The 564,024-nt window shown below is 36.0% G+C and overlaps 1 protein-coding gene across 4 annotated transcripts; it reads left to right on the top strand.

Annotated features, from left to right (window-relative positions):
- Nucleotides 1–48,733: 48,733 nt before the first annotated feature.
- LOC150104923 (uncharacterized) lies at nt 48,734–480,572 on the top strand. Of its 4 annotated transcripts, none has more exons than XM_090395426.1 (15): nt 48,734–49,099; nt 86,975–87,072; nt 101,747–101,875; nt 129,713–129,792; nt 140,298–140,420; nt 234,704–234,924; nt 338,702–338,735; nt 377,279–377,419; nt 385,990–386,121; nt 393,742–393,957; nt 413,045–413,155; nt 433,631–433,914; nt 452,598–452,741; nt 464,793–464,945; nt 478,808–480,572. In XM_090395426.1, exons 3-15 carry the CDS (start codon nt 101,755–101,757, stop codon nt 479,025–479,027), a joined length of 1,980 nt encoding a protein of 659 aa, XP_090251552.1. In that variant the 5' UTR covers nt 48,734–49,099; nt 86,975–87,072; nt 101,747–101,754; the 3' UTR covers nt 479,028–480,572. The 4 variants fall into 4 exon arrangements, with proteins under 4 accessions (XP_090251552.1, XP_090251553.1, XP_090251554.1 ...); XM_090395427.1 differs by having other exon boundaries at nt 464,796–464,945; XM_090395428.1 differs by lacking the exon at nt 413,045–413,155.
- The last annotated feature ends 83,452 nt before the right edge of the window (nt 480,573–564,024 follow it).

Consider the following 564,024-nt stretch of genomic DNA (forward strand, 5'->3'; position numbering starts at 1 on the left):
ACATTTCATACGTGCTGGTCCCAAATTACTGTTGAAAAAATATTTTCCACGGTAATTTGGTAAAGCAACTGATCAGATATTGATAAAAAAAAAAAAACATACAATTATTCACTTTGAGTTAAGAGGGCATTTAATTATTTAAGCTTCGTTTTAATTTCAGGTATTATATATAACACAAATCTCAAGTATACAGATTCAGTGTTTTTTTTTTTAATATTTTGTAGTTCATCACACAGCAGTAAATCCTGAAATGGTTTGTCACAAAGAAAGCATTTGCTAAAAAAGTTGCAGGTTTTATTTTTGATAACAGTTTGTATAGCATCATAAAATAATTTCATATCACATTGCATTATTAACTTAATGGTAACATCTAAAACTCCAGAAGGATATTGAGAACAGATAGGAAAAAGTCCAAGACTACTATAAGAGGATTGAAAGTAATGTAGGAAATTATAATGAAGTAATGAGATGTACAGTTTTTGTGTGATCATCTTCAAACTGTTATTTGGAATTGTGAGTTGAGAAAAATTAAATTCCTATAATATATATACATGCACACAGTAATATACCATTTATCCAACCTTCAAAACATTGACCCTGCAATTAATCAATGCATGTCAACTGATTTCTGGTAGAGTATATGTAATTGTACTTTAATTATCCGAACCTTGATCAGAACTCACTGTTTTGATAATTGAAGGGCCAGATAGATGATATTGTAATTATACAATCTATGTTAAAAAAAACTCATATTACTAGCTGTTGCATAATTTATTCATCTTTTTTGCTAGGATTCATTAAACCAATCTTGACATTGTCACGAATTCTTGCACTGATTTTTTTTTTTTTTAAGCGAAATTTTTTTAAAATATTTTATTGCATGATATCTTTTGGACTCGTACTGCATTTTTGTTTACATTATACTAAGTTTTTAAATAGTAATACATATGCACAAAATGAGAGATATTCTTTCAGAGGAATTAAAGCCAGTGAACTGATCTAAGTACTGTTATTATTAAAGGTACTTAGATCAATACTTAAGGGGGGGGGGGGAAATATTGGACAGATTTCTTGTAGTATTGTAATTATTATAAGACTAAATTTTGTATAATTTTTAGCCAAAATTTACTTCTCAGATTAAACTGTTTCTTTCAGTGATATCCTTTTGCATAATTATTCTCCTTCAACTGTAGTTTGGTATGTCATGCATTAAATATTATATACTGCTAAATAAAGGAAATCTTTATAGTACTTTCTTTCTCTTGCCTAGATACCGTATTTCCATACCTCCTGTTTTCCCAGACTGCTGATTTAGAGACTTGTGATATGGAAATCACTTCATCCTTAGATCATTTAGTATATTTTGGCATATAGTTACTATGTATAAGAGATTTCTTGAAAATTTCTACAAAATTTTACTCTATATCCTATAACATTTTAGTTATAGCAAATCACAGAACTATATTGGGAAGGGGAGGCAAGTTGCTTATGAGTTGTCACTGTCTTGTTCTTTGAGTTATGTTACATAATTAACTCAAATAATAATTTTTAATAGTAATCAAAACTGTATAATATTTTTTAATTTAATTTTTTAACAATTATAATGAAATTAATATATTTGGATTTATAGATGCATATAATAACATAATTGTCATGTGCAGCATGCATAAATACCTTCTATTTTCTATTAATCTGTTTATAATAGCTACACAGTTGCATTTAAATATTTATTATATAGCAGAAACATGATAACATTGTGTTATAAGAACAGCAGTTTTTAAACTAATGTTTATTTTGCAAGATTGATACAAATGTTTTTATCATTATATTTCTTTATCTTGATGAGCAACAACTTATTTTATTATCAAGGAAATTAAATTTTTTTTCTAGAACACAAATTTGGGGTTTAAATGGGCATGTTACATATTGGCATAAAGAAATAAATTTGGATTTATGAGATCAACACCACTATCTATGAGAGATTTCTTGAAATTTTCAACAAAAATTTTATTCTATATCCTATAAACAAGGAAATTTTGATATATAAACCTGAATTGAGTGTTATTTGACTGTTCTATTTTGTAGAGAGAAATTTGTGTTGAAGAACATAATACATTCATTTTAGTAACCTTATGATCAGAATAATGCCAGTAATGTTTTTATTTTATATTAAAACTCTATATAACTTCTTAATTATTGGGTTTTATTAAAATTTCTTACATTTTTTCCCCTGGTTTTCTTGCAATTAATATTACATATCAGCTATTAAATTCAAGAGTACAATATGTAACATATATTACAAAAAATGAATAAAAGCCTTTATGGTGCTCCTTGTATATAACAGGCTTAGTATAATGGTATTCTAATGGAGAGAAACTGTTATACAAATTGTTTCTTGTTGAATTATCAGTAGAATTAAATTGCAACATAAAGACTATTATATTAATTCTGAATACAAAACTTTAAATTCCAGAAGAGTGTGTGTGTATATATATATCTACCCAGATTATTTAATGTTTGAGATCATATCAAAAATATTGAAACCAACGCTGTGAAAACCAAAATAACATGAGGATTAAATCCCTTCAAAGGTGCTTATCTGCCACTGTACATTTTCTTTCAGCATTCCTTCCACTGCAGAAATCCCCATGCTATTTGTTATTAGTTCAGAATCTTCAAATTTCTTACTCTTGTGGGCTTTTGAGGAGAGTTATAGAAACATGTTTATTATAGGTGTTGGAGCAGTGTTGTATTGAGTTATATTCAGAAATAGTAGATACTGAGTGTGCAAAAGCATTATCATGGTGAATATTTTTTTTTTTTACTTTAGTTGGATATTTCAGCCACTTATTTTATGTATTTATTATTATTATTTTTTTTTTCCATTTCTGACAGATGAGAGGCATTTCCAGTGCTTGTAATTTTTAACTAACGTATGTCCACCTTAAAAAAAAAAAGGTTAAATCACTTGTTCTTACAAGGCCCATTGCATCATCCAAATTTTCTCTGCATAAATTCATTCATTTTATACCAATCTTGCTGACATTTATACAAAATTCTAACATTATGAAAAGATTGAAATTTTGTTTGATACAAAACAACAGGTTTTGTATCAAACCTGTTTAATTGAAATTTCTGCAAGAAAACTACATAAAATTTTTTGGAAGAATACGATGAATACCAAAACATCTCAAAAGGTTATATGATAATCTCTTCTCTTGACCAAAACTCAGGTAGTTGATCATCAAGGGTATGGTTATAACATTTTTGTACATCACAATTGTATTTTAATATTTGATGGCTTTTAAAAATTTTATAATATCTATGCTCTTTAACAATTTGCTTTCTTTGCATAAAAGTTAAGTGATCTTTATATTTGAAATGAGAACATAATGCCAGTTTTAGAGCATTTAATTTGTGATTAATATATTATAACAGATTTATGAAAAATGCTTGCAGTTATGTAATTTCAGTCTTTTCATTTTGTTAAATGCAACCACAATTACATTGTATGCAATTTACACTTACAAAACTAACTGATATGGCAAAAGTTTAAAGCCTGTCTTTAGGATAACAAACTATTTGTTTCATATGAAAAGTCGCACTTTTTCATTATAGAACTTCATTCTGTAATTTTATGAAGGAAGATTAAATTCTGTATTTCAACTGAATAGCCATATTGGGGAAACAAGAACAATTTGATAGTGCTAACTATACTTAGGAAAATGGAATGAACACATACATGTTCATTCCATTTTCCTAAGTATTAGTAACACTAAGAAAAATGGAATGAACATGTATGTGTTCATTCCATTTTCAAAAAAAAAAAAAAACTATTTGCCAGCAAAGGTTGGTCGTTTGGTAGAGCCTCTGCTACTAATGGCTCCCACAAAAAGTTAAGCAAGTTTGAGCGTGGTTAGTAGTTGGAAGGATCAATCATTCGATGCTGTTGGCGCACACACACACACACTCCTTCGATGGGTCTTTGGACTCCCTGGAGGTGTCACATAATAACAATGTTCATTTAAAAAAAAAAAAAAACATATTTTTAAGAAAGCAGTATTGGACCAGCAATAATGATGAGTATATGGCTCTGTATCTCAATACCTTGACAAAATATACTAATGATTATTTATATTTATCTTATGATTGCATGGGAATCTCCTGTGGAGTTCAGAGACTCATGCTATCTACACAATATCTAGCATACCTCTCCTTGAATGTATTAGGGAAATCCATTCCACTCATTCACCATTCTCCAAGTGAAATCTAGTTTCCTGAGATCCTTACTGACTGTACTCTTATTCAGTTTTCAGGGAGGAGCCCCTTTATTGTGTTCCATCTAACAAGTGCTGAAAGCTGAAAAATTTCCTCTGTTATCAGTCATATAAAATCCTTTTAGCAACCTAAATGTTACTCTCACATTCTCTCTTACCTTGTAATCCCACAAGCCCTAAATCTATTCTCATAAGGAGCATTCCACAGACCACTTGCTATCTTAGTCACCTGTCTGGATCCTCTCCACTACCTTCTCATTCCCAAGAAAGCTGTGTCATTTGACTTGTCTGCAGTAATCCTGATCTGGCCATATCAAAGCTCTATAGAGAAAATAACTTATCTTTTCTTGTTAGTGTTCTTCAGTAACAAAATAATTCTGTAAGCTCCCTTGACTACTATAGTATACCCTCGACTTAAATTCCCTATCTCTGCATACTCCCCATATCCTCATCAGTGTAGTATACAGCTGCATCATCATCAGCAAACAACCGTTTCCCTTCAGATCATTTCCTATGGCAGTAGTCCATGCACAGAGCCCTGTAGTACACCTACTTCTGGATTCTGCTCTTCTGTATACAACTCTGGAATCTGTTCATCAGTCATCCTTGTATCCATATCACCAGTTTCATATCCATTCCCACTGCTCCAATTTCTATATAGCTAAGTTCCATGTGGTATCGTATCAGACTTGTATGCAAAATCCAGCAGTGTTGTCATATAGTGAGTAAATTACTGCATGATCTGTTTATAAATCCTTGCTGTCCTCCATGGAGTGTCATTCTTATCAACCCATTCCTGAATTTTGTCTTTGACCGACCAGTAAAGTTACCAACTTCTGTGGTAACTTTACTGCCATTACTCAGATATTGGTCTGTAATTCACTGTCTTGTTTTGGAGCCTCCTTTATGATTAGGCAAGTGATGTAACGGGAAACATTTTTTATGTAACTCCCACCATGAAAGGTTGTAAACTTTATAGTATGTTTACCATGGGTGGGCTAAGGATTTTTTTTTCCTATTAATTTTTTAAATTCGTTTTTTACCTAGTCCTAAAACCCTGCTCTAGTTACCAAATATGGACTTTTCAAGCCATTCCAATCCTCTAGCAAGTAACAGAATCGAGGTGTCACACACCAGGCAGTGACATTCATCTAAAGACTATGCCACTAGCAGGATTTGAACCTGCAGACTGATTTGGAGAGCAGATATGCTAACTACTTGATGGCAGTAAAATAACATTGCAGAGGTCTCTCTGGAATGTTGTTTCCCTGCCATTTGTTATATTTTAGCACTCAGTGTATCTCTTCACAAGACATATGTGCTTTAATTATGTTATCTGCTTAATTACTACTACATATTCCTTAAGTAGTAGGACATTTATGGTTACTGAAATGTTGACCAGTAAATGATGGTTTTCGAAAAAAGTGAAAATCACATGCTACTATGGAAATCCACCAAAGCACAGTTATGTCGATCTTATATTTTGAGTTTTATTTTAAAATGCAATAGATGTACAGTGATCTCTCAGTTAATTGATGCTTGAATGGGTTTATGTCTCAACTGAATTCTGGTACAATGGCATATAGTTGTACCTCAGTTATTATTATTATTCCTGATACCTCCAAGGAGTCCAAAGACTCATTGCAGGAGGACATCTTCAACTGTCTCTACACCTTACCTCTACTACGAATCAACGCCATCTACCGCCCACCTCCAACACCACCACAACTAGTAATTTTTGTCTGTAAATTGCGTGTGTTCTGAAGGGCCGATTTGTATGTATGCGGGATGAAAAACCCGAGTTTCCGGGAGAAAAAACCCTGCTACCTCCGTATGAGATCGGCTAACTCACCATCGATTGAAATCGACCAGATAAAGATTCCTCCCGTCGCGACGAGAATCGAACTTAGGCCTATTCCAATTGAAGGGCGCAATGTACCGTCGTTCTTCCAATTGCGCTACGGAGGCTATATTATCTAATTATTTCATTATCGATCCAGCATGCTCTCCTGCTGTTGAATAGTTAAGAGATGACTGTATTTGTCTGAAATTTAAAGCATTGAGCATATGTTTTTTTTTTTTTCATTATTCTTTTCCATGTGATTAAAAAAAAAAAAAACCTTTAATATAATCAGTTCAAGTTAAATTGTCTTTTAACTCCTTTAACTGTTTTTCTCAGAAGTTTTATTTATATAATGTGCAATTCCACCCATGTACTGTGAGTGGACTAGATAATTCTGTAAACCCTGCTCAAGAAACTAAACATGAAAATTTTCAAGCTACTTCATATCTCCATTAAGCATGTCTTGCACTGTGTGATGAAATTCATCTACCACATCCAGACAGTCACAAATCTATGCCCATGGTGAAATTCAAACTCGAGGCTTGTTTGGTTGGAGAGAGTTGGTACACTATATTTGGTCAGCTGGACTAGCAAATCGTAAATGCTTTTGACATCACTAGAATTAGTTTATCTGGAAGTAACATTATTTATTGCCGATTTCTATTGCTGTTCTTGATTATTAATTTTGAAAGCTGCCTTGTGCACTTTCAACTTGCTTCTTTAATCTTGTTCAAGTGTCATTTTATTCATTTTCTCCTGTTTTCAGGTTGTGAAACCCTTTAGATGTTTATTATAACAAATCCTTATAGCTTAGTTTTAGCATAGCTGACATTATTTTAATCATTGGAAATGTAATCTAGGTATACCATTTCTGAAGTACAGCCAACTTCGTGCTTTTCTAGTACTTGACTGAGTTTTTGTTTACATATGAGATTATATGATAGATTATATATATATATATATTGTAACCACTTTAAATAGGTATAGGTAAAATAGTTGAGTAATAAATTTTTGAAATTGGTTACGTGTTGTGACCTGAATTTTTTCATATGGCCTTATAAAACAATGTCTTCTTATTCACCCTATTCTTATCTTTTGTTAAAATCATTTTAATAATATGATTGGAGATGTCTGCAGTGAAAGTGCATCTTTACAGTCATCTTTCCCCTCATTTCAGATCAATCAAATGACCTTAAGCCACATACAGTTATATCCAAATTTGGTCTAAAACAATTCATTTATCCACCCTATTCTTATCTTTTGTTGAAATCATTTTAATAATATGATTGGAGATGTCTGCAAAGAAAGTGCATCTTTACAGTCTTTACCCTCATTTCAGATCATAGGACCTTAAGCCACATACATTTATATCCTAATTTGGTCAAAAACAAATGAACACTGCAATCTATCTATAGGGATGTGTCACTCCTTCCAGTCTGTTTGACAAAGGCTTATTTGCCACTTTGGCATGTAAAGGATGTGATAGCTCCATTCCCCTTTATAGTGTTGAGCTGAATTTCTTGGTTAAGATTTTTTTTTTTTTTTTTAAGCTAGATTCCAGTTTTGGTCAATTTCAGTTATACAGTGTGAAGGTAAAAGGATTTCCCCCACCCCTCCCAAGTCTCTCTTCAGACAGGATTTCTCAAGGAACCTTCAGCAACATAAGCAATTTTTTTGAATTTGGTTGTAATCATTTGAGCAGTGACCTGTAGAGGTGTCTGTGGAAGATGAGAAAAAAAAAAACACTTTTTCAGGTATTAACTATTTTCAAAATGCACTAGTTTTATTAATTGGATTAATGCTCTAAATTTGCCATGTAGTGTCCTGTTTGATTACTGTCAAAATGTAGTAGACCAATAATATGCACAATGAATTTGTCACATTGATTCTTATAATAAACATGGTCTGTCACTTTACACACTACATTACTAAAGAATCACTATGGCTTTTGATACTAGAGCAAATGATGAATTTTATTTTAGGAGGCTGACATGGGAAAAGTTCAAATTTTTGACAGTACATTGCTTTGGATATTTGTAGGTATTCAGCTATCCTATGTTTCATTTCATTTCTAACAGATGACAAAACTTCAGTCATCTGTTCTTGTCTCAAACACTACTTCAGTGGCACAAACTATCTGATCCAACTAAGTGGTATACTGCAAGAATATCTCAATGTTCAAAAATATTAGAACTGTTTGCTTCACTCTGGGTTCATATTAAAATTCTTTAAATGACTGTTTGCAAATATATGTATTTTTTTAATTCATAGCAGAAGTTACAATGAAGTTATTACTTACCAGTAGAATATAATATATAAACATTTCATACCAGGAGAGTTTTAACACCATCATTAGATTTTATAAGAAATATGGCAGATACTTATGAATAACAACAAAAAATTGCAGCTGACTCAAGTTCTTAAGAATGTTTTAGGTTTTGGTTGAAGTAGTTAATTTCACAGCTTTTATGTACAACTTCAGTTTTGCTCCATTGGAACAAAATTGAAGTTAGATAAATCACATCCTCTTGCCCACCATGCAATTTCTATTAGAAATTGCATGGTGGGCAAGACCTGATTTGTCTTGATGTTCAGTATTTTATCTAATGCTGATGTTCTTTGTGGTGTACAAATGTTGTTAATATCAAGATGGTCCACAAGAACCTTGAACCTGATGGAAATAACGTTTAGGTGGCTGCATAATTTTACTGATAAACCTTTGACATATGAAATGATGAAATCTTATAGATGGCTTCTTATGATCAAGAACAAAGACTTATTTTATAGCAGCGGAAAGTAATTAATTTAACCTATCACGAGTTCTTGTAAAAGTGCTTTGAGCATAAAAATATAAGCTCACTGAACCAGTTTTTTTGATGATATTGGTACTTTTCAGTAGAATGATTCTCCCTGTATGATTTCTTGTACACTGAAAATTGAAGGCTACCTTCTGGTTGTCTCACTTTTCATGATGGTTAGTTATTAGCAGACTCCCTGCAGTCTGCTAATAACTAACTTGATCTGCTGTCTAGTGGGCTCCTTGTTCTGGTGACCAGATGGAGATATCTGCAGTTAGATGATTGGAAAGCTGTGATGTATTACTACATGAGCTGGAAACCTAAATAAGTGACTCTTCTAGTTTTGGAATGTAATCTTGTTAATTGCTTCACATAGTTGTAGGGCTGTCGATAGATTAGATTGTGCCCCGAGGCAAGCGATTAAATATCACCCCTGATGAATTATAAGACAAAAATATAAGAAAATTGCTATTTTGATTTTATTACAAAGAAACATTAATGAAAACGATTACATAATAATATTAATTAAATGTTTGCTCTGTGGGGATATTGCACAATAAAACTTTATAAGCTATGTCCACCTTTATTGATATAGTTGCTAGACCATCCAATCTTTCTTGAGTCATTGCTGTTCACAAATAATTTTTAATCAGTTTAAGCTTGGAAAAACTTCTTTCTGTACTTGCTACATAGCAACAGTGCTTACTGCAATATGGCTGACCGAGTGCCCTTATTAAGCAGCACGTGAGGCAGACTACCTCTATGCTACACCCTGTCGACCGTACTGGTTTCCACCTAACTGGTACCATTTGTTGGCAAAAACATGATTCAGAAAAGTGCATCCATGAAGATAAATGTTGCCTAGAAGCAATAATTATAACAGTTGAGCAAAAACCCTTATTAGCATGACAATAGAACAACTGGAAAGTCATTTTGCCTTAGAGCAACACTGTCAAATAAAGGGTTAAATTACTTCCTTGAGGATTGGGGGAGGGTATACATTTTTTTTTTTTTTTTTTATTAAATGCATTTTCAGCTGTGCTTGAATTAATAGCAAGATCTTTTGTATCTGTCTTAATAACTCATGTATACAAATGACAAGAGGAGAGTCAGATAATGTTTGGTTATGCTGATATATGAATAACTGCAACTACTGTAAGTTATCACATTGTAACTACCAGTTGCTCAAGTTTTGTAACTTTTTCACAAACATTATAATAAAAAAAAGAGGAAAACATAGCAATTATATTTGTTATATACTTGCTTCTGCTTTATGATTGACATTTGTTTTTACTAAAATTTTATATGTATAGTATATGAAAATGTATACAGTAAAAACAAGATTTATTGATAATTGGAAATTTCTGAATATTTACCAACTACCAATTAATTTACTGTTGGCTTTGTACTGCTGGTCTGGTTGGCTGAGTTGTTAGCACACTTACTCTCTAATCAAAAGCAGTGGGTTCAAATCTTGCCTTTGGCATAGATATTTTGTGAATGATTGATTTCTTTAGGTGGGAAATAAATTTCACCCATTGTGAGACTGTCTTGCTTGTTTCAGACAGCAAGTAACTTAAAAATACTCCATATTTGGTCTCCAGGGTATAGGGTACTTGGATTATATAAAAAATAAATTTTTTCAAAACTATTAGATCTCCATGGTAATGATGATATTGAGTTTACCTTTTCTATTTAGGTGTTACAAAAAAAATAAATAAAAATATTTTTGAAATAGTAACTCACTTGACTGCTTTTATGTGTTTTCTTATACTATGTCTTAAATCACAACAAATAAAATCTAGGCATTCACATTATTTACACTTTTATGTTTTATTTTTGTTTCAGAGCATCAGTTTTTATAATTCTTTGGCAGTAGTGCAATGTAATTCTATTATCACGTATGTGATATTTGCAGCAAAGAATAAATTTTTTTGCTTAGTCTTGTATCAAACTTCAAAAAGATATCAACCATTCAAGTAAAGTATAACAGTTTTATTGGTTGTAAACACCATCTGAAAACAATGCTGCATAATAGCTGACTTTTATTCTGTCACACTTCCATGTGTTTCCATTATTTATATTGTAATCATTCATACAAGCTTGGCTTAGTTTACATTTGTTGACTTCATAATTTTTCTGTATTTACCTGGAAGAAGCCACATAGTTTTCAGTGGAAAAATTATAAATTAATCCCTTTAGTTATTTTATGACCAATAAAACCAGCTATTCTTTACTTTATCCTTTTGAATTTAAACTTTCAAATGATTGTAAGAATATACTGTTTTGTAAAGTGCATTCATATATGTCCATATAGAATGACGCTTTTTACATATTTAAAAGAAATTCCAAATCATGCAGTTAGGCTTATTGTAAAGGTTATCACTGCCATTTCATTCTTAGTTGATAATCACAACTGTTATCCTAAGAGTTTTTTTCTATATTAGGTGATAAATTTAGTCATAGAAATGTGATTTAACTTATACAAAGGAAGCAAAATTTTGAAGGAAAAAAAATGTATATATATATATACGATGCATTGTTCACAACTCTTGTTGATTCTCATGTATTTGCGATTCATATTTGACTAGGCTTATGAAATATTCATATAAAGTAAATTCTTTTATTCAGTGCAACAATAATAAAAATTAATTTGTATAATATTTTGTTATTTCTGTACAATCTAGTTGTACTTTTAAAGCATTTGTTATTGCATATTTTTGCTTACTGACAAGACAGGGGATTAATAATTATGCTTTAAAAATCATCCATAGTTTAAACAAACAGATGCATGCATTTTTGCCCATAAAGAATATAATAACAGTGTTTTTAGCTTTGAAGGATTCCTTAAGAATTGGGTGGATATAATATCACCTTCTCGGGAATATTTCTTTTATAGGAATGAATGTGACTGGTATACAATGCTCTCAGCTATGCAGTTACAATGGGAAGTTGAAGCTACTTACCTTAATGGTACAGTTAACTGTAAATGTATTGTTATAGTACTGCTGGGAATCAGTTAATTGCTTCCGAAATAGCCCTGTTCTAAGAAGTAGATAGACATGCTAACCCATTATCCACTGGTTAAGACTCCATGTATATTTGGTAAAATCATCGATAAAAAACAATAATCCCTAATAGTTTTGAGACTCCTTTCTTTTAATATTACACTTATCAGCATTCATTTTGGCATTTTTTGTAAAAGTTGAATTTAGTTAAATCTTAAAAATCTTAATTTAAAACAAAAAAGATGATCAGTTGATAAATTTCATCATTTTCACAGAATTAGTGTTTTTTATTATGAATCTGAGTTTGGTTACTTGTTTTTGATATGGAGTTGTTTAGCATATAATCATTTAAACAGTATATTTTGAAACTTCATTTCTTTTAACATGTTACATGTGATTTTCTTCCTTAGAAGCATGGGTAAACTTCATTTGAACAGAATATTTCTTTAAATTTTATTTATATGAAACATCTTCCATTTGTGTTGCAGCACAATTTAACTTTTTTGCTATTGCATGAGGTAAGATAAAATGCATGCTGCATATTAAACTTAAGTAAATTAAATTCTTGGTTTCAAATCACTTTCAACTTACGTGTTCAGTATAAGTTTGTCGTAAGAGTGAAATAATTCATGTAGAATACTACTGGCTTTTAAAGAACTGAAAACATAAAGCTGTTTTATGTAATTTTTGGAAGTCATTTTTTACTTTGTAATTAATGGAAAGTTAAAATTTGATATTGCTTTTAAGTAATGGTAACTACCTGTATTCTTAAGAGAGAATTATTTCCTCTCAAATTGCTGATTTTTTTTTTAATGAAAATGGTTTTTAAAAAAGTGATTTGTTTTTAATGTTTCTAATATATTTCAATTAAGTATAATATTAGTATATAGTGACTGTTTTTGTAATGTGGATATATAATGGATGTAAAAATCATTCAGAAAAAAAAAATTCCCCTATATCTCACCAATACAATATATATCAACAAGATCTCTATGCTACAGGTACACACAGATGTAAGTTAAGTATCTTGAGCTGGCATTTATGCTTTTCAGAAGTTTAGTTTGAAGATGTATTGAGAAACTCAAGAAAAGAAAATTGGTTTTAGGAGGATTTGCTAAGTGCCAAGTATCTCTTCTGGCATTATTTTGCTGTCCACATGGTATAAAATCTAATGTGCCTTGTTTTTTGTTGCCATGTGTAGATATTTAAAATGAGGCTAATGTTGAAATGAGAGTATGAGAAATATATACAAAATATCAAAATAGTGAACAGAACATACTGAATGTGGTCTTCTGATGGATACCCCGGTGAAATATGTGTTCATTGCTGTTTAATTTGTTTATTTTAATATTCTTAGTGCTGAAAATGTGTTCCCTAGTCCTGTGCATTGTATGCAATAGATGCAGTTTATTAATGATACTACCATATTGTTGAGGGTGTTTTTGTTTCCATACCATGTCTTGATGGTTATTTTTCATATCACTGATGTAGTAATGTTCTAAAATGTATTTGGTAGAGGCTATCAATTGGTGAATTTACTTGAGTATATATTAATGTAAAAAACTGTGTTTGAATGCATGTGCATATCATTGACCTCCAACCTCAAGTGGATATTTCCATTTTGAATGATGTTATGTGTATATACATATTTTGACCACAGAGAAATTCTTTTATTAAATTATGAAAATTTCACTACTAGATTGTTTCAGATATTTTAAGTTAATCTTTTAAAGGTGCAGATGTGCACATCATCTATTCACCTTTTTTGTATATGTATATTTCCTGAAGAAACATAAAAAAAAAAACATGATAATACAATTAGAAAGTATCAATTATAGCCTGGAAAGCAGTCTTCCATTTAGTCTCTTGGTCAAGCTCAAATTTTGGCTTTGTCTGTGCTTATTGGTGTACTGTGTAGTAGAGGATCTTGCTTCATTTTCAGCACAGGTTGCTTTTAAAATTACAAAAAATAACTTTTATATTAGTAACTGATTCCAACTTACTATGCATGGCCATTTATGAAATATGGAAAGGCTTAGTGATCTTTTTACTCCATATATTGAATGTAACAGAAAACAGGGGTAGGAGACTAGTGTGTGTACTTACATAAAAATCTGGTAAATGAAATATTGGGAGGTGGAATTCAAATTATATTTTTGTCATTATTGATGAACAGTGTTAGCATGAAGAAAGCAATAACCTTTTGTTTTATGGCACTTGGTGTGTTTGCTCAAGATGGGAAAAAAAAATTGCCTTATACAAAGAAAATTAACTGTATATTTCCATATTTCATTCTTGGCAGTTCTAATCTCGCATTTTTAAGAATCTTGTATGAATATTACCTTTGTAGCTGACTTTGTAAAATGACTGTTTTTTTTATCTCTGATTTTACCTGTTTTATAATATGAGTAATTTATTCTGAATAACCTACTTGTTCACTTATTCACTGTAGTAAATGATTGCCTGCATTTTCAGCACAATAAACTGTTTAAACTGTATGAGATTCTGTTTACATTTTTTAAATAAGTTGTTTGCTGATGCACCAAAAATTAAGGCAAACAGTATTATATACTTTCATATGACAGTGCTATATACGATTTTTGCTGCCTATAAATTTTTATTGTTTATATACTGGCATTCCATGGACTTGAGACTCATCACAGGAGACTTACGCTATCCATCAACACAATACTTATCATAAATCTTAAATTTATTTACTGTTGGTCTGCAAACAACCACCTCTGGCAATCCATTCAGTCCAGCAGTAAAAATGTAAATAAATTACTGAGGCAGGACCTACATTTTAGAAAGCTATGCTACCCTGTATAGAGTATCATATTCCTATCCACCCATTACTGATTTTTACTTTAAACCAACTTTTCCAATACTTCAACCACCACTCCAGAGATACTAATTTATCTGTAATTCACTATTTTTGCCTTGGAGCCACTTTTATGTAATGGAACTATCGTACACTCCCATGGAACCTTGCTTATTGAAACTTAGATTAAACAAGTTAGAGATGCTGCCAGTTCACTTGCATGTTCTTGTAGCACATGAGCTTGATGTACTGTCTAGACCCTGTTGTATTCACATTGATATTTTTCAATATATATATATATATTGAAAAATATCTATAAATATATATATGTATACACACACACTGAGCACTGACACTTTATCTACCTCACTTCTCACATCAGTCTGTCACTTCAGTAACTGCAAAGTCACCACCTGAATGATATACTCTTGCAAATTGCCCACTTGACTATTTCTTCTACTTCCTACCATCAGCACTTAGTAAAATTATCTTTCTATAATTATTCTTTCTCTTACTTGCTATTTAGTGAAAAAACTTTTGGATTTACTTTGGCCTGCTTAGCTAATTTCCTTTCTGATTTAACCTTCCTTAACCATACTTGTTACCTTTCTTGCTTATGCTTTATATTGGTCACGGGCATGCTGATCTTTGTTTATATTCCTTTTCACAGTTTTTTTTTTTTGCTGTTCCTGGTTTGTAGTGCTACTCATCCACTTGATCCCTACTCAGTTTATACTCCTGACCCTAGCTATACAGTGATACTGCCTCACTCACACAATCCCTGACTGAGTTCTCATCTCACTAACTGCAACCTGGATGATATACCATTGTAAAATGATCACTTAGTAACTGAACCATTTCTTCTGCTTCTCACTTTTCTATCATCATCAGTTATGTTTCAATAATCATTCTTTCTCTTGCTTACCAGATAGGAAAAAAGAAAAACTTGAATTTACTTTAGCCTGCTTAGCTACTTTTCCCTCAAATTCTGATTTAGCCTTCCTTACCATACTTGTTACCCATATTGCTTATGAGCATCTTTTTGTTTATATTCCTTCCACAATGCTTTTTTTGGGGGGTCTTTATAGTACTACTCATCCACATAATCCCTACTGTTTATCCTGCCCACCCTAGATATGCAGTCTGATACTGCCTCACTCACACAATCCCTTACCACTTTCTATGCATGAATTACATTTATTTCTTATAGCTTCTGAAAATTCCCAACAAGACCACATTGCTTTCTTCAATTGGAGGTAGAATTGCTACTGTAGTTCTAAGTAGAACTTCAGATGGTGTTACCAGATCCAATACCGTTAAACCCCTGGTCCCTTCCATCATGTGCTATTTTAGGTAATTACCCCTTAGTAACTATGAATTCTATTTTGTAATGTGTTCGAAATTCTATTTTGTAATGTGTAATGTGTAAGAACACATTACACATTCTATTTTGTAATGTGTTCTTGCCTCCTTCGAATCTATCTCCATAGTCAAGGTCTCACATAATTGCTTGACCCTTGCTCATGCTAAACTGCTGCTGCATGTCATCCACATCTGGACCCCAAGGTCTATAGCATTGAAATTTATTATCTCAGTTGTATCAAATCCAAGTTACTCATCAAACTAATACTTAGTGCTTGCACTACATGAAAATTTTCTTGAATAAAAATTAAATCTGTTGTACAGAAACTTCCAAGGCACTTTCAATTTATTAGTAAGTACAACTTTGTGCAGAACAACATGAACACACTGAGAAAAAAAATCTTTCCAGAAATTTAAGAAAAAAACCTCCAGGGCTAATATTAAGGGCCTCATCGAGGAAGACCATGTGCCACACCCCAGCTATCAAGTATGTATTCACACTGCTTGCACACAACATCCAATGCCAATCATGCACTCCTGAGAGAAAAATCTAGATCTCATCGCCTTCTTAACCATTAATTCTTAGCTTCCAAGGATGTCCTTTCTCCACCCTTCATAAAATGAAATTCCATGAATTGAAATCATGCATAACCCTTTCAGCAGTTTGTCTCAATCATATCACCCCCTTTTTCTAGTGTCTGCAGTCTACAAATTCTCAATCTGGCTTCATAATCAGTATTCCAAATATTTTTAACATTTTCTTTTGTGCTGTCTACTGAATCAGAATTACAATGGGTAATTCTCAGGAGACGAGACCTGTTAACAATAGTCCAAATATCTGCATACCCCTTCTTAAATTTTCATTATTACCAAGTACCCCCTAATTAATTAAAAATATTAATTAAAATTAAATATCTATTTTGAATTTATATGTTCATGTAAACAAAAAATATGATTTATTTTTAAATTTTGGTTCTCTAGAGATGTCAATGACACTCATCAATTTCATTTGATCCAGATGCAATATCAACGTTTTCTTGTTGCTTACAGCTACTTGTATTTGCTATATTGCTCTCTTTTGGAGGTTTTATAAATCCAATCTTTAACCAATGATCCATACGTAAGAATTTGAAAGCTAAAAAAAATACTGAACTTTTTCCCAAAATTAAAGCTAAAAAATCATGTTGAGAGATACGTGCGGGAATTTTTGGAAACTAAAGTTTTAAGAAAAAAAGTGAAAATGGTGCAACTTGCCAAGAAGCTTCTACTCGCTATCACTACTTTTGGCATCGAGAACAGTTTCTTTGTGTGCATCGCCAAAGTCATCTAGCCAAATAGCATCGTCATCTTTCCCATTATTTCAAGAAAAAATTACTAGTCATTTACAAAACTTGAGATACGTAGAGCAGCGAAGAACTGTATATGATTGGTTGCGGTATTAAGAAAAGATTGCGCAAACCAAAGACAAATTAGCATTAAACAGTTGAGTTGAAATGCTAATTCCCTTCAACCAAATTCCATAATATCTGAAATACATTCACTATATATTTCTTAGTTTTAACACGTTAACGACGTGGGTAGTGTCAAGCAAAACCATATGTTCCACTGGCAACATGGTTTGCTTGGTGTACAGCAGTTTCTGTTGGAGAGGGGATGTGATTCATTAGTTAGTGCCGTTTTATCCCAGTTATCTCTAATTTCACTGTTTGTTGAAAAATATGACTGCTTTAATTATGCATAGCTGAAAATTGCCACGTATACCCCCTAACGACCTTTTGCGTACCCCCCGGGAGTGCGCATGCCACACTGAGAAATACTGCATTAAAAGATGGGCAAGTGGGGAATCCATAACTGTACCTTCAATCTGGTTATAGGATTTTCCATGCCAGGTAAAATAGAGTACATGATCATGAAAGAGAATAATGCTGCGTTGTCAGAGAAATAAGTTCTGAGGTTTTTTTAGGGGGGGGGTGTAGTTATGTGGAAATGGTATATGCATCCATAGCGCTTGGCTACTGGAAGAAAGGGTCGTAAGTTCGATTCATTCGCTAACTAGAACTTTTTTTTACAGGTTTCCGAGTTAGTTGATCTCTGACATAGACAAGCAGGATTTTTTAATAGAAACCTCGGTTCTTTTCGTCCTGTAAATCTAAGAAAATCGATCGTAAAACCTATGCTATTTCAGACAGTAAATATAGTGATGGGACATTAGGGACCCCGAGGTGGTTGTGGTAAAATTAGTGATAGTCCTTTAACCTGCTGTCACTGATTGGCCACTGGTGGAGATTGAAGTTCTCCTTCAATCTCCAAAAGTTAGGGCTAAAACGCCTAATTCCTATTGGGATTAGGCGTTTTAATCCCAGTAGGGGATTAAAAGCATTAGCGGATTATTTATTATTAGTGAATAGAAGGCTATTCTTATATCTGACAAGATTGAACATCAGAGTTTTTAACATGGAAAGAGTGGCCAATGAAGAAGGTTAAGTGTGACCACTTTATAAGGGACCCAATACCAATAATGGGGTCTCAAGGAGATTTCTTGTAAAAACTGCACACTTTTACTATCTAATAATTTTTCAAGAGCCTGATTTTTGGCAGTATTAATGAAATACTAGTGTAGTATTATCATTATCCACATTGGTGATACAGCAGACATTGGTGATAATAATATGGTTTTATATTATGGACTTAGCTTTTTTAAGTGCAACCAATTCTGCATAGGAAAAATTTCTTTTTAGAAGCTTTGTAGATTTTAAAATGTTTACAGCATTTGATCAGATACTATTAGCGATATGTGAGACAAGGATCCTTTTGCTGTAGACACAATTGAGGCAGGCGAAAAACTGATGGACAAACTCGTGGACGGTAGAAAGAAGAGATGGATGGAGCTATTGCAGGAATTGGATATGAAACAGAACAGCAGAGGAGTTACGTAACAGAGCTCACACCAAACCAGATCGCTTACCAGCTATTATTGCATGGCAGGACAGACAAGAAGTTACTGAAAACCAATCTTACGTGCATTAAAGAAGCTGAGACTAATTCGTTAGCCTCTCCGTTCTCTAAAGAAGAACTAAGAAAAGCTATATGTCACCTGAAAGAAAATAGTGCTGCTGGCCCAGATGACATTCGGACATAACAGATAAAGCGTTTTAGTCTGATAACCATCCAATGGCTGGTGAAATTGATGAATAGGTGTGTAGAATCTCTTCAGTTGCCCAAATTATGGAGGAAAGCTCAAGTAGTAGCTTTACTTAAACCAGGAAAGGAACCTACAGAGTCGAATAATTTTCGCCCTGTTTCTCTCCTCTGCCACTTGTATAAAGCTTTTCAATGAATGATTCTGGAAAGAATAGCAGCAAACATTGACGAGAAACTTATACTCAAGCAAGCCGGTTTCTGTCCCGGAAAGTCCTGCTGTGGCCAAATTCTGAATCTCACGTAGCACATCGCACATGGTTACGAGAAGAAGCTTGTGATTTGAGCAGCTTTTATTGATCTTTCAGCAGCATATGACACTGTTAATCACAAGAAACTGTTGGTCAAGCTGTACCAAATAAGTAAAGATTTTCACCTCATGAATGTAGTTAAAACCATGCTCCAGAATTGACGATTCTACATAACTTTGCAAGGAAAGAAGAGTAGATGGAGAAATCAGAAAAATGGTTTACCTCAAGGCAGCGCATTGGTCCCAATGCTCTGCAATATTTATACTAATGATCAGCCAACCCACCCACAAGTGAGGAGGTTTATTTATGCCGACGACGCAGCTATATGCAGTCACGCAAGGAGTTTTGAAGAAGTTGAGAATAGGTTGACAGAAGCCTTAGAAACACTCCAATTACTATGAGACCAATTGCCTAAAGCCTAACCCAAACAAGACTCAAGTTTGCGCTTTCCATCTGCACAACAGGGAAGCAAAACGCCAGTTAAACATTGCTTGGAGAGGAAAACCCCTCGAACACTACAGCAACCCCAAATATCTTGGAGTTAAGCTGGATCGTACTTTGTCGTATAAGGCACATTGCCAGGAACTAAAAGGAAATATCTATGCAAAAAATAACATCATAAGAAAAATGACTGGCATGACGTTGGATGCTTAGCCAGAGGTACTTCGCTCGACGGCTTTGGCATTGTGTTTTGCTGCAGGGGAGTATGCTTCCCCAGTGTGGGAGGCATCCTCTCATGCAAAACATGGATGTGGCTATAAATGATACCATTAGGATCATAACCAGATTCCTAAGACCAACCCCAGTCAACAAGCTGTATCCCTTATCAGGCATAAGACGTCAAGTGGCCGGTGAGATAGAGGAAAAAAAAGCAGATGACGGACGAAAGATATCCAATGTACAGCCATATCATCATGGCTTCTACTCAAACCGAGGCATAGTTTTATGCAAAGAACTAAACCATTGATCCACAAACCTGAGGAGCGACGTCTTGTTCTATGGAGGGATTCGGTTCAACTTCAAGAAGCCCCATAATTAAGGAAGAGTTAACCAAGGGATATCACCTACCCTATAACACCTGGAGGAGTTTGAACCATCTTAGAGTGGGAGTGTCCAGATGCAGAAGTAATCTGATGAAATGGGATTATGCATATGATGACAGCTGTTACTGCAGACATGTCCAAACTGACAAACATATTTTATGTTGCTCAGATCTAATCGATGTGTGCTCCACTGGTGGCATCCTGATGGTCAATGACAAGGCGATACAAGCCGCTGTTTTTTTTGGATGGAGAGGATATGATTGGTGTTCTGGACTCGGAAAGTAAAGTAAGTAAGCAATATGTGAGAGAGAGGCTGTAAATCTTTTACAAACTGCATACTTCAAATCTTGCTAGTAACACGTGATCCACAAAAATCCTGATATATTCAGCTTAGATTACATATCAACTGTATTAACTTAATGTATCCTAAAGAAAACCTCATGAGCCTCTCAGTGGATGTGGCGTTTACACACTACGGAACTTGATCGCACGAAGGAAGACGTCTTGGTTTCGAATCTAGTCAGCGGCTAGAAGAAATTTTCCTAACCCTTTTTTCGACCGGTTCCCGAATTAGTCGATCTCTGGCACAGGCAAACGGGTTTTTTTGTTCTCCCGAAACTCGGGTTTTTTGTCCAGTAAACTCAGAAAATCGACCATAGAACCCATATTATTTCAGATTAAATAAGAGTGTTAGGGTTAGGGACGACGAGATGGCGGCACTTGTTGAGCCGTCTCCCTTCACTGCATGCCGCTTAATTAGTGATGGCCTTGGGTCAGCTATCTCTGATTGGGTACCAGTGGAGATTGAACTTCCCACTCAGCCCCCAAAAGTTAGATAAGGATAAACGGCCTTGCCTACTCCCTATATATATGGGAATAAAAAGGCGTTAGCTGATTTTTTTTATAGAAAACCTCATATAGTATGAAATAAAACCTCATTTTATATTTCATACTAGATGAACAGTATGAAAATCAATCATGCTGTTCATCTCCCTAATATATCAAGCTAATTCAGTTTCACTATGCAAGACAGGGCAAAACAGTGAACAGAATGCAGCACAGTTCATGCCTGTGCTGCCTTCTCTCACACATAATCCCTCAAGTCTCTTGGAAGCCCTGGTGTATTATGCCTTTGCACTGATTTACTGACCTGACCTCTCATTGCTCTGCATTATCCTAAATATAAAATCAAGCTACTGGTCAACATCAATACATAGTTCAGCTTTAAAAGTACTGAACAAACTTATTCTACACTCAACTTTTGTCACGTTCTTTCTCATTTCGTTTACCACAATAATTTATCGATTCTTGTTTTAGATGAGATTCTTTTTCCTCTTACCGTATTCCCACAAGTGTTGGCTAATACTGTCCTTTGTGTTACTGAACTAATTTGTGAGGATTTCTTTCTATTAGTGAATGCATTTTCAAGGAAGTAACCAGTCACCTTTTTCAAAAACTTAAGAATTCCTTTAATAAAAATGTTTTTAGAAAGGCATAAATCGACTGGAGAACCGACACTATTTCAGAGAATAATATTATATTGTGGTATGGTTATAGGCCGCTAGATGGATGTATTTGTCTGCTTTCTCTTTACTGGCTGCTGCTTAAAATTATTAATAATCATAGGACTGCTATTTCTGATTGGTTACTGATGGAGATTGAAATGCCCCATCAATCCCCAAAAGCCCAAATAAATAGATGATGTTCAGTACTCCATCAGATATCCAACTATAGTAGGAGAGCGATTTGCTACTTCGTTAACTGAAGATACAATTGCATGTTGCTTTGCACAATGTAAGTCACCATACATTAATCATTAAGAGGTTGGGAAAATGAGCGTTCATTTGAAGATCGGATAATTGAGAATTCACTATTTCATTCACATGGTAAGTTGTTTGGAATCATGGATGATAGAACTAAGGCCATAGGAACAGCGTATTTTCTCCCATAAACGCTGCTGATACATCCTACACAACAGTAAAACCAGCAGAACATATTAACAAATTATTATACTCTGCATGTATAGCTCAGTGGATGTGGCGTTTACACACCACGGCGCTTGGCTGCACGAAGGAAGACTTAGTTTCGAGTCTAGTCGGCCACTAGAGGAAATTTTTCTATGCCTTTTTTCGACCGGTTCCCGAGTTAGTCGATCTCTGGCACGGGCAAGCGGGTTTTTCCTCCCGGAAACTCGGGTTTTTCGTCCCGTAAACTCAAGAAAATCGACCGTAGAACCCACATTATTTCAGACATTAAATATATTGTGTTAGGGTTAGGGACCACGAGATGGCGGCACATTTGAGCCGTCTGTCTTCACTGTGTACCGCTTAATTAGTGATAGCCTCGGGCCATCTATCTCTGATTTGTACCAGTGGAGATTGAACTGCTCACTCAGTCTCCAAAAGTTAGATAGGGCTAAATGGCCTCGCCTACTCCCCGTATACGGGAATAAAATGGCGTTAGATGATTTTTTTTATTATTCTCTGCAATATAATCTTAGTTGCTTCCCTGAAATGTAAAACAACCCAAATAGAAAAAACAGTGTAGAACCTATAAGAAATTAATGTCTCATGTGTAACGGGTTAAAGAGAGAAATTTAAAAAAAGTGTTTTTTCGACGATATTTGACATTGGTTATTATTTATAATCTAAATGAAACAAAAGTTTCGAATGCTAGATTCGAAATTTATATTTTATTTATCTGAATTTTATTTATACCCATATTATGGTGATGTCAAATATCATCGGTTATATGAGTACTTATGTTACGTCCTCACTTTCCTTATATTTCTTCTTACTTGGCTTATATTTACTTCGTGTCTATATCGTTATTAATTACTTAATTCAACACTTTCTGTTGGAATCTTAATTATACTTCATTAACTGTTTAGTTCATGCAGTCTCAACATTTACTTTGGGCCGTTAATAACTTTAAGGATATTGCATGGGGGTAGAAGACAAAGAGATTCCCAATGGACAATGGCAATTCCTTTGTTTCTTTGCTGGTGCTGGTACTACCTTCGGATTCAGGGGAAATTTCTATTATACTGCGCCCTGAATCCTAGATTTCTGAACAATGAAAAATCAAAGAACCAAAACTTAGCATAGCACACTATCCCTAATTTCTTTAACTATATGAAACAGTTCAAACCTCATCTATCTCTGACTTAGTTTGCAGTCGTAGCCTCCCCTATAAATTAACTCCCGCCGTGGTTCGATTATTTGTGAGTGGCGCAATAGAAAATGAAATCAGGCAAGTCAACTATTGAGTCTAAAGAAAACATTTAATTATACTCTAGTTAGATTACATATCATGAATAAACTTTGGCACATGCTAGCTTCAATATCAATCTCGATGAAAAACATAATTATCTAACCCTTCTTACTCTCTGTTAGCATGTATAGGTATCAGTTCAGTTAAAACATTCTATCAAAGGTAAATCATAAGCTTAAACTCCACAACACTAAAGGGTATTCATTCATTGACATTAAAATTAACCCTAATTTCTTCATTCATGTCTCAGAGTTACACTGCCCTCTTAAACTATATCTCTAGAGTCCTTGCATAAAATTCACAACCTTCTAAACTTCATGTCCAACTAATAATTACAGTCTTTCTTCTTTTATACATTCACTAAACAGATTAAAGTTTCTACTTTACCAATTGCTGAGAAACCATTAGAACATCATACATATCACGATATAACATCACCTCCAGGTCCACATTCTTCTGCTTGGTCTGCATTACCCCACTGAATGGTCCGGACTGGATATATTTCAGGAGACGAAAGCAGGTGCTCGCCGTTCACTGGTCATCTGGCTCGGGAGGACTTAGCTGTCTTTGCGGTAATCAGGAACTCAGCTCCGCTGGGTAATTCCTCAACCCACGATCTCCCAAGGACTCCTCGGCATGTCCCACGAGCTCTGCTTCGACGATTCTTCCAAGGAAAGGGGACGAACATCGGGAAGCGAAGAGGATGACAAAAAAAAAAAAAAAAAGCCCTGAGCTGACTTTGTTGGGAAGTGTTGGGTGCGGGATTTAAAAAGCTTCGCTTTTTAAATCCCGCACCCAACACTTCCTTACCACATCATTAAATTTCTCCCTCTTTGCTCACGTCACCTTACATCTTCCAGCACCTAGCGCCATAATCTCCCCTAGCATGCTCTTCGGTGATGGTGGTGGTGGGGAGGACCGCGTGCTCTCCTTCCACCGTGCACGTGTACTTGGCGTACGTGTTTTGCTCCTGGCTATCGGTATTTAATCCGATTAGCCTTCTCCCAGCCACATACAAATATTTATAAAATTTTAGCAAAGTTTAAACAATGGACTATTCACAGTAAATACATCAAAAAAAAAAAAAATCAGCTAACGCCTTTTTTTTTTTTTTTTTTTTTTTTTTTTTTTTTTTTTTTATTCCCGTATATACGGGAGTAGGCGAGGCCATTTAGCCCTATCTAACTTTTGGAGACTGAGTGGGCAATTCAATCTCCACTGGTACCCAATCAGAGACAGATGGCCCAAGGCTATCGCTAATTAAGCGGTACGCAGTGAAGAGAGACGGCTCAAATGTGCCGCCATCTCGTGGTCTCTAACCCTAACACAATATATTTAATGTCTGAAATAATGTGGGTTCTACGGTCGATTTTCTTGAGTTTACAGGACGAAAAAACCCGAGTTTCCGGGAGGAAAAACCTGCTTGCCCGTGCCAGAGATCGACTAACTCGGGAACCGGTCGAAAAAAAGGCTTAGAAAAATTTCCTCTAGTCGCCGACTAGACTCGAAACCAAGACTTCCTTCGTGCGGCCTAGCGCGGTGGTGTGCAAACGCCACATCCACTGACATTTACAACATATAGTGTTGTAAATACATTACAACACTATATACAAATAAATAGACTCTAAAAATTATTATTGGTGCTGGTAATTTACAAGCAATATTATCCATCTGATTTATCAGTATATGCCAAAATGTAAGATGCATGTTAAGTTCTGAAGAAAATATAAATTAATAGTTTCAGTTTCATTCAGAACTTAACACTTACTATCTTAACAAATTGAAACCTAGAATCTATTTGTTTTATTTTCCCACCCATAAGACGTTGTAAACCTAGTACATTAATGCACGGATGGGTTAAAGATTTTTTTCAGTTTTTATTATTTTTTTTATATTCTTTTTTACCTTGGCTGGAAACCTTGATCTAGAGACCAAACATGGAACTTTCTCATGCCACTTCAAACCTCCAATAAGCAGAGTGGTGGTCCGACACTGAATAATGAAATCCATCTACCACTTAAAGACAACCGCAAACATCCATATATATATATACAGGGTGTTCGGGATAAATTTGACATATTTATAATTAATTATATTTTTCCGTAAGTTACATGTATTAACACACACTTCTCTTCATTTAAAAGTTTGGACCCTTCTTCATTCATATACAAGATGTCAGAAAGGATGGATAGCTGGAACCCACCTGAATCATGGAAGAGAATAACTTGTATCATGATGATTCGTGCCCGCCATCAAAATAAGGATATTACGACTGCTGCCCAATGCTCCCTGAATACAGTAAAAACAATCAGGCATGAACTAGAGACTTGCAATGGTGACTACGAGGATGTAGCAAGAAGAAAGATCCCTAGCAGACGATCTGATTGCGTTCGTACAGCAGAATTCCTCGCAAATCTGCAGGAACAGGTGTTGAAGAACCCTGGCATTGGAATTCGGGCTTTGTTCGTGGAGTTGCTAACTGTAGTCAAGCCCTGGATAACAAGGGTTGCCAATGGTAGGCCGTATGTATGGCAGCAGGATTCGGCCCCTTGCCACACCTCTGGGAAAAGTCAAAAATGGTTGTCTGAAAATTTCTACGACTTCACCAGTCCAAATGTTTGCCCTCCAAACTCCCCAGACCTTAACCCCATGGATTATTTTGTATGGGGCGCAGTTGAAAAAAGACACCAATCGCACTTCCAGTAATACAAAAGCCCAGTTAATGGATAAAATTAAAACAGTTTTTGCGGCCCTTCCCAGGGAGACTGTAGCATCAGCTTGTTCGAGGTTCCGAAGCAGAATTGAAGCTGTGATCGATGCTAATGGTGGTTATTTTGAGTAAATCTTGTTGATAGTATTGTAATTAACTCTGCCTGTAATGTTTTTTTGTCAATTCATTAAATTTAATAGATACAAAGAAGATTTTCTTTTTCCTTACGAAACTGTCAAATTTATCCGGAACACCCTGTATATATATATATATATATATATATAAAATTTTTTCTAAGCCTTTTTTCGACCGGTTCCCTAGTTAGTCGATCTCTGGCATGTACATGCGGGTTTTTTTTCTCCTTTACGAGACGAAAAACTCGGGTTTTCGTCTCGTAAACTAAAGAAAATCGACGTAGAATCCACATTATTTCAGACATGAAATATATTGTGTTAGGGTTAGGGACCATTAGATAGCAGCACTTGTTGAGCCGTCTCTCTTCACTGCATGCTGCTTAATTAGTTCTGCTTAATTAGTGATAGCTGGCCCAAGCCAATCAGAGATAGCCTTGGGCCAGCTATCTCTGATTGGCTGCCAGTGGAGATTAAACTGCGCACTCAGTCTCCGAAAGTTAGATAGGGCTAAATGGCCTTGTCTACTCCCTATACGGGAATTAAAAGGCGTTAGCTTAGCTGGTATATATATGTGTATAAATTTGGTTTTTAATCCTATTTCTCAAGTAAGCAAACAGACAAGTAAGTCAAGTTTGCGACTGCATGTAGCGCAAGTCTGAGGCAACTGCTGGTAAAGGTGGATGAAGATCTGATCACTTTCCGTAGTATTTTTCCCTTAATGTTAAGCATGTTCCCTTGTGGAGATGTATGATGCTATGCATTAAAGGCAATGGTCACCCATACCGGTTCCGATCTTTGTATAGGTGAAGCAGGCTCTAAAAATAAGACGATCCCGAAAGATCACCCAACTCAGCGTTGTTCCACTCAGTGAGAGGCTCACCCCATCATCGAGAAGAACTTCTTAGCATTGGTTCTACCCAGTACACACACCCACACCCACACATTATGTGTGTGTGTGTGATCAAAAACCTTAAGAAAATCAACCATAGAATTCACACTTTCAGACAATTACAGTATTGATGGACTACCATTTCGTGGTTCCGTAATATTGTATGTATCTAAAAGTGTGAATTATATTTGTTTACAGTACTCTCCTCTTTGTGTGCTTTTTTAATATCGCTTATAGTCATTGGTGAGCTATTCTGTGATTGGCTAAGGATAGAGGTTACCTGCTTACCAGCCTTCAAAAGTTCTAATCTAAATGGCTTTGCCTACTCCCTTTGTGTAATAAAATGCGTTAACGGATTTTTTTTATCAAAAAACAGGTAGGATACAATCAATATTTCATCTGATTTTTTTAAAGCTGCGTGGATCTGCTACTGCTCTGAGCAGAAAATTTTTACATGATCTGACGACTGCACAGCACTTTAAACGTTTTTTTCCCCCTTCTAAATACGTCAATATAAAATGACGTCCTCCTTCGTACGGGATACTGAGAGTCTGATAACTTTAGAATTCTGCCGCTAGACGAAGCTAGTAAAGCAATTGCTCAAGCCAATAATTGATTTCCCAACTGTTTGTGAATAGGAAGACCGCCTATTTCATTCTTAACACGATCTACAAGCCAGCCAATATCACATGACCTAACTGGACCAATCCAACGGTAGCTGATAAACTAATTAGAATATACACAGCGTCATGAAAGGAAAGCAAACTCAACTGTGTAAATAATGACTCGGAACCAGTAGTTTTTTCAGATGCACAGCAACAATTTTGAGTGCGTGGGAACATCTCAGTGACTCCTTGGCTGCACTGCTTAGAGGGAACATTGAGTATCACTGAGACCATATTGCCTGGTACAAATGTAGAGAAACAACTTGGGTTCTAATCCTAATCTGAACTTTTCACCTCATAGTGCTCCTCATTATTACTTATCTACTTGCATATTAAGCGAACGAGGTAGGCTGGCAATTTGGGACCTCACTGAACCAAATTGTACTCTATATTGCATTAAAACGGACATTAATGCATAAAGTAATGCATTGTCATGTCATTTGGGTGATTGGCGTGATATTATCAAAATTCAGTCTCATCAAAGAATTAGGACAACCAGTCAGCTACTGGAACAAACTCCCTAAGAATTAAAGATAGACGTCACTATGAGATGTATTTGAAAAAGAAGTGAACTCAAAGATCAATTAGAAACGTATCATAGTGATAGAATTTGTGTTTCTACTGAAACTAACAAGGTTAAATTAGTTCGGATTCCTGTTAAATTAATAGGTATAAGATGTTATTTTCTGGAAATAGTGATTAAGGGAAAGAAAGCAGCCATAACAGCTGTTTTACTCAACATTAAACTCAACATCACTCAACATTAACCATGAATTTCAATCCGAGTAATAAGGACAAAGGTGGCTTTCCTTTTGGCAAACCTGACCATAATCTTATCCATGTCTCCTTTTTCGTAGATCAATCGCAAAACTAATATCAGCCAATTAAGCTGAAAGTATTGGAAGAAATCAGCAATCTCCAATTGGTGACAATTACAATGACCTCCAGGATTTTTCCATCTCTTTTCCATGGTCAGATTACTTTTTTTGCTCTCCTGATCTAATCACTGTTTTTAACTAATAACTGAAATAATCCTTTCTTGAATGGGAGCTTTTATCCCCAACCCCATGGAAATCCCTACCTCAACTCAAACAATGTTTTTTCTATCTCTGAAAAATTTGCCTCTGCAACTTAAGATAAAAATACAGCATGAGCCTTTATATTGAATGGTAGATTGTCAAGAGCTCGAAATTCTCACTGAATTTATGTTATAGCTGAAATAAATGTTAAAAAAAAAACTAAATAAAATCCAAAGTGGACTGGAGACCTCTTGGCAATAGTCTTTTCCTCCAACTTTATTAAGACGACCAAGTCAATCAACATATAATACTGCAGATTACTCCCTACGTGCGTCCATTGAATGTGACAACAGAAATATCCTCATTAGACTTTCCACTGTCTACTGGTCCACGTGGTGCTCTAAATTTCTGTTGTAGAATTAACTATCTTCTGAATCCTATATAAGCTGTTTTATTCATCTAGGATCTACCCAAAAGCAGAGAAGCAAGCTTTTACCAAGATGTTTACCACAATGGCTGCTACAAAGTCAGCAACATGAGAGTGTTGAGTGGGGGAATACATACATATCAAGTGTGGGTGTGTGGGTGTATATCGAGACTGGGCAGTTCAATCTCCAGTGGTAGCCAATCAGAGATAACTGGCCCAAGGCTATCACTAATTTAAGCGGCCAGCAGGGAAGAGAAGGCTCAGCAAGTGTCAGCATCTGGTGGATAATAACCTTAAACACAATATATTAAATGGTTGAAATAGTGTGGCTTCTATGGTACATTTTCTTGGGGAACGAAAAACCCGAGTCGCTGGGAGAAAAGACCTGTTTGCCCTTGCCAGAGATTGACAAATTCATGAACCGGTCGAAAACAGGCATAGAAAAAGTTCCTCGAATCAGAGACTAGAATTGGACCAACGACGCTCTCTTCGGGTGTTTTAGCGCTGAGGAATGCTAACACCACTTCCACTGAACTACACATATACACACGCGCACACGCACGCGCGCTCACTCACACACACACACACACACACACACACACACACACACATGTATATATATATATATATATATATATATATATATATACACATATATATATATACACACACATATATATATATATATTATATATATATATGAAAGAATGATCATTAACTCGGTTAACATACATATTTTTATAAAGAATTGAATGAGTAGAACCCAGATTTAAGTAAAAAGGTTTTAATATAAAAACACGACTAGTTTCGACTTGTAACAGCCTTCATCAAGTGACATTATAAATCACAACTTATAAATTACAATCACACAATATTTTATATACACCAGGGTATTTTAGTTGATGGTGGCAAGGTTTTGGGTGACTTATTAAGAAACTGATCTTTGGAAGTGGAGTGAACAAGGTTCTGATATTGTATTTTCTTAAAATGTTTGCTAATTTATGTGAAACTGTACTTATGTAAGGGATAGATATATTGCTTTTGAATCTATTTGTTTCTTCTGAATGATGTCTAGGAGGATTAAGAAGGAATCTGTCAATGATTCTCTTGGAATATCCATTAACTTCGAAAGAAGTTTTGAGATGGTTTATTTCTGTAAGAAGTTCATTTGGGTCATCCAGAATAGAACTGGCTCTATGTCCCAAGGTGGAAATTATTCCAAGTTTATGAAGAGGGAAGTGATGGGACTGACTATGCACATATCTGTTGGTATGTGTGGGCTTTCTATATATCGATATTTTGAGTTTACCAGAAGAGCGAGTCAGTTTGACATCAAGAAAAGGCAAGGAATTATCTGCTTCAAGCTCGGCAGTAAACTTAATACTTTGATGTCGGCTATTGAGATGTTCGAGGAAAACCATAAGGGAATCATGTCCATGGCTCCAAATAATGAAGACATCATCTACAAAGCGTTTCCAAACTTTAGGTGTTAAAATAAAGGAAGAGATAGCGTTGGTTTCAAAATCCTCTAAGTAAATATTTGCGGGTATACGGGATAAAGGATTAGCCAGTCCATAACCAGTCCATGATTTTGCTTGTATATAGTATCTTGAAATTTGAAGTAACCGGACCTGATGCAATGTGTAAGCAAGGCTAACATTTTTTGGAAAACTTGTCCTTGAGTATTGTTAGGACTTCATCTGTTGGGACATTAGTGAACAAACAAGTTATGTCCAAGCTAGCCATGAAGATGACATCATGGCTAGCTTGGACATAACTTCTGTGGGGGTAGATGGGGCTTGGATAATCTTTTAAATTTCAACGCCTGAGAAACACAGTTCTGCCTTATTTTTCACCAAAAAAATACTATGTTTTCGCAGCCTTACCTTTGACAGCACCCAAATCTTTAGGCAAGATGAGATATCTCTCTCCTTGGGATTATCTTGACATCAAGACTCTTGTCATGTAAAATATTAGGATTCTCTTTTTTTTTCTTCAAGCATTACGTAACCCTGAACAGCTATTAACCTTCTACAAATCACAAATCCATCTATCCATCCAGTTCTGCTCGCACATTTGGGGAGGTTTCCCTAATAGCTTTATAAAAATACTCGACTCAGTACAGAAGAGAGCAGTCAGCTGATTAACGACTCATCTCTTACCAACTCACTCCATCCACTCTCGCATAGGTTCTAGGATTTACTGTATGCATCTTCTATAAATATTTGCATAGTAAACGTTCACTAGAACCATCATTAAGAAATTCCCTCGCTCTACCAAATCCATTGAAACAAGTGCAGCTCCACTTCAGTCAATTTACATACTCATAAAACAAGTTTTTCTTTCTTCTTCTTGCATTAAAATATGTGAATTAATATCAAGTTCTCCGTTTTCTTATGTTCTCTATAAAACAGTTCAATATTCCATATTCTGACTGCTTCCTGCTTATATTTCGTCCTCTTCTGCCACTTGTTTAAGTTCTGTATCAGATGCTATCTGATAAACTTTTTATATGACAGTGTTTATTTGTTCACTCATCATATTATGCACGACTTTCTGTAACGGCTATATAGCGTGTCAATTATTCTATTGCCACACACACTTCTTAGAATAATATCTGTTCTATATCTTCTCTTTTTCTAAAACATAATCACTTGGCTATTGAAAAACACATTAACAGATCGAGGTAAGGAAGTTGTTATTCTTTTTTATAAGGCCTTGATACTTCGACATCTGGATTACATAAAAAAGGAGAACGAATGTGGAATAAATAAATAAATAGCACGCTTGAATATTATCCTTTACAGGACAAAGCGCGAAATAGAAAAATTGCAGAGCCAGCAAGAACTTAGCAGGGCAGAGAAAAGAAATAAGGCAATCTGAAGTATTAATAAACACAGAACAAACAAAAAAAAAGAAGAAAAAAAACCAGTTAAAGAGAAAATTATTTACCGACACTCGATGACCAGAGGAGTACTTAATGAAATTGCGACAAAATCATGTTTCCATGAAGCAAAAATTCAAGATACTAGTCCTGCAGTCCGGATGCAAAAAGGTAAGTCAAAGGAATTTATTTTCTTGGTTGCCACAAATGATTTGAGAGGCATTCTCTGAGGTAAGATATAAAGAAGTTGTTAGAAGAGGCAACACTGAAGAACGAGAAGGTGAAGATTGTGAGTCGCCTACCACGCACTGATAGAGGCGAACTGAGCAGGGCGTTGCTAGCTGATGAGTCTATACATAGGTTATGCAGAAAGAATGATGTAAGAGTTGCGGATCTGTGGTCTGTATTTGATGGAAAGAAGGATTTGTACAATGCTGATGGAGTACATATAAATGCTTTGGTGTGTTAGGTATCTAGAGAGAGAAAGAGAGAGAGAGAGCTTTGTTCACCGAACATGCTGAAGCGAAAATTCAGGAAAACTTAAGCAATTAGGATGGAAGCAATTAAGTTTGTGTGAAGGCAACCATGAGGCAGTGAGTGTGTGAGAATGACTACGTGCGGAATCTAGTCCTCAAGCAAAAATAATGAATAGGATAGTAATTTCAGGAAGTAAAGCGGGATGGGGCCTAAAGGGATGCTACAGTTTTTATATACTAATGTCAAAAGTATCAGGAACAAGAGGTAGGAGTTTTTGGTTAGTTAGTGAAACCTCACAAAGTTATAGGCATTAGTGAGACTTGGCTAACAGAAGATGATGTAGTTACAGGGACTGAATGCGAAGGGTTTAGTATTTTCAGGGAAGATAGGCTCGAGAGTTGTTAAAAGCTTATTTTTCACTTGGTTAGACTATAATAAATTTAGTTTAATCCTTTATCCAAGTGTGTGTAAACAAAGTTTGCGCCTGAAAGTATCTTCAAGACTGGGGTAAAGTGGTACAACACCGGGAAACTCCTTGCAAAGGTGGAGCAGGCTACCAACACTCCTATCTCAGTATCTCCCATAATGCAAAACACATCTCCTTGCGGATATGTATAATGTTATGCATTAAGGGAAGAGCCACTACCCAGACTAGTTTCGACCTTTATTGAGGTCTCTTCGGTGAGAGCCAGGCCCAAGTGGAGATACCAAGGCAGAAGCATTAGCAAGGTCATCTCCTCTTATAGAAGGTGGCACACCGTTTGGCAGCTTCTATAAGATTTTTTTTGTTTATTTTATGTTTATTTTATCGCGTGACGTGTGGACTTCTTTATGTTTATTTTATCGCGTGACGTGTGGACGCGAGCCGCATGCGGCTCACGAGCCACATTGTGGCCATCCCCATGGTACACTCAGGGTTTAATCTTGGGGAGGAGAGAGCCGACTTGAACTGATAAAAATATTAACGATTCTATATTATTTTCGACCATCTAATGAATGCAAGAAATTAACATGAACTGGGTTGTATATTCGCGGAAGGATTTTAATAATTGATACTAAGTAAAACACACCAACAAGTTTCGCCAACTTAGCTGACTGGCTTCGTCAAGGTGTATAAAAGAGATGCAAAACAACTTACACTCTTCGTGCAGGAATGATAAAATTATTTTTAGCGTTCGGTCCGCCCGAGCACTAATTCGTTTGCCTTGTGTTCACAGCGGCCGTGATTCCTGAGAGCTATAGGGTATTCCCACATTATGTGATCGCTAATGTAGAAGACACGACACAACATAAATAAAAAAATAATAATTTTAATCAGGAAAAGATTTTTGGAAAAATTTCTAGTGTTTGTTTTTCCTTTTTCTTTTGGGGGTGCAAGGGCCCCCCCCTCTGTGTGCGCCAATGGCCACCCCTTTTATATAGTAAGACCAAAAGAACAGCCAGTTCAGCTGAACAGAAACTTAGCATGTGTACTGATAACATATCATTTCCTACGGCAGAAATTTTATTTAGTTTTTGCGACAGCTGTAGTACTTCCTCCTCATAAAAATCATACTTATGCACATGGTACAAATATCTTGCTTATTTCAGACAATGTGTTATTGTCCGAAATAATGTGGGTTCTAGGGTCGATTTTCTTGAATTTGCAGGACGAAAAAACCAGAATTTCTCGAAAGGAAAAAAGCTGTTCTTCCGTGCCAGAAATCCATTAACTCGGGAACCGGTTGAAGAAAAGCTTAAAAAAAATTCCTCTTCTGGGTGACTATATTTGAACTGAAGTCCATCTTCGGGACTTCACTTCGACACTTCCACTGAGCTACACAGTGCAAGTGTCATATGATATGATATAATACGATGTGTAAATAATGGCTAGTGTGTGAATAATGCATATCACATAATGACCTGACTTGGTGGAAATACCTGTATAATAACAATAATAATAATAATACACTAATAATAATAATAGAATGGTCCGCGCGGTTAGCTTAGTGGCTTTGCGCTTCGCAACCAGAAACCTGGGACACTCCTTCCCCAGGCATATCGAAGACGTGAGGAACTGGAGGATCTTCCTCAGCCATAGCTAAGTTAGCCGGTCTTGGACGCAGTCAGTAGGTTTTTTTTCCGCCTTTTTATCTGGCATTTTTCATCCGCAAACCTGCCCCGTGAACATACGCCTCTACAGTCCAAAATATACCCCTCCCACCGGGAGGCTAGGCGACAGGTCGGTTGGGAGTGGTACTTACAAGAAGTCGCATCTAAGTAACACGCGAACCCTGCATAGGAAGCGGGAATAACGTGTAGTGAAAGAAGAAGAATTATAGAATAACATGTCTAAAACATATTACGGGTTATAACTGTTCAACATTAAAATCATACATTTCTCGGAAAGAAGTCAACAGACACCATACTGTGGCGGATATCCGGAGAGTTCATCGAAAAGGCAATTCATCGAAAGACAATTCATCGAAAAGGCAATTCATTGAATGAACAATTCATCGAATGACAATTCGTCGCAAATGCAATTCATCGAAAAAACAGTTCACCGAAAATTTTAAATTTTCGAAAATGTTATGAGAAAATTGATCTATTTAGAACTAAACCTGAACCGTGAATAAGGAGATTACAATGCTACTTTCATAGGAAAAAATTATAGAACAATATGATTCTTATAGTCTTTCTTGTCCGATAACTGTTTGATGTCTGTTCATAGGACTAATTTGCCTGTTTCCGGAAGAAAAGCCCAGCCGTATCTATATTATGCCTGCTAACTTACCTTTAGCAAAACAGGACTGATAAAAAGTATGCGTAAATGGGATCCAACTACCCAGGTCTTTCTAACTAAACGGCTTCGTTTTTACCGATTGAGCTATGCGGGCTTCATTATTATTATTGTTGCTAATAGTAATATGCGACTTCAATACAGCAATTATTATGGGATGAATTTTACTCAGATTCGCTATTTGAAACTTTTACAAGAAAATGTCGAACCGTTCCAGTTTTCAGTTCAGCTATATTCGGGGTGACAAAGAAATAATGTGTCCAAATTATGTACTTTATTACAAAAACTCTCTGACTTAAATGACTTAGTAGAAGTTGTTGGTACAAGAAACTGTCTGCATGGTTCAGTTTTTGTTCTAAATGGATTACTTTTACCATAACATTATCGAAAATTTAAAATTTTCGGTGAATTACTTTTCGATGAATTGCATTTTCGACGAATTGTCTTTCGATGAATTGTTCATTCGATGAATTGCCTTTTCGATGAATTGTCTTTCGATGAACTCGCTTTTCGATGAATTTTCCTGTAACTACTGTGGCGAACAAGCAGACATAGCGCCAACCTTAATAAGATGTAGGACCTCCTTTCGCTGGGATGACTGCAGCAGTCCTATGGGCATAATTTCCACAAGGGTACGATAGCTATCAATTGCAATTTTAGCAATTCTTCCTGTAGGCATGTAATGAGGTCCAGAGCTGTCGTGGGGTGGACGTCTCTTGATCTTACCCAACGTTCCATTTGCATTGTATTGTCCAGAATGTGCAAATATCTCTCGGAGTTGAATGTTCGTGGTACCACAAACAGAGGTCTGCGGCTGAACTAGGAAAAACAGGATCATGATATCATTCCTCCACCTCCGAATTTCATAGTTGGGGTTATGGACAATGGTAAGACGCTCCCCTGGCATCCACACCCATTCATCTGCTCGGTAGCCTGATTTGTCGCTCTATAACGTTGCTTTCCTAGCTTTCTCGTCCCCCCTGTACACGTTTTTTGCACCACTGAAGACGACGACGCTGCATGTTAGTTTGGGTAATGTGGGGAATCCTTGTTAACATGGGTTTCCATGGAAACGCATATTGTGAGCCTCGGTTCTGAATGCTTTTGTGCAAATTCGTGTTCAAGTCGATGCTTGGAACTCCGCATTCAACGTGTCGGCTAATGAATGGCGGTTTTTACATACTCTCCTTCATAGCACCCCACAGTCGCTTTGAGGGAGTGTGGTGGGTCGTTCACTTCAGGTAATACTTGCAGTTGAATCCCTGCACTTCCTTCTTGGTGTGATATCAATGACTGTTGACCTTAGAAGGCGGAACGTGTCTACAATTTGACAAACAGAGAGGCCCGCAACATTGCATCCTATTACAACGTCTCTTTCAAGGTCCGTCATTCCATCCGGACACAGTTGCACTGACTTGGAGCATCGTATTCCTCCAATTTATGCTGCCTACAAACAAATGACTGATTACATGACACAATGTATCTTGCCCATGTGGGTGCCCGTTGACTGATTTCCAAGCATGATATAAAGCATTAAAAAAATAAAACCTTTAACCTACTGAATGCATAATGCACTACTTCCTATAATAGGAACAATTTAGACCATTGTTTCCATTTAGATTCGTCCAGTGAAGTAAGCTTTCGCAACTCTCTCTCTTCGTACAATTGCTCAATAAGATAATTACTTTGTGAATAACCATAATCTTTCTCCAATTGATAAAATATGTCATGTGACTTGCAGTCCATTAATATAATGGATGTGTTCATCACGACGAATAGCCGCCGATCTACCATTTGGCTAAAATATTATAACCCACACTGGAATAAAATTTAATCCACACCAAGGTGTGCTAAATACGAACATTTATCTTTTGCAATGGATAAAAACCGAAATCTTGTTAATACAATGAAAGTATACATGAATTCCAACAATCTCTCTAAGCAGTCTGGCTATTCATTCAGAGACACCTTTAACATAAAGATTGCTGACACTATGGTCTTTCTGTTGGGAGGCCGATGACAACGAAACCCTGTAGTTATTAACATTATAACTATTAACCCTATTGGTGTTGACAACATCTCTTCTTTTTTAGGCTCTGATCTTATTCCCAAAAATAGAGAACTCATGATAGTGATGGGAGATTTTAATGCTGAAATAGGACAGTTCACAGCAGACAAAAAAGATGTGATGGGGAAATTTGGATACGGAGAGCTTAACGACAGAGGAGAACTATTACTCCACTTCTGTAAAGCAAACGATCTAATGATTACAAACACATTGTTCTATCAACGCCCTAATAATAAATATACATGGACATCCCCAGATGGAAATATAAAGAACTGCATACACTATATCATCACAAACAAACAATGGAAAAGATCAGTAAATAATGTACGAACATTATGAAGTTTTGATTTTGACACTGACCACGAAATATTAACTGCCAAAGTGAAGATAAAATTCAACAGGAAAAATAATATCAGAAAAGAAGAAAACATCAACTTATCAAAACTAAAAGATAGCTCAAGCAGAAGTCGATTTTTAGAACAGATGTGCTTGAAATTTAAACTCTCCATCTTACAGAACAGCGGAAAATTCTGGGAAGAAGGAAAAGAAACAGTGTTATCAATTGCAAAAGACACTCTAGGTTCCAAACCCAAAATAAACAAACAGTGGATAACCCAAGAAATCATAGCTACCATAAAAGAGAAAAGAGAGACCAAGATACTTGTAAACCAACAAAACAATGAAGAGAATAGAGAAAAATACAGAGCACTAAAAAATAAAGTTGATGACCTATGCAAAAAAGCCAAAGAAAAATGGTTAGAAGAAAAAGCTAAGAAATGCCAAGAAGCATACCAACAAAACAACCTAAAAGTCTTCCATGATACTGTAAGAGAAATTACAAAGGAATTCTCAGCAGTAACAATGCTAAACAACAAGATGACTGAAACCGGGAATATTGAATATATAAGAAAAATCTGGTCAAACCATTTTAATACTATCTTCCACCAAGGAAACAAAACTACAATGCCAACAACAGAAGAAAATAATGATCACCCAAAATTTTTACAAGAAGAAGTTAGATACGCAATAAAACAGATGAAAAACAATAAAGCACCAGGCATTGATACTATCCCTACTGAACTATGGTCATACGGAGGCAGCATATCAATAGAATATTTAACAACCCTATTCAATAAAATACTACAAACAGGAGAGATCCCAGATGACTGGAGAACTGGAAATATCATCCCCATATACAAAAAAGGAGAAAAAAGAGACTGCAGAAATTAGAGACCAATCAATTTACTCCCTCACACCTATAAAATATTCATAAGAATTATACAAAATAGATTAAAAAACACCTACGAATAAATGATAGGCATAGAACAAGCTGGTTTCCGAGGAAACTATTCAACAATAGACCAAATTTTCGCATTGCACCAACTCAGAACTCAGACCTCAGCTGGGAAGACCATAAAGATCTATATTGTTGTTTTGTGGACTTTAAACAAGCTTTCGATAACATCTACAGAGAAATTCTTTCTTCTCAAAATTCTACTAGAAAAAGCAATAGACAAATATATAATACAGTTTCTGATAAAATATTACTCTAAGACAAATGCAATAATTAAAAAGGACACATTCACAACAGAACCCATAGAGATCCAAAAAGGAGTAATGCAAGGATGCCCATTATCCCCATGCCTATTCAACATATATCTAGAAGAAGTTGTAAAGAAAGCAATAGACAATGAGCCTGGAATCAATGTCAACGATATGCAGATGATCTCATCCTTCTTGCAAGAACCCCAAATGAACTACAAAAGTTGATCAACAAGCTAAATGAAACCTGTAAAACATATGACATGATAATAAATATACAAAGGACAAAAGTGATGAAAATAGGGAGGAACAGAACTACCATCTCAGCCACCCTAAACGGAGAACAATTTGAACAAGTAGACAACTTCATGTACCTTGGATCAAAACTAACAGAAACAATAGATGAACTCAAAACAATCAAACACAGAATAGCGATAGGATGGACCACCATGGGAAAATTACAGAAAATCTGGAAAACAAACAAGATATCTAAACAAGCCAAAATCAAATTATATGAAGCAATAATTATACCATCAGTCATCTATGGAGCAGAAGCGTGGACAGTTAAAAAAAGAGAGGAGAAAAAACTGCTGGCATTTGAAATGAAATGCTTATGAAAAATAAATAGAGCAAGTTGGATAGAAAAGAAAACAAACATCACAGTCAGACAAGAACTATTTATATAAAAAGACAATAATAGAAAAAAATTAGAAAACAACAACTGAGATGGTTTGGACACACTGTACGCATGGATGCAGACAGACTTCCTAACGTCCTAATGAATACTTTTCCAACTGAAAAAAGAAGACCTGGAAGACCAAGAATTACCTGGCTGAAATTAATAAAGAACATCTCGGGATGCAGAACATATAAGGAACTTTTTCGAACAGCAAGGAATAGAGAAGACTGGAAGATCCTGCTCAAGAGAAGACTCAACCGGTCTTAGACGGAAGAGAAGAAGATCTTATTCCCTAATCAATCAATTTCTGTTCTAGTGAAGTTATAATATATTGACAAACTGGTATAGATCGGTGATAAGCACTTTGAGTACATTAGAATCAATCAGATGGAACACGCATAGATTAACAGATGTATGAGTTATTATATGGGGAGTAAACCCATATACAGCAAGAAATAAAATAAAATAAATCAGCTAACGCCTTTTATTCCCTTATAGCGTAGCGCAATTGGAAGAACGACGGTACGTTGCGCCCTTCAATTGAAAAAGGCCTTAGTTCGATTCTTGTCATGACGGGAGGAATCTTTATATGGACGTTTTTCAATCGAAGGTGAGTTAGCCGATTTCATACGGAGGTAGTAGGATTTTTTCTTCTGGGAAACTCGGGTTTTTCATCCTGCATATAGAAAAATCGGCCCATCAGAACACACGCAATTTACAGACAAAAAAATGCTAGCTGTGGTGATGATAGTGGCCGGTAGATGGTACTGATGTTGATGATTGGTAGTAGAGATTCGGTGGAGTAAGTGGTGGAGACGGAGAGTTGTTGTAAATAGGTGTCCTCCCGCGATGAGTCTTCGGACTCCTTGGAGGTATCACGAATAATAATAATAATAGGGAATAGGCGCCTTTTAACGCTATCTAGCGAGACTGAGTGGGCAGTTCAATCTCCACTGGTAGCCAATCAGAGATTGCCGGCCCATAACTAATCACTATTCTAAGCTGCCACTAATGAAGAGACCAGAAAACAAGTGCTGCCTTCTCTTGGTACCTAACCCTAACAGGATATGTTACTGTCTGAAATAATGTATGCTCTACGGTCGATTTTCTTGAGTTTATGGGACGAAAAGTCCGAGTTTCTGTGAGAAAAAAAAACCACTTTCCCATGCCAAAGGTCGATTAACTCGGGAACAAGACAAAGATAGGCTTAGAAAAAGTACCTCCTGTCGGCGACTAGACTTGAACCTAAGTCCAACTTCGAGTGACCTAGCCCAAAGGATTCAGTCGCCACTTCCACTGATCTACACAGGCTTTACAGTAATAAAAGTACAAATTAATAGACATTAAATCATAACTATCCAAAATCATCACAATAATATCTTGACACATCTTTCACAGATATTCGAAGAAATTTATTGCAAGAAATTGATAAAAATGTGGTGAAGTAGTGAGATACGGAAATAATATCACACAAAATATGAAATAAATAAGTTATTGAGAGCTTTTTTCCCTCTCCAAAGGGAGAAAAAGGCTTTATCTTTTCCATTCCTGGAGAACAAAAGCGTAGTCTAAGCCTTCACTGGATTCATAACAGTGTTCAATGGCATTCGTATCACTAACACGTCTGCACACACACACACACACACACACACACACACACACACACACACACACACACACACACACACACACACACACACACACACACACACACACACACACACACACACACACACACACACACATTCATTGCTGGGAGGAATGAATGCGAGACAATCTCCTGTGAAGTGGAGGCGAATACCATGAAATATATCATGTGACATCTCTGTGATTTCATTTGCTGATGACAAAGAAATGAATACCCATATTCACTTGATCGTTACTAACCATGCAATACTTTTGGATGAATTAAATTAACAGAACATTGATTAGATGGATGATAAAACTCATGATTAGAGGGGAAAGATATTATATTGAGCTATTGCTATGTAGCAATAGCTCAGTGTATTGATTTAATCTGTTGTGAGGCACCTTTTTCAAGCAGTACGTGAAAGATGCATCTGAAGATTAACGAGCAATTGATTGATCATAGCATCAGAAAGGGTTTCATACTTCTTGATGTCATTCACTGTTAGCATACTCATCATTTCCTCTGGTATTACTTTCAACTTGCCCACTCACCACCACTTCTAGTAAGAACAAGTTATCTCATTACTCTCTTTTGCAAGCTACATTCTTATGCCACTTTCGTAAATGCTCTTGGGTGTTTATTTTTACTCTCTTATGATGAATTGAAAGATCTATTCTACATCTGTCCTCTAAAGCCACTTCCCCTACTTACACATATATATATATCATATTTCCTCTTTTTTTTTCCTTGAAAACCTGAACCCATCTGCTTCAATCTCGCCCGATATTCCACACGCATGAGTATTTGAGTTGTCTGCCTCTGAAGTCTATTCGCCGTTTTCACATATCTCTGAAATTCATGTGACTAAATCTCTGCACAGTAATCCACTATGGATCACTGCTGCATAAAGAGAAACAATAACTTCCATATTCCTATTTGTCAATTTCCTTCTCATCATAGGAGTAGTATTTCCTCTGCAACATCCTCTCTGCATATATCACACCCAAATCACCAGCCTAGTCAATTCCCGAATCATAATCCCATTGATATGACTGTGGAATTCAAGTCTGTGAGATTATTGACATCATCGCACAGACTTGAATCCCTCCGTTCCAATGCACAGCGCATGCTTAGTAACATAAAACTGATATCCATTCTCCTTCATCCACATTGAAAAGCTTTTGACTTTGACGAGAACGGACGCATTTTAGATTAATCCTGATTAGATTGCATATAATGTTTTTCTGGTATCTCACATTGCACTGGACCTGAAACAGTTTGATTCGTACTGTCTCCCCCTCTGCATGAAACAGGCAAAAGGTCTAATGGCCGGTAGGCCCCACCCGCTATGAAGACGAGTGGTGGATTTATGGTATTATAGGGAGGTAGGATCTCGATCTGTAGCCAAGTAGATTCTTGACACTCCTTTTCCCTATTTTAGCTCAGTTATCTATAATATTTTGTTGCTGGTAGACACATGTGTTTACGAGATTTGCTAGTGGACCCTCAGAAGTCCACAGCATTATCTGTAATCTACTCAGGACACCTGAGCAATCTCAATTCTTTCTCTATCTGTGCCTTTAAACATTTTTCACCTATTGTTGTCATGGCAAAACCTCTGAATGAGGCCATATTTGAGGAGGTGTACAAGGAATTCCTCAGATTGGGAAAGCTGCTGAGTGACAGCTGGCAGGCGGTAAGTTAAGCTTTTTGATACGCCCCCCCCCCTCTCAGCAGTCACAGAAGACAAAATGGATGATTCAAGTGACGAACACATTACTCAGATGCAATCAAACTTTGTACACTCCCCAAATTTAGAAGCTACATCCCAAGAAAGCATCTATCAGACCTTGGAAACAAATACAGAATTCCAAACAGTCCAAAGAGGAAAATCTCTACCAACACCGAAGAACCCGAAACAACAGGGATTGAAGTACCTAATGCACCTAAAGAAAAGGTACCACCAATTATCTTAAGGGATAAGGATAAATGGATTCCTGTCTCAACAGCCCTCAGGTAACAAAACATCACATTCTCATTGGTCATAAATTTTGATGAGGGAGTTAAAATTTAACCTGCAACAGTCATCGATTATAGACAAATGACTAGATTTATGGACAATACCAATCTTCCATACCACACCTTCACTTTACCCAGCGAAATTAACCTGAAGGTGGTTCTTCGTGGGGTAGCCAAAGGTATCACTCCTGAAGAAGTGATCACTTCTTCAGGACTGCTCAAGATAGGGCCTGTCCCCAGTTAAAATCAGCAGAATGCTCTGGTCGGATAAAAGACCAATGCCTTTGATGCTGGCGGAAATCAGCAATACACAAAAGCAGATCTAAGCTTTTTGATCTGCTTAGAATGTGAACTCAAAATATCAACTGAGCTGCTCAGGAAAAGAACATCTGCAGGAGGACAGTGTCATAGATGCCAAAGGTCTAGGCATGCCCAGAAATTATGGAAGGCAGCCTTCAGGTGCTTGAAGTACGGCAAGGAACACCAAACCATCACATGCACCAAGCCACACTCTACTCCAGCCTGCTGTGCAAACTGCAGAGGACCTCACCCCGCCAACTACAAGGGATGCCTTTCCAATCCAAAAAATCGAGGATCTGCAAAAGTCAAGTTTGCTCCTCCACATAACAATGTTTTAAGCAACCAAGCAGGTCATCCCCCAGTCTGAAACACCCCACCTTCAACCACACAGAAAGGAACAACCATGACCAAAACATTTGCTTAGACTGCACGAACTAAGCCTCCTACCTCTCTCGAGCTAGAAAGATCCACCCTAATATCAGTTTTAATAGCCTCGCATGCCACCATGCTACAGGAATTCAGCAAGACATTCCCCTCACCATCTTCCAGATAGAGACTCCTGCAAGGCACTCAAACCATTATAGCAGCCATCTCATGAGTAAAAAATTCAAACCAAAAGCTCTTAAGGTAATGGCATGGAATGCAAATGGATTGATGAACAAGGTCTTGGAACTTGGAGAATTTGCAATTCGTCTCAGTCCTGATATCATCTTGATTGGTGAAACACATCTAAGACCAGCTAATAACCCAAAAATCCGTGTATACACTATGTACAGAATCGACAGAATTGGCAGAAGAGGTGGAGGCACAGCCATATGTATTAAGAGTTACTTGAATCTCAATACAATAGCCAAGCCCCAAACAGTAAACCTGGAGGTATCCAGTGTGGAGGTACATACCTGCAATGCTGGCAGTCTCAAGATCTATGCTGCTTATAACCCTCCGAGCATTCCTCTGCTGAAAACAGATCTGGACTCCATACTTGGTCCAATTGACTCCATAATAATAGCAGGAGACCTCAACTCAAAACACACAACAGATCTGGACTCCAATACTTGGTCCAATTGACTCCATAATAATAGCAGGAGACCTAAACTCTAAATACACAGCTTAGTACAGCTCTTCATTTAACACCAAATGCCACACACTATTCAATTTTGCAATGCTCAACTCTGTTGTTGTGGCAGGACCTACCGAGTCCACCCACTTCAGCCCTTCAGGTAGCTAGGATATACTAGACATCGTCATCTTTAAAAATATAAGATACCGATTCAAATTGGTATCAGTTAACAAATTATTTTCTTTAGTGCCTAATCTAGGTTCATCAGATCAGTTCTCTCCTCTGCACACATTCATACCATGGGACAAGTTAGCCAAGTTTCTTCCTGATCATATCCGGTGCCCAACATCAGTAAAAAGGAAGAGATAGACTCAGCAGTAAATAACTTAACCCTACAAATTCGGAAAGCAATATAATCAGTCAGGCAATTCACTGTCTTCCACCCAACCAACGGTATCCCAAAGGAAATCATGGAGCTAATCAGAGCAAAAAAATAGAGCCAGAAAGAGATGCCACAATACCAGAGCCCCACAAGACAAACAGTATTGAACAACATAAACAGACAAGTCTGTGAAGCTCTTCAAAAACACAGAAACCATAAATGGGGAACTAAATTGGCTAACATCAATACTGAAGAACATTCTGTTTGGAAATTCTTAAGAGAGATCCGCACCAAAAAGCAACTCATACCCCTATACAAACTAAGAAAGGGACAGTTCACAAAGATAAAGAGAAAGCTGAAGCACTAATAGATAACCTTGAATCTCAGTGCAATCCATCTTATACAAATCTAAATATCAACCATATATACAAGATTCACCGTCATGTTAGGACAACCTTACAACAGAACACTGTTAACTCTGAACATATCACTCCTACAAAATCCGGCAGAAATGATAAATATCATCACCCATCTAAATAGTAAAAAACTCCAGGACCAGATGGCATAACTAATAGAATAGTAAAACTACTTCCAAGAAAGGCCATAGTCCCTCTCCTCAACATTACAAATGCCATTTTTAGATTCCAGCATTTTCCTACTAGATGGAAAACAGCCACCATCATGCCACTGAAAAAGCCAGGAAAAACTCCTCACCTTCCCGAAAGCTATAGACCCATAAGCCTGTTGTCCAGCCTCGGAAAGGTGACAGAGAAAGTGGTCCTCTCAAGATTCCAAGCAGAAACAGATAAGTTAGGAATTTTGCCTAACGAACAGTTTGGCTTCCGAAAGGTCCACAGTACAACTCAACAAGTACATCAGCTGGTAGAAATCATTACTAAAGGCTATAAACTGGAAACTCAATACAGCTGCCATCTTCATCGACGTGGAGAAGGTGTTTGACAAAGTATGGCATCAAGGCCTTCTCTACAAACTGATAAAATTTAACTTGCCAATGAAGTTAATAAAAATAATCCACTCTTACCTGAAAGACGGATATATGTAGGTCAGGGTCGGCGAAACGGTTTCGACCAGACGCAGGGTTTCGGCAGGCGTACCTCAGGGATCTCTTCTGGCCCCTCTCCTGTTCTCAATCTACGTAGCGGACATCCCTCTGAACCCGAGAACAACATTCACTGCATTATACGCAGATGATACTGCATTGATGGCAAGATCTCTGAGCCCAACACTGGCAACTAGAAGACTTCAAACCAGCATACACATTTTAGAAAAGTGGATGGCAGATTGGAGGATCCAAGTTAACCCCCAGAAAAGCTCAGCCATACTGTTTACTAGAAAGAAAATCCACAGCATGGAGGACATTTATTTATTGGGAGTAAAGATTCCATGGTAGACTGAAGTTAAATATTTTGGAGTGATTCTTGATAGTAAACTCCTATTTAACAAACTTATAAGTTATTACCGCGAAGACATCCAAAGTCTTAGCACAGCTCTACCCTATGATCAACAGACAAAGTAAACTGGACACACAAATGAAATTAATAATTTACAAGATGGTAATTCGACCGGTCATTGCTTACGCATCCCCTGCATGAAGCCACACCACAAATACAAACATTCTGAAACTTCAGAGATTACAGAATAAGTGCCTGAAAATGATTCTAGATGCCTCTTGGTTTATTAGAAACTCCCAGATCCATAAAGAAATTATTATCCCTTATATCTCTTCCCTCTCCTCGATCTAGCTGAGAAGTTCTTTACCAAGACAAGCAACCATCTAAACCCGTAAATCAAGGAAGCTTTGGAATATAATGAAGCATAAAGTTACAAATATAAAAGACCAAAATCTATCTTAAGTTCAGCAGAACACAGCTAATCAGAGGCGTAGCTAGAGGGGGGGGGGGAGGTCCGCCACAGACGGCACTCTGAACCTTTTTGAAGTTTTGCAGTTAATTCTAAAATACAGTCTCGAGAACTCATTTCCAAATATTGTAATACTACTGCGAATTTTCCTCACAATCGCTGTAACTGTTGTTAGTTGTGAGAGGAGTTTTTCTAAATAAAATTGATTAAGAATTACCTACATTACTATGAAATAGACAATGTCATCGACGATTTTGCTAATAGAAAAGCAAGAAAAATAACATTTTAGAATGTTGAAATTAAAGTTTTACTTCAAAAATAAACATAGTGTTTTAATTTAAATCCTTATACCTCGTTTTGCCTTTCTGTAGTATTTTTGATGTGTATTGAGAGGACGGCAAAAGTTCTTGCTACATTTCACTGCCCTCAATGGGCGAGCATATTGTTCACAAACACTCCATTCAAAGTTCCATCATTACAGACAAAGGGGAATATGAAAAGCAATTTTGCTTCACCCATCTAGCCAGAAATGTTATTCGTCTTCATTCACACTACTCATCTCTTTAAGTCATTCTGAAGCGATAGTATGACAGAAGAGCCATTTCTTAATTGCTCTTCGTAACTTTTCATCATGAGCAAACAAATGTATTTCTTCTTTTAGACCACACACACAAATCGGCCTTTCAGAACACACGCAATTTACAGACAAAAAACACTAGTTGTGGTGGGCGGTAGATGGTGTTGATGGAGATGATTCGTAGTAGAGGTTCGGTGTAGTGGTTGAGACAGTTGTAGGTATCCTCCCGCGATGAGTCTTCGGACTACTTGGAGGTATCAGGAATAATTTAAATAGCAGTGACTCAGGCACAGTGCCACTTTCTTTGACTCTGTTCCTCTTCTTTAATATATATCTCATATATGTTTTTCATTCATGTGGCTGGCTAGCTTATTACTTACACCCAACTGTCCTAATTTATATAAGAGCTTACTGTTGCAAGTCATGTCAAAGGTTTCCGAAAAGCCTAGTAATCATAGTAACTGGTTGGCTACCTTTATTTTTTTAGCTTTGCCATCGGGAAGTTGAACTGTCGTATCGTTTTCAGCGTAACAATCATAAATTTATACCATTTTAGCAATTTCTTATTATTTATTTATCTATTTTTGAAGTCAGCGAAATAAGCAAATAACTTGATCATTGAAAAATAATAATAACAAATAAAGACATGATTGCTCTTTTCTTGGGGGCGTTAACGTACAAGTTTTAACTACTATACATCTGTTTGCAAAATAAGAATAACATGTATGAGTGCAGGCTGTACGTGTTGCATGCGTGATGTCAATAGTGCTTATTTCATTTTTTTATATTATATTTAAAGTTTTAAACAATCACTCTTATGATGCAGTATTTTTTTTAAGTGATATATTTTGTCCACCGGGAGCTAGAGTTTCAGTTAGCCGTCGCCTGTAATGAATAGGGCATTATGTCGTAACTCACTAAAAAGAAGTTGTTTCATTGCGCTGTGTTAACTGTTACATGGCCACCAACTGTCTTACACAGAAATTATGATTGTTGTCCCTCTATATGAAAAAAAAAATTAAATGACAGTTTATAGTTATAGTATGTAAAATTTTTTGAAGCTGGATAGTTTGGAACCTGAAGCATTGTATGTTCATATTGAGGTAAAGCGTGAGTTTTGTCTGCTCGAAAAAAAAATGAGAACAAAAGTTTAAGTTTTTTTTTCTTTTTAATTCTTAATTTACGTATTTTCTGTTTGTTGTCCATTGTGAAATCCCTTTTATTTCATTAGTGAATGTTAAAAACATGTTTTATTTTTTGTTGTTGTTGTTGTTGCTTTAATAAAAGAATGATAACATCTTAGTGTGATTTTGGTATTTTTTCGGTTTTCGTGGCAGCAAATATTCGCGCTGAGTTTTCAAAGGGGAAAAAAATAATATGTATCGGCTATCGTTATTGCTATAGGTCTATATTTTCTTTGCAGATGTGTAATGTCGGTTGCCATTTGAATATATATAAATTATTTGTTTTGATAATATTTATTTAAGAATACTAAGAATTTTATGAATCTGAACTGCATTTAGCGATTTCTTCTGTGATGGATAGTCAGGAGATGACCAAATAAGATGTATTTGAATAAAATTGTGACCAACAAATAACGTAATTAAGTTTTAAATGCGAAATTATTTCTGACACAAACGAATTTATAGAACAAGTTAATACTAAATTAACTTCATTGAGAAAGGATTTGAACAAAAATGAACAAATGTTATTTTATTGCAAACTATTGAAATAAAAGGACACCTGTTTGAAATAGGAAAACTGTTATTCATTGGGTGATAAATACCATTACATTTGGTTAAATTAATTTCTTTGTCCATTATAATGATATTCCAGCAAAAATGATTTATTTTAATGTTTAAAAGATAAAAGTAAAATGATGGGATATCAGCTGGCATTTCTACTATGAGAATGTGGAAGTAAAGAACTGGTAATGTCTTGAACTAGACTTTTAAGTGTCAGCCCTGGCAGAGTTCCAAGAGAATAGAAAAGGGACAAAATAATTCCTTTGCATGAAGGAAATTCTAAGACTACTGTAGTAAATTATAGATCATTTGGTATCCCAGGAGTGGTGGTAAAAGTACTGGAAAAATTTGTCAAAAAAAGAATTTAATAATGGGCAGATAAGAATGTGATACTCTAAGGGGAAGGGTTATGTCATTTTAGTAATATATTAATTTTTAGAATAGTGACAGTTCAGTTGAATGAAGGAAATTGTTGCATGATGATTCAGCTGGTTTTTGTAAAGGTATTTGACAGAATAGCACGTGAAACTCTGTTACACAAATTAGAACAAATGGGGATGGATATGACTCTATGGTCATGAATATGGTTATGTGAATAACCATAATCCAGGAGAATGCAGGTGACTGGTGGTGTGCTGCTAGGTTCTGTGCTAGGACTACCGCTGTTTAATTTGTACATAAAGAAAATATTCAGTTGTTTGCTGATGATGCAAAGTTGGGTAGAGTAATAATTAATCAAGGTGATGTGAAGAGCTTGCAGGATGATTTAAATAGGCTGATGGTATGAGCAAAACATACCATCAAAGATAACAAATGTCAGTTTAATATGGAGGAATGTAAAATTATGCATTTCGGAATAAATCAATTGCAGGCTGTGTACCACATTGATGGAACAGTACTCCAGGAAATAGATGGAGCTAGGTATCTGGGGATGGTAGTAGATAGAAAGTTGAAGCTTAGATTGCTAAGGTTGCCAAGGTAACCCATAGATTTACTTGACTGCCAATTCAATGGGCTACCATACAATTGGTAGCCAAGCAATGACAAGTAGAGATAAGCAATTTGTTATTCCTCTTTATAAAGCCTTATTACTGTGAAGGTTTCTTGGGGATGATGTGGTGGAGAGGATTCATAGGTGAGTGGTCTGTGGAATGAACCCTATAAGGATAGATCGAAGGTGTGTGGATTGCAGAAGTTGGTTGATATGCAAAAAAAGGAAAGGATATGATTAAAACATTTAAGTTACTTAAAGGGTTTTATAGGATTGATACAGGGGAAAATGTTTCAGCAGTTGACTAGAGGAAGCAGATCAAGTGGCCATCTCCCTGGAAGTTGAGTAAGAGTGTGTTAGTGGGGGGAGTTGAGGATTAGATTTTTTGCCTGGAGAGTTGTGAATGAATGAATGATTGAAATAGGTTGCCAGTTAGTTGCGAGTGCTTTGTCTATTAATGAGTTCGAGATTTATGATGGATTGTGCAGATAGTTTGGGTCTCCCACGATGAGTCTTCAGACTCCACAGAGGCACCAATACAATAATAATTTTGGAATACTGGCAAAGGAGGATAGATTGAAAGCCTGTTGTGAAATCTGAGCTTGATGTGTAAATGACTAAGGAGTGATATGATTGAGATCTTTAAGATGCTGAGAGGTCTTCATTGGTTGGATATGGGAGAGAATTTTCAGATGGCAGAAGCAGAACAAGGAGAAGGGACAAGGGCTAGGAAAACATTCCTGGGAGTTGTGTAAGAGAGTGAATAACAGTGAGTGAAAAGCAGCTTTTTCTCACAGAATGATGAATGAGGGAAGTTATGTGAATATATTGTGAATGCTAAGAGTGTGAATTAATTTAATATTATATATTGCAAGCAAAGTGATCCCTTTATGATGTAGATGTGGGCTCTGTAAAGGTTTTTTGTAATATTTAATGTAGAAACTTCTCTTCTGATGAGTCTTTGACTCCAGGACAATTCTTACAATGATAATAACATTTCTATTGATCTCTTTCTCTGTACGTCTATTGGAGGTGCTATTTGTGTATACTCCATAGCACAGTTGCAAGGCTGTCATTTGGCTGGACTTATGGTTCAAAGAGCATGTAGAACTTTAATGAAGATGTTTCAGTTTAATGAGTTATCAGGTCTCATATTAGGTCATACAGAAATGGCAGCCCCCCCCCCCCCCTGGAAAGTTTTGTTTTTCATCTAAAATAAAATACATAAAAATAAATTGGCCAAAGAACACAATTAATAGATATATAATGGTCTATTATAGCCAAGGCCATAGTTTGCTATAGCTATAATTATAGTGAATCCAATTCAACTTGTGCCAGATACTCTCAAAAGAGTGATGGTAAATAATGATTAAAAAGAAAAATTGCTTATTTTTGGTTTGTTAGATGAGAGGGGTAAAAACTACTATTTGGCCAAAATTTTGCTTCAGCAATGAATACTATTTCAAGATTGAAAGAAGAGGGAGTGGTTAGATGATTTGAAGGAATGCACTGGCTTTATTTATTATTTTTTATTATTTACTTTTCAGTTTTCTACCAAGAAACATAACTCTGTCTAGAATGACAATAACATGAACCCCCACAAATTATCCAAATTCATAATCTATATCTGGATATAAATGTATCTATCTGATGTGTTGAAGATTATATTATACTTGACAAGTTATTATTTTTTGTTTTGTTTGTTTTAAGCCTTTTATCCAAGTGCAAGCAAACAACATTTGCACAGTAAGCATCTTCACAACTTCGTGTCATGAAGATGCTTCTTGTGTGTACTTGTATGTAGAAGCTATTGGCATGACCATGTCAATAGCCAAAGAGTAACTATTTTTTGAAGATTGCTATTCCACATATTTCTTCCATAAAATTAAAAAAAAAAATAAGGTGAATTTCATAGTTTAGGTTTTTCTCTTTATTATCTTTTTATTGTACCCTGAAGTCAGTGGCCTCTATATACAAGTAAACTAGCCAACGAAGCTTGAAGTGTAAACTTTGTTTACTTATGCTTGAATAAAGGATTGAAACAAGAATACAATTTCTTGTCAAGCATAATGAACTCGCCAAGCAAAAAAAACTTTCTATAATTATCTCTGATCAAGAATATTTTAATATGTTAATATATAATTTTATTACTTGTACATGGAAAATATATGAAATCTATTTTCCACATACAAGTGGAAAATAGATTTCACTCTAAAATAGATTTTAATGGTCCTGGGGAGAACCATTAAAAAGGTTCTCCCCAGGACCTTTTTAATGGACAAACCGCCTGGCTGGTTTTACTGACCGCTCAGCTAATGTTGTGAATTGATATGGCTAAATAATGAGCAAGAATGAAAAAATAATTTTTGTATGCCCGTTTAATGTTTCATTCCACCCGGCTGGTAAAAAACTCTGGGGAGAACACTGGAAATGAACTGATTTAACCTCAGTATCGTCCTGGGTTCAGCCTCTACTGATGAGACCACAAATGTCAAAACAGCTAGTTTTTCTAAAAGTAAAAAACCTTTCACGAATTAATTTTTATACTTCTTGGTTGGAAAACTAAAGCACACTTAAAGTAAAATCAAAATCACAACTTCGCACAAGTTGCAAAGCCTGAGATGAATTAACTTAATGCTGGAATAATAATATAATAAAAACAAGCAGTAGGTGAATCATATAGAGACTAATCACTGCTGTGACCAAACCAATATACACATACTACAAAACTCATTACCTACATGATTGATGGCTTTCTTCTACAAGGGAAGGAAGCTTCTTTTAATCTTAGTCTGCTAAGCTTTACTAGTTCTCTTTCTGATATGATGCCTTTCTTTTAAGCATTACATGGTGATCTGCATTCATGTTGATAAAATTATGGAGACTACTGTTACCATGTTAAGAATAACTTTAATTTCCTGATGTTTGACCTTTATGTTTAGGTCAGCAGAGTATATACATTTTTAGACACGGATAGGTACATTACATTTCAAATTGCAAAAAAGCTGTAAAAAAAAAAAGAGCATTGTGAAAGCACTATAAACAACAAGGTGATCAGCATGCCATTGAGCAATATAAAGCACAAGCAAGAAGGATAACTAGTATGGTAAGGAAGACAAAATCAGATTACGAAAGAAAATTAGCTAGGCAGTCCAAAGAAATCCAAAAGAGTTTTTTCACTACATAGCAAATAAGAGAAAGAATGTTGAAAGTTTATTTTTCACTTGGTTAGAGTATAATAAAATTAGTTTAATCTTTTATCCAAGTGTGAGCAAACAAAGTTTGCGCCTGAAAGTATCTTCAGGCTGGGGTAAGGTGGTACAACACCAGGGCAACTCGTTGCAAAGGTGGAGCGAGCTACCAACACTCCTATCTCAGTATCGCCTATAATGCAAAACACATCACCTTGCGGATATGTCTAATGTTATGCATTAAGGGAAGGGCCACTACCCAGACTAGTTTCGACCTTTATTGAGGTCTCTTCAGTGGGAGCCAGGCCCAAGTGGAGATACCAGGCAGAAGCATTAGCAGGTCATCTCTACCTATAAAGGTCGAAACTAGTCTGGGTAGTGACCCTTCCCATAATGCATAACATTAGACATATCCGCAAGGAGATGTGTTCTGCATTATAGGCGATACTGAGATAGGAGTGTTGTACCACCTTACCCCAGTCCTGAAGATACTTTCAGGCGCAAACTTTGTTTGCTCACACTTGGATAAAGGATTAAACTAATTTTACTTTACTCTAACCAAGTGAAAAATAAACTTTCAACATCTTTCTCTAAATCCAGAGTAATTTATTAAAAATGGGTGGCACACCATTTGGCAACTCCTATAGGTAGAGATGACCTGCTAATGCTTCTGCCTGGTATCTCCACTTGGGCCTGGCTCCCACTGAAGAGACCTCAATAAAGGTCGAAACTAGTCTGGGTAGTGGCCCTTCCCTTAATGCATAACATTAGACATATCCGCAAGGAGATGTGTTTTGCATTATGGGAGATACTGAGATAGGAGTGTTAGTAGCTTGCTCCATCTTTGCAAGGAGTTGCCCTGGTGTTGTACCACCTTACCCCAGTCCTGAAGATACTTTCAGGCGCAAACTTTGTTTGCTCACACTTGGATAAAGGATTAAACTAATTTTATTATAAAGAGAAAGAATGATTATGAAAAGGGAAGTGAAAGGGCAGGAAAGTGACAGAAGCAGAATAAATAGTTCAGTTACTAAGTGATCACTTTGCAAGGGTATATCATTCAGGTGGATGATATACCCTTGCAAAGCTGAGTATTTGGAGATACTCAGTATATTGAAAAATATTAATGTGAATACAACATTAGGCCTGGATGCTATGTCAGCTTGTGTGCTATGAGAATGTGGAAGTGAACTGGCAGTGCCTCTGATGAAATTGTTTAAGTCTCAGCTCTGACAAAGTTCCAAAGGAGTGTAAAGAGGGTAAGATAGTTCCATTACATAAAGGTAACTCCAAGACATTAGTAGCAAATTGTAGACCAGTTAATATCTCCAGAGTGGTGATTCAAGTATTGGAAAAGTTGGTTAAAAGTAAAATTCAGGAATGAATAGGAATATGATGCTCTATAGAGCTAAATATTTGTAAATGGTAGGTCCTGCCTCAGTAATTTATTCACATTTTATAATAAGATGACAGCAAAATTGGATAAAGGAAATGGCTACACCATGGTACTACTGGACTTTGCAAAGGCATTTGAATACTGCAAGGAAAACTATTACGTAAGTTGGAGCCAGTGGGAATGGATATGAGGCTGGTGACATGGATAGGGAGGTAGCTGATAGACATCAGAGGGTGGTGTATAGTTGGAGTGGAATCAAGGCAAATGAGGGTGACTAGTGGAGTACCCCAGAGCTCTGTTCTCAGACCACAACTCTTTAATTTGTACATTAATGATATAGCAGAAGATTCGAAGGGGGATATTTAGTTGGCTTATGATGCGAAACTACAGAGGGTAATGGTTGAGTTGGATATCTTGCAGGATGATTTTAATAAATTTGCAGTGTGGGCAAAGGACATTGGTTGTCAATTCAGTATTGTAAAATTTATGGTAATGCGCTTCGGGGTGAAAAGATTACACACTTTGTATCATATTGATGGTACTGGTTTACAGGAAATTGGTGAGGTTAGGGATCTGGGGGGGTGGATAGAGATGGATGATGGATAGAGATTTGAAATTCAGAGGACATATTGCATTAGTTGGCAAAATAACTAAGAGGATTACTTGGATGCTGAAGAACACATTGACAAGTAAAGATAGGCAGGTTATTATCCCTCTTTATAAGGTTAATTCCCCCCAACTGGCCATGACATCTATAAATGTCCAGCTAAATCTGGATACAACTCTGTAATACCCTTGAATAACATGGATAAGAAGAGTGCAATTTGGTCTCACTATTTCATCCACCTTGCCGGTAGGGAGGTTAAGATTCAGCCACATGTTGACTACTGTGCACAGATTTGGTCACCTGAATTTTATGGCGATCAGGAGGTGGTATAGCGAATTCAGAGACGAGTGACCGAACTGGTGACAGGTCTGTGGAATGTTCCCTATGAGGAGAGATTGAGGGTGTTTGGGTTGCAGAGTGCAACTGACAGACAGAGAGGGAATAGGATAGAAACTTATAAGTTACTAAAGGGATTCTATAAGATTAACACAGAAGAAATTTTTCAATACATGGGGAGTTTGGGGAAAACAAGGGGTCACATTTTGAAGTTGTCTAAGAGTGTGGTTAGTAGGGTATGTGAACATGGTTCTTTACTTGGTTCTATCAGATTTAAGATATAAGATTTGCTTCAGGAGTGAATAGGTTTAAGGAGATGTATGATAGGTATTGTGTTAATGGATATAGTGAGTCTTTTGACTCCATGGAGTACCCCTATAAATAATAATAATAATAAATGGTGCCAGAGTAACACTAATCTGATCAGCATTATTCTACTGGCCTAACATCTAGTGTGTGTGTGTGGGGGGTATAAAAGCTGTATCCTATTTTACATGGGTAGAGAACAGTTTCACATTAACCTTTAATACAGCAGTAGTAGTGGCCTAATCAGTATTTTAAAGTGTTGTGGGTTGTTAGTAATATATGGCTAAGATCCTGGAGTACACCCATACTAACCACACTCTTAGACAACTTCAAGATGTGACCCCTTGTTTTCCCCAAACTCCCCATGTATTGAAAAATTTCTATCAATCTTATAGATGAAATAGTTGATGGTATTGACAGTCCTAATTATCACTTAGCCAAGAAACTAGTGTTGACACTGAAGAAGTTAGGTCATTTTCCCCCCCTCCTGTATAAAAAAACATGTAACACTTCATAAGCAAAAGCATCACACTTGACAAAAAGTGATTTATTAGTCAACTTAGACGTATCTGCCCTTTTTATAAATGTTCCAGTCTTCTTTTATAGGACAAATTTTCCCTATATTGCAGCCCTCTTTGCCCATTTATTACATTCTGGTTGTTTTGTGTGGTAATTGTGAAGGAATATTTGTTAGCAGCAATAGTAAACTGTATTCCACAAGTGAAGAAGAGGACACAATTTGGAGTAAAGTGGATGACAAACAATATTAAACAGGAACTGCATGTGAAGAAGAAGAAGCTGTGTAAGAGATATAAAGAGACAGGTGAAGAGCAGATGCATGAAGAATATAAGACACAGGCCAGAAGAGTGACTAGTGTGGTAAGGAAAGCGAAACTGGAATATGAGAAGAGATTGGCCCTAAGATCCAAAGAAAATCCTAGTGAATTTTTTAGCTATGTGGCCAGTAGGAGGAGAAATGATTGTGTAAGAATGACATTGTTGGATAAAAATGGGAATAGAATGACTGATCCAGAGAACATTGTGGAATTGTTCAATGAACACTTTATTGGAGTATTTCATCCTGGAGGAATCAATTTTAATACTAGAGGGATAGTGAAGGTTCGAGGTTTAGAGGTGCAGGGTGTGTTCCAAATACTGAGTACTCTGGATGTCAGTAAAGCTGTGGGGACTGGATGGTATTTCACCACGAGTTTTGAGAGAATGTGATGTGCTAAAGAAATGACAGCTCCTTTGTCCTGACTTTTCAATGAAAGTCTGGCTACAGGAAAGACACCCAGGGAATGGAAGGAGGGTAAGATAGTGCCATTGCATAAGGGTGGTAGCAGACTGGAAGTGTCTAATTATAGGCCAGTTTCTGTTGGCACACTCTCCCTCGATGAGTCTTTGGACTCCCTGGAGGTGTCAAATCATAATAATTTTTCCTCTCTTGTTTTGGAGTAAATGCTGGATAGTTGGCTATTTTATTTGGACAATCCAGGGGAATTTTTTCCATTCATGCATTGTTGATTTTTTCTTTATTCTGTTCATTGGCTGCCACTTTTTAAAAAGTTCACTTGTTCAATGATGTGCAAGATTGGCTCTTTTTTCCACAAATTTAGTAAGATTTTCTTGCCACCTAATTTTTAAAGGAACAAGGTTGAATTTGAATTCTGCTATTTTTCCAGGAGCTGTATTCCTTAGTTCACATATGATTCTAGACTGCATTTTCTGAATTTTTATAAGCTTGTCTAAACTGGCTTGTGATGTTTGCATCCCAGATGGGTGAGGCATATATCATTATGGGTCAGATAATAGAGCTAGAGGTGTATGGGACTTTTAAGGTTTTAGCATCGGCTCCCCACTCTCTACCAGAAATACTTTTCATGACATTTAGTCTTCTTTTTGCTCTGACTGCAACATTGTTGATATGTTTAATGAAGCTTGGTGATGGATCCAGAGTATCTCCAAGGTATTTGGGGGTTTTCATTAAATGTAATTAGTTGATTGTTTAGCTTAATTTTTGGTCTCCACTTTCTGAGGTGATTATTAATAGTAAATACACAAATTTCTGATTTAGTAGGGTTAATTTTGATTTTTTGGTTTTCACAGCTGGTAGATAAACTTTCAATGGTTTTGTTTAAGTGACCTTCTGCTGTTTCTAAGTTCTTGTGAGCTGAGAATAGGACCAAATTATCAGCAGACATAGCTATCTTTGTTTCTTTATTTATATTTTTGTCTAAGTCATTTAAATAGATAGAAAAAAGGAATGGGCTCAAAATGCTGCCTTGAGAGGGTCCCTGTCTTGTTTTCACTTTCTTGGAAAAGGTATTATTTATTTTAACTCAAATTGTTCTATTTCTTAGAAAGTCATAAATCCATTTTAGAACTTTCCCTTCTATTCCAATAAGACAAAGTTTGGAAAATAGTTTCTGCCTCCACACCTTGTCTGAGGCATTGTTAAAATCTATAAAAGCTGCAATGGTGGGTTTGTTGGGTTTGATCTGGAAGTTATCTTGAATTGACGGTTAAGTAGAAAAGTTGATCACAGAGGCATAGATAGGGAGGGACGGAGGGGGCAGTCTGTCCCGGGTGGCACTTTGAATCTTTTTGAACTTTTGTAGTTAATTCTAAAATACAGTCTCGAGAACTCAATTCTAAATATTGTAATACTACTACGAATTTTCCTCACAATTGCTGTAAGTGTTGCTAGTTGTGAGAGGAGTTTTTCTAAATAAAATAGATTAAGAATTACCTCCATTATTATGAAATAGACTTCGCCAATGTCATCGATGATTTTGCTAACAGAAAATCAAGAAAATAGCATTTTAGAATGTTGAAATTAAAGTTTTACTTCAAAAATAAACATAGTGTTTTAATTAGAAATATGAAGAGCCAAAGGCTTCAATTTGGCAACATATGATAATATCCCTATACGTAATATCCCTTAACTTAAACAAGTCATATGTTGCCGAATTGAAGCCTTTGGCTCTTCATATTTCTAATAATTTATTAGGAAACCTCTCGGCAATACTCATAGAAGGGTTGTAAGTTCTGTTTGCTACAAACTTGATATTAACTAGGTCTACCTACTCACTGATAAGACCTCAATAAAGGTTGAAACCGGTCTGGGTAGTGACCTTCTCTCATAATGTAGAACAGAAATACAGCTCCTAGGAGCTAAGTTCACATTATGGGTAAATATCAAGAATAGTGATCGGAGCTTGCTCCACCTTAGACATGAGTTGCCTCAGCTTGCACTACCTTTAGGGTCAGTTGCTGCAGTATCCAGGTATTTGCTTACGCTTGGAATCGCCGAACTTTATATAGTTTCTACTATATCTGGCATGAAACTCTTTGAGTTTCTTATTCGGCTAAGAAACGATATGGGATGTAATATCCCTTAACTTAAACATAGTGTTTTAATATATTTCCCTATACGGTGTTTTGACTTTTTGTAGTATTTTTGGTGTATTGAGAGGGGCGGCAAAAGCTCTAGCTACACCACTGGTTGATCAGTTGTTCAGTGATTTCTTCTAAAGGCAGCCTGAAAATGTGGTGGTATACTATTTTTGTTTAGATAGTAATTCAAACATTGGAGTATCATTTTTTCCATCAATTTGCCTGGAATTGAAGTCAGTGAAATTGGTCTATAACTTCATGGTTGATCTTGAGGTTTGTTAGGCTTTAAAATTGGTATGATTGTGACTGTCTTCCTGTCTTTTGGAGCTTTTCCTTGTTTTTGGCTATTGTTGTATAAGCAAGGTAGCCAATCTAGGGTTAGGGAAGGAAGATGCTTGATCATAATTCCTTGTATTTTATCTGGTCCACATGATTTATTTATATCTAGTCTCTCCAAGGCATCTTCTTGATGTATGGAGTACTTACTTTGAAAGATTGCTAAATGAAACAGGTAGTGACAGCATGTGGTAGAAAACACTCAACAGGAATGCCATCTGTATATATTTATGATATATCTGTATATATCTATGAATTAAAAAAACCATCACAATGACCTGAAATGTGGAAAGGCAGCTGGAGTAGATGAAATTCGACCAGAAATGATAAAATATGGTGGTATAATAGTTTTACAATGGCTACACTACATAATTCAAAAGACCAGAGGGTCGAATTCCAGATGATTGGAGTAAAGTAATCATAGTACCCATCTATAGAAAAAGGAATAAAGCTGAATGTTAGAATTACAGAGGAATTTCTCCACTCATTGTTCCTGGTAAGATTTATGCAAGTATTCTTGAGAAATGGCTACAAAAATTGTGGAGGAGAAGCTTGGAGAAGAACAAGCTTATACAGAGGATTTGAAATAGGAAGTGATCACCATTTAGTATTGAGCAAGATGAAATTGAACTTCATAATGAATTATGGGAATTAAGAATTCAATTCTGATTATATAGACCAGGGAAATATTTATAGAAAAGGCAAGTGGAGAAGATAGGTTGTTAATAAACAAACTGTTCCCTTTCTAATTCCAGCAGATTTTTAAGAAAACATTAATTTTTATTTTTTATTTTTATTTTTGCAAGAAATAGCATTGAGTATTACTAGCATTGAAATTGACATGGTCATTAGAACTCCATTGAAGAATGGTTTGGAGATTAGGATTTAGTGATGCAGAAAATAATAATCTAGAAATTTTGTTGATTTGTGTACTGCTAAATTTGTCAAGTGAGAAAAATTAGAGTACAGTGTATGCTATCATCAGTAAAACTGTGTATTGCATTGCAGTCAAGTGGAGAATGTGATTAATATGTAGCAAAAAAAAGACAGTAAGCAAAAGAACAGTCATGGAAACCCAGCATTACTAACATGGCAATCCAATGCTTGCCAAACCAATTGTTATATAGAAGTCAGAAGACAAATCATATGATAAGAACTTAATTAATAGGTCTTTACATCATTTTACCAAAAATGATGTAAAGTTTTAGATATATTACAAGCAGCCACTTGAGATTTCTTCAGCTTTTCCAGTTATTTATAAAAAAGGATAAAATAAGCAGGAAGATCCATGCAGGTGATCATTTATTAGTTGAGAGGTTTTTAGGTAGTGTATTAGTTAAATAGTATTATTATTATTCAGGCGAAGGCCACGGCATATCAAGATCTGTATGATCAATTAGAAACAAAGGAAGGACAGAGAAAAATTTACCAACTAGCGAAATGTAGAAATAAAGCAGCAAAGGACATCTTACATGTGAGGCAGATCAAAGATGCTGAAGGAAGAGTATTATGGAGGGATGTGGACATAAGAAACAGATGGAAAATATACTTTGAGGGACTTTTGAATGAGGAAAATGCAAGGACTCACAGAGGAGATGGGCAGCCTTCTGAGGAGATGGTGCAGAACATCAGTAGAGTGGAAGTGACAGAGGCTATGAAGAGGATGAGGAATGGAAATTCAGTGGGCCCCGACAGAATTCCAGTGGAGGCATGGAAGGCACTGGGGGAAGAGGGAATTGACCTGCTGTGGGACCTGTTCATGAAAGTTTGCCAACAGGAAAATATACCCGAGGAATGGAGGGAGAGTACTCTTGTTCCCATCTACAAGGGTAAAGGGGATGCACAAGACTGTAATAATAACAGAGGAATAAAGTTGATGTCCCACACAATGAAAATCCTAGAAAGGGTTATTGATGGTAGATTTAGGAAGGAGGTGGAGATTGCAAAGGAACAATTTGGCTTCATGCCTGGTAGATCAACAATAGATGCTATCTTTGGGTTATGGCAGATGATGGAAAAGTATCGAGAAACAAAGGGAACTACATCTGGCATTTATTGATCTGGAGAAAGCATACAATAGAGTGCCAAGGCAAGAAGTCTGGAGGTGTCTGAGGGAGAAGAAGAAGATGCCGGAGAAATTGTTGCGGGAAATTTACAGAAATGTGAAGACAAGTGTTCGGACCTGTCTGGGACAGACAGAAAGTTTTCAAGTAACAGTTGGCTTGCATCAGGGTCAGCATTAAGTCAGTTTCTGTTTAATATTGTGATGGAGGTGGTAACAGAGGAGGTGAGAGAAGATGTACCTTGGACAATGTTGTATGCAGATGCCATCTTGCTGTGTGCAGATTCAAGAGAAGAAGCGGGAACTAAACTGGAAAGATGGAGAAAAGTACTGGAAGAGAGAGGTATGAGACTGAGCAGAAGTAAGACAGAGTATATGTGTTGCACAGTGGGTAGCAAACAGGAGACAGATCTGGAGCTGGGAGGAAATGTCATGAGGAAGGTGAGAGACTTTAGATACTTAGGTTCAACAGTGGAAGATGGAATGCAGGATGCAAGCGGGTTGGAGGAACTGGAGGGAGATGGCTGGAGTGTTATGCGATAAGAGGGTGCCAATCAATTTGAAAGGCAAAATTTATAGGACAGTAGTGAGGCCAGCTATGACATATGCTAGAGAAACTGTGGCCCTGAGGAAAAATAACATCAGCAGGATGGAAGTAGCAGAGATGAGAATGCTTAGGTGGATGTGCGGTGTGACCAGAAAGGATCGTCTGAGAAATGACTATGTGAGGGGAACAGTGAAAGTTACGAACTTAGGAGTGAAAATACAGAGGCAAGGTTGAGATGGTTTGGTCATGTGATGAGGAGGGACGACGAATATGTGGGAAGAAGGGTCATGCAGATGGATGTGCAAGGAAGGCGGAAGCGTGGGCAGCCAAAGAAGAGATGGAGAGAGCTGGTAGAAGAGGACTTGAAGATGAAGAACTTGGATGTGGTGACAGCCCAAGACAGGAAGGTGTGGAGGAGACTCATTACAAACAGTGATTACACTTAAGTGGGAGAAGCTACAGAAGAAGAAGAAGATTATTCAGGCCTCCATGGAGTCAAATGACTCATCGTGGGAGGTCCTTCCTAAGAACATAGTCTGTCAAGACTCATTGAGGGGAGTTCCTCCAAGAAACACAAAGTCTATCATACCACTCCTTAAACTCATTGACCGTTCTCGCTCTCACCACTCCGTCAGGCAATGTATTCCACGGTTCAACCACTCCTCACCCTCTTGCTCACAGTTTCCTTTCGTAACTTCCAGGGATGGCCTCTTGTCATCACTCCTTCCCGCTGTTCAACTACGCGAAAGAACTCCCCAGTGTCAACCTTGTAACCACCTCTCAACAGTTTAAAAGTCTCAATCATATCACCTCTCCTTCTTCTATCCACCAAACTCTGGTCCACATTCCCTCAGCCAGTGCTCATAACCAAAATTGTACAGTCCTAAAAACCATCTTTGTCATCCGTCTTTGTACCCTTTCCACAGTTAATTTATCCCCTTCAAATCCTGGGGACCAAATCTGAGCACAATAGTCTAAATGTTGGCTGATCAGAGACTTATACAACGGAATGATAACCCTCTTATCTCTGCAGGTCAGTGTCCTTCTCATAATTGCAGCAATCCTCTGTGTTACCTTCACCATCTTTGTAATATGTCCCCTAAATTTCAGGTTTCTATCAATCATCAACCCCAGATCTCTTGTCTCCCCTACTTCCTCCAGTATAACTCCTCCCATAGAGTATGCAGCATCCCATCGATGTTTCCCAAACCTCAAGACCTTACATTTTGCTGCATTAAACTGACATCCCCATTCATTTGCCCATCTATCTAGCTTATTCAAATCCTCTTGCAGGGCTACCACATCTGCACTATTACTAATAATCCTTCCCAGCTTCACATCATCCGCAAACAACTGAATATCCCCTTGCAATCCACTGGCAATGTCATTGATATAAAGGTTAAACAATATAGGTCCTAGTACTGAGCCCTGTGGGACCCCACTTGTAACCCTCTGCCTCCTTGAAACTGCTCCACCATACACAACTCTCTGATACCTATCAGACAGCCAATCCTGAATCCAGTTGACCAATCTGACATCCAGACCCATGTGCTGCAACTTAAATATTAGCTTATCATGTGGCACCCTGTCAATAAATATTAATGGTTTTTTCTATTAGAAAGAATCAAAGCATGAGAAATTGAAGAATAATCTGATGGTAAAGTCACCTTTCTTAGGAATAGGTTAAATAAAGGCTAATTTTCAAGTTGTATGAACGTTACCAGTGGAATAAGAGAGAATTAATGTTCTCTCTTATAAAATTCTTGTTCAAACCTTTCCAGTTTGAACAAGATATCCCAAACACATCAGTACATTGAGTACTGATGTGTTTGGGATAGGAGGACATTTCTGAAAGATCATTAATGCAAGAATTAAAGGAAAAAGTGAAAAGGTAGAAAATTATCTTTTTTTTTCCTCATGGGTAATGATGCAGCAGATGTATTTTGAATGTAAAGGAGAGTTGGGCAAACATAACCATTAGCATTAGCATGGGAGCAGAAAGCATGACTGCTATTTGAACATGATACAGATTTCTGGCTTTTGCCTTTAGAATCAGTTTTGAATGTGTTGATAATTTGCTTGTAATAAATTTGAGCTTTAGAATAAATAAATAGAAATGAAAGATGGAGATTTTAATGAAAGTCAGTTGCAATATGCTTGGTTCTTCCTTTGCAGAGCGTTAGTGCACTTTCTTGTGAACCAAGACTTAGATGATCGACAAGAATTTAAAGGAGAATTAGGAATAAATGTTTCCACACTAATAAGAAATATTTCGAAGATGTGTTCAGTGCAGATTATTATTATTTTACACCTCCAGGGAGTCCAAAGACTCATCGAGGGAGAGCACCTGCTCTACAATTCTGTCTCCACCACTCAATCCACAAACTGACTGCAACCACACCAACGCCATTTACTGCTGACCTTCAGAAGATAGAAAACAATAATTCAACAGGAAATGAAGCATAGCAGTCACAATTATAATCCCACTTCCGATTTTTATAATGCCAGACAACACATGGATGAGAGTAGTTGTATAACTGTTATTACTTTGTGGAAAAAGAAATCAACACTAGATTGAGAGCTGAATTTTCAGTTTCCCTGTTTGCTGGCTCATTGCCATTAAAAATGCAATTAGTAAAGGAAAGCCAGGTGGAGTTGTGAACATTAAAATGTTCAAGGAGAACATAATTAACATGAACATTAAAATGTTCAAGTTTACTGTAAGGAAAATTGTGCTGGAAATAATCTGAATTTTTTCCCTTAAAGCAAGGGGGAGAAAAATTCAGAATACTTGGCGGCATCAAGAGCAGAAACAGCAAATGAATGTGATGGGAATAGAAAAGTTTTTTTAGCCAAAAAAAAAAACATACTATTTTTGAGACAAGAAATCCAAAATGTGTTGTAATTGGAAAAACTGAGATGAGTACTGTTCATTTGAATTTTCTGTTAAGGCAAGTAATTGTTTTGATTGAAAGTGAAATGAACTTTGAGGTTGGAACTTTCCATATTCACAAAGTGAATATTTGGAGGTTTAGCTTTTTTTTTTAAACATGTAAACCATTTCTATATGTTTGACTTTTCATTCAAACCTGCAGCTTTTTGACTGGAGAGTGGATACACTAACCACTTGACCAACCAGCCCTAGATATACTAGATAGTTTCCTCCAGTCCAGATCTCACTGACGTTCAGCATACTACACACCCTGAAAGTTGGTTCCAAGAGCATTTTAGACTGCTCAAGTTTAGTCCTATGCATTGCAGTTATTGTTATTATTATTACAGCCTCCATGGAGTTGCCATACTCATTGTGAGAAGTTCATTCAACTGACAACTTATTTATCATATAGAATCTTAAAATCCTTAACACACCTTGCATTAACAACACATTCTGGTAATGTGTTCCATTCACTAACAATTTGCCATGTAAAAAATCTACTCCTCACAACCCTCTTCACCACACTTTTATGTAACTTCCAGGGATGACATCTGGTTCTTCCTCTCTCATCTTCTACTCTTTTTATAATTCCCTCTGGATTAATCCAATAAAATCCTCTCACTAAATTAAATGTCTCTATCATATCACTTCTCTTCTTCCTATCCATCAAACTCTACAAGCCACATTTCTTCAACCTCTTTCCATAGCCAGCATTCCAAAGTCCCGATATCGTCTTAGTTACTCGCCTCGTCTTCACATCACATTGAAAACCAGGTGACCAGATCTGAGCACAGTAGTCCAAATATGGCCTGACCAGTGCCTTATACACTAGCACAACCCACTTCCTTATCCCTACATGTTAGAGTACTTCTTATCATAGCAGCACTATGATGTGCAGCCTTTGCAACACTTGCAATATGCCCTCTAAACTTCAGTCTACTGTCAACTCCCAGATCTCTAATCTCATCCACTTCCTGCAGTATGGCACCATCAATATAGTACACAGCCTTATATTTCTGCACTCCAAAATGCAACACCTTGCATTTATTGATATTAAAACTACAACCCCCACTATAATAAATTTAGTTTAATCCTTTATCCAAGTGTAAGCAAACAAAGTTTGCACCTGAAAATATCTTCAGGACTGAGGTAAGGTGGTGCAATACCAGGCAACTCCGAGCAAAGGTGGACCAAACTCTCATCACTCCTTGTCTCAGTATCTCACATAATGCAAAGCACATGTCCTTGTGGACATGTATACTGCTATGCATTAAGGGAAGGGCCACTACCCAAAATATGACCTCTCCTATTGCTTCTGCTTTAGTATCTCCGCGTTTGGGTCTGCCTCCCACTGATGAGATTTCAATAAAGGTTGAAACCGGTCTGGGTAGTGGCCCTTCCCTTAATGCATAGCAGTATACATGTCCACAAGGAGATGTGCTTTGCATTATGGGAAATACTGAGACAAGGAGTGACGAGAGCTTGGTCCACCTTTGCTCAGAGTTGCCTGATGTTGCACCACCTTGCCTCAATCCTGAAGATATTTTCAGGTGTAAACTTTGTTTGCTTACACTTGGATAAAGGATTAAACTAACTTTATTATAGTCTAACCAAGTGCAAAATAAACTTCCTATACTTAAATATAAAGAGCTAATAAGCTTCATTTCGGCAATGGAAACATTACTTAAATTAAGGGGATATTAAGGGGACATTCCAAGGAGCTGATATTGATTTGGACCACAGCTTAGTGATTGCAAATATAAGACTAAAACTGAAACAGAAGTACAAAGGATAGTTCCAAAAAGCTAGAGACATCTCAAAATTAAATGAAGACAGGCTAAGAACAACATATCAGAACATATTGGAAACTAAGCTTAAGACCCCAAGTGAAAAACAAAATATAAATACAAGAGCAGAACGACTGACTACAGTGCTAAAAAGGTTTTAAAACTATGTGGGATTTAATATCCCCTTAATTTAAGTAAACTTCCTATAACCCCCACTCTTTTGTCCAAGTAAAAAGTCTATTCAAATCTTCCTAAAGGATGCTGTCTAGTTTGGGCACATACTGAACACCATGGATAACAACCTGATGATTTGCAATACCAAATTCCAACAAAAAGATTGTCGTAAATGGTCATGGCACTCCTTCGATGTCAAACACAGGAATACGATCGACCTGATATTAATAGACCAGAAATGGAGAACCTCAGTTCAACTGTGCAGATCATTCCAAGGAGCTGATATTGATTTGGACCACAGCTTAGTGATTGCAAATATAAGACTAAAACTGAAACAGAAGTACAAAGGAAAATTCCAAAAAGCTAGAGACATCTCAAAACTAAATGAAGACAGGCTAAGAACAACATATCAGAACATATTGGAAACTAAGCTTAAGACCCCAAGTGAAAAACAAAATATAAATACAAGAGCAGAACGACTGACTACAGTGCTAAAAAAGCAGTAGAGGAAGTAATTCCTGAAAGAAAAAAGATCAACAAGAAATGGATAACTCAGGAAACCTTAAAATTGGTACAAGAGAACTGAAACTTAAAAGAGATAATTCAGAGGCGGCAGCAGATGAGTTATACCGTCAAAAATGCAATGAAGTATGGAAGGCATCAAGATCTGATAAAGCCAAATGATTGGAGGACCAATGCAAAGACATTGAACAGTACCATGGAGAACACAAAACTAGAGAGGTCTACAAACTTATAACAAATGCCAATAGGAAGTGGCAAACAAGATCAGTAGCAGTCAAAGATGAAAATGATAAAGTATTGATGGACAAGACAGAAATCATACATAGATGGACAAGATATTGCAGCAAACTATATAAAAATCAACTAAATGATACTGCAACAGAAGTAATCAAAGAACTAAAAACAATCTCTCCACCAGCAGAGATCTTTGAAAATTACATCTTGGAAGAGGAGGTGAATAAGGCTATAAAACATCTCAAGAACAAACAAGAGTCCTGGAAATGACAACATAATCAGCAAGATACTAATATATGGGGGAGAATCAGTTGCAAAAGAAATACATAAGCTATGTAATGAAATATGGAGATCAGGGTATGCCCCCGAAGAGTGGAAAAAATCGTTCTTGGTTGTTCTTCATAAGAAAGGCAGTGCTTTAGAATGCACCAATTACAGAACTATTGCATTAATGAGTCATCTTGGCAAAGTGCTGATGAAAATACTAACAGAGCGCCTGAAGGGGCATATGGAGGCACATCTTCCAGATGAGCAAGCCGGATTTCGACAAGATCGAAGTACAGTGCAACAAATACTCGTACTAAGACTAATAGCAGAGAAAGAACTTTTTGTTCTTTCTTCCCAACGAAGAAAGAACAAAAAGATATGTTGCTGTTTCGTGGACTTCCAAAAAAGCATTTGATAATATTGACCAAAATATAATATGGGCTGTCTTGGAATCCTATGGTGTGGACAATAAATTGATCTGCCTGCTTGAAAGATATAAATAGCTCACCTGTAATTCTGATTCCAAAAATCAGAATAGCAGGTGAGACTGGAGATTGGTTTGCCACTAGTCAAGGCACAAGACAAGGGGACCCAATATCACCAGTCATCTTCATCACACATCTGGGAAGAACACTAGATAAGATTAAAGAAGAAGGTGGAAGCATTTCAATAAATGGCATGAGAATAAACTACCTCTGCTTTGCAGATGACATTGTCCTGATTGAAGAAGATGCAGCAAGACTGGAACAGATATTGCAAACACTATACACAGAAGGAAAAAGATATGGACTAAATGTCAACTTTGAAAAAACTAAAACAATGATATTCGGACAACAGGAGTTACTGAACAGAGTTTATTATTATTATTATTATTCAGGCCTCCAAGGAGTCAAAAGACTCATCGAGGGAGGTCCTTCCTAAGACATAAAGTCTGTCAAGACTCATCGAGGGGAGGTCCCCCCCTGAGAAACACAAAGTCTATCATACCACTCTTTAAACTCACTGACCGTTCTCACTCCCACCACTCCATCAGGCAATGCATTCCACGGCTCAACCACCCTCCACACAAAGAAACCACTCCTTACCCTCTTGCTCACAGTTTCCTTTCGTAACTTCCAGGGATGGCTTCTTGTCATCACTCCTTCCCACTGTTCAACCAAGCGAAAGAACTCCCCAGTGTCAACCCTGTAACCAACAGTTTAAAAGTCTCAATCATATCACCTCTCCTTCTATCCACCAAACTCTGCAGTCCACATTCTCTCAGCCGATCCTCATAACTATCCTTGTACAGTCCTGAAACCATCTTTGTCATCCATCTTTGTATCCTTTCCACAGTTAATTTATCCCCTTCAAATCCTGGGGACCAAATCTGAGAACAATAATCCAAGTGTGGTCTGATCAGAGACTTATACAACGGAATGATAACCCTCTTATCTCTGCAGGTCAGTGTCCTTCTCATAATAGCAGCAATCCTCTGTGTTACCTTCACCACCTTTGCAATATGTCCCCTAAACTTCAGGTTTCTATCAATCATCAACCACAGATCTCTTGTCTCCCCTACTTCCTCCAGTATAACTCCTCCCATAGAGTATGCAGCATCCCATCGATGTTTCCCAAACCTCAAGACCTTACATTTTGCTGCATTAAACTGACATCCCCATTCATTTGCCCATCTATCTAGCTTATTTAAATCCTCTTGCAGGGCTACCACATCTGCACTATTACTAATAATCCTTCCCAGCTTCGCATCATCCGCAAACAACTGAATATCCCCCTGCAATCCACTAGCTATGTCATTGATATAAAGGTTAAACAATATAGGTCCTAGTACTGAGCCCTGTGGGACCCCACTTGTAACCCTCTGCCTCCTGGAAACTGCCCCACCATACACAACTCTCTGATACCTATCAGACAGCCAATCCTGAATCCAGTTGACCAATCTGACATCCAGACCCATGTGCTGCAACTTAAATATCAGCTTATCATGTGGCACCCTGTCAAATGCCTTCGCCAAGTCTAGGAAAATTGCAGTATATGCCTTTCCCTCATCTAATGTTCTTGAAACTTTATTATAAAAGGCTAGCATATTGCTAAAACAAGAGCGTCCTTTCACAAATCCATGTTGATTCTCACAGATAACATTACCCTCATCTGCCCAATGCTGTATACCGTCCCTCACTACTTTCTCCAAGATCTTAACAACTACTGATGACACACAGACTGGCCTATAATTAGACACTTCCAGTCTGTTACCACCCTTATGCAATGGCACTATCTTACCTTCCTTCCATTCCCTGGGCACTTTTGCCAAAGCCAGACTTTCATTGAAAAGCCACGTTAAAGGTACTGTCAATTCCCTAGCACATTCTCTCAAAACTCGTGGTGAAATACCATCCAGTCCCACAGCTTTACTGAAATCCAGAGTACTCAGTATCTGAAACACACTCTCCTCCTGTACCTCCAGACCTCGAACCAGTCCTATCCTTCTAGCATTAAAACTGACTCCTCTAGGATGAAATACTCCAATAAAGTGTTCATTGAACAATTCCACTATGTCCTCTGCATCAGTCACTCTATTCCCATTTTTATCCAACAATATCATTCTTCCACAGTCATTTCTCCTCCTACTGGCCACATAGCTAAAAAATTCCCTAGGATTTTCTTTGGATCTTAGGGCCAATCTCCTCTCATATTCCAGTTTCGCTTTCCTTACCACACTAGTCACTCTTCTGGCCTGTGTCTTATATTCTTCATGCATCTTCTTCTCACCTGTCTCCTTATATCTCTTCCAAAGCCTCTTTTTCGCATGCAATTCCTGTTTAATATTGTTTGTCATCCACTTTACTCCAAATTGCGTCTTCTTCACTCGTGGTTTACAACTTACCATTGCTGATAACAAATATTCTTTCACAATTTCCCACGCACTAGTGATATCCCGGCCTTCCAATTCCTGCCTCCATGAAACTTCCCGAAGTTGACGTCTAAGACTATTATAATCACCTGCCTTATAATTCCACATAAGTTCTCGTCTCTTTGATACTCCTGCATGTCTATTCATTTTCCAAGTCAACACCATATGGTCACTCTCTCCAACTGGTGGGAGAGACATCAACTCAGTTATTATCAACTCTTCTGATGCTATAACCAAATCCAAAACTTTTGAACCTCTTGTTCCCTCTGTTACATGTTGCCTAAGACATTTGTCCCTCAAGAATTCTAGAAATTCCATTCCCCTATTGCTACATGCATCTTCCTCTCTCCAATTTATACTACTGAAGTTAAAATCTCCCATAACAATCATTCTTCTTGCACTTGCCAAACTTAGCTGTCTAAACATCTTCTGGTCCCCATCCTCTGTGCTCCTGGGTCTGTAGCAACACCCCACTAAATATCCTGTCTTGCCTACCTCTACCTCACACCATACGCTCTCAAAATCATTTGTCTCACTTCCTTCCAAATTCTCCACTCTTAGAGGACATAGGTCATCACTTATCATAAGCAGTACCCCACCACCACGCTTTCCCCTCCTATCCTGACGAAAAATGCTATACCCAGCGACTTCTATTCTTGTTGTTATATCCCCTTCTGTCAACCACGTCTCAGTGATCGCAATAATTTTTGACCAGGCTGATGCTATCTGCGCCACCAATTCCTCTCCCTTATTCCAGATACTCCTGGCATTAGTATAAACGATAGACAGATTTCAACTGGAAAATGTGGAACACTTCACATATCTTGGATGCCACATGATGCATGACTTGGACCCCAAAAAAGAGATAAAAATTAGAATAGCCAGAGCAATAACTATTTTAAAAGCCATGGACAAAATATGGAAGAGCTGAGCTATAAAGATGGAAACTAAACTGCGCATTGTAGAAACCTGTATCTTCAGCAGCATGCTCTATGGATGCAAGGCCTGGGTACTCCTGAGAGAATCTGAAAGGAGGATATTGGCATTTGAGAGGAAGTGCTGTAGAAAGATCTTGAGAATAAGCTGGATACAGAAAGTGAACAATGAGGAAATCTACAGACGAATACAACCAAAAGAAAACCTGATCCAGAAAATAATCAAAAGGAAACTACGTCTATTTGGCCATATACGTAGAATGAATGATGAGAGAAAATTAAAAACGTTGCTGTTTGGAATGATTGAAGGAAAGAACAAAAGAGGAAGACCAAACAGAGAATGGGATGATGACATTGTCAAATGGTGTGGAAACTCTATACACAAATTGAGTCATCTTGCACAAAACAGAATGCAATGGAAGAATTATATCAAGATGGCAGCAGACACCTACGGGCATTGGGCCCGTGGTGGTTGATGATGATGAAGTAGTAGTACAAATGAAAATATAATGCAATAGATGCAACAATTATAATATAACACATATGTAAAAGTGGTTGCCTGCCTCTTTCCATGGTCAAATACTTATCCATTTCCATTTTTCTTATTTCTCTTACAGGATCACTAATTTAAAAAAATTCTCTTCATTTCATCTCTAAAATCAAGAATCTAAAACTTCTGCCAGAACCGTAAACAGTTATAATATCACCAGTCTTTTCACCAGCATACCTTTAACTGACACTATGAAATCTTTATCTGAAGATTTTTCTATAGATACAATAAATTTTTTGTTTCTTATCATGACAATTTATATCCACTATCAGAGTATTCTACATGGAAAAGTGAAATCTATAAACAATTTGAATGAACTACTTTGGGGCCTTTTTGTCTTCCAATAGCCAATTACTATCTTCAACACTTTAAAAAAAAAACTTTGATTCCAGTCTATTCATTCTCGCCTTTTCATGTGACTTATTATTACTTGACATCTTCAAGGAATCCAATGACTCATCATTGGAGGGCACTTTACTCCTCTGCACACAATTTATACCCACTATTTAATCCTTCAACTACACACAGGCACAACATACAAATGCCATCTACTGTCCACCCAATGGTATTTTTTCTGTAAATTGCATGTGCTGTTTTTCTTATATGTGGGGTTTAAAACTTAATTTCCAAGAGGGGAAAATAACCCTGCTATATCTGTATGAGATCAGCTAACTCACCTTTAGTTAGAAAGGCCCTTGTAAATTCTTATCATGACAAGAATTGAACTGAGGTCATTTGTAGCCGAAGACTGAATGCATCATTCTTCCAGTTGTGCTACAGAAGCACTTGATGACCTATTTCCATTGATGGTGATTTTGTGGATGTAGCAAATAAAGAACTCACTATTTACAAAAAAAAAATCAACCAGCTTTGCCCTAGAATCATGTTTACCTTGGAAAGAAAATGTGAAGGTGCAATCCTTTGATTTGAATTTTATGTTTGCATTCATTATGAAACTATGGCTTATTTGCTGGTCTATACATAAAAAGCATATATTCACAGGTCATTATGTATATCTTTTTTTCCAGACAGTATCCTTTTCAAAAGTGCAGCAGCATCAAGACTTTACTAAGCTGGATTTATATATGATTCTCTGAGGATTTACTTCAACTAAAATTTTCCAAAATCAGTAACAGCATATCTCTGAATGGCTATAATTCCAACTTCAAGCAAAAAATCATTGATAGGTTCAGGCATCTTTTCCTGATGTTCAGAGAGTTACAATTCCATATGTTAAAGATGTTTTTTTGAATGTACTGTGAGTGTTCTAAAAGATATAATTTAACAACCCATCCATGACTGTTAATAAAATTAGCCAACTGTTATCATCTCTCAGGAATTAAAGCTTATATCAGGGATTCCCAACAGGGCCAGTTTTGGATCCCCATCCTCTTGGGATCAATAGATTTGAAACTGAGGTCAGTATATACTAAGGAGTCAATGGGAATCAAGGGATAAATTATACTAGAAAAAATATTAAAAAATGGTTGACCAAGATGCCTGAACCTATGAAATCATTGATACATTCCAAGGTGTAATTAGGACTTATATATATATATAAGTTGCTGAATTAGTGAAAAGATGAATTGAGTGGAAGAAAAGGATAGCATTTTTTAGAAGTTAAGGAAACTATTGACGTAATGCGTTTGTTCAAGGAAAAGCTAGATATAAATGTCAATCCAAGAAGAGAGATCTGATTCTGTTTAAGAATTTGTGTATTATCAAAGGTAAAGGAAGACTAATTATTATTATAACAACTTCTCCTCGTGGGCTAAGGACTCATCAAGGGAAGGGCCCATTTCTTCTCTCATACTTAAATATCAATCATATCTCTCCTTGAACAGGTTCACTGAAGAAGCACTCTCAACTTTTAATGGTAGTCTTTTCCACAGACTCACCACACATGAAAAGAATAAATAATAAATTACATGATAACCACAGTAATTAACTTGAATGAAATGAAAGTACAGATATTTCATACTGAAAATAACAGTATATCATCAGTGTGTAGAAACAAGCAAATCAAAGGAATGGGAATACAAAGTACATACAGCAGTTGGTGGTTTACCAATTAAAAATTGTTGTGCATTCTAGAAATTAATATTAATAAGATATGTTGATGTTGATATTGTTATGTTGATGATGTCTTTGCTATCTGGCCTCATTCTGAAAATGAACTTACCACTTTCCTACAACAGAGTAATAGCCTTCACCCACACATTCAGTTCACCATGGAAAAAGAAAAGGCTGGTAATTTACCATTCTTGAATGTCCTTCTTACACGCACAGCCTCTGGTAATTTATCAACCACTGTTTATCAAAAACGTACCTCTACTGGCTGATACATTCATCAAAGGTCCACTCATCACACCTCGCAAAAAATTGGTGTTATCAAGTCTTTAATTAATAGAGTACATAAGGTGTGCTCATCTCCCTCAAGCTTGCAACAAGGACTTCTCACTATCAAAATGTTAACGGAATTTAATGGTTACAACCCTAATCAAATCCAGCCGATAATTGACTCCTATGTTCCAACGCCTCAGGATTTTTCAACAGACCGAAGGGTTTCAATCCCTTATATTTCTGACATCTCGCAACCAATTGGTAGAATTTTGAAGAAATATCATCTCATTCCCACATACTTCATGATCAACAAAAATTCTCATCTGCTACCATCTACAAAAGACAAACTAGCACCTCTATTATTAGCTGGTGCTTGCGACATACCATGTGAATGTAATTATTATTATTATTACGGGTATCTCCATGGAGTCAGTAGACTCATTGCAGGAGACCCAAACTATCAAAACAATATCATATCTCTTCTTGAATTCATTTACAGACGAAGAACTCACAACTGAGTCAGCAATGCATTCCACTCATTCACCACCCTCCAGGCAAAAAACCTCGTTCTCACACCCTTGTTAACCATACTTTTCCTTAGTTTCTAGGGATGACCTCTTGTTCTTCCATCACTGTCACACAGCTGAAACATTTCCCCTGCATCAATCTTATAAAAACCTTTTAGTAATTTAAATGTTTCTATCATATCCCCTCTTCTCTGCCTATCAACCAACCTTTGCAATCCATAAGTTCTCAATCTATCTATGTAGGGAGCATTTTTCACATCACTCACCAACTTAGTCACTCTCCTCTGATCCCTCTCCACAACCTCCTCATCTCCAAGGAATCCAGGTGACCAGACCTGAGCACAGTAATCCAAATGTGGAAGTATCAATGCTTTATATAAAGCGGAATAATAACCTCTTTATCTCTGGATGTTAGTGTGTTCCTCAATAACCAAGTAATCCTATGTGCAATCTTGAACACCTTAGCAATGTGTCCCCTGAACTTCATCTCCCTATCCACCAACACCCCTAAGTCCCTAGCCTCATCAGTCTCTTGGAGTACCATTCCATCAATGTAGTACACACCTGATAATCTTTTAATCCCAAAATGCATAACTTTACACTTTCCCACATTGAACTGACATCCATTACCTTTTGCCCATTTTGCCAGCTTATTTAAATCATCCTGCAAACTCTCAACATCAGCTTGATTTTTTATTGCGCTACCTAACTTTGCATCATCAGCAAACAACAGAATATCTCCCTTTAAGCCATTTCTTATATCATTTATCTACAAATTACACAACAGTGGCTCAAACACAGAACCCTGAGGCACACCACTGGTCACCTGCCTCATCCTGGACTCTGCTCCTCCATACACCACCTTCTGGTATCTTTTCCTGAGCCATTCTCCTATCCATATCACCAGTTTAGTATCCATCCCCATCTGCTCCAATTTGCACAACAGTATTCCATGGGGTATCTTGTCAGAAGCCTTAGCAAAATCCAGAAGTACCACTGTGTATCCATTTCCTTTGTCCAACTCAGATGTGATTCTATTATAAAAAGTTAATAAATTGCTAAGGCAGGATCGACCTTTAACAAAACCATGTTCGCCCCTATAAAGTATCATATCCTGATCCACCCATTCTTGAATTTTGTCTTTAACCAACTTTTCAAATACTTTTACCACCACTCCCGAGATGGTGATTGGTCTGTAATTTATTACCACAGTTTTAGAGCCACTTTTATGCAAAGGAACTACTTTGCCCTCCTTCCACTCCCTAGGGACCATACCAGAGTTCAAACTTAAGTTAAATAGCCAAGTAAGAGGCGTTGACTTCCTTTGTACATTCACGCTACACCTGAGCTGATATTCCATCTAAACCTACAGCAGTGTTTGCATTTAAATTTTGCAATATACTAAGTACCTCTGATTTCTTAACTTCAATTCTCACATTAGTTATTGCTACAGGTACAGAGATATCCTCACTTGGGTGATAAACGTTTGAAAAGTGATCACTCAGTAACTCTACTATTACATCTGAATATGTCACCTCAGTACCATCAGCACCCACTAAAGTTATCTTTCCAGAGTCATTCTTCCTTTTACTTGCCACATAGCAGAAGAACTCTTTGGGATTACCCTTGATCTCCTTGGCTAGGGTCTTCTCATAATGTGATTTAGCTTTTCTTACTATGCTGGTAGCCTTCCTAGCTTGAGCCTTGTACTGCTCATGGGTGTACTGATCGCCTTTCTCCTTGTAAATTCTCCATAACGTTTTCTTTTTTTGCAGATCAAGCTTGATGCTGCTACCACTCATCCATCTAACACCTACCTTGTTTGTCTTCCTGACCATGGGAGATATAATCTGATATTGCCTTCCTCAGATACCTGCTGATTTTATCCCATTCTCTGCAATATGTTCTGCCATGGGACAGCTGCAAGCTCACTCCGAAGCTTGTTATAATTGCCTAACCTGTAGTTCCATATATACCCCTTCTTAAGAGAGAGAGAAATCCACAAATTTTGCAACCTCCCAAGTCAATACCACATGATTGCTCTCACCAATTGGAGATAACAAGGACACCTTACTTATGCATATATCCTCTGAACCAATGACCAGGTTCAACATTCTCACACCATGTGTCCCTTCAGTTATGTGCTGTTTCAAGTAATTATCTCGTAGAAGGTGCATGAATTCAATTTCCTTTTTGCCACGTGATATTTCTTCTTTCCAATTGACATCACCATAATTAAAATCCCCTATAATAATCACTAACCCTGCACTCATTGCACTGATTTGCTGATGCATGAATTCAATATCACCCCATGTATCCCCTGGCCTATATCAGCAACCAACTGTAATATTTGGTTGTGTTGGTGACTATTTTACACCAGACTGTCTCAAATGAACTATCATTCACATGTCTATCATCTTGAACTACTTTGTTTGACTCATCAGCTCATTGCCATTATCAGATTGTGTTCACATGGTCAGGAAGACAAACAAGGTAGGCATTAGATGGATGAGTAGTAGTATCAAGCTTGATCTGCAAAAAAAGAAAATGTTATGGAGAATTTACAAGGAAAAAGGCAATCAGTTAATCTAACATACTTTGGGTAAACAGGCTGTTCTGTGGAAAAAAGAATTAATGTTCTTTTTCCAAAGAACATTTTTGATTTGCTTGTTTCTACACACTGATGATATACTGTTATTTTCAGTATGAAATATCTGTACTTCCATTTCATTAAAGTTAATTATGGTGGTTATCATGTAATTTATTATTTATAGTCATTCCACAGGTACCTTTAAGGATTAGACATGAAAAGAATGTGAATGGACCTCACATACTTCCTGACCACACACTTATTTAGCCTTCTAGGGATGACTACAGGTGTGGGATTCCTGAGTTTTGTTGCTACCTTCCACAAAGTGCAACATCTCACTTGTATCTATATATCCCACCCCTCCCTCACTAACTTACATGTTTCATCATGAGGAGATGTGGCCTACAAAGTCTATTTCTCTGACTTTGTAGGCCACATCCCTTCAGTCTGTCCTTGTTTGTGCAGTTCCATAGACTGGTTATCAAAAAAAAATTAATAAAAATAAATAAATTAGTTAGTAAATTATTTTCATTCCAGTTCCACATAGTTTTTGTTCTAGGTGACATATATCAAAGTTCTGCACAGTGTTTATGCCATGGACCAGATATATTACATTCATTCTTAGGATATTGCAGAATCTTAATGTAAATACAGCTGTGGGATTAGATGGGATGTCATCTTGGGTTTTGAGAGAATGTACAAGGGAACTGGCAATGCCTCTGACCAGGCTCTAAGTCTCAGCTCTGGTAGAGTTCCAAGGGAGTTGAAAAAGGGCAAAATAATTCCCTTGCATAAGGGAGCTTCTAAGACTGCAGTAGCAAATTAATAGACCAATCAGTATCTCTGGCATGGTGGTAAAAGTACTGGAATAATTGGTCAAAAGGAGAATTCAAGAATGGGTGGATAAAAATATGATACTGTATGAGGGGCAGCATTGCTTTGTGAAGGATACGTCATGCCTTAGTAATTTACTAACTTTTTATAATAGAGTAACAACTGAGTTGGATAAAGGAAATGGCCACACGATGATTCTGCTGGATTTTGCACAGGCATTTGATAGAATATCACATGGAACTCTCTTACACAAAGTAGAACTAATGGGAATGGATATGACACTGGATAAAAGGATGGCTACTGAATAGATATCAAAAAGTAGTATGTGCAAGGTCAGAATTAAGGCAGAAACAGGTGACTAGTGGTGTTCTGCAAGGTTCGGTGCTGGGGCCAGGAAATATTCAGTTGTTTGCTGATAATGTGAAGGTAATGGTTAATCAAGGTGATGATGTGCAGACTTGCAGAACAATTTAAATAGGCTCTCAGTATGGGCAAAAGATAATTGGTGTCAGTTTAATGTGGAGAAATGTAAAGTTATGCGTTTTGGGATTAATAGATTTCGAGCTGTGTATTACATTGTACACCAGGAAATAGATGAAGCTGGAGATGGTGGTGGACAGAGAGTTAAAGTTTAGAGGACATATGATGGTGGGCTGAAAAGTTCTCGGCCTTGACCATAGATGGCAACACTATTGGCACGATTTTTTTTTTCTAAGTTGGTACGTCTGTCATAAGCATCCATATGAAATTGCAAGTCATTCTATCAAGTTGTTTATTTTATACAGCTGTCTGAAGCAAAAGTGTTATCTGTATTCCTTGAAATGGATAAAATTGAGTATTGTGCAGTAAAATTCTTTGTGAAAGAAGGTTTAACACCAACAGAGATTCATTTGAAGTTCATAAAAGTTTATGGTGACTCTTCTCCTTCATTTTCGGCAATTAAGAAATGGGCTGCAGAGTTTAAACATGGCCATACCAGCCTTAAAGATGATCCACGTGAAGGACGTCCAAAAAGTTTAACAACACCAGAAATCATTGATCAAGTGCATGATATGGTATTGGATGACCGGCAGTTAAAGTGCGTGAAATTGCTGAGACTATAGGCATTTCAAAAGAACATGTGGGATATATTCTGCATGAAGAATTGCTAATGAAAAAGCTTTATGCAAGATGGGTGCCACACTTGCTCACAGGATCAAAAACGCACTCACATGAAAATCTCTGAATGGTGCTTGGAGTGTTTTAACAAGAATAAAACTGATTTTGTACATTGATTTATTACCATGGATGAGACTTTGATTCACTATTACCCACCAGAATCCAAACAGCAGTCAAAGTAGTGGACAGAAGCCGGTTATTCAACGCCAAAGAAGACAAAGTCGGTTTCATCAGCAGGAAAGGTCATGGCATCGGTGTTTTGGGATGCTAAAGGCATTGTGTTTATTAATTATCTTGAAAAGGGTAAAACAATAACTGGGAAATATTATTCCGATCTTTTAACCAGACTAGATGAAAAATTTGTGAGAAAAGACCAGTTTGCAGAAGGAAAAAAATCATCTTTCATCAGGACAATGCACCTGCCCACAAAGATGTTTGGGAATGGGAAGATTAAGAGATCTGCACTATAAATTGCTGGAGCATCCACCCTATTCCCCAGATTTGGCTCCTTCTGACTTCTATCTCTTCCCAAAACTAAAACTCTTCCTCGCTGGTCAGCATTTTTCTTCCAATCAAGAGGTGATTGCAGCTGTAGAAGGGTATTTTGCAGATCTTACTGCTACTACTACAGGATGGGATAATGGTGCTGGAGCATCACTGGAATAAATGTATTAGTCTTAAGGGAGATTATGGTGAAAAATAAAAATAATTTTGAAATTATAAATTCATTTTTTCATTGTTAGGCCGAGAACTTTTCAGACCACCCTCGTATTACTAAGGTAGCCCATAAGATTACTTGGATATTGAAGGACACATTAACAAGTAGAAATAAGGAACTTGTTATTTCTGTTTATAAGGCCTTATGCCCATATCTGGATTATTTTGCTCAAGTCTAGTCTCCTGGGTTTCTTGGGGGGGATGAGGAAGCAGTTGAGAAGATTCAGAGGTGTGACAAGATGGTGAGTGGTCTGTGCAATGGGTTGCCAGAGTCAGCTGTGAGTGCTTTCTGTTAATGGGTTCAAGGAGAGGTATGATAGATGGTGGGGACAGTTTGAGTCTTCTGCGATGAGTCTTCGGACTCCATGGAGGTGCCTGTACAATAATAATAATAATTTTTAAGTTTTAAAATAGCCACCACCTTAAAATATACTTCACAATAGAAAAATAACTGTCTGCTGTTTCTTGAAATGTTAATCACAAATCTTTCAAATGATGCTAGCTTGAGCTGATAAAGCGTCTGTGTATAGATAATTAATGGAATAAGTTATTTTCATTTCAATTTCACAAAGTTTTTTTTCAGAAATTGATGTAAATCAAAGCAATATATAGTGTATATGCTATCCAGTCCTGTTTACCAGATACATCAAATTCATTTTTAATGCCTTTAATACATCCAGCACCCTAAAATACACTTCACAACAGAAAAAAAAAAGAATCAAATAATTGTCTGCCCTTTCTGGACACATTAATCACAAGTCATTCAAATGGTTCATTTTTTTTTTAATCTCTCTCTCTCTCTCTCTCTCTCTCTCTCTCTCTCTCTCTCTCTCTCTCTCTTGCTCTCTCTCTCTCACACACCCATGACAAAAGCACAATTATTCCAACATTATGTCTGGGATACATGTGAAAAAGATAGCAGAAGTGAAAGTTTTAGATTTCTGTGGTTTAAAGACTTTCTTCGAATTATAAAGAATTTCTTCACATTTGAAAAAATTTCTTCAAAATGATGAGAACTAATATAAAAAACTTTATTAAACTTAAAATGCATTACTAATTTTGTGTGCCAACAGGTACTGGTATAATTCATTAGGAGCATGTGTATTTTACATAAGAGTAAATAGTTAGTGACATAAAACATTTCATAATGTTTTAAAAAGTGTTGGAAGATACGACAGATAGTGTAGCACATGGCGCCAATGAGAAGGAAGACAATGGCGACCAAATCATCGCCATCCTTGTTCAAATATTTTAACGTAAGGGAGTTTGTACAGTGCAATGTCTGCGGGATGTATGCTTTCCCGAAAGAGACTAGAGTTTGGTTAGATAGTGATGGGAGAGTGTAAGGAAAGTGTAAGGAAAGTGAGAATTTGAAGCATGTGTCAGGTTGTGAGATTGTTGTCATAGAAGAAAGCCAGAATGTAACAGAAAATAGTAGTTTGATAGGTAATTGCGATGTTGTACCAGATAGCATTGAGAGTGGTGATGAAAGAGAGAATAAAAATAATTATACAGAGAGAGAGAGAATGGTTTGAATGATGAAATAAATGAGGAATTAGTTGCAATGAGTGAGATTGTGTGGTTGCGCGGAGTAATACATAGGGCGAAGCTGGAGCGATTGCAAAACTCTTTGCAATTGAGTGCATCAGCTAATGGAAAGAAGCAAGTGTGTGAAAAGAAAAATAAGCGTACGATTAGGAGTGTAAGAAAAATGAAGGAACGAGTATTGTATGGTAACTCGTTAATAAGAGGTGTATTAGATGAGAGTTTGACGAAATCGTACTTACTGGGTGCGAAAATTAAGGATGTATGTGTGAGAGTATTAGAGTGCAAAAGTAGAGGGTGAAAGAAATGATAGTCGTGGCAGGAACAAAAGATTTGAAAGGAGATAAAATACTTAAAGGAGATAAAAGATAGGGAGTTGAAGTTTAGGGGGCACATTGCAAAAGTGGCTAAATCAGCTCATCAAATCACTTGGCTGCTGAAAAATACATTGACGAGCAGAGACAAGCAAGTTATTGTTCCTCTGTATCGAGCCTTGATAAAACCCCCATCTAGACTACTATGCCCAGATTTGGTCACCTGGATTTCTTCGAGGTGGAGAGGATCCAGAGGTGAGTGGCCAAGATGATAGCAGGTCTATGAAATGAACCTTATGAGAACAGGTTGAAGATTTGTGGGTTGCAGAATTTGGTTGATAGTTGAAAAGGTGGGGGGGTAAATGATTGAGACATTAAAATTACTAAAGGGTTTCTATAGGATTAATTCAGAGGATATTTTTGAGAATAGGACTATTGGTGGGAGGACTAGGTGCCATCCATGGAAGCTGGGCAAAAGTGTGGGTAGTAAGGGTGTTAGAGCTAGGTTTTTTACTTTTAGAGTGGTGAATGAGTGGAATAAGTTGCCAGAGTCTGTTGTGGGTGCTATGACTGTGAATGAGTTCAAGGCAAAGTATGATAGATACTGTGTGAATGTTGAATAGTTGATGAACGTGATGTTCAGGACCTCCCTCGTTGAGTCTAGGGACTCCTTGAAGTTGTCCATAATAATAGTAATAGTAATAATATGCTAGAAAATAATATGATAGCTATGGATTAAAATAAACAATTTCATGAAAGTATGTGTACTTGCTGGCATTGTTGCATTCTATGACATGATGCATTTCATAGTTAGGGTCTGTAAATATGATATTTCTGTTGAAAGACAAAACTTGTTGCAGGATAATGCCTTGATTGCTAGAAATGTGTAGCATTTCAATTCTAAGATTTTCTGTACTAGGATAAATATACTAGGATAAAGTAAAATATACTAGGATAAAGTAAAATTCATTATCATTAATTGTATGTAGAAAGGATTATACTGTATTTCTTATTGTTGGCATTCTTCCAAATAGCAAATATGTCATCCACATGATCTAGCCAAAGGCATGGTATTATATTAAAATTTTCTTAATAAAAGTTTGCCAGATTTGGAGATAGTGGTACTTCATTGAAGTTCCTTTGACTCACATGCAAAATTTATCTTTCCATGTTAAATATCCATTAGCAATAATAAATTTAAATAAATCTTTGACACTGTCTCAGAAATAGACACAGTGTCAAAGATAACTATCATATCTGAAAGTTTTGAGAGGAAATCTAATAAAATGGACCTCTCCTTGAAGTTGCAAAATAATCTAATATAAAATAATTAATAATCGAATATAATCTAATAAAATGTAAAACTTGAATTGACATTTACAAAGAGCCATGCTACAGTGGGATTTGTACCCACTGCTTGTAACATGATAGAAATAAAGCTAAAGAAATAGTTGTTCCTTTTATAGTCATCACTGTTAGTTTTTCTATCCATTTCTCATTTATGTAAGACAGGTTTATTCCACTATTAGACACTTTAGGCAATTTAATGCAGCCAGCTTGTCATTCCTCTAAGGGTATTTTATGAACTGTGTGTTCATAAAATACCCTTAGAGGAATGCAATTTGTATGTCAAAACAGCCTATGAACTGTGTGCTCATAGGCTGTTTTGTCTGTTCTGAGAGATGACAAACCCTATTTTCCATGAGAAAAAAACATTCATACTTCTATATAAAGCCAGCTAACTCACTATTTGATTAAAAAGACCCAATAAAGGTTCCTCATGTCATAAATGGGATTTGAACCAGGGTATTCTCAATCAAAAGGCTCATCTTTACCAAATGAACTGCAGAGGCTCTGAATTTGATCAGTGCAACCATTTCATCCCCATTATTTCTGATATTCCTAACATTCTTAAACAACTACTGTAATTCATTTCTGGGTCTATAACCAGTGCTGCCCATGCTATCTATCAGCTTTGACTATTATGTTCGATTATTCCACACCTGCTTTTAGTTATTCCTCTATCACTATCCAACCCATAATTTCCCCAGATTAAATTGCATTCCGAGCCACCTCATTTTGATGACTGCCGTTGTATGCACAACCATTGTTTCTAACATTGGCCTTCCTTATGCCTCAATATCTATCCCTATTTTCCTCTTCCCTCCCCCATTTTCCTGTCTATTTCGCATTCCTGTTCTCTCAATTTCCTCCCTCCCTCTCTCTCTCTCTCTCACACACACGCGCGCGCGCACACACACACACACACAATCAATCCTCTCAATTCACAAGCATGTTCAGCCTCTCCTTCCTTACTCTACTGCTCTTACACATTACCTCCACTTCCTCAGATCTCTTTTTCACTACTGTCATTATCTCCACCCCAGAAACATCCTGTTTAGTTGACTCACACCAAATCCATTCATATGCCATCACTCACATAGTGTTCCATCTATCTCTCAAATTCACTGTGTTCACAAACTGAGCCCTTTTCTTCCAGAGCTTTGCCAACATACCTTTCATAAACTTTGTTGTCTCCACTCATTACTGTTATACTCAGAGGAAATGCTTACCATCTTTCCTTCCACATTATCTTTCGCTTTCCCCAATAATCTTTTGATATCCAGTATCACAGTCTCCTTCTCCCCCAGTTGAAATATTTGCTCCTATCAATTCTCTTACTTTTCATGCTCAATGCCAGTATCCTTTGGATACAGATTTTGATATTATTCAGGACCTCCATTGCATCATGGATTCATTACAAGAGGTCTGCTTTAGACACCACAAAGTCTGGTATACGATTCTAGCATATTGCATATTATCAGTCTATCATCATTGCCAGCTTGGTTGGCTAAGTAGATAGCATACGCTCTTCAAGCAATAGGCTGTGGGTTTGAATCTTACAAGGGGCAGGTCTCAGATAATGCCAGCCTGGCTGGCCAAGTGGTTACTGTATCCGCTCTCCTGCCAAAAGGCTGCAGGTTCAAATCCTGCCATGGGCATGGATGTTTGTCATTGTCTTTGGAAATATTAGTGGTGGTGATCGGCGGTAGATGGTGTTGGTGTAGTTGCAGTCAGCTGGTGGATTGAGTAGTGGAGATGGAGTTGTTGATCAGGTGCCCTCCCTCGATGAGTCTTTGGACTCCCTGGAGGTGTCTAATAATAATAATAACAATAGCAGATTAAGCAGTCCAAATAATTAGCTACAATGAACTCATTTAGTACTGACATCACTTCTCCATCTATACTGGCCAATATGGATAAGAAGATGGATATTGATTTTATTTGGAGTATTGTGGGAGTCTATACTATTAATAAACAATATATAATGCCTGACATTCTGTAATGACAAAACCAGGGAACTAGCTGTGATAACAGCTAGTTCCCTAGTTTTGTAGATAATAACATATGATAACATCTGACAATTTTAATCATGCCCAGTAAAAGTAAATCATGCATGCAGATTATTATTTTCCTTTTGTCTTGAAGTAACAATGTCAGTTATATATATATATATTATTTTTATTATTATTATTTATTTATTTATTTTTTTTTTTTTTTGTGCACGTAATTCACAATTTCTGTAAATGTGTTTTAAGTGCAATAGCAAGGTTTTTAGCACATTTAATACTTACCTTTCTTTTATAACTATTTCAGTTTTCAATTACTGTATTTGCAATTTATTATATTTTAATTCCTTGGCACTTTTTAATTTGTAGTGTATTCAAAATGCATGACCAGTTAATAGAATCTTGAGTGGTAGGAAGAAATCATTTATGAAAAATGAATTTGAAGATTACAAGCTAAAGAAATTCAGGTACAAATTGTTGATGACAGAGGATATTTGAACATAATCAGCAACCAGAAAAAAAATCATTGAAAAATTGTTGAAATTGTTGAAAAAAATATGAAAAAAACTAGTGTAAACAAACTAATATTAATGCTGTTTTGTTTGCACTTTTTTAGGGCCAAAAATAAATCACACATTATGGTCATAAAGGAAAACATGCTAAGAAAAGTCATATTCATTCTAGCATAATAAGAGCTATATGGCTTAGCAATCATGAGAACTATATTTCCAACATTAGGTCTCATAACCCTTTCTTAAAAATGTTACTTTACAATCATTCATTCTAAACTACTTGCAGATTAAATTAATATATATATAGAGAATAAATATTTATTCACAAAATAAACTTCATATTTCAGCCATCATGTTTAGGCCATTTTCAGTAGTACATATACAGTATATATCTTTTCTTCTTATTGCTCTGCTCTACAGCTCAAATCAATCCTTTGACTCCTGGATTTGTTGCTTGTCCACAATGTTACTTCCCCAGTTTAGACATTGTAATATGATGTTCCTATCTTGACTGATAGTGTCCATCCATCTTTTTCTAGTTTTTCTTCCTAGTCTTTTACCAAGAATTTTACTATATATTGGCTTCTTAAAATTTGTCTTCACAAATCTGAAAACAAACCCCAACTCAACATCACCAGAGTTAAAGATTGGTACTATCAACATAAGAAGTCTGAATGGCAAAGAAATGGAGCTAGCTGAGGAATTAGATAAGTACCAGATCGACATAATAGGGGTGACTGAAACAAAAAAGCCAAAAACTGGTGAGATCTTTCTGAGCAATAAATACAAAATGTTATATTCAGGCAATGACAATCAAGAAAAAGAAGGAGTAGCCATAGTATTCAACACAAAATATGAGGCTAATCCTTGAATGGCAGTCAGTCTCAAGTAGAGTAATGTAGGCAAATATGAGAATGGGGAACTGGACAATGAGACTTATTTGTGCCTATGGTCCCACAGAAGGTTCTACTAAGGTAGAAGTGGAGGAATTTTTTGAGGCTTTAGAAAAAGCAACTGACACAATGAAAAAGGAAAAGTTGGTCCTTGTTGGGGATCTAAATAGCAGAGTAGGAAATGATTGTGAGACATAAGAAAATATTTTGGGAAAATTTGGAGAAAAGAGCAAAGCTAATAATAATGGCAAATATCTGATTGGTTGAATAGTGGGAGATCAGGGGAGAACCAGAGGTCATCCCTGGAAACTGTATAAAGAGGGTGTGAGTAGGGGAGTGAGAGGCAGGTTTTTTTCGTGCAGAGTTGTGACTGATTGGAATGCCTTGCCTGAGAGTGTGGTGTCTGCAAGGAGTTTGAATGTGTTTAAGACCCGGTATGATGAGATGTGTGTGAGATAAAAGGACCTCCTAGATGAGTCTTTGACTCCATGAGGTCTTGTTTAATAATAATAATAATAATAATCTGTTGGATTTCTGCTCAGGATATGGACTGGTTATTACTAATACCATGTTCCAACATAAAAATGTGCACAAATTCACATGGAGAGAAGAGGCAAGGAATAAGTAAAGTCTCATTGACTATGTTATTGTTGATAGTGATGTTTTTTCCCTGGTGCAGGACACCAGAGTGTACAGAGGATTTGAAATTGGAAGTGATCACTATTTAGTCTTGAGCAGGATAAAAGTGAATTTCATATTGAAAAGAATAACATGTAAGAAAGTTTTGAAGCGAATAAAAGTTGAGCAGCTCTCAGATGTGAACTGTAGACTAAAATACACAAAGATTATTGAAGAAAAAATGAAAGAGTTTGAGAACAGGAATCAAATCTTGGAGATTCAGTGGCAAACTCTGAAGAAAACATTGATTGATTCTGCCAGAGAGGCATGTGTGAGGTTGTCTGCAAGGATAAAAAAAATCAGAACTCCCTGGTGGACACAGGAAGTTAAAGAGGCAGTGAAGGAAAAGAAGAAAGCATATCAAAAGTTTCTGTCAAATAAGTCATCTTGTGCTCTTAGAGAATACAGAGACAAATGCAAGAATGCTAAATACTGTGTAAAACTAGCTAAACAAAAGTCATGGGTGGACTTTGATAAGAATATAGAAAATAAATATCAAGAAGGTGGCAAAATATTCTGGAGGTTGTTGAAGCTTAGGAATGGAGGAAAGAGTGCTATAAAAGGAGTTAGAGATGATAAAGGTGACATGAAAATGGGAGAAAAAGATATCCTTGAAGTATGGAGTAATTACTTTGAAAAACTGCTAATGAAACAAGCAGTGATGAGAGCACAGTGGTAAAAAACACTGACCAGGCATGCAGTCAGGAATACATATCCATACTTGAAGTAGAAAAAGCCATCAAAGGCTTGAAATGTGGAAAGGCAGCTAGAGTAGATGATATTCTACCAGAAATGCTGAAGTATGGTGGTATAAGAGTCTTACAGTGGCTGCACTGCATAGTTCAGAAAGCCTGGACAGAGGGACGAATTCCCGATGATTGGAGTAGAGCGCTCATAGTACCCATTTATAAAAAGGGAAATAAAACTGAATGTGAGAATTACAGAGGTATTTCCCTACTGAGTGTTCCTGGCAAGATCTATGCAAGTATACTTGAGAAACGGTTGAGAAGAATTGTGGAAGAAAAGCTTGGTGAAGAACAAACTGGATTCAGGCCAAATAGAGGCTGTCAGGATCAAATCTTCACTTTACGACAAATAGTTGAGAAAGCATGGGAATATAACAAAGATCTGTATTTAAGTTTTGTCGATTTGGAAAAGGCATATGACAAGGTGCCAAGAGAGAAGCTATTCAATACGCTGCAGTTATATGGTGTCAATGGGGCATTATATCAAGCAATACTTAGTCTTTGTTTGAGTTGTAAGTCAGCAGTTAGAACTGAAGGAAGTACAGGAAGATGGTTTAATGTTAAATTTGGTGTGAGACAAGGATGTACATTATCCCCTCTGTTATTCATTATCTATATGGATCACATTATGAAGGAAAGTGGTATTAAACATGATATCAAAATTGGAGATGTTAATGTCAGCTCTTTGCTTTATGCGGATGATGTTATACTTCTAAATAAATCCGCTACAAGTCTGCAAGATTCTCTGACTAAATTGAATAGCTGTTGTAATAGATATGGTAGAAAGATCAGCAATAAAAAGACAAAGGCAATGAAAATAGGCAGAATCATTGAAAATGTCAACTGTGTTGTGAATGGAGAACCTGTGGAACAAGTAAAACATTTCAGCTACTTAGGTACGATTTTTAGTGAAGATGGTAAATTAAATATAGAAATAGACAACATAATCAGCAAAGCTGGTGGTGGGAAGTCAAGTGAATAAATTCATATGGAATAAGAGAGAAATTAGTCGGAACACTAAATTAGCTGTATACAAGATTGTGTTCAAACCAGTTTTAACTTATGGATCTGAGAGCTGGGTCAGAAGTAAAACACCTGACCAAAGACTAGAGACCACAGATATGAGAGTCCTGAGAAAGATTATAGGCATGAACAGATGGCGTCAATGTCAATATCATATTAAAAACGAGGATATTAGGAAAGAACTTGACATTGTCAGCATCCAGGAATGTGTTAGCAGAGCTAATCTCAGGTGGTATGGTCACTTAAACAGAATGGGCAAGGAAAGATTAGCAAAACAAGTTTTCTCTGCCAGGTTGGCAGCAAAACGACCCAGAGGAAGACCAAGATATAGGTGGATTGATACGGTACAAAGTGCCTTAGACGATAGAAATATAAGATCTGATAATGTTGGAGTCTTGACAAGTAACAGAGTGATTTGGAAGAAAATTGTAGATAGGCAGTTAGTAATGATGTAATTTTTTTCATGTAGTACTATCATATCCTGTACATCCTGTACACCCCCTTGAGGGTACATGGCAGGAATTTGATGATGATGATGATTGTCTTCTTAATAATATTGTCATTTGCCATATGGAAAACATATCCTGTAACTGCAACTTTTTGCACTTAATTATACTAGATGTTTTGGATTCTTTGTAAAGTTGATATAACCAATGGTTGTATGTGATCCTCTAAAGATTATTATCATTTGCTGGGCCAAATATTTTTATAGGAATTTTCCTTTCAAAAGCTGAAATCAAATGCTCCACTCTTTGGAGAATGGACAATGTTGGAAAATGTTGTATACAGATGACATCTTGCTGTGTGCAGATTCAAAAGAAGAAGCGGGAACTAAACTGGAAAGTTGGAAAAAAGTACTGGAAGAGAGAGGTATGAGACTGAGCAGAAGTAAGACAGAGTATATGTGTTGCACAGTGGGTAGCAAACAGGAGACAGATCTGGAGCTGGAAGGAAATGTCATCAGGAAGGTGAGAGACTTTAGATACTTAGGTTCAACAGTGAAAGAAGATGGAAGAGTTGAGAAGGAAGTGGGATGCAGGATGCAAGCGGGTTGGAGGAACTGGAGGGAGATGGCTGGAGTGTTATGCGATAAGAGGGTGCCAGTCAGTCTGAAAGGCAAAATTTATAGGACAATAGTGAGACCAGCTATGACATATGCTATAGAAACTGTGGCCCTGAGGAAAAATAACATCAGCAGGATGGAAGTAGCAGAGATGAGAATGCTTAGGTGGATGTGCGGTGTGACCAGAAAGGATCGTCTGAGAAATGACTATCTCGGGGAACGGTGAAAGTTACAAACTTAGGAGCGAAAATACAGGAGGCAAGGTTGAGATCGTTTGGGCATGTGATGAGGAGGGAGGATGAATATGTGGGAAGAAGGGTCATGCAGATGGATGTGCAAGGAAGGCAGAAGCGTGGGCGGCCAAAGAAGAGATGAAGAAGAGGACTTGAGGATGAAGAACTTGGATGTGGTGACAGGAAGATGTGTAGGAGACTTACTATCAACAGTGACCCCCCACTTAAGTGGGAGAAGCTACAGAAGAAGAAGAAGAATTCTTCCAGTGAATATCTTTTGAACTAAGTTCACACAAGAGAATACAAAGTCTGATTACCTCTCTTTATTTGATTCTGCATTTCCACCATCATAATGGGTTGGTTAATGATTGTTACTCCTACATTACACTGGTTATGCCTGGTATTGATCATTACTTTGGTTTCTTTGTTGATTAATTTTGTAGCCATGGCATAAGAATTTGATATCAAGGTGAGAGATGGTGGTGGTGCATGGGCGGTCATTAAGAAGTGTTTGAAGAAAGAAGTCTCGGACTGTACACCAAGAGTCAGAAGGATAAATCAGGTAGGAGTTAGATGTATGAATAGCATCATTATCAGTAGTTTGCAGACAAAGAAAAAGTTGTGGAGAGAATATTAAAAAAAAAAAAAGTGATCGGCATGAACAGTACAGGACATGGGCAGGAAGCAGCTGACCATTCATCATCAATTTTCTGATATGTACCCTCAAGGAGTGTTTAGGTTACTATGACAGCACTACTACATGATTTAGTTTACATTATTATTAATCTTCTATCAACAATTTTCCTCCAAATTAGTCTATTACTTTTGAGCTCTCATATGTAATATTTTGTGCTTCTAAGGCACTTCTGACTAAATCAATCCTTTCTGACTGAGAAAGTTGACCTGATGAGGCTGGGTGAATCCTAAGGAGTTCTTTCACTATGTGGCAGGTAAAAGGAGGAATGACTTTAAAAAGTGTTCATGGTGGACAGGTAACAGATACAAACCAAATAATTGAGTTATTGAGTGATCATTTTACGGAGTGTACCATCTAGGTGGTGATGTTACAGTGGCAAATGTGACATTGACTGATGGGATAATGGAGGTGCTTGGAATGATGCAGAACCTCAATATTAACATGCCCATGGGATTGAATGGAATTTGGCCTTTGTATTACAAGAATGCACCAAGGAATATCAACTCCTCTGGCTGGGCTATTTAATTTAGGCCTCAGTACTGCAAGGGTGCCAGTGGAGTGGAAGGAGGGAAAAATAGTTGCACTGCATAAGGGAGACTTCGGGATGGAAGTAGCAAATTTTGGACCAATTAGTATCTTAGGAGTGGTGGTTGGGGTATTGGAGAAATTGATGAAAGACAAAATTCAGGGCAGGTCTTAAGGAACAACATGATTTTGTGAAGGATAGGTCTTGCCTTAATTGCTTACTTTATATAATAAAGCAACAATGGAGTTGGATAAAGGAAATAGCCACTCAGTAATGCTACTGGACTTTGCAAAGGCTCCACATAGAACTGTGTTGCATAAATTGGAGCAAATGGGGAGAGGAAGGATACCTAATTACCAAATTTGGTAATTAGGTAATTTGGATCAGAGGTGGACAAATGTCAAAGAGTGGTTATTACAGGAGGAGTTGAGTCCAGGACAAGACAGGTGACCAGTAGTAGTGAACCATAGAACTTAGTACATGTCCTCTGTTGTTTCATTTGTACATCAGTGATATAGGAAATGATTTAGTGGGAAATATTCAGTTGGTTGCTTCTGATGCAAAACTGGAAAGAGGAATGGTAAATGATTGTAGCCTACAGGATGATATAAATAGAGTAGCAGTATGAGCAAAGATAAATGGCTCCCAGTTTAATGTGACCAAATGTAAGGCAGTGAACTTTGGAAGGAAGAGATCACAGGCTGTATACTTTATTGATGGAACTGAACTGCAGGAAACTGATGAGGCCAGGGACTTGGGAAATGATTGTGGACAAGGAGTTGATTTAGAGGACATATTGTGAAGGTAACCAAAACAGCACATCAGATTACACGGTTGTTGAAGAACACACTAGAAAGCATGGATAGAGAAGTTATTGTTTCCCTTTATGGAGCTTTAATAAGGTCACATCTGGCTCGTCATCCAGATTATATGTCAATGAAGAAGTAGTGGAGAGGATCCAGAGGCAAGTGACAAAGTGTGTGTTGCAGGTCCATGGAATGCTCTGTGTGAGAATAGATTGAAAGTCTGTTGGTTTCAAAATCTAGCTGATAGGCAAAAAAGAGGAGACATAATAGAAGCATATAAGTTATTAGAGGAGGTTTTATGGAATTGTATGGGGAATTTTTTTTTCATACATGGCAGGAGGGGAGAGAACAAGGGGGTGTCACCCATGGAGATTGTGTAAAAGTGTGATTAGCACTAGTGTTAGGACTAAATTTTTTGCTTGGAGTGTAGTGAATGGGTAGAATAGGTTGCCAGATGTGGCTGTGAGTGCTTCTTCAGTAATGAATTTAAAGAGAGAGGTATCATAGTATTGTGTAAATAATGAATCTTGCATGATGAATATTTTGACTCCATGAAGATACCTGTACAATAACAATTTTTATCCCTATCTCTTATGCTAGTTTTTTTATGTTTTGATACAGTGTTAATGTCATCTGCATATACTGCACTATACCAATATTCCTTTTAAGCTGTGTGCATGTGTACACCAATCAAAAATGGAATGCAAAAATCCAAAAGTATCATGGTATATCCATTCCTCTTGTCTAGTTCAATGGTAACATTGTTATAGAATGTGAGCAAGTTGCTAAAACATGACCTTCCCTTAGTAAACCCATGTTACTCATTGCAAAGTAGAGATTCACTGTCAACCTATTTCTGAATGAGAGCTGTAACTAATTTTTCCAGAATCCTCACTACCACTCATGAGATACTTCATTAATAGTTGGATACAATGGCCTTTGCACTGCCCTTGTGCAATGGAATTACCATACATTCTTTCCGTTCTTGTGGAATCTTCCCTGTTCTGAAACTCATATTAAACAGTCTAGTCAAAGGAATAGCCAATACAATATGAGTCCCTGAACAGAGAAGATTCCACCAGAACGGAAAGGATGTGAACACTCTTTTAGCACATGCGCTGATATCCAATCAGTCCTTATTGCTGAATTCTTATTCAGTTTGTGTAACAGCTCTAATACCTTGTCCTCATATACACCTGATTTTCTTCATCCAGTGAGCTCAATGTTGCTTACATGAGGTTGATAGCTTTTAACAAAATGGGCACTGATTAGTTGAACAACCTCTTCTGCATCTGTTACCCTCATGCCATCTGCACTTAGAAGAGTTATTCTTTCATATTCATTCTTTTACTTGCAGAATATTGATAGAATTCTTGTGGGTTGTCTTTAGCAGATAGAGCCAGTTTTGTTTCATATTCAGATTTTGCTTTCCATGCAACAGTTGTGCCTATTCTAGTCTGCTGCTTATAATTTTCATAACAGACAATATGCACATGGTATTCCTTCCACATCATCCTTTTCTTATGAATCTTGCTTAATAAGATTACACACCCATTTGACTCCTACCCTATTTATTCTTCGAACTCTCAGGACACATTCTGATATTGCATCATTTAATTATTGTTTAAATGCTTCCCATGTACTATAAATATTCTTCCCATCCAGCAACCAATCCCATTCCACTGAACTCAGTATACTCCTCAGTTGGTCATAATTTCCTGCTTTGTAGTTCAGCATGTAACCTTTTCAGAATGGAACATTCATAAACTTAGACACTTCCCAAGTGAGTACCACATGATCACTGTCACCAACCTGAGGCAGAATAGTTACGTCATTAACTGAAATGCCCTCTGACACTATAATCAAATTTAACACTCTTTGACCTCGAGTTCCTCCAGTCACTGTTCCCTTTAATTTTTGCTGGACTTTGGGTGCATGAAAACATTTTGTGTACAATTTTTCAGTCTCAGACTTGTGTGTGACTTTTGCTGTTGTATGCCTGTGCTCTCACAATAGTGAAAGTCACAAGCCACGAACTCTTAATTTGATATATCTAAAATTATTGATCACATCTTTGTTAAAAGTTCTTATATACACTGCATACTAAATATTTGTGTGATAACGCTTCACATCCATATGCCTGGGAAAGGAGTGTCCTAGGCTCAATTCCCGTCGACGACGTGAGGAGCTCAAGCATCTTCCTCAGCCATAGCCAAGTTAGCTGGTCTTGGGCGTGGACAGCAGGGTTTTCTCCCCAGTTTATCTGGGGTTTTTCATCCCACAAGCAGGCAAACCAGTCCCGTGAACACACACAGATTATAGTCATGAATATCGCCCTTAGAGGATGCAGCAGAGGAGTGATAAACCAGCTGCATTAATACGCCAGTAACCCTTCATTAGGAGGAGACTCAACTCATCCTAGGATGGACGAGTGGAATAGTATAGGACTAAATATTTCTATAAGAGCAACCTAAATGCTTACTCCTTCAGCCACTTAAATGCTGCATACACCTGCAGTTTATAAACAGATTGTTTGGTCACTTAAATTAAACGAATTTTCAGTTATTTTCTGCTTTAATTTTTACAGTGACATTTTGAGGGTTTAATTTGCTAAAACTGCCAATGTAATATGTAATTTCTCACAATAAGGTTGCCCTTTTTTCATCTAACGCTAAATTAATTCACTTAAATATGTGTAGCTACAAAAATCCATTGGTGTTTGCATTAATCCAAGTGACTATTTTCCAGACCAGTGTTTCCCATAGTGTGGTACGTGTATCTCCAAGGGCTCATGCAGGTTTAGGACGTATGAGGCACTTTTTAAAAATTTTGATTCTTTTTTTTTTTTTTTTACATTTATATTTTTTCATTGTACTGTCACAGATAAGTGCAGGTTTATTCTGTAATTAATTTTTCAGTAACTAAAACATTTAAAGGAAGTGTTAAACAAAATATGTCTTAACATATATCAACTGACCTCTGCTAGGACTGCATCTGGTTGATGGCACGATCTCATTCCAGCCACATGGTTTGCACTGTTTTCATTAAAAGTTTATATTGAAATAGTTTGAATCATGCAATCAGAACTCCGCTAAATTTTGGAATCATTTGTATCTTAAATTGTAACAGTCCTCAAAGACTTTTTGCCACCCATGTGTGTACATCTATATATGTTTAATTGCATTTGCATCACAAGTTGTGAAGGTTGTACAAGTTTTATGCTCAGATAATGCTTTTACTTTTGTTTAGCAGTTGTGTTGTTGGTTATTAACAAATCTTGAAGCACAATAATAGTTAATATTAAAAATATTTAATTAATCTTAATATCTCTCTCTTTTATTTCTTAACCCTTTAATATGGATCACTGGTAAGAAAAAAAAATGGAATGCTTGATATTCACATTAGAAAATAGTCAAGAAAATGAAAATAATTCTCTGAAAATGAGAAAATTATAGTTTGATAAATGAAGGTATGAAACTTTCTGAATATAGAACCATTTAGAGACAAAATATAGAGTACCATGAAAAACCTGTAGCCTACATATGGCTATCCACAACCCAGGTGATCTCTTATGATCAGTTTATTCTCACCAACTGGAGGAAAGTGCAAAACCCCACTCACAATTACATCCTCTGATCTAAAACTCTTGAGCTTCACTTACATGCTGCCTGAGATAGTTATCTCTCAAGAACTCAAGAAATTCGTTTTCCTTATTTCCAAATGCCTATCTCTTCATTCCAGTCTATACCACCATAATAATTACCTTCCTTTATTCACTAACCCAAATTGTTTATGTTTCTTTGTCACCACCCTCCACATTCCTTACTTATAGCAACATCCAACTAAATACAGGGTGTTCGGGATAAATTTGACATATTTATAATTAATTATATTTTTCTGTAAGTTACATGTATTAACACACACTTCTCTTCATTTAAAAGTTTGGACCCTTCTTCATTCATATACAAGATGTCAGAAAGGATGGATAGCTGGAACCCACCTGAATCATGGAAGAGAATAACTTGTATGGATATTACGACTGCTGCCCAATACTCCCTGAATACAGTAAAAACAATCAGGCATGAACTAGAGACTTGCAATGGTGACTACGAGGATGTAGCAAGAAGAAAGATCCCTAGCAGACGATCTGATTGCGTTCGTACAGCAGAATTCCTCGCAAATCTGCAGGAACAGGTGTTGAAGAACCCTGGCATTGGAATTCGGGCTTTGTTCGTGGAGTTGCTAACTGTAGTCAAGCCCTGGATAACAAGGGTAGCCAATGGTAGGCCGTATGTATGGCAGCAGGATTCGGCCCCTTGCCACACCTCTGGGAAAAGTCAAAAATGGTTGTCTGAAAATTTCTACGACTTCACCAGTCCAAATGTTTGGCCTCCAAACTCCCCAGACCTTAACCCCATGGATTATTTTGTATGGGGCGCAGTTGAAAAAGACACCAATCGCACTTCCAGTAATACAAAAGCCCAGTTAATGGATAAAATTAAAACAGTTTTTGCGGCCCTTCCCAGGGAGACTGTAGCATCAGCTTGTCCGAGGTTCCGAAGCAGAATTGAAGCTGTGATCGATGCTAATGGTGGTTATTTTGAGTAAATCTTGTTGATAGTATTGTAATTAACTCTGCCTGTAATGTTTTTTGTCAATTCATTAAATTTAATAGATACAAAGAAGATTTTCTTTTTCCTTACGAAACTGTCAAATTTATCCCGAACACCCTGTATGTCAACCTCCACATCACACCACACTGCCTGAAAGCCATTACCACTGTTTCCCCTTTTCACCTCATGTGAACATAATTCCCATGCTATCATCAGCAGCAGCACCCCCCCCACCTGCCTTCTTGTTTTATTCTTGCAAAAAATACTGTATCCTTCCATTTCTATTCCCATTAGGTTATCATCTTCATTCAGCCATGTTTCACTTATTCCAATGATTTTGGAGCAAATAAACTCACTCAGTGAAAAACATACATGGTTGTAAAAAGAAGTGTTACAGCTATGTAGGAGTTCATCTTATGTCACTGTAGTGCAGTGAATGACACGTTGGACTTCTAATTCAAAGGTCATGGATTCGACTCCCATTAGGAAAGAGGTTAGGTTTTATTATCTATTTATTTTCTTTCTATATTATAGCTTTTCTTTCCCATTGCTAACTGAACATCTGAAAGTCATTTGGTGTACATCTGTGTTTCTTCCCATCAGTTTTCAGAGTTCATTAATGTTAAAAATGTATCAGATGTAATTTTGCCAGCATAGTTGGCTGAGTGGATAGCATATCTGCTCTCCAGCTAAAAGGCTGCTAGTTCAAATCCCGCCATAGGCGGGATAGCGGTATTTCTACAGACAATGGTATTTCTACAGACAATCACAAACATCCATGTTTGCGATTGTCTGTAGAAATACCAGTGGTGGTCAGCAGTAGATGGCGTTGGTGTAGTTTCAGTCAGTTGATGATTGAATGGTGGAGACGGAGCAAGTGCCCCCCCCCCCCCCCCTTAATGAGTCTTTGGACAACCTGAAGGTGTCAAATAATAATAATAATATTTCATTTCCCTTATTTCTGGCTTTTTTTTTTTTAAATAAACACAGGCATTCATTTTTAGGTCTGTAACCAGTCCTGTCCAAGCCATTTGTTGGTTATGATTTCCTCACCACACCTGCCCTTACCCAGTCACGTTTATCACCACTTACCACATACATTCACTCAGGTTCCCCATCCACATCATGATCTATTCCATTTGTATGGACATAACTCTTTCTATTATGAATAGCACCCCCCCATCCTCCCTTTTTACCCTTTCTATCTTCACGAAACACATTATACCCTTCCATCTGGATGAGGATGATATCCTGTCAGGATATCATCCTCATCCAGCTATGTCTCACTTATTCCAACAATTTTTGGGATGAACAGACTCAATTAATGCAACCATTTCATTTGCCTTGTTTCTTACACTTCTAGCATTTTTATACAAACATAGCAGCTCATTCCTGAATCTACAGCAAGTTTCACTGATACCACTTATTAGATGTGACTTATCCATACTTAACTCGAGCCATTTCTTTTTCTCCTTATTCATCTTAGAATCATCTTCAAATCCAACTGTTTTCCCTTGGTCCCAGGTCATTCCTCCCCCCTCTTCCCTTTTTGTTTGCACACATGTATTCACATTCTCTTGGAGCATCATCCTTTCTCATGCTGTGTTCCCCTGTCCACTGTAAACTTCCCCATTTCTCTGCTTGTCTTGACACTTGTTCTCTCATTCTCTATACTCATGCCCACTTCTTCATAACTACCACTTCAATCTCTCCTTTCTTACTCTCCTGCTCCTTCATTACTTGATCAGATTCATTCTCTCCACTCATTTCTCTACCCTCCAACATCAGTCTCTCCAAACCAGTCATACCAAAACCATTCAAATGCAGTCTATTTATAGTTCAATTCATACTTCATATTAACAATCTTTGCTCTCCTCCTCATTTCATCACTATCATACTTGGACAACACACTGACTACCTTTCCTATCACACTATTATCTTTTATCCTTCTCAACAACTTCCGGATATCCAAGCTTGCATGTTCTTTGTTCCCAGTCAAGTCATTTATCTCTATTACCGCTATCAACTCTTTTGCTTGCGTACTCCTCATATCCGATGCCTCAATCACTATTCATTTTACCTCCAGGAAAACAAACATCGTGCATCTTCTCTTTTACCACATTTCTAATAATTGAATCCCCATACAAAGCCACTTACAGGTCTGGTCACCTGGATTCCTTGGAGATGAGGAGGCTGTGGAGAGGGTTCAGAGAAGAGTGACCAAGTTGGTGAGTGATATAAAAAATGCTCCCTACATTGATAGATTGAGAGCTTGTGGATTGCAGAGATTGGTTGACAGGCGAAGAAGAGGGGATATGATAGAAACATTCAAATTACTAAAAGGTTTTTATAGGATTGATGCAGGGGAAATGTTTCAGCTGTGTGATAGTGATGGAAGAACAAGAGGTCATCTCTGGAAATTAAAGAAGAGTGTGGTTAACAAAGGTGTCAGAACAAGGTTTTTTGCCTGGAGGGTGGTGAATGAGTGGAATTCATTGCCTGACTTTGTTGTGAGCTCTTCATCTGTAAATGAATTCAAGAAGAGATATGACAGATATTGTTTTGCTAGCTTGGGTCTCCCGCGATGAGTCTACTGACTCCATGGAGATACCCGTAATAATAATAATAATAATTACAGGTCTTTTGTTACCTCTTTCATACGAATTCTCTTAATTTAACTCTTGTTCTTGTCTGAAATAGTGTGGGCTCTATGGTCAATTTTCTTGACTTCTCAGGACGAAAAATCCCACTTGCCCATGCCAGAGATAGAGTAACTTGGGACCGGTTGAAGAAAGGCATAGAAAAGTTCCTCCAGTTGGTAACTAGACTTGAATTTAAGTCTATCTTTGCACAGAGGATGCAAACATCACTTCCACTGAGCAACACAGGCCTACTTTCTAATATTGCTAACATATTTACTTTTTAATTACCCATAGGGGAGAGATCCTTGAGTTCACCTTAAGATGTACCATTTTTCTATGATACCAACACTCTGCATTTTAAAAGACATTATTTTCAGTGATCCTAGTCATATTTAAAATATAAATATCACTGGCATCACCTTCTAATGATGAAAAATAAAATTAGCTATTTTCTTATTACAAGTATTATCATTATATGATTTGAAAGTATGCATCTTTCCTATAAATATGCAAATTTTTAAAAAGAAAAATCCTGATTAAGTTATAGATATTTTTATAGTGTCACATTGGTTGCAAAATATGCAAATCTCTTGTAAGATTTTCTTGCCTTGCAAGCAGATGTGTCCTATTTTCAGGACTTCCCAAATTAGCATAAATTTTGAATTGATGTTAACATTTTATTCATTTATAAACTCACTTTTTTTTGTAGCATCAGCCATGGAGTCAAGTTCATATTCATATCCCAAAAAAGAAAGTTGGTGTTATACCAATATTCATACCAAAAGTAATCCTGTAATGTCATACAGAAAAGATGCATCAGAAATGAATTTTAAGCAAGGTAATTAATAAAAATCTATATATTTTGTATAGAAAATAATTATTATTTAACCTCTATAAAGTTCCAAGACTTATCATGGAAATTAAAGAGTATAATGTGTCGTTCCTTCACTCTGGCTATCAGGCTTCATTGCATTCTCTGTTTCAGCAGCACAATTCATCATCACTTATCATTAGAAAAATCTATTCTTTACACTGTTGACAAAGCTGCTAGCTACTGTACTACATACCCCCAATAGTGTGTGTGTGTGAGATTAGAAGTGTATAGTGAATATTTTTGAGGGATCAGAAAAAAATGGCTCTTATAGACTGAACGAAGCCTGTTTTATTGACAAAGGGAATCCAGTAATTAAAATTCTTCCACTGATTTTACCTCTTGTTTATCACACTTCTGATAAGTGTCCATAAGGGTCTTTTATTTTTTATTATTATTTTTTTCATTATTAACTTCCCTTCCTGCTTTTCAAGATGCATATTGATGGTCTCTGATAATATCTTACTAACTTATTTGTGTTATTCTTCTTTTCCTCTTCTCTATCAAGCTCTGTGACTTAATATTTCATCACTCTCTCTCTCTCTCTTCATAATTGATATTATTGTGTTTACTTGCCTCAAAATTTTTTTCATTGTTTTTTCAACTTCTGTATAAATGTTTTAATGATGTACTAAAAAAAAAAAAGCACTGTACTTTGTTTGAAAAACATGAGAAAGCAATGTTTAATTCTTCTAATGTGTCTCAGTCACAGAGAATCCTCAGGGAGTACAACACAAATTGTAACACACACACACACACAAAGGACAACACAAAAACTCAGTGAAAATCAGTAGACAAAAGCGTAGAGTCCTAAGTAAGATGGATATTCTCTGTGGGTGCCAGCTGGAGACCTCAGTTGAGTGAGATGTGAGAACTGTGAGAATTAATGTTTTCCATATTTTGGGAAGTATAATGCATCGATATTTATCTTGATTGGGTTGGATTTTGAAAGCAGCTGCAGATCCTGAAAAAGTATTTTATTTCTAAATTTGCTGCAATGGAGCATACCTAGTCTAGCCATAAATATGCTACTACTTGAACAGTGCATAAACCTTTAATCTATCAGTAAACCATTTACAGCTTTCAGCACATATAAACCACTTGTATAATATGCATATAACAGCACTCAATGTTCCAAATGTCCCTCTTTTGCCTTCACACACTCCCGAAGTCTGTGAGGCTACATATCAATGGCAACACATACAACATCCAACGGAAATGCTGCCACTGCTCGCTCCAAATCTGCCTTCCTGTTGGGGATGCTGGGGTGTCATTTCTTGTGGGCTGCTCTCTCAAGCCCCGACTACAATTTAAAGTTCAAAAGATTCAGATCGGGACTTCTAGATGGCCAATCAGATGGTGAAATGTTGTCAGGTGCATTCGCCTCCAACCACTGCTGTGTGGTCTTCACCTTGTGCAGAAGCCGAGTCCTATTGGAAGGTCCACTGTCTACTGTGAAACAAGGTGTTGTTCAGGGGCTATACCATGGTTACAGCATGTGCCATAGCACCCAGAGCATACTCATGACTATCTAGAGCATATACCCAATTGTATATCCTCTTCACAGACAATTGTATCCTCTCAACAGACAAAGATATCCTTTGTGAAGAAGATATCTCTGTCTGTTGTTTGCAGTTTGCATACCGGCAAAGAAGTGCCTTGATTTTATCACTCTCTGGCACATAAGTTGTGGTGTTAGGAAGTGTCCAGTAGAACGACGATAGGCTCTCACTCTCAGATCATCAGTTAGTACATGTGACATTGTTCTCTGCAAAACGTTCATCTCTCATGACATCACTTTCTGCATTCTCACGGTGGAGGAATACCTTCACAGTCCTCACAAGCTGTTATGTCCTAATGCAGTGTCAACCTGGTGTTCTTTGGTGTTCAAATATTGTAATAATGGTTAATAGTCCGATACACAAACATCCTACTGATACTAAGTGTGTTTAGTGTGTTAGAAATAACAGGTGACTGCATTCTAAACTTGTGAAGTGCTATTACAGCTACACGGTTCTCTTAATCTCCACATTGCATGTTAACTCATACAGCTAGACTTCTCTCTACTAATAAACATGAGCATGTTAGTTATGCACAGCGCCACTAGCGGAACCACACTCATGCAATTCTGTTGGTAGCATTAGGTGTACAGAAGTCGTAACAGTATTTATTGCAAGACTGTGTACATTGTGGTTTTTTTCCCATTTGATTCTATATGTAGGTCTAAAGCAGTGTTTCTCAAACTTCAGATATCCATGTATCCCTTATTAAATTTTCATTATATTATTACCAAGTACCCCCCCCCCACACACACACACTTATCAAAATAGTAATAATAATAAATAAAAAGTATATTTCATTATAAATGTCTATTTTATTTAAATTTAGATGTACATGTAAACAAAAAATATGATTTATTTTTAATAGAACAAAATTTATAAAGATACTATAAATTTTTACTTAATTTAAATAATTTATCATCACTGTGAGAGATACAATAATCAACATTTTCTTGTTGCTTACAGCTACTTGTATCTGGTATATTGCTCTCTCTCTTTTGTGCATTTTATAAATCCAGTCTTTAACCCAGTAGCACACTCGGGGTTTAATCTTTGGGGGGGGGATGAGTCGAGTAGACGATTTGAGAATACACACTGTGCATCGTATACAACCTATGACTGAGCATCTGCAAATGATCGCTAATTCATAAGTAATATAGAAATAGAAGACACAACACAATATAAATTTTTTAAAAAAATTAATTTTAATTAGGAAAAGATTCTTGAAAATTTTTCTAGTGTTTTTTTCCTTTTTCTTTGGGGGGGGGGGGGGCTTTCTTCCACCTGAGTGTACACTGCTTTAACCAGTGATCCATACTTATGCATTTGAAAGCTAAAAAAAGTACTGTATTTACTCGAATATAACTCGCATTTGCATTTTTTCCCCAAAAATTGAAGCATAAAAATCATGGTTCAAGATATATGTGGGGATTTTTGGAAACTAATAAAGGATTAAACTAAATTTATTATAAAGTTTTCAGAAATAAACTGAAAATGGGTATGACTTACCGAGAAGCTCCTATTCGGCATCACTACTTCCGGCCTTGAGAGTGGTTTCCTTGTGTGCATCGTCAAAGTTATCTACCCAAATAGCATCATCATCTTTCCCATTATTTCAAGCAAAAATTACCAATAATTTACAAGACTTGAGATACGTAATAAACAATCCTTCACAAATGACTAATGAGAAGTGAAAGCAGAGTGCGAGACAGACAGTAGTTGTAGGCCAGTTGAGATAGAGAAGCTATGAAGACGTGCATGTGATTGGTGCAGTATTAACAAAAGATTGCATGATCCAAAGACAAAAGCAAGCTGAAAATTGAGTTGGCTTTCATTTCAACAATTGAGTTGAAATGCTAATTCTCTTCAACTGAATTCAATAATATCTGAAACACGTTCACTATATATTTCTTAGTTATAACACATTCAAGATGGGGTGGTGTTAAACAAAACTATATGTTGCCAGTGCAACACATGGTTTTGCTTGAGTCTATAGAGCATAGTTTCTGTGGGAGGGGGACACGTGATTCATTTGTTAGTGCCGTTTTTATTCTAGTCGTCTCTAATTGTCCTATTTGTTGAGAAATACATTACACTGCCTGCAAATGTCTTTGTACCTTATTCAGGGACATAATAAAACTAATTGTTTTTCGTGTGTCTGCAGTATAGTAGCTGTTGCAGAGGGCGTGTTATTTATTGCAGGGAGCGAGTTACTATCACCCTGATAGTAACCCGCAATTTGAGTAGGAGAATTCATACATTATATAATTTATATATATTTTTTCCTCAAAATATATATATATATATAAAATTTATTAAGAAATATATATGTTTAAATTAATTCTTTTTTTTTCTTAATAATGATTCCATGCGTTAATGATGAATAGCCGAAAATTGCCACGTACCTCCTGAAGACCTTTCACGTACTGCTGGGTGGGGGTGGGGGGTATGCATACCACACTTTGAGAAACATTGGTCTAAAGCATGGTCTACTAGACCTGACTGTAACCAGGATTACAATCAGGTCTAGATGAATGTGTTATGTTCTTCAATACAGATGGTGGCTGATCTTTCAGTTTGCTTGTAGCAACTTAGCAAACTGAAACAACTGTAGGAACTTATGTACACTGGGAACTGAGAGAGAAATGAATTGGTCCTTGGAGAACAGACAAAGGTAGCTAGGTTCAAGCAAGGCTTGAAGGCAGTGCAGAGGTTGGAGTTTTATTTTTTTTTAAAATTCTGGCTATTTCTTTCGATGCATCTCTGATAGAGAATCATGATAGCATCTTTTTGAAAGTGTCTTTTTGAATCATTAAAATAAAGCTTTAAAGCATTCCCCAAACCCATGTATGATTGTATCAATTTACCTAACTGGGAGACAATCATTTTAAGATTGAATTAATACTTTCCAACCCTTCTCTGTAATCAACAAATGGTGATGCCAAATTAGGACTTCAGTTCTTCGTGTTATCCATTACAATTTTAAATTGTCTCTACTATTAGCTAATTGTTGCTGTTTGCATTGCTGAGATAAATTGTTTGTGCTCTGAAGATGCTGAGCAAAAAGCCAGCAAAATATCAGCAGCTAAGTAAATAAATGTATTATTTATTTTCTTATTATTGTCTTGTGTTGTGATTTAAACTGTGATTAAAAAAACTCAACATGAACTGCCATACACATAAGTTTTTTAACTTCATATATTAACTGTTTATTGAACTGTGATGTTTCATGTCAGGAACCATATGTAAATATGTCTGGACTGGTGGTTTTGTACGAATGAATGTTGGTATTTGTGGTGATGAGATTGGATTTCCAGATATTAGTTAGGCTTTTATGGAAATGAAGAGTTTGTGCTTTCTTTTCACTATGTCAGATAGAGAATCAATGTATACTGGTTTCTGTAAATTAAGAAACACAGAGAAAAATTGCAATAAATGCAGGGAGGAAAGGAAAAAAAAAACATATGATAGTCAGGTACATTATGTAAAAAGTGATGTTGAGTCTGCTTATTGTACACAAATGAGCGGCATTGTCAGTGATATGTGCAAAAATCTGAAACACCTGTTAAAAGCAGGTGTTTTGGAGTGGTTTTCCCATTTCATGTCCATCCAAGAATTTTTCTATGATTTCATGATAACAAAATTCTTGGATGGCAGCAAGACATTATTTAATGAGCCAGCCTGGTTGATCAAGTGGTTAGTATACCTGCTCTCCAACAAACAGGCTGCAGATTTGAATCCTGCTGTGGGCATAGATGTTTGTAATTCTGTTTAGGTGGCAGATGAATTTCATCGTCTTCTATGAGACCACCTACCTCCTTATTGGAAGTCTGAAGTTACTTGAATGTTTGGTCTCTAGAGCAGGGTTTCTGGACTATGTAAAAAACTAAATTAAAAAAAAAAGAAAGAAAATATAATAAAATAGAAAAAAATGATTATTGGGTTAATAAAAAGTTAGTGAAAAATTAATGAGTTATAATTACATCATTTTTATAATTTAATGAGAAATATGGGCTTGTTTACTTTTTTCACAATTGTTTAATTCTTGATCAAGAGAAAGAAGTCACTCCTCTTTCTTAATGTTGGCCAATGTGGAAATTCCCTGCTTGCACAAGTAGGCCGTCGTAAAATGTAGCAGTGTAGATAGAGCATCTTCTGATGATACTAAGAACTCTTTTTTTTTTTTTTTTTGTCAAATTCCAGAATTGAAGTAGTGTTGTTTCCCTAAACTTGAGCTGAAAAGCTCGATAAGCCTGAAGTTCTGCCAAAACTTCTGCTTCTTTTAACAATAGATGTTTTGTGTCAGCAATAGTAATGGCAAAGGGATTTAACACCCAATCATATCATTCACATTGAGGGAAGGAAAGTATTGCTGTAGTTTATCCTCAAAAACCGAGAGATGTTCTAAAATCAAGCAAGAAGTAATCTCCGGCTCAGTACCAGCTGTGAGAGGAAACATTTCAAGGTCATTGTTTTCAACTTTTGTTTTCGATATTTTAATTTTTTTTTTTTAAGAACCCATTCAGCTTGTCACCTGATGTAAAGAGGGTTTTCTTTCTTCCCTTGCATACTTGCGCTAAGGAACTGACAGCTCCTTTGACCTGGCTTTTCAATGAAAGTCTGGCTACAGAAAAGGTGCCCAGGGAATGGAAGGTAAGATAGTGCCATTGCATAAGGGCGGTAGCAGACTGGAAGTGTCTAATTATAGACTAATTTGTGTGTCATCAGTAGTTGTTAAGATCTTGGAGAAATTAGTTAGGGACCATATACAACATTGGAAAGATGAGGGGTAATGTTATCTGTGAGAGTCAACATGGATTTGTGAGGGGGACGGGTGCTCTTGTTTTAGTAATATGCTAGCCTTTTATAATAAAGTTACAAGAGCAGTAGATGAGGGAAAGGCATATACTGCCATTTTGTTGGATTTAGCAAAGGCATTTAACAGGGTGCCACATGATAAGCTGATATTTAAGTGGCAGCACATGGGTTTGGATGTCAGGTTAGTCAACTGGATTCAGGATTGGCTGTCTGATAGGTATCAGAGAGTTGTGTATGGTGGGGCAGTTTCAAGGAGGCAAAGGATTACAAGTGGGGTCCCACAGGGCTCAGTACTGGGATCTATATTGTTTAACCTTTATATCTATGACATTGTGAGTGATTTGCATGGGGGGATGTTCAGTTGTTTGCGGATGATGTGAAGCTGGGAAGGGTTATTAGCAATAGTGCAGATATGGTAGTCATGCAAGCGGATTTGAATAAGCTAGACAGATGGGCAAATGAATGGGGGTCTCGGTTTAATGCAGCAAAATGTAAGGTCTTGAGGTTTGGGACACATCGATGGGACGCTGCATACCTTATTGGAGGAGATATACTGGAGAAAGTAGGGGGAGACAAGAGATCCTGGGTTGATGATTGATGAAAACCTGAAATTCAAGGGACATATTGCAAAGGTGGTGAAGGTAACACAAAGGCTTGCTGCAATAATGAGAAGGACGCTGACCTGCAGAGATAAAAGAGTTATCATTCCATTGTATAGGACCCTGATCAGACCACACTTAGACTATTGTTCTCAGATTTGGCCCCCAGAATATGAAGGGTACAGAGGCAGATAAAGACAGTTTCAGGACTGTACAATGTTAGTTATGAGAATCGGCTGAGGGAATGTGGACTGCAGAGTTTGGTGGATAAAAGGAGAGGTGATATGATTGAGACTTTTAAAATGTTGAGAGGTGGTTACAGGGTTGACACTGGGGAGTTCTTTCTCTTGGTTGAACAGCAGGAAGGAGTGATGACAAGGGGACCATCCCTGGAAGTTACTAAAGGAAACTGTGAGCAAGAGGGTGAGGAGTGGTTTCTTTGCATGGAGGGTGGTTGAACCATGGAATGCATTGCCTGATAGAGTGGTGAGAGCAAGAACGGCCAATGAGTTTAAGGAGTTGTATGATAGACGTTGTGTTTCCTGGGAGGGACCTCCCACGTTGAGTCTTGATAGACTTGTGTTTCCTAGGAAGGACCTCCCATATTGAGTCTTTTGACTCCTTGGAGGCCTAAATAATAATAATAATAATAATTAAGGCTGTTTAAATGTCCAAAAATATCAACCAGGTATGCAACTTTTGAACACCATATTTCGTCTTTAATTAGGGCAGCAAACTCAGATTTCTCGGTAGCAAAAACTTTTAATAACTCATTCCTCAGTTCATAAAATCTGGAGAGTACCTTGCATTTGGACAACAAGTGAATATCAGTGTGGAGGACCAGTGTTTCATGATGAATTCCTGCTTCCTTGCACATGACTTTGAGAAGTCCAGTCTTAACTGATCTAGTTTTAATGTAGTTATCCATCACAACTATTAAGTCCATTATGCTCCTTAGGGCTTCAGGAATTGCTTTAGCTACCAAAGTTTCTCTATGTAAAAAACAATGAATGGACCCCTACCTTAGGAAAATCTTACATTAATCATGAAATCTTCTTCTTCCTAGTGTTATCCTGCTTGGTGCAGGTTCCACTGAAATCCCATTATGGGATGGTTGGGTTTTCTTCTCTCATGGTGACCGACTCCATCTTGGGAGAGTGTCTATCTTGTCTTGTCAGATGGCATCTCCTTCCAGGAGGTTGACTACCATGAGCTTCCACCATGTACGGTTTTGTGCTTCTCTTTTGCATTCTTCATAGGACATAAAAGGTCCAGTCCTTAATATTTCCCATCCAATCTGTTCTTTGTCCTCCTCTTCTTCTTTTTCTTTGTATCATTCCTTCTAAAAGTGTTTTTGTAAGGATTCACGCCTTAGTATGTGACCAAGGTAGGTGGTTTTCCTTTTCATAATGATTTTCAACAGATTGCTATCTTCTCCAATCATCTCTAATATTTCTAAATTAATTTTTTTAGAAGTCCATGGGACTTTAACGATAGAAATATAAGATCTGGTAATGTTGGAGTCTTGACAAGTAACAGACTGATTTGGAGGAAAATTGTAGATAGGAAGTTAGTAATGATGTAAATTTTTCATGTAGTACTATCATATCCTGTACACCCCTTGAGGGTACATGGCAGGAATTTGATGATGATGATGGGACTTAAAGAATTCTTCTGAGGATCCACATCTCAAAGGCTTTTAGTTTATTTTCACAATATTTTGATATTATCCAGGTTTCTGCTCCATATAGCAGTGTTGACCATACGTAGCATTTGGACAGCCTAATTCTTTTTTTTGTGTGAATTTCCCTTGAGGTCAGAATGTTTTTCATGCTAATAAAGGTTGATTTAGTAATTTCTATTCTTCTTAATATTTCCTTATCACACTTTCCATTCTCTGTAATTAGTTGACCCAAATATATATAACTCTCTACTTGATGTAAAGTATTTCCTCTGTTCTTAATATTTTTACCAGGTATTTTCCCTTTTTCTCTTGTTACCAGCATGGTTTTAGTTTTTTTGAAGTTGAAATTAAGTCCATATTTTTTACTTAGCTTCAGCATCTCTACTAGTAGGTTTTAAGATCTTTTTTATTTTCAGCTAGCAGTACTATATCATCTGCATATCTTAAGTTGTTTATATTCCTGCCTCCTATGCTGACTCCTTTAAATTCTTCTAATTGCTGGAAGATATTTTCAGTATAGAGGTTAAACAATATAGGAAAAAGAACACAGCCTTGTCTGACACCCTTCTTTACTGGGAATTCCTCCGAGATTTCTCCTGATATTTTTATTGAGGCAGTTTGCTCCCAATATAGATTTATCTAATCTGGTATCTTTACCATCTACTCCTAAATTTCTGATGCATTTGATTGTTGTTCATGTTGTATTTTGTCAAAGGCCTTTGTGTAGTCAGTAAAACATAAGTAGACTTCTTTCTGCTTCTCCAGATATCTTTCTATAATATAATTATAGTTCTAATGTTGAGGAATCCTTCTCTAGTTCCTTTATTTTCCTGAAAACCAGATTGTGTTTCATTAATTTCCATTTTGATTTTATGTTTATTTCTTTCTAGGATGATATACAGTATAACATAACTTTTGCTATTTGACTGATCAGACTGAGTGTTCTGTACTCTTCACATTTGATTGTCTTCGATTTTTTAGGTATTGGTAGGAATGTTGAGTGCTTGAATTTTTTGGCAGGTGTCCAGTTTTGTATATTTTGTTACATATGTCAGTCAGTGATCTTATAGCCTTATCATTTAAATCATTTAGATATTCTGCCGTAATTCCATCCATACCTGGAGCTTTTCCTGGTCTCAGTTTCCCAATGGCATTTGTTACTTCCCAGGTAAGAATAATAGGCCCCTCTAAATCTTACACTGGCTTATCTATTCTATCATGATTGTAGAGTTCCTTTGAATACTCTACCCATATATCCCTTATTTTGTCTTTCTCCATTAAGATGTTTCCACTGGTATCTTCAATGCAATGAGAGCCTACCTTTTTTCAAGATTTGCTAGTTAGTTCCTTAACTTTTTCATGAAGTTTTATGGTTTGGTGCTTTTTGTCCAGAAGTTCAATTTCCTGGAATTTGTTGTTGAGCCATAGTTCTTTTGCAATCCTGCATTCTTTCCTGATCTCCTTGTTTAAGTTATTGTATTCAGGATCATTTTTGTGTTTCTTTCTTTCCTCCATCATTTTCAGTATCTCGTCATTTATCCAGGGTTTACTCATCTTCTTCTCAAATTTGGGAATTGTTTGTTTCACTGCCTTTTTTATGCCCTCTTTAAATTTCTGCCATCTGTCCTCAATCTCATCTTTAGGGTAAGGATACTTGGTGGAATCAGGAATATTAACAGCAGTGAATTGTACCAGTTCCTTTAAAAATTTATCTTGTATTTCTTGATTTTTAAAGGAGCCAAGATCATATTTTTCTAAGTTTATAGGTTTCATTGTTTTCTTTAATTTTATTGCTGCTTTAATGACCACAGGGTTGTGGTCTGATCCAATATCAGCTGCTGGGTATGTTTTAGCTTGTAAGATGTTATTCCAGAATCTTTTTTTAATCATTATATAGTCAATCTGGTTCCTACAGCTGTCTCTGGGACTTTTCCATGTGTAAAGTCTTCTAGGAGGTTGGCTAAATAAAGTATTTGTATTTGCTATTACCAGATTGTTTTCTTCACAGAACTGTATTAATCTTTCTCCTCTTGGACTTCTATGTCCCAGGCCCTGTTTCCTATGCAGGAAGAGATCTTTTCTGAACTTACTTTAGCATTTAGATCTCACATAATAACGATAGTTATGTCACCTGATTTAGCGTACATCTTTGTCTAGGTAATCAGAAGTAGGTGCATATATTTGGACAATAAAAATATTAAAAAGATGAGCTGCAATTTTTAATGCAATTATCCTGTCACTTATGGGCCAAAATCCAAGTGCACTCTTATTTTTTAGTACAAATGCTACTCCATTCCGATGACTGTCTCTACATGAGTATATAATCGAATGGCTCTTTCTGTTTATTTTTCCACTATTAGTCTATTTGACTTCACTAATCCAGCAATGTCAATTTTCATTGCTTCATGTTCTTGTATAAGATCCTTACATTCCAAGTTTCAAGCCTTAAGAGAAGATTCTTGGTTTTCAGACATGAAGGATCAGGAGATATTGTCCCTGGAGGGTTTAAGGTATCTTCGTCATATGCTATTTCATAATATCCATCTTGTGTTCCCGAGTTTTTTTTCTCTTCTTCCCTGTAATATTTCCAAGAAACAAATGTTGCAGAGGATCCAACCTTGTCTCTATTGCTTAAATCCGACATAGTTCACTGTTTCATGGTTTACCACGGAAGGTTACGTGGTGAAGTTCCTGTCTCTTCCACGGTGACTGGCCACATCTCTGTTTTGTCTCGGAGTGTGCCCGGACTATGTCACATAGTTTGCTGTCATGCCTTCATTGCTATTGTCAAATTAAATTTTGGTCATCTGCTAACTCAGTCATTCCAGTCTTCAAGTGTAACAAGGAGGAGACACTCTCCTTCACTACAGCATAAAATGCTGATACCCTCACTTAGTTTTGCATGCCAGTCGAGGCACGGTCCCAGGACGTGGCCGCTGGTGCACTCTACCAGCTACTTGGAGCCATAAGTGAGAGTTGCATGAGCAGTGGGACCAATTCCACCCATCCACCAAATATTTTGACGTGACTGCTGAGCAGGCAGAGGTGCTACCTCTACTACCCATACCTTACACCCCAGAGAGTGTCTATATAATTGTATAAATGAATGCATGAAGGTGAAAGACAATCACAAACATCCATGCCCACAACTGGATTCAAACCAGCAGCCTTTTGGCTGGAGAGTTTGAATCCAGGCCAGCTTGCTTTAATCTTGAAATAAAACCTTTAATTCAACCAGTCATTGCTGGCACACCATCGGTATACACTGAAATACAATTTTCCTGATATAGCTTATTATAACGTGGCTGTCATGGAATTGTATATGTCTGATTCAGTTGACAAAGCAAGTAATTCTGTGCATAATAAGAACTGCTCAACAACAGAATCTCTGTCTAAAAATCTTATGTAACTCAGTAGTCGACATTTTTGGCTTATGTCTGTTGACTCATACAGTTGAAGTGAAAATTTTTTACCATAATATACTTTTTCAGCTACTTGTTTCTGGATGTCAGAGGCCATGTCTTCTAAGCAGTGAGAAATGGTATCATTCAACAGAGGTACATTTGATATCTCCCTCTCGGCAGCCTCTCAGATTTAACTATTTCTTTACAAGCAGGTAAAATCAAAGTTTCTGCTATTGTATGTAGCTGCATATTCCTGGCAATTATTTCAACCACCTTATAACTCACTACTTCCTCCTTTTCTGTAATTGTTGCTATTTTTTTTTCCATTGACTTGACTTGCTTTACTTGGGAAGAGTGAACAACTGAAATAGGCTGTATCTTTACATACTATTAAATGATTGCATTTAGTATTCAAGTGTCTCTTCAGTTTGCTTGGAACCATACTTCCATTGCTCAGTTTCCGCATACAACACACTCAGGAAGTGGATGATTTTCAGACCCAGTGTACGTAAATCCATAACTTAAATAACAATCATGATACTTGTGCACATCACCAGACGTTGAATCATTTGAGGAAGGTACCTTGACTCTATTATTTGGTGTGAAGGAATCGTTAGTTGTATTTTCACAATGAGTATCTTCAATTTGGCTGCTTAACCTTTGTCATTTAAATAAAACTTTTTTCATATTAAACAAAAATATAAATCAAGGCCACAAAATTTGCAAATTAATAAACAACGAATTGCAGAGTAGAGTAAACACACACACACACACCAGTAGTCAATGACTCATTGTTTCAAGTTCACTGTAACTGAATTTGTGATGAGTTTTGACTTATATATCTACTCTATAATATAAAATGATGAGCCTTTTTTTGTGACATTTTTGTGTCACGTTTTTTGTCAAGTTATTTGAAACGTTTTGAAACTTAGGGGCTACCCCAAGTGTCGAGTCATCAGAATTCAAGGAGAACCAGTCTACCAGTCCGAAACTCAGGGGGTTGGGCACCGTAGGCGTAGGGGGGGACAGAACCCCCTTTCGAGTCTTCAAAATTCGAGTGATCAGAATTCAAGGAGAACTGACCTACCAGTCCGCAACTCAGGGGGTTGGGTGCAGCAGTTGCCGGGGGGGGGGTGCTGGAAAGGTGCCCATGGAATGGAACGAAGGTAAGATAGTGCCATTGCATAAGGGCAGTAACAGACTGGAAGTGTCTAATTATAGACCAGTTTGTGTGTCATCAGTAGTTGTTAAGATCTTGGAGAAAGTAGTGAAGGACCATATACAGCATTGGACAGATGAGGGTAATGTTATCTGTGAGAGTCAACATGGATTTGTGAAGGGGAGCTCTTGTTTTAGCAATATGCTAGCCTTTTATGATAAAGTTACAAGAGCATTAGATGAGGGAAAGGCATATACTGCCATTTTCTTAGATTTAGCAAAAGGCATTTGACAGGGTGCCACATGATAAGCTGATATTTAAGTTGCAGCACATGGGTCCGGATGTCAGATTGGTCAACTAGATTCAGGATTGGCAGTCCAATAGGTATCAGAGAGTTGTGTATGGTGGAGCAGTTTCAAGGAAGCAGAGGGTTATTAGTGGGGGTCCCACGGAGCTCATTACTGGAACCTATATTGTTTAACCTTTATATCAATGACATTGTCAGTGGATTGCAAGGGGATATTCAGTTGTTTGCAGATGATGCGAAGGCTGAGAAGGATAATTAGTAATAGTGTAGATGCGGCAGCCCTGCAAGAGGATTTGAATAAGCTAGATAGATGGGCAAATGAATGGGGGTGTCAGTTTAATGTAGCAAAATGTAAGGTCTTGAGGTTTCGGAAACATCGATGGGACACTGCATACTCTATGGGAGGAGTTATACTGGAGGAAGTAGGGGAGACAAGAGATCTGGGGTTGATGATTGATAGAAACCTGAAATTTAGGGGACATATTGCAGAGGTGGTGAAGGTAACACAGAGGATTGCTGCAATAATGAGAAGGACACTGACCTGCAGAGATAAAACAGTTATCATTCCATTGTATAAGACCCTTATCAGACCACACTTGGACTATTGTTCTCAGATTTGTTCCCCAGGATTTGAAGGGGATAAATTAACTGTGGAAAGGGTACAAAGGCAGAATAACAAAGATGGTTTCAGGACTGTATAATGATAGTTATGAGGATCGGACCGGATTAAGAGAATGTGGACTGCAGAATTTGGTGGATAGAAGAAGGAGAGGTGATATGATTGAGACTTTTAATCTGTTGAGAGGTGGTTACAGGGTTGACACTGGGGAGTTCTTTCGCTTGGTTGAACAGCGGGAAGGAGTGATGACAAGAGGCCATCCCTGGAAGTTACGAAAGGAAACTGTGAGCAAGAGGGTGAGGAGTGGTTTCTTTGCATGGAGGTTGGTTGAACCATGGAATGCATTGCCTGATGGAGTGGTGAGAGCGAGAACGGTCACTGAGTTCACAGAGTGGTACGATAGACTTTGTGTTTCTTAGGAGGGAACCTTCCCCTTGATGAGTCTTGATAGACTTTGTGTTTCTTAGGAAGGACCACCCACGAAGAGTCTTTTGACTCATCGTGGGTGGAGACCTGAATAATAATAATAATAATGATGTAGATTTACTGTTCTGTAATAATTGGATTTAGTACTACACTATTGTAAGCTCTGCAATTTTGAGTTGATCTCACCCATTTTCCATTGATTAAAATGTGAATAGTTTGTGATCGATTTCTATTTGGATGTTACTAGATCCATTGTCTTCCATGTCTGTGTGAAAATTTGCTCTGTAAATTGACAAGGTTAGGAGTGTTGCATAGTTCAACGAGAAGATATCCACTTTTGTTTGTTGGATTGTGGTATTTGAAAGGCTCTGTGCTTTTTTTGTGATTCCTGAAACATCTGATCCTATTTGTGTATTGTGTGTTGTATGTTTTAAGTGCCTACCTCCTGCTTTAGTTTGTTAGCTTTATCAAAGGCTTTCACTGACAGACTTCACAACTTCTCTTTGAGAAAAAGGAGTGGAAGTTGCAATACATGATTTTTCTGTATTTCTTATTCCTTTTGTAATGAACAAAAATCCACATATTGGGTGATTTGGACCTGACATGCTTCACCACATGATAATGGTAAATAATAATGGTAAGTATTTATTGGACTTCTGCTCAGGACACTGACTATCATTACTAACATCATGTTTCAACACAAAGATGTGCACAAGTTCACATTTAGAAAAGACATGAGAAATAAGAAAGTCTCATTGATTATATCATTGTTGACAGTGATATCTTCATGCTCGTTCAGGATACAAGACGATACAGAAGATTCAAAATTGGAAGTGACCATTGCTTAGTGCTAAGAAGGATAAAAATGGATATCACATTGAAAAGAATAGCATGTAAGAAAGTTTTTTAAAGAATTAAAGTTTAGCAGATTTTACAAGTAAATTTTACAAGTCAAGTAGACTCGACTATACAAACATTATAGAAGAAAAAATAAAACACTGAAAACAAGAACCAAACCGTGGAGTCTAAGTGGCAAACTCTGAAAAAGACATTGATTGATTCAGCTAGGGAGGTGTGTGGTGAAGTTGTCTGCAAGGATAGAAAAATAACACCACTGTGGACAAAAGAAGTTAACCTCCCAACCGGCCAGGACGTCTATAGACGTCCAGCTAAATCTGGATACGATGCATGCTATCTGTTGAAAGAACATGGATAAGAAGTGCAATTCGGCCAGCATGTCCATTAGAAGGTGTGATAATCCCTCACGCTGAAGAGAGCACTTAATCAGATTATCTCAGGCTCATAGCTGTGACTCAGTTACCTATAACAAGAAATGCAGTTCCTCGATCTATGCTGGGTAACTGAATTTTAGTTATATTGGATAAACTAAAAAATATAGAAATTATTTTTATTTTCTCTTTTTATTGTACAATACAATTTTAATGCCCGGACAGAATAAAGATCCTTGCCTAATTTCTTCACTTAAATATTGCGTTTACTTCCAGAACCAATTTAATTAAATTTTTTCTAATTGCTTACTCCACAAAACATTTTCTTTGTTCTCGAAGAAATTAATTCACGATAATTATTTGAAATATTATTTAAAAAAACCAGCTGCCGACGTTCGAGATTATGTTATATTTTTGTTCAAAATCATGATTCGAAGACTACTTCACAGATTTCCTGAAGGACCTGCTTGATTGACTTTGCTTTATAGAGAATAATGACATTCTTTAAACATATCATTAAATTTTTTTTTCTTTATGTTGTAATCTACTGTTCTTTGCACTTTCACCTTCTTGGTTTCCCTAAAATTATAAATTATATGAAATAATTTATAATTTTTTGATAATAAAAATGAAACTGATCATTACAAAATAAAATTAATGGTTATGATTTAAATTGATATGTATATATTTTCTGCTAGTTCAGATATTATGCTCCAATTTTATAATAAGCAATACTTTTGCTTATATATATATATATATATATTTAAATTACAAAGTTTTGTATTAAAAATTTCCACTACAAAAGTTCGACAGAATCAACAATATTATTGTCATATTTCTTTTTCTCGTGTGGGAGGAAAACAGTAAAATGCCACTCTTGTAATTGTATCAGATGTTATAATGGCAAAAATAGTAAGAAAAAAAATCATTTGTACTTTCTTTTCAAAACACAAAGAGAGAACATTGTAAATTCACCCAATGAAAAAGGAAATACTCCATATTTTTCTTGTTATCTGATTTTTTTCTTGTAGTACAAAGAAGAAATCACTGTGCATAAGATGGTAGAATACAAGAGGACAAAAATCTGTAGATTGATTACATTATAGCTGATAGAGAATTCATGCCAGAAAAATTAGTTATGTAAGAGTTCTAACATCAGCAGATATAACGACATTTTCTTCTAGTTTAGATACGTGGCATTATTGAAGTAGCTAAACCTTTGCTACTATTTACACTAAAATGAATGGGCATGTTCCCCAAGGGATTTACGTTCACAACAGTTGTCTTGCAAACGATTTAAAAAATAAATTCTCTGAAATATCTGCAAATTGAATAAGTCTTCAATATAACCTTCCTGCCCTCCCCAAAAAATAAGCTTATGTGAAGTATATGCTCCTTTTCTTTTAAAATAATTCAAGTCCTCTTTTTCAAGATAATTATATGAAATAATTTATAATTTTTTGATAATAAAAATGAAACTGATCATTATAAATTAAGAACTTATTTCAGCATAAATACTGTATCAGCCTGTAAAAGAAATGTCTGTATTTTTTCTATGTTAGGATGTCTACTAATCAACAATTGAAAACGAAACATGACATTCTTGATGTATCTCATGCTATAGCTTGAGGCACTTTAGTGTCCCTTCTAGCTAAGCGTTCTAAATTTTCTTCCTCAGTAGCACTGAGAGTAATCTAAGCCTTTACCTTTCCCTCCAGCTAAGGATTACTACAAGTATTTCTAAGACGTAGATTACTTCAGAAATAGCAACCAGAAGCATAAGTAGAAGTAAAAATATTTAGATTATTTTAAGAAAAAGAAACTAAAATAATACTACTGAACTTTTTTTTGTGTGGTAAGCATATAAACAATTTTATGTGGTGAAAATATAGCATAGTATTTCTAAAATTTCAAATAATTTCAGCAGACAGTAGAACAGTTGGTTTTAGATTGCAAAGAAATAGTACAGAATTAGAAGCTTCAGGGTACAACAATATTATTGTCTTATTTCTTTTGTCGAAATGGTCAAATGAAGTAATAGATTTTGAACTGTCTGGAAACGTTTTCGAACCTGTAGAAATTTAGAGTGGTTATGTAATTGAATTCCAGGAGAGGATAAGGATGGGGGGGGGGGGTAAGCAGTAGCAAATCTTCAAAATGATCATAAATTTTGAATTATTCTGTATATGATAGCCTTCATATTATATTTTCAACATATCTACGGTGGTTACGCACTGGATATTATAGTAATGTGCATCCTACAAAAAAAAAAAAAAAAAAGAAAAGAAAAGAAAACAAAAGAAAAGGCGAAGAATCCCTGCTAAAACATCATTGGATATAAATTTTCGATACTAAAAAGATTCACAATCGGAAACGGAGTTATGCAATATAACATCGTTTGTTGTTCATAAAACAAAAAAAAAAAATTTGTTTCTAGAACTGAAATGTGATAATCCATATAACGGTATTTTGCTCGGAAAGAAAGCAAAAGGTCATATTTATTTCAATAAATATTATTTAAAAATATAAATATGTGACATAATATGTTCAATGCAAACATCTGAAAATTCACGAAAAAAGTTGTTTCTATATTGGAACAACCAGGGCAACTGTTCCGTTGCAGTGATTTGAAGAATAAATTTATAATACAGCAAATTTGCTACTACTAAATAGATTCATTGCAAAGGCTGATCGATGGTCATTTCAGGATTGATTATTTTCGCACATGTGAAATTCGTTTCAATTTTTGGGAAGAAACAATAAATCATTTTAGAGGCAAAAAAGTCAAATATTTTAGGACAGTAAAGAAAATTCCAAGTAAAACAGTGTGTGTAAAGACAGGTGACACAAACTGTTAGTCAGCCACTAACAGTTAATCCACGAATGGCTTTAAATAGCCGTAAAGGGATTAACGGCGGAGGGAGGCAATGGCATGATGAAAGGTACAATGCCAGTGAAGTTTTGATCCATGCAGAATTCTATGGTGGGCTGGATATTTCATCCACCTCAGCTGGTAGGAAGGTTAAAGAAGCAGTCCTATAAAAGAAGAAAGCATACCAAAAGTTCCTAGCAAATAAGTCAGTAGATGTAATAAAAGAATACAGAGAAAAATGTAAGAGAACTAAGCTATGTGTAAAAGTAACTAAACAAATGTCATGGAAAGACTTTGGTAACAGTATTATTATTATTACGGGCGATTCCAAGGAGTCCTTAGACTCATCGAGGGAGGCCCTAAACATCATGTCCATCACAACTATTTGACATTCACACAGTATCTATCATACTTTGCCTTGAATTCATTCACTGTCATAGCACCCACAACAGACTCTGGCAGCTTATTCCACTCATTCACCACTCTAAAAGTAAAAAACCCAGCTCTAACACCCTTACTAACCACACTCTTGTCCAGCTTCTATGGATGTCCCTCCCCCTAGTTCTCCCACCACCAGTCCTGTTCTCAAAAATTTCCTCTGAATTAATCTTATAGAAACCCTTCAGCAATTTGAATGTCTCAATCATATCTCTCCTTTTCTGCCTATCAACCAGTTTCTGCAACCCACAAATCTTCAGCCTGTTTTCATAAGGTTCATTCCGTAGGCCTGCTATCATCTTGGTCACTTGCCTCTGGATCCTCTCCACCTCCTCCCCATCAAGAAGAAACCCTGGTCCCCAAATCTGGGCACAGTAGTCAAGATGGGGTCTTATCAAGGCTCGATACAGAGGAGCATTAACTTGCTTCTCTCTGCTCGTCAAAGTATTTTTCAGTAACCAAGTGATTTGATGAGCTGATTTAGCCACTTTTGCAATGTGCCCCCTAAACTTCAACTCCCTATCCACCAACACTCGCAAATCCCTGGCCTCGTCAATCTCCTGGAGTACAGTTCCACCAATGTGATATACTACTGCTAATCTTTTCACCCCAAAATGCATAACCTTACATTTTGTCACATTAAATTGGCATCCATTCTCCTTAGCCCAGACCTCCAATCTATCCAAATCATCCTGCAAAATTTTGACATCTTCTGCATTCACTATTGCCCAACAGTATGGAAAATAAATATCAGGAAGGTGGCAAAATGTTCTGAAGGCTATTGAAGAAGCTCAGAAATGGAGGAAAGAGTACTGTAAAAGTAATCAGAGATGATAATGGTGACATGAAAACTGAAGATAAGGATATCTTCAGTTTTCAGATCAGTGCTTCCGAAACTGTGGGCTGTGGCCTCCTTGGGGGCTGTTAGTTTTGTTGAGGGGGGGGGCATGAAATAATGAAAATAAATTTAAAACGTTTTAAGACTAAGTAGATATTTTTTATCTTAAAAGAAACATATTTAATTGTTATTATTTATTTCTTTTTGTTATTTTTGGCATTGAAAAGAACACATAGGAGACTTCAATAATAATAGAGAAGACAAATCAGGGTTAGCCTTTCATTTTGCTAGGACTAACCATATGATAGAATGGGATAAAAGCTCAATGCCCTACTTAGAGGAGAGCTTCCACTCCCAAATTATAAAAGAAGCCACAACAATTCTCCATTCAGAACAAAACTTAATAGAAACGAAGGATTGATTTTATCCAGGATCTGGAAGACCCTCATTAGATCTTTCAACATGCCAGAATTAAATTTTGCTGCCAACTACAGAACGTTCCTACATAACAACTAGTAGATCATACACGTGCTATGTGCGTGATGTACGCGTTCTTCTGCATTTTATAAAAATGCAATTGTATTCAGTTCATTTTATTGTTTTAGTGTAAACAGTTTTTGGTGTTTAAGTGTTCTTATTTTTTATGCATCTTTTACCCTGATGAAGCCAACAGCCACAGTTGGCAAAACTAGTTGGTACAACTTAAAAAAAAAAAAAAAAAAAAAAAAAAAAATCAGCTAACGCCTTTTTATTCCCGTATACAGGAGTAGGCGAGGCCATTTAGCCCTATCTAACTTTTGGAGACTGAGTGGGCAGTTCAATCTCCACTGGTACCCAATCAGAGACAGATGGCCCAAAGCTATCACTAATTAAGCGGTACGCAGTGAAGAGAGACGGCTCAAATGTGCCGCCATCTCGTGGTCCCTAACACGATATATTTAATGTCTGAAATAATGTGGGTTCTACGGTCGATTTTCTTGAGTTTACGGGACGAAAAACCCGAGTTTCCGGGAGGAAAAACCTGCTTGCCTGTGCCAGAGATCGACTAACTCGGGAACCGGTCGAAAAAAGGCTTAGAAAAATTTCCTCTAGTCGCCGACTAGACTCGTAATGAAGTCTTCCTTCGTGCGGCCAAGCACGGTGGTGTGCAAACGCCACATCCACTGAGCTACACAGGCTGTTGGTACAACTTAGTTTTAAAATAAATTTGACCAAAAAAAAAAAAAAAACCCAAATAGTAGTCATTCATTTTCCTATTATTATTATTATTATTAAACAAGACCTCATGGAGTCAAAGACTCATCTAGGAGGTCCTTTTATCTCACACACATCTCATCATACTGGGTCTTAAACACATTCAAACTCCTTGCAGACACCACACTCTCAGGCAAGGCATTCCAATCATTCACAACTCTGCACGAAAAAAACCTGCCTCTCACTCCCCTACTCACACCCTCTTTATACAGTTTCCAGGGATGACCTCTGGTTCTCCCCTGATCTCCCACTATTCGCTGTAGAACTTCTCCACCATTGATCCTATAGCAACCCCTTACCAACTTGTAGGTCTCTATCATATCTCCCCTCTTCCTTCTCTCCACTAGTCTCTGCAAATTACATCTTTTCAATCTTTCCTCATACTCGACATTCCAGAGGTCAGAAACTACCTTAGTCAGTCGCCTTTGGACCCTTTCCAACATCTCTTCATCCTTCTGAAAACCAGGTGACCAAATCTGGGCACAATAGTCCATGTGTGGCCTAATCAAAGCCTTATACAATGGAACAAGAATCTCCCTACTTCTACACGTCAGTGTCCTCCTCATCATTCCCAGAAGTCTTTGTGTTGTCTTCACAATTTTAGCGATGTGACCCCTAAATTTTAGATCCTTATCCACTATCACTCCCAGATCTCTTATTTCCTCTACTTCCAACAATATATTCTTACCAAGCATAAATTCTGCATCCCATCTTTGTTTTCCAAATTTTAAAACCTTACATTTTGCAACATTGAACTCACATCCCCATTCCCGTGCCCAATCACTCAATTTATTCAAGTCTTCTTTTTTTTTGCAAGGCCACAACATCTTCACTACTCTTTATGGTTCGTCCCAACTTTGCATCATCTGCAAACAACTGAATATCTCCATCCAAATCTTCGCCAATATCATTAATATACAAGTTAAATAGTAATGGCCCTAAAACAGATCCCTGAGGCACTCCACTAGTGACTTTCCTTTTCCTGGATATTGCACCCCCATACACAACTTGTTGATACCTATCAGATAGCCAGTCTCCAATCCAATGAGCCAGTCTCCAATCCTATTATTTTTTGTTGTTTATTATTTAATTTCTGACTGCACCTTTGTAATAATATTTCTATCTTTTATTATCGTGCTACTGAGTTTGTAATCATTGCTCGAGTTAGTCTTATCACTTATAACCCTTTATCTACAATTTTATTTCTCCCTCTCAAGGTCATAACTATGCTACTTTCACGTGTGTGTGTGTGTGTGTGTGTGTTGAGTATATATTCAGGAATTGCCTCCGGCTGGAACCAATTGTTGTCTAACTAGCTGGCTTTCTCTTACACTGATCTTTAAAAAATTATTTGTATAACGACTGCACCATTAAAGATCGCGCAAAGGAATTGTTTGTCTTTCCTATACATGTAAGAGAATTGCTCAGCGGAACCCAGTATTATCTCTAATATTCAATCCTAATTCAAGCAACGTTTGATACTTAAAATTAGTCAGTCATGGTTAACTTTAACTTTAAGGACACACAGGTTCTATATTCTTATGAGAAGTGCATTGGAAGTCGAAGTCAGGCAAGTTATTAGCAAACAAAACAATTTATTCATACTAAGACATGGTAATTACAACATAAGAGAATAAAGGATCTCACACATATCAAATTTATCTGGTTCTTATCAATTTTGCTAAGTAACAATGCAGCACACGTGTCTGGTTCTCAAATTACTTAAATCAGCATTTCTAGCCTGTAGCTTAAAGATAAAGACAAAACATATATGTTCACATATATGTCAGACACTTGGTTAGTTTCACACACACTTCAACACTTCAACTCAATTTAACTCAGCTCATTTACAGACTTATGCTTAACTAAGCTTCACATTCAATCTCTCCTTCAGACATTAACTCTTAACAATAACTCTCAACATTGACAAATGCTCATAACTCTGTAGATAACAATCTCACAATAATTTAGAAGTATGGTTTTCCGACTTCACAACTTTACATTATGCTAGCAGCTATGTAATCAACATTCCCTGCTCTAAGGTTCACAATCCATAACAGTTCTACATTAATCTTACAACTTGAAACATTTCTCAGCCAGTTCAGTTTTCAAGATCCTAGAGATCACAAATATAATCTTCTTCTTTCCCATTAGAACCGCAAATAGACACTATTCCACGGCAATGACTATACAGCATTCTCGGAGATCGCTTAAAGAACTTTGTGATGGGACTTCTTGAACAGGTTGGCACCACTGTTAAAAATCTCCTATCATTGTCGAAATACTGCTAGCGTTATATCCTTCCCTCATCCTTGAAACGGCTGGCCACAGGGACCTCTTCAAAGCAACACTGGAACAAGGAGCAGAGCACCTGTCTCCTTTTTATTCTACCTTCACGGCCTTGGAACTTCTTCAGATCGAGTTTCCCAGATGTTCTTGCAGGGGTTCCTTTCCCCTTACGAAATCACCGAGTCATGGTGGGAAAACCCGTAACTCACTGACCTTCGCACCTGGCGATAGTCTCCAGTCTACATTTCTAATCCTGTCTGGGCTATCTCTTTGTTTGTACAATATTGGTGGTTAAATAATTTAGCAATTCATTCTAATATTCTACTAGATTACATAAAACACTTATGAAAAATTGTTAATTAAACTACAAGTATTCTGTATTGACTTTCTTTCTGAAGTAAAATTGGTATCTAAGAATTTTGTACAAAATTCTTTCTATACAAGATTTTACAATACTCTTCCAGTTCATTATTGGAGCAATAAGAAGTTGTGGATGACTCAAAAATTGTTTGAGGATGCCTTAATCAACTGTTATGCGAGTGAAATGGAAAGTTATTGTGTAAAAGAAATGTAGAATTTAAAATTTTATTAATTTTGCTCCAGGTCATCCACCTTACATCGGTAAGCTTCACCCCAAGATCAAGGTCAGGTTTCTCTCTCCAAATACTACTTCATTGATCCAACTGATGGATCAAGGGGTTCTTTCAGTGTTTAAGGCTTATTATCTACGGAGAACTTTTTCACAAGTCATTTCTGCCACTGAAAGAAATGATCAGACTCTCATGCAATTCTGCAAAGCATTCAATATTTATCATGCTATTAAAAATATTGCTGTGGCTCAAGATGAAGTGATCTCTCTCTCAATGTATGAGTGGCATATGGAAAAATACATTAAAAAGGTTTTTGCACGATTTTGGAAGTTTTGAAAAAAATGAAGATCTTTGTAAATTGAGTGAACAAATAGTGGGCCTAGCAAACAATCTGAATCTTGAAGTGAATGATGATGAATAATTTAATTCATAGAAAGTGCCCATGAAGGTTGACCAATGAAGAATTGGTCGAACTGGAGAAACAACATGTTGCAGAAGAGGAAGAACGAGAAAAGGAAGAGGGAAAAAAGAAACAGGAGGAAGTAGTTAAACAATTCACAGTGAAGGTCTTGCAGAAATGTTCTCTGAAGTTAGCAATGTTCTCAAAATGGCAGAACATTGGTCAACTCTTCACGGGCACTTTCTGTGAATTAAATAACACCAATGTTGAACACTGCTTAGTAGAAAGGAAAGTACATAATGCTTTTGCTTGCTATAAACAAATTTATGATGAAAAGAATTATATTCTTTTCATCATAAATTAAGGTTACACCAGATATTTTCATCAAAAAACAAAAGGTTACACCAGATGAGCTGCAGCCTGGTCCTTCACACAGGGAAGATGGCAGCTTGAATCAGGAAATATGCAACAGAATAAGCAAAGCTGGTATGGTCGGTAGCCAGCTGAAAAAAATTATATGGAATAAGAGAGAAATTAGTCAAAACACTGAATTAGAGTGTTCAAGTTAGTTTTAAGTTATGGATCTGCAAAACAGGTGTTTGGTGTCAAGATGGCAGGAAAGAGACCCAGAGAAAGACCAAGGTCTAGATTGATTGATTCAGTCAGAAGTGCCTTAGAAGCACGGAATATTAGATATGACAATATTGGAGTGCTCACAAGTAATAGATTGATTTGGAGGAAAATTGTTGATAGGAGATTAATAATAATGTAAACATAATCATGTAGTGCTGTCATAGTAACCTGAACACCTTTTGGGAATACATATCAGAAAATTGACGATGATGATGCTTCACTGCCATGTTAACATACTGGAAGTATATCCAGCATTTCCCAGGGGACACTAGTTGGGTGGTGTGGCTCCCCACCCCAGCACACTCTTGAAAAAGTAATAAAACAAAAAAAAAATTAATTAATTAAAAATAGAGATTTTTCCATTGAAAATCTCTAAAATGTTGAGATACATACTAATTGTCTTGGAATCCCATCATGCAATGCACACATCCTGTTTTTACATGTATATGTATGACTTCTGCATTATTTAACTTCTGGGTCTGGCTCCACTGATGAGATCTCAATAAAAGTTCGAAACTGGTCTTGGGTAGTGGTTTTATATTATTAAAACAATTACTACCCAGTATATACTTTCAAAGCACATGCTTCTATCCTCCCTTTAACAGGTTGTTCAACTTTATATGCATTTCTCATAAGACTAAGTATGTAAACATAATCATGTAGTGTATGAGACATACAGGTATGCCTCATACTTAGTCTGAAGTAATTCATTTTATGGAATCATAAAGCCTCAAGGAAAACTAAGAATATGCTGTAGCATGTGATTATAGAGTATGATGACCTATGGATGTGAGTATTGGCCACTCACTAACGGCCATAAAGGACAAAATTTGTGGAAATGGATTATCTCCCCCCCCTCTCTCTCTCTCTCTCGAAAAGGTAATTCTTGCCTACAAAACCATGGGACAGATGTTCTTCACTTCCTCTCCTGATGCTAACTTTTATAAGAAAACTTCAATCAAGAAGATATTTCTCACACATGGCCTTGGCTGAACAAAATCAGCATAAACACATCTCAATGGAATTTAAGGATAACCAGTTAGTTCCTATTCTTAATACTCTGATCAGTCAGCTCCCTGATAGAAACTTGATATTTTCCATATGCTCTAAACCCATTCACATCTGCTCTGGAGGTGTTTGTGTGTAATATCTATTTTTGATAGTACCTTAGTTTGTTTCATAGCTGTTTTGATAGTATCTGCAGTAGAAAACAGATGCTATAATATTTTCTAATACAGTGAGTTAAAGTACATTCATTATCTTATTTAGTGAGTTATTTATGTAATTTAATGAGTTAAATTACATTCATTATCATGATAATTCATAAACAGATTATATTTATGATATGTGAATTGTTTCCTTTTTTCAGTCTTTCTGAAAAATCTTTTTGTAAATAAATTCCATTTCAGCAAAAGTATAATCAGTTTTCTTGAAGTATTAAAATGTAAGTGATTTTTGTACTTAAGGTGTATATTTCTGAAAAATATACTATTTAAACAAGTACACTTGAAAATGGCACTCAGTTGTCAGATCATTACACAAATACTCAGATGTGGCATAAATAAGTTAAGATACTATCAAATTCATTCACATAGCATAACTTTGTTTTAAGTGTATAATATGTAAAACAATGAAACTTGAAATTTTTACTGTTAACAGAAGTATTTGTGTGAGGGAAAGTCATTAAGTAAGTTGCAAATGGTTATAAAAATAAAACAAGTGAAGTACAAACCTGAAAAGCATATATTTCTCTACATAATCCCCTTCAACATTTATACATTTGTCCAATCGCTTTTTTTCATTCCTTCAAAACCAGCGGCATAGAACTTCTCTGTCTGTTGTCTCACCCAACTCTACACCTTATTTTTAACCACTTCATCATCACCATAATGTTTGCCACCAAGGTGCTGTTTCAGTAGACCAAACAGGTGAAAGTTGTTTGGGGCAAGGTCAAGACTGTTAGATGGACATTGAGAGTTTACACCGAAGTTCTTGAATTCTCTTGAAAGTTTCTGTAGCTGCGTGAAGTCTTGCATTATCATCATTCTCAGTAGGTCTGAACTCCTCTTCTCAGTAGGTCTGAACATTTTCAGTAAATTATATCCTGAAACTTCATTGAATTTCACAGTACAATGTAGCATTTACATTTTCACCATACTTCTGAAAATGGGCCAGCAGTGTTCCTCGAAATACCAAAACACCATAAGTATAAGCTTTCCTGCTGATAGCATAATATTGAACTTCTTGCTAGTCAGTGAAGTGATTCCATTTTATTGAAAACATAGAGGAAACATCTCTTTATGAATGTTTTTTGCAGGAAGTCCTTTTGCCCATAAGAAATGCACAACAGCATGCTGTTCAATAATTGTACATTCTTTGAGCATAGTTGCCATTTTAGACTCTCGAAAACAGCTACAAAACATGCACATGTCTACTACATGTACTCATCATCCTAGACTGTGCTTTGAGCTATGCATACGAAAAACCATTCACTTCCATTTCATTTGGTCTACTTTTGTTTGTAACTTACTTACCAACTTTCCCTTGTAAATTATTCCCTCTGTCTTCATGCTTAGCAGCACAAACCCATGCTAGGTTTCTTATCAAAAAGAATTTTTATTTTAATGTTATAAAGATTTTATCAAATGTGGTCTTCAGGAATATTTTTGGACAATTTTCTTTTCAGACTGTATGTCATCAGCTACTCCAGTGTCTCCAAATGTTGAGAAGCAAAAAACTCACACATTTAGTACTTCATCACCAAGAGTAAGTAATGTTTTATTTAATGTAATTTAGCACAAGATCATCTCAGCTTGAAATTTTCAGATAGCATTGAGATAATATGCATATAGGGCTTAACAAATTATGCAAAATCCTACTCATCATGAAAAACATGTACTCACCCAAGACCTCTCCCCTTTTTTATGACATGTCTCAATAAATCAAAAAGTTCCATAATTGGTCCACCAGTTAATCGGTGCAGCCATTTTATTTGGCCAAGTCTGGAAAAACAAAACAAAATGAAAGAATAATAAAAATTTGCTTTGTTTATTTGGGACACATTTAATTGGGCCATCCAGTATCTTCTATCATCACATTTAGTGTTAGAAAAATTATGACCTTGATTCAAAAATTTAGTGCTGATGACACCTGCAATGTACTGACAGAACAGGGCTGTTTTTTCATGCCACATTAGATGGTTCCACTGTGTTATAAACACACTGCACTATTTGGATCAATGAAAGTAGATCATGAAAATAGAACAGTGTTGTGCTGTTCAAATATAACAGGAACTAGTAAACAAAAGATGCTTGTTATTGAGAAAAAGGCCAGGCCTTGATGCTTTAAGGTAATTAGAATGTAGAGTTTACCAGTTCAGTACCATGTGAACAAAAATGTTTGGATGATAAGGTTTGGCTTATGAATTGGGACATGAAATTACAATGGAAATCAAGAAAAATTTTACTGGTTCTTGACAATTGCTAAGAAGGTAAAGCTTGTAAAAGTTAACATTTTACAAGTAATAGGTTTACAGGCAATAGGTTCCGTGTGTTGAGGCTTAAGTGCTGTGAAGAATTCATGTTGGAGGTTTAGGAAGGTGTTCACATTCACAAAAACTCTCCCACCACCACCCATCTCAGCAATATGGTGTTATTAAAACTCTAACTAATAGAGCCCATAATCTTTGTTCCAGTGAAACTGCCCTTTCAACCAAACTCAAACACATACACAACACCTTCCTTTCCAATGGCTACAGTGACTACAGAATTAAAAAAATAATCAAGTCCTTTCCCATTTCCCAACCATCTCTTCAGAAGTCCTTCTGAAGAGATGGTTGTGTAACCTTGGCTACACTCAATCAATTCTTAAAATGTCAATTGCTAAGAACTGTATGCGCATTTAATACTTATATAAATGAAATTATTTTTATAGCGATACTTTAATTAAACTCATTTGTTTATCCATAAGTCGGTAATTTTGCTACACATTGAATGAAAAACTTATCAAAACTTGTATTTTATTTTATGTGCATACACCTCCTTTTAAACTCTTGATGTGAAGCTTTGTTTAATGGGGGCAGCTGCTTAATTGGCCCAAATTATGCTATTCCTGATGTCACCCAATTAACCAGCTACTTGTTCAGATGTCACCCAATTAACCAGAATCATGTATAGAAAGAAGAGAGTGCATGAGAGAATAGCACTCTGTGGAACCCAATTGTTAGTTGCATAGGCAGAGGATAAGGAACCCTCAACCATCACATATAGTGTGCATCCATTCTCAAAGCTGGCATTCCACTCACATCAGAAGTCATGGAATAGGCCAAATAACAGGAGCCTATTTAATAGAACCTTATGCCAGATTCCATCAAAAGACTTACAGATATCAAGAGCAAGCTTTTTGAGACTCACCAAATTTTTCCATGGTGTCCATTTGTCCAGAGATGAATGATATATGTAACCAGATCCCCTGTTGATTGCAGTGTTGAAATTACTGGCAATCATTATTATTATTATTATTACGGGCAACTCCAGGGAGTCATTAGACTCATCGAGGGAGGCCCCAAATCATATTCATCACAACTATTCAGCATTCATAGAGTATCTATCATACCTCGCCTTAAACTCATTCACTGTCACAGCATCCACCACAAACTCTGGGAGCGCATTCCACTCATTCACCACTCTAAAAGTAAAGAACCCAGCTCTAACACCTTTACTAACCACACTTTTGCCCAGTTTCCATGGATGTCCCCTAGTCCTCCCACTACCAGCCCTGTTCTCAAAAATATCTTCTGAATTAATTTTATAGAAACCCTTCAGTAATTTGAATGTCTCAATCATATCTCCCCTCCTCCGCCTATCAACCAATTTTTGCAACCCACAAATCCTCAACCTGTTCTCATATGGTTCATTCCACAGACCTGCTATCATCTTGGTCATTTGCCTCTGGATCCTCTCCACCTCCTCCCCATCAAGAAGAAACCTAGGTGACCAAATCTGGGCACAGTAGTCGAGATGGGGTCTTATCAAGGCTCGATACAGAGGAACAATAACCTGCTTGTTCTGCTTGTCAACGTATTCTTCAGCAACCAAGTGATTTGATGAGCTAATTTGGCCACTTTTGCAATGTGCTCCCTAAACTTTAACTCCTTATCCACCAACACTCCTAAATCTCGTGCCTCATCAATTTCCTGGAGTACAGTTCCACCAATGTAGTAAACTGTTGCTAATCTTTTCACCCCAAAATGTATAACCTTACATTTTGCCACATTAAATTGACATCCATTTTCCTAAGCCCAGACCTCCAATCTATCCAAATCATCTTGCAAAATTTTAACATCATCTGCATTCACTATTGCCCTACCCAATTTTGGATCATCCGCAAACAAATGAACTGTTCCTCTCAGATCCTTTCCTTTATCATTGATGAACAAATTAAACAGCAGTGGTCCAAGAACAGATCCTTGTGGCACACCACTAGTCACAGGCCATCTTGTGGACTCTACTCCTGAATAAACCACTCTCTGATATCTCTCCGTCAACCACCCTCCTATCCATCTCACCAACCCTATATCCATCCCCATATGCTGCAATTTACTGATTAGAATTCCATGTGGTATCCTGTCAAAGGCCTTAGCAAGGTCCAGTAGAATCACTGTAAACCCATTACCCTTATCCAGTTCCACCGTCACTGTGTTAGAATATGTGAGCAAGTTACTGAGGCATGACCTACCCTTCACAAAACCATGCTGTCCCCGATACAGTATCCCATTTTCTTCTATCCAATCTTGTATTTTCCTCTTGACTATTTTCTCCAAGACCTTGATAATGATTCCTGTTATGCTGATTGGCTGGTAATTTTCAACAGCAGCCTTGGAACCACCTTTATGCAGCATGGGAGGTAGCATAGGAGTTGAATGTTAATGGTTCTCTCCAAAAAGAGAACCATTACTTCAAAAAGAATTGAGGTAAAAGAAATTAGGTGGTAATTTGATGATACGGATTTATCATCAAATTAAAAAAGGATTTAACAACTTTTTGGGAAAATTTTGTATGCGAGCTAATTTCCATGCTGTGGGATAGATACAATAGAATATGAAAAATGTAAAAAAAAAAGTGGCACAGAATAGGAATTAACTCTGAAGTATGTACCCTTAGGATGATTAGAGAAATGCCATAAGAGCCAGGGAAATTCTTTGTTTCTAATTTGAATAAATTTCTTATTTCTTTCTGGTGAAGGGTCAAGGAGGGCATTGTGTAGTGAGTGCTTTGAATGGTTGGGGCTTTTGCAAGGTGTCATACAGGAATTAGAGGAGAAGTAAGATGCTAGGAGGGTGGCTTTTTTTGTGAGTGATGATGCAATAGAACCATCTGAATGTAACAGTGGTGGGATGAAGTGATGAACAGAAGTTATGGCTGATGACTTTAGTAATTGACCAGTAGGCATGGCTGCCAGTTGGACAGGATGCAAGTTTCCTTTGTTTAGCTCTTTCAAAATCCATTTTGAATGAGTTGATAATTTTCTTGTCTGTTCTGTGCTTTAACATAGGCAGTGAAGGAAGATGAAGTTCTGGATGAAAGCTAGTTAACGATATACTCAATTCTTCACTTGTACAGCCCTGACACACATTTTGGAGAACTGAACCTTAGTTAGAGACTAGCAATGTAGAGCAGAACGGGAATTAAATGTTTCCATACCTATGAGCAGGGCTCAACAAATTATTCAAAATCCTACTCGCCATGGAAAAAAAATTTACCCACCCAAGATCCCCCCCCCCCATTTTAATGATATATAAGTCAATCAGAGTTCCATAAAGTGATTAGTGGTGTTTAGAGCACCATTCCAAGAAGGAGAAGTCATTAAATAAGAATAGGAAGAACAGTAAAAACAATACTTATATTGATAATTTGTTGTATTAATTTTTGTTACTAGATGACCCTTTATATTACACATGCTCTTGAGTGTTTTCTTAATGCTAAAAAAGTTTTGCTCAGAAGATTATTTTTATTAAAAAAAAAAAAAAATTATTTTGCCCAATCTGCAGCTACTCACCATTGGCAAATGAGTGAGTGTATTTGTCAAGTCCTGCCTATGAGGATTATTTCAGTGGCAAGTTTGGTGCATAATTTTGGGTCAGAAAGTTAAAAATCATACCCCAACCAAGGAAATGAAGCATAGAAGTTGCAAAGATCATTCACTTTGCATTAAATAATGCCATACAGCAGACCAGTAAGAGTGGCTGTGTATATGTTGCTCCATGAGGGAGGAGATCAGTACTAGATTATGGTTTGAGTTACCTAAAGGACAAATGACATTCACAAGTGTACTTAGAAAGATCACTAGTAAAGAAGAGGTATGGGATGCTTGGAGAATGTTCATCTGGTATTTGAAACCAAGATTAAACCAAGAATATAATTTCTTGGCATCTTTAATTTACAGTATAACTAAGTGAAAAAATTCTTTCTTTCATGCTTACATGGTGATCAGAATACATTTTGAAAAATTATGGAGACAACTACCGTGTTATAGAATAAAATTTTCTTTTAGTTTAATATAAGCCAAACGTGTTGGTTTATATTAAACCAAGAGTGTTGATTTTGGTTTATATTAAACTAAAGTTTTATTCTATAACACAGTAGTTGTCTCCATAATTTTTCAAAATGTAAGTGAAAAAACTTTAAACATCTATCTCTAATCCAGAGATTAGAGATAGATGTTTCCCTTGGTATCTCTTCTGGGTCTGGCTTCCACTGATGAGACTCGGGTCAGTCGCTGTCGGGTGAACTGAGAGATTGCACGAGTTTTTGAAGCAGTATCCCCACACTTAAACATACCTTAATGTAGGTGAAAACTAGCCTGGATAATGGCCCTTTCCATAATGCATAGCATTCTACACATCCAAAAGGATGTGTAGAATGCTAGGATGAAGGATGTGTAGATGCTTTACATTATGGGTACTAAAGCAATTTATCTGAAGTCATTAGCCTCTATATAGCCAGTCGTGAAGATACTTCACATGCAAACATTGTATCTTACACTTTGATAAAGGATTAAACCAAAAATATAATTTCTTGGCATCTTTAATTTGCATAAGGGCATTAGTGACAGCAGATGTCTCGGCATCTCTACCCACCTAATGACCTTGCTCTAAGGAAAGTTGGAGTGTAAAAAATCTGCATTTAAAGAGAGGAAATCAAAAAGTTAGGAATGGTTGGTGACATTAGGACAGCAATAGAGATAGTAGATGAATTTGGTATAATGTAGTAGAGAAAGATATTCAGCCACAGGTGGTCAAAATGGGGAGATTAGTTGGATAAGGGTGCCCCTTCCTCCACTTATTGTTTGGGTGTCTGTAATAGAGATGAAATATTGAAACTATTAAGCTTGTGTTTAATTATTTCATTATGCTGTTTTCATTCCATCAAACCTGAAGATAAATAGAAAGAATCATTCAGAGTGTAGTTTGGAAAGGTGAGGTGGATAGAGGTTGAAGCCACTGGCTAAAGTTCTGTTAAAGATAGCATGTCTCCTGGTTTGGATATCTCCAAGTGATGGTGCACATCATATTGTTGATACAAGGGATATAGGCAAAGTGGATATAAATCTTTTTTGTTCTTTCAGATGAGATTTAGCAATTTTGACTTTTTGACATTTTTTAGGTATTTTGGGTTTGAAATTTTGTTATTTTTGTTATTTTATTATAGTTCGTCCACCGTTTGTAGATCTCTCCTTGGCATTTTGCCAAGAATAGTCGATTCATGCTGAAGGGGAGAAAGAAATGAAGGATGTACGAATTGGCTGCCAACATGCTAAATCACGTGCTTTCTTGTCTGTCGCTGTACTAGTACTAGCTTGATTTTTGTTGTCGCTTTTTTTGCTATTTTTTTATTATTAATTTGTATGATGGATCCAGTACAGTCAATAAGTTCTGTTGTTAAACGTTTCAGTAGCTCTTGCAAAAGAATATTGAATAATGCACTGACATTCTGCGAAAAAGAATCGTCTCCTTGTTCCCCTTTCTCAAGTCATAAAACGTGCAAGTGCTGGCATATCGGGGTCGACTGTTAAAAGAATTCGTAGGGAATCAAAAGGTGAAGGTAAGCCAAAATTTAAATCTCCTAAAAAAAAAAAAAAAGCGCCAGAGTAAAGAAAACCATCGAAACTGTAGCTTTGAATGATTTTGATGTAGACGTTATAAGAAGAACTATTCACGAATTTTACGTGGGCGAGAAAAGAGTGCCAACTGTTCCGAAATTGATTCCTGTGCTTAAAGAAAAAATTAATTTTCCTTGGAAAAGAGAAACTTTAAGGAAAATACTTCATGAAATCGGATTTTGTTTTAAAAAGTCCCATAATAAAAGGAAACTTATCATGGAACGAAGTGACATTGTTTTATCTAGAACGCAGTATTTGAGAGCAATAAGACGTTTCAGGGAGGAGAAAAGACCGATTGTGTATCTAGATGAAACTTGGATTGATAGTAATTTAACTTATGGAAAATGTTGCAGTCTAAAGAAGAATGTGGAGTGTTACAAACCGGAATGCCTCACGGCGCATAATAATTTTGTGTGCAGGTGGAGAAATGGGTTTTTTACTGAATTCAAACCTACTATACAAAGCCAATTACCATAGGCAAATCAATTCTACGATCTTCGAAAAGTGGGCAAAAGAAAAACTGATTCCAAACCTTCCTAAAAATGCTGTTGTTATAATTGATGACGCTTCATATCACTCTATTCAATTAAACAAAGTTCCAAATTGGTCTAATAAGAAGCAAGTTCTTATGGATTGGCTCTCTGCAAATAACATTTCTCATTCCCCAGATACGCAAAAAATTGAATTGCTTAATTTGGTCAAAAGAAACTCACCCACAACTAAACTATTTAAATTCGACACGACGCTCAATGAGCATGGATTTCTAGCTTTGAGGCTACCACCATATCATTGCAATATTAATGCTATTGAGTATGTTTGGGCAGAAGTGAAAAGTTTCATTCGCCATCGCAACGTAACTGGAGATATTGACAGGCGATTGAAAGTATTACAGTTCAAAACTGGGGAAAATATTGCTTTCATGTCACCTCATTGGAAAATATGTATTGGGACAGAGATGGAATTATCGAAGAATTATGCGAACCTTTGGTGATCAGTTTAAGTGAAAGTGATGGCAATTCGAACACCGATTCAGATGACTATGAAGATTAAAAGGATTTGATAATGGTATTTTTTTCCAACCTTTTTTTGCGTGGGTTTGTTAAAAGAGTCACAACAAGTCATAAATAATTAATCGGTTTAGGACATTAAAGTGTCTCAGTTCTCTCAACCGTAAGTTTAGAATATCTAAGTTCATTTGAAAAAATTTCTGTTATTCTGTATAATTATTTTTATTTTATAGAAAACTTTCTTAAAAATAAACTTAGTTAAATTTTTGTTTTATGCTATACCATTTTTAATTTTGTTAATACTCTACGTACATTTTTCCAACTGTTATACAAGCAAAATAGTTACACTTTAAAAACTGCAATGTTCGTAAAAGAAAAGCTAAATTTTCCGACCTGTAATAATAAACAAACACATCCCAGAAGACAGATTGATTACCCTATTATCGGAGTGGATTCTCCTTTTTCTAACATGCGCAGAAGTGTCGAGGGACCTCTAATCGGTGGGCGAACTATATGTGTGTTTTAAGAGGGATTTTTTTTAATCTGTAGTCTTTTGGTTGTTTAGTCATTAAGAAAGGGCTAAAGAGTGGGACATATAGGTGAAGGACCAATAGGCATGTGTTCCACAGAGAGAAAGAGAGAGTTCATCCAGTCTCTACATGACCATCTAGTCACTAGCTGATCAGGAAGCTTCCTGATGCATTACTATTGTGTTTGGTTCTACAGACATCTAGCAGCCATCTTTAAACTTTTACTGCCGTACCTTTGGTTGAGGGAGGTTTAGGGATCTCTTGTGTATTTATAATGACCATGAGGTTGTCACCCACATATAAGAAGAAAGGAGAGCAGAAATCAGAAATCTTGCTCTGGAAACCAAATATGGCAATAGGTACTCCAGGTCCCTAATAAGGGAAAGTGGTGATGTTTCACCTGGTCATGAAAATCATCATGAGGTGAAAAAATCAAGAGTTTTGCCAAAAGACCAGCAACATGCTCTCATACCCCTTATTTTTCTGCTTTACTGAAAAGTAAAGCAGAAAAACATGGAATTTTGTTCACCTTGAATGGAAGATTGATGAATGGTGAAAGAATGATCTGGAAGATTACAACAGGCTGTTCAAGAAAGAACTGAAAGCTGCTTTGCTCATTAAACATTTAGTAGGACTAAAATTCTTTAACAGAATTTTTTGTGAATACAGATTTCTGCGTTCCTAGCAGAGAAAGGGCAATTATTATTAGCTTTCCAAAACCAGCAAGAATCTAAAAATTTGCAAAAGTAATCGTATAAACATTCTGAATTCACAGTTATTAAATTCCTGATATTTTGATTACTATGATTACTACATCAGCTATTACTAATCATTAATTCCCATCAACAATTTTCTTCTAAATTAGTCTGTTGTTTGTTGCTTCTCCAATATCAGATCTTATATTTCAGTCTTCTAGCTGGATTGGCCTGCCTGCCTGCCTAGATCTTGGCCCTCTTCTAGTCTCTTTTCTTACCATCCTGCCACCAAACACCTGTTTTGCTAACCTTTCCTCTACCATGTTGTTTTAAGTGACCATATCATCTTGATTACCTCCACTCATATATTCTTAAATCCTAACAATATCCAATATCAACTCCTTTCTAATGTGTTTATTTTTAATATGATCTGCTATGTTGTGCCTAGTTTGCTGAGTGGTTAGCATATCTGCACTCCAACTAATAGACTATAAGTTTGAATCCTACTGTGGACATGGATGTTTGTGATTGTCTTTAGGTAGGAGATGAATTTCATCATCAGGTATAAGACCACTGCCTCACTTATTGGAAGCCTGAAGTGGCCTGAAAAAGTTCTATGTTTGGTCTAGAGTAGTGTTTCAGGACTATACTAAAAAATGAATAAAAATATATAAAATTAATAAAAATGGGGGAAAAAATCCTGATTAATCAGTTTAATGGAGGAATAGTCTCTGAGCTGTCTCTCATATTTCAAACTTATTAATAGTTAGTAAGTTCCAAATACGAACTGAAAAGTCATTCTTATTACCTTAACAGATTTTATATTTTTTGTTTTATTTGGTTTCTTATATAATTTCTTGTATTCACTGTTGTTGCTTAATGTCTTCTATCCAAGAACATGCAAAGTTTTTATAGAAACAGCAAACCTACACTGCATAGATATTATTTCATCAAAAGAACACTTCATGTCTGGTCTTCATTTGACAAATTCTGTAGTGCTCAAATATATGTTTCAAGATTACCTATCTCAGATAATAATAATAACCACTGCCTTAACTTGTCTTAATGCCATCCTTCGAAAGAATTGGTGGCTTAGCTTAGTGAATTTCAGCATTACTGAAAGTGTCCTTTCTTCTTTTCCTGCATCCCCCCCCCCCCCAAATAATCTCAGTTTATCTTTCTGTACTCTCAGAAATATCTAAATCCTCAGAAAATATCAGATCAAGAATTAACAATTATCCTGAAAGTTTAGTAGGAACATGGTAAGCAAGGGATGGAAGATCATATTTTTCTCTAGCCAGGTGAAATGTTGACAGAGGATGTCATGAGTTCATGATAACATATGCATTAATACAAAACTCTTTCAATAAGCCTGCATTTTTTAAGATGTCAGCAATATTTATTATTCTCACAAATTAAATATATTTCATGTGTAAGTGAATACTGGAATAAAAAGCCTAAAAGCCTCCATTCTAGCAAAAGGTTCTTTATTCTACTTACAGAGAGTTCACTTATGAAAAATATAAGTTATCTGACATGGAATTGCTATGGTTGGATAAAGAGTTTTTGTCCTCTTAAGGTTTCTACCCTGCCTCTGATGAGAATTAACATTTCAAAACAGCTATTAGACCAGTAAAATCTAAATACACTAATAAATGGCAAATATATGGGCTGACTAGTTTCATGTCTTTTAAGTAGTGCAAAGCAACAACTTCACTGCCAGAGTTCTATTCTCACAAGCTCTCGGGAAAATTTTGAGTCTGGCAGTAATAATAATAATAATGGATATTTAATATCCTTTATATCAGTAGTGTAAGTTTAAACTTTATTATAATATTTATTATTGTAACATGGCATATTTAGTGTAGATTTTTTTCTAGAATTTTGCTGATTCATTTGATATAAAAAAGGAGATTTTAGAAGGTATTCATCATTCTAAAGAACTTAGGAGACAGAAAGATATTGGGACAAGAATGGCTTCACCTGCTGTTCGCACAAGAGAGGTGTGCTTTTTGCATTAGCTTTTTTTAAATTTCAGTCATCTTTAACTTTTTTTCCTTTAATTAATGCAATTTCTGTTGTTTAGAAATTTTCTGTAATAAAAAAGCGCTGTTTGGATATAGAGAAATAGTTATACTGGTATATTGGGCATTTGCATGTAATCAAATGATGAATTATTTGCATTACCATCTTGAATTTTGATAAAATTTAGTACAGTTGCCATGTTTATGTATTTTACAAGTCCCACCAAATGGCAGGATTTTATTTATAATGATGACTTTATGAAGCCAATATGATTTTTTTAGTACTGAACTTACTAATGAGCTAAAAAGGTTGAAAATGTAAAAAGTGAACAACCAGTAAATGTTCATAGAGATATGAAGTAGCAAGAATACAGTAAAACAAAAAATACTTTACTGTAGATTTTATAAATTCTTAGCCTTTTTTTAGCTCTGTCATTGTAAACTTTCATTTTGTTTTTATTGTATTCTTGCTTTTTCATATATCTATGAAATAGCAAGAATACAATACTGGACTAAACAATTGGATGAAACCAACAACATGCTCATAGAGATATGTGCATGTTGTTGGTTTCATCCAATTGTTTAGTCCAGTACTTAAAAAAATAATAAAATAAAAAAAATCATTCAAATTTATGTTCCACAAATATGGTGATCATCTTTTCCTTCAAGAACATTCAAGTAACTTTTTGGTCAATATATTTTTTAGCCTTATGGGTTGGTTATATGGGGAACATTTCCCATTTCCATGAAACTTTTCTCTTTTATATTAGTGTTTTGATGTTATATTTTCCAGTTACATTGTGTTATAGTGCTTCTTTGTTTTCAGATGCATATAAGAGTCTTATTGTGATATTTTTTTACTTGGGTAGTCTTAAAAATATCCCTGTAAGTCAGTAGCACAAAAGGTTTTAACTCAGGGATTGAGTTTTCCTTGTATTAGATACAGAGAAGTTGTTTTATGTACACATTGAAACATATACCACCATAGATCATGAGGATGAATGAAAAGAATGAGATTGCTAAGGTGAATGAGAAGTGCCATGCTGAAAAACAAACAAAAAAGCTGGAATAGATAATAATGAAAGTAGGATGAAAGAACAAAGAGAATGAAAAGTGAAATGATGTGTGTAGAGGGTGAAATTGGTCACCAGAAGTGATTGGATGATGTGTGAGAGAGATTTGGTTAGCTTATTTTGGATTTACAGCCAAACTGCTTGATGCATATTGAGATTCCAAGATAAAGAAGCTGTGGAAAGGGTGCAGAGAAGAGTTACAAAGATTATATCAGGGTTATGGAATGTAGATTATGATGACAGATTGAGAATATGTGAACTGCAAACTCTGGTTAACAGGAGAAAGAGAGATGATATCTCTCCTTCACCTGTTAAAGAGAAAGAGGATATTGTCTGTTGAAATTTTTCATTATATGGATGGTGGGGAGAGAACATGGATGAATCCATGGAAGTTAAGTTTGTTCACCCTTAAGAAAGGGGTAAGAACTAAATTTTTAAATTTAGTTTAATCCTTTATCCAAGTGTAAGCAAACAGAGTTTGCACCTGAAATATCTTCAGGACTGAGGCAACTCGTGGTAAAGGTGGACTAAGCTCTCATCAGTTGTCTTGGTATCTCCCATAATGCAAAGCAATCTCCTTGCAGATATGTATAATGCTATGTATTAAGGGAAGGTCCACTACCCAGACTGGTTTTGACCTTTATTGAGGTCTCGTCAGTGGGAGCCAGACCCTGTGGTGGTGATACTAAGTCCTTAAAAGGACTGGCTAGATGGGCAAAGCAAGAATTCTTTTTATATTCCCCATTATCTGTAGAGGATAAAGAAGGATAGGGTGTTATTGAGCTATATAAAGCTCTGATCATGGCAGGAGGGTAACAGCAATAGCCAAGCCTCTGTTAGAACTTCATTGGTTACAGCATTGCCTTCCATTACACTCCCAGGAAACCCATTTTAGTCACCTCATATGACATGCATGAGCTACACTGGGACTGTTCTTATCCTGGCCACCACACGGGAGGTTTTTGGTGGAAGTAATGGAGAAGTCATTTTTACCTATACAAGTTGCCAAAAACTGTCTCACCTTATTATTAAATTACTCTGGATTAGAGGAAGATGTTGGAAGTTTTTTTCACTTGGTGAGACTAATAAATTTAGTTTAATCCTTTATCCAAGTGTAAGTAAACCAAGTTTGCACCTGAAGTATCTGCAGGACTGAGGCAACTTGTGGTAAAGGCAGACTGAGCTCTCATCACTTGTCTTTGTTTGCTTACACTTGGATAAAGGATTAAACTAAATTTATTATAGTCTAACCCAGGGGAAAAAACTTCCAACATCTTCCTTTAATCCAGAGTAATTGAATAATAAGGTGAGACACCTTTTGGCAACTCGTATAGGTAAATAATAGTTCTCCATTACTTCCACCTTAGTATCACCACCTCTGGGTCTGGCTCCCACTGACGAGACCTCAATAAAGGTCAAAACCGGTCTGGGTAGTGGCCCTTCCCTTAATACATAGCATTATACATGTCTGCAAGGAGATGTGCTTTGCATTATGAGAGATACTAAGACAATTGATGAGAGCTTAGACCACTTTTACCATGAGTTGCCTCAATCCTGAAGATACTTCCGGTGCAGACTTTGTTTGCTTAAACTTGAATAAAGGATTAAATTAAATTTATTATAGTCTAACCAAGGGGAAAAAACTTCCAACATCTTCAACTAAATTTTTCTCTCACAGAGCAGTGAGTGAGTGAGTAGAACAGTGTGCCTCTTGAAGTGCTGACAGTATCTAGTGTGAATGAGTTTAAAAGAAACTATAACAGTTGGTTTGGGTAATGTATAACCTCCCTCGATGAGTCCTTGACTCCATGAAAGTCTCAGATGATGAAAATAATATACATGAGAAGTATAAAATGTAGGATAAAAACGTGAAAAGCATGGTGACAAGCATCCCATCTTCTGCTATGTGGCAAAGAAAAAAATTACAGAAAAATGATAATGGTAGATGGTGATGACAGAATAATCAAGTAATGACAACAGAGAATGTAGTGAGTATCTGTAAGTTCAGTCATTATTGATAATGCTCTTTGTTTGGGAAGACTTGGATTTGAATCCCATCTATGATATGAAGAACCTTTATAAGGGCTTTTCAGCTGAAGATGAGTTAACCAATTTCATACAGAGATGGAAGGGTTTTTTCTCTTGCACTTTTCATCCTGCAAAACAAGCATACTGATCAGATCCCACAGTTAAACAGTTGAACACAAAATTAAAAGACATATATAGTGACCTCATAGCCTGTAATTGCTTCAGCCATACTTCAAAACAATCCTAAATCCAGCAGAGGATGTAGTATAAGTATTTAGTGAGCACTTTATCAGTTTATATCATACTAATGTGAATGATGCTATGAAACACATAGAAGAGAAGCAAATACTATAGGGACTAGAAATGAAAGTACCACATTACGTAGGTTAGATATTATTAAGGAGATAGGTTGGATGATGTATCACTATGTATTTTTAGAAAATGTGCAAAAGAGTTGAGCATGCTCTTGATTAATGGGAGTCTTGCAAATGGGAACATCCCCAAGGAGTGGAAAGAGAACAGGAAAGTTTTTTCCAGTTATAGACTAGTCAGTATATCTGGAGTTGTGGTTACAGAGTTGAAGAGATTGACCAGGCATCACATTTAGGTTGATAACCTAATTATGATAACCATGCTGATAATTGTAGAGAATCTACAATGGTTAGCATGGTTTTTAAAGGGCAGGTCTTGCTTTTCCAAAACATTGAAACATGCAGACACATGCCAGATTTAAATCAAATATTTTTATCTGAATTTAACAAATCATATTCAGTGACATATGCTAGTGCAATATAATACAGTAGATCATCAGATGTAATTTAAAAAAAATTAAATTAAATTAACCACTACTGTTGTAACTGTTAAGAATAAAACTCTTCTAAATTTTAGGTAAGAAAGTTTAACTTGGGGTGATGTAGTCATACTTCAGCATTCTTGAAGTAGCAATGGTGTAGTAGATGATATTAGACCAGAAGATTCATTTGGTTAGTGTCACTTCCATGCTGTGCTAAACCAGACTTCTCAGGTTTTGTATAGATGATATAAGACTGTTTCACCAGAACATACTGCTTGATCAAAGTATAAGAAATGGCAATCAGTAAAAGAAATGTAGTAAACACCTCAGGAGACTATTCTTGATGGAAGGTAACAAAGAAGAGAAAGTTTGACCAGAAGAAACCACAGGCACTATTATTGAAAATATTGAAAAAGGAGCCAAAAAAGGCTTCATTTCAGTGAAGTAAATTAATAAAAATAAAGGATATTATAAATTCATTCTTATTTCATAGCCCAAAATGTAGGAAAAAGTTTCAAAAAAATAGACCTGAGAGCTTATGAGAATACAACCATTGGCATCTGAGTTGTCTTGGATTGCATTACTTAAAAGGCAACAAGCTCTGCCTATATATTTGCCAGGAGCATAAACTCTCTTTAATACCATAGCAATCCTATGTCAGACTTGTATTTTTCATAAGTGAACTCTCAGTTGGTTCATAATTGTAATTATTGAAAAAAAAAGAGCCAAAAAAGCCTTCATTCTAGCAGTAGGGGATGTTATAAATTCATCCTTAATTCATGTTGAAATATAGAATGTTTCAACACAACACGACACACTATGTTGTATTTCATAAGGATCTTTAAATTGGTTCAGAGATTCCAGCAACATAAGGAATTAGAACCCTCTGTACAAGTTCAGGATTCTTAGGAATAGATTTATAAGAGTTGAAAATGCGTTGAATGACCTCACCCTGAAGATGCCCTACCCTCTTTCCTAATTAAAGTCAATGGTCTACATCCCTGTATCAACTTTACCATGGAGATAGGAAAGGAGACAGAAAATTAGCCTTCTTAGACTTCCTCCTCTTCCACTTTCTCTCTGGAGTACTGAGTACTTGCCTTTATATACACAAAAATTCTTCACATCATCCATCTCAAAAAATGGATGTCATCAAAACTTTGCTGAATAGAACTCAGGTTCCTTACTCCACCCTCATGATCTGAAACTAGAACTTGGCAACATTTTACTTATTATGCAATAGAATGGTCTTTCCACAAAATAATCAATATATTTCCTATCAGTACAGTCCTATTCTAAGAACCTGCATCTGTATGGAGGGTTCTAATTCTTTATGTTACTGAAATTTCTGAACCCCAAAAATTTCTGATATTTTTAAAAATCTTGAAGAAATCTAATCTAGTACTGTTTTTTTTCCAGTCAGCAAACTCATCTGTTACCATCCACCAAGGATATGTAGTATTCTCTATCTCTTCCAGGTGTTTACTATGTCCCATGTCATTGCCATCTCTTTTACTCAAGTTAAAATGGAAAATCTGTTGAGAAAAGTGTACAAGAACACCAAACTTTTATCATCCATGATAAATCTATGAAGTCTGGTTTAGCACAGCATGGAACTGGTACTGACCACAGTAGTGTAGTAGACAAACAAGCCTAAGACTTGTCTACTACATCCTCGTTGCTTAAAATTTAAGTATTTGTTCAAAGAGAGTGCTGAAGCACTTCACTTCAGCCTGAACTGTAATGTCTGTGTTCATCTACAAGGCCTTTGAGAGAGTTTTAGTTACAAGTAATTTTTTTTTTTTAAATCACATCATGCAGGCTACTATACTGTATTTACATTAGTACAGGGGTTGCATCTTTTGAGTTTCATTCTTATTATTCTATCTTGTTTGAATTGTCTGCTGACTGAAGATGTACTGTTTGATTCAGATTGAAATATTGATATAATAAATAGTCATCATCAGGCTTCAGCAAATATGTTTGCCCACTTGCCCATGGTGAGTAGATTTTGCCAGCTGGGTGAGTAGCTACTGACTGAGTAGAATATTTTTTTAGTTAATAAAAAATAACTTTCTAAATAAACTTTTTTTTTTACTTTATGAAAATACAGAAGAATGTGTAATATAACGGGCCATTCTAGTAAAAAAAAATCAATGCAAAAAAAAAAATTTTTCTGAAAAAAATCAATGTTGTTTTAACTGTTCTTTTTGTTGTTATTATTTATTGGCTTCTCCTTCTTCAAATGATTCTCACACAAAGGAAATGCTCTCCGAAGATTCAGCACTACTAATCATTTTACAAAACTTTTATTGACTAACTGATATCATTAAAAAAAAAATAGGGTCATGGGCTTTGAGTGAGTATATTTTATTCGTGGTCAGTAGGATTTTGTGTAATTTGTTGAGCCCTGGTCATTATAATTGTTGTCTACCTATATCAGCAATTTTTTTTTCTTTTATCACAAGTTCTACCAAAGATGGCATTCATGTTTTTGCAGTCTATTTGCATTTTTTTGATAAAGTGATTAATGTGGTGAATAAAAGAGACAAATCTGGATTATTCTTAGAGCTTGCAAAGGCATTTCATAGATTATCTTATGGAAAACTGATATATATAAACTAGAGGAGATGGAGATGAACAGGAGATTGACTGTCTGAAAAATACTGACAAGTTACATAACCAGAGAGAGAGAGAGAGAGAGAGAGTCTTGAGTCCCAGCAAAGAAAGGTAACTAGTGGCATGCTGAAGGGTTTTTTTTGAGTCTTGTCTTATTTGCCATGATATTTCATGTGGATTGGTAGGGGATATTCAGTTTGTTGTTGTTGCCAAGTTTTGGAGAGTTATAAGTGTCATGTTTAAGATGATTATAATGTCATGTTTAAGATGATTGAAGTAGAGTAACTTTGAATAAGTATGGTTACAATTTTAATATTAACACATCAGTGCAAGGTGTTACATCAGAGTGCAGGAGTGCAGTGATTTAGAAATATGTATTGTATTTGTGGAATGCAGAAGTGTAGAGATATATATTATCATAGTAGATCTGAAATTCAGAGAATACATTACAAATTTTGTTATGACTAGTGCATTGCTGCTAAGTATAAAGAGCACACTGACAAGGAGAAATAAAGAGATGGTCAATCGTGTGGAAAGGCTTATGTGTTCGTCACACATGTTGATTGGATTTTAATGGTATAGATGCGAACACAGATTGATAAGAAAATAACTATTTATTAATTAAACGTTAATATTTCGCTGGTATTATATCCAGCATCTTCAGAGCATACAAACAAAGTTTGTTACAGTAGCGAGACAACCACAATCCGGTGTAACAGTGGGACGAGTATGAGTAATTGTAGCGTGCAATGCAAAGACTAAAAGACTTGTATGCTCTGAAGATTCTGGATATAATACCAGCGAAATATTAGCATTTAAGTTAATAAATAGTTATTTTCTTATCAATCTGTGTTCGCATGTATACCGTTAAAATCCAATCAACAAAAGAGATGGTTATACCATTGTACAGGCCCCTTCATCTCATAACCATTTGCAACTCTCATCCATTCACCTAAGGAGAGATTCTCCCCTTTATCGCATCCAGGAGTTAATGAAGTGCTCTGTTCATATCATTGAGCCTACCATGGACAAACAGGAAGAACTGTGGACATCTGCCTCAGCTCAGTGAACACAAAAAATATATCCGACATTTTCGCTATGGCAAGTCGGGTCTGGCAGGCCATGCTTTGGATATCCCTGCACACAGGATCAATTGGAAAAAAACAAAAGTACTGCACAGAAGCTTTTACAAGTCAGTGAGGTTGTTCCTGGAATCAACAGAAGCCCTGAAACATACTCCAAACTTCAACAAGTATGGCTGTATAAATCTACCAAAGATTTGGGAGACAGTCATCCTAAGACCAAATTAATATCTGTTTTTTTTTTTTTTTTGTTGTTTGTTTTTTAAGCTTAGATGAGCCTAATTAGGACTTTAGTCTTTGTGTTGCATGCTACAATTACTCATGCTAGTCCCACTGTTACACCGGCTTGCGGTTATCTCGCTACTGTAACAAACTTTGTTTGTATGCTCTGAAGATGCTGGATATAATACCAGCAAAATATTAGCGTTTAAGTTAATAAATAGTTATATTCTTATCAATCTGTGTTCACATCCATACCGTTAAAATCCAATCAACAAAAGAGATGGTTATACCACTGTACAGGCCCCTTCATCTCATAACCACAGTTTTCGGTTGATTAGTGCATTGTGGTGATTACAAATTTGTTTATGGTTTGCATTGGGATGTTAAACTTTGGAGGGGATTCAAAGATGAGTGACTGAAATGTTGGTTTATGTGAGAGGTTGACGAAATGTTAATTACAAAGTTAGTGGGAAAAGATGATATAAAATAAATGTTTAAGTGATGAGAGGACTTTACAGGATTAATATGAAAGGAATTATGAAAAATAAGGACAGGAGGAAGAAGAACATGAGGCCATTCCTGGAAGTTGTGAAAGAGATGTGATAAGTAGATTGATTACACAAAGACTGGTAAGTGAGTTGAATAAATTATTATTTATAATAATAAATAATAATAATAATAATATTAATAATAAATTTCTGGAATGTGTTGTGAATGAGTTTCAGTATTGTGGATATTTTCTGGTTGAGCAGAAAATATCCATGAAAAGTCCATATACTTTGTGTAAGGTTTATTGTTAATAATAATTTTATTTAGGCATTTTGTTATTAAATGTAATACTGTTTTGATAAGAACACCTGTTGATCATTGATTATCAAAACTGCATTTGTATATAATCATATTTTGGTAAAGTCCCTTGAAATTAGTTTTGTGATACGTTGTGTTTATGCCTCACTCAGAAACTGTGCAAGCATGTGCTTATTTGATGTTCTAAAAAAATAACAGATTCTAGTCAAGTCCTCTTAATATTTTTTGTACATTGCTCTTCATTTTTTGACATCAAGATTTTGACATGATTTAAATCTCTCAGTGGCATTATAAAATGACATTTTTATATTATTTAAACATTATTAAGACATGTAACATATTACTGTTGAATGGGTTTCTATACTATTCTTATTTATCTATTATTTATCACGGTTGCACTGAGTGATACACAGGGCAAAGTGGGAGCTGGAACAAATGCAGAAATGCTGGTGAGTGAGTCAGCTGATAACAAAGAAAAAAGTGTGCAGGATAAGAGAAATGAGGACTTGACCGAGAGAGAGAGAGAGAGAGAGAGAGAAATCAAGGAGCAAGTGTTGTATGGTGATTCAATCATAAAAGGTGTGATCGACGAGAATTTGACATAATCATACTTTCTGACTGCAAAAATTAATGATGTTAGTGGTAAGGCTATTAGAGCACAAAAAGGTAGGGTGAAAAAAATGATCATAGTGAATGGAACGAATGATTTAAAAGAAGAAAAGTTGGCATGAGAGAGGACATGAAAGAAAAGGGTGAGAGAGTTAAGATAGTTAGTCTGATGCTGTTTTATGACAGAGTAGAGCTGAGGAGGAGGGCCATAATAGTGAATGATTCGATACATAGGTTATGCAGGAGGCGTGGTGTGGAGTTTGTGGAGTGAGTTTGATGGGCAAAAGGACTTATACAAGAAGGATGGTTTGTATCTGAGTGGATTTGGTGTTCAGAGAAAAAGTGTTTGGTGTTCTGAAAAAAGCGTTGTTGAATGAAGCGAAAGTGGATGTGCAGAAGCAGGGAAACTAGAGCTTTGGTGAGTGGGGGGGGGGGAGCTGTTGAGTGAATATGCAGACATCAGTGAGGAAGTTGAGTGTAAGAATGTGTATAATATGCCTAAGTTAGTACCACTGGTAAGAAACCAGAATCGGATAGTTAGTATAAAGTGTCAGGATAACAGTGGGCCTAAGTGGCTTTTGCACTTTATGTACACTAATGCCAAGAGCATTCAGAACAAGCAGGAGGAATTTTTGGCATTGGTTGACTCTTCCTGGCCAAAGGTTGTTGGCATTAATGAGACGTGACTAATAGAAGATGATATAGTTAGTGGGATAGAATGTGAAGGGTATAGTGTGTTCAGGGAGAACAGAGAAAAAAGAATGGGTGAGGGTGATGAGTGTTATTGATGTTAGCCGATGAACTGCAACCAAAGAGGGTAGATGTTCAACTGCAGGCCAGTGAAAATAGCACATTTGAGGCTATCTGATGTGAGATAGAGGCCAGCAGAACAAAATATACAGTTGGATGCTGTTATAGACCAGGGGATGGAAAAGATGGTAGAGATTGTATACATTGGCAAATAGACCCAATGTGTGGAGGATAGGTAATTATTATGGGGGATTTCAATTATGGGAACATAGATTGGAAGGAGGAGAGGACATGAGAGGAAGGAAATGGAATTTATACAGTTACTTAGGGGATAATTACCTGACAGCATGCAATGGAATATACTGGGGGTTTCAAGAGTGCTCGATGTAGTAATTACATCTGAGAATTTGTCTATAGCGAATGCGACAGTGTTGCCACCAATTGGTGAGAGTGATCATATGGTCTTGATCTGGGAAGTGGCTAAATGTGTGGAATTTTCAGTTAAGACAAGGGTAATGGCTGGGTAAGTATGACAAGCTTTGGAGATTAGTTGGATTTGTGTCATGGCTTGTAAATGCAAGGGGCTGGGTGTTGATAGTGCATGAGAAGTGGTAATGTTTGAGGGAAGTAATGGCAAACTACATACCTAGAGTCAGTAGAGTAAATCAAGTGGGAGTTAAATATATCATCGTTAAGCTAGAGCTGCAAAAAAAGAAACAGCTGTGGAGGGAATTTAAGGAGAAAGGTGACCTGCAGGCGCACAAACAGTACAAGGCACAGGCCAGAAGGGTAACTAGTGTGGTAAGAAAAGCAAAAGAAAGGAAGTCAACAATGCAGGCTAAAGAAAATCCCAAACAGTTCTTTCAATATGCTGCAAGTAAGAGAAAAAAATGTATACGGCAGAAGGATTTTAAGGAATGCCGATGGTAGGGAGGTAACTGAATCAGTTGAAATAGTAGAATTACTAAGTGAACAGTTTGCAAGAGTATATCATTATTACTCGGAAAGAAAGCAATGACAAATTTAAGCAAGTTCTTTAAAGATAAAGATATTAGCCTCGCAACAAAAATCAGAATCACGAAAGCAATGGTATTCCCTGTGGTACTGTATGGATGTGAAAGTTGGACCCTGAAAAAGAGTGAAAGAAAGAAGATAGATGCATTTGAATTATGGATTTGGAGATGTTTACTAAGAATACCATGGACTGCAAAGCAAACTAATAAATCAGTGATAGACAGAATAAAGCCAGATTGCTCCCTCGAAGCTATGATCATCAAGCAAAAATTGTCATACTTCGGACATATTATACGAGCAAAGGACAGTCTGGAGAAGAAGATGATGATGATGCTTGCTAAAGTTGATGGATGCAGGAGAAGAGGAAGACCAAGAATTAGATGGGTGGATGGGGGTTAAAGAAACAATTGGAATGCACTTGGAAATTCTGAAAGATATGGCCAGGGACAGATCTGAATGGAGAATGTATGTTCACAGAATCACCAGGAGTCGAAAATGACTCGATGGAACATAACAATCATTCAAGGGTGATATTACAGTTACAAGAGAGCCAAAGGCTTATACTGGAACTGAAGTAAATGAAATGGAGGTGCATAGCATATTACAGAACCTTAAGGTGAATACAGCTGTGGAATTGGATTGTATACCAGTTTGAGTTTTACGTGAAGTTGTGAAGCAATTGTCAGTGCCCTTGACCATATTGTTTAATCTAAGTCTTAGCTCTGGGTTAATCCTAAGGGTGTGGAAAGAGGGGAAAATACTTCCAATGCATAAAGGAGGCGCCAAGACTGATGTAGCAAATTACTTACCAGTCAGCATATCAGGAGTTGTCAAAGTATTGGAGAATTCGGTCAAGAGCAAAATACGGGAATGGATAGATGGAAATGGGATACTATATGGGGGGGGCAGCGTGGTTTTGTAATGGGTTTACAATGATACTGCTGGACTTTGCAAAGGCCTTTTGACAGAATGCTAAGTGGAATTCTAATCAGTAAACTTTAGCACATGAGGATGGATGTAGGGTTGGTGAAATGGATAGGAGGATGGTTGATGGAGAGGTATCAGAGAGTAGTTCATTCAGGAGTAGAGTCCAAAAGAAGGCCTGTGACTAGTGGCTTGCTGCAGGGTTCTGTTCTAGGACTGCTACTGTTTAATTTGCACATTAACGATATAGGAAATGTTCAGTTATTTGCTGATGATGATGCAAAGTTGGGTAGAACAATAATTAATACAGATGTCAAAATTTTGCAGGATGATTCGGATAGATTGGTATACTGGGCAAAGGAGAATGTATGTCAGTTTAAATGTGGCAAAGTGTAAGGTTATGCATTTTGATGTGAAAAGATTACCAGCTGTATACCACATTGGTGGAGCTATACTCCAGGAAATTGACGAACCTGGAAACTTGGTTGTATTAGTGGATAGGGAGTTACAGTTTAGGAGACACATAGCAAAAGTCGCTAAAGCAGTTCATCAGATCACTTGGTTACTGAAGAATACTTTGACATGCAGAGACAAGCAGGTTATGTTCTTCTGTTCTTTGTCTATGATCTCTTGTGCTTTTAAGCCTCGAGATTTTGCCAAAGAAATTTCCATGTTCTCCTGTCCAAGGCTTGTTCTTTTGCTTCTTTCCATTTTTTCTTTAATTTCCTTTTGCCAACCTTTCCTGGGCCTGCCTATGTTTCTTGTTCCTATTTTCTGGCTTTCATATATAGTTTTTGCTATTTTTCCATCTTCCATTCAAATAAGATGTCTAAACCACCTCATTTGGACTTGTGTTATGAATTGGTTCAGAGGTACAACTTGAAGATTATCTCTTATAGTTTGATTTCTTATTTGGTCTAATCTTGTTTTCTGCATTACTTTCCTAAGATATTTCATTTCTTTATAGTTTATTTGAATTTCCTGTTGTTAAACACCAAGACTCACAACTGTATGTTAATGTTGGTACAAACACTGAATGGTACACTGCCATTTTGGTATTCTGCGTAACTTCTTTCTTATCTAGGAATGGGCCTTTCATTGCATAGAATAGCTTTGCTCCTGCAGTTATCCTGTTGTTAATTTCTGTGTCTAGTCTACCATCTTCTTGTACATATGATCCCAAGTATTTAAAGGAGTGAACTTGTTCCAGTTTGTGGTTCTCTATTTTTATTATATGTTTTGATTAGTTTCTAGATATGATCATTGTTTTAGTTTTATTTATACTTATGGTCATATTCCTTTTCTTTGCTTCTTCATACCAAATGTTAACAGTGTACTGCAAACCTTCAGCTGTATTTGCTAGAATCACTACATCCACAAAACCATGTGTGAAATCCTGGTTTCTTTCAGTTTCCTGTATCCTAAGTGAGAACATTTTTGTTTGGCATGCCTTTAAAATTTCATCCATTATTATAAAAATTATAAAAGAAGGGGACTGAGGACACAGCTTTGCCCGCTCCTACTTTTGTTTCAAATTTTTTTGATCTATTATTACAGGTTCTTACATATTATATAATATACAGGTTCTGTTCTTACATATTACTTAATAAAGATCTGTATTTAAGTTTTGTCGATATGGAAAAGGCATATGACAAGGTGCCAAGAGAGAAGCTATTCAATACGCTGCAGTTATATGGTGTCAATGGGGCATTATATCAAGCAATACTTAGTCTTTATTTGAGTTGTGAGTCAGCAGTTAGAATTGAAGGAAGCACAGGAAGATGGTTTAATGTTAAATCTGGTGTGAGACAAGGATGTACATTATCCCCTCTGTTATTCATTATCTATATGGATCACATTATGAAGGAATGTGGTATTAAACCTGATATCAAAATTGGAGATGTTAATGTCAGCTCTTTGCTTTATGCAGATGATGTTATACTTCTAAATAAATCCGCTACAAGTCTGCAAGATTCTCTGACTAAATTGAATAGCTGTTGTAATAGATATGGTATGAAGGTCAGCAATAAAAAGACAAAGACAATGAAAATAGGCAGAATCATTGAAAATGTCAACTGTGTTGTGAATGGAGAACCTGTGGAACAAGTAAAACATTTCAGCTACTTAGGCACAATTTTTACTGAAGATGGTAAACTAAATATAGAAATAGACAACAGAATCAGCAAAGCTGGTATGGCAGGAAGTCAATTGAATAAATTCATATGGAATAAGAAAGAAATTAGTCGGAACACAAAATTAGCTGTATACAAGACAGTGTTCAAACCAATTTTAACTTATGGATCTGAGAGCTGGGTCAGAAGTAAAACACTTGACCAAAGACTAGAGACCGCAGATATGAGAGTCTTGAGAAAGATCAGAGGCGTGAACAGATGGCATCAATGGCAATATCATATTAAAAATGAGGATATTAGGAAAGAACTTGACATTGTCAGCATCCAGGAATGCGTTAGCAGAGCTAATCTCAGATGGTATGGTCACTTAAATAGAATGGGAGAGGAAAGATTAGCAAAACAGGTGTTCTCTGCTTGGCAGGAAAACGACCCAGAGGAAGACCAAGATATAGGTGGATTGATACGGTACAAAGTGCCTTAGACGATAGAAATATAAGATCTGATAATGTTGGAGTTTTGACAAGTAACAGACTGATTTGGAGGAAAATTGTAGATAGGAAGTTAGTAATGATGTAATTTTTCATGTAGTACTGTCATATCCTGTACACCCCTTGAGGGTACATGGCAGGAATTTGATGATGATGATGATGACATATTTTAATGCTGCCAGCAAAGGTTAGTCGATTGATAGAGTCTCTGCTACTAATGGCTCACACAAAAAGTTAAGCAAGTCTGAGTGCCTTTAGTAGTTGGAAAGGAATCAATCATTCGATGCTGCTGGCACTCTTCCTAGTCTTTGGGAATAATTTTCTTTTTCCATACGACATTGAATAGATGTAAAAGAAATTTTATGGTTTTCTTTCCTAAATTTTTACAATTTCTGGTATTATTTGGCTATGGCCTGCTAATTTTCCCAGTTTTATTTTACTTATTGCTGCTAAGTTCATTTTCCTGAATTTCCTCTCTTTGATCTTCTATATTGCCTGTATGTCTTGCTCTTAGGGTTCTATTTTTTCCATGTCCTGTATCTTCCAATAATTCCTGGTATTACTGGTAAAGGTGTTTCCACCTTTCCATGATGTCTTTAGGATTTGTGAGTAACTTTCCATCCTTATTTTTGATAAACTTTATGGGGCATTCTTTCTCTGACCTCATTCTTCTTAAAACATCATAGAAGAGTTTTTGGTTTCCTTTAAAATTTTGTTGTGAAGTATGTCCGAGTCTTCCAAGCATTTTTCTTTTCTCTTTTTTCACTAAGGTTTTAATTTTATTTCTTTGGTTGTTGTATAGTTCTCTATCAACCTGCAACTTTGATGCTTCTGTAGCGCAATTGGAAGGACGACGGTACATTGCACCCTTCAATTGGAAAAGGTCTAAGTTCGAGTCTTGTCATGACGGGAGGAATCTTTATATGGGCATTTTCAGTTGAAAGTGAGTTAGCCAATCTCCCCGGAAACTCAGGTTTTTCATCCCCCGTACAGACAAATTGGCCCTTCAGAACACATGCAATTTACAGGCAAAAAATACTAGTGGTGGATGGCGCTGATGTAGATGATTGGTAGTAGAGGTTCGGTGTAGTGGTGGAGACAGAGAGTTTGCAACTTCTCAATCTTTCCTTATACTCGACATTCCAGAGGTTAGAAACTTGGTCCAGAGGTCAGTCGCTTCTGGACCAAGTAGTTCGATGAGTCTTCAGACTCCTTGGAGGTGTCACGAATAATAATATATCTCTTCCGCAATTTCTTTTTCTTTTTAATTTCTTCTTTTAGTTCTTCATTCCACCAGAGTTTTTATGTTTCTTCTGTTTATTATTTATTGATATGCCACAAATTTCTTTGCTTGTTTCTAGAAGTGTTTTGAATCTGTACCATAGGCTTTCTATGTCTTGGTCTTCATATATTTCTTTTTCTACTTCTTTCATCTTCTCTTTTATTTTACTTTTATACTTGGCTGTTTCTTTTTCTTTAGTTTGTAGTTCTTTATCTTAACATTTATTTCCTTGCTACTTTTTTCTACATTTTTCAACTTTTATTTTATGGATACTAATAATATTTTAACCAATACTAATAATAGTAGTCACTGCCTATTTCAGGATCTCTATAGACTCTTGCATTTTTTGTATACTTCCAGTAGGATCTGCTTTTGATGGCATAGTCAATTATAAATTTTTCATTTCTTCTGGGCTCTTCCCAGGTAAATTTATGGATTTCTTTATGCTTGAACATTGTATTTGCTATTAATAAATTATTTATAAGGCAAAGATTTATTATTCTTTCTCCATTATTATTCGGGTTATTTCTCCTTGTGATTCTAACGCTTGCTTTGTTTCCTCATCTACTTGATACCCTACTGGGCCATTAAGGTCTCCTAGCAGTATAATATGCCTTTGAACTTCTTCAATTTTTTTTTTTTTTTTTTTTTTTGTAAGAGTTCAAACAATTCATCTTTAATTTTCTTAGCATTATCATTTGGGCCATATGCAACAATTACAGTGAATACTTGGTTATCTGATTTAAAATCTCTAGTGATTGTCAACAACCTTTCATTTATTACTTGCCATTTAGATTCTAGATCTGGTTAATTATACATGCTACCCCTTGTTTCCCCATTCTCTTGGGTTTACCCTAAATAGAAAATTATATATCCATCTTTCATTTTCTGGCAACCTTGACCTTTCTTTTTTATTTCAGTGACAGCTAGGCAATCCAATATTGATTTTTTCTATATTCATCTATTAATTCGTTTTCTTTTCCATGTAAACTTTCAACATTCTGTGTTCTGTATCTCATGTACCTTTTTTTTTTTTTTTAACTCACTTTGTCATTAACCATTTAGGCATTTCAGCTATCTCTTTGTTATTTCTTTTAATGTGTGAAATTTTAAGATGTGTAGGGGATTAGCCTTCAGCACTCGAGTCTGGTGGTGGGGGCTGCCACTTCGAGGCCCTAGACCAGCCTATGATAAAGTGCTATTCTGTTGGTCTGCAGGAAGTATTTTATTTCCCTCCTACTCTTCATAGTAAATTATGATGAGCATTCCCCAATCCGCCAGGGGATATGTATGATGGAGGATTACAGGTGTCCCCACATGGGACAAGCAGGTTATTGTTCCTCTTTATTGAGCCTTAATAAGGCCTCCATCTTGACTACTGCATACAGATCTTGGCACCAGAGTTTCTTGGTAGTGAGGAGGAGGAGAGGATCCAGAGGCGAGTGACCAAGAGCAGATCTATGGAATGAACCTTACGAGAACAGGTTTAATGTGGGTTACAGAAACTGGTTGATAGGTGGAAAAGGGGTGATATGATTGAGTCTTACAAATTACTGAAGGGTTTTTACAAAATTAATTCAGAGGAAATTTTTCAGAACAGGTCTAGTGATGGGAGAACTAGAGACATCCATGGAAACTGAGTAAGAGTGTAGTTAGCAATGGTGTTAGAACTAGGAGATTTGCTTGGAGAGTAGTGAATGAGTGGAATAGGGTACCAGTGTCTGATGTGGTTACCATGACTGTAAATGAATTCAAAGCAAAGTATGATAGATACTGTGTGAATGCCGAATAGTTGTTCTTGATATTTTGTGGAAAGTTTGAACAGGGATATTCAGTTCTTTGCAGATTATTATTATTATTACCCAAGACCCCATGGAATCAAAGACTCATCTAGGAGGTCCTTTTATCATGCACACAGCTCATCATACCATGCTTTTAAACACACTCAAATTCTGTGCAGACACCACACTCTCAGGCAAGGCATTCCAATCATTCACAACTCTGCATGAAAAAAACCTGCTTCTCACTCCCCTACTCATACCTTCTTTATACAGTTTCCAGGGATGACCTCTGGTTCTCCCCCCCTGATCTCCCACTATTTTCTGTAGAACCTCTCCAGCATTGATCCTATAACAACCCCTTACTAACTTGTAGGTCTTTATCATATCTCCCATCTTCCTCCTGTCCACCAGACTCTGCAAGTTGCATCTTCTCAATCTTTCCTCATACTCGACATTCCAGAGGTCAGAAACTACCTTAATCAGTCACCTCTGGACCCTTTCCAACATCTCTTCATCCTTCTGAAAACCAGGTGACCAAATCTGGGAACAGTAGTCCATGTATGACCTAATCAAAGCCTTATACAATGGAACAAGAATCTCCCTACTTCTACAAGTCAGTGTCCTCTGCATCATTCCCAGAAGCCTTTGTGTTGTCTTCACAATTTTGGCTATTTGTCCCCTAAATTTCAGATCCTTATCCACTATCACCCCCGAATCTCTTATTTCCTCCACCTCCAACAATATATTCTCACTAAGCATAAATTCTGCATCCCATTTTAAAATTTTTCCAAATTTTAAAACCTTACATTTTGCAACATTGAACTCACATCCCCATTCCCGTGCCCAATCACTCAATTTATTCAAGTCTTCTTGTAAGGCCACAACATCTTTTCTACTCTTCATGGTTTGTCCCAACTTTGCATCATCTGCAAACAACTGAATATCTTCATCCAAATCTTCACCAATATCATTAATATACAAGTTAAACAGCAATGGCCCTAAAACAGACCCCTGAGGCACACCACTAGTAATTTTCCTTTTCCTGGATATTGCTCCCCCATACACAACTTGTTGATACCTATCAGATAGCCAGTCTCCAATCTGATGCACCAATCTAATATCCAACCCCATCCACTCTAGTTTGACTATCAACTTATCATGCGGTAATCTATCAAAAGCCTTTGCGAAATCTAAGTATATTACTGTGTATCCTTCTCCTCTGGATAATACCTTTGTTGTCAACCCAACTCTGGATCCTACTTCTCACAAGCTTTTCCAACAACTTAACCACAACACCTGACACACAGATAGGCCTATAGTTTGATGCTTGAGTTCTATCACCTCCTTTATGAAGTGGCACAATCTTGACCTCCTTCTACTCCTTAAGAACTTGACCCAGTGCAAGACTCGTATTAAAAAAATATATCAAGGCCAGCATCAACTCTCTTGCACATTCCTTCAGAATATGTAGTGATATATTATCAAGTCCCACAGCCTTATTTGCATCTAGTTTGCTCAACTCCCCATACACTTCTTGCTCACTTAGTCAGTCTCTCTTCCCCATTCAACTGCTCTCAATCTCTCCATGAAGTCACATTCACAAGATTGAAAAGCCTTTATGAACTGCTCATTAAGTATCTCCACCACACCTTCTGCAACAGCTATCTTTATACCATTTTCTCCAATCAATGTTATCCTTCCATAATCATTCTTTCTTTTGCTGGCTACATATCGAAAGAACTCCTTAGGATTCTTTTTTGGCTTCATTAGCTGACTGCTGTTCATACTTCTCTTTAGCTACCCTCACCATCCAAGTTACCTGCCTTCCCTGGTCTTTGTAGTCCTCATGGAATTGGTTATTTCCACTTCTCTTATGCTGCCTCCATAATGCCCTTTTTCTCTGTATTGGATGCTTAATCTCTTTATTCATCCATTTCACACCTACCTTATTTAATCTTCTCACCCTTGGAATACATTTATACATTGCATCTACTAGATAGTTTTGAAAATCCCCCAAGTTGCATTGATCTCTTTTCCAGCTAACTCCTCATTCCATGCTACACCTGCAATCTGTCTCCAGAGCTCTTCATAATCACCCCTCCCCCCATGCAGGTTATGCAAAGTTGGTTGGAATTATGGAGAAGTAGAACAAATGTTGTGGCTTTAAAAGAGGTCTTGAATAGACTGAGTAAGTGGGCAATGGAGTGGGGTTGCCATTTCAATATTGCAAATTGCAAGGTTTTAAAATTTGGAAAACAAAGATGGGATGTAGACTATACACTTAGTGGGGGATATATTGGAGGAGGTGGAAGAAAGAAGAGATTGGTTGTGATAATGGATAGGCATCTAAAATTTAAAGGACACAATTTCTAAAATTGTATGAACAACATAGTCAATTCTGGCAATGATGCAGAGGACATCGACTTGTAAGGATATTCTGGTTCCATTGTATAAGGCCTTATGTGGACTATACACAGATTTGGTCACCTGGTTTTTAAAAGGATGAAGAGGTATTGGAACGGGTCCAGAGGCAATTAACTAAGGTAGTTTCTGGTCTCTGGAATGTAGAATATGAAGAAAGGTTGAGAAGATGCAATTTACAGAGTTTAGTGGATGCGAGGTGGGGGAAACCCTTACCAACTTATATGTTTCTAATGTATACGGTAGAAACATATAAGTTGGTAAGGGGTTCTTATCAAATTATTATTGAAGAGATTTTTTTTCATAGAATGTTGGGAGGTGGGGGAGACAAGAGGTCATCCTTAGAAGTTATATAAGGAGGAGGGTGTTACCAAAGGAATGAAAAGCAGTTTTTTTGCTTGGAGAGTAATAAATTATTGGAATACATTGTGTGAGAGTGTGATGTCTGCAGATCATGCGAATGTATTTAAGGCATGGTATGATGAGCTATGTGCATGACAGGGGAACTCCCATTATGAGTCCCTGACTCCATGGAAGTCTGGGGATAATAATAACAAAATAGTGAGAAAATAACTTGTGCATTTTGTTTTGAGAAAACAAAAAAAAAACATTTATGAATAAAATTTAGTTCTGAGATATTTGAAAAGAAATATATTTTGATGTTATGTGGCATTTTTGAAATAGCTAATTTTTACTATTGTTGTTGTTTTCTTCTCTTTATTCATTTCCGGGCTTATAGGCCAAGTGACCTGTTCCCGACTCAATTCCATCTTTTTAAGGGTCTTCCTCTGCAGTGGGTACCTTTGGGGTGGTAATTTGGAATTTGTTTAGGTATTCTGCTTCTATTCATTCTCAGTACGTGTTCTTTCCATTTTTCTTAATAGCAAATAACTTTCATTTAGGGAGTTTGTATTTCCAAGTTTATTTCTGATTTTGCTGCTTTTCATTTTATCCATTATTGTGACTAATTCAGTTCTGTGCAAAAATTTCATTTTGGATGATTCAATTCTTCTTTCATATTTCTATTAGTTCTTCTCTGAAAATTTTATCAAATGCTTTGGTGTAATCTATGTATGTTTCTGTGTTCATTTTTCAATTAGTGATTTTAATGTAAATGCAGAGTCTGTGAAGACCTGCCTTTTCTGAATCCATTTTGTTGTTCTATTAATTTTGGGTCTACTATATGTTTAAGTTTATATGCTAAGATTTTTGCTTATACTTTATAACAGGTACAGTCGGGTCTCATTTTATGCAGTAGATACGTTCCACAGAAAACCACATATAAAAAATCGCACAAAAAAGACCTAACTTACGTTGAAAAATTAGGGATACGTTCCATAATTTTCTAAAACCGCATAAAACCAAAGCAACAAATTAAAATAAACCTAAAATCACATAAAAAAGTTTATAAAAATTCAGGAAAATAAGAATGCATAAGTTTTTCTTAAAAGCTTTATTCATTTAATTTTATTGAAAAGTAATGATTTTTTTTACATTTTTTCATCAGAATTATCGTCGCTATTAGACAATATTCAGTAATGTTTGTGAACTGGCGCGAAATCACTTTCATCACCAGAAGAGATAGTCAGCGCATCTGATCTGTATGGTAAAGGCAATGGTTGATCACAAACAGAATTAGCTGACAGTGTTTTCCCTTTTGTCGGGTGGGGCTCAGAGGTAAAAAGTTTGAGAACCACTGGTCTGCATCATTCTGGCTAAATATATCAAAACTTTCTCCACCAATTTCATGTGCCAAAGTAATGATTTCAGCTGATAACTTAGATGTTTGAATGGTTGCACTGTTTGCAACACATCCAGGCCAAGTTGCTTTCTGGCAGGCATTTAAAGTTTGTGGTCTTATTTTAGCGATAGCAGATGCAACATGATTTAAGCAATCCAAAATAGAAAAGTTTTTCCAAACATCAGTTACTGTTAATGATTCATTTTCTAGTTTATCCAATATAAATTGAAAAGTGTGCTTAACGTAATATTTTTTAAAAGTAGCAATTATGTCATGATCTAATGGCTGAATAATGTTTGTTGTATTGGGTGGAAAAAACACTACCTGCACATTTGGATGTTCTAAATGCGGATGACTTGGGGCATTGTCAACAACAAATAAAACTTTAAAATCGAGAGTTTTTGCTTCATATATGTTTCCACTTCTGGTACAAAGCAATTATTGAACCATTCAGTAAATACAGCAGTTGTTACCCAGGCCTTTATATTAGCCATCCAATGTACTGGCAGCTGTTTTAGATCTTTGCCTTTTAGAGCATGTGGTCTTAGAGATCGATTTACTAGGAAGGGTTTCAACATTTGATCCCCTCGTGCATTGCTAAAAAGTAACGATGATCTTTGCTTGCTTTAAACCCACTTGCTTTTTTTCTCAGACTTTGCAATGCTAGTTCAACTAGGCACTTTTTTCCAAAACAATCCTGTTTCGTCAGCTTAAACACTTGATCTGGACAATATCCACCATCTTCAATGATTTTGGCTAATTTCTCTTGAAAATCTTTGGCTGCTTCTTCATCTACTGCTGCAACCTCGCCTGTAACTTTCACATTATGAAGTGCATTCCTTTTTAAACACCCAGTTAGCCATCCTTTGCTAGCCGAAAATTCTTCATCAGCCTGGGAAAAAGAAGTAGATGACTCCAATTGCTTCATCTTCATAAAACCGAAGAACTTTTTGTTAATTAAATAACCACTTATAGGAATTCTTCTTTGAATTAATTCTTCAATCCAAATCACGAGCACTCGTTCCATTTTTCTAAAAAAGCATTTCTTGAGCACAATGATAATTTGGCACTTAGTTTTGTGCCAGAAATGACAGATTTTCTTATTACGACTTCATTCTTTTTAATTGCTCTTATACTAAATTTGCCTAAATTAAAATGTTTACCAATCGCCATAGATCCCTCTCCTTTTGCTAAGTGATCTAAAATTGCAATTTTCATTTCCAAAGAAATTGGTTTTTTATTGGGGGAGGGGGGCAAATTAAATCTTTAAAATAAAAATTAGCAAAATTTGGACTTAACGTAATGAAAAAACAAACACTTACTCACATGCAAAATTAAATACTTCATGGACACTCACTGCTTACACATTACTCACGTAACGCCAGAATGTGCTGCAACATGCTGTTCATTATGTACAATGGTACATAAGTTTTGAAGTTATGCACTGCATAACTTCAAAACCGCATAAAAAAAAAGATACGCATAAAAAGAGACCCGAGTGTACTAAGTAAGCCGATATAACAATCCGATTCTAACAATAATTGTTACAATCAGATTTGTGTTTTTTTTGTAGATGGGGATGACAGTTGCTTTTGTCCGATCTTGTGGGCATTTTCCTTCTTTCCAAATCATATTATAAAAGTTTAATAGCCTGAGCAAGAATTCAAGTCCTGCATATTTGATAAGTTCCAAGTTTATGTTTTCTTTCACTGAAACTTTTCCTGTTTTGCTTTATGTTAATGTTTCTGTTAAATTTTCTATAGCGATGTTTTACGAGTTGTTTACAAAGGGTGATTTTCTGTTTTGAATGTTTTCATCCTACCACAGATCTTGGTAGTAATTTTGCCATGTTTCTATTTTAATGGTATTAATATCTGCTTTTCTCTAGTTACATTATTTAGATCTGTTAGGATTTCATATTATTATTATTATTCAGGCCTCCATGGAGTCAAAAGACTCATTGTGGGAGGTCCTTCCTAAGAACATAAAGTCTGTCGAGATTCATCGAGGGGAGGTCCCCCCCCCCCTAAGAAACACAAAGTCTATCATACCACTCCTTAAACTCATTGTCCATTCTCGCTCTCTCACCACTCCATCAGGCAATGAATTCCACGGTTCAACCAACATCCGCGCAAAGAAACCACTCCTCACCCTCTTGCTCACAGTTTCCTTTCGTAACTTCCAGGGATGGCCTCTTGTCATCACTCCTTCCCTGTTCAACTGAGTGAAAGAACTCCCCAGTGTCAACCCTGTAACCACCTCTCAACAGTTTAAGTCTCAATCATATCACCTCTCCTTCCTCTATCCACCAAACTCTGCAGTCCACATTCCCTCAGCTGATCCTCATAACTATCCTTGTACAGTCCCTCATCTAATGTTCTTGTAACTTTTTTTTACAAAATTGTACCATTTATTTTCTTGCATGCTGCTTTTGCTGTTGCTCTTTTCTGCTTTATTCGATTTTTGATTTTATTGTCTTTAGGTTGAGCCAGCTTTTATATGCTTTTTTATTTTCTTCAATGATACTATCATCATCATCATCAAATTCCTGACATGTACCCTCAAGAGTGTACAGGATATAATAGTCCTACATGAAAAATTTACATCATTACTAACTTCCTATCTACAATTTTCCTCCAAATCAGTCTGTTACTTGTCAAGATTCCAGCATTATCAGATCTTATATTTCTATCGTCTAAGGCACTTAAATGTAAAACGAAAAATGTAAGAGAACTAAGCTATGTGTAAAAGTAGATAAACAAAAGTCATAGAAAGACTTTGGTAACAGTATTATTATTATTATTATTATTATTATTATTACGGGCGATTCCATGGAGTCCGTAGACTCATCGAGGGAGGCCCTAAACATCATGTCCATCACAACTATTTGTCATTCTCACAGTATCTATCATACCTTGCCTTGAACTCATTCACTGTCATAGCAACCACAACAGACTCTGGCAGCTTATTCCACTCATTCACCACTCTAAAAGTAAAGAACACAGCTCTAACACCCTTGCTAACCACACTCTTGCCCAGCTTCCATGGATGTCCCCCCCCCAGTTCTCCCACCACCAGTCCTGTTCTCAAAAATATTCTCTGAATTAATCTTATAGAAACTCTTCAGCAATTTGAATGTCTCAATCATATCTCCCCTTTTCTGCCTATCAACCCACAAATCTTCAACCTATTTTCATAAGGTTCATTCCATAGACCTGCTATCATCTTGGTCACTCGCCTCATGATCCTCTCCACCTCCTCCCCATCAAGAAGAAACCTAGGGGACCAAATCTGGGCACAGTAGTCAAAATGAGACGTGAATCAAGGCTCGGTACAGAGGATCAATAACTTGCTTGTCTCTGCTTGTCAAAATATTTTTGAACAGCCAAGTGATTTGATTTAGCTGAGTTAGCCACTTTTGCAATGTGCCCCCTAAACTTCATCTCCCTATCCACCAACACTCCCAAGTCCCTGGCCTCATCAATCTCCTGGAGTATAGTTCCACCAATGTGGTATACTTCTGCTAATCTTTTCACCCCAAAATTCATAACCTTACATTTTATCACATTAAATTGACATCCATTCTACTTAGCCCAGACCTCCAATCTATCCAAATCATCCTGCAAGATTTTGACATCTTCTGCATTCACTATTGCCCTACCCATCTTTGCATCATCAACGAACAAATGAACTGTTCCACTTAGATCCTTCCCTACAGGGCCAGCGGAAGCAGGCATACAGTGCATGCGGGTGCCACTACGAAGGGGACGCTGCCGCTAGGACGCAGTTCATAAGTTCATTTTTAAGAAACAAAATTTTTATCATAAAAACAAAAAATTCTTAAAACAATCGTATTAAAATAAATAAAACCGGATACACCGAATAAAAATTAAAAAAACTTGTATATTGCCGCCTCTTTGATCAGCCGGCTGTTTATGTTAAATTTGTAAACAGTCAATTTTGCAGTGAGAGCAGGCTAAATGCTTGCCTGCAGAATGTTGTGTCTACTGCAGTCTTTGAATTTTTGTACAAAACATTTGTTGCTAGTTAAGCAGTCATATGGTATGCATCTCAGTAGGCTACCGACAGTAGGGCAGTCTGCTATTATTTCGTCTCTGTGTCGCATTGTGTAATAATTTCTTGTGGATATAAAATAGAAATGGAATCAAAAATTTAAAAAAAAAGTTATCTGGTGCACAAAATCGTAAGAGTCATGCTGCGAAAGAAGCAGCTATTAAAAAACAAACTGGGGATCTTAATAAATTTGTTAAAATATTAAAATATTCTGATGCAGATTGTAACCAACTCGATACATCAGAAATCAGAGTTGAAGAACCGTGCACATCATCCAGTTTGCATGAAACTACTATTGAACTATTTGCAACTATTGAACAAGATAACAAAACGCATGATTTAAGTGAAAAACAGTTAGGGGAAGATTTAGTTGTAGTCGACCATGAAACTAACACATTGTTAGTCTTTGTAAATTTAGAAGATTCAGGTTAATGGGGAAATACTGATGAAAAATTACGAGTTTTTTTAATTGAAATGGGGCCTGTTCAAAAGAAAAATATAATATAACCCAGAGATACATGTGGTCGTAAATTTGGCGACACGTATTATAATAGAAAAATGGAAAACGGGGAGCTCGTGCCAAGAACATGGCTCATTTATTCCGAAACTTTAAATTCTGTTTTTTTTTGCTTTTGTTGCAAACTATTTGCACCTACTGAATCAAGTAGTCTTGTACAAGGTTATAACGATTGGAGAAATGTAAATTTAAGAAATTTTTCACATGAAAAATTTCTTAAAATGGAAGGAACTTGATAAAAATTTAGAAAAGAAAACTACTATTGATTGCCAGACTCAATGCATATGAAATGAAAAAGAAACATTGGACGAGTGTGTTTTAGAATGCTTGATTGAAATTATAAAATTCCTTGGTAGCCAAAATTTAGCTTTTCGCGGATCATCTGATAAATTATATGAAAGGAATAACAGCAATTTTTAAAATTAGTCGAACTGTTTGCGAAGTTTGATCTCGTTATGGAAAATCATGTTGAAAGGGCTCTACAACGAAACAGTAGAGTACACTATTTGAGTAAAGACAGTCAAAATGAAATATTGGAAACTTTAAGTAATGCAATCAGGGATACAATTTTATTATCAATTCGAAAATCTAAATATTATTCCATAATTTTAGACTGCACACCTGATGTAAGTAAAACAGAACAAATGATCATTATTATTCGCTTTGTTTCCTGTGACAATGGAATTGTCAAGGTCAGGGAAAACTTTTTAGGTTTTGCAGATATATCAGATTCCATAGGACGTGGTTTATGTGCAACAATAATGGAACAACTGGAAAAATGGAACATTCCCATTGAAGACATGCGAGGTCAAGGGCATGACAATGGGGCAAATATGAAAGGGAAAAAATATGGGCTCCAGAATTTGCTTTTGAACAAAAATCCTCGAGCTTTTTACGTGCCATGTGCTGCTCATACTCTAAATTTAATCATTAACGATGCAGCCAAAGTGAATGCAGATACAATTAGTTTCTTTGCAATTATTCAAGAAATATACAATTTCTTTTCATTCTCTTACAAACGTTGGGCAATCCTTTAAAGTTCGTAAAAATTTTAACATTGAAACAGCCATCAGAAACGCGATGGGAAAGTAAAATTAAGGCAGTCTCCCTCTACGATATCAGTCAGGAGAAATTTACGATGCGCTTTTTGAAATTTTAAATAATGAAAATTTTAATAAAGAAACTCAACATGAAGCACAAACATTATGTGCTAAAATAAATGACTACAAATTTATTTCCTCTCTTATAACTTGGCATGATTTACTTAACAGATTAAACCCTGTGAGTAAAATGCTTCAACACAAAAATATGAACACACACTTGCTTTAGAATCTATCGAAAACTTAAAAATATTTTTATAAGAGTATTGATCAGATACAAATTTTAAAGAAGTTCTACCAACGGCAAAATAACTGAGTGAAGAGGTGGATGGAGAACAAGAATTAAAACTAGTACGGAGGTTCAATGACGAAAGAAGACGTGACAATTTGACTACGAGCATCATGACGAAACGCCACAATTGCCAGAAGATAAATTTAGAGCAAATGTGTTTTATACACTTCTAGACGTTGCAATGTGTTCGTTGATAGAACGTTTTGAACAACTAGAAACATATTATGATAATTTCAATTTCTTGTATAGATTACTACAAATTAATAACGAAGATTTACAAAAAAATTGTGACGAGTTAGAGATTCTCTTGAAGGACGCCGACAATAAAGATGTAAATGCAATAGAACTATATGACAAGTTATGTACTTTCCGGGATATTTTTCAGAAGGATAATTTAAATATTCAAAACCCTTTCAATATTCTTAATTTTATTGTGCCCAATAATTTATCTTTCCCTAACTTTTTAATTGCTTTAAGAATACTATTAACCTTACCTGTTAGTGTAGCGAGCGGTGAACATTCTTTTTCCAAGTTGAAATTGATTAAAACCTACTTAAGAACAAGTATGTCACAAAAAAGGCTTGCTAGTTTGGCGTTAATAGCTATTGAAAATGATATATGTGCGGAATTAGACGTTAAGACCATTATTTCTAATTTTGTGAATATGAAATCAAAAACCCTAAAATTTTAATTTAAAAAAAAATTTCAAGTATATTTATTCTGTAAAGATGTTATTTTTTGAATACTTATATTAAATGTTTTAATTATTTCCGAATTCTTTTCTTAATTTCTCATCTATCTTGAATTTCTTTTATTTTCCTATAAGATAGTTCCACTTATAAAAATTATTAAAAAATGTTTACAAGTTACTAAGAATTTAGTAACTTGTAAAAATTATTAAGTTACTAAGTAAATTATGAAGTAGAGTTACTAATAATTTAGTAACTTGTAAAATGCAAGAATTTTTTATTAGTTCAAATAAATTTTGACTTTAATTAAAATTCATTTTAATTTTGTTAACGATTCAGGTCAGTGAGAAGGCTATATAATCCCTTTATCATTATATTCAACGACTAAAGTGAAGTGGCTTTGTCAAAATTTGCTTTAACTTTTGAGAATTTTTTGAATATTCGTGTTTTTAACGATTATCCTGCCTAGTCAACACCCCTGGTTCGTTACATTTAGTGAACCAACGTGTAGATGTTCTGTCAAAATTTATTTAAGAAATTTCAAATAATTAATATTTTTATTATCATAAAAGAACCACACATGTCCGGATCGTTATAGGGGCGCTTAGATAGAAATTGCATGCGGGCTGCAAAGACCCTAGCGCCGGTTCTGCTTCCCTATGACGTTAACGAACAAATTGAACAGCAGTGGTCCAAGAACAGAACCCCGCGGCACACCACTAGTCACAGGCCGTCCTTTGGACTCTTCTCCTGAATAAACTACTCTCTGATATCTCTCCATCAACCACCCACCTATCCATCTCACCAACCCTATATCCATTCCCATATGTTGCAGTTTACGGATTAGAATTCCATGTGATATCCTGTCAAAGGCCTTAGTCAGGTCCAGCATTATCACTGTAAACTCGTTACCCTTATCCAGTTCAGTCGTCACTGTGTTAAAAAACTTGAGCAAGTTACTGAGGCATGATCTACTCTTCACAAAGCCATGCTGACCCCCATACAGTATCTCATTTTCATCAATCCATTCCTGTATTTTTCCCTTGATTACTTTCTCCAGGACTTTAACAACGAATCCTGATATGCTGATCGGTCGGTAATTTGCAACAGTGGTCTTGGTTCCTCCTTTATGCAGTGGAACTATTTTCCCCTCTTTCCGCACCTTCGGGACTGAACCAGACCTGAGACTCAGATTAAACAACATGGTCAAGGGCACTGATAATTCTTTAGCCGCTTCACGTAAGACCCGTGCCGGTATACCATCCAATCCCACAGATGTATTCACATTAAGGTTCTCATATTTGTAAATTTAGGGACAAAAATCACACATGGTGAACAGATTATTTTATTACTAATAAAATAAAACTTGACGTTTCAACCCCTGTACCGAGGTCATCATCGGAAGAATACAAGTGTATGAGGAACCAAGCTACATTCTCGTGCCCTGTATACCGGTAAACTAAATCTACGTAGTTAATAAATCCTTTTCCCTAGCCTGACCTCTAGTGATTAAAATATATATATATATATATATATATATAAAATACAAGCTCCTTTTATTTTATATAAAATAAAAGTAGCTTAGCCGTTCGGTAGTATTGAAGCGGGAGTTAAGCCAGAAGGCAAAGCTGGCTGTCTTCAATACAGTCTATGTCCCCATCCTCACCTATGGTCATGAGAGTTGGGTAATGACCGAAAGAATGCGGACACAAATCCAAGCGGCTGAAATGAGGTTCCTTCAAGGGGTTGCGGGGCTGACAAAACTCGACAGAGTCAGAAGCTCTGCAATTCGGGAAACCCTCAATATTCAACCGCTGCTTCTCCGTGTCGAGAGATCACAGTTACACTGGTACGGGCACCTGGTCAGAATGCCACAAGAGAGGCTCCCTCAGCAGGCCCTCTTTGCCAAGCCAGAGGGTGGGAGGCCACGTGGAAGGCCAAGGACTCGCTGGATAGATTATATCCAAAACCTTGGGTGGACACGTTTGGGAATCCCACCAGAACACCTGAGCTTGGTGGCAGAGGATCGTGACCATTGGAAGTTCCTCTTGCAGCTGTTGCCCCCACAACCCAATTAGGAAGAGTGGGCCTTGAAGATGTATGTATGTATGTATGTATATAAAATTTAAAAAAAAATATATATATATATATATATATATATTTTTTTTTAATTTTTTTTATTTTTTTTTTATTTTATATATGTATTTTTTTTATCACTAGAGGTCAGGCTAGGGAAAGGGATTTATTAACTACGTAGATTTAGTTTACCGGTATACAGGGCATGAGCATGTAGCTTGGTTCCTTATACACTTGTATTCTTCCGATGATGACCTCGATACAGGGGTCGAAACGTCAAGTTTTATTTTATTAGTAATTAATAAAATAATCTGTTCAACACGTGTGTTTTTGTGTCCCTAAATTTACAAATATGAGTGCCAATCACCGTGTAACCTTAAAAGAAAGAAACATTAAGGTTCTGTAATAGACTATTCACCTCCACTTCATTCATCACAAATCCCTTATAAACTAATGGTTCCTTCATTCTTTCAATGTCACTACCTGTATGATATACTCTTGCAAAGTGCTCACTCAGTAATTCCACTATATCAACTGATTCAGTGAACTTCTTACCATCAGTATTCCTTAAAATCATTCTGCCGTGTACAGTTTTTTTTTTTCCTTGCAGCATATTGAAAGAACTGTTTGGGATTCTCTTTACTTGCATAGCTAGTTTCCTTTCATAATCCGCTTTTGCTTTTCTTACCACACTCGTTACCCTTCTGGCCTGCGCTTTATACCGTTCGTCTGCCTGCAGGTCACCTTTCTCTTTAAATTCCCTCCACAGTTGTTTCTTTTTTTGCAGTTCAAGCTTAATGATGTTATTCATCCATTTAACCCCTACTTGTTTTACTATTCGGACCCTAGGTATACAATCAGCCATAACCTGCTGTAAATGCTCCTTGACCACTTCCCATGCTCTATCGACATCCAGCCCTTGCAGTTTTACATGCCATGGCACTGAATCAAGCAATCTGTTAAGCTGGTCATACTTGCCAACACAGTAATTCCACATATACCCTGTCTTAATCGAAAATTCCACACCTTTAGCCACCTCTCAGGTCAAGACCTTATGATCACTCTCACCAATAGGTGGCAACATGGTCATATTCATTACAGTCAAATTCTCTGATGCTATTACCAGGTCAAGCACTCTTAAACCCCTAGTATTTTCAATTGCATGCTGTCTCAGATAGTTATCCCTTAATAATTGAATAAAATCCAGTTCCTTCCTCACATGTGTCCTCTCCTCTTTCCAATCAATGTTACCATAGTTGAAATCCCCCATAATAATTACCCTCCTTCCACTCATTTCATCAATTTTTTTATGCATATTATCCTCACCATCTGTTCCATCACCTGGTCTATATCAGCACCCAACTGTATATTTTGTTCTGGCAGTCTCAATCTCACACCAGATAGCCTCAAATGAGCTCTTTTCACTACCCTGCAATACTACTTCAATTCTCCTTGGCTGCAGATCATCAGCTATCATCAATAAGTTATAGTAAAATCTCTTAATCTGTTTCCATTTCTGTTACAGTTAAGTTCTCCTATAGGTCCTAATGTTTGGTTTATATGGTTTATTGCCAGTTCTTGCATTAAGATCACCAATTACCAAGATGTAATCCTTAGGATTGGTCTTATTTAAAATGCTTTGCATTTGTGTGTAAAAGTTTTCTGAGTCCTCTTTTCTTTCTTCAGGTGCATAAGTTCCAGTTACTGTCATATAGCCTCTGTCTATTTTAATTCTCATTTCTATCTTACTCTCTCTTGCTCTTCTATCTTTCTATCTTCTCTCTTGCTCCAAAAGTTGTAATGATTGTTTCTAAGAGATTTATGTAAAAAGATCATACCAGATTTAGCTCTCTCTCTCTCTTGCTTTTATCCACTGTATATATAGATGTAATTTTCAGTTTCATCTGTTCTTCTCTGCTTTTTTTTTTTTTAGATTCTGTAATTACTGCTATTTTGACATTTCTTTCTTCTAATATTTGGTCGCGTGGTTAGCCTAGTGGCTTTGTGCTTTGCAACCATATGCCTGGAGAAGGAGTGTCCTAGGTTCGATTTCCGTTGACAACGTGAGGAGCTTAAGGATCTTCCTCAGCCATAGCCAAGTTAGCCAGTCTTGGGCATGGGCAGCAGGGTTTTTCCCCCTAGTTTATCTGGGGTTTTTCATCCTACAAGCAGGCAAACCGGCCCTATGAACACACACACACGTGGATTACAGTCAAGAATATCACCCTTACGGGATGAAGCAGAGGAGTGGCGAACCGGCTGCATTAATATGCCAGTAAACCCCTCTTTAAGAGGGGGACTCAACCTGCCCTTGGCAGACAAGTAAATAGATGGATGGAATGTTTGGTCCATTTTGTGGTGGATTATTCTCACATTCTAGGTAGCTATATTCCAATAGGTGTATTTCTGTTTTTTTTTGTTTTCAATAGTTTTCTTCTTGAATCCTTATTCCAAGCCGGTTCATTACCAAAAAAATCTGTCTGTTTACTATCTTTGTGAGTCTTTTTAGTGAATTAAAATTTAGACTGAGAAGGTTACTGGCCATCTGCAGTCTAGCTTGGTGATGGGGCTGCCATCTTGAGGCCTTAAAGTGGTAGGAGGAAAATTTAAACAGAAGACATAGAGATAGAAATAGAATAACCCCAGTTTCTCTAATAGCATTAGGGGGTCATGAATTCATAGAGTTGGTCAAGGAATGCCATATAGGAAAGGTTAAAGAGCAAGGGGCCTACCTCAAAGAAGAGGGAGGAGAGAGAATAGACCCAGCTAGGGGACCACCGGAAAGCCTTGCTATCGGGATGATAGCCCCCCTGTGACCGTGTTGGTCCATTAGTGCTTATTCAACATATTCAGACCACTGGGCATAACTAAAATTAGTAACTGAACACGTATAAAACTAACAGTAATAACTTTAATGAATTAAAGGTACAAATATTTCGTACTGAAAGTAACATTACATCATCAGTGTGGAACAAACAGTTAAAGGAATGGAATACAAAGTACAGAACAATCGGTGGATTACCAATGAAAATTGTTGCCGCGTGGCAGAAAATTAATATCAATAAATTATTAATAAATAATTCTTACAAACTGATTTCGATGATGGTTGCATAAGATAAGAATCTCCCAAACTTTTGGGAGAGAGAGACAGTCATTTCGATTTAAATTCAGCCAATGTAAAAGGGCTTCGCAACTTTCTTTGAAAAGGCATTCATATTTAAACTTGCATCTGTGAAGAAGACAAGCTTTATCCCACTGGATATTATGTTTAGTGTCAATGCTATGTTGTGCTAGACAAGACTTATGAGGTTTCATGTATTCAATATAATACTGATGTTCCTTTATTCTTTTTTCCACAGAACAGCCTGCTTGTCCAAAGTATGATAAATTGCATTCACACGGTATCTGGTAAACACCAGCTAATGAAAGAGGTGCCAATTTGTCTTTTGCAGATGGCAACGAGTGTGAAATTTTGTTGATAAGAAAATATGTGGGAATAAGATACTTCTTCAAAATTCTGCCAATAGGTTCTGAGATGCCTGAAATATAAGGGATTGGAACTCTGCGGTCTGTTGAGGAATCTTGAGGTGTTGGAACATATGAGTCAGTTATCTGTTGGATTCGATTAGGGTTGTAGCCATTAGATTCTATTAACTTTTTTATAGTGTAAAGTTCATTGTTTTAAGCTTAAGGAGGAGGAGCACACTTTATGTGCTCTATTAATTAAAGATTTGATAACACTGATTTTTTGAGAGGTGTGATGAGCAGACGTTTGATGAATGTATCTGCCAGTAAAGGTAGGTTTTTGATAGACACTTGTTGACAAAGTACCAGAGGATGTGCGTGTAAGGAGGATGTCCAAGAATGGTAGACACCAGCCTTTTCTTTTTCCATGGTGAACTGAATGCATGGGTGAAGGCTATTTATCTGTTGTTGGAATGTGGCAAGTTTCTCTTCAGCATGTGGCCAAATAGCAAAGACATCATTGACATAACGAAACCAAAGAGAGGATTGGGGATGAATGGATGAGAACAAGGTGTCTTCCAGATGTTTCAAAAATTAGTTTGCCAAAGGTGGAGACAGAGGGCTACCCATGGCAGTACCTTCAACTTGTTTGTAGGTCTTATTTTTCAACTGAAATATCATAAATGTATGACAGATTCAAAAAATTTGAATTTTGCAAGTTTAAATATGAACGCCTTTTTAAAGAAAGTTGGCCGAATTTGAATCGAAATGACTGTCTCTCTCTCTCTCTCTCTCTCTCTCTCTCTTTCTCCCAAAAGTTTGGGAGATTCTTATCTTATGCAACCATCAATGAAATAGTTTTTAAGAATTATTTAATAATAATTTATTAATATTAATTTTTTGGCATGCAGCAACAATTTTCATTGGTAATCCACCGATTGTTCTGTACTTTGTATTCCATTCCTTTAACTGTTTGTTCCACACTGATGATGTACTGTTACTTTCAGTATACGAAATATTTGTATCTTTAATTCATTAAAGTTATTATTGTTGGTTTTATACATGTTCAGTTATTAATATTCAGACCACCCCCACTATATCTGGTGGGCTCCCCTATCCGACACCTAGGGGATGCGCTCTCTGTAGGTTACAGGGTCCTCCGAGAGTTGTTTTACACTAAAAATATATTATAGGTAGTACACACTCCCAAAATGAAATATGTTTTTGCTTCTCTTGTGAACAGTTTTGAAAATTAGCTATACTTTGAAATATATTTAATTTGAATAGGTGGCTATATTCTTTCTCCTCAAAAAAATAGTTCAGTCCAAAACATGACGTTTGTCAAAATTACTGGTGGTTATGATCATGGTATATTTTCCAGTTTTATTTTACATCAAAATATCAGCACTTTACAACTGGTAAATACATAAATCCATCCAAATGTTCATCAAATTTGCAATTGATTATGATTATGATATGTTTTTTATTTATTTTTATTTTTTAACATCAAATATCAGCACTTTGATAATTACGTTAATATTAATCCAACAAATGGTTCACTAGCATCAAACTTACACAATCTACCACGGTAGATTGTGTAAGTTTGAAATCCTCACATCCCTGATCCAACACATCTAATAATAATAATTTATTAGATATATTTAACCAAATGAGTGAACACTTTTATGATTCATTTTCAGTTCATCTTTATTCAAGTTATTACATAGATTTTACTCAGATTTGGTATTAGAAATCCTTATAAAAATTTGTTGAGCTATTCCTATTTTCAGTCTATTTTGAAGCAAGGGAAAGAGTTGAGAGATCTGGGAGTGGTGGTGGACATAGACTTGAAGTTTAGGGGTAATATTGCTAAACCTGTGAGCAAATCACAATGGATTATGACTATCCATATTAGAATACTGCTCACATTTTTGCACCTAAACTTTTCCTACTACAGAGTAGATGATGTGTAGAAATGATGTAGGTGGGTGTTAGTCTAGTTGCGCACGACTACGATCAGTGATGCAACCAGAACCAAAAAACTTGTTGATATCTAAACTATTCAAATTCTTCTGACATGATTCTGGTGATAGGCTGTGAATTGTGGTATGGAGCTGCTCTTCATATGTAGAGATCATCCTTGATGCTATCCACAAGAGAGCAGTTTGGTTCATAGATGATCCCTCTCTTAAGAGACAGATTCACTTCAACTTCTATCTCGCAAATGCACTGCATCTATTCTATATGCAGTACATTTGGAATGGTATGTTTCACTTCAGTGGCCATTGCTCTGCTGACCTGCAACAGTCATTCCTCTACTTTCTATTGCACCTGTTGATACAGGAGAAGGAACTATCCAGCATCCGTTTACTGTGCAACTGCAAACACATTGAAGCTGCTTCTCCTCATCTTCTTTTATTCTGTCCCCTGGGCAGCCTTCCTCATAAAGTTTCCCCAAATATAAAAAATCTAATTTCTATCTCAGTCCCCCCCCCCCCCACAGCACTGATGTGCTTATAGGTCCTTCCACTACTCATGTAAGGGATCAATATTTCTTTCTTCCTTCCCTGATTTATGCTTGCATGTAGACCCACACTTCACATGTAAGTATTCAAAACCAAATCTGAAAGAATAGGTTGGTTAGCCCTTAATCCCTAAGTGTCCTATGTCTGTATATTGCATGTGTTCTTACAGTTGGTTTGCCTGTTTTGATTGACAAAAAACCCAAGTTTCTGGGAGGGAAAGTCTCCCACCTGTATATGAGACTAACTCACCATTTTATTGAAACATTTGATCGAGGTTCCTCACTTTATAGATGGTACTCAAACCTGGGTCTTTCCAACCAAAGGATTCATCTAAACTAACTGAGCTACAGAGGCTGTATGGGATCATTATAACAAAATATAAAAAAAAAATCAGGGGTGGAGGGTCCATATTAATTTAGGTAACACCTTCAGAAACAAAAATGCAATGACTACCTAATATTATATATGATATTCGAACTAAAATATAAAATACCCAAATCCTTTTCCCTACAAGTAACACATTCAGTGAACAGCACTATGCAGCAGAAGAAAACATGCTTTCAAAACCCATCTGACGTCTATGAAACAATAAGTGAACACCCAGGACAGCACGTGAAAGCAATGAATCAGTTCACTGAAATGCATTGATTGTTATCAATGCATCTCAATGAACTGTATACCTTGATGTCCTTCAGCAGTTTTTTGAACCGCAACTGCTTGATGATTGTGTTCTTGAAAGTGTAGTATTTCAGAAGGATGGAGCACCATGTCATTATCCTTGAACTGCTCAGGAATACCTCAATAAGTGCCTTCCGAATCAGTGGATCAGGCATGTGGGGATCTTGGATGGTGCATTCTGGTTCTTCTAAACTCTTTCACCAGTGTTCTAATTGTGTTGTCTGTAGAACTGGATCTATGAAATGTTGAAAAGCTTTGTCTAATTTCACAACACTTCATTCTTTGATGTGGAAGGTTATAATAAAAATTTGCACATGAATATTCATCATGAATTATGGATCTGAAAAGAAAACATGAATGAAAATTATAAAAACATCTCTAACACATTGCAAATACTTTGTTTTATGTAAGAAAAGAGTATTTATACTTGTCAAAATGAAATTTATTTGAAAATCTACTAAGTTCACAATCATAGTTTTACCAAAATGCACAGTGACTTTTGGGACACCTGCATTGGATAGAACTGAGCTGAACACACTAGGACTGTAGTTTGAAAGCCTAATTTATTTTTATTTTATTTTATTTTATTTTTTTAGCCTCCCGCTCAATCAGTATTGATCGAGTATTGATGCTTTTGGTTAGAAAAATACCTGGGTTTGAATCCTTTGTGAATACTAATGAACCTTTAAGGGTTAGCCATAAGAGACTGGCTAACTCATCTTAAGGTGAATTAGAAAGTTTCATATGGAGGTGGTAGGGTTTACCTCCTGGAAACTCAGGTTTTTTATCTGACAAAATAAGAAAACTGGATAGATGAGTATGTTGATTTTATCGACCAAAAAAACGAATGTAACAAAAATAACTAACACTGGGTTTAATAAGTCGTAATAGATATTTAATTATAAACCTACTAGCTTCACCACATATGCTAGTGGCTTCTTCTTCAGAAGGAAGAAGTCTTTTTCTAAGTCTCTCTAGTTTCCGAGTTAGTCAATCTCTGTCATGGGCAATAAAATCCACTGTAGAACTCACTTTTTTTTTCCAGCAATAACATAGCTTTAGGGACCACCAGATGGTGACAGTTGTGTGCCATACTCTTTTCCCCAGATGCCAATTAAAATCAGTTATATTTTTGGCCAGCTATTTTATGATTGGCTGAGGGTGGAGACTAGTTTTCAGAAGTTAGGGCTAAATGGCCTTGCCTACTCTGTTTGGGGAATAAAAGGTGCTAGCAGATTTCTTAATTACCAACTTTGAATCCCCGATAATCCTCTATATATATATATATATATATATATATATATATATAGAGGGTTATTTATATATATATTTACACACACACACACACACACACACATCCTTCTGTATATACCATAAAGGTCACCTTCCTCTCAGTAACTCATATTGCAATCTTATGAAGGTTCCTCTCTTTCACACAGAATAAATTCCCCAGCCCCTCCCAATCTTGTGTCCTTTGGAAACTACAAAAGTACTAAGTGGGATGGCTCCAGAACTTCTACTCTTCCTTTCCATGATCAGACCTCTTCCATTCTTCTGATGCAAACATCTGCTGTAAGGAAATCACAGAAGTTATCCTCACAGGCATTAAGGTCCATTCTATTCAAAATTCCTGCCCATTTTGCAAGCCATGGTTTGGTATACCATTGAAAATTTTTTTCAATGGTATACCAAAACCATTGAAAAAAAAAATGTTAAGCATACCACAAGCAGCTAGCATCAAGAATCCTAGTTTCATGCTCTAGGTTGAGCATGAAACTGGGATTCTTATGTAAAACAGCCATCAGACTTTGTAAGGGATGGTAGCAGAAAACTTACCTCCTGTCCAAATAGAAGTTGTGTGTTCTGGTTCTTCCAGAGGCTATTTGACTCATCTTCTGCTTAAATCTCTCTTTCCCTCCCTCCCTCTCTCATCCATTGTTATAGCACTTAAAGATAAAGTTGATACTTGGCATTACTCTTGATATATCTCTTCCAGCTCCTCTGTAGACCAAGGCAAGTCACCTCTTACCATACCAGAAACAGAACACTGTAGGTTTACTATGTTTTTTTTTTTTTTCAGTCATCAGAAGAATACTAAGTAACTTAGACATTAAAAAGTTTTCTTGTCTGATGGCATCGCTTCACTTATATTCAACCATTGTGCTAAAGAACATCTGTCTTGTATCAGTTCTGAAGTTGCTTATTTCAGCATTGCATATTCCAATGAGTAGAAGCAAGCATATAACCTTTTCCAAAAAAAAAAGTCTGCCAAACTACTGACTGATCACCATCATCTCAATCCTATAGAAAATAATGGCAAAAGATATTAATAGTCAACCACCTGTCTAGAGGCCTATTGATGACTACCAGTATGGATTCTGCCATGGCTGACCTCTCAGCCTTCATCATCCATCACTGGACACTGACATTGGAAATGTTTGCAGAAGCATGTATCATCTCGCTCTTGACATTTCCAGAGCATTTGACTGTGTATGTTATTGAGGCCTGCTTGGTAAATTTCATCCTTTGTTCTACATGGTTACCATCAGTGCTATTAATTTTTTTCTTCTAAGGGGATCTAATCTCCCCACTGTCCTAATGCACAAGTTACCAGAGACAGGAGCATATCATGCACCTTGGACTGACATTTACCTATGTCCTCTCCTAGTATAAACACATCACATTAATAGCTTTCAACTCCTAAAAAACTAGGCATTCTTTTCTGCTCAGGAAGTGACTTTTTTTTATCCATTTATGCTAACAATACAAATCTCAAATCCACCCATCCTTAGAATACTGGTTATATATGTGTTGTAGTGCACCCAAATACCATGGACACTGCTCCACTGAACTGTGTCACCATTCCTCCACTTTTTGTTGGGCTTGTTGAAACAAGTGCAGCAGCTGACTAACATTCGTTTTTAAACCAACTGCAAACACCAACAGTCTGCTTCTCTTCTTTCTCATTTATTCCATTTACTACTACTTGTCCTCTGGAATAGCCTTCCTCATGAAATATTATCCCAACAATTATGACTTCCATCTTTTCACGAAAAATGTTAATATGTACCTAGTCTAGCCATAAATACTGTTACAACTTGAACAGTGCATAAACCTTTAATCTATCAGTAAATCATTTGCAGCTTTCAGAACATATAAAACCACATGTATAGCATGCTTATAGCAGCACTCAGTGTTCGAAATGTCTTCCCTTTTGCCTTCACACATGCCAGAAGCCTGTGAGGCTACATATTGATGGTGACAAATGCACCATCCAATGAAAATCCATCTTCACATTGGGGTGTCATTTTTTTGTAGGCTACTATCCCAAGCTCTGATCTCAATTTAAAGTCCAGTAGATTCAGATCGGGACTTCCAAACGGCCAATTAGATGTTCATATGTGTTTGGCACATTAGCCTCCAACCCTGCTGTGTGTTCCTCACCTTGTGTGCTGGGCTGAGTCCTATTGGAAAGCACTGCCTACTGTGAAACAAGGTACAGTGCAGAGGTTGTACCACAGGTTCCAGCACGGTGTCTTGGAAAAGGTTTTGCCCCTTTCTTGCAGAAATGCAACTTGGATACTGCTGATATGTCATCCCTTACCAAACCATCACTGACGTGAGGTGATGACTTCTCTGAATCCTGGGTGTGATACTGTGCAACCATTCGGGGCATATACCTGATCGTTTTGGTGTTAAACGACTCTTTGATGTGAAGTCTTTTCTTCTCATTTGTGAAGAGAATATCTCTGTGTCTGTTGTTCGTGTACCACCAGAGAAGTGGCTTTGATTTTATCACCGTCTGCCACATAAGCAGTGGCGTTAGGAAGCGTCCAGTAGAACGACGATAAGCTCTCACCCTAGATCATCAGTTAGTACACATGACATTGTTTTCTGCAAAACATTTATCTCATGCATTCCCACAGGATTATAGCAGAGACATGCCTTCACAAGCTGTTGCATCCTAATGCAGCATGAACCTGTTCTTTGGTGGTCAAATACGCCTTCTGTATCATTATAACATAATAGTTCGATAGACAACCTACTGATCGAGAGTATTTTTTGCATGTTGAAAATAACAGGTGGCTGCATTTCAACCTTGTGAAGTGCTATTGCAGCTATACAGTTCTCATAATCTCACTGCATGTTAACCCATACAATTCTCTCTCTCTACTGATCAACATGCAAATGTTGGCTGTGCACAGCGCCACACGGAACCGAGCTCAAGGTTATCCAGAAGTTGTAACATGACAAAACTGTATATAACCTTCATACAAAAACGTCAAACTTTTATTTGTGTGACTCCTACCCATGAAAGGTTGTTAATCCATAGTACATGGGTACTGTGGTGGGCCTTTTAAGTGAGTTTTTTTTTTGTGACTCATTTATTTTTCTTTTTTAAAAAAATTATTTTTTTACCTTTTGCTTGTTTCTTTTGAATCTTTACATAAAATACAGAGCCTGTGTAGTTCAGTAGTAGTGGCGTTTGCACTTGACTGCACAAAGACAGACGTGGGTTCGAATATAGTCGCTGACTAAAGCAGTGGGTCTTAACCTTTTTAGTGATCGGCACCCCTTTGAATCTAAAAATAAGTTCCCACCCCCCCCCCCTTGAAAAATGGGTTTTTATTTCTTTATTTAGGAAATTACATCTATTGCAAGATAATTTATTTATTGGAAAATAAACACATACATTTACATATACATACAAAACAATATCTCAGTTTTTAATCACTATGTTGTTGTTTATTCATAATAATACTTTTGAAGCGAGGCTCTTTTTTTGAAAGAGCCACGCGTAAGTCATCACTTGCATTTAAGCGATTTCCAGCTTTTTTTTTATGTGCAAAAGTGATGAAAATCCCATTTCACACAGGTAGGTGGTGGCAAATGGTAAAAGTGTCTGCAGTGCTGCTTTTGCCAGCTGTGGATAAGGTTCTAACTGTGTATGTACACCAGAATTGTTCTAAGTCCAGTTTTTCGAATTCCATTTGAATACGTGCATTGGCTCGTATTTCAATAAGATCGTCTTTTATTAAATAGCTGTTGTCCATCGAATCTGGGTCAAATAGAAATGGATCCAGTATCCATCTCTGAACTTTGCTAATATTTCCCGTGGTAAAGTATCCATGAAATGATTCACTCAATTGTTGGAGGTGTATTGCAATTTCAGGTATAATTATTATTTTCTCATTTTCCAGAATGATTGAATCAAGCAAAGGAAAGTTTGCAAAATTCCTTTTCAACTCGACGTTTCCAAATTTTTAGTTTTTCAATAAATGATAATTTTTCACTAGCTGTTATTATGTTCTTACAAATCCTTGCATCGATGTGTTTAATTCATTCAGGTGGCTAAATATATCTGCTAAGTAGGCTAGTTGAGGTATTGCTTCTCTATTTTTTCAAAAGCTTTAACTAAATCACAATTTTCGTTAGTAAGAAACTGTATAATTTCCTCTCGCAATTCAAAACCCTACTTAGCATGTGGCCCTTGGAGAGCCACCGTACTTCAGTGTGATAAAGCACAGTATGAACAGCACCGATTTCTTCGCACAAAGCACGAAAGATACGATGATTAAGCGCTCGTCTCCTCGGATATACTTTACTACATTTACTGCAGTAGTTAAGTGTTGTTTTAAATTCTCTGGCAAAGCTTTCGATGCAAGCGCATGACGGTGCAACATGCAATGCGTTATTGTAACTTACGGTATTTCTGTCTTGATGTACACGGTTTTACCAATTCCTCAGCTATTGTATGACCTTTTCTTTTCTTAGCACACAGATATGCCACTTGATAAGAAGCTTCTAACAAGAGCTTTTTGAACTGTTGTAACATCAAATTTTGTGATTGTACTGCTGGTATCAAATCGTGCTTTTTTATACTTTAAGATGTTAAGAGTATGTCCTGCAGATTCACCACCATGCTGATTGTTGAAATGCTCTAAAAACTTTGATGGTTTAAGATTGGAGTTTGAAAATATTTTGCAACATAAATGCATTGTGGTCGTTGCATACCATCTTTTTCTGTTGTACAAGTGAATCCATAAGCAACATAATGAGGCCAGGGATTTGGGAGTGTTGGTGGATAGGGAATTGAAGTTTAGGGGGCACATTGCAAAAGTGGCTAAATCAGCTCATCAAATCACTTGGCTTCTGAAAAATACTTTAACAAGCAGAGACAAACAAGTTATTGTTCCTCTGCATTGAGCCTTGATAAGACCCCATCTAGACTACTGTGCCCAGATATGGGCACAAGGGTGGGGAGGAGGTGGAGAGGATCCAGAGATGAGTGACCAAGATGATAGCAGGTCTGTGGAATGAACCTTATGAGAACAGGTTGAAGATTTGTGGGTTGCAAAAATTGGTCGATAGGCGGAAAAGGGGTGATATGATTGAGACATTCAAATTACTGAAGGGTTTCTATAAGATTAATCCAGAAGATATTTTTGAGAATAGGACTGGTGGTGGGAGGACTAGGGGCCATACATGGAAGCTGGGAAAGAATGTGGTTAGCAGGGGTGTTAGAGCTAGGTTTTTTACTTGGAGAGTGGTGAATGAGTGGAATAAGCTGCCAGTCTGTTGTGGGTGCTACGACCATGAATGAGTTCAAGGCGAGGTATGATAGATACTGTGTGAATGTTGAATAGTTGTTCTTGATATGATTTGGGGCCTCCCTCGATGAGTCTGTCAACTCCTTGGAGTTGCCCGGAATAATAATAATAATAATCATCTTTTCATTGGCATTTTTTTGACATTACAAGGATTACTACAATCAATAAAATAATAATTATAATTTTTCAAAATTTGCAGAAAACCTTTATGTAATTCATTGATCGTATCCGGTATGGGCTTTAGTCACTGATTAATGTTGGTAAATTAAAGAAAATTGGTATTCGTTTCTGCGTCGAACCACCTCATCATTCGTACTCAGTATGCAAACACATGCGCGTATCAACCAGTTTTTTATTGTACTGCATGTGCTGGTAAGTGCGATGCACTGAGGCAAAGGTAGAGATGGTAGGAGTGGGGGTCCCAAAAGTCGATGTAACATTCGCTAGTTTCTCATAGGCGGTAGTTTCCATCGAAAATTTAGAAACTCCTCTCGCACCCCTGGAAATACTTTCTCACACCCCCAGGGGTGCAACACCCCAGGTTAAGAACCACTGGACTAGAGGAACATTTTCTAAGCCCTTATTCGACGGTTTCCCAAGTTAGTCGATCTGAACGATTGACTAGCCCCGATGTGATCTGGCACGGGAAAGCGGTTTTTTCCTCCTGGAAACTCGGGTTTTTCGTCCCATAAACTCAAGAAAATCGGCCGTTGAACCTACATTATTTTCAGACAAAAAAAAATGATTGTGTTGGGGTTAGGGACCACGAGATGGCAGCACTAGTTAGCTGCCACCTTCACTGTGTGCCAATTAATTAGTGATAGCCTTCGGCAGCTATCTCTGATTGGCTACCAGTGGAGATAAACTGCCCTCTCCAAATGTTAGGGATAAAACAGCCTCTCCTACTCCCTATATGGGATCAAAAAGGCATTATCTCATTTTTTTTTTTTTTACAAAAAATACACAAAACGTGAGATATTTTGGATAACCAGGATGACGATTATTTCAAGTGTTTTATTGCAGTTCACCTGGAAGGATGATTGCGGTTTTATTGCAGTTCACCTTCCACCTCATAGCCAAACACAACTACTCAAATGATATTGTGAATTGCTACTGAAATTCGGAATTGAAATTATTCTGAACGGCAGACTTATGAGTTTCGGTGGAAATTAGGAAAAGTATATTTTATGTATTTTTATAGAACATCCCTTCTTTACATGCATTAAACAATATTATATGTAATTTTAATCCTGGGGCCTGTGTAACTCAGTGGAAGTGATGCTTGCATCCTCTACACTAGGCCGTCCGAAGATGGACTTATAGTTCAAATCTAGTCACCGACAGGAGGAACATTTTCTAATCCTTTCTGCAGCCAGTTCCCAAGTTAGTCGATCTCTGGAACAGGCAAGCGGTTTTTTCCTCCTGGAAACTCGGGTTTTTCGTCATGTAAACTCAAGAAAATCGACTTGGAACCCACATTATTTCAGACAGTAAAGTATCCTGTTAGGGTTAGGTACCAAGAGATGACAGCACTTGTTTGCCAGTCTCTTCATCGGTTGCTGCCTATAATTAGTGCTAGCCATAGGCCAGCTATCTCTGATTGGCTACTGGAGATCAAACTGCCCACTTCAGTCTCCAAAAGGCCTCACCTACTCCCTATAAGGGCCTGGTTGGCTGAATGGTTAGTGTGTCTGCTCTCCAGCTAAGAGGCTGCGGGTTCGAATCCCACCATGGGCATTGATGTTTGTGATTGGCCTACAAACTGTGTGGAAAGGGGAATCTGCAACTCTACCATTTATTCTAGCAGGAGACTTCATTCCTGAAACTGGTGGGGGTACCGGAGTGACCATACGGCGTCTACGAACGTCAAATGCGATTTTTTTTTTTTTCTGGGCCGGCTATCCCTGATTGGCGACCGGTGGAGACTGAACTGCCCACTCAGTCTCCAAAAGCTAGACAGGAATAAGAGGCCTCGTTTACTCTATACAGGAATAAAAGGCATTAACTTATTATTATTATTTTATATTAATCCCACTCATGGAAGATGGTGAACACATGAGAGTGGTCTGAAAACTTCTCGGCCTAACAATGAAAAAACGAAATTAGAATTTCGAAATTATTTTTATTTTTCAACATAATCTCCCTTAAAACTAATACATTTATTCCAGCGCTATTATCCCGTCCCTGTAGTGGTTCTCAGTAAGATCTGCAAAATACCCCTCTACAGCTGCAATCACCTCTTGATTTTCGAAGAAAAACGCTGACAAGTTTTGGGAAGAGATAGAAGTCAGAGGGAGCCAAATCTGGGGAACAGGGTGGATGTTCCAACCAATCATAGTGCATATCCCTTAATTTTCCCATTGCCAAAACACCGTTGTGGGCAGGTGCATTGTCCTGATGAAAGATGATTTTTTTCTTCTGCAAGCCGGGTCTTTTCTCACGAATTGTTTCGTCTAGTATGGTTAAAAGATCAGAATAATATTCCCCGGTTATTGTTTTATCCTTTTCGAGATAATTAATAAACAAAATGCCTTTATCATCCCAAAACATCGATGCCATGACCTTTCCTGTTGATGGAACTGACTTTGTCGTCTTTGGCGCTGAGCAACCGGCTTCTGTCCACTGTTTTGACTGCTGTTTGGATTCTAGTGTATAATGGTGAATCCAAGTCTCGCCAATAGTAATAAATCGATGCACAAAATCCGTTTTATTCTTGTTAAAACGCTCCAAGCACTGTTCAGAGATTTTCATGCGATTGCGTTTTTGATCCTGTGAGCAAGCGCAGCACGCATCTTATGAAACCTTTTTCATTTGCAATTCTTCGTGCAGAATATATCCTACACTTTCTTTTGAAATGCCTATAGTCTCAGCAGTTTCACACACTTTGACTCGCTGGTCATCCAATACCATATCGTGCACTTGATCAATGATTTCTGGTGTTGTTACACTTTTTGGACGTCCTTCACGTAGATCATCTTTAAGGCTGGTACGGCCACGCTTAAACTCGGTAGCCCATTTCTTAATTTTCGAAAACGAAGGCGAAGAGTGCCCATAAACTTTTATGAATTTCGATTGAATTTCTTTTGGCGTAAACCTTCTTTTACAAAGAATTTTATAACCGCACAATACTCAATTTTATTCATTTCAAGGGATACAGACAACACTTTTGCTTCAGACAGTTGTATAAAACAAACTTCTTGGTAGAATGACTTGCAATTCCACATGGATGCTTATGACAGATGTACCAACTTAAAAAAAAAATCTTGCTGATAGTGTTGCCATCTATGGTCGAGGCCGAGAACTTTTTAGACCCTCCTCGTATTCTGCATTTAATTAGATAACCTGAAAACTTTTTTCTGGATTGCATACAAAGACAGAGAATGTAACATAAAGAGAAAAGCACATTTTTCTCGTTATTTTGCATTTTTTCGAATGTTTTATATACACAACATTTGCGTGACAGGCACAGTAGTTGAAGGGCAGAGCGTTCCCAGCAAGTAATGGCTCTTTATGCATATTAACGAGGGTTTTTTGATAATGAAATAAATACCAAGCAAATGCAGACAGAAGTATTCCTCGTGAAGGTGATTTTGAGAGAAGTCGGATGCAAATCTATGCCTTTAACTCGGACTAATGCGAACAAAATTCTGCATTCCAAAACGAGAACGAGAAAATAATGGCATATGTCACAAAGCTAGCCGAGAGTTACACTGGTTTTCTTAGACGTTCGTGGTGGAGACTTCTTCAAATTAATATTTAAAAAAAAAAAAAAAAGAGGAAATAGTTTAGAATAAATCATATTTAAACGTTTTGCAGTATGCACGACGTGTTTTAAAACTTTCTTTCTGAAAAGTAATTCTCTTTAAATATTTAAAATCGTTTACATTTAAAATAAACATTCTAAATATCTTTCATTTGTTACAGTAAGATTTGTTATGAAGCATAAAAACGTAGTAATGTAAATGCCATTTCTAAAAGTAGCACAATGTAAAGAAAGAAAGAAAGATGAGCCAAATAGCACCTTTGTGTGTGCGAACCATCTCATTTACGAGAAACGCTTCTTGACTGCAAGGAAGTATAGAGGTACAGAACGACTACCGCATAGAATTTAGTACGTGTTGTGGAACTTCTCAATACTTCAGCCAGTAAGCTTTCCTGTCGAATCATATGCTGATATTGATTAGTTCAAAATATCACAGAATTGTCACCGGAAGAAGTGTATCAGAACATAACAGGGAAGTTTTGTGCGAGTTGCAAAGCGCTCTCTTTTCTCGCTACTAAAAACTAAGAGTTATTTGAAACGAACTTCAATTAAATCAGAAATCCTGACGCACGTAGTAAGTATTAGTTTTTAGATACACAATAATTAACTATATCGGACAAAAAGTTATTTTGGAAGAAAAATTATTTGATTTTTAAAGTACTCTTATAACAAGATATCAGTGATAAACGAAACAGACGTTAATGGAATTTTAAAAATTCGTTTTTATAAGCATCAATGAAAAGCACAACCGATTTCGTTTTTATATGGTCAGTATAACATATTTGTTAATTGCTTGTGTTTTTCCTGTTTACCTGTTTTTGCGGGATGAGAAACCCAAGTGGCCGAAAACAACAGAGTAAAACCCCTGCTACATCCGTATGAGACTGGCTAATTTAGTTTCTGTTTGAAAAGCTCTTGCAAAGGTTCTTCGTGTTCTAGGTGGGATTTGAATCCAGGTATTTCCAAACCAAAGGGCATCGCCTAAACCGATTGAGCCACAAAGGCTGATCTTTATATGAAGAATCCTGTGTGCATGTTTGTTTCAGTGCGCGCATTGTATTGTGCTTCATATTAAGCATTTTCTCCACGTCATGCAACTCGGTATTTAACATTACAATACGTTATTAAAACCAAATCTCAAAGAGAAAGATATTTCTTTAGGTTTTAAAAGTGTATCACCAGAACCTTCTTGAACTTGCACATCCAATCTCCATTAAAAAAAAAAAAAAAAAATGACGTGCTCATTAACTGGATTTTATTCAGTACATTCATACGGACTTGAGTTTTTAAATTCCAGTTCGTAAACTTTTTGCTGCAGACTTAAGAAATAATTGAAATGGAATTCTCTCTTAATGCCTTCGTAGCCTCGTAAAGCTTAGAAATATAATTTCAAACGTTTTCTAGAGTTAGTGGATCTCTAACCAAGCAAGTTGAGTTTACTTCCTGGAGAAGCAGTAGGCTCGGTATTCTCGACTATTCCAGAATGCTGTGGATTCTTGAAAAAGGATTAAGACAATCGTTTCTTATCTAATAATATTCTCCCCTTCCCGAGAACTTGGTGAGAGTTGGGCACTGGCCTTACCGATTTCAAAAAAAAAAAAAAAAATGAGAAGGTTAAAAGAGTTAACGGGCAATGAAAAGCATAAGAGTATTTATTTTAATTCGTCCTATTTTGAGAGTCGCTATCATAAAAGATATCCATGGAGTTAATTAAATGTGATGCATATACAGTATTCTTCCACATAAAAGCAGATGGGATAGATTTATAATTAGTTTCATGAAATTCTTGTGTTTCACATACTCGTCAGGAAAAGTAAGTGAACGAATGCAATAAATAAATAAAACAAAAAAGGTTATAAAGGTAACGTACACTGGGTAATATTTGAAAACAGGAATAACAATGTAAAGCGCGCATTTGCTATAAAGTAGTTTGCTGGTTAGTAGTCTACTGCGAACTACTGGTAATTTGCGAATATAAATCAGGACTGGCAGCACATATAATCGAAACCAAGCATTAAGTATTATGGAAGCATTCCAAAATGCTCCACATATTATTATTATACAGGTATCTCGCGGGAGATCCATTATTCACACAATATCCATTCTCTCCTTAAATTCATTCACTGACGAACCATCTCTGACAACCCATTCATCACTCTCCAAACAAAATATCTAGTCCTAAACACGCTTGCTACTAATCACAATCGTACACCCATCTGTCACATAAGATTACAGATACAGATTTTTTTCACGAACGTTCAAGAAGTCAGCTGAAATGATTAAACATCCTCAGCAGTGCAACAAAAAACAATTGATGATTTTACACGAAGTCCGGTCTTCTCTAGTTAAACCAATATTTCTCAACCTTATTTTCATGTATGCCCCATTTTTAAATATTAGTTCCCCCCCCAACTTCCTCCCCTTGCATTTCTTATGTTGAGGCATTGACAAAACCCATAAAAGTTAGCAAAAAAAAAAATATAGGAATTAATGAAAAATTTTAAATACTCATACAAATTTAAATGCGTCATCAAGTCATTCGAAAATTGTATAGATTTGGCATCACTGCACAGACCGTTGAATCGTATCGGCCTTTCGGAAACATTCGCTATTTCATCACGGGAAGTCTCGAATGTTCTGGAAATGTTTCTGCGAGTATAAATAAAGCTTGAAATGGCAAGACAGCAGTAATACTGCAACAGTGAGAAGTCGATGGTCGACGTTATTTTACTCCTGTTCGCAACGACTGTGATACACGATATAAAAACAATCTTTTCTAGTGTAGAAAAAATGGATAAATTTTTAATCGTATCACAGTCGTTGCGAACAGGAGTAAAATAACGCCGACCATCGACTTCTCACTGTTGCAGTATTACTGCTGTCTTGCCATTTCAAGCTTTATTTATACTCGCAGAAATCTGACGGGTATCTGACGACTGTGGAGCGTCGACGTCAACAAATTCGGGTTCACAGAATATCACTCAGAAAGTAAAATTAAGAAAGTATGCAGCAGAATATTTAGATTTCGGTTTTACAAAAACTGAAGTAAATTATTATTATTATGTGACACTTCCAGGGAGTCCAAAGACTCATCGAGGGAGAGTGTGTGCCAACAGCATCGAACGATTGAATCCCTTCCAACTACTAACCGCGCTCAAACTTGCTTAACTTTTGAGCCATTAGTAGCAGAGGTTCTACCAATCGATCAACCATTGCTGGCTAAAGAATGATCACTGTGTGTTATTTGTTGAAAAATTTGGCGGCTGATAGCATGAAACCGAATAAACTTAAAAGACATTTTAAAACACTTCATAAGAAGTATGTTAACAAACCTCGAGAGGTCTTTGCTGCCAAACGGTTGAAAAGCAAAAAAAAAAAAAAAGAATTAAAAAAATTTTGTCTGTAAATGAAAAAGCTTTACTAGCTTCTTACAAAGCTGCATAAAAAATAGCCAGGTGCAAAAAGCCCCACACTATCGGAGAAGTAATTCTGCCAGCTGCGATTGATATTGTGGAAGCTATGCTTGTAGAAAGTTTTACTAAACAACTACAGTGCATACCTCTATCAAATGATACTGCTGCTCGGCGAATTGATGATATATGCCAAGATATGCAGCAACAACTTTTGTCGAAGCTTTGTGATCAGTTATTCTCAATTCAGCTTGACGAGGCAACAGATAGCAACAAGGATTGTCATTTAATTGCTTATGTTCGATTTTGCGATGGATTATCAGCAGTTGAAGAGTTATGTTTTATGAACCAATAGAAAGAAGAGCCCACAGCACCTAAATTGTTCAAAATATTGGACGATTTTATATGCAAGGGAAACATGGAAAAATTGTGTTGGAATTTGCACTGATGGTGCTCAAGTTATGTCTGGAAGGTTTAAAAGTTTACAAGCCCTTGTGAGGGAAAAATCACAATGTATTTGGGCACATTGCATGATTCATGGAGAAGCTCTTGCTGCAAAGGAAATGAGTCCTGATCTGAATGTTGTGCTAACAACAGTTATAATCGTGGTGAATTATATAAAAATCAGACCCTTAAAATCAAGACTGTTTTCTGAACTTTGCAAAGACATGGCTGGTGCGGAACATTCAGTGTTATTATTTTACTGCGAGACAAGATGGTTATCACAGGGAAATGTTTACAACGTGGTTTGCGAATTAAAAGAGGAAATGGCAATCTTCTTGGAAGAGAAAAATCACGAAGAAGCAGAGAAGTTTAGAGACCACATATTTGTGATGAAATTGAGCTACTTGGTGGACATGAAACTAATTATATTAAACATGCAACTCCAAGGAAAAAATACACATATCTTAGAGATGAGTGACAAAGTTAATGCTTTTTTGTAAAAAAAAACTAGTTATGGAACAAAAAGGTAAAGCAACAAAAATTAAAAATGTTTGCAAATATGGAGGAATTTATCAAAACTTACAAGGCCGAAGAGCAACACATCAAAGTTTTATTTGCAACTATTGAAAATCATCTGACAATGTTGACGAAGAATTTTAGAAACTATTTTATAACCGACGACAACATAATGGCAATGTACGAGTAGGTTAGAGATCCATTTCAAATTACCCCTGAAGGTTTCTCAATTGAAGAAGAGGAACAATTTATAGCCTTCACATCAAGCGGCGAAATCAAAAGACAATTTGCTCTAAATCGCTGTTTGAATTTTGGGCCGGTGTTGATAATGAATTTTCTGCACTAAAGTCAAGAGCTTTTCGTGCACTTTTGTCATTTCTAACATCTTATCTTTGTGAAACAGGGTTTTCTGCAGTGGCTTCCTTAAAATTAAAATATAGATCTCAGTTAAATATAGAAAGAGAACTAAGAGTGTCAATTTCCATCATATGAAAATCTTTACTCCTCAACACAGGCCCAAGGAAGCCATTAATTTTTAGATTTATTGTTTAGTTTTAATTAGTTGCTCGGTATATTTTGCAATATTTATGTTTCCATAAGCCTAATTGATTTTAACACGATTTTATACATTTTATTATTTTATTTTCAGTGTATGTTTTAATATTGTTTTTGTGTCAATAAATGGTTTCATTAAATGCTTTTGTTTCAATAAAGTAGTTTTTCAGTTTTTTCCTTTGATTTTCAGTTTTTTCCTTTGATTTTCACTTTCTTCGCATCCCCTTTACATACTGTATTTCGTTCCCCCTTTGGGGAGCGCTCCCCTTAGGTTGAGAATCACCGAGTTAAACACAACACGCAGTTGTGTTTGTCGGTCTTTCGCACCAGACCACGAACCAACAAACTACTTTATAGCAAATGCACACTTTCCATTGTTATTTCCGTTTTCATATATTTCGTGTCCGCGCCCAGTGGCTATGCGCTTCGCAACCATATGCCTGGGAAAGGAGTGTCCTAGGTTCGATTCTGGTCGCCGACGTGAGGGGCTTAAGGATCTTTCTCAGCCATATCCAAGTTAGCCGGTCTTGGGCATGGACAGCATGGTTTTTCTCCCCAGTTTATCTGGGGTTTTTCATCCCGCAAGCAGGCAAACCGGTCCCGTGAACACACAGGTTACAGTCATAGCACACACCGGAAGGTATAGGGCTAGCCATCTTATCCTCGGTATGGGTACGACTCCGTAACAGGCCACTAGGCCTAATAGATGATGGGAAGAAGATATATTTCGTAGTTACCTATTATAATATATATATACAGGGTGTTCGGGATAAATTTGACAGTTTCGTAAGGAAAAAGAAAATCTTCTTTGTATCTATTAAATTTAATGAATTGACAAAAAAACATTACAGGCAGAGTTAATTACAATACTATCAACAAGATTTACTCAAAATAACCACCATTAGCATCGATCACAGCTTCAATTCTGCTTCGGAACCTCGAACAAGCTGATGCTACAGTCTCCCTGGGAAGGGCCGCAAAAACTGTTTTAATTTTATCCATTAACTGGGCTTTTGTATTACTGGAAGTGCGATTGGTGTCTTTTTCAACTGAGCCCCATACAAAATAATCCATGGGGTTAAGGTCTGGGGAGTTTGGAGGCCAAACATTTGGACTGGTGAAGTCGTAGAAATTTTCAGACAACCATTTTTGACTTTTCCCAGAGGTGTGGCAAGGGGCCGAATCCTGCTGCCATACATACGGCCTACCATTGCCTACCCTTGTTATCCAGGGCTTGACTACAGTTAGCAACTCCACGAACAAAGCCCGAATTCCAATGCCAGGGTTCTTCAACACCTGTTCCTGCAGATTTGCGAGGAATTCTGCTGTACGAACGCAATCAGATCGTCTGCTAGGGATCTTTCTTCTTGCTACATCCTCGTAGTCACCATTGCAAGTCTCTAGTTCATGCCTGATTGTTTTTACTGTATTCAGGGAGCATTGGGCAGCAGTCGTAATATCCTTATTTTGATGGCGGGCACGAATCATCATGATACAAGTTATTCTCTTCCATGATTCAGGTGGGTTCCAGCTATCCATCCTTTCTGACATCTTGTATATGAATGAAGAAGGGTCCAAACTTTTAAATGAAGAGAAGTGTGTGTTAATACATGTAACTTACGGAAAAATATAATTAATTATAAATATGTCAAATTTATCCCGAACACCCTGTATATATACACGAAAAATAATCAGTAACGGTGGAAAAATAAGTAAAGTAAGCAAAATGCAAAACGTTAGTTTTTGAACAATAAATGTCAGTATTTAAAAACAGCTATTTTAAAAACAAGGGGTATAATTTATAGAAATGGGTTTAAAAGGGGTACACAAGTGGAAAAAGGTTGGGAACCACTGATCTAGAAGAATACCGACAGCGCTTCTTGAGTTTGTCTTCACTCCACAGAAGTCTACGCAATCTACACCCCATGTTTTTTTAAAAAAAACATCCTCTTGCTCATCACACTTATACAACTTCTCAGTATAATCTCACTTTTCTCACCCCCCCCGAGTCTGTGAATGATCTCTTTCCTATCTAATTCGGTAATACCCCTCACCACCAGTTTAAGTCCTGATATTAGTTTAATTATTAATATCTGAACTTATTAATATCAGTAAGCATATAATAGCTTAGTGAAGAGATGGAGGAACAAAACAATGCAAATATGTTTATGACTACTGTGAATCACACCTAGCCATCACATTACGTCTTCATTTTGCAGGACTTTTTCTTATATGTAGAAGGAAACCTGGAGATATGCAAATATTTGATCCACGGTGATGAGGCACTCCTGGAGAGGAGTTCAGATATTAATAATTAAACTAATATCAGGACTTAAACTGGTGGTGAGGGGTATTACCGAATTAGATAGGAAAGAGATCATTCACAGACTCGGGGGGGGGGGGAGAAAAAGTGAGATTATACTGAGAAGTTGTATAAGTGTGATGAGCAAGAGGATGTTTTTTTTAAAAAAACATGGGGTGTAGATTGCGTAGACTTCTGTGGAGTGAAGACAAACTCAAGAAGCGCTGTCGGTATTCTTCTAGATCAGTGGTTCCCAACCTTTTTCCACTTGTGTACCCCTTGTAAACCCATTTCTATAAATTATACCCCTTGTTTTTAAAATAGCTGTTTTTAAATACTGACATTTATTGTTCAAAAACTAACGTTTTGCATTTTGCTTACTTTACTTGTTTTTCCGCCGTTACTTCATTATGTTCTTTCTAATTGCACATTCACGAAGACAGCGCAACACAGGCCCTTCGATTGGAAAGATCTGAGCTCAGATCCCCCCCCCCCCCCCCTCTAAGGATGTAATGAACTATTATAAATGATTATGAACTGAAGAGTGGTTGGTCTGGTATGGAAGTGGAATCCCAGAAACTAGGGTGTTTCGTTTCCACGAAACATTGTACGTTGTAATTAACAGAAATAATATGTTGATCCCATCGTCTTTGTTAATTTGGCTGTAATTCAAACCAAACCAAAACAATCTGGCTGGAGATCTTTTTGTGAAATTTCACAGACCCTTAGATTTTGTAGCAGTGGAGTCTATATCCGAAACCGTTATATGTATTTCAAAATGAAATAGGGAATTAACATTTAATAGATAGAGTGTTGATTCACTACCATTTTGTTCGAAAACTTTAATTATATGGTAATAGAAATTTCAAAAAGAAAAAAAAAATGTATAAACGTTTATACTTGAAGCCTTTTTTTTTTTTAACGATCTGTTACACTTCAGCAAAATGCAGTAATTACAGAAACAATTTGCAATCGATGTAATTTATGAATTTTGTTATAAATATTTCTTAAAAAAATCAGTTATCAGATGGAGAAACCAAATCGATTTATCGTTATTAAACTGCATACCGGATGAGAATAATAACAGTTATCAACAAAATAAATATTTTATCATGTATTGGTGGCCAAACTCCTAGCAGAACTCGATTTTAAAGGATGTGATACTCTCTGACGGAATGGGAGCAATATGGTTTTGTGAAAAGTAGATCACCTTAGTAGTTATCTAACTTTTTATAATAGTGATTGTTGATTTGGGTAAATGGGATGGCCACATAGAACTTTGTCGCGCAAACTGGAACGAATGAAGATGGATATGAAACTTCTAATATGGATACGAGGATAGCTGATGAACAGATATAAAAGAGTAGTATATGGAGGAGCAGAAACCAATAGAAAACAGGTGACTAGTGGTGTGCTGCCGCAAGGCTCTATGCTCAGTCCACTACTGTTTTAACTAGTATATAAATGATGTAGGAAATGACTTGAAGGGCGATATTCAGTTTGCTGAATGGGTAGCGTAATAGTTAATCAGCGTACTTGAAGGATGATTTAACGAAACGGACATTATAGGTAAAAGATTATGGGTGCAGTTTAATATGGAAAAGTGTAAAGGTTATGCGTTTTGGGATGAAAGATTGCATGCTGTGCGCCACATTCATGAAGCTATACTCCAGGAAATTGATGGAACTAGGGATTTGGGGATGTCGTTATTGCTAAGGTGGGCAAGCTAAGGATACTCATAGGGTTACTAGGTTTTTGAAGAAATCACTGACGAGCAAAGGTAACCTAAAAAGTTATCATTTCTCTTTATATGTCCTTGATACGGTCACATTTGGATTACTCTGCTGAGGTCTAGTTTCTTGGGGATGAGGAAGTGGTGGAGAGGAACCAGAGGCGAGTAAACAATTGAGGGTGGTTTGTTGAATTCTCCCTATGACGATTGTTTGAGGGTTTATGGATTGCAAAAGTTGGTTGATGGGCGGAAAAGTGAGATATGATAGAAATATTTAAGTTACTGAAAGGTTTTTATAAGATTCATGCAGAGGAAGTATTTCAGCACTTAGGATCAAAATAAGGAATCATCCCTGGAAATTGAGTAAGAGTTAGGTTAGCAGTGGCATGAGGACTGAATTTTTTGCTTGGAGAGTAGTGAATGACAGAAAATGAAAATGGCACGAACTTCTGCAAGAACAGAGTGACCTAGCTTGACATTTGGACTCGAGATTAAGATCAGTAAAACAAAAACGATACTTGAGAAGAATCACAATGGAAATACTTCATTATTTCCATTGTCACAATGGAAATGCAGCTTAAGGTAGAAAAAAGTTTATCAGTCTGTCTATCCCGATTCATTGCTCTCTGACAATGGCAGTCATATGGAGATAATAAGATGAATTATGATGGGAAGATCAACAATGATCCATTTCACAAATATCAGGAAGAATAGAAAAAAATCTATTGATACAAAGATCAGACCGGTCAGATCCTTGGTCTTCTCTGTGGTTCTTTATGGCTCAGAACCTTGGACACTGTGTAAGGCGATTAAGAAGATTAATGCTTTTGAAATGTGAGCTTGGAAAAGGAGGGAGCATTGAAAGAACTCTTCATGTAGGGCAAGATGCCAGGAGTTAGAAGAAGAAGAGGCAGGCCCAGATGTCTAGATCAAATCCCTGATTTAAGTGGACTAAGATGACCCTTAGAATGATAGAAGACAGGGTCAAGTGATGGACACTAATACATCGGATTACAAGTCCTCAGATGAGAAGAATGACAATTATGGTAGAGATGATAATTATTATCATGTATTATATTATATATTTTTACCTCATAAATGGCCGATTGAATCTAAAATTGGGATGTACACACAAATTTTAATAGAGATCTTAGTCGCAGCATAGTTATTATTTTTCTAAACATTATGCTTGATTTAGCTCCTAGTAATCCTTTAAACTAAAATTGGGATTACATGAAATATTTCTTTGTGAAAGCTCGCAGTACCAGATATCACTAAATTTCGCCTAGTCATAAGCAGAGTTATTGACTTTATCTCATTTTATTGTTTTGCATAATTTCGCTCCTGTAAATGTTTAGTGTTCGGATTCAGACCAATTGTGGTAAAACATAACTTTTTGTAACGATCTCAAACAAAATTTTATTAAAATCTCTCTAGGCAGAACGAATATAATATGTATCTAGGCTTTAACCTAAAGCTTAGCTTTTTAGCTATTATCTTGCCCTTGTAACATTTTTATGTGTATGTGTGTCATTATATTAAATCCCTGTTATTACGGCGGAAGACTTATGAGCTGGAATAAATAAGTATAATATCTGTCGAACTTGAGCTATGAATATATCAGTTCCTCTGACTTTAAACGCAAAGCGTGAAGTAAATTATTAGTAGTAGCGCTGCGACCCTTACGATCTCCAATGCTTTTGTCCTTTGTTTGCCTGCCATTCTTTATAACTTCCGACAATGTAGTGTCGCTAATATCACTGGTCCTCTACTACCACTAAGAAAACTATTTTATGAGTTTGAGACAGTACTGTCTGGTAGTGAGATTTTCAAAAAAAAATTAATACAAGGCAAATATGCTGATTTGCCGAAGCTCTCTGCTGTTTTAAATAATACGACAATTCAAGGCGAGAATCATAACAATTGAGGTATCACAATGGTCGCAGAGTTTACTGCCATTATATTAGTTTACTCTTTATGTTTAAAAAAAATATATATATTCATAGACGAAAAAACTTGCATAATTTACTTACACAAATATAAGAGTACACAATACCGTTATGCCTATATAACTAGACAATACGCTCTTAGTTGTCTTCAGTAAGTGGTTCTCTCAGGGCCGGATTAAGACCCATAGAGGCCCTAAGCACTTAAAAGATTTTGGTGCCCCATATATATGTAATTCAAAATATGAACAATAATAAACCATAAAATAAATGTTTATTTTTCAAAATGAAACAAAACTTATAGTAAGATAGAAAATAATGTTTATTTTTGTATACTTCAACTTTATTTAGATTTGAAAAGTTTTCTCCTACTTTTTTTAATTGCAAAGTCTTTGATCAGATCCTCAAAATTAATCTTACGTAACACATCTGCTTCTATACTTAGTAGAGATAAGGCATTCAACCTGCCTTGTTGCATAGTTGTTCTGATGGGATTTTTAATATACTTCAACTGAGAAAATGAACGCTCAGCTGAACAATTTGTGACCATTAATGTTAAAAATATACGAAAGGCAATGTACTACATTTGGAAAGGCACGCTCAATATTGTCTTCTACAATTACTTTATAAAGTTCAGCATGACTCAATCTTGTTTTTACATTTTTTTTGTTGCACTGAACTTATGGCGCACATATGAGTGAAACTACTGAAACTCAGCTTAGAAATTAGTGTTCTAGTCCTCTGGGTAAGCGTCAATCAGCTTTTGACAACATTGAGAATACCTTTCAATTTCAGTAGATGATGAAGTCACTGAAGTAGCATTATGTGGCACATCACTTAGAAAAGAAAATCTCTCTGATATTTCTTTGTATATCTCTCTTCTTCTCATCTCAGTTTCAAGTTTGTCAACAATTGTGTAAAAGGTGGTGATACGAAATTTATCTCGGGCATTCAGATATACTTCTGGAGCATCTCCGTCATTGGGTACCTTCCTTCTGATACGTTTGCGAGTGTGAGCTGCCTTGTAATCAACAAATGGTAGCACTTCCTTTGTAGCTGCTTCATATCTTTCAAATTCATTTCGTGAAGTGCATAATTGGTCAGCTATTGATCCATACAAATCTGCACATGTTTTTAAGTTGACATCCTCATTCTGCAGAACTTGGCTTACTCTATGAAAATTTTGCAAAATCTCATCCCAAAAATTCAACATAAAAACAAATTCTAGCTCTTGCATCTTATTTGCAATTTTATCTGCTTCTCTTCTAGTGTCTCCCTTTTGTGACTGGTCTTTGGCTATACAGTCTAACCCTTCTAAACTTTGAAGGAAAGATTTCAAAATTGCTGCTGTTGCCATAGCATGTGCCTCCCATATGGTATCAGAGAGGGATTTTAAGACATTTTTTTCATTTCCAATACAATCTTTAAGAATTGTCCACCGGCTGGTTGAGGCTGAAAAAAAAGGTATAGAGCAACCGCACTGTAGAGAAGAAATTAACCGCCTCTTGACAGCAGTCAACAGCACTTCGGCCTACCGAATTTAGTGAATGAGCTGCACAGGGCACATATATGGCAAACTTGTTTGTTTCTAAAATTTTTTGCCGCATCCCCTTATAATGCCCAGACACGTTAGCAGCGTTGTCATAAGATTTTGAAAAGTTTAGCTGACATTTTGAAAAGTTTAGCTGACAAACTTTACGTAAGTACTGCAACACCTGATTTGCCATTTCCTCACCAGTATGGCTTTTCATTTCCAAAAGGTTAAAAAGCGTTCAATAGGTTGTCCATCTTTTAAGTACCTAAGTATAACACTTAACTGGTCGATATGTGACAGATATGGTGTTGAATCAACTGACAAACTAAAATAACTAGAAGATTTTACTTCATCAACAATAAGCACGTGGACCTTTTGAGCCATCAGTTGAATGAGTTCCTCACAGGTGGCTTTGGACAGATAAGAAGGATTTCCTTTGCCACAATTTCCATATTTCGCAATGTGACCTGCTAAAAATGGATCAAACTGACTTATGAGCTCAAGCAGCCCTAAAAAGTTCCCATTTTGCAATGATGCAAATCTTTCTTCTGTTCCTCAAAGCCAAGCCACGTTTAGCTAACGTAAGAATAACAGCTATGACACGCCTCAGGACATGTTCCCAGTAATCACACTCTTCCTGAATTTGTTTTTCCAACTGTTGTTCCAACCCTACACCTTGTCTGCGAGTTAAGTATATTAGTATAGAGTCTTAGTGAGTAGAGCTTTTTTCATGTTGATTAATTACGATAGTATTTCGCCAGTCACTGAACCCTTCTCTTGTAACAAAATGTGAGAACTTTTTAGGAGCAAACAGTTTACAAACAAAACAATAAACTGATCCCGTTGATGGTGAATACAATAGCCACTCTCTCTTGTATTCCTCACCATTGGCTTTTGTCCCAACAAAAAGTTTCTGCGAGCAGTATCTTACTGGTTTGCCACTACTGCAATGTCGGTAAGACTTGTCAAATGGCCCATTGCGGTGTTGACAGTCACTGGGTCCACAAGCAGTCCAATAAGCCACGTCATCAGCAGAGAAATCAAGCCACAACTCTGGATCTTTTGCTATATTTACTTCATCTTTTGCAGACTGGATCATTTCACCACCATCACCATGGCCCACTGAACTTTCGTTTTCAGCAATTATTTCAACCTTAGAATGTTTTGTAAAGCAACTTGCATCATTTGCAGTAGAGATATCAAGAGAATTTACAAAGTGAGGTCAGTAGTGAGACATGTGCTAGATGAACCTCCTTGTGACACCTTGATGATTCCAACATCATATTTTGATTTTGAAGTGATCAAAGTGGTATTTGTGTCCACTTCTGATGACGGAGATTGGCTCTGATCAGGAATTGGTATATAATGTTGTGGAACTTGTGTGAAGAAATCAGTCACCTTTGCAGTCTTGGAATCTAATTCCAAAGTCTCCTCTTGTTTCTTTTTTGATAGTTTTCACTTTTGTGCACTACTTAACTGAACACGTTTCATCTTGGTTCTTGGGATCTGTTAAATACAGAAATCAAAAGATTATTTTGTTGAATATTAGGTGGTAATCAACACAGTTACGCATATTATTATTATTATTATTATTATTATTATTATTATTCCTGATACCTCCAAAATATCACAGGCAAAATCATACGAACAATTTAATTTTCGGCTTACAGCTGAATATTGTGCTTTCGTGCTTTAATTAACTCTTATTTTACCGGAGTCGCACTTCTGCGACAGCTAGGCCTTTTACCGGAGGCGCGTTTCTGAGACAACCACGTGATTTGTTTTATATTTGCTTCTGAAGCCTTTTATAAGACATAATTTATTAAAGCAAGACCTAAAACAGACAGGAAAATAAAATGGTTACCTTAATTATAAAAAATTACCTCATTTGGCACAATGGTAGTGCCAGAAAGCGTCGTGGCGATAATACGGTGTAAACAAACCGTCATACACGTGGTTAAAGTTTTATTAGGCCTTCTACACGTCATTATTTATTGAAACAAAGTAAGTAACAGTAAGAAAAGATAAAAACAATGAAAAACTAATTAAAAGTTAATTTAAATTAAATTCGTCATCTAACTAAAGCAGAAATTCTGTGGTGCCCCCCCTTTCCATGATGCCCTAAGCACGTGCTTATTTTGCTTAATGGTTAATCCAGCCCTAGGTTCTCTAGAGCAGTTCACTGGCTAAATCAACACTTCACTCATGAAATGAGCGAAGATTCCAGATGGATTTTGGCGAATGTTATATAGTGGAAACACAATGTGCTCGTTGGAAAATCCGACTAAGGCAGTAAAAAAGAAACAATGAAGGGTATTTCTAAATTTATTAAGTTGCATTTAAAGTACCTTCTAGAGTTGAAACATTGAAAGTACGAAGCGACCGGAATGACTTGTGGAAGGCTTCTTTTGATATATACAGTATGTTATGCGCAAATTATGAAATCGCACAATCCATGAACTGTATAACTCGCTTGTACAGTTCGTGGAATGTGTAGAATTTTCCACAATTCATGAAATGAGCATTATTTTCTACTCATTTTCATGAATTGGGTGCATAGTAACAGCAGCAGCGCATGATGTGCGGAAACTCAGTAAATTTGTACAACATTACATCAGAATTCCTTTCGTCGTATTTAGTAAGGTTAGTTTCTCGGCTTGAGTTGCAGGATCCTCAGCTTACATATGTGACGATTCATCACTATTAACTTAATAAAGTGATATTTTAGGATTCCACGAACTGTACAAGCGCGTTATACAGTTCATGGAATGAGCAAAAATGTTGCGCATTCCGTGAATTGTGCGATTTCATAATCTGCGCGTAACATATACACTGTTCAAAGTTTTCGTCACTACTTTGAGTTTTTGAAGCACATTCACACCAAACAGGCTCACACTAATAAGTCTGGCTAGTACATGGATGTTAACGTTAGATAGTGCTTTGTGGCTTGGAGCGAAACCAAAGAGGAAACCAACTCTTCTCTTTTTGATTCTGAGGCCGCAGAACGACTGCGGCCTCAGTATCAAACGTTTCAGAACATCTAAACAGTAGGCACCATTAACAATTTGACTATTTGGCATGAACTCTTTGCGAACAATTCCTTCGGTATAGTAGAAAGTGATCAGTGCTGTTTTGATTTTTTTGACGTTACTTGAACATTTTTGTTTTTGGGGAGACTTTCAACATCCATTCTGCATTGTTTAGTTTCGTGTATATCCAAAACATCACATCTCTTCATCTGTGATGATCGAATTCGTGAAGTTTCTGTTTCTTTCATCGGCTTCAATGAGGTCTGTGTTCAGTTCGCTCGTTTTGGCCATTTAACGTTTGTGGAACAAACCTTTTTCTTCGAATTTTCGTGTAATTATTTGACAAATCGTTTTCTCATTAGCGCATAGATCTCCATAAATCATTTTGAATGTTGAACAGTGTATGTTGGTTGTAATTTATCGGAATATTCCAACTAATTCTGGTGTGCGAATTGTTCTCTACCATGGCAGAAATTTAGGCCACGCAACAACACGTGCCCATGATGATAGACTTACACAATTGCAAATATATCTTTCTTCACCATCTCTCCTTGATACCTTTATCCAGCTTAACACAAAAACTTAATATTGGCACTTTGTTCCATTTTAATTTCACGATCCAAACACATAAGGCATTATGACTCTCACAACGTTTTACCAGCATATATCAATAATGACAATGTATATTCATCGAGGAGCAATACATCTTTCTAATATGTATACTTCCCTAGATGGTATTATTATTATTATTATTATTATTACTGAGAGTTTTGAGAGGTCACTCGTTTTCTGTTTGCTACATTGTGCAATTTTCATCGCTGGAGTGAGGTTACCATTCTACTTATTTCGAAACCTTTTTTGAAAAAGGACCAGGTTTGGTTTGGTTCCAGGATTGTCTGACTTCATTCATGGAGCTAACGTGCTATGAGTTTCTAATTATAAAAATCATTTCTGTAAATTGCCATAAAATAGGAAATGTGTTGGGATGACTAGTGTAGATATAAAATTGCGCCACTAACACAAACCCATTACATTAAAATCATAACTTAAAAAAAAATATATATATATATTTATGCACAAAAACATACTAGTTTCCTATCGAGATCATGACTTAATTCCTTCAATGAAAAGTCTCCATCATCTATCCAGTAGGTGCAATATTTTTAAATACTTGGATAATGTATTTAAAAATGCAGTTCCATTTTTTTTTTTTTTTTGAGATATGAATTAGATATGTTGCTTTCTATCAGTATATAACATTGGTTTTAATACTACGAACGGCGAACGATGTGAATTAAGGTCTCCAGGCACTTCATTTTGAGTGCTTCCAGAAATGAGTGGGGGTTCTTAGCCGCCCTCGAAAGAAGTGCAGAAAACACTTTACCGTAGTCAGATTCACAAGCACACATGAAAACTTCCTTTTTCAGAGTAGAGTAATCTCATTAATTCGATACGAAAGTATATTGTATTTTCACCCTGTACAGCAGTTTCAAATGTTTCCATGCACTAGCCGTTAAATGACCTTAGGTAAGTTAAGTCATATTTTTCCGGGAAAAAAAAGTATTTGTGTGTATATATGAGCAGAACTATATTGGTACCTTGGCAGAGAGATTGTCCTATAGCTTTAAAATAATTATCCACGAAGGGTTCATGCAGAGTAATTATCATTCCCCTAAAAAGTGGAGGTTAATGCTGTAATCAGTGAGTGGAAGATTTCACATAGGTGGGACTGCATTGTTACAGAAGAATTAATTTTAGGAATTTGTATTCTGTTTGTAGCATATGGATATCTCTGCATTCCAACACTGAATGTAAAACTTTCGGAACTCCTATATTGAATTTGATATTCACATCCAGCAATTTGAGGAGCTTTTACATAATAGCAAGCAAGTCTCGTAGAGTAGCGAGGCGCCGGACGCTTAGAAGGAGACTGCTTCAGATATTAAGGTTCTACATTTGTGGTGAGGTCTTTGGATTGCGCCAAGATCCAATAAGAGAACCTTTGAATGTTTTTTTTTTTCCTCCTTCCCTCCACCTCCCAATAAAATCCTAAAATCTCTGATCTGAAACTTTGAGTTCGTGTATATAGATAATGTATTTTATTGTGCGAACATAATTTCCGTGTTTCAATTTTTTTCCCCCATCAACTTTGAACACAATCATAAATAATAGCAGATTCTGCGTTAAAGTTTATGCCTGATGTGCCATCTGGTGAGTCATTTTCGTTCTGGTCAACAGGCTTTACTTCTGCCTGTATTGGTTCCATTTTTGTTGAAGCTGTGGTACGGAGACACGAATATAAGATTTTCTTGTGGTGAACGAGCTTATACCTGTTTCCATTAAAAATGGTCAAAAGTATGATTTAAAAAAGCTTCACTTTGAATCCGAGAGCTAGCAAATATGAAAAACCAAAAGAATCTTCAACTTTACACGATTTAGATTTTATTAACATGATTATTATTGTACTGGCATCTCCATGGTGTCCGAAGACTCATCGTAGGAGATCAAGACTATCTACCCACTATGTCTTGTACCTTTCCTTGAATCCATTAACAGATAAAGCACTCACATCTGACTGGCAACTTATTCCATTCATTCACCACTCTCTCCAAGCGAGAAATGTAGTCACATTCACCATGACAGAATTAGTTTGAAAGCAGAGACGTATAGAATTGGTGAGAGGATTGCTGTAAGCCATAAGTTTAAAACTTATCGCTTATCATTTGTTAATGAGGATTCATAATATTAATACTTGAGTGAAGTGGATGGGAAAACAAAAATTTGTCGTCAACAGAAAGCACATGCAGCTGCGGAATGTGATATCTTTAAGTGTTGGTTTTCAACGACAAAGTTTAAGAACAAAAGTCCGATTAGTAATTTCATATTTAACTTTCGCTGTTATCAAAAGTTACCGTTCTCTTTCACAAGAGTTATAAGAAGCAATCTTGATTTGATATTTTTGAAAATTAAACAAAACAAAACAAAAAAAAACTAATGCCGTTCTATTTGACAAATGAATGCAAAAAGGTTGATACACGCCAAGAAAATTTTACTTCGATTTCAAACACTTTTTTTTCTTCGTAATAATAATATAAATGCCGTATATAATGATCATTGTTTGTTCTTCTTTTTCTTTTTTTCTTCACATAAAAGGTGACAAGACCCATAACACAACAGTGTCGTGATGACTACGCATGCAGTTAAGGAGAAGGCCCTAACCTCGGTTAATAATTCGTAACCAGCATTGGTCTGAGAGCTAAATGGAATTTTTATTTATTTATTTTTTTTTAAATTTATTTTTTTAATACTTATGAAGACACATGCCGCAAGATCTCCAGTGAAAGCAAACGTCAGAATTTTTTTTTTAGAAAGAGAATCAAAATTTTTTTAGAAAAGCACGAATTGATTGCTTAAAAACTCTTTCATCCCCGAGTATTCTTTATCACTGTTCAGAGTAGGCATCGAAAATGCTGGGACCCTTGCTATGTTTAGTCTCTTCGTCGTAGATATTTCGTTGTTCAGAAAATATTAAGCAGTTGAGCGTGAACCCAGAAAATGAATTTTCAGTCCCTTACCGATTTGGCCTGTTATCGAGTGTGACCGACATTTTCTAATCTTGACGTTCATTTGTTTTAAGTCGTTAGATTCGAACAAAAAACTTTTGTTCAAATCTAACGACTTTTTTAAAGCTACGAAATCGGCGTCCATAAAAAAAATAAAAAAAAAAATGCTGATCGCATCTCACTTAAATTGATTTCAAGACCCACAATTTGAGAAACGCTCTTCGAAACGACTGCAATAGGAGAGGTGGGGAATAACCATGGGGGGGGGGTTATTTTGTAAATGTGCAGTTGAACTTCTAATGATCGCTGCTTATCATAACTTTGAATTTTTTTTTCAAAGATTTGAAGGGGGGGGGGACGAATTACTGATGCCAATTCTGGTATACAGTGGTCATAGCAGTATTTGTAGCAACTGAAAATGCCTTGGTAACAGAATGGTGTAAATAAGTGGACGAGAGAGACTGCATTAATCGCTGTCAGGATTTTTTAGAAAAGCACGAGATGATTGCCTAAAAACTCTTTCTTCTCCGAGTCATTCCTTATCACTGTTCAGAGTAGGCATCGAAAATGCTGGGACTCTTGCTCTAGTTTTATCTCTTCGTCGTAGATATTTCGTTGTTCCGAAATTATTAAGCAGTTGAGCTTGAACCCAGAAAATGAATTTTCAATGCCTGTTTGTACTCCATGACTTTATACAGATTAAGTTCTTGAACAAGAGATTGACAATTTGCTATCGGAAAAGTTTCCACGCAAAGCCGTAATGTGTACGAATTGAGATACTTGAAATTGCATAAAGTTTTCACGAATGTATAATTTTATTTTCATTATTTAAGAGACATTTAAATCAATAAGCGTTATTTTTTTTCCCCAATTGTTTTGCAAGTTGGATAGAATTTTCAAAATATCTACTTCAGGTGGTGCATTCATTTATATACATTTATAAGATATTGAAATTCCCAGTGTTAAATATTCATATATACTTATAAATCGCTAGCTGCGTTTCGAGAATGTTTTATCTCCACTTAAATTACGATTTTATTATTCTTCACCATATTTCCTGTGTAACCGAATGCACACCAGTGATAACGAGAAAATGTGACAAATGATTTATGGCTACATAAGCTCAGTCACACTTAGTTTTTTGCAATTGTCATAAACCAAGCAGCTTTAACTAGAACACAGCGAGCTGGAAATTTCCCCGGGCACAGCTTGGAAGCGGACGAAATACTCCAGCCACAAACCGAAACGCATAAAATAAAAATTTTATACGTTTAACGCATAAAATAAATAAATAAAAACCTAGTAGTGCTATCAGTGCGCATACTCTCAGCATATTGAAAATAATCATTATTTGAAGATGAATGACGATGAAATCTGAATTCAAGAGTGAATTCAGATTTTGGTTTCAAGAGAAGGGAGGGAAAAACTGAGATTTTAGGAAGACCGATTGACAGATCATGTTAGTTTTTTATTTATCTTATTAATGTAATTTACAACGGTATTTTATTAATAGCATTTATTTCAAATTTTTAATTTATATTATAAGTCAGATATTATGTTTCTTTTGTTATTTAATTAATTGAAAATGCATTTTTTTGTTCTGATTCCTTGGGGAGGGGAGTATAGTCTTAGCTCACCTCAAGACTTACTAGTTATTTAATCTTGACTAACTACCTATACTCAGTGGCGTAGCTAGGGGGAGGGGGGGTCAGTCCCGGGCTGCACTTTTCACGTGAGACAATTTTATATTTCGACGATTATTCTATTTATGTTAACTTAGTAATTTCATTACTTAATTAATAATTAGTTTTCAACAACTATACTTACAACTAAAATAAACATAAACACAGTGTTTTAATTTCTTTCACTTTTCTTTCCCTACGTCGTTTTGACTTTTTGTAGTATTTTTGGTGTGTATTGAGAGGAGCGGCAAAAGCTCTAGCTATGCCACTGCCTATACTAGTTAGTTATGATCAGTTGAAGTTCGCTGTTTTATTTTATTTATTTATTTTTTATTTTTTGCTAGTCAGTCTAGCAAATTGGATAAGACTGCTTTTTGTGGTAACATAGGGGAGAGTTGAGAACACATTTTATGATTTACCTTAGGGGAAAAAATTATTATATCACTGCAGAAGTCGCATAAATTCAAGTACCCTGTAAATATAAACATACTTTACTCCAAAAGTAAAATTATTAAAATTTTAATACTTTTTAATTTAATAATTTTAATATTAAAATGAATAAGTAAATACTGAATTTCTTACTTAGCTTTAGAGTTCACTTGGACGTTCACTTTTTTTTTTAAATTTTTATTTTATCTTATTATTATTATTATTATTTTTTTTTTTTTTTAACGTACAGTATTGAAAACAAGTATCATGTTTTGTTTCTGAGACTTCTATGGATTGGGAAGTTCAATGTTTATGTACGGTATATATGTGGCATATATACTAATAATCAGTTTATACGTAATTGCTGACTAAAACGTTCAAAACTAAAATTGAGAATATTCATTGTTTACTTTGTAACCAAGTCTGATAATCTTACTTTTAGTCAGTCTCTTGCTTAACTTCAATGATGTCTTTGAGCTCCCCCTATTCCCATGTAATACAATTTTTAGGTTACTTGAGCACAACTGTCAAACGGGATATAATCACGTTTCATAGGCTGTCCCTTTGAAAAAGATAGAGGTCGTTTAAGTAATGCTTAAGACCAGTAGATTGCTACAGCTCGACATAAGTAGCATTTGAGATTTACTATATGGGTTTCAGGTTGTATTATTTAAAGCCTAGCGATTTTCTAAATTGTGAATGTTTTGTGTTTGCGTTCTACATCTAAGTAAGTTATACTCTTGCGAAAGAGGAAGTCAAGACAATAACTAATGCTTAAATTTAATGATTTAAACAGCTGGAGCTTCTCCATGGGATTGTTAACGGGGTCTTATTAAACTGGATATCTGTTGTATTTATTACTTAGAATTTCACTGTGGCATAATAAGGTGGTTTAATAGCGTAAGGTCAGCTCACGCCTTTACGTAGTGTAGTGTGCGTGGCTTCTGGAAAAGGTAGGTTAATCACTTACTGCAAATCCCTTGAACACTATTTATTTGATAAATTTTGCTGTGACAGTTATGGAGGCGATATTTATTTATGGAAAAACTTAGCGAGAAGTAATTGTTTAATTTTACTATATTAAATGGGCAAAGCCGATTTAGTTTCTAGTGCCTTTCGGTGTACCCTTTTTTAGTCAATCATGTTATTTTACTTAACGTTCAATTAAATTTCTTATTCTAGCATGTGTATAATATGTAATTGTTAATGGTATAAACCTGTCTCTCCTTCGATGAGTCTTTGACTCTAGGAGAGTTGATGTAATAATAGTAATAATAATTTATTATACGTTTAAAGCAACTATATGTATAGGATTCAGTGATTTTTTTTACTAGTCGTTAGATCGTACTTTTTTTTTAATGAATCGTAATTAAAATTAAACCTCTATTTTGAGTTTCATGAGGTTATATTAATATATGATATAAATAGGATATAAACAATAGCATTCTGTAAACATTCAGATCACACAGGAATTTTCGCCTTTTTTTGGTATGATGCTACATTAGTTAAAACAAACATATTGCACATCAGACAGAACAGAACTGCCTTGCGCCCGGTTAAGAAAAACTAGGCTTTTTTTTTTTTTTTTTTGATCCTGATTAATCTTCATCACTAGCATGCCAGATGCCAGGCCGCGAAATATAACGTTGAAGAGGAGGGTAAGAAAACAAATATGAAACTCTAATGGAACACTGCTGTGAAAAAGGGGACTGTAAAAATCGTACGTATAGCAGCATGATTAGAAGTATGGAAATGACTGAGTTCCGATATTTTTTAACTGTCTGATTTTTTTCAAGAAGACCATTATGAAATCATGGATCAAATGCCTACTAATGTTGAGTCCCTGTCTAGAAGGAGAACTATCATTACTGGCTGTAGAACGATAGAAAGAATGCACTCTTAACAGTTTTCATTCCATTCTTGCTTCAGTAACGGTTCGTTCTTTTTGTGTTCACTTTGATAAGGCGAGATACTCGTTACGAAATATAAGTATTTTTATATTAATTTATCTTTACGTATTTAATGTATAAGTAAGATTATCGCAAATAGTAGATTGAGACATGATCTAGATGGGAAGGGGGAAATTTTGCGTACCTCCGGAAAGCATTTTAAAATAGTGTAATTTTCAATTAAATTAACCACGAGGTTTTTTGAAAAATTTCAGTTTTAATGCAAATTCTTTCTTTTTTTTTTCAATACATATTAGTACAAATTGAAATAAATTGTATTAAGAAACCTAAAAATTTTAAAAACCGAAAAAGTATTTGTAATCTCACCCAATCTCTTAATAATTAATTGTTCCTCTCTCTCCTATCACAGCAGCTTTAAAAATGAACTTATATCCCGCTACCCCTTATAACTATACCACCAGATGCACTCTTTCCAAAAATATTACTGCACAATTTGCAAAAATTTGTGGTCCGTAAAGAGTTCAGTGATTAATGCAGTGGCGTAGCTAGAGCTGTTGCCGCCCCTCTCAATACCAAAAATATTACAAGAAGTCAAAACTATAGGGAAATAAATTAAAACACTATTTATTTTTTAAGTAAAACTTTAATTTCAACATTCTAAAATGTTATTTTTTCTTGCTTTTCTGTTAGCAAAATCGTCGATGACATTGGCGAAGTCTATTTCATAATAATATAGGTAATTCTTAATCAATTTTATTTAGAAAAAACTCCTCTCACAACCAGGGGCATTCGAAAGGTATTTGTCGCCCTGGTGTAAACTTTTATGGGCCACCCCTAATACTGCATTGTATAATCCAAATTAGATATTGGCTAATTGGCTATATAAAATGTCGCTCGGGTGCGGTGCACCCCCTTACACCTCCGGTTGACGCGGTCCTACTCACAACTAACAACACTTACAGCAATTGTGAGGAAAATTTGCAATAGTATTACAATATTTGGAAATGAGTTCTCGGGACTGTATTTTAGAATTAATTGTAAAGGTTCAAAGTGCCGCCCCTCCTAGCTACGCCACTGGATTAATGTGAGAGTACAGTTGACCCTTGAAGAACGTGGGTTCGCTTATACGCGTTCATAGAAATATCGGAAAAATTAAGAAAGTTAGATATGTCATGAGTGCATAAAGTATATGTAGATGCTGGTCTATTTTATCATTTACTCCATAAAGTCTACACGCATCTATTATAAAAAGTTAAAATTTATCGAAACTTATGCACACAAACTCTTACAGACGTACATGCTGTTTGCAGGCGAGAGAAATATAAACAAACATAAGGATGCAGTATTAAATCATAATGGCATGAAATTAACTGTTAATTAGCATGAAATAAAAATTTTATAACGATTCATTCATTAGTGTATGAGCTAGACTACCGCAAAGCATCGATTGTACTAGGCTACCATAAAGCAATCGTATTGCTGCTGCTTTGTTATTATTATGTGGCACCTCCAGGGAGTCACATAAGATTCGTCGAGGGAGTGTGTGCTAACAGCATCGAATGATTGATCCTCTTCCAACTACTAACTCAAACTTGTGTAACTTTTTGCTGAGCCGTTAGTAGCAAAGGCTCTACCAATTGACCAACTTTTGCTGGCTTATCAATGCATGAATCATTATACCTGTAAATAAACATGAATTTCTTTTTCAGATTATTATTTTTGGTGTCTAGTATTAGTAATACGTATAACATCTACATTGTTTTGTATCATATAAGAGAATATTGATGCAGGTACTGACAGACATGCGATTCATCTTGTAAACAGACAACGTAAACTTATGGTATTGATAAATACAATACAAATGTATTTTCACTTCCTTATGATTTTCTTTAATATTTTCTTTTCTCTAGCGTACTTTATTGTAAGAATATAGTATATAATACATACCATACAAAATATGTTAATCGACTATTTATGTAATCGGTAAAGCTTCCGGTCAACAGCAGGCTATTAGTAGTTAAGTTTTTTGGGAATCACCCCCTCCCCTGCATTGTTCAAGGATTAACTGTAATTTGTTTTTTACACTCTTGTTCATTGTTTGGCATACAAGATGCCAAACTGTGAGTACATGGAAAGAATTAGCCTTTTTTGTAGGGGAATGATAAATGTCATTTGTGGAAAATGGCTATGTGTTATTGTGCTTTCTAAGTCCACACTTGCCAATGTTTTGAAGAAATGAAAGTTTAAAGGCAAGATCCAATCAGTTTTCAGGTGCAGGTAGCCATAAGCTTTTAACAATGCATGTACATTGGCATTTGGATGTCATGGCACCCAGAATTTGGACTTTGGAACACTGGAAAATAGACCTGTGGAATGATGTCATTCTTCATACAACCAGTCTTATGCAGGCATGTTTGGTTATGTAGGATGCATGAGTAATTGGTTGTACCTGAGTCTGTTCCAGTGTTAGTTTAACCTCCCTATTTGCAGGACGTGTATATATATATATATATAATATATATATATATTGTTATGTGCCATCCAGTCTATTTTGACTCGTGATATTGTGAATAAAAGCTCTCCATCCCACTCAGCCTCTTGTCTTTTCCTTTCTTTTAGTGTTATATGGTGATCTGTATTCATTTTTGAAATTATGGATTCTACAATCGTGTTAAAATAAAAATAATAAAAAGAGTTATTTTAGCACAGTTGTAGAATCCATAATTTCAAAAATGAAAAATGAAGGACCTCTTGTCTTTTCTTTTAGCAATTGCACATTCAAGTTGGTAACTTCCTTTGTTGTCCATCCAACTTTTTTGCAATCTTTCTCAACATAATTGCCTTTTCCAGTGATTCATCTGCTTGCATAATATGTTAAAAGTACATTAACTTCTTTTTAGCAATTGCCTCCAAGGAGCATTCTTTATACTCTTTTTTTTAAAACCTTCTTATTAGTCATTCTTGTAGTTCATGGGATTCTTAATAGTCTCCTTCATGCCTATAATTCAATTGAATCAATGAAACAAATCTATCTTTTATGGCCTTGCTTACACCTCTATCTTTCATAATTTTTGTCAGGTTTAACATGGCTTTTTACTAAAATAAAGAGCCAAAAGGCTTCAGTTCGGCAATTCAAAATTATATAATTAGATATTAGATCTAGCATTATTTCAAACCCAAATGTAGAAACTATGAAAGTTTTGTAAAAATAAGTTGACCAGAGAGCTTATGGGAATACACTTGCTGGTATTCATGAGTTGCCTTAGCACAGACCATTTAGAAAACGTAAGTGCTGGCCAAGCATCTATATATTAGCTTTTGATAAGGTTTCACTGGCCTGACTTTCTACATTCGGCATTAGAAATAATGCCAGATCTAATATCCACTTTATCTGTATAATTAACATTAGCTTTTATTCCCATGACTATCCTTATTTTAATTCATCTTAATATTTACCATCATTTTTTATTCTGATTCCCAGTAAATCGTAACTTTCAGTGATCTCTGTTTTATCTCCCTTTTACATCTAAATTACCAGAAACCATCACTTTTGTTTTGCTGTTGTTTAAATTAAGCCTGGCTTTGTTGCTTTCACTCTTGACCGATAGAATCAACTGCTCCAGATCTTCCTTAGTTTCTGCTATGAAGGTTGTATTATCTGCATATCTTAGTTATCTACTTATTACAATAAGGTGATGACTTCAATGGCAAAGGACCAATTAACATGATAAGTTGATAGTCAAACTAAATTGGATGGGATTGGATATTAGACTAGTGCATTGGATTGGCGTCGTGTATGAGGGGGGGGGGATATCCTGGAAGAAGAAAGTCACTAGTGGTGTGCCTTAGGGATCTGTTTTAGGGCCATTGCTGCTTAACCTGTATGTTAATAGGGAGGATTTGAATAGAAATATTCAGTTGTCTGCAAATGATGCAAAGCTGGGATGAAATATGAGGAGTAGAGCAGATCTTTTTTGCCTTTAAAAGAAGACTTCTTTCTTTTAGATTACAAGAATGCTATAGCCATACCCTACCTTAGGGACATTTTAGAAAAAATAGAACATTACTTAAATACAACACCAAGACAACCTTCAAACCCCTGGCAAAACTAAGAAATTTACTTAACCCCTCCAAAGATCCTCTTCCATACCTTGCTGACCCAGGGATTTACAAAATTCAGTGTACCTGTAACCTACCTTACACAGGGGAAACAAAATGCACCATCTCAATCAGAAAAGATGAACACAAATACCATATTAAATACCTCCTACTATGGTAAAACAGGCCTATCTAAACATGCCACAGAATTGACTGGAATGGACCAGAATTTTCTTTCATGCCAAAACCTGGCATGAAAGAAAATTCAAAGAAGCTTGTGAAATGCTAAAACATCATACAAATCTGAATAAAAATGGACTAATTATTCCAAGAATGTGGAGGACCCATCTTCAACCCATATAGCAACCAGAACAACCCCTGACAGAAGAAAATCTCAATACAAAAGGAGTGCAGAAATTGTTGAATGTAGTTCAGTTAGTTCCATTTTTTTTCACCAGAGGTCAGGCTAGGATAAATGATTAACAAACATTTAGATTCATTTTACTTTTGTATAGTGCTTGTATATTGTACATATGTATGTTTCTTGATGATGATGACCTCACTACAGAGGTTGAAATGTCGATTGTGTCTTGCTTAATGTTAAGTAATTATTTTAACACGTGTCTCCATAAATTCTTCACTATTAATTAAAAGATTTGATTAGACTGAGTGAATGGGCATGGAAGTGGAGATGTTGTTTTAAAATCCAGTTTTAAAATCTTGCAAAATGCAAGGTTTTAAAATTTGGAAAGCAAAAATGGGATGCAGAATTTATGCTTAGTGCAGAATATATTGTTGGAGGTGGAGGAAATAAGAGATGTTGAGGTGTGGTGGATAAGAATCTAAAATTTAGAGGAGATATTGCCAAAATTGTGAGCACAAACAAATTCTGGCAATGATGCAGAGGACACTGACTTGTAAGGAGATTCTGGTTCCAGTGTTTAAGATCTTGATTATGGCTACTGTGCACAGATATGGTAACCTGCTTTTCATAAGGATGAAGAAATGTTTGAGAGGATCCAGAGGCAATTGACTAAGGTAGTGTCTATCTCCGGAATGTTGAATATGAAGAAAGGTTGAGAAGATGCAATTTACTGTTGGAAGTTTTTCAATTTGGCTATACTATAAATTAAGTATACCAAGAAATTATATACTTGGTTTGATCGTTTATCCAAGTGTAAGTAAACAAAGTTTGCACCTGAAGTATTTTCAGGACTGAGGCAACTCGTGTACAGAAATTAATGACTTCGCTTATTATCACTTGCCTTATTATCCCGTAATGCAAAGCACATATCCTTATGGGTATATATAATGCTCTGCATTATGGGAAGGGTCACTATTCAGACCGGTTTCAACCTTTATTGAGGTCACATCAGTGGGAGCCAGACCAAAAAGTGATACTAAGGTTGAACTAATGCCGAAGTCATATTTTCATATATAAATAAGTTGTCCCAGTCCTAAAAATACTTCAGGAGCATACTTTGTTTGCTTACACTTGGATAAAGGATTAAACCAAGTGGAAAAACTTCAAAGAACTAATTCTAATCCAGAGTATTTTAGTAAAGTGTGACACCTTTTGGTGACTCGTGTATGAAAATGACTTTGGCATTACTTCAACCTTAGTATCACCTCTGGGTCTGGTTCCCACTGACCGGTTTGACCTTTATTGAGATCAAAAAGGGTAGTAACCCTTCCCATAATGCATAGCATTATACATACCTGTAAGGATATGGGATAATAAGGCAAGTTATGTGAAGTCATTAATTTCTGTATACGAGTTGCCCCAGTCCTGAAAATACTTCAGGTGCAAACTTTGTTTGCTTACACTTGGATAAAGGATTAAACCAAGTATATAATTTCTTGGTATCTTTTAATTTAAAAGTACAATTTACATTTAGGTTTTTCATAAAATAGTGGGAGATTGGGGGAAAAGAAGGGGTCATCCCTGGAAGGTGTGAACAAGGGAGTGAGAAGCAGGTTTATTGCATGGAGAGTTGAGTGATTTGAATGCATTGCCTCTGAGCACGGTGTCTGCAGAGAATTTGAATGTGTTTATTTACGTCGCAGTAAGATGAGCTGTGTGTGTGTGTATGACAAAGGGACCTCCTAGATGAGTCTTTGACTCTATGGGATCTTATGATAACAATAAAATAGTATATATTTTAATATATATTATTATATTTTATAATATAATAGTATATATAGTTCTAGCTTTGGTGGCTTTATTATTATTATGATTCAAACTTCCATGGAGTTGCAAGACTCATCGTGGGAAGCCCACCCTAAAAAACAGTTTGTTCATACCACTTCTTGAACCCATTAACTGTTTGTACTCTGACCACTCTATCAGGCAATGCATTTCACAGTTGAATAACCCTCCATACAAAGAAACCTCTACTTACCATCTTGCTCACAACTTTCTTTTGTAACTTCCCTTGTCTTAGCTACTTTTCCCTCTTCCAAGCAAAAGAACTCCCATAATCACCTCTCCTTCTCTCAACCAAACTGCAGTCTACATTCACTTAATCTCATAATTAACATTGTACAGTCCTGATATCATGTTTGTTATCTGCCTCTGCATTCTTTCCATGGTTAATTTATTCCCTTCAAATCCTGGTGACCAAATTTGAGCACAGTATTTAGGTGTGGTCTGATGAGGGCTTTATACAATGGAATGACAACTCTTTTATCTCTGCAGGTCAGCACTCATCTGGGTTACTATCACTACCTTTGCAATATGTACCCTGAATTTCAGGTTTCTATCGCATCATACCCCCCCCCTAGATATATGCCTCCCCCACTTCCTCCATACAGTTCCAACAGAGTATGTAGCATCCTATTGATGTATCCCAAACTTCAGGACTTTACATTTAATTTAATTAAACTGATTATCCCCTCCCATTCATTTGCACATTTGTTTAGTTTGTTCAAATCCTCTAGCAGAGTTACCATATTTCTCTATTGCTAATAACATTTCCCAGCTTTGCATCATCTGCAAACAACTGAATATCTCCCTGCAATGTCATTGATATAAAGGTTAAAAAAAATTAGGTCCCACTACTGGTCTCTGTGAACCCCATTTGTAACCTTCTGCTTCCTTGATACTGCTCCCTTATGCACAACTCTGATAGCCAATCCACTTCACTAACTTGACATCTAAGCCCATGTGCTGCAACTTAAATATCAGCTTATGTGGTACCCTATCCAATGCCTTTTTGTAAAATTTAAAAAAAAAAAAAAAAGCAGAATATGCCTTTTCCCTCATCAAATGCCCTTTTTACTTTATTATAAAAGGCAATCATATTAAAACAAGAACACCCCTTAACCAATCCATTCTGACTCACAGATAGCATTACCCTCATCTGCTAACAATGTAAATGATCCCTCACTAATTTCTCCAAAATCTTAACTACTGATGAAATACAAACTGGTCTATAATTTGATACTTCTAATCTGCTACCACCCTTATGCAATGGCACTATCTTACCCTCTTTTCACTCTTTGGACACCTTTCCCATGGCCAGACTTGCATTGAAAATCCAAGTCAATGGAGCTGTCATTTCTTTAGCACATTCTCTCAAAGCCATGTCAAAATCTAGTTCCATTGTATTATTGGCATCCAGTGTACTCAGTATTTGAAATGCTCTCTTCTTACACTTCTAAGCCTCAGTTATGTCCTGTCTCCTCTAGTATTAAAACCCACTTCTCCAGGATGAATATCCCAGTAAAGTGTTTGTTGAACAACTCCACTATGTCCTTTGCATCAGTCATTGTATTCTCTTCTCATTTTTATCCAACCCACAATCATTTCTCCTCCTACTGGCCACATGAAAGAATTCCTTTAAGATTTTCTTTGAATTTCAGGACCAATCTCTTTTCCTGTTTTAGTTTTGCTTTCCTTACTATACTAGTCACTCTCCTGGCATGGTGTTATTCTTCATGCATCTGCTCTCCACCCCTCTCCTTCTCTTTCGTAACTTTTTTTACCTGCACTTCCCGTTTGTTATTGTTTGTCATCCACTTTACACCAAATTGTGTTCTCTTCTTCTTCACTCATAGTATACAACTTGCTATTGCTTCTAATAAATATTTCTTCAAGTTCCCAACACTGATATCTCACTCGTCCAATTCCTTCATCCAGAACTGTCCTCAGCTAATATCTGAGACTATTATGATCACCTGCCTTATAATTCAACATTCCTTTCTGTTTGATACTTTTGCATGTCTATTAATCTTCCAAGTCAAAACCATATGGTCACTCTCTCCAACCAGGGGCAGTGATGCAATCTCAGTTATAATCAAATTTGATGCTCTGACCCAATCTAAAACTCTTGAACCTTGTTTTCTTTCTACTACATGTTGCCTAAGACATTTGTACTTCAGCAATTCCAGAAATTCCATTCCTTTATTACTGTGTGCAGTTTCATCTTCCCAATTTATACTGCTGTAGTTAAAATCTCCCATAGCAATCATTCTTTTTGCACTCACCAAACTCATCATCATACGTATCAAGGATTTAGGCCTAGTATGGCCTGTTCCGGCCTTAGAAGTCATCGTTGAATCGTTTAAGAGAACGTCCTGGTTTTCTTTTTCCTAATGGCCTGTACTTTAAGGCTTGTTTTGGTAATCTTTCTGTTTTCATTCTTTGAACGTGTTCCATCCACCTATGTTTATATTTTTTAATTTTTTCTATTACTGGTTCTTGGTTTAATTCTTTCATATCTTTGTTTCTTTTGAGATCAAATAGGGTATACGTTGCAGTTTTTCTCATAAACTTCATTTCTGCTGTTGTTAATCTTTGTTTGTCTTTTTGTTTTATTGTCCAGATTTCCCTTCCATACATTAAGACTGGTAGGGATAATGTATTGTATACTTTTAGCCTGGTTTGTTTTTGAACTAGGTTTGGTTTAAATATAGAGTTAATTACTCCTGTTATTTTTAAATATTTTGCAATTTTTATGTTTATCTTTTTCATTTTCATAAGTGATCATACATCCTAGGTAGTTAAATGAATTCACCTGTTCTAAGATCTTGTTATCTAATACTATTTTAGTTCTTGCTGGATCTTGCCCTTTAAAGGCCATAGTTTTTGATTTTTTCGTTGATATTATCATACCATAATCTTTGGATATCTCATTTAAATTTAAAATAGCTTTCTGTAAGTTATCTTCAGAATTTGTAATTATTATTTGGTCGTCTGCAAAGAGGAGAGTGTTTAAGTTAACTGTAGGTGAAAGTTTAATTCCTTGATGTAAATTTTTACTCCATTTTATTATTATTTCATTTAAGTAGATATTAAAAAGTTACTGAGGGGGGGGACATCCCTGTCGGACCCCTTGGTTTATCTCTCTTGTATATGATAGCTCATGATTTAATCTTATTTGTATTTGATTATTTTCATATATACTTGTGACAGCTTTTAGGATATTATTTGGTATTTTTCTTTCTTTTAATATGTTAAATAATGTTTCTTTTAACTTTGTCAAATGCTTTTTCAAAGTCAATAAATGCAATATGTGTTTCTAAATTATATTCTCTTCTTTTCTCTATTATTAATTTTAGGCAGAAGGCTGGGTCTATACATGATTGTCCTTTTCTAAATCCATTTTGTACCTCTAGAATAAAGTTTTCGGAATATTTCATTAGTTTGTTATTTAAGATTCTGCTGTATATTTTGTAACATGAATTTAGTATACTGATACCTCTATAGTTTTTAGGGTCATCTCTATTACCTTTCTTAAAGATAGGAAGGAGGAGGTGGAGAGGATCCAGAGGCGAGTGACCAAGATGATAGCAGGTCTGTGGAATGAACCATATGAGAACAGGTTGAGGATTTGTGGGTTGCAAAAATTGGTTGATAGGCAGAGGAGGGGAGATATGATTGAGACATTCAAATTACTGAAGGGTTTCTATAAAATTAATTCAGAAGATATTTTTGAGAACAGGGCTGGTTGTGGGAGGACTAGGGGACATCCATGGAAACTGGGCAAAAGTGTGGTTAGTAAAGGTGTTAGAGCTGGGTTCTTTACTTTTAGAGTAGTGAATGAGTGGAATGCGCTCCCTGAGTCTGTGGTGGATGCTGTGACAGTGAATGAGTTTAAGGCAAGGTATGATAGATACTGTATGAATGTCAAATAGTTGTGATGAATATGATTTGGGGCCTCCCTCGATGAGTCTAATGACTCCCTGGAGTTGCCCGTAATAATAGTAATAGTAATAATAGGAATCACAATTGCTTTTTTCCATTCTATTGGGGGGATACCAGTTGAGTAAATTTTATTTAAAAATAATAAGAGCCTTCCTTTGAATCTTGTTCCTGCGTATTTATATAGTTCTGAACCTAGCTTATCTTCTCCAGGTGATTTTCCGTTTCTTGTTTCTTTCAGGCTGATTTCTAATTCTTCTTCAGTTATTTCCTTTTCATTTTCGTTAATTGTTTGCCAGTTGTCTTTTTTAAAATATTTGTCTGTCCACAGTTCTGTGTAGTAATTTAGAAATTCTTCTAATTTCAATTCGGTATCTGCATTTAGGTGTTTCAAAATCTTATATACATTGGGTCTTATTTTATATAAATCATGTTCTAAATTAGAAACAAATTTATTCCATGATTCTCTGTCTTTTTCTGACTTCTCTTTTAGCTATGGCTCTTATTCTTTTATATTCTATTTCATCTTCTAATCTTTTACTGCTTAACCATTTGTGATAGGCTTCTTTTTTCTTTTTGATTATTTCTTTGATTGTATCATCCCAGCTCACCAAACTCAACTGCCTAAACATCTCTTGTTCTTCACCTTCTATGCTCCCTGTTTAAAGCATCATCCCCACTAAATATCCTGTCTTGCTCACCTCTACCTAACACCATATGCTTTCAAAACCATTAGTGCCATTATTTTCCAAATCCTCCACTCTGAGAGAACATCCTTTATCATAAGCAGTATTCCAGCACCACATTTGCCTTTCCTATCCTGTCAAAAAATGCTATACCCTTCTACTTCTATTCCTATCAGTATATAATCTTCCATAAACCATGTCTCAGAAATCTTGTTCTTTGGACAAGCTGATGATATCCACTCCACCAGTTCATCTTCTTTATTCTATATACTCCTGGCATTAGTATAAAGAATCAAGGCATTGTCAGTATTTCTATACCTATCATTATCCCTTACAGACTCCACTGAATTCAGCATTACTGTGTATTCCCCCTTCTCCCATCCAGTGCATTTTTGTGAATGGGAGAAAGAGGAATATTCCCTTGCTGCCATCCACTTAAATTGACTCACTGACTTGTTCAAATAACATTCTCTCCAGATGCCTATGTTCTTTCTCATTCAAGTGCAAGACATCTCTTGCATACAGTTTCTTTCTGTCCTCAAATGCCCTCCAAGCATCCATGTAATCCAAACTTCTCTTTTGACACATTCTGGCTATTATATTATTCATTATTAATGCTCTTCTCTGTAGCTCTGCATTATCATACATGGACATTATACTCGCTATCTTCCCTCTCTCTCTCTCTCGATCTTTTTCCATATAACCTCAAGTGTGAATCTCGGATCTCTTGCCACCTGATTCACACTGCCTCTCAAGTCGTTCATGTCCACCATCACAATCATCTCATCCACCCTTTCACCTTGCATAACTGCTATAGCACATTATTGTTCTTTCAAGCAAATGCTCCTCTGGAATTCTATCTTGTACACCATGGATCACTAAGTCTCCATAAATCACATCTCTTACCATCCTGTTATATTTAGAACCCTAAGTGAGGAACAAAATATGATTAACTCAGATTTCACAATCACTGAATTCAATTCTGCCATAAACTTATTTAAACCTAGAAAATCTGCAGACCTTGATATCTATAATGAACAAATTAAACATTTTGGATCCAGGACTAAAAAATGGTTATTCAACCTATACAACACTTGCCTCAGAACCCTAAGGATGCAAACTATCTGGAGGCATGCTAAAGTGGTGGCCTTTCTGAAACCAGGGAACACGCCAACCAAAGCAAAAAAAATTACAAACCTATATCACTATTCAGCAACCTCTTTAAACTCTACGAATGATTAATTTTGAATAGGCTACAACCTCTAATCGAACCCCATCTTATTGCTGAGCAGACTGGTTTTTGACCTGGCAAATCCTGTACATCAGATTCTCAACCTCACTCAATATATAGAAAATGGTTATGAGCAAAAACTAGCCCAGGAGCAGTAGACCTAACTGCAGCATACAATACCATAAACCATCCCCACACTCAGAAATAAAATATATGGAATAACTAGAGACTGTCCTTTGTCCTCTTGATCCAGTCACTCTTGGAAAACAGATGCTTTTTTGTGGACCTGGGGGGGGGGGGGGTAGTAAGAGCCGCTGGCATACCAAAAAAAATGGCCCCTCCAGGGAAGTGTGTTATCACCATTACTTTTCAACATCTACATCAATGATCTCTCCATCTTTCCAGGAACTATATATATTTATCTATGCTGGAGACCTTGCCATAGCTACTCAATCAAATAATTTCAAGTTCATTGAAACTACTCTCAACATTCCTCTGTCCACTCAACATCATCTTCAAAAACTTCATGATGTTTCAAACCTACTACGCTTCCTGCTTTTATATTTTCATTTACATTCTCTCGTTTTCCTCACCCTCAATTGTGCTACTTATCTGTCAGTATTCACCCATTTCTGAAATAAGACTGTTGAGGCATACTGTAATGTAATACCTTATAAAGATATTCCAAAATTCTGAGGATTATAGAACTGGGAGCCTAATTTCTCATGCATCTAAAATCATTTTAACTACTGTTAACAAAGAAATCGAAAGAGCCTTAACTGGCAAACTAAGTGAACAACAGAAAAGCTTCAGAAGAGGAATGGGAACCACTAATGCTATCCTGGAACTAAAACTATTACTGGAAAGATCACTTGAAAAGAACAGGAACATATACATATGCCTCATACACTTTCAGAAGCCTTCGATCAAGTAAAACATTAACTGTTTAATATTCAAGAAAAATTAGACTTTGAAGATCATATACATAAACTTCTCCAAACAGAAAATGCAGCTGTTTAACCTCTTTTTATTTCCACTTTTCAAAGTGGAAATAAAAAGAGGCGTTAGATAGGGCTTTATCCATTCACCAAATCTATTTAATTACAGTGTGACAGTGATGAAAAAGATTGAAAAACAAAATATAGGAATCTGTATCAATGGTATAAAATACAACAATCTTAGGTATGCTGATAATACCATTCTAATTGCAGAAAACAAACAAATTAATCAAATTACTACACCTACTAATTGAAGAAAGTAAAGATTTTGGCCTACATTTAAATGCAAAAGAAACCAAATTTATGATTCTCACAAAAGAAAATAGATGCGAGCCAGAAATATTCATAAACAAGATAAAAATTGAACATACAACAGAATACAAATATTTAGGTACCTACTGCAGATGAGAAACAAGATAAAGAAAAATGAGAACCGCCATAGCTAAAGATGCCTTCTGGAAAAATAAACATCTGCTCGGAAATTCTGTGGGTATAGAGACAAAGAAGAGAATGATAAGAACTTTAGTTTGGCCAGTTTTCACATATGGAAGTGAGATCTAGGTATTCAAGTATAGAGTAAGACAACAAATAGAGGCATTTGAAATGTGGTGCTACAGAAGAACCCTGAAAATCTCATGGACAGAGCATGTGACAAATGCAGAGGTACTACAGAGAATGAAAACACTGAAATCTTTATTGCAGGAAATGATCCAGAGAATGATGAGACTGGCAGGACATGTATTGAGAGAATCAATAGGACAGTTTTAGAAGGAAAGATTATGGGAAGAGGATCAAGAGGTAAAAAAAAGGACATGGTTTGATGATATAAGACCATGGACAGGATCATATGACTATGCTGAAACAAAAGAAGAGCTGCCAACAGAGAGGCTACATGATGATGATATCAAACAAACAAACAAAAAAAAAAAAAAAAGCAAAGCTGTTTTGGTAATGTAGAACTGTTTTATTTATTCAACTAGGTTATAGAGATGCTAAACAAATGGGATATATTAAATAAAGATCATTAATTTCACATAATGTCCTTATGTTAAATTTATAATTGTTTATTCATGCATGAAAAGGAAATTATATATGGAAATATTCACAGAAACATTCATGGCGTTAGTCTGTTAGATGAAAGTGAGCCAGGTTGCTCTGTTTTTGTTTCAAATGATAAATGTCAGATAGTTCATGAGCCTCATCTTCAAAAAGAAGTTTGCTTATGTTTTGCCAAAAACTGTTTCCTTGGTCTTCTGTGTCCATTAGTTTTGTAGAGAGCAAGAATGCTGTGAATGTTAGGGGGGTGTCATATCCATTTTTTTTTTTTTTTAGGTGTCTTTGCTGGCTTTCTTCATGAATGGGAATGTGATCTTGCCATGTATATCCTAGTATTGTTCAAAGGCATATTGTCCCAAAGCTATTGATATTAACTGCTCATTGGTGGTGAGGTTCCATGTCTGAGCACCATATGAAAATATGCCTTGACTTGTGGTTTTGTACAGACAAATTTTTGTATTTCTGGTGATGGGATTTGGATTTCCAGATATTAAACTTTTATGCACCTGAAGAGCTTTGTGTTTTCTTTTCACTGTGTCAGAGCATGGATGTAGGAACCAAGGTAGTACTCAAAATCATTTACATTCTTCAAGAATGTAGTCATTTAGCCTAATATTTCATTCTATTTTGTTCTTTAGGATTTCAGTTTTACTGCTATTGACTGCCAGCTGATGAGTGCTGCATTTTTACATAAATTATCTAAGTGTTTTGGTCAGTCTAAATACTAGTCAATCACTACAAACCCACAGATGCTTATGTGAGTTTTCCCTGGCGAATCTTAGTTATTCCATACTCATTTCCTGTGAATCTGAATGCATAATCAATTATGCACACCCAGAGAATAGCAATATCACTGATATTATATTTTTGCATTTATTCCTGTTAAAGATTCCCCTAATTGCTTCCTGGCTTTGCATGATTCCTGAAATTAAACATGATGCATTAACTTGGAATATTGAACGTATGAACATGGTATCACATTTGTGTTAATACGCTGGGTGTGCAGTCACAAATACTGACACCTTTGAGTCCTTTAAACAAATGTGCAGATGGCACGTCATGTCAAATTCTTAGTGTTCTGGTGGTTTTAAACATCTCAGAAGGCAAGGAAGAATGTGCTCTGAGACAATAGCACCCAAAAGCTGTTAGTGGCTGTGATTGGTTATTGTGTGAAGCAATCCAATTGAACTTTGTCATGAGTTGCCGTTATTGTTTTCTGATTTCATCTGTTTTATGTGCATGAAGTGAACTAGCATAATTATGATACCAATATAGACAAGTTTTTAATGTATATTTATAATTTCTTTAAATTTATAACTTTTTTGCCCATATTTATAATGGGAAACAGTGTTGATATTGTACTGAATCTCCCATTTTCTGCAGAGCTTTTGCTGATTATATGATTATAGTTGAATGAGGTTGGATGTGTATAATAAGCAAGTAAAACAAGTTATTTCAGCTTTCTTTGGTTCAATCCGGAAAAATTATTTCCAAATTATTACTTTTTTTTCAATTTCTGTGTGTATTATACAGCTATATTTTAAAAATCGTATCAAAATTTAAATTATCCATGTATTACTATAATATTTGCTAATGATAATCTAATCTTTCCTTAGAACAGTAGCTACATGAAGTGTAGCTATTGTTCATTTGATCTTTATGCTTTCCATATTTAAAATTTGTTAATTGATAAATTAAAGTATTCAAAGTTATCCTACAATTTAATTGCATTGGACTAATTATGATGAGTGCTAGTGCACTATGTGCACTATGCACTCGTAAAATTTTCATACATCAATAAAAATTGCAATCACGTGGTCAAATTTATGTGAATTTTGTAGTATGGGTTGCATGAGCCAAATGACATTACATCCAACCTAAATGGGCACACAACACCACTGATATATGCATAAGCCACATGACAGCACATCAAACCTAAACAGCATGCAATACCACTGATAACTATATATATATAGTTCCAGGTTTTCCTCTTTCAGAGCAAAACAGGAAAACGTATAATTCTTATTATATATTATAGTATTTGTGCAGTCACAAATACTGACACCTTTGAGTCCTTTAAACAAATGTGCAGATGGCACGTCATGTCAAATTCTTAGTGTTCTGGTGGTTTTAAACATCTCAGAAGGCAAGGAAGAATGTGCTCTGAGACAATAGCACCCAAAAGTTGTTAGTGGCTGTGATTGGTTATTGTGTGAAGCAATCCAATTGAACTTTGTCATGAGTTGCCGTTATTGTTTTCTGATTTCATCTGTTTTATGTGCATGAAGTGAACTAGCATAATTATGATACCAATATAGACAAGTTTTTAATGTATATTTATAATTTCTTTAAATTTATAACTTTTTTGCCCATATTTATAATGGGAAACAGTGTTGATATTGTACTGAATCTCCCATTTTCTGCAGAGCTTTTGCTGATTATATGATTATAGTTGAATGAGGTTGGATGTGTATAATAAGCAAGTAAAACAAGTTATTTCAGCTTTCTTTGGTTCAATCCGGAAAAATAATTTCCAAATTATTACTTTTTTTCAATTTCTGTGTGTATTATACAGCTATATTTTAAAAATCGTATCAAAATTTAAATTATCCATGTATTACTATAATATTTGCTAATGATAATCTAATCTTTCCTTAGAACAGTAGCTACATGAAGTGTAGCTATTGTTCATTTGATCTTTATGCTTTCCATATTTAAAATTGTTAATTGATAAATTAAAGTATTCAAAGTTATCCTACAATTTAATTGCATTGGACTAATTATGATGAGTGCTAGTGCACTATGTGCACTATGCACTCGTAAAATTTTCATACATCAATAAAAATTGCAATCACATGGTCAAATTGATGTGAATTTTGTAGTATGGGTTGCATGAGCCAAATGACATTACATCCAACCTAAATGGGCACACAACACCACTGATATATGCATAAGCCACATGACAGCACATCAAACCTAAACAGCATGCAATACCACTGATAACTATATATATATAGTTCCAGGTTTTCCTCTTTCAGAGCAAAACAGGAAAACGTATAATTCTTAGTCGTAAGACCCTGCTTTCTCATATCCGTAGTTGCTCCTTTACTAATTCTGAATAACCTAACTCAACTGAGTTCATTTGTGTGTGTGTATATATTAGATTGGTGCATTGGATTGGAGACTGGCTATCTGATAGGTATCAACAAGTTGTGTATGGGGGAGCAATATCCAGGAAAAGGAAAATTACTAGTGGTGTGCCTCAGGGTCTGTTTTAGGGCCATTGCTGTTTAACTTGTATATTAATGATATTAGTGAAGATTTGGATAGAGATATTTAGTTGTTTGCAGGCAATGCAAAGTTGGGATGAACATGAAGAGTAGAGAAGATGTTGTGGCCTTATAAGAAGACTTGAAATAATTGAGTGATTGGGCATGGGAATGGGGATGCGAGTTCAATGTTGCAAAATGTAAGGTTTTAAAATTTGGAAAAATTTTTAAATGGGATGCAGAATTTATGCTTAGTGAGAATATATTGTTTTGGAGGTGGAGGAAATAAGAGATTCGGGGGTGATAGTGCATAAGGATCTGAAATTTAGGGGACACATAGCCAAAATTGTGAAGACAACACAAAGGCTTCTGGGAATGATGCAGAGGATACTGACTTGTAGAAGTTGGGAGATTCTTGTTCCATTGTATAAGGCTTTGATTATGGCACATGTGGACTATTGTGCCCCAGATTTGGTCACCTGGTTTTCAGAAGGATGGAGAGGGTCCAGAGGCGACTGACTAAGGTAGTTTCTAACCTCTGGAATGTCGAGTATGAGGAAAGATTGAGAAGATGCAACTTGCAGAGTCTGGTGGATGGGAGGAGAAGGGGAGATATGATAGAGGCCTACAAGTTATTAAGGGATTGTTATAGAATCAATGCTGGAGAGGTTCTACAGAAAATAGTGGGATATCAGGGGAGAACCTGAGGTCATCCCTGGAAGCTGTATAAGGAGGGAGTTAGAGGCAGGGATTTTTTCATGCATAGTTGTGAATGATTGGAATGCCTTGCCTGAGAGTGTGGTGTCTGCAGAGAATTAGAGTGTGTTTTGAGCATGATAATGCGATTTGTTTGATAAAAGGACCTCCTAGATGAGTCTTTGACTCCATGGGGGGGCTTGGGTAATAATAGTAATATTATATTCACAAATGAAGATTGAATTAATTGTTTAAACAAGACATTGCAAAACACATCAAACCATGTTTGATGTGTTTCAAGAAAACAGTGTATTTCCTTAGAAAGCTGGAATCCTTGAAGAGGATTCCAGCTTTCTAAGGAAATTTCTAAGGAAGCTATTCAATAGATAGAGGGAATGAAAGAGGATAACTTTGATGCTGGACATGCAAATAGATGTAAAAATACTAGGCAGTTACCCATTTTTACAGGTTTTGGAGAAATGATGGAGATAATTTCTGCAGAAAAGACCTTAGTCAGAAACAGAATATGTATGTATTCTAAGGTTGGTAATTTTGGAGTTTAGGTTTAGTATTAGCAGCTATACAGGTGAGAAATAGCATCTTCAGTGGAAAAGAACAAATTTTTGGTTATTGAGGCTTCATGTTGGAGGCTTAATGGAATGTATACAGCACTCAGAAAGGATTAACATAGGTTTAATACTTCCTATATTTCGTCCTAGTCACTAGGACATATTCGGGGATTACAAAAACAACTAATGTAACATGAACACAAATATTATACAATACTAAGCCCAACCATGTCGGTGACATTAAAGTCCTATCTAAGTGGAGCACCCTCTAAAGGCGGTTGTAGGTGGCCTGGAATGTAAGGTGGGACCTCTGGTGATGAGTGTTTTCCAAATCTTCAGAAGCTTAATGCAACCGTATTTATTGAGATTTGGTTGATTTCTGAGAGCTGCTGCTTCTAAGAATAGTCTCTTTTTCTTGAATTTGCTGTGGTGGAGCATGGTGATTTTCTTCCAAGAGACCCTGTGGGTGGTGTCCAAGACATGGTCAGCCAAGCCTGACTGACCATAGTTGTGTTTATAGATGTAAGACTTGTGTTCCTCCAGGCGGATGGATGCTGATCTGCCTGTCTGTGCAAAGTACGCCAGCTTACAGGAACAGGGTACTTTGTAAACTCCAGGCAGAGAGAGAGAGGAGGGAGTTGATCTTTAGTAGAATGGATAAGGGTAGCAAGTTTGCAGTGGGGCTTATATGCTGTGTGTAGGTTGTACTTTTTTAGCATCTTGGCTATTTTTTTGGATGTGCCATGGATGTAGGGTATGGTGATGGCATTTTTAAACTCTTGTTGACAAGAAGTATGGGGAAGGAACTGATTATTTTTTTGATACTGTGATCGCTGTAGCCATTGGAGAGGAAGTGCTATGTATGTGGTTAAGTTCAGTAGTGAGGGTAGTTCCACTGGAACAAAGATTGTGGGCTCTCTTGGTAAGAGTTTTAATAATGCCATATTGTTGAGAGGGGTGGTGGTGAGAGAGTTTGTGAATGTATCTGCCTGTATGTGTGGGTTTTCTGTATACAGTGAAGGTAAGTATACCATTAGGCAGGCGTGTAACTCCCTCACTACTGAGCTTAACCACATACACAGCACTTTCCTCTCCAATGGCTACAGCGATCACAGTATCAAAAAAAAATCAGTTCCTCCCCCATTCCCTGTCCTTCTTGTTCAAATTCAAGAAAGAGAGACTATTCTTAGAAGCAGCAGTTCTCAGAAATCAACCAAATCTCAATAAATACGGTTGAATTAAGCTTCCAAAGATTTGGGAAACACTCATCACCAGAGGTCCCACGTTACATTCCAGGCCGCCTACAACCGACCTTAGAGGACACTCCACCTAGATAGGACTTTAGTGTCACCCACGTGGTTGGGCTTAGTATTGTATAATATTTGTGTTCATGTTACATTAGTTGTTTTTGTAATCCCTGAAGATGTCCTAGTGACTAGGACGAAATATAGGAAGTATTAAACCTATGTTAATCCTTTCTGAGTACTGTATACATTCCATTAAGCCTCCAACATGATGGCATTGTTGGAGGCTTGATGGAAGCACTTAAGCCTCTACACACGAGGGTTATTGAGGCTATTAATATGATGTATTTGTGTCAGGTGGAGTTAGAAATGTAAGTCATTGCAAGAAGAAAAATCTGAATTTGCCTGGATATCTGAACATTATCAATGGTAAAGGGGAAATGAAGTGCATAAGATTGTCCTTGCCCCACTGTAGATTTCTTTTTATCTGTATCCCGCCCATGTATAGTTATACTCTGAAGTTCCAAAAGTTTTTCCACTTGGTTATACTATAAATTAAAGATGCCAAGAAATTATATTCTTGGTTTAATCCTTTATCCAAGTGTAAGCAAACAGAGTTTGCACGTGAAGTAACTTCATGACCGGGCAGCTTCTGTATGGAAGCTAATGACTTCACATCACTTGCCTTAATATCCCATAATGCAAAGCATATATCTTTACGGACATGTATAATGCAATGCATTATGGGAAGAGTCGCTACCTAGACTGGTTTTGACCTTTATTGAGGTCTCATCAGTGGCAGCCAGACCCAGAAGTGATACCTAGGCTGAAGTAATGCAGAAGTCATTCCATATCACTGACAGGCGGTGAAAATTTTAAGTGGGGGTGCTGCATATACAGAATAAAAAAATAATAAATTCTTTTTTTCCTAATCAGTTACCAATTTATTAATAAATAAATTTACATATTAAACAATTGCTTTATTAAAAATATTTCACCCTCACCACGAACAAACACCAATAATAAAAGTTTCGTATCTCACAGAAATAACGCATGCAAGTATATGATATACTGCCCAACCAAGCAGTGTCGGAATGACATTGTAACGTGCAAGCGCAAACGAATATCAGTGATTCTGGCCGCATTTTGCCAAATGCAATAATTCTGACACTGCGTTAGATCGCAGTGTATTTGTTTCATGTAACGATAATTGAAAAAATATAATTCTTTTCATATTTTCAACAGTGACATTCGTCATAATTCAGCCTTGTATCTATAATAAATAAATAATTGTTATTTTAACAGAATAAAATAAGATTTGCAAAAAATAGTTCACCCTCACCACATACACGCACCAATAATAAAAGTTTTGTATCTCACAGAAATAACGCGCGCAAGCATACGATACACTGCCCAACCAAGCAGTGTCGGAATGACTTGTAACGTGCAATCACAAGCACAAATGAATAGTGGCGAGTCTGGCTGCAATTGGTCGAACTTGATAATTCCGACACTGTGTTAGATCGCAATGTATTTGTTTCATAATCTAAAGCGTTAATCGAACAATTCCAATTATTAACTATTCAGTCACTGTCGAAACATGAGTTGTAACATTTAACATGTTGTATTGCATTTATATAATGTTGTAAGCATTGTTATTATTTATAAACACAAACAAAATAAAAATTTTTCATTTTTTCCTTGGGGTGTCACAGTGCTTATGTACCGGCCGCCACTGTTCCATATACAAGTCGCCAAAAGGTGTTGCACATTATTATTAAAATACTCTTGATTAGTGATAGATGTTGAAAGTTTTTCCACTGGGTTACACTATAAATTAAACTACTTTAATTTACTGAAGTGCCATTGAATTAAGGATAGCTACCTAGTAACAGGCCCCTTCTGGTCCTGATAATGGTCACCACATGATGAGGCACAGACTCCACAAGCTTGCAAAAATGTTTTACAGGTATGGCAGCCCATGCATCCTCCAGAGCTGTTCACAATTTGCTTAAGTTTGGCAGTGATGGGACACAGGCCCGAACACTCTGCTTGATGGTATCCCAAAGATTTTTCAATGGGATTTAATTTTTCTAGGTGGCCATGTCATTATTTCAAAGTCAATAGAATGCTCCTGGAACCAAGCAGTAGTCTGCCTGGACTTGTGAGATGAACAGTTGTCTTGCTGGTAGATGCCATCTCCATTGGGATGCCCGATGGACATAAATCAGTGTAAATGATCAACCATGAGTTCCACTTACTGAGATGCATTGAGAGTTGTTGGTACACGTACCAAAGATCTCAAAGACGTCCAACTGAAACATCCCAAGCCATCGCTGAGCCACCACCAGCTTGTACAGTTCTCACCTGACATGCAGGATCCATGGCTTCATGGGGTTGGCACCATATCTTCAGTCTCCCATTGGTGCTAATGAAGTTTAAATTGCAATTCATCACTTCAGACTACATTACTCTATGCCCACAGCAGGATTCTAGCTTGCAGCCTGTTCATTAGACAGCAGATATGCTAACTACACAACTAACCAGACAGCTGTAGGAATTTGGATACCATTAACAGTTTGAATTTTATCTGGGTAAACTTCAAATGAAAAGGCTTGTTAACATATGGAGCAACAAAAATCAAAGTTGAACAACTCTGCTAACACCTAAACTTTTCTGCACACGTGAGAATATAATGCAGTAGTCCCCCCCCATTTGCAGGTTCGCTTTCTGTGGTTTCAGTTATCTGTGGTCAATCCCATTCTAAAAATATTAAATGGAAAGCTCCAGAAATCAACAATTCATAAGTTTTAAATTGCAGGCCATTCTGAGTAGCATGATGAATTCTCACGCTGTCTGGGATGTAAATCAGTGCTTTGTCCACACTGTACTGTATACAGTATTCGCCTGTTAGTCACCTTAGTATCCATCTCGGTTATCAGCTTGATGTTGCAGTGCTTGTGTTCAAGTAACCCTTATTTTATTTAATAATGGCCCCAAAGCACAAGAGTAGTGATGGTGGCAATTCGGATATGTCAAAGAATCAGTGAAGTAAGTTAAAAGGTGAACGTTCTCAACTTCATAAGGGAAAAAAAAAAGTATTCTGAGGTTGCTAGGATTCCATTCACATTCAGATGACTTTTATTACAGTATATTGTTGTAATTGTTCTATTTTATTATTGTTGTTAATCTCTTATGTATGTATAGAAAAACTGTGTGTGGGGGGAGTCGGTACTGTCTGTAGTTTCAGGTATCCACGGGGGAGGATGTATCTCTGCAGATAAGGGGGGGGAGAACTACTGTATTTCATATTAGTGGCAGTACAGATTCATTTCGGTTATGTTATTCACATGTTTAAGCTACAACACACACACTCAATATCATAGGATTTTTTGTTGTTGATTTTGAATGTGAGAACAGTTTTTCAAACAAAAAAAAAAAAAAAAAAAACACATGCAATGAAATAAGTACAATTATTATTTAATTAGCCACAAACACTGCACTAAAGACTTGACAAAATAACTGAACTGGGTGCTCAATTAACTTTGTTTTTGCTCTTTCTGTTCTTCTTCCCTCCTCCTTTTACATCAACCTACATTTTATGAAATTTAATATACTTTATTAAAATAATACTAACTGAAGTTCCTTTTGTATTTCACTAGCGTGGAGTATTGGTGAGGAGTAAGGCATTGATGCCTGATCTCATGGAAAGTTCAGACACAGAATGTGACAAAGGACTACATAAAGATTCTGGAGATGAAGTTCAGTGTGGAAAAAAGGATAGCAACTCTAGAACTTCTGTGGATGAAAATGCTGTTGCATTTCCTAGTTTACCAGACAGTGTCTTGAAAAAGTTAGCCATATTAAGCAGCAAAAATGATGGGTATGTTGCATTTTTTCCAATGATTTAATACAGGGCATCCAATTCTGTTAAACGTTTTTATGTGAATTTTCATGCATAATGTTTATACTTTATTTCTAGGTGTAATGACCACCTGTCAAAATATGTGTTGTACAACCTAGCTTCATGAATTAAATTTATTTGGAAACTTCATATAACGGCTTCATTTAATTTCTGTATGTGCACAGTGTCAGTATCCTATCCCATTGGCTTTAACAGGCCTTTAAGGCCCACAAGCTTCCAAGCATGCTTGGATTTCGTAACCGAAATACGAGGATAGAATGGTCACTCCTATGCCTCAAGGTATTCTTGGCTGTATCTCTGTGTGTTCACGGGGCCGGTTTGCCTGCTTGCAGGATGAAAAACACCAGATAAACTGGCGGAAAAAACCCTACTGCCTGCGCCCAAGACCGGCTAACTTGGCTATGGCTGAGGAAGATCCTTCAGCTCCTCACATCTCCGACGGGAATCGAACCTAGGACACTCCTTCCCCAGGCATATAGTTGTGAAGCGCAAAGCCACTAGGCTAACCGCGCAGACAATGTCAATATGCACATACAGAAATTAAATGAAGCTGTTATATGAAGTTTCCAAATAAATTTCATTCGTGAAACTAGGTTGTACAACACATATTTGACAGTCTGTTATTTTCTGGTATATTCACTACTCTGCATTCTGTTATTTTATATTTTGTATTCTGTTATTGTCTGGTATATTCACTATTTTATATCCTAGAATAGGATATGAAATAGTGAATTTCATAATCATATTCTTGTATTGTGACACCATTATCAAAGTTGTACCATAGACATAGATTTACCAAGATTTTTCATTAAAATTATCTTATTCAAGCCAAAATTGAAATGACTCAGTAAATATTAATAGAGATCTTGAATACCCAATATCATTAAATGCTACCTGGTTAGAGAGAAATTGATTGCCAATAAAATTCGCCTGATTGTGTTTGTTGAAGAGGATGGTTCATTAGCCAGTTCAAACTAAAAAAAAAAAAAAATTCATCGATAAGTCTCTTGTATCTAAGACTGCCAATCACTGCATCACAGTTGTTTGCAAATACAGATCAACCTACCTATTCTCATAGGGAGCATTACACAGACCTGTCACAGCCTTAGTCACTTATCTTTGAATCCTCTACCCCCCTCCTGATTTCCAAGAAACCCAGGTGACTAGATCTGCACCGTAGTCAAGATGCGCCTGAATCATAGCATTATAAAGAGGGATAATAACGTCCCTATTTTAAATAAAGATGATCCACATAAAGGACATCCAAAAAGTGTAACAACACCATAAATTATTGATGAAGTGCACAATATGGTATTGGATGACCAGCAAGTCAAAGTGCATGAAATTGCTGAGACTATAGGCATTTCAAAAGAACTTGTGGGATATATTTTGCATGAAGAATTGTAAATGAAAAAGTTTTGCATAAGATGGGTGTCATGCTTGCTCATAGCAGATCAAACACACACTCCCATGAACATATCTGAACATTGCTTGGAGCATTTTAACAAAGATAAAACTGATTTTGTATGTTGATTTATTATTATGATTGAAATTTGGATTCAGTATTAGACACCAGAATCCAAACAGCAGTCGAAACAGTGGACAGAAGGTTGTTCAGTGCCAAAGAAGACCAAGTCTGGTCCATCAGTGGGAAAGGTCATGGCATCGGCGTTTTGGGATGCAAAAGGCATTTTGTTTGTTACTTATCTTGAAAAGGATAAAACAGTAATTGGGGAATATTATTCCAATCTTTTAACCAGACTAGATGAAAAAATTCGTGAAAAAAGACCTGGTTTGCTTAAGAAAAAAATTGTCCTTCATCACGACAATGCACCTGCCCACAAAGGTGTTTTGGCAATGGGAAAATTAAGGTATCTGCACTATGAATTGTTGGAACATTCCCCCCTATTCCCCAGATTTGGCTCCCTCTGACTTCTATCTTTTCCCAAAAATAAAACTCTTCCTCACTGGTCAGTGTTTTTCTTCTAATCAAGAGATGATTACAGCTGTAGAGGGGTAATTTTCAGATCTTATTGAGAACCACTACAAGGATGGGATAATGCTGCTGGAGCATCGCTAGAATAAATGTATTAGTCTTAAGGGAGATTATATTGAAAAATAAAAATAATTTTGAAATTATAAATCTGTTTTTTCATTGTTAGGCCGAGAACTTTTCAGACTACCCTGGTATTAATCTCCTTCCAACAACTTTCCTCCAAATTAGTCTATTACTTTTGAACTCTCCAATATTGTCATATCTAACATTTTGTGCTCCTAAGGTACTTCTTCTGACTGAGTCAATCTACCTAGACTTCCTCTGGGTCTTTCCACCATCTTAGCATTAAATATTTGTTTTGCCAACCTTTCCTCCCCATTCTATTTAAGAGGCCATACCACCTTAGATTAGTTGACACATTCCTGAATGCTAACAATTATAATGTTAGCATTCAGGAATGTCAATATCTTCATTTTTAATGATTCTGCCATTGATTGCATCTGTTAAGGTCCTTAATTTTTCTAAGAACTTTCATGTTTATGGTCTCTAATCTTTGATAAAGTGCTTTATTTCTAACCCAACTCTCAGATCCATAACTTAAAACTGCTTTGAACACTGGTAGTTTGCTGTTTTGGCTAATTTACTCTTATTCCATATAAATTTATTCATCTGGCTAGCCACCATACCAGCTTTTAGATTTAACTTTCCATCTTCCCTAAAAATTGTGCCTAAACAGTTGAAATATTTTACTTGTATGGGCTCTCCATTCAGAATACAAATACAAATCATTGTTATATTCTAAAGGTTTTTCAACTATTTGTGTTAAAATGAAAATCTGATCCTGACAATCTCTATTTGGCCTGAATCTAGCTTGTTCTTCAATAAACTTCCCTTTCACTCATTTTTCAAGTATAATTGCAGGAATCTTACCAGGAACACTCAGTAGGGAAATACCTCTGTAATTCTCACATTCAGTTTTATTTCCCTTTTTTATAGAGGGTATTATGAGAGCTCTTCTCCAATCATCTGGAATTTGACCCTCTGACCAAGCCTTCGGAATTATGTAATGCAGCTACCGTAAAACTTTTATGCCTCCATATTTGAGCATTTCAGGTTAAATATCATCTACTCCAGCTGCTTACCACATTTCAGGTTTTTGATGACTACTTCTAATTCAAGTATGGATGTGCATTCCTGTTGGGAGTTTCCTACCATTATGTTGATACTGCTCGTTTCATTTAGCAGTCTTTCAAAGTAATTACTCCAGACATCTAGAATATCTTTATCTTCAGTTTACGTCACCTTTATCTCTGATTCTTTTTTGCAGTACTCTTTTCCCCATTTCTAAGCTTTTTCAACAGCTTTGAATATTTTGCCACCTTCCTGATATTTATTTTCTATGTTCTTACCAAAGTCTTCCCATGACTTTTGTTTAGCTAGTTTTACATAGTGCTGCACTTTTTTACATTTTCTCTGTATTCTCTAAAAAGCACAAGCTGACATACTTGCCAGGAACTTTTCAATATGTTTTCTTCTTCTCCTTCTCTTCCTCTTTAACTTCCTGAGTCCACTATGGAGTTCTGATTATTCTATCCTTACAACCTTACCACATTCCTCTCTGGCTGAATCAATGTCTTCTTCAGACATTGAATCTCCAAGGTTTAGTTCTTGTTTTCAAACGTTCATTTTTTTTTCTTCAGTGATATTTGTCTACAGTTCACTTCTGAAGCTGCTGAACCTTGATTAATTTTAAAACTTTAATAAATTTAGTTTAATCCTTTATTCAAGTGTGAGCAAACAAAGTTTGCACCTGAAGATATCTTCAGGACTGGGTAAGGTAGTACAACACCGGGAAACTCGTAGCAAAAGTGGACCAAGCTAACATTACTCCTATCTCAGTATCTCCCATAATGCAAAACACATCTCCTTGTGGATATGTATAATGTTATGCATTAAGGGAAGGGCCACTACCCAGACTAGTTTAGACTTTTATTGAGGTCTCTTCAGTGGGAGCCAGGCCCAGAAGTGGAGATACCAAGCAGAAGCAATGGCGAGGTCATCTTTACCTATAGGAGTTGCCAAAAGGTGTGCCACCTTTTTATTAAATTACTCTGGATTTAGAGAAAGATGTTGAAAGTTTATTTTTCACTTGGTTAGACTATAATAAATTTAGTTTAATCCTTTATCCAAGTGTGAGCAAACAAAGTTTGCGCCTGAAAATATCTTACAAAAACATTAAAACATTAGCCTGAAAACATTATACATATCCGCAAGGAGATGTGTTTTGCATTATGGGAGATACTGAGATAGGAGTGATGTTAGCTTGGTCCACCTTTGCTACGAGTTGCCTGGTGTTGTTACTACCTTACCCCAGTCCTGAAGATATTTTCAGGTGCAAACTTTGTTTGCCCACACTTGGATAAAGGATTAAACTAAATTTATTATTGTCTAACCAAGTGAAAAATAAACTTTCAACGTTTTAAAACTTTCTTACACCCTTTTCAATATGAAATTCAATTTTATCATGTTCAAAACTAAATAGTGATCACTTCCTCTTTGAAATGTCTACTCTTGAAACAGTGGGAAAACATCAACTATAAAGCAGTGCTCTCAACTATAACATAGTCAATGAGACTTTTCTTATTCCTTATATTTTCTCTCCATATTAATTTGTGCAGTCGAAACTTGGTGTTTGTAAGCAGGTATTTACCATTATTAATAACTTTGCTCCATTCTCCAAATTTTCCCAAAGCATTTCCTACTCTACAGTTCAGATCTCCAACAAGAACTAACGTTTCCTTTTTTGTTGTCAGCTGCCTTCTCTAATGCCTAGAAAAATTCCTCCATTTCTTCTTTGGTAGAACCTTCTGTGATACCATAAACACAAATAAGTCTCATTGTCCAGTTCCTCAATTCCAATATTTGCCCACATCACTCTACTTTATATTGCTTGCCATTCAAGAAGATTATCCTCGTATTTAGTGTTTAATCTTATAGGTACTCCTTATTTTCTCTATTGCTTAAATATAACATTTTGTATGTATTGCTTAGAAAGATCTCACCTGTTTTTTGTCTTCTTTGTTTCAGTCATGCCTATTATATCAATCTGGTACTTATCAAATTCTTCTGCTAGTTTCATTTTTTTTTTTTTTTTCCATTGATGCTTCTTACATTGATAGCATCAATCTCGAACTCTGATGTTGAGTTGGGATGTGTTCTGGGATTTTTTCCAGTAGTTGAATTTTTGCCCTAGTTCCCTGACAAAAACAGTGGGGTGGTGGGGGACTTCTTTAACTGGGCAACATCCCAGCCAGCATGCAATTCTGTCATGTTTTACCATAATTTTACATTGTGGTTTAAGCCAATAAGAGTGTAATTTGGTTAGCTAAATCCCAAATTGCCAGTCTATTCTTGTCTGTTCAGTATCCAGGTAGATACCTAACAGGGTGAACCACAAGAAGGTGAGAATTGGACATTGGTTCAGCAGCCACAGTTGGTTCTCCACATTCCTTTAAAAGGCTATGTGGAGGTGTCCTTCCAGTTATATAGCTTTCATCCTTAAATATCTCATCCCTCTTGTAACCATTACATAGGTCACAGAAAATTCTCCCTATCTCTTATTCAGGATATATCTGAAAAGTTTTTAATTATGATTTCCATGCCTTCTTAATTTGTTCACATCTTAATCTGTTGTTCTACCAAAGAACAAATGGAGGAATTTTTCTAGGGATTAGAGAAGGCAGCTGACAACAAAAATGAACACTTTATTAGTGTGTTTCATCCTGGAGGTGTAAATTTTAATACTGGAGGGATAGGGCAGGTTCGAGGTTTAGAGGTGCAGGAGGAGAGCGTGTTCCAAATACTGAGTAATCTAGATATCAGTAAAGCTGTGGGACTGGATGGTATTTCACAACGAGTTTTGAATGTGCTAAGGAACTGACAGCTCCTTTGACCTGGCTTTTGAATGAAAGTCTGGCTACGGGGAAAGGTGCCCAGGAAATGGAAGGAAGGTAAGATAGTGCCATTGCATAAGGGTGGTAGCAGACTGGAAGTGTCTAATTATAGGCCAGTTTGTGTGTCATCAGTAGTTAAGATCTTGGAGAAATTAGTTAGGGACCGTATACAACATTGGGCAGATGATGGTAATGTTATCTGTGAGAGTCGACATGGATTTGTGAGGGGGTGCTCTTGTTTTAGTAATATGCTAGCCTTTTATAATAAAGTTACAAGAGCAGTAGATGAGGGAAAGGCATATACTGCCATTTTCTTGGATTTAGTAAAGGCATTTGACAGAGTGCCACATGATAAACTGATATTTAAATTGCAGCACATGGGTTTGGATGTCAGGTTGGTCAACTGGATTCAGAATTGGCTGTCCGATAGGTATCAGAGAGTTTTGTATGGTAGGACAGTTTCAAGGAGCCAGAGGATTACAAGTGGGGGTCCCACAGGGCTCAGTACTGGGATCTATATTGTTTAACCTTTATATCAATGACATTGTCAGTTGTTTGCGGATGATGTGAAGCTGGGAAGGGTTATTAGTAATAGTGCAGATGTCCTACAAGAGGATTTGAATAAGCTAGACATGTGGGCAAATGAATGGGAGTGTTTGTGTAACAGCAAAATGTAAGGTCTTGAGGTTTGGGACACATCGATGGGATGCTGCATACTCTATTGGAAGAGCTATACTGGAGGAAGTAGGGGAGACACGAGATATGGGGTTGATGATTGATAGAAACCTGAAATTCAAGGGACATATTGCAAAGGTGGTAAAGGTAACACAAACGCTTGCTGCAATAATGAGAAAGACACTGACCTGCAGAGATAAAACAGTTATCATTCCATTGTATAAGACCCTGATTAGACCACACTTAAACTGTTGTTCTCAGATTTGGCCCCCAGAATTTGAAGGGGATAGGTAACTGTGGAAAGGGTACAGAGGCAGATAACAAAGTTTCAGGACTGTACAATGTTAGTTATGAGGATCGGCTGAGGGAATGTGGACTGCAGAGTTTGGTGGATTGAAGGAGAGGTGATATGATTGAGACTTTTAAACTGTTGAAAGGTGGTTACAGGGTTGACACTGGGGATTTCTATAGCTTGGATGAACAGCAGGAAGGAGTGATGACAAGACGCAAACCTGAAGTTACAAAAGGAAACCGTTAACAAGAAGGTGAGAAGTGGTTTCTTTGCATGGAGGGTGGTTGAATCATGGAATGCATTGCCTGATGGAGTGGTGAGAGCGAGAACGGTCAATGAGTTTAAGGAGTGGTATGATAGACTTTGTGTTTCTTAGGGGGGGGACCTCTCACAATGAGTCTTGATAGACTTGTTTCCTAGGAAGGACCTCCCTCGATGAGTCTTTTGACTCCTTGGAGGCCTGAATAATAATAATCTGAGAATCATGTTTATCCTGTTGTACATTCTTAGAGTGCAAATTTCCTTTTACCTGCAACTTATAGGATTAGCAGGCCATGTGCTGGATATTCCTTCATACAGATTAAATTGAAGACAATTTATGGTCAGTTAGGGAAACTATCACCCTTTTTGAGGAATAACTTTACTTTAATATAAACCAAGAAAATTTCCTGCCATTTTAACTTTCATATTGAAGTCACTGGCTGGCATAAACATGTACAAATAAACATGCTACATTACCATCTATGCAGTATGCCCAAGTATCATTAATTGGGGTGACCATTAACACTGTTTGCTTGACATGTGGTCTAAAAAAAAAATCATTAAAGCTGAAGTCCTGTTATTTATATGGCTAGATATTGATATTAGTTAATTAAAACAACACACTATTATTCTTTCCAAATCAGTATCTGAAATGAGAGCTTAAACTGATATTCTCAACATATTAAATTATTGCCTAGAATCCTAGCTAGGCAGAGAATTGAAACAAAAGTTTGTCAGTTGAATATCAGTATTCTTGAGATTCATAGACTGTTATTGTGGACATTAGGATGATTAATTAGAATTTCTTAGATCTTCTTTAAATTTGCATTCGTGCCAAGTTTTGGTACAACACAAGGAACACGTCTTTCCAATCAGGTCGGATGTAGTATCCAGGGCATCATCAGGAAGGCCTAATTTTTTTTCATAATTATTAAATTTGATATTTTTGTTTGTGTTTCTTGTATTGATTAGAATTGTGCAATTCAGTATATCTCAGTGAAATTGGTAAGGAGGAGTTCCTTAATTTTTTAGGGGTTAAACAGTTACGTTAAGATTGTATTTGTGTAGTATTCTGTTTATTTTCACTGATATCCCTTTATGGAATGACTGTGGTTTTTACTGTAGCCTATGTTATTTTTATTTATACTACATCTAGCCTAAAAAATAAAAATAGTGTAGATGTAGTGTTGTGAAGAATTTTGACAGTATTTTTGTTATAGACATTTTTTATAAAAGTATTGCTGATAATTTGTAATGCATGCTTAAGAGCTTGCTCATTAGAGCAAATAATTATTATTGCTGTTTTTGAGGCTGTTAACCTCTGTGCTAATTACCACTTATCCAAGAACCTTGTGTCAACACTAAAGGAGTTGGTAGGCATTTCTCATATATAAACACATTTTGTAAGAAAAAAAATTTTAAGAACATCACACTCAGTAATGAAAATGTATTAGTTTTGACATTTGTTCTTTTCACAAATATCTTAATGACATGATTCTTTTACAGGACAGATTTTTGCCAAATATTGCTACCCTCTTTTGTGCATATGTTATACTCTGACGACTTTGAGGCAGAATAATATTTATCTATTAAAAAAAAAAAATGCGCAGCAATTTGCTCACCACTGTATCCTTCTATTGCCAACTTTTATGTCGAAGAGCTTTTGATCAACATGATCTAGATTCTTCTACTTTAAAACCCCAATGTTTCACTGAGATATGTTAACAATATTGCATTATTTAATCCACAGCTGCCAAACTTTAAACAGCTTCCTCTGTTACCTGAAGAAGCAACTCAAATGCATACAATTGACCACTGAAATTGAAAACCAGATAACTTCCATTTCTAGATACACTTGTCACATGACTTGGCATCCTATTCTTCACTCTCTACTATAAGTCTTCACATACCAACTAATACATATAAACTCTTACTAACCTAACAAAAAATTTGCAGACTAACATCCTCAAAAACAGAGCAATAACAATTCATTCTAATGAGTAAGCTCTTAAAATCACAAATTGCTAATTATCAGCAATTTTATAAACAATGGCTATGCAAAAATACTGTCAATAAAATTCTCTGCAACACTACATTTAAAACTAACATATCACAGTAAAACCATAGCATCCCTTTAGGGGGATATCAATGAAAATAAACAGAACTACACAAATACAGTCTTTAATCCCTCCCCCTCCAAAATTAAACAACTTAACCCTTCCCACCCAGTCTTCTTCAGGATGTGCTGATTCCAATATTAAAAATGGAACACAAACAAGATCATATTTAATAATTAATGAACAATTTAGTCTTCCTGATGTCTTGGACACTCTACACTATATTGATTGGAACAGTAGTGCACTCAAGATTTAATCTTGGGTTGGGGGGGGGGGGGAGTTGACTAGACTATTTGAGAATACACACTATGCATCACATACAACCCATTGACTGAGTATCTGCAATGATCGCTAATTCATAAGTAGTACAGAAATAGAAGACATGATACAACATAAATAAAAAAAAAAGAATTTTAATTAGGAAAAGATTTTTTTGAAAATTTTCTAGTGTTTTTTTGGGGGGGCAGGGGCTTTCCCCCTGTCCTCCCCCTGAGTACACCACTGGATTGGAAAGACTCCTGTTGCTCTCATTGTAAACCATGGTGTGAATGCAAATTTAAAGAAGCATGTGAAATTCTAATTATTCATCCTAATCTTAACAATGATGGCCTAAAAATCTCAAGCATGAAATGTTGTACTGATTAAACTGTTTCTGTGTATTGGCATTTTGAAAATTATTAGTGTTGGAGTGAATGATGGTGTGGCTATTAATGTAAATATATTGACTTTTTGTTAACAGAAACAGAATCTTTTGAAAGATGCGTGACTAAATGTCTGGTTTAGATCTTTTGTACATCACAGATTTGAGTTGCTTCCATTCCTACTTGATAGTCAGTGCCTTGTGTACTAAGGTGTTGTGCTTTAAAGATTTTGAAATTCAGTGAAGTATTAACAGCTTAATACATAAAATGTAAGTTTATTATAATATTTCCAATCAAAGTCAAAAGTCATATCTTTATAAATACTGTGAAAAAAAACACGCACACCTTATTTTTTTTTTTTCCCCAGAATTATTACTGGCTTGGCATGCACACCTTCTGAAATTCATCTATTCACATTATTAAATTTTAATTAGATGGGTTATGCACATATCTTACATTTGGCCAATTAAAGTATCCTCGTGTTTTTGACCAAGACTAATTTGAATCACTGCAGGATAGTACAAACACTTGGTGGTCTTGTTAGATGAGCTGTATTACTGGAAAACTAAAATTAACTTACTAATCAGGTACTAGGATATTCATTATACAATTAGCTATTGATGTAGCTTGTTAATTTAAACTTGACATATTTTTGGCATTAAGCTGATCATTATTCTCTTAACAGATGCTTGTAATTTATGGAGATAGAAATCATGATGCTTATGCTGAATTAATCATCTACATCAGCTAATTGGATAAGAAACTGAACGAGTACTTATAAAGTTCTTAATATTGCTTATCTAAACATCATTTTCTTTTTAAATCGAGTGAAAGCAGCATTTATCAAACATGAATATGTAATTATGAAGTGTAACTTGCATTCTCTTAGAGAAACTTGTGCCATAATTTTATTAATTATTTACACGCAAACACAAGGTAAAGGTAATAATTTATTATAAGGCCATATATTTTAGTCTGAAAATTATAGACCAGTGACATAAAACAGTTTATGTAGAATGCAAACAATAGATTTACTTGAAATAGAGTGAGCCACATGATGTTATATTTCCAGTAACATTATGTTCTGAGGAAAAAGTTAATCATGACAGTACTTAAAAATCTATGTGTTATTCTAATCAGACTTTCCCATATTTTTGAAAACAATAGGCAGTCATTCTGATTCAAGTTCTGGTTGTGAAGCAAGGCTTCAGCACTCTCTTTAAATAAACATTCAAATTTGTATCGACAGCAATGTAGTAGGCATGTTTCAGACCAAAGAATGTTGTGGTCTGTGTATACTCCATGTTGAGCCAATCAGATTTTAGAAAATATGATTGTTCTTGCAATCTCTTTTCTATTGAACATCCAGTTTGTCCAAAGTAGTATAGATGGCAGTTATAAGGAACCTGGGAGAGACATCGGAGAGCATTTATCTTTTGAAGAGGGGAGAAATAAGTTGAGAGTTTATTGATGGGTATAAAAGTAGCTACTAAATCATATTTCTGTAGAATTCTGGAAATCAGTTCTGAAATTCCAGAATGTATGGGATTGGAACTCGACATACTGTTTCCTTGTTGTTTATTTAGGTTTGTAAGAGTCAAACAGATGTGTTATCCTTTCTGAGAAGCAGTTTAATTTCATATATTATTTGATATTTGAGAGTTCTTCCTGTAATTGAGGAGTTGAAAAATTAGTCTTAGCTTGTCAAATTAAAGACTTTGATTCCTGTCATTTGAGAAGGATGGCATGCAGATTATTGAAGAATGTAGCATCCAGTGAAAGTAGGCTTTCGATAAACAGATGTAGTTAAATCATGTGATGGTGAGTGGATGAGAAGAATGTCTAGAAAAGATAATTTCTTGTCTTTTTCAATTTCCATAGTGAATTTGATATGAGGATGTAAAGTATTTATAGTAGCTAAAAACATTGGTTTAACCACATCTGTTTATCAAAGCCTACATTCACTGGATGCTTCATTCTTCAACAATCTGCACACCATCAAAATCTTTAATTCGAGCTAAGACTAATTGGTCAACTTCTCATCGATTACAGGAAGAACTCTGAAATATCAAACAATATATGAAATTAAGTGGCTTTGTAATATCTTCTGCTGTCTGCGCCATTGTAAACATATGTTATTTTTTGCCTATATGTTGTAACTTTATCTTTACTCTCTTCTATCTTTATTCTATTCCTAATTCTTTATAGCTTTACTCTGTGTGCTTTTTTGTCTCTTATCCTTTCTCATTTACTCTACTGCATACTATGATTAATATGCACCTTCCGTATTTACTAGTCAAATGCCTATGAATACTGGAAATTTATTTTTATGATTGTGCCACCAATATATCATTTAATTGGCATAAGACTAAATAAAACTTCCAGTAGATTTCCTTCTCTCTCACGAGCTAAGTTTCTTTTATCAATGTCTACTTTAATAGTCGTGGTTCGTAAGTAACTGAACTGCGTTTTTATTGCCTTAAATTATTTCCCACTCACAAGTCCGATTTATTGAAGAACAGTGCAGTTGTAAAATAAAAGATCAGGCAGCACTCTTTTAACAAACAGATAATTAAAACACATTTATTTACAAATTATACATGAATTAAACAATAGGGAGATTGCTTTCTCTATCCATTTATAAAATCTTTAGCATAAATTAGAACCTTTTTACTTTAACACAAATTAACTTCTTTAACTCACAATCCTATTTACTCTCCGCTTACAAAATTCAACTTATTAAACTTTTAGTTTACTTGCAATGAGGTTAGCTAACTCTCTGTTAAGTTATCTTTACAATTTTTATATCAACTTCCAATATGCCAATCGATTCTCTTAATGACACTTCTTACTGCCATTAACCAGATTCTTAAAAGTCTTTCTATAACATACTATAAGAGGAATTGTATAAAAGTATGGAATTTACAAAAGCTCTGTATCGCACATTCAGTCAAAAGTCTTGCATAAAAAGTTCTAAGGCAATTCTTTCATCTCAGATCTTGAGCTTCCTCAGGAATGTCTGGCTTTAGTAATATCTCATCGAGAAAATAGTGGTCTGTGGACTGCAGTACCCATTCAGCTCCGGCAAAAGGTTGTTCTCCCATGGCGAAAAGAAAAACTTCCGATGCATCTCCTTGCAGATATGTATAATGTTATGCATTAAGGGAAGGGCCACTGCCCAGACTAGTTTTGACCTTTATTGAGGTCTCTTTAGTGGGAGCCAGGCCCAAGTGGAGATACCAGGCAGAGGCATTAGCAAGGTCATCTCCACCTATAGGGGTTGCCAAACGGAGTGCAACCTTTTTATTAAATTACTCTAGATTTAGAGAAAGATGTTGAAAGTTTATTTTTCACTTGGTTAGACTATAATAAATTTAGTTTAATCCTTTATCCAAGTGTGGGAAAACAAAGTTTGGGCCTGAAAATATCTTCAGGACTGGGGTAAGGTAGTACAACACCGGGCAACTCGTAGCAAAGGTGGACCAAGCTAACATCACTCCTATCTCAGTATCTCCCATAATGCAAAACACATCTCCTTGCGGATATGTATAATATTATGCATTAAGGGAAGGGCCACTACCCAGACTAGTTTCGACCTTTATTGAGGTCTCTTCAGTAGGAGCCAGGCCCAAGTGGAGATACCAGGCAGAAGCATTAGCAAGGTCATCTTTACTTATAGGAGTTGCCAAAAGGTGAAACATAAACTTTCAACATCTTTCTCTAAATCCAGAGTAATTTAATAAAAAAAAAAAAAAAAAAAAAAAAAAAGGTGGCACACCTTTTAGAAACTCCTATAAGTAGAGATGACCTTGCTAATGCTTCTGCCTGGTATCTCCACTTAGGCCTGGCTCCCACTGAAGAGACCTCAATAAAGGTCGAAACTAGTCTGGATAGTGGCCCTTCCCTTAATGCATAACATTATACATGTCTGCAAGGAGATGTGTTTTGCATTATGGGAGATACTGAGATAGAGTGATGTTAGCTTGCTCCACCTTTGCAACAAGTTGCCCAGTGTTGTACCACCTTACCCTAGTCCTGAAGATACTTTCAGGTGCAAACTTTGTTGGATAAAGGATTTAACTAAATTTAATATAGTCTAACCAAGTGAAAAATAAACTTTCAACAAAAAATATAGGAAAGTCTGATTAGAAGAATGCAAGATTAATTTCTTTAATACTATTATGATTAACCATTTCCTCAGTTAGAACATAATGTTATGGAAATATAATATCATGTGCCTCACTCTATTTCAAATAAATCCATTGTTTGCATTCTGTCCTGTATCAACTGTTTTTTTGCTGCTGAAGATAGTCTGTTTTTTCAAACTGAAATATATGGCCTTATAATAAATTATTACCTTTTACCTTGTGTTTACATGTAAATAATTCATAGAAGTGTAACTTTGGCACCCTGCTATGCCAAGTGGACAGTATTGTCTCTCTATCTAACAGACTTGGGTTAAAATCCTACTTTAGCATGCACATTTGTTAATGACTTAAGTGTTAGCTGAATTTTATCAGGTTGTACGATCCACTACTTATTAGAGGGATTGGGGGGGGGAGGTAGAGCCTATTATAAGAGTACCATGTGAAAAACTTAGGTCATTACTTTCTTATTGGCAATTTTCCTCCAAATTTATCTGTCAGGACTCTAGTATTACCTTAATGGATTTGTTTCATTCTGGCTGTCTCCATGAATGTAGGTTGCAAAGTTTCCAGTGAACCTGACCTGTATTTGCTAACTTATTTAAATGACCATACCATCCGAGATTAGCCAATGAGACTTTCTCATTAATTACATCTTCTCTCCATTAAAATTTGTGCATGATTTTTTGTTGGAACATGGTGTTAGTAACTAGTCCATGTCCTGAGCATAAATCTAGCAGGTACTTGCCATTATTATTAACTTTGTTCCTTTCTCCAAATTTTCCCAAAGCATTGTCTGCTAATAATTTCCTACTCTGCAGTTTAGATCTCCAAGAAGGACTAGATTTTCCTTTTTTGTTGTCAGCTGCCTTCTCTAATGCCTCAAAATTTCTCTACTTCTTCCTTAGTAGAACCTTCTCTAGTGCCATAAGCACAAATACGTCTCATTGTCCAGTTCCCCATTCTGATATCAACATACAATTATTCTACTGGATATTGCCTGCTATTCAAGAAGATTATCCTCATATTTAGTGTTTAATATTATAGCTACTCCTTCTTTTTCCTGATTGTTATTTCCTGAATATTTGTTGCTTAAAAAGATCTCACCTGTTTTTGTCTTCTTTATTTCATTAACACCTATACAGTATCCATTAAGTAATAAGGCATAATTATTATATCAAAACAAAGAACTATATTTGGAACTCTTAATTACACAGATTAAAAATAATCTCCTTCCAACACTGCACAATGTTTACATCTGTCGTGCAGGTGTTAAAAGGCACGGTGGAAGTCCTGAGCAGGAACCTTCTTCAATCTCTGGGTCACACTGCTTTGAATGAACTCCACTCAATATACAATCTATGGGGGGGGGGTGAAATCTGGTAAATAGGGGGGATATTCACTCGCACATATTGACTTCAAAGCCACAAACTGCTTCACAGGCAATGTGCAGGTGCTCCATTGTGCAACAGAAACCAGTTGTGGAACAGTTCTTTTCTGACATGTCGCATGCACGCATACAGACATTTCATTACTCCTAAATAATAATGATTTGTTTCATCAGGAACAAATTTGTGGAGGATGAACCACAGCATGGCTCATCCTCCAGGGACTCCTCCTCTCTTTAAATGTTGAAAACTATCAGAAAACCTGTGCACAGCTCAAACAGTCATCACCATAAACATTTTTTGAGGTCTTGGTACACTTCTGTAGCAGTTTTTCCTAGTTTACAATAAACTTTTTTTCACAGCTCTTTGCTCCCTGACTCAACTTTTGACACTGCTTTCACAGTCTTACTTCAATGCTTGCAACACAAAAACTGCTATCAACTGACTCAAAAGTTGCACTTTTGATTGCAACACACTTTAGCAGTCAAAACTATAAACACCTTTGTTACTTTTATTAAAAGGGTGGTCCTGTATAAAAAAAAAATAAAAAAAATCGATCCTATTATTTAACAGGCACACTGTATTATGTTGATCTGGTACTTCTACCATTTCTATTTGTTTTCGATTGATGCTTCTTATGTTGATGGTACCAATCTTTGTATCTGCTGAGTTGGGGTTTGTTCCAGTAGCTGACTTTTCTCTGTTCTACCTGGTTCCCTGACAAAAACAATTGATGCCTTGTTTAACTGGGCGATGCCCCAGCTGACATGAAATTCCATCATTTTGAGTTATGGTTTAAGCCAATAAAAATATAATTTGGTTGGTTAAATCCCAAATTGCCAGTTCATTTAGTGTCCAGGGGAGAATACCCAACACACACCATGCGAAGATAAGGGCTAGACATCAGGTTAGAAGCCTTGGTCAGTTCCCCCATATTTAGCAAAAGGCCTTGTGGAGGTCTCCTCCCAGTTATGCAACCTCGACCCTTAAGCAACCCTTAATTTTCTCTTGAGTATAATTTTTTTTATTATCTAATCCTTAGTCCTCATGACACTAATATTATTTTATCAGTTTACAACTATTCATTGCTCAGATATGCATTAAAATAGCATATGTTTAGACTTAATTTCTTTTGAAGAACTAGGTAATATTATTGACCTCCAGGGAGTCAAGGACTTACTGAGGGAGGCCACATACTACACGCACTAGCTATCATACTTATTCTTGAATTCATTCATTCATTCTACTTGCACTTGCAACATCCGGTGGCAATCCATTCCAATCACACACCACCTTATGAGAGAAAAATTTAGCATTCACCCCCTCTTAGTGGCATTCATTCTCGGCTTCCAAGGATGTCCTCTTGCCCTTTGCCCACTCTCCATAAATTGAAAAATTTCATCAGTTCAAATCCTGTATGACCCTTTCAGAAGTTTGTAAGTCTCAATCATATCACCCCTCTTTCTCTTGTTTTGCTAGTGTCTGCAGTCTACAAATTCTCAATGTCTTCATAATCAGTATTCCACCATCCTGATACCATTTTTAACACTCTCCTTTGTGCTCTCTCCACTATCAGAATCGCAATGGAAACCAGACCTGTGCATAATAGTCCAAGTGAGGTCTTATCAAGGCCTTGTAAAGAGGCAAAATGACATCCATATCTTTACATGTGGACATTTCAGCATTGCAATTATCTTTTGAGTTGTATTTGCAATCTTTGCTACATGGCTCCTGAACTTCAACTGACTATCTGCTAACACCAAGATCTCTAGCCTCATCAGTTTCTTCTAGCATAATCCTACCAGTATAATATAACATTGGATATCTAATTACACCAAAATGAATGACTTCACATTTACTGATATTCAATTGACATCCATTTTCCCATGCCCACAATTCCAGCCTATTCAAATCATTCTGCAAGTACTGCATATCAGCAGCATTCCTGATTATCCTACATCAGCAAATAGCTGTATGTCACTTGTCAAAGAATGACAGTGGACCAAGCATGATCCTTGTGGTACACCACTAGTTACCTTAAATCTTGCAGACTCGCATCCCCTGTATACCACTTTTTGATATGTCAGCCAGCCATCCTCTTATCCACACTAATAATATGCAATCCAAACTCATATTCTCCAATTTATGCAATAGTCTACCATGCTATATTCTTTCAAAAGCCTTAGCAAAATTCAAAAGTATCATGGTATATCCATTCCTTCGTGTCTAGTTCAATGACAGCATTGTTATAGAATGTGAGGAAGTTGCTAAAACATGACCTTCTCTTAGTAAACCCATGTTGCTCATTGCAAAGTAGAGATTCATAGTCAACCCATATCTGAATGCGAGTCCTAACCAATTTTTCCAAAATCTTCACCACCACTCCTGAGATACTAATTGGTCGATAGTTAGATACATCGATATTTGCACCACCCTTGTGAAATGGAATTACCATACATTCTTTCCATGCTGTGGAATCTTCCCTGTTCTGGGACTCATATTGAACAACCTGGTCAAAGGAATGTTCAGTTCAGCTGAACACTCTTTTAGCACACATGCTGATATCCCATCAGTTCATTGCTGAATTCTTATTCAGTTTGTGCAACATCTCTAATACCTCATCCTCATATACCTGCGTTTCTTTATCCAGTGGAGAGGTAGCAGTGAGCTCAATGTTGCATACACCAGGATGATAGCTTTTAACAAAATGGGCACTCATTAGACAACCTCTTCTGCATCTGTTGCCCCTCATGCCATCTGTATTTAGAAGAGTTATTCTTTCATATTCATTCTTTCTTTTCTTGCAGCATATTGATAGAATTCTTGTGGATTGTCTTTAGCCTGCAGAGTCAGTTTCTTTTCATACACTTACTTTCCTTTCCATACAACACTTGACTATTCTAGCCTGCTGCTTATAATTTTCATAATGGACATCATCTTTATGCTCTCAGTATTCCTTCCAAGTCATCCTTTTCTTATGAATCTCTTGCTTAATAAAATTGCATATCCATTTGACTCCTACCCTATTTATTCTTTGAACTCTTGGGACACATTGTGATATCACATCATTTAAGTATTGTTTAAATGCTTCCCATGCACTGTTGATATTCTTCCTATCCAGCAACTGATTCCATTCCACTGAACTCAGCATACTCCTCAATTGGTCATAATTTCCTCCTTTGTAGTTCAGCATGAAACCTTTTCTGAATGGAACATTCATAAACTTGGTCACTTCCTATGTGAGTACTGCATGATCACTGTCACCAATTGGAGGCAGAATAGTTAAGTGTTTACCTGAAACACCCTCTGACACTTATAATCAAATCTAACACTCTTTGAACTTGAGTTCTTCTGCCACGTGCTGCTTGAAGTTGTCCCACAACAGCTCAAATAAATTCATTTTCATTTTTCTCATGAGATTATATTGCTACCCAATCAATATTTGGATAATTAAAGTCTCCATGATTACTCTTTTTGCACTCATCTTTTCTGTTTGGTGATGCATTTCTTATTCGCTAGCCACTGATCTATCGGGTCTATAACAACACCCCACTATGTTGATCTTGTTAGATTTCACCTCACACCATATTGCTTTAAACTCACTGCCACATGAAATACTGTTAGTAGTTAATACTATAATCATAAGTCTCTACTTTATCTGGATTCAAGTCATCCGATATCATTAGTAGCATGCCCTCTTCTCTCCTAACCTCTCTATCCTTCCTAAAAATACTGTACCCATTACACTCTATCAGTTAGCATGTCTGAATCTGATAGCCAAGTTTCACTATTGCCTACAATCTGAAGTCCCAACATATTGACAAAGGCAACAAATTCTACCCCCCCCTTTGTTTTTGATTCTCTTAGCATTCATGTACTGACATAATCTACCTGCATTATCTTTTGTGTACTCTTGTCTGCAGTCTAATGACACAGCTGAATAACTTGCAGATCTCTATTCTTCTCTTGTACCTTATACATGTAGACATCTTTGTACACATTTCATGGGTCTGAACCGGATGAACACAAAGTCAAAATCGTTCTCTCCTCATCAACATTTCCATGATAAAACCCATTCCCATCATTAACACAGTTCTATAACATTGTTGCTCTTACACTCACATTCTCACCATTCCTTCCTTTATAATGTAGTTTTCCTGACTCTGTGTCTCTAATACATATGATGTATCTAATACACATAATATGTATGTCCATAATACATATGATATGTATTATGGACATACGTATTATATGTCCATAATACATATGATATGTATTATGGACATACGTATTATATGTCCATAATACATATGATATGTATTATGGACATATGTATTATATGTCCATAATACATATAACTATAAGTTAGGACTAGTAGATCATAACTTTGGACGCCTTCCCTTTTTTCCTTCCCACACATGAAAGGCAGAAGAGCCAATAGCAAACTCATACTGTCTATCGAAAGTCAGGAATAGAGTAATATGTTGATACTCTTCTTGAACTGTTGGAGATTGTATTCCTTTTGGAAATGCTTTGGGGGGGGGGGGGCTGTTTCACAGAATTGGGGTAAAGGAATGAAAGATGACTGTGAGTAGCAGGTTCAGAAACTGCATAACTGAGATTATGATCTCAGTTACCAAGGAAAGCAGTCACTTGAACAGAGTACCCAGAAGGAGAACTAATTAAGAAGAGATCCAGAGTGTTAGCTGAGTGAAGAGGATTGTTGGAAATTCTGATAGGAGATGAATGATCTGTTTTAAGTTATTGTTTACAGCAAAAATTTCTGCCTCTTCCAGCTTAGTTAGTGAAATTTGAAAAAGAGAGCCAGTTAGAATTCTAAGCATTAAAATCACCACGAAGGATGACTACATTGTTTAGCAATTTTGACTGATGAAATTAAGCTTTGAAGATAGGAAGTCAGAATGATTTCCAGAATTAGGAGAACAGTAGAGGCTGCAGATGAATGAAACAAAATATATCAATGAAAATTTTAGGCTACAGGAGGTCAGAAAGATGAGATTCTAGGTTAGGCATCCTTTAGTTACTGTATAAAGGTTAATGACCTTCACATCGATTGCTTTAGTATCCCAAAATGCAAAGCATACCCCTTTTTGATTTATATAATGCTATGCATCATGGAAAGTGCCACTATCCAAACCCAGTTTTGACCTTCATTGAAGTCTCATTAGTGGAAACCAGACTCAGAAGAGATGCCAAGGTTTAAGCAATGCAGAATTCATATATGTACCATACACAAATATTAAAAAGATGTATCACCTTATTATTAAAATACAGAGATTCCATAATGCATATCATTATAAACATGTGAAGTTGATGTGAAGTCATTACTCTTTATAAACCAGGTAAGTAGCTCAGTCATGAAAATACTTCGCACACAAATGTTGTTTGCTTGTTACACTTGGAAAAAAGATTAAATCAAGAATATAATTTCTTGGCATCTTTAACTTGGATGCAAGTTAAAGATGCAAAGAATACCCCTAGCCCTAACATATCTCTGCATGTTAGTGTGTTCTTCAATAACCAAGTAATCCTATGAGCGATCTTGGACATCTTAGCAATATGCCCTCTGAACTTCAGCTTTCTATCCAAGAACATCGCCAAGTTCCTAGCCCTCATCAATCTCTTGGAGTAAGTTCCATCAATGTGGTACACAGCTTGTAATCTTTTAATCCCCAAATGCATAACTTTACACTTTTCCACATTGAACTGAATCCATTATCTTTTGCCCATATCACCAGCTTATTTAAATCATCCTGCAAGTTAAACATCAGCTTGATTAACTGTTACCCAAACCAACTTTGCATCATCAGCAAACAACTGAATATCTCCTTTCAAGTCATTTCCTTTATGCACAAATTAATCGTAAGTATATTTACTAGTCATTGAATGCCTGTATTATTTGTGATTACTATTTTTATATAATTATTCAGAATTGTGTGTGTGTCAGCAGCTGGTCGGAGCCCTTAGTCTGTCATCGATTGCGCTTATTAGTGTCTTTGCGTGAATAGTATTTACACACCAAATAGTGTAAATCGAACGATCACTTTAACTTCCAAACAGGATCGCTCTCCTACCAAATGTTAAATAAATTTAATTATGATTGTTTTATGTTTACTTAGTTGCTTCATAATCGCTACGCTGGCGATTCGAATATTAAGTGAGTTATAATCAGTGGTGAGCTATAAGGGGCTCGTGCGAGCCCTTTGTTAAATTTTTCTCAAATTTGCGAGTCCCTTGTTCTTCTTGTTTAATAATCTTGTAGAACTAGAATATACCACAGTGGAATGTATACATGCTACTATAATTGCTGCTTTAAATTCATATGGATTTTCTGATAACTATATAAAAAATCATTTCATTGCATTTTGTTCTGATGGAGCTAGTGTAATATTAGGAAACAAATCAGCATTAGACGATTCGATTAAAGAAATAAATCATTTTGAAATATTTATGGATAAATGATATGCTTTTTATCATCAATCACCAAAAAATCAACGAGAATTAAATATGATTGCAAAAGACCTTGGTGTCGAAATTTTAAAGATCGGCCGTGTGTTTGGACTACGATGGGCAGCTTGCAGTTTACGAACGGCTCTTGCTTTGTGGAGAAATTACCCAGCTTTATGCAAGCATTTTGCATCGAACGATAAATATAAGAGCTTTTTAAACCGACTTCTGAATTTGGAATTTTTAAAAGATCTGTCATTAATGATTGATATCCTACAGGAATTATCATATTTGTCAGAAGCTCTACAAAGTCTCAATATAAGTATTATAAGGACTAAGTTAGACTTTTTTTTTCCCTCGACGATGCGAGCCTTTTGTTAAAATTTCCGTAGCTCACCACTGGTTATAATGAATGGGTAATCAGATTTGATGCTGAAGCGCGTTTCTCTAAAAATTGATGCAAAATGATTTAAAGACCAAAATTATTTTGACTTGAAATCTTCCATTTTCATTCTTTAATGACAGTGGAAACGGAAAGTGTCCAGACCTTTTTGTCTGTAAGTCATGTGATACTTTTATTCGGTTAATTGTGTATATGGATAAGTATTTACCCTAGTCAAATTGTGACTTAATGATAGCGAAAATGTACTGTCTCCAAATCTTTTTTGTCAAGTAAGTCATGATTCTTTTTATTCAGTTAATTGTTTATATGGATAATTGTACACCCCTGTCAAATCGTGTATAAACAGTGCTAGAATAATTCACACTTGATAGCAGCTCATGATCGTTGACGTGCTCGCCAGAAATTCAATAAACGTTAAGGTGACCTTGAGTTACCGTTGTTACTTTGCGGATTTCTTCCCTCAATCCTATTAACGTTCCGAAATATTGCGGTACACGCGGATGGAACATTTTGCAAGTCATTCTTGAATGAAGCAATCACGGTATTTTTAATTAAAGAAAACAAACGCAAACTTCATTTTATTTACAGTGAAAAAAAAAATTGTGTAGATTGCCACTGACACTTTTCAAGATTTAGGCGTAATAAATTCGCTGACGAGTTTCTAAATAAATAAATTACTTGTTTCATATTATATGAATTCATGCCAATACTTAATACTTTCGAGGGATGCAGATATGTACTGTGTACAAGTTTTGTTCTAATACGCCGCACTGTTTCAGTTATGAAATTGTGGCGTAAAAAAAAAAAAAAAAAAACTTACAATGTTGCTTTACTAGTGGCAAGAATTATTCGAGTACTTCAAGTATATCTGATGATTTTAAATTACTATTTTTTTTTTTTTTTTGTCATTTCCGCTTACGAAACGTAGTTGCTGGAAACCTGTGCTCTACAGACTAAAGATTTTTTTTTTTTTTCGCAGATCAGGTAAAATTTTCTCTTCTAAAATAAACAAACCGGCTGAAAGAACAGGAAAACACTCATTTGACATATTCGTCAAAGTTGTGAGTTGCTCGATAGTTAAGTTCAGCCCGTCTCAGCCACTAGCTTCAGGTTGTCATTTAGATTTTCACACAGTAGACTGCATAAAGGAAAAAAATTAATTTGAGTAATCATGATTAATTACTTGCATACTAAGTGATAAGTCCCAGATACCTGAGCTCGCGTAGTTCAATCTGCATTGACAGCACCCTTTGGGTGATGTCTTTCAAGATGCGAAGAACTTTTTACAAGGGATTTTCGATTGAAGTTGAGTTAACCGATCTATACGATTTCAATTTTTTTTTTGCTTCTGGAAACCCGACCTTCTTTAATAACGCAAATTAGATAAAACAATAAGAACCCACGCAATTAACATACTGGCCTCATAGCCTTAGATGCATTTCCGCTATAATTCCAAATAACAGTTGGTTATACTTCCCCCATTAGTTAAAATTCAAACCAAACAGTTCTCGATATTCTTATGCACCCTTGAAGTCTCCATAGCTCATTCGGTAACAATTATTTTCTATGGTTACAAAGACCTGGGTTCGAATACCATGCAAGGTGCCCACCTAAGGGTGTTTTGAGTTGAAAATGAATTAGAGGATCTCATATGGCAGTGGGAGTTTTTTTTTTTTTCATCATTTAACCGGTACGCTTCATCCCGTGCCATAGACGTAAATCGGCCTTTATAAGACAGAGTTGAAATTTAGACTGATATGATTAACCGCTCTGTCATAGCATTAATTAGGCTTCTGTGAAGGCAAGTTTATTTGCTGTGATAGGCAATCGAGCCTAAACACATCAAAGGTAGAACTTTTACCCCCCCCCCCCAAATCATCATTGTAAACATTTTTTTTTTCATAATCTAAATCAGTAACAATTCATCGAATCGAATCAATAATATGAAATGCTTTCATTTAGCAATTCTGATCGTTTCGTATTGTATTTTATATGGCACGAGTATGGAGGCCCAGGACTCATAGTCCCCTCTACACACTACTGACTAGTGGCCACTCCATTCTACCTCGCTTGTGTTCGCTAGCCGGTTTGTGCGAGTAAAATTCCGAGATGGGGGTGGGGGATTATCTCCATATGCCACTAGCTATTTATTATTTATTTAGCGTATGGCTCGCACATGAAAAGTTGCATTAATCTTTAGTATATATGGACATAGTAATAGACATGTGTACAATAATAAGATATAATACAGTCATAAAAGAGATTCTCAAGAATTAAGAATAGGCTACAACTGAATGTCTAGGTTGATTATCCAGTCAACTGCACTTGGTGTAGCATGGATGAATTCTGACAGGTTTCCACTGTATGCACGTTGGACACATTCTGCTGCAATATGATTGGCTGGCGGGGTGATCCACAGTCGCACCTGGGTGAGGCAATCATGCCCCATTTTGTAAAGGTGATCTGCACATCTGCCATGGTTGGTGCGGATTCGGTTAAGGGCAGACCAAGTTTTCCGAGGTAGGTCAAAACCCGAAGGTATCTGTGTTGGGTCCACTAATTCATGGAAGATCCCTGTTCAGCAGGACTCTTTCCACTTCTCCTTCATGTTGAAACTTGTCTCTGCAAGATTTTTTGCTGTTAAGATTGGAGGGTACCTTGACTTTAGCCTGTTTATTTCTAGGGGTGAGATGTCTTTGTGGATTGGGAGATTTTGGATTTCCATGATTTTGCTGTATTCATGTAGAAGAAAGTTGGAACTGCAGATGTGTGGAGGTGGAATGTTGCTTAGCACTGGGAGCCAGTAGGTTGGGGTTAATTTTACAGTTCCAGAAATAAGGCGCATAGTGGTGTTAAGCTGGGCATCAACCAAATACACATGGGCGCTGTTCAGCCATACGGGGGAGCAGTATTCAGCTGTAGAGTAAACGAGGCCAAGAGCAGTGCAGCGAAGTGTTGTTGCTGAGGCACTCCAAGTTGTCCACATAGTTTTTGCAGTATATTGTTTCTTGTTTTTAGCTTGGATGATGTGTTAATGAGATGTGGTTTAAAAAGATAGTGTGTTCTATCCAGAGTGACGCCCAGATATTTCGGGAATCTGTTGTGTAGTGTAGCAATTTGTGGTTGAAGTAGACCATGAGTTCTTTGTTAGCCTGGTTATTGTTCAGGTGGAAGCATGAAACTTCTGTTTTGCTAGGATTTGGGCGTAATCTCCATTTGCTGAAGTATTCATCTAGGACTGCAAGGTCGTTTGTTAATGTATCTTCAATTGTAGTAAAATTGCTGTGTCTGGTGGCTAGAGCAATGTCATCAGCGTAGCAAAACTTCTTGGAGGCTGTATTAGGGAAATCTGCGATGTATAAGTTAAAAAGGAGGGCAGCCAGTACTGACCCTTTGTGGTAGTCTATTAAACTAGCTATTAAATTTAGTTTAAAATAACTCGGTTCTAATTCAGCTCTTTTTGCAACTAAAAGAGCTCCACTGAGTTTGGAGACCCTGCTAAGGAAACTGTATATTGTATTACAAAAACTGTTCATTTTTGCAAAATTGCATTAGAATGCAATTAGGTTTAATGTATTTTTTAATCGGCATTTGAGCAAGGTGTTTGCTGTGATGATTTATTGCATGCGGGGTTAAGTTTAGTTGCAAGCACTGCTTAGAAGCAAATACTGCAGATAAGTCTGGATCAGTGCATCATACTTGTACGAAGTACAAACTTTGGCAAGTCTCTGAAGATTATTCGGGTAGTAGATTAGTTAATAGCATATACTCTGGAAAATTTAATCTGGAAATTGTTTCACTGTATAAAATTACTTGGGAGGGGAAGAAAGTTGATAAAATTGGCCGAGTTATCTAGAGAACAGATAATTTAGGGGAGTTGAGATGTTCCAGTAATAAAAGCAAATCTAGCATCGACAATTCTGGTGAAAATATTATGTAACACCCCCAGGTCAAAGGGTTCATCGCGGGAGGGCACTCCAGACGCTGTGTGAGCGGAATGTTAAAGACCCTGATACTTCCGAATGAGATCGGCTAACTCACCTTCAGCAGAAAAACACCATATGATTTCAATCGTCACGACGAGAATCGCACTAAGGTGTTTTCCATTCAAAGGGCGCGATGCTCCTTCATTCTTCTCGCTGTGAAAACCGTTTTTAAATAGGTGGCCTTTAATGCAGGATACGATGATGATGCTTTTAATAAGTAGTATCCTTTGCTTGACTTTATCAGACACATGTTCGGCTTTAAGTGCTAGCATTAAAATCTGTGGCGGTGTAAGAGAAGTGGAGAATTTATATTATGCAGGTTAACTTACAAGAATGTTATAAGTAGGTTTGCCTAGAGGTAAGTGATCTGAATGAAGTTATGCATAAGAAAAGTCAAACTGAGTATGATAAATTTTTATTATGCAGGCGTTTCTAGGGTGTTGCTCTTCGAGGCAGGGCCATCTCTTGAAGGTCACAGAATTTATGGCTAATCATCATCATCTCTCCTTGAAAATATTCACCGTAGACAATCACACGATGTTCATTGCCAGCCCATTCCAGTTCGCTCACTGCACGCCATGAAAAGAACTTCGACCTTACATGCTTCCGGGGATGACCCCGAGTTCTTCCTCCACCTGTCAAGAGCTGCAAAATATCTCCTGTATCTTTATTGTAAGATCCACTTACCAGCTTGTATATTTCTATCATGTATCCTCTCGTGTACTTCTCAAACATTGAAGAGCATACTCCTTATGTCACTCTTCATATGAAAAAGTTCCACAGGCAAGATGTTATCTTGGTTCATTCAGTTTAGAATAATTTCGGCACTTTCCTCGTCTTCATGCAATTCAAGCGACCATATCTGAGTGCATTAATCCTAATAGGATCTTATCAAAATTGTAGGAGTATGGAAGTTTACTCAGTTTATAAGTTCATGTTCAATGAATTTGTAAACTGTTTGTCATCATTCTTAGTATTGTAGTTATTCGATGCGCTTTATTAGCCAGCTTAACAATGTAACTTCTAAACTTGAACTCGCTGTTCATCTTCATTCCTTCAACCATCACTTGTAGCAAATTTCCATTGATATAATACTCAATTTGTAATGTCTTTAGTCTAAAGCGCATAACCCTACATTTGTCATCATTAAGTTGACAATCATTAACACTGCCCATAGAACAGTCTGAGGTCAGCAATGATTCTGTTTCGGATATGTCTTTATTACCCGATCCATATTTGCCTCATTAGCGCATGATTGAATGTTCCTCTCCAGTACGTCCCCATTGTCATTAATATACAAGTCAAATAACAGTGGTCCAAGCACAGAATTGTGACATCACGCTACTGGTTTTTACAATTTTCTTATACTCAGCTCCTCTATATATCTTTGATACCTATCAACCTCTCTCTCCTATCCCTGTCACAAGCGTATTTTGCATACCTATTCCTTTGAGTTTGTATAAGAACCTCTTAGTGGAATCACCTCAAAATTGCCAAAAATCCAAAAGGATTATGGTATAATGATTTCACTTATCAAACTTTGCTGTGACTAGTGTAAAACGTCAGTAGATTTGCCTTTTAACGAAGCCATGCTGCCCTCTATAATGGATGAAAGTACTGTCTGCCCACCTTTTTGATGCAGTTTCTGCCCACCCTCTCCAGTAATTTAATGTAAGTAAAATTAAGTAGATTACTCCATAGGTACCGTTTAGTCTATAATTATTGCATAAGTTCTAGCTCTACTGTACTATTTTATAGTGGAATTATCTTGTCCTCCCCATTAGGAATCTTCTTCGTTTTGAGATTCGTTAAAGAGCAAGGTTAGGAGCATTACTAATTCTTTTGCACACATGCTGATATCCCCATCCTGTCCTACTGCTCTTTGCACCCAAGCTCTTCCTATGTCTTTAATACATCACCATCTCCTAATTACGGATATAGACCATATTGGTCTGTTCCGGTCTCATTATCCACCAAATATCCTTTTTTGAGGTCTACAGGACTTCTCTTTCCAATTTGTTTATATTTTATTATTTGTTGAGGATTTTAACTTACTTTCCACAGAACTAATGGATCTTTCAGGAATATATATATATATATATATATATATATATATATATATATTTGTGGATTTGATACTTCTCTGCCATCTGTGCTCACTGAAGTTATCCTTCTACAGTCATTTCTTCCTTTTACTTGCTGCATAGCGAAAGAATTCTCTCGGATTTCTTTTGGCCTTTCAGCTGACTTGTTTTCATAGTCTGATTTCTCATTCTTCACCACGGTTGTCACTCTTCTGGCTTGTTCTTTATATTGTCTATGTGGCTGCTCATCCCATTTCTCCCGATATTGGTTCTGGAATGTTTTATTTAGCTTTAATGAGAATAAATTATCTAAAACTGGGGGTTATTTAAAATATAGCAGGAGGATTTTTGGTACTTGTTTAATTGTTAAATCAACAGTGAAATCGGGATATAATATCTATATTTGACATCCAGTAAATCCATAACCAGAGCAATAGCATTGAATCGTTTTCAATGCTATTGCTCTGGTTTATGCGCTACACGTGATTGCTGCTTTATTAATTTGAGATCAGTTTGTTACTATTCAGCGATGGTATCCATCTAAAAAAAATGTGTATATATATATATATATATATATACACACCTCTTTTAAAAGATTGAGAAACGAAGTCAAAGAAAATTTATGGTAATTGACTGCATGTGAGATGGGGTGAAATGCCTTCCAAATATTAATACAGGGGTCGCCAAACTTCTTTGACCGTCGACCCCTTCAAGAGTTTCTTGATGTTTTATCGACCCCCTCTATTTTACTATTACGTAATTATAATAGGTCAAGCGAAAAAGACGCTTATGTGAGTTTTTAGATTGTTTATTTTATAGTTATATACATACAGTGTTTATTGTATGTATAATGTAGTATATATTATTATATTACTACTACTATCACTGGTATTACTACCCTACCAGCCCTTCTCAATTCTTCAACATAGAGAACTTTAGTTCGTGAATGAATAACGATTGAATTATAATATGTATGTTGATGAATTTTAGAACATTAACGCTCACTTCTATGTCGATGCGCAAAAATGAGACTGGGATCGAATACTTGTAAGTATTAGTAAATAAAAACCACGCACGTGTTGCAATCTCGCTCCCACTGCGCCGGCCGGCATAAACGACCAACATCCGTTTATTGGTAAATACGTCATTTTGGCCTACTTGATTGGCCTCCTTAACTATTTTCATGTTACCTTGCTCCATCTTACAGGTCTTATTCATGTCACTGTTCCCACGATTCACTCTTAATTGCGTTGTCATTCAGGATGGAGGTAATCCAAGTTAACCGAATTAAATATTACCCGTACAATGATGTCTTCTATTTTTCTATCGACCCCTAACAATGTTATATCGACCACTGTATTAATAGCAGCGATGTTCGCATTTAGTAGGAGGGGAAACCCACATTGAACTGTACTTTGAATATTATCATATCCTTAGTTCTTGTGTATTTAAGCTAATGCACGAAGCTTAAAGGATAAGCTGATGTTGTTTTTTTTTTTAATTAACTGAAGAAACTAAGTTGCATATTGCTTCGATTGATGATATCGTAGTGAATAATGTTAATTGTCAGAGGAGATTGAATAGGAAAAAGAGGAATGATCATGTTTATCGGGGAAATTTATACTACCAGATTCATAATACATTGAATTCCTATTCGAGAAAGGAATATGAAATAGTGTAGTGCTCAGTAATTACGGAATTTATACAGTTGTAACATATTCCCCCACAACAAAGGGTGAGAGTATGTTTATTGATGTTTTAATTTGAATAAACATGTACGTAAACACAGGGTCTAAGAGTAATATTCGCTGTTATATTTTTTGTCTTCTTCATTCCCTTCACGCCTTAGGCCTAGTGGCCTGTTACGGGGCTATCCTTTGCCCTTCTAAGCCGTACCCGTCCCGAGAATAAGATGGCTGGTTTTATACCTCCCCGTGTGTCCTATGTCTGTAGATGCGCGTGTTCACGGTCTTGGGCATGGACGGCAGGGTTATGGATGTAAAGTTACTTTTTTCTCCCCAGTTTATTTGGGGTTTTTCCTCCCGCAAGCCCGTGGACTGCAGGGGAGAAAAACCCTGCAGTCCACGCCCAAGACCGTAAGCTCCTCACGTCGGCTACGGGAATCGAACCCAGACACTCCTTTCCCAGGCATATGGCTGCGAAGCGGCTAACCGCGCGGACTGTTTTGTATTGAATATAAATACAATAAATATTATGTCTGTATTACGATTGTTTTTTTGTGGGGGCCATTAAATATTTTAATTTTTCCAAAGAGGCCTTTACATCCATAAGTTTAGGAAGCACTGACTTAGAACTTCTCAGTGATAGCGATCATTTGACCTTGAAAGAATAATCAAGACTACAGGGATAAATGATAATTAGAAAGCATCTGTGGTGGAATTAAAAAAAAAAAAAAAAAAAACTGAGCGTATGATAAGAGAATTAAGAAGTATTAAGTGGAAGACGTCAGTGCAAATAAAGATGACTGGAAGAGGGGGGGGGACATCTTGTATAATTTAATTTTAAAAAAAAATTGATCATCCAGATGACGGGGAAAAGTATTAAGTTATATATTGATCCCATACACGAGAAGTCGAAGGACCTATAGGCACATCAGTGCCGTGTGTTTGGGGGGGGGGGATATATAGATGAGGACTGAGAAGTTTATTGATGTTTTAAAGTATTATAGATATAAGCAACAACCAACCATACATTGTTGAAATGTATGAATGCTAAGATTAATCTGAAAGCCTTTTATTGATATGTGAAAAGAATATTGATAAATCTGTTGCATTGTGCAAGTGTATATGTATATCCTTGTCGGTTTGAAGAGGAGATATTTCTTCAGGGAAAATTATGACATAATGCAGGAGGAAGGTATTATTCCAATCTTAAATCACTTATCAATTGATAACCTATTGAAGTAAGAATAAAATATCACCATTTGGATTTTAAAAAAATGTATATCAGGGTTAATCAACCCACTTATGATTTTTAACAAATCGCTAGTATTGGGAACAGTACTGGTTGGAAGTTTGCAGGGATTATTTCAGTTCACAAGGAGTAGTTAATCCTGTGAGACAGAAAATTATAAACCACTGAGTCTTGGTATTCGAGAAAAAGTAATTGAAAAATCAATTAGGAATCGTTGTTAAGATATTCTTGATGTGAATCACTTGTTGAGCAGACCATGGCCTAATTTCTTTAAGCGAAGATACCTTTTTATGAGGAAATTACAAGGGAAAGACCAAAATAATGGCCTTGATACGATTTGGATTTTATAGCATTCCGCATTAAATTGGTGTAAGATGAATAAATAGGCCTTAGAAAAAAGTTAAATTTTAGTTGATGGGGAATGTGTTCGGAAATCATATTGGTAATACTACAATTTGGTGGTGACTTTAATGCCAAAATAGGATGTAGAAAAGAAAACGAAAAGTTTATAGGGCCACATGGCCTGGGAGAAAGAAATAGAAGAGGAAAGAGATGAGCTGAATTTGTTGCAGCTGAACAACTCTTTATCATGAACACTTTTTTTTTTCAACAAACGCCCAGGAAGAAGATGGACTTAGCAATCACTGAATGGAGAACAAAAAATGAAATTGACTACATTTTAACAGACTGTAAAAAACTGGTACAATAGGCGAAACATATTTCAACATCGATTCTGACCACACTCCTCAGAGCCATTATAAGAATAGACCACAAAAAAAAAAAGGGGCAACATCAAAAGACAACTCAAACAAATAGACTACTACAAGTTCAGGAAGTACATAGAAGAGACCGAATGGACTATTAAGGACTGTTACATAAATGATGACTATATTGACTTTATTAATAAATTCAACGAGTGCAAGAAAAACTCAAACTCCTGTGAAAGAAAAGAGAACGATTCTCACCTCGAACTATAGAACTACTGAAAAAGTGAAACGAATTGAAGAAATCTGACGAAAATTTTCTAGAATACAAAATTATCTGCAAGTTACTAAGGAAAGAATTCCAGAAGACTACACAGCTTTCAGGATACATTAACTAAGAGAATCAGTGCAGGCAAAAACCAGCCTGAAAGAAAATAGAGAAAGACTTAAATTTTAAACAGTCAGTTCCATTTACTTTACAGGAAGGATCAAAATGGAGAAAAACATACTAATAGAAAAAGTATAGAAAAAATTGTGCAGAATTTTTATAATCTCTATGCAACTAAATGCCAAGTTATAGAACCTATCATTCCAAAACCAAGCAATATACCAGATCTACTTCCAGATGAAATAGAACATGCCCTTAAGAAAATGAGTAAAGGTAAAGCCTCAGGACTTGATCATGTTAAGGCTGAAGAAATCCAACAAGGTGGACCAATTATTTTCAAAGCCTTGGCTGCCAGATTCACGTGGTACTTCAAAGAAAGAAAGATTCCAGAGGAATGGAAGACCTCAAAAACTATACTTCTATTCAAAAAAGGGGAACAAGGAAAACAAAAAACTATCGTCCAATCTGTCTACTCTCTCACATATATAAAATCATGTACAAAGTAATACTGAACAGAATCCAAAGCACTCTCGAAGACAACTCCAGTAGAGAGCAGGATTCAGAAGAGGCTTCTCCATAATAGATCATATCCAGGTCATTTCACATTAACAGAAAAATGCAGAGAATACCGAATCCATCTATGGTTCCTCTTTATTGATTTTAAAAAAGCATTTGATACCATAGAACACAATGCAGTCATCAGTGCCTTACTGGAAATAAATGTGAACCGTACTTGCATCCACATGATAAAGAAATTAACAAAAATCAGACCACACAAATAACCCTATTTGATCAACCTATAAATATAGATAAGATTTAAATATAGAGAGGGGTCCGCCAAGGCGATGTGATCTCCCCAAATCTATTTACCAGCACTTGAGAATACGTTCTGAAAAAAATAGACCTAAACGGAGGAATAAGCATAGATGGTGAAAACTTACAAATCCTTATGTTTGCCGATGATCTAGTACTGATATCCCACAACTCAAAAGACCTAGAAGAAATAGGCGAAAAAATATACACAAACAGCAGTAAGATAGGCTTAGAATTGAATCTAGAAATAACAAAATGGTTCAAAAACATCTACACAAGTGACAGTCACTTATGTATTAATAACATCCCTATAGAACAAGTTGACTCCTAGAATTACTTAGGACAAACAATAAACATGAATAACGATTTATCTGAAGAACTAGCAAAACGAAAGCTGCATGGCTATCATTCAAGAGACTAAAACACTTACTGATCCAAACTTGACATCTCTGCGAAGGCAAACTATTTAATAATGGCATTCTTCCAGCACTCATATATGGATCAAAAACATGACAAGAAAAGAGACTCTCAGAATAACTCAGCGTGCAATAGAACGCAGGATTTGTAACATCGGCAAAATGGAACATGTTAGAAACACGGAACTAAGAAAGAGATCAGACATAAAAGATGTAACTGCAGTTTATGAAAGCAAGATGAGATGGGCAGGTTACATTGCCAGACTCAGGGATAACAAATGGACATATAGAATACCAACTGGCAACCAAGAATAAAGAGAAAACCAGGAAGACCACCTACAAGATGGGAAGAGAGATGATCGAGATCGTTGTAACCTGCACTCATGGAGAAATCCTGAGTGAAACAGAGGTCCATCAAGATAATACTACAATCCGCTAAGCTAAACTAGTTTAGTTTGGAGATTGTAGACTTAATTAAAAAAAAAAAAAACTTGAGAGAAAGAAGTTATACCATTATACAAGGTCAGTATAGATTATGGCTCGGAACTCTCCCAGATTTTTATCGTACGTCAAGAAAAGCGAGATTTGACTGTGTGGAAGAATTTAAGGATCAGCTGTTAACTTTTAATCTGATTGTCTAATATGAAGCGGATAGGCTTTAATTGAAGTTTTGAATTAGTTCAGAGCATATGATAACAGGAATCCTGCTAAATACTAGCCCTCCTAGAGGGTATAATAAAAAAAAAGATAAAGAAGAGAGGAAAAAATATACGAAGCTCATTTTTTACTGTTAAGGTAGAAAATAGAAAATATGTGAAACGGTCTTGCAGTGGTTAATAGAAGCAGTGAATTTATATAACTGTATTAATGGGATGATGAGAGCAATATATAGCCTTTACAAGACAAGTCAACCCTGTCTTCATTTGGTATGGCATCTCTCCAAACGGAAAATACCCTTATTCGCTAGTGACTGGTGAATACGAGTGTTGTTGTTTGGCTTAACGCATATTTTCTCTATTTGGAGGAAATGCCAACTACTCCTCTGGGTGTGAGTTAACTCATTCCCCGGCGAAATACTGCTGTCCCACTTATTGGAGGCCTGAAGTGCCATTACTTTGTTTCGTCTCCAGAATAGAGTACAAGTTTCTTTTCTCCTCCGTTTTTCTTCGCATATGTAGTGAAATGCGCGTTCTACATGTTGTAATTAAATAGGAAGCCAGTACAGTAAAACATTTTCCATAGGTAGACCGCTAGATAGTACACGAGATTTCCGATCAGCTGGCGATAATCCTACTGCTGCTTATTATACCAGGTTGTGGCTAGAAGTCTGTTGATAGCAGCTTATATAGGGTGGGAGGCTGTCGAGACCACGCATGGATTGGAGTCTGACCAACTCCCTGTGTGCGAGTCATGTCCACCAGTCCTACACCCTTCGGGTCATAATCAAGTAGATCGTAGATATTTTCATCAAGTTCTACATATTTTCAACCTATTCGCCTGTGTCCATGACTGTGGCATTACAGTGGATATTTGTATAAGTTCAGTGGTAGATGATTTTTCTCACCCTTGAAATCCCCCTCCTGCCTCTTTGGAAGCCTGAAGTGTTTTGAAGTAGGTTTGCATCCTTTCGCAGGCGGGATTCACATAAAAAAAAAAGGTTAAAGTTCAGAAAGGGACCAGTTTTATCTGTCACATTCAGAGTAATCAAATGGTCATTGAAACCACTATATTCATTATAATAATATAGTTCATTATAAGAATTCAAGAGATCAGCTTCTAAAAAGTTTTAGAAGCTGATCTCTTGAATTCTTATAAGTCTTGCAATCCAAGGTTCTGCTCACTTGCTTTCTTGCTCTCTTCAGCAAGGTATGTTTTCAGACTGCCGCTGATTTTTTTTTTTTTTAAAGGTGTAAACATTGCTATCTTATATTACCAATTTATACTGGTATCTCCTTTATTTACACTACTTGTCATACGAGTTTGCAACTCCTGTTTTTGAGTAATTTTTGACGAAACATACGATTAGTTTTTCAGCTTAACTCATTTAGATACCACTGTGCACCTGTTTTAAGTGAAACAGACTGATTTCTGGAGAGCAGTCAGTTGTTCTGTGTACTTTATCAAATAATATAAGTTGGCATTGCTTGTGTACTGCGAATAATGCCAGATATTGTGTAATAGGACCGCATATTACGTAAATTTCACTTCAGGCGGTAATATGCTGACAATATTAATTGGTAATATGTCAGCATATTACCTGTAGTGAAATTTTGTACAATAGAGTGGCCAGAGAGGAGGTATGGAGGTGTATGAAGAAGTGGGGTGTCGGAAAAGTTCGTGAGGTTGGTGAAGGAGATGTTTGAGGGAGCGAAAACTCAGGTCAGGTGTAGTGTCGGCACGACGGAGGGGGTTCCCCATTGTCATAGGACTCCATCATGGATCAACTCTGAGCCCCTACCTCTTTGATCTGGTCATGGATGTACTAGTGGAGGCCGTCAAGAAGGAGGCGGCAGGGAGCATGATGTTTGCCAATGATATTGTTCTCTGCGAATCATCCCGAGAGAAGCTTGAAAAGACCCTGTAAGAGTGTAGAAAGGGTAAAGACGAATATATGTCAACGGGGAGTGACGAGGATATGATCATACGACTCCAGGGTGAAAGATTAATTTCAGGGAAGAAATTCAAGTATCTTGGGTCGGTCGTCGAGAGGAATAGTGACCTGGATGAGGAAATACAGCGCCGAATAACATGCGGCTGGAGGAAGATGAGCGGGGTCCTGTTCGACAAGAGAGCGAGTTGTAAGATGAAAGGAAAGCTGTATAAGATGGTGGTGAGGCCGGCGATGCTGCACGGTGCTGAGACGTGGCCTATAACAAAGGCACAGGAGAGGAAGATGAAGGTGGCGGAGATGCGGATGTTGAGATGGATGTGTGACAAAGAAGGACAGGATAAGGAATGACTACATCAGAGGGACGATCAAGGTGGGACCGATCGGTAAGAAGGTACAAGAAAGCAGGCTGAGGTGGTTCGGTCACGTAGAAAGGAGTGAGGAGTATGTTGGTAAACGAGTGGAGCGTATGGAGGTGGAGGAAAAGAGGCAGGCCCAAACTCAGATGGAGGGATAAGATGGCAGAGGATCTTAGGGAGAAGGGATGGAATTGGGAAGATACCCTGGACCGGAGAATCTGGAAGAAGATGATTAAAGATGGGCCTTTGAGCAGTTTATTGTAGTTGTATTTATTTATTTATATATTTATTTTATTTTTATTTTGTATCACTAGAGGTCAGGCTAGGGAAAAGGATTAATTAACTACGTAGATTTAGTTTACCGGTATACAGGGCTATAGCATGTAGCTTGTTTCCTTATACACTTGTATCCTTCCGATGATGACCTCGATACAGGGGTCGAAACGTCAAGTTTTATTTTATTAGTAATTAATAAAATAATCTGTTCAACACGTGTGTTTTTGTGTCCCTAAATTTATAAATATGAATGCTAATCACCGTATAACCTTAAAAGAAAGATTAAAGATGGGAATGCCGATCCCGTTTAACACGGGATAAGGCGTAGCGAAAGAAGAAGTGAAATTTTGTTATGCTGCATAATATACAAGTAGTTGTACATTCTGTGACATTTTCTTCTAACAAATCGCACGTTTCTTCCCTGTAATTATTCTTCTTTCTGTTTTAAAATTAGTTGAGTGAAATCACAATGCTGTCTTTTACTGTTGGCCTGATTTCCTCTCACTCAAGTACCTCTTGACTTTTTATATTGAAATTAGCCATTCCACTTTGTAAACTATACTGCAAATGCCCTTGAACTTGGCTATTTGGAGTTGCATGAAATCATGGAACAAGCCTATTTTGTGTTCATTATCGGAACTCTGTTTGACTGAAGGATATATGCAAGTGTCTGAACTCGAAATGAAGAAGTGGCTACCATTACTTTTAGCATTATGATACAAAAGTGGAAACAGTGATATGGATGATACTTTCATTAAATGCTTTAAAACTGGTAAAGATTGGTCATCAGCTGCAAACGTCGCCTCCTATAGGCTATGCACTTCATGGGGAAAATTACGGCATCAAACGTAAGTTTTTTCCAAATACTGTTAAAATAGCATTATTTTCAATTAGTTTTTTCTGTTAAACATTTGCTATCGGCGGCATTATTATTAAACTTGTATATATTTATCATTGATGGATTTGAATAAATATACATCTAATATTACTGTGAATCCCCCTCCCCCCCCGTTTCCTTTACTTTGTGCGTTGATCAAGTGACAGCCTAAATTTCTAGCATTCCAAAATGCTATAATGTGACTTTACTTCCACCCACGAAAGGTTGTAAAATAATAGTACATTAGTATATCCTGGAATGGCTGTTTTTTTCTACATTTTTATATGTATTTTTACTTAATCTGGAAACCTTGCTCTAGAGACAAATATGAAACTTTAAAGCCACTTCGATCCTCCAGTATACGGGGAGGTGGTTTCACACCGGACTGCGAAATTCATCTCCCATCTTAAAAACAATCGCAAACATCTACGACGAGATTCGAACCTGCAGCCTGTTGGTTGGCCGAGTTTTCAAGTTTGTTTAATCAATCATGATAAAGAAATACCGTATATTCCGGCGTATAAGTCGATATTGGAATTTTTTGAGTTTTTTATAGTATATTCGTCGTATAAGTCGACTCGAAAAATTACTTTTTCGTATTGACCAGTTGACCAGTAGTGAACTAAAGTGCAATGGCTCCTTTTAAAAGAATGAAATATGACGCGAGTTTTAAGTGCAAAGTGATTAAATTTGCAAAAGAAAATACTGTGTTGCTGCACGTCAGCTCGGAGTAAACGAAAAACTAGTTCGCGATTGGAGAAAAAAATGAAACTTTAATAATGAAAATGCCAAAAAATAAGCGCGCATTACGGAAAGGAATTTGTAAATGGCCTATTCTGGAAAATAATGTTGCGGATCGGGTTCGAGAAAATCGCCAAAATGGACTCGTTATAACGAGAAATAATATTCGTTTATTTGCTTTGAAGTGGGGCCAAAATTATTTATTGTCTCAAATCGGAAAATATGGATGAAACTCCAGTTATGTTTGACATGATCGGGAATAGAACAGTAGAATTGAAAGGAAGTAAAACTATTTCTTTAAAAACAACTGGAGATGAAAAAAGCCGTTTCACAGTAGTTATACTTGCTTGTATGGCTGATGGTACTAAATTAAAACGTATGATAATTTTTAAAAGAAAAGCAATGCCAAAGATCAAAATTACAAGAAACGTTTTTGTTCATGAGAAGCTGTGGATAAAAAATATTTGGAATACACGACAAGTTGCATTAAAAAATCCAAACAATCTTTTAGTGTGGGACATGTTCAAATCCCATTTAACGGAGAGCACAAAATCTTTATTAAGAGAGAATAATACCAATATGGCAGTGATTCCAAGTGAGTTAACTTCACTAGTGCAACCGTTGGATGTTTGTATAAATAAGCCATTTAAAGACAGTTTACGAAAACAGTGGAATGCGTGGATTCAAGAAGGAGAGAAAAGTTACACAAAAGGAGGACAAATGCGTCTTTGGTAACTATGTGTGAATGGGTAGCGAAAGCATAGGATGAAATAAAACCAGATATAGTAATAAAATCTTTTAAAAAATGTGCTATACCTAACAAATTATATGGCTTGGAAGATTTTGTTTACAATGATGACGAAATTGATGCTAAATCTGATGGAGAAAACGAATACAATTTATATGACGATATACCGTAAGAAATTACAGAACCAGAGTACAATGAACTTTTCATACATTCAGACTGTGAAAATTAAATTTCAATTATGTAGTTACCTACCTATTTTCTTTTGTAAATAAATAATTTTTTCTGTAAATAAATTTGATATAAGTTAAAATATTTTTACTTATTTACCCTTTTTTGTATATTGCCAATAAACAACAGAGTATGGTACGTACTAGTTTTTTCTTGGAAAGCAATCAATTTTTGACCCGGCGTATAAGTCGACCTAAAAAATTTAGTACTTTTTTTTCAATGCTAAAAAGTCGACTTATACGGCGGAATATACGGTATTGATTTTTGTACTAATTACTTCGCTTCTAATATAACGTTGTGTCATTATATACCAATTATGCAATTATTGGTGCTCACCAATGCACATTATTTTTGGACTTCTGTTACTACTACTTTATAAATATTTGTTTAGAAATGCGTGACAACAGAAATTGGAAGAACTGTAACATGAAGCCATAGTTAACTGGTTTACGACTTTGAATGTGACAAATCTTCGTGTTAAACTCTTCTACATGATTCTTAATTATTTCTAGCTTATTATCAATATCCGTTTATGTACACGCCTATCGAAAGTTCACTTATGAAAAATATAACTTTCTGACATGATTCACTATGGTTAGATAGATGGTTTTTGCTCTCATAGGTTTCTGCCTGGTCTCTGAGAGGAACTAAACAGTTCGAAACAGCTGTCAGGCCAGTGAGTTCATGCATTTAACTAGAGTGTAAACCAAGGCAGCTCCCATTCCATGATTTCACATGGAATGATATATTCATTGATTTATGCGGTTGTTTTGGAATTATTTCCGCAGTTAAAATATCTTTTGTCTTCAGTACGACCATCTGATTTTGTTTTGTATTAATATACCATCTTCTTCAGGACTTTGGTTATTTGCTGATTTGAAGACTTTCATACTTCTGTTACGATTGGTGGTTTATTATCTATCATCAAAAATTTGTACAGATTGTATAGATCACATAAAAATTGCTGTGTATCTGTATGTGTATATTCAATGTGTATCATTGAATCATTTTGAAATCACATCAGAAGTGATATGGGACAAAAATACTGTAAAGAATGTACAGCTGCATTTTGGAAGGACGCTGTGGGTCTATGGCGTCTTAAAATTCATGAACAAGGTTTTCCCTTAAGGTCTGTTGTGAATTGTATTGATTTTCCCCTTTCGAGTTGCAAAATTTCTTTCAAGTTCAGGAATCTGTACTTAAGTTCTGTATAACTTGCAAAGGCATATGATAAGATGCCTTAAAAATGTTCAGAATGCAGCAAAATACAGTATATGGCATAAATAGAATGTCATACAAAGCCATAATATATATAGCTTCTACTTAGTTAATCTACAGTTAGAATTAAGAGGTGTAGGGAAGATGGCTTGATGTAAAAATCAGGTGTAATACAAGGATGCATATGATCCCCCATTGTTATTCAAATCTCTATGGATCACATTATGGAAGAAAGTGACTTTAACCCGACATTAAAAACTGAAATAGTGAACATCTGTTTATGCAGTTGATGTTGTACTCTAAATAAATCCAGTACAGGTTTTCGGAATTTAACTAATTTGAATAACTGTTGTGCTAGATATGGTGTGAAAATCAGCAATGAAAAAAGACAAAACTATGAAAATAGGCAAAAGAATGGGACTAACTGCATTCTCAGTAGAGAACCTATAGAACAAGTAAAATGCTTCCGGTTTTTTACATAATCCAGAAACCAGAGACTAAACACTGAACCTTCACAAGCTACTTCAGTACTTTGATAAGCGGAGCCATTGTCTCACATCGAATAATTCCCGCCTTTTTAAAGATCAAGATATTAGAAACGAACTTGACATTGTTAGCATTCAAGAATGTGCGAGCAGAGCTAATGCAAGATAGTACGGTCACTTAAACATAATAGGAGAGGAAAGGCAAAAGAGATGATCTTGTCTTGCCAGATAAGATTAATTTGGAAGAATATTGTTGATAGAGAGTTACTAATAATGTAATCTTGTGTGCCTCATGAAGATACGTAGCAGCAATTTAATAATGATGACATCGTTTCCTTCTTTACTATCTTTCCCTTTGCTGAAGCTCTTCACTTATTATCCCTCGACACTTTCCTCCAGCCATAGTAAAGATTTTTGACTGTTATTAACTAATTATTCCAGTTGAAAGGATGGAAGCTTACCAAAATGATTCCACTACATAGAAAATCAATAGTAAAAAAAATAATGAAATGCGCACCTGAGAGGATTAAAGATTTGCCTCAAGACCCAGTTGGGTGGGGGGGGGTACCTATCTCTCCCAAAGGAAAATAAAACCATAAAAAATCTCCGAAATGTTCCTGGAAGGATTTGAATTAGACGATTGTCTTGGATTCTTTTTTCTTGTGGAAAAAAGAGATGGACACTAGCCGTCCATAGTTCCTCAAAAAGGAAAACTCCAAGACTGACGAAAGCAAAAAAATCTTACAAAACTAGAAGCTAGATGGATCTACCAGACAAAAATAATTACAAACTTACTACATTGGAATTGTTGCGAATTCCCCCAGAACAATGATATTGAAGCCTTCTTACAGAAACATTAGCCAGTGTACTTCTACAACAACAGACATACGAGTATTTTAAACTCGATAAGAACTGTGCATGTTGCAATACCCTTTCTACAAGTCCCAAGCAAACTTACATAGAAGCCGATGTCATTAGACTGTGAGCATTGGTCTCATTACAGTACACTGCAGCTATCTACACGCAGCGGAGATATATGCCAGGTTGACCTCTTGTTGTATTATTTTTTTAAGATCCAAAATTTGGATCCTTATGAATTCAAGATTTATGTTAAGTTTTTCTGGAGCAGGCTTTCGTATAAAGATGTCTATGGTTTGATCGAGCTTGAATATATCAGCATTTACTGATAATCAAGCCATGTTTGCGACAGAACTACCAAGGCAAGCTTCTTTCTATTAATAGGATTTCTGATTTTCTAGTGTCCAAGAATTCATGATGAAATCATTTCTTCGAGCAAGAGTAGAAGTACAGTATAAACACTCTTCTTCTAGTTTCCGATTTAGAGAGAGAAAAGAGAAAATAATGTTCTAAATGTAGCACACAATTCCAAATCACCAAGCTAGTAGTATTAATTCTTTGGAACCGATACATGAAGTTTTCAGATAAGAAATGTTACCGTTTTCCAAAATGAAATTAAACTTTAGAAGAAATATCAGAGAATGACATGACTGGTGTTCTTTTTTGAAGATATTATTCAATTAGCAAGTCGCAACATTTGTCCTTCACTTGGAAACATCTGGGTTAGTTCCTTTGAAGACCTGAACGGCAACACTCATTAAAACGCAGATTTCTCCCGAAACATAATCATATCGTCCGGAAATATAATTCCAGCCAACCCAAATATTGTAACATAAAGCCATCGAGAAAATTTGGATAATTATTGCGTTTTTGTTCTTATAAGACTGGAATTAAAAATCGTAAATTGGCCGCCCATCCTTTGTATTGTATTCCATAATCATGGAATTCCTATTTTTTTAAGCGCTGCTGACATCTGTCTTTAAACACTTAATTCTGATTTAAATTGAAATAATAAAAATTGTAGTATGACAGAATTCTTCCTTGGCTGCTGTCTTTCGTTAATATATTTGCAAACATGTCATTGCGTCTTTTATTCATAAAAATAATATAATAGCGGAAGATTTAATGATTGCAACTAAGCGGTTTTTGGCTAGTACAGACAAGTTCTCTTCCATAACAGCCATGCAGTGCGGGTGACATCCTTCATGAGAATGCCTAGTAAATTAATTATACCATTACCTCCTCCATTCGAGGGGAAGCATTAAATTGGTTTCAGCGGATAGAGCATGATGCAAACGCATCGGGAGGTTTCTGACTAGCAAGTAAATCTCTTTCCACTTAGGCGGCCAATTCGGCGTCGAGGAAATAAACATGCAAAAAGCGCTGCTGAGGTCATCTAGAGGTGATTGATTACTTTGTTTCTGTTCGACAATTTATCCGAGTGTTGTTTCGATTTTTTAATCCTTTCAATCTGCCATCCTGTCTTGCGTAGGAGATAAAATACGAAACTTAAATATCCAGATCTACATAACAAAAGTACCGATCCTTGTTATATTCCCACGATTTTTCAACTACGTGTAAAATGAAAATCTAATTCTGACAAACTTGTGTTGGGAATGAATCCAGCTTGTTCTTCTCAAAGTCTCTCTTCCGCGATTTTTCTTGGCCTCTTCTCAAAAATGCTTGCCTAAATTTTATCCGGAACACTTACGAGTGTTCTTACTCGTAGTAAGAAAATTTCTCTGCAATTCTCTCATTCAGTTTTATTATTATTACGTGACACCTCCAGGGAGTCCGAAGACTCATCGAGAGAGGACACTTACTCTACATCTCTCTCTGTCTCCACCACTCAATCCACCAACGTCATTTCCACAGGCAATCCATGCCCACGCGGGATTCGAACCCACAGCCTTTTGGCTGGAGAGCGGATACGCTAACCGCTTGGCCAACCAGGCCAATTTGGATTTCGATGAACCATACATCAGTGTCTTCTGCGTCACAAGTAGAATTACTTTGTAACACTTTCAAATTAAAAACAGGCCTTAGAACCACTTTAAAGCTATAAAAACGGGAGCAGAGATATAACTGTGTGCATACTCCAACTTTACAGGAGCATTTCCCTTTTTTATAGATTGGCAGTATGAGATTTCTAATCCAGTTATCTAGAATTCGGCCTTCTGAATTACGCGGTGTAGCCCATGCAAAACTTTCCACATTTGAGCATTTCTATTCGAATATCATTTACTCCAGCTGCCTTTCCACATTTCAGGTTTCTAGTGGCACCAAGTATCGATATGTACTCCTGATTGCATTCCTCTTGATTATTTTCTACTAATGTTCTCTCTCTCTTGTTTCATTTCGCAATTCTGAATATCTTTATATTCAGTTTTTATATAACCTTTATCTCAGATTCCCTTTTTTTACAGTACCCTTTCCTCCATTTTGAAGCTTCTTCAGTAGTTTCCCTAAAATATTTTGGCATCCTACTATTTTTCTTCTATATTCTTACCAAAGTCTTCCCATGACTTGTTCTGCTAGCTCTTACATTTTCTCTGTACTCGGTATCCACCTACTTACTTGATAGGAAATTTCGATTGTTTTTCTTTTCTAGGATTTCCCCTTTAATTTCTTGTATCCACCATGCAGTTCTGATTTCCCCCCCCCCCCCCCCAAGACTATATTTCTTCCTAGACTCCAAGATTTGATTATTCTTTTCAATTTTTTTTCTTGAATGATACTTACATATATGCGAGTGTGCAGTTCATCTCTAAAAGCTGCTCGCCATTAATTAAAACTAAGTGATGATCACTTCCAAATTTTCGGTATTCTTTTGCACTTTGTATGTGTTGTATTGATTGATATAGTAGCGTCACCATATCAATCCGAGAACGCAGAATTTTGACAACGTTGCGTTCGAACGCTCCCATTCTGTTTGTCGTTTTAACTGTATGATTAATATGGTTATTGAAATTTTTGTGTATTTTTAATGTTAAAAATCGTGTCTGAATAGGAGCGTCTCATTTATTCATGAACAGAAAAATTTCACGGTTTTAAATTATCTTTGTATCCAGAGATTTACTTTTAAAAGTAGCACACACACATAAATATGAAAATGATATTTTCATATTTATATACTCCTATGCTTAAATTATGAACTGTTAATGGCAACTTCTCTGATTCAATTATAATATTTTCTTTTATTATTTCTTTTAAATGTTCATTATATAAAAGGAAGATTAAGGTTATCACTTAAAAATAACTCGCCTGATCAGAGTGGCAGAAGGATTGTCGACCCTACTACCACGTTTTTTTCTTTGTGTGTGTGTGTGTGTGTGAAAGAGGATCAACCGCCTTTTGAATGGTATTTACAGCATGGTAGTTTCTCCACTTTGTATTATTATTTAAGCTATTTTCATCAGCACAAACTACAGATAGTTATTTTGCAATTATAATAATAGTAATAATAGCTTCTAAACTTGTTTTGTAACAGTTTTTTTTTTGCTTCATTCATTCATTTTAATAGTGAAATCATTCCAAAAAAAGATAAATTCAACTTTTCCGGTATCCTTATAAGGTCTTTGAGACATTCGTTTTTCTCAGCGTTTCAACCAGACGAGCACGTCACGTACTGAATCTTCATGTATTAATTTTGATGTTTTATTCACGCATTTCGTTAACATTCAATGCCTTCGAGAATAAAACCACGCTGAGATATAACACTATTTGCATTTCTTGTGTGCACGTGTAAAGGCCAACTAGCATCCACCATACCTATTAGGTCTTGCTTTCTTAATATATATTTTAATGCCAGCTTTTATCATATATATATATATATATATATACACACATACATACATACACAGTAGTTTCAGCGAATAAATTACTGACTTAACTACGAAGAATACTACATAAACATGATGAGCAGCGACTGCACGTGGTGATTGCATTTCTGGCTACTGATTTGTACTAATCAGCAGACTGCAGTGCAGCCATGAGTTTTTCAGTGTCATGCTTTGTTTATTTGTTTGTTTTAAATTTTAATAGCGATTTATGCTAAAATGCCTTAAACCGACTGGCCTCTAAATTACGAATAATGCTACAAATTTAAAGAGCTCGGAAAAGTATTCTAAAATTCGTATTTTAAAAATATACGAATTTTCAAAAGGTCAGTAACCGTACTTCCTAACTTAAGCTGAATAAAATACTAAAATGTAATTATGTATCATGTAATTTGTTGAAGAGCCTTTCTACTGAAGAAATGAGTCTGAAAGGCTCATTGTGGCATCAGAGAACTACGAGAAAAACTGATAAATAACCAAATAGGAACAATAGTGTGTTCTTTTGGATAGTTTTGGCATGAGAGTTGCCTTTAAAACAGTGGATATGTATTGTATTTCGGACACTTATTTGGAGTTGAGAGATAGTGTAAAGGTCACGGTGTCAGTGTATTATGCCTTATTACGTGTAATAATCACTGGAGCTTTGTACCTTTTGAAAGGATAGATCGAAGTGAACGATAAGAAAACCCTTTTCCCCCAGTATACGACTGGCTAACTTAAACTGGAAAAGCTGTTATTTTAAACTTAATGTGAACACAAAAAATTAAGAGTTGAAGCAAACTAATTACAAAATTATTTGCGAAATTAAATACATAGATAAACTGGTCATTAAATTTATTAATGTCTTCTTAATGAAGTTATGGCTTTTATTTACACTTGAATTTCCTATCTATCCATCAACAAATTAGACCAGAATAGTTCAAATTCTAATTTCATTTATTATTATTATTATTTTGGCTTGACAGAAAATGTCAGTTTCATTTCCGCTACTAATGAATATAAACCACAACCAAATATAGATCAGAATCCCACTGTGCTATGGATGCTGTCCAAACAATGCTCCTCACCAGAGTGAGACTAGTACGGTGCTGATTAGAGGCCTGAAGTATCTTGGAAACATACCAGGTTTGGTCTTTCCCGATATTTATCTCACCCTCGGTACTGATGGCTCACAGCCTTTATTGCCTGGGATTCTCGTACACCATCCATATTTATAAGAAATTCTTTATTAATAGAATTGCAGTGATTATATTGTTAAACAATAAATTTCTTTCCTGAATAAAATTTGGAGTACTAAATGTATTTTAGTACTCTTTTCCAGTAATATGCAGTTTTTAGGATCCAAAGTCAGCACCTCTTGGAATAGTTAGCACATCTAAACCAGAACATCTAAGTTTTGGAAACAACTCTTGGACTTTATTAAATATAAATATCTGAATTCTGAAACCAACACTCGTAGTATTCCAGCGATATGTATGCAGTTTTGGTATAGCCAAAAGTTATCCTGTTGGAATCATTTTGTGTATTCAAATATAACAGCTCTGCTCTGCAAAACAGCTCCACCTGTATTAAATGATTATCTAATGGTAATGTTATATTGACGGCCTATTTTTCTACCCACTGCAGAGTGAAGGCCTCTCCCATTGCGGGAAGTTTTGGGTCTAGCACTCCCATGGTGACCCAGTCCATATTGGGAGAGGACAATCGCAAACATCCATACCTACGCGGGATACGTTAATCAGGTATGGATGTTTCCATACGTTACAGCTGACCAGGCTGGCAATGTTTATAATATATATATATATATATATTTATTTATTTATTTATATATATATATACACCTAAACCTCTTTTTATTCGAATTTTTTTACGCGAATTGGGATATCAAAATTTTTTTTTTACGCGATTTTTATTCACTTTTACGCGACCAACCTAAAGTCTAAGTTAGGAAAAAATCCGTAATTCAAGAAAATTCTGAGAATTTTGTAGAATTGCATTCTCGTTTCAATTAAGAAAATTCTAAATTCTTACGAATTTAATTTATTGGGAATTCCCCGAATTACATAACTGACTGAGCATAAAAAAAGCAGTTCTTAGCAGTTTGAATTTGGTGTTTGAGTAGACAACACAGTTTCCGCATTTTTTGTTTGGTTTTGCATTTGCATTTTTTTAAGTGAAATCAAAATAAAAATCGCGTTATAAAATTAATAATTTTGCCAAGAAATAATAAATGGTAAGCTATATGTAATTTTCAAACTTTAATTTCATTAACCGAAGATTTTAATCCAGCCCTCATATGATGTTGCCGATAACCAAAAAAAAAAAAAGGAAAGCCGTTTCCTTGGATATAAAAGTTCAAATTTTAGATCGTTTTCAAACTGGGGAAGGTGCGACGGCTGTGAGTAAGCATTTTGGAGTCCATGAATCAACTGTCATATCTATAAAGAAAAATGAAGTCTATTAGAAATGCGGTATGTTCTTGTACAAAATCGAGTGCGAAATTATCTTCATACACAAGAGATGTTGTTCTAGAAAAGGCCGAAAAAGCTTTAGTGATGTGGATAGAAGATAATGTACAAAAAAGAATGCCAGTTGACGGAAATTCCATCAAGCAATCAGCATTGAGATTTTATGAACAGATTAAAAAACTGCAGCCAGATATTTCATCTCAATCGAGGAAAAAATATGAATTTCATGCAAGCAATGGTTGGCTGGCTAAGTTTATTAAAAGACATGCTCTTCATAATATAAAAATTAAAGGTGAAACGGCTTCTGCTGATGAAACAGCTGCTAAAGCATTTCCACAAAAACTTGCTAAAATAATTGAAGATGGAGGTTACACTCGTGAACAAGTTTGGAATATGGATGAAACCGGCCTTTTCTGGAAAAAAATGCCAAACAGAACTTACGTATCAAAAATACAAAAAACTGTTGGTGGGTTCAAAGCAGCAAAGGATCGCATAACACTCCTATTTTGTTCGAACGCTTTAGGAGATCGGATGTTAAAACCACTGCTCATAAATCGATCATTAAGACCACGGCCAATGAAAGGCGTAGATTTTCAAAAATTGCCAGTTCATTGGATGGCCAAGAAAAAAGCTTGGGTGACCATTGATATTTTCACTGAGTGGTTCCACAAACATTTTGTGCCAGAGGTTAGACACTATTTGAATGACAAGGGTCTCGAATTTAAAGTGCTTTTGATTCTTGATAATGCACCCGGTCATCCTGCCATAGAACACCCAAATGTGCAATTTTTTTTTCTGCCGCCAAATACCACATCATTGCTACAACCGCTAGATCAGGGTATAATTGCGACTTTTAAAACATATTATGTCAGACGAACATTTCAGTACGTTTTGAAGCTAAATGATGATGAAACACTGTCAGTTATGGATGTGTGGAAAAAATTTTCAATTATGGATTGTATTGATCAGGTTCGATTATCGTTATCTGAATTGAGACCAGAAACTATGAATGCATGCTGGAAAGCTATTTGGCCCACGTGTTAAAGAGAATGCTCCTGTTCCCTTCAATCATACTGCAGAATTCCCCAATATAATAAGTTTGGTATGTGAAATTGACGGAGAAGGATTCGATGATCTTACTTCGGCAGATATCGAAGAATTGTTAATTGATAAACCTTATCGAAGACGAAATAGTGGAGATTGTTTCTGAGACTCCTGAAAGCGAAGAAGTTAATGATCAAGATAATCCTACTTTTACTGCTGATATTATTAAAGGAGGTCTTAAACTGGCCAGTAATTTAGGAATTATTTTGCCCGACATGATCCAAATGAAGAACGTGCTGGGAAGTTTTCACGTGAGCTTAAGTTGTTAATGTCTTCATACAGAGAATTATATCGCGACTTATCTAAAGCATCAACACAACGATTAATAACTGAGTTCATGCCTAAAACTACTGAAACAACCAGTGGTACTTTTGTTCAAGACATGACAAGAAGAATTCCACAAGTTGAGGCGGAAGTCGATGAGACTTCCGCCTTTCGTGAGACTGTAATATCACTAGAACTACTAGATATGGTATTATCTAGTAGTTCTAGTGATATTACAGTCTCACGAAAACGAAAGTTTTCGCGTTTATTGTCAGAAACTGATAGTGAATAACAATTTTTTTATAGAATCGTTTGCAAACAATTGAAATATGTTTTTTTAAGATTATTAGATATGTGAAGAGCCAAAGGCTTCAATTCGGCGACATATAACTTGTTTAAGTTAAGGGATATTACATCCCATATAGTTTCTTAGCCGAATAAGAAACTCAAAGAGTTTCATGCCGAATATATAGTAGAAACTATATAAAGTTCGGCGATTCCAAGCGTAAGCAAATACCTGGATACTGCAGCACTGATCCCAAAGGGTAGTGCAAGCTGGGGCAACTCGTGGTAGAAGTGGAGCGAGCTCCAATCACTATTCTTGATATTTGCCCATAATGTGAACTTAGCTCCTAGGAACTGTAATTTTTGTTCACATTATGAGAGAAGGTCACTACCCAGACCGGTTTCGACCTTTATTGAGGTAGAATGGGAGTTCATGTCTCTCATCATTGGCCTTTGGAGAATAAAGCATGCTGAGGATCAGCAGACAGTAAAAGAGGAGTATGATATAAGATAGAGTAGGATAGTAGGAGGTAAAAAGAGGCCTCAGTCAACCTGTTTAGCCTTAATGGCTAATTGGTCTGTAACATAACTCAATTTGTAACATAACTGGAATCGCCGAACTTTATATAGTTTCTACTATATATTCGGCATGAAACTCTTTGAGTTTCTTATTCGGCTAAGAAACTATATGGGATGTAATATCCCTTAACTTAAACATGTTTTTTTAAAGTTATTAAAATTCTTTATATGTACGTGTGTTCTCCATGAAATGTAAATAAAAATCTTATGATCCTAATGAATTTAATGTTTTTTTTTTTTCATTATATTTTGCTTATATTTCAGGTTTGGAACCAATCTTCACTTTTTCTATGGAGTCAGTAGTTCTTTTTACGCGAATTCTATTTACGCGTAATTTTTAGGAACGTATCTATCGCGTAAAAAGAGGTTTAGGTGTGTGTGTGTGTGTATATATATATATATATATATATATATATATATAATTGCTAAAAGCTCCATATATTGAAAAAAAAAAAAAAAAAACCACGTGCTAAGAGGAGAAGGTTACAGCCTGCAATTTAGGTACTACTTGATAATGTTATATTTTCATGTAGCTTCTTCAAAATTGCAGACAACCACATTTCTCAGTACTTCTGTTTACAAAAGCCTTTTTAGAACATTTCACATGAAGTAGGGAAGGGGAGAAACTCCCCCACTTAATCGTTAAGTAGAAATAAAAAATATATTCCAAATTTGGTCTTTATCAGTTGAACGTTGTCGACCTGTAGAAGGAAACCTCTATGATGGTGAATTAGCGATAAAAATAGCACTTAAATAATTAAAATATCACAATTTTTTAGTCATGACTAGAAAATTGTGATATTTAGCGATAAATGTATATTGAAGTTTAAAATTCATGTAAGTTTTTTTTTTTTTAGGACTAAATTTAATGTATTTTTTTAAAGAAGTTTTCATAAAGGATAAAATGATTTGAGGAGAAATTAAAAACTCTTGCCAAGGAATACTTTACTGTAATGTCCTTGCTTCGCCTTCCAGGCATAATTATTAAATTTTAAGTATTGAATGAAATTATTTTGATAAAGTTCTTAGATTTATCATTTCTGATACCGGCTCCTACGAGAGACCATTACAACTGTTTCAGTTTGCAATTTTTCATCGGGTTTGTGCTTTTACTGTTATCTTTACTTCGTCGCCTTCCAGACATAATTATTAACTTATAGCATAAAATTTATTTCACATACGATAGTAATGAAACTATTGTGCTTATTGACGATATAAATATTGCATTGTTAAAATACTGGCTAGCGAACTCCTATAAATTGTTTTGTTTTGGTCATCATAGATGCACTTTTTTGAAACCTGGATGATTAAATCTTTTTGAACTCATGAAGTTCATTTCTTAAGTATTGGTTAAATATATTCAATCATGTTTATTCTTATTTACTGCTAGTGAGATTAACTGTGGAGGGGGGAGATAAATAAATTCATAGCATATATATCAACAGATTTATTCAGTAGGTTGCTAAAGTCGCAGAATATTTTCGCCGCTGTCTGGATACAGTATTTATATAGCACTGTACACAATTGGGTCGTGTCAAAGAACAAACCAGGATATGGTAAAATGAGTTAAACATCGGTATTTTGGTCATTCGAACTTTGAGATATTTACAATATCTCATTGCAGTATTGATACTGCGGTTTTTGAGATCTGTAATGTGTTAATATCAAGCGAGGTATCTAAAAAGACAACCTCGGTTTCGTATATACCTCTTTATCTCCTTTCTGCTGTGTGACAAATTCCATCTTAATTGGTGCTTAGCTTTGATTCGTGGTTATGGAGAACATTAAAAAGGTTTTATTTCTGTATTATATTTTTACTGTAATTTAAAATGTTATCCCCATTTACCAAATGTCTTACTTGCCGAGGACATTTTAGGTAATCATCCCGTGGAATCCAAGTTTCTTTAAAAACCCTGTCTGTTGTTCTATTCCACAAATAAGTCATCGATAAGTAAATACCTATCGATGACCACGCGATGAAAAGTAGCGTGATCTAAGTGAATGTAGTAAGACGTGCTGGTTAAAAGTATTGGAAACTGCCATCCTGCAACAGAAAACAACTTGCCTAGATCTCCGTGGCCGACGAAGTACTACAGAAATCATTGTCTTAGGTCGCATCGCAAAGTCGGTTAAATGTTAACGCCATATGTTGATCTGTAAAAGGATAACTTTCAGGGATAAGGCTTGCCATTTATCTTGAGTACACCCGATTTGGTTAAAATTACACACATTGAATATTAAAAGCTAATAAGCTCGAAATTAATCATGAAATATAACTAAAATATTATCCCAATTGTTTTTGTAGCTCGTATATTTTATTTTATTATTCTGTTGATACCATAAATGTAAATTGATATATAAGAAAGCAGACTATTCGTTATTCATTTTATTAGATTGAAATTATGTAATAGTTTCAATAATCGAAAATAGCAAAACCGATTTAGCTATACTAATACATATGCACACAATATCATAGTAGTTTCATTTGAGACAATGGGGGCGGGACATTATGCTCGTAATGTATCCGTGACAATAGGTTCTGCTGTTAATAGCAATGCGCGCACTGTATATTTGAGTGCAACTTTAACGTTAGTTACAAATATTTCTTGTTTTGAATTGGGTGCTAGTAACGAAATAGCAATACTTTGGAGCTCGCACACCAAGGACAGTATGACATTAAAAATGAAAGAAATCTGCAACAAAACATTTATAATTCTTTGAGTTATAATTTTATCATTTGGATATTTAAAGATACAACTGTAAAACAATTCCCTTGTTCAATTTCTTATTCCTATCTGCTTATTAAAAAAATAAAAGAAAATAAGACATCATTGCATTTCACTTCTTACTTAAGATTTCTGATCGGTGACGAGTTTAGCCATAGAAACCGCATATTTTTCTTATTCCGGCCTTTTTATTTGCAAATGAGAAGGGGGAAAAATTTAAAACATAAAAACCGAGGGGGGGGGGACTTTATTGCGCCAGCCTCATGTAGCTTTGTCACAAATAACTATTAAACCGTGGTTAGGTCATCCGCTCTCCAGCCAACAGGTTAGGCACATGAAAAAAAAAATTCCTGTTTGGTCTCTAGAACACTGTTAACCAGGTTGTCTTAAGCAGGAAACCCTGCTCACTTATTATTTAGCCTACTCACAGTATTAAAGTGCTATTAGTTTACAACCTTTCATGAGAAGGAGTTACACGAAAAAAAGTACAAAGGAAAAAATCGGAAATTGAAGCATTACAAATACGTATTTACTTGAAATAAATGCTTACAGAAATTAAATCAGCTTAATCTTTACTGTATTTAAGGTAATTGGTAATAACACTAGGGGACATTCATTCAAAAGATGATTTTGGGTTATAGGCTTCCTGATCTCAACATTCTCCATCTGTACTGGGTCGTCATCTTCTCTCTCTCTGGTCTTCCTTCATATGCAAAGGATGAAAACGTATGTTTTCATCCTTGCAATATGCTCTGCCTATTTTAATTTATCACTTTCCCTATATCCAACACGTTTTTCCTTTCTTTTTTGTTTTCTCCCCATGTAGTCTGATGTTTAGCATGGGCTCTGCGTTCTACGTGTTTTCCTCATTTTGTTCACTAGTTGTGTGCTTATTTGCCATGTCTGACCCGTATGCCATAAGTGAGATAATAAACTGGTTAAAAAGTTTGCCTATTTTTAGGTTTTATTTTACTACACAGAATTTTTCTTAGTTTGCTGAAAACCTCTCAACTTAGCTGAATTATTTTTTTTCTTCATAAGTTTTTTTTTTCATATTTCCTAATGTAAAAGATCTTCCAAAGGTATACATATTCTTGTACTTGCTCTATTATTCTCTTTTCCCGTCTAATAAAAAGATGAACACGTTAAATTAAAAGTAGACGCATTTAAAACACTTGTCTTGAAATTTAAATTAGGTGATTAACATTATTTTACTCAGTCGTATAATTACCCACTGGTATTGGCAAGTTGTCGGTAAAGGGAAAGCCTTGGTACAATCATTACCTGAAAATATTCCTTACAATAACTTCAGTAATGGATGAAACAGAACTCGCACTCACCGATGTCGACACAGATCGCACTCACTGACACTCATAAGAAGGGGAACCCCCCCCACACACACATTTATTCTGTAAACTGACAAGACGTTGTCAAGCGTCAGCAGCCAACAAAACACAAATGTATTTGAAGGGACTACTGTCGTCATGCTTTCATGGATTATGTTCAAAATCGGAACATAGTTCCTACTTAATTGCGTCATTAAGTCCAACCACTAAATCTTATCTTTCTGAAGTTTTCCCAAGTTTTTTTCATATCTTTGGTCCAGAACTGAGTTACGTGGGCTAGGAGATCTGCTGTGAACCGAGACTGACGGAATTCGTATTTACTGGGCCGCTATGTTGTGAAGTTCACTGTTGACGATGTTCATTACTTTGTGAGAGAACTTGCGTAAAGCTGATGGAACAATAATTTGTAGTACCCTTTTTTTTTTTAGAATGCATAGTACAAATTAAAATATTAATTTTTAAATAATCGATGTAAACAGTTGTATATTCCACCCACTAACGTTGGTGAGCGGAAACTTTGCTCCAGAAACCAAACATGGAACTGTTTGTAGCCATTTCAATTCTCCAGTAATCAGAGCGACGATTTCTCACCCGTCGATGTTCATCTGCCTAAATATTCATTCCCACAGCCTGTTGATCGGAGAACAATAATGCTGTCCACTGGGCTAACCAAGCATTTCAACAAAATTAAAAAATATTAAATACATGGAGACGCTCAACATTCTGGTAGGAATGTTGAGCAGAGGTTGGCCGAGTAGATATCAGGGATTATGGGATTCACATTAAAAAAAAAAAAAAAAAAAAAAAAAAATTACGGAAATGACAGTAAATTTACAAAAATGAAATTGTATAAAAAATCAAAATAATGGCATTACTTACATGAGTCAGAAAAAAATATATAAAAAGGACCGCGAATTACTCATTTCCAAGGCCTGCATAAACGATTGATATGTATGTGCACATCTCTCTGTTAACCTATCTTCAGATAAAGATAATCAGGTCACTTTGAAATGGAAGTATATACGGGGAGAAAATACTGTATTAATTTATAATCACTTTAATCAGTTGCAGAAGAAACATTTATGCTAATATGCATGTTTGAAGTGATATTTTATAATTCAGTGTGTACAGACATGGAATTGAAAACTTTATGCCCCCTGTTTATTACCAGCCACACTAATTTAAGAAACACGGCAATTTAATAATACTAAATGCTCTTACTGGTTCTTCACTAGTTATATTAATAAAGAGAACCAGTTGACCAGCTTGCACAGTGCGCCTTCATCTTTGTAAGAGACAGCCAAACTTAATGCTGTATGGATTAAGAAAAGCAAAGAAATAAAAGCCAAATGCAATTGATCACCAAATTACTCTTGATCTCATTAACGTAAGATCTTTTTTGCTCTGACCAGCCAAGTATATAAAACAGCCTTAACTAACGATATAAACATCATTCGCTCATTTTTAACCCATAACAAAACCTTAGTGATCCTTACACACTTGACTACCCCCACCGGATTAAAATTGTCGTTGCAGATATTTTAATATTCCTACTGTTGTGTATAAAAGAAGACTCCTTTCCATATGTTGCACACAGTTTGAAAAGTTAATATTTATTTTTCGTTTTCGCACTTGTAGATATATATAGAAACTATATTATTTCTATAATAAGTTTGAACTTACTGGCTAGAGTTCAATTAAAACGCTGACCCACTGCTTAGAAAGAAGACAACGGACACCATAGTGTGAGGAATAAACAGCTATGGCACATACCTTAATAAGATGTTGGACCTCCTTTCGCTGCGATGACTGCAGCATGGTATGTAAGTTCTGTTCGCTACAAACTTGGTATTAACTAGGCCTACCTACTACTGATGAGACCTCAATAAAGGTTGAAACCGGTCTGGGTAGTGACCCTCTCTCATAATGTAGAACAGTAACCCAGCTCCTAGGAGCTGGGTTTCACATTATGAGTAAATACCAAGAACAGTGATCGGGACTTGCTCCACCCTTGCTATGAGTTGCCTCAGTGTTGCACTACCAAATGGATTATGTGTTGCACTATCCAGGTATTTGCTTACGCTTGGACTCGCCGAACTTTATATAGTTTCTATATTCGGCTATGAAACAATATGGGATGTAATATCCCTTAACTTAAATAATTCCTTCGGGGCATATTTTGTAGTAAGACAGCTATCAGTGGGAATTTTGGACCATTCTTCCTGTAAGCATGTAACGAAGTCCTGGACTGTGGGGCGGACGTCCCTTGACCTCACCAGGCGCTCCTGTTCATCTCAGTAGGGTTGAGATTAGGGCACTGTGGAGGGTAGTCAAGTGTGGTGACGTTCATGTCTACAAATCGTGCAGTTAAAGCAACAACCAACTTTAGCAAGACAATACGGTGCATTGTCTTGCTAAAAGACAATGGTCAGTTCCGTAGAAACGCCATGAAGTAGGAAGCATTGCATTGTTCAGATACCTACCGGCTACAAACACGTGACTCGTTATATAGAAGGATGCACCTTGCCTATGGGGGGGGGGGGGGTTGTCCGTTAACTACTTTCCAAACATTATAGTTTTGGTTGCGTTCTCGACCCTATTTGCGGGAGAAAAACACTACCACCATATGAAATCGGCTCACTCACCTTAAAAACGCGAGTTTAAAAAACGATTTTAAATTCATTACATTCTAGTGATATTTAACTATAATTGCAGCTCCTCTTTATCAGTCGCGCTAAGATCGGTGCTATACTTCATTTGATTTTCTTTTGACCTTTTTAATCAAGCTATTAGTCGGTCTGAAATGAATGTGACAGGATTTTTCATCGTGCAGAACAGAGAAATAGGCAATTCAGTTAGTAGGCATGATACATAACCCTTTGCAGACTTGAGTGCTGCAGCTATAATTGCAATCAACCCGTAATGCACACTATTGCCTAAAATATAAAATTCCTTTTGTGTATGCAAATTACGCAACATTGATAGTCTAAGCACGCCCTCATTACCAGCTAACACCACTGCAATCGCCATTCCTTGTAATTTGTTTTCTGTGCCTGTATATTCTAAGCGTAAGTGATGCACCATTTTTTATAATACATTTTTTTAAGGATCGAAACAGATATGAAGTTGAACATGTTTAATCGTAATATGTACATTTATTTTATTTATTTTGCGCTTACTCTAAGTAGACGTTTCACTAGCGCACGGCTGCCTATGCGCATAGTCTAGAGAGAATATTAACCATCATTCGGCCAGTTTGAGGTAAGTAGACAACTGAGGACTGAATTTTGATCAGAAGTTTAAGAAAGTCAGTCACTGACGCAGCTAAGATTTGAAAGCAGCCATAGCAAATTCGTAGATACGCGCTTTTTTAGTGTGATAATTTGATAAGTGGTGAAATATCCTGTCACCGGTGACCTTCGTACACCAACGCCCTTCTGACGTGTCCCAATGCCATAGCATTCTCATGCCTCTGTGAGCACCCCAAATACACTTAACTGAAATTCAAGCAGCTTCAAGCTTTACGTACTAGTAATCTCATACTGAGAGATGAAAATCATTGACTATATTCATCCTACGAGAAAAGTGTGTGTGTGGGGGGGGGGGAAATAGGTAAACCCGTAGGTTAGAGAACGGCTACTACTTTGTTAAACAGATGCGAGCAAAGAATACTGGCATATAAGGTGCATTAACAAAACAGAGTGCTAGAATTGTATTTAAAGTTTGCATTATATTAAAATTATGTTACAAGAAACTTTTAAAACAAATTAATGTTTGCATTGACTTAATATTCTTTATTTACAAGTATCTGTATAAATTAATGAATTATTGCATCAATTTCTATGAATGAATGAAAAATTTGAACTTTGTAACTCGTGCAAAAACTTCACACTGCATTTGGATCTACTTTTTTTTTTTTTTTTTTTATAAAGATAAGTTTTAGAAAGTAATGAACGGTCAGAAATCGGTTTAAATTCATCAGCAATTAAGGCAAAGGCGATATGTAATTTTTCTCTAGTTTGCATCGCTTCTAAAGTTCCACATAATGTGCTACATAATGAGCACTACATAGGCAATCAGTCAGAGAGAGAGAGAGAGGGAGATTCGTACAGAAGTTCCTTCCGTTTTGTTAAACTTCCGTTTCCTTGTTACTCAGAAAATATCCTATTAGAAGAAAGAAAAATGTTTGTTCATCATCTTAAAGCTCTAGCTCTTTCGATGTAAGATGCCAAGTAGTGATTCAAATATATTTATTTTTAACACACCACTCAAGACGGTAATCAAACTTACCTAAAACATGACCCAATAGACACATCTCCGTGTAACGAAGTTTATTACGCATACATTCATTTTAGTTTTTTATAGATTAATTCATTTGCTAATTTGTAGTCTCTTTCTTGATAGTAGTTTGAGTACCCTCTACTTCACTTGACTGTGAAAATAAAATTTCAACTAAATTCTTATCATTCAGAAATTAAAAAAGAACGGTGTAATAATTGTAGGCGCATCCTTGTTATTATAGTCAGCTAATATTCCCTTTGAGCTAATGATGCAATTTTACTTTTTGTTCTTATTTCTTCCATATTTTTGATGAATCTTCCTGAGGTTATTTAAATTGTTCTGTTATTTGCTTTAGCATTTACCATGCAAGTCTTTATTCTGAGCTTAATCGTTGTTTCTGTATTCTTAACTTCAGAGATTTAATTTGAATATGAAAAGAATTAAATTTTAATTTACTCGTTTTACTATTCAGGTCGCTTCATTCGCGCTTTTTTTGGGGGAGAGGGGGTCTCTTTAATGCTTGTTTTCGGTTTTCATATCGCAAGTTTCATACTCTTGCATATTACAATATTCTTCATCTTCCTCTTTTAACCTGTATCTCCACTTTCAAAAATTGCGAATTGTACTAAGGAAGAGTGGTCAAATATTCCTCACCTCTTCAAGAAAAAAAAAAAAAAAAATACTCTGAATAATGCCTTTACAGATTAATTTTGCAGCGTTCGAGTATATCCACTACTAGAGAGACCTTTTTTGTTTAAAATAAACCCTTTAATGCCTTTTTTATATCCAGATGAGTATAAAAGCTATTCGTAGCCACTTTTTTTCTTTTTTTTTTTTTTTTTTTTTTTTTATAAAAAAAGACACGCAAGCAGCCATTCTCTACTTTTCAGCGAGCTCATGGCTTTCCTGGAAGGGAATAGGCAGAGAACGGTCGCAATCTCGTGGCGCTAGATCGTAACAGGTGTGTGTGTGTGTGTGTGTGTGTGTGTGTGTGTGTATATGTATGTATATATGTGTGTGTGTATATATATATATATATATATATATATATATATATATATATATATATATATATATTAGGGTTACCAAGTAATTTTATAAACTTGGTTATTTTACTCCTAATCCCAAGTAAGCAAACACACACACCTGTTACGATGAGTTTGCGTCTGAACGTAGTTCAAGTCTATAGGTGGTGCAACACCAAGGCAACTCATTGTAAAGGTGGGTAAAGCTCTGATCGCTATTCTTAGTATTTTCCATAATGTAAAGCACATCTCACTAAGAGATGTATACTGCAACACATTGCGGGTGGGGTCACTACCCAGACCGGTTTCAACCTTTTTTGAGGTTTCCTCAGTGAGTAGCTAGACCCTAAATACCAAGGTTTTAGTAATACAGAGCCTTATCAATTTTACCTATACAAGTTGCTACAAGGTGTTTTTATTTTGAATAAGAATCTCTGGAGGAGATATAAATGTAAATAAATTTGTTTACCTTGGGAATAATGTATATTAGGGTTACCAAGTAATTTTATAAACTTGGTTATTTTACTACTAATCCCAAGTAAGCAAACAGTTAAGTTTTCGCCAGAACGTAGTTCAAGTCTATAGGTGGTGCAACACCAGGGCAACTTTACCCACAACTTAACAGAGCTTTATCCACCTTCACAATGAGTTAAGGTAAAATACTTTCTACATTTATATCTACTCCTGAGATTTTTATTTAATAAGGTTAAAACACCTTATGGTAACTTGTTCTGGTAAAATACTTATAAGCTCTGTATTACTAAAATCTTGATATTTCTAGCCTGGCTCCCACTGATGAGACCTCAATAAAGGTCGAAACCGATCTGGGTAGTGGTCCCTTGCCTTTAATATAAAGCATCATACATCTCCTCCAGGAGATGTGCTTTGCATTATGGGTAAATATTAAGATTAGTGATCAGAGCTTATTCTACTTTACCATGAGTTATCTTGGTCTTGCACTACCTGCAGGGTCAGCTAGACTTGCATTACGTGCAGGCACAAACTTGACTTATTTGTCTGTTTGCTTATTTGGGATATGGAGTAAAACCAGGTTTATATATACATTATTCCCAAGGTAAAAAAACTTATTTACATATATATTAGGGTTACTAAGTAATTTAGAATATATTTAAAAAAATTAATATTGAAACTGACTAGAACCCGAGAAAGTATAGCACAAAAAAATTTTAATGAATCACGACTAGTTTCATCGGTTTCCCGACTTCTTCAGGTGAGTAAGAAATAACACAAAACTTATAAAACTAACAAGGTAAAAAATGTGGACTTTTCAGCTTAATAAAAAGAAGAATAGCAACAGTCATATTGAATTGGTGACCACGTGCTATTGTTAGCGTAAGCTGAATGTGAGTGACAGCTGACTTTAGAGCGCCAGTACTGGATTACTGCACTATGGGAATCAGGCAAACTGTAGCTCAGATTGTTGTTCATGTGTGAAGGGTCCAGAACTATTTCTTTGGATTCTACAATTCGTCTTTCAAATTCATCATTGCATATATATAAATTGGTCGTGCGGTCCCAATCAATTTGGTGTTGACGTCCTTCTAGGTTAGAGTTGACGGAGAAAAGAACATGACTGGAAATGGCGCTCGCTCGTGTTCTTCTGTAGGAGATGTCACGTCTATGTTCCTCAAGACAGTGAAATAGATTTATCTGTCTGACCAAAATAAGGTCGAACCACAGTCACACATAACTTTATAAACATCTGGAAAATGCAGTTGGTTGTGTTTTGGTTTTGGCCGTAGAGACACAGAACGACTCCAAAGGTTATATCTCTTTGCCATATATCAGCACACTATCCAAAAAACTGAGTAGAATCTTAAAGAAATTCAACATACAAACGTGCTTCTCGACTCTTCCAAAAATAAGATCAAGTTTCAGAAACTATAAACAACCTCACAACCTTCTACAATTTCCAGGTGTATACAAGGTCACATGTGAGTGCGGAAAACCTTACTATGGCCAAACGGAGAAATCTGTCCTCCTACGTCTCGAGGAACACCAGAGAGACATTGCTTACAAGAGAACCAGAGCTACTGCCCTATCAGGCCATGTCCTGTTTTCAATAAACACGAACAACGAAAGCTGCCAACATGAAGTAAATTGGACAACAACTTCAAACCTACACATTTGCCATGATGAGGTAGAACGCCGCATTGTAGAGTCAAAAGAAATCACCTTGGACCCTCTTCATATGAACAATAATCTCAGCTATAATTGGCCTGACTCTTTCAGTTCTACTATCAGATACTGGAGATCGCGTGGTTCCACACACGCACAAGTGTACAACAATAGAACTTTGACACGGACTATAGCACAAGTTCATAATAACTGTAATTTACAGTCGAATATCATAACTTTATAATTATATAGATTTAGAGTGTCTCAATGTTTGTTTCAGTGTCTTTTAATATCTTTCTATGTTCTTAACGCCTGATGAAGTCAATCTTGACGAAACATGTTGCGTTTGCAAATAAATCTCAATTTGTTATAATTCTCGGGTTTATAGTCAGTTTATATTAAAAATGAACATATCCCAACCCCGAGTTAATAATAGTATTCTTCATATATATATAGTCTGAAACAGTGCGAGTTCTACAGTGTCGATTTTTGAGTTTGGCAGGGAGGAGAGTTTAAAAAAAAGTTTGAAGGCTTACCTGAAATTCGTTGGAGAACGTTCAATTACAGTCGGCGACTGCACTCGAACTCATAACGATCTTTCTTCGGGTGGCTTGGCACTGTAGAAGGAAACGTAATTTCCACAGGACTACTCACAAGTTATTTTTCGAAAACTCATGCGATAATATGTTGGGTATGTTATATGATATTCTGGTATGTTTATAGGGCTGTGAACACTGCTTCATACACGGTTCATATGATGTCGCACAGTTATTCTTACAATTTTTGCCCCCCCCCTTTCCCCCCATAATGTGGCCATGATGTTTTTTCTTTGATGTCATGAACTGTCCTGCGGGCACTACACAGCCTCTGATCACTCGTTAACCTTTCAATGATAAAACTATTAAACTCCTCCCTGACCAATTTTCGTTTCGCCGTGTTTATACATATATGTATTAATCAACCTCAGACACGAGAAGTCACAAACGCGAGTACTGTGTGTGTGTGTGTGTGGACTGGTGGTTTGGAAGAGGAAGAAGAAACTTGATGTAATAGTTTAGAACTTGTATTCCATAGGGGTAGCAGTGTATGGCTGTTCTAAAGAATGAAAGAAGATAGAGGATAACGGGAAATTGGTTTGGTAACTCTGAAATTCAACTATATATGGATATTGACCAGCAGGGTGTATTTTCTTTTTAGATGAAAAATGAAGAAATGATAGCGGCCAGTGTTCGATGGAGCAGCATGAAAATACCGTGGAAAAGAATTCAGAAACATATCTATGAGAAAGTGATTGGGGTGTGAATGTGAGAAAGGAGGCACCTGTTATCCGGATTGTCCTCTTTTGCATAGTAACATACATTTTTAGAGAACATTTTGATGCGACACCCCAAATATGAGAACGGTTTTCAAACATTGCATGTAATTTCATAAAAATTACGTGGATATTAAATCCAGCATTATTTTAAAGCCGAATATAGAAACTATAAAAGTTTCGTATGAAATTTGACCAGAGAGCTTATGGGAATACACTCGCCGATATTTACGAGTTGCCCTAGTCGGACCTTATGCCCAAGCATCCATATATTCCCATCCTATTGGTTCGTTATGAAAAGGTTTCACTGACCTGACAGCTGTTTCAAACTGGTTGGTTTTCGTCAGAGACCACTGTTTTAGTAAAGGGTCTTTCTAAAAATTAGGCGATCCCCCGGTTCACTCCCTACGAGCGACCAAAAGATCGTCCAACTCAGTGACCGGCTCACCCCACCACTGAGCAGAACTGCTCATATTCCAGGGGAAAGCATCCACCCACTTAAGTTGAAGATAATTTGAACTATTCCCTCCCCCCTCACTATAACAGGACTGTTTTTATTGGCAAAACGATTCGTAGTCATAATAATCAATTTCTGACTAGATGGAATTTTCATGTGAATTCAAATTTCATAAACTTTGAAGTAATTACAATTGTGGTTTCGTTTGAACCATTTTTAATCTTAAAATTAAACAATACAAAATTATATATACTATAATTGTTATGATGATGAATAATGTCTATAGAAAATATTACGAAAAGCATCCACAAACATTTCATTATTTTTTATTATTCTGCGTTGTTTGATATTAGGCAGTAAAAGGTTTCACAAAACATGTCGTATTAAGGCAAAATGAGAAATGAATGTATTGCAGAGAATGAATCAAATTTTAGTTCGGTAGCACATCGTGAACAAATGTTAAAGGATCAAATTGAATGAATAATTTAAAAATTATTTTCGATTACATTTTAGCAACTCCATTTTCTGAATTATCCGTTCCGTAAAATTTTCAGATCTCGATACTTAAAAAAAAATCTCAATTTAACTCCACTGTCATTAACAGTAAATTGGAATAATTTTTAAACTATTTTACTCGACACAGTAGCATCGCGATTCAGCATGGAAGTTTTGAGTTATCCATCCTAACAACCTTTAAAAATAACATTAAATTACGCAGCATTTGAAACGACTCGAGTCTGACGTATTCTCACTTCAACAGTCGCGTCGCATGATTATGGATTGTCTTATTTATTCTTATAAGGGAGAACTGAGCTTCTTCAAAGACATCATACGTGATGTGAATGTTAAGGTGATCCCAGTAAATATTCTTAACATCTTTTATAATATTAAAATAAACAGTGACGGAACCAGTATCCGATTATCGATCGTTAAGTCTTTGGTTAACAGTGTGCGCGCGCTGAGATAAACTAGGTCTAGGACATTCGATCGTTACTTGAAATACCACTGCCATCGATCTTAAACGTGTGCACTTGAATTAAACTGATTTTTATGAAGTTGAGTGTTTGATGCGGTACTATCATCTGTGTAAGCTGCAGAAGTAGTTCTAAAAACTTGAAATCCTTTCTAAAGAAGGGATTTCAAAAGTAACAGCTTCTTAACTTGTTATATCAGAGTAACTGGTAAACATAAAGACTTAGTTAATTGCATCTTCTCGGAAGAGAAGGGTAAGAAGCGTATAAATTTCGTCTCTTATTTTCGCTGAAAATACTTGAACATACGAATAAACAATAAATTCGTTTTATAAGAGCCGAGTTTGTTCTGTGATAAATTCTCCATAATTCTCCACATGCTTCTATTTTTAACTGAGATAAGTAGAAGTTGAAAAGCCAAATCGGAGTTCAAGGACTGGATTTTTAGAAAAAGATATAATCAACAAAACGTTCATTTTCGATATCTGCCATTACTGTGCAAATTAGTAATCAGTTGTTTGCTTCCCCCCCCCCATTCCTTAACAATAGTAAACAAGCTGAGTCCATTTAGTAGTGTGTATTTAAAAAAAAAAAAAATTAAGTGAAACGTATTTGACGAATTACCTATCTAGACTTATTACCTCTTCGGGTTTAGATGATAATTCTCCAGGTTTGTGTCTTCCAGAGGGAGAATTAATGTCACATTGACTATACCGTTTTCCCTGTTTCTTTAGCAAAACAATAGTGAACAGTTCCGTAGCGAATACTCATGCAGGGCTTGCAACATTGGTTTGTGGTTTTAGAAAGTGATAAAACTAGTTTTTCAAAAACCAGTCAACAGTATTTTACCCCGATGCATTTCAACACAGATGTTAGGCGCGTCACAATGGCATCGGTTGTGAGTGTCTATAAAACGTCTTACTAAACGTTTTATAGACACGTAAGCATAACGATATATATATATTTTTTTTTTTTTAAAGTTTAACACATGTAAAGGAAACTATAATTTATTTGCAGCTCCTACCTATTTCTCTCACTGTAACATGAGCATCATTCGGGGAGAGAGCAAAAGAATTGGTTCAACATTCAAAATATTAACATGAGTCAAACAAATAAAATTAAAAAAAAAAAAAACAATTTAAATACCATATTGTCTGATTCCAATGAACTGTCGGTGGTATTGAGAAGGAAGGCCTGAACCCGCAGATTCTGGAAGTCTTGTGTAATCTTGGTGTCCTTCGATTCCGATCCTAACAGAACGGTTAGTCTATCGAAATAGCAAAGTCGAAGTGAACAGATGATAGACACCAGGAAGGGATAGTGGAGGCAATTTATCTTTAGTAGATGGTTAGAAAGAAGACAACTTTTCGTACTGAGAAAGCGCTGTCTGTACACTTAAAAGTAGTGTATAGACTGTATTTGCGGATAATCCTTGCTGTTTGTTCAGAAATCCCTTTAATATAAGGATATGGAAATTCTCTTCCCATTAGATTGTAGCTTGGCTAAAAGATAATTATCAATTATTTTCTAGATGGTGGTTTCTTTTATATCCATTAGACAACATAGTGACTCGCATTTTAGTTTATTCTTCAGACGCACTTCTTATAGAAGTCTGAAGAAAAGAGTGTACATTCTCTGTGTACGAGATTTCTGATAGGTTTCAGACGGGAAAGATAATGTAAAATTGGCTGGATATACCTATACCAGTGAAGAAAGGCCTCCTTCCTAAATGGAAAATTCAGTATTGCCTGTGGATTACTAAGGAGGAAGACCTATTAGATTAACGTTCAATAGTGAACTTGATGCGGCTGTATAATGAAGTTATTCTTTTTCAGAAAACTGAAGTAGTTCTTTTTCAGAGTGGGATTAGATTGCAAATATATCAACAAAATGTAACGAGGTTGAGGAAAAAATGGAATTAAAAAGTTGGCTTTCCAGATGCTCCATTAAAAGGTAATGCCACTGGGTTGATGGATACCCACCGAATAAAATCTCAAAATGAATGTTTGATCACCGGACAGATTAATATATAGTATAATTACAGGGATCCTACTCAAAGCCAAATACACACAATTATTAGACCAAACATATTTTTAGATGCTAATACTTAAAAAAAATTGCAAATTCATCATCCTCCTCCCCCAGGTATCTATGGCCTTCCCAAGGTACACATATCTGGCTATCCACTACTTCCAATAGTTGATTGCATCGGTTCTTCTACTTATTTAATTAAATACATTTCAAAACTTGTTCGAAATCTCACTGGCCGTAGCAACACGTACATTAAAATCAGTATTACTTCCAGAAGAAACTTAGATATTCGTATTCTGGACTCTGAAATTATGGTCTCTTGTTGATCTGGTGTCTATTTACAAACATACCTCTCCTAAAAAAAACTTCAATTTTTACAAGATGGTTTTCCTTGTCTGTTAAGTTATTTAAATTTATCATGAATGCATGATACTTCATATAACAGGACAAAGTGTATCAGCATATAGAAGGAACGGCCTTAGGCAGCCCTATCTCACCTGCTTTTACTGATTACTTCATTGCGCATCTAGAAAGCTAACCTTTTAATGATGCTCATGTTAGTAAGCAAAGTATATAGGAATTGTAAATAAATTCTAATTACCTTTACATGTGTTAAACCCTTTTTTGAAATATATCAATTTTGTATCTTCGTTTGCGTTGATTTCTAGAAAATTTTCTATACTCACTGAGTAAAATCGACACGAAAAATAAAAAAAAAAACGAAAAGCATGACAAAAATGCCTTGACTAATGACTATCTAACTGGGGAAAAAAAAAAAATAGATGTTTACGATAACTGTTTGTCAGGAAGGTTGTAAGAAAGAACTGTACTTTTTTAGTGATTTCTTCATTGAGAAGGGAGCGAGTCCCTTCTGGTGATCTCTTCTTCAATGAAGAAATTTTTGCACCCCTTTGTAAAAACAAAAGAATAGAGCTCATGATGGGAACTTAATAGGTGTTTGTACTAAAGACATTAAGCTCCTGCATGCATTCATGAAACTTCAAACCTTTGCAAAAGCAGACAACATAAAAGAAAGCCCAACTCTGAATTGACAGTAGCGGAATCCATAATGACGATAATTTAGTAGTTCCCAATTGACTATCAATGGATGTTCATTACTTAAAGCAGTGAAATAAGAGCAGTGGGACGCTTTTGATGTAAAATGGTAAAAAACCCAATGTGCGGTAAAGACAAAGTTTCAGTACAATCGGAGAAATGCTACCTGTGGAATTTTGTTATCCAGATTGAACAAGATTCTTTTGATCTCTTGACTTTATATTTGCCTTATTCTTGAGAAGTGAGATATGGAGATAATGCTTATTTTCCTTGTTTCATGTGGTTTCAGTAAACGCATGCATTTCTGATTTCGAATGAATTTATTCTGGTTGATATACGAGAACGAAAAAGCGAATAAAAACGGATTTATTAATTTTTCACATAGCTCCTATTTTAGTCATTGAACAAAAAAAAAAAATTATGTATATTAAGAGTATGAAAGACATACTTGGATTGAATTTTTGATGTAAGGGAAACACGGTATTTTCTGCCTGACTTGATTGCGACGAAATTCTAAAATTTGGAAAAATGTTTAGGCTGAATTACAATATTTGAAGTAAAATATATATATTTTTAATTTTTCACGTAGCTCCTATTTTAGTCATTGAACAACAACAAAAAAAAAATCTGGTAATTAAATTACTCTTGTGTTCCAACCTAAGGTTAAAATTAAATTCTAACGAATTTAAAAATAAAAATTTAAAAACAATTATGTATATTAAGAGTATGAAAGACATACTTGGATTGAATTTTTGATGTAAGGGAAACACGTATTTTCTGCCTGACTTGATTGCGACGAAAATCTAAAATTTGGAAAAATGTTTAGGCTGAATAACAATATTTGAAGTTAAAAAAAAAAAAAAAAAAAAAAAAAATATATATATATATATATCTATATATATATCCAATAACGGAAATGAAACGAGAATAGAACGAATAAGAAAGAAGACAACGAATAGAGTTGACTGTGGTATTTACATTTAAGAATTAAGTGTTAATAATTATAATAAAAAAAAAACAGAGAAACTTGTACTCTAAATTCAGAAAAAAATTCGTTATTTTAATTGTTGAAATGTCATTTATTTGAATTAACCTGCAGCATGGGTTACATATGAATAGCTTTCACGTGTTCTCTGCTGTGTTTAATAAGTTGCAGCGGCAACAAAGCGCAGAAACGGGATTGGGTTGCCTTTTTTATGACCATAATCAAAGACTCGTTTTTATCTTTAATTATATGATGAAATGCTGCCTGGAAAGGCCATTCTTTATAATTGTAATCCAAGAAGGTGACTAAGTTGTTTTGTGCTTAAAAGCGAAAGTCAGTTCATTGTTTTATTGTAGGTGGGCGAGTGCTCACGTGCATTAATTCTTTCTGTTCAGTAACTTTGTGACCTTCTTTTCATACACTTCCATCCCCTTTTTTTTCTTTTTTCTTCGCTTGGCAGCGGACACCCTGTTAAATACTTCATAATTACCCTTTATTGTTCAAGTTGCTGCCAGATATTTAATATACAAAACATACACACACAGTTAAAATGACAACGAATATTACATCAGCTATAGAATTCTTCTATAGCTGATGTAATATTTTCTTTCTTTCCTTCCTTATTTTGTATTTTCCTTGTTTGCGTCTTGTTGAACAAGTGATTGATTTTTTTTTTTTTTTTTTTTGAAAATCAAACAAGGAAGTTTAACATCTAAAAAGTTACTTATGTTACCGCATTAGATTTCAAGATTGATGTTTTCATTTTAACTTGAAATTACAGTTCCGTAAACCCGACTTCTGAAATGTCACAAGTTTATTTGGATTAATGTTGTGTGGGAAGGAAAAAACAAAACAACAACAAAAAAAAAAGTCATAAACAAGTATGAAAATCAACCCAGAATCATAAAGTTGCATTTTTGTCCCAACTTTAGATAAAATTTCCCTACAAAAATTCTTAAATGGTTCAGCAGATTTTAATACAGATTCCAAATGTTATTAAAATCGGTTCGTCTAAAGCGATTTTATTTACCTACAGATTCATTCTTCATTTCGTATGGTGACGGCCGTGAGCCCCTTTTACGGGTAGGTACGGCACCACTTCAACCCCCTCCCCTATTTTTATCCGTGCTCGGGACCTGCATAGCTGACAATTCAGACCTATGGCTGAGGAATTGTCTTTATTCCTGACTGTATCCGTGTGTGTTCACGGGACTGGTTTGTCTACTTGCGGGATGAACCCCCCCCCCCATATAAACTGGGGGGTACCCTGCTGTCCATGCCCAAGACCGGCTAATTTCGCTATGGCTGAGGAAGATCCTCACGTCGTCGATGGGAATCGAACCTAGGACACTCCTTCCATAGGCTTGGTTGTGAAGCGTATAGCCACTAGGCTAACCACGCGGACTTTACGTACAGATTTATGTGTATAAATAACAGTTCGAAGTAAAGTTTGGCCACCACAATTACGAATGTGTGAGCTGGCGCATTGTCGTGGTAAAACCGCTTGCTTCTTGGCCATTGCTGTCCTCTTCTCTTTTTGTGTGTGTGCGCGCACGGGTGCGATTGTTATAGAAGATTGAAGTGTATTGCTGTAGGTTGCCCTTTGGAAGAAGATCATTATTATCCCCCTTGGAATCCCAAAATATTCCGCCATGACTTTGCTTGCCAATGGAACTACCTTTGCGTCCTTCGGAGGTGGAGATTCTGGATGTTTCCATTGTCTTTCGTCTCTGGTTTGTAGAGGCGGATCCATGTCTCATCCGTGGTCACAGAAATTCTCATGTAGATGGATTCTTTTTAAAACGATTTGGCCAAACACTTTCAAAATTTGAGATCGAACGTATTGTTCCGGTGTTTACAAAGTGAGTAGTTACCTTGCGGACATCTTTTGGCCTATCTATTCATAGGTTACGGTATGGTTTACCTGTCCAGTTGAAATGTGCATAGCCTCCTCAATTTGCACACTATAATTTGGCGGTCTTTCAGCACCATAACGTGGATTTTTGACGGTCCTCTTTCAATCGTCCTCTCTGACTTCTTTAAATAGAGCTGTCCACTTTTCTACCATCGAAAACGAAGATGCAGATTTCCCCGAAAGTATTATCGTGTCGGTTTTAATTTCAGTTAGCCATACCTTTCTTTTACGAAATTCTTGATGTCGGCACGATGCTCAATATTCTCCATTTTTTTTTAAAAGTGCGCAACACACTTCATTTGGCTACCGAACAAAAAACCACTTGACTGATAATTATGACATTTCTCACATGTTCATACCAACAATGAAAGGGTAGAATACTGAAAACATTTTGACGATTCAGGTGCCATCTTTATGGTCAGTGCACAAACTCCTCAAACAACTCTCGTGTGTCTGTGAGAGAGAGAGAGAGAGAGCTTATTTTTCATTGTTATTGCCTTACAATATAAAGCATATATATAATTATGCTATAAATTGTATCGCAGAGACTCAGTTCTCGCTACTGCGAAATAATAATTGATTCTTGCTGTAGCAAACTTATAGGAATAGTTTCCTATAGTGAATTTCTTTTTAGCATACCATCGTACCTATGGGATTTTCTTTGAGAATTTTCGGTAGTTTTTTATGTTAGTTCAGTCGGTCTGTTTATGAAAAAGAAGCCGGCTTGATAAGCAAGCTCTTTTAAGTTATTCTTCGCATTGACTTAGGAGAATATTAAAAGTTAAGTGTTCCGTAATAGTTGAGGTTGTAATAAAGAAATTTAAAATGAATTCAAGTTGAGTTATATATTAAAAAAAAAAAAAAGTTCGTAGTATTGACATGGTAGTATTTCTGTTACAGTGTATGTAATTTTTGTTCAACAGCTAAATTTATGAAACAGTATCTGAAGTGAGTCTGAGTCTCTAATATAGACAAAATTTCCATTTAGTAGTACCCTATGTGGAAAAAAGTGCCCAGATATCCCATTCCGCAACAAAAATGGAACATTGTAATAGACCACATGTGCCACAATTCCTTTAAAACTACGGGTGAGCTCCTCAGACGTCGTAGAGTACTGTATATCGTCTACTCATAAGACATGAATAGAGCTTCCTTCCTTCCAACGAGGTGTTATAGGATGCCATATCAGCAACCTTTCCGTGCGTGCGATTGCAAAAAAATTGCAACACCCACGGTCAACTGTTCGCAGACGTTAATAAATGAAACGTGAGGGACTTTAGACTACCAAGAAACGTGCAGGAAGGCCACGTAAATTGACAGAAAGGTACAAGAGAGCTCTGAAACGCATCTTCCATGAGTGCCGTCATTCCTCTGCACAAATCATCAAGGAATTGCTGGAGCCAACAGGGATAAGTATGTGCACGGAAACCGTTCGTAAGGAACTGCACAAGTTAAATTTCCATGCCCCAGCTGCTGCATACGAGCCGTTAATAACTCGTACAAATGCTAATAAGCGACTTGCTAAGGTCCAAAGAATTTCGTCGATGGACCCTAGACTAGTGAAAACGAGTGGTATGGAGTGGCGAATCACGTTACTGTTTTTAAATCCGACGGTCATTGCTGGGTGTGGCGTATGCCAGGTGAACGGTATCTGCCAGCATGCATGTGTCATGGTCTGGGAATGTTTCTCGTATGGACTCGGACCGCTGATGGAAACATGAACGCCACGGAGTACTTGGACATTGTAGACAACGCCGCACTGTTTACACTTTACCAGTTTTACAGAAACGGGGCATTCTTGTTTCAGCACAACGTGTCGTGCCATAAAACACGCTCTATTTCGCCACGGTTTGAGGATATGGGCGTGCAGAATTTGAAGTGGCCAGCTCAAAGCCACTCAATTCTATAGAGGCCCTTTGGGATTAACTTGAACGTCTGATTCGGGTTCCAACTTGTGTATCAGAACTGACCACCGGAGGAATGGGAAAATATCTGAGACTAGTTACCAGCATCTCACTGAAAGTGTGTCAAGGAGAGTGCACAATGTAATTATGGCCAAAGGTAGGTCAACTCCTTATTGATTTTGCAATAAATGCAGTATTGTCTAAACAGCACTGGTGTCCAGAAAATGAGTTATTGATACAAATTGTGTCTCGAGAATTGTTTAAAGTTTATTAGGCAAAGATATATCAGTACGTTTTTTTTGCATGGAATAACCAAGTTAGCAAGTCACCATTTACCCAAAGAACCACACAATATGAGATGATGGAATAAATTAGATGATAAATTCTGAGATTCCTCATTCCTGGAGGGTTCAATTAATAATGTATGGTACTCGAAGTAGTTTAGAAGTGTTGATGGCTGTGCGTCCAATATGGTTGTTTTTTAATTAGTCATCAAAGTAAAAATACCTTGGTATATTATTTTGTCAACTCTAGTGTTGGGAGTTGGGATAATCTAATATTAATGTTGTCGGGATTAGGTTCTTGTTCTTTAACACCATGTAATGACATTTAGAGAAGGGGGTGCTGGTTGATTTGTCTTAATCCTGTATTGACAGATCTCTGCCAGATCTTGTTTATAAGATGACATTGGAAAGCTCGATTGAATTTACTTTGAAGTACTATCAACATACGTGCTAACATCTGAGTGGGGGATAAATAAATCTTTAATATCAGTAATTCTAAACCTTTTCCGTACCACATGGGATTTCAAAGTTCTATGAACAATCACTAAATTTGCGACTCATCGTGATTTTAGAAAATTAACGCATGTAACAAAATTGATAAAGGTTTAGGTGTTGTTAATTATTCATAATAGAGCTTCACGGTATAAACAATACCAAGAGGGAAATATATGGTAAGTCTAGTAGTTTTAAAGTGTTTACAGTATATTAACTTATAGGAAAATCAGTTAATATATTGAACAAACTAATGTTTCACCGGTTTTCTATCCAGCATCTCTTCAGAGCGCAAATTATAACTGTGACAAGCACACAGGCACTAAACTAGAACTTTAGAAACAATTGAAATTGTAACTGAAACAAAACTAATATCCTAACATGGCGCTATGAACCGGATAACCACGAAGCTAATTTCAAGAAGTCAGGCTATCTTAATTTCAGAATGACTGGCTCCCAGAGCTTTGGTAAATTAATGCAGCCATACTTGTTGGGTGGTGGTGGGGGGTGATTTGCTTCATAATAAATGCTGATTCTAAAAAAAAAAAAAGTCTGACCTATACTGACTTCTATGTTGATATCGATCTCTTCCATTTAATCCTATGTGAATCCACAGCATGATCTACTAGTCCATCTGTTTTGCCATACAAATGATCATGGACTAATAGACCATGCTCTTGGTATACTAAAATTCACTCCAAATTAACTTTATGGTTATCCAGCTCATAGAGGGCGCCTTGTTAGGATATTAGTTCTGTTTCAGTTACAATTTGAATTGTTTCCAATAGTTTAATGTAGCCTGTGTGCTTGTCGCAGTTATAATTTACGTTCTAAAGATATGGGTGGAAAACCAGCGAAATATTAGTAAGTTCAATAAATTATTTTCCCTCTTTTCGTGTTTATACGGTGAAGCGCTATTAATTTTTATTCTTTTTCTGTGAACCCCACCTATTGTTTTTTTCTTCTGTGCTAGTTTACAAACCGATTAGAAGGAATCATAATTGAAAATAGGGAAATTCAAATAAAGGGAAAAATCGAAATGATTCGCCTAATGAGAATGATCAACGCACGTTACCCTTGGGTTAAACATAATCCATCATGTCCCGTATCTGAATGTGAAGGGAAAAAAATTCAGCAGCACTTAATGCTTAAAAATTTGTTGTATATGAAGATGACTATAGTAATTATTGATTTGCAAGTGCAAAAAGAAAAAATATGCTGGCATAGATTCAGTTGCTCAATCTGAAGTAAATCAAATCATTAGCGAATCGATCATTATTTAGCCGGATGTGGTTGTACATTGAGCATAATATAGTTTAAAAAATAAGCCTGGCCTAAAACGTTACTGAAATAGTTTCATTTTACAACTTACGTAGTTTCAGTAAACTACAAATGGCCTACCAATGCATGTTGATGAATAATCATTAATCGAAAGGGAAGGAGGAAAGCAAGTATGTACAATATGTAAGCAGATAAACAGTGATGCAGTTCTTTTTTATGCAAAACCCAAGATGTATGGCAAAGGTGAGGTAATCACCTAAGACATTCTTGAAGTGAGTTTCATAATAGTATTTTTGTACAGTGACTTCATTAAGCAACATGGTCGTCACAGTTGTGATGACCATGTTGTGGTCGCTGCTAATGTCGGCTCCAGGAAATGATCTGGTTCTTGTGAGGTTGGAGTTTTTAAATCTTGTGCTAATAAGGATAAAGTCAATTTAGTTGTGTGTTTTACCATCAGGGGAAGTCCATGTCCATCTTCTGGAAGGTTTATGGGGAAATAGAGTGTTAGTAATGGTGAGTTCATTTTGTGAGGCAAAATTGATCAATTAGCGACTAGCAGGCGCAATATGGGAAGTTCAGGAACAATATTCCAGACTAAAGGTTAGCGTCATCTTTAATATTTGGCTTACCAACTGTATTGTAATCTGATACAACCTAAATAACCATACATTTAATTTATGCGAATAAGACATGGCAAAGCGACAAACCGTCTACAAAATAAGTATGGAAACGTGATTCTAAACGTTATTCACACACCAGTAAATTACTGTTCAACAAGGCTTGTGTGTTCTCTCTCTCTCTCTTAACAGAGTTAGGCGTATCCATATTTTCTTGGGAATATCACGCATCATTTCTATATTTCTTGATATCTGCGAGGTCCGCAAAAGGGCTACAGATATACTTCTCCCTCTGACGAACCCGGAACATGGTCGGTGGGAGAGAGAGACAAAGTGCTTGCTGAGTGGGCAAAAGAAAGTAATTTGTCTAGAATTAACACTGAAGTGAATGATTCACTTCGGTGACAATTCTGTGTGTTCAGCCGTTTTGTCTGTCTTGTGGGAAAAAATTCCACCACCAAACCCTTATGCCTCGAAAAACCATGAAAAAAAATTATATAAAACATGCTTCTCATTAAATTTGTCAGTAAAAAGGAGAAATATGTAATCAAATCTGATTAGTTATGAATTGTTTAATTACAATTGCATTCCGATTTTAGTTGTCTTTAATTTAAAACTACTGATAAGAAAGGCCATCAGACAGAAACTGCCATCAAGGTTAATTACAAGGTTATTAATGTTTTTTTAATAAGATGTAAGTAAACAGTTTTAAAAACTCCAGTTACATTCGTAAAGAAAACAATTAACAAACGCAACATTTCGCTCATGATGTCGTGAGAATCCTTAATACATAAGACTAATTTAAATGAACAAAATATAAGACTTATTGTTAAACTGACCATAAATTTTTAATTCGTACGTATGTTCGTACAATATTGCCTACCGGTTTCGCTAGTAACTGACTAGCTTTTTCAAGGCTTGCACAGTACAAAAAATTAAAAATGCAAAAAAGGTTTGAAACCTTTTTTGGAACCGGTAGGCAATATTGTACGAACATACGAATTAAAAATCTATGGTCAATTTAACAATAAGTCTTATATTTTGTAACATTTTACGATCAAAAACATTTTTAATTTAAAAACTATATAGCAAAGACCAGTATAAGTGGTCCATACTGTTGGTCTATCTATGATTTACTATGAACGAAAATTTCATTAATGAGATATTTTCTTTAAGAATTCCATTTTTAAAATTTTTTATTCACATATAAGCAAAATTCATTGATTGATCAGAAAGGAAAAAAAAAAAAATAGAGGGGAAGGTATGGGTCGAGGTTATTTACGAACGCTCTTGGTAGAACTAGAGGACTGAGGAGTTATTTCTAAAGGTACTGCAAATTTACAAAGGCTGCGTATATGCTTAGTATCATGTAGGTTCGAACTCGTACGTCGCTATGGACCTTTAAGATCTGGCCTATGAACTGGTACGAACAAAATATTTGAAGCGTGACAGCTTGCAGTAATAAATAATATGCAATATGACATTGTCGTTTACATTACTGAATTTTTTCGCAAATATCTAAATTTCGTTAAAAGCCAGTTCACGGTGCAATGTAAATAGCAAGAAATATGAAACATTCGCCTAATGATGCAGCTGAAACCCGATTATTCATTTTAATAGGCCGACTCCAAAGGTTGTTCCAAAATGTGTAATCTAATAACAGGTACTAGCTTTACACGCATTTAAATATCAGTATCGGAGTATGCTCTATTGTCTAAATTTCTAGGGTTGGGTTAGGTTACTGTAATAACATAAAGGCATAAACGTTTGAGCTGAAACAAATATTTATTAATAAAACTAGGGAAAAAATACAACTAAAAAGCACGAATAGTCGTACGTTTATCAAATGAATTCGAATTTTAAGACTTTCAAACCCTTCTACTTTTTTCCTTTTTTTAAACTACTTTTCAAATATATATCCCGAACTTTATAAAAGCATCACCCTGTTCTAAAAACATAAGACTACATATTATGACAGAGGAACAAGATGCCATTAATTTGTATCGTCAGATTGATTGTATATGTTCCTTATTCAACAGTGCATTGCGCTACCTATACAGATGTAACACAGCACAATATTAACCTCATACCTGTCTGGAAACATTAGTTTGTAAACTATCTTGGTGGTTGTTTCCATGATTATAAACTTTTCCAATTCGATTGCAGACTGCCATCATACACAATTTCACTGATAACAAACAAATCAGAATAAGTCACCTATGTTTGTCTCCGAATGTTGCCAAAAGTATTTGGACACCTTACGGGTCATGTAAATATTCAGGGAGTGTTTGATTGTTGAAGTTCCCTCGTATAGTCACTGTCAGGGAAGTATGCCTGCATAAGTTTGGTAATAAAAGGTAGGATGTGCTGCATGTTTTGCACTGTACTTGATGTCAAGATGGCATGTCATTTCGTTATACTGAGACCGGTGGCAAATGTCACGGACAGAAAGACTGCTGGTGTGGCAATTAGCTACCATCCCACGCTGGAAGTCTGTCAGTTCGTGACATTGCCATCCGTGAGTTGCCTTAGCTTACATTAAGAAACTTTCCAAGTTTCTGTCAGTTCGTGTCATTGCCATCCGTCTCAGTATATCGAAATCCATCGTTACTTATATCATTCGCATATGGAAAGTTGATAGTGCTACCATAGCAGGAAAACGCCCTGGGAAGTCACTGACACATACTGATCGAAATTGACGCGCTCTTTTTTGGAATGTTCGAGTATCCCGCATGTCATCAGCGGCGGACCTCTCAGTCAATGCTGTATCTTTCATGCACTTTCTTTCATGCTGTATCTTTCAGCACTAGAACTGTCGGCAGAGAGTTGCATTCCTTAGATTACCATGGCAGAGCCGCTGCGAACAACACAACACATCACATCACCCCTCAACGCCAAACAACGTTCGGACTGGTGTCTTTCACACCGTTCCTGGACCGCAGATGATTGGAAAAGGATCGACTAGACCGTAGATGACCGGGGGGGGGAGAGATGAGGGGGGAGTCGAGGGCATTTAACGCCTAAGGTACTGCAAATTTACCAAGGCTGCGTATTTGCTTAGCACTATGTATGTTCGAATTTGTATGTCGCTATGGATCTTCAAGATCTGGCCTATAAATAACTGATCCGAACAAAATATTTGCAGCATGGCACCTTACGGTAATAAATAACATACAATCTAAAATTGTCGTTTTCATTACTGAATTAATTTGCGGAACGACGAATCACATTTCCAAATATACAAATCAGGTTTCCTCTGATGGGTGTTTGGACATGAAGATTACAGGGGAAACGGTACGGGGCAGGACAGTGTTGGACTGGCCGGCTCAGAGTCAAGACTTGAACCCCATCGAACATCTTTTGGGATGAATTAGAACGTCACGCTCTGGGCCACACTTCAACATTGTCCTGCCCGGGACCGTTTCCCCTGTGATCTTCATGTCCAAACACCCATCAGAGGAAACCTGATTAAGAGAGAACACACACACACACACACACACACACACACACACACACACACACACACACACACAAGCCTTGTTGAACAGTAATTTACTGGTGTGTGAATAACGTTTCGAATCACGTTTCCATACTTATTTTATAGACGGTTTGTCGCTTTGCCATGTCTTATTCGCATAAATTAAATGTATGGTTATTTAGGTTGTATCAGATTACAATACAGTTGGTAAGCCAAATATTAAAGATGACGCTAACCTTTAGTCTGGAATATTGTTCCTGAACTTCCCATATTGCGCCTGCTAGTCGCTAATTGATCAATTTTGCCTCACAAAATGAACTCACTATTACTAACACTCTATTTCCCCATAAACCTTCCAGAAGATGGACATGGACTTCCCCTGATGGTAAAACACGCAACCAAATTGACTTTATCCTTATAAGCACAAGATTTAAAAACTCCAACCTCACAAGAACCAGATCATTTCCTGGAGCCGACATTGGCAGCTACCACAACATGGTCATCACAACCGTGAATATGAAAATGAAGGAAAGGTTGCCTACAAAATCAACTCGTAAAAGATATAATATAGAAAAATTAAAAGATCCCCAAATAAATATACTATATAAATGCCAATTAAAACAAATTTTTGACACATGCTTCAAGAAATATAATAGTATCGAATCTAAAACCAAATACTTCTCACAAAAGATAACAGGCATTTGAAGAAATCCTTGGATACAAAAGGAAAATAAACCATCGATAACCAAAATGTTTTGGACCTATGCGACAAAAGAAGATATTTGAAATCTCATATTAACAGCGGTGATAGAGAACAGTATAAAAATATTACTAAGATTATTAAAAAAAAGAAATCAAGTATGCTAGAAACTTATGGATATTAGATGAATGCAAAAATATAGAAGAGGGCTTAAATTTAAAAATAATTCTAAAAGTGCTTTTCAAATTATCAATAAGTTAACCAAACCTTTTACTACAATTAATTGGAGCATAGAAGATGAAGACGGAACTCCTATCATGGATAACCAGAAATAGTTGATAGATGGAAATGTTATGCAACCAAGCTTTTTCAAAAGAACCCTCAACTGACTGATATTTTGGACGGAATTTTGCCAAGAGGTTCAGAAGAAGGAGATTACCCGATATTAAAAGAAGTCATTGCAGCAGTTAACTCCTCAAAAATAGGAAAATCACCGGGAAGTGATGGTGTCACAATGGAACTGATACGCGAAGGAGGTGACATCGTCACAGACACCTTGCCAAATTTATTCCAGGACGTATGGAACACGGAGACTTGGCCTTCTGATTGGCGAACTTCTGTCCTTGTACCTATTCCTAAAAAGGGAAACAGCAATAAATATAGCAACTATAGAACAATAAGCCTTATTAGTCATCCAAGCAAAATCTTGTTAAAAATACTATTGTCAAGAATCGAAAAGAAAATAGAAAGCAGACTATCATATCAACAAGCAGGTTTCCGGAAGTACAATCGCCATATCTTTTACAATACACATACTAGGCGAAAAATACATAGAACATAACAAAATAATGTCACAACTTTTTAGACCTTCAAAAAGCTTTTGACTCAAGATGGCACGAGGTATTATGGAAGATTCTAGAACATTATGGTATTGAGAACAAAATCATTTGGATTATTAAATCTCTTTATTCTTCATCTGATATGAGAATTGAAATTAAAAATTACAGCAGTGAATCATTCCGGGCAGAACGGGGGAGGGGTAAGACAGGGATGCATCTTGTCCCCTCTTCTTAATTGTTTTCTGGAATATGTCATAGATGAAGCTCTTTATGAATATGACACTGGAATAGCAGTTGGCGGACTAAGAATAAATAACTTACGCTTTGCAGACGATATCGATCTTCTGGCAGAAAGTGAAGAAGAATTACAAGGGATAACCAGCCGCTTTTTCGGAACATTAAAAAAAATATAGATTATACATAAACCTACAAAAACAATGATAACCTGAAAATCAGACATAAAATTTTTAAAGATACAAATTGGCAATAAACAAATTGAGAATGTAAACAAGTTCACTTATCTAGGAAGCACATTGAGTCAAGATGGTCGTTCAAAAACCGACATTAAATACCGAATTGCTAAGGCAACTATGGCCCTACAAAAGTTAAAACCATTGTGGGGAGACAACAGAATAGCAAACACAACCTGACTAAGACTAATTGACACCCTGGTGAATTCTGTCCTCTTGTATGGGTGTGAGTCCTGGACTTTATTGAAGGAAGATGTGAGAAGACTCCTGTCTTTTGAAATGAAAACTTACAGAAGACTTTTGAGAATCCCCTATACCGCTCACGAAACCAATGAAAATGTCCAAAAACTGGTTGATTCAATAGAGGAGAAGAAGGGAAAATATTCTGACAGTCATCAGAAGAAGAAGACAGATGAAATGGTTCGGACATGTGGAGAGAGCTAATGGCATTCCAAAGCAAGCACTAGAAGGAATCGTTCCGGGACCGACCTCGATTAAAATAGACTGATAACATCAAAAAATGGACAAATTCCTCCCGTTCTCAACTGACAATACGAACAAGAGACCGAGATGACTGGAGGAGGCTAACCAAGACTATCACCTACCAGCCATGAATGACCCAACGGTCCATTTAGGACTACGGGAGGAGAAGTCGCTAACCATTAGTCTGTTATTAAAAGCAATATGCATTGTTGTGTTTTCCAAATTTTTCCGGCGTCTGCTAATCATGTAAGTCATGAAATATGTTGTATGTACTTACAGATATCCACGAAAGATCGTGAGTGAAGTACAGGTTTTAGATAATCCAGGAACCCTGCTGTGGAGACCAGAATAACCATGTTTTCGTAATCGGAATGGTCACACACCAAATGTAATTCATCGACCAGCTAAAGGCATTTCAAAACCGCCATGCCAGGTTGTGGAATCCCCGCTTCGGCACGGATTCCACAAGCGGATTTGTAGCTATGTCTGCAAAGCATTGCATAGTCCCTGAATCGAGAAAGATGCAGTCTTAACGTCTCAGAATATATTTTTGAACATCCCACAAATATGATTACGATGAAATTTGAATTCGCCTGCCTTTCCAGATGGATAATACCTTCTGTTTGTTTCTAGAACCAATTCATTGAGTCGATGGCAATGCTCATTCTGGTCCTGTAAGATTCCATCACTGTAATCGACTAAGTTCGCTTAGTCGATATGAGATGGGATGATGTGTTTAAAAGACTCAGCCAACACATGTTTTTAGTAGCAGGTCGATTGGACGCAAGAAAATTTGAAAACCTGAAAACTACTCTAGCGTTCAACCGGCATGCTATACTAAGACCATGGTACACACTTTTGATGATGACCTTCTGTGATGAGAGGATGTTTTTTAGGAAGACTCATGCTTGCAAAAGGGCGGTGCATCGTCATCTGATTTTTTTCTTTTATTTTTTTAAGTTCATTATGTTTGTTTATAGTGGATATAATTATTACTTAGTACTAAAAATAAGCTTAATTAGTGAACAGAGTGAAATCAAAATTGAGATGCTCGACAAATTTTTTAAGGATTGCAAGTATTAAATTTCAATAAAATCTAGCCAGAGCTCAGAAATAGCATGGATGTACATAACGAATCTACTAATCAACTATGCGACATTTTGCTATACGTACTCCATAATACACAACAAACACAAATGATGTAAATAGTTTTAAAAGTTTTTTTTAAAAAACCATTTTTTTAAAATAATTTTTCTCTATTTGCATCAGAAATAAATGGAATTTGCACTATTAGAACGAGAAAAGTAAAAATTTTTACTATTTAGTGGAGTCCATTGAAGTATGCTAACAAGAGAGCAGAAACAAACCATTCTTGGTACATGTTATTAAGTTGCTTTCTTCTAGATAACTAAAGATTTTTTTTTTCTTAATCACAGATGGGAGAACATTGTTTTAAAGTTGGGCTGACGTATGGATACAGAGTTAGCAAGTGAAAATAAGTGAAAATTACATGTGCTGGCTGGTTGGATTGACAAATCAAAATACTTACCCACTTTCCATTGGTTTAAGAAGGAAGCTGAAATTTTGGATTTTCGAAAATGATGAAAAATAGTGGGATGGAACTTTTTTCATTGTTTACTTAAACCCACTCCACTTACGCTACTCTAAATTTTGCGGTTTTCACGAAAATCAAATTCAAAACGAACATACGTTCCGCTTTTCGAAAATTGTGCAGAATCTCCTTTTTTTTTGGGGTGAGGGGAGAGTTATCTTCATAAAAATACATACATAGAGTCCGTACGTAATAGTTGTCTATTTCGAGTTATTCATCTCAAAGTGCGCACACATCTTCACGATTTATACTCACTTAGCGTCCAAATACCGCAGGTAAAAGGTCCTTCCTCCTCAGTCGCTCAGTAGTATATGTGGGTAAGTTACATAAGATTCATCCCTCGTTAATCAGGTTCATTAATCCTATTCACTATGATGATTCAATTCATTTTCAAGATGAGTAGCCATTTTCATTGGTCTCCAGTTGCCAGCAGTACATAGATTTGATTTTCAGGATTACTATGGATTTTGACTTGGATGCTTGTGTTTTTCTAGATGAAAGATGAATTTCATCGGCAAGTGTAGTTACCATTTAAAATTGAAAACCAATGTTTGGACACCAGCACAGAGTTCGAGAAAAAAAAATTTTTTTTTTTCTCCATTTCTCCCAGTACACGATATGAATGAGGTTTTAGAAATATATCAGACTATACACTACCATAATTCTTTTCGAGAGTACAGCTTTCAGTCATTTCTCATCCATCGAGACGGGTTGAGTCATATAATTCAGCAGACCGCTGGATGGGGTATACCCATCCAGCGGAACGTATATTTCTAAAATCTCATTCATATCTCGTACTGGAAGAAATGGAGAAAAAATTTTTCTCGAACTTTGTGTTGATATCCAAACATCAATTTTTGACTTAAAGTAGCCAGTAAGCTAAGCAGTGATGGTGACTACACTTGATAATGTACATTTTTGAGGTTCCAGATTATTACCAAACGTACTGGTAATAATGCACATTTCGGAGTTTCTTAGCAAAATGATCATGCTATCGCTATTCTTCTGGGTGTTTCTGTAGGGGTACTAGTGTATGAAGAACACTGCTGAGACATGAATTTTACAGGATTGAGCGAAATTCCCCAGGTGAATCTATTCCATCTTCCTCCCAATTTCAATGTACTTGAAACAAGGCATGGGAAAAAAGAAAAACAGTGTATATGTGGTGCGAAAATTACAAACCTCCCAACCCCTTCCCAATGGATTTCACAAATATATGTGGTCTCAGTCCCATGTCAGTGATATCCAGCTCCATCTCCAATTTGCCTAGTTTTTCTTATAAATAACGCAGATATCAGCTTTTTTTTTTTTTCACTTCTCATCCTCCTTATCGCAATTTTTATCGCGCTCCTCATCTCCATCGATCTTTTTCATCTCATAAGCAACATTGTGTACATATTCTCTGATATCTCATGTCAGGGCATATCCAACCTTGAGTCTCTTCTTTGATTAAAAATCTCTGCATCATTTTATCGAATTCGTAATTTGTCTCTAACGCTCTACTAATGCCAACAACCATTTTTGACATTTTCGATTTTATTTCATTTTGTCACATTACACAGCACATTGCTCTCTGCGTTCTCATTTGATAAACTTCACTACACAACTGAACATAACTTATAGAATATAATAATGCGTCTACAACTGCCATTTCTTATCTTCAAATTATCAAAGAAATGTTTCCTCATTTGTCCCAGGCATCACTTGATGTCTAAACAACTGTTATCCCTATAAAAATTGCAAACCCATCCAACCACTGAATCATTCTCCCTCATTGCGTGTTGAGGACCAAAATTCTTTAATTCAGTACATTATTAATTCAATACTATCCCATATTGATCCTTTCAGATGTTTGTAGACCTCTGTCATATCATCTCTCCCCTCTTTCTCTTATTAGCTACTGTCTACAGTTCACAAATTCTCACGGTGTCCTCGTAATCTGCATTTCACAGTTCAGATATCATTTTAATACTCTACTTTGCACCCTTTCCACTGTATCACCTCGGACTTGCTTCATTTCTCCTATTCTAATGATCAGAATGGAAGAAATGCTAAAGTATTTTCTTTTATCAAAATATTCATTTTGATAAAATTATGGAGACTACTGTGCTTGTAAAGAGGCAAAATTGACTTATTACGTAACACCTCCAGTGAGTCCAAAGACTCATCGAAGGAGGGCATCTACTCTACAATTCCCCATCTCCACAAACCACAACTACCTTTAAATATCGCCGGCCACCACTAGTATTTTCACAAATAATCGCAAACATCCATGCCCAGTAGGATTCGAACCCGCAGCCTTTTGGCTGGGAGCGGATACGCTAATCACTCGGCCAACCAGGCCGCCATGTGTCAGTGTTTATTCCAGCATTTTCCTTCAGACAGCATTTGTAATGTTTGCTATATGGTCCCTGAACTTCAACTTCCTGTCTAATAAAACTCGAAGCTCTTAAATCCCTTGTCTGATTTATATCATTCTGCAAGTACTGCATGTCATTCACATTCCCATTTGTCTATCTTAGCATTCAGTAAACAGCTATGTATCAGGAGATACATAGCTGTTTACTGAATGCTAAGATAGATTTATAATCCAGTCCTATTTCCTCTAGTTTATGCAACAGCCTTTCATGAGATATGCTATCAATTCCTTAGCGAATTTAAACCGTATCATAGTGTATTCATTTCCCTTATTTGACTCAGCCATAACATTTCTATAAAATGTGAAGAAATTACTCAAACATGATGGGTTTGAGTAACTTTACCCTAGTAAACATGCTGTTAATTGCAGAGTATGATCTTTATATAGTCGACTGATTTCTTTATGCGAGGCAGCTTTTCTAAAATCTTCACCGCTAATCCAGAGATACTGATAGGTCGATATTTAAACACATCATCAGTCTTTGCACCACCGTTGTGCAATGTAATTATCATGTATTCTTTCCACTCCTTTGGAATCGTCCCTGTACTGGGACTCATATTGCACATCAAAGACACCGCAACACTTTCATTGCATCCGTGTTGATATACATCGGCCTCTATTGCAAAATTCTTATTCACTTTATGCAACAGCTGTAGAGGTAGAATTGAGCTCCACGTTGCATACGAGCACATGAAACGGGTACTGATTAGTTGGACAGTCTTCTTCATCCGCATTCAGAAGTTATTATTGCTTTTACTTGCTGCATAACGTCCGAATTCTTTTAGGTTAACTTTAAGCTTGCAGAGCCAGTTTCTTTTCGTGCTCAGCTTTCCGTTCAAAACTTAACGCTTCTGTCGTGCGCCTTATAATTTTCATAACTAACTTCATCCTTATGCACAACGGTAGTAATCCTTCCAGATTATTTTTAAGATTATCCTTAAGAAAATTGCACATCCATTTCACTCCTGCCGTATTTGTACAAACTCTATGGATACGTTCTGATATTTCATCATTTAAATGTTTCATTTTTTTTTTTAATGATTTAACACGTTCATTGGCAATCACGTGATATCGCGCGATGTTTTCACGAAACGGCCGATCACGCGTTATCGCGTTGACGTCGCTAACTAAATAAAAAAATAAAAAAAAGTTGGCCACCACACGAAATTCCAATTTTCAGCTTGGCAACGAACGATATCACGCGATGCGAGTTCTCACCAAACGGCCGATCACGCGTTATCGCGTGGACGTCGCTACCTAAATAAAATAAACAAAATTGGCCACCACACGAAATTCCAATTTTCAGCTTGGCAATGAAAGTGTTAAAGGCACTTCCGATATCTATCCCATCTAGCAACCTTTACCATGACACTAAACGTACTATTCTCCTCAGTTGATCATAATTTCCTGCTTTGTAATTCAGCATGTGACCTTTGCTGAATGGAACATCCATATAAGTTAGCCATTACCCAGATCAGTACAGCATGATCTGTCACCTGCAGGAGGCAGAACAGTCACGTCGTTAACCCCCCCCCCCTCCGTTTGATTTAACCCTCTGGTTCAACCTTGAGCCTGCAGGATAGATTACAAAATTGAGAAAAAAAAGCACTCAAATCACCTTCGCACAATCTGGAAATAAGGTGTGATTAATTTCCAAACCCTCCGAAATTTGAAAATGTGGATCTGCCGAATAAAAATGGCCGCAGTAATTAATAGGATCCGGAGGGAGGGGGGGGGGATTCTTTTATCTAAAGGATAGGGTGACAAAACAAAATAAAAAATTATCTAACGGCAGCTCCCTGATGATTTCACTTGGAATGATCCATACCAATCAGTTTCTCCAGACTTCTGAAAGCAGACGCAATCAAGTGCATGCTTATCCCTCTTATATACATCGATTCTTCCCTTAAATTCGCATCCATTCTGTCAACATAGCTGCTCATCGAACCGTTCGCTATCGTAGCTCTTCTTAATTCAGTACTCATGTCTTGGTAACAGACTAACGATTTTTATTCTTCACTCTCGCTTCTTCCAACAGTCCTTTCATATCCCCTCTCAATATTGATGGAGACAGTTGGAGATGAGATCCACGTAGATTTTTTTTTTCAAAGATTTAACAAAGAAGAGATTCAGCCGAAACTACCACTAACCTGAATAAGTGGCCAGTTTCGGCTGAATGAAGTCGTCTTGAGTCTCCAGTTGATCGAAGCAGTAGCAAAGATAGGAACATGGCATTCAGCAAAGTATAATAAATTGTATTTCATTTATTATCTTTAATATTATTATAATACTAGCTTTTGTCGCACTCGGATATATATTGCTTATTTCATGTTATTGTTTTTCTCTCAATTCAATAAAAATAAAAATCATTTCAAATGCATGACGTTTTGAAATTTGGATTTGTTGATATTACAGGTTTGACGTACACAGTAAGAAGCTAAAGGCTTTGTTTTAGGGCATTTGGGATATGTTTTATAATTATTGTAACCCACCTAATTTGTAGTGGAATGAAATCTGAAAACACTCATACTAGTCATTTTTGATGATGCATTCAGAGGAAATGTTGGTTTTAAATATCGAAAACAGTACCAGAGAAATTACATTTGTTACGAATTTCTACTACTGTTTCGCATTATCAGATTGCTAAACATCACGAAGCTGAAAATTACTGTATAAGATGTGCTTCATGGGCACATTTACGCAGTAAACAATTTGTTTACTAAGTTAAGAAGTGACATATTAAGTGGTGAGGAACATTTTGAACACGGTTATGAGAGGAGATAGGATTATTGGGAGTTCTGGTGAGCGTGTGCTTTTTAGGTATTCTTGTTTCCTGGCAGTTAGATATCTTAAGCCCACACACGAGAGGGCACACAACCTAATACCATTCGTGAGCAAATGATTACGAAGAAAAAAACACGAATGTGTACTTTATGGGGAAGTGTTCCAAAGAACAGAAATATTGAACGAGGAGGATTATAGGTTAAGTAAGTTTGAAGCAGAACTGTAGATGGATGTCGAATAGCAGCTGCTTGTGCTTTTGAATATTTAGCAGGAAGTGGCAGTAGTCAGTTTGGTCTTTGAAGCAGTACTTATGAAGATAGCTGTAGAAAAATACCATATAGAAACAGGGCACCGGGATAAAATGATTGGGGGTAGTTGTTGATAGAGGGGGGGGCACCTAATGAAGACATTAATCTCTTCTCCGTAGTATCAAGCATTCTAGAAGGTCTTCGATGCACCATCCCGAATGTGAGAACTGTTAAAAATTCACTGTAACAGTTCTCACAGCTAAGATCTATAACCGAGGAGATTGGTTATAGATCTTAGCTTTAATCATTTAAGCCAGGGTTTCTCAAACTGTGTTCTGCGGAAGGTGACTAGGTGTTCCTCGGGAAGTTCTGGAATTTGTCATTTTAGTTTTCTAAGCATTTTTCATAAATAAATATTTTATAGTAGAAATATTCTGAGGAGAATAATATTCGTGAATATGTCGAAAAGCTCAGACCCAGAACGCCTAATAACATCTGTCTATCGTTAATTTTCACATATCAAAAACCTCTCAACATTTCGGAAAGGGAATACTGCTGTTTATGACTGGTCATAAAATTTGCCTAGGCGGATTATAACAATGGGTGGCATATCCTCTGTTCTCAAAACTGAAGGAAATGCCATCTGTGTAGCAAATGTCAGTGACCAAGCAGCATATTTATAAACATGGAAATATTCATGAATTACCGTTAATTTTCACACATCGAAATCTTTCAACAATCGGGAAAGAGAATACCGCCGTTTATGATCGATCATAAAAATTGCCTGCAAGCCGATTACAACAATGAGCATCGTATCATCTGTTCTTAAAAACTGAAAGAAATGACATCTGTGTTGCAAATGTTAGTGACCAATCAGCAAGGGAGTATAAAGAAAATTTTTCCACTAAAATTGAAGATCAAAGTAGTCTGTATCCGGTTCTCAAATCTATTAATATGGAATACTTTCTTTGCAAGTTCGTATTCCAGTGCTTAAGTACTTGTTCTGAAACCAGAGTGCCGTGATTTTTTAAAATGTAATTAGGAATACAGATTTAAATTCTAATATGAATGACAAGGCACTTTGTTTAATTTTGGTATTAAGAAATCTCTTATTGAAGGTGTTTGTGACAGAACAGATAGTGAGTCATCCACTACCAGCTTACAAAAGTGATCTCCAGGATGTACAAAAGGAGGGGAAAACTACAAACACACAGGAGAAAAAGTCGGCATTCACTCGTAAGTACTTATAATAATAATATAAATTTTTGGTGATCAGAATGGGATATGTCAATGAAAATCAGCACAAATTAATTTAATGATGGTTTAAAAAAAAATCAGCTAACGCCTTTTATTTCCTAATAGGGAGTAGACGAGGCCTTTATACCCTATCTAGCTTTTGGAGACTGAGTGGACAGTTCAATCTCCACCGATAGCCAATCAGAGATAGCTGGCCCATGTCTATCACTAATTATAGTAGCCATTGATGAAGAGGCTGGCAAACAAGTGCTGCCATCTCTTGGACATAACCCTAACAAGATATGTCACTGTCTGAAATAATGTGGGTACTACGGTCGATTTTCTTGTGTTTGCGGGACGAAAAATCCGAGTTTCCGGGAGGAAAAACCCGCTTGCCTGTGTCAGAGATCGACTAACTCGGGAACCAGTCGAAGATAGGCTTAGTAAAAGTTCCTCCAGTCAGCGAGTAGACTAGAACCTAGGTCTAACTTCAAACGGCCAAGCGCAGAGGATGCAAGCGCCACTTCCACTGAGGATGGGCCTTATCATTTAAACCATCATAAGACCTTACACAGGCCTTATGGTTTAAATGATGTTTAATTAATAATTATCAATTATTAATTAATACATTACAAAATAACCAAGGTGTTCTGTGAAAATTTCAGGATTTGTGAAGTGCTCCGTCGTAGAAAAAGTTTGAGAACCCCTGATTTAAGCAATACAAGGTTAGTCAAATGGTAGGTGCTGTTATTTTTATGCGGTTCTTAATGGTCCCTTGAGTGCCCGTAACCGTTCAGGGTATCCTTGTATTTCGTAACCATGATTTCAGGATACTGTGGTTAAACCTGTACTGTATGTTCTCCTGACTAGTTCACCTGTGTACAGGATGAAGTTTAATGTATAGGGGGAAGAAATAAGACTTAAGATTACCCGAGCATTGATACAGAAATCTAACAAGAGGGAACTATGACATGCAGTTATAGTTCCCTCTTGTTAACTTCTCCTAACCAGAGAAGAAACTAGCTAAATCTCTTCCAGCTGTATAAGTAGACGTGAAGAAAGAGCTAATACTCACTGCAAAGTAAAAACACTTGAAGCTATTGGAAAAGTTGAGCGTTGATGTAATATATATTTGAGAAGAGACATTTCAAAAACCTGTCTGGGAGCTTTATAGAGAGAGCAAATGAAAGACATAAAATGAGACGAAATTCAAACTGAAGAACCACATAAAGGGGAGATGATGATGTTAGACGATCTCTGCTATTAAGGTAAAAGGAATCAGGGAGGGAGAGAGAAAGAGAGTAGTTGGGTAAGGTGAATGGTTGTTGGTGAGAAAGCTGATAGTCAAATTATGGTCAGGAATAGTAATCTAGTTTAAGGATTGAATATGGAAATAAATTCGTTTATTGAAATTGCAATTTACGCTGCGTATACTGCCAAAAATGGATCTTTAAATTGCCGTGAATATTTTGTTGGTAATGTTCCAATCTTCAGATGATCTAATGTTTTAATGCTATTTGTAGCCTGATAAATAGTTATCTTAGCTCACTAATGTCGGTAAAAAGACTTTTTTTTTTTTTAACCAACAAACAAAAACTTATGTAATAAAGTATTTCACTACATACCAATCCATACATAAAAGCAGCATATTTCAGATAATTACAGTCAGTAAGGACATAATGAAACATTAGTATTGTATGAGTAGATATTATGCCATTATATTATCTTCATCAATTAGAACAGTTGCGTTGTTATATCTAACAACGACTGACGGAGAGACATGGTCTCTCTTGTCGTTCTCTTGTCTCTTTCACCATTTGTAATTTCATATTGGTAGGTTCCTTTATGTTGTCCAAGTCACTCGCTTGTCTTCCTCTCCTAACATAATTGCTCTTCCGATGATTCATGTGATCGTATATGTCCAAAGTAGATTAACCTCTTTAGTAATCACTGCTAAAGGTTTAGATAACAACCGCAGAATGCGGCTGTTATCTAATAAACCTTGTTTGTCATTCTTGCTGTCTATGGAATTCTTAAGTCTCCTTCGTGTCCATAATTCAGATTTTTTTTATCTTCTCTCTAAACGGAATTAACCGTTCCTGATCTTCCTTACTACATTATATATTTTTTTATAATATATTTCCCAGTAACAATTTTTGTCAATAAAATCGAGCCCGAATATTTCATAAACCTTCCTCCTATCAACATTTTGCATTCATTTTTTCCATAGCTGGTATTATTTTATTATTCATAATTTATTTATAATTAAAATATTATACAGAATATCCAACTTTATTATATATTATGTTGGGTGTTTTTTTTATTTTATATTATCTAAAATTATCAAATTTAAAACTATTGGTGTTATTTAAATAATAGTTTTAAATAATACCATTAAAATAAAACTTAATTGTGTGGCTATGCAGTACATAAATACAGCACTGATGGTGCCAAATCTTTATGTTAGTTAATATTTTCAATCTAAGTTTTCCAACGTTGTTGATAATTTAACCAAGACTGTCATGTATCTGTATTTATATTTTACTTGCAAGTCCAGGCGCTGTAGTTTATTAAATGCTTTACTGTTACTAGTTTGCTAACAATAACAATTTGCTTTACATTTGCATTAGGGGTGGGGGGGGTGCATTATTTTCTCACAAGCAAAAAAGGAAGTCAGCATGCTAATCAATTACGAGTACTGTATAATTTTTCAAAATAAAATATCTTGATAGAAAATGAATTACTTTTAAGTTTCATTGTTAGTGAAAAAAATAAAGAAAAGAAAAAAAAAACATTTATCTGTTATCTAAGACGACAATTTAAAAAAAAATACTTTTTTAAAGCAGAACGTTTTATATATACAGTTGTATACCGAGATACTTTCACTCACATACTACCCTGTGCCAAATAACTTGATAGATTCTGATTGAAACCTTCAAAACATTCAGAGGCTTCCCGGATGTTTCATCAAACCGAACAGCGCTGTGCGTAATGCGCCTGCGTTTGTGATGTTAGACACTGTCCACTGAATTTAGCTTCTGGAGCGCGTGTCATTTAGTGGTTTTCCTTTTGTCCCGTTGTGTAATTTCTATATTCGTACTTTGATGAGAAACAATCTGAAAGGGGAACAGGAATAAACGCTAGTCTTTTCTGCTTGCTTTATCGACAATTCGTGAATGTTGGCTTAGGTATTTAAAAAGCTGCTACCAGTTCGTGTTTATATTTGGTATATTCGTTTGGATAAATTTCTCTTAATTATATTTGTTGTATTTTGTTGAGAAAATGCTTATGTGACAAGAGTGGAATATGTTTTTGTAATGAAATTATGAGATTATAAAAACTTATTCTGATGCTGAGTTGTACGTCATTGGTTATGCAAAAATCTTTTGTGACCTAATGAATTACCTCTTCTAATTTCTTTTGGAATATTGTTCGAGTTCCTGTCTTTAATTCTGCACAACTTTGATAGTTGCAAGAATAAGTTGAGACTTTTTTTTTTTTTTTTGATTAACTGGAATAGCATAGAGATAACATAGTTTAAGCCTGGAAGATACTTAACATTTGAACAATGTTTGGGCTCCGAAAAATAATATGTTGAGGCTACACGTTTAGGGCAATATGACTCAACAGCTTGCCTTACATGACCCTATACGTTTTCCCATATTAAAAACTCGCTTTTCTCATTTCGATTTGTGCCATCTCTGAAGATGTAGCTTCTTTAGGTGCTGCGTCATATGAAGTGATAGCATGACCCAGATATCGTCGATTTATGATGCTGTGAAGGCTCTTAAAGAAAGGGAAAGGTAAGCTTTTGCAGCTGATTGTTTAAACTTTTGTCAAGCTAGTAAGTTTTTCATTTTTAATTGGTTAGCGCAGTATGAATCCTAAAAGAATTTACAGTTCTTGCTTGTGAGAGTAAGTCTGTGACTTTTAATCTCTGTGAGGTTTTTGGGTTAGTTGAGGGTTTGATTTCTGTTTAATAGTAGACGGGTTGTGCCCTATGGTTGTTTCTCCGACGATCGTACATAATTTTGTCTGGAAGAAATCAGACGGCTTAATATTTGTTAAATATTAACAAATTTTAAATAAAAAATGAAATCACAGCACTGCTTGAACATTATGCATGGCTCTATTAAGACAATGGCTAGTAACCAATTTTTTAAGCGGTATTAGATGAGTCGTAAAAAGACTGTTATAATGATGCTCATGACATTCAGCCCGATACACACACACACACACAATACGGTGCTATGACTGTATTTGTTGGTGTTAGCGCAAACTGTTAATTACGCCACCTAATTTCAGAACTGCACGTATGTTTAGGGTTTCATTTAAATTTCATTATGAAAATAATTCTATTTTTTTTTTTCAAATACGTTATCAATAAACCCAATACATAAAAAAATGCTTTTTTATATATAGTTGTATAAACAATACCAGGTTGTGAATGAAAATGTTCTTATTTGGACGTTTAAAATTCTTCACAAACGAAATAAAAAGTTTGCATTCGTTTGATCATCATGAAATTGCAAAACTTGAAGCAGTACAACAGGTAGCCAAATGACTCGTTGATATTGCATCACTAGACATTAACCCTAGAATTGATTCCTTACAAGTCATGTCTCCCACAGTTTTTTATGGTACTTCTGCTTTAAGTTTTTGATGAACTCCACAGAACGCTCTGTAATTTTATTGGCAGGACTGTGGTTGGGGAAGAGGAGGAGGTATCTTGGAGTGATGAATAAGAAGTTGAAGATCAGAGAGAGATGATGTTAAAAGTGGTAGACATTCCAGAAAATAGCAGCAATTGTGAGGAAGACACTGACCAGCAGCAATAAGGATATGGTGTATGTGTGTGTGGGTGGGGGGGGGGAGGTTCCGTTACTACATTATCTAACTAGATTACTTAAACAAAAACCATTCATTAATCCATGTTGATCTCCACATATAATCTTGTCCTTATCTGTCTAATTATGCATACAAGCTCTTATTATTTATTTATTATTTTTTTTTTGTGAATCTTAATAACGACAAAAGGAATCACAAACTAGTCTGTAGCTTGATGTCTCCATTTTTATCAGCACTCATACATACTCATACATTTATATTCATTCCTAATCCCTTTAATTCTCACTCTTGGAATGAAATATGTTTTTGCAGAATGAAATAACCTGATAGTTTTAATTAAACAGCTCTACTACAACAGGCACATAACCATCCTGACTATCCAGTGATATCATGCATTTCTTCTCCTGTTGTATAATTGAAAAACTCCTTGAATGCAATTTCCTTAGTATATCTTGGTTTTTTTTTTCAGTATCATCCTTTCTTCTTGCAAGTACTGTAGATCTCTATATATCTTCCATAACTACTACTTCTATAATTCCAGTTTGTTTTCCCTTTTTATCCATTTTATACCAAACCTGCTTATCCTTCTCTCTTTAGGTATATATAATTCACTATTGCTGTTAACAGATGTTTGCTTATTTCTGCACATTCCTGATGTCTTTCTCTTCTCTTCCTTCAAGTTCTTTTATTTATGGTATTGGCCTAAGCTGAATCTTAAGTCTGTCATAATCACTTACCTTGTAATTTCATAAATAGTTTATTTCTTAAGACTACTGCATGTATTTGATCCTTGTGGTTCCATAACCATATTCTGCCTGAGAATTAGCAAAATACAATTGCCTTGTTACCTTTCCTTAGCTCCGTCTAATTGTTAAAGTATTGAAATGGCAAGAGAAGTGTAATAACAATATGGAAATACGGAGTATGGGAATTATGCAGATTGCAGTCTAAGAAGACACCTACATTTATACAGACATCATTTTAGTTCAGGCAAATTCCTGCAGTTATGGAATTCTGTGTTGAAGAATGACTTCACCATTATGTTTTGATTGAAGAGCCATGCCAGTTTTAGCAATATAATGCACCTCACATAGCAAAGTCTTTTATGACTTAGTTTGAGGATAACATGCATCTAATGGTATAACTAGTAAAAGAAAAATCATATTATTTTATAGCTGCCAAAAGAAAGAAAGATCACATGTTTGGAACAGGGTTCATTGTAAACAAGAGGATAAAACATCTTATCATGGGCTTCAAAGCAAACTCATCTCAAATGTGTAGGTTATGAATTAAAGGACAGTTTTTAATTACAGTTTTATCTGTGTACATGCTCCAACTGAAGAAAAGAATGATGCTGAAAAAAAGTTATTTTATGACAAATTAGAGAAGATCTATGGGGAATATCCAAAGAGGGATGTAAAAATTATTATAGGTGATTTAAATGCCAAGATAGGCAAAGAGGATACACACAGGCCAACCATTGGGAAATATAGTTTACATAATGAGACTAATGATAATGGGACTAGATTGATCAACTTTGCTTCTTTAAGAAATATGTAGTACAATGTTTAATCATAAAGATATTCATAAAATGATCTGGAAGTCTCCTAATGGAGACACCTTTTAACCAAATGGATCATCTTTTAATAGATGCAAGACACCTATCCAATTTGATTGATGTTAGAACCTACAGAGGAACAAATGTTGATTTTGATCACTATTTGATTATATCAAAGATTAGAAGCAGAATATCTAATGCGAGGAAGATATGTAGGGCTATGCTAGAAAGTTTAATAAGGAAAAATTGAAGGAATTAGGAGTTAAAGCCAAATATGGTGAGAGAATCAGTGAGAGGCTTGGGATGTTCTTAGGGATGTTATAGTGACAACAGCAGACATAGTATTAGGAAAAGTCAGTAGAGTTAAGTATAACCATTGGTTTGATGCAGAATGTGAACATGTGACTGTATTAAAAAATGAGGCATATAAACAAATGCAGCAAAGAAACCATACTCATAATGCTGTGGAGGAATATCATTTGGCTCAAAAAGAAAAAAAAAGTGCATAAAAATAGAAAGAAGAAATACTATGAGAATGAACTTAATGAATTGGAACATCTCAGAAGTATGAATGAAAGCAGATCTTTCTATCAAAAGTTAAATAGTAGTTGGAAAGATTTCTGGCCTAGAATAAAGTTATATAGGGATAAGGAGGATATAATTTTGAGTGGGAATGAAATGATACTAGGAAGATGGGCAGAGCATTTCAATGAATTATTGAATCCAAATATAGCTGGTAAATTAGATTATATGGAAGAGAGCTAAGATTTAGAAGCGTTGAACCAGTACCAAAGTGGAGGCAGCTATTTAAAAACTTAAGAACAATAAGGCCCCAGGAATGGAAAAGATACAAGCAGAATTAATTAAACGTGCAGGTACAGAATACTTTAAGCAGCAGTGTCAACTTATCAACAAAATCTGGATTAATGAAATAATTGCACACTAATGGAATCTGAGCCTCATATGCCCCATCCATATGAAAGGTGATGTAATGATATGTTCTAACTACAGAGGAATTAATTTATTATGTACAACTTATAAAATTTTCTCTAATATTCTATTTAAGAGACTTTATCCCTATGTAGAGAATGTTATTAGCGATTATCAATGTGGATTCCATCAAGGAAGATCTACAAATGATCAGATTTTTAATATATGCCAATTACTTGAAAAATGTAATAAATTTGGAATTAAAACACATCATTTTTTCATAGATTTTAGAGCTGCATATGATAGCATAGATAGATCTAAGTTATTTATTGCAATGGAGAAACTGCAGATTTCACAAAAACTTGTTGTTTTAGTTAAAGCTACAATGAAAAATACTCATTGTCAGATCAAAATTCAGAACATGTTGTCTAATCCAATATATATTAAAAATATTGTTCGATAAGGGGGATAGCTTAGCTTGTTTACTGTTTAATATAGCACTTGAAAAGGTTTTCAGAAATGCTGGCATTAATACAAGGGAAACTATTTTTTACAAGAAAGTACAAATTATGGCAGATGATATTGATATTATAGGAAGGACACAAAAAGCAATGGAAGAAACTTTCATCAGTTTAGAAAAGGCAGCAAAGAAGATGAATTTGCAGATTTACCAAGAAAAAAACAAAGTATATACTAATAACATAACTAGAAAGATTTGTGATAATAATCCTTCTCAAATTGAAATTGGTTCCTATAAATTTGAAATTGTACATTGTTTTATATACTTGGGATCAGAAGTAATTGTAAAAATGATATCGGTACTGAGATTCAGAGAATTTTTCTTTCCGCAAATGAATGCTTCTGTAGACTTAGGAAACAACACCTAAAGTCACATCTGATCTCAAGAAAAACAAAGATAATGATATATAAAGTACTTATTATTATTATTATTATTATTATTGATACCTCCAAGGAGTCCGAAGACTCATCGCGGGAGGACACCTTTCCTCTACTACGAATCAACGCCATCTACTGCCCACCTCCAACACCACCACAACTAGTAATTTTTGTCTGTAAATTGCGTGTGTTCTGAAGGGCCGATTTGTATGTATGCGGGATGAAAAACCCGAGTTTCCGGGAGAAAAAACCCTGCTACCTCCGTATGAGATCGGCTAACTCACCATCAATTGAAATCGACCAGATAAAGATTCCTCCCGTCGCGACGAGAATCAAACTTGGGCCTATTCCATTCGAAGGGCGCAATGTACCGTTGTTCTTCCAATTGCGCTACGGAGGCACTTGTAAGACTAGTGTTAACTTATGCCTCTGAAAACTGGGTATTATCAATGGCAGATGAAAGATTGCTAGGTCTGTTTGAAAGAAGATTTCTCAGATATATTTTTGGAGCAATACAAGAGAATGATGTGTGGAGGAAAAGATATAACCATGAACTGTACAGATTATTTAATGAGCCAGACATTATTACATACATAAAAATAAATAGATTAAGTTGGGCTGGACACATTATTCAGAAGTTTCTGAAGAAGACCAGGGCTTGTACGTGGCTGTTGAGCCGATGATGATGATGGGAGGAGAAGTAAGATAGGTGACAAAGGTACAGTCATATTAATTAGATCCTCTTATGGATTAATTCAAGTACCACGTATCTGAACATATGAAGCAACCAAACATGATTTCATAGTTGAGCCCCATGCTCAACAAATTAACTTTTCTTTCTTATTATGCATTCCTTTTACTTCCATTCTTTATAATCTGTTGGCATCAGAGATGAATATTCAGGGTGGTCAGTGCACATCCAGAGAATAGTAATATCACTGATATTATATTTTTGCATTTATTCCCATTAAAGACTCCCATAATTGTTTCCTGGCTTCACATGATTCCTAAAATTAAACACAATATACTAATTCTTCATGAAGAGGACACTTTTCAGCACGTAAAGATTGCATAGGGGACAAAGCCAGGGTATGTGGTCACAAATGCCATACACACCTTTGGGCCGTTTGAATAGACGTACAGGGCGCAGTGGGTAAATTCTTATCATTCCAGTGGTTTTTGAACTACCGAGAAGGTGAGGCAAGGTGAGCACTGAGACAATAGCACCTAGAAACCAGTGGCTGTAATGGGTAATTGTATCAACCAATCAAATTGAACATTGTCATTTGTCATCAGTTGCTGTTTTTGTTTTCTGAGTTTCATCTGTTTTACGTGCATGAAGTGTGAACCTGCCATGTTTAGGACACTGATATTAGACAATTAATTTTCTATAATTTATAATCCTTTTTTGCCTATATTTACAATGGGAAACAGTGTTGATGATCTACTGAATATATTTTTAAATACAGCCATACATCCCATTTTCTGCCAGAGCTTTTGCAAATTGTATGATTGATTATAGATGAAGGAGGTTGGAACTTGTGTATAAATAAGTGAGTAAAACTTTTAGGCCTTTCTTTGGTTCAATCCAGAAAGTAATAATTTCCCAAGAAATTACTTTTTCCAATTTCTGTGCATATTATATGGCTGTATTTAAAAATTGTATCAAAATTCAAATTATTCATATCTCTCTCTAGTATTTGCCAGTGATAATCTCATCTCACCATGAAGCCCTTTGTGCTTCTCACATAAACGGCATGCATGAAGCATAGCTATTGTTCATTTGACCTTTATGCTTTTCATATTTAAAATTATATTAATTGATAAATTAAAGTATTTAAAGTTATCCTACAATTAAATGCATTGGCCCAATTAAGATGAGCACTGATACATATGCACTCTTAAAACTTTCACACATCAATAACGATGAAATCATATGGCCAGATCGATGTGAATTTTGTAGCGCAAGTTGCATAAGCAACCCAATAGCACACACCCAACCTAAATGGTCACGCGATGCCACTGGAAATACACGTCAATGTATTTCCATTAGATTACAGTTCCAAATAAGTTGATCCTCACTATAGCAAGCTCCTAGGACCAACAGGAATTATTTTTGCAGATAGTTTGCTGTAATGAATTTCCTTCAGCATTGTATTGTGTCCATGAGGCTTTCATTGGTACTTTTCAGCAGTTTGTTATAGTGATGGCAAACAATTACAATCAGTATGGGTCTGTATGTAATGGTACTACCAGAACCTTTATTAGCAGTGAGGTGTGTGAAGTGCAAATGCAGTGCATTTAGAAACTTTTACTCTTCAGTAATTTTTTATAAGTTTACCTAGTATTCAAATAGGCATAGTTATTTAATAAAATTTACACCTTTCACTTTGTCTATTGTTAAGATATTTGCTGTATGAAATTATAAGCATATATGATAATTATTAAAAGTATCATATGCATTTTTCTTATTTTTTTATATACTTGTACAATACATTCATGCTTAATAAACTGCATTATATACTTAATTTGTTCTTATTCCAAAAATGCTGTGAAGTAAAAATATAAGGAAATATCAAAGAAAAAACCATATATCTTCATTTTGGCAATGCAAATTAAATAGAAATGGGGATATTCAAGATCCAACCTCATTTCTAAGCCAAATATATGTAGAAACTTTGGAAGCGTTGAAAATTTAACCAGAGTGATTACAAGTTTATGCACTAATTGGGTGTTCACTCATGAAAAATACAAATTTTTGTTCTCTTAAGGTTTCTGCTTTGTCTCTGAAGAGAACCAACCAGTTCAAAATGGCTGCCAGGCCAGCAAAGCTTTTATCAAAAACATTAATAAAAGGCAAATATATGGATGCCTGGACAGCACCCGTCTCTCTCTTAAGTAGTGCAAGCTAAAGCAACTCTGATGCCATGGGTTGTATTCTCATAAACTCTGGTGAAATTTTCGAAACTTCAAAGTTTCTCTATATATTCGGCTTGGAAATAAGATTAGATCTTTAATTTCTTCTACTTCTATTTAATATGAGCAAATACTTTTTTGGTTTTCTTTTCATATCCTTTTAATTTTAAATTTTTTCTGCTAGCAAAAATAAGTAACCTTATTGTTTTACAAAAAAACAAATTAAAAACTGGTTATTATGGTGTTAGCGATAGTGAAAGTCAACTGTAATATTGATTTTATTTTTAACAAGTTGGCTTCCAACTTTCACTTCATTCATGATACGACCATACTATAAATCCTGTAACTTTTCATGATTTTATAAAATAAATCATTCACCCTTAGCAATTTGACATATATATATATAGAGAGAGAGAGAGAGAATAGAAAGCATTTCTTTGCTTTTTTAATTGCTATATGTAGGTTTAAAGATTTAGTAGGTAAATATAATTGCAAAGTTACCTAGGATGGATATGACATCAGCAATTAGTAAAATTATTACTTTAAAAAAATGTTCTGCATTTTGCTCATGAAAGAAAAAAGATTTCAGTGACATTCATCTAAGGCAAATGTTTTCAAAAATGAGCATCTTAAACATATTGTAGAGACTGTAATTCACAAAATTCAAATAGCAATATCAGCCATATAGTTGGTCTGTCTTGTGTTAGCATAGATAAAAACAGATTCATGTGTCTCATTGAAATGTGTGTGTGTGTGCTGTTAAATATGTAGTTTTGGGTCTTAAAATGTGATTAATTCCTGTATACCCTGCAGCAGAACACCAGATTGCAAGGTCTTATACAAGGAACCAGCACCTCCTTACTTCAATGACAATGATGTGGTGTTCTCTGCAGCATTTCCAGAATTCACTGTGTTGTCCTCACAATTTTTGCAATGTCCTCTAAATTTTAGATCCCTATCCACTATCACCCTAAGATCGATGATTTCCTCTACCTCCAATAATATATCCTCACCGAGAGTAAATTCTACATCTCCATCTTTATTTTCCAAATTTTAAAACCTTACATTTTGTAACATTGAACTGGCATCCCCACTTCCAGTCTCTATTTGTAGAACGGAACTTTATCAGACAAGTTTTAGGATCTCCAAAAGATAAAGTTCCGTTCTACAAATATCCAGGAGTATATTACATTCCCTGCTCCTGTGGTCTTGCCTACATCGGACAAACTTCACGAGTTTAGAAATTAGACAAAAAGAACATGTTGGTGATGTAAACCACAACAGAAGCATCTCTTCCGGCTTAGCACATCATTTCTGCACGTCTAACCACACAATAGATTGGCAAAACAGCTCCATGCCATATCTCGATGACGACTACAGGCATCGTGTATTTAAGGAAGCCACAATAGCACTAATAACCGGCAGAAGCCTCAACAGAAATTAGGGTGTAATTCTAAACAGTTCGTGGAAAAACTTGATCCTCTCTCTCAATCAATCTGAACTACAGCTAGCCAGTAATCACATTACAAGTCTACAACAAACACGCATGCGTGATAATGAATAAGAACAATAAGTCATCTCTGTCATGCGAAACGTGTAACATTAGATACTAGTTTCGTTTACAACGTTTTTTATGTTCCTTTTAATTTGCATTTACTAACTTTCATATCTCCGTAATGCCTTGAAAAAGCCAGACAGTTTGCTGGCGAAACTGGTAGGTTTGAATAAATGTTTTTATTGTAAAATACTGGTCTGTATTAATAAAATTGTATTTCTATTATAAAATGACCAAAAATGTATAATTTAGACCGTTAGTACATTCAAAACCTGAATCAGAATAATGAGTCATATTCTGCATTTTGCTCATAAATCATGCGTATATTAGCTTGTGTATTGGTTGCAGCTGAAGTATATGATTACACTATTAGAGCTCAATGGAACAATTGTAAAAGTTGCATAGATAGAAAATAATTTAAAATAATTATTAATTAAAAACTTATAAACAGTTAATAGTGATCATTTTCAAAAACTTGGCAGTTAGCATGAACTCTGATCAGTTGAGGCTAGGAGAGTTTCTTAGCATTTGATGTGTCAAAGAAAATATCATATTTGAACTTGCTGGAATGAAGTTTTGTCTGGCTCCCAAGAACTCTGTGCTTGTTAAGAAATTTTATTATTTTCTCCCATTTTCGCAATATGTCATTAGGGTATTCAGGTATTGAAAGTTTATTTTTCACTTGGTTAGACTATAATAAATTTAGTTTAATCCTTTATCCAAGTGTGAGCAAACAAAGTTTGTACCTGAAAGTATCTTCAGGACTAGAGTAAGGTAGTAACTCTAGCAACACCAGGCAACTCGTTGCAAAGGTGGAGCAAGCTTACATCACTCCTATCTCAGTATCTCCCATAATGCAAAACACATCTCCTTGCGGATATGTATAATGTTATGCATTAAGGGAAGGGCCACTACCCAGACTAGTTTCGACCTATTTCTATAAAATTCATTTTATAGAAATAAAATTTAAAAGATACTGTGCTGAGTTTTTTCATGTTTCTATAATATTCTAGTGTATCCTACCATGGTTTCGATTTTCTGATTCAACTTTCCAGTTCAAAGTGTCCATACAGCCATGATATCTTTCAAATGATATACAAAATATTAATTTATAATATTATTTCAAAATTGTTCATCATGAATTGTCTTCTTTAAACGAGATCGTTTGTGTGTACATTCTCTCTTTTAGGGAAGATGTGAGAACTAAGCTGCGATATACATCTTGATGTATATTACAATTCAACATATTAAAATTTGTTTATTGGTAGTTGCTTATATGATTATCAGTAATTTTTAATGGATTATTAAAATATCTCCTTTTTTAATTCTAATATAGCAATGATGATAATTCAAGTGAGCACGACGTTGAGGTAAGATTATATCTGAAGTATTCTAAATTTATGGGTTAAACTGCAGTGAAATAATAGGTTAAAAAATGTGTGTGTATTTTGATTTATATTTAAACATAATTTAAATGCATCTTTATAAATTGTAATCAAAGATTAGGATAATCTTTGATTACTCTACTTCAACAAAAAACTAGGATAGTTTTTTGTTGAAACTGTGCACAGTTTTAAGCTTATTTAAACCAGATTATCATTACTGTAATACATGATTATCTGTTTCATAGCAGGCCTCTTTTCCTCACAAAAGTTAGAAACTAATCCTAGAACCCCAAGATGCTATAAAACCTGCAGCACAGCGTGCTGTGTGCAGACAAGTGGTCAAGAAAAAAGAGCATACCGATATAGTTTTTGAACAACTGGAGATTGTTGTCCTTTATTTATTTCCCACATCCTTTAGTTGTTCATATGTAGAAGAAGCTCTAGAGATGCACTTTTGAATATCTTTCATTCGAGTTCCCATATTACCTACAAATAAATGTCTGATTGATACACTAATAAAGCCATGTATACAGATCCTGTGGTAGAGTTTAATTCTTTTATTAGCATCATGATGCATACTGAGAATTTTGTTTTCTCGTATAATAATAATAAAAAAAAATCTCAAGGCCTGTTCAATAGACAGATTTTGTTTACTCGATTAGCCTATGTAATAGATATGTGATATGCTTCTTTATTATACATAAAATTTTTTGTCTGACTATTTTTTAGGTGTAAAGATTATATCTTATTCTGGAACTAACTCAAAAGTTTGTCTAGCTAGTGAACTGGAAATGAACTTATCTGCAAACCTAGCACATAAAAGCTATATTGACCTCATAAGTAATTATTGCGACAATGTAACCACAACCGATATAATCAGCAGGAGGAAGGACTGCAGAGATAATGTTTAAAAAAAAAAAAAAAAGAGAAAGTGTAAAATAGATTAACAGAACAAAACATACAGTCATTTACTGACATGGAATACAGAGTGAGAAGGAAGAAGTAGATGGCATGCAGAGCAAATTGCTCAATGAATATAGGGCTATAATTATTATGTGCACTTTAACTATAGAGACATAGATCAGAAAAGAAAGTGTGATGGAAAAATTTGAATTTATGCACAAATGAAAGATAATTACCTTAAAAGCACATGGAAAGGGGAAACTCTGGGTTTGAGTGTGCTAAATAGTGACAACCACACTACCTCTCACTGAGGAAAGTAATCACGTAGTCTTACTTCAAGTGCGAGTTGACCAAGCATGTTTTTACAGAACTCATGATTATGACAAAACTTAGGAAGTAGCTTGAACTATTGCAATATCATAAACTAAAGGGAAGGATGCTGAGCAATGCATGGGAAATGGTTAAAAGATGTTTGAACAAGGCAGTATACTTGCATACACAAGATCAGGAGAATAAATCAGGTGGTAGTTAAATGGATGAATAGTATCATTAAGCAGAAGCTGCAAAAATATATGGAAGGAATATGAAGAGAAAGGTAAATCAGATGAGAGGGAATTGGAATTTCCTTTAGCTTTCTGAGCTAAAGAGTTAGTTTTCTATGTAGTGAGTACAAAGAATGATTATGGAAGAACTTAACAATTAATATATACAGGTATCCCTTGCTTAATGCGGGATTTGATTAATGCACCGAAATGAATTGCGATAATCCCTTTATATGTGCGGCAAGAGTTTTAATTAACGCACCTTTAAATTTTCCATGCAAAAACATGCAATCCTCGAGGAATGTTTCCTGGCCAAGAGAAAGAAAGTCATGATGACGTCATTCCTTCCCATTAAGCATTAAGAGTGGGTGTATTACAAGCTTCAATTGTTCTGCTGTATTTAAAAAAAATATTTAGATAACAGACCTAGTCATCCAAATTCGCTTAATGATCAGTGTGAGAATGTGAAAGTTTTATTTTTTCCACCAAATACGACATCATTGCTACAACCCATGGACATGGGCGTCATTACAACTTTCTAAGCCTATTTTCTTAAAAAGACATTCTCAAACGCAGTAGAAACAACAATGGGAGAAAATGAGATTACGCTCCAAGAAATTTTGAAAAATTTTGACATTAAACATGCAATTGAAAACATTTATGATTCGTGGGAGCAAGTATCTTCTAGCTGCATGAGAGCTGATTGGAAAACTCTTTGCCAGAATGCACTAATGGTTTAGGTGGTTTTCAAAATACTGTGAACAACATGGTTTGAAGAAATTATTGCAATTGGTGAAGACCTTGATTTTGATGGTGTTGATGCAGAAGATATTAAAGAATTATTGGATTCAAATTCAAAAGATTTCGGTGACAACGATCTTGAAATTGAACAACAACGAACAGATGGAATGTGAAGATGAAGTTCCAAAGGAAATAACAATCAAAGAATTGGATAGAATATTTCACAGTTTAGAATCACCTGAGCAGCAAGTAATGGATATGGATCCAGATTGTTAATCAAGGAATGCTTGTTTGCCGAGGAATATATGCTTATAAGAAAAAAAAACTAAACTGTTCAAATGACTCTTGATAACTTTTTTTTTGTATATAAAAAAAATTGCAGTAACTAATGTAGGTACAAGTATTTATTAAACATTTACTTTACATTCATTTTTTATCTTTCCTAAAAGAGTACCATATAAAGCGAATTGTTAATACAGTAATCGATCATGGACAAATTGTAATTTTTACCATTGATTATTATATTAGATTAACGCGATTTTGATATATGCAGTAACAACGAGGGATTAATTAATCGTGTTAATCAAGGGATACCTGTGTGTGTGTGTGTGTGTGTGTGTGTGTGTGTGTGTGTGTGTAAAGAGGGAGATTTTAAAAAAAAATGATGAAATACTTGGGTATCACTTTAACTCCAGGTGTAGATATTACAGTGTTGATAGTGCTTAGAATATTACAAAATCTCCATATGAATACTGCCATGGAACTCGATAGGATTTGTTGTATGTTATAAGGAAATGCAAGAGAGCTGACATGGCCTTTAATCAGGTTGTTTAATTTAAGCTGCAGCTCTGGCAGGGTCTTTCCCTGCCAATAATTTACCTTCTTTCCGCTCAAGAGAGTAGAAAGAGAATAAAATATTGTTGCTGTTACATAAAGGAGGCTTCAAGACAGAAGTAGTCTGGAGTGGTCAAGATAATAGAGAAGTTGATTAATGGCAGAATTCAGGAGCTGGCAGATCGCAGTAAGATACACCGTGAAGGGTAGAATGACTTTGGAAAGGCTTTAATAACTTACTTTCTATAATAAAGTGAGAGTTGAAGTTGGATAAAGGAAGCGGCTGTATCACTTTGTAAAGACATATGATAGGATACAGCAAGCAAATCTATTATGTATGCTATAGAAAATGATTTGTGGATATGTTACTAGTTGGCCTTGATTGGCTGAGTGGTTAACGTACCAACTCTCAAACAGGTAGGCTGCAGTTTCATATCTTTCCACGAGCATGGATTGGACATATGTGGCTATGGTAGATGAATTCCATTGCCTGGTATGAGATTACTGTTTAACTTATTGTAACTTGAAGTGACTTGAAAAAAAGTTCATGTTTGGTCTCTAGAGAAAGGTTCCAGAATATGTAAAAAAAAAAAATAAATAAAAAAGGAAGTGATAAACAAAATTCTTAGCCACCTATAGGTTTACTAAGTTTCATAGGTGGGGAAGACATAAAAACACAGCTTAGGTTGGCTGATTGCCAGACATATTATTATTATGGGTATCTCCATGGAGTCAGTAGACTCATTGCAGGAGACCCAAACTAGCAAAATAATATCTGTCACATCTCTTCTTGAATTCATTTAGAGACGAAGAGTTCACAACTAAGTCAGGCAATGAATTCCACTCATTCACCACCCTCCAGGCAAAAAACCTTGTTTTGACACCCTTGTTAACCACACTCTGCTTTAATTTCCAGGGATGACCTCTTGTTCTTCCATCACTATCACACAGCTGAAACATTTCCCCTGCATCAATCCTATAAAAACCTTTCAGTAATTTAAATGTTTCTATCATATCTCCCCTCTTCTCTGCCTATCAACCAACCTCTGCAATCCACAAGCTCTCAATCTATCAATGTAGGGAGCATTTTTTACATCACTTACCAACTTAGTCACTGTTCTCTGAACCCTCTCCACAGCCTCATCTCCAAGGAATCCAGGTGATCAGACCTGAGCACAGTAATCCAAATGTGGAAATATCAACACTTTATAAAGGGGAATAATAACCTCTTTATCTCTGGATGTCAGTGTGTTCCTCAACAACCAAGTAATCCTATGTGCAGTCTTGGACACATTAGCAATGTGTCCTCTGAACTTCATCTCCCTATCTACCAACACCCCTAAGTCCCTAGCCTCATCAATCTCTTGGAGTATTGTTCCATCAATGTAGTACACAGCTAGTAATCTTTTAATCCCAAAATAGGACTTTATACTTTTCCACATTGAACTGACATCCATTACCTTTTGCTGATTCTACCAGCTTATTTAAATCATTCTGCAAACTTTAAACATCAGCTTGATTTTTTATTGCGCTATCCAACTTTGCATCATCAGCAAACAACTGAATATCTTCCTGTAAGCCATTTTCTATATCATTTATATACAAATTAAACAACAATGGCCCAAGCACAGAGCCCCAAGGCACACCACTTGTCACCTGCAGGAGTGACCAGTGGTGTGCCTCAGCACCTGCCTCATCGTGGACTCTGCTCCTCCATACACCACCTTCTGGTATCTCTCCCTGAGCCATTCTCCTATCCATATCACCAATTTAGTATCCATTCCCATCTGCTCCAACTTGCGTAACAGTGTTCCATGGGGTATCCTGTCAAAAGCCTTAGCAAGATCCAGAAGTACCACTGTGTAGCCAGTTCCTTCATCCAACTCAGATGTCATTCTATTATGAAAAGTTAATAGATTGCTAAGGCAGGATCTACCTTTAACAAAACCATGTTGGCCTCTATAGAGTATCACATCCTGATCCACCCATTCTTGAATTTTGTCTTTAACCAACTTTTCCAATACTTTTATCACTACTCCTGAGATGGTGATTGGTCTGTAAAACCAACCATATCTAACTCTTGATTTACATGGTATTTGAATTGCACAATTTCAGTTTTGGATTGGTTGAAAAATGCTACAAAGTTTTGTTTTACATGGGATACTTTCATTTTAAAATGGGTTAAGAATAAAAAAAAAAAAATGTGTGTTATATTAAAAAGCTATGCAGGTGCCCTGTATCATTTGTTATGGGTTTGTACCCATTGGTGTCATGCAGCTATTGAATATGTCACACAGTTTTTAACTGTTATGATACACTGAAGTATCAGTTTACCACATGTGTGCAATTTTTAGATGTAATCATTAAGCAGTAAAATATTATATTTTTCTCCTTTCCAAACTCGCTACCCATACACAGTACTAACACAGCATAGGTTGATTAACCAACCTCTTGTGTGTGTCTGCATATAGTCCACTTGCTAATGTAAGCACTACTGTATTATTTATTAACACACATTGTTTGAAAAAAATAATATAAGGAGACATTTGTTCAAACATCACTTTATATACTATACTCTTACTTAAACAATTTATAATTAAAGATAGTTTTTTTTTTTTTTTTTTTTCATAGCAAATTTTGTTATCCTTAAATTTTTGCTATGTATCTACTCATGAAAATAAGCATTACATTTATTTTAAAAAAAATATTTGTCATTATTCTGAATCTATCCCCTAATTTTCTATACAAATGTTAAAATCTAGATTTTTATGATTTTCACTTACATGATACTTCCCAGAACCAATCTACCATGTAAATTGAGGGATAGGTGTATAAGATGGAGCAGAATCAAGAAGCAACCAATAATAAGCCACAGGGAGTCTATATTGGACTGTGGCTGTTGAATTTGTACAATAAATGATATCAGAAATGATTTGAGGGGAATACCCATTTGGTTGCAAATGGTGCTACACACTAGGAGGAGAAATAGTTGATAATGTAGAGATCCTGTAGGATGCTTTAAATAGATTGACAGTGTGACAAACAATAACAATGGCCAGTATGATGACTGCGAGAAACTGAAGCTACAATTTCTTGCACAAAAAAATCCAGATTTGGTCTTTTTTTTGGGGGGGGGGTTTCTTTGCAGAGTTGAAGTAATGGAGAGGATCAAGAAGCAGGTGAACAAAATAACAGGCTGTGGAATGCTTTCTATGAGGATATAATGAAGGTATTCATTACAAAATTAGATTGATAGGCAGAAAAGAGGGATATAATAGAAGCATATTAAAGGGATTTTATCGAGTAAGTGCTGAAGAAATTTCTTCAGATGACAGGAGAGCAAGGGATTATCTGAAAATTATGCAAGATTAGTTATTAATATGGTTGTGAGGGCTAGACTTTTTGTATGAATGAGTGTTAGTGCTTTGTGTATAAATGAACTTAAGGAGAGGCATGATTCAGATTCTATGAATAATGGTTAGCATGGCCTTCATGGGATCTTCAGATATCACAAAAATGCCTTGATAAATTTTATTTAATAAGAGTTATAATGATGTCTTGCCCCTTAACTTTGCATATATTTAACTAACAGTTAAGAAAGACATGTGCATAATCCAAATAATACAATGGACCAAATCATCAGTAAATCAAGAAAAGATGTGGGGACATGGGAGAGAATAACTGCTAAATTTTGAAAAAAAATCATAGGAACAGAAAGCACTGTCTTGTATATAAAATTTTACAAGTTCCAAATTCTGCTTAAAATTAAAAATTCATATCTTAAACGAAACAAAAATGACCATACTATTAGGACCTCACAATTAAATAGTAACCAAAAACCAAATAAAAAAAGATAAGAAGCTTCAAATTTCAGAACTAATATTTTTATAAACTGTTAAGAATGTATATGCTATATTTGATTACAATGAAAGCTTTAAAATATTAATTATGAGAATGAAATAGAAAGAACTCCACCTTACTAAAAAGTGCATCAAAAATTAAATTCTTGAAGTTAAAAAAAAATCATAATAAATATATTCGGTCCACATCTTGGTACTTCTTTAATCATTTTCTTTAAAGAAATTTAAAATGAATAGGATTAACTAAATTCCAGAACCAGAATAAAAATCTAAAAAGCCATGAAACATGCAATTCAGAATTTTGATTTCTTGCTTACACAGATAGGGCTGAAACTATGTTCAAAGACGGAAGTAAGACTAGGCTGGAAAACCGATAAAGTATAATTTTCAAATTCTTGGTTATCACATATACATATATATCAAGGTCAAGGGAAGTAAGAGAAAGGAAGTAAGACCCAATTCTTAAGAATAAAATCAAATGTAGTTAGAATTTAAAGCAGTACATTTACAGTTGAGTGCTGCTACTTCTGTTAAAAAAATAAGCATCAAAATATTCAAAAACAATAGTAAAAATTTTCCTTGTCAAATTTGTACAAAATGTGTTATTTTGCTTCTTTATCAAAATTAGTTTTAACATGCTTACTCTAAAACTATTGGCTAATTTTATTAAATTGATTATCATATAAAACTATTAATTTATCACACTAATTTTTCTTTTTTAAATTTCAACTAAGTGTGAATTTATTTTTTTTTAATGTAAAACAGGATATGCATCCATATAAGCGAAGAGACAGTCATAGAATCAAGGATGAATTCACAAAAAAAACAAAGAATTTTTATTTAATTTAAAATATTACATATATAGCATAAAACTAATTTTGAACAGTACTACCAAATTGTATTCCTGTACCATAAAAGTGTGACAAAGGAAAAATATCTTGGCCATCAGTGGGTTAGTGATATGTAATATACATCTTTCTAGCCAAACCAATTCTGCATTCATGTTGTGTGGCATGTTTCTACAGATGGGACTTTGGTGTCATGGCAAGTAATATGATAAATGCCTAAGTGGCATAACTTAATTAGTTATTAATTAACTAGATAATTAACACCACTTACAGAAAGCCTGAAGTGGCTATTGCCATGTTTGATCTTCAGAGTAAAAGAGGTTTAAAAGCATTGGTTTCTATTTCTTCCTACTTGCATGCAGTGACAGGAATGGCAAGCACAATGTAGGAACCTACTCCATTCACAGTTACAGTAGTAAAGTAGTTCTGCAGGCCATCCACACAACAGTACACAAGACTGACCCTGACAGTAATGCATCAGTATGCTTTCTGTTTATCATGGAAGATGCCATAAAATAAAATTTCTTGATTGGGAAAAAATATACAAAAAACAATAGCAAAAATTAAAAAATCCACAAAGAACCATAAAGAACAACAAAAATTTTCAAATATCAAAACCACATCTATTAGAACATAGACTGACAGCCTCAAACAAGTACACTTCACCTCATCTATCTAAACAAACAGTATAATTCCTTTGGCCACAAGAACTGCTTGTTGTTTGAGTCTGTTATTTTAAGGAGGTTTCATCTCACATCACCAGACAGGATGAACCATCTCTCCTTGGACTGACATTTACTTCCAACTGCTTGGCACAAACACATTACATCAATAGCTTCCTCAGCTTCTAAAAAACTAGACAATCTTTTCTGCTCAAGAAACTATTTTACACCCACCCAGCTGCTAACCCTATATAAATCGCAAATCTGCCCATCCTTAGAATACTGCATACACATTTGGGATGGTGCACCTAAAATATCCTTAAAATTTCTTTATGCTCTCCAGAGAAGAGCAATTCAGCTCATAGATGACCTTTCTCTCACAGGCTTATGTCAAGCTCTGTCTCTGATGCAATGTTTCAGCTCTATCTCTCTTCTATAGGTACTTCCATGGTCCCTCCTCTTGCTGTTAAGCCTGTTAAAACATGAGCAGCTGTTCTCCAGTATCACTTTACAGTACAACTGCAAACTCATCAAACCTGCTTCTTGTTCTCATTTATTCCACCTGTCTCTGTTCCTCTGAAACAGCCTTCCTCATGATGAGTTTCCCAGCAATTTCAACCTACAGCTCTTTAAGAATCATAGGTTTCTTCTTTTTCAGCCCTCATCTACACCTCACATGGCACTGATGTGCTGTAGGTTCTTATACCTCTTATGTGGGATAAATATAAAAAAAAACTTGATCTAACATGAAAAGCAATCTGTCATTCATAACACTCTCTTTGATGTGGCATATCACAGCATAAACTTATTGAAAGAGCTGAAGCCAGCAGCATTTGAGCTCTCTTAGTTCATATATACACACATTAGAAACAGATTTGAAAACTACTCGCTCTATAAAAATCATGTGGTGGGCTCAGCAAGAAGTTTGTTGTCTGTGAGTAAATATAAGTTTTTGCAAGCATAAAAAAATAACATTTTCAAGAGAGCATTTTTCATATCTTGCAAATGCATCTCAGATCATTTGGCAGTTGGAACACCTGTTTCATCCATGCTATAAGCTAGCAATGCATTACATACTTATGTAGGACTTGTCATCAGTTGTCCTCTCCAGCAGACTTCTGTTGCAGAGTTTGCAGACAAGTCATCCTTCCCTCTATTATGATGTGGATCTTTATTCAAATCCTTGTCCAGTAATAAGGATTAGACAAGGATATGATCTATTCACTTCCAAGATTGGGTATCATTTACTCACTTTAAAATTCTTTCATCTGTATTTTGATTTCTAAGATCAATCTAACAAACAAGCTTAGGTTTTGGATGTTATGAATAACTTATTTTAATAGTATTACAACAACAAATGAACTAAATTATGAAAATATTAATTTTCATAATTTAGTTCATTTGTTGTTGTAACACAGAACACAAAACAACATGTTACAGTTTGCATGCAATAATAAGTAAGTCGAAATAGTTCAAATTGTAACTGACAAAAGATCTAAAGTAATTTGACCCTCTAATGTGTAAATGTGGTTGACAACTGCTGTATTATTGATGCTCCTCACAGTTGTGAAAATATTACGGTTGTGTAGGAGTTGATCTTAAGGTCATAGTCTCCCAAATTTTTGGCAAATTAACACAACTCTACTTGTTCAGTTAGAAGAATGCTTCGTAACCATTGCTGTCTAAAAATAATCTTTTCTGACATGTAATGACTGCTATATAGCACATTGATTTTCTTTCATCTAATCCTGTGTGAAGGGATGTCTAAAGCATGGACTGCCAGTCTGGACTTATCATAATAATAATAATTATTATTACTTGACACTTCCATGGAGTCCCAGACTCGTCCAGGGAAGGTACTCTACAACTCTGCCTCCACCAACTACACTAATGCCATCTACTGTCCACCACTACTAGTACTTTCACAGACAATTGCAAACATCCATGCCCATGGCAGGATTCGAACCCACAGTCTTTTGGCTGGAGAGTGGATACGCTAACCACTTTGCCAACCAGGCCAGCCTTTTTTAAGTTTTTTTTTGAGGGAGGGCACCTACTCTACAACTCTGTCTCCACCAACTGCAACTACCATCATCATCTACACATGCCATCTACCACTAGATTTTCACCAACAATCACAAACATCCATGCCCACAGTGGGATTCGAAACCGCAGCCTTTTGGCTGGAGAGTGGATACGCTAACCACTCAGCTCTTTAATTCAAGTCTCAGCTCCGGTAGAGTTCCAAGGGAGTGGAAAGAGGGCAAAAAAGACCGGCAGTAATGGTAGCAAAAGTATTTCTTATGTTCTCCAAGATGGATGTTAACAGATCTTCCTGTCTGTTTAGGAGACTATCAAATGTTAACGTATACTGTTAGGGCTAGGTAGCAAGAGATGGCACCACATGTTTGCCAATCTCTTCATCAGTTTTTGCTTATAATTAGTAATAGTCTTGAGTCGGCTATCTCTTATTGGCTGCCTGTGAAGATTGAATTGAACTATCGACTCAGTCTCCAAAAGCTGGATAGGGTTAAAAGGCCTCACCTACTCCCTATAAGGGAATAAAAGGTGTTAGTTGAATTTTTTTTATTATTATTTAAGAAAATCAAGAATGGATGGATTAGAATATGGTACTCTATGAGGAGCAACATGGCGTTGTGAAATGGCATTGTGAATGGTTGGTCATGCCTTTTCCTTGAGTGAGGTTACCATGGTGCCGTTAGGATAACACCTACTTCCTATAAGGGAATAAAAGGTGTTAGTTGAATTTTTTTTTTATTATTTAAGATAATCAAGAATGGATGGATTAGAATATGGTACTCTATGAGGAGCAATATGGCGTTGTGAATGGTCGGTCATGCCTTTTCCTTGAGTGGGGTTACGATGGTGCCGTTAGGATGCAAGAGAGGTGTCAACAGCTTAGTGATTTACTAACTTTTTTATAACAAAGTGACAGCTGAGTTGGTGGAGGAAATGGCTACACAATGATTCTGCAAAGCCATTTCAGTGAATACCACATGGAATGGATATGACACTGGTTATGTGATAAGAGGGTGGCTGCTGGACAGATATCAGTAAGTGGTAAACAGAAGAGCAGAATCCAGGCAAAAGTTGGTGACTAGTGGTGTGCTGCAAGGGTCAGTGCTAGGGCTACTACTGTTTAATTTGTACATAAATGATATAGGAAATAACCATATAAGGTTCATATTACTGTGACTTAGCAACTTTGAATAGACTGTTATATCTATTAACAGAAATTACATTTGCAATCATGTTGTATAGAGAGAGAGCAAGACTCCAGCCTTGCTCTCTCTGTCTCAGCCTACATTACAGCTTGTAACAACTTGTCTCCAGTCCTAATGGAAGTCATGCCTTCTGGTTGTTTGCCAAAGCTATGGGATGCAACTTCTGTTCTTCCATTTTTCCACCTGTCTCCCAACCAAGTGATACAATGGCAACATCTCTCAAAGAAGAGGCAGACCTCTTGACATCATTTTTTTCCCTCCAACTTTTGCATCAGCCAGCAAGGCAGAACTTCTCTCGTTTCACAAACTATCCAGAGCATGCCGCCTTTTTAATTTCACAAGAAGGACATAAGAAAAATCCTCAGCAGCCTTAATGCCAATAAGTCTCATTGTTCTGATGATATTCCTCCAGTTGTATTAAAAGTTTATGCTCCAGAACTCACACCTATTTTGTATCGTCTCTTCAAGCTGTCATACTCTGCCATCTATACCACAGCCTAGAAGCAACCTTTTGTTCATCATATTCAAAATAAAGGGAATGAAATTGTTGCATTGATTGAGTTTATTTGCCCCAAAATTGTAGGTATAGATAAGACATGGTTAGATGAGGATGACATCCTGACAGAAATAGAGATGAACAGATATATTTTTCGTGAAGAGAGATAGGGAAGAAAGGGAGGAGGAATACTGTTGATGGTAGCAGATGAGTTGTGCCCATCTAAGGTGGATTTGCAAGGTGAAAGTGGCTGCAGTTTTTGAGGCAGTATGATGTGAGGTAAGATGAACAGGATGAAATATTTATTTGGGTGTTACTATAGGATGACATCCTTGGTAGGATGTCATCCTATCTATACATTTCCTACATGAGAAGGAAATGTATAGACAAATTAGCCTGGCTAGCAAGAAACAAGTGATCATTATGGGTGACTTTAATTATAGTGATATAGATTGGAATCAAGAGACTGCATCAGGGGGTCAAAGAAAACGAATTTCTCTAGTTTTTGAGAGACATTACCTTAGGCAATTCTCTCTCAAAAACTCCAGAAATGTAACAGAGGGTACACGAGGATCAAGGGTATTGGATTTGATCATCAGATAATGTTATTGTAAAAAGGGAGTGTCAAATCTTCCACCAGTTGATGAGAGTGACCATGAGGTGATCACTAGCAGGTAACCAGTCATTTGAGGATGTCTGTTAGAAAGGGTTAAATGTGGAATTATAAGGCTGGTAATTATGAAAAGCTCTGGAAACAGCTTGCAGCAATAAATTGGAAAGAGGAACTGGATTGAAAGGATATCAGTGCTGCCTACTCAAGAACTATCTGGTGGAGGCAATATCAGAACATATTCCAAAGGTCAAGAGGATAAATAGAACAGGTGTGAAGTTATTAGCTTTAGCGTTACTGAGGCAAGTGATGTGAAGTTATTAGCTTCTATGTACAAGTTGCCCCAGTCTTGAAAATTCAGGACTTCAGGTGCAAACTTTGTTTGTTTACACTTGGATAAAGCATTAAACCAAGTATATAATCAAGTATAAGGATAGCAAAAGTGCAGTATGAGCAGCAATTAGCTAATGTGGCTAAAAAAAATCCTAAGGGAATTGTTTTTGATATGTGGCCAGTAGAAGAGAGAATGATTATGGAAGGATGGTGCTGACTGGTGAAAATAGAGGAATGATAACTGCTGCAGATGATATAGTTGAGGTATTTTATGAGCAATATTTAAAGGTATTTCATTCTTGTGAATGTGACATCATGCAGAACTTCAATGCAGTGAGAAAGGAAGAGGAGGAGAAGGAACAGTTTAGTAAGTGAGCAGGAGGTATATGCATAATTGAATAAATGATTTAAATAAGGCTCTAGGACTTAATGCTATTTCACCAAATGTTTTGAGGGAATGTTCTGGGAACAGCTTTTAAAAATCTTTGTACTCGAGTCCTGCACTGGGCCAAGACTGTAGCAGTCTTGGTCCAGCAAATTCCAGAGAAGTGGAAAGAGGGTAAAATTGTTACAATTCATAAGAGAGGTGATAAGACTAGGGCTTTGAATTATAGTTCAGTATGTGTCTTGTGTTTTGATCAAAGTGTTAGAGAAGTTAGTTAGGACCAAGATTCAGAATTGGATTGACATCAGAAAAATACTCTTTGGTGGCCAGTATGGGTTTGTTAAAGGAAGATCGTGTTTTAGCAGTCTACTTGCTTACTTATAATAAAGTGACAAATGCATTGGATAAGGGTGATGCTTACACAGTGGTATATTTAGATTTTGCCAAGGCCTTGGATGAATTGCCACATGATAAGCTGATAATTAAATTGGAATGGATGGAGTTAAACAGTAGATTAATTCGTTGGCTTGAAGATTGGCTGTCTGATAGGTATTAGCAAGTTGTCTATGGAGTAGTGATATCCCAGAAGGAATAGTTACTAGTGCTGCAATCTAAGGATCTGTTTTTGGGTCCATTACTGTTTAATTTGTATATAAATGATATTGGGAGAGGTCTGAATGGTGATATGCAGTTGATGCAAAGTTGGGGAGAACTATCAGGATTAGGGAAGATGCTGTGGCTTTGCAAGAGGACTTGAATACACTGGCGGAATGGGTAAATGGGTGGGGACTCAATTCAATGTTGAGAAGTGTAAGGTTTAAAATTTGGGAAGCAGAGATGGGATATAGAGTACACAGTTCATGGAAATATCTTAGAATAGGTAGAGGAGATGAGAGATCTGGGAGTGAATGTGGACAAGAACCTAAAATTTCAGGGACATATTGCTAAAATTGTGAGGACAGCACAGCAGATAATGGGAATGATGTGGAAGGCACTGACTTGTAGAAGTAAGGATGTTATTGTTTTTTGTATAAGGCTTTGATCAGGCCACATATGGATTACTGTGCACAGATTTAGTCACCTGGTTTTCAAAAAGATGATGTATTGGAAAAGGTTCAGAAATAATTGACTAAGTTGGTTTCTGTTCTCAGGAATGTTGAGTATGACAGATTGAGAAAATGCATTTTGTAGAAATTGGTGGATATGAGGAGGAAGGGTTATGTTCGAGACATATAAGTCATTACCAGGTTAATGTAGGGGAGGTTTTGTATAGAATGGGTGAAGATAGGGAGAGAACAAGGGATCATCCCTGGAAGCTGTATGAGAGTGTGAGCAAAGGGGGTGAGAAGCAGGTTTTTTGCATGGAGAGTGGTGAATGATTGGAATGCATTTCCTTTGCATATTCTTTGTATTCCTCATGGATTGATTATTACCATTTCTCTTATGTGGTCTCCACAATGCTTTTTTTTTTCTCTGTATTGCATGCTTAATCTCTTCATTCATCCATTTCACACCTACTCGAATACATTTAGACGTTGTTTCTACCAGATAGTTCTTGAATATCACTCAAGCAGCATTGATCTCCTTTCCAGCTAGCTCCTCATTCTATGCTACAGCTGCAAGCTGTCTCCTGAGCTTCTCATAATTACGAGCCTTGTAGTTCCACATATATCCTTTCCTCATATAGTTGGCAACCACCAAGGTGATCACTTCATGGTCACTCACCAACTGGAGGTGAATTTGACATCTCATTTCTAATAACATCCTCTGATGAGATGATCAAATCCTAGACCCTCAATCCTTGTGTGCCCTCTGTTACATACTGCCTGAGATAGTTGTCCCTCAAACTCATTTTTTTTACTTCCAGTTTCTATCTCGTCATCCCATTCTATATTGCCTTAATTAAATTTGCCCATAATGATCACCTTTTTCTTATTTGCTTGATAATTTAATTATACATTTCATGGTCACTACCATCCACATTACTTGGTCTATAACAACATCTGACTAAGCATTTCATTCTATTCACCTCTATCTTGCACCATACTGCCTCAAAACCACTGCCACTATTTCTCCTTTGCATCTCTACCTTTGGACATAACTCTTTTTCTATCATCAATAGTACTCCACTTCCCTTTTTACCTTTTCTATCTTCACGAAACACATCATAACCATCCATCTCTATTCCTGTTAGCATGTCATCCTCATCCAACCATGTCTTATTTATTCCAACAATTTTGGGATTAACAAACACAATCAATGCAACCATTTCATTTCCATTGTTTTTGATACTTCTTGCATTTGTATAAAACATAAAAGCTCATACTTGGATCTCTAAGTTTCACTAATACCATTTATTAGATGTCACTTCATACTTTCTTCAAGCCATTTCTTTTTCTCCTTACTCAACTCAGAACCATCTTCAAATCCAACTGTTTCCCTACATCACAGATCATCCTAAGATGTAGGGAAAACACAGCATGAGAAAGGTTGATACTACAAGAGGATGTGAATGCATGTGTAGACATGCATTCGCATCCTCATGGAGCATCAACCTTTCTCATGTTGTGTTCCCCTGTCCACCCTGAGCCTCCCCATTGTAATATTTTGAAAGTTTCTATTTTTATTTAATATTTACTTATTAATCTAATGTTACTGTTACTACACCTTTGTAATATTTCTATACTGTTTTCTACTCCTCTGTAAAATATCTATGTTTCCTTTTATTTGTCTATCTATTTTTTTTTGACTCGTCTCTATATTCTCATTTGTTACTTTACTATACTTTATCCTTATCCGTTACCATTTTATATAGTCAGTTAATCTTTAATTCCCTTTCCCTACTTTCAGTATATTAAACTTATACTTGAGATTTCTAGAAATGTTTTTGATTATTCCAGACTAAAAATCTCTAATTGACATAAGAAAATATTTATACTTCCAGTAAAGCACCTCGATACAGTTAATTAGTCATGGCTAACTCCTAACTTAAATTTCGTATCAAGATTTAATTTCTTTCCCACTTACAGGATCGGATTTTATTTGGGAACAGTGCAGTTGCTAAAAAGATCAGATGGCACTTATAAATAAAACAAACATATTCATTCACACTAAGACATTAATACAATGTATACACTTAAATGTTGTTACTATCATTTCCTCTCAAAGCTAAGCATCAAAATTTAAACATCACATAGGACAACTCTTAGGCATGTTATAAACATCAAAGACGTAAATCATCAAACAATTAATTCTGTATATCAAATAATTATAATTTTCTCTCAAAGCTAAGCATCAAAATTTAAACATCAAATAGAACAACTCTCAGGCATGTTATAAGCATCAAGTACGTAAATCATCAAACAATTATTTCTGTATATATCAAATAACTATCAGCCCATTTACAATCTAGGAATTATCATTCTTTGACAAGTAAAAATCTCCAATTCTAACTTTCACAAAAAGAATGTAACACTCACTTAGCAATTAACCTTTCACACCATTACAATTCTAAATTCTATAATTGTCTTATCAGCTCTTTTAAACCATTTCAATGTAATACATTGCAAGCTTAAACTTTCATTAACATCTTTTCAATTACTTTAAAAGCAGATTTACTTCATATGAATTAGTTTTCAATCTATTACATCTTTCAATCCTATGAATTCAGTCTATCCGAGAGACAGTCCTTCATATCATACATTAAGAGAAAGTTTTTCACAAAAAAATTCAACTCACATTAATTCTTTCATAGGCACAATTGCACTTTAATCGTATCTTCTCTTTGGGCTTATTCTGGATCCCCCTCTATTGTTATGGCTTGCTCTATCGCTTCAGATGCATCATGGACACTGTGTTCCCCTCTGGAATTACTCACAGGGTAACGTGAGTGCCTGCAATGCCGAAAGATTGCTGGAGCGCGATCTTTCGGCGTTGTAGGCACTCGGACGTAGGATCATCTTGTCCTGGGCCGCTCTACAAGGTTTTGCCTCTGATTACCCTCAATGATTTCATCTGGGATCGTACGTAGTCCATGGATTGACTCCCTTCTTTTCTCCTGGTGTCACATCTCTCCAAGTCGATGTGCCTTAGTCCATTCCTGACCTTTTTATTTCGCCTCTCTGGACCCTGCGCGAAGTTTCTTAGACCCCAAATATTCCCGTGCAAACTTTGAACTAAGGTCTGAGATCCCCGTACCTATTACGTGCTAACTCCTTTCCTTCTAGAAGGTTCCGACTTCTATCTCCCTGAAGTGTAGTTTAACCCTTTTTCAGCATAGCATAACAGCTTCTGATGTATACCGTCCCCCCTCTGCTATCGGCCTTTACGGCAGTGTCGGACTGCTTTGGTTACAATGGGTTTCCATTCTACCCTATACCAAGTGATACATCAAATATATTTCAGAACTCTAAGGTAATTTCCCCTAAACTTCTATTTTTAGATACCTGTTTACTTTATTTTTGCATGTGTAATTCCTCTGGGTCTATACAGATGGGCATTACTTATGTAAGTAATTCTAATGTATTTCTAATCTCTGAGGGATTCTCTTTTGAAATACACACTCATATATCTTTTATCTACTGAATCGTAAATTTTTCTGGGCTAATTTTATATGGGCTGATATTATTGTTTATATCTCTTATATACAAGTTTATAATTCTTTGAATTTCAGATGTGACTCCTGTAAAATCGATACAATTAAACATTGTAAGATTTATGATGCATCGAATTTTACACCTTTCCCCCTGTATGTCTTGCACACTTGTTCTCAAATTCTCTAAACTCACGCTACTCACTTCTTCATTCATATCGTTACTCTCCCTTCCAGCAGCAGCAGTCTCTCCAAATGATTTGCATCAAAACCATTCAAATGCAGTTCATCAGTCCTATACAGGTCAATTCTTTCTTCAAACTCATTCCACACATTAACTCCTTTCTCTTCACACATTTCTGCTAACATATCAGTCATAATTCTTGCTCTCTGCCTCATCTCATCACTATCATACCTGGGCAGTACACTGACTACCTTTCCTATCAGACTATTATCTTTTACCCTTCTCAACAACCTCGTGATATCCAGTCTTACATTCTTCTTGTTCCCAGTCAAGTCATTTGTCCTCAGATCCAACCCCTCAATCACTCTATTCATTTTACCTCCCAGTAAATAAACCTTGTGCATCTTCGTGTTTACCACCCCTCTAATAATTGATACTGATGTGTAAGCAAAATTTGCTTACACATCAGTAAGGATTAAAACAAGGATATAAAGTCAAGAGGTCAAATAAGGTGGGTATGAAATGGTTGAATGAAGTGTTGAAGCATGCAGTTTGGAAGACAGCATAATACGAGTGGTGGTAACAGTCGTTTGCGCAAGGAGTGCAAAGAACAAGCAAGAGAGGTAACTGTCTTGGTAATGGTAGTGAAAATGCATTATGAGCAGCAGTTAGCCAGTGAGTCAAAAGGAATTCTTGGGAGGGTTTTTTTTTGATACATGGCTCATAGCAGAAAGAATGATGATACTGGTTGGAGAAAACGATAGAATGATAATCACTGAGGAGGATATAATAGAGATGTGAAGTGAAATGAGCAATTCATAAAGGATTTTTTCATCTTCATGAAAGTAACATCATGCAGAGTTGAGAATGGTGGGTGAGCAGGAGGTATCAGTAAAGCCATGGGACTTAATATTATATCACCATGTGTCTTGGGGGAATTATCCAGGAAGTTAACGACAGCTTTAACTTACCTCTTTAACTTGAGTCTAAAATTTGCCTGAGTTCCAAAGGAGTGAAAAGAAGGCAAAATTGTTGTGTTTCATAAATTAGGAGGTGGGGAGGGGACTAAGGCTTCGAATTACAGGCCAATCTATTTGTTAGAATTGTGGTAAAAACTCAATTTTCAAAAGGATGAAGAAATGTTAGAATGAAGTCAGATGATTGAGTAAAATAGTTTCTGGGAATTGAGGAAATGCAAATTGCAGAGTCTAGTGGATAGAAGGATGGGGGGGAAAGGAGGAACATGATCAAGACATATAAGTTGGAAAAGTTATTACCAGATTAATGTGGATAACATTTTCATAGAGAGGCTAGTGAAAACTATGATTCAGAATTGAGTTGATGACAACAATTCTCTCTTTGAGATAACATGAATTAGCTAAAGAAAGATAACGTTTAAAGAAAGAAATAATGAATAAAACAATCTACTTACTATAACAAGGTGACAGGTGCATTGGACAAAGAGGGAGCATATACGATGGTATATTTAGATTTTGCTAAAGCATTTGATTGATGCTCCACGACAAGCTGGTAATTAAACTAGAACAGATAGGGTTGGATAGTAGATTAGTAGACTGGATTGGCTGTCTGATAGCTATTAGCAAGTTGTGTATTGGGGGGGGGGGGACGATATCCCAGAAGAGGAAAAGTCACCAGTGGTGTACCCCCTAGAATCTGTTGCTGTTTAATTTGCATGTAAATGATATTAGGAAGGAGTTGAATGGTGATATACATTTGTTTGAATATATTGCAAAGTTGGGAAGAAAACTATTAGGAGTACAATGGATGTTGTTGGCTTACCAGTGGACTTTAGTAGACCTTCTGAATGGGTAAATGAATGGGGGATACTGGTTTCCTGTAGCAAAGTGTAAAGTTTTAAAGTTTGGGAAGCACAGATGAGATGTAGAGTATAAGATTGGTGGGGATATCTTAGCAGATGTGGAGGAGATGAGGGATCTCTGGGGGTGGGTGGGGGGGGTTGTGGATAAGGACCTGAAATTTCAGGGACATTTTGCCACAGCTCATTATGGGAATGATGAAAAGAACACTGACATATAAGAATAAGGATGCTATGATTCCATTGCATAAGGCTTTGATTAGACTGCAGGATTACTGTGCACAGATTTGGTCACTGAATTTTCAAAAGGATGAAAGAATGTTAGAATGAACTCAGAGATGATTGAGTAAGATAGTTTCTGGGAATTGAGGAAATGCAAATTGCAGAGTCTAGTGGATAGAAGGATGGGTGGGAAAGGAGGAACATGATCAAGACATATAAGTTGGAAAAGTTATTACCAGATTAATTGTGGATAACATTTTTCATACATTGAGTGAACACAGGAAAATTGAGTAAGAACTGTATAAGGATGGTGTGAGCAAAGGGGTGAGGAGTAGGATTTTTGTGTAGAGCATCAGTTCCCAACCAGTGGTATGCGTACCCCCTCCCCCGGGGGTATGTGCTGGGCTGTTCAGGGGTACACGAAAAATAATCAGTAATGGCAGAAAAACAAGTAAAGAAACTATTTTACATTAAGATAGGCACTGAACAAAAGTGTCAGTATTTAAAAACAAGGGATCCAATTTATAGAAATGGATTTAAAAGACGTATGCAAGTGGAAAAAGGTTGGGAACCACTGGCGTGGAGAGCTGTGGGCGGTTGGAAGGCATCACCTTGAAGTGTGGTGAGTGTGTAGACAGTGAATGCATTCAAGTCATGGTATGATACTATCTCTCTCTCTCTCTGTGTGTGTGTATGTGAGAGAGTGATGGAGGAACTCCCACAATCAGTCATTCACTGACTCCATGGAGGTCTAATAATATAAATTCTTGGTATAATATTCAGTTCACATTTCTCATCTTTCACATGGGATGAGAAACTTGCAGGAGAAACATTGCTTTCTCTTCTGCATGGGATTTGCATAAAGAAAATCATGAATTTATGGGCATCCTAAGGTACAGTTCAGCAGAAAACATTTTTGGGCATACTCTGCCCACTCTGCCCAAAAGCTGACAGAATGAATGGCTTACATATGTATTAATGAAACGCCTTGCTAGAATGCCCCAACTCTAATTTATGAATAAAGCATTATAATATTATTATCCAATTATTTAATCAACAAAAATCTACTGCGGTCTACATATATTGTAACTTTTCACCAGTGTGCTGTTTAGTAAAACATGAACTTTCTTAAGCAATATAACTACTCTTCTCCAATTGATTAATCTTCTTTGCAACTTGTTACTTCTTAGTAGAGGATATGCTCTATTCATATTAGGAGTCTGAGTCTCCTTTGTCTTTCTCCTTTTGGTATTCTTTATATTGAAGATTATTCCTTAAAACTCTAACTTCATTTAAACTTAAACGTTTTAAATAAAGCTAAATGAAGTCCTTGCTTTATGATATGGACTATACAATGGAGATATTGACACACTATGTGGATGACACTCAAATTGTCTGGGAGGATGGACTGAATTGCCCTCTCAGATAAACTGCATTTCAAAACTTCCTTGAACTTCTGAATTTTTACCATGTTGCATTATGTTCACTCTTGAAATTGAACATGAAGGGTTAATCAGATTTCTGGACATATTTAATCAAAACGATGCAGTAAGAATATTTTCGGTATTCATTAAAAACAACAAACACAGAGATTCTTGTTGTTTGTTACTTTGAAAAATCCTAGTCATGACATCGTCCCACAGTTACAAGTAGAGCATGGTTGAAACATTCATGGGAAAAAAAAAAAAAAAAAATATATATATATATATATATATATATATCTTATTAATTAGAGGAAATGCCAACTACACTCCTAGATGTTATTAATATTAATTTCTAGCACATGGTAACCATTTTAATTGGTGAACTGATTGTTATGTTACTTTGTATTCCTGTTCTGTTCTTTGCTTGTTTCCAAAATATACAGAAAATATATTTGTACTTTCATTAAAGTTTATTACTATGGTTATGAAATGTTGTTGTTTTATAGCTATGCCACAGGTACCTTTTAAACATTAGCATATATTCTGGCAATGTTTTGTTATTGAAGCCATTGTTAAATTGTGAATGAAGAATTTTATGATTTATTAATACTTCATTCATGATTTAACATGTATTGTATTTCCTGAGCTAAGTTTGCTCGTATGTAAATTATAAATTAAGCACTTACTGTTAAATTTTTATTGATATAATAATTGTTAAATTTTTTAGTTATTTATTCTGTATAAATTCTTTATATAACTTGTAAATATATCCTATATGAATTGTAATATATCTTTTTTATTTTGTTTCTGTATGTAAGAGTGATTTTATGTAATTCTTCTGATTAGATTTGATTGGCTGTTGTCAAGGAAACTGAGTTAATTTTAGATAGCGCGTGCGTGGAGGGTGAGCTACGGTATTTGAAGGGAGAAGGAGTTGATATGAGCTGGACTGGCTAGAACCGGATTTTGGCGGGAAGAATGAAGGTATTTAATTTGAAAACGAAAGTAAAGAAAAGGGGAGAAGCGTTCAGGACAGCAAGGAGAGAAGTAATGGGTGGCAGTAAGGGGATTTGGAAAGGCCGTAAATCGATTAAGAAAGGACTGGGAATTAATAGGCAATTCGTAATATTTCTACGAAATTCTAAAATTATGACGAATTCCAATTGTTTTGAGAAGAATAGTGCAAAGCTGAATTTAATGCATAGAAGAAAATAAGGAATAAGTAGATTACCTAAAACGAGTGCATCAAGACTTGTGAAACTCTGTTTAATATTTCAGTTATTATAGTGAAGATTTCTTTTGAATAGTGTTATTTCAAAGTAATAGTTAACTACAGTTTTAAGTGTGCCTATAGTAAATCCAGTGTGTAACCCGGTAAGAGCAGTCCTTTTTATATTTCAGTGTGAAGAAATAAGGGTTAGCTCCGCCTGATATATCTTAACATTAACTGTGGCGTTCTACTAAAAATAGCCGAAGTATGGAGCTTTAAAGTGTTTCCCCCTTGAAATGATAACTGCCTCATAATTAAATTAAGTGTTTGTTGACTAAGAGAGAATTAGAGAATTCTACCTTTAAGAATAATTACGGTAAAATTCTGGAACATTGAACTGTGTGAACTATTTTCAATTATTCGGAAGAATATAGAATTGACAGCTGAATGTTTAATGCCTAATGTATTGTGTTTGTTATGAGTATTTGAATTAAGTTGATGTATAAAAGAATTGAATTATCTCATTGAATAGAGACAAGTTGTGATAATAGTATTTAAGCGTTGAAGAATAAGATCTGTAAATTTAACTTTAATCTTTAAACCAAACCGAGTGGCTACTAGTGCCTCAGAGATATTTTGAATATTATTCAGTTAGATTATCTTGCTTAGAAAATTATGCTTAAATGTACATGTTCTATAACCCTGTATTAAATGTTTATTTTATTGAATTAATTTGTAGTTTGCCTGATTTTTCTTCATTGCGCCGCTCATAAAATTTATTCGAACCTTGCAGAAGCCTTAAATGATAATATTAACCTCGGCCTGTATAAAGTGAGATTGCAAAAGTTAGTTGATGATTGATTCCTCTGTATTATATAGACTAATCTGAATATAGGATGGCTCAGGATAATATAAATTTCCTTATATTCAGATCAGTATCAATCAGCATCTAACAAAATAAAAATGGAATTTAAAGAAATAAGAATAGATCCAACTAACCAACATAAATGGATCAATTAGCAAGATGGATGACACAACACCATATCATTCATTCCTTAATGGATTCATGGTGGATGAGATCAAACTAAATTTAAGCCTTTAAGTGATCTAGGTGTTAGTAGAAAGACATAATAGCTCTACAGCAGACTTTGTGAGACTTATCTACAGAATGAGTTCACAGACTTGATTTTTCCTGCCTACTTTTGGGATGACCACATCATCACATTCATGGAGTAAAAAGACCATACATAAACTTCATACTTGCCATGGTCTTCTCCGAGGATTTAAGCTATCAGACACAGCTGAAGTCTGTTGCATCTGATAGTCACCTGCTTTTTTGCTACAACTTACCAGTCTTGAAGTTACCTTAAATTACTGTTATCACAGGTGATTATCAATCTTACATAAGAATACATCTAAATGTCTGTATCAAGTAAAAGATCATCTAACAGATACATATAATAAAATCATAGTGAGCTTATGTTGCTTCATTATCTACTATTCGTGGAAAACATTTTATATATAAAAGAAAAAATTACCAACAAATACAGGATACTGCACTGGAGAGTCCTGTGTCATAAAGTGGAACTCATTTTTATATAATATAATTGATGAACAGTTATTCTTTTAGTATCTTTCCCCATCCTTATTGCTTTTGATTTGTGTGTTTTTCTGGTTAGCTTCTGAAATTAAACTTAATATATGGATAAAAGCATTATGCATTGTTGTATAAAGCCATGCACAAATTCATTATTGAAAAAATCCATTAATTCATTACTACTCCTTGCTTAATAAACTGGCTTCCTCGGGTGTATATTGTTATGACAAGTTTTACACCCTATTAATAGGGTGTAAAAAATATTCATATCATAACTATCTGTTATATGAAAAAGAATCTCAGAGCAGCTTCCTGTGTTTTGAAGAAACCCAAATATTCTGTTTCCATCTCTCTGGTTTAAGTGTTCTTTTAAGTTTAAATGTTCTCTCTTTCCATCTACTAAGGATAAGATTTACCCCTGTCTCTTCCAGAAGTCTATAAGATTCCTTATTCATACAATTTAAATTAATATGAACATACCAAACATGCTTGTCCTGAAATTATATTGTTAAATCCTTTATCCAAATGTAAGCAAAAAGTTATCATTCCCAGATCCTCATGAAGTCAAAGATTCATCATGGAAGGGCCTTCTTCATGCACACATCTCACTTTCAGGCAATACATTCCAGTCATTTGCTACTCTCCATGCATAAAATCTTCTCACTCCTTTGCTCATACCAGAGCTTCCAGGTATGACCTCTTGTTCTCCATCTCCCACTATTCTATGAAACCTCTTCGGCATTAATCTTATAACAATTCCTTACCAAGAAGTACATAATCGTATCACCCCTCCTCTTCACCGCTAGACTCTGTAAATTGCATCTTTGTTTCAATAACGAAATATCGTGAGTTGGCATATTGAAAACAATTATAATGCCAGAGGAAAACTCATGTAGAAAACTTTATTAGCATAGAATTTTTGCCTAAGTATCATTGGCATCATGAGTCAAGATGGTCGCTCCAAAACCGTTGTGGTGAGATAACAGAATAGCAATCACAACCAGACTAAGACTAATTGACACTGGTGAATTCTACCCTCTTGTATGGTTGTGAAGCCTGGACTTTGAGGGAAGATGAGAGGAGACTCCTGTCTTTTGAAATGAAAACTTACAGAAGACTCTTGAGAATTCCCCATACTGCTCACAAAACCAATGAAAATGTTCAGAAACTGATTAATTTAATAGAAAAGGGAAAATATTCTGACAGTCATCAGAAGAAGACGGATAAAATGGTTCAGACATGTGGAGAGGGCTAATAGCATTCCAAAGCAAACACTAGAAGGAATCATTCCGGGGTCAAGGGTTAGGGCCAACCTCGATTAAAATGGACTGACAACAAAAAATGGACAAATTCCTCCCTTTCTAAACTGACATCAAGAACAAGAGACCAAGATGATTGAGGAGGATAACAAAGAACATCATCTACCAGCCATGAATGACCCAACGGTGTCCATTTAGGACTATGGGAGAGAAGATCATTGGCATCGTTAGTACAAGATCAGCACAGAATGAGAATTAAACATTAACCGACAATTCTAAAAAGTGCCACATAAGTAGCTAATGTAAGATAACTATAAAAGGTCAGTAATGCTGGATGGAAAGGATATCGACAGTGCATGGGAAGCATTCAAACAATACTAAAATAATACGATATCAGAATGTGCCCCGAGAGTTTGAAGAATAAATAGAGTAGGGGTCAAATGGATGTGTAATCTTATTAAGCAAAAGATTCGTAAGAAAACGATGATGTGGAAGGAATAATGTTTGCATAAGGATGACATCCATTATGAACATTATAAGCAGCAGTCTAGAATAGTCACAACTGTTGTACGGAAAGCAAAGTCTGAGTACGAAAAGAAACTGGCTTTGTGTGCTAAAGTCAATCCACAAGAATTCATTCGATGTGATACAAGTAAAAGAAAGAATGAATATGAAAGAATAACTCCTATAAATCCAGGTGGCGTGAGGGTTACAGATGCAGAACAGGTTGTTCAGTTAATGAATACCCATTTTGTTAAAAGCTATCAACCTGGTGAACGCAACATTCAGCTTACTGTTACCTCTTCACTAGATGAAGAAATGCAGGTTTTAGAGCTGCTGCACAAATTTAATAAAAATTCAGCAATAGGGACTGATGGGATATCAGCATGTGTGCTAAAAGAGTGTTTAGCTGAACTGGCCATTCCTTTGACTAGGCTGTTTAATATGAGTCTCAGAACCAGGAAGATTCTACAGGAATGGAAGGAATGTATGGTAATTCCATTGCACAAGTGTGGTGCAAAGACCAGTGTATCCAACTATCGAATAATTAGTATCTCAGGAGTGGTGATGAAGATTTTGGAAAAATTGGTTAGGGCTCACATTCAGAAATGGGTTGACAGTGAATATCTACTTTGCAATGAACAACATGGGTTTACTAAGGGAAGGTCATGTTTTAGCAACTTGCTCACATTCTGTAACAATGTTACCATTGAACTAGACAAGGGGAAATGGATACACCATGATACTTTTGGATTTTGCTAAGGCTTTTGACAGAATACAGCATGATAGACTGGTGCATAGTGAAACCGAGTGAAACATGGCTGACAGAAGATGATAAAGCTAGTGGGATTGAATGTGACGGGTATGGCTTGTTCAGGAGTGACAGAGTGAATAAAAAGGGGGGAGCAGTGTTATTGATGATAGCTGATGAGCTTCAGCCAAGGAGTATAGAAGTTGAACTGCAGGATGGGGAAAAAAGCACATTTGAGGCTGTTTGGTGTGAGATAGAATCTAGCAGAACAAAATATACAATTGGGTGCTGCTATAGACCAGGTGATGGAGTGGATGGTGGGGATAGTATGCATAAGCAAATAGAAGAAATGAGTGGAAGGAGGGTAATTATTATGGGTGATTTCAATTATGGTAACATTGACTGGAAAGATGAGAGGGCACATGGGAGGAAGGAATTGGATTTTATGCGGTTATTAAGGGACAACTATCTACGGCAACATGTATTGGAAAATACCAGGGGGCAGAGAGTGCTGGACCTAGTAATTGCAACTGAGAATGTGGCTGTAACGAACATGACCATGTTGCCACCAATTGGTGAGAGTGACTATAAGGTCATGACTTGGGAGGTGACTAAAGGAGTTGAATTTACAATTAAGACAGGGTACATGTGGAATTACCGGGCTGGTAAGTATGACAAGCTTAGGTGTGTGTGCTTGGCACAATGCCATGGCATGTAAAACTGCAAGGGCTGGATGTTGATAGTGCATGGGAGGTGGTTAAGAACTGTTTGCAGGAGGCAATGGTTGACTGTATACCAAGAGTCCAAATAATAAATCAAGTAGGGGTTAAATGGATGAATAACACTATTAAGCTTGAGCTGCAAAAAAAGAAACAATTGTGGAGGGAATTTAAGGAGAAGGGTGACTATCAGGCGCAGGAACAGTATAAAGCTCAGGCCAGGATGGTTACAAGGGTGGTAAGAAAAGCAAAAGCAGATTACGAAAGGAAAGTGGCCATGCAGGCTAAAGAGAATCCCAAACAGTTTTTTCAATATGTTGCAAGTAAAAGGAAAAATGCTCATGGTAGAAGTGATCTTAAAAAATGCTAAGGGTAGGGAGGTAACCGAATCAGTCAATATTGTGGAATTACTGAGCGAGCACTTTGCAAGAGTATATCATCCAGGTGGTGACTTTGCAGGAATGGAAGAACCAACAGCTTATACTGGAATTGTGATGAAGTAGAGGTAACTAGTCTATTACAGAACCTCAATGTCAATACATCTGTGGGATTGGATGGTATACCAGCTCGTGTCGTACGTGAAGCGGCCAAAGAATTGCCAGTGCCCTTGACCATTTTGTTTAATTTGAGCCTCAGGACTGGGTCAGTCCCAAGGGGGTGGAAAGAGTGGGAAATAGTTCCACTGCACAAAGGTGGTTCCAAGGCTGCTGTTGAAAATTACCGGCCAATCAGCATAACAGGAATCATTATCAAGGTCTTAGAGAAAATAGTCAAGAGGAAAATACAAGATTGGATAGAAGAAAATGAGATACTGTATCGGGGACAGCATGGTTTTGTGAAGGATAGGTCATGCCTCAGTAACTTGCTCGCGTATTATAACACAGTGACGGCTGAACTGGATAAGGGTAATGGGTTTACAGTGATTCTACTGGACCTTGCTAAGGCCTTTGACAGGATACCACATGGAATTGTAATCAGTAAATTGCAGCATATGGGAATGGACATAGGGTTGGTGAGATGGATAGGAGGGTGGTTGACGGAGAGATATCAGAGAGTGGTTTACTCAGGAGTAGAGTCTACAAGACGGCCTGTGACTAGTGGTGTGCCACAAGGATCTGTTCTTGGACCACTGCTGTTTAATTTGTTCATAAATGATATAGGAAAGGATCTGAGAGGAACAGTTCATTTGTTTGCGGATGATGCAAGGTAGGGCAATAGTGAATGCAGATGACGTTAAAATTTTGCAGGATGATTTGGATAGATTGGAGGTCTTGGCTAAGGAGAATGGATGTCAATTTAATGTGGCAAAATGTAAGGTTTTGCATTTTGGGGTGAAAAGATTGGCAGCAGTTTACTGCATTGGTGGAACCGTGCTCCAGGAAATTGATGAGGCACGAGATTTAGGAGTGTTGGTGGATAAGGAATTGAAATTTAGGGGACACATTGCAAAAGTGGCCAAATCAGCTCATCAAATCACTTGGTTGCTGAAGAATACGTTGACAAGCAGGTTATTGTTCCTCTGTATCGAGCCTTGATAAGACCCCATCTCAACTACTGTGCTCAGATTTGGTCACCTAGGTTTCTTCTTGATGGGGAGGACGTGGAGAGGATCCAGAGGCGAGTGACCAAGATGATAGCAGGTCTGTGGAATGAACCGTATGAGAACAGGTTGAGGATTTGTGGGTTGCAAAAATTGGTTGATAGGCGGAGGAGGGGAGATATGATTGAGACATTCAAATTACTGAAGGGTTTCTATAAAATTAATTCAGAAGATATTTTTGAGAACAGGGCTGGTTGTGGGAGGACTAGGGGACATCCATGGAAACTGGGCAAAAGTGTGGTTAGTAAAGGTGTTAGAGCTGGGTTCTTTACTTTTAGAGTAGTGAATGAGTGGAATGCACTCCCTGAGTCTGTGGTGGATGCTGTGACAGTGAATGAGTTTAAGGCGAGGTATGATAGATACTGTATGAATGTCCAATAGTTGTGATGAATATGATTTGGGGCCTCCCTCGATGAGTCTAATGACTCCCTGGAGTTGCCCGTAATAATAGTAATAAATTGGAGAAAATGACTGACAGATATCAAAATATGGTATACGGGGATCTGAGTCTACAAGGTTTAATGTAACAAGTGGTGTACCACAAGGATCGGTGCTTAGTCCACCGTTATTCAATCTGTACATTAATGATATTGGGAAGGATTTGACAAGCGACATACAGATATTCGCTGATGATGCAATAGGTAGGGTAATCAGGAATGTTGCAGGTATGCAATACTTGCAGAATGATTTGAATAGGCTGGAACTGTGGGCATGGGAAAATGGGTGTCAGTTCAGTGTGAGTAAATGTAGTCATTCACTGTGGCATGATTAGATATCCAATGTCGTATTATATTGGTGGGATTAGGGTAGGGATCTTGCAGTGTTAATTGACAGGAAGTTAAAGTTTAGGGACCATATGGCAAAGATTGCAAATACAACTCAAAAGATGATTATTATTATATGACACCTCCAGGGAGTCTAAAGACTCATCGAGGGAAAGTGTACCAACAGCATCGAATGATTGAATCCTCCTTTCAACTACTAACCACGCTCAAACTTGCTTAACTTTTTGCAAGCCATTAGTAGCAGAGGCTCTACCAATGTAATCGCAATGCTTAAATGAACGTTCACATATAAAGATAAGGATGTTAGCATTTTTACAAGGCCTTGATAATACCCTACTTGGACTATTGTGTACAGGTCTGGTTTCCATTGTGATTCTGATATATTGGAGAAAGTACAAAGGAAATTGCTCAAAATGATATCAGGATTGTGGAATACTGATTATGAAGACAGATTGAGAATTTGTAGACTGCAGACACTAGCAAACAGGAGAAAGAGGAGTGATATGATTAAGACTTACAAACTTCTGAAAGGGTCGTACAGGATTTCAATTTATGGAGGGTGGGGAAAGAACAAGGGGGTATCCTTGGAAGCTGAGAATGAAGGCCATCAAGAGGGCTAGATTTTTCTCTCACAGGATGGTACGTGATTGGAATGGATTGCCATTGGATGTTGAGAGTGCAAGCAGTGTGAATGAATTCAAGAATAAGTATGATAGCTGGTGTGTGTAGTATGTGGCCTCCCTTGATGAGTCTCTGACTCCCTGGGGGTCTCTCTTAATAATAATAATTTCCTAAGTTTTTTTAATTATATATATTTAGACAACATTAAAGTCAATAAGCTAATCTTTATGGGAGCTGTATCTCCCACAAAGGGGATAGACTTGGACCCTCAGATCTGTTTAAGTTAGGACACAAAGTAAAGTTTCACATATTTCTTTATAAAGCCATTCTATGAGGAAATGACTTTTATGAAAAACTCTTGTCTTGTTTCAATGAAGTCTATGTTTAGTGTTGATGATATTTATTATAAGCCGCTTCTAGCTGAATAAAAGCAGATCTTCCTGTTTGTCCAAAATGAGATAACCCAAAAGAGCAAGTAATCTGGTAGATGTCCGGATAATTGAGAAGTAGATGTTTGTCCTTTGGAGAAGACAGTAAGAGCCATTCCAAACTGCTAAAATAGCATCCACGTATCTAAACCAGTGATTAGGTCTAGGCGAAATGTTATCAAAATATATCAATTAGAAAAATATCAGTTTTTGATATTATGATATTAAATATCATAATACGAGGGTGGTCTGAAAGGTTCTTGGCCTAACAATGAAAAAACGAATTTATAATTTCACACTTATTTTTATTTTTCAACATAATCTTCCCTTAAAACTAATACAGTTATTCCAGCGATGCTCCAGCACCATTATCCTGTCCCTGTAGTGGTTCTCAGTAAGATCTGCAAAATACCCCTCTATGGCTGCAATCACTTTTTGATTCGGAAAAAAAAACGCTGACCAACGAGGAATAGGTTTGGGAAGAGATAGAAATCAAAGGAAGCCAAATCTGGGAATAGGGTGGATGTTACAACAATTCATAGTGCAGATCCCTTAATTTTCCCATTGCCAAAACACCATTGTGAGTAGGTGCATTGTCCTAATGAAAGATGATTTTTTTCTTCTGCAAACCTGGTCTTTTCTCACGAATTTTTTTGTCTAGTCTGGCTAAAAGATCGGAATAATATTCCCCGGTTATTGTTTTACCCTTTTCAAGATAATTAATAAACAAATGCCTTTAGCATCCCAAAAACACCGATGCCATGACCTTTCCTGCTGATGGAACAGACTTTGTCTTCTTTGGCACTGAACAACCAGCTTCTGTCCACTGTTTTGACTGCTGTTTGGATTCTGGTATGTATTGGTGACTCCAAATCTCATCCATAGTAATAAATCGATGCACAAAATCTGTTTACTTCTTGTTACAACGCTCCAAGCACTCTTCAGAGATTTTCATGCAAGTGCGTTTTTGATCAGCTGTGAGCAAGCACGGCACCCATCTTGCACAAGGCTTTTTCATTTGCAATTCTTCATGCAAAATATATCCTACACATTCTTTTGAAATGCCTATAGTCTCAGCAATTTCACGCACTTTGACTCACCGGTCATCCATTACCATATCATGCACTTGATCAGTGAATTGTGGTGGTGTTACCCATTTTTGGACTTCCTTCATGTGGATCATCTTTAAGTCTGGTACGGCCACATTTAAACTCGACAGCCCATTAATTATCGAAAATGAAGGAGAGAGTGCCCATAAACTTTTATGAACTTTGAATGAATTTATTTTGGCATATTAAACTTTCTTTTTCAAAGATTTTTAGAACCGCATGATACTCAATTTTATTCATTTCAAAGGATACATACAACCTTTTGCTTTAGACAGCTGTATAAAACAAACTACTACTTGATAGAATGACTTGCAATTTCACATGGATGCTTATGACAGAGATATACCAACTTAAAAAGGAAAAAAATCTCTTGCTGAGTTGAGGCCGAGAACTTAGCAGACCACCCTCATATTTGATATCATGTTATCAACAATATCAATTTCTGATAATATTTCACCTAGACTTACTCACTAGTTCAGATATGTGGATGATATTTTTACAAATTGGAATGGCTTTTCCTGTGAGTTACAGTAATTTCTTACTATATTAAATGCACTTCATACCAGGATCAAATTCACCTTAGAAGAACTGAATAAGCAATTAGCCTTTTTATATCTTTTAATTCTTCATCAACAAGTAGTAGCCTACATTTTTCAGTTTTCTGGAAGAAGACTCATACAGGCCACTATATCCATGTTGAATCTCATCACCATCCTGGTCTTGAACGACTTGAACTATTAAAGTATTAGTACATCGTGCTTGTTGTTTGTTCTTCAGACAAACTGTTACAGAAAGATCTGCAACATATTAATTCCTGTTTTTTATCTAATGGTTTTAAGAATTCTTTCATCAGAAGAGGTTGGAAGGTGTCGAGGCTAGCTGGTGAAAAGACGTACTGTCAGAGAGCTCCTGAAAGATTTGCGATTTTTGTTGATTTATTAAATATTTTGTTAGATTTAATTGTGTAATTTTAGTATATTATTGTAGTTTTATTATTGTAGTTAGTGTACTAAAGTGTTTTATAACATAATCTATGTCGGGGAAGTCACCGCTAGAGGGATTCGTAGTGTGTAGTGTTCGTGAAAGCTATTGATAACATAAGCATTATTTTCAGTTATCATTGATAAATTTACTTTAATATTGCGTAGTTTTGTTTGCCTTGCGTATCTTAGTGCGTCTGTTTGTGTGTTTTTGGTGTTTATAATTTATAATTTGATAAAATACGTTACTAGTAAGTATGGCTCCAGTACGAAGGAAAATGGCAGCCAGTAATGATGGTTTGCCCTCTTCTTTCAAGAACGGTAATGTAAAGGAGATGATTCAATGTACTATCTGCGAAATGTACGCTTTGCAGAGTGCGGTCAGAGTGTGGTTAGATGATAATAAAGGAGTGAATGTGTGTAGAAAATGTAGGGAGAATGAGGAATTGAAGTGTATTTCGGATCGTGAGTGTGATATTTTTGTCAAACTTCAGAATGAAGAAAATAGGGATATGACAAGAAACAGCGAGGTTGTACCAGAGAATTGTGAGAGTATGAATATAGAAAGTGTGAATGATAGTATTAATGGTTTTACAGAAAATAAAAAAGATGAGATAGATGCAATGAGTGAGATCGTGTTGTTGAATGGTGCAATACAAAGGGCAAAACAGCAGCTAGAGCGTATGAGCAAAAGTCGACTGAATGAACCAGCCAATAATAAAAAGTATGACAGGAAAAATAGGCGCATGAGTGTGAACATGAACAAAATGAAGGATAGAGTGCTGTATGGAGACTCGTTAGTACGAGGTGTGTTAGTAGAGGATTTGACAAAATCGTACCAACCTGGTGCGATCATAAAGGATGTAACTGAGTCTATTAGAGAGCAAAAGGAAAGGGTGAAAGAAATGATTGTTGTGGCAGGTACGAATGATTTGAAAGGAGATAAAATGGAAATGATAGAAGACCTGAATGAATTGTTTGAGGTAGCAAAAGAAAAGAGTGAGAGAGTTAGAATGATTAGTCTTTTGCCACGGTATGACAGTTAAATGTTTAAAAGGAGGGCCATAATTGCGAATGACTTTATGCGTGGGTTATGTATGACGAGTGGTGTGAAATTTGTGGAGTGAGTTCGATGGGCGAAAGGATCTATATAAGATGGATGGCTTGCATTTGAATGGTTAAGGTGTAAGGAGACTTGAGAAAGTGTTGCTGAATGTAGTGGATGTGCAAATTCAGGGAAACTAGATTTATTAAGGGGGGGAGGGTAAATATACAGTCCTTAGGGAGGCAGTTGAATGTATGAATGAATATAATATGCCCAAGCGAATAAGGACAACAAATCAGAGTGGAATAGTTAATATAAGGCATCAAAGTAGGGTTGAGGGCTAATGGGGATCTTAAATTCATGTACACTAATGCTAGGAGTATTAGGAACAAGAAGGAAGAGTTTTTGGCCATGGTTGGCACTTCTAGACCACAGGTTATTGGTATTAGTGAATCATGGCTGACTGTAGATGATATAGCTAGTGAGATTGAATGTGATGGATATAGTATGTTGAGGAATGACAAGGAGAATAAAATGGGGGGAGGAGTATTGTTGATGATAGCTGATGAGCTACAGCCAAGGAGAATAGAAGTTGAATTGCAGGATAGAGAAAAGAGCACATTTGAGGCCATTTGGTGTGAGATTGTGTCTAATAGAACTAAATATACAATTGGGTACAGCTATAGACCAGGTGATGGAAAAGATGGTGGTGACAGTATGCACAAGCAAGTAGAAGAAATGAGTGGAAAGAGGGTAATTATTATGGGAGTTTTCAACTATGATCGCATTGATTGGCGTGAGGAGAGGACACACGGGAGGAAGGAATTGGATTTTATGCGGTTATTAAGGGATAACTATCTGCGACAGCATGTAATGGAAAATACTAGTGGTCAGAGAGTGCTTGACCTAGTAATTACATCTGAGGATTTGGCTGTAACAAATATGACCACATTGCCACCAATTGGTGGCTAAAGGTGTGGAATTTTCAATTAAGACAGAGTACATGTGGAATTATCGGGCTGGAAAGTATGACAAGCTTAGGAGTTTGATTGGTTCAGTGCCATGGCATGTACAACTACAAGGACTAGAAGTTGATAGTGCATGGGAGGCAGTTAAGAAGTGTTTGCATGAAGCAATGGCTGACTGTATACCTAGAGTCCGAATAATAAATCAAGTAGGGGTTAAATGGATGAATAACACCATTAAGCTTGAGTTGCAAAAAAAGAAACAACTATGGAGGGAATTTAAGGAGAAAGGTGACCTGCAGGCACATGAACGGTATAAAGCGCAGGCCAGAAGGGTAACAAGTGTGGTAAGAAAAGCAAAAAAAGGATTACGAAAGAACATTGGCCATGCAGGCTAAAGAGAATCCTAAACAGTTTTTTAGATATGTAGCAAGTAAAAGGAAAAATGTACATGGCAGAATGATTTTAAAGAATGCTGATGGTAGGGAGGTAACTGAATCAGTTGATATAGTTAAGTTACTGAGTGAGCACTTTGCAAGTATATATCAACCAGGTGGTGACATTGCAGAAACGAATAAACCAGTAGATTATACGGGAATTGTGGTGAATGAAGTGGAGGTGAGTAGTCTATTGCATAACCTCAATGTCAATACATCCGTGGGATTGGATGGTATAACAGCTTGTGTCGTACGAGAAGCAGCTAAAGAATTGTCAGTACCCTTGACCATTTTGTTTAATTTGAGTCTCGGGTCTGGGTTAGTCCCGAGGGGATGGAAAGAGGGTAAAATAGTTCTACTGCATTAAGGTGGTTCCAAGACCGCTGTTGTAAATTACCGACCGATTAGCATATCAGGAATCACTGTCAAGGTCTTAGAGAAATTAGTCAAGAAAAGAATACAGGATTGAATAGATGAAAATGGGATATTGTATGGGGGACAATATGGTTTTGTGAAGGGTAGATCATGCCTCAGTAACTAACTTGCTCACGTTTTATAACTCAGTGACGGCTGAACTGGATAGGGGTAATGGGTTTACAGTGATACTACTGGACCTTGCCAAGGCCTTTGACAGGATACCACATGGAACCCTAATCAGTAAACTGGAGCAGATGGGGATAGATATAGAGTTGGTGAGATGGATAGGAAGGTGGTTGAAGGAGAGATACCAGAGAGTGGTTTATTCAGGAGTGGAGTCTAAAAGACTGCTTGTGACTAGTGGAGTGCCACAGGGCTCTGTTCTTGGACCACTGCTTTTCAATATGTTCATCAATGATATAGGAAAGGATTTGAGAGGAAGTGTTCACTTGTTTGCTGATGATGCAAAGTTGGGTAGAGCAATTGTGAGTGCACAGGATGTCAAAATTTTACAGGATGATTTGGATAGTTTGGAGGACTGGGCTAGGAAAAATGGATGTCAATTTAATGTGGCAAAGTGTAAGGTTATGCACTTTGGGGTGAAAAGAATAGCAGCAGTATATCGCATTGGTGGAACCCTACTCCATGAGATTGATGAGGCCAGGGATTTGGGAGTGTTGGTGGATAGGGAATTGAAGTTTAGGGGGCACATTGCAAAAGTGACTAAATCAGCTCATCAAATCACTTGGCTTCTGAAAAATACTTTAACATGCAGAGACAAACAAGTTGTTGTACCTCTGTATCGAGCCTTGATAAGACCCCATCTGGACTACTGTGCCCAGTTATGGGCACCAGGGTTTCTTCATGATGGGGAGGAAGTGGAGAGGATCCAGAGACGAGTGACCAAGATGATAGCAGGTCTGTGGAATGAACCTTATGAGAATTGGTTGAAGATTTGTGGGTTGCAGAGATTGGACGATAGGCGAAGGAGGGGTGATATGATTGAGACATTCAAATTACTGAAGGGTTTCTATGAGATTGATCCAGAAGATATTTTCAAAAATATGACTGGTGATGGGAGGACTAGGGGCCATGCATGGAAGCTGGGCAAGAGCATGGTTGACAAGGGTGTTAGAGCTAGGTTTTTTACTTGGAGAGTGGTGAATGAGTGGAATAAGCTTCCAGAGTCTGTTGTGAGTGCTACGACCGTGAATGAGTTCAAGGCAAGGTATGATAGATACTGTGTGAATGTCGAATAGTTGTTCTTGACATGATGTTAGGGCCTCCCTTGATGAGTCTGTCGACTCCTTGGAGTTGCCCGGAACAATAATAATGATGATGATAAAAGTTTTATTTTTCACTTGGTTAGACTACAATAAATTTAGTTTAATCATTTATCCAAGTGTGAGCAAACAAAGTTTGTGCCTGAAAATATCTTCGGGACTGAGGCAAGGTGATGCATCTGTTGGCAACTCTTAACAAAGGTGGACCAAAGATGGGAGATGCTGAGACAAGGAGTGATGTGAGCTTGGTCCACCTTTGCTACGAGTTGCCAACAGATGCACCACCCCTTGCCTCAGTCCTGAAGATATTTCAGGTGCAAACTTTGTTTGCTCACACTTTGATAAAGGATTAAAGAAACTATTGTATCTCTACCTCTTCAAATACAGAAGAAATAACTTGCATTCCTATCCCTTATGTGCATGGCATTAGTGAACATATAGTGAAAGTTTTAAAACCACTAATCATTTTTGTTGTCTTTTGCCCATCAGAAAAATCTCCACCTTTCTCGCTTCTCCTAAGAATAAGCTTCCATCTCTCAATTATCTAGACATTTACTAGATTCCTTGCTCTTACATGCATGTCTAGAGACTACAGGATGACATGCAATTTGTTCTGCCCCATAGCAGATTATTGAATACAAATATAATACCACAACAAAGTTATTAGTATTTCATTTTCCTCTGATGAAATAGTTTTTTCTATTTACGTCTATTCTTTCCCTCCCTCATGTGGCCAATCATTCTTGCATGATTTATGTCTTATTCAAGTCAGTTCGTATGTTTACACTTTTAAGTAATTTAAATATATCAACTAAATATAGGATTCTCCGTAATTATTAGTTACTAATATATCTAATAGCACATTCTTTCCCCTCCTCAAGTTTTGACTGCAATCAAACATATACCATGATTTGTACTATGCCTGCCTGATACACAAACAAGAAGTACAAGACAATTTCTCATATCCCACTCTGAAGTTAAGTATAGCATAAGATGATTTGTTCTTGTCTGCACGAATATGTTAATAATATTCTCTTAAATGCAATATTAGTTTCTTTCAGAGTAGAATTTTTTCTGTGTAATGAAGAATTTTTTTTTAAACAGGATAAATTCACCAAGTTATCTTTGGCATTTAAAACTGATAAGTTCACTTTAAGTAAGCGCCTTGAATTGCAAAAGCGACAACGTGACACAGCTGAAAAAAATATAAATGGGGAAATTGAATCTCTGCGAGAATCATTAAATGTAAGTTTTTAACTACTTTTATTTAAATTATGCATAATTTCTTATAAAAGTTCTGTGATAAATTATATTTTGTAGTATTTTGCATCCTTTTGCAGAGAATGAGTATTGGTATAATCCACTTAAGAACAGGAAAGCAGACAGAAGAACTAATGAACAAAACTATACATATAAACAGGACTTGACAAAATTATGCAAAACCCTACCTTGCTGTGCAAAAAATTTTAACATATCCCAGTAAGTTAATAGGAAGTCCATCAAGTGATTAGTGATGCTGTGTTAGTGTTTTTTTAAACAGATTTTGTTTTAGAAAGTTTTTTTTTTATTAAATAAAAAAAGAAATATAGCAACTACTACTCACCAGGTGCAAGTGTATTTGTCAAGCCCTGCATGCAAAATTATGCAAGGGAAAAACAGTATTTATCCAAAACTCATTTTATGAGGAGTAACTCGTTACAGCTTCAGAGTGAACATACAACATTTTTTATGTGAGGCCAGTAGCATAATACTAACTTTGAAACAATTTTAACCATAGTCAGTAAGCAATGAGTTACAAAGGCTCAGTACATAAGTAAAAATATATTTAAAAAACAGTAGATTATTAGTATATTTATCAATTTCCAAAATTTTGAGATTTAAACTCATCATTGTATTTCAAAGCAGGTTTTAATGGCTTTCAGGGGCTTTGCATCATTCCTTGAATTGTCCAAATTTGTAAGAGCTGATAAGTTGAACTTTTTGTTTGAAAGGATCCTATAGCTAGTAGAAACTCCATCTTCCACAACTCCATTCCTCTCAGTATAATAAAAATAGTTGTAATCTGTATGTTCAGGTTGTTAGGTGTTTACAATATGACTGTCTGGTCAAACTAGGAAAAACTGCAGACAAAATAATCTGATATTCTCCATGGTACCTAAGGGAGGAATTTTATCTTTAATGGAAAGAAGGATAAGAGATCTTGTTTACGTACTAAAACAGAGAAAACTGAAACAGGTGTGATACTTCTAAATGATAATTGTAAGATATCTTTAAGCTGCAGTGATCAAAAATAGGAAGGAGTAGGTATAGTGTTCACCACTAAATGGAGTGATAAATTTCTTTAGTGGCGAGCAATTTCAAGCAGGAATAAGCTAAATAAAAAATTTGATCAACACAACTAATTTAAACCAGTTCCACAGAAGATTCTATTAAAAAGAGTAGAGGAAGTTTTCTAGTAATTAGAGAAGGTAACCGACATAAAGAAAAAGCTAGTCCTTATTAGAGAATCTAAACAACAGAATAAGATGTGAATACCATGCACATATACAAATGTTTTGAGAAAATTTGGAGAAAGGATCAAAACCAATGATAATGGAAGATATGCTAGATTTCTCTTCAGGGTATAGACTAGTGTCATCACTAGGAAGAAAAAAAAAAGTTCTATTGACTATGTTATTGCTAATAGTTAGTATCTTTGCACAGATCCAGAGTATATAGAATACAGTAGGCCTCCCATATCTGCGTGAATTGGTTCCATCGTCTTCCACGGATACCTGAAACCACAGATAGTAGTGAACCACTAGCGAGACCCAGATTTTTGCACATATACAGCAAAATTGAAGCAGGAAATTATTAGTAAAGTGACTTAGTCTCACACACTAGGACTGTAGGATTCTTTAGTGAATATGTTATGTAGTTGTCTGCACTGTTAGCCTAGTGGCTGCGCTTCACAACCACGTGCCTGGGGAAGGTATCCTAGTTTGATTCCCATTGAAGACGTGAGGAGCTCAAGGATCTTCCTCAGCCATAGCCAAGTTAGCTGGTCTTGGGCAGTAGAGTTTTTCACCCATTTTAGCTGGGGTTTTTTCATTCCCCCAAGCAGGCAAACCGGCCCCCCTTGAACACATACAGACTACAGTCACGAATACCTCCAATAGGGATGCAGCAGAGGAGTGGTGTGCCAGCTGCATTATTTCGCCGTGACTCCTCATTAGGAGGAGACCCAACCCATCTGAATCAGATGGAATGGAGAGATAGATAGTTATGTAGTTAATATATAATGTATACACTAAATTGTATGGCTAAATAAATAACAATAATAAGAGGAATGTTTTTATTAAATGAGGTAATTTCTAGACTACTACTTCACCCTTACTGTCCAGGGATACTATCTACTGCATTTGGGCACACATTCCATTGCCCCTCGATAATTATATCACATATTTATTTATAATTATCACGAAACAATTTTTACGTCTTTAGAATTTACGAGGAACAATTGAATGTGGGCACAAATGCGGTAGAAAGCACCCCTCCTTAGTGTGGGTGAAGTGGCAAACCAAAAAATTGCTTCATTCAATAAAACTTCATCTTTAGACAAATAAAATTTAACCCACATAATAGTTATGTAGAATGAAATGAGAAAATATACTAATGAAAATGTAATTGTAAATAAATCTTAACATTTTTATTCTTATTAGGAGGAATCAACTGAGATCAGAACATCTTGTTGTGTTCAGCTACATATTTATTCATCTTCCAAATCTTTGACAGTCTGCTTGCTTGCCTACTGAACAAATGATGTGGACGGCTGAGAATCATTGATAGTAGAAGCTTTGTCGACTTTTTTAAAAAACGTTGTTATTGGAAGCTGCCGTTTTTGTCTCTTCAATTCAGTAAACAGGTTCTGCGAAGGTTCCAAAGCTTCTGTTATTGCGCGGGTAATTTTTATGCTGTACTCCATCATTGAATCATAATCCATTATTGGTTCCTTTAATATTTGAGCCATTCAAAATATCGTGGCAAATTTTTCGAGTGTCCACGCTGGTGGTTCTTGTTCACTTTCATCCTCATCGTCATTTTCTTCTGTAGAAGATTTGGCAAGATCTTTCAACTCCTCGTTAGTGAGCACCTCACGATGTCCATTATGTAATCATTCAATTCTTCTGTCATATCGTCAAATCCTTCTCCACCTATTTTCCGTACTGTGTTGATTATCGTTGTTATCTGTGAGTTAATATCAGGGGCGTCCTGGGAATTATGAACAGCATCGCTCCACAAATTCTTCCACCATGCAGTTACCGTTTCTGGTTTCAATTCGTCCATGATTTCACAATTGCAGATGCAATTGTGAAATCATTCACCATTGCATCTTTAATTGTTAATGATTTCCAGCATTCCATGACTCCAACATTAGCAGAATCCTCAACCATTGCACGAATCATATCGAAAACCTGCTGAGCATATGAGACTTTGAAGCTTCTAATGACACCTTGATCAAGTGACTGAAGCAATGAGGTCGTATTAGGTGAGAAGAAAACCACTTGAACATTTTCATCTTCGGTGACTAGTGACTCAGGGTGCCCTGGAGCGTTGTCTATTATCAATAAAACTTTAAATGGTAATCCTTCCCTCTCCAAGTATATTTTCACCTCTGGAATAAAACATTGATGGAACCATTCTGTAAATAACACTGCCGTGACCCACACTTTTGGATTTGATTGCCAAAAAAACAGCAGACAACTTTTGTTTTTGTTTTTAAGGGCACATGGATTCTGTGCTCAGTAAACAATGCCAGGTTTAATTATATGACCAGCTGCATTGCCACAAAGTACCAGCATCAATCTGTCCTTAAATGGTTTAAATCCTGGTGCTTGCTTCACAGTTTTTTATGAATGTAGGTCCGCTGGGGCATTTTCTTCCAAACAAGGCCAGTTTCATCACAATTAAAAACTTGCTTAGGATGATAACCTTTCTCTGCAATAATTTTTTTAAATTCTGCTGGGAATAATGCAGCAGTTTTCTCATCAGCCAATGCAGATTCTCCTGTAATTTTTATGATTTTTAGATTAAACCTAGTTTTGAATCTATGCAACCAGACCTCATCATCAAATTCCTGCCATGTACCCTCAAGGGGTGTACAGGATATGATAGTACTACATGAAAAAAATTACATCATTACTAACTTCCTATCTACAATTTTCCTCCAAATCAGTCTGTTACTTGTCAAGGCTTCAACATTATCAGATCTTATATTTCTATCATCTAAGGCACTTTGTACCGTATCAATCCACCTATATCTTGGTCTTCCTCTGGGTCGATTTGCTGCCAACCTGGCAGAGAACACTTGTTTTGCTAATCTTTCTTCGCCCATTCTGTTTAAGTGACCATACCACCTGAGATTAGCTCTGCTAACGCATTCCTGGATGTTGACAATGTCAAGTTCTTTCCTAATATCCTCGTTTTTAATATGATATTGCCATTGATGCCATCTGTTCACACCTATAATCTTTCTCAGGACTCTCATATCTGCGGTCTCTAGTCTTTGGTCAAGTGTTTTACTTCTGACCCAGCTCTCAGATCCATAAGTTAAAACTGGTTTGAACACTGTCTTGTATACAGCTAATTTAGTGTTCCGACTAATTTCTCTCTTATTCCATATGAATTGATTCAATTGACTTCCTACCATACCAGCTTTGCTGATTCTGTTGTCTATTTCTATATTTAATTTACCATCTTCAGTAAAAATCATGCCTAAGTAGCTGAAATGTTTCACTTGTTCCACTGGTTCTCCATTCACAACACAATTGACATTTTCAATGATTCTGCCTATTTTCATTGTCTTTGTCTTTTTATTGCTGACCTTCATACCATATCTATTACAACAGCTATTCAATTTAGTCAGAGAATCTTGCAGACTTGTAGCGGATTTATTTAGAAGTATAACATCATCCGCATAAAGCAAAGAGCTGACATTAACATCTCCAATTTTGATATCATGTTTAATACCACTTTCCTTCACAATGTGATCCATATAGATAATGAATAACAGAGGGGATAATGTACATCCTTGTCTCACACCAGATTTAACATTAAACCATCTTCCTGTACTCCCTTCAATTCTAACTGCTGATTTACAACTCAAATAAAGACTAAGTATTGCTTGATATAATGCCCCATTGACACCATATAACTGCAGCGTATTGAATAGCTTCTCTCTTGGCACCTTGTCATATGCCTTTTCCAAATCGACAAAACTTAAATACAGATCTTTGTTATATTCCCATGCTTTCTCGACTATTTGTTGTAAAGAGAAGATCTGATCCTGACAGCCTCTATTTGGCCTGAATCCAGCTTGTTCTTCACCAAGCTTTTCTTCCACAATTCTTCTCAACCGTTTCTCAAGTATACTTGCATAGATCTTGCCAGGAACACTCAGTAGGGAAATACCTCTATAATTCTCACATTATAGAGGTATTTCCCTACTGAGTGTGTGAGGCACAAGGTCTGTGAGCAACCAGACCTTGCTTGCTTGCTGTAAATGACTTTTCTTCCTCTTCTGTTTCGTCTTGCAGCCATATGTCTTCATATAGGATCAGTGCTTTTTGTCATGATGTGTTACCATCAATAGGAATCCTTTTTCTTGTCATGTCTTCCACCCACAAATTCAAAGCTTTCTCTACCTTGAGTAACACCTTATCATGCACTGTACCTGTAACTTTTGCAGATTTTGTGCGCAATGGAAAGACTGGCATGAATTTTTTCTTTGTTCTTCAACACTTCACGTATCGAAGATTCATTTTTATTATAGATCTTGGCGACGGTTGCAATTGGCTTTTTTTCAACTTCAGTCATATTGATGATCTTTTCTCTTCAGTTTTGAACCCATTTTTAAATTTTTCACAATTTATTTCCTTGAATTTAAATGCAGTTTTTTCCAGAAAAACTTTAGTTTCCAAAAATTCCCACATATATCTCGCACCACAATTTTTTAACTTTAATTTTTGAGAAAAACGTGCAAGTTATATTTGAGTAAATACGGTACTGCAAAAAATGTAAGAAAGTGAAGCACTGTGTAAAATTAGCTAAACAAAAATCATGGAAGACTTTGGTAAGAAAATAAAGTAAATATCAGGAAGGGGGAAAAATATTCTGAAGGCTATTGAAAAGGTTACAGATGGAGGAAAGAGTGCTACTATACTACTTCCATCTTTAAAAAGAATTGGAGATTATAAAGATGACATGAAAACTGTAGATATTCTAGATGTCTACAGTAATTACTTTGAAAGCTTGCTAAATGAAACAGTGACAGCATTGTGGGTTCAAGAGGAATCAATACTTATCAATAGAAGTTGGAAAAAGCCATCAAAAACCTGAAGTCTGGAAAGGAAGCTGGAGTGGATGATATTTTACCAGAATTGCTTAGATATGGAGGCATAAAGCTTTATAGTGATTACGCTGCATAATCCAGAAGGCCTGTTCAGAGGGTCAAATTCAGATGAGTGGAATAAAGCTCTCATAGTACCTCATTTTAGAAATTATGGACTTTACAACCGTGTTATAAATAACTAATTTAACATGGTTTTATAACTCTTATAACACATTTATAACATGGTTGTAAAGTCCATAATTTCTAAAATGAATGCTGATCACCATATAACTCTAAAAGAAAGGACTCTCATAGTACTTATCTACGAGGGTGGTCTGAAAAGTTCTCAGCCTAACAATGAAAAAACGAATTTATAATTTCAAAATTATTTTTATTTTTCAACATAATCTCCCTTAAGACTAATACATTTATTCCAGTGATGCTATAGCGCCATTATCCCATCCCTGTAGTGGTTCTCTGTAAGTTCTGCAAAATACCCCTCTACAGCTGAAATCACCTCTTGATTTAGAAAAAAAAACGCTGACCACCGAGGAAGATTTTTACTTTTGCGAAGAGATTGAAGTCAGAGGGAGCCAAATCTGGGGAATAGGGTGGATGTTCCAACCATTCATAGTGCAGATCCCTTAATTTTCTCATTGCCAAAACACCTTTGTGGGCAGTTGCATTGTCCTGATGAAAGATGATTTTTTTTTTCTTCTGCAATCCAGTTCTTTTCTCACAATTTTTTTTTTTTTGTCTAGTCTGGTTAAAAGATCGGATTAATATATTCCCCAGTTATTGTTCTATCCTTTTCAAGATAAGTAACAAACAAAATGCCTTTAGCATCCCAAAACATTGATGCCATGACCTTTCCTGTTGATGGAACTGACTTTGTCTTCTTTGGCACTGAACACTGGCTTCTGTCCACTGTTTTGACTGCTGTTTGGATTCTGTGTGTAATGGTGAATCCAAGTCTCATCCATAGTAATAAATAAACACACAAAATCAGTTTATTCTTGTTAAAATGCTCCAAGCACCTGTTCAGAGATTTTCATGCAAGTGCATTTTTGATCTGCTGCAAGCCTAGCACCCATCTTGCACAAAACTTTTTCATTTGCAATTCTTCATGCAAAATATATCCTACACATTCTTTTGAAATGCTTATAGTCTCAGCAGTTTCATGCGTTTTGACTCGCCGGTCATCCAATACCATATCATGCACTTGATCAATAATTTCTGGTGTTGTTACACTTTTTGGACGTACTTCACGTGGATCATCTTCAAGGCTGGTACAGCCACATTTAAACTTGGCAGCCCATTTCTTAATTGTCAAACGAAGGAGAAGAGTGCCCATAAACTTTTATGGACTTTGAATGAATTTCTTTTGCTGTTAAACCTTCTTTTACAAAAAATTTTATAACTAATTTTGTCCATTTCAAGGGATACAGAGAACACTTTTGCTTCAGACAACTGTATAAAACAAACTACTTGATAGAATGACTTGGAATTTCACGTGGATGCTTATGACAGATGTACGAACTTAGTTAAAAAAAAAAAAAAAAAAAGCTGATAGTGTTGCCATCTATGGTCAAGGCTGAGAACTTTTCAGACTACCCTTGTATAAAAAGGATAAAACTGAATGTGAGAATTACATATGAATTTCATAGCTGAGTTTCTCATAAAATTTATGTGAGCTGCTTGAGAAAAGGCTAAGAAAATTGTGGAAGGGAAGTATATACAAGAACAAACTGAGTTCAGGCCAAATAGAGGTTGTTGGGATCAGGTTTTCACTCTAATATGGTAAGTCTTAAATTAAAATAACAAAGAAAGATTCGAATTGTATTGCATTCACTCTGATGTGCCAAGAATATTCTTGTGACAAACAGAAAAACGAGTGCTTTATAGATATTTTTAGTAAGATTACTGCAGTTTTTTGCCGTCAATAATTACAGTTTTTGGACAAGAGCAAACATATCTGCAAAGGAATGTGGCTACTTCAGACTGTAAAATATTCTATGAATTTTTTGTGTTTTCATAAATTTAGAAGTGAAATAGTATGCTTTGCTTTTCAGATGTTTATTGTTTTGCAGCATAGAAAGATCTAGTTTTTAAAAGAGCTAGAATTGAACTTTGGAGTGTATGGTATTCTGTCTGTTAATGAAAATTAAGAAACATCTGTAAAAATAATAAAAAAATTCCTTGAAGTGCATTAACATTCCTTTGAACCTGTTATTTATTATTTTTGGATTAATTTTAAGAATGCTGTCTTAATATTACAAAAATCAATCTAGGAAATGTCACATAGTCAACTATTGAACTTAACAGCATTTTGCAGTTAGATATGATGAACATTGTCCTTGATGAGCATTTTTAACATTAATAAAAAAAAAAAAAGTATATAAACTTAACTTGATCAACTTATCTATGTTCCCATGTCTATTTTTAGGCAATAAATCACATGTGCACTGATTCACAGATGAGAGATGTCATAACAAAAACCCAACAACATGTAGATATTGTGCAACAGTCAACATCAAGAATGTCCAGTCGTGCAGAAACTTATGGTGCCATTCAGCAGGTAAGTTATAGAAAATTCATTGTATTTTTCATGCATGATCATGAAATCGTACAGGTGAGAATATTTGACCACAAACATTTTCCAGGATTCCCTACTACACTTAAAAGAATGTTATTAGTCAGAAATTAAAATTGCTGCTCCTGAACTCTACAGCAATTTTACCTCCCTTTGTGAATGGATTGTCAGCTTCATCTCTGGCTGGCTGTTCACTGTGGGTTATGGTAGTAGTTTCCTTTCATCAGATATTTCAGTTAATGTTGGTGTATCCCAGAACTCAGTGCTGCCACTTATGCTCTTCCTCCTGTGCATTAATGATATTGTCTCCCTGACATCCAATTCTATTCATAGTTGTGCTGATGACAATACCCTGTTAACTCTAATTCATGCTTCAATATTTTCTTTAACGAATATCTTAAACACTGATCTCCTTTCCATTCTCAATTGGGATGAGAATAACCTGGTTAATTTTAATGTTACCAACAGACAGTCCTGTGTCATTTCTAGGAAGACAGACAGACATGCTGCTCTCTCTCTTTCACTTCTGACAATATTTCTCTTGCCAACCAGGACCAGTTTTCTCTCCCATGGGTTACATCTCATGTCTAATCTATCCTGGCATAAACATGTAAAGTCCATAGCTTCTTCAATCTCCAAAAACTTGGTATTCTTTTCTGTTCCAAACAGTACTCTGCTGCTCAACTCCTGACACTTTATAAATCTCAAATCCATCCCAACTTGGAATACTATTCCCGCATTTTGGGTGGTGCACTTAAAACCTTACAGAAGTGAGCAATTTGCTTAAATGATTGACCCTTCCAATCTCTTTCACATAGATGTTCTATTGTTGCATTATGTCTCTTCTATAGGTATTTTCATTAGCACTACTCATCTGAACTACCATTCCTTCACTTTCCTGTGAAGGGATGGTAGTTCAGATGAGTTTCCTGTACTCTTTTATGAACACAATCAGCTGCCAGTCGATTCCTATATATAGTTCAACTCCAAATTCATCAAACCAACCATCATCCTCTGCCTTCATTTCCTACACCTCAGTTCTTTGGAACAGTCTTTCCCAAGATCACAACCTTCAGGGTTTTAAAAAACACATCAACAAATTCCTCTCTTCCATATAACCACTTACCCACACATGGCACCATCATGTCTTGGAACCTCTCGTGTGTGGAGGGGGAGTGTGATATTAAAAATAAATAATAAATGCACCTGGTCAGTAGCACTAAATTCCACAATTAGTTACCAGTCAGCAGCATTATGGTTACAAATGCTTTCTGCATTGCTATTTTTATTGCAGACATACAAAAGATTGAAAACCTGTAACTTATTTGTAGACATAGACAGCATTTACTGTTGTCTCTGTCCATCAACAATTTCTTTCAGATGTTTTGTTAGAAAAGAATAGTTCTATATTAAGTTTTCTCTTCCATAAAAAATAAAAATATAGTAGTTTAATTTTATGATTAAAACATAAAATTATATGTAAAAGGGTGCTTAAGGGTCAAAGTTGTATAACTGGGAGGAGACCTCCATTTAGGCCTTTTAAGGAATGTGGAGGACTAACCGGAGTTTCTGACCTAATATCCACTCTTCACCTTCTCATGGTGCACCCTGTTAGGTATCTACCCTGATACTGAACAAACAAGAATGGGCTGGCAATTTGGGATTTAGCAGATCAAATTGTACTCTTATTGGCTTAAACCACAATGTAAAATGATGGTACAACATAACAGAAGTTCATCCAGGCTGGAGTGTCGCCTGGTTAAACAAGGCCCCTGTTGTTTTTGCCAGGGAACCAGGGCAAACAGTAAAAAGTCAGCTACTGGAACAAATCTTGAAACACATCCCAGCTCAACATCAGCAGATCTCAAGATTGATGCTATCAACATAAAATGCATCACTGGAAAAGAAATGGAACTAGCAGAAGAATTTGAGTACCAGATTAACATAATAAGCAAGACTGAAACAAAGAAGATAGAAAGCGGTTTGATCTTTCTAAGCAAGAAATACAAAATGCTATGTTCAGGCAATAAAAATCAGGGGAAAAGGGGGAGTAGCTAGTATTCAAAACTAAATATGAGGATTATCTTCTCGGATGGCAGGCAATATCAAGTAGTGATGTGAACGAATATCAGGATGGGGAACTGGACAGTGAGACTTATTTGTGCTTATGATACAAATAAGTCTCATTAAGATATTAGAGAAGGCAGCTGGCACAATGAAAAAAAAGTTGGTCCTTGTCGAAGATCTAAACAGCAGAGTAGGAAGTGATTACCAGACATAGAAATTGTTGTTGGAAGTTTTTCCACTTGGTTATACTATAAATTAAAGATAACAAGAAATTACATACTTGGTTTAATCCTTTATCCAACTGTAAGCAAACAAAAGTTTGTGCCTGAAGTCTTTTCAGGACTGGGGCAACTCATATATAGAAGCGTATGACTTTACATCACTTGCCTTGAAAGTTTATTTTTCACTTGGTTAGACTATAATAAATTTAGTTTAATCCTTTATCCAAGTGTGAGCAAACAAAATTTGCACCTGAAAATATCTTCAGGACTGGGGTAAGGTAGTACAACACCGGGCAACTCGTAGCAAAGGTGGACCAAGCTAACATCACTCCTATCTCAGTATCTCCCATAATGCAAAACACATCTCCTTGCGGATATGTATAATGTTATGCATTAAGAGAAGGGCCACTACCTTTATTGTGAGGTTGAAATTTATAGTTTCGACCTTTATTGAGGTCTCATAAGTGGGAGCCAGGCCCAGAAGTGGAGATACCAGGCAGAAGCAATGCCGAGGTCATCTTTACCTATAGGAGTTGCCAAAAGGTGAAAAATAAACTTTCAACATCTTTCTCTAAATCCAGAGTAATTTAATAAAAAGGTGGCACACCTTTTGGCAACTCCTATAGGTAAAGATGACCTCAACATTGCTTTTGCCTGGTATATCCACTTCTGGGCCTGGCTCCCACTAAGAGACCTCAATAAAGGTCGAAACTAGTCTGGGTAGTGTCCCTTCCCTTAATGCATAACATTATACATATCCGCAAGGAGATGTGTTTTGCATTATGGGAGATACTGAGATATGAGTGATGTTAGCTTGGTCCACCTTTGCTACGAGTTGCCCGGTGTTGTTACTACCTTACCCCAGTCTTGAAGATATTTTCAGCTGCAAACTTTGTTTGCTTACACTTGGATAAAGGATTAAATTAAATTTATCACTTGCCTTGGTATCCCATAATGCAAAGCACATTTCCTTGTGGACATCTATAATGCTATGCTTTAAGGGAAGGGTCACTACCCAGACCAGTTTCAACCTTTATTGAGGTCTCATCAGTGGGAGCCAGACCCAGAGTGATACTAAGGAATAACGTTTTTGTCAAGTTGGGTGAAGCAAAAATGCTTTTCATATTCCCCTTTGTCTGTAAAGGATGAACTTTAAATGGAGTGTTTATGAGCTATAAGCTCACCCAGTGAGGGCAGCAAAATTAGTTGTGTTCAGCTGGAAGTAAGATTGACTTGGGCCTTTTATATTTGTAGCTTTCTGCTTCATTATATTCCGAAGCTTTCTCAATCAACAGGTTTTGGGTTGTTTGCTTGTCTTGGTAATGAACTTCTCAGCTAGATCTAGGAGAAGGGAGGAGATGTAAGGAATAGTGACTTCTCTATGGATCTGGGAGTTTCTAATAAACCAAGGGCATCTAGAATCATCTTCAGGCACTTGTTCTCTAATCTCTGTATTTTTTGAATATTTGTATTCGCAGTGTGGCTCCATGCAGGGTATGCATAAGTGATGACCGGTCTTATTACCATCTTGTAAATTATTAACTTTGTTTGTGTATCCAGTTTGCTTTTTCCGTTGATCACAGGGTAGAACTGTGCTATTACTTTGGATGTCTTGGAGACAATGTGTCTTTATGTGATTGCGGAATAGGAGTTTTTTTTATCAAGTATCACCCCAAGATTGACTTCAGTCTGCCATGGAATCTTAACTCCCAAAAGATGGTAATGCTGAAGTCATGTTTTCATATTCCTGGAGCCAAAAGGTGTCGCACGTTATTATTAAATTACTCTGGATTAGAGTTAGTTATTGGAAGTTTTTCCACTTGGTTATGCTATAAATTAAAGATACCAAGAAATTATATACTTGGTTTAATCCTTTATCCAAGTGTAAACAAACAAGTTTGCACCTGAAGTATTTTCAGGACTGGGGCAACTCTATATAGAAACTAATGACTTCACATCACTTGCCTTAATATCCCATAATGCAAAGATGATGTCTTTTAATTCTGTTTTTTTTTTTTTTCCCTGATATGTATTATTTTTACTTTATCTATTCTTTTCATATCTAACATTGATCTTTTCTTGTTTCTGTGTGCGGTTCCTAATTTATTTTCCTGCCTTCTTGTGATGCTCCAAGTTTGTACTCCGTACGTCATGGCTGATATGATGCATTGTTCATATGCTTTTATTTTTAGACAGATAGGTATGTTTTCTTTAAAATTTTATTATCTTTTCCAAATTGTCTCCATCCTTGGTTCATTCTTTGTGTTTATTTCATGTTCCCAATTTCTATATATGTTAATTATTTGACCTAGATATTTGAATTTTGTTACATTTTCTATTTCTCTGTCATTTTCCATCTTTTGGTTGTCGTTTGCATTTTTGTTGTACATTATTTTACTTTTATCAGTATTTATTTTGATAGAACTAAATATTTGTTGCTTTCTGTACTTAATTCTCTAATCATTTCTTTTACCTCTTCAGGTGTTTTAGAAAATAGTATTTTATATGCAAATCTTAAATTGCTTAGATACTGACCATTTATTGTGATACCTTTTTTTTACCACTAACCACTCAGCCGGCATGGTTGGCTGAGTGGTTAGCATATCTCCTCGCCAGCCAAAAGGCTGCGGGTTTGAATCCAAATTGGATGTTTGTGATTGTGTATGAATTGCCCATGTTCTCCTGGCCAATTTGCCTGGTTGCAGTTCAAAAAAATCCAAATTTCCAAGAGGAAATGCTACCTCCATTATGAGACTAGCTAACTCACCTTCAGTAAAGAAGCCTTGGTAAAGATTGCTTATATTCTAGATAAGATTCGAACCTAGGTCTTACCAAAGTACTGTCAAAGCTGACTTAACTACGTAGGTTCATATTTACCATATACAAGTAGTTACATGGTGTATTGCCATAAACTTGACACATTCTTGTTCTAATTTAATACCCTTCTAGTACTTTCAGTAATGACTAAGTTGTTTCAGTAAGGAGTATTTTCATCATATTCTCTTATGTTTTACTCAGAGACAACCTGTCATAAAACAAGTATGTTCTAGATCAGGGGTGGGGAAACACCTTGCCTGCAGGCAAAATTTCGCCTGCGAGTCTATTTCAGTTCACCCCTTTGCTGATGTACTCGTATGTACATGTAAATAAAATTTTATATTAATTTAAATTTATTATAATTAAATTTATTTAAATTTAAATAATTAAATATACAAAATCAAAAATAACTATATTACATTATTTAATGTAATATAGTTATTTTTGATAACAATGCGAGACCAGCCATTAAAATAAAAAGAAATTAGGAGCATTTCTCGCAGGCAAAGTTCAGACTTTCTCTGATTGGTTGCTTCTCAATTACTGCCGTGACATTTTCCCACGTGTCAAAACATATTGACTTTTGACTTTGTTTTTCTCATGCAGTACTATGAGTGCCTTGTAATTAACCAGTTGACAACTTTATTCAGTTTATTTTTTTAAATGACAAGTTGTAGTGAAAAGCGTAAAAGAAGTGGTGAATGTGCTCTGTTTTGTGAAAAATGGACAGAACTATTCTTCTTTATTGAAATTAATGACAAGTGCATTTGTCTTTGTAACGAACATGTTGCACTTTACAAAAAATATAATCTTGAGCGACATTATTTGAGTAAGCATAAGAAATATGAAAATTTAAAAGGATCAGAACGTTTAGACAAGATAGCGACTTTGAAAGAAAATGTAATCAAAAGCCAATCTCTTTTTAAAAAGCTTATTCAGGAAAGACCATCTGTAACTCAAGTTAGTTATGCATTGTGTGAACAAATTGCTAAAAAACTTAAAACCCATAATGAAGGTGAGTTTGTGAAAGATTCCATCCTTACTGCCATCGAGATTTTATGTCCAGAAAAACTGAGTTTGTTTAAAAATATTAGTCTATCAATAAGAACAACTGTTTCTGACCATATTAAAGATATCGCTGATGACATCCAAACTTCTTTGAAAGTAGATTCAAATACTGTTGAATACTTCACAAATGACTATATTTATATGGCGAATAACTACAGATTTCAATATACGAGAAGAATTTCTTGCTTTAAAATCACTGAAGAGGACAACTAAAGGTGAAGATTTATTTGAAATGGTCAATTCAGCATTAAAGGATTTCGATTTACCGTATGAAAAACTGAGTGGTCTCGCTACAGATGGTGCTCCATCCATGGTAGGTCATGAAAAAGGGCTCGTGGCTCTGATTAAGAATGAATTTAAGAAATGTCAATTTAACCCAAATACTTTAATTGTGTGCCACTGCCCCTTATTCATATGGAAAATATATGTGCAAAGTCACTCAAGATGAACAGCGTCATGAATGTAGTAACAAAAGCCATTAATTTGATAAAAAGTAAAGGGTTGAACAACAGGGAATTCAGAGAATTTTTGCAAGATCTTGAAGCCGAATATGGGGACTTATTTTATCATTGTGAAGTTAGGTGGCTAAGTAGAGCTCAAATGCTCAAGCGATTTTATGAACTTAAAGACGAACTGAAAATTTTCTTGGACATTAAAGGTGTCCCCATTAAAGAATTGGAGGATGAAAAGTTTCAAACTGATTTGGCATTTTTAGTAGACATAACTAGTCATTTGAATAATCTAAATTTGAAATTACAAGGCCCCAATCAGCTAATGACCTCTTTGCTCACTCATATCAAGAGCTTTGAATTGATGCTTCAATTATTTCTTACCCAACTGAAAAAAAAAAAAAAACACTTTACACATTTTCCTAAATTAAGAGAACACAATCCAAAATCAACAAGTGAGTATGTTGATGAGTGTCAAAGTGTTTTGAATCAATTTCAAAGGAGATTTGAAGATATAAAAAATCAAAGAATTGAGTTACAAATATTTGATACACCTTTTGATATACGCTCTGAGGAAGCTTCTGATTTCTTGCAATTAGACTTGATTGATTTTCAGTGTGATAACACTTTGAGATCAAAATATAGTAATCTGCTTATATTGGACTTTTACAAATCTACTGATTCTGAGAAATTCCCTTCTTTAAAAAATAATGCCTTGAAAATAGCTTCTCTGTTTTCTACTACCTATCAATGCAAGCAATTTTTTTCAAAATTAAGTCTGGCAAAAAATCGCCTTCGTACAAGACTCACTGGATTCAACTTGGTGTATATGACATTTTACTACAGAAGAGTTCAAGATTATGATTCAAGTTATGGTTTTATTTTGATAAGAACATAGCAACTTGCAGATTATACTTATCGCTCTTAAATGGCAATATCATTAACTTTAATAAACAAAATATCAATTTTTTATACATTTCTAGGAGCAGAGAATGAATCAATCTTTTGAAATCATTATGTCGTATATAGAACATGTCAGGCAACTTCAAGAGAAAGAGCATCAGGAACTGGAAGATTACAGACGATTATTGAAGGAAAATCAACTTTTACCAGATGAGAAGGCTAGTGGTGAAGGCTCAGAAGAATGTAAGCGATCATTTGCATCAAGATCATTTTCTGTGGGTGGATCTTCAAAGCCTGTAAGTTTTTTGATGCAATTTCTTTTTTAAAAAAATGTGAACTAGAACTTTGACCAATAAACTTAAGTTTTGGTTAATTATTGCTTTCTAAATGAGCGAGTATTGCAGTGAAAAGAGATATACAAAAAAAAAAAAAAAAAAAAAAAAGCAGATAAGCTGTGTAAACGTACACTTAGTACTGAATTGTATAGAATAAAAATAAACTGATTTGAGTGAAATTAGGTAATTGTAAATATGACTGAAGAGCTGATTATAGAAAGACCTATAATTTTCACTAATGCAGGAACTAGTGAAAATTTGTGAGTTCTGCATACGAATTAGGAAAGAGGACAGTTTACATAAATTCCTAAATAAGATAAATGCGTTTAAAAAAATCTCTAATTTAATCATGTTTTTCAAATTTTCTGGTTGTGTAGTCAATTCTGTACCATTTATCTGTATGCATATTCATTTGCTCTGTCCAGGAGGGTTTTTTTTAATTGTTTATTTGTAATATTTACAAAAATTTAAGCCAACTCAGTTTAGTTTTAAATTAGACCACTTTCAGGGCACATGTTTTAAAATGATATGAAGTGATTACTCTAGCAGAGTGGATAAAAATCAGATGAATGAATCTTTACTATTTTATACTTAAAAACTCTCATGAGTTTTCCTGGCATTCCTGTTTTGAGTCAAATCAGACAAGACATATTTTTCCAGATAGATATTTCAAAATGATCCAAAGCAACTTCCCCTGACTGGATAACATTTAATGAAATTGTATAGTTGGTATCTCTACTAAAATTTTTCCAGTCATCTCAATTTTAAATTTGGCCATTTTTAGTGACACAATTAGACAGAACAGTAACAAATTATGTTATATATGCCAGCAAATAAAAAGAGGTCTTATGTATATATAAGCTAAATATAAATTTAACTGTGACAGTGAATTACATCACTGTAAAATAATATTATTGCAAAATTGCTTTGTCTTGTATCATTTTATGTAGTTTAAAACAAGTGGCTAATTAAAATCTTAAGTTAAACTTATGAATGAAATTTAATTCTTTATACTAGTTGTTTTAATAAGGATATTACAATACAGAGTATGTTATATATTAGAATAATGTAATTAATACCCCATCATCAGGGAACAGTTAGAATAGTTACATAAATCACAGTTGAATATTTAATTAACTAAGACAGGTTAATCGATTTTCAATGTTTATAACCTCAAAACATTAGTTTATCAAATATTTTTCTCCAACCTGTGTTAGAAAAGATGACTCGTAGAGAATTTCCATCATGTATATTAAAGGCATTTCGGAATACATTGCTCTTATCTTAAAGAAATTCAATATCTCTATCACAATGTAGGTTGTTAATTCAATCAGTTCTATGTTACTACCTCCAAAAGATAAAATTCCACCTTTGCTGCTACCTAGAGCATGTTCAGTCCCATACAACTGGTAGTTTATTCTCCTTTGGAGAAATGGTCCAATCTGTTTCTACGTGTATCTTTGAACATCAGTCCTATGTTGCTTCCAAGAAACAACAAACCTCATCTGGTAGAAATGGGATTAATAGTACTAACCACGGGATCCTTTGAAATGATATTAAGATCTTCCCATACAGATATACACAGATCTTCCCATAAATACAAACGTATCTTTAAAGAAATTCTTGATGTCCTTCTACATCTTCCTAATCTCAACCTTAATGGACTTTCAATACCAATTCTCACGAAAACTATTATTATTATGGATGAGAGTTTAACAAAATCGTATCAACCTGGTGCGAATGTTAAGGATGTAAGCGAGTCAATTAGAATGCAAAAGCAAAGGGTGAAAGAATTGATAGTGGTAGCAGGAACAAATGATTTGAAAGGAGATAAAATGGCTATGAGAGAGGATTTGAAGGAATTGCTTGAGGTAGCAAAAGAGAAGAGTGAGAGAGTTAGGATGGTGAGTCTGTTGCCATGGTATGACAGTGAAGAGTATAGGAGGGTGGCCAAAATTGCTAATGACTTTATGCACGGATTATGCAGGAGGAGTGGTATGGAATTTGTGGAGTGAGTTCGATGGGCGAAAGGATTTATATAAGATGGATGGTTTACATTTGAATGGATTTGGTGTACGGAGACTTGAAAAGGTGTTGTTGAATTAAGTGGAAGTGGATGTGCAGAATCAGGGAAACTAGAGTTATTAAAGGGGGGGGAAGGAGATATACAGACTTTAGGGAGACAGTTGAGTGTAAGAATGTGTGTGATATGCCCGAGCGAGTACAAACGACAACAAATCAGAATGGGATAGTTAGTATAAGGCATCAAAATAGGGATGGGACAAATGGGCTGCTGAAATTTGTGTATACTAATGCCAGAAGTATTAGGAACAAGAAGGAAAAATTTTTGACCTTGGTTGGCACTTTCAGGGCACAGATTATTGGCACTTGTGAAACATGGCTGACAGAAGATGATATAGCTAGTGAGATTGAATGTGAGGGGTATGGTGTGCTCAGGAGTGACAGGGAGTACAAAATGGGGGGGGGGGAGGAGTGTTATTGATGATAGCTAATGAGCTACAGCCAAGAAGAATAGAAGTAGAACTGCAGGACAGAGAAAAGAGCATATTTGAGGCTATTTGGTGTGAGATTGAGATTAGCACAACAAAATATACAGTTGGGTGCTGCTGTAGACCAGGGGATGGAATAGATGGTGGAGATAGTATGCATAAGCAAATAGAAGAAAAGAGTGGAAGAAGGGTAATTATTATGGGAAATTTCAACTATGATAACATTGATTGGAAGGAGGAGAGGACACATGGGAGGAAGGAATTGGATTTTATGCAGTTATTAAGGGATAACTATCTGCGACAGCATGTAATGGAAAATACTAGGGGTCAGAGAGTACTTGACCTAGTAATTGCATCTGAGAATTTGGCTGTAACGAATATGACCACATTGCCACCAATTGGTGAGAGTGATCATAAGGTCTTGACTTGGGAGGTGGCTAAAGGTGTGGAATTTACAATTAATACAGGGTACATGTGGAATTATCGGGTTGGTAAGTATGACAAGCTTAGGAGTTTGATTGGTTCAGTGCCATGGCATGTAAAACTGCAAGGGCTGGATGTTGATAGTGCATGGGAGGCGGTTAAGAAGTGTTTGCATGAGGCAATGGCTGACTGTATACCTAGATTCCGAATAATAAATCAATTTAGGGGTTAAATGGATGAATAACGCCATTAGGCTTGAGCTGCAAAAAAAAAAAGAAAAGAAAAAAGAAACAACTATGGAGGGAATTTAAGGAGAAAAGTGACTGGCAGGCACATGAACGGTATAAAATGCAGGCCAGAAGGGTAACGAGTGTGGTAAGAAAAGCAAAAGCGGATTATGAAAGAACATTAGCCATGCAGGCTAAAGAGAATTCCAAACAGTTTTTTTTTTTTGATATATGGCAAGTAAAAGAAAAAATGTATATGGCAGATGATTTTAAAGAATGCCGATGGTAAGGAGGTAACCAAATCAGTTGATATAGTTTGATTACTGAGCGAGCACTTTGCAAGAGTATATCATCCAGTTGGTGACATTGCAGGAATGAATGAACCAATAGCTTATATGGGAATTGTGATGAATGAAGTAGAGGTAAATAGACTATTACAAAACCTCAATGTGAATACATCTGTGGGATTGGATGGTATACCAGCTCGTGTTGTACGTGAAGCGGCTAAAGAATTGTTAGTGCCCTTGACCATTTTGTTTAATTTGAGTCTCGGGTCTGGGTTAGTCCCGAGGGGATGGAAAGAGGGGAAAATAGTTCCACTGCATAAAGGAGGTTCCAAGGCTGCTGTTGTAAATTACTGACCGATCAGCATATCAGGAATCGTTGTCAAGGTCTTGGAGAAATTAGTCAAGAGAAAAATACAGGATTGGATAGATGAAAATGGGATACTGTATGGGAGACAGCATGGTTTTGTGAAGGGTAGATCATGCCTGAGTAACTTGCTCACATTTTATAACACAGTGATGGCTGAACTGGATAAGGGTAATGGGTTTACAGTGATTCTACTGGACCTTGCTCTAAGGCCTTTAACAGGATACCACATGGAATTCTAATCAGTAAACTGCAGCATATGGGGATGGATAGGAGGGTAGTTGATGGAGAGATATCAGAGAGTGGTTTATTCAGGAGTAGAGTCCAGAAGACAGCCTGTGACTAGTGGTGTGCTGCAGGGTTCTGTTCTTGGATCACTACTTTTCAATTTGTTCATTAATGATACAGGAAAGGATCTGAGAGGAAGTGTTCATTTGTTTGCTGATGATGCAAAGTTGGGTAGAGCAATAGTGAGTGCAACAGGTTGTCAAAATTTTGCAAGATGATTTTGATAGTTTGGAGGACTGGGTTAAGGAGAATGGATGTCAATTTAATGTGGCAAAGTATATGGTTATGCATCTTGGAGTGAAAAGATTAGCAGCAGTATATCACATTAGTGGAACTGTACTCCTGCAGATTGATGAGGCCAGGAATTTGGGAGTGTTGGTGGATAGGGAGTTGAACTTTAGGGGGCACATCGCATAGTTGGCTAAATCAGCTCATCAAATCACTTGGTTGCTGAAAAATACTTTAACAAAGCAGAGACAAACAGGTTATTGTTCCTCTGTAACAAGCCCTGATAAGACCCCATCTGGACTACAGTGCCCAGATATGGATGCCAGGGTTTCTTCTTGATGGGGAGAGGATCCAGAGACGAGTGATCAAGATGGTGGCAGGTCTGTGGAATGAACCTTATGAGAACAAGTTGAAGATTTGTGGGTTGCAGAAATTGGTTGATAGGTGGAGAAGGGGTGATATGATTAAGACATTCAAATTACTGAAGGGTTTCTATAAGATTAATTCAGAAGAAATTTTTGAGAATAGGACTGGTGGTCGGAGGACTAGGGGCCATACATGGAAGCTGGGCAAGAGTGTTAGAGCTAGGTTTTTTACTTGGAGGAGTGGTGAATGAGTGGAATAAGCTGCTAAAGTCTGTTAGGTATGATAGATACTGTGTGAATGCCGAATAGTTGTTCTTGACATAATGTTAGGGCTTCCCTCGATGAGTCTGTTGACTCCTTGAAGTTGCCTGTAATAATAATTATTATTATTATTACGTAACACCTTCAGGGAGTCCAAAGACTCATCGAGGGAATGCCCTACTCTACAACTCTGTCTCCACCAACTACAGTGAACCACAACTACTATCATCATCATCTACACCACCAACGCCATCTACCGCCCATCATTATCATCACCATTAGTATTTTCACAAACATTCATGCCCACGGCAGGATTTGATCTAGCAGCCTTTTGGCTGGAGAGCGGATAATCTGACTACTTAGCCAACCAGGCTGGCAACTATACAGCTTCTCACATACATGAGCGTCATGCACACACACACACACACATTTCATTTGATCCTAATAGTATCTTTTTTTTTACTTGGCTGTCTTGTGACTGCATTCAAGGAAAGGAAATGCTGTTTCCATATATCTTCATTGTTTGATTTGTTTTTAAATTTCTAACTGTAATCCATTGATGATAGCTCACAATCCACGTTCTGAAATATTTGCATTTTAACCAGTCTTAAATAAATATTCAGCTGTGATTTTGTGTAACTTTATTCTAATAATTAATACATGGTTATCCCTCCATCAATATATCAGGGAACAATGTATAGACTGCTATGTGTACATAGACAGGTACATAAACTTGTAGCAAGAAGGCATTACATTAGTGAGAAGACTGAATCATGACAATTGAAGGCAGTCCTGAAATCCTAAATTTAAGATAGTGTCATGCACTCAAATTTGTTGAGGTTTGAATAGTTTCTTAAAGCAGAGGTAGATTCCAGAATTGTCTCTCAGATTTGTATTTTCTAAAGTAGAATATAGTGGCCTTCCTTTTCAAGCATATCCTGTGGAAAATATTTGTACAAAGGAGTCTTATTTAACTACAGTATTCTTCATATTACAACCTGATGTTTAGAGTTGTCATGCTCAAAACCTTTATACATTTAAGAAAACCATTACAGAACCATTTTATGTGTTGTTTTTCAGTGTCAGTAATTGTCTTTTTAAGGTAAGTTGATTTACCTATTTTGTTAAAAATTGATATGTATCAAGAACATTCTAGTTCTGTAGAACATGTAATGATAATTATCTTTATACTCATCTACACCAAACATGAAAGCTAATGTATTTATGACAGCACTTCCATACTAAAAATAATGACCTTACCATCAGTTACTGTGATACTATAATGACATGAAATTTAATTATAGTAAATGGAAGAAAGCACATATCTTTTATTATGACAATTACAAAGTTGCAACCACCAGCATGAGACGTTCAATCATAACTGGGGATTTCATCATTCAGCAAGTAGAAATCTTAGGATATGCCATTTGGATAAGTTGATTATCCAGCAGTCTAAATAAGAGCAAGTCAGTAGAAATTACTGTTTTTTGTAATTATGATTATGATAAGCGAGAATTATATATTTGTACTTGTCAGGACCATTGTATGATGGTCCTGACAAGTACAAAGAAGCCTATTATTTTAAGCAGTTGTACCAATCCTGGATGAAATCATCACTCTTAGTATGAGAGCACTGTCATAAATGCCGTTGCATGTGCATATTCTAATCTTAAAATAGCATATATATTTCATATGCTTGATTCAGCCAAGCATGAGGATATATTCCAGCCTGTTTAGGATATCATAACTAAGAAAAATTACTTTTTAATAATATATTTTAATATAGTTATTGGATAAAGAACAGTATCTTGCAAGATAAATTTATACTTTGGAAATAGGCAAGTAATTAATTGATCTTAGTGTTTCATGAATTATTACAATTAAGATGAATTTTATGTTTCAAAATATGAATACAAATCCTTGTGGCAGTCTTGTTAAAGAAAAATCTGAAATGGTTCAGATGTGGAAATGTAAATTGGCTATCAAATGAAAACATATTTAACAAGCACTAATTCTTTGTAATATTCCAGAATGTTTAGCATGTTTTGTAACACTATTGCAATTATCAATCTGTTTATGTAAATATATTAGTTACCTTGTTTACATCATTATACATGTTAATGTGTTACATTTAACTAACTTGAATAATCTGAAAAAGAACTCGCTAACCTAACGTTAAATGTTAATAATTTAATTTTTTAATTATATCACTTGTTTTTTCTATTTAATTATTTATTGTTGAATAGAAAAATTAAATTAGAAAATCTTTAAAGTGCCTTCATAAAAACATCAGTTTATGATAAATTCATGTCATTTACAATCTTGTGATTGAATGATTGCTTCGTTCCACTGATAAATATTATCTTACTCATCTAGGAGTTAAATCTTTGTTGCATATATATATCACCCAGTAGTTAGTGATAGAACTGATAATGATGGTGATAGTGGTTTTTGAGTAGCTTCTGCTGTTAAAATAATTTTCTTGTACTTATATAACAACCTTCAATATGTATATGTACTAACTCTTAATTTGAAGCAGGGAAAAACATTTCAGATGTTTGACTTGCTGCCAAGTATCATTTTAGCTGGAAATGGAGAAACTAACAAAGGTATTGCATGCATTTGCTTCTATTTTGGCTGAAATTTTTAAACTTTTCTTAACATTTGTAATTTGCTGCTTTCTTATATAAATTTGTTCATGATATACCATATCCTAGTTTAAAAGAGAAGCATGTAATTATTTCTGAATTTTCAGGAGCCAGAATATTAATCCATTTGACTGTAATATTTCATTAAAACTTGCATGTTGCATTAACATATAAAATTAACTAAACTCCAATAGTATTTATTGTACTTCAATCCTTTCATATTAACCCTTAACTAGATAGGCTGGGACACTTTCTGCCATCAGCACATGCATGTGTAAACACACACAAAACAAAATTAAATAAGACCAGTTTGCTACCATTTTATTTATCTAATTTAACCCTGAACTCTTCAATTATTCTACTAGTATGTTCAGAACAGTTTTAATATTTTATTCATCTTTTTATCGATTATAAATTTCCTGAAGTATGGAGTGTCCCAGTGTTCCTAGTTATTGTTGTTTAATGTAACTAGCATGTTAGTTGTGTGCTTTGTCATAGTTTTTAACAAGACTTCTCTAGCTGAACATTAATGAAGACCATTTTTTTAATGGATATTTCATATTAAAAGTAAGTGAATTTAATGAAAAACTAAAGTGAATATTATTCACAAAACCAAACTTGACAAATTATGCAATAATTTGCAAGTTTGTTTGCCTTGCAAGCCAGCTTTTGGTCCCCAGTACAGTTGAGATTATTTTCAGGTCTTTTTTTTTGTCATTATCATACTCTGTCAAATGCCTTCTGGAAGTCTATAAAGTACAGATGCACTGATCTGACTAATTCAAATTGTTCTTTCAGTTATACAAGATAGGTTCCAGATGCTATTTATTGTGCCTCTTCTTTCCACAAAACCATTTTGTGTTTCACTGATTTGGTTCTTTATATTTACATGTATTAGATTCAGTATACTCTTAGGTGTTTGTGAGATTACACTTAAAATTCTATACTCTTCATACATACATATGTATTGTTGCTTTTTGGGATTGGAATGTAGATTGATTTCTTGAAATCCTCCGGTACCTTCCCTTTGTTGTTTTATATTCTTTATGTCTCTCAAACAATTCCTTCCATCTTTTCCCAAGTTTTTAATTATTTCTGCTGGTATATCATCTCCTGGTGTTTTCCCATTTGGCAAACTATCTATTGCATTTTCTAACTCCTCATCAAGTAGTTCTGGTCCTTTATTCTTCTTCGATTTTAGGGATTTCTAATCTGCTTCTGTCATGTATAGTTCTGAAATGTATTCCCTCCACCTATTATTAATATCTTCAGGCTTGACAATCTTTCCATCTTTTTATATATTTGGTTTAATCCTTTATCCAAGTATAAGCAAACAAAGTTTGCACCTGAAATATTTTCAGGACTGGGGCAACTCGTGGTAAAGGTGGAGTAAGTTCTGATCACTTGCCTTAGTATCTCCCATAATGTAGAGTACATCTCCTTGAGGACATGTATAATGCTATGCATTAAGGGAAAGGGTCACTATCCAGACCGGTTTCAACCTTAATTGAGGTCTCATCAGTGGGAGCCAGATCCAGAAGGTGATACTAAGGTGGAAGTAATTCGGAAGTCATATCACCATATACCAGTTGCCAAAAGGCATCAACATCTTATTATTAAAATTCTCTGGATTAGAGATAGTTGATGGAAGTTTTTTCACTTGGCTATACTACCAATTATATATTTGGTTTAATCCTTTATCCAAGTGTAAGCAAACAAAGTTTGTGCCTGAAGTATTTTCAGGACTGGGACAACTCGTAAAGGTGGAGTAAGATCTGATCACTTGCCGTAGTATCTCCCATAATTCAAAGAACATCTCCTTGCGGACATGTATAATTATATACATGTATATGTATATACATGTCCGCAGGGAGATACTAAGGCAAGTGATCAGAACTTACTCCACCTTTACCACGAGTTGCCCCAGTCCTAAAAATACTTCAGGCACAAACTTTGTTTGCTTACACTTGGATAAAGGATTAAACCAAATATATAATTGGTAGCATAGCCAAGTGAAAAAAATTTCCATCTTTTTCTTTGATTTGATTCTTTAACATGATTTTTCTTATGCCATTATGTTAAGTTCTTTAATTTTGTTATATTTCTCTGTAATTTTATTTTCTTTATCTAATTCTTCTATTTCCTTTACATTTTTGATTGATCCATTCATGTTTTACTCTTTTACATTCATCTTTAATTTGCTTATCCAATTTCTTATGTTATTCTTTCTGTCCTTTTTTATTTTTTACTTTTCTTCTTTCCTCCATTAAGTCCAGTATTTTCTCTGTCATCCATGTTTGTTTGTTTTTTTCTGGCTCTTTCTTTTTTACCAATAACCTTTTTTTGCTGTGCTAATTATTAGTTCTTTAAGGCTTTCCCAGTTAGGGTTTTCTTTGTTCCTCAGTTCTTTACTTATTCCATCTTGGAATGTTTTTTATTTGCTTTTAAATTTTCTAGATTCCACTTCACTCTTCATTGTTTTCTTTATTTTCTTGAGTTTTATTTTGTCATTAACAGTAATCTGTGGTGCAAGCCACAGTCTGCTCCTGGTATTATTTTCACCTTCTTGACACTGTTTCTGTATCTTCTGTTAATCAGAATGAAGTCTATTTGGTTTTTTGTGATTTCATCTGTAGCAGTCCAAGTATGTCTTGTGCTTTCTTTTTATCATAGAATGTTTCCGATTATTAGGTCATTTTGGTTACAAAATTCCAACAGTCATTCTCCTCTGTCATTGATTTGTCCTAATCCATATGTTTGCTTATCCTTGTCTTCCCAATCTTTGCATTACAGTTGCCCATCACAGGTACAACTTTGTCTTTCTTTCGTCCATCTGTTGTTTCACTTATTTGTTCATAAAATCCTTCTACTTCTTCATCTGGGTCTGTGCTAGTCGGTGCATATACTTTCATGATGATATCTTTAGGGCAGAGCTTCCCAAACTGTGTGTCGCGACACGTTAGTGTGTTGGCTGCAGTGTGAAGGTGTGTCGCACAAACATAAAGCGTTAAACAGAATAATCGCTGAAAATTTCCACAGCGAAATCCATTTCTCAAAGTACCAGTATGACTTTTAGTTAGCGCCGTTAAAGAAGATATTTGGTCAACCACCCGGATGAGCCTATTAACTTGCATGCAACCATCACTTTGATATTTGATCTTATTAAATATCAAAAGGAGTTGCTTGTTATAGTAATAATGGGATCAGTTTTAAAAGGAGTAAGTGATTAATCACTTACTATAAATAGTCAATTTTTATTAACCGGGTATCAGATGAACAGGAAGATATTTTTAAATAAACCTTCTAAAAGTTATACAAAATATAATTGTAAAAGCATATACTTAAACTACATCTGATCTGGCCACGTGATCCATGAGAAGCACATCAGACTGAATTACTATGCCGCGAAATTGTGTTTGTCTAAAAAGAGTGTCACCAACATGAAAAGTTTGGAACACACTGCTTTAGGCTGTGATTTTACAAGTATAAAATCACAGGAATATAAAATCACTTCAATATACAAGAATATCTCCAAGATATTCCTATATTGAGATTATGGATTTTCTAGTTTTTGTTTTTTTTTTTTTTCAAAATAAAGGATACACCTTTTCCTGTTTTGTTCTCCCAATGATGTGGTGACGTGCTGTTTTCCATTTGGGAGACATATATCAAATTGGTCTGCCCCTCTCCAAAAAAATAAATTTCTTCTGTTCCTAAGATATCAATTCCGATTCTCTCCATTTCTTTACATACATTCACCAGTTTCTCAGCTTGATTCATTCCTCTAACATTCCAGGTGTAAATCCTCATGAGGTTGCCTTTTCCTGCAGTAGCATATTTCACACGTTCAGCCTGGCATACTTCTTTTGCTTCTGTGTCAATCTATAATACAACACTGGAGCTAATACTGTGCAGGGGAGAAGTTCCCTATTTCGTCAGTTGTCCATTTTGGATCAGTCTCTGTTCAGGGCTGCCCATTCTGGATCAGATGCTCCTGAGTGCCTGTTGGTCCACAGGAGGTATTTCATTTCCCTCCTACCACCCATGTCTGGGAGGCATTCCTCAATCTGCCATCTGGGATGTGCTCTCTAGGAGTTACAGGCTCACCCGAGAGTTTAAGCAAATATAACAAATTGTTTAATAAAATACAGTAAAACCTCGTTTTTACGTTTCTGCAATTTACGTTTTCCTGTCATTTACATCATTTTCCGTTGTCCCATCTTAAGGCATATTCTTACGATATATTGTTTTCCCACCATTAACAACTTGATGTGGATGTTATTTCCTGTGATTTGCAGTTTTTTCTCGGGTAGCAACACTGATTTTCGAATCGATTTCTGTTCCCAGGTGATGTTGCTTTCAACTGTAGTTTCGTTTCTGCCATCACGGTGATTTGCACGCTTTCAGCAGTGATGTAGTGATGAGCGATACTATGATTTTTCAATCGCAGTACAAATTGATACCGTGAAGTTTTCATATCACTAATTTTAAACTGTCAGTAGTTCATGCCACCCGTAACATGTTGTGGTGTGATTTCACATTCACTGTGCTGTATTGAAATCGTGAACAAGGATCATACACAAATTGTGAAATCACATTCACACTTCTACCAAGTAACAGTTGTTACTTGTGAATATTGGATATCAGTGAATAAACCATAGTTCGTGTAATATTGATTCACTAGCTTGCAGTGTTGGTGTTTGTAGTTGCAGTTCAGAAGCACGTAGTATATTGCAGAATTTCTGCTATGTAATTTAGCATGTGATAATTGCTTTCAAATTGCAGTGGTGAATGATTCATGTTAGTAACATGGAGAAAAAAGACGAATGTATTTTGGTAGAAGAAAATATGGCAATTCTGCGACATGTAGATTGGCATGCTAGAACATGTGCGCAATTAGCAGAAGATCTTGGACTCTCCATGTCTACTGTGAACACGATAGTAAAAAACAGGTCAAGCACTGAAATCAAAGCAATCTGGTGCTATGTCAAAAAAATGAAAATATATTCAGACATTGACATACGATGAATATTCTACATTCGTATATTCTACATGGCTAACGTATTAACTGAAGTTCTACGTGTGTTAATTTTATATATATTTTTCTTTCTTAATTGCAGATATAATTTTTTTTTATTTCTTTGATAAGCTGATGATGCAATTTTATTTATTTTTTTATGCATCAAATTCCTTAGATGTATTCTCAAAGGATGTAGAGGATACTATACAGTTTGCATTATTACTAATTTCTTATCAACAAGTTTCCTCTAAATTAGCCTTATCTGTCAGAACACTAATACTGTTAGATCTATTATTTCATTCATCTAAAACACTTCTGATTGCATCAGTCCACCTAACTTTTTGGTCTTCCTGTGCATCTTTTTTCTGCATTAAACATATGTTTTGTTAACTTTTCCTCTGCCATTCCATTGAAGTGACCATTTCATCTCAGATTAGCTCAGTTCACACATTACTGAATGCTGATAATGTCAAGTTCCTTCCAATATCTTCATATTTAATGAAATTTTTCTCATGCATCTCATGTCTGTGATCTCCAAACTTCGATTACTGTTTCATTTCTAACCAGCTCTCAGATCCATAAGTTAAAACAGGTTTGAATGCTATCTTGTATACAGCTACTTGAGTGTTTTGACTGATTAATTTCTCTCTTATTCCATATAAATTTATTCTTTCAAATCCCTACCATACCAGCCTTACTTATTCTGTTTTTTATTTTGTTATTTAATTTGCAGTGTGCACTTAAAATTGTGCCTAAAAAGCAAAAGTTATACTTTTTCTATAGTTTTACTATTCAGGATGCGGCTGAGAATCCTGCAGACTTGTACTAGATTCATTTAAGAGATAATTTAAAACAGGGTTTCTCAAACTTTTCCTATGACTGAACACTTCACAAATCCTGAAATTTTAACAGAACACCTCGATTAGAGTTGAGTATCATCGGTCTCATATTCAGTGTAAAGCCAAGCGCACACTATCGCCATAGTGGGCTATATCGCATCACAAAAATGCAACAGCGCACACTACAGGTGCACCGGGCCGCATCGCATTGCATTGACCTTGCTTGTGACTGCATGTTTCCTAGAATGGATACCACCATACTTCACTCGCACTTGGAGGTATCAACAACTGCAGGTGGCTGAGTCAAAGCCAGCATGCGCTGGCCTTAATAGCACAATCCACACACAAAGTGAGGAGTGCCTGATTGTCAAACATGTTTGAACTTGTAGCAGCATTTAAAACCATTCCACGCTTATATTAATTTTGATAATAATAATTAACGGCTATTTTAGCCTGTTTTTGTGGCTAACATAACTCAAAAGGGGTATATATATACATATATAATTTAGGACATTACGGGCGAGTGTAGAAGGCAATTATGGCAGAATAAAAAATGTTGAAAAATTATGTACATACCTTGATTTTGGTTTAAAGATGCCTTCTAAATCCAAGCTCTTGTGGAAGGGGGGGGGGGGGGAAGAGGGAAAGAACATGGAGATGTACTTGGGACACGGGAAATAAGTTAGGGAACCCGGGTTACTATTAATAATTATATATATAAATATATATATATATTATTTTGTTGTGGGGAGAGGGGGGAAAGGAAGGGGAAGGGTACCCTTGCCCCAGTTTCCACATAAGGATACCCTTCCCCTTCCTTTCCCCCCTCTCCCCGCAACAAAATAATATATTTATATATATATTATTAATAGTAACCCGGGTTCCCTAACTTATTTCCCGTGTCCCAAGTACATCCCCATGTTCTTTCCCTCTTCCCCCCCCCCCTCCACAAGAGCTTGGATTTAGAAGGCATCTTTAAACCAAAATCAAGGTATGTACATAATTTTTCAACATTTTTTATTCTGCCATAATTGCCTTCTACACTCGCCCGTAATGTCCTAAATTATATATATATATACCCCTTTTGAGTTATGTTAGCCAATGTATTAAATATAAGGGACACTCCTAAACAAAAACAGGCTAAAATAGCCGTTAATTATATGAATAGTGTTTTAGAGGAGTAGCATGGGAATTTCCCAGAAATTATACTTAATTTTGATAATTTTTTTAACAGAATACTTATTCACTTTCATGGAACACTGGCGTTCCTTGGAACATAGTTTGGGAAACACTGATTTAACAGATCCTTTAACATTACCTGCAGAGTAAAGATTAACATATCCAGTTAGGATATGAGGTCTAATGCCACTTTCCTTCATAAGTGCTATAGTAATACAGCACTTATCCATCATCTGTATGTAATTCATATGGATGGTGAATAACCACTGAAATGGTATGCATCCCCTTTTCTCACACCTGATTTGATCATAACCTCTTCCTGGGGCATGATGGACTCTTTCTGAATTTGTTTTTATTTCAGAAATATCAGTTATGTCAGTATGGCATTTCTCTAATTCTTCTGTCACTTGGATTTTGTTCCAGTGGCTGACTTTTCACCATTAACCTTAGTTCCTTGATGAAAACTACAAGTGCCTTGTCTAATCAGGCACTTATAGCACCATTTTGTTTTGGTTGAAGCCATAAGAATACAGTTTGGTTGGCTAAATCCCGAATTGTTAACTCATCCAATGGGATGTACCATGAGAAGGTGAGAATTGGACATAAGGTTAGAAACCTCAATTCTTTCTCTGCATTCCTTAGAAGGCTACATCAAGATTATAATATATTTAATAACTTTGATGGGCTCAGCTGCATAATCCTGGTTCATCTACTTCAGAGACTAAACATACTTTTTTAAGCCATTTCAAATCTCTATTAAACAGTATGGTGTCTCAAACACCTGTATATGAAAATTATCTCTTCCCTAAAAAGATTTACTGACATCCACATCACTGTGGGATTCAAACCCACAGCCTATTCTGTGGTGACCAGAAATTATCTGTTTGACCAACCAGATCTGCAATTTGGTATTTGAGTAAACTGTTTTGCACTATGAATACCATCTTTTGCCAATTTCCATTATTTAAGTTATTAATCAGATAAGATTGGGAAAATTCGCAGTAAATTAAACTCCAGTCAATGTTATCCAGATCCAAATGATGCACATTAAACTTTTCTGTAAGTAATGATGCAGTTTTTAAAATAGAAGATCTTGCTTCCATGCAGATTCATGTGTTCATAAATTGTATACAAAAAACAAATGTGAGCAATATTCCATGCATTTTAGTATTTCCATGCCTATTAGTAGAAACTTGATACCCACATATTTTCCAATGAACAAAATTTATAATTTTTTTTCCAACTACAAAGGAATCTGTTGCCTCTGTCTCTACCCAATGTTTGAGATTCCTTGAGTATAATTTAACATACACTGGATAAACAGGCCATTCTGTTGGGAGGTGGGGGGAAGAATTAGCAATCATTAGTACTCTGTTGAGCACCTTAAACCCCCAGAATCCATTTTCTCACAATACAATATTAAGACCAAAGTATCCTCTGGAATGATAGTTGCCATTCTAGAGCCACCATTCTGTTATACTGCCTGAACTTAAATCTCTATCTTAAAAATTTGAGATATTTTCATCCTGTGTGAATATCATAAATGATTAACTGTCTTCTAGCACATGACACTTTCAGTTGTAGTTTAACCATTTTTGTTGTCTTGTACTCTGTCTTCCTTTGCATTATTTGTTCCACACTGATTGACTGTTAATTTTGGTACAGAATGTTTTTTGCTAATTTTCTATAACAATAAGATTTTTTTTTTGTGAGAAAAGGACATTTGTGTTTTGGAATCATTGAAGGTGATTAGGTTGCCATCATCCCATTGAAGGATGATATTGGAGATCAGTATTTATGAGTAGGAGTGATTGAGAGTGCTGTCATCATCATCAAAACTGTATATAGCATTTGAGGTTAGTAAGATAAGGTTGTTTATGTATAATTTAAACTGTGATATATTGATTTTTAATTGACCAGTGATTTATAAACACAATGCCAACAAGTTTTGCCAATGGAGCTGTTTGGCTTCTTCAGGTCTTATAATGGTAAGAGAAAACTCAAAATGGCTAGTACAGAGAAAATGGAGTAACACTATCATATAAATTAAAAAATTGAAACAGATGCGTAACATTACACGCATGGAATGTGTTGTATAGTCACTGTTGTATGAGCATGTTCTATAGTTATGAGCAAAATGATATTCTGGCAAACTGAGCGATCTTATTAAGGTTTTCCATATGTCAGCTATTAACATTCCCTAGTTTCTGTTAAGATTTTCTCCAGAACGGAGGACTGCTACGGCTTCCTTGAAGTTTCTACAACAGAAGTCTTTTTCTTCTAGATAAGGCATGGAGCTCCTATCCCACTCAGTGGTGTGGTTTGTCATCGCGAAATGATGGGCTAGACCTGAATTGTCTGTTCTGTTGTTATTAACATCACCTATATGTTCTTTTTTTTTTTCGGATTTCGAGGCTTCTCGACATTTGTCCTACATAGTTTAGGCCACAAGAGCATGGGATGTTGTACACTCCATGTTTGAAGAAAGCATTAATGTCTTTTAGTGATCTTAAAATGTGGCAGACAGTCTTTACAGGTTTGAATTCAACTCTGATGTTGAAAGGCCTAAGAAGGTTTGCGATCTTTTTCGACACTGTACCTGCATAAGGAATAACTATTGAAACATATTGAGTGGTGGTAGGTTGTTGTTGTGGGGATTGTTATGAAGAATCCTATTGATTAAATTCTTTGGATAGCCATTGTTTATTAATGTCTCTGATATTTGAGTAAGTTCATCATAGTTCTTCTGAGATTATGTTAGTGGCTCTATTTTTGAGCATATGTATTATGCTTGAGCTTCTGGGAAATATGGTGAATTGATTTGAAATGAAGGTAGCATCCCGTGTGTATTTTTGTGGTATGCTTTGCTAGTTTCTTTATTAGGGTGTCCAGAAATGGCAGTTGATTATCTTTTTCCAGTTCCAAAGTGAATTGTATTTTTTGATGGAAAGCATTAATTTTTTTAAAAAGTCCAAAAGAGCTGTTTTTGTGTCCCTCCAAATTATGAAGACATCATCTACATACCTCTACCATACTAAAGGTTTTGGTCTAATTTTGAAAGGATGTCTGTTTCTAGCTTTTCCATGAACAGATCTGCACAGGGCTGTGAGAGGCGACTGCCCATAGCTAAGCCATTTAGTTGTTCTTATATAATGTCATTCCATTTAAAATAATTAGATTTGAGGCAATAACGAAAAAAGTGAGCCGTATCTTCCAGAAAGATTATACAGGATACTGATAACTTCTTCTACTGGGATGTTGGTGAATATAGACACCACGTCCAAGCTAGCGAGAATGTCTGTATGTCTCTCTTTAAGATTGGAATGCTTTTTAATTTTTCAATAAAGAGCTTTGAATTCTTAATGTAAGTGTCTGATTTTTCTGATATGTCCTTTTAGGAGGCTGGAGAGGTATTTGGGCAATAAATATGAAGGAGAATTTCTTCCATCAGCGATCAGGCATAGCAGAACTCCACTTTTGTGTATTTTTGGGGCACCATACAATCGTGGCGTCAATGGATGTAGTGACTTCAGATTCCATTGTAAGTCTGTGGACCAACTAGTCATGTTCCGTAATAGGTTATTAGTGTCCTTGTGATTTTTCCTTGTGTTGTTTATGTATATATGGAGAGGACAGATGAATTAACAGAGCTCTGAAAAATGCTACATTAATAGAAAAAGACCAAAATGAGAACACCTACCATAACACAGAGAATGACCTGAGAGAAAAACTGATGGCCCAGTTACAAACAGTGAAAGGTAGATCATGTGGTGGAAATTTGAAGAGAGCCTCTCAGTGATAGCTTGTAGTCAATGCAATGGCATATTTCTCTGAACATTGCTACAGCATATGTCCAGAGGTGGTGACTAATTAATTGATGGTCCTCCAGATGTTGAAGTTGATTGTTGATGCCTTCTCCGTTACTTTAAGCATCACCAGAGTAGAACAATAGATCGATAATATGATAAACACTTTTTGAATCAACCAAATATGAGCTTACTCCCATGCTGTGAGGTGGATGCCATCTGAGCACATATATCAAATTTCTATAAACTTAGTAATGATTAATAGATATTTTATTTCTACTCTGTCTAAAGAATCTCAGTTGTGCCTTTTCAAAATAAATTAGATATATAGCATAAAATAGATGCTTTATATTTAAGTTGGAATAAATGAGAAATGATAGCTTCGAGTGTGGTTGTTTTTAATGTTTTTTCAAGGTTTTATAAAATACAGGTTTAAAAAATTCATTTGAGAAGTAAGAAACAAATGTCTTTCCCAATTTTACTGAAAAACTCATATTCTGTATGTGTTTCTATCATAATTAAATAATTAATATAATTACAAGCATTTTTTAAATCTCCAATAACATCATTGATTCCTTAGTCTTAAATATTGAATTTTTTTAGGGTTCTCGTAGAAGAGCAAGTGTAGCAGCTTTTTTCCGACCAAGTAATGCTGAAAGTCCAAGAATTAGTGGGAATAATGGGAGCTGTATTTCTAGTGTAGGAAGTGGTGTGGTAAGACCAAATTTAGATAGTAGTTTTTTCCATAAAATAACTTTCCATTGGATTATAATAAATTAGTTAAATCAAAACCAAGTAACTAGGATGTATTTCTGGACATTAGTAATTTTTTTATCATAATAGGAATTGAGTTTCAGTACAGATAATTTACTGAAGTTGAACCTAAAAGAAGAAAGAAATGGTATCACTGTAAGCACTTTTCTTTCAGTGTAATTGAATATTAAACCACTCATTATATTAAATTTATGGACTCTATTATTATTTGAGATTAAATACAGTATAATAAAATCTTTAATAACCTTTACTTTAGGGTTGTCTCCAGGAATGTGTGCCCATGTATGTATATATGTGTGTTACTGTAAAAATATATAATACAGTTATCCTATAGAATAACAGATTATTTTGGTTAGAGTATGAAGTAAGAATTTTATTTCATACTTGATCTATGTAATTTATGAAAATAACTAAGTAGTTATCATTAAAGTATTATTATTTTTATTATTATTATTATATGGGCATCTCCATGGAGTCCAAAGACTCACTGCAGGAAACCCAATCTATCCATATAATCTATCATACATCTCCTTGAACCCATTGATAGACAAAGTGCTCACAACTGACTCTGGCAAAACATTCCACTCATACACTACTCTCCAAATAAAAAATCTAGTCCTCGCACCTTTACTAACCACACTTTATTCAAATTCCAGGGTGACTCTTTATTCTTGTCCCTCTAGCCAAGTGTCGAAACATTTCTCCTGCATTTATCCTATAAAATCCTTTAAGTAACTTAAATGTCTCTATATAACCCCTCTTATTCTCCTGTCAACTAACTTCTGAAATCCACACACTCTCAATCTATCCTCAGAGGGAATGTTCCACAGACCACTCATCATCTTGGTTGTTCGCCTCTGAATCTTCTCCACCACTTCTTCATCCCCCAAGAGACCAGACTAGAGTACAGTAATCCAGATGTGGGCATATCAAGGGCTTATAAAAAGGAATAACTTCCTTATCTCTACTTGTTAATGTGTTCTTCAATAGCCAAGTAATCTTATGAGCTACTATAGCAACCTTAGCAATATGTCCTCTAAACTTTAACTCTCTGTCTGCCACCTATTTCATCTATTTCCTGGAGTAATGCCCAACGGGATACACAGCTTGTAATCTATTTATCCCGAAATGCATAACATTTACATTAAACTTATACCCATTATCTTTTGTTCACACTGACTATTTAAATCATCCTGCAAGCTCTCCACATTGCCTTGATTAACTATTATTGTACCTAATTTTGCATCATCAGCAACCAACTGAATATTTCCTTTCAGGTTATTTCTTATATCATTTATGTACAAATTAAACAACAATGGTCCCAGTGGCATACCACTAGCCACATGTTTTCACCTTGATTTTGCCCCTCCATATACTACTTTTTGATATCTGTCCAGGAGCCACCCTCTTATCCACTTAACAGTCTCATATCCATCCCCATTTGTTCTAATTTGCTTAACAGAGTTCTATGTGGTATTCTGGCCTCTGCAAAATCCAGCAAAATCATCATGTTGCCATTTCCTTTATCTAACTCAGCTGTTACTCTATTATAAAAAGTTAGTAAATCAATGCCACTGATGGAGTAAGGATTAGATAATGTGGCAAGCAACTCTCTCTACTCTTCTCTAGAGACCAAACATAAAACCTTTTCACTATTAATATAATTACGGCTATTATAGCCTGTTTTTGTTTAGGAGTGTCCCTTATTTTAATATATTGGCTAACATTACTCAAAAAAGGGGTGTATGTGTATATATATATATATATATATATATATATATATTTTAGGGCATTATGGGTGAGTATAGAAGGCAATTATGGCAAATTAAAGAGGTGGAAAAATTTTGTACATACCTTGTTTTTGGTTCTATGATGCCTTCCAATTCCAAGATCTTGCTGAAGGTTGTTTATAAATGGGGGGAGAGGGGGGAAGGAACATGGGGGTTTTTTGACATGGGAAATAAGTTTGGAAACCCGGGTTACTATTAATAATAATATATATTATTTTGTTTAGGGCTGCATTTTTTGTGGGGGGGGGGACGAAGGGGAAGGGTATCCCTATGTGGAAACTGGGACAGGGGTTAACGGGGTGTGGACTGTTTCGGATGTCGTCTGACCGTCATCGGAACCTTGTTGGAATGAGTGTAGGGCTATGTCAAGGCTGCAAGTTGCATCTGCCAAATTAGGGCATTTGTGGTTGCTACATGGCCAGAGGCGTGGCTTAATTTGTAAGTTCTGGATCATCCGGCATTTGGAAATTAGGTAGGGGTGGTGGACGTTGATAGAATTTTCATTGCATTTTATGGCAATAGTTTTGGATATTCTAAGCATTGCTTTGTTGTCTTGTTAACTTTTTCACTTTTTCAAGGCACTTCAGGCCCTCAGTAAGCAATAATGCAACAATACATTTTAAGAAATGCATTCAAGTGGAGGCTGTTCCAAAAAAATATCAGTAAAAGAAAATGAAATAGAGTCAGAGAAACATGAAAGAAATTACTGATGCTAGTTGTTATGAATAATGACCTTGGAAATGTCTGTAACAAAAAAATTATGCAGCAAAAGCTGAACATTTGTGTGTGAAAAAGAGAAAATAGAGTTGAGCAAATTGCTGAGACAAAGACATCATTAACTAACTTATTTGCTCTCTTCTGCATTTAAGGGAGAAATTTTTAGGGAGTTTTTAAAAACACCACCACTGCTACTATGGGAACGGTATTCTCTGATTTGTAACAATTTAATAAGATGTTCAGAGATAAAAAAAAAATAATGCTTGGAGCAAAATAGGAACCCTTTTTTTTTTAATGATGAGATTATAATTTTTTTGCATGAAATAATACGGTATTGAATTTTGCTAGCATTCATGTTAACGAGGTTATCATTCTTTAGGCAGAGATCTGATATATTTGGAGATCGAAATTGAACTTTGTAGATAAGTATTTTAGTTTTGTTATATTTGTAGTGCAGTGTTTCTCAAATAAGAAAGGAGTGGACTATTGTCTCATTAAAACAACTAAGTTGTATTTTCTATCAACTGGGAAAATATTATTTATCTAGGGAAGGAAGAGAACAGTTGAAAGAACAGGGTCCTGTAGTATCCCTCCATTTGTAATTATAAAAAGTCAAAAGTGTCAAATAAGAAAAGTGCAATATGCTCTTGTTAAGACAACTGTAAATTGTATTTGTTGTTAAATGAGGAAAGGTTATTTCTTCTTGAGAAAGAAGAGAACAGGTGAAAGAATAGTCTTGTAGTATCCCAGCATTTTTAACAAAATTTGAGAATTTCTCCACACAAATAGCATGCAATCAGAGAAAAAGTTGCCTACTCAGTTGCGAAGACCCAAAGTCATTCTGTAAGAAAAAGCTTGTTAAGAGACCTTTATGTCAAACCATGTCATATACCTGACATACAAAAAGCATCTACTTGAGGTTTTTCTAGGTTTTAATGGTGACATAGGCAACATGATCAACAGTAATGGAATCCATAGTGTTGGTCATTACATTTATTAGTTGAGATATTTTCAGATTCTGTAGAGGTTGACTAATGATAGCTTTCTCCTCATGCTAACAATTTCATGGAAATAAAGCATAGCACAGGGGAATTACATTGGACTACGGTTTGACTAGCATTTCAAATTTTGTCTCTGAAATTATTATTATTTACATCTGATTTCCATGGAATCAGAGTTTCCAGGGATGGCCTCTTGTTCTACATCCTCTTCCATTCTATGAAAAATCTCGGCCATGGTAACCTGATAACCCCCTGACTAGCTTATATGTCTCAGTCATATCCCCCCCCCCATCTTCCTATTCACGAGGCTTTGCAATTTACACACTCTCAATCTGTGCTTGTACTCCACATTCCAAAGACCATTGACCACATTTGCAAATCTTCTCAGGGACATTTCTAACATATCCTCATCACCATGAAAACCCAGTGATCAAATCTGTGCACAATAATCCATATGAAACCCCATCATTGCTATTATCTGATGTCACATCTTCACAACTTGTGCAATGTGGCCCCTGAATTTCAAGTCCTCATATATTTTGTATACTTTGCATCCCATCGCTGCTTACCAAATTTCAAAGCCTTATACTGTGCAACATTGAACTGACAGTCCATTTACCTACCCATTCATGCAATCTACTCAAGTCCTCCTGTAAGACCACAACATCTGCTTGGCTCTGCATTGCTCTCCCCAATTTTGCATTATCTACAAACACCTGTTAAACCCATTAAATCACCGGTTAAACCCATCTCAGTATCATTAATATACAAATTAAACAAAAGTGGTCCCAAAACTGACCCCTGTGGCACACCACTAGTGACCTTCCTCTTTTGAGATACTACATCCTCATATACAACTTTCTAATACCTATCTGACAGCCAGTCACCAATCCAACTCAGAAGTCTGTTATCCACTCCCACCCATTCCAGTTTATTTAACAGCTTGTTGTGTGGCAGTCTATCAAAAGCTTTTGCGAAATCTAAGTATACCACTGCATATTCATCTCCAGATACACAGATAACTCCAGCTATACAGATTGGCTTATAATTTGTAGTCACAGCCTTTTCACCACCTTTATGCAGTGGAACAATTTTACTTGCTTTCTAATCCTTTGGAACCTGTGATGTTGTAAGACTCATATTAAACATATATGCCAATGCCACTGCGAATTCCCCTGAACATTCCCTTAAGACACATGGTGATATATAATCAAATTGTATCGCCTTGTTGACATCAAAGTTATTTCCTCCTCAAATACCTGTTGCTCATTCACAATCAAGTTATCCTTTCTTATGTCCTTTACGCTTACGTTTCTCATAATTTCACCCTGATGAGGATGAAACATCATTATAAATTGATCACTGAATACCTCAACAGTGTCTTCTGCTGTGGTTACTATTCTACCATTTTCATCCATTAACATTGTCTTACCATAATCATTCTTCATTCTACTTGCCACATATCTAAAAAAAACTCTAGGTTTTTTTTTTTCCCTGATTTGCTAATTTCTGCTTATATTGCACGTTTTGTTGTCCTTACTGAGTCACTCTCCTGGCTTTGTATAACTGATTATTACCATTATTCTTCGTGTACTGCCTCCAAAGTGCCTTCTTCCATATTTCATGCTTAATCCCCTCATTCATCCATTTTACACCTACCTTATTCAGTATTTTGATGCTCTTATGTATTTCTTTGTTAGTTCCAAAGCAGCATTTATTTCCTTACTGCTCACTCCTCATTCCATGCTATATCTCTAAGCACAATCTCCTAAGCTTGTCATAATCACCTGCCTTGTAATTTCACATATATCCTTTCCTCACAGAAGTCTGCATATAGGTTAGCCACAACCCAGGTGTTCACTTCATGATCACTTGCACCAACCGGAGGAAAGTGCAAAACTTCACTCACAATTACATCCTTTGATGAAATGATCAGATCTAAAACTCTCGATCCTTGTGTGTCCTCTTTTACATTCTACCTGAGATAGTTGTCTCTCAAGAAATTCATTATTCCCAAATACTATCTCTTCATTCCAATCTATACAACTATAATTAAATTCTCCCATAATAATGACCCTTCCTTCACTGACCCAACTTCTTTATACATTTCTTCATCACCACCCCTCCATATTCCCTGGCTTATAGCAACATTCAACTAAATATGTCTTCTGTCAACCTCTGCCTCAGACCATTGCTACATAACCATTGCCACTGTTTCCCTCTTTCATGTCTACCTTACGTGGACGTAATTCCCCTTCTATCATTAGCCACACTCTTCCTCCCTTCTTGTCCTTTCTCTCCTTACAAAAAAAAAACACTGTATCCTTCCATTTCTATTCTTGTTATGAGATCACCTTCTTCATTCAACCATGTTTCACTTATGTCAACAATTTTGGGGCAAATAAACTCAGTGAAACCATTTCATCTCCCTTTTTCTGATACTCCATGCTTTTGTAAATAAATGCAGCACTTCACTTTGAGGTCTATAACCAGTCCTACCCAAGCCACTTGCTTGTTGTGATTTCCCCACCACACCTTCCCTTGCCCGATCACCTTTATCACAACTTGTCGCATATATCCGCTCAGTCTCAATTTCCCCACCCACATCACAATATACTCCATCTCCATATACACACAATCACTTCCACTTTGAACATCCACTCTCCTTATGCAATGTCTTCCTGTTCACCCAGGCTCTCCCTCCCCCTCTGCTTTTTCCCCATTCCTCTTCATCTCTCACACTACTACTACTGTTTCCATTACCAAGCAATTCTGTCTCTTCAATACCACTCTTCTGATCCATCACTTCATCTCTTGCTTGCATCACTCACTGCACTTCCATATAGCAACAGTTTCTCCAGTGCTATAATAAATTTAATTTAATCCTTTATCCAAGTGTAAGCAAACAAAGTTTGCACCTGAAGTATCTTCAGGACTGAGGCAACTTGTGGTAAAGGTGGACTAAGCTCTCATCACTTGTCTTAGTATCTCCCATAATCCAAAGCACATCTCCTTGCAGACATGTATAATGCTATGCATTAAGGGAAGGGCCACTACCCAGACCAGTTTCGACCTTTATTGAGGTCTCCTCAGTGGGAGCCAGACCCAGAGGTAGTGATACTAAGGTGGAAGTAATAGGGAACTTCCAAAAATCTTTCTCTAAATCCAGAGTAATTTAATAATAAGGTGAGACACCTTTTGGCAACTTGTATAAGTAAATATGGCTTCTCCATTACTTCCACCTTAGTATCACCACCTCTGGGTCTGGCTCCCACTGACGCTGTAGTGCTGGATGTTTCAGGACAAGGTGCAGTAGTCATCATGTTCTGTGAGTGACCTTCAGCAGTGAGTCTTCTGACTCCATGACAGCTTGGAAATAATACTAATGCTATAAAATAGTGTTACAGAAAACAAAAAGGAAGTAGAAATGATTACGCTGAAAGCCCAAAATCTTAGGGCATTCATTACTAGCCAAGATTGTAATGCGACAACTTAAAATTACTATTTATATATCATAGGGGATTTCACATGTCCACATTTATTTAGGTTGGTTTTTAAGAGCAGCTGTCTATTCCAAAAAAAAAAAGTAGTAGTAATATTTTGTACTCCAATGAAGCAGAGCAGAAGTTATGCCATTGTTCTGGTTATCAGATTATCCATATTGTTCTGGTAGCAGATATATATTTATTATATTTTAAATGGTTGTTAGCATGTCTTCCATTTTGTCTATAATGAGTCAACTTCCAGGAGAGTAGATAAGGGGCAACAAGTTTGATACTGGATTTTGAGGGTTGCACAGAGAATATATTTAAAGTTCTGAGGTACCTCTTCATGGGGAATAATAATATTATTACTATAATCTGCATGTAGAGAATGCAATGGTGTATTTATCCACTGAACACAAACTTATAAAGACTGAAGTGAAAGTGATAGTAATTTGAAAGCAATGGTTGTTTGCTCTTCTTAGGAGTAGATTTCATATGGTCAAACTTCCAAGCTGCAGTATAAATGGCAGTGGAATAGAAGATTGCTGAAAGGTAAAACACTAATCTACAGAGCAGTCAAAGAAATTCCATTATGACCTGCAGGATGCAAGGAAGCTTTTGAATAGATTTTCAGTTATAAGATGAGTTAGCCAGTCTCATTGTTTTTCATTCAGTTGGTTTGCTAAAAAACAGCCAACCAATTAGAGAATATGCAAATTGACAGAAATAATGCCCTCATAGTCTTAGTGGATGCATCCACAATTCATCTATCATCTGGAGACTGTTTCTGATATATCCAAATTAGACAAGATTATTTTACTACCTTTCTAGAAAAAAAAGTAATTATACTTACACCATGATATGCTAGACTTTGCAAAGGCATTTGACAGAATACTGTATAGAAAACTATTTCATAAGTAGGAGCAGATGGGAATAGATATGAGGCTGGTAGCATGGATGGGGTGGGGTGGCTAATAGACATCAGAGGGTGGTGTATGGTGGAGTGGAATCAAGGCAAATGAGGGTGACTAGTGGAGATGCCCCAGGGCTCTATACTAGGACCACTACTCTTTAATTTGTCCATTAATGATATAGCTGAAGATTTGAAGGGGGATATTCAGTTGTTTGCCGATGATGCAAAACTAAGGAGGGCAATAGTTGATAAAGATGATGTAGATATCTTAAAGGATGATTTAAATAAATTGGCAGTGTGGCAAAGGACAATGGTTGTCAATTCAATGTTGTGAAATGTAAGGTAATGCACTTCGGGATGAAAATATTACACACTTCGTATCATATTGATGGTATGATATTAGTTTACAGAAAATTGATGAGACTAGAGATGATCTGGTGGTGATGGTGGATGGAGATCTGAAATTCAGAGAACTTATTGCAAGAGTTGGCAAAATAGCTCAGAGGATAACTTGGATGTAGACATGTAAAGATAAGAAGGTTATTATCCCTGTTTATTAGGCTATGATTTGGCCACATGTTGATTGCTGTGCACAGATTTAGCCACCTGCATTTCTTGGGAATTGGGAGGTGTGGGAGAGGATTCAGAGACAAGTGACCAACTGGTGACAGGTCTGTGGAATGTTCCCTATGAGGATAGATTGAAAGTGTGTGGGTTGCTGAGCGTAGCTGACAGGCAGAGAGGGAATATGATAGAAACTTATTAGTTACTAAAAGGATTCTATAAGGTGGACACAGAAGAAATTTTTCAACACATGGGAAGTAGGGGGAAAACAAGAGATCACACTTGGAAGTTGTCTGAGAGTGGGTTAATAACAGTGTGTGGACTAGGTTCTTTACTTGGAGAGAGTGGTGAATGATTGGAATGGATTGCCAGAGGTGGTTGTGAGTGCTCCAACAGTGAATAGGTTTAAGGAGACATATATAGGTATTGTGTTAATGGATACAGTGGGTCTCACATAATGAGTCTTTTGACTCCATGGAGTGCCCATATAAATAATAATAATGGAGTATTGTGCATCTAAAGTGGTAATAGCACATTTTTTTAAGTTAATCATACACACACACACACACACACACACATACACAAAAGGTTGTAAACTTGTCACGGGGAGGTCTTACTGCCATGACAAGTTTACTCCTCACCCTGGCCAGTTAAATGGGCAGGGTGAGGATTATGTAACCCGGAATCACTGCTCTAGAGACCAAATATGAAATTATTTTCTGGAACACCAATCTGGAAAACAGTTGAAGAAATTCCATCATGACCAGCAGGAACCTTTTATAATAGCTTTTTCAGTTATGGGTTAGCTGGTCTCATTGTTTTTTATTATTATTATTAACATCCAACCTCCATGTCCATGAGTCAAAAAAGATTCCTCACAGGAGGCACACACAGTTACACACAAAGCCCATCAAACCCTGCTTTAAACTCATCCAGTATATCTGTACTCACCACAATATCAGGCAACACATTTTACTCACCAGTCACTCTCCATGCAAAGAACCTACTCCTTATGCCCCTGCTCACACCCTCCTTATACAGTTTCCAGGGAGAATCTGGTAGAACAATCGGGATTGTTCTACCAGATTCTCCCATTCTATGAAAAATTCTTCCACATTCACCTGGTAACAACCCTTTACTAACTTGAATGTCTCAATTATATCCCCTCTCTCTTCTTCCTATTCACAAGGCTTGGTAAACTGTGTTCCCTAAATTTGTCCTCATATCCTACAACCCAAAAACTTGTTAAGACCTTAGCCAATCTTCTCTGGACTCTTTCCAGTATATATCCTCAGTGCCGTGAAAACCAAGAGACCAAATCTGTGCACAATAATCAAAACAAGGTCTAATCAAGGCCTCATATCATGGAACCAGAACCTACCTGTTTTTGTCTGCTTGTTAAGATCCTCCACATCATTACCATAATCTAATGTGATGATTTCACAACTACTGCAACCTGACCTCTGAACTTCAGATCCTTGTCCACCACCACTCCACCATCTCTTGTCTCCTCAAATTTCTTCAAGTGTATATGTTGCATTCCATTGTTGCCTACCAAATTTCAGAATCTTACACCTGTCAACCTTGAATTGACACTATATCTCCAGATATACAGATTGGCCTAAAATTTGTTTCCCTCACTTTATTGTCTACCACCTTTGTAAAGTGGATGCTTTCCTTCTGCTCATTAGGGGACGTGCTGTTGCCAGACTTGTATTAAACATGTGGGACAAAGCTGATGCTAACTCCTTTTTAACATTCCTTTAAGATGCATGGTATTAAATTAAAAATACCAAGAAATTATATACTTGGTTTAATCCTTTTTCCAACTGTAAGCAAATAAAGTTTGTGCCTGAAATATGAGATTAAATAAACACATAAGATGCATCTTGAGCTAGGAAGCAAAATATCTCATATACTCTTAACTACTACCCAAATGTAACTTCTAGGATTAACTGGCATAACAGATGAACTCCAAAAATCAAAGTATAGCATAATAGCTGGCATTTTATTAATTCTTAGGAGTCAATAAAAATAAAAGAATGCGCTCGCACACACACGCACACACACACCTGTACATATTATACACGTCTGAGTGGATAGTATTTACATTCTACATTGAACAGGTTGTGGGTTGAAGCTCCATTGCATTGAACTGTTTGTGAATGTTTTAGGTAGATGAATTGCATCATCTGCTGTGAGACTACCATCCAGCTTACAAGAAGCCTAAACTGTGTCTTAAAAAGCTCTTCCATGTTGGCCTCAAGCTAAATTATCCAATCTGCAGCCCACCTATGGTACTGATGTGCTACAGATGTACCTTTCGTGGATGGGATTCACATAATAGAAAATGCAAAAGAAAGAAAAATGTTAATATCTCCCATAGTTTTGACAAATGACGAAAAGATTCATTCTTATCAAGATTCAGACAGTGGAGAAGAATCTCACAATTTACCTTGAACAAACATTTACATTTAAAACTGGATCATAAAACATTTATATTCTTTTATTGAATTTTACTACTGCTGACTCCTTGTTCATCCAAGTTGTCCAGCTACACAAAATGCGCATGTGGTATTGTTCCAGTATCCTTACTACTTCAATAGAGCATCCTTTTCTCCAAAACAGATTATTACCGTATTTTCCGGTGTATAAGATGCACCCAAGAAATTTAATACAATTTTCTGGAAAAAACCTAAACTTTACCTAAACCAAAATAACACTCACAGGCTACTTTGACTGCATGTGTACGAATCATTTTTGTTGAAATGGCAATGCCATTTTGCCAATTTTCTTGCACCCATTCCAAAACTTCGGTCTCTAGTTCTCGCCACTTCGCAATTTTTCCACATTCCGTGCACTTTTCATTATGCAAATTGTACAAAATCTCCTTCTGACCACGCCAAGTTCTAATCATTTTTTCTGTAGGCGGAGGTCCAAAATGTCTTTCAGCTTCCCTATTCCCGTGTTCTTCTGCATATTTTACAACCTGCAATTTGTAACTTGAAGTATATGAATGTCGCCTGTTTTTTTCCATCACTAAAATCTATGGGGAAATATCGAACTGAACACAAAATATCTCAACACGTCAACTCAATACTGATAAACATCGGTAACTGATTACTTGGATAAGATATTATGAAACTTGAATAGGGATTCCCCGCTCTTAGCCAGTGACGTGCTAGAAGTCACGTGAAGGTCAAGCATCAATTTGATTGCACCATTAACCGCCTACAAAGTTCTTGGAACATAAAAGTGAGTGCGTATGACTTTGAAAAGAGGAAACAATCTTTACCTTCATTATATAAGATGCACCCCATTTTTAAGATAAAAAGTGTGTCTTATACACCAGAAAATACAGTAAATGAACAAAGTCCTAATTGGATGAGTATATGGCAAGAAGAAGAAGATGAAGAAGAAAAGGTGCAAGCAACACTCATTACAATAGTTGTTTTTTTTTTCCCTTGTTTTCAACAATACAACTACTGTAATGGAGTAAGTTCATTCAAGCTCATATTGGTTTTCTGTTTTACATCATAATATTTAGATGGCATTTAAATTTTCTCAGTAAGTATACTCTCTACAGAGTGGTGAACCATCACTTGGAAACCTCTCTTATAGCAGCAGTCTTATTATATTATTGTATTTTAAGAAAATAAGCATGCAGCCATAATGTTTTTTTTTTTAATTATACACACACACACACACACACACACACACACACACACACACACAGTATACTAAGTATAATAAGCAATACCTATAGCATTTTATTAAAATAAGTTTTTTATGATAGTGTATTAATAAAAACTGTATTTATTTGTTCACTGCTGTCATCATCATTATCAGTACTAGCCACCATGTAATATGATTTTGTTTTTATTTTTTCAGTGGAAAATTGTACTCATTTTGATTGAATATTAGGGGGAAAAATTTTGGTAATCATCTCTGGATAATATTAATAAGAATAAAATATTTTATTAAAAAAGAAAGGCTAATTCCAATTTCAGTTATGTTGAAACATTTCTGTAGTGTAAAATGATATGTTTATAAATTTGGAAATTTATAAACATATCATTTTACACTAAATTATTCAAAATATTACACAAAATATTCAAAAACTGAACTTGATTGTTCAGTTTTTGAATATTTTGGGTATGTGAACAACTAGATTTTGACAGGGATACTGATAATAAGGCTAGGCCATATATTATATTTATTAAGACTGCTATTAACCATTTGATTATTAAAAATCTTCATTTTTTGAATTTTTTAGATGAAATCAACTTACTTTACTCAGTGGTTAAAGACACTTGAACTGAATAGGAATATTTGGGTTTTCAGTTATTGTTTTCAGTAATACTAATATGTACTGGATATTTCAATTTTTATTTACAAAAAAAATAAATAAAAATAAACAATGCTTGATGTATTCAGGTATGAAAAAAATATATATTCAGATAAAAAAAAACTAGTCATCACCCTTTTAGATATATTTTTCATGTATAGTTGTGATTTATTTTTAATTCAGTTCTTATTTCATTGACTTACTGTTTCTGAAAAACAGTTGCACAAATTTTACTGTGAATTGAAATTGGTAAATGTTTATTTTTTATGAATTATAAAGCATTTATACTTGGACATTATTTCTACCATTTACATGCTAGCGCTTATGGAAAACTGTATCTCAGGTTATGGGAAAATAAGGTAAGTGCTAAAGTTTAGTTTCATCACTTAAGCAGAATACCAGAATGTTAAAATGAAGATGCAAGTGTGTACACCTTGGATATATTTTCTTCCTTATTAAGTGTTACATTCCAGTTAAGAATTTTTTTTTTAAATATTAATGTTCATAGTTGTAAGCATTAGTTAGCTCAATTTGTCAAGGATTTGGTGAGATTTCATTTACAGAGAAGGAGGATAGAGTTACAGGAATGAAGTGCATAAGAGTCTAAATTTGGCAGAGGAAGGAAAACAACAAGTTGAGACTATATTATATAAGATGAAAACCAACAGGACAAAATACATAATGATCATGCTGTTTTGACCTGGGACGTGACTAAATAGGCAAAATTTTAAGGTAAGAAGGGTATGCTGTATATGGGACTGCAGAGCCACTGATTATGACAAACTCAGAAAGAAAGTAGCTTGGTGCAATACCATGGAGAGAGAAAACTGCATGCAAAGGATATGAGCAGTACATGGGAAATTGTTCAAGGATGTTTGAGGAAACCAGTAGACATTGCATACCCATTAGGAGAATGAATGAGGTGGGAGGCAACATTGAGGAGGCTGCTATCTTATGTAAGATAAAATATCATGTATGTGTTGGCTGAAACTTTTGTGAAGGAAATATAAATTGAAACATGAGGAGTACAAAACACAGGGAAGAATAATGATCAGCATGGTACAATCATCAAATTCCTGATATATATACCCACAAGGAGTATATCATGTGGTACTATGATAGTGCTACATGATTGTCAGTAGTAGTAGTAGTGGCTCCATATTTTACTGTTATAACTCCAATATTGACATCTTATATTTTGGTCTTCTTTTAACTGCATCAGACCATCGTCTACATCAGTGGTCTCCAAACTTTTCGCCGTGAGGGCCACATTGGGTACTTCAGCACTGTTTAGCGGGCGTAGTAATAAAAAACTCTAGAACTAGATATATGAATTTTACTGAAAGCAGATAAAAACTGATTACAGAGTATGTGAGATTAAATTATCGTATATTAATGACAACAAACACTATCAGCAAATTCTCATATTTTTATCACAAATTATAATAAAACCATTAATGTGAATGATGTAACCGTGTTTGTGTTTTTAAAATCTTATTAAACTCAGGTTCAAATTTTGAAGTGCTAATTACAAGTAGCGATTTCAAATGTTCATCAGATAAATTTGCCTTGTATTTTGATTTGATATATTTCATTCGTGAAAAAGTTTGTTCACAAAGATACGTTGTTCCAAAAATAGGGATAAATTTACAAGCAAATTTCTTCAAATTTGGGAACTGCTCAGAGTTCAAAAATTTATAAAAATCAGGCAAAAGAAGCAGGCAAAATAGCCATAATTATAATAATATTATAAAAATCGATCAAGTTTCCTTCCTTGTATTTATCTTTAATATTCATTTGCCTGAAGTTCAATAATATCCATTTGAAGTTGACTTGGGACAATTTACATGTGAGTTTTTTGTCAATGAATACACATCGGGAAATTTTGTTTTTATTTCATTTTTTGCTCAATAGTTCATTTTAACCATGTTTTTACCGACTTTTTTAAGTCGGTAAAAACATGGTTAATTTTTTTTGTTGATAAAAAAAAGTTTATTTGGATGTAACTTTTTTATTTTGTTTTGAATTCTTTAAAAATTTTTCTTCGTTAGTCCATTTTAACCGACCTTTTACAGTCAGAAAGACTGTAATTTGGATTACGGTTACTTTTTGCTATTCGGGAATATATTTTGAACACAATTTTACTTAATGCATTTGAAATCTATCAACACCCCATGTTTTTTTTTTTTTTTTGCAGATTCTTATTGAAAAATTAGTCCAATTGGCAGGCTGGATAAAATCATGGGCCGTAGTTTGGAGACCCCTGGTCTACATCATGGTCTTCTTCTGGGTCTTTTCCTTTCCATCCTCGCATCAAACAAATGTTTTGCTAATCTTTCTTCTCCCATTCTAATTGAGTGATCATACAGTATTAGATTCATTTTACTCACGCTTTCTTGAAAATTGTGAGCTCAGTTAATCTAATGATGTCATATTCCTTCCTGATATCTTCATTTTTCATGATTTTTGCCATTGATGCCATCTGTTTTCACTCCACTTTTTCTCAGGATGCTATGTAGTCTTTGATCAACTATTTAATCCATGTATTGCCTGATCAAGGCATTACACGATACCATAATCTCTTTGCTTCTACATTATGCATATATATATAATGTCATTCAATGTCATAATGCATGTGTCATTCAATTTCTGCTGCCTTATTAATATCAGGTTTATTTAATTTTATATACTTCCTGCCCATTTACCAGCCTCATTCTCTACCCAACTCATGATGTTACAGTTATTAAGGAACCTGAATAACCCAACTGTAACCTCTACAGCAGTGACCAGTTTACCAATTTGATATACTAACATCATCCTTCCATAATCAATCTTTCTTCTGCATGCCACATATGAAAAGAACTCTCTCTAGGATTTTTTCCCCCTGACTAACTTTTGCTCATACTGCACTTTTGCTGCTCTTACAAACTGAATCATCCTCTTGGCCTGCTCTTTGTACTCCTCATGCATCCAATTATTACCCTTCATCTTGTGCAGTCTCCATATTTCCTTCTTCCAGCCTGCATGCTTAATCTCTTCATTCCATTTTATGCTTACTTATTTTAGCCTTTTAATTTTTGGAATACACTGAAATATTGTTGATGTTAAATAACATTTGATCAGTGCCCAATCAGCATTTATCTCCTTTTTTGCCTAACTCCTCATTCAATGCTCCAGGCTGCCTCTAAGCGTTTTCATAATCACCAGCCTTGTAGGTCAATATATATCCGTTTTTTCTTCCCAGTAAATTCCAGAGTCTTCTCCACCAGTCCTGTGTGACTATCATCTGGTATTTCCACAAGGCAGATGAGAGATCTGGAGGTAAGGCAGCAAGCTTGGAGGTAAAGAGATATCTTGATATATAGGAAGGTTCGTGTTATTTCTGATTTTATTTATTTCTTAGTGGTAGCTTCTTTTCTTCTGAAGCATGGATGATTGATGTGGGAAAGAACAGGTAACCATGGGTAAGAAGTAGATCTTAATTAAGGTACCATTGCCCCTTAAGAACTCATTCATTTTCCCATATGCCATTTCTTCATTCCATTTATATTATCCTAATTAAAATCACTCATAATGACCACTCATCTCTTGTTCACTAAGCTAATTTGCCTATACATTTATTTCCACATTCCCCAGCCTTAGCAACAATCCAGCTAAATATCACATCCTGTCAATGATGTCTACCTCACACCATACTCCCTCAAAAGCACTACCATGGAACCCTTGTATCTTTTCTGTTACCGTTAGGATATTACTCACTGTCTTTGTCATATTTTAGTTATTCCAATAACTTTTGGACAGATAACTGTAACAATTTCTTGTCCCTTATTTCTGATGCCCTGACATTGAATGCTGTACTTATTTGTATCTGCTTCCCATAGTCCACAAAGGACCATAGAGTAGATATTAGGAAATATTTCTCACAAAAATCTTCCACTTGGTCCTTGATTGATACTTTGCTTTTAGCTTCTTTAAGTGAAGTACCTGTCCAAGTTTTTTATATTGTCTATCCAGTTTATTCTAGGTCTTCCTCTATTTTTGAGTTCCTGGAATAAGTCTTTCAAGAACTTGCATTGGTTAGACCATTTGCTCTGTTTGGTTATATATTCACAGCAATTTGTGCAGCCTCTTAGCTTGACTGTTGCATACCAACCCCTTCTCATTCATGTCTATCATCTCCTTACTCATATTTCTACAGACTGAGCCACTCCCATTGCATCTAAGGCCATTCCATTCTTGTGCTAAACATCCCAATACACACATTCACTACTATTTCCAGCATTCACTCATTACACCATCTGTTTGTTTGCCATGACTTTATCCTTATTTCTCTGTTTATGTTTTGATTTCCAGTTCTCACATTCCTTACACCAGCATTTCAAGCTTCTCATTTGATCCTTCTCCTGCTCTTTCACATTGTCTTACTTCCTCTGATCTCTTGTTCATGCTGCTCTTTACAATCCTTCGAGATATGGACTCTCCAATTGGCTCATATCAAATCTATTTAAATGTAATCCATTAGTTGTATGCATCCATCCCACATATGAACAGACTGCATCCTTTCTCCTTGCATAGCTCTCTACCAACATATCATTCAAGATTTTTGCTTGTGATCCCAATTAATGATTTACTGTAGCTGAGCAGTACATTGGGACTACCTTTTCTACCACACTGGTGTCTTTCACTCTCCTCACTCTCATAATATTCATCCTCACATTCTCACCCTTATCCAACCAAATTGCAATCACCACTAAATTCCTCACTCATTTACCTCTCATATCTAAAGCATCAATCATCCTGTTTATATTTCCTCCTGGAAACACTCCTTATCCACTACAAATAGTAGAATCTGCATACAATGCCAGTTTTTAGTCATTCACCACCTCTTTTTCCCTGCTATCTTCCATTCTATTCTTTTGTTTCACTTTCATTTTTATCTACCAAACATCTAATCTCAGTTTGCATTCCAGTTCTCGCATATCACTTCTTATCTTGATCATATCATTCTTCAAAATCTTACATTTTGACAATTTTATTCTTCCATACCCACAATCATATTCTCAACTTTGGTATTCTCTAACTTGCCCTTTAGCAGGAGGGAACATTACCAAGGTCATAGTTTGCAGAGAAACTGGTCGAAATTCTCCATATGTATGGTCTAATAAGAAATTTGTTGCTGTATATTCCATGTTCTACTCAGTTTCCACTCAATTAAATTGTAAAACGTGCAGAAATAGATTACATGCGAAGCAAGGCACCCTAGTGCCTTCCACATTCACTTCACAGATGTATGTGGTCTTAGTTCCATCCTCAACAGTGTTCATTTCCACACCCAGTCTGCAAAACTACACATATATTTCCTAATAGAAACTTGGTTATCTTCAAGCACTGCTCACCTTTTCCATTCTTCACCCTTTCCATTTTCCACATCAGAGAGTTTCCAATTTAGATTTTTTTTTTTTTTTTTTTACTAAAACTTAGTCCCATTCTGTCAGATTCATTTGTTTCTTCACTTTCTTAGTGCCACTAGCCATTCTGAAAGTTTTCCTTACTTTACATGCTGATTTTTTTAAAGTCCAACTGTTTACCTTGATATTACCTTGTAATATCAAGGTAATCTTCCTTGCAAAAGTTAGGTTCACAATTCCATCAGGCTTTCTTTTTTTCCTACTGCACAGATCAAGTAGGTACAGATGCTGAGACATTTTTCACTCACCTACTTGTCAGATTTCATTGTTAAGTTTGTTCTTTTCTGTTGAATTATGACTTCGTTAGATTAATCCTCAGATATATCGTATTCTATGTTTCACTAAGCAATAATATAGTCATTTTTATGAGTGAATCCCAGCTGTGCAAGTTTATCATAGTTACTTCATGTTTTGTAAATAAGGCCTTTGATGGTGCACTGTGATATAATTTTTCAGGTTCATAGTGTGGAAATGATTTCTATACTGTACTAAGATTAAAGTATTATAGGAGTATTTGATCACATATACTTAACTTAATATATAGTTAAGTGTATATGATCTGTTTGCATCAATCAGTTCACCAAAAGCAGTCATGCTGACAGTGGAGGAATTGACAGCATTAATATGCATACTGTACTATTTAAAGACCAGGAATTTGTAATGTATTATAACTAACTCTTAGGCTCTCTGGTTTGTATTCCTGTAAAAAGATTTCTGGTATTATCCCCATGGAAATCATTATTATTATTATTACATCCTCCATGGACTCGGCAGACTCATCATGGAAGGTTCATTCAACTGACAACATATTTATCATACTGAATTTTAAAATCCTTAACACTCCTTGTATTACCAACACATTCTGGTAATGCATTCCATTCACTGACAATTCTCCATGTAAAATATCTACTCCTCATATTCCCCCCCCCCCTCTTCACCACATTCTTACACAACTCTTACACAAAAGGGAAGAACCAGAGGATGGCCTCTGGTTCTTCCCCTTTTGCCTTCTACTCTTTTTATAATCCCTTCTAGATTAATCCGATAAAAATCCTTTCACTAACTTAAATGTCTCTATCATATCATCTATTTTCCTCCTATCCACTGATCTCTGCAATCCACATTTCTCCAACCTCTCTCTATAGCCAGAATTCCAAAGTCCTGATATTGTCTTATTTACTTGTCTCCAGACCCTCTCCAATGTTTCCACATTACACTGAAAACCAGGTGACCAAATCTGAGCACAATAGTCCAAGTGGGGTCTGACCAGTGCTTTATACAGTGGTATAACCACTTCCTTATCCCTACATGTTAGAGTACTTCTTATCATAGCAGCCCTGCAACGTGCAGTCTTTACAACACTTGCAATATGTCCTCTAAACTTCAGTCGACTGTCAGCCATCATGCCAAAATCCCGAATCTTATCCATCTCCTGCAGTACAGTACTGTCAATATCGTACACAGCCTTATATTTCTGCACTCCAAAATGCTGAGGTTAATTACCTTCAGGAAGATTTGAATAGACTTTTGAGATAGACAAAGGAGTTTTAGTTTTTAATAAAGTGCAAGGTGTTGCATTTTGGAGTGCAGAAGTGTCAGCACATATCATTTTGATAATCTATTCTCTGTTGATCTGAAATGTGATCTGCTAAAAATATCAAGTTTTATTGTATAATGATTACTATTTTTGACAGTGTTTCTAAATAACCATATATATTGGTTATATCCATAACTGTATTCGGTTGTTAAAATTAACTAATTCAATAAATTTTTGCTATCCTGCTTGGCCAAGTAGGATAACATACCTTCTCTTCAATCAACAGGCTGTGAGTTCAACTTCTACAATGATAATGAATGTTTGTGATTGTCTTTCGATGGGAAATGAATTTCATTGTCCAATGTGAGACCACTGTCCAGCTTATTGAAAGCCAGAAGTAACGCTTGAATAAGTTTCATGTTGATTTCTAGAACAAGATTTCTGAACTGTTTCAAAAAATATATAAAATACTTTAAAAATTATTAAATTCTGAACCTGCCAACAGTACTGATGTACTGTACGTTTGCAACTTTTCATGTGTGAGAGAGACATTAAAAATAAATGAATAAAAATCATGTGTACTTTCTTTCAGGAACCAAGAACAAGACTTCTGAGTGCTGTATGTCTTTTGACAAGCCAGGCAAATAGCACAACAATAACAACATCTACAAATAACAGTATGAATTCTGTGACTTCTCTTCCTCCTACAACTCCTAATTATGGTAGGAGTCGTCGTTCTTCATTGCCAGTTGGGCCTGTTGGATTAATTCGTACTTCCCAATTTACAGCAATGTCTCCTCCTTTATCTTCTGCTAACAATCAAAGAAATCATGAAGAAATAATTGAACAACCAGAACAGTCAAAGTTGGAAGAACAGTAAATTTTGTTTTATTTTTATTTGATAGTTTGTTTGTATAAGAAATAATAATCTTCACTATTTATTTGTTAAAAAATGAATATGGTGTGACCTCTATCAAATTCTGTACTGGAATAAGTATTAAATTTTCAGTATTTACAGGATTGTCATGTAAGGAATTTCCAGTATTGGAAATTAAACAGAATGTCTCATAAAAACACGATATTAAGTGAAGGACATTTTGATCTATGTACAATAATTATTGCATTTTCTCCAGTCCCTTAAAATAGTGTAATTTTGAACTAAATGAAAATTTGATATTCATTATAAAAGATAATGAAAATAATGATCTCCAACTCTTGTACAGTTTGCAATGATAGTACACTCTATTCCTGTTCATTACAAACCTCATACTGTTCAATTATCTGACTTCAAGATCTTTTGTAACAAATGTTTTTTACATCTTGCTATTTTCCAGTGGGATGAGGACAACCTTTTGACCTTCACTACTAAAGTGGCCCTATGTTACTTCCTATAAGAAAATTTTCAGTTCATTTCTGCTTATCTTTAATTCTCAGATCTCAAATCAACATCAGATTTCATTTCTTGGGCTGACTTCACTTCTGATCCTCGCTGACACAGATGTGAACCAATCTGCCATTCTCCTCTTTCATTCCATCTATTTATTTGGAACTGCCATCTTTATTACAATTTCCCAATGGGCTACAATCTCTAGCTATTCAAGGACCTTTTCAATATTTTTCCTTAATCACTAGCTTATACACAGCACTGTTGTGTTATAGGTTTTGCAACCACTGGCATTGTTTTTCTTGGGGGGGGGGGTCTTGGATTATTGTTTTCTGCATTTACAGTAAAAGATTTGAATTTCAAGAAACATAAAAAGTTATGGATTGTCATCAAATTTCTGATATGTATCCTCAGAGAGTGTACAGGATTTTATAATAGTACTACATAAAATTACTAAATTCCTATCAACAGTTTTCCTGTTATCTGTTAGGACTCCAATATTGTCAAATCTTAAATGTTGGTCTTCTAAGCTTAGCACACTTCTTACTGTATTATCATCCTGCTATCTTGTCAACAAATACCTGTTTTGCTAACCTTTCCTCTCCCATTCTGTTTAAGTGACCATCCTACCTGAGATTAGCTTTGCTCACCAAGTTCCTTCATATTGTCCTCATTATTATGATTCTTTGATGCCATCTATTCACTGTGCAAACGTTTGTCAGAAATCATATCTGTGGTCTCCTATCTGAGTCTTTGATCAGTGTTTTATTTCTAACCTAGCTCTCAGATCTCTAATTTAAAAATGGTTTGAACACTGCTTGTATACAGCTAGTTTAGCATTTTGACTAATTTCTCTCACTCTATAAAAAATAAATGAATTCATTTATTTTTCAAAGTAGTAGGGAGTCATTAACAAAGCTGGTGAGGAGTCAAATGAATATTCATTTGACTCCCCACCAGCTTTGTTTATTCTGTTGTCTATTTCCATACATAATTGGCCATCTTCACTGGGAATTGTACCTAAATAGCTAAAATATTTTAATTGTTCTATAGAATCTCCATTGAGAATGCAGTTGATGCTAAATCAGATGTGAGACAGGAGAGTCCATCTCCACTGTTATTCATCATCTATATATAGATCGTGTTATGATGAAGGCAAGTGGCATTATTCCTGTGTTCCTATTTAGAAAAACTTCAAGTGCATTGTAATTAAAATTTTCTATGTTCCTGCATATTTTTTTAGTGTTGGTCTTTTTATTGCTGATTTTCATATCCAATTTATTACAATAGTTATTCAGTTTACTTGGGGAATTCTGCAGACTTGGACTGGATTTATTTAATGGTGTAACATCTGTAACATGACCTAATGCTACTTGCCTTCATAATATGATCTATATATAGATGATGAATAACAGTGGAGATGGACTCTCCTGTCTCACATCTGATTTAGCACCAAAGCACAACTTCAATTCTAGCTGCTGACTTACAACTCAAATATGGACTATGTATTGCTTGATATAATGTTCCATTTACACCATATAATTGGAGTGTTTTGAACAGCTTTTTTTTTTTTGCATCTTTCTCATATGCATTTTCAGATTCACGAAACTTAAATACAGATTCTTGTTACTTTCCCATGATTTTTCAACTGTTTACCATCAAGTAAAAGTTAATACTGACTGACTCTATTTGGCCTGAACCCAGCTTGTTATTCTCCAAGTTTTTTCCACAAATTTTCTTAACCTTTTCTCAAGTATGCTTCTATAAACCTTACCTGGAACGCTTGGCAGAAAAATTCCTCTGGAATTATTATTATTATGACACCTCCAGGGAGTCCAAGGACTCATCAAGGGATGGCACTCTACTCTCTATCTCCACCATTTAACCCTTTAACTGCTACAGTCGAGTTAACTGTATCATTGAAAAATCGATTTAACTCTATTTTTCATCCTGTATACAGACAAATCGGCCCTTCAGAACACACGCAATTTACAGACAAAAAATTCTAGTTGTGGTGGAGGGCGGTAGATGGCGTTAATGTGGACGATTGGTAGTAGAGGTTCTGGTGGAGACTGAGAGTTGTACAGTAGGTATCCTCCCACAATGAGTCTCCGGACTCCTTGGAGGTGTCACGAATAATAATAATAATATGCAGCACGATGCATAAGCCACATGACTGCGGGGATTTCCGTGATGTCACAATATGGCGTCTACCAGTAAATATCCATGTTATCTTACTGATGATCAAATTGATGAATTGTTAACAACAAATGAGTCGGGAGAAGAATTGTCCAAGTTAAGTGAATTGCGTACTTCAGATGAAGAAGATCCTGGTGATTCTACATAAATTAATGTGTGTAATTTGATTAATCAAGTGGACATCCTTTGATTATGCAAATTTTATAAAACACTATTATTGCCATTTTTGTGAGTGAACAAGTGTATATCAGGAATGTATGATGCTGTCTGGACTTCTTACTTCAGTAAGAATTTTAATTGATTTTATTTATAAATTTTTTTGCAAAATTAATTCAGCACATGGGACAATGTCAGTAGAATATAAAATCAGCAGTTAAAGCAGGTTAATCCACCAACTACACAGAACTGCAACCACCATCTACTGCCAATCACCACTAGTATTTTTTGTTTGTAAATTGCATCTGTTCTCAAGAATGATTTGCCTGTATGTGGGATTAAAAACCCAAGTTTTTAATGAAAAAACCCTGCTACCTCCATATGAGATTGGCTAGCTCACCTTCAGTTGAAAAAACCCATATAAAGATTCCTCTTGTAACAACGAGAATTGAACTTAGGCATTTTCCAACTGAAGGGCATAACATACTGTTGTTCTTAAAATTGTGCTATGGATGCACTCCCTTTTACTTTTATATTTCCCTTTTTTTATAAATAAGAACTCTACTCCAATCATATAGAATTTGACCTTTTGATCATTTTTTCTGAATTATGCAGTGTAGCTACTGTAAAATTTCTTTTCCTCCATTTTTGAGCATCATCTATTCTTTTTGCTTTTCCACATTTCATGTTTTTTATGGCTTTTTCTACTTAACTTATTGATATGTAATCTTGATGCATTGAATGTTTTCTACCACCATGCTATGCTGTCACTGCTTGTTTCATTTAGCAGTCTTTCAAAATAAATATTCCAGACATCTAAAATATCTTTATCTTCAATATTTGTTACGGTTATCATTTCTGATTCCTTTTACAGTGTCTCCTCTATTTCTAAGCATTTTCACTAATCTCCAGAACATTTTGCCCATCTTCCTGATTTTTTATCTTCCATATTCTTACCAGACTTCTCATGACTTGTTTAATTACTTTCACTCCCTACTTTTTTTTGTACATTTTTTTCTGTATTTTCTTAGAGCACATGCTGACTTATTTACTAGGGAATTTTGATGCACTTTTCTTTTCCATAGCTACATCTCTTCTTTAACTTCCTAAGTCCATTCTTTTCTATAGGATCTGCTACTGAGTTTCCAAGATTTGGCTCTTGTTTTCAAAATCTTGCATTTTTTTTCTTGAATAATACATACATACATGCATACATCTTCAAGGCCCACCTTTCCTAATTGGGTTGTGGGGAGCAACAGCTGCAAGAGGAACTTCCAATGGTCACGATCTTCTGCCACCAAGCTCAGGTGTTCTGGTGGGATTCCCAAACGTGTCAACCCAAGGCTTTGGATATAATCTATCCAGTGAGTCCTTTATCAGCTCTAGTTAGTTCGGATTTGATTTTAATGATTTCACCGCTGTTAATTCATGTTTCATTAAGTTGCTTGTTATTGTTTTCTTATAATTTATATTTAAAATGTTGGCAGTATCTAAATGTATTTCATCTGCTATGGTATTTGGGATGAATCTTAAGCCTCTTTCAATATTACAAATAAAATCCAGTTTGTTCATTGATCTGGGTGCTGTGTCAAAATTTAGATCTTTGCTGAGTAGCGAGAGTTCATCTTTATTGAAGGTGTGGTTGGATAGGTTAACTACGTTACTGTTATCTGCAGACGATTGGTGACTCCTGTTGTTTCTTGCTTCTCATTGGTTGTTAATGTTCACTGTGGAGAAATTCAAATATGTCTGTTGGTTTTGTCGATCTTTTAGGCTATGAAATTTGGATATGAGGTTTTCTTTCTTAGTTTGAAGAATATGGTTTGCTGTGTTGTCCGTAATCTTTTCGAGGATAATCCAAATATCTGTATTCAATACTACAGAAATACAACCTCGATCCACCTTTAAACCTCCTGCAAAATTAAAAAGCTTACTAAACTCATCCAAAAACCCACTCCCGCTGGCCAACCCTGGAGTATGCCATATTTATTGCACCTGTAATCTACCATATATAGGGGAAACAGGACACACAATTCCTATCAGGTAAAAGAAACATAAACGACACATTAAATATAATAACTATGGTGAAGCTGGCCATTTCTGATCATGCCCTGAACATTTCACATAGAATTGACTGGAAAAGCACCAGTTGTTTACATCACACCAAAAACATGAATGCAAATTTAAGGAAGCCTGTGAGATTCTTATCAACCACCCCAATCTGAACAATAATGATGGTCTAAAAATCCCAAGCATATGGAAGGCATATATTCTACTCACGGAACCTTTCTCCATAAGAGTTAACTATAAACAGGACTGTAGATAATCCTAAATCTAATATAACAATTGTCATGTTAAAACTAGGACATCATTATTACTGTAAGAAAAAACTGTCTATATGAAAGAATGTTTCTCTCAGCTTTGATGTAGTTTCTAAATAATTAATTTTTAATTTTGTTTTTTTTTTCTCACTAGAGGTCATGCCAGTAGAATAACCAGTGATCAAATCATTGTTTCTTTAGCTTACTGTGTGAAATGTAACTCAGCTTGTCCTTGTATATTTGTATATACTCCAGATGATGACCTTAATAAGAAGGTCAAAATGTCAGGAAATTAAAATAGTTATTTATAACATGGTTGTAAAGTCCATAATTTCTAAAATGAATGCTAATCACCATGCAACACTAAGAGAAAGGTTGAATATCCCCTCTTAAATCTTTCCCAATGTTATTGATATACAAATTAAAGAATAGTGGTCCTATTACCAAACCCTAGGTGCTCTGCTAGTTGCCATCATTCTCCTGGATTCACCATTCCCATTGCTCCAGTTTTTGTAATAGTTTTTTTCATGTGGTATTCTATCAAATGCTTTGGCAAAGTCGAGCAGAATCATGGTGTAGTCATTACCTTTATCCAATTCTGCTTGCACTTTATTATAAAATAACTTACTAAGCCAGGACCTACTCTTTACAAAGCCATGCTGCCCACTATAGAGTATCGCATCCCTGTCCACCTACTGTTGTATTTTATCTTTCACCAACTTTTCCAATGCTTTATCAAATACTTCCGGTACATTAATTGGTCTGTAGTTTGCTACCTCTGTCTTGTAGCCACCTTTATGCAATGGTACTATGTTACCCTCTTTTCACTCCCTTGGAACTCTTACAAAGCTGAGACTTAGATTGATCTAAGGCAATGTCAGTTCTCTTGCACATTCACGTAGTACACAGGCTAATATGCCATCCAGTCCCACTGCTGTGTTCAAATGCTATTTTTAACATGCTGAACACCTCCTTTTCATCTACCTCAATGTTGATATGCATCTCTGTAACGAAACCACCTGGATGGATACACCTTTGCAAAATGATCACTAAGCAACTCAACTATTTCTTTTGGTTCAGTCACCTTCCTACTGTGAGCATTGTTTAAAGTCATCTACCATAGTCACTTTTCTTAAAGAATCTTCCATAAACCCTTGGCAAATTGGACATATATTCTGGTCTTAATAAGCTCATTGGATATAAGTATGTGTTAACTAAACTATTCTCATTTACCAGTTGCATGAAGGAAAAAATCTCTGGTATTCATTGACTAACAAACTGCTTTTATTGAATCTAAATTGTCACCAGAACTATATAATACTACATTTAGAATCTCTGTGGAGTCAGTACAATGAATGATAAGTATCAAAACTGTCTTATACAAAAATTTAACCATCTCTTTAAAAAAAAAAAAAACTGATCGGTTTAATCCTACATTACATATAGAAAGGTCTATTGTCAATACCGCTGGCATTCTCTTGTCAAAGAGTGGATATGGATTTCCTTTGATAGCAAATTATGAAACCCCCCTTATAATACCACCAACAAAATTCATTTTGAAGTTGCACAAATTTTATATAATTCATAGCTGCTTCTTCCTAACTAATCTCAATCTAAATTCAAACTTCTCTCTCAAAAAGAACATTTTAATTATAACTCAAGCAGGTAAATGAAAAACAGTCATAATACAAGGCAAAAATGAAATGTTATACCAAACTCACTATTATAAGAGATCATTCTACTTACCACTGTATCTCATGACAAACTAATGTATCACAAATCAACAAATTACAGTTCAGCCTTCGATACAGACAACACTTAAACAATTTCACTCCCTTAACTACTAAAAAGTCCTATACAGCGCAGCTCTGTTCTAAAAGACTTGTTACTTGCTATACCCATGGCCCTGGAGTTGGCAAGATTTTCCCTCTTAAAACTTGGGCTTTTCATCCCACAAAACAGGCAAGTCAGCCAGGAGAAACAAGTTTACAAAATAATACACTGGGCTCAGTGTTAGCTGTTTCAATCAAAATTCCAGGGAACCAAAACTTGTGTCGATTTCACTATAGTTTAGTACTGCGAACAAACTTTTCCTAGGCAAATTGTATTCTAATCTGTAAAACTAATATGCTACTGAGACCATTTGTGATTGCATTGGCTGGTTAAAACTTGGCAAAACAACTGATGCTTCTCTGATTTCATAGGCATTTTCCCTCTAGATCAGAAATGCAGAGGACTTCAAAAACAAAATAGCAAGCTTTCACTCATTTCCTTCCTGTATTCTGATCAATTTAGACATTTCTGTCTGTACAAACATTCTCGTCTTATACTCTGGAATTATTGAAAAAAAAAAGTTTCCTCAGGACATTTTAAAGCTATTGACTTTCACTATAGCAAATACTGTTATAACAAACAATTCCAAAATCTCATAGGTATAGTGCTGTGCTAAAATAAATTCACTATAGCAAATTATCCACTATAACAAACTATTCCTGTGAGTTTGTTAGAGTGAGTGTCAACTGTATTTGAATTTGTATCAATGGAGGATACTTCAGGAGTCAAGATAAACTTTCTCCACAAACAAGTGGAGGAAATTACAATGTGTACTCCTATTACACAGCATTTTTGCAATCTAGATTTCTGGCCATCATAGGATCAAGTTTACTGTAGAAAAATAATCTAATAAAATCTAATATAAAAAAAAAAAAATACTGTTGTGGTGGTGATAGGCAGTAGATGGAGTTGATGGTAGCATTGTCATTGTGTGTATTTGGAGAATTAAGTAATAGAGGAGACAGTGAGATTTGTGTGCTGGATTGGAGTAGGAGTGCTCCTGCAATAAGTCTTTAGTCAAATGCCACCCTTCCTCTATAACTGCAATAAAGTAGATTACCCAAGCAAGGCACTTATTATTATTATATAATTTCATCGGTTCCATCAGTAATAGAAAAAATTAAAAAATATAAACATAAATGGATGGAACATGCTCAAAGAATGAAAATAGAAAGGTTACCAAAACAAGCCTTAAAGTACAAGTCATCCTCTTAAACGATTCAACGACTTCTAAGGCTGGAACAGGCCACGCTAGGCCTAAATCCTTGATATGCATGATGATGATTATTATAATAATATTCCTTTCCTAGACATTTTGTAGACTACCAGATGGTAGTTCCTGTCTTCAGAAAATAAAAAAAATGTGTGCAACAGTATCATTTTTCAGACTTATTGGTGCTTATCACAAATTCAAATCAGTCTGACTGATTTGAATTTGTTTTTTTAGGAAGATACATTGTTTTGAAATCTGTTAATCTATCATGCTTCCATCATTGCATAAACAGATACACATGTTCACAAAATTCACGTGGTTCTAATGGTTGTGAGCTTCGTCTTATAGAAAAAATAAACTATAATCATCATTCTCTATCTCCTCAAAAAGATGTACATTTAGTAATTATGGCTTGCATTCTTATTTGCAAGGTGTAATGCCTATTTTCTATGTGTAATGTCTCTTTGTTGTGCCCAAAGTGCCTCAGATAACGCAGCTATACCTATGCTCTGAAACATCGCAGATCATCTTTTGTCTGATTTCTAATTTGCCAATTAGCTTCTTTCTTTCTCATGCTCTCCTAAAGAGCATAAGAAAGAAAGTTAAATTCATAGTTCTGTGCTGAAGTTAACCACCTTATCAGCCATTATGGATCAAATATGCATCCTCATATGCTTCGTATTTATCATATATTTTAATGTAATATCAATGGTATTACAATTTTAATGTGCACTTCGTATCCATGATAATTTTGTCCGGTAGCGTCTTGGCCAGTAGTGTGGTTAATAGGTGCATTGCTTGGGTGATCTACTTTATTGCAGTTATAGGGGAAGGATGGCATTTGACTGCTTAGAAGACCACCATACATACTATACTAATACTGAAAGTTTTTTCACATGATTATGCTGTAAATTAAAGATACCAAGAAATTATATTCTTGGTTTCATGTTTCATCCCTTATCCAAGTGTAAGTAAACAAAGGTTGTGCATGGAATCACTTCATGACTGAGCTACTTATATCCACTGATGAGACCTCAATAAAGGTCGAAACTGGTCTGGGAAGTGGCCCTTCCTATAATGCATAGCATTATACATGTCCATAAGGATGTGTGTTACATTATGGGATACTAAGGCAGTTGATGTGAAGTCATTATATACATCTATATCCTCTATATACATGTAGCCCAGTCGTGAAGTGACTTTGCACAAACTTTGTTTGCTTACACTTGGATAAGGGAAGAAACCAAGAATGTAATTTCTTGGCATTTTTTATTTATTTTGTACATTCTAACAGTTACTAATTGGGCATCTTTCCAGAATGCAGTCTTTTGCCAGTTAGAGCTCATTTGAAAAAACGTCCTCTGCAAAAGCTAATTTGTAACAGAAAGGCTATAAAAAAGAGCTGTGAAGCAGCATTAAACACCCAGTATTAATGTTTAATTATATAAACATTTATCTGTTTTTAGAGCTAGGTCATACCAGATCTAGCTCTAATTGCATTCCCCATAATGCCAATCTCATGAGTTTTATTGTTATTATACATCTAACTTAAAATATTTTTTCTGCTGTAGTTGTTTTGATATCTTTATAGCCAATCTTTGTACCAGTAATGGTCTGGACACGGAAAATATGCAATAAATAAAATTCGTGAGAGTGTTAACATTAACACATGTTAATGTTAACACTCTCACGCTGCCGAAAATATTAAAGGGGAAAATTCCAGAAATAATTCATAAGTTTTAACACATTGACTGCCGTATGAATCAAATACGATTCGCACTACATTTTTTCAATGTGTTGCGGGAATCATATTTGCTTCACATAAAGATTTTTCTTTCAGGCCTCGTAGTTCACCTGTGATTCATATCTAAATGAAATGCTTATGGGTAATAGAAATGTGAGGCCTGGTAAACAGGTTTATATAGTTACCTTGGTAGAACTTCAACTACATGTACAGGTGGACTATTATAGGGGTTTTATTTTTACCTGATTTAGGCCAATTTCTAATGTTGAATAAAACAATAACAATGGTGCTAAATATTTATTTATAATATATGTCATAAATGTGTTTTTCAATTTTTTATTCTAAAAAATTGAAAAACTAATAAACAAAAAATGACAAACAATAGACAAATAGATATGAAAAAAATAATTAGGTGAAATTATTACTAAACAATTACAAAGTACAGTTATGCATAATAGTAAAACAGCGAACACGGTAAAATTTTTCGCACTGAACACATTTCCACCGTGTTTGTGTGGCCTTAGATGTTGCATATTTTCTATTATGTTCTTCGGTTAACTTTTTTGTAGCAAGATGTACATCTTCTCCTATTACTGGTTCCAACCTCTTCTAAAATATGTTTTTCCTTGTCTGAAATCGAAGTGACATTATTTTCCTTTGGTATAATTCCTAATAACCCTTTTGTGATTTTTTCTCTAAACTCTGTGATGCTCATCTTTTTATCAGTAACTCGCTTATATACACAAAAGCGTTCACCACAGCAGAACCTAAAAGAATTTCAACTGCGAGTTTTCGGTATCATTTCACACTTCTTCGAAGACAAGAAGCATAGGCTTTTACCTGATTGGATAGATCAATAAAACTTTTGCTTTTGTTATAGTCTATAATAGCTTCTGGCTTTTGCACTTCATTACCATTTCTTGCTGTAAGAGATGTCATTTTGTTTGTATGTTTTGTTAATAACATAAGCACTTCACGTTTATCGCACCATTTTATTACCACCACCCCTGTGTCACTTTCTTTACCAATTATTTCACCCTTTTTCAATTTCTTCTGGGGATTCGAAAGGGAATTCAACATCCTGTGGAATTCCCTTTCGATTTTTTCTCAAGTGCCTATAAGGTGTGTTTGTCTATTCAAAAGTTTGTTCACTAATTCAATACTGGTATAATAATTATCTACATATATTGTGCGTCCATGGTCAAGTAGATTCTCACAAAGTCCCATAACAATTGAAGTTGGAACACTATTAGTGGTATTGATCTTTTCTGCGCTGCTGTATATCTTGAAATCATATGTATATCCATCTTCAATACACAATTTGAATACTTTTATGCCAAATTTGTATTGTTTATTCTTGATGTACTGACGAAAGGCAAGACGACCTCGGAAAGGAACTAAAGTTTCATCTACGCAAATATTACTCGAAGGCGTCATTATTTTCTGGATATTTTTTCTTATATGATTTATGAGAGGTGTAATTTTATAGTCTTTCAGAAGTATTTCCACCCTCGTCTGTGAAGTGCCATTTACTGAGAAGAAGATCAAACCGATTCCTTGACATAACTTGTTTGATTTCTGTAGAATAGAGGACGTTATTCGACCAATAACACTAATTTTGGCATCTGCACTAAACCAAACCAAATTTGCAGACCCAAAAATATCTTCGTTTCATTGGGATTTGTGTTTTTCCACTTTCTTATCCTTGCTTTTGGTAAAATTGTCTTACTGAGTTTTTGAAGAGCATAGCTGTTAGTTTCTTGCACCATTAGGTCCAGCAGTCCTTCATCAACAAACATAAAAAAGAAGTCTACACACTGTTTATCGTGCATTTCTTCAATAACATTTTGTTTTATTCCAAAATTATTATCCACAAACTGAAATTGTTTTAGATTATCACCTGTAATTTCATTCCATTGTAGATCGGTTGAATTCACATTTCCAAGTATTTCATCTGAGGAAGAATCATTAGTCAAATGCAGATTTCTTATAACATCATCAATTGTTTGTTCTACAGAATGAGCAGCAGTAAACTGAGATGTACTAGGAGCAAAAACTTTGGTATTACCAGTTGTAGATACTTTTATTCTCTTTCTAGCAATGAGAGAATTAGAATCTGAAGACACAGAACTAAGATCACTTCCGTTGTAACTTTCCGACGAATATTCGTATGGTTCGTCATCAGATAGAACTTCATTTATCAAGGCTTCTAAATAGCGTTGCTCTTTTTCATGGTCTCTCATATTAGGGCAATTTATAACAATATTTATCACTAGAACAAATTTATTCCACTGGACAAAACACTGAACGCATAACTGTTCAATACACGTCATAGATATGCAAGTTTGACCTTGTGTGAAGTGCGAATCATGTGTGCACCGCTCAGTCCAGTCAGTAAAAAAAAATTCTTCTCAGGTCACTCGGTACACACGTGATTCGCACTTAACAAATCTATTTAGCTGCATGAAATAGATAAAAAAAAAAATCATAAAATATGATTATTTTATGTTACTTTCAGCAAATTGTAAAACAAAAAGAAGTTGGCCCAGGGATCACAAAATTTTTTAACATTACGGCATCAACATGCTAAATTGTAGGCTGTTCTGAGTAGTATAATGAAATCTCACACTGTCCCACCCTGGACATGAATCAACCCTTTCTCCAGTATGTCTGTACTGTATTCTGTACCTGAACGTTACTCACTTTAATGCAAACCACATCTCCTTGTATATAATTTCTTGGTATCTCTAATTTGTAGTATAACCAAGTGGGAAAACTTCCAACAACCTCCTGTAATCCAGAGTATTTTAATAACAAGGTGTGACACCTTTTGGCTACTCGTACATGAAATTATGACTTCTGCATTACTTCAACCTTAAAACAAAGAAAAATCTTATATAAAGTTAGACATGTTTAAAGTTAACCTATCTGCAACAAGAATTGAGAGTAAATATGAAAAATCGATGCTAAAAGAGTATTTTCCTAGTCGTACTGAAAAATTGCTATTTTGTGAGATAGTGTCCTATGCCTCCGAGGTACAGCCATACAATATAAATATGGAATCAAGTTATTCAAATGATGTTCTGCACCAGGATATACTGTATTTACAATTTTCCAATATATCATCAGTAAGGATCAGACATGCAAAGAGCAACTTCTACAAACATTGTTGTGTTGCTTTATGCAAGAATATTAGGAAAAGGGCACATGCTATGTACTGATAATTAGTATAGAAACATGGATTTGGCAAGAAAATTAATTCATGCAAATACTTATCTAGTTAAAACAATTTTAGAAAAAAAAAGTTTCAGAATTCCAAAAGAAGTAGCGTTTCAAATAATTGAACTTAGGGGAACTATTTGCACCAAAAGTTAAGACTGGCATTACAGTTTGAAATGAAAAGCTAAGCATGATGTCCTCATATTTTCAAGAAAACATTCAATTGAAATAGTTACTATTACAAAAAAAAGGTTGAGTATAGTGGCCCAAAAATGACTGTTGATTATACAAAGACAAATCTTATATTGATATATCTGATCAAATGACAGCATACAACAGTTGATTATACAAAAGGATTGCTTGGTATAGAAAATTAGCATTTGAGCTTCTGCCGAATACATCTGTGATAAATGCATGGATAATGTTCAACAGCAGAAAAGATATTTCAGTCATTGAATTTAAAAAGCAGTTAGTTTATGTATGTAATGCATTGCCAAAAGATAAAGACTAAGGATTATGACTTATCCTTAAAAATTACAAAAATTAACATGAAGTGATATGAACTGCAAAAGAAGGAAGGCAAACTTTCAACCTTAAGGTGATGTCAGATCTGTTATTCCTATCCTATTCAAGTGCCATCTCCTATCTAGGTGGTTGACTACCATGGTTTGATGCATAGTTAACTATGGGCATTACAAAATGTGGTGAGAACCCTATCTCTTCCGCATATTGTCATAAGTATTCATGGCTGTAAATCCATGGGTGTTCTGGGGGATGAAAAACCCAAGTTTCTGGGTGGGGAAAAAAAACCCTACCTCCATATGAGACCAGCTAACCCACCTTTAGTCGGAAAAAAACCGGATAAAGGTTGCTCACGTCATGGACTGGAATTGAACCTAGGTCTTTCTGACCCAAAAGGCTTTGACTATACTGACTGAACTACAGAGACTAATTTGTTATTAAAAAACTTAAAAATTTTGTCTCCAAGTTGCAAGAAACTGTACTGTAATGTGGGTCATCAAAGACCCACATGATGTAAATGGACAATCACCTGAAAATAGCATGCCATGGAACACGTTAATTAAATTCATGTTATTAAGCCTTTCTCTCTCTCTCTTCTATTTGAATGGCAAAAAAAAAAAAACAAATCTGCTAACACCTTTTATTCCCCTATAGGGAATAGGCAAGGCCATTTTAAGCCCTGTATAACTTTTGGAAACGGAAGAGCAGTTCAATCTCCACTGGTAGCCAATTAAAGATAGTTAACTCAAGATTATTACTAATTATACACAGCAGCATCTGGTGAAGAGAGATAGCTGACAAGTGCTGTCATCTTGTATATGTATATGGTATATGGATCTAGATATATGGTAGCTTAAATAGAAAGTATGTGATGAAAGTTTTATCAAACAAGTATTTCATTGAAAAATGAGAATGAAAATAACTAGAGAAAGATCAGGATCCTGAATCCTTTCTTTCATGCTTACACGGTGATCAGAATACATTATGAAAATTATGGATACAACTACCACGTTAGAGTAAAAACTTTTAGTTTAATATAAACCAAAATATATACTCGACGTTTTGACCATCGCATTTAGGTCATCTTCTGGAGTATATGTATATACACAAAGAAAAAAGCTGCACTACAATCTACATGGCATGCTAAAGTTACTGATCAACTTTTAAAACTATTTGCCTGACCTCTGGTGTTAAAAAAAAAAAAAAAAAAACCTCACTACATCAAAGCTAGAGTCCTGTTATTATTATTATCTATTAAGTTACGTGTTCATACAGAAAATAATAGATAAATAAACAAAAAATAAAATTATATAAGTATACATATAAATTGCAACAACTGGTATTGATAGTGGCCAATAAAAGATGAAAAATTGCTTAGTCCTAAAGTCAGGGTTTGCTGGAAACTAAGTGGACTGAATGTGTGCCATCCAAACTGTTGGGATTTTTAAGCCCCAAATTCCAATCAGTTTGATGTAGGGTGTTAATTAGAGCATTATCTGAGAGGCCTGCTTCACCATGTAATACTTTTGGTATTATTTCCAACAACTTCCATGGATGGGCTATAGTCATATCTTCTTCTTCCTTTCCAGGCTTATAGGCCAAGTGGCCTGTTCCAGACTCAATTTCCATCTTTATAAGGGTCTTCCTCTGCATCAGGTACCTTTTGTATGGTAATTTAGAATTTGTTTAGGTATTCTGCTTCTATTCATTCTCAGTATGTGTTCTTTAGAGCTATAGTCACATATATGTAATTAATATATAAATACAACATATATAAATAATTCATTCATTCTCCAAAGATGAAACATGGTACTTATTGAAACCACCTCAGGCAATACACAGAGATCATCTACCATCTAAGTTTACTTCAATCTAAACATAACAAGTCTTGATGAAAACTAGTAGTAATAATTGCAGTTGTAAATTTTCTTGCATTCAAAATTGATTATTGTGCACTTATTATTATTCAGGCCTCCATGGAGTCAGAAGACTCGCCGTGGGAGGCCCTTTCTAAGAAACAAGTCTATCAAGACTCATCGAGGGAGGTCCCTCCTAGGAAACACAGTCTATCATACCACTCCTTAAACGCACTGACCGTTATCGCTCTCACCACTCTATCAGGCAATGCATTCCATGGTTCAACCATTCCTCCATGCAAAGAAACCACTCCTCACTCTCTTTCTCAGTTTCCTTTTGTAACTTCCAGGGATTCCTTATCATGACTCCTTCCCACTGTTCAACCAAGTGAAAACTCCCCAGTGTCAACCCTGTAACCACCTCTCAACAGTTTAAAAGTCTCAATCATATCATCTCCTTCTATCCACCAAACTCTGCAGTCCACACTCCCTCAGCCGATCCTCATAACTAAAATTGTACAGTCCTGACACCATCTTTGTTATCTGCCTTTGTACCCTTTCCACAGTTAATTTATCCATTTTAAATCCTGTGGACCAGATCTGAGAACAATAGTCTAAATGTGGTCTGATCAGAGACTTATACAACGGAATGATAACCCTCTTATCTCTGCAGGTCAGTGTCCTTCTCATAATAGCAGCAATCCTCTGTGTTACCTTTACCACCTTTGCAATATGTCCCCTAAACTTCAGGTTTCTATCAATCATCAACCCCAGATCTCTTTTCTCCCCCTACTTCCTCCAGTATAACTCCTCCCATAGAGTATGCAGCATCCCATCGATGTTCCCAAACCTCAAGACCTTACATTTTGCTGCATTAAACTGACATCCCCATTCATTTGCCCATCTATCTAGCTTATTCAAATCCTCTTGCAGGGCTACCACATCTGCACTATTACTAATAATCCTTCCCAGCTTCACATCATCTGCAAACAACTGAATATCCCCTTGCAATCCACTGGCAATGTCATTGATATAAAGGTTAAACAATATAGGTCCTAGTACTGAGCCCTGTGGGACCCCACTTGTAACCCTCTGCCTCCTTGAAACTGCTCCACTATACACAACTCCCTGATACCTATCAGACAGCCAATCCTGAATCCAGTTGACCAATCTGACATCCAGACCCAAGTGCTGCAACTTGAATATCAGTTTATCATGTGGCACCCTGTCAAATGCCTTCGCTAAGTCTAAGAAAATTTCAGTATATGCCTTTCCCTCATCTAATGTTCTTGTAACTTTATTATAAAAGGCTAGCATATTGCTAAAACAAGAGTGCCCCTTCACAAATCCATGTTGATTCTCACAGATAACATTATCCTCATCTGCTCAATGCTGTATACGGTCCCTTACTACTTTCTCCAAGATCTTACTAACTACTGATGACACACAAACTGGCCTATAATTAATTAGACACTTCCAGTCTGCTACAGCCCTTATGCAATGGCACTATCTTGCCTTCCTTCCATTCCATCAGCACCTTTCCTGCAGCCAGACTTTCATTGAAAAGCCAGGTCAAAGGCACTGTCAGTTCCTTAGTGCATTCTCTCAAAACTCGTGGTGAAATACCATCCAGTCCCACAGCTTTACTAACATCTAGGGTACTCAATATGTGGAACACACTCTCCTCCCACACCTCGAACCTGCCCTATCCCTCTAGTATTAAAATTGACTCCTCCAGGATGAAATACTCCAATAAAGTGTTCATTGAGCAATTCCACTATGTCCTATGCATCAGTCACTCTATTCCCATTTTTATCCCATAATGTCATTCTTCCACAGTCATTTCTCCTCCTACTGGCCACATAGCTAAAAAAATTCCCTAGGATTTTCCTTGGATCTAAGGGCCAATTTTTCTCATATTCCAGTTTCGCCTTCCTTACCATGCTAGTCACTCTCCTGGCCTGTGTCTTATATTCTTCATGCATCTTCTCTTCACCTGTCTCCTTATATCTCTTCCATAGCCTCTTTTTCGCATGCAGTTCCTGTTTAATATTGTTTGTCATCCATTTTAGTCCAAATTGTGTCCTCCTCTTCTTCACTCGTGGAACAGCTTGCCATTGCTGCTAACAAATATTCCTTCACAATTTCCCAAGCACTCTTGCACTTATGCAAGAAATTGCTAAAGCAATTAAAATCTGAGCAAAAAGAACTAAAAGACATTTCAACTTATTACTTTGAACAAAAAAAAAATATAAAAAATTGAATTTTTTCAGTTGCAGTTTTGTTAATAACAGTATATTGATTGACACATAAATGTCTTAAGGAAAGTCAAAACTAAAAACACTAATTTTTTTTGTTTATGTGTAATGAGTAATGACTAATTCTGTAATATCGATAATAAGTTTAACTTAAAACTCATCAGACTGGTTGGTCAAGTGGTCAGTATACAAGAGAGGAGAGGGATGGGAATGTTCTGATAAACACCTAGAACAAAAATGATATTAAAACAGCTGATATAACAACAAGAAAAAACATGCTAGTAGCAGAGTTATGAAGGTAACTTATGTTCTTATATCCTTCGTTTCCAACCAACAGGCTTCAATTTTGACTCCTGCTATGAGCATGAATTTAGCTGCCCAGCGAGACCACTGCTTTGTTTGTTAGAGGCCTAAAGTGGCTTGAGTCTGTAGAGCACACCTGGTTTCCAGACTATGTAAAAAAGAAAAGAAAAATAATTTTTTTTTTAAAGTATAAAAATTAATAAAAATGGAAAAATAAAATTCTTATGCCACCCACAGCACTAATGTATTATAGGCTTACAACCCTTTTGTGGGTGGGAATCATATAAAAATAATATATATATATTATGATTCTGGTTTATGTCAGCACACTCCATATAGCTTTAATGCCTATAACTATGACCACATACTCATTTAAATCAAACCCAGTATCTTCAGCTGTAAAATATCATGCTAAAGCATCAAAACAAAACATGCTGTTTATCACATATCTGACAGTCCTGTTTGTTCAATTAATTTGTTGGCTTTCTTTATATATTATACTTTGTTAATATAAACGACCATTCATTTATTTTCTTTTTCTTGTCTTACAGAATAATTTCATCAGATGATAAGGAAATTCTGTCGGATGATAAAAAAGAGGAAATATTAAGTAATGAAGAAAATGAGGAAAATGTTTCTAAGGCACCAGATGAAATTTTCCAAAGTGAATTAGAGGAAGATGCCTTAAGCAACAGGTGTTGATTGCATTATTCATATACAGATTAATAAAAATATATTATGTTCTAGTGCAGGGGTTCTCAACCTTTTCCAGTGGTGTACCACTATATTTAATTCAAGATATTAGATGTACTAGTAGGCAGTGGCTCATGTACCACCAGTGGTATGCATACCATAGGTTGAGAATCTCTGTTCTAGTGGATATGTTTGGTTCATGTCTGGTAATGTAAAACTGAATTTTATTTGTATTATATCAGTATTAAGATATTTGGGAAAAAAATGTATCTCAGTTTTTTAACATATGTTTCCATGATCTAATTTGTATACCAAACATCAATAGAAGTGTACATGGAACAAACAGTGCATAGATTTTAATAGATTTATTTAGTGTGAACTCTATTGGAAAATATGACAATATCTTTTACATGAAAGTGAGATGCAGCATTTGTTGTTGTTTCACATGTTGAATGTCATGCCTGCTATTAGTAATACTGTGCACTGAAGTCCTAACTGTTTGGTTATAATAGCATTAAATAAGGATTTAATGGGAAAGAGGAATTATCTTGAAAAAGCAGAAGTGGGAAAATATGTCCATTTGACTTATATACCCCTTTGTTTCATCTCTTCCATCAAAATTTTGAAAAAAAAATGTTCAATTCAGTTTGCTTTAATAAGTTACTGAGCATTGATTCTTATCTAATAAGTCAATGCTTATTATAAATGATATTTGCCTATAGGTTATCCTTGAAGAGCTTATTTTGCTAACTCAATAAATAACTTTAAAAAAATGCAATGCAGGTTTCAGCTTTCTTTCAGAAATCTAAGAATACTGTTTGCCATTAAACTAAAGCTACTTATGCATTGTACCTTGCTCTCATTTATTATCCTCACTGTGCCTTCCACTTGAAGTAATTGCTCCTAGTAAAACAAGAAGTTTCTTTCCATTTAAGGAAAGAACCAGAAATATCTAAAATAAAATTGTAACACCCACCCAAGACGAAAGATTTGATAAATAATACCATGGATATATATAAGAGATAGGATCGATAAAGACAGCTGCAAGAACATACATTTGGTTGTTGTATGTTTTTTTTAATAATTTTCTTCTTCTTATTATTATTATTATTATTTGGGTATTTCCATGGAGTCTTGTGGGAGGCCCATACTAACCTTTATACACACTATACCTATTATGCTTCTCATTAAACTTATTCACTAGCAGGTCACTCACAGCTACTTCTGGCAGTCCATTGCACTCACCACTCTCTAAGTAAAACATCTAGTCTGTGCACACCCTTGCTGTCTCCAACTGGGGAGAGTGACCACACTTTCTTGCTTTGGAAAGTTGCCAAACACATGGAGTTCTCTGTCAAGAAGGAGTTTATGTTCAATTACAAGGCTGGTGATTATGAGAGACTCCAGAGTCATCTTGGAACAGTGCAATCACTTGAGAAGCTACAAGGAAAGAATATCAGTAGTGCATAGTAAGTGGTCAGAGATTGCTTGAGAGTAGCAGTATCAGACTGCATACCCAAGCTCAAGAGGATAAATCAAGTTGGAATTAAGTGGATGAGTAGGGATATAAAGCAAGAGCAAAAAAAAAAAAAAACAAATTGTGGAGGAAATAAAGAAAAAAAGTGATCAGCATACTCATGAGCAATACAAATGCAAGCAAGAAGGGTGACTAGTATGGTAAGGAAGGCCAAATCAAACTATGAGAGAGAATTAGCCAAACAGGCCAAAGTAAACCCAAAAGAGTTTTTTCATTATGTAGCAAGTAAGAGGAAAAATGACTCTATGGTAGAATGACTTTAAACAATGCTCACAGTAGGATGGTGATTGAACCAAAAGAAATAGTTGAATTGCTGAGTGATTTTGCAAAAGTGTAAATCATTCAGGTGGTAATTTTATAGTTGCCGATGTTACAGAGATGCATATCAACATTGAGGTAGATGAACAGGAGGTGTTCAGCATATTAAAAATGAATGTGAACACAGCAGTGGGACTGGATGACATATCAGCCCATGTACTATGTGAATGTGCAAGAGAATTTTCATTGCCTTTGATGAAGTTGTTCAATCTAAGTCTCAGCTCTGTCAGGGTTCCAAGGGAGTGGAAAGAGGATAACATAGTACCATCGCATAAAGGTGGCTCCAAGACACAGGTAGCCAACTACAGACCAATTAATATATCAGATGTGGTTTTTGAAGTATTCGAAAAGTTGGTGAAAGGTACCATACACTAACTGCTAACCAGAGGACACGATAACCACTCGGCCAGCCTGGTTGGCCAAGTGGTTAGCGTATCCTCTCTCCATCCAAAAGGCTGCAGGTTTGAATCCCGCTGTGGGCATGGATGTTTGTGATTGTCTGTGAGAATATTAGTGGTGGTAGAAGACCACCAGATGGTGTTTGTATAGTTGCGGTTTGTTGTAGTTGGTGCATTCATTCATTCATTCATTACATTTCATATGGTGATTACCTTCGTATGGTGGTGCCGTACCTTCCCATAAAAGGACTCGCAGCCCTTTTATGGGAAGGTACGGCACCACTTCAATCCCCTCCCCTCCCCCTATTTTTATTCGGGCTCGGGACCGGCATAGCTGACAATTCAGCCCTATGGCTGGAGGGATTGTCTTAAGTATTCCTGACTATATCCATGTGTGTTCACGGGGCCGATTTGCCTGCTTTCAGGATGAAAACCCCCAGAAAAACTGGGGGAAAACCCTGCTGTCCAGCTAACTTGGCTATGGCTGAGGAAGATCCTTAAGCTCCTCATGTTGTCGACGGAATTGAACCTAGGACACTCCTTCCCCAGGCATATGGTTGCGAAGCGCATAGCCACTAGGCTAACCGCACGGACAGTTGGTGGATTGAGTGGTGGAGGCAGAGCTGTAAAGTAGGTGTCCTCCCTCAATGAGTCTTTGGACTCCCTGGAGGTCATCATCATCATCAAATTCCTGCCATGTACCCTCAAGGGGTGTACAGGATATGACAGTACTACATGAAAAATTTACATCATTACTAACTTCCTATCTACAATTTTCCTCCAAATCAGTCTGTTACTTGTCAAGACTCCAACATTATCAGATCTTATATTTCTATCGTCTAACGCACTTTGTACCGTATCAATCCACCTATATCTTGGTCTTCCTCTGGGTCGTTTTCCTGCCAACCTGGCAGAGAACACTTTTACACCTCCCTGGAGGTGTCACATTATAATAATAATAATAATATTTATCCCACACACACAAGCGGTATAAGAACCATATGTTCTTATACTGCTCATGTGTGTGGGATACACATCACTGCCTCGTGTGGTATACGAGGATTAAAAAAGAAGTCTATTGACATGTCTTCAAGATCTCAAGGGTAAAGTTGTTGAGGAACACATAAGGAAGGCTGTTCCAGAGGACAGAAGTAGATGGAATAAATGAGGAAGAGGAGAAGTAGGTTTGATATGTTTAACAGTAAGTAGAGGAATGATGTTTGCCAATTCACTGGAACAGTGACCAATCAAGTACCTGTAGAAGAGACAGACCTGAAACATTGCATCTGTGAGATAGAGGTTGAAGTGAGACTGTGAGGGAAGGATCATCTGAGTCTAATTGCTCTCCTCTAGACAGCATCAAGAATTTTAGGGAGGTTTTAGATACACTACCCCAAATATGCGAAAAACGTTCTAAGGATGGATGGTTTGGGATTTATATAGGGTTAATAGCTGGGTTGGAATAAAAGAACTTCTTGAGCAGAAAATAATGCTTAGTTTTTTTTAGAGGCTGAGGAAGGTTGAATTAATGTTATGTATTTTTGCCAGGAGAGGAGGAAGGTAAATCTCAGTCCAAGGAGAGATCTGATCCTGTCTGATGTTTGTTATTAATGATGATGATAAGGGAAGGTGAGCTGAGATCCCTTTTACAAGAAAAAAGGCAGGACTATGTTTTGGCAGCACTGAAAGTGACTAGGTTATCCTTGCTCCGCTGAAGGATGGTATGGAGCTCAGTGTTTAAGGCACTATTTGAAAATGATCTTGATGTTTGGGATGTCTGAAAACTACATGGTTTGTAAAAAGGAGTTGGAAGAATGGACTGTGTGTTATCGACAAAGCTGTAGATGGGATTGGTGGCGATTGAGAGTAAGTCATTTATGTGTAGGAAAAAGAGGGTAGATGATGAAATGGAGTCCTGAGGCACTCCTGTCTTCATGGCAAAGCTCAAAGATAGAGTGCCATTCACCTTTCATGGAGTGAACAACCAGAGAGAAAGCTGACTGTCTAGTTTCAAAGGGTGGCAGGTAGACCCAAAGAAGGCACTTTGCAAAGTAAGCATTGATGCCAAATATCAAAATCCCTGGAAATGTCAAGAGAAACAGCACACGTTTCTCCCATCATTTCCATGACAGATGTCCTGTGGTGGATGATTTAGGCTAAGAATCAGCCATAGATCTGTATTGGCAGAATCCATACTGGTAGTTGCTGATTAATTGGTGAGCTTCTAGGTAGTGAAAAAGTTGACTGCTGATAACTTTCTCTATTATTTTGGTTAAGAGAATTAGGCAATGATAATTGATTGATAGTTGGAGACATGCTTTTATCTCCCTTTTTTAAAATGCATTGGATATATATGCTTGCATCCATGTGAAGGAGTAGGTGTCAGATGAATATAGACAGGCCACCCCTAGGAATTTTGCTGCCCCGTGCAGTAGCATATTTTGCTGTCCCTTTTCCCTTATTTTTCTTATAGTTGCCCCGTGCAGTAGCATATTTTGCCGCCCCTTCTCCCTTATTTTTCATATAGTTTATGTCAACTTTGCCGCCCTGTGCAAATGCATGTCTTGCACCATCAGTAGAGCTGGCCCTGAATATAGAAGATTGAAGAGATGATAGAACACAGGTGTTAACTCTGGAGCAGAATGTTGGAATACAGTAGGGGAGATGCTATCAGGACCAGAAGACTATTATCCAGATTATCTAATATTCTTAAGTATTTTTTGCCTAAAGACCACAGGAGGCATATGGTGCTGATTTGCTGGCATGTAAGAAGGTGATTTGTCTTCATCTGTGCAGGAATTAGAGGAAAAGAGTGATGCCATTTGGATGAGAGAAAGGTGTAATTGCAGATGATCAGAAGTTGCATGTGATGAAATCATGAAGCAGATGATTTCTTTATGAAGCAGAAATTGGCACCTCTTCAAAAATTGATTTATCTACAAGATTGGAGATAGTTCCAAATGAGTGAATCTAAAGGATCACTCAGTGAGATTTGGAGTTTTTATCAAACTCATCACTCCACTGATGGCAGCTCGCTCCTCAGGAAGCAAGTCCTATTAAAGTGGGGGGATTGATAACTTCATATGGCAAGACAAGTAATGTTAAGTCCTCTATGTAAAAGTTATCTTGATCTATTTTGTTCAAGTTTAGCTTGCTTATTCTTTCATTAAAAGCTTTAAATTCAATCACAGATAACCATAATTTTTTCCTGATAAAGAAACTTATTCCAAATTCATGCTTAAATTGTTCCCATCATAAAGTAGTAAAGGTCATGTTTCTGCAAATTTCTTTCACTTGTCTATCTCATCTCTTGTGTTGCTGGTATATAAATTTTATATCTTTAATTCATTAATAAATTCCTGAAATGCTTACTTATGTAAGCTTCTCACATTTCATGATCATATTTGAAATACATGCAAAGGCTAGATTTTTTAATCAAACTACACTACTCAATGAAATTAACAGAACAAAATGTTTTTCATGAATTTCTTATTTTTTAACTGTGTATATAAACAGATATTTCCTACTATGGGTATTCTGGTATGGAAATACAGTATCTAGAAATTCATCTACCACTCGACAGGTGGGCACACAATGCAAATATGCCTATAAAAATGCAGATCGCAACCATATTCGCTTTATTCCTTTTTTTTTTTTTTTTTTTGGCTTGCTCAATGGGTTAGCCACATTTCCAGCATCTTCAGGATGCCAAGTCACCGTTTAGATGATTCTTTGAGACACAGCAGACCATCGGATAACTTGAAGTCAGAGAGGTGCCATGTTGGCTTAACATGTCACAAAGTATCATTTTGACATTAAAGCACAGTTTCAAGAGACAGGAACAATTACAAGAAGAACTGACCAAGGTCACTCAAGGGCTACATCAACCAGAACAGACTGCTATCTGGCTCTAACAGCAAGATGGAACCCTACGATATCCTGTTCCACTGTCTTTTGAAGTTGCTGCAGCCACAGATGAAACATTTCCAACCAGACTTTGTTAAGAACCATCAATTCAAGTAGACTCTATGCAGAGTCCACTGTATTCCCTGCAGAGCTGGTTGAAATTGATGTCGTGAACATCAATTTCAACTTGATTGGAATCAAGTTGAAATTTCAACCTGACTTGGAGCCCTGACAAAAAGAGTACCGTTCTGTTCTCTGAGCCCCATTTGAACCTACAAAGAATTCTGGAGACGTGAGTAATGTTTAATATCAGTCTTACATTGTGACAAGTTTCAGAGAAGTGGAAGAAGGGAAAATTCTACAGCTTCATAAGCAGGTGACAGAACTTGAGCATTCAATTACAGGCCAATCTGTGTGTCAGATGTTGTGGTTAAAAGGCTTCGAGAGGCTAGTGTGAATCAGGACCCAGAATTGGATTGGCAAAAGTGATATAGGTTTGAGACAGCACAGATTTGCTATAGTGAGGTCATGTTTTAGTAATCTGCTTATTGCAATAAGGTTACAGTTGTATTGGAAGAGGGAGATGGATACACAGTGGTATACTTAGATTTTTGCAATGGCTTTTGATAGATTACCACCATCATCATCATCAAATTCTTGACATGTACCCTCAAGGGGCGTACAGGATATGATAGTACTACATAAAAAATTTACATCATTACTAACTTCCTATCTACAATTTTCCTCCAAATCAGTCTGTCACTTGTCAAGACTCCAATATTATCATTATCAGATCTTATATTTCTATTGTCTAAGGCACACTGTACCGTATCAATCCACCTATATCTTGGTCTTCCTCTGGGTCGTTTTCCTGCCAACCTGGCAGAGAACACTTGTTTTGCTAATCTTTCCTCACCCATTCTTTTAAGTGACCATACCATCTGAGATTAACTCTGCTAATGCATTCCTGGATGCCGACAATGTCAAGTTCTTTCCTAATATCCTCATTTTTAATATGATATTGCCATTGATTCCATCTGTTCATGCCTCTAATCTTTCTCAGGACTCTCATATCTGCAGACTCTAGTCTTTGGTCAAGTGTTTTGCTTCTGACCCAGCTCTCAGATCCATAAGTTAAAACTGGTTTGAACACTGTCTTGTATACAGCTAATTTAGTGTTCCGACTAATTTCTCTCTTATTCCATATGAATTGATTCAGTTGACTTCCTACAATACCAGCTTTGTTGATTCTGTTGTCTATTTCTATATTTAATTTACCATCTTCAGTAAAAATCGTGCCTAAGTAGCTGAAATGTTTTACTTGTTCCACAGGTTCCCAGTTCACAACACAGTTGACATTTTCAACAATTCTACCTATTTTCATTGTCTTTGTCTTTTTAATGCTCACCTTCATACCATATCTATTACAACAGTTATTCAATTTAGTCAGGGACTCTTGCAAACTTGTAGCGGATTTATTTAGAAGTAGAACATCGTCTGCATAAAGCAAAGAGCTGGGATTAACATCTCCAATTCTGATATCATGTTTAGTACCACTTTCCTTCATAATGTGATCCATATAGATAATGAATAACTGAGGGGATAATGTACATCCTTGTCTCACACCAGATTTAACATTAAACCATCTTCCTGTACTTCCTTCAATTCTAACTGCCGACTTACAACTTAAATACAGACTAAGTATTGCTTGATATAATGCCCCATTGACACCATATAACTGTAGCGTATTGAATAGCTTCTCTCTTGGCACCTTGTCATATGCCTTTTCCAGATTGACAAAACTTAGATACAGATCTTTGTTATCTACCCATGCTTTCTCAACTATTTGTCATAAAGTGAAGATCTGATCCTGACAGCCTCTATTTGGCCTGAATCCAGCTTGTTCTTCACCAAGCTTTTCTTCCACAATTCTTCTCAACCGTTTCTCAAGTATACTTGCATACATCTTGCCAGGAACACTCAGTAGGGAAATACCTCTGTAATTCTCACATTCAGTTTTATTTCTCTTTTTATATATGGGTACTATGAGAGCTCTACTCCAATCATCGGGAATTCGTCCCTCTGTCCAGGCTTTCTGAACTATGCAGTGCAGCCACTGTAAGACTTTTATACCACCATATTTCAGCATTTCTGGTCGAATATCATCTACTCCTGCTGCCTTTCCACATTTCAAGCCTTTATGTATGGATATGTATTCCTGACTGTATGCCTGTTGAGTGTTTTTTTTTTCCACTGTGCTATCACTGCTTGTTTCATTTAGCAATTTTTCGAAGTAATTACTCCATACTTCAAGGATATCTTTTTCTCCTGTTTTCATGTAACCTTTATCATCTCTAATTCCTTTTAAAGCACTCTTTCCTCCATTTCTAAGCTTCTTCAACAACCTCCAGAATATCTTATCACCTTCTTGAAATTTATTTTCTATGTTCTTGCCAAAGTCCTCCCATGACTTTTGTTTAGCTAGTTTTACACAGTGTTTAGCTTTCTTGCATTTGTCTCTGTATTCTCTAAGAGTACAAGCTGACTTATTTGCCAAGAACTTTTGATATGCTTCTTTTCTTTCACTGCCTCTTTAACTTCCTGTGTCCACCCATGTAGTTCTGATTTTTTTATCCTTGCAGACAACCTCACCACATGCCTCTCTGGCATAATCAATCAGGGTTTTCTTCAAGGCTTGCCACTGAATCTCCAAGGTTTGGTTCCTGTTCTCAAACTCTTTCATTTTTTCTTCAATAATCTTTGTGTATTTTAGTCTACAGTTCACATCTGAGAGCTGCTCAACTTTTATTCGCTTTAAAACTTTCTTACATGTTATTCTTTTCAATATGAAATTCAATTTTATCCTGCTCAAGACTAAATAGTGATTGCTTCCCATTTCAAATCCTCTGTACACTCTGGTGTCCTGCACCATGGAGAAAACATCACTATCAACAATAACATGGTCAATGAGACTTTTCTTATTCCTTGCCTCCATGTGAATTTGTGCATGTTTTTGTTGGCACATGGTCTTAGTAATAACCAGTCCATGACCTGAGCAGAAATCCAACGGGTATTTGCCATTATTATTGGCTTTGCTCTTTTCTCCAAATTTTCCCAAAATATTTTTGTATGTCTGACAATTATTTCCTACTCTGCTATTTAGATCCCCAACAAGGACCAACTTTTCCTTTTTCATTGTGTCAATTGCTTTTTCTAAAGCATCTAAAAATTCCTCCACTTCTACCTTAGTAGAACCTTCTGTGGGATCGTAGGCACAAATAAGTCTCATTGTCCAGTTCCCTATTCTCATATTTGCCCACATCACTCTACTTGAGACCGCCTGCCATTCAAGAAGATTAGCCTCATATTTTGTGTTGAATACTATGACTACTCCTTCTTTTCCTTGATTGTCATTTCCTGAATGTAACATTTTGTATTTATTGTTCAGAAAGATCTCACCAGTTTTTGTCTTTTTTGTTTCAGTCACCCCTATTATGTCGATCTGGTACACTTATCTAATTCCTCAACTAGCTCCATTTCTTTGCCATTCAGGCTTCTTATGTTAATAGTACAGATCTTTAACTCTGGTGATGTCGAGTTGGGGTGTGCTTTCAGATTTGTTTCAGTAGCTGACTTTTCGCTGTTCGCCCTGGTTCCCTGTCAAAAACAACAGGGGCCTTGTTTAACTGGGCGACGCCCCAGTTAAACAAGCCAGCATGAAATTTTGTCATGTTGTACCATCATTTTCTATATTGGTTTAAGCCAATAAGAATACAATTTGGCCGGCTAAATCCCAAATTGCCAACCCATCCTCGTTCGTTCAGTATCCAGGTAGTACCCAACAGGGTGCACCACGAGAAGGTGAGGATTGGACATTAGGTCAGAAGCCCTGGTCGGTTCTCTGCACTCCTTTAAAGGCTATGTGGAGGTCTCCTCTCAGTTATACAGCTTTGACCCTTAGATTACCACATAAGTTAAACTAGAGGGGATGGGGTTGGATATTAGATTAGTGAAGTGGATTGGATATTGGCTATCTGATAGGTATCGGCAAGTTGTGTATGGTGGGGGGGGGGATATGACACATATCCTGGAGGAGATGTGTCTGTTTCAGGACCATTGCTATTTAACCTGTATGTTAATGATATTGGGGAGGATTTGAATGGGGTTATTCAGTTGTTTGTAGTTGATGCAAAGTTGGGAAGAACTATGAGTAGAGCAGATGTGACTTTACAAGAGGCCTTGAATAGACTGAGTGAATGGACATGGGAGTGGAGGATCCAGCTCAGTCTTGTAAAATGTAAGGTTTTAAAATTTGGAAAACAAAGATGGGATGTAGAATTTACTCTTGGTAGGAATATATTGTTGGAGGTGGAGGAAATCGGAGATCTTGGGGTGATGGTGGATAGGAATCTAAAATTTAGAGGACACATTGCCATAATTGTAAGGACAACACAATAAATTCTGGCAATGATGTAGAGGGCACTTACTTATAGAAGTAAGGAGATTCTGGTTCCATTGTATAAGGCCTTGATTAGGCCACATATGGACTACTGTGCATAGATTTGGTTACATGGATTTTAAAAGAATGAAGGGATATTGGGAATGATCCATAGGTGATTGACTAAGGTGATTTCTGGTCTTTGGAATGTTGAGTATGAAAAAAGGTTGAAGCAGAGTGGATAGGAGTAAGAGGGGTGATATGATAGAGACATATTAGTTGGTAAGGGGTTGTTATAAGATTAATATTGAAGAGGTTTTTCATAAAATAGAGTGTGGTATCTGCAAAGAATCTGAATGTATTTAAGACATGGTATGATGAGCTGTGTGTGTGTGTGTGTGTGTGTGTGTGTATGCCAAAGGGACCTCCCACAACGAGTCTTTGACTCATTGTGTGTGTGTGTATACGGAGGGGGGGGAGAGTGTCTTGGAATAATATGATGTAATTCATCCCTCCAATATCAGAGAAAGAAATGCATATGTGGAGAATGTGTTCACATGTGTGGCAGAATAATATTCAGTTGCACCCCTCTTCATGTGTTTGAATACCGTAACTGCACAGAAGCTTCAGAAACAGATCTTTGAACCCTATGTATGGTAGCAGTTGGTCCAGATTCCCCCCCCCCATGCCTGATAGTGCCACTGCCCATAGAGTTCAAATAGAGAAGAATATCTTGAAACTGAAGATATTTAATGACTACCATGATCACCAGACTTATATCTATTTGTAGGATGTCCTTGGGCATCATGGCCATCACCTCAGTTAGTTGGTCTGCTCTGGCAGAAGAAAAAGATTTGTTGCTGCAGTATCTTATAGCTCTTATATTGAGCTGAGCATGGTCAATCAATAAATTAAAGATGCCAAGAAGTTATATTCTTAGTTTAATCCTTTATCGAAGTGTAAGCAAAACAAAAATGAGACAATTGATGTGAAGTCATTAGCCTCTATATACAAGTATCCCAGGCATGAAGTTACTTCATGTGCAAAATTTTTGTTTGCTTATACTTGGATAAAGGGATAAAAATTATCAACCAATATCAGGTTTGTTTATCATTAGAGGGGATCATATGCTGTACTGATGTTATGTGACCATATTTGATATCTGTAATGTGATGTTTGGTAATTCTGATATTTCTTGCCATCTCCTCATTTTGTTGTACACTACCATACTAAATTTTGAACTATTTCATTGCAAGCTGCACATTACATCATATTTTCTAAGTGTTTTGTTAATTTTTTCAGCAGTATGTGACTTTTGAATTAGGATGGTCTTGCTCATTTAAGGTGATATTTGCATGTTTCACCAAGTTACGCTAAAATTTTTCTTGTAAAGTAAATAAGTGATGTATGCCAGTTTTATTTTAATTGCTATGAACATCTGTTTTAAATCTCTTAGCAGGAATGAAAATGAAGAATTACAAGATTTAGAAGATTCTACTGATGATAGCAAGTTGCTTGAAGTTGACAAGATTGACTTTGAGCAGTTGCCAGAGAACAAAGATATCTCCCTTTTTGTACAGAAACATTCATGGGGAATGTCTACTTTAATGTAAGCCATTATTTTCAGCTATACAATACACTTTATAGTATTTGGTAAAAACTTAAAATGAGTAAATAATTTATCACAAAGTGCCTGAATATTCAATATCACTGATGCCAGATTAGCAGAAATAATCAGTAAGTTTCTATCCATTGACTAGAGGTACTTTAAACCTATTTTACTTCCCCTCCCCCCAGCAGCTGGTTCCTAAGTTGTTTTTTGTTTAATGAAAGAAACAAACCATTTAGGGATAATAATTAACTTTTTATTAAGTTATTGTTAGCAATATTTCACCTGGTATACACCAAGGGTTTTTATATGCACAGGATATAAGATATGCATGCTGATTCAATAGCAGCAAGCTAAACCTCTAATGGCAGGGGGTGTGTGTGTGGGGGGGGTGTCTTGATTGTTCTGCCAACATTCTCATGATGTGACAGTTTCCCAGATTTCTGGTAGAGTGAAGCAGCTGTATTTATTCAGGTTAGGAGAACATTGCAGATCTATGCCAAATTCTAAAAAACAGTCTCAGATTTATATTTACATTCTGCATAATAGTGTTTATTCCCCTGAATTCGAGGTCTATGTCACTGACATATCAGTGGTTATCGACATAGTCTGCAACTCCAGAGGCAGCTCTAGTGTAGATAATGGATGTATTTTCTGCGTTTCATGGAATGATCTTGCAAATTAAAATATTTTGAAATATTCAAAAGATCCTTTCCAACCTAGCTCACTCTGTAGACAGGAAGGTGAATTAGGTGGAGATGATCTTTTGAGAAACAGATAAGGGTAACTAATTTTTGGCTTTAAAGATGCTTGGATGTTATATTATTATTACGTGGCACCTCCGAGGACTCATTGTGGGAGGGCACTCTACTACATCCACGTCTCACCATCTTCCCTACTACTTAATTTTCCCACTATAATCGATACCATCTACTACCCATTACCACCAACAACACTAGTTTTTGTCTGTAAATTGTGTGTTCTGATGGCTGATTTGCCTATATGCAGGATGAAAAACCTGAGTTTCCAGGCGAAAAAACTCTGCCACCTTTATGTGAGATTGGCTAACTCAACTTCAATTGAAAAAGCCCATATAAAGATTCTTCTTGTCACAATAAGAATTGAACTTGGGACTGTTCCAATCAAAGGGTGCAACATACTGTTGTTCTTCTAGTTGCTAAAAACCAGGTATCTCCATGGAACTTAAGGCTCATTGGAATGCCCATACTAATCATTATTTACCAAAATATATAACTTTTGAGAACATGTGAATTTTTTTTCTGAGATGATGTTTTGGATTTAAGAAATAAAGGATTTTGAAGAATGAAAGTTGTTCCTATTAAGATTTGCCAAGTGAACAAACAACTTCAGTAAACTACTTGAGAAAATGACAGAATTATTTTTGAGATAAGGCATAGAAACTGGTGACCATTCCATTTTGCAGGATTGTTAAAGATATGAATAGTAAAGCCTGACATATCTTCATTTGTGGGCAACAGTGCTATCGTTCGCCTTCTGAAAATTTTGAGTTTATCACAGTCTTCCCTACATAAGCTTTTTCACAGGAACATAAATTTTATAAGTAACAGAATATTTTTGGAAAGGAATATTGTTTTTTAATCTTGAAAACCTTTTAAGTACTGAGTAGTTTAAAGAAGACTGATACATCTTGTACTCTAGAAGTTGTGCATCACAGAGTTCCAATAAATTATGGTGGAGAAAAAAAATGAAATACTTATATCTGTAGTCTGTGATAGTACATGGTGGTTTCACAGTATACAACAATCTGTAAACAACTCTTTGAGAAACCATTAAGGATGAAGTTATAAGGCTACACCTCTTTTTTTTTTTTTTTTTTTTATTCATCATCTTTTAAGATATGGATGGCTCTATATTTTAGCGTGATAATGTGAATTTCTATCAGGCATGGTGGAACAAGTTAACATTAAGACATTGACTAGTATTGGAAGGGAACTTATAAACATCAAGTGACATGCCACTGCTCACTTCTTTAGCAATTGGTATGTCCAGAAAGGTAACTTTGTTATTCCTCTTTATTGCAAATGGATATTATTTTTTGATGTAGACAATTCAGAGTTTTTCAGATGATCCAGATTGTGTTTTCAAGACATGAAAAATAATATCGATGTAATACCCTACCATGGCTGGTTTAAAACCAGTTTATGAAAATGCTTGTACTGTATCCTGTGAAAATAAATTTTCTACGTTTGCTTTACAAACACCATGATTGCTAATAAGTCAGTGTGCAGGAGGAAGGTGTAGAATTGTGGGTACATGGAGTGAATTTGATGGATGGGCTTACACTTACATGAGGCTGGTGGTTAAGTGTTATATCTTGAGAGTTTGGAGCTTATTGGGAGTTTGGAAATGTAGAGTCAAGGACACCGAATGTTTATGAGAGGGGAAGCAGGTGGCTGAATCAAAACAATTTTGAAGTGGAAGAATGATCACATAATGCTGAATGCAACTTGCCAGGTTCTAACTTTGAGATACCCCCTTACATCTTGTGTTGATTATTATTGATTTATGTATACTAATGCCAGAAGTATTCAGAATAAAGGTTAGGAGTTTTTGGCATTGGTTAGTGTAACTTAGTTGAGTGAGGATGATATAGGGATTAAATGCAAAGGATATAGTATTTTCTGAGAGGACCAAGGGAACAGAATGGTGGGAGAAGGAGTTTTGCTAATAATAGCAAAAGAATTAAAGCCAAAAAAAAATAGAAGAAAAGAGGGGTGCTTAAGGGTCAAAGCTGTATAACTGAGAAGAGACTTCCACATAGCCTTTAAAGGAATGCAAAGAAGAGCTTCTGACCTAATGTCCAATCCTCACGTGATGCATGCTGTCAGGTTCTACCTGGTTACTGAACGAACGAGGATGGGCTAGCAATTTGGGATTTAGCTGACCAAGTTGTATTCTTATTGGCGTAAACCACAATGTAAAATGATGGTGCAACATGACAGAAATTCATGCTGGTTGGAGTTAAACAAGGCCCTGCTTTTTTTACCAGGGCGAACAGCAAAAAAGTCAGCTATTGGAACAAATCCTGAAACACATCCCAGCTTAACATCACCAGAGTTCAGAATCGGTACTATGGAAATAAGAAGCCTTTGACTAGGCTGTTTAATTTAAGTCTGAGCGCCGACAAAGTCCCAAGATAGTGGAAGAATGGTAAAAGTACATGAAAAGTTGGTCAAAAAGAAAATTCAGGAATGGGTAGATAAGAATATTATACTCAATGAGAGACAGCATGGATTTGTGAAGGATTGTTTATGCCTTAGTAATCTAACTTTTTATAATAGTGACAGCTGAGTTGGATAAAGGGAATGGTTACACAATGATACTACTGGATTTTTGCAAATGCAATTGACAGGATACCACATGGAATTCTATTATGGAATCTGCAACAAATGGGGATGCATATGAAACTGGTGATATGAATAAAAGTGTGGCTGATGGACAGACACCAAAAAGCAGTATATGGAGAACCAGAATCCAGGAGAATGCAAGTTACTAGTGTTGTAAAGTTATCCATTTTGGGATACAAATATTTCAAGCTGTGTATTAAGGACAAAGGGATTGGTGGAAATTAATAAAACTAAGGATTTGGTGATGGTAGTAGTAGATGGAGAGTTGAAGTTTAGTGTGCATATTGCTAAAGTAGCTGAGTAGCTCACAGGATCTTGGTTATTGAAGAACACATTAACAAGCAGAGATAAGGGAGTTATCTTTCCTCTTTATCAAGTCTTAATATGATCACATCTGGATCACTGTTCTCAGGTCTGATCACCTGGTTTCTTGGGGATGAAGTGGTGGAGAGGATTCATAGGTGAGTGGATCCTCTCCATCACTTGGATTGAGGGTTTGTGTGTTGCAAAAAAAAGGGGGATGGGGATATGATATAAACATTTAAAGGATTTTATAGGATTAATAGAAAGGAAATATTTCAGCACTTGGCTAGAAGGAGCAGAACAAGAGGTCATCCCTCCAAGTTTGGTAAGAATGTGGTCAGCAAGGGAGTGAGTACTAGATTTTTCACTTAGAGAATGGTGAATGAATTCAGTCAGTTGCTTTAGTCAGTTGTAAGTGCTTTTTCTGTTAATGGTTTCAAGAAGAGGTACAATAGGTATTGTGCTGATGGTTTGGGTCTCTCCCACGATGAGTTAGGACTCTATGGAGGTGCCATGCAATAATAATTATTCTTCTCCAATCATTCATATCTTCCAAAAACTATCAAGTCTCTTGCACATTCTCTCTCTGTCCCTCCCTCCCTCCCTTCCTCTTACTGATTAAGTGCACCTCTAGTCATAGAATTAATATGACATATTATTCCTTTCTCTTACTCTTATGCTCTTTCATACCCTTCGATCTTTTCTTTCTCACACTTCACTCTTCTTTTGCTTCTCCATCATGTGCCAGATGTTTGTCCATTTACTCAAGACAGTGCATTATTTATCTCATTTCCAAGCTTGCCAACATTGTCATCTACAACTGCCTCATTCATATTACTCTTTTTTTTCCTTCATTCACATGGACATTTAGATTCCTAAATAATGATGATCAGTTCAGCAGAACATTGCCCATGAAAATACCCATATCTCATATCAAAGAAAAGAAGAAAAATCATGTCTTTGCTAGAGATCTGGATATTTTCAAAAATTATGGAAAGTGAAGTGAGATCTTTGTTATGAGAAATTAGACTGTATTTTGGTAATATTGAAGTTCACAATGTTGTCCTCAAAATAGCAAAGAGATCAGAGTTTATGAAGATCTTCCATCAGTTATGGAAGAGTTTCCATAACCAGTGTCAACAAATATATCTAGCTATGCTGATTTATGAGACAAGATTTACATATAGAAGGAAAAGAGGTGAAAGTACAGAGCTCTTGCAGGGAATATCTGACAGAGGAGGCTGTCTGCTGTAACACACACAGACCAGAGAGAAAGAACTGGTGACCCATTTGTAAAAGGTAGAAGCAAACTGTAAGATTGTAGTTTGGTAAGCATACTTCTATGCCATATCCAGTCAGTTGCTCTGGAAATGTTGAAAGCAGCCATTATTTTTTTTTTCCCTCCTCCCCTTAACCTTTACATGGCTGGTATCTAAATGTGGATGATGAGGGGCTAGGAGATATGATGTGGATTGAGTGCCTTGTCAGAATCCATATTACTGACCAGCTGGTGAGCTTTCTGGTAATAATTATTAGCAATCTTCTCCATGATTTTTGACTGAAATGAAAGAGTAATACGACAATTTAATAGCTTACTTTTATCGATTCTTTTTGGAATGAGCTGAATATAAGTTTGCATCTGTGCTATATGATAAATATTAAAGATGATGTAGGATGTATGCTAATTCTGAAGCAACAAGTTTTGAGCACAACATCAGAGGGAATACCATCATTACTGGAACACATTTTCTTGACATTCATAGTCATGACTCATTATGAGAGGTCAGCGCTAGACAATACAGTCTATTATAACATTCCTTTAACTAGTCCACTGTTTGTATTTTTACTGCTTTCTCAGGAAATGTATTCCATGCTCCTGCCACTTTCCATACAAATAACTTACTTCTTACCCAATTTCCTTAAAATCATTGCTTCCTTTTGCAATTTCCAGGGATGATTCTTGTCCTAGTTCCTTTCTTCATTCTATCATATGAAAATTCTCCCTAGCATGAGTCTGATAAGAACCTTTCAAAATTTTAAATACCTCAGTCATATCCCCCCCCCTTCATCTTCTATTTATCAACCTCTGTAGTTTGCATGCCTTCAGTCTGTCTTCATAATGAACTTTGTACATTCCTGATATCATTTCATTACCTGTCTCTGCACTCGCTGTAAGTTATTTCATTTCCTTAAAATCACGACGACGATATCTGAGCACAGAAATCCAAATGTAGTCTGACCAAAGCTTTATACAATGGAACCACCACCACCTGTTTATCTCTCATGATCATCATCCTCCTCAGTATTGCAGAAGTTGTCTGAGTTTCTTCACAACCTTGCATATATTCTCTGAACTTCAGATTTCTATCTACAATCACTTTAAGATCCCTTCACTTTTTTCAGTAAAATGCTAAGTGAATTACATTTAGTTGCATTAAACTGATATCCGCCATTCATCTGCAAGGCCTCGACCATAGATAGCAACACTATCAGCAAATTTTTTTTTTCTAAGTTGGTACATCTGTCATAAGCATCCATGTGAAATTCTGAGTTATTCTATCAAGTAGTTTGTTTTATACAACTGTCTGAAGCAAAAGTGTTCTCTGTATCTCTTGAAATGGATAAAATTGAGTATCATGCAGTTATCAAATTCTTTGTAAAAGAAGGTTTAATGCCAAAAGAAATTCATTCGAAGTTCATAAAAGTCTATGGGCACTCTTCTCCTTCATTTTCAACGATTAAGAAATGGGCTGCCGAGTTTAAACATGGCTGTACCAGATGATCCACGTGAAAGATGTCCAATAAGTGCAACAACACCAGGAAATCATTGATTAAGTGCACAATATGGTATTGAATGAGCGGCGAGTCAAAGTGCGTGAAATTGCTGAGGCTATAGGCATTTCAAAAGAACGTGTAGGGTATATTTTGCACGAAGAATTGCAAATGAAAAAGCTTTGCGCAAGATGGGTGCTGCATTTGCTTACAGCAGATCAAAAACACACTCGCATGAAAATCTCTGAACAGTGCTTGGAGCATTTTAACAAGAATAAAACTGATTTTGTGCATCAATTTATTACTATGGATGAGACTTGGATTCACCATTACACACCAGAATCCAAACAGCAGTCAAAACAGTGGACAGAAGCCAGTTGTTCAGCACCAAAGAAGAAAAGTCATAGCATCAATGTTTTGGCATTTTGCCAAAGGCATTTTGTTTATTAATTATCTTGAAAAAGGTGAAACAATAACCGGGGAATATTATTCTTTTAACCAGACTAGACAAAAATATTTGTGAGAAAATATTCAGTTTGCAGAAGAAAAAAAAATCATCTTTCATCAGGACAGTGCACCTACCCACAAAGGTGTTTGGCAATGGGAAAATTAAGGGATCTGCACTATGAATTGTTGAAACATGCACCCTATTCCCCAGATTTGGCTCCCTCTGACTTCTATCTCTTCCCAAAACTGAAACTCTTCCTCACTGGTCAACGTTTTTCTTCGAATCAAGATGTGATTGCAGTTGTAGCTGGATATTTTTCAGATCTTACTGAGAACCACTACAGGGATGGGATAATGGCATTGGAGCACCGTCAGAATAAATGTATTAGTCTTAAGGGAGATTATGTTGAAAAATAAAAATAATTTTGAAATTATAAATTCTTCTTTTCATTGTTAGGTCGAGAACTTTTCAGACCACCCTCGTACTCTTTGTAGTCTAGTGACAGTATCATATCATTGACACACAGACTGAATAGTAATGGTCCCAGTACTGACAATCCTGTGAAAATCCTATTGTAACCTTCCTGCATAATACTGTCCCCCCCCCCCCATATACAACTCTGGGTGATATCTGTCAGAAAGCGCCAGTCACCAATCCAATGTGTTAACCTAATATCCCAAAACCCATATGTTGCAACTTAAAAGCCAACTTATTATATGGCACCCTGTCAAATGCCTTTGGGGGAAAAAAGAAAAAAAAAATCAGTGACTGCCTTTACACTCATCCACTGCTCTTGTTACTCTATTGTTAAAAAGCAACCAGATTACTAAAACAAGAACATGCCTTAATAAATCCTTGCTGTCTGCATAAATACTATTACCCTCATATACCCAATTCTGTATATGAATCGTTACTATTTTATCTAAAACTTTAACCAACTGCCCTATAGTTTCATACCTCCATTTTACCACCAATCTTGTAGTGGCACTCTCTTACCCTCCTTACATTCCATAGGAACTCTCACTCTTGCAAGACTTTCATTTAACAGCAAGATTAATGGCACAGTTGTTTCCACAGCATGTTCCCTTGAAACACATGAAATTTCATCTAGTCCACTCTCTCTCTCCCTCTGTCATACACACACACATCTAATGTTCTCACTATTCAGGATACATCCTCTTCATTCACACCTAATACTTCACCCTTCCTCATCCCTCTAGAAATAAAGTCTGCTTTATCAGGATGGAAAACACCAATCCTGATAAAGCAGGATTGGTGTTTTCCATCCTGATAAAGCAGACTTTATTTCTTTATGTTCAATTATGTCATCTGCCTTAGTCACCCAAGTCCCATTCTCCATCCACAATCATTCCTCCTCCTCCTCCTGGGATTGTAGTGCTATCTAGTATTTTAATTTTTCTCTCTTTATTATACTTTGCCTTCTTAGCCTGAGCTTTATACTCCTCATGCAACTGTTCACCTCTCTCTCTGTGCCTTCCATAATCAATTTTTCATCTACAATTCCTGTTTAATTTCTCTAGTCATCTATTTGATCCAAATCCCTTATCATCTTCATTTGAGGTAAACAATCTGCTATTGCTGACAACAGTTTTTTTTTTTTCTGATCTCCCATTCACTACCACTCTGGTTTCTAATACTTATATTTTCTTGCCTTTTAATTCTGCGAAAATTCTTTCCACATTGATACTTCTACATGCTCATTCATCCTCCAAGTCAGGACTACATGGTCACTTTCAGAGGATCTTATTGTGACTCAAATGCCAAGTATGACATTTCATTCACAATCATATCCTCTGATGCTGCAACCAAGTCCAAAGCTCATAATCTGCATGTTCCCTCCACCACATGAATATCTGAAGGAAGAAGAAAGAAGATAAATTAGTTTAATAGGTTCTGAAACTAGGAAGTCAATAGATGTTCACCACTAGCTGCTTGTGTTCTTACAGGAATTAAAGAAAGTGGAGGAATGATGGTGGTCAGTTCAGCAGAACATTGCTCATGAAAATATTAATATCAAAAATTACCTTTCAAGACATCTAAGAATTCAGGTCCCTTAGTTATGTATGCTGCTTTCTGTTTAGTTTATACTGCTATAGTTGAAGTAGTCCCTCACAATAGTCACTTGCTTTGCATTTTCCAAACTAATATATCTAAAATTCTTATTCATATCAAAGTTTATGGAGCATAAACCCACGTGGACACTGGAATAAACTGATAATTTTTTAGCTTAATTATTTACAGCCGACATTTTGCTAGCTTAAGCTAGCATTATCAGAGGCAGTTTAACACTACACAATCAGTAAAGACAAACTAAAATGACCTGAATAGCAAGGTTGGTTGTGTGTGGAGGGCAACACTGCCATGCCACTCTTCATGGCGATTCCTGTTTTTAATACTGATTGGTAGCACATGACCCTGTCTACCCACATGTAGTGTTAAATTGCTTCTGATAATGCTAGTGAAACATCAGGTGATATCTGTCAGAAAGCCAGTCACCAATCCAATGTGTTAACCTAATATTCAAAAACCCTAAAATTAAATATTGTAAATAATTAATTTAAACTAATAAATTATTTGTTTACATTCCAGTGTCCATGTGGTTTTATGTTCCAGAAACTTCAACATGAATAACAGCAATAACTATGGAAATTTAAACATACATAAAAATTTCTGCTCATCACTACGTATATTTCCTGGTGTATAGCAACATCCCACTTAAATATCCTGTCCTTCCTATAAACTTCTTTCTGATATCATATACTCTCAAAGCCATTAGTGTCATTTCTGCTCTGATCCTTTACCCTGAGAGGGGACAATTTGTCTTTTATAGCTGAGATATGTTATACCCTTCAATTTTTATCCCTGTCAGAACATCCTCATTTAACCCAAATTTCACTGATACCAACAATCTTTGGAGAGACCTGAATCAATCAATGTTACAAACTTGTTTTCTCTATTCCTGATGCACCTGTTGAATCCAAGCTATTCAAGATTCTTGTAATTTCTGTGTGATAAAAAGTCAGAAGTGTCATGGAGCGAACTATTCTTGGTACTGTGGGAGGTAATTTGCATCTCTGCTCTGCAAGTATGGGGGAAGATTATTGCCAAGAAGTTAGTCTTATCTTTGATTACATTTGTTACAATTTCATTGAGAGAGAGAATGGAGTAGCATGGAAGAGTTGGAGTTGCACCAAAGGACCAGAAGGCTCAAGTGCCATTTGAACAGAAATAAGTTTTTTTTGCATTTAACAATTAAAATCAATTGATTTTTTGTTTAAGCTGTTTGCAGTTGGAATAAAAGCTTAGTGAAAGGAGTTTTTTTCCTACATGTAATATGTAGAATTTTGTTTTCCCTTGATTTGTTTTAGCATACTTATTGAAGAACTAAGGTTTGGTAGTAGTCTGAGATTGGGATTTTGAGTGGAATGGAAAATGAAGCCCTTCATTTCACTCAGTAATTGGGTCATGGAAAGACAGTGGAATACACAAAACTCATCTGATTTGGCATTGTCATAATCACAAAGGATACAAGATTGAGACTGGCTGGATGTTGAATGGTGTTACTCTGTCTTGCTACTATTTCCCTCATCAGCCAGTTCTCACTGTGTCAAAAATTCTTGGACATTGATTAGATAGACTGCCACACCACAAGCTGGTCACTAAACTAAAGCAGATGGGTATTGGATGATAAACTAGTGAGTTGGATAGGTGAATGGGTATCAGCAAGTTGTGTGGGGGGGCACTAGTAGTGTGCTGCAGGGATCAGTTTTGGGACAGTTATTTAATTTGTGTGTTAATGATATTGGGATATGTTTAACTGGTGATATACAACTGTTTGCAGATGATGCAAAACTGAGGAGGGTGATGTTGTGGCCTTACAGGAGGACTTGAATAGATTATAATGAGTAGACAACAGTATGGAACTGTCAATTCAGTGTCACCAAGTGTAAGGTTCTGAAATATGGTAGGCAACAACAGGATGCAAAATATACCCATGGGAGGGGGGGGATTTTGGAGGAAGTTGAGGAGATAAGAGACCTTGGAATTGTGGTGGACAAGGATCTGAAGTTCAGAGGTCACATTGCACAAGTTATGAAAACATCAGATTATGGCATGATGTGAAGGACCTTAACTTGTAGAAATAAAGAGGTTCTGGTCCCCTTGTATAAGGCCTCATATGGATGTTATGTGCATTATTGTGCACAGATTTACTCCCCTGGTTTTCATGGTGATGAGGATATGTTGAAAAGGATCCAGAGAAGACTAAGGTCATAACTGATCTTTGGGATGTGGGAAGACAGATTGAAGGAATGCAGTTTTCCAAATCTTGTGAATAGGAGGAAGAGAAGGGATATGATTCAGACATTTAAGTTGGTAAAGAGTTGTTACCAGGTTAATCTAGAAGAAATTTTTCATAGAATGGGAGAAGGGGGTTAGAAGAAGGGGACACCTGCAAGTTGTATAAGGAGGGTGTGAGTAGAGGCATAAGTAGGTTCTTTGTATAGAGAATAGTTGGTCATAGGAATGTGTTGCCTACATTGTGGTGAATACATTGAATGAGTTTAAAGCACAGTTTGATGGACTTTGTGTGCAACAGTGTTTGCCTCCTCCAATGAGTCTTTGACTCCGTGGAGGTCTGGTGTAATAATAATAACAACAACATTGTGCATTGACCAGTATTTCAAAAAACTTCATAAAAGTTCTCAAATGAAGCATTCAACAAGAATAAAACTGAATTGATTACATGTCTTGTGACTTGAGTTGCCTTGGCCATGATTTCAACCAAAACAGACCAATGCCACAAACGTCTTTCCTTTATTTCTGATATGTTGCTATTAGTGGATGGTCATACCAATTTCCCCTGCTCTCTCCCAGACCTACAGGTACTCTTGCATCCCTCATTGTATATTCTGCTCCATACCTGTAATGTAACATTCTTTCATCTTCCTCTAAAACAGTAGTTATTTCTACCTATATAAAAACTATTCCTGGAAGCAGATAGTATTAGCATATGATAAAATAATGGCCATGAGACTAAGCAGCAAGAAAAGAAGATAAAAGAATCTGCTGTCCTGATAAACCATAAGTCAGTTAAGGACTTATGGTTTATCAGGAATATTATGAATAACTCATTTGCATGTATAAACCATGTTGGTGAGCACTTGAAAGTGTCAGAATCAAGGTGATAATTTGTTCGAAGAAAATTTTTTCACACCAAGCCAAATTTTTAAGTTTGGGAACAAGAAGTCACACAGGGCCAAGTTCGGAGAATACGGTGGATGTGGAACCAACTCTACCTCAATTCATGAAATTTTGCCATTGTGGCAGCCAATGTGTGGGACAGTGCATTGTCTTGATGAAAGAGCCGGTTTTTCTTCAGTTCTTCTTTTTAATGGTCCAACAATGACATATAATAGACTCCTGTTATTGTCTTACCCTTTTCCAAATAGTCCATCATGATAATTCCTTGGGAATCCCAAAAAATGGTGGCCATTACCTTCTTCGCTTTTTTTGGTGCTCTTTCACTGGGCATTGTCCACTATTTGAACTCAGGTGTGTAGTGGTGGATCCAAGTTTCATCTACAGTCACGAATCGACACAAAAAAATCCTGCGAATTGCGATTAAACATTGGCGAACACTGCATTAAAATGTCTTTATGCATCTGTTTTTGATCGACAGTCAACAATCACAGCACCCATCACACACACGGCTTTTTCATGTGCAATTTTACGTTCAGTATATTATACACCCATTCAGTTGAGATGCCTACAATCTCACATACTTTCACTCGGCAGTCTTCCATAATGATTCCACAGGTTTTGTCAGTTCATTTTCTTCGTAGTGACCTCAGTTGGGCGTCTGGAGCGGACTTCATCTTCAATGGACTTACGATCGCGTTTAAACTCGTTTATCCAAAAATAGTCTTTAATGCTGGTGCAGAACCCCCATGAACTGCATCTAACTTGGCTTTGATCTGCACAGACATCCACTTCTTCAAATAAGTGTTTTATCACTACACGAAACTCATTTTTTTCCATTTTTATGAAAAATGCGAACACGGTCACACTTGGCTAAAATTTTGCCAGGGGTCATGAAAAAGATGAAACATGTCAACACCGGAATGAACGAACCGTGTCGCCATCTATTGGAAATTTACCAAAGTTTTCAGAAGTTTGGTAAATTCAAACAACCCTCATATTGCTTGAATAGAACACATGTTATTTAGAAGAATCTCACCAATTTTTGTCATCTTGAGTTTCGATAACATCCATTATGTTAATATGTATATTTCTCTAATTCTTCTGCCATTGATTCTTCTTATTTTGATCATCTTGAATTCTGCTGATGTTGAATTAGAGTTTATTCAAGTGGCAAAATTTTTGGTGTTCACCCTAGTTTCCTGACAAAAACCAGTTGACACTTAGCCAGCATGACATTTCATCTCTTATTGTACCATCACTTTCTTTTGGTTAAAGCTAATAAAAAATACAATTTGGTCAGCTAAACCCTAAATTTTCAGCCCATCATTTTCTTCATTAGCCAGGTACATATATTCTAACTGTTCATCATAAAAAAGTGAGAATTGAACATTAGATAGACATGAAGCCCTGTTCAGTTCTCTTATTTCCTTAAAGGCCGTGTGTCTCCTGGTTATTTAGCTTGAGATTTAATTAATCTGGTTAAGCTGGTTATTTAATCTTCGTCAACCTCTTAAAACATTGTATATTTGAAAATTAATATTAAATTATGAAATGCTTGCTTGGTTACTAGTTTTTTGTGTCCATCTTAAGCTGAATAATTGCCTGAGAAATTAAAACATTTAAAATCCTTTAATATTTTAACATATTTGATTGAAAAATTATTTTGGTTTTATTTCATAAACTTAATTTCATTATTATTTTTGATTAATTTTTTTTTTACACTTCAGGTTTACAAGCCAGTGTGTGTGTTTACTTTATCAGTGGTTACTCCACCAATCTATTTGGCACTGGGATAGTGCAACTGTGTTTCGTAGACTGAGATATCTTCTTAGTATACTCCTGATGCTGGGTGCTGCCTTTAGCCTTGTAGTTACATTTTTACCCAGCAAAGCTACAGCTGTGTTGTCTTCCAGTACATCAGTTTCCTACGCTTCAAAAAAATCTTGATATTTTTTTTGCCATATTTATTTAGTGTTTGATCAGCTGGTCTAATGGTTTTTACCATTTTGTTTTTTTTGCAAATTTCAACTACTGTACATGATTAATATGCACGTATAGGAATAGATATTTGCTAATTTTTCCAATTGGAAAACATTATCAAATAGATATCATGTAATTATATTCATGTTTCCTGTATATACATCATTAAGATTTATAGAAAACTGTACCTATATATAGATAATAATTTGTGTAATTAATGTTTAAAATGTTTATTCAAAGTGTATCTATACTTTAACTTTATTCTATATTTATCACTGTAATTATTTTTAAAATATATTTGGAAGGCAAGATTTTAAAATACTGCATTTGAAATATTTATTTTAATATGCATTAAAAAAGAGGCAGGGGTAAAGTTACCTTACAGTAGGATCTTGAATAAGCTAAGGTAATAACAGTATGATCTGCATGTTCTCCAACACTTGCAAAATCTCCTACTTGTATTTTTTACCACTACATTTGCCATGTTTTCTTAGGCAAATTGACATATATGACTAGATAAAGAAGCATTACACAACTAATGCACAGTGGTGAATGGTTGTCTGTATCAACTCTCCTGTTCATGTTATAATGTTGGTCATTTTTCTTAATATTAATACTGATTACATGTAGTATAATGAGATTTTTAGTGAGTTATAGCTAAAAATATATCAAAAGAAAACCATAGGGGAGAGAGAAAAAGTCTGTTAACTGGATATCATAGTCAGTTGACTTAAATTAATTTCATTATTCATATCTAGTCACAGCTTTAATTTTTTTCATCTTAATTACTAAATTTTATCTTGAAATGTTTTACATAAAACAATACTTCAGAATTAAGACATTGTTTTTATGAATTTTTTGTTAATATTCTATTTTATTAATATGTATTTACATAATCTATAAATATATATTTAATTATATTTTCTTAATTTCTGATTTACCATATTCTTTAGATTCCAATCTCTGCACAATCATTTATTTATTGTTTATAGAACTTCAGAGTAGATTTTTTTTTTTATTGCATTTTGCAGACTTTGTATTCCATATCCTCACAGTTCACATTCCCATCATTCATAACAGCAATATAAACAACACCAGAAGAAAATTAATTTATTGAATTTACACTAATATTTCACTGGATTCTAACCGGCATCTTCAGAGTGCAAATTACAGCCGTGGTAAATGCACGCGTGCACACACACTTTCTACTCGAATATGTTGTTGTAGAAACCATTGTACAACAATAACTTATTTTCTTTTGGTGGTTATATCATGAAGCAATATTATGAATAACCACCAACACCTAATCCTATCCAGTCCTTCAGTTCGAATTCTTTGGCAGAATAAATGCTTCAATTGTACATCTCCATGATATTAATTTTGAAGTTCTTTTAGCATTGTTTTATTGATTAAAGGCAAATAAAATTGCATTAAAAAGAAAAAAAGCAACTGTTCTTAATTAAAATATTCAGTTTCATACTCTACTTGCAAAATATCTTGTAATGCAGTGATTCTTTAACTTTGTAGTAGGTCCCAGAAGGAGGTGGGAATATATATATTTTTTTTTTTATAAAGATGACATTTCCTGTTTAAGATGATATACATTTTTGCAGAAGATATATAAATATCATGCATATTACATTTAAATGTTAAGTATACCATGCTAGCAGCTTAAACCAGAATCCTAATATGTTAAAAGGTGTATATTACTCAGGCAAATTAATAGGGGAGGTGAAGCAACATATATTTCATGAATTTTGTGCCATTAAAAGCTGCCTCAAAATGTGGGTAATTCTTCAAGCATCTCAAAAAAAAATTAATAAACCCTTATCTGTAAACTCGGCACAAATCGCATTCTTTCTCTTAAAACTTGTAACTTTACTTCTTTTGCAGTTATTACTTTCTTGAAATTAAATGAAAAATATTGAAGAGTGAGCAATACCCAAAATAAAGATTACTCATACTGTAAATCACATGACCAGATAGGAGCCCTGTGATTTACATGACTTATAATCAGTATGCTCATTAGCAACTTAGTATTTGGCTCATACTCCAAAGCAGTTATCTGTATGATCAGTCAAACCATTATTTAGCATCTGCCATTTGCTAACCATCTTCAGTGTGATGTGAGCAAAAATACCATGTTGTTGAGTGTCCAGATAATGATTTACTGTAATTATTTGTTTTATGGGATATGTTAACATAGCTTCAACATTTTATTCTTACTGAGTTAGCAGAAGATAAATAGTAATGAACCTGTTGCATTAAAAGTAATATGATTATAATTAGGATTGCAAATACTAAAATAAAAATATTACTGAAGTGAGTAAACGGTCACTATAGTAAATAGTTTAAAATTCTTCAGCACAATTGGAAGAATGATAGGGCATTGTGCTTTTTTGATTGGAAAAGATCCGAGTTCAATTCATGTTGCAATGAGTGGAATCTTTATATAGACTTTCAGTTCATGATAAGTTAGCCAATCTCATACTGATGTAGCAGCCCTCTCCCTTCCTCCATACACACCTAGAAATTTGGGTTTTTCATCCTGTGTACAAGCATATTTGCCAGAGAACATGTGCAATTTGCAGACAAAATATGATTTGTGCATTGTAGATAGAATGGTGTGTTTGTGTGGATTAAATGGTGTAGACAGTGGGTTTATGGGGAGTGCCCACCAGCTATGAGTCCTCTGAGGTGTCACATAACTAGACTAACTTGACTCATGTTAGTGGGGTCACATAACATCCCTAACTAGACCTACACATACTTTATTCTGGTTAGAATCAGTAGATGTTAAATAGATGTTTGAAATATTATTTCAAACAAAGATATAAATTAACAGGTACAGAATGAATACATTGAAATACTGCTGATGACATTTTCTATTGATCAGCAGCATTTCAGTTTTTTGTGTATCAGTGATCTTTTAGTGACTACAAATCCTTTTCATAATTGTGAAGAAAGCACAGGTGTTGGTAGTTATTCATAATAGTACTTTATGGTATAAACACCACTAGAACAACAAAATAAACAATTTATTGAGTTATATTTCGTTGGACTTCAAATTATCTTCAGAGCAAATTACAGCTGTGATATATAGCACTCAATGTCCTATCAAAAAATAAGTTAATTCAGATAATTCAAGCTAAAGTCTTGGAATGACTGGCTGTCAGATCTTTGTCATGTTAATGCAGCCATACTTATACACAGGATTAAAGATTAAATGAAAGAACACAACTGTGCTTCATAGAAGTTGCTATTAGATCTGAGCAGATATTTTTAGAATCAGCATGGGCTATGATTTCCCTAACCTCAATTAGTATTGACTGCATTAATTGCCTAAGATTTGGAAAATCATTCCAAGACACATTTAGCTTGGATTCTTGGAATTAACTTCATTCTTTATCCATTCCCTAGAGAGTGCATTGAGAGAATATTTCCCTTTCAATTACAGTGTGAATTATTCTGCAACAATCTAATTGACTGCTGTGTGTCTTGTTTTACTACAGTTGCAATTTGTGCTCTGAAGACTGGTTTGAAATCCAGAAAAATATTAGTAACTCAGATTATTTATTTTGTCCTTTTGCTGTTGTTTGTACCATAAAGTACTACAATGGACTGGTATGCCTCTTCTGCATTTTTCAAAATCTTATAATGCATGTGAAAAAAAAAAAAAAACCTCCAAAAATAATATATGTTGTAAGCTGATTGTGTGCCCATCTCTGTACTGTTTCTTCTGAAGTGATAGTTCTTGGAATACCATCAACTTCTAACGCTTTATGAAAACATGTCACCCATTTGCCAGGTGATGTGTTCAAAAAAGTGCTTTCTGTGTCACTCTGATCATTACTATTTATTACCAAATCTCTAGACTTACTATACATAGTATACCTAACTTAGGGAGTTCTTATGAAATTTTAAATAGATACAATAATTTGTTTCAATGGGAGGAAGGGTGGGTTCCATGACAAAATCACAAAGCATACTTGAATCTATGTCAAATGGGACATTAGGCTCCTCTGCAACAATGTTCAAGTAAACAGGTAAAGAATATATAAACATCAGTTATCATCTTAAGATCTCTATCATATATTTCTAAGTTTTTAATTGAATAATTTGCAAGGCTTACATTTTATGAGTAGCTCATCTTTAAATTTATGCTCTCTGGTAGTACCTGATCTCCTGATCCTTTCTAGCACCCATCCATTTGTGTGCCTTTCAGTATATGATATCCTCAACAGCCTTCTGTAACTTCACACCTCAAAAGCAGCTATCTTTTCCTATCGGACTTCTTTAGGCTCAAAGTCTCACATCTATAAGTTACTGTTGAAAAAACAGCTGCATCCAAAATCCTCAACTTTGTTCCTGTGGTGATAAATCCATCCTTCCAGATTTTAAACAAGTCACCGACTATTGGGAATTTTTTTTTAGCCATTCCTAATCTTTTTCTTATGTCTTCTGAACAGCAATTCTTCACATTAATAATGGATCCCAGGTATTTGAACTTGCTGACTTCCTCAATTCTTTCTCCATTAAGATACACTTGTTTCTCAGGTGCTTCCCTGCTTGTATTTCCTTTGAGAATCATAATCTTTGTCTTGCTAGGATTGAACTGAACCCGCTCTATTCTTAGCTGTAATGAAATTAATTATATGGATTTTATAAAGTTTTATATCCAGTTCTCCTTTCAGAGATGATGTAGAAATCACCTGTCCTCTCAGCAACTCAGACCACAACTTTGTGCTGCAAGGCTCCTTTGTCACAGAATTCTCTTCCTCAAACCACTCCTTACCTTGCATCCTCTGGCACTATAAAGGTGTCAAAAGGATAACCTCCAGAATTTCTTGTACTCCTTTACTTTGACTACTCCTTTTGCTTATCTAACCCTAACCCTAACACCTGCTCTGAATGAGTCAAAAAAATTATCCTTGTACCCCATTCTATCCAGAAATTGTCATCCACTTTCCAAGCCATGACTCAACAGAAAGTGTATTGAAGCATTCAAAGAAAAGAAAAAAAAAAAAAAAAAACTCAGTTTACCACAGGTGACATACATCAATAACTCCAGCTTCGTACTTTGCCTATACCAAAGTGAAACAAATGCAAAACAGTCATCAGTAGATCCAAATCTGATTTCATAAAATCCAACAGCAGAAAACTTGCCTCTTGTCTAAATGAAAGACATGACTTCTGGTCCCTTGCTAAGGCCATTGGACACAACTTCTGCTCACCTGCACTTCCACCCTTCATTCTCATCCTGATGGTACCAATACTACATCACATAAAGATAATGCTGACCTCCAGCATGGATGACCAAGGGAAATCCCCTCCTACCTTAAAAGAATCCAAGCACCATAACACTCATTAGTTTTTCAACAAAAAAACATCAGAAAATTACTAAACAACTTAGATCTATTACAGTCTATTACACATAGTTGGTACTTATCCCATTGCATGAAAGCAATTTCATATCTAGCCTGGTCCAAAAAAAAATAATAAAATAAAAGTGATAGAAGTCTACCAAACTACTGATCAATTGCAATCAGATCTGTCTTCTCCAAAATAATGGAGAAAGTCATCAATAGCCAATTTCTCCACTACTTAGAGGAAGAGGGCTGCCCATTGCGAGGCCTGTTAACTGTTTGTAAATCATTTCATTCCATAAGAAAAAAATTAGATTTTAGGCAATGATGGAAAAGAGAAGTAATATCTTGAGGGAAGAGGTTTCTCAAAATACTGATTACTTCGCCTACTGGATCATTCGTAAATAAGGATGTTACATCCAGGCTTGCAAGAATGTCTGTTTCAGAGATAGAGATGTTCCTCAATTTATCCATGAAATGTTGTGAATTTTTTATGTAGGTATCCGAATTATGGATGTGTCCCTTAAGGAGACCTGCGAGGTGTTTCGATAAGTATGTACGAGAATTAATTCCACCTACTATAGGTATTCCATTTTTATGCACTTTGGGTAGAGCCATATAGTCATGCCGTTAGTGGATGCAACGATTTTAATCTTCGTTTTAAGTCTGTTGGCCAGCTGTCCATATTATGCAACAAGTTGTTTATTTCATTGTGATTTTTTCCTGTTGGGTCTGAATCTAAAACACAGTAGGTAGATGTGTCAGACAGTAAGTCTGATCTTTTTCTTGTAATCTCTGGTGTTTAAAACAACTGTAGAGTTTCCTTTATCTGCTTTTAAGATGATAATTTCTCTATTTTTCTTCAAACTAAACATAGCTCTTTTTTCTAAAGGCGTGATATTATGGTTTGGAGCTCTTGAAGATGACAAAATGATGGCACTTTTCAGTCTGGGATCATTTCTATGGGGTCCGGTAAAGATGAAACTGCCTTTTCTATGTCATGTATATATATCTACTTTAGGAATTTGGTCTGGAGCAATAGCAAAGTTGAACCCTTTCTTAAGTATACTAATTTCTGGTTTTGTTAAAACGTGATCGGAGAAATTGAAGATTACTGTGTTATCTGGCAAATTAGGTCTTGACTTATAACTTTTTTCATAAAGAGTGTTGAATTTTTCAATTTGGCTTTGTTTGCTGATAGAAAAGGCCTTTTGAAAACTATTATTTATCATTCTGTCTAAAAGTGACCATGGGTTTTGGTCTATATTGTTGGAGATGCCTTTGTACATTTGATAGCATTGCATATCTACTTTGCTTAATTCAAATCTAACATGTTGTATACGCTCACGCAAAAGTGCCAAGGATGTTTTGAAATATATTTGTTTAGTCCTTCATGAATGGAAAACCGTTCTTTCATAACAAGAAACTCTGGGATAACATATTATTCACATACATCGTACACGCTCCATGTGTGATATACTCATTCTTCTGTATTTGTAAAAAATACAATTGTATTCGGTTCATTCCTTCATGAACAGTTTTAGTGTTTTGTATCTTAGTATCAAATAAATTACTTCGACCAATATAAACCCAGTTGATGTCAATCTTTTCCATAAATGATATAAATTAAAATTACAGAAATTCCTCATAAAAAATCTTTATTTTTTAATATCAGCACCACGCCTATGACATGGAGCCATATGTGAGAAAATGGTTAAAGAAAAGGGAAAAAAAATATGTTGATGTGTTTTTCTTGAAGAACTGACAGTTGTAATCATTGGAAGAAAGCAATATGGAGAAGACTCCAAAGAGCAGAGGTGTAGGGAATGAAGGAGGAATATGAAAGTTGGTTCTTTAAGTTTAGAGCTGAGCTGTATATAGGTGTTGGCCAGTGCCTACTCATGTTATTATTACATAACATCTCCAGGGAGTTCAAAGACTCATCGAGGGAGGGCATCTACTCTACAACTGTCTCCACCAAACCCCAATTACCTACACCAACGGCATCTACCGTTGGTGTAGATGCTAGTCTACATCAACACAAAACATTACTAGTATTTTCACAGATAATCACAAACATCCATGCCCGTGGCGAGATTCAAACCGCAACCTTTTGGCTGGAGAGCAGATACTCTAACCACTCGGCCAACCAGGCCAGCAAATCAATCATATTTCCTAATGGGAAGGAAATGAAATAAAGATGCAGTAATTTTTGCGAGGATAGAAAGAATAAGAAGGAAGGGGAAGTGCTGCTGATGATAGCAAGGGAATTATGTCTTCCACATAAGGTAGACATGAAAGAGGAAGAGAGTGGTTATGAGGTAGTGTGGTGTAAAGTGGAGGGTGAGAAAGACATTTAGTTGGATGTTGCTAGAGCCCAGGGAATGTGGAGGGTCGTGATGAAGAAATGTATAAATGATTTGGGTTAGCGAACAAAGGAAGGGTAATTATTATGATGGTATAGATTGGAATGAAGAGATAGCATTTTTTTGAGGTAGAAATTTTTGAGTATATGACAAGCATGGAAGAGATCAAATGGTCATCCCTGAAAGATTGTGATTAGCAAGAATTGTGAGGACTAGATTTTTTTTTCTTCTCTTGGAGAATGAGCTGAATGGATAATTATTCAACTCAAGATTCATATATCTTTTAAGTCAAAGTGACAATGTTTTATTTAAACATTTTAAGGAACTCATACCATCATTTTATATTGAGATGACATGAAAACTGCAGAAAAAGATATCCTTGATGTATGGAAGTAATTACTTTGAAAAATTCCTAAATGAAACAATCAGTGATGATAGCACAGTGGTAAAAAAACACTCAACCGGCATGCAATCAGGAATTCATATCCATACTTGAAGTAGAAAAAAACCATCAAAAGCCTGAAATGTGAAAAGGCAGCTGGAATAGATGATATTTGACCAAAAACGCTCAAGTATGGAGGTATAAAAGTCTTACAGCTGCACTGCATAGTTCAGAAGGCCTGGACAGAAGAACGAATTCCAGATGATTGGAGTTGAGCTCTCATAGTACCCATATACAAAAAAGGGAAATAGAACAGAATTATAAAGATATTTCTCTACTGAGTGTTCCTGGTAAGATTATGCATATATACTTGAGAAATGGTTGAGAAGGATTGTAGAAGGGAAACTTGGTGAAGAACAAGCTGGATTCAGGCCAAATAGAGGCTGTCAGGATCAGATTTTCACTTTATGACAAATAGTTAAGAAATCATGGGAATATAACAAAGATCTGTATTTAAGCTTTGTAGATCTGTAAAAAACATATGACAAGGTACCAAGAGAAAAGCTGTTCAAAACGCTACAATTGTACGTCATCAATGGGGTATTATATATCAAGCAATACTTTGAGTTGTAATCTCAAATCTTTGAGTTTTTAGTCAACAGTTAGAATTGAAGTACAGGAAGATAGTTTATTTAAATCTGGCAGACAAGGATGTACATTATCTATTTGGATCACATTATGAAGCAAAATAGTATTAAACCTGATATCAAAATTGGAGATGTTAATCTCAGCTCTTATGTGGATGATGTCATGCTTCAAATATTATTTAATAATGTTCGACTTGCTCTTCCTCCATACCCTCAGTAAAAGGATGTGAATTGTCTCATTCTGTTTTTTGTTGTCATTGTTCTTATTAGCATTTCAGTAAATATTTTAAAAATGCTTTTTTTCAATTATTTTTTTTCTTTCCATTATATATCTTTTGATATTTATTTGGTCCAACTACTTTTACTTTTTTTTTGTTTCTTTTAATGTTAATTCATGTTCAATTCATTTGAGCATGTTAAGTTTTCTTCCATTTGTTATATAGTTAGTCTTTATTATGTTATATTTTATATCACTGTTATACATCCTTTCTTTCATTCTTTAGCTTTTCTGAATTAATGTTTAGTTTTCCTCATTTATGGCTATCATATGGGTTTCAGTTTTATATACAATTTTTTAATGAAAAAACTACAATATTTATTTTTCATATATGGCAGTTATTAAGTTCAATTAAGATGGGTATACAGGATCTCATATTCTAGCATCCACTTAGGAACAGTGTTTATTTTCATTAAATATTAAGTTACTTGCTTCTGATTCTATAAAGTGTAATTTGCAACTTATTGGATCCTTATACTTTCTAAATTTCATAATTATATAAAATAATTTTGAAGTCCTTTCTGTCTCATTATCCTTGCCTATCAGGCAATTCCAACTGTATCTAACAAAATTGGAATAGTTCACAGCTCATGCAGCATTTTTCTGAATGGCCACTTACAATCTGTCATGTGTTCACACCTCTGGACAAATATTTTATTCATCCAGATTAGAAACAGATGAATTTTACTAGTGTATGAATATAACAATTCACAGCAGAAAGAAGTAAAAACTGAAATTAAGTGCTATTTATTAGTCGATTTTACTTTTTAAAATGTCATTTCAGATATTAAAAGTGAACAATGTGAAATAAAAAATTAAATTGAAAACAAAGTTACCTCATACCATATTAAGTTTTGTAGCATATAGGTATAGTTTTTGTGTTAAGTCCCATATATATATATATAGGTGTGGAGAGATTTGTAATTAGATAAATCTGCAATTCATTCAGTGTATGCCAATCCTACAAGCAGGATGTTGCACTGCTGAATTGCTACATAAGTAATTAATACTAACAAACTCAGATTTTTCCTTCATAAAATGTAGATAATTAAATCAGAATTTCTCAATGGCATTCTTTTTGTTTTCTTATATAAAATTACATAAATGTTTCTTTATTCTATTATTATGACTGTTTACTAATTATTTTGAACAAATTACTGTTTCCCCATATAAGCAGGTTAACATTGTGAAGTTATCAGTTTACCCTGACTGCTCTATAATACTCAAATAATGAGTTTTCGTGATTTGATAGTTTTAAAGCATGAGCACTTTTAGTGTCTTAATGTTTGGCAGTCACATCTGCAATCAACTGTGATAAGATATTACAAAATACTCTGGACCAAGCATTCATTATACAGTGCGACTTTGAGCTGGAAAAGGAAATGCAGAAAATAGATGAACTTTGATATGATGCTGCTAAGCATTGTTATAATTACATATTTAAAATGCCCAATAATAATGTATATATCCAAACTGCAGTAAAAATAGTTCCTAGAACACATCACAGTAATCGTACAAGACATTTAAAATGACAATAAAAATCATGCCTTAATTTTATATGTAGGAGAAAATAATTGTTAAATAACTAAATATTATAAAATCAGTTCATAATTTCTGCATATCATACTTGTATTTTGGTCACATTAAACTGCTCTCAGGCACATTTTTCTTTAATTTCATTTCTAGTATACAAATTTAACCTCTAAATACACATTTTTCATTTTGTTTTAAGAAATGTACAGAAAAATATTAATTATTATAAGTTAATTTCCAATTCAGTATTATGTGCACACTGTAGTTCATATAAAAACTTTATATGGAAATGTGCAGTAATATTTTTGATAGATTGCCCTACCACAAGATAGTCACTAAATTGAAGCAATGGGAGTTTTAGATTTGATCATTTCATCAGAGATTGTGAGTGGGGGTTTCACACTTCCCTCCAGTTGGTGAGAGTGATCACATGGGTTGTGACTAGCCACATGAAGACTTCTGAATCTGATTCAAAAGACTGAATAAAGTAGGTATGAAATGAATAATGGAATTAAGCACAAATCTCAAGTTTAGAGGACATTGGTGAGGATGACTTAATTGTGAGCAAGCAGGAGATATATGAGGAAATAAGCTTGATGTTAATAAGGTGATAGGATTTGATTACCACGTAGTTTAAGAAAATGTTCCAAGGAATTGGCAGTAACATTGGCTTGCCTGTTTAATAAGTCTTACAACAGTGTAAGTTCCAAGAGAGAGAGAGTGGAAAGAAGGTAAAAACTGTTCCACTGCATAAAGTTGGTGACAAGGCTATGACTACAAATTATAGGCCAATCTGGAGTGGTGATTAAGGTACTGGAGAGATTGGTTTGAAATAGGATACAGAAATGGGTTTGTTAAAAGGAAATCATGTTTTACTAACTTATGTACTATAACAAGATAAATGTCTTCTACAAGAGAGATGCATATACAATAGTATACAGGTAACCCTCGTATAACGCGGTCTACAAATTGTAGCATCCCTTGTTCAACACGGTTTCGATAATTTCTAGTAACCCTTTATTTTTTCATATTTTTCACCGTGGGACATAAAAGTTAAATTTGTGTCTGCCCATATCGCGCAAGTAGTTATAAGTATTGAATTTAGTTTTATTGCATCACTGAATAAGGTACTGTACAGAGGCTTTTGCAGTCTGTCATTCTCAACAAATAGTGCAATTAGAGACAGATGGAATAAAAACGGCACTAAGTAATAAATCACATGTCCCCTCTCACAGAAACTATGCTGTATAGACTTAAGCAAAACCATATGTTGCACTGAAACATAGTATCTAAACTAAAAACTATCGTCCAATTTTTCAATTATGAAATAAGTGTTTGTTTGATTGTATTTGAAATTCTTGATGTCATTATGACAGATCACAAAGGCTAACTTAAAATAAAAGACTACCAAGAATTGAAACATGCTATATAATGAATGTGCGAGTTCGCCAGCCACTGTCAAACTTTCCCACTAAAATATCAAAAATATACCCAAAAAATTCAACAAAACTCCATATAAAAAACAAAAACCTCAAACAAGAAGCCATAAATTTCAACCAAAATTAATAGAATTTTGGTTGAAATTTATTCTAATATTCTAACATAACAGCATAAAAAAAAAAAAAAAAACAGTGGTGCTACTGTCAAACTTTCCCACTAAAATATCAAAAATATACCCAAAAAATTCAACAAAACTCCATATAAAAAACAAAAACCTCAAACAAGAAGCCATAAATTTCAACCAAGGGTTGAAACGTTTGTGTGAGTTGAGCCAGTCAGTAATGAGAAATTCCATCGGAACGATAAATGACACCCTGTTGCGAATGTGTTAAAACTAATAGTGAATGTTGTTATGACAGTTTCAGATGTTATGGAATTCAATTGAAGAGAATTAGCATTTCAACTCGACACTTGTTGGTTGCTTTTGTCTTTGGGTCACGCGAACTTTTGTTAATACTGCACCAATCATATGCCCGTCTTTATAGCTGCTGTCTTATGTAAAACAAAATTCAGCTTGTACGTATTGTAACAATTAAAAAAAAAAACTTGAATAACCACCCCTTTCGAGCCATCAGAATTCAAGGAGAACCGGCCTACCAGTCCAGAACTTGGGGGATTGGGTGCCGTAGGCACCAGGGAGGCAGAGCCCCCTAGTACATATATATACACACAGTATATCAGACCATCTTCCTATAGGAAATTTTAAAGAAGCAGCTGAAAACAAAAATAGCAAAATTCTATTTAAAAAAAACTGACTTTACCAACATCCAGTACCTTGACAGCAGTGATATGCACTGCCACCACTTATTGGCAGCAAAACCTGATTATTCCTCCACTAACATCCCCTGTTACACAGCTCACTTATTTCCTAATTGCATCATGCATGATGCCTTTTGCAAGAAAAGCAGAATAGGTGCTTTTGTCAGATCTTACATTCCCTATCAAAGGTAAAAGTTACCAAACTTGGAATCTCCTCTGTGTGGTGTCTTTTGGCTTAAGATTTCTTTACTTTCATTTTCTCCTTTTATTGCTTTTCCAATTCAGATGACCATGCTGACCGACCACTTTGATTATTTATCTCCTGAAAGTTGATTACATAGTCTTATTACCCAACTAGTGAGATAATCTTTCTTGGAGACTTCATAATTCAAAACTGCCCCTGTTCTCTAACTTTGCAGGCAAACTGGAAGAGAAACTTAATTGTTTGCTATTAATAATGAGTTAACAAATCTTTAGTTCATTTCTTATCTACTAGAATATCAGGTAATCCTCATCATTCTCCAACAACCTGGATTTTTTTCTTGACCAGTGATAACCTTATCTATGTTTCTTTTTCTATAGACTGACCTTCCAGCTGGTCCCAGCCTCATATCCTTTGGCACTACAATGGTGCTAATTGGGATAACCTTTGAAATTTCTATGGCTGTTTTCCATAGCCTCTTATTTCGAAGCACTTACTCTGACCAAATAACAGAATTTATTCTCACTGAAATGAGGACCTTTATTCTTCACTCAATCCTTCCAACCATAATCCAAGCTCTAATTCTACAACAAATGTGCTGAAGCAGCCAAGACAGTAATTCAGCATACATTCAGTATCTGAAGGTAAAAATTATAAAACCTCCTCGCTCTGATTTCACAACAGCCTGTAACAACTATAAACAAAACAAATCCAAAGCAGATTTCATGGGGGGCTAACTACAAAAAGCTTGCCTCCTGCTCAAATAGTTGAGCTTTCTAATCTCTCATCGAGGCTGTTAGATGGAACATCTGCCCTTCTTCTTTTCACCTCTCTCACATCTTCATGGTACAGTGGGTAATCCTAACATAACATAAAAAGAGAAATAAGTCAGCCATTAAACTAATGGAAAAGGTCATTAACAGCCGACTATTTTGAAACTCAATTAATTAGTAATCACCAGTATTGATTCCATAGCAGATCTCCTAGCTAACCTTACCCATCTTTGAACACAAGCATGGAGAAGTTTGGAGAGAACTCACACAGTCACCCTTGCTATTTCCTATGAGTTTGAGCCTGACATTGCAGTCTTCTTATCAAACTATTATCTTATGGTCTTCCCCCCCCCCCTTGCACTTTTGGTCATTCATTATGATGTGGATAGTTCCCTTTCATCAGATTTTTCCATCAATGATAAACTACTTCAGGGATCTGTTTTGTGCATACACTGTTCCTCCTATACACCAATGGCCTTCTTTCACTAACATTAAGCTCTATTCATAGTTTTGCTGATGACAATACACTCCATTCCTCTTACTTCACAAAATGTTAGTGCTCAAATGATATTAGAGCACTTTAGCCTCCAAAAACCTTAGTGTTCTATTTGTTCTCAATTCTACTTCTCTTCAACTCCTAATACTTTATAAATCCAAAATATGCTCAACCTTAAAATATTTCCACATTTGTGTACCCAAAACCTCCCTTAGAATGCTTGATTGTATCCAGAAGACAGTTCTCTGTTTAATAATTACTCCTTTTCTCATTTACTCCCTTCATTCTCCCTTCTCCACTGAACTGGCCACCACAGTACAGTATCCATACACATTTCAGCTCAAAACTTATCAAACCAACTTCTCATCCTCTTTCTTCATTCTATCTGTCCCTATTCTCTGGAATAGTCTTTCCAATGAATACAACACCCAGATCTTCAAGAAAATGTATTAACATATTCCTTTCTTTTCTCCAAAACACTTGGCCATACATGGCACTATCATAAGTCTTGTGCTACTTGTGTGTGTGGGGAGTGGGTGTTAGAGCTGCTCTTGGCAGTACACCAGACTGTACATAACAAATCTCTACTTACCTTCATAGGTGATGTGATATGATATACTTTTATGTTCATTATCACTTAGCTGTAATCTATTTTTAGAAAGACCAAGCTTCTGGTGACTTTAGTATTATTTCTGAAAAAAAAAAAAAGATTTGAATCATGTTGTTTCCTTTATTCTTCTTGTAATTTAATTCAGAATATGGTAAAAGATATAAAAGATCAAAATTAAACATTGATTAATGTGTATTTTTCATTCTAATATGGTATGTTAACCTGCATTTAAAAACGAATGCATCATACTGCAGTCACTACACCCTTTTGTAGACTGTTGAACACTTTGCCCATTTTCCAAAGATGTTTGATTTTATTAACGTCTTGACTGTTTAATTTTTTTCAACAACAGGTCTCAAAATTGTATTTTTTTTACATTTATTTTTTAATGCAACTCTTCCCTTCCCCATCTAAAGTTTAGATAATCAGACCAAGTATGGAACACTTGCCACTTCAGGCTTCAGTTAACAGAATGGTGGTTTCTGCCATGCAAAGATAATCATCTATCACCTAAAGGTGCTGACAAACCATACCAGAAGAGAATACGAGCCTACATTTGTTGGTTGGAGAAAGAGAGAGCAGAGATTTATTCAAATGCTTTATTCATCTAAAATGATGATAGAAAACATCTTTTAAGATCAGATCCCCTTCCCCCAATTCACAAACAGTGAATGTTTTAATTAGCATTCATATTATGAAGATTCAACACTTGAACAATTCTTGAAACATACTTTCTTGGGGAAAGTATGTTTCAAGGGGCTGGCAGAAAACAAAAAATTCTTCACACTCCACTGCTTGACAGGATTTGATTAAGATGTTTGAATCATCTTATGTGGGTCAAACAAAATAATCACTCAACCTAAAAGCAACCTTTCATAGAACAGCACAGTAAATTTGATGGAATGAGAATTGTAAAATCCATTAGAATACACATTCACAATAAAGAAGTTTGATTAAAAGTAAAAATTGGATAAAATATTTCAGTTTGTTTCTTCTGACCATCACCAGTACGAACAAATGAATAATTGAAAGTTCAAAAACATTAGCACATGGCAAACACTGGTATTGTTCTGTTTAGTTCTGAGATTTAGAAACTAATGCATCATACTGTAGTCACTACACCTTGTAGAACCATCACAAAGCTTAATATTGCCAAATTCTTGTTTTTGAATTTTCAGTTATTCATTTATGCTGATGATTTAAAAAACTTAAACTAAAATATTTGTCTAATTCTTACGTTTAATCAAACTTCTTTACAGTGAATGTATTATAATTCTAACACAATAATCTCTATTGCATAGGACTAATTTTCAACAGGAATTGAAACAATTTCTTGGGGAAGATAAAATCTAGAAAACAAAAATGCCAATAATTATTTTTTTTTGTTGTTGTATAGCAAATAACTGTAGATTTCTTATCCAAGCCTATTCTATTAATTTTCCTAATATTCTAACATGAATAACAGCATAAAAAAAAAAAAAAACAGTGGTGCTACTGTCAAACTTTCCCACTAAAATATCAAAAATATACCCAAAAAATTCAACAAAACTCCATATAAAAAAAAAATTCCACATAGACTTGATCACCATCACAAGGATTAATACCAATATTGTTAATGTTGCACCATCACATCCAAACCTGATCTGTTATTCATCACTAAACCCCTTTTTAAACTTGACAAAGCTAGAAGAAAAGCTGGATTGTTTGCTATTAGTAAAGATCTAATCCAAATTATCAGCCTGTTTACCAGAATCATAGATAATTTTCATGTGTCCCAATATCCTGGACCTTTTCTGACCTGAATGTTTTTTTTCCCAAGTGAAAAAAAATTTTTCTTTCTATTTATTTTGTCTTTAGGTCTAAAAAAGCAAGAGTATCAAGTATTTCGATGAAAAATACATTTCAGGATAGGAATTCTGACCGACTGATTCCATATGGAATCATTATATTCTGGTAGCAAATATTCAACTTCTGAGCTTATACTCTATAATCCAATATATGCATCTATTCTACTAAGTCATAAAAACCGATATTGGTAAGATTTATATGTATAATACATACCTGTTATTATATTAAAGAAATGGAACTACGACATACGATACCAATTGGAATCATTCGCCACGTAATGTGGGCTACGAAAGCTAAGACAGTTAGCGATTCCAATTGGAATCACTAAGGCAGAAAGGATTTTTAAACAGCTCTGCCTACAAATACAGAGTTGGTGTTTTCTCTCTCCTTCCTTGGCAATTCTAACCATAACTTGTCCATGTACTTTTTCTACAGATCATCTTTTTAGTTAGTCTCAGCCACATATCGTATGGCACTACAGTTGTGTCAGTTGAGATGATCTTCAGGATTTCTGTGCCACTTTTTACCTTGGTCTGATGAGGCTAGGAATTGAATGTCTTTATTTCCTTTTCCACTCAAAATCACCAACCTTTACCAAATATGCCAAGCAGTGGAAGCTAAAAAATGCAACACACTCGGTGGTGCACGTTAAAAACTTTAGCCTCTCACTCAGCTTGAACTACAAACCGGTAAAAACTGCAAAAAAAACAGTGAATTGGAAGCATATAACGACTAAATCCACTAAGCTTATCTCTGGTTCAAATGGTAATCAAGACTTCTGATCTCTTGCTAAGACTGTTGAACAAAACTTCTGCCCTGTTTTTTTTTTTTTTTCCCTCCTCCTCTCTCACACTTACTTATCATGATGGAACAGTAGTAACTTTCCCTAAAAAAAATTAGGCAAACATTTTGACAACTAAGGCAAATTTTCTACTATTCTGCCAACCACCCACAGTATGCTTCCTCTGATTTAAGAATATCAGGAAAAAAAAAAAGATTCAATTGCCTTGATACTAATGAATCTCTTTGTCTAATTGGTATTTCTATTGTACAAAAGAGCTTGTACTACTCAGAACTAACATGCTTTTACAAGCTATATCACATGGCATCTATACAACAGTATTGAAACAAGCTCTTATTCAGCCTGTTCATAAACAGGGAGATAAGTTGACCATCAAACTATCAACCCATGAAAAGTAAATGGAGAAGGTCATCAATGACCAGCTTCTTCACTTCTTTCACTACGCATTATTCCTGCTTCCTATGCAGGGGTCTGCATGTTACTTAGATGGAACTTCTTGTTAGTACCACTCCCAGCCGACCTGTCGCCTAGCCTGCTGCTTGGAGGGAATATATTTTTGACTGTAGAAGTGCATGTTCACGGAGCCGGTTTGCCTGCTTTGCGGAAGAAAAACGCCACATAAACTGGCAGAATAAACCCTATTGCCCACGCCCAACTAACTTGGCTATGGCTGAGGAAGATCCTCAAGTTCCTCATGTCTTCGACGGGAATTGAACCTGGGACACTCCTTCCCCAGGCATATGATTGTGAAGCGCAAAGCCACTAGGCTAACTGCACGGACAACCAGCTTCTTCACTTCCTACACTAATAGGTTAATTATTGATCACCAATATAGATTCTGCCATTCTTGTTATTAACATTGACCCCTATGGAGTTAAAAGCCTCATCATGGGAGATCCATACTCTCTCTCTCATGCAAAAAGATCAAATCATGTCTTAAAGCCATTCAGTTTCCACACACTCAAGCAATGCATTCCACTCACCAGTCACTCTCCATCCAAAGAACCCACTTCTCCCCTGCTCACACTCTCCTTATATACAGCTTCCAGGGACAGCCTCTAGGGTAGAACCAGATGGCAGTTCTTTTGAGTCGATCAGGTGTCAGATTGAGGCCAATAGGACAAAATATAAAATTCATTGCTGCTAGGATGATGTGAAAGACATGCATCAGTAAATTAGCATAATGAATGCAAGTTGAGTAATAATTATGGGGACTTCAACTATGGAGATATAGACTTGAATAAAGAAAGATCACATGGTAGGAAGGAAATGGAATTGATACACCTGCTGAGAGATGATTACTTGAGGCAACATGTAATAGTGTTGGATCTGGTTATAGGATCAGAAGGTCTGTCCATAGCTAAGATGGCTACATTTTCTCCACTTGGAGAAAGTGATCACTGGTCTTGAGGGAGGGGGAGGATATTCACAGTGTGTGGGGTATTTGGAGAAAGCAGTATCATGCTGTATACCCAAGGTCAAGGAGGGTAATTTGGGTAGAAGTTAGATGGATGAGTAGTACCATTAAGAATTAGCTGCAAAAAAAGAATGTTGTGTAGGGTATATACAAAGAGAAAGGTGACCAGCTAACTCATGAGCATTACAAGGATCAGGCAAAAAAGATGGTAAGTAAGACTGAATTAGATGGAGAAGGAATTAGTTGAGTAAGCAAAAGGAAATCCCAGAGGCTTTTTTTTTTTTTTTTTTTTTATGTAGCAAGTAGAAGGAAAAATTACTATGGAAGGAGTGGTAACAGAGGCAAATGAAATTGCACTGCTAATTGATCACTTTGCAGGTGTATATCATCCAAGTGAAGATGTATTTTAATGGCAAAGGTGACAGGGACTAATATGAGAACAGAAGATGAATTAGAGATACTTAGGATATTGCAGAATCTGAATGCAATTAATTTGCTCATGTTTTAAGAAAATATGCTGGGCAATTGGTAATGCCTTTGACTACAATGTTTAATTTAAGTCTCAGAAGAGAGCAAAGGGAGGGCAAAATAATTCCTTTGCATAAAGGACATCTGAGGCTGTGGTAGCAAATCATAGACCAATCAGTTTCTCAGGAGTGGTTGTGATGGTGATAAAAGTACTGGAAAAGTTGGTCCAGAAGAGAATTCAGGAATAAGTGGATAAGAATGTCAAGTGATATGCAGTCAGGTTTAGAGTCTAATCGGCGACTAGAGGAAATTTTTCTAAGCCCTTTTTCGACCAGTTCCTGAGTTAGTCAATCTCTGGCTCGGGCAAGTGAGCTTTTTGAGCCTCCGTAGCTCAATCAGTATAGACGAAGTCCTTTGGTAGGAAAGACCTAGGTTCAATTCCCACCAGTGACGTGAGGAACCTTGATCTGGTCTCTTTCGACAAAAGAGAAGTCAGCAGGTCTCTAACTTCTATGGAGGTAGGGGTTTTTTTTTTGCCAGCCTGAGTGGTTAGCATATCTGCTCTCCAGCCAAAAGGCTGCGGGTTCGAATCCCACCATGGGTATGGATGTTTGTGATTGTCTGTGGAAGTACTACTGGTGGTGGTAGCTGGTAAATGGTGTTGGTGAAGAGTTATAGAGTACATGCCCTCCCTCGATGAGCCTTTGGACTCCATGGAGGTGTTACATAATAATAATGATACTCCATGGTGGGGGGGGGGGAGCATGGCTTTGTGAAGGGTCAGTCATGCCTTAGTAATGTACTAACTTTTTATAATAGCAACAGCTGAGTTGGATACTGGCAATGGTTACACGATGATACTGCTGGATTTTGCAAAGGCTTTTTGATATGCAACTCTCTTATGCAAACTTCAATAAATGGGGATGAATATGAAACTGGTGACATATATAAAAGGGTAGCTGATGAACAGATCCCAAATAGTATATGGAGGAGCAGAATCCAGGAGAAGGCAGGTGACTAAGGTGTGCCCTAAGGCTCTACTTGGACTACTGCTGTTTAATCTGTACATAAATCATATAGGAAATAATTTGAAGTTGTTTTTCTGATGATGCAAAGTTGAGTAGGGTAATAGTTAATAGTACAGAGCTAGGAGAATGATTTAAATAAGCTGACAACATGGACAAAACATAATGGATGCCAATTTAATGTGGTAAAGTGTAAAGTTATGCTTTTTGGGATACAAATATTACAAGCTATGTATCACATTGAGGGAACTGTATTCCAGGAAATTGATAAAGCCAGGGATTCGGATGTATATAATAGTACTAGATAGGGAGTTTAGAATGCATGTTACTAGGGTAGCTCACAAACAACTTACTTAGTTATTGAAGAATACACTAACAAGCAGAGATAAGGGAGTTATCATTGCTCTTTATTGAAGCCTTGATTCATTTGATAACTCTTCTCACCAACCAAGATCACTTTTCTTTTCTTGGGCTGATTTTCATATCCAGCTTATCCAAGCATAAACATCATATCCATATCTTCTTCATCTCCAAAAAAAGCTTTTATGCTTTTCCATTACTTCTCTTCTGCTCAACTTCTAACACTTTAGAAATCTCAAATCTGCCCACCTTTAGAATATTTTTCTCACATCTGGGGTGGCACACTAAAAAATATCCTTCAGAATGCTAAATTGTATCCAGAAGAGAGCTCTTCTCATTGACTCCATCCAGTTGCTTTCCCATGGGTGCTGTTCCACTGACCTGGTTGCCACTATTTCTCCACCTCCTTCTGATCATATACAAACATGGGCTTCTACTGATCAATATACATACACCATTTACTCCAGACTTGCCACACTAATTTCTACTTCATTTGAGATCTGTCTATTGGAAGTTGTTTCCATGCCATTTTTTCTAATGCCTACAACCTCCACCTCTTCAAGCAACATTCACAGATTCCTTTCTTCTCTCTAATCACTTCCTATTTTTGTGTTAGTATAACTTATCCTGGAGATGCTTACTATTTAACACTAAACAAAATATAACAAATTACAGTATTATAAGTATTTAATTTTCTTTATAAACATCATTCTTTTAGCATAGTTTCCACATTCATCACTTCTCAAAACAAAGCCAGAAGAACAAGGATTTTGCTACCTGCAGTTTGGTCTCTAAAATCAAACAGTACTGTTTGTGCTTATGTGAATAACAATAGCTTTGTGTGTATGCTTCTTCTAATTACTTTTTCCTGTGACCTGATTCAGGACTAATTATGTGGCTCTCCAAAGATTTCACTGCATTTATTCACTTGTGTGATATTTTATCTACTGGATATGATTTGTATAGAGCAGTGGTCGATATCGACCCCCAGGGGTCAATATAACATTGTTAGGGGTCAATAGAAAAATATAAGACATCATTAACTGGTAATTAGTTTACGGAATTAACAACGCATATAAAGTATATTAATTAAAGGATTAGACACTTTAATCACCCGCCAGCTTGATGGATCTTTGGTTTTCCTCTGTTTACAGAAAACCCACCCACACTGGCAGATACATTCACCAACAATCCCACCCCCCACCCCCCTCACAACAATATGGGGTGATAAAAACACTATATAACAGGGCAAAATTAATCTGCTCAGATGACAAGGCCCTGACTATTGAACTAAACCACATCCTCAACACTTTCTTAGCCAATGGCTATAACCCCAAAAAAATCCAAAAAATACTAAAACCTGTAAACCACAACCCCCCTCCACAATAAAGATTACACCAAGCCTATCACCATCCCCTACATCCAGGGCACCTCTGAGAAAATAACCAATATCCTCAAAAAATATGACCTTACTTCCTGTTACAGACCATATAAAAAGTTGGCATCCCTTATCCGCTCTACCAAAGACCAACCACTTCCCCTAGACCTACCTGGTGTATAACAGGTCCCTTGCAGCTGCAAATTGTCCTACTTTGGCCAAACAGGCAGAACAACAAATATCAGGATTTCAGAACACCAAGACTACATCCGGTTTCACCAGTACAGCCGCTCTGGGCTAGCAGACCATGCCTTAGATACCCACCATAAAATTCGTTGGAAGAAAACAAAAATAATTCATCGCAGCAAGTTTAAATACGAAAGATTATTCAAAAAATCTTCAGCAGCTCTAAAAAACATTCCTAACCTCAACAAATTTGGGCGCATGAAACTGCCCCAAATTTGGGAGACTTTCATTATGAGAACTTCAGCCCGACTACCAAATTAGCCTGCAAGAGGGCACCATTAGGACTTTAGGAACAATATTAGTTTCTTGCTTTCTTCCTCATTTGCTTTGTGTTAGTTCCTGAGTGCACATACCATATCTTTATGTTCCTGAAGATGGCAATGTGACGTTGCCGAAATATAGAAGTTATTCATTAAAGTTACCTTTAATTAATATACTTTATATGCGTTGTTAATTCCGTAAACTAATTACCAGTTATGTCTAACCAACGTATAAGTCTTGCTACCAGAATAAGACATCATTGTACGGGTAATATTTAATTTGGTTAACTTGAATTATCTCCATCTTGAATGACAATGCAATTAAGAGTGAATCGTGGGAACAGCGATATGAATAGGACCTGTAAGATGGAGCAAGGTCATGAAAATAGTTACGGAGGCCAATCAAGTAGGCCAAAATGACGTATTTACCAACAAGTGTTTTTTTTGCTTATCTTATTAATAAAAGGGAGTCGATAAAAAGTCAAGAAACTCTTGAAGGGGGTCGATGGTCAAAGAAGTTTGGCAACCCCTGGTATAGAGCATCCTGAAGTCTCCCTTTTGAGTCCACAATAGCAATTTTCTTTAGATTTTTTGGCTTGATGAAGAGACATCAGCACTTTTGAGGTTCATTCAAGCAGTGCTCTTCTCAACTTTTTTGATATTGTGGCACTCAAAAAAAAAAAAAAAAATGTATATTTGTACAGCACACTGAACTGGAAGGTATTGGGAGGCATCTGTATGGTGCCTGGTGAAAAAAATTCTTGCATTTCCTGTATATCATATAATTATAAGAAAAATAAAACTTCCAAATAAAATCTTCAGTTTTTTTAATGAGAAACTTGATTTGGTTTCTGTATGTCAGGTTTTATTCTTGAAATGACTCCACAAAATTCTTGATAGTTACCACTGAAGAGAAGTGTTTTTGCACAAATAGGTAGGTAGTAGCAAATGGCTGTATTTAGCACTTTTTTTTTTTTTTTGCCATTAACCAGAATTTGGAAAATTCAGTTTCTTTACAATTGTACTTCATATGTGCATTGCATTATGGGATACTAAGGCAACTGATGTGAAGTCATTAGCCTCTATATACAAGTAGTCTGGTCAAGTGACTTCATGCACAAACTTTGTTTGCTTACACTTGGATAAAGAATGAAACCAAGAATATAATTTCATGGAATCTTTAATTTATAATATAACCGAGTGGAAAACCTTGCAACCTTTCTCCCTAACAGTTTACTGACGTAATGTTGAAATTTCTTATGATAATGCAAATGAATTTCTAATTGACTCACTTTTTCATGTCAGTTATTTCAGAATAATGATGCTGTTCCTCAAGTATACACAGATGCTGCTTTTCTAGTATTCACAATTCTTTAGATATCAAATTACAACACTGACTAAACATTGCTTATGAGCACTTTTTTAATCTTGCTTTTTGAAAGTTGAATTTTTGCTTAGTACACATCAATATATTTTCAATTAAGTTCACTCAAACTCAAAAATGTCAGTTAAGCAAACCATTTTTAAAACCCAATAAGCATCCCTTTAACAATTAATCAGGAAGATTCAAGGAGAAAATGAAGGGTAGGTGCTATGTGGCTATGCCACAAGCACTCTCCTGTGGTGGCTGCTATGTATAAAGTTTTACATGTCAAAATAATTGCTACCATATTTAAAGAGAGAGTCATACATATAATATTCAAATATGTTTTTGAATGATCGTATTGATGGTAGTATTTATAGAAGATACAAGCAGCAGAAAGTGAATGCAAGTGTGAGTGAATAAAGTGAATTGGCAAGAGATGGATCATTAATCAACCTGATTACTCTTTTGTATTGAGTCAAGTATTTTTAGGAAGCTCATAGAGGCACTACCCCAAATATTACAAAACTGAATTGTTTTCAAGAATTCCTTAAAAAAAATCTGACTAAAATGTATTGCTTGTTCTGCTTTTAATATTCACCAGAATCAATAAGTAACGTTTTTTGTAGATCCCATGTATTAATCTCATTTGGCATATGTATTCATTCTCTAGAAGTATACTTTTAATATGAATTTCTTTGTTAAAAAAAATTCAGTTAAATAATTGTATTAAAAAGTTGGATATTCTGGAGCAGATGAGTTCGTGCACATTTTCATTAGTATTTGATAATGAAAAGTTCAAGAAAAGAAACACACAAAAGCAGGAAATTGAAATCAATGTAAAAAGAAATAAGGGTTTTTTTTTTTTCATATTCAGTAGATTAAAAAGAAAGCTTCTCAGTAAATAAATTACTTGTTTATGTAATTTATTGGTAGTTGCTATGATCATATTATGCTGTTATAAAGGTCAGCATAATGTGCACCCTTGTGTTGAAAAGACTTGTGTTTTAATCTTATTTAGATAATACTAAACCACAACTATAATTTCTTGTTATACTACATTCTTTCACTTTTTAATTATATTACCTATATATATATCAGCATCTATCTGAGAAGCTTTCTTTTTAATTTGAATATTAACCTCATCCCTCCCAGGGTATTAATTATCATGAATTAGAATGAGTTATCATTTGAGCTAAATAGTGAATTTATGTATTAAGATAGTACACACATATTTTTACCAGTTCAATTTTGGTTTTGAGTAAAAATTTTCAAATAACTGTAAAGCTGATTCATTATCAATCATTGATTACCATTGCATTAGTGTACTTTAATGCAAATCAAGTATTATTTATTTCTGTTTTATTATAAAGATAATTTATATGTGTATGTTTTTGTTTTGTTTATATGATGATGCAAGTTGTTTTGAAATTCATGTTAGAGGGGCCAAATTTTATTTGTTTTGGGTAAAAACATTTATTTCTAATAAAATATTTTCATAGATCTATACAAAAAAAAAAGTTTCTCTTATGTGCAGCATTTTTTTAATTAAATGTTATAATTAGCATTTGCTGAAATCAAATGCGGAATATATTTCAAGAGATTCTGATTGTTTGTTGTACCTGTGTTATCTCTGAATATAATATTTAATTTGTTTTATAAATATTTAGTTAAAAGCTTGTATTTCTTATTAAAATGTTTTTAGTTTATGTATTTTGTTAAATATTTAGTAATAAAAGATTTATAAGAATTCACATCAACTGTCTTTAAATTTTGAATGCTGGATATTTTTTTTAGTTATGTTACATATGTGTGCAGTCAAATAAATTTTATAGGTTATAATTTTATGATAATATAATGATTACTTCAGAAACCAGTGAGGCGATTGGTTGTAGGAAGTTAGAAAATGGAGAAATTGGATGAGGAAAGAGATGAAATGGATGCAGAATGAAATTAAGAAAATTTGGGAAAAACTATTAAAACAAATCACGATGGCACGAAAGAGTTAATGAAAGATGAGCGTTGTATGGCGACTCCATTATTAAAGATATGCTGGATGATAGGATGCACAAGTTATATTTTCCAGGCAGTAAAATGAGTAGAGTGATTGAGGGCATTGGATATGAGGAAGGAGCAAGCAAAGGAGTTGATAATTTTAATCGGTACGAATGATTTGACAGAGGACAAAGAGCATGTCAGAATGATATCAGGAGGCTGCTTAGAAGGATAAAAGAGAATAGTGTGACAGGAAGGGTAGTCAGCATGTTGCCTAGGTATGACTGTGGTGAGATGAGGCGGAGAGCAAGGATTACGAATGATATGCTGGCTGAAATGTGTGAGGAGACAGGAGTAGTTTGTTAATGTGTGGAATGAGTTTGAAGGATGAAGTGAACTGTATGGGAGTGATGGACTGCATTTGAGTGGTTATGGTATGAGTCGCTTGGAGAGAGAGCTGCTGGAAGGTAGAGAAGTGAGTAGAGTGAGAGAGAATGAATCAGATCAAGCGGGAAGTGATGTGGAAGAGCAGGAGAGATTGAAGAGGTGGTTACGAATGAGGAAGTGAGTGGTACGAGTATAGAAAATGAGAGAATGGGTGTGCAAGAGGAGCAGGGAAACAGGGAGGCTCAGGGTGGACAGGGGTACACAGCGTGAGAAAGGTGGATGCTCCGAGAGGAGGTGAGAGCATGTGTAGACTGGAAAGGAATGGAATGACCTGGGATCAAGAGGAAACAGTTGGAATTGAAAAGGGTTTTAAAATGAATAAGCAGAAAGGGAAATGACCCCAGTCAAGCCTGAAGAGATCACATCGAGAGTGGTATCAGTGGACTAGCTGTAGATCCAGAAATGAGCTGTTGTGTTTGTATACAAATGCTAGAAGTATAAGAAACGAGGCAGATGAAATGGTTGCATTAATTGCGTCTGTTCACCCAGAGATTGTCGAAATAAGTGAGACATGGTTGGAAGAGGACAACATCCTGACAGGAATAGAGATGGAAGGGTATGATGCATTTTGTGAGAATAGAAGGGGTAAAAAAGGGAGGAGGAGGAGGAGTGCTATTGATGATAGAGTTATGTCCATACAAAGTAGAGATGCAAAAGGGAAATAGTGCCAGTGGTTTCGAGGCAGTATGGTGTAAGATAGAGGTGAATGGAATCAAATACTTGGTTGGATGTTGTTATAGACCAGGTAATGTGGATGGTGGTGATAATGAAATGTACAATCAAATTAGCCAAACAAATAAAAGGGTGATCATTATGGGCGATTTTAATTATAGTAATATTGACTGGAATGCTGAGATAGCAACTGGAAGTAAAGAAAATGAGTTTTTGAGGGATAACCACCTCAGACAGTATGTAACAGAGGGCACACGAGGATTAAGGGTCTTGGATTTGGTCATCTCATCAGAGGATGCAATTATAAATGAGGTGTCAAATCATCCACCAATTGATGAGAGTGACTATTAGGTGATTACCTGGGTGGTTGCCAGCAGTGTGAGGACTCTGTGAGAAAAGGGTATATGTGGAACTACAAAAGGGGGAGGGAGTGATTATGAAGAGCTCAGGAGACAGCTTGCAGGTGTAGCATGGAATGAGGAGTTAGCTGGAAAAGAGATCAATGCAGCTTGGGGGATTTTCAAAAATATCTAGTAGATGCAATGTCTAAATGTATTCCAAGGGTGAGAAGGTTAAATAAGGCAGGTGTGAGATGGATGAATAAAGAGATTAAACATGCGATAGAGAGAAAGAGGGCATTGTGGAGGCAGCATAAGAGAAGTGGAAATAACCAATTCCATGAGGTCTACAAAGACCAGGCAAGGAGGGTGACTTGGTTGGTGAGGGGTTCATACCTAAAGAGAGGTATGAACAGCAATTAGCTAACGAAGCCCAAAAGAATCCTAAGGAGTTTTTTTTGATAGTGAAAGGATGGCAGTGATAGGAGAAAATGGTATAAAGACAGCTGTTGCAGAATGTGTGGTGGAGATACTTAATGAGCAGTTCATAAAGGTCGTTCAATCTTGTGAATGTGACTTCATGGAGAGATTGAGAGCAGTAGATGATGGGGAGGAGCTACTGACTGTAAGTGAGCAAGAGGTGTATGGGGAGTTGAGTAAACTAGATGTTAATAAGTGGGACTTGATAATATATCACCACGTATTCTGAAGGAATGTGCCAGGGAGTTGACACCTGCCTTGACATATTTTTTTTAATTTAATACGAGTCTTTTAATTTAATACTCAGTCAAGTTCCTAAGGAGTGGAAGGAGGGCAAGATTGTGCCACTTCATAAAGGAGGTGATCGAACTCAAGCATCAAACTATAGGCCTATCTGTGTGTCAGGTGTTGTGGTTCAGTTGTTGGAGAAGCTTGTGAGAAGTAGGATCCAGAGTTGGGTTGACAACAATGGTATTATCTTTGATGGACAACATGGATTTGCTAAAGGGAGGTCATGTTTTAGTAATCTACTTATTACAATAAAGTGACTGCTTCCTTGGACAGAGGAGAAGGATACACAGTAATATACTTAGATTTTGCAAAGGCTTTTTGCAAATAGAGCAGATGGGGTTGAATATTAGATTAGTGCATTGGATTGGAGACTGGCTATCTGATAGGTATCAATAAGTTGTGTATGGGGGAGTGATATCCAGGAAAAGGAAGTTGCTAGTGGAGTGCCTCAGGGGTCTGTTTTAAGGCCATTATTGTTTAACTTGTATATTAATGATATTGGTGAAGATTTGGATGTAGATATTCAGTTGTTTGCAGATGATGCAAAGTTGGGACAAACCATGAAGAGTAGTGAAGATGTTGTGGCCTTACAAGAATACTTGAATAAGTTGAGTGACTGGGGATGCGAGTTCAATGTTGCAAAATGTAAAGTTTTAAAATTTGGAAAACGAAGATGGGATGCACAATTTGTGCTTGGTGAGGATATATTGTTGGAGGTGGAAGAAATAAGAGATCTGGGGGTGATAGTGGATAAGGATATGAAATTGAGAGGACACAGCCAAAATTGTTAAGACAACACAAAGGCTTCTGGGAATGATGCGGAGGACACCAACGTGTAGAAATTCTTGTTCCATTGTATAAGGCTTTGATTAGGCCACACATGGACTATTGTGCCAAGATTTGGTCACCTGGTTTTCAGAACAGATGTTGAAACAGCATATCTTGAATATTTTGAAGCCACTTCCAATAACAGCATATTGGAAGTGGCTTCAAAAAACCCTGCTTCACATATAGCCCACACCTAAGCTTGTAATGCTTCCAAAATTTTCATTAATAGGGCTAAGTCTGATTTTGAAAGTGCTAAATTTGGACTGGCAGTTGTGCCTTTTAAAAGCTGTTGGATGGAATTATTCCCACCTCTCTCTCACCCATATTCTAGTGTTGCAATGTCACTTCAGATGAATGACCGCCTGACATCATTCTTCTCTTACAACTCCTGCATAATAACAGAGGCAGATCCCTTCTAGGTTTAGCAGTAACACTGCATCACAAACCTACTCCAGTAATTCTATTCTATCAAAGTAATCTTGAACCCTAGATACCAAGAAGGCTACTCTTACTGATTTTAAACACTATTCCCAGTTTTGCTGATGATAGGATAGCAATCATATGACAGTCATTGTAGGGTCAAACATCTACAGCTTCAAGATCATCTATCCCAAAGTGTTCTTTCATTACATGTCAAGTATGAGGAAGAATGACTATGGAAGATTAACCTTCATGAGTGCTGTCAAGGTTACAGAAGCAAGCAGATAAAATAGTTTGGTTACCGAGTGGCCACTTTGCAAGGGTATATCATCCATGTGAGGTTACTGCTGTAGGATATTGCAGAATTTCAATGTAAATACAGCTGTGGGATTAGATGGAATATCAACTTGGATTTTGCAAGGGGACTGACTAGGCTCCAAATCTCAACTCTGATAGAGTTCCATGGAAGTGGAAAGAGGACAAAATAATTCTCTTGCATAAGAGATGTTTGAATACTGCAGAAGCAAATTATAGACACCAGTCAGTATCTAAAAGTACTGGGAAAAATTGGTCAAAAAGAGAATTCAAGAATGGGTGGATAAGAATATGACATTGTATGAGGGGGGGGGGCAACTATTGCTCTATGAAGGGTCAGTCATGCCTTAGTAATTTATTAACTTTTTATATTAGAGTAACTACTGAGTTAGATAAAGGAAATAACTAAATGATGATTCTGCTGGATTTTGAAAAGGCATTTGACAGCCACATGGAACTCATGCAAATTAGAACAAATGAGGATGGATATGACACTGGTTATGTGCATGTGAGAGTGGCTGCTGGACAGATATCAAAAAGTGGTATATGGAGGAGCAGAATCCAGGAGAGGCATGTGATTGGTGGTGTGCTGCATAGCCATGTGCTTGAATCACTGCTGTTTAATTTGTACATCAATGTTATAGGAAACAATTTGAAGAGCGATATAAGTTGTTTGCTGATGGTGCAAAATTAGGTAGAGTAATAATTAATCAAGGTGATGTGGAAAGCCCCGCAGGATGATTTAAATACACTCTCGGTATGGGCCAAAGATAATGGATGTCAGTTAAATGTGGAGAAATGTAAAGTTATGCATTTTGGGATAAATACGTGGGTGGTCTGAAAAGTTCTCGGCCTAACAATGAAAAAATGAATTTATAATTTCAAAATTATTTTTATTTTTCAGCATAATCTCCCTGAAGACTATACATTTATTCCAGCGCCATTATCCAATCCCTGTAGTGGTTCTCAGTAAGATCTGCAAAATACTCCTCTACAGCTGCAATCACCTCTTGATTCGAAGAAAAATGCTGAACAGTGAGGAAGAATTTTAGTTTTGGGAAGAGATAGAAATCAGAGGGAGCCAAATCTAGGGAATAGGGTGGATGTTCCAACAATTCATAGTGCAGATCCCTTAATTTTCCCATTGCCAAAACACCTTTGTGGGCAGGTACATTGTCCTGATAAAAGAAGATTCTTTTCTTCTGCAAACCGGGTCTTTTCTCACGAATTTTTTCGTCTAATCTGGTTAAAAGATCGGAATAATATTTCCCCTGTTATTGTTCCCTTTTCAAGATAATTAATAAACGAAATGATTTTTAGCATCCCAAAACACCGATGCCATGACCTTGTCTTCTTTGGCGCTGAACAACCGGCTTCTATCCACTGTTTTGACTACTGTTTGGATTCTGGTGTGTACTGGTGAATCCAAGTCTCATCCATAGTAATAAATCAACGCACAAAAATCAGTTTTATTCTTGTTAAAACGCTCCAAGCACATTGTTCAGAGATTGTCATGCGAGTGCGTTTTTGATCTGCTCGGCACTTATCTTGCGCAAAGCTTTTTCATTTGCAAAATGTATCCTACACGTTCTTTTGAAATGCCTATAGTCTCAGCAATTTCATGCACCTTGACTCGCCAGTCATCCAATATATTGTGCACTGATCAATGATTTCTGGTGTTGTTACACTTTTTGGATGTCCTTCACGTGGATCATCGTTAAGGCTGGTATGGCCGCGTTTAACCTCGAAGGTATACTATAAACCAACAGACACCGGAAATTTAAATTTTGATCTTAATACTCATATAGTGTATAATATTCATAATAAACTCATCGTAACGCAATTTATCAACCAAATATCCTTCATCAGCAAAAACATTAAATCAGGAAATTACCCGCCTAAAGAAAATATTTCAAAACTAACAACATCCGCATCATAACAATTGAACATACCTCTACGATGAAAACCAGTGGAGGCTCGTGGCTTGAAATCGTGGGGGTGCTGCAACTTTCGAAATATACACACTTACAGTGTGTATATTTCGAAATGGAGTCGCATTGTTAGATACTAAATATCGATATCTGCAATTTAAAAAAAAAAAATAATACATTTTGTCAACACTTGCGCGTTTCAGACGCGGCGTCTGTTCTGCTGTAGCGTTAGTTTTTGTTTTGCATGTATGCTAACCGGTGGCTTTGTTATTCAATGCTGGTGGTTTAAATCTCATATTTTTTAAAAGCTTTAAGTCCATCCTTCAAATATCAAAGAGGCGAAACTGCAGTTTTAATGACGATCTCCAGAAAGAATTCAAATTTATTAAACTGCACAAGCTATGTAGTGATGGAACAAAGTGGTATGCCAACATTGTAATGTCCATTTTTCCGTTGCTCATAGAGGCAGAAGCGACATCAACCAACATCTACCTAGCCAGAAACATAAGGATGCTGAAAAGACTGTCTTCAGTTAAAAACATCAACTCAAAAAAATATCTGAAAATGTTAGTATATTTAAGAGAAATTAATGAGGTAGTTGAGAATTTCTATGAAATCAGCTTAGAATATGTCAACAAGTGTAAGTGCAGTTTAGGAAACACGGAGAAGTTCAAGTGAGTGCTACTAAGGAAGATACCTGAATGGAAGAAATACAGGACGGCCTGAACGAGGAACTCATCGCATGCACAGAAACAAAAGAAACTCGTGTATTCGATCAGTGGATCCTCGTAAAATCTATAATTCTGACGCAATTGGATAGATGGAATGAAGAAAACCTGTATCTAATAGATGGGTACAGACTTTTTCTAATATGAGCGAAAAAACGCCTAGACTTTCAAGTCTTGTAATATTGTAGTTTATTCTTTCTTACAAGAAGTACAGCACTTGAGAGAATATTTTCTCTTATGAACAGTATGTGGTCACAGGAGTAATCTAGATTAAGTGTTGAGACAATGAGGTCTATGTTAATTGTAAGACAAAATTGTGTCATTGATTGTAAGAAGTTTTATGATAATGTGTTGAAAAAACGAAATTTGCTATGTAAGATCACTTCATCGGAGAAATATTCATGGTACGATCGTGGTGAAATACATTCCCCCTCTACGTCTACCTAAATTTTTGTATGGGTTCTGTCACTGAAGAATAATGGTAAACTCAATATCTTTATTCAATAACACTTTTTTTTTATCGTCTTACTTTTTCATGCGTACAGAATATTATATACCCCCGTCCCGTTTTTGCCATCCCAATCTCCCGTTTTCGTTTCAAAGAAATATGGTCAGCCTATGCATACGTGTTTGGATAAAATATCAAAATTATGGTAAAAATTTAAAAAAAAAAATTAAACATGAAAATATATTTATCACAATTACTTAAAATTACTTAAAATTAAAATTATCAAAATTACTTAAAAATAAAATCCATTATCATAACCCCAATAATGTTCTAAAATAAAAACTATATAACAAACGTTATGTCTTTAATTGTAATGTCTAAATATTTAAAGAGACGGAGTAAACACGATAAGCACTACGAACACTACTACTGGCGCAAACTGCATATAAACAGTGGAACTGCGCGACGGACAGATTGAATACGGAGGGATTCTGCTTTTGACGAGAACAGAAGTATTATTTTAGATTGAGCCTGATTAGATTGCATACAAGGTTTTTCAGGAATCTCACATTGCACTGGTACTGACACAGTTTGATTCCTACCGTCTCCCCCTCTGCATGAAACATGCAAGAAGCCTGATGGCCAGTAGGCCCATCTGCTATGAGGACCAGTGATGGATTTAAGGTATTATAGGGAGGTAGGATTTCAATCTGTGACCAAGTGAGTTCTTGACACTCCTTTCCTCATCTAGTAGGACGCTACAAGTCTAAATATTGCTAGTAGACTAGCTTGGTCTACAGGAATTTTTGCTGAAATTATTTTTTGATATAAGCCCTGTGTTATATTAGTAAGCCAACAGGCACACTTCACTCTGAAATCTCCCACATTCTTTACTGCTCTCAAACATTTTCAGCCAGCAGGAGACCCTGCTCCAATATGAAAAACATCAAGGAGCAGATTCGGATCCTTAATAAGGAACAGTTCCTAGAGGTACTGAAACACATAACGGGCAAGCTTGAATCTGACTCGGCAGGTTTTATAAAGCAGTACATTCAAACTAATGACCAGGATGGAGGGGGGAGGAGGAGTATCACAAGGAGAATTCATTACTATTGTGTCACCAAAATCCTTCTGTCAAAACAACTCACAGGGGGGAGCATTCTAACAAAAGATGCAGAGCTACAGAGGACCAGGTGGATAAAGACTCACCAACACCAGATGTCCCGAGGAACACTGAAAAAGTTCCACTTGTTATATTAAGGGACAAGCACAAATGTACCACTGTCTCATCAGCCCTTAGGAAACATAAAATCTCATATTCCTGGGCTGAAAACCAAGATGGTGTCAAAATCCAGCCAGCCTCAGTCACTGACTACAGACAAATGACAAAGTTAATGGATAACAAAAGTCTTCCTTATCACACATTTGCTTTACGTGGTGAAAAGAATCTCAAGGTGGTACTTCGTGGGGTAACCGAAGATGTCACCTCTGAAGAAATCACTGCTGACCTTATGAGTCAGGGCTTGACCCCAGTCAAAGTGAGCAGGATGCTCAAATCAGATAAACGGCCAATGCCACTGATGCTGGTAGAGATTGACAAGATGCAGAAAAAAAAATATGACCTGACCACTATGTGGCCTCAGAATTTCTACTGAGCCGCTAAGGAAAAAGTCATCAGTTTGGCAGTGCCATAGGTTTGGCCATGCCCAAAAACTTTGCAAGGCCAATCTCAGGTGTTTAAAATGCAGCAAGGGCCACCAGACCATCATATGCACCAAGCCAAGATCCGTGCCAGCTAAATGCACCAACTGTGGAGGACCTCACCCTGCCAACTACAAGGGGTACATTACACACCCAAAGAATCGCAGGTCAGCAAAAGCTGCCCTTTTAACATCCTACAGCGACTCTCGAGGCAGTCGTGCAGGTCGCACACCGGTCCAAACAATCTCCAGTTCGACAATTCAGAAAAGAAAACAAGCAGTACACATGCAGAAATCGCCAAAATTTATGCCGAGGCCGCACGAACTAAGGCTGTTCCATCCCATAAACAAATAAGTTCTAATCTAATGTCAGTATTAACTGCCTCACTAGCTACCATGTCACAAGAATTCAGCATGACAAATCCTTCGCCATTCTCCACGAAAAGATTCCTACAAAAGGTACCCACTCAATTTTGATAGCCCTCAATAATGAATAAAAGAAAATACCAGCCCAACTCTCACATGATTACTGCATGGAATGCAAATGGACAGCAACAAAATTCTGGAATTGCAAGAGTTCACTCACAGATAATCATGATATGATATTAGTAAATGAAACACGTTTCAGGCCAGCTAACAACCCTAAATTAAGGAGCTACATAATGTACAAAACAGACAGACTCACCATCAGTGGAGGAGGTACAGCCATATACTTAAAAAACTACCTAAGCCACAATGTCTTGATCAATTCATAAACCAAGAATCTAGAGATAACAGGTGCTGAAGTTCATACTAACAATGCTGGCTATATAAATCTATGCTGTATACAATCCACCCAGTATTCCATTACTGGTATCTGACATGGACTCCATTCTCGGCTCCACAGACTCCATCATCATGGCTGGTGACTTTAATGCCAAGCATACAGCCTGGTATACAGCTCCACAATCAATGACAAAGGTCGTACTCTAAACCATTACTCAACGCAAAATTCTATTGTTATAGCCAGACCCACAGAGCCCACCCACCACAGCCCAGCTGGAAGCTCAAATATACTTGACATAGTCATCCTCAAAACATCAGATACCAGTATCAGTTGGAAACATTAAATGAACTTTCTTCCGACCACAACCCTATTCTGCTTAAGTTCGGTATGTAAGAGTAATCCTCTCCTCTGAACTCTTTCATGTCTTGGGACAAGCTCTCCAGAATTCTCCCAAACCACATTGGCACAGTCCCTGTTATTCACAATAAAGAGGAGATAGACCTAGACCTTCCTGAACAACCTAACCAGTCAAATCAAAAAAGCAATAAAGTTAGTCACACAAACTACAGTATTTCATTCTAGTGGTTGGATATCCGAGGAAATCATGGATCTAATCAGATTGAAAAATAGAGCAAAGAGGTACCATAACACAAGAGCCCCACAAGATAAAACAACTCTGAATAATTTAAATAGACAAGTCCATGAAGCTCTGCAGAAACATCGAAACCAAGATTGGGAATCCCAGCTGACGAAGCTAACCCCAGAGGACAGCTGGAAATTCTTTAGAACCCTCCACATTAACTTATACCAACAATTCAGACCAAGATGGGAATAGCCAATACTGACAAGGAAAAGGCAGAGGCTCCGGTTGACAGCTTGGAAACTCAATATAACCTCTCTTATGATAATCTGAAGATCAATCTTTACTACAAGATTCACTGCAAAGTCAAGCAGGTCATACTACAACAAAAGGATGACTCAGCACCTATCACACCCACTTCTCCAGCAGAAGTTATAAATATAACCTATTTGAATAACAATAAGGGTCAAGATGGAATCACAAACAAAATAATCAAACTACTCCCTAGAAAGGCCATTGTGCTTCTAGTCAATACAAGCAATGCCATCCTCAGACTCAAGTATTTTCCCTTAACATGGAAGATGGCGGATATCACACGAATCAAAAAGATTGAAAAGAACTCTCAGCTCCCCGAAAGCTACAGACCTATCAGTCTTCTGTGCAGCCTTCGAAAGGTTGCGGAAAAAGTCATCCTTACAAGGCTTCAATCAGCAACGGATAAATTACGTATTATTCCTAATGAGCAGTTCGGATTCAGGAAAAACCATAGCACCGTACAACAGATAGAATTCATCACCAATGGTTTCAACTGGAACCTCCGCACAGCTGCAGTCTTTATAGATGCTGCGAAGGCTTTTGATAAGGTGTGGCATCAAGGTCTTCTCTACAAACTCAATATACCAATTAATCTAGTAAAAATAATTAACACATGCCTCAAAGACAGATTCATGCAAGTCAAAATAAATGAAACTGTGTGAACCAGATGCACGATCCTGGCAGGTATGCTGCAGGGCTCACTCCCCTGCCTGTTGTTTTCTATCTACTCGTACATAGCTGATATCCCCCAAAACCCAAGTTCAAAAATCACTGCGTTATATCCAAATGATACTGCATTATTAGCAAGATCTCTCAGCCCCAAACTAGCTATCAGAAGACTCCAAAGCAGTATTCATACATTGGAGAAATGGTTGATGGACTGGAAGATCCAAGCAAACACATAGAACAGTTCAGCCGTATTGTTCATCCTATACTATGCTTTCAATACATAGTATAGGAAGGATTAAAATATAGTTTTCAGTAAAAAGCTACTTCTTACAGTTCACTTTATTCATGAACAGAATAAGATTGGAACATGATCTTTTCTGGAGTTTCAGACCAAGGAAGACATACAACTGCTAGGAGTCAAGATTCCATGGCAGAGAGAAGTCAAATATCTCGGCGTGATGCTCGACAAAAAAACTCCAATTCATCAGTCATATAAAACACATAAGCTCGAAGACATCTAAAGTAATCACGCAGCTCTACCCCATGATCAACAGAAAAAGTAAACTGGATACTCGGAACAAACTACTGATATACAGGATGGTAATACGCCCAGTCATCACTTACGCATCTCCTGCATGGAGCCATACCTCGAATAGAAATATTCAAAAGTTGCAGAGAATACAGAATAAATGCCTGAGAATGATTCTGGATGCCCATGGTTTATCAGAAACTCCCAGATTCACGGAGAAGTCAACATTCCCTACATCACATCTCTCCTCCATGACCTAGCAGAAAAGTTCTTCACCAAGACAAACAATCATCCAAACCCACTGATCAAGCAAGCTTCAGACTACAATGAAGCAGAATTCTATAAATACAAAAGACCCAAGTCAATTGTGTATTCAGCTGTACACAGCTAATCTCACTGCCCTTCCAGGGCGAACTTAAAGTTCAATAACTCTCCATTCAAAGAACTTCCCTCTCAGACAAAGGGGAATATGAAAAGCATTTATGCTTCACCCATCAAATCAGTATCATTCTGCGTGCGCCTAACGTAACGTGGACAGTGTCGCATTACGCTAATAGCTCGCATCTCACTATGAGATGTATATGCTTGTGCACGTAGCAACATGACACAGTGCTGCTAGCGTCCTTCGCCCTCCTAAGTGCCACAAGATGGATTTTTATTCTTTTTTTATACAAAATAAGAGAATTGCATAGGATCGTTGATGATAAAATTAAATATTACAAGCAAATATAAATATATTTATATATCGATAAAAATGGAGGGTGCTGCAGTTCCGCAGTGCCTATGCACGAGCCTCCCCTGGTGAAAACCATTAAACTCCTTCCAAAAACAAGTATTCAGATTCAGGAGTGCAATGTTTAAAAGCGTCATTTGCATTTGCTACACTTATTCATAAAAATTTTACATTTATTAGGTATGGGCGACTCGTAGATCGTGGGCAGGGATTTGGTCGATTTGACAGAGGAGAAAAGAAAAAGAATATTTAAGCTAGGGAAACTTTACTTGTTCTCTCGTTCCCGCAATGAAAGCATTGTATAGGAAGGATTAAAATATAGTTCCAGTAAAAAGCTACTTCTTAAAATTCACTTTATTCATGAACAGCATAAGATTGGAACATGATCTTTTCTGGAGTTATTTATTATGTTGTGCTAATGAACTGTGCTATGTAGTTTGAGCATTAAATAGTCTTGGATGATGGATTGTGCGGAGAAGCGTACCCTCCTGCGACGAGTCCTTACATCAACCACTGAATTACACACTTTTACGCAGATATGCGTAAACGTCATTTATGTAGCATATATAACATATATATGTAAAATATTTGATCATGTGCATCACCACGTGTTCTAAGCAACTATTTTAGAATTCTGCTGATCAGTAATCGTCAATAGTGTTGGTCACAATAGGGAAAAAATAAAGGATCTTTCGGAGTTTGATAATGGGCTTATTATGGGTGCCAAACAGCAGAGCTAACTAGTTTCTCAAAAGTAAAATATCCACCGTGTTTAATCAATAGAAAAATAACCGACATTGCTTATCTAAAGAAACATAACCGTGGTCCTAAGACCATCTATAAGTGACGTGAATGCCGTTGTCTGAGAAGGCTTGTACGGACAAACAGAACTTCTTGTGTGCAGAAATTGACTGAAACACACTTAACAAAGCCTGGTCCCGACCTATATCTTACCAGACTACGTGCAGAGAATTGAAGAGAATGGGTATCGGCAGTTGCATGCCTATACGAAAACCAATGATTTCTGCAAAGAACTGGAGTGTTCGTCTATAATGGTGTCAGGAACAATGTGACGTGACTCTAGAAAAAAAATTCATTTTGTCCGACGAGTAATGCAACACTTGCTTTGTACCCACGCTAGCCAGATAGTTTGGCTAGCGTCGTTGATTGCTTCATGGATCCCCATGAAGTAATCAACCCATGTTGCCTTGTAAACACAACTGAATGTTCTGGAGGTGGTGTATATTATTTTGGTACGGAACGAATTCTGTGATATTGTGGGAAGGTCAAAAATTCAAGGAATATTTGAAACTTTTTGCCCATCAATTCCATTCTGCAATGTTGACTTTATATCCAGCAGGCAACAGTTGTTTCTTGGACAATAATGCTACTGTCCATCGCACAAGAATTGTACGGAAGTGATGCAACGATTTGCACCATCTTCCACGGCCACCACAAAACCGACGTCTGAATTCCATTGAGAATGTGATATGATATGATAGAAATTGAGAATGTGATATGATAGAAAAACAAATCCGGGAGCAAAGTCCTCTTCAGTCTGAAGAACACCAGGTATGTTGTAGACGTAGATATGATCTAAGACCATGTGAAATTATGCCAAACCGTGAATGTGTGTGTGTGTAATTCAGGTAATAAAGGTCCGACCGGACATTAAAAGTTTCTAATTCAGTGGCCCGTATGTATAGGTATTAGGTAGTACAGTGGAACCTCGGTTGTCGAAACTAATTCGTTCCTAAAGACAGTTCGGAACCCGATTTATTTGAAAACTGGGCCCATTTTTCACATAAGAATTAATGTAAAAATGGATTAATGCGTTCCCGAACCCTAGATGATTGCTTATTATACCTTTATAACAGTACTTCATGCATAAAATCTTACACAAAAAGAATAACCACATAATAAATAGATAAAATATCGACAAAAACTGATCGCTTCTTTATTTTTGAATATTGTACAGATCGTTGGTTTCACCATAACCGAACTGCATAGCAAGATCCGAGACACGGAACACCATTTTCATGTTTGGATATGTTGTTCATCTCATATGGGCTCACATGTATACTGATGGCTTTTTCTTCTTAGAACACCATTTATAGTTGTAGAAATTCTTATAAAAAGCACATAAAGAAATTTGGCAAAGTTATGGCCTTTGCATAGAACTCGACAGCCGATAGCAGTTAGTTCTGATATGTTACCTATAGATTTATCAGTGGCTAGAGTTTTTAACTGTGAAGCTTGGTTTTAAATATAGAAAATCAAATTTCTAATCAAGGATACATTATGGTTTCTTTAAAGGAATGCACAAGACATTATTTCAATGAGTATAGAACAGTAACAGTTCTGTATAATCTAATGCAATTCCACAATGCCATAAACATTTTGAGTTCTGCATAAACAAATACTTACGAAACTAATTTTGTAATACAGATGTAGCTGCAATCAGCTCCAAAGGATTTGATACTTTCTGCAATTTTAGCAAGCATACGAATAATCAGCAAATCATGGCATCTTTTAGGAAAAGCAATGCGACAGCGAAGTCTTTCTTGTTGAACAGATAGGTTGCCTAATTAACAAATCTTTTTTTAGTACTTGCTTTCCTTGTGAGGGGCAAGATCTAATTAATGTCGTCTTTTCTTGTTGAATGTTTGGGATATTTTAATTCTTATTAACAGTAACCACATATATCTGGTAAAATAATATTACTGTTCACATTTAAACCATTGATACTTTCAAGCCCATATGTCATTTTGCATTAATGTGAAACCGATTCATCATCATCACGAACCATGGGCTCACTGTCCGATGCCTGTTTCACTATCTTCGTCCACCTTTCTTTGTCCAGTGCAGTGTAGCAGTTTTTGTACACCCATTCCACACCAGTCTTTTATATCATCTATCCATTCTCTGTCTGATGGTCTAGCTCTTCTGTTTAAACCATCCAAAATACCAAACATAAATGTCTTTATCTTCCGGTCCTCACTCATTCTACAGATGGAAACCAATTGTTGTATGTTTTATCTTTTATTTTTTCCCCCTAATATCACTTATAATGGACTGTTAGTTTCTGTTCGATATAACTGATGATTACAAAATAGCAACATTTTTTTTTCCTGTTGTGTATACTTATTCATTTTTAAGAAAGAATACTACTCAATAAGAAATCCTTTAACTCCTATTTATTCTCGAAAGAAGCATGCAGAGCTCCTTTGCCTAAACTAACTTCGAGAAGATGACTCGAAGGAATTACGAGTAGCAAAAGAAAAGAGTGAGAGAGTTAAGATAGTGACTCTGTTTCCGCGGTATAACAGAGAAGAGTTGAGGAGGGCCATAATTGCAAATGACTCGATGCGCAGGTTATGCAAGAGGATTGGTGTGGAGTAAGTTTGATGGGCGAAAGGCCTTATACAAGACGGATGGTTTGCATCTGAATGGATTTGGTGTGCGGAGACTGGAAAAAGTGTTGCTGAATGAAGTGAAAGTGGATGTGCAGAATCCGGGAAACTAGAGCAATTGGGGGGGGGGGATGCATACATCAGTGAGGTAGTTGAGTGTAAGTTGTGTATAATGTGCCTGAGCTAGTACGAAGGACAACAAATCAGAATGGGATAGTTAGTATAAGGCATCAAGATAGGGGTGGGATTAACGGGCTTCTGCACTTCATGTATACTAATGCCAGGAGTATTAGGAACAAGAAGGAAGAATTTTTGGTCTTGGTTGGCACTTCTTGGCCACAGGTTATTGGCATTAGTGAGATATGGCTGGCAGAAGATGATATAGTTAGTGGGATAGAATGTGATGGGTATAGTGTGTTCAGGACAGACAGAGAGATATAAAAATTGGGGATGGGTGTTATTGATGATAGCTGATGAACTGCAGCCAAGGAGAATAGACGTTGAACTGCAGGATAGTGAAAATAACACATTTGAGGCTATTTGGTGTGAGATTGAGACTAGCAGAACAAAATATACAGTTGGGTGCTGCTATAGACCAGGTGATGGAATAGATGGTAGCGATAGTATGCATAAGCAAATAGACGCAATGCGTGGAAGGAGGGTAATTATCATGGGGATTTCAACTATGGTAACATTGATTGGAAGGAGGTGAGGACACATGGAGGAAGCAACTGGATTTTATACAATTCCCAGTTATTAAGCGATAACTACCCGAGAGAGCATGTAATGGAATATACTAGGGGTTCGAGAGTGCTTGACCTAGTAATTGCATCGGAGAATTTGACTGTATTGAATGTTGCCATTAATTGGTGAGAGTGATCATAAAGTCTCGACCTGGGAAGTAGCTAAATGTGTGGAATTTTCAGGGTACATGTGGAATTACCAGGCTGGTAAGTATGACAAGCTTAGGAGATTGCTTGGTTCAGTGCCATGGCATGTAAAACTGCAAGGGCTGGAGGTTGATAGCGCATGGGAAGCGATAAAGGAGCGTTTGAAGGAGGTAATGATTGACTGTATACCTACAGTCCCGATAGTAAATCAAGTAGGGGGTTAAATGGATGAATAACGCCATTCAGCTTGAGCTGCAAAAAAAAAAAAAAAAAAAAAAAATTAACAAGGAGAAAGGTGACCTGCAGGCACATGAACAGTATAAAGCACAGGCCAGAATGGTAACGAGTGTGGTAAGAAATGCAAAAGCGGATTATGAAAGGAAATTAGCCATGCAAGTTAAAGAGAATCCCAAATAGTTTGTTCGATATACTGCAAGTAAAAGAAAAAATGTATACTGCAGAATGATTTTAAGGAATGCCGATGGTAGGAAGGTAATTGAATCGGTTGATATAGTGGAATTACTGAGCGAACACTTTGCAAGAGTATATCATCCAGGTGGTGATATTGCAGAAATGAAGTAATCAATAGCAGAGGCATAACTAGGAAGGGACAGAGGGGGGGGGGGTTTCCCCGGGGGACACTTTGAACCTTTTTGAAATTTTGCAGTTAATTCTAAAATACAGTCTCGCGAACTCATTTCCAAACATTGCAATACTACTGCGAATTTTCCTCAAAATTGCTATAGGTGTTGCTAGTTGTGAGAGGAGTTTTTCTAAATAAAATAGATCAAGAATTACCTACATTATCATGAAATGGACTTCGCCAATTTCATCGACAATTTTGCTAACAGAAAAGCAAGAAAAATAACATTTTAGAATGTTGAAATTAAAGATTTACTTCAAAAATAAACAGTGTTTTAATTTATTTCTCTGTACATCGTTTTGACTTCGTGTAGTATTTTTGGTGTGTATTGACAGGGGCGACAAACTCGGGGACTTCCTCAGGCAGCAAAAGCTCTAGCTACACCACTGACCAATAGCTTATACGGGAATTGAGGTGAATGAAATGGAGCTGAATAGTATATTACAAAACCTTAATGTGAATACATCTGTAGGATTGGATGATATACCATCTCCGTTCTTCCGTGAAGTAGCTAAAGATTTGCCCGTGACCATTTTGTTTGAATCTCGGCTCTGGGTTAGTCCAGAGGGGGTGGAAAGAGAGGAAAATAGTTACACTGCATAAAGGAGGTTCCAAGACTACTATTGCAAATATTAGGAGACATCTTCAAGGTTTTGGAGAAAGTAGTCAAGAGAAAAATACAGGAATGGATAGATGAAAATGGGATACTGTTATGGGGGACAGCATGGTTTTGTGAAGGGTAGATCATGCCTCGGTAACTTGCTCACGTTTTATAACACAGTGACGGCTGAACTGGATAAGGATAATGGGTTTACAGTGATACTGCTGGACTTTGCTAAGGCCTTTGACAGGATACTACATGGAATTCTAATCAGTAAACTGCAGCATATATGGATGGATATAGGGTTGGTGAGATGGATAGGAGGGTGGTTGATGGATAGAGATCAGAGAGTAGTTTATTCAGGAGTAGAGTCCAAAAAATGGCCTGTGACCAGTGGTGTGCAACAGGGTTCTGTTCTTGGACCACTAATATTTAATTTGTTCATTAACGATATAGGAAAGGATCTGAGAGGAACTGTTCATTTGTTTGCTGATAATGCAAAGTTGCGTAGGGCAATAGTGAATCCACATGATGTCAAAACTTTGCAGGATGATTTGAACAGATTAGAGAACTGGGCTGAGGAGAATGGATGTTAATTTAATGTGGCAAAGTGTAAGGTTAGCATTTTGGAGTGAAAAGATTAGCAGCAGTATACCACATTGGTGGAACTGTACTCCAGGAGATTGACGAGGTCAAGGATTTGGGAGTGTTGGTGGACAGGGAGTTGAAGTTTACGGGGACATTGAAAAAGTGGCTAAATCAGCTCATCAAATCACTCGGTTACTGAAGAATACTTTGACGAGCAGAGACAAACAAGTTATTGTTCCTCTGCATCGAGCCTTGATAAGACCCCTTATTGACTACTCTGCCCAGATCTGGGAATCAGGGTTTCTTCTTGATGGGGAGGAGGTGGGGAGGATCCAGAGGCGAGTGACCAAGATGATAGCAGCGCTATGAAATGAACCTTATGAGAACAGGTTGAAGACTTGTGGGTTGCAGAATTTGGTTGATAGATGGAAAAGGGGGGGGGGTAAATGATTGAGAAATTAAAATTACTAAAAGGGTTTCTATAGGATTAATTCAGAGGATATTTTTGAGAACAGGACTATTGGTGGAAGGACTAGGTGCCATCCATGGAAGCTGGGCAAGAGTGTGGGTAGTAAGGGTGTTAGAGCTAGGTTTTTTACTTGGAGAGTGGTGAATGAGTGGAATAAGCTGCCAGAGTCTGTTGTGGTTGCCATGACTGTGAATGAGCTCAAGGCAAAGTATGATAGATACTGTGTGGATGTTGAATAGTTTTTCTTGATATGATGTTCAGGGCCTCCCTTGATGAGTCTAAGGACTCCTTGGAGTTTCCCGTAATAAAAATAATAAAGATCGTGAGAGCCAATTTCGAACAATCCGTTATCAATGAGTCAAGTTTGAGGTTATCTAGGTATCACGACTTTCAGAGAGATTACTTGGTAGAGAAGTGATGACATATGTTGGTTCCATGTTATGTGTTACTATCTGAAATAATGTGGGTTCTGCGGTCGATTTTCTAGCGTTTACGGGACGAAAAACCAGAGTGTTCGGGAGAAAAAAATCCGGAAAAAGCAGAGATCGATTAATTCGGGAACCGTTCGAAGATAGACTTATAGTTCGAGTCTAGTTGCCAACTGGAGGAAGTTTTCTAAGCCTTTCTTAGTATAATAAAAATCTCTGCAAAGAAATTGCACTTCCACGAGTTGTCCCACTGAATCAGAAATATTTACACATATTGCCACATATAATATGAATCAACATACTCTCCTACCATTCTTAAAGGAATTACCACTTTACTGTCCTATTCTCCATACTGTTGTCATACGCTTCTAGTAGAGACACTATTTATCGTCCTCTCTCCACTATAATAAAAAAAATTAATATAACATATAAAAATATATAGTATATGTACATATGTATAATTCCCTCTGTATTAATCTGGTAAAGCACTGTTCTTAGTTTCAGCCTATCGTTTCCATCTGCGCCAATGTACTAAAATGCTATAATTTGTTACCTTTCTTTCTCTGACGTCAGGAGATTAATTTGTTCGGCAAGTCTTATTTATTTTGTATATCGCCGTTGGTGACAAACAACTTCCTCTGTGACCGAAAAGTCGATTTTGACATTTTGAGCTCAATAGATTGCGATCCAGCTATAACTTTTACAATGGAGAACTCTCACTTCTTCAAAAGAGGCTTAAACCACGCTATCGCACCAAGGTCAGTCAACAAATTGAAAGAGGTCTAAAATTCCTCTCCTCCAATATAGCCGATAAAATACGGATGGAAACATACTATATTCTAATAAACAACTAAGTTGCAATTTAACCAAATCAGAAAAATTAGCTCTTAAATATCTACGAAATAAAACATCGCTATTACCAAGGCGGACAACGGCAATGCTATCGTCGGTGATCACATGGCCAGAGGAAATAATTAAAAGGGTATTACCACATTACGCTCGCGCTCAGAGACTTTATGGTCTGACTAAATAGACAAAACAAACCACTACGAGCGATAGTTGAAGAAATCGACAGTTCCAATTATCACTTAGTCCAGAATCTAGCTACTACACTTAAGGAGATGGTAGGTAATTCCCCCTTCTACATAAAAAAAAAATACACAATACTTCATCTACAATATTAAAAAACAATCATACTCAACAACGAAGGTCTATCAGGTCAGCCTTGACATAACTGCCCTTTTCACTAATGACTGATCAATGATATTAATCTGATACAAAAGATATTTTCGCCCAATACGATGGCCCACGTAATTTGCTCCGGTATTTCGTGTGGCAAAATAATTTCTACCTGCAAAAAGAAGCTACAGTCATAAGCTCATCATCACTTTATCCCCTAAGTCTTGCTGGAACTAGACTTCTGAATCTTAGGCCCAAAGTCTGGCTCAGATATCTTGATATTTTCACCATTCTGCTCCACAGTCGCGAAACATTAAATACATTCCTAAGCCACCTGAACAAACGATACAAACATATCCAATTTACCATCAAGACTGAACACAATAACTCTTCCTTTTCTAGACACTCATCACACGACTTCCTGAAGACTAGCTTCCATTCACAGTCTACTAAACACACATACACAGACCAATGCAAACAAAAATTCTATATATATTCAAAAATTTTTTTTCTATATATTCAAAAAATTTTGAATATATAGAAAAAAAAGAGCAATACATAAATACATTGTGGCCACCTTAAAACCAACTCAAAATGAAAAAAAATACTCAGCTCATCATAAGATCCCTACCTTGCCAACCAGAGGTTTACAAAATTCAGTTCACTTGCAACCTCTACGTAGGGGAAATGGGCTCCCACCATTTCCCCTACTTATTCAATTCATTCATATTGCTTGTACACCCAACATCCAGTGGCATTCCATTCCAATCATGCATCACCCTATGAGAGAAAATTTTATCCCTCAGCCCTTCTTAGCAGCATTAATTCTCAGCTTCCAAGCATGCCCTCTTGTGCTTTCCCCACCCTCTATAAAACAAAATCAACTGAAATCCTGTATGATCTTTTCAGAAGTTTCAGGGTCTTTTCTCCCGGAAATCGGGTTTTTCATCCCGCGTACAGACAAATCGGCCTTCAGAACACACACAATTTAGACAAAAAAATACTATTGTTGGTAGTGATGATGGGCGATAGATGGTTCATGGTAGTAGTACCATAGTTGGAGAATTAAGTAGTAATGGAGAGGACGAGATGTATTTAGTGAAGTAGAGTAGTGTGCCCTCCCACGATGAGTCCTTTGACTCCCTGGAGGTGTCACGTAATAACAATAATAATTAAAAGTGAAGTAATTACTCTAAAACGTGTTTTTTTTTGTCTTCCTAAATTCTTCACACAATATTGAATGTTGATTGAATCTTAAAAGAAATATCATTAATACAATAATATTTTTTTAAAAATCAACTAACGTCTTTATCCTCGTATAAGGAGTAGGCAAGGCCGTTTTAGCCCTATCTAACTTTCGGAGACTGAGTGAACAGTTCAATCTTCACTGGTACCTAATCAGAGATAGATAGCTGGCCCAAGGCTATGATTAATTAAGCGGCACGCAGTGAAGAGACGGCTAACAAGTGTCGCTATCTCGTGCAACCTAACCACAACAAAATATTTTTTAATGTCTGAAAATAGTGTGGCTTCTACGGTCGATTTTCTTGAGCTTACAGGACGAAACTCGGGAACCGGTCCAAAAGAGGCTTAGTAAAAGTTTCTCTTGTCGGCGACTAGACTTGAACTTTCGAAGAGAGGAACAGGACAAGCCACAAATGCCCTTAAGAGAAGCAAAGATCGATAGTTGAAGTTCAGGACAGCCTATTAATGTTTTTGAAGCAAATAAATACCCGAGAGATGTTTCAAGTTCTCATATACTTGAAGATAAAGTGCTAACTGCTGATATGTAAATAAATTTAACTTGCAATATCAATGAACAGCATTCTTCGTCTCTTGAGAATGTACCAAACAATAATATTTATGTCAAAGAAACTGAAGCACATTCACTTCTTATACTTGAACTTGAAGATAAATTATATGAATTGTTGAAGTTGATATTGAAAATGAAGCTGAACTTCCATGGTAGGATAAAGCAGTTGAAATTGTAGCCATCTTATTAATAATGAAGATCCAATGGAACCACTTACACTTTCAACCAACACAGATAGGTGAAAGATCCAAACACTACAATATGCAACAAGTGATAAAGGTTTTGTCTGAACAAGAATCCACCACTAGTCAAAAAGAGAAGTTAAGAAAAAAATCCCATTGAAGAGCAAAGAAGAGTGTTAGGAAACTGCTATATTGGATATAACAGGATTGAGAAAAGAAACGTGCTCCAAGAGAAGGAAAAACACATCGTAGTGCGCATAAAGATCTGAAGAAAATAAGTGATCGTACTTTTACGTTTTGTGCTTCAATCACAGACCAAGACAAAGAGAAAAAGGTGTTGGTCAGAATATTGATGAATTTTAGATGTAAGGAAAATAAAGGGAACAAAAGATCAAAATAAGAAAATAGAAAGTCATGAAGTTTTTTTGCAGAAAGGTGATGGTGACAGAGTAAAAAGGTATGCAAAGCATTTTTATAAATACTTTATGTACTAGTGAAGATTCTTTTAAGAGGTTGGTAAAGAAATCAGAAATTTCCATTCAAAGTGATAGTGAAGATGGACCCCTAACAACAACAAAGGAAAGAAAACTCACGGGCAGTAGAGAAGATTTGAAAAGACACAAAAAAGAGGATGAAATAATGTAAAAAAAAATGGTTACAATGTCTCCCAAACGTTTGCAGCAGTTACTGTAGACCATCAACCAACAAAGTCTATGTTGAATCAATTTTGCGATCTGTCATTCGCATGTATAATATTTATAAGGAATATTGTGTTTAAAATAATGTTTCGTCAGTTGGAAGACAATTATTTCAACCAGAGCCGCCCGGGTGCACCGCACCCGGGCGGCAACATTGATAGGACGACATTTTATGTAGCTAATATCTAATTTGGATTATACAATGCAGTATTAGAGGCGGCTGATAAAAGTTTGCATCCGAGCGGCAAATGTCTTTGGCGTGCCCCTGGTTTCAAGCAATATCAAACGAGGAGAGAATAGACATACACATGCCAAGAAAAGACCAGTGTAATGCTGAGTTTCAAATCTGGCTCTGTTAGCAAATAAGCCAATGATGAACATCTAAAAATGGAAGATGCTCGCATAGCAAAGATAAGTCCTTACGATGAACTTGCAAAGTGTGCTATTGTGCTCCAAAACTTTGACTTCAAAGTTGTACTATAAGCAAATCTACATTGTAGGCTGACCATATTTCCTCGACACAAAAACGGGATGGAAGTTATGTAATATTCTGTATTCATGAAAAAGTAAGACAATAAAAAAGTTTTACTTGCCCAATATATTTGGTGATAAAACGTTGGTAATTATTGCTTCTGATTTGGTACGTGCTGAAGAAAATTTTGGTTCATAAATTTTATTGATCAACGTCGACAAATAGTCATTTGCGCAAAAATTTCGGTCGTGACGCACAGTGTGATAAGCAACAAGAGCTTCACTTGCTTTAATTTTATCACTTTCGCTATCACCATCACGTCTCACCAGATATTGATGTCTTTTCTGCCTCCATGAGCAACGGAAAAATGGACATTACCATGTTGGCATACCACTTTTGTTGTATGTCAACGTGAACTGGAGATCGTCATTAAAACTGCAGTTTCGCCTCTTTGACATTGCAAGGATAGACAAAGCTTTAAAAATTAAGTCTTAAAACTTAAAAAAAAAAATAAATTTAATTACCGGCATTGAATAACAAAGCCACCGGTTAGCAAACAGTCAAAAAATTAACGTTACAGTAGAACGGATGCCGCGTCTGAGACTCAAGTGTTGCCAACACGTATTATTTTCTCTGAATAAATCACTGCAGATATTGATATTTAGTATAGAACAATGCGGCTCCATGGTTATACAAATTACTGGTATCCATAATATCGATATACGATTACAGGTTATGAATAATAATTTATGATTGACCAGGGGCGGCTCGTGCACAGGCACTGCGGAACTGCAATGCCCCCAATTTTTTTTCGATATATAAATATATTTATTAATTTATTTATATTTGCTTGTAATATTTAATTTTATCATCAACAATCCTATACAATTCTCTTATTTTGTATAAAAAATAATAAAAATCCATCTTGTAGCACTCAGGATGGCGAAGGACGTTAGCAGCACTGTGTTTACCACAGTGTCATATTGCTACGCGCGCAAGCATATGCACGTCATAGTGAGATGCGAGCTAAAAGTGAACTACACAACTTAAATTTTCACAGTTGACTCTCGCTAATAGAAATAGAAAGTTTAGATATATATATATATATATATATATATATATAAAAAAGTTTAGATATATAAATAATATAAAAGTTTAGATATATAAATAATATAAATAAATAGAAATTTCTATTAAAACAAGAGGCCGTCCTTTACCCGATATTCAAATATCTCAGCCAAGAATAAGCAATGATAAGAAGTACATTAGAAGTTTTAATATAGAGTGGTATAAAAAGAAAAATTAGCTACGTGGTTGTGAAGTGAAAAATGCACTATTTTGTTTTCCGTGTTTCTTGTTTGAAGCTGATACGAAATGGACAAAGGATGGTTTTGTAAATATAAATAAAATGAAAGAAATAAACTGAAAGTACTGTAAGAATCCTTCAAAAGACGGTTACTGCTGAATCAAAGGAAGTATGTGACTGCATATGTGTTGATATGGAGGAAAGATATTCTTTCACTAAATATTTAGTAGCTGCTAAATTATTTAACAAGGATAAATTAGCTAATTTTAAGAATAAATTGCCTACAGAAGAAATAAAATTGACCACTGAAGCATATCCCATGTTCAACAAAGAAAAACTTGAAACTGAACTTCGAGTATTCTACAGTAGACCCGACATGCATGATTATTGTAAATTAATTGACTTGTTAAAATTTATAACAGAAAATAGTTTAGATTGTGTTCTTAGTGAAATTACTGTATTGATAAAAAATCTCTTGACAATTCCTATGACTACATCAGTGCCTGAACGCTGTTTTTCAACATTAAAGAGAATAAAAACATTTCTGAGGGGCACTATGAATCAGGATAGGTTAAATGCACTTGCGATAATTTAAACGGAGAAAAAAAAAAAAAAATCTTCAACAGTCACACAAACATTAAGGAAAACGTTATTGACCTCTTCGCTCGAAACAAAACAAGAATGGATTTTATTTTTAAGAGTAATTTTGAATTATATCAAACTGTATAACTTTATCGATAATAAACAATATTTTTTCATGTTTAATTTTTTTTTTAATTTTTACCATAAAAAAAAAATCATCTAACGCCTTTTTATTCCCGTATACGGGGAGTAGGCGAGGCCATTTAGCCCTATCTAACTTTTGGAGACTGAGTGGGCAGTTCAATCTCCACTGGTACCAATCAGAGATAGATGGCCCAAGGCTATCACTAATTAAGCGGTACGCAGTGAAGAGAGACGGCTCAAATGTGCCGCCATCTCGTGGTCCCTAACCCTAACACACCATATTTAATGTCTGAAATAATGTGGGTTCTACGGTCGATTTTCTTGAGTTTACGGGACGAAAAACCCGCTTGCCCATGTCAGAGATCGACTAACTCGGGAACCGGTCTAAAAAATGCTTAGAAAAATTTCCTCTAGTCGCCGACTAGACTCGAAACCAAGTCTTCCTTCGTGCGGCCAAGCGCCGTGGTGTGTAAACGCCACATCCACTGAGCTACACAGGCTCTCTAATTTTTACCATAATTTGATATTTTATCCAAACACGTATACACTACACTTGCAGTATGTATGTATATTTCGAAAGTTACAGCACCCCCCACGATTTCAAGCCACGAGCCGCCACTGTGATTGATCAATATTAAAGTATATTTATAGGTTTTTATTAAAAATTGGACAAAATTGACATTTTTATTAAAACGACGGGACGGCCGGGAAATATGAAAAAAAACGGTACTATCCCGTTAAAAACGGTACGTTTGGTGAGCCTACTATATTGTCATTATTTCACTATTTATGAACTAAATAAAAGTCATGTGACGTATTTTTGGCATGAAGTTAATGGTGGAGTCGTAACCATTGACGAGTGAACTCGTGTATAGTTGATTATATCACGAGCATGCGATTATTTCAGATGGTTGCGATTACCAAAATCGCGCAAAGTTCTTGCTAGTACACTTAGTGAATTGGCACAAACATTTCACTTTCATTTGAACAATTGTATTTGGAAAAGGCCATACAGTGATGTAGGCAGGCCGCTAGTGTGGACACCTCGGAAGTTTTTCAAGCTCCCAGTCAAATCTCCTGTAGACAATGTTGCACGAATGAGGACAGCCAGCCACAAAATTCGTATATAAAAATCTTGAACTATACATTATTTTTTTTTCAAGCTTTGAGAAAGCATCTACAAACATCCTTCCCTGAGACTTGCACGAAAATCTGGAGATCACGTCGTGACAGATTTCCAGCACTAAAATAGTGAAATTTTGTTCAAAACAAACCATTTGGAAGAGTATGTTGTATTGCCAGAAAGGAGGAGGTGTAAAAGCAAAACTGTTTCAAATGGTACAAACTATTATACATGTCCCAAATTGCAATTTAGGCAATCAAAATTTAAGCATTCACAAGATATGAAAGATATAATAGAAAAAGACCATCATGCATTTTATGACAGCTTGAAATGCAAATGAGATGAGTAGACACCAGTTGTAAAGTTCATAATTTTTTCACAGCATTATTAAATTATTACTTTTTGCATTCTTGTAATATGTATGATCATAGTAACAAATAATGAGAGTTAATTTTCATTCACATAAGCATAAATTTATTTCTACATAATATAGAAGATTTTTGTTAGTGGTCACTTGCAATTAAATGACAACCTCCGATGTGGATCTTAGCAACATCCATAGAAATGCCGCGTTATACGAGACTTAGATCACATAGAAAAAGTAGGGTTAGGTTCCGAAATCGTTTTTTTTAATTAATTATATAAACAACAATGACATATCCAACAAAAACAATATTTTTATTTAATTCAGGTAATTCATGTAAGTTAAGAAAAACTATAAGACAAATGCGTAATATAAAATTATAAAAATTACAAATTGTACATAAATTTCATTGCACATAATGCATAAATGTTTTAGCCACAATAAAATAAAGCGCATATTTTAATCGTCATCACTGTTTTCAGAAATAACATTTCGTAGATGTTCTTTAAGTGGCCGGAGATGGTCACCACTTGAAATCTCTTGGATCATTTGTATAATTCTCATTGCATACTTCGGCTGGTTTAGTCATCAAGAAGTCAGTAATAAGACTTTGCTTTTCACTATGCTGCAATTCTTTTATTAAGTTCATAATATGAGGCTAAACAAATATCCAATTGTCTCGTGAATTTTCCCGAGCGTTCCATCGAAGGATCATTGTCCGTAAAATATCTTTCTAACTTTCTTGCCAAGTTCAATCCTTCTGCTAATTTCTTTAAACAGAATTCTTTAACGGATTCATCACAATCAGAATCTTAGGCAGAACTTTCCCCGCCATTTGATTCGACGCCATCTATTAATTGTACCAGTTCCTCCTCATTTAAATCTGTCTCTCCATCAATTAATTCACTAATTTCGTTTTCAACCATATCGCAAAAGCCCTCTCCACCAAAAATGTGTGCGACGTTTATTATACGACGTAGCTCAGCATGGCATCCACTGGAGGTATGAAATTTTGTTCCAAAACGGCTTCAGGCCATATTTTGTTTCCAGCAAGCATTCAGCATAGAGGATTGTAATTCCTTAATGGACAGAGAAATAATTTTTACACAATTGAATATTGAAAACTCTTTCCACGCTTGAAGCAGTGTAATGTTTGGATTAAATTCAATTTTTTCCAAAATTAATTGAAATATTCGCCGAATATAATGTGTCTTTAATGTTGATATTATTCCTTGGTCGAGTGGTTAAATAAGTGAAGTAGTATTTGGCGTTATTTTGATATTCGGATGGCTTAAACTTGTTGGGTGGCCAGGTGCGTTATCTAAAATTAGTAGAATTTTAGAGCCCATATTCTTTTTCTTTGTGCAATTTTCTACATCGGTTATTGAAAAACTAATTTTGAAACATGCTAGCTGTAACCAATACCTTTTTGTTGGCCCGTCAATACACAGGTAGGGTGGACTTGTCGAGCACTTTCATCGCACGAGGATTTGCGGATCGGTTAATAAACATCGGTTTTGTCATGTAATCACCTGACGCATTACTACAAAACAGTAGAGTAATTCTGTCTTTGGAAACTTTGAATCCAGGATCTGATCTTTCATTTCTCGAAATATAAGTGGGTTTGGCATTTTTTTCCAATATAACCCCGATTCATCCGCATTGAACACCTGGTCTGCACTGTAACCACCTTCTTTAATGATTTTGAAAAGTTCTGCTGGGTATTTCCGGGCAGTTTCAACGTCTGCTGATGCTCCCTGGATTTTAAGATTATACAAAAAAACCCCACTTTTTAAAGTTTTCGAACCAACCCTTACTGGCACAAAATCCATGCTGAGAGATTTCTTCTGAAGAATCTTGATCGAGTTGTTTTAAATGTTTATACACTTTGAGTGTTTTTTGCTTAATAAGGTGTCCATCCAAAGGAATTTTCTTCTGAGTACAATCTTCTATCCAAATCATTAGAGTTTTCTCCATTTTTTATATTAGAATATCGCGAACACGACCAACGTGCTCTGCACTTACCGTTGACCCAGAAATAACACTTTCTCGAATTTTATGTTCATTTTGTTTGATTGTTCATTCATTTAAATTCAGAGTCCTTGCAACAACTGCTGGTTTTTCTCCAATTTTCAACCAATCCAAGATTTTAATTTTTTCTTCGAGAGAAATGAATTTCCTTTTCAATCTTGGTTTTTTTCCCTTTCATTGCAGTTTTAGTGGCCATTACAATAAAAATAAATTTATTGTAATGACCACTAATGATTTTAAATGAACTTAATGATTTTAAATGACAGAAAAAGAATTTTCAACAATAAACACTTATACAGTAAACCCTAGATGGCAAACTTGTGGCACGTCTGAAAATTTTGCTGGCATGTCAACGATTTACAGGCGATATCCTTCTATACGCTTGTAAATTATTCAAGTTTTTTTTAATTGTTACTATACGTGCAAGCTGAATTTTGTTTTACACAAGACAGCAACTATAAAGACGTGCATATGATTGGTGCGGTATTAACAAAAGATCGCGCGACCCAAAGACAAAAGCAACCGACAAGTGTTGAGTTGAAATGCTAATTCTCTTCAATCAAATTCTATAATAAGACTGTCATAACATTCACTATTAGTTTTAATACATTCACAACAGGGTGTCATTTATCTTTCCGATTGAAATTCTCATTACTGACTGGCTCAACTCACACAAATGTTTCAACCCATGGTTGTATTTTATGGCTTCTTGGCAGGCAAACTGACACATTCATTATATGGCATGTTTCAATTCTTGGTAGTCTTTTTTTTTTAAGTTAGCCTTTGTGATCTGCCATAATGACATCGAGAATTTCAAATGCAATAAAACAAACACTTATTTCATAATTGAAAAATTGGACAATAGTTTTTAGTTAGATACTGTGTTTCGGTGCAACATGGTTTTGCTTAAGTCTATACAGCGTAGTTTCTGTGAGAGGGACATGTGATTCATTAGTTAGCGCCGTTTTTATTCCATCTGTCTTTAATTGCACTATTTGTTGAGAATGACACAGACTGCAAAAGCCTCTGTACAGTACCTTATTCAGTGATACAATAAAACTAAATTCGATACTTATAATTACTTGCGCGATACGGGCGGACACAAATTTAACTAAGATAAAATTAGATTTTCAAGTCCCGCGGTGAAAAATATGAAAAAATAAATAAATAAAGGGTTACTAGAAATTGTAGACCGCGTTATATCGAAACCGTTGTATAAGTACCGCGTTATACGAGGGTTACCTGTATTTAAAAATTATTCAATAGTAATATAAAGCATTCTAAACATGAAATAGTTTAGTCAAACCTGTAATAATTACATGACACAGTGTTTTTTTCTTTCTCTTGTAAAAATCTTGTTTCTGTCACATAGCAGGTTGTCTATCCACCTGCAAAAAATGGAAACTTTCAGTATGTCAGTGCTCAAACTAGGTGGCTATAATTTGAACACCCTGCTTTACGTGCGAAATACGAAATACACTGCTGGGAAAGAAGTCAACGGATCCCGTCAGCATGGTATCATGTAACGAGTCACGTTTTTTAGTGGTATAAACTGGAGGAATATGATGCTCTCAAATCAGTGCAACTGTGTCCAAGTGAAATGGCTATGAGAGGGGAACTTCACGAAGTTTCAAAGAGGCGTCGTGATAGGATGGCATGTTGCGAGCCTGTGTTCGCCAATTTGTTGACAAATTGGTCTAATTTCAGGTAAACAGTCAATGATACCATACTAAGATGGAAGCAAAGGGAGACAACTAAGTGGTACCAGTAGTGGACGACCCACCACACTCATCATAGGATAATACGATGGATAATATATCAAAACCGCTATTTTTAGGCAGGCACGTTAAATGTATATTCCGGACATTGACTGGAACATAAATCTGTACAAAAAATTCAAAACCGAGACTCACAACCTGGGTTTACAGGACCGCAACATGCAAGCCTTACTCACTCTAACTAACGTGCAGGGTCGTCATTAGTGTTGCAAAGAGCGTGTACAGTGAAAGTTCGGAAAGCTGTGTTATGGAGCACCGAATCGCACTGCACCGTCTACTGAGCACATGGATGAATGTGGGGTGAACATTTCTTATTGGAATGCATAGCCCCAAGTATGAAATTGGAAGGTGGTGATATGGCTTGTTTTCTTTGAACCTCTGTTTATGCTGCCATGAACATTCAACTCCGAGAGGTATCCGAATATTCTGAACAATGCAATGCTTCCTACTTTGTGACATTAATACAGAACTGACCATTGTCTCTTTCAGTAAGACAATGCACCATGTCACAAGTCCGATGCCGTAATTGCGCAGTTTGTAGACATAAACGTCACCACACTTGACTAGTCTCCACAGAGCTCTGATTTCAATCCTAATGAACATCTATAGGATAAAGTGGAGCATCGTGAAGTCTAGGGATGTCAGCCACATCACAGTCCAGAACCTCATTACATGTCTACAGGAAGAATGGTAGAAAATTCCCATTGATCATCATTGTACGCTTGTAGAAGATATGCCCCATAGGATTGCTACAGTGATCGCAATGAAAGAAGGTCCTACATCTTATTAAGGTGTACGCCATGGCTGTTCATTGACATCTTTCCAAGCAGTGTATGTTAAATAATGACAGAGAGAGAGGCAGCGACCTTGTTAAAGTCCTATTAATGTTAGGAATTTATCTGATAAGTTATTTTTCACTGTAATATTATTTTTCAGTTATAATGTAATGATGCTACAACTTCCTAAAAAGTTTCTCTAATGGTACAGTATAGTCCCATTAAATCCCATATCTAAAAACAGATCGAAATATTAAAAAAGCAGAGGGTTGATTGCGGTTCAGATACTTTGACATTTTTCATCATCAAATTCCTGACATTTACCCTCAAGGGGTGTACAGGATATGATAGTACTACATGAAAAATTTACATCATTACTAACTTCCTATCTACAATTTTCCTCCAGATCAGTCTGCTACTTGTCAAGACTCCAAAATTATCAGATCTTATATTTCTATCGTCTAAGGCACTTTGTACCGTATCAATCCACCTATATCTTGGTCTTCCTCTGGGTCGTTCTCCTGCCAACATGGCAGAGAACACTTGGCCTTGCCCATTCTGTTTAAGTGACCATACCACCTGAAATTAGCTCTGCTAATGCATTCCTGGATGCTGACAATGACAAGTTCTTTCCTAATATCCTCGTTTTTAATATGATATTGCCATTGATGCCATCTGTTCATGCCTCTGATTTTTCTCAGGAATCTCGTATCTGTGGTCTTTGGTCAAGTGTTTTACTTCTGACCCAGCTCTCAGATCCATAAGTTAAAACTGGTTTGAACACTGTCTTGTATATAGCTAATTTAGTGTTCCGACTAATTTCTCTCTTATTCCATAAGAATTCATTCAACTGACTTCCTACCGTACCAGCTTTGTTGATTCTGTTGTCAATTTCCATATTTAATTTACCATCTTCAGTAAAAATCGTGACTAAGTAGCTGAAATGTTTTACTTGTTTCACAGGTTCCCTGTTCACAACACAGTTGACATTTTCAACAATTCTACCTATTTTCATTGTCGTTGTCTTTTTATTGCTCGCCTTCATACCATATCTATTATAACAGTTATTCAATTTAGTCAGGGACTCTTGCAAACTTGTAGCGGATATATTTAGAAGTATAACATCATCTGCATAAAGCAAAGAGATGACATTAACATCTCCAATTCTGATATCATGTTTAATACCATTTTCCTTCATAATGTGATGCATATAGATAATGAATAACAGAGGGGATAATGTACATCCTTGTCTCACACCAGATTTAACATTAAACCATCTTCCTGTACTTCCTTCAATTCTATCTGATGAATAAAGACTAAGTATTGCTTGATATAATGCCCAATTGACACCAATATAACTAGTAGCGTATTGAATAGCTTCTCTCTTGGCACCTTGTCATATGCCTTTTCCAGATCGACAAAACTTAATTACAGATCTTTGTTATATTCCCATGCTTTCTCAACTATTTGTCGTAAAGTGAAGATCTGATCCTAACAGCCTCTATTTGGCCTGAATCCAGCTTGTTCTTCAAGCGTTTCTTCCACAATTATTCTCAACCGTTTCTCAAGTATACTTGCATAGATCATGCCAGGAACACTCAGAAGGGAAATACCTCTGAAATTCTCACATTGTTTTATTTCCCATTTTATATATAGGTACTATTTGAGCTCTACTCCAATCAGCAATTCGTCCCTCTGTCCAGGCTTTCTGAACTATGCAGTGCAGCCACTGTAAGACTTTTATACCAACATACTTCAGCATTTCAAGTAGAATATCATCTATTCCTGCTCCATTTCCATATTTTAAGCCTTTGATGGCTTTTTCTACTTCACATATGGATATGTGTTCCTGGCTGCATGCCTGGTCAGTGTTTTTTTACCACTGTGTTATCACTGCTCGTTTCATTTAGCAATTTTTCGAAGTAATTACTCCATACTTCAAGGATATCTTTTCTCCTGTTTTCATGTCACCTTTATCATCTCTAACTCCTTTTACAGCACTCTTTCCTCAATTCCTAAGCTTCTTCAACAACCTCCAGAATATTTTTCCACCTTCTTGATATTTATTTTCTATATTCTTGCCAAAGCCCTCCCATGACTTTTGTTTAGCTAGTTTTACACAGTGTTTAGCATTCTTACATTTGTCTCTGTATTCTCTATGAGCACAAGCTAACTTATTTGCAGGAACTTTTGATATGCTTTCTTCTTTTCCTTCACTGCCTCTTTAATTTCCTTTGTCCACCAGGGAGTTCTGATTATTTTATCCTTACAGACAACCTCACCACACGCCTCTCTGGCAGAATCAATCAATGTTTTCTTCAGAGTTTGCCACTGAATCTCCAAAGGTTTTATTCCTGTTCTCAAACTCTTTCATTTTTTCTTCAATAATCTTTGTGTATTTTAGTCTACAGTTCACATATGAGAGCTGCTCAACTTTTATTCGCTTTAAAACTTTCTTACATGTTATTCCTTTCAATATGAAATTCAATATTATCCTGCTCAAGACTAAATAGTGATCACTTCCAATTTCAAATCCTCTGTACACTCTGGTGTCCTGCACCAGGGAGAAAACATCACTATCAATGAGACTTTTCTTATTCCTAGCCTCTTCTCTCCATGTAAAGTTGTGCACATTTTTATGTTGGAACATGGTGTTAGTAATAACCAATCCATGTCCTGGGCAGAAATCCAACAGATATTTGCCATTATTATTAGCTTTGCTCTTTTCTCCAAATTTTCCCAAAAGATTTTTGTATGCCTCACAATCATTTCCTACTCTGCTATTTAGATCCCAACAAGGACCAACTTTTCCTTTTTCATTGTGTCGGTTGCTTTTTCTAAAGCATCTAAAAATTCCTCCACTTCTACCTTAGTAGAACCTTCTGTGGGATCATAGACACAAATAAGTCTCATTGTCCAGTTCCCTATTCTCATATTTGCCCACATCACTCTACTTGAGAGTGCCTACCATTCAAGAAGATTAGCCTCGTATTTTGTGTTGAATACTATGGCTACTCCTTTTCCTTGATTGTCATTTTCTGAATATAACATTTTGTATTTATTGCTCAGAAAGATCTCACCAGTTTGTCTTTTTTGTTTCAGTCACCCCTATTATGTCGATATGGTACTTATCTAATTCTTCAGCTAGCTCCATTTCTTTGCCATGCAGGCTTCTTATGTTGACATTACCAATCTTTAACTCTGGTGATGTTGAGTTGGGGTGTGCTTTCAGATTTGTTCAGACTTTTTGCTGTTCGCCCTGGTTCTCTGGTGAAAACAACAGGGACCTTGTTTAACCAGGCGACACCCCAGCCAGCATGAACTTTTGTCATGTTGTACCATCATTTTCTATATTGGTTTAAGCCAATAAGAATACAATTTGATCGGCTAAATCCCAAATTGCCAGCCCATCCTCGTTCCTTCACTATCCAGGTAGATACCCAACAGGGTGCACTACTAGAAGGTGAGGATTGGACATTAGTCAGAAGCCCTGGTTGGTTCTCCGCATTCCTTTAAAGGCTATGTAGAGGTCTCCTCTCAGTTATACAGCTTTGACCCTTAAGCACCCCCATTTGACATTTTTAAGAATTAGTATTATTGCTTTTATTCTGGTATGCACAAATATCAGAAATCACATACTTAGCAGTTGAAAAAAAATTGTCAGTCAAATAACCGTTTCTATATTTCATCGGTCCTCAGCAAATGGCTCATATTTTACACATGAAACATCATTTATATATGAAGGAAATGAAATAACGAAGAAATAATCGTAATCAGTTGAACAATCGCTCTAGTGGGATTTGAATAATTTCTTTCTCCTACCTACTTCATTGGAAATTACGACTCGGTCTTACGTCTTGGTCAAGCAAAGGAATGACTCCACCACAGAATAATTGCTCTCTTGGTTTTTCATCCATCTCTAAACTTCCCAGATGACAGTAAACAACTTTACCATGTTGCGGACTTAGTAGAAAACGGTTGAAGATTAAATATTAGTTGTTCACACACAGAGAGAAAGAGAGAGATCACTTCCTCCGTCATTTTAGTCCAATTTGGCTGAATTTCTCAACCGACCCTTTGCAATCCAAGAAACCACGTTTCCAGATTTGCTGCAATGTCAATTCAGTCCGATAGGACTAATTTTTCAGAAGACCTTAAGTGATTCTGGAAAGTAGATAAACTTACAATTAGGTCAAAATTGGTTGAACGATGGGACTAGAAGTATCTATGAAGGATACGAAATACTAATTATTTTTTAGCTGAAATAGGCACTTATTAACTTTTAATTAAAAAAATAACAGACTCATGAGCATTTTTGTTTTTTTTTTAAGAAATGGCAGAAATCTATATTTTCATAAGCTTCGCAACCTCTTCGCAAGTTTCAAAAGACCAAGCAAATATTATGTTCTTCCTTGCTCAGCTGAAAATTATTGATATTTAATATTATTTCGTCTTTATGAAAAATCATGGGCACTTTTCTCTTCAATAACACCGATCAACAAAGATTTTGTAACTGGATCAAAATAGACGGTTATATATATATATATATATATATATATATATATATATATATATATATATATATATATATAAAATGAAAGGAGCTTAAAATTTAAAAATGGATTCTCCCCCCTCCCTCCGAGTCTAGTATATAAAACATACCAAACAAAGTATTCTTCAATAATAAGTCAAAATGAAATATATGCATATATTACTTAATTTACAATAATTTAAAAATTAATTCGTGCATGTTTAATATTTCTAAGTAATTAAACATAATTACTTGCATTTTTATAAGATACTGCATCTTTTGTACGGTGAACGAAGATTCAAAAAAGAGAGAGAGATTTAATGTTCGACCAATAAGCAAAGCATATTTCTAGAGGGAGCTAACAAAATGGGTAGTCTATAGGAAATACTATATAAAGTGAATCCCACAATTAAGTAATTGGAGAACGTGTGATTAGGCGGTGGGTGTGTATTTGAGTAACATGTTAAAATTGTGATGTCTGCATATGACAAAGGAATAGGTTGTCGATTTGAAATGTCCCACGCAGAGAAATAAAGCGGTAGGTATTATATTATTACGTCCAAATGGATTCTTGAAATCCAAATAGTTCTGCACAGACACTATGTAAGTACAGATTGCGCTTTACCTGCAGATTCAGGTTTCAACTTTACATTCTATAGATTCGCAAAAGAAATACTTAATTCGTTTACAAACCTGTCAATATGTGATCTTTAATTGATTCATTTTCGAGTTACGCATGCTCAGTTTGATATCTACAAAAGTTTCTTTTGGTTAGGTTAAATTATTCTGTAAGTTAAGTGCAAGTTTCAGAATATTTAAAATGTTTTGAATGTGTGTAAAAGAATTTATTATTATTAATTTAAAGTTAACAAGGTGTATGTTCATTCAGAATTGTTTTGAATAAATAGATATCCAATACAATTTTTTTTTTCTGTAGAACTTTGTACTTCTTCAAAGTGGATCAGTGCATTACTATGAAGGTCTCCTCCAATTTACACCATTCCATTCTCGGTTTTTCTCATCCATTACATTCCAGCAGTTGTAACAATATCATCTTGCCATCTCTCCCTTTCTTACCCTTTGTCTATTGCCATCTATTGGTCTCCATTCCATCAGTAATTTAGGCCATCTTGCAATGAGTCCAGCCCATCTCTATTTTGAATGCATAATGTAAATGATGTTCTGTACACCTGTTCTCGATCTTTTCAAATGGAAGGTATCTTGTTTTAAAGTGACACCTAGCATATTCCTTTCCATTCTTCTCTGGATAACTTTCAATTTGTGAATCATATTTTGAGTTAAGCTTCAGGTTTCACTCCCCACGTAATTATAGGTAAGACACATGGGACTATCACCTTTGAATATATCTTTCATCTTCCCAGAAGTCATCCATCCTAGCTGTATCATTTTTTATATCTTCAGTTTTTCCATTTTAATTTTTATAATTTGTCTCAGATAAATATGAATCTACCTAATAAGTTGCATTGTCCAATATGAATTGGACAGTGCAACAGAAGGCACTGATACAAAAAAAAAAAAAGTTAGTCCTTGTTGGAGATCTAAATAGCAGATAGGAAATGATTATCAGACAAAAGAAATGTTTTTGCAAAATTAGGGGGGGGGAGAGCAAAGCTAAATAATAATGGTAGTACCTGCTGGATTTCTGTCTGGGGCATGGACTAATTATTACTAACATGTTCCAATATAAAAATGTGCATATATTTACATGGAGAGAAGATGCAAGAAATAAAGTCTCATTGGCTATGTTATTGTTGATAGTAATATCTTCATGTGGATTCAGAACACAAGATTATAAAGAGGATTTGAAATAAGAAATAATCAGAATGTAGTTTTGAGTAGAATAAAATCGAATATCAGAATGAAAAGAAAAATATGTAAGAAAATTCTAAAAAGGAATTGAAGTTGAGCAGCTTTCAGATGTGAACTGTAGATAACCTTCCAGAAGTATACAATATTATTGGAATAAAAATGAAGGAGTTAGAAAACACTTAAATCTTAGAGACTCAGTGGCAGACTGAAGAAACATTGAGCCAGCAAGTGGCATGTGTTAAAATTGTCTGCAAGGATAGAAACATCAGAACTCCATAATGAACTCAAGAAGTTAGTGGCAGAGCAATGTGTAAAAGTGGATTAGATAAACAAAAGTTTTGAGAAGAACTTGGCAAGAATATAGAAGATAAATACCAGGGGTCACTTAAGGACCAGAGCCAAATAACTGGGAGGAGACCTCCACATCATCTTTAAGGAATGCAGACAATGTACTGGGACTTCTGACCTAATATCCAATCCTCACCTGCATGCTGTTAGTAGGTATCCACTAGGTACTAAAGAAATGAGGATGGGCTAGCAGTTTAGGACTTAGCCAATCAAATTATACTCTCTATTGGCTTAAATGACAAACAGTATAATAGTGCAGCATGAGATTTCATGCTGGCTGGAGTGTCACCCAGTTAAACAAAGCCCCTCCTCCATTGCTTTTGTCAGGGAACCAGGGTGAGCATTGAAGTTGGCTACTGGAACAGGCTCAACCTCAAGATCTAGAAGAACTGAAGACAGAAACTGTCAGTATAAGGAGTGTCAATGGAAAGGAAATAAAGCTTGCAGAAGAACTGAAAAAGTATCACGTGGATATAATTGGCATCACTGAAACAAAGAGAAGACAAAATCGAGATCTTATAATTAAGTATAATGAAATGAAGTGCAATAAAAAAAAAAAATGAAACAAGACAACCATTGTAGAAAATTTTCTACAGAAATGCAAACAGGAGTACATTTCAATACTTGACATAGAAAAAGCTTTTAAAAATTGGAAATGTGAGAAGGCAGCTGGAGTAGATGATATTTAACCAGAAATGCTCAAATATGAATGTATAAAAGTTTTGCAGTGGCTATACTACTTAATTCAGAGGGCCTGGTCAGAAGGTCAAATTCCAGATGATTAGAGTAGAGCTTTCATAGTTCGTTCCCATCTATTAAAAAAAAAAAAAAGCTGAATATGCAAGCTCTACTCTAATCTGGAACACTTAGTAGAGAATTTCTCTACTTTTAGTGTTCCAGGTAAGATTTATACAAGCATATTTGAAAAGAGGTTGAGAAAAATTGTGGAAAAGAAACTGGGAGAAGAACAAGCTGGATTCAGGCCAAATAAAGTTATTCAAAATACTACCCCTGTATGGTGTAAATGGAACATCATACAGGGCAATATATAGTTTATATTGAAATTGTAATCAGCAGTTAGAATTGAAGGAAATACAGGAAGATGGTTTGATGTGAAATCAGGTGTAAGACAAGTATGCACATTATCTCCACTCTTATTTATCATCTATATTTCTTTAATAATGGATCACATTATTAAAGAAATATAGCAGTAAACCTGATATTAGAATTGAAGATATCAAACTTAGCCATTTTTATGTACTCCTAAACATCATCCAGTGAAAGTCTCCACGATTCTCTAACTAAATTCAATGATAGTATAACAAATTTGGCATGAAAATCAGCAATAAAAAGACCACAACTATGAAAATTGACATGAATATAGAAAATCAGCTGCATTCTCAATGGAGAGTACCTATAGAACAAATAAAATATTTCTGCTATTTAGGCACAGATTTTAGTGAAGATAGCAAGTTAAATCTAGAAATAACAGAATAAGCAAAACAAAGCTAGCATGGTTGGGAACCAGTTGAAGATGTTTATATGGAATAAGAGAGAAATTAACCAAAATATGAAACTAGTAGGATACGAGACAGTGTACAAACCAGTTTTTTGTTATAGATCTAAGAGTTGGGTTAGAAATAAAGAACTTTTTCAAAGATTAGAAACCACAAATATGAGAGTTTTTAGAAAAATTAGAGACCTTAATAGTGGCAGAATCATTAAAAATGAAATTATTAGGAAGGAACTTAACATCATTTGCATGCAAGGTTATGTGAGCAGGGCTAATCTAGGATGATATAGTCACTTAAACAGAATGGGAAAGGAAAGATTAGAAAAAGCAGGTGTGTGAGACCAAGATGGCAGGAAAAAAGCCCAGAGGAAGACAAAGGTCTAGGTATTTTGATTCAATCAGAAGTGCCTTAGAAGAATGAAATGTTAGATACAATATTTGCTGAAGAGTAATAGACTAATTTGGAGGAAAATTATTGATAGGAGATTAGTGATAATGCAAACTTAATCATGTATTGCTGTCATAGTAGTCAGAACACTCTTCAAGGACACATATCAGGAAATTCAACATGATGATATCAGGAAGGCTGCAAAATTTCTAGAGGCTAGAATGGAGAAGTCAAAAAAAAAAAAAAACAGATAAAAGCATCTGAAAATAAAGATGCCCTGTTTAAAGTAATTAAATTAAATAAAACATGAAGTGACAGAACAGTAGTAGAAAATTTTCAAGAGGAATAGTTAGGAGTACGCATCAATACCTGAGGTACACAAGAAGCCATCAAAAACCTGAATGTGGAAAGACAGCTGGATAGATGATATTCAGCCAGAAATGTTCAAGTTTTACAGGCTGTACTGCATAATTCAGAAGGCATGGTCAGATGAAATTTCAGATGATGGGAGTAGAACCCTCATAGTACTGCTATACTGTAAATAATAGACTGTGCAATTTACGTTATCTTGTCAGGTGCACCTGTTAAGTTATTCTCACCTTGGTCTATATATCCAATGCTTTTGTTATAACCAGCTGTGAGGTTATTAGATGGACGAGTAGTATCATTTTGTGGAGGGTATATAAGGAGAAAGGTGACTAGTAAGGTTAGTAAGGATACTTAAAAGGATTTCATAGGATTAATACAAGTGAAATGTTTTAACACTTGGCTAGAGGGAGCAAAACGAGAGGTGTTATCATTGGAAGTTGGATTAGAGTATGGTTAGCAAGGATGTGAGAAATAGACTTTTTTCACTTGGAAAGTGGTGGATGAATGGAATGAGTTGCATGAGTCAATTACGAGTGACTTATCTGTTAATGATTTAAAGGAGAGGTACAATAGATATTGTGTTGATAGTTTGAATCTCCCATGATAAGTCGTAGGACTCTATTCAGGTGCCTGTGCAATAAATAATATATATTTTTATTTTAGTGTATTAGAATGTTGGATTCATATCCATGATAGTGCATTGACTTCAAAATCAGTATGTATTTATTCAGAGAATGAAGCTCAGATAAAAAAATAATTAAATATTTACCGTAAACAAATATATTCAACAGTTAAAATTGTGTATATTTAGAAATTCTCTTGGAGATAATTACCTATTTTCAAAAAAACTACAATTAGTAAATTCTAATATTCGATATATCTAACTCTTAAATTCAAATTAAATATAGAAAATAACTATATGGCCATTCTAAAATTTCATAATGAGCTCAGAATAAATTTTTCATTTGCTATCTCAGTTAAAGTCAACTCAGCGATATGAACTACTATACAAAACGCATAGCATTCAGCTAACATTTCTGCAGTTTATTTTAACTATACAAGAACTTCCTGTCTGCTATCTTGTTTTTCTTTTTCTTTAGTTTTTTTCTGCTCACACAGTCATTCAGCCTGTCCTACCTATGAAATTCCTGCTATCACAATAAAAAGGTAAAGATCTCACTTGACTAATATACTTGCATGTATCTTCTAGTAAGAAAGTTTAACACATCTTTCTCCTTCATATTGCTGAAGTAGGCATGAAGAATAATCACTCTGACAAAATATTTAACTGAGCAGTTCCAAATGCACTTCCAATAAAAGGAACCTTACTATAGATTCCACTTTGTTCCTTGGAACATATACAGTAACACCTCGATTAATGTGCCCCCGATTAGTGCGTCATTTTTTTTTATACCCAAATTCGATTAGTGCGCCTATATACATCTTAAAAATAAATGTTACAGATTTTAAAAATTTTCTAATCTATACATTTTTATGGTTAACTATTTTAAAAAATTACTCACCAGAATGAAATAATTTAGTTACTGATTTAAAACGTTTTACAAAGTTATTTTTAATGGCATACTACACTACTTCCATGTACACTATGTATACTATGTTCCAAACGTTTACTGCCAAAATTTATGTCATCTGCTATAGTACACCCACAGATTCGAGACCCTTCAACACTTCTGCACATGTCACTAAAAGGAGAATCCATTCCGATAATAGGGTAATCAATCAGTCTTCTGGAATGAATTGTTTATTATTACACGTCGGAAAATTAACTTCTCTTTTATGATCATTGTAGTTTTTAAAGTGGTAACTGTTTTGCTTGTATAACAGTTGGGAGATTTTATCTATAAAGCACTTGATTTCGCGTGTTGGCAACCAATTCGTACGTCCTTCAATGATAACGTCCAAGAGTTAATTAAATCTCATTCTGAAGAATTTAGCGATTCTGACCTGTTAATTTTAGCAGCGGGAAGATCCCGAAGAATATGAAAAAAATTAACCACTGATAGTCAGCCAAAAGAGATTTCACAGAAACAATTTGAAAATATTTTTCGTACAATCGAAGTTTTTATGCAGCAATGCTTAGAGGCTGACCCTGATGAAGAGAGAAGCAGAAGAGGCAATAGGGCCATGCTGTGTGGAAAAAAAAGAAGCAAAATGCCTGCCAAACTACGTTAGCTCAATTCTTTGTTAAGAAGTAGAATAATAAAATTTATATTCTGAATATGTTTTATTATCTTTCAGCTTCGTGGTTTTCCTTTAACTAGGCCCTGAGACATACCTTAATTCTTTTATAAAAAAATTAAGGTTTCAAAAAAGAAATTTGAGGAACGAATTATACATTTTCCCATAGGTTATTATATTCGATTAGTGCATTTTCGATTAATGCACCTGTTTTAAAGAATGCATTAGACGCACTGATTGAGGGATTTCTGTACAACTTGCTTCTCATTAATCATATCACATTATATACAAAGGCTCATTGCATTATATCCTTCAATATTAACTTCGGTTTCTCTTGGGAGAGTAGATAAAAATTCATATTAAAACTTTTCCAAGGTTACAGAACTTGGAGAGCAGATATGCTATCCACTCGGCTAACCAGGTGCCAGCATAATATACATGCAACATTATTTTTGTGTAAATCCTTAAGGTTTACAACATATGATAAGCAAATTTACTGTTTACCTTCATTTAAGTCTCTTTTCATTATTATGCCACCATTTAACCAATTGACGGTTCTGATAATGCTAGCGTACAATTGCATTACTAAATGCAAACAAATTATATACATATTTTTTAGATTAATTTTCATATAACAAAACTTAATCATTAATGAAGTTTTCACTCAGTATATATAATGCAGTAAAACCGAAAATAATGAAATGATTGCGAGATTTTTATATTCAGCCCAAGTTTGCAGGCTTCCTTAACTGAATTGAATAACTGCTGCAGTAAATGAGGTATGAAAATCAGCAATAAAAAGATCAAAACTATGAACAGCACAATGCATATGTTCGTTCAACAGTAATTAGCTCAGATGCTTCTTCAGCGATACCATTTATTCCAGATATCTAACAAATATCTATTCCAGCTGCCTTTCTACATTTCAAGTTTTTAATGGCCTTTCTACTTCAAGTACTGATATATACTCCTGTTTGCATTCCTCCTGAAAATTGTCTGCTACTCTTCTGTTAGTGCCTGTTAACAGTCTTTCAAAACAATTACCCCAGACATCTAGGATGTTCTTATCTTCAGTTTTCATATCACTCTGATTATCTTTTATTCCTTTTATAGTACTCTTTCCTCCATTTCAAAGTTTTCTCAATAGCCTCCAGAACATTTTTCCACTTTGCTTGATATTTATTTCTATATGCTTACCAAGTCTTCCCATGATTTTTTTAGCTACTTTTACATGTAGCTTAGCTCTATTTTTCTGTATATTCTTTTAGGGCCATCTGTTGACGTAGTTGAAGTGGTGAAGATGTCTGCAAGGATAGAAAAATAAAAACTTCTGGTGGATATAAGAAGCAGTCCTGGAAAAGATAAAAGCACTGCTTCTTATATCCACCAGAAGTTTTTATTTTTCTATCCTTGCAGACATCTTCACCATTTCAACTATGCAAGCACCAAGATATGCATAAGATTTATGCCAGTTATACTACACATAACCCTTCCCTTTAACATTAGAGAGCTAAAGTTATATAACTAATTAGGCTTAATCTAAATAAGATTCAGTTCACAATGACAATCTAGTTGGATAAAGGATCACTTTGGTTACATATAACTAAAAATTGTAATAAATTAGAACTTTTTTTTTTTCAGTTAAATACAAATTATAGAAAACAGTAAAGTTTGAATAATTAAGAAAATTAAATAAAAACATCCAAATAATGTATTTAAAAATAATGCAACTAGAAAGCATAAAATCATTTCATATTTCTCCAGTTTTTTTTTTTACAAGGAGATATGGATATGCATAATGCATTTCCCAGTCAATAAAAAAAAAACAAATAGTTTTATATATACATATATATAATTATAATCAGGCTCGCATCGAAACAAGGTAAATGTGCGAAATTACCTCCTACACATATCCTCTTGCAAAAGCCTCGCCACATCTGTTTTGTTCAGATCGAAGTTATATTAACAAGTAGTCCACATTTTCTTCAAACAACTGAGCGTGAATCAAATGTTCACTCTTATATTGTATTTATGCTTCTGCCTAAATACCCTTGTAAACAAAAAAAAAAAAAGTAAATAATAATAAATAAAATACGGAACTGATTTGCACATCATCTAGTTGCATTTACGTCTAAATGCCCTCCCTTCCAGGATAAATAAGAGATTTTTACTACACTTTATTTTATCGGAATATTTTTCTAACCACTAAGAATCCTCTTTCCATACCTGAATCTTTTCCGATGTCTTCTCTACTGAGGAACAGCTGACGAATGTGCTACGCTCGTAACTGTTCCTTTCACTTATGCGCATGCTTTGAAATACTAGGAACACACCCACTTTAATTCAACAGGGATTGTTTGCCGCTATTGCACGTTTCCACGCTCTGTTGGAAACAGCAATAAAAGTTCTTGCCATTGCGCAAATTTATTTTTAATTATGTTGTGAAAAGAGCATAAATTAAAGATCTCTTCATTTCATAAGATTTAAACACTGGAGTGAGTTTAAATTGTTATTACCACAACCCCGTTCGACGCGTTTAAAAAGAGCGACCGAATAAATGCGCCCTTCGATTGGAAAAGTATAGTACCTCTTGGGTAGTAGATGAAGTATAAAGTACAGATAAATGTACACATAGAATCAAAAAATTAGAATAATCAAAGAAAATGTGTTGAATGATTTGCAATTCTAATTTATTGCATAGAAAATAATTATTACCAAATATAAATTAGCATAATCCAAATCTACGTACTACGTAGATTATATAACCATGTAAACACAAAAATGTAATATAAATGATAAGAAAACTGTTATTTGAAAACATTCACAAAATTAGAATCATTTTAACATGGCTCAAAATATTAAAGTACTGCGAAAATAAATGCACAAAAATTATAGTAGAATAAGGGGATAATAAATCCCTCATTATTTTATAATATTATTTTATAAAAAATAGCCTCTTGGCTCTTTATCATTATAGGGATGTTGGAAGTTTATTTTGCACTTGGTTAGACTATAATAAATTTAGTTTAATCCTTTATCCAAGTGTAAACAAACAAAGTTTGCGCCTGAAAATATCTTCAGGATTGAGGTAAGGTGGTGCAACACCAGATAACTCCGAGCAAAGGTGGACCAAGCTCTCATCACTCCTTGTCTCAGTATCTCCTATAATGCAAAGCACATCTCCTTGCAGACATGTATACTGCTATGCATTAAGGGAAGGGCCCAGACCAGTTTCGACCTTTATTGAGGTGTATTTAAGTAAAGACCTCTCTAAAAATTAGACGATCCCAAAAGATCGCCCAACTCAGCGTTGTTCCACTTAGTAACAGGCTCACCCCGTCACCAAGAACTTCTCAGCGTTGGCTTTACCCAGTGGCAGGCTCATCCCATCACCAGGCTGAGCCATAATGTTAGTGGTGGCCCTACTCAGAGACAGGCAAAAACCTACCCCAAGCAGAGCCTCTCATATGAGTTCTTCAGTGGGAGGCAGACCCAAACATGGAGATACTAAGGCAGAAGCAATAGGAGAGGTCATATTTACCTATACGAGTTGCCAATAGGTGTACCACCTTATTATTGAAATACTCTGGATTTAGAGAAAGATGTTGGAAATTTATTTTGCCCTTGGTTAGACTATAATAAATTTAGTTTAATCCTTTATCCAAGTGTAAGCAAACAAAGTTTGCACCTGAAAATATCTTCAGAACTGAGGTAAGGTGGTGCAACTCCAAGCAAAGGTGGACCAAGCTCTCATCACTCCTTGTCTCAGTATCTCCCATAATGCAAAGCACATCTCCTTGTGGACCTGTATACTGCTATGCATTAAGGGAAGGGCCACTACTCAGACCGGTTTCGACTTTTATTGAGGTCTCGTCAGTGGGAGGCAGACCCAAATGTGGAGATACTAAGGCAGAAGCAATAGGAGAGGTCATATTTACCTATACAAGTTGCCAACACTAAATTTATTAAAAATTATAGTACTTTGTAGCATTACCCCCCCCTCAACTTTCATGACCGTTCATCAATGGTTGAGCATATTATTTACTAGTGGTTCGCAGACTTGTTTTATGAAAACATGCCTGTATGGTCCGATACTAGACCAAGTTCATTTTTGTATCTTGGGGCAACTTCTTGAAAACGTTTCTTCATAATTCCCACAAATTCTCAATGGAGTTTAAATCTGGTGAGTTTGCCTTTCTTTGAGCCATCTAGTAGTGGTCTTGGAAACGTAAGCTGAATCTTGCTGAAAAAGGAAATGACCATCACATAAATCTTGAGCATAAACATAAAGTGCTCAAGAATTTCTTTGTACACTTTGGAATTGACTCTTTCTTACACAATATACAGCCTACCTGGACCCTCTGTGGTCATACAAGTCCATACCATGACAGAGGTTGCAAATTTCACCGAACATTTCATGCATTCTTTATCAAATACTTCTTGCTTAAGATGCCAAACACGTATCCCTTGATGACCATCAAAGACACAAAACATACTTTCATCACTAAAAAAGTATCTTTTTCAATCCTATTGATCCCATAACAGTCTTTACTTACACCATCATACTCTCGCTGCCCTTTGCTTGGAAGTCATTAGCAGCTTCATCTTTAGGCACACACCTGATTTAAAACCCAATTTGTGTCTCACCATCATAGATTTAGACGCATTCACACCTAGTTCTTTCATCTCTTGTGAAAATACCTTACACATTTAGGAAGTGTAAGGTTTTTAAGAAAAACCTAGGGTCAAAAACCCTAGGATTTTTCTTCACGATATTCTTCAATCTCCTCTCATCTCTTGATGTCATTACCTTTTGACCACTATATATGCAGATAATTATTTTGAAAATTGCAGTTATTAGAATACTTTCCCAATACTCTACTCACACTTGCTTGAGAACATTTCAATTCCTTAGCCATAAACTATTGAGTTTGTCCTTCTTTGTGTAGTGACACCATACGAAACTTCTTAGCTTACAATATGTCGTTCGACCCATGTTTAGCAAATAACTGAAATCCAGGCATAAACGATTCCTCACACATGCGCCAGTCCCACAACTACTGAAATATATGCTATTTCTATTCTTTCCTCAAAACCAATCAGAAAAATTCTGAATATTCTAATATTTTGTACACATTAAAAATTATTCTAATTTTGTGAATGTTTTAAAATAACAGTTTTCTTATAATTTATATTACATTTTGATGTGTTTACATGGTTTTATATTCTACAAAGTGCGTCGATTTAGATAATGCTAATTCATATTTGATAATAATTATTTTCTATGCAATAAATTAGAATTGCAAATCATTCAACACATTTTCTTTGATTATTCTAATTTTTTGATTCAGAGGTATATAATTGTGAGGGTGTCTGATTTTCTTTTCTTTTCTTTTTTTTAAATAATATAAATAAGTAATAGTGACATTTGAATAAACTTACTTCAATTGGAACGCGCTATACATCACTTGAGCAAGCGCCAAATTGATGTTTTTAGAAAAAACATTGTGTTTTGTAAAATTTTCTTGGGAACCTATTCTGTTTGGTGTTTAGTTCTTTGAAACAAAACTGTGAAAACAGACTCCTACTTGGTCTCGATTTTTTTTTATAGTAGGTTATATCATTATACGTTAAATGGCAAACTAATCTCCAAAACATCAATTTGGCACTTGGTCAAGTGATGAATAATGCAGTCCAATTATAACATACAGAATTTCATTTATAACTAAGACTTATGGGAAAACAATACATCTCAAAATCTCATGTACAAATACAAACAAAAGGAAAATGTGTACTTAATTTACAGCTTTGTTACAATAAAATAGTTCAAATTTAATTGTTTTATTATTATTAAGAGAGACCTCCAGGGACTCATCGCGGGAGGCCACATACTACAAGCACCAGCTGTCATACCTATTCTTGAATACATTCACACTGTTCGCACTCACAACATCCAATGGCAATCCATTCCAATCATGTGCCATCCTATGAGAGAAAAATCTAGCACTCATCCCCTTAGCAGCATTCATTCTCAGCTTCCAAGGATGCCCTCTTGTCCTTTCCCCATGCTTCATAAATTGAAAACTTTCATCAATTGAAATCCTGTATGACCCTCTCAGAAGTTTGTAAGTCTCAATCATATCACCCCCTCTTTCTCCTGTTTGCTAGTGTCTGCAGTCTACAAATTCTCAGTCTGTCTTCATAATCAATATTTCACAATCCTGATATAATTTTTAATACTCTTCTTTGCACTCTCCACGATCAGAATCAAAACGGAAACCAGACCTGTGCACAGTAGTTCAAATGAGGTCTTATCAAGGCCTTGTAAAGAGACAAAATGACATCCTTATCTTTATATGTGAATGTCCATTTCAGCATTGCAGTTATCTTTGGATGTATTTGCAATCTTTGCTACACGGTCCCTGAATTTCAACTTCCTATCTACTAACACTCCAAGATCCCTAGCCTCATATCAGTTTCTTCTAGCATAATCTCACCGATATAATATAACATTGGATATCTAATCATGCCGAAGCGAATGATTTTACATTTACTGACATCCATTTTCCCATGCTCACAAATCAGCAGAATTCCTGATTACCCTACGTCAGCCATCCTCTTATCCATGCTAATATTCTATAACTCAAACCCATATTCTCCAATTTATGCAACAGTCTACCATGCTATATTCTGTTAAAAGCCTTAGCAAAATCCAAAAGGATCATGACCTGCCCTTAGTAAACTAATGTTGCTCATTTCAATGTAGTTGTTTAATTTGGGATAACCAAACATATTAGGAATATTCCACAATGTGCATCTAGAACTTGCCAGTGTTAAATCTTATCCATTGTAGCAAAACTCTTAAGGTTGTTTTTTTGGAAACCATTTTCTTGCCTCAGATTTGACCTATGTCATTTTCAAAATGGATGTGTCCATTCCCTTGAAATGAGAATGGAAATAATCAAGACTTCAATCGAGCAAAGTCTGGACTATGGTGGTGGTGGTGGTGGGTTCTATAACTCAACTTCCTGCTGGAATGTTCATGCTGCTGACTGTCTTCTGTTACAGAAAATGTAATGCATGGTTAACTCACTGTTTAATTTTTGTAGATAGACAGCTTCTTTGAAATTGCATCAAGGGCACCAATAACAATTGAGGTGACGTTCTGGCTAACTGTGATTGCCAGAACTAACTTGATATTTAGTAATTTCTTTTCCAGTTCTTTTTTGTCATTATCACTGGGTGCTGGGATGTCAATAATCCAAACTTGTGGGTTTTCGATAATTGTAACGTTAAGTCTATTGTGTTCTAAAGGCAGGTCAATTTGTATTCTAAAGTTCCAAAGAACTTTGCTCATTTGTTTGCTGTTTCGTTTTTCCATTATGATTTTATGCTGCCACTAGTTATCAGAAGTAGAAAAGATTTTTCTACTTCTGATAACCATGATCAATTGGCATGTATACATGCCAATTGATCATGGTGGTATTTATAATCAGTTTGATCTATCGTGCTGCAGGCACTGATCAGTCTGATCACATAATCTGCATTTGCTTTTATTAGTGATGTTCTCAATTTTTACTTTGACTGTATTAGTTTTTAATGCCTGTTCTTGAGTAGCAAGAATAAATCAATTTCTTAATATATCCATATTATATTATAGTCATTGCAACGTGTTAGTCATGTCAATTTTTCTCCTCAGTGTCTTACAGAACTTGGCCATGCAAAGGTTTATTTTCCAGCACACATATCAGTTATTTCTGTTCCTTTTTGTAATCTAATTTTATTTCCTATTGCTTTTAGGTCTTATGACATTGCTTGAAGCATTTGCTCAGTGCTATTGTTGATGTAAGTTTTTTAATTTCTTCATCATCATCAATTTTTCTCACTTGCAGCAGACATTACCTATTCTTGGTTAGATACAGCCAGTCAACATCACTTCATGGGTGTAATGCATAGTCATTAATTTTTGAGTTTTGTGGTCCAGTTTATTCAGTTCTTCTTTTGACTCTTTTAGTGTATTCCACTGCTGCTTGCTATTTAAATTTCTATTGGAGTATATCACCGAGTTCTAATATTCCTAAGTATTTTATAATGTTCATTAACTGAAATTGCTTTTCTGTATTTCTCGTCAAAATTAAAATTGCTGGTCATTAATTTCCCTTGTTAAATAAACATACATTTAACACACATTTATCCCAACCAAATTCCATTTCGATATTGGGACTGAAAATATACAAACTCTGTTCAATAATGATTCTGTTTGCTGTGCTGACTTACCACATAACTTCAAGTGATCCACATACAACATATGGGAAATTTTAACATTTTCAGGAATTTACATACAACATATGGGAAATTTTAACATTTTCAGGAATTTATATTCATGTTGTTTCTTCAGAATCATAGACAAAAAAGTATCAAAGATTGAAGAGTAAATGGTGACAAGGGACGACCTTGGAAAATTTCACATTTAATTAGCATTAAATGTGAAATCTTTATTATTTCATTATCGAGCAATAAAGTTGTTTTCCATGATTTCATAGCAGAGCCAGAAATGAACATGTGTTTTTGCTAAGTTCAAATATATTTCTAGTGATTTTAGGATCCAGAAATGTGGGATTCGATTGCTTCCTTCTAGTTAGTCTATCCATGTCAAGTTTTATATATATATTAATTTCTGAGGATCATTTTATCAATATTAATTTCCGAGGATCATTTTATCAATAAAAATCTGATCTTTTGTTCAACCTGATTAGTAGTGATATATAATATAAATTTTGCTGACTGCAGCGAAACAGCTTAAGTATAGACACATTGGACAATACTTGGGTCTGTATCCTTATCTTTCATGAAGAGAGATGTCCAGATATCATCCAGTCTTCGATTGAGCCCTGGCTGCAACAAATAATTAAATTGTTCTGCCATTCAATTCCATGTAGACTGGTCAGAATTATTATTTGGATAGTTAAAAACCTAAGTTTTAAGGGAGGGGAAGAGAAGCCTTTATCACAGGCTACCTGTCTGTGATAAAGATTGACTCACTTGGAAATGGCTGAAAATATGCCCAGAAAAAAGTTTCTCTAATCAGTGATTAGAATGGAGTGTTATGAGTGCAAACATGTTATCACTTTTCTTGATTATTTTGTGTATATATAGTGGACTATAAAAAAAGTCATGCATTTGATTATTACAGTAGAAAACAAATAGTACTGTTTGTGTTCAAATGAATATTGATTTTTATTTTCAACAGTTAAAAGACACACAAAAGAGAATAGAAGAAACATAATAAATATGCTAGCTTTTGTCAAATCAAACTGCAGAACTATTGCACATTGGTGCTATGTGTGTGTGTGGCAAGAGAGAATAAACCTGTTTTATTATTTCATAGCTAGAAGTTAGTAGTCCTTGGGATACACTTAGTGAGAAAGACTATTCCAGAGAACAGCTAATTCAGTGAGAGGGAAAGATGAAAAGCAGTTCCAATCAGTTGGTCTGTGAATGGATGTTGAGCAGCTGATATTTGTATTATAGGCTTTGAAGAAAGTATAGAATTGAAGCTCCATGAAAATATTCCGGTTCAGGGAATATTTGGAGAAAAATGATGGCTTTGATAAAGCCATCAAATAGCTGAATAACCTGTATCAGAAATTTTTACAGGTTTTTGGTGTAACCCCCCCCCACACACACACACCATATCTGATAGCAGTTTTCTGAGATTGGATTTGAGATTTTTAGAGTTAACAGTTGAATAAGTGAGAAGTTGCATTTGTGCAGAAAAGGATGCCTACCATTATTATTTAGAACTTAGCCAACAACTGTGGTGACTTAACCCAGAAACAAACATGATGAAATTTCATGCTGACGAAGGTGTTGCCCAGTTAAACAAGGCCCGCTGTTTTCTTCGTAAAGCAAAAAGTCAGCAACTGGAACAAACTCAACACCAGCAAAATTCGCTATGTGCACCATTTATATAAGAGGTATCAATGAAAAATAAGTGAATTGGCAGTACCAAGTGGACATGGTATTACTGAGTTTGAAACAAGTGGGATCATGCTAAATAATAAATATTCCTCCCTGTCACCCCCCCGTCTTCTCACATGCAGTGTGAGGTCCCCTCTCCCCATCGATAAGTCAACCAACAAACTACCATCCAGCTGCTCTCACTTCTGTTATCTCTAAAACTATGGAGAAGGTCATCAACAGCCAACTTCTGCACCAACTAATCGGTGGCCAGCAATATGAATCTCACCACACTTTCAATCCATAGATGAACTTCTAGCTTTTGCTAGAAAAGGTTTGACACAGGGGCCTACTTAACAAACTGCCATTATGCAGGCATCTACCTCCCCACCACTACCACCACCCATAACTGAGTCACCAACTTTCTCACTGGTCACTTACTATGAGTCATGGTTGATAGTCTCCTCTCCTCAGATTTCTCCATGCTGGAGTATCTCAGTATTCTGTACTCTCACCTATTGTTTTCTTCTTATGCATAAATGACTTGCTCTCACAGATTTCAAATCCTATTCATAGCTTTCCAGATGACAGCACAATGCATTCATCCTTTTCATTTGACAGACCTTGTAATGCCTAATTGTTAGAACCCTCGAGATCAACCATGACCAATATCTTGAACTCCAATCTAGCTATATCTGAATGGGGCAAGGACCTTGTAGACTTCAATGTTGCCAAAACCCAGTCCTGTCTGATCTCTCACATTCCTTCCCTTCAATAATACAGGTCTTGCAACCTTTCATGTATGGATCAGATATATAAAATAATAATAAATGCAGACTGTTGTATTCAAGCAACAGTGATCAGCCAAGAAGGAGCAGCAATAGCATTCAACACCAAACATAAGTTTCTTGATTGGCAGGCAATTTCAAAATGAAAAATTGGACAACAAAACTTATTTGTGCCTATGTTCCCATGGAGGAATTTTCCAAGTCATTACAGAAGGTATATGACAAAAAGAACAGAAAAGCTAGTCCTTGTTAGTGATCTCAGCAGTAGAGGAAAAAATATACATACAAAAAATCCATGACATGGATAGTCACTCACTCACTCCATGTTTCAACATAAAGATGTCCAAAATAGCACATGGAGAGAAAACAAAAGGAGGAAAAAAAGAAGTCTTATTGACAGTATTGTTGATGATATTTTCACATTAGCTCAAGATAAAAGAGTAATACAGAGGAGCTGAAATTGGAAGTGATCACTTAATCTTAAGGATAAAAATTAATATAATATTGAAATTGAAAAGAAAAGACAAAAAAAAAAAAGGGAAAGTTTTAGAAAGAATCAAAGTCAAGCAACTCTTAACTGGTGAACTATAGACATCTATACAAATATTATTCAAGAAAAAATGAAAGTTTGAAAACAAGAACCAAACCTCAGTTTTAGTGTCAAAACTAAAGAAAATGTTCATTCATTTATTCAGCAAGGGAGGGTTGTGGTGTTATATGCATGGATAAAAAAATCAGAACTCCTTGTTCGGTGCAAGAAGTTAAAGTCCTTAGCAAGTACGTTGGCATGAGAGGAATACGGGAAAAAAATTTAAGAGAGCTAAGTTATGTGTAAAAGTAAACAAAAAAAAAAAAGGAATGAGAAGAATGAAGTATATGGAAGATAAATATCAGGAAGGTGGCAAAATGTTCTGGAAGCTGATGAAAAAGTTTAAAAATGGAAGAAAGAGTACAGTAAAAGGAATCAGGTGATAAAGGTAACATGAAAATTGAAGATCTGAATATTTGGAATAGAGGAATACAATCAGGAGTCAGTACTGCTATCGAAAACATTTCAAGTTTTCGATACCACAAATGCAAGTTATAGTGCATAATTCAGAAGGATTAGAGTAGAACTCTCACAGTTCCCATTGATAAAAGGGAAATAAAAGTGAATATATAAATTACAAAGAATTTCTATAATTAGTGTTCCAGGTAAGATTTATACAAGCATACTTAACAAAGAAAAATTCTAGCTAAGAAACATATAGATGAAAATAAGCTGAGTTTAGACAAAAAGAGATCATTCAGATCAGATATTCACATTAAGGCAATTTTAAGAAGATAAGAGAGAGATAAAGTGTCATACATATTCAATGGTTAGAATTAAAGTATAAGAAGGTGATTTTATGTTAAATTATTCATCATCTATATATAGCAGATCATATTATGAAAGAAAATGGCATTAAACCTGATATAAAGATTAGAGATATCAACTTTTTGCTTTATGTAGATGATGTACTCTTAAACACCATCCAGTGCAAGTCTCCTGGATTCTGTAACTAAACTGAACAACAGCTGTAACAAATTTGGCATGCAATTAGCAATAAAAAGACTAAAACAACAAAAATTGGTAGGAACATACAAAATTTAAGCTGCATTCTCAATGAAAAACTTAGAACAAGTAAAATATTTTAGCTATTTAGGCACAATTTTTAGTGAAGATAGCGACTAAGCATGGTGGGAAAACCAGTTAAATAACTTTGTAAAGAATAAAAGAGAAATTAGTCAAGAAACTAATGGTATACAACATAATGTTCAAACCAATAACTTATGGATCTGACAGTTGGGGCAGAAATAAAACATTTCATTACTAGAGACCATAGATATGAGTTTTGAGAAAAAATAGAAGTTAACAGATGGCATCAGTAGCAGAATCATATTAAAAATGAAGATATTAGGAACTTAACATTGTTAGCATCCGAGAATGTGTTAGTAGAGCTGAAGGTGTTATGGTTAGTTAAACTGGTGGTTTATGTGACCACAGAGGTTAGCAATACAGGTATGTTGCTTTGATGCCAAGATGACAGCAAAAAGGACCCCAAAGAAGACCAAGATCCAGGTGGAATGATGCAGTCAGAAACATATGAACTGACAGTATTGGAGAGATGACAAGTTAGCGTATCCTGCTGGGCATGGGTGTCTTTAGGTCTTCAGGGAGATGAATTTCCCACTGCATATGGATTACTTTTCACAGATTTGGTCGTCTAGTTTCAAAAAAGATAGCAAGTTGTTGGAGAGGGTTCGGAGATGAGTGACTAAGTCTGTTTCTGGTCTCTGGAATATGGGAACAGATTGAGAGAATGCAAATTGCAGAGCTTAGTAGATAGAAGGAAGATGGAGACATGATCTAGAGATAAGTTGGTAAGGAGTAATTACCAGATTAATGTGGATGAGATTTTTCATAGAATATCTGGAGACAGCAGGAGAACAAGAGGCCATCCTTGGAAGGTGAGAGTAAGAGGAATAGAGCAGTAGTTAATGAAGGTGATCTAGAGATCCTGCAAGTTGATTTAAAAAGACTGACAGTATAGGCAAAGAAGTTGCCAGTTTAATGTGGCTGCAAAGGTTATGCACTTTAAGATGAACACATTACAAGCTATGTACTACATTAACAGAACTGGATGCAGGAAATTGAATGACATGTGGAGTTATGTTCAGAGAACATGTTGCAGAATTGACTAAAATATCTCTTTAGGTCACCTGCTTGTTGAAGAAGATGCTGGCAAGCAGATGAGGATATTATTTTTTTTCATAAGAATTTGATTTGGCTACATCTAGACTACTATGAATAGATCTAAATGCCTGGGATGAGGAAGTGTTGAATGCCCAGAAGCAAGTAATCAAGTTAGTGACAGGTCTCTGGTCCTTAATGGGGATAGATCATAAGTATGTGGGTTACAAAAATTAGTTAGTAGGTGGAAAATAGAGGTTATGATAAAAATTTAAGTTATTAACTTTCTCTCCCCCTCCCCATAGGCTTTTGTTGGGTTGTTTGATTTCATTTTCCAAACAGCTACAAATCTCTTAATGTATAATGCATGCTAAGGCTCTGTTTAATTTATCTCTGGCCTAATATAGTAATAATATTTAAAAGGAGATCAAAAATTACTTCATTAGAATTACAGTAGACTCTCTACTATCCGGAGCTCGGATTTTATCACAGAGAATTATAATAATACAGTAATTCTCCGTGATAAAATGAGGAATACGTACTGTAATTTACTTTGCCAAGGCGCTGCAAGAGGGCGTCTGCTACAATCCTTCTACGTGCCATGTGCATAACACAAGTTGAGACATGAAAAGTGTGGATTTCCCCGCTTCGTCAGTTGTGTATCGGATGTCCACAAGTGCGGAATATGTTTGCCACTGTTCCTGGTTACGTTAGTAAATTGTTGTTTGGTGTGCTTTGTTGTTTTGTTTTTATTAAAGATTACGAAATGGGTGATAAACGAAAAAAGGTTGTAGTGACTATGAAGGAGAAACTACGCGCTATAAAGCGACTAGACTCTGGAGTAACGGCGAAAACTATTGCTTCGGAGGTAGGAGTCAGGAAAAGTACAGTTGGAGACTGGAAGAAAAATCGAGCAGAAATTGAAAAATGGTATGCTGCCCAAGCTAGTGGAAGTGGAATGAAAGTAAGAAAAACGATGCTGAAAGGTAAGCATAAAGAAGTTGAGGAAGCTTTATTTTTGTGGCATGAACACTTAAGAGGAAAAGGCTTGCCTGTTACTGGGCTGATATTGCAGGAAAAAGCATTGCAATTTAAGCGACAAATACATGTAGAAGATTCAGAATTTAATGCCAGTGATGGATGGTTAGATCGGTGGAAAAAACGATTCAGTATTTGCCAGATTACCATAAGTGGGGAGGCTTGGCTGTACCTTTGTTCAAAGACTATCTTTTTAAGCTTATTGAAAAGGAGGGATTTCTGGGGAGCAGTTGTACAACTGTGATGAGACCAGTTTAAATTATAAGATGCTCCCTACAAAAACGTTTGCATCAAAAAAAGAAGCCACTGCACCAGGATACAAGAAAAGCAAGGAACAAGTCACCATCTTGGCTTGCAGTAATGCAACTGGCAACCACAAGCTTACGTTAATAGAAAAATCAAAGAAACCTAGAACTTTTAAAAAACTAAAAAATCAGGAATCACTACCCCTATATTACACATATCAAAAGAAAGCATGGATGAATTCAGAAATCTTTAAAACCTGGTTCCAAAATGAATTCCTACCGACTGTTGAAAAACATTTGAAAGACAACAATTTGCCGAGAAAAGCTGTGCTACTTCTTGACAGCGCACCTTCGCATCCTGCCAATGATGAACTCACAGATGGAGATATCAAAGCTTTATTTTTACCACCCAATGTGACTGCTATTTGTCAGCTGATGAACCAGGGCATCCTTGAAATGCTAAAGAAAAAGTATTGCCGGCGTCTTCTCAGTTCGTTGATAATAATGAAGACTGCATAACCACTCTGAAAAAGATCGACTTGCTAGATGTCATAAAGTGGTTGGCCGAAGCATGGGAAGAGATTCGAAACATATAACTCGTAAAGTCTTGGAAAATTCTTTTGGACCATGAAGGTGGACATTTCAACCTTGAACCCATGTGTGAAACCGAAGTGGAAGATGAAAACGATAAACTTGTTTCGTTGCTCAAAAATGTACCGAGCTGTGACGATGTCAATGCAGAGGACATTACAGAATGGATGTCAAATGACGAAGTTGATGAAATAACTGACGACGATATTGTGGAAATGGTGACACAGGGGGAAGAAGAGGAGGAGGAGGCAACCTTAGATGACAGGAAAAATCTCATCCCACATTCGGAAGGGTTCAAGACGATTGAGGCAGCGCTGCAGTACATTAGTGAGCAGGAGGAAGCGATGCCAGCTGATATCATCTGCTTGCGTAAGTGGAGGGACATTGCGTCGCAGAATAGGGCTAAAAGGTTGAAGCGGTCATCTATCAAGGACTTTTTCAAAAACTAAAAACTAAGTTTTGACTCTTTCATCTTAGGCCTACCTTTTCACATTTGTGTGAAAAGGTAGGCCTAGAACTCTGGCTTTTGTGTTATCCGGCCTGCCCTTCCGCCACATTAGGCCGGATAGTCTAGAGTCTACTGTATGCAGAAAGGTACATTGTGAAAAATAGTCCCACAAACTTCATTTCTTCTACTTCAGATAATTTGCTAAATGTACATTTAACAAAATCATGAAGACTCATGATGTTCATTAAGATAAAATTAGA

This window comes from Typopeltis vanoorti, chromosome 7 (assembly GCF_054136105.1).
Source record: "Typopeltis vanoorti isolate ZY-2024b chromosome 7, IOZ_Tvanoo_1.0, whole genome shotgun sequence".
In the NCBI taxonomy this organism is placed as follows: Eukaryota; Metazoa; Arthropoda; class Arachnida; order Uropygi; family Thelyphonidae; genus Typopeltis; species Typopeltis vanoorti.

What these genes read in the sequence shown, in the direction of transcription:
- LOC150104923 (XM_090395426.1), top strand. Translation starts at nt 101,755, where the DNA reads ATGGAGTCAAGTTCATATTCATATCCCAAAAAAGAAAGTTGGTGTTAT. An exon ending in AGAAATGAATTTTAAGCAAG is followed by an intron (nt 101,876 to 129,712) that starts GTAATTAATAAA and finishes TTTTCTTTTCAG; the next exon opens with ACTGTATGTCATCAGCTACT. An exon ending in CAGTCAAAGTTGGAAGAACA is followed by an intron (nt 433,915 to 452,597) that starts GTAAATTTTGTT and finishes CTTGTCTTACAG; the next exon opens with AATAATTTCATCAGATGATA.